Genomic DNA, 554,162 nt, shown 5'->3' on the forward strand with positions numbered 1-554,162 from the left:
GGATTTGGCCACACCTAATAAAAATGTTTTGAATAAAAAAAAAATAATAGTAAAGTAGTTAGATTATTCTAGTGAAAGAACTTCCTTTTAATTTCCTTTTTGAATTTATCATCATCTTTCTCAATCTTCATTTCTTCTGGTAAGGTCCAGATTTGTGAACATGGATTTGTCCACACCCAATAAAAATGTTGTAAATAATAAAAAAAATTGTTGAGTATTGAGTACATTATTCTAGTGATAAAATTTCCTTTTATTTTCTTTTTGATTTTATCATCATCTTTCTCCTTCCTTATTTCTTCTGGTAAGGCATTAAATTGTGTTATTCCTAATATTATAAATAGTGGTTCCTTGTTTTTATAGAATCTCATTATGTGGCATTTTTGTGAGTTTAAATAGGGTTTATTTTTATTGCACCAATCTGGAAGTCTTTCCAGATTTTTTTCTAGTATGTAGTCGTTTATGTGACAAATTGTTTTGAAAATGTATTGTTATTGATAGGTACCTGATGATTTTGATTAGTGTATTCTTTATTGTTATTGTACATATTTTTGTTAATAATGTTACAGGCATTAGCCGTAAATAAAATAAACTTGTCTTATTGTACTGCTGTTGTTATATTGTTGTTGTTATACTTTTGTTGTTGTAATGTTGTTGTCGTACTGTTGTTATTGTACTGTTGTTGTTGTACTGTTTTTGTTGTACTGTTGTTGTTGTACTTTTGTTGTTGTACTGTTGTTGTTGTACTGTTGTTATTGTACTGTTGTTATTGTACTGTTGTTATTGTACTGTTGTTGTTGTACTGTTGTTGTTGTACTGTTGTCGTTATACTATTGTTGATTTTGGCAAGGAAGGATCATGTTTTGGATAGGGGAATTAATAATAAAACGACAATTCTAGCGATATTAATATAATTTGAATATCAAGTAAACAATAATAACTTTACATAGTTAGCGTTAACATTTTATTTTTGAAAAAATCTCGTCAGCTCTAGCGCAATATAGAATTAGTGTTTTCATTTAGCCGATGCTATAATTTGTTATTAACATTACTAATAACAGTTATTTGTACATTTCTTTCGAAAGTTGGTGTCGTAGGAAGAATTCTGAGGTAATGTGGAAATATGGCAGTGATAATTGACTCGCTCCCCGAGCCGGGGACGGCCGGACAGCCTTTAGCGCTTCGCTTCGTCTCTGCGGAGACACGACGGGGCGCCCGCCGCGCACGCCGACACAGCGAAGGTCCTCAAAACTTTAATTAACCTAGATACAACCAATTTGGTAACTCTATACGTAAATTACATACAGTTCGGATAATTTGAACAAGCGAGCGACGCCCTCCGCGGAGGTCTGGCCGAGTGACGGTAGACAGAGCACACCCCGCGGAGACAGCGCGCGACGTGTAGGCACAGCGCATGGATACATCAGGCACGCCCATTCGTCCATCCAAACAGGTTTGTAAAGCGTTATAGCCCAACTGCACATCGTGAAGACGTAGACATTAAGCGTATTGATAATCAATTCCTAAAATTATAATCATTCATCCGTTTAATATAATATTAAAAAACCCAAAGCCTTAATCGATAACATAATAATTAATTTTTACCATTAAACTTTTCCAACACGGTTGATATCGTATAATAATATAATATATGCGTATGTGTATTTTTATGGCATTTAATTTAGGATACATATCAAGTTGAACATCTTGCGGTATATTAGTTGACTATGGGAAATAATTATATGCGAGTGAGGGCATAAGTGTCGCACATCGTACCAGAGCGTACGAGCCAAACCATCGTAAATCCAAAACGTCAAAGGTACAATTATTGAACATAGTTTGCTTGGTAACGTAACAGAGAACTGTCTCTAGTGAACATTTTACGGGTTGGACTTGTGATCGTTTACCTCGCACTTGCCGATATTATACAAAAGCCATAGGCACGGCGAGAGAACTGTCATCCGCATATCTTATTGTTAAATTACATTTTCAATGTATATAAAAATTGTAAAACTCTAAAATTCCGTATAAATTAGTAGGGAGTTTTCCTCTTAGACCCGGCAGAGATATCCCCATTTGTGAACCCTTAAAAGAACTTAACAAAGGATAGTGCGCACGACGTCACCTCCGTAACGTTCTCGACAGACTATACATCCACCAATCGTCACTTAGTTGTAAATTTAAAACCAATTTTAACATCATATCTTAGAGACAATATTTTTAAATTAATGAAAAATACCATACTTAAAGAATATCAGAAGCCTAGCGATAAGTAGACAAATTACTGTAAATTTCGTTGTGCTCAGTTTACAAAACGCCCCAACTTACTCGTACTGTACAAATTGAACATTAAGTCTACGGATCATGTCCTAAACATTACTTAAAGTTAGTTTGATCTTAGATCTAACAATCCTCCGCTGCCGGCTTCTCCTTACGGTGTTACAATCCCATTTTGTAAATTTAGCTATCTAGAAAGGGCTATACTGAGTGTATAATTTGCTATTTGCTTATTATATACCGATTACGCAGAATAACAATCAACACCGTCGTAGGAAATTCACAATAATTACATTAAGTCCTATACATATGTATAACAAGGCTGTGCAACATTTTGACCCATTTAATACAACCGGATATAAGAAATTAAGATATTCACCTTCAGGCAAATAAATAAATAAAAACATTAGCAGCGAGTAATGTAATATTTTAACGAATCGACTATACCATCGTCGGCAAGGCCTGGTCAGCTGGTCTTTATTATAAAAGGCACAATCAAATACGCTTAAAAAGATGTTTGATGCAAATTTAATCATCACTTCCCAGGACGCTACACATGTAACGTCCGGAGTGAGTAATTCTGTCGGACTTACAAATAACACACACTGCGTACAGTGTACATAAAAATTATTGTCTGTCTTTGATCTCACTATATGAGAAAAGATTCTTGAAAGACCAGGCTGCCATAAATCGATTAAATTGTACACTTATGGAATGTCGCCCCGACGTTATTTTTAATTAAATTTTGCCTTCATTTTTTACTTGGTCATGTAGGTTTATTATCAAGGTATAGTTTCAAACGAGCGGAAACACGAATGCCGTATATTAAATATAATTTAACAATGTTCAAAAGTGCATCTTACGAAATCTAATTTCTAAACACTTTCACAACACACACTCTTATTATACCCCGAGTATACTTATAATAAAACTAAAAACAGAGGACGCATTTCAGCGGTTTTTGTCATTTTTGAGACAATCGACGCGCGTCTGAGGTTGAACGTCGAACGATGGCTAGTACAAGAGGTTTCAAAAGTGTCGGGTATTAATTGAAATGGTGAATCCGCGAAGACATATTAAGTCTATCGTTAGTCTTTAAAAAATAAAGTCAGTCTCAGATTATGAATCGTGTTGTTTGATTTGGCTTTGGCATGCGCACATTCCGGACATCAAGGCACATTACTCTCAGGCGACCCGCTAAGACGACTCTCGCGCTATCGGCGAGAACGCGCACCAACAAAGCTTCCGTTTTGGTGTTTGTTATTTCGTACTGCGTATTCCGTAAACACAAAGCGCACGGAAAGAATACATCCGTCACGAGTCCGTTTACACAATAACGCTCGTTCTATCTGTACGGGTGATATTTGTATCTAATATTTTATAAAAATGCTTTTCTTTTCTTATTCTCGATATAATCTATTTAGTTTCTCGAAGCTAAAAGTAGTTTTTTTAATCTTAAAAAAATATATTTCTATAGTGATCTCGTGTGACTATAAGCTGCTATGACGCTGCCGATACGTTCCGGCAGTATCCCGCGCCGCCGACCTGCGCAGCCAACCCGCTATATTACTCGGTAAACATTTACACAGAGATTGAACGTGAGAAACAATCATAGGCCTAGTGTATTTTGAGAGTACGTAAAAATAATAGGAAACATTTTATGACCTAAGATCGGGTAGCACCATTGACATTTTATAATACATGGACGTTATCCGCACCGGCGGTGCATCCTCCGCAGCGAGGTGAGGCTGGCGAGTCCCGCGGAGCCGACTCCTGGGCCTGACCTAACCCACTCCCCGCACGCACCTACTACTATACACTTACTCGACAGAGGAACATCAAAAGACTAAATTGGATATTTACCACATTACGAGGAATAAAGTGCGTTCACTTTCAATATTTAAGATACTAGTCTAACTTTAAATTATTACAAACATTCTTACAATGTGAAAAATAACTAATGAAATTTCTACAAAAATTTGAATCTAAGTACATTTGTAAGTGTAAGGATTTTTGTCTTCTCTTAATCCGTGGCATTCTTAGCTTACTCTGTCTTACAGATTGAGTGACTCTAGCTCACTCTGTCCTACAGATCGAGTGACTTTAGCTCACTCCGTCCTACAGATCGAGTGACTCTAGCTCACTCTGTCCTACAGACCGAGTGACTCTAGCTCACTCTGTCCTACAGATCGAATGACTCTAGCTTACTCTGTTCTGCAGACCGAGTGACTTTAGCTCATTCTGTTCTACAGACCGCGTGACAACAAATAACAAGAACAACATTGTCTCAAAGACACTTATATTTGGATACAGCCACACCTTAAGCTTGTTAAGTTTAGCTAATAAAAATTCCTTATGTTGGCACAGAAACGGTTTGGCATGACACTGGGAACTGTCTGCTCCGACCCCTAGCTACCCTAACTACCCTATTGTACACATAACTGCCTCCTATCGTACCACTAAACTAAACTAACCTACTGTAATATTGGAAAGATCCATACACAACGTTCCTATTAAAACTACGTTCATGACCAGATTATACAATTACACCCACAATGATCCAACCAACTCTATAGTACGCAGCGAGGTATATTACTTTAAATGCAGACTTCATGCTGAATGACGAGCAAAGTGTGCATATATATATTTTTATATGAGTTACAAATACATTAGCCTTTTTAACAGTTGATTTTTAACCTTTCTGGGAGTGAGTTTCTCCGGACAAAACTGTATCTGGGAAGCCATTTTTTTTCCTATTATTTTTTTACCTTTTCATAATTATATTATTGAATGAAAAAAATTACACCAGTAAACACGATTTGTATCAAAATTTTCAATATTTCATTTTATGTGTTTTCTTTGATAACGTCATTGTAATGACGTCGCAGAAACTTTGTTTAAGTAAAATGTCGCTGGTAAAAAAGAAAAATAATTTCAAGTGTGGTTTTAGCATTTAGATACATACAACTACAAACGATGGTACAAGTGCCATTTTAGAAATAAATATCGCCGGGCTTTAGTTAAAAGCCCGGCCATTTATATACGCCCATACTCTTTTAAGAAAAGTTTTGTTTGGACGACCATGTAAGGCTATACTCCCAGACAGGTTAAAAATATAAGCATAAATAATTTTTTTAAACTAATGTTTTATATAGTGACTGAATGTGATTCTAATCAACGGTAGTATAGTTTCTTAAAACAATACACAGAAATTGAATTCTCATCCAACCGTCAACTTACAGATCTAATTTAAAGCGAGCCATTCAATTTACTGTTATAAAAAATTATACACTCACGCGTAAAATTGCAAGTAAAAACAATTCAACAATCACACTTGGTTTGTATACAATGTAAATAATATCTCAAATGAAATAAAGGTGTGGATAAAATATATGCGCATGGTCCGGCGGTGCCTCCGTGGGTGCTTGCAGAATGACACCGACCGTCCCAAAACTGAACACATCTTGGCTTCATACACGGGGGTCATTATAGGATCGATTCGAGATAAATATAAAAATATTTTAAAGATGCCCCTCCGCCCTATAGAGATTTGACGGATGAACTCCAATTTCTATATTAAAATTATATTTTAATTTTACAATAGTCGATAGATCCACAATGCGTCTGGATACATATTCAACCCTTTGCCCTTTTATTTGTTTTTTGTTTTTGCAAAAGGTTTTGACAAAATATACCAGGGTCGATATACAGATTCTCAGTATGTACTTGTAATGGTCAAATACCTTATAAAAATTCACGAATGCCAATTGAAGTTATCAGACTATGAAATACTAATGTGAATGTTGATTGAAGTTAATGGACTACTATCGCGAATGTCAACTAAAGTTATTGGACTGTGAAATACTATCGCGAATATCGATTGAAGTTATTGGACTATGAAATGCTATCGCAAATGTCGATTGAAGTTATTGGACTATGAAATGCTATGTTGATTGAAGTTATTGGACTATGAAATATGATCGCGAATGCCAATTGAAGTTATCAGACTATGAAATACTAATGTGAATGTTGATTGAAGTTAATGGACCACTATCGCGAATGTCAACTAAAGTTATTGGACTGTGAAATACTATCGCGAATGTCGATTGAAGTTATTGGACTATGAAATGCTATCGCAAATGTCGATTGAAGTTATTGGACTATGAAATGCTATCGCGAATGCCAATTGAAGTTATTGTACTATCGCAAATGCCAATTGAAGTTATTGTACTATCGCGAATGTCAATTCGAATGAATTATTCCATTTCGATGTTAAGTCCTATGATCGGCCCTATATAATATGTAAAGAAAACATAAATCCTTAGCATTGTGAAGAGTAAAGAGGAATAATACATCAAGCAGCATCAGAATATTGTTGAATATTTGAAAGAGTATCATAATATATTTTTTTTATTTTAACATTACGGAACCCTATACCATCATACTGTATAAAATTATATTCTGAATGAAAAATAGCCCTAACAAATATATATATTTTTTGTTGAAGTAACTACATATATAGCCTGCAAAAAGTTCTCTGTAACAATGTATTATTTTATATATGTAACTCCGGGGAAATTATAACACTTGTACCGGAACTTTACATCTAACGAAGGGAAAAAATATTTACATTATAAATTAAATTTATACAAAACAATACTTGTATGTTATACATAGTTTATACTTATATCGGGATAATTGTAATTATATATATATATATATATATATATATATATATATATATATATATATATATATATATATATATATATATATATATATATATATATATATATATATATATATATATATATATATATATATATATATATATATATATATATATATATATATATATATATATATATATATAAATTTTGAAAGTCACAATATGATCAGTGTTTGTCGGATATTAAAATAAACCGTTATTTTAATTCGCTAAAATCTTCACAGTAAAAGTGGCATGATACAAAAAGATAATTTAAAAAAAACTTAATCTATATGAAGATTAATAATATATTATTACATAATAATAAAGATAACTTGTTTAAATTTGTATCACTTTAAAAACTTTTGATTCCTTTAGAATATGTGTAATTGATAATAATAATAATAAAAAAATTATATATAAAAATGTAACAAAGAGCATGCATGATGAGCTTCAAAGAAATAAAAAATGTATGGTGAGAATTCATGAAAAAAAACATCAACATAGAACATACATTTCCTTACTTTTTGAAATTAAAAAAAGTTTAGATTCAGTTTCAAAATTTTTCTTTTAAATTTCAAAAGACTGCAATAATTATAGGTGTCACAACTTGAAACAGAGCATCTATCATTTTGGATATGAAAGATGATAGTAGTCTGCACACAAAAAAGTGAAGCATGGAGTTTGCAAGAGAAGGATGAAAGTAGACTGATTGCAGTAAAGATGCGATCTTTCAGTGTGGCAAAACCATGTACGATATATGTTCAAATGGTGATATAAGGAAAGAATGCTAGGCCGAGATGAGTATTATCCATAAAATTAAAGAAGGTGTTTTGATATGGTTTTCACATGTTAATTGAATGCGTGAATAAAGAACAGTAAAAAAATTATGAGGCGAATATGGTTGGTAATAGATGCGGAGGAAGACTAAGGAGAACTAGCATCATCAAGTATTACAAATACTTGAAAGCAATCACATCAGGAGTCGGAATAATAGGCAGGTGTGTATGAGGAGATGTAGACTGAGGAAACACATGACAAAAATTGGACTTCATGACTCCTCAGTATGCAGATTTTGTATGGAAGATAACGAAACGCCAATCCACATTCTCTATAATTGTGACGCACTCGCTCGCAAACCAAGTCACATCCTTGGAGGACCTGGACTCCGAGAAGGTGAAGCTCCTACCACCAAGACAGGTCGTGAGTTACACTCTCGTAAGTCTTTGGAGTGAGCTGTGATACAGAGGGAGGTCACAATGGACCTAATATGGTCGCAGTGACATAAGGGATGCAAGATCCCTTGACACCAAAAAAAAAAATGAGGAGATGCATGAATGTGCAAGAGGCGAAGATTGTTTGCCAAGACAGATCGGTGTGGCGTCCTATTCTTTCTGCCTACCCCTGCGGAAAAGCGGCACGACATGATCTGGCATTTGGCCGCCTTAAGCGATCACTCATAATAATAATGCATAGTAGATATGCACTGCTGTTGGATTCCTTTCATACGCCAGTTGTTATTTGATAGATTTAGAATTTCGGCCTTCCGTTGAGAAATTAGCGAAGTATACATCCCTCACTCCTCTCAACAACGTCATATATCAAAAAACTTGATTTTTCAGGAGATCGTTTAGTTTAAAAATATAATGAAATGTTTTAAAAATAAATATCAAGCCAATTATTGAACTTTTTACTGTGCAACAGATCTTTTTAGATAAAACCTGAATGTTTTTTCTCCATTTGAAAAATAATTAGTATATTTAAAAAATTAATTAAACAATACCTTTTCTTCAAAATGCAAAAACAACATTTTCTGCCCTGTAGCGTAGGGTAAATATTAAGTTTAAAATATGCCGCTTTTGCTGGAATATACTACATTTTATGGGCATTCCGAAAACATGCACAACTGAAAATTGACAATTTTTGATACATGACGTTGTTGAAAGGAGTGAGCAATATCTTACAAAAAACAATGTATGCTTCGTCTCTATTTGAGACACCTATAATATTGATATATCATACGTAGTGTGAATAAACTAGTGTCTGATATAATGAATAATAATAGAATGCAACAAGTTAGAATAATGCAGTAAAAAAAAACCATACTTTAAGGAATGTTTTTACCACAAGATATTTAGTGCATTCTTGAACACATACACTAGATACTATTTGTTTTGATACAAGAGAACATTCCAAAATGCATCACATTACACCAGGAATGAATCGTAGGAAAGCGCCAATCACCGCTGCGGGCACAATTCTCAATGTACAATTCATACATTTTTTAAACATCTTATCTGAAACACATAAATAATAACAAAGTATGCAAAACAAATCGGTACACACATGTTATGTACAATAAATTTACTTTGATCATTAAAACAATTTGAAAACGAGACAAACAAAACGCGATTCGGAAAATTCAGTACCAAGTACTTTCACTAAAAGAAAAAACGATATATCGTAAAAAAAAATCATCTTTTATCCCGTCCTATAAATTGTTTGTTAACACACTTTGTGCAGGAAGGGTATTTCTATAAATACAAAAGAAGGTATTTCTACTCCAACATTTTAGGTCAGCGCTTCAAGGCGCTACAAACTACGCACACATCTACAAAAAGATAAGATAGGCCATCGTTTATTTTACAACGCACACATACTCTTGCGCAGCTCTCTGCATATGAAGGCGATTAGTAATTTCAATCAAGTCAGTGAAATAATTTCCCTTATTCTCAAATTATACCTATCTTCTTTTCACATACTATTATTCTTTGACGGGTGAGCAGAAAGGCAATATTTTTAATGTTTCATAAACAAAATATCTACATCCTTCTCGCACTCGTATTATCCTTACATGAAAGAATGAGAAGACAAAAGTTATAAACTACTATATCGAGATATCGAAAAAATCAGATAAAGGGATTTTTGTAAAATTTAGCCGCACAAAATGTGTTATATTTTGTTTGTAAAAGTGAGAAAAAAAATCATAGTTAACATGTAACAAAGTAGAAATAATGATTTTATTAAAAACATTTTTAAAAAAAAACTAAAATATAACATCTATGGAACACTGAGTGAAAATATAGTAATATAAATATGTATATGAATTTAAGAAAAATGTATAAATAAATCGCTAATCTGACATCCTCAAACAAACATAACCAACAGAGTCTTTCAGACATCTAGTGAAGGAATCCAAATTCGAGTGAGTGGCGAGTGTAAAGTCACGCATCGCACTCGGGGAAGTACAATTTTGAACCGTAGAAATTGTTTTTAAAGCGATACAAACACCGGAAAAAAACCCCCAGAATGTCCGAAAGAAAAAGCGAAGGTCTAGAAGAGAGTTCCTTCCGTACCGGAGGTTGTTAGCATTGCGTCGCTATCTGTATAATACGCGTAATCAGCCTATTCTAGGGAGAGACTACCAGAGAATAATATTTGGTAAATTGGTGACAATCTTGGAGGATTTAGAGGCTCGTATCATCTCCTGACTAACGCTCTGTATAAAAACTATTAAAAATTACACATGCGATATTACTGATAAACTTAAAATAATGAACACTCGGTGTGAAATAATCTTAGTAGGTATATATCGCATCGTACGAAAAAGTTGCGAACGCATAAACGCGGTAGAGTCGGTCGCCATCGTATTCGGAAGACAGACGGGGCGGTCAGTTCTTGCCCTTGGCCAGCAGGTTCTTGGAGTTCTTGAGTTCCTCGCTCTTGGCGAAGTCGATCTCGGCGTAGGTGAAGGCGGGCGGCGGCGGCGGGGGCAGCGGCGGCAGCGGGGAGCGCGGCGCCGCGTCCAACTCCAGGCTGGCGTAGTGCAGGCGCGCCGCCTCGCCGCCCTCCGCGCCCGCCTCGCTGCTCACCGAGGAAGGCCGCGAGCCCGAGGCGCTGCCGGGCCGGCTGGCTTTCTTGCCGGGCCCCTCCGCCTCCCGGCCCTCCCGGCCCTTGCACCGGTTATCCAGCTGCGCGCCCGCCAGCTGCCCCTTGAGCGCCGACTCCACGGGCTTGGGGGACCCCGACTTGACGGAGCGCACTTCGCAACAGTCTCCCGCCGGAATCGGTTTGAAGTTGGCCGTGATCGCTTGCGAGTGACTCAGCACCAGGATGGGCTTCTTGACCGGCGGAACTTGGTTGTTGTTGGATTTAGCCGAGGGGTTGGACATCATGGTCTTGTTGGCCAGAGGGTTCGAAGACAGAATGTCGTGATTCTCTTTGGAGTCCATATCCGTGTTTATCGCGAGGTCGGGACTTATCGGAAAAGCGGTCGTAATTTTCCTCGGCACAATGAGCATCTTGGGTGCGCCCACAGGCTGGCTCCCGTTGGGAGGTTTGGATGCCGAGTACAGTCGGTCCAAGAAAGGCGCGTTATTAGCGAACAGGTCCCCCGACGGATCGTCGGACAACTTGAACACGGATGGGGGTTTAGACCTCTCGATGGTGGCGTTCGGATTCAAGCTCACATACTCAAAGTCGGCGGACATGGTGGAACCCGAAACCTTGGTGGCATTATTGATGAGTTGCTTGGTGTTCTTGTCGACGGAAGACTTGAGATTGGACTCGTTGATCTCTGTGACAGTGGTCAGCCTGGAAGGCACCATGTCCATGTACTCGGATTCCGCAGCCTCTAGGGAGGTGGGGTCCGACTGGACGTCGGCGGTGTCGGCCGAGTGGGACAGCCTGAGGGTCCCGCTGCTGGCGTCCACAGGGCACTTCCTCCCGGGCGTGCCCTCGGGCACGGCCAGCGGGGCCTTGGGGAAGTCCTTCATGGGGGAGCCGGGGCTGTTAATGCTGATAGGGAAGATGGTCTGGGGCGGGGTCCCTTGAAGGGCAGCCAGCAGCTCCTTGGAGTTCCTTCTTGGGTGATGCCTCCGCACGGGGGCGCCGAAGGGGACGGGAGACGGCTTCAGCGGTGCACCTTTCAGTCTGTGGTGCGCTTTACTCTCGGAACCGCCGTCCGCCTTGAGAATGTTCCCGGCGTTATATTGCGGACTGGCGCTGAGGGAAGGCTGACTTTTCGGAGTGGCCGTATTTATGGCTATCGGAAGAGACGATATCCGATTACGGTCGGATTTGTTATTCGAGTCTTTATTCCAGGACATCTCCACGTATCCGTCGGCGGTAGTGGAAGACTGAGAATTCAATCGCAACGAGTCCATTCCTCTGGAGAGGTTGAAGGAACTCAACGGGGGAGATTTGGTCACCGAAGTTTTCCTAACCATTTGCGGAACGGGCTTGGCATTCCTGGCGTTGGAGGGTTCGGCCGGTTTCATCTCCACGTAGCCCGAGGAGGCGTCGGACGCGGGGGACATGTCCATGTAACCCTCCTCCGGGGCCCTGGGGGGGGCGAGGCTGGCCGGCGGCACGGGCAGAGTGAGCGGGGCGCTCCTCGGGGCGGGAGGCTCGGCCGCGGCGGGAGTGGAGCGGCTGCGGTTGGAGAAGTCCATCTCCATGAGGTCGTCCAGCGGCTCGGTGGAGCTGTGCGCGGAGCCGTAGTGGCGAGACGGGGTCCCGCCCGATGCGGGCGCGCCGGAGCCCTCAGGCCCCTGATGAGAAGAGTGCTGCATCTGGGAGTGAGGCGGAGTTCCGTGGCTGAGTATCCTGTTGTCCTTGTGAGTCCTGGACCGACTGCCGACCGAGAAGGCTCGCTTTCGGGCGTGGTCCGAGGCGGAATGCGACTCGGGTCTGTTGATAATTTTTTTGATATGATCGGGCCTGGAGCCAAAGCTGTAGGCTCTCGTCGGCCTCTCCTCCTCTTGAGGTTGCGGAAAGTAGGAAGACACCTTCACCAGGTGAAACTCGGAGAAGCGAATATCGGTAGAGGGAGTTCCGCTGGTGACTGAGGAGACGGAGGCGGCAGGGGACATGGCGCCTGGCTCGTTCTTGGAGGCTTCCATGTCTACGTAGCCGTCGTCGCCCCTGGGCACGCTGCCACCCTCCGGGACCTCTTCCGCCAGCGACGACGACCTCGAATGATTCGAGGAGTTGCACCCGGCGCGGGAATGTATCCTGAATTAGAATAAAACATTAATAGGGCAACAATAGGAATACGGGATACGATAGATGACGAGGATAGACTGTATACTGACATTCTGGTGTGGTCGGAGGAGGCGGGAGACATGGCCATGTAGCCGGTGTCGCGCGGGGAGGAGGCGGCGGGGCTGGGCATTGGCGCGGGGCCCGGGCTGGGCGCCGGCGCGGGGCCCGGAATGGGCACGGGCGCGGCGCCCCGGCGCCCGGCGCTGTCCGGCTGCCACAGGCACAGCGGCTCCTCCGCCGACTCCTCGGGGATGCTGCGCTCGTCGGGCGTGCGCGAGTTGATCAGCCGGCTGAGGATGCTGTGCGGCGCCAGCTCCTCCAGCTGCAGCGAGTGCTGGTGGAAGCTGTCCGGCTCGTCTATCGATATGCTGGATCCGGCGCTGTCCGTAGAATAAGCCGCTGCTGAAAGTAATCGCCAAAACAATAAACTCGGTGCATTTCACCACATCCTTTTCTCCATGGAAAAGAGGATACATATCATAAATATAAATTTCAAATCATGTTTTCAAGCGTTTCTCAAATTTGTGAATATAATCCAGGATTCAGACCTCACATACAAATAAAAGTCTCTGCTTACTAAAAAGCTTTACTCATCCCACCATAGATGACCATAGTGAACTCTCGCATACTGAGTTTCAAGATTGATCAATATATCAAGAATTTGAGTAGTGTGGTTGTCGTAGCTTCCTTCGCATCCTTACATCTAGTCATCCATACCCTTCCATTATGTAGACTTTCAACATGACCAGATTTTTTAAATACATTTCAGTAAGTGTTTTCATTTACAGTTAAATCTATTTCCCCCGCATTTGGCCTTCTCTCAATATCTTTATCCCATAGAAGGCAATACAAACCCGAGTGGGGGCTGAGGGGGCTGTTGGCGATGGCGGCCGGCGGCGAGTGGCTCAGGTCGCGCGTGTACATGCTGTGCGGGCGCGCGCCCGGCCCCTCGGCCTCCGCGAGCCCCGCGAGCCCCGCCACTCCCGACCCACGGTTGGAGGGCAGACTGTCGCAGCGCTCCCGTATCCCGCACACGGCGCTCCCGTGGACGGACCCCACTGAAATGCATAATTTTCTCCGTTTACTCCCGAAACTCTCAACAATTTAACAAAAGCAATTTCCAAAAAGCGATCGTTCCATTATTTAATTACACACAAAATTGTTATAATATCTGTATAATACAGCGGTTTCCGTAATAAGCGCTGAAGGAGTGAGCGACATTGTTAATTATTTTTAACCTTTCCTAACCTTTCCGGGAGTAAGGATGTAAATCAATGTTGCTGCGAATTTTCCTCAAAGGAGTATCGACGTTAACCAGTTGCCAGTTCATCCCTCACGTGACTCGGGCAAGGAGTTTGTGTTGCATTGATGAGTCCGAGTGCTGCTCGGGCAAATCCTATTCCAACTTGGTGGTATTGATTTGCCCGAGCCAAATACATTTATGTATTTTTTTTTATTGACCAATTTGAGGCTCGGGTAGTTCCGTTTTGAGTTGTTTGGTAATGGTTTCCTGCACCGACAAATTTTCTCGCCATAATTTGACTGTTACTGAACTGGTACTGAACATCAAAGTCAGTCTGTCAGTTGGTATGATGTAACTTGTATAGCAATAACATCTGTGGACATTCGTACGTTCTTTTGTCATAAAATGGTACCTAAAGATGGTGAGTTTTTTATTTTTTTAGAATTTTTCATAATTTCTATCATGATGCATAGATTTCGTGAAAGAAAAAGAAAACTTTTCATGTAAAAAGAACCCACTCCCCAGAGAAAGTTGGACATCAATTATTATACTCCCGGAGAGGTTAAGTTTTGATAAATTTGACGTTTTCGCAAAATGGCTAGTTCCTTGTTAGTCTAACTTGAATTGTCGGGTAGACGCTTGACTGCGAAACTGGCGACGCGGGTTTGATTTCCGCCAATTTCAATCGGTCCGGGTGTTTGTGGTGTATTTTTCACATTCACCTTCCTTATCCTTACTATCCCACCTGCACACAAGCAAATGTAGAGACTCGATCGTTTAACACACGAAGGAAAGGTGATCAGCCCTCCGCTTCAAGTGACAATATCACTTATATTTATTTGACCCCCCCTGGGAATCGAACCCGGGACCTCCAGTACGGTAGTCAAGCGTGCTGACCATTGTACTATGGAAGCGGACAAACACACGAGCATTAAGTGGTTAAGTTAAACATTACAAAAAATATCCGATAAAACAGGGTGTTATTTTTGTTATTGTTTTCAAATCAGTTTTACACAAAGCATATGGTCAAACAGTAAAACAATCTGTACATCGTCTCCCTTGGTATAGATTTCTCATGCACATTCATTCCAGAGACACCATGCCCTGTTCCGTCGTAAAGAGATGCGGAATGTTGACAAGCACACCGCTCCCTGTGACAAGCGTCCACAAGCTTCGACCGGCGCAGACGGCGGCAGGCGGAGTGAAGCGATTTGTCGACACACATTGTACATCAGTTTAAGATGGAACACGATACAATTTTGATGCAAGCAACAACGCAGCACAGGAGTTGCACCGCAATACCAAATGTATGATATGTATACCAATTATCAAGATTTTTTATTGATATCTCAACATAGATGAAGAAGAATAAGGAAATCTGTATATTTGCTGGCCTTTCGACCTGTCATTGCCTGATTCAAGTAATCACTCTACAATTTTTTAATGTTTATTTGGAGAATTCTTTAATGCTTTGAGGCACATTTTATAAAATAAAACTAAAACTCAAGTTTTTAACCACTTTTATTTTTGGTACTTTCCTCCAACCGGTTTTGATAAGCATCTTCAGGGATGGATAGCACATATCCATTTTGCTACATGCCCATTTTTTCTCAAATCGCCCAAAGGCTCAAATCGCCCAAAGGCTCAAATCGCCCAATGACAGGTCATATGCCCCGCAAATGTCCAGACTTCCATATTCTAATTCGTCTACATTGAGATGCCAATAAAATGTCTTAATATAAATAACTCCCAAGCGGAGCAAATCCAAAATTTGTTAACAAAAATTTGGACACACTCAAAATATTGTAAACCAATTATTTAGATAAGCATTCTTACATAGGAAAGATACAAGCACATATCATTAACATTCATGAGAATTACTCTAACGATATATCACTTCGACCATTCCATGCCCATGTATAAAACTGTTGTATAAATTTTAAAAATTATATTAAATTAATTATTATGTATAAATTATCAGCCCATAATACAAGTACATTCTTCGTAAAAGAAGTCGAATAAACCTGTATTAATTGATTCGGCAATCACTTAATATCTATCCATTTTTGATTAAAATTTTACTTGACAAATACCATTAGTACTTAAAATCTATTGTGACACGTGTTTCAATGTATTCTGCATTGTTTTCAAATAACCATCAACGAATCCATCAAAACATGTGCCATAAAAGATTTTAAACAGCGGTATTTGCCAAGTAAAATTTAAATAACCAAAAACATATAAAACTTACTGGGAAACTACAATATGGAACAAGAATAGCGATTTGTATACTTATTTACTTGCCATCTTAAAAAAAAAAATATGTGAAAATCGCCAATAGTATTTCTTTTTTAGTTTAAAAAACACAAGTCTCAAAACTAATTATTTTAAGTAGAATATTGTCCATAATAATACTCAACTTAGTATGAGCAATCCACAAGAGATATTAACCCTAGATTACAGGACATTTGTAAAATTTACGACGGGCATCCAATCTTTACGAACTATTGCACCTAATAAAAGGCCAAATCGAGGGTCGACGAGGTGTGGGCAGAAGACAGATCTCCTGGCTCCGGAATATATGAGATTGGACAGGGATCAGGACCGTTGAGGCGCTGTTTAGACCTGCCCGAGACAAGGACAATTACTCTCAAGTGAAAGTCGACATCAGGGGGACCTGACATGACACAAACAGAAGAAATCTAATATGTGGGGAGCAGCGAAGTAACACATCGCTCACTCCTTTCAACAACGTCATAAATCAAAAAACTCGATTTTTTAGGAGATCGTTTTTGAAATTTAAGAATATAATAAAATGTATTAAAAATAAATATCAAACCACTTATTGAACTTTTTACTGTGCAACAGATCTTTTTGGGTTAAAACTGAAGGTTTTATCTCCATTTGAAAAATATTTAGTATATTTAAAAAAATAATTAAACAATACCATTTCTTCAAAATGCAAAAACAACACTTTCTGCCCTGTAGCGGGTAAATATTAAGTTAAACATATGCCGCTTTCGCTGGAATAATGTACATTTTCTGGGCATTCCGAAAATATGCACAACTGAAAATTGACGATTTTTGATATATGACGTTGCTACTAGCAGATATCTTACTCTTTTTTTCATATTTTATGTTTGTATTTTATATAGTTCTCAAAAAAAAATATTTTTAAACGTTTTTGATCAAATGTGAGTTTCTCTTATTGTCCATTATACGATAGTCCCGCATTAAGGTACATTGAAACAAGTCCCGTGGTCTAGGGTCAATAAACGAAAGCAAACAAAAATCGTTATTACTAAAAACACATCGCATCGCATCAAGTAGATATGAAAGAAGAAAGTAGTACAGACAAACTCGGAAAGGGATCAAAATTACATCAAAACAGCTGTGGAAAATGCCTCAGACGACACGACACATCGAAAAACGGGATCATCAAAAAAGGTCTACATAATTTCCTACTGCCATCCTTAATGTCCGCCTCCGTAGTGTAATGGTCAGCATGCTCGGCTACCGTTCTGGAGGTCCCGGGTTCGATTCCCAGGGGGGTTTAATAAATATAAGTGATTTTTTCACTATAATATTTTTTTAAATATTACACTGGACTGGTACCTGAAGTGGAGAGCTGATCACCTTTCCTTCATGTGTAAACGATCGAGATAACACTGCGTTTATATGAAGCAGTGCCCTATGCACCATTGGGGTGCGGTAAGGGATTTATTATTTATTATTATCCTCAATCGAGGGAAAAATGACATATTACTCTCGTAAAATGTTTAAGTTTTATATCAAATCGTTATAGGTGTCTTGTCACAACGAGAAGATGGAAGTCTGAGCGTCCCGGGGCTTAAGACCCGACATTAGCCTGGCTTGAGAACGGCGAGAACTAGTCAGAATGGCAAACGTCTCACAAGTGCATAAAGCGATCACTTAAGCCAGCCAAATGCCAGGTCGTGAGCCCTGGGATGCTCAAACTTCCATCTTCTCTTACATATATAACGATAGATGTTTCATCTCAAATTGAGACACGTGTAATATTGATATATCATCCATAGGGTGAATATATCTGATACATCCAAATAATAATTAATTAATAATAAGTTTATATTAAATCGTAAAAAGTTTCAAATCGTATCTTTCTGCGGAAACCATTATGGTCATCTCAGCGTTGAAACCTTTCTGGTGTGCATTATGACACCAAAGGAACACACGTTCAATCTTTTCAAGGCGAAATATATAAGAACATTCTGCAAAAACAACAATTTATTTATCTGTATTATTTACAAAATATAGCAGTATCTAATCAAGCTAACCTTTCATGATGACCCCGTATAAAGTCACCTACAACTGTTTATACATGGAATATTTTTTTTTTAAAAAAACAGTTTTATCGCATAGAGTATAACAAAGAAATAATTCAAGTACAGAGGAATCCCACATAACGTTAAAAAAATCCGGGATAAATTAATTGTACGCAATCTATTTTATAAAGATAAAATTCATTAGTTAAAATCTCAAACCTCCTAAAGCTGTTCACCGATTGCTTTGTAATTTTGACACAATGTTGCATTCCAATAGGCGCATGTTTTTAACTATCTAGGTAACACCCATACATGCAGTACTAAACATTGCTCACGGCGGACGGCGTGCTTCTTGACAGCCGCTAAAATATAGCATACACACTATAAATATAGCATTGTGAAACAAAATATATTAGAAATGTGTGCTTGATCTTGTCTTTCTTTTCCGTTTAACCAGACTTAGCCTCCCCAGAAAAATCCCCAGATAAATATTTCAATCTTTTAAAAAAAAACTTCTTCTGACCCTTATTATTAAAATTTATTCTGACCCAATAGTGCATAAGGCACTGCTTTATATTGAAGCCATGATATCTCGATCGATAATTACATGAAGATAACTAAATCAGTCCAGCGCTTCAGCTTATATTTATTTTTAGCCTCCCTGGGAATCGAACCCTGGACCTCCAGCACGGTAGCCAAACGCGCTAATCACTGCACTACGCAGTGATTAGCGCGTTTGAAAATAATACCATAAATAAAATTTTATAAAAACTATAAAACAATGAAATTGCATTAAATAAATTTTTCAAAAATTATCTTATCTAAGGTGAAGGAAGCTGGTGTGATAAGTTCAGGATAGAGAAGGAAGTAATTCTAAATTAAAATTTTACTTGGCAAATACCACTATTTCTATTGAGACACAAGTTTCAATGCTTTCCGCATCATTATCAAACACCGTATGTGAAGCTTAGCCCAAATTTTAGAGTTTTGTCCTTGGGACGTTGAAGGTTCATCCTTCGATGGAGGTAGGAGCTGTTCCTTGTGTAAAAGAAATTATCAGTAGAAACATGAGCAATAAGGGGGAGGTTTTAGTCATTATCATATTGTAAATTATGGTTTTACATCCCTGAAGATGACAAGGTTCTTGTCGAAACGGGATGGGGTAAAGCAGCGAAAATAAAAGTGGTTAAAAACAAAGTTCTACTTTTATTTTATAAAGCTTTACACAACGTTAAGACGCCATAAATCCACCAAGCTCTGTGACAAGGCATCAGACAAATGTACGAACACCGGGGGCAGATAGAGAGAAAGAGAGAGAGGGGGAAAGAGGGAGAAAGAGAGAGAAGAAAGAGTTGGAAAGAGGTAGGAACGGAAAGGCAAACGAATGTTGGGATCCCACTGTACATAGAAAAATTTATGCGTGAAACGGAATCTCTAAGTACTTTGAACATCTACTGATGCGAGCGAGTTGAAGGGTTAATTGCGGAAAAACGAAAAGAAAACAACTTTCTCAACCCTTGAACAAAATGACTGAGAAAGAATTTCCGACAAGCTCTCAAATACAAATATATCCCAGTAAGTACAAACTAATGTTAAATACAATCGACCGTACTGTTTTTTTAAAGCTTTAACCACTTATATTCGTCAACCACCGACTGGATTTCAACATAACGACAATGTCATACCACACGTTACGTATACGGTAATATCATTATCGTCATGAAAAAATCCCGTCACTGGTCAGAGTAAAAAATAAATATTTTGTTTGTTACAATAAATTTCGTCTTCTAACCCTTATCCGCACCCAATGGTGCATAGGGCACTGCATCATATATAAGCAGTGTTATCTTGATCGTTAAATACACGAAGGAAAAGTGATCAGCCTTCCGCTTCAGGTACCAGTCCAGGGTCATATTAAATAAATATTAGACTGAAAAATCGATTTATTTTGACCCTCTTGGAAATCGAACCCGGGACCTCCAGCATGGTAGCCTAGCAATAAATTTCAGCTCCACCAAAAATGGCTGTAGACAATCTCGATATATTCCGAAAAGCTGACTAAAAATGGGTAGCAAATTTAAAATAGAAACACAATAATACCAACAAAATAACAGTGCGTAAATCTTACGGACCATGAGGACACTTAACCGTTGGCGGATAATCCGCTTCCCGGTCAACACGAATCCGGAAAATTCAGAATGCACTGTACCAGTAATAAAAGATTCTAGAATCACACAAATCCAACTGGTGGTAGAGAAATAAGTGCACTGTTCATCAAATACTCTAACCCAGGGGTTCCCAATCTTTTTCAGCCCGCGGCACACTTACAAGTTTAGTATTTTGTCAAGGCGCCCTACTTTAGTAAGCTAAAGGGTCCGCCAAATAACTTTTTTTTTTTGAAAATGCTATAAAAAAAAAACTAAAAAACTTCGGCTGTGTGGCACGTAGCGCCGTCCTGTTGAAACCAAATGTTGCCAATATCCTCCTCTTCAATTTTTGTGAACAAAAATCCGTTCAACATGGCCCGATAACGATCGCCATTGACTGTAACGGCCACTCCTTGCTCATTTTCAAAGAAAAATGGCCCAATTATGCCTCTGGACCAAAATCCGCACCAAACAGTGACTCGTTTTGGGTGTACCGGCTTTTCAATGTATGCGTGCGGGTTTTCTGTGCCCCAAATACGACAATTTTGCTTGTTTACATACCCGCCAAGATCAAAATGAGCTTCATCCGAAAAGATGATTTTTTTGGCAAAATCGGCATCTTCTGTAAGTCGATCGCAGGCCCACTCAGCGAAGCGAAAACGCATTGGATGGTCAGTTGGCTTCAACTCCTGAACCAATTGGACTTTGTATGGCGTCATACCAAGGTCTTTATGCAAAATTCGTCTCAATGATGTCTCCGAAATGTTCAATTGTTGAGAACGACGGTGAATTGATGTTGATGGCGCTTCACGCACACTTTCTGCCACAACATCGATATTCTCGGGTGTACGCACTGTTTTTGGCTTTTCACGCTTTGGTTTATCGATGAGGATGCCAGTTTCTTTCACTTTTTTCACAAGATAACGAACATACGGAGCTGACGGTGCTTCTCTTCTTCCAAAAACCGTACGCAATTTTCGCACACATTCTGCAACATTACCATGATTTTCAAAGTAATGTCGCAATATTTCCCAGCGTTGTTCAAGCGTATACACAACCATATTCGCTCAGCGGAAGGATAAAACTAATTATCTGTCAAATCAGACATGAGCTAAGTGTTACCATTCACGAAATAAGCACTAGTTGAAAAAAAAAACTTTAGATGGCGGACCCTATATTTGGAATAGATATAGTGACTATATATAAAAAAATATTATAGTCGAAAGAAATAGGTTCCTACAATAATAGTAGTTGGGTAGAAAGACGCGAGCGCTCAAAATAGAAATTGTTGCTTTATAGGTACCCGAGAATATTTGTGGTTTCGGATAATGATAGAGGATCAACTCAAGTCACCCCTCTTTATTTTCTATGGCGCACCAGGGCGCCGCGGCGCATACTTTGGGAACCCCTGCTCTAACCCTTAAAATGCTGAAAATCGATATATCGACTCTAGTATACTTTGCCAAAAGCGCAGCCGTCGATATATCGACGATGACGCCAATATATTTTGGCAGTCTATCATTTCTTAAATTCTAAATTGTCAATAATATTCACAAATTTTTATCGATATAAAATAATCTCTCTTCTTATTTTCAATGACCTTTTTTTTAATTATATAATTTAAAAGTGCATAAAAGTAGTACCTATGGTCAAACGGAATAGAATATTACCAGTTCGACGTGATTTAATCAAAAGCCGAATTATGAACTTTCAATTGACTGAATTGAAAGTTCATAAATACTCAATTAAGACAAACAAATGACATTCATTATTAACAAATAATAAAAATAATTAAATACACCTTTTAAAAGCTTTGTATGAAGGCATGATCATTTGATACAATATTAAAGCATGCAATGTTAGTGAAGAAAGAAAAATGACATTCCTATGGTATGCGGTAATGAATCCGATGATTGAAAAGCGCAACTCATAGTCTGTCAAATTGTGGGGGAAAGGGGTACAATTAACCGAGATATATTACATCTTATTATTGAATATACTTATGTACAACCCTCTATAAACCATCAAGTAATATTTTTAAAAAATATATATCAATGATTTCTTAGTAAACTTGCAAAAATTTTTTTTTTAGTAAACCTACCGGTGCTCAGGACCCATGTACAAAATAAGACCGAAATGAAAACGACATCATTTTTACTTTTTTAGAAAAATATTAGTTATTTTTAGTATATAACCACTAACTGAAATTTTAGTCTACCTCTTCGTCGGAACAATCACTACAACAGCACGCAAACAACACTACACATTTTTTTTTTTTTATAAATTTAACACTTGAATATACCAATTGATGAGTTTTATTTATATATATGTTTCAAAAACTTACAGATGTTTTCATCTTCTGGTAAAAATTAAAACTGAAAACATGTGTAAGTTTTCGAAACTAGTCGTATATTTTAATAAAACTCATCAAGTGATATATCCAAGTGTTTAATTTTTTTTTTAAATAATCTACATGTCATTGCACAAAGTTAATGCCGAATCAATAAATAACACTACACGTCTCTACTATAGCACTATTCACACACCTACGACTACACAAAATATTGATCACATGCGTTTTTGGTTGACCCGAGGACCAACGTGCACTAAGAATTGCAGAACAACATGCACTAAAGGCCAATGTCCTTTAATCAATTTTCGTTACAGTGAACTAATTGATTCGACATCATTGATAAAGTGAGATTTGTCAGCACCCACTTAGACCCTGCCCACTCCTTTCAACCTTTGTAATCCTGTCCCATTTTGAAAAACATCCTTAATACATGTTAGACGTCGGCCTTTAGTGCATGTCTTTCTGCGAATTCTTAGTGCATGTTGGTCCTTGGGTCGACCAAAAACGCATGTGATTAATATTTTGTCTAGTAGTAAGTGAGTGAATAGTGCTACGGTAGTGACGTGTAGTGCTGTTTGCATGCTGGTGTAGTGATTGTCCTGACGAAGAGACGGGTACGTCTTGAAACCAGTAGGCTAAAATCTCAGAGTGGTTATATACTAACATTAAAAAAAAAATTGTAAAAAAAAAGTAAAAATGACCAACCATAAAATAAATTCAATAAATATTAATAATAGTACTTCTTTCATTATGTTCTAAGACAATTAACAAAACAAAATCAAAGTATCTACTTTTAGATTTTCAAATAAATTATTTAGTATATTTATTAATATATCATCAATATATCTAAAAATACAGTTGTGACAAACATAAATACCTTTTCTATTACAGTTGATAATTGACAATGATTAAAGAAAACACTTGGTTTTTTACCACTTGAGTTTTATTATAGACTACATGTTTCAGAAGTTAAACTTCCATCATTCATCATCATTCATCATCGTGTTATTATACAGACCTGAACGATGGAAGTTTAACTTCTGAAACATGTAGTCTATAATAAAACTCAAGTGGTAAAAAACGAAGTGTTTTCTTTAATCATTGTAACATGTCTTACCACAAAGTTAATGCCGAAACAATAAATAAAAATAATTGATATGCTTTTGATAAGCGTGACCGTTTTATAGATAGACTGCATTTCAGAGGTTCAAATGTGTATGTTTTTTTACTTAATTCTGTAAAATAAACAATCATCAACAATCAATCAACAATCAAATAAACTGTACAATCATTTCGACATTTGAAAAATTAGATTAGTATAATATATATAGGCATGCTGGTTTCACTAACTAATCTAACTACTACTAAAACCAACCAACTTACCAACTACGGCATATTCTGAAGATAATGTTAAAAATATATCTCTAACACTCGACCTCCAACACAAGCATCGCGTATCGCTTCTTTTGTAAGATAATTCAATTGTTTTCGTAACCTCCGAAATTGACATTGACATTGAGAAGAACTTGTTAATTTGATAACCCAAATAAACATTGTTTTTACTGAATACTTTTTTTCATGGAATTTCACAATAATATTAAAATGTACAAGAAATAACAAAGGAAATTTATCATTTAAAAAAAAAATGCTTTTAAGCTGTCCGTGAGTGAGTTTTCGCAGACAAAACTGTATCTGGGGAGTGAGTTTTTTGTTATTTTTTTATTTATATAATTTAATAACATAGTCAATGTTTTAGGCAAAATATTTTCTTGAATAAAAAAAATATTTACAACAGTAAAGATGATTTATATCAAAACTATCCATGTTTTATTTCATGGGTTTTCTTTGATAGTGTCATAACGATGACATCACACAAACTCAGTTTTAAGTAAAATGTCATGAGTAGGTAACACAGAAAAATAATCTGAAACGCGGTTTTAGTGTTTGAATACAACCGCTGATGGCAGTACTAGTGCCATTTTAGAAATAATTGACACCGGGCTTATGTTTTAAGTGCAGGCGCTCACGTATGCCCATATCCCTTTGAGGAAAGTTTTGTTTGGACGACCACATATGGTTACACTCCCATAGAGGTAAATTAAATATTGCCGCAAATAAAACAATATTTTATAATGAATGAAATTCTAACCAATGGTAGTATCGTTTCTTAAACAATACCCAGCAAAAGAAATGCTCATTCAACCGTCAACTTATCGTATCTAATAATGAGGTGTGAAAATTTTGAAATAAAATGCTCAATGCTGTGTTGGCGTAGCGTGTGTTGGAGGCGTGGAGGCGTGCGGGTTCGCGTGCGGAGCGCGGTACGTACGGGGGAGGTGCGGAGAGGGGGGGGACTTGGCGCCCGTGCTGGCGCGCCGGCAGCAGCGGCGCGCGGGCTCCTCCAGCGGCAGGGAGCGCGTGCGCTCGTGCACCACGCTCAGCGCGCCGCCCGCCTGCGCCTGCCAGCCTGCCGGTGGAAACAGAACTGCGCTCATACAACTAGCCCCGCATCACTCCGCCCACTCACCATATTCAAGAGTGAACACCCTGTACGCCTTTCAAGTGATCCTGCGGTCTATCAGCGCTCCGCAACCAATGTGCCGTGAGCCGCGGTCAAATTCATTGTAACACTCTCCTTTTCATTCATCATTCACTATGTCTTCTACATCTGACTCCCTTCTCTGCACCCAATGGTGCATAGTTCCAACCTGTGATCCTACAGTCTAATTCAGCGATTCCCAACCAATGTGACGAGAGCCGCGGTCAAATTCAATGTAACACTCTTCTTTTCATCCATCATTCACTATGTTTTCTACCTCTAACCCTTATCAGCACCCAATGGTCCATAGGGCACCGCACTGTTATATTGATTGTTATTTTACATGAAGGCAAGGTGATCACTGTTGCGCTTCGGGGACCAGTCCAGGGTAATATTAAATAAATATCAGAGCGAAAATTCACCAACATTTATTTTCACTCCCCCCCGGGAATCGAACCCAGGACCTCAAGCACAAAAGCTAAACACGCTAACCATTACACCATGGAGGCGGACCCCATTTAATATTTAAATTTCACTTGGTAAAAACCTTTTTTTATCTGTTGTGATATGTTTTAATGCATTCCGTATCATTATGACCGTATATTACGGTGTTTGAAAATTATGCGGAATGCATTGAAACGGAATGTCAGAAGAGATCTTAAGAAATGGATTTCACCAGGAAAATTTTAATATCATTCAATTACATATTTTAAAACCACACTTAGGTTAAAACTTCAAAATTAATACATGTCCCGAGAAAAGATAAAGAATGGTAACTCTATCAGGTGCTAGTGTCTACATACATTTGTACTATAATACATGATTTACATAAATAAAAGTATTTAAAATTAATGGTAGTCTAAGCTGTCCGAAGAATGGTTCACCTACTTACAGATAATAAATAAACTTAATATAACAAAATAAACTTAAAAGACAAAATATTTAAAATGTACCTACATTTCAACATTTCTTGATGGATTTTTTTTTTTAAATAATTAGGTTATGTATGAGAAATTATTCATATTATAGGTGTTTCAACATGAGATGAAACATCTATAGTTTTGATGAAAGAATGTGGAAGTCTGAGCATCCCAGGATTCACAACCTGGCATTTGGCTGGCTTAAGTGATCACTTTATACACTTGTACACAAACGTTCACCATTCTGACCATTTACTGAACATCCAAATCGGATAAATACTTGTATATGTGCAATGCTGGTGGAGACATTTCACGCGCTAGTTCATATTGTGGCGCCATCAGTTGAGAAATTTGCAAAGTACATGGAAGCCTGGGTATTTACAGGCCATACGAACTGCCATGGGCTGGTTCACATGTCGCTCACTCCTTTCAAGAACGTCATAAATCAAAAGTCGTCAATTTTCAGTTATGCATGTTTTCGGAATGCCCAGAAAATGTACTATATCCCAGCAAAAGCGGCATATTTTTAACTTCATAATTAACCCCTACAGGGCAGAAAGTGTTGTTTTTGCATTTTGAAGAAAAGGTATTGTTTAATTATTTTTTTAAATATACTAAATATTTTTCAAATGGAGAAAAAACCTTCAGGTTTTACCTAAAAAGATCTGTTGCACAGTAAAAAGTTCTATAAGTGGCTTGATATTTATTTTTAATACGTTGTATTATATTATTAAACTTTAAAAACGTTCTCCTGAAAAATCAAGTTTTTTGATTTATGACGTTCTTGAAAGGAGTGAGCGATGTGAAAGATGGTGTCATTTGAAGGATATACGACTTCTGAAATTTGTGTAGTGCAGTTGTCAATTGTGGATAGAATGGTGAATATTATACATGCATAAAATGATCACTCCAACTTCACCCTTCTTTCCTCATCCATTCGCTCCACATGTCCGAACCATCTCAACACACCATTCTTAATTTTATTGATATCTTATCTCAGCTTTGCATTCTTTCCTTATTCCACAGATGTTTAGGTATTTACTATACCTAGTGAGGATAATCTAATATATTTGCTTATTTTAATTTAATTTCGCTGAATTTATTAGTCTTCCCTTTTCACTATTGTAAACGGAGGTTATTGTATTTTACACTATAATAAACGCCGATTTTGATAACTGAACTGAACTGAATTGACCTTCACGTAAAAATCAAATCTTAAATAACAATTTATTTATTTATATATCCGACTATTCACTATCATCATTTATTGATTTGGCACTAAGGAAAAACATGATGATTTTAAAATTAAAATAAAATACTTGTTCAAGACCACTTTTTGAGTTTACCAATGTAAATTCCGATGTTCTCAACAGGCTAAAATAAGAATAAGATTTTGAACAACAGCAGATATAGCATATCGCAGTAACCCAAGCACTATTGGGTGTTTCGACTTATTTGCGTTACAGAAGATAAACAAACCAACTGAATTGATGCCACTTGACAATGACAATTGGAAATTCTTTGAAAAACAAAATTTTTCAAATCATTTTATTTTTTTATTTTTTTTTATTATTATAGTTACGACTTAGTTTTTTTCTTATTGCTTCTATTTTGTTTCTTTGAACTGGACAACTTTTGAATTATGTAATCTCTTTAACTAAAAAATATATTAACCTGGTAAGTGAGTAATAGAGTAAAAAATTGTCATATACAAGTTTTTTATTCTTACGTATTTAAATAATCATTATTTTATTATTTTTACTATACATCCTTCGCCCCACTATTGACATATGAACGGGCCGTGTAGCGATGCAAAGAAAATAATAAATATGAATTTGAGAATCGGATGAATAAAGCAAGCAGCTATGGGCTATACATCCGGGTGAGCCGCACAGTCGAGGCACGATGAGGCTCCGAGCCAATTTCTCCAGGAAACTGAGAAATAGGACCGGTTTAATACCGTGACATGTTCGTGTGCGGCTCAGCCCGGGATAAATTGAAATCAATGAAACGGATGATGACCGCATGGACAGTAACAATAAACAGCCGCGTGCGCTCCACATCAAATGAAAAAGTCACAGGAATGCAATGGGTATTAGTGCGAAGGCCGGAAGCGACACGTCCCCGCGCGGCCGAGAGGGGGTGGGGGGCATACCGGGCTGGCGGGGCTCCTCGGGGGCTCGGGGCTCCGCCTCCTGCGGCCCGCAGTAGGCCGCCGACGCGTTCTCACACGGGCTAATACACAAGCCGACACAACCACGCCCGCTGCATAGAGTGCTCTCTGCAAACAGCAAACCGCCAGTGTGCTAGCCGCGGGACACAATCGTACACCTCCCGCCTCTCTACCTTGGACTTACTTGTTTAAAGTGTAATTTGACCCTTGACACTTGCACTTACTTGTTTAAAGTGTAATTTGACCCTTGACACCTAACACTCTGCCCTTATTTCACTAGACACTATGTTTAGTTACCTGTATTCCCTAACTGTGGGGCTATTCACTAAGTTAGCCGTTAATGTTAAAAAGTGTAATTTGACCCTTAATGAGGGTTTTTTTCCGTGAAATGCGTTCCGGCATTTTTTTCAAAATCAATGAGATGAAACAATTTTTGTGCTTACGTAATTACAATCTATATTATCTTTTTATAAAATTAATTAACTTTGTTTTCACCACTTTTTTTTAATTAATACAATTTATCCTACCGGTTTCGACAATACCTTGTCATTGTCAGGGTTAATTTTAAATCAAAAACATTAAAATACTCTCACCAAAAACTTCCACACAATCGATGAAAATCCTAAAAATCCATAATCCGTGTGTGGAAGATTTTGGTGAGAGTATTTTAATGTTTTTGATTTAAAATAAACCCTGATGATGACAAGGTAATGTCGAATCCGGTAGGTTAAATTGTATTAATTAATAAATTAACAAAGTTAATAAATTTTATAAAGATATTATAAAATGTGCCACAAAGTATCTGCGGAAAACATTCAAGAAACAATCTATATTTATATAATTGGTCAAAATGACAAAATATGGAATTGTAATGAATATTTCAATGCTTTTTTAATTTTAGTGAGTTCCGGGACTTTTCCGGAAGTTTATAAGAGTTCCAGGACCTTTTTGTTTACAAAAAAAAAGCCCTGCTCCTAACTAATGATCATTTCCTTTGCGTCATGGGTGAGATGGTTTATGCCAAAATGTAGAAACTGTTAAACAATGGGAAGGCGACGATCACCACAAACTTTAATGTTGTTGGCTCCTTCCTACAAATATCAATTTTCAAGCGGGAATTGATCCAAATCAAACACCATAAGGTGACTAAATCATTGAGACCCATAAGACCTTTGTAATGGAAATCAACAAATAGCTGTGGTTTGATTGGGGAAAAGGAGACGGTAAAAATGATTTAGCAAACAAATGCATTTTTAATGACAGGCGCTGTAGCGTAGTCGGGTAGACGCTCGACTGTGAAACTGCTAATGCATATTCAATTCCCGCCAATTGTAAAATGAATTTAAGAAATATTAATTTTCAATTGGTCCGGGTGTTTGTAATGTATTTTTCACATATACCTTCCCTTTCCCAACTATCTACCACCAGAAAAGCCTCTAAAATAGAGGCTTTGTGGGTTATTCCATAAAACTAAGAAAAAAAATTAATAAATATTTTATTACACTTTTAACATCAACGGAATGCATAGAGAATAGCACCCACAAACTACTGGATCTAACATAACTATAATATTGGAGAGGGAATAATTAAATTTATTTCAAAATCTGACCAGAATAATCTGGATCCTCTTGAAAGAATAGTACATATTGAAGAAAGATTCCCGAAAATCCATTGAGTAATAAAATGTAATCTCACTATTACACTATGTTGCTGTAAAGGCATTTTTTATAATGTCAACCATCTCATTATAACATTATATAACAAATGAACAAGATATTTACCAACACCCATCAGAGTGTACAAAACATTCGTAACAAAACACAAGACATGCTCAATCCATTAAAACATAAAACTATATTTTATCATATGATACACACACCGGAGATTCTCACCCTCAAATCTGAAATCGACACTAGATTCCGCACAAAGGCCGGATTCTCACTGAGTCGGCTACTGACGCCAGTACTGGCGCCGGAAACTGACTTGCACTCATTTATACCGGGAATATAGAAGTCAGCACTTGTGTTTGAAGTCAGTTACCGACTCGATGCGAATCCGGCCAAAACATTTTGAATACAAGTAAGATTCAAGTTTGATGTAAAAATAGAATAAAATGGAAAAAAGCGGGTGCGTAAATCGACAAGTGCTTACAATCTGATACACTTCACATTTTGACATCGCAACATATATGTATGTCTGGGTATTTACAGAGTTTATGACCTGTCATAACCAAATGGCAGGCGATAAGCCCAGACATGAATATTCTTCTACATCTATGTTGAGATGCAAAAATGTAAAAATAACTCCCAAAAGGAGAAACCCAGATTTGTGAACAAGGATTCAAACACACCCCAAAAATACTGTGAATGATGCACTTCAACCTGTTTGAGAGAAATTGCAGTTACAGAAAAATTTAAATTATCTACAAAATTAAAGAAATATTAGATGATTTCATCTATTCTCTGTTGATATTGGAAGATATTTAACTCACGGTAGACTGATGAGGTCTCTTTAAAATTACTCGCAAACATTGAAGCTACGTAAAAACTGGTTAGGTACGAACTACAAAAGTGATACTAATAAAAGACTGCACTCCGTGTGAAATAAAACTAGGAAACTTTCAGTCACAGTATGATTTCAATCGATTACAAATCTAAAAAAGTAATAATACCAAAAGAAAAAATACTAAAATTTGCATTTGATCATATTGGCGGTGGCAACTGCTTTCACATAGAAAAAAAAAAGAAAATATATTTTAAACCCTCCTCACCCGTAGTATTTAAAAGGAAGATTTGAAAGACCCCAGTTCTATTCATGAAAATATTGCTCATAATAATAATACTACGGAGCATGTTCAAAGATCAACTGCGCAAATTGTGGAGTGAATAATGGGAAGAATACAGTTCATAATGCTGTCTCGCCTCCACACGGTTGTGGCGCACAGTAGTTAGAGTGAAATAAATCAAATATCTCACGTTAACATAGATCGCAAAAATAGGCCATCTAATATTCGGATTTCGAACTAGCAGTTATTTTAAATTGGAATGGTATAACGACATTCACAAATCGACAGAAGAATTATTTTCAAAATGATGCTTTATACTTGAAAAATTAAAAAAGCAATTGAGAAATTTATGAACTCATAACTACATAGAATCAAGATCACATGCGATTTCGGTAGACCCGAGGAATGTGTGATTAGTGCTATGGTAGTGATGTGTAGTATTGTTTGCATGCTGTTGTATTGATTGTCCTGACAAAGAGACGGGTGCGTCTCGAAACCGGTATACAAAAAATCTCAGTGAGTGGTTATATACTAATATTACTAGCATTTTTGTAGAATACTTTAAATTTATGCAATAAATGTTAAATCAAACACTGATTTTTTGAGTCTACTAAGTAATATTTTATTGTAAAAAAAAAAACACAAAAATAAAAAATTGTGACAATTGTTTCACCTAGTTATGGCATATTCAAAGGAATGTCTGCATTCGTTTAAAAATACCACAAACTAGGCGAAACAATTGTCACAAAAATTTATTTTTATGTGTTTTTTAAACAATAAAATACAACTAAGTAGACTCGAAAAATCAGCGTTTGATTTAAAATTTAATGCATGAATTAAAATGGAGTTCTACAAATCAAACGCCAAATCTATAAATAATAATTTAAATACAAATAATATTGAAGTTTTGTTTTAGGGGTGTTGCGAGTGTTTTTGCCTAGAATTTTCACTCATGAATTATACGAAATTATAGTAACTTTAAAGATAAAGAGTAAATCCACTCACGAGTAGGCATAGGCTATGAAACTTAAAAAGTTGAAGCCTGAGTAGGGTCATGATAAGGTCACATGGACGTTAGGTAATTCAAAAACTTTTAAGGGTGTTTCAAATCCCCCTCTCAGGTCCGGGCGGGTTAAAAAATGACTCGTCTCGGGAAAAATAGTGCCACCGGTCAATGCGATCTCTGCGGGTGACGGGATGAGGCACGGACACGCCGAGCGTGGACATACCGCTGGACGGGGAGAGGCCGTGCGGCTTGGTGCCCGCGTGCGTCTGCCTGCGGGTCAGCACCAGGATGGGCCGGGAGGCCTCGTTGGCCGAGGAGGAGCGCAGCCTGCTCTTGGGGCCCATCTCCTCCGCCTTGATGGCCGACTTCCTCATGGCACTATAGGAGAGAGAACAAATTGATTGGAGGTAATCCAGATTTGTGAACATAAAGTATTTGGACACACTTAAAATGTTGTATATAAAAGTTAGCTTTATAACTATGCGGCATTCTTCTTCTAACCCTTATCCGCACCCAATGGTGCATAAGACACTGAATCATATTGATGCAGTGTTATCTTGACTGTTAACACATCAATATTTATCCGCACCCAAATATATTATACAAGAAACGGGCGCACAATTTTTGTATTCCCCCGTAATATAATTATGTTTTTCATGAAAGTATTATAATATAAAGTTATTCATTTGCAGCGACGCAAATAAATAATTTGTAGAAAAATCGGGAATTATATCACCAATACAAAAACGTTTCTGTGTTTGCGCGTGTGGCTTGCTTTGTAAGTATTCGTGCATGACGCATGTCGTAACGTGTTTACTCTGCCAGTCCAGTAGTGTGCAGATCGTCTTGCGCGACGGTCGTGTCACTACGCCATTTATAACGGCCACTTACGATGTCTTTTTATATCGTTTTTAGGTAATTATCAGAGCTAACATTACAAAATTGTTACATTTCAAATTCAACTTTAGAAATATTCACATTTTTCCCATTTTTAAACCACATTCTCATATGGTTTACAAAATACATATTACCGGAGCGCGCGGATGTTTTTAACATCGTAAGGGAAGGGTTAACACACCTCTTATATTGATATATCATCAGTAGGGTGAATAATCCAGTGTCTGAATTTTTTTTTTTAAAAACTAGTACATATTATGAAATTATAATATAAGTACTCAAAACCCTTATCCGCACACCAACGGTGCATAAGGCACTGCATCATATAAACGCAGTGTTATCTTGACCGTTAACACATGAAGGAAAGGTGATCAGCCCTTCGCTTCAGGTACCAGTCCAGGGTAATATGGAATAAATATTAGAGTTAAAAAATCACTTGTATTTATTTAACCCCCCTGGGAATCGAACCCGGGACCTCCAGAACGGTGGCCGAGTGTGCTGACCATTACACTACGGAGGCAGTATATAAGTACTAGACAATGCTAAAATAAAGTGTGATACATACTGCAATATGGTATCATGCATGCTCTTAGCAATGTTTGAGTCCTCAGTGTGCATCCACAGCTCTCCTGCGCCGGTTACACTGGACCTTCCAACTTCCATGTAGAAAAAACATTCAGAGTCTCCACACCTACAAATTTAATAAAACATTGAGCATACGTATGTAATAAAATACCTAGGTACCTACCTATACATTTTATTAAGTACTTACAAATAGTACCTAGATAAAACAGTTCTACCACCAGATGTCGCATGCGTCGCGCTGAATAAAACAAAAGACTTCCGATAGAAAAAATATAATATTCTGAACTGTCAGAATCAGATAGATAGATAGAAAAAATATTATAAAGATAAATTAAGAATAAACTTTAATTATAAACTTTAATTACAAAGCAACACATTGTTTATTTTATTATTATACACCCACTTTACATATTATTTACACCCAATTTACGAAGAAAAATATTACCACGTTATACGTATAGTTGGGAAGTATGTTTTCTCGGGACAGTAAGAGTAAAGATTTTTTTACAAGTGGTCAAGCGATCTTGCATCCCTTGTTTCACTGCGACCATATTAGGTCTATTGTGACCTCCCTCTGTGTCATAGCTCACACTCAAGACCTACGTGAGTCATATAACTCATGAACTGTCTCGGTGTGGATTTTTGTTTTTTCTAAATAAAAAATAGATGTTTTTTGAATCTGTGTTGGGAACAGGAGGGATAATCTAGTGTGGGTCAATCAGGAACTTCTCTGCATTTGTTCATAGCTGGGAGGACACCACGTACAACTGTTCAGGAGAAGCCGGACTGTTGACTGTCAACAGACCTTCCGTTCCACTAGTTTGCGTAATCGGAGGGCATATATGACTAGATGTATGGATGTGAAGGAGGCGAGGAGTGTATGTCAGGACAGAAGAGTGTGGTGTTCCATCCTCTCTTCCTTACCCCTGCGGGGAAACGGCGTGATGGTAGTAGTAGTAGTATGATACCCAAGTAGTTTAGTTTGGAGCATGGGTGGCCAACATTTTCAGTAGCCGGGCCAGATTTTAGAAATCAGATTTCTTTCCGGGCCGTAAAACAATTTTTTTTTTTACTATCCAAAGTAAACATGTAAAATATTGCTTTTTTTAAGAAGATTTAACAAAAATGTGAATCAAACATATTAATAAGATAAGAGTTAGGCAATACAAAAAAAGTTTAATTTAAAAAAATATATATTATGAGAGCCTGTTTTTTTTGTCAGAAAGTGCATCAATGTTGATACGTTAACAATTGATGTTGTTGCTACACGCAAACAGTTTTCCTAATGCTCATCGGTGATTCTTTTTCTCATTTGAGAACAAGAATCCTCGGGTTGGCCACCCTTGGTTAAGAGCCAGTTCGAGAATCTGTGTGTATAAACCACTGACGTAGCTTAATATGCGTCGCTACGCACCTCCGTATGCTGGTGAGCGAGAAGTGGAAGGTCTCCGGCGCCGGGAGGTGCGTGGAGCTGATGTAGCGCAGGTTCGGCTGTATCTTCACCAGGGACAGGGTGCTGTCCGTGAGGTGCAGATGGCACAGCCCCACAATGTTTCGGGAGGCGCCCAGACCCTTCTTCTGTACATTCACCTGCCAGGTATGCCCTGGAATTATCAACAATTCAAATATATTTATTTCAAAACATATTACATACATAAATCATATACAGTGATACTGGAAGGAACATATAAACAGAATGTCAGAAGACAGACTTCCACGTATCGCCCTCCAAGGCAACCCTGAAGGACGCAGACCCCCAGGCAGACCTCCGAAAAGATGGAAAGACAGCTGGGAGTCGACATCCCAAGAGCAACATGCGGAGGCACAAACAGATCCCTAGGATCTACATAAAGAAGAAGAAGATAAATACTATAGCACAAAACTTTGTAATGGCGGTGCAACATGTATCTACCAATGCCTCGATTCATAGTTGTTGTCGGTTTTGTTTTTTATTTACAAGATAAGCAAATTGGCAAGATAAATTTGCAGACATTAAATGTGACAAACAACGTGATCCAAGCAAACATTTGCATTGCTAAATTCAGATACGGGAAAAAATATTCACAGAATAATAATCTCAGGGAAAAACTTAACATGCTGCATCCGCCCAACCGCAAAATATATTGACCCCTTTACGTCATTGACTGTCCTTTTGACACGTTGATCGCCAATAGGATTTTCGTAATATGTGCAAAAAATGTTTTCGTGTATGTCCAACTCAACCACATTATTGTATAAAATGTTTCAATAAAATACACGGATTAAAATTTTTGTCCGCCTCCGTAGTGTAATGGTCAGCACGCTCGGCTACCGTTCTGGAGGTCCCGGGTTCGATTCCCAGGGGGGTCAAATAAATGTAAGTGATTTTTTCACTCTAATATTTATTCCATATCACCCTGGACTGGTACCTGAAGCGGAAGGCTGATCACCTTTCCTTCGATTTTCTTTCAATTCCCAGGGGGGTCAAATAAACATAAGTGATTTTTTTCACTCTAATATTTATTCCTTATCACCCTGGACTGGTACCTGAAGCGGAAGGCTGATCACCTTTCCTTCATGTGTTAACGATCAAGATAAAACTGCGTTTATATGATGCAGTGCCCTATGCACCATTGGGGTGCAGATACTGGTTTGAAAATGATGAATGAATGAATGAAAATTTTTGACCAATTTCATTTTCTACTTTAGCTTTCATTAGATCTGTTTTTTTTTTAACATACTAAGGGCGCTTGTCCACTACCCGGAATTTAAAAAAAAAAAAAAAAGCGACTATGACAGTTTAGCGTGGTTGAATTTACGCGCAACGTGTTCACACACCGATCAAGAACTCCGATCCGAAGAAAGATGGACAAAAGCACAAGCCAATCCAAGCCAATCATCGTTTTAAAACTCTAACTGACGGGCCGGGTGGGAAAATTCTGTGTAGTGGACAAACGCCCTAACAGTGTTAATTTTTACAAGTCAATGAAAGCATTTGAAATATAAACATCATGCATGTCGCTCACTCCTTTCAAGAACGTCATAAATCAAAAAACTCGATTTTTCAGGAGAACGTTTTTAAAGTTTAAAAATGTAATACAATGTATTAAAAATAAATATCAAGCCACTTACTGAACTTTTTACTGTGCAAACAGATCTTTTTAAGTAAAACCTGAAGGTTTTTTCTCCATTTAAAAAATATTTAGTTTATTTAAAAAAATAATTAAACAATACCTTTTCTTCAAAATGCAAAAACAACACTTTCTGCCCTGTGGCGGGTAAATATTACGTTAAAAATATGCCGCTTCTGCTGGGATATAGTTAATTTTCTGGGCATTCCGAAAACATGCCCAACTGAAAATTGACGAATTTTGATTTATGACGTTCTTGAAAGGAGTGAGCGATGTATTTTATTCTAACCTACCTATCATATTGAAAACGAAGTATGACAGATGTTTGTATGGTGAAATAAGGAAAGAATGCAAGGTTGAGAAAAGCATTATCCATCAAATTAAGAAAGGGGTTTTATGGTCGGGTTGTGGTCCCGTGGTTAGTGTCGCGGACTCTTAAGTAAGAGTTTCTCGGTTCGAACCCCTGCAGCGCAATTTGATACCTATTTCTAAAAATGAGCCGCTTAGGCTCACAGAAATAGTATGAAATGGAAATGTTTGCGTAAATAATAAAAACACCAACGTTTCTCTTTTATTCATAAAAAAAATGTGTTTTGGACATGTGGAGTAAAAGAATGCAGTAAAAGTAATGTAGTTGAAATGAGAAGCAGAGGAAGCCCGAGGAAAATTTGGCATGATCAAGTATTTAAAATACTTGGTGGTCAGATCACAGAAAAACAACACAAACAGACACGGAACAGTTATATAGTTACAAACACGAAACACAATATGCGATACTATAAATGCCCAGACTTCCATATTCTTCTTCATCTATGTTGAGATCTTTTTTCATCTCACCAATAGATGTCTCTAGTGAAATTCTAGTTATTCAAGCACTATGTTTCGAAATTGAACCATACATTTGGAAGTTCCAAGAATTTAAATGTTGTAAAAATTCTAATTCTTACAATGCGAGTGTTTTTGCCTAGAATTTTCACTCATGAATTACATGAAATTAAAGTAACTTTAAACATAAAGAGTAAATCCACTCACGAGTAGGCATAGGCTAAAACACTTAAAGTTGAAGTCTGAGTAAGGTCAAAGTAAGCGGTGTTGTATAAGCCGTCGCTAGATTTCAGAGTCACTTGGACGTTAGGTAATTAAAAAAAAAATTGAATGTTGTAAAGTTGGATGGTTGGATGGTTAGTTGTCTGACCTCGGGGGTGCGGGGGGCTCTCCTGCTCGGCCTCGGGCCGCACGGGCTCCAGCAGCGCGTCCAGCCAGCCCGCCAGGTCCTCCTCCTCCTCGGCCACCACGCACAGGCACTCCTCGCGCATGTACAGCGCGATCACGTACTTCTGCCGCGTGTCCAGGCGCCGCGTGATGTTGAAGCAGCTCTTGAGCGGGATCACCTTCTTGGGCTGCGCGTGCGCGCGCCACTTCTTCTCCGAGTCGTAGTACTCCAGCCGCGCCGAGCTCTCCGGCGTGTCGGCGCGCAGCACGAAGTACTTCTTCTTCATGCTCTTCAGCTTCTTCAGGTACCCCCGCCGCACCACCCCCTCCGCGGCCGACATCCCTCCGGCTGCCCGGCTCGCCGCTCACTGCTCCGCGCTCGTACGTCTCTTCATACGTAACGAGCGACCGAAACAAGCGCATTCCAGGTCAATGGAAGCCAGGAAACACTCATCGCACTCGACGCGCGAGCTCTCACTCTCTCCTCTCTCCTCTCACTCTGTCACGCGAGCGGCGCGCGCGAGCGGGAGCGAGACGGCGACACTCGCGGACGGCCAGACGGACGTACTAACGTACGTGCAAAACATTGCTACATGAGAGTCACGCTTTACTATTTTTCCCAATTCCGAAAAATAAATAAACCCGCAACGCGCTAAAAACCTGACAAATCCGCAAAACCAAACCGCGGCACGACCAATTTACGATTAAATCGTAATACGCACTCGCAATAACAATATTGCGTGTCGGATTAACGATCAGCACGAGTCCATAATATTAGACGTATTAGCGAAACAACAATTTATTACGACTGAAAACGCCGCGACACATTCACCGAGTCCGGTTGAATTATCTCGCTAAATGTTATTGAGAAGCGTACAATCATCGAGCATTATCGACAGTCTCGATATACCGAAATAACGCAGACACGCACTGAGATACGTCTTACGAAAACAGTGACAGATAAAAAAATGTGCTCATACTTTGAACCACCGTCGCGTCAAAAACACTTTAGTCACTGTCCCGCACATAAATATACCGTCCACTTTCCATATGTCAACAAATATTTAATTGCTGAAAATGTAAATACATACAACGCCGTCGTACTTTTTTTCTCAATAAAAATGTCTGTTTTTACGCCGCCCGAATAGCCACTCCATAGACGAAATCAAACAACAGATGAGGAATTATCGTTTGGTCTTCTGTACAAAAACAAATATCAATAAAAAGTAAAAGTAGGAACTCATCCATACGATGGACTTATTTTCTAATATTTTTCTTGGATGTTCAACAGTGGCGGATTTAGCATTCGACAGACCCCAGGCGCAATTCAATTTTGAAGCAACCCCTCTAAAAAAAAATGTTTCTTCAAATATGTGAAAGATTACGCGAAAGAGGAGGAAAATGTAAAAGAGCTTTCATTATTATTTTTTATAGGTGCGGTGGTATTTGATTAAATTTTAAGTTAACATAAAAACTAAACTCAAATTTTCCCCAATCTTTGTTTTATTTAGGAATTAAAAAGTACAGTTACATCGAGTTACACACGTACTGTTCCATTAATTATAATATTCCACATTTGCAAACATACCTGGAAGAGTCGGAGGAAGGAAATGGAAAAAGGGAAAGATCAAAGCTCAAGTCCAATACAAATTATATGAAACGCAATATCGATGTCGAAATATCCGATCGAAACAATTTTAAAAAGTATGTATTTAAAAAAAGAAAAGAATCACCTCAATGCAGTAACTATTTTTTAAAACTATTATTACTTAGCGTAATCATTTTTTCATCGTATATATAATAACAAATTACAATAATGTGCCCTCACTGAGTTTTCTATGCCGAGGGCACATTTTACAATCCTAAAGTTATATTTACACGCCGCTTCTCCGCAGGGGTAGGCAGAGAGAATAGAACGCCTCACCACTATCTTTGCAAACATTCTTCGCCTCTTCCACGTTCGTGCATCTCCTCATACATACCCGACGATTATAACGACTCCTAACCTGACCGCTTTCAAGTATTTGGCATACCTGATTGTTGCCAAGTTTTTCTCGATCTTTCTCTGCTGCTTTTTCCAATTACAATAATTTGTTTTACCGTTCTTTCCTCACTGATTTGTTCTACGTGTCCAAACCATCTCAGCAAACCTTTCTTAATTTTATCGAAAATGCTTATCTCAGCTTTGTATTCCTTCCTTATTTCAGTATTCAAACATCTATCATACTTATTTCACTATTCGAACATCTACTTTTCCTGTGGTATATGCATCATAAACTAAAATTTAAGGCATAAATATTGTTACAATTCTAAATATCCAAAGATAGACTCTTGTCAAAGCAGTAAGAGAATCCTTCTTCAGAAAACCTCTTCAAAGGCCGAACAGATCAATATCCAAAGACGGGCGCTGTGGCGTAATTGGTTAGATGCTCGACTGCGAAACTGGCATTGAGAGCTTGATTCCTGCCAATTTTAAAACAAGTTCAAGGAAAATTTGTTTTTTATTACTCTGGGCTTTTGTGATTATTATATTTTTTCAAATTTACCTTCCTTATCCTTACTATCCTATTTGCAGACAAGCCTCGAAAATAGAGGCTTATAAAATAGAGATAAATCGCTCGTTCCTTTCAAGAACGTCATAAATCAAAAATTGTCAATTTTCAGTTGTGCATGTTTTCGGAATGCTCAGAAAATTTACTATATTTTAGCAAAAGCGGCATATTTTTAACTTAATATTTACCCACTACATGGCAGAAAGTGTTGTTTTTGCATTTTGAAGAAAATGTATCGTTTAATTATTTTTTTAAATTTACTAAATATTTTTCAAATAGAGAAAAAACGTTCAGGTTTTACCTAAAAAGATATGTTGCATAGTAAAAAGTTCAGTAAGTGGCTTCATACTTATTTTTAATACATTGTGTTATATTTTTAAACTTTAAAAACGTTGTCCTGAAAAATCTAGTTTTTTTATTTATGACGTTCTTGAAAGGAGTGAGCGATATATTTACAAGAATGCCAATTATAATTTTTTTTTATATTTATTTTTTTAATTAAAGGAATAACCCGCAAAGCTTTTATTTAAGATGCTTGTCTGCAGGTAGGATAGCAAGGATAGGGAAAGTAAATGTGAAAAATACATTACAAACACCCAGACCAATTGAAAATAATTCTTTCTCGAGTTCATTTTGCAATTGGCGGGAATCGAACCTGCGACGCCAGTTTCGCAGTCCAGCGTCTACCCAACTACGCCACGGCGCCTGTCTAATATACAAGAATATACACAACCTTAAGTTCGGAAAGAGATAACTTCTTATTTATTTTTTAAAACAAATTTTAATTGGTATAAATGCTTTACTTTTATAAAATTAACATGTACAATATATGTGTATAGTGTGTTGGCACACTAAATTTCAAAATCTTCAAATAACTCGTCCGTATTGATTCCTTCTAGAAGTGTGAGGGCCAGTTGGTCATCTGAGGTTTCGTGAAGATTATTCGTTTGAAGAACAGGATTAACTTTTCCTAAAAAACGAGAACATCTATAATATAACATATTCCGTGCTGAGAACACACCTAGCGTGTTCATTTATGCCATCCACCTTGTGCTAAGGACAGGCAGCATGTTCATGCATGAATTTTGTATTTCAACAAAAAAAAATTGTTTTCGTTACTTTGTTTTAAAATAACTATAAAATTTATAGTGATTTTAAAACAAAGTTACATTTTAAGTATGAATTTTTGTTTTTTTTTATATCCAAGTTTAAAACGACCTTTTTTTGTCTGCCTCCGTGGTGTAATGGTTAGCATATTTAGCTACCGTGCTGGAGGTCCCGGGTTCGATTCAAAACTTTATTTTTGTATAAATTTCAGACCGTAACAATTTCATTTTAGTCACGAAGTAGTGTTATTTAAAGTGGTATTACACAAATCGAATGACGAATGATGAGCAAAATGTTATATTACCATAGAACAAAGTTAACAATGCTTTTAATACACAAAATATAATTAATTTCTATGAAAATTTTGCTATTCAAAATGCTGGTTATATACTATATGATGTATTATGGAAGTTATTACCTGGATTATGTTGATATTGAATTGAAGTATTTCTCAAGATGGTAACACTGCCCATTCCAATTTGAATTTTCTCTAATGAAAAGTTTTTAAGTGCAGTGTCGCCAGGACGCTGCAAAGTATTCCCAGTTTTATTATAATTATTGTCATCGTCGCTGAACACACTAAGGATATTGTTATTTGTGATGATTAAATTGATCTTCTTCAAGGCACTTCCGATTGTTAATACGGTTGCGTTTTTTAAAAGTATCACTGAGTAATGTGGTGCGAGATATGGACCGAGAAGTTCCCAAGCATCTCGGTGTAAGGTGCATTGAATTTCAGCTGAAAAGACAAAATAAAATGATATTTATTTATTGATTTGCCGTTTAATTTTTAGAACTCCATTTTAATTTATGTATTAATTTTTAAATGAAACACAGATTTTGTTGAGTCTACTAAGTTGTATTTTATTAACAAAAACACATAATCTAAATAGACTATTATTGTACATCATCTCTCTCATTTTGTCAAAAAATAATATGAAAAATAACTCCTATAATTGGAGATAATCCAGATTTGTGAACAAGTATTTGGACACACTCAAAATGTTGTAAATAAATTAACTGGTCAAATTATAAGCTAAAATAATAAAAATGAAAATTATATTTTCTGGCGTTTCTCATGTATGTGATTATAATCCAGGATTCGGATCTCACATACTAATATAAGAGTTTCTGCTTAGTAAAAAGCTTCTTTACATCTCACCAATAGATGTCTCTAGTGAAGTTCTAAGTTACAAGGATTCTAAATTGGTTCATATATATAGAACTTCCAAGAATTTGAGTAGTGTAGTTGTCAATAATGGGTAGAATTTAATGTTAGACGTGTGTAAAGTGATTAATTAAACCAGCCTATGACGGTCGTTAGCCCTGTAAATGCCCAGATTTCCATATTCTTCTTCATCTTTAATGAGATGTCAAAAAATAATACTTTCTCTTTAACGGGCTTTTTCGTTATCCGGTCAAGGCCGGTTAAGAGAGTCTACTGTAAACACATTTTTTTAAATTACAGAATTAATACCTGTTGTGTCTTGCAGCACAATAAGAGGATCCTGGAAGGTGCGATCAATACTCTGCACCACTCCGGCCAACAACGGGACCTTTCTCCCTTCGAGGCGATGCGCCAACGCTTGGACCTTGAGATGAGCTATTGTGTATTGTGCCAAGTACTGTGCGTGCATCTTGTTTGCCTTAATGTCATCCTGCATCGCCAACCAAGGAAGCTCTTCAAATATAGTAGATGGCAATTGATTTTGAGAGGAGATGTAATTCTAAAAAAAATTAAATAATTTCAGCAAGATAATACAGTAAAACCTCGATATGACGGACTGATGGGGGGAGGGGGTGTCCGTTAATTTCAAAAGTCTGTTATATCAAAATAGATCCACAATAAATCACTAAACTTTTTTTTTAAATATGAACACTGTATTTAGATATAAATAAACAATACAAAACACAAACAAAATTATAAAATGGAATATCGCAAAGTTATTGCTTCAAATATAAATTATATTTTATTTATTACTCCCCTAATTTACTATCGCTTTGGCTAGGTGCAGTCTACGAACAGGACGGCATTATGTCTCAAATTCTAGTGCTAGACATATGACGTAATTATCATGGCCGCTCAAAATTGTTTGCATGCGGCGACACTCATATTTAAGTATTATTTTTCAGGGATATTAAAACATACTATAACAGTCATACCTGAGAAGACTGTACAACATTTCCTAGATTCTCGGCCACTCTCTCATCCGGTAACAAACCGGCAGGACCCGGAAACTTTCTTTTTCTTCTTATTCTGTTCGTAGTTTCTATTGTCACCTCAGGACGTTCGTTAAAATTATTTACATGTTTTAAAATATTAGGTATTGGTGAACTTTTATTGTGATTGCCATTTAGTTTATCAATCAAAATATTAGCTTTTCTTTCAATGTCCGCTGTTTTCGATTTGTCAGCTCCCGAACATACTATATCTCTTTCAATGGTTTCAAAATTTTCATCTGTTAAAATCTAGAAACAAACATTTAAATATTTAATCAAACGTAAGGAGATTCAGAAATATTTTTATTGAAATAGAATATTATTTAAAAATCAACTTACATCATCGAAGTCATCTGATTGAAACATTTTAAATTTTAAACTAACAAGTGATTTGATTCATCCGGATCTCATAAAGTTATAAGTGTAAAATAATCAGAGGTGAATATTGTATTCAGAACTTTTGAAATCATGACATTAGATTCGGTGTTTGGACAAATTCGACCGATTGTTGACATCCGTGGAAGCAGACACAATTCCATAGATTTTAATTAACAAATTAGCCTATTCACACACGTCAATTATCATAGCGGAAAAATAAATATGCGCGGGTGTATGGTATTTTTTATATGGTAAAGCTTAAGTACCTACTTTTCTCTTAATGTGAGGAAATCAAATCATCTTATATCTTATCCAAATATTGTATTTAAAACTTAATGGTTAATGGGTTTAAACATTAGTGGGCTCACGAGTTTAAAGCAATATTTTCTAAACAATTAAAAACACTCATTTGTTTTGATTTTTTCATTCATCACTCCCAAGGTTTAAAGTTATTTAAAGTCCTCCAAGAAGTTTCACCAACTATTTTGAATGTTTTAGACTGTATCATTTTATTTTGATTACCACCGGTGAATAAATTAATGGGCTGGCAGAGTAGGTGTAACACTGGGGAGAGGAGCCGCCAAATATGACTAAGTTATTTTTTAAATGTTGAAATTTAGTATGTAATTGGAATCACATCTTTGAGAAAGAATATTATTGCATACCTAGACATATTTACTATTAAAATATTTACCTTAGTGTTTATTCTAAAATAAAATCAGCTACATTAGATTAATCCCTACCCAGCACATTATCTACTCTATTTACTGACTGTTGCATATAGTGTTTGTATTGTGTAACTTCCCTAAATAGAAGTTAATATAATATCAGCTTTATAGTACAACAATTGGATAGTGACTGCTATTATTCTCAATATGTAAACATTGTGAAGTTACATTATTTCTTACCTTTCTAATACTGTGCAAGATTTATAAAACATTTAAAAGTTTAAAAAACATACTAAGGACAGGTGTTTTTTATGCCTGCAGACCGCTGGTGATGGGATTTGATAGTTATGTAGATATAGTTAAGACATTAACAAACAGATTGGTACATAATCTTCATTTAAAAACATTTAATATGCTATCCTTCTTTTCTGACTTAGAAATGAGGCCGGCACAGAAGGTAAAAATACCCTTCCCGTCCTTAATCATCAATCGTTCCTTTCCCGTTCTTAGTGTGCTTATTACAATCCATGGAGGTTGAATCCAGTATTTGTTTGGCATTCAAATATTTAGGCATTCCTAAATTATTCAACTCCCACATTAAGAGAAGAAATGTTAGTATTTACAAAAAAAGTATACGCATTTATCTCCCCTTAATGTTGACGAGTAATGAATAAATGGTTTGAAGAGTAGGGAAGTCATATTTCTCTATTTTTAATGTAAATTTCATTATGTACTTAATCAACAAAATAAAAGGTTTTTTTGTTGTTGGATACACCTGCAAGTTTTTAAAAATTTATTTGAACTGAAATATATAATAAAACCACCGATTAAATAGTAACCAATTATTTTTATTATCACAGGTATTTTAAAAATATATTGTTTAATCAATATTAACAGTTTTTCTTTTCTTGGGAATATCCATTCAATCTGTCTTCTCAATGGTTTATAATGGTTTCTGACAGTGGAGGTCAGCAATGGTCAGTCAATCAGTACTTTGTGGCAGATCAAAGACAAACTGAGTTCTGTTACATAAGGACAGTTATGTACCAAGAGTCCATTTAAATTATTACAGTTGACGATGAGTGCACTGAAAATAAGAAAATATGGTTTAAATACTAATTTTAGAATTTGACTATGTATTGTTTTTCTAATTATCCATCTCATCCTGACGAGAAGCCCAATTATCTACAAACTTTTAGTTATTTTTTTTTAATTGAACGGAATTAATTTTTAGTTTAATAAGAAGTCTATCATATTTTATAATTAAGTAATATTATTTAATTTATATTATAATTGACAATAATAATATTAATAATATTAATAATTGACATTGGCAAAAGCAATATATTTTGTATGCGAGGCCATTATTTACAAAAAAAGTACACGCATTTATATATATATATATATATATATATATATATATTTTTTTTTTGAATATCCTCCACATAGAGGCTTACTGTTTTAAACCTAGCATTATCCAAAAATGACAATAGTTCGATTATTCACCCCTTTGTCAAAATGCTTGAATTTGTTTTTTTTAAGTATCTCAACTTGATATGAAACGTCTGAGAATCCCGTAACTGATGGCGTAACAATCGGCCATAATTCACGAATGTATCAAAAACCTTACCGGTATGCGGAAGGATCTAAAGGTGGAGACTGACCGGAGCATTTCGTCGTAACATAACGTCGTAACATCGCTCGCGGCGAGCATCACCAAGCATCCGAAACTATGGATAGAGCGCTCGGCTCAGTGTAATGACTGCCTGAATGCTCGCATTGTAACGTATAACGTTATGACGAAATGCTACGGTCAGTCTCCACCTTAAGATCATTTCATAAATACAGGTTTCAAGAATTAGTGCAATATGGATGTTCAATGATGGGCAGAATGGTGAACGTAGTGTATAAAGTGATCGCTTAAGCCAGCGTAGCTTAAGCTTAAGGTCGTAAGCCCCGGGATGATGCTCAGACTTCTATATAAATGTTTCATATCAAGTTAAGACACTTTAAAAAAATGGACATCTCATCTTTAGGGTGAATAATCCAGTGTCCGATATAATAAATTATATTAATATTTTAAAATTTGATGTTCAAAATTATAAATAAAAATAAGTTTACATTTGTACAATCCAGATATTGTCAATTATAAAAAGCATGTTTGGAATACATAGCAAAAACCAATTTTTAAAAATAAAAATACAAAATCATGTTTTTTTTCCTCTCACAGATAAAGAAGTTTATTGAAATGGGAATATGAAAGTCTGAGTATTTACAGGGCCTATGACATGTCCTTAGCTGGTTTAAATCATATATATACACTGTTTAACATTTATTATTTTATCCATGATTGGCAACCATAAACGAATTTCATAGGCGCCATACGTGGTTAAAATCAAAAAATAGTTGAGAACTTCATTTATGCATATTTAATTATTTAATTATGAAAACGCCTGATCATATCACATTTCAAATTATAATATGTGTCCTATCTGTGTTTTGGGGGTTCGGATTAACAAGACTTCTCTGTAGTGCCAATATAAAGGTTTTTAAAAAAAAAACATTTAAAAAAAAGTATAAATTTTATATACAGTGGAACCTCAGTTTGAGTAGATGAAAATGAAAATGCTAACAAAGTGTGTATTTTTTTCATCAATTGATTTATCAGTCATGTTGTGGTAATATTTATCAATCTTTAAACTGAACATTTACTTGGTAATTACCACCAATCACTACATTGCCACACATGTTTCAATGCAATCAACATCATTATTAACATTATATATGATATATTAAAATTACCTACATCACCTAATTAAATCATTAACCTCCCTTTTGAATCGACTATAAAATACACTACGGAGGCGGAGGCGGTGGTCATCACGCTCGGCTACCGTTCTGGAGGTCCTGGGTTCGATTCCTAGGGTTGGGTCAAATAAATATAAGTAATTTTTTCACTCTAATATTGATTCAATATTAACCTAGACTGGTAACTGAAGCGGAGGGCTGATCACCTTTCCTTCGTGTGTTATCGATCAAGATTACACTGCGTTTACATAATGCAGTTCCCTATGCACCATTGGGGTGCGGATAAGGGTTTGAAATGAAATGAATAAAATAAATGTTACAGGAATGGATTAAAATTAAGAATCGGAAACATACCTATTCAGGATACCAAATTCAAATACTGCATTAGTTTGGAGAATTTTGAAATAGCGAACATGCACGTATCACCCACTTGAGGAATTCCCGCCAAAGAAACTTTTTTCAAGAGTTTAAACTTTTTGAAGAATAACACTAGAGAAGGCACCGATAAAAGAGTACAGTATGACAAGTCCACTTCCTCCAGCAAATTCTGATGGAGGGTTAATGTCTCTAGAGCTCCAGTCGTCAGCCAAGAGCATCTTTCTAATTTCAAAACTTAAGAATCATCGGTTGCAAAGCCCTCGATGTCAAATTCATGCTGTGGCTCAAATTGACATGGACAATTTTTTCATTAATATCTAGCAGCGGGATTAACAGTTGGTCATTTATGAAACTACACTTAGCCAGATTTAAAACCCTTAAATTACAGCAAGAAAACATTACCTGGAAATACAAATAAACTTATTTTATATGCTTAAGAACTTGGAACAATTGAAAATTAAAATCTTAAATTACGCAATAAATAAGACTTAAAAAAAGACATGTTGATTTTTTTTTTTTAATTAAACACTTGTAATAAACCACTTAATGAGTTTTATTTACATCTATAAGTTTTCAAAACTAGTAGTGTATAATAAAAATAAAACTCAGTAAGTGGTTTATTGCAAGTGTTTATTTTTTTTAAAAAAAGAACACTGCAAATAACAGAGCACCATTGCACCCAATGCAAAAATTCACGTGTATGGAGCACCGTGAATTACGGCTTCATCCGCCATTGGGTGTAAAAAATAAAGTCTTCATATATATATGAAACAAAAAAATATATTTTAAATTACCTAACAATTAACTGCTTTAAAAGAATGCGTTAAATGATTTTTTGTATTTATTAAATATAACATTTTTCTCACCTTAAAAGAGTTAGTGGGGAACGTGTATCTATTAGTAATGGCGAGGGATTTCATGTTTTGAAAATAAAATTCTATTAACTCCAGACAACCTTTGGATACTCGTCTAAGTTTATAACATTCTTCTAGCGTCAACAACGGCAATATAACAGACACTAATATATCATTCCAATTCAGATCTAATAATGCCATATTTATTCACTTATCCATATTTACGCGCACTTTTAAACGATAAAATGATCTTCAGTTAATTTATATTACAAAATAACATGCAATTCCATTCACCGCCACCATGAAAACAATCTTACTTCCATTATTATTTATAATTAATTATTAATGACCGAAAACTAATTTGACAAGTGACATATTATTGACATGTAAACGGGTGATAAACATAGGTATAAAAAATAAACCAACATAAACAATAAAAATAAAACAACCTGTTTGTTTAGTTGCCGCAATTGTAACCAATTGTAACATTGCAAACTTCATGACCGTTCACATGCGCAGCGTTGTTTTAAAATCCCATAATGTGGCCTATTAACTAAATATCGGGAATTTCTTTATTAATTCTTGGCATCACTGTCAATATGGCCATCTCAATGCAGCCTTTTGTTAGTGTTTTGTGAATATGTTTTCATAGATAATTTCTCATTGTGGCCCATTCGGCAGTAATAATCAATTATTTTTATTCATCGCTTTACTACAAACGGTTTTTATTGTGTGACAATTCGTTAAGTGGCGACAGGTTTTCCCTGTTTGAAGTGGCACCTTGTAATCGGTATTACCGGGAAAAGTTGTGATCCGGGATACGTTATTCGAAACTACGATTTATTTTATTCCGCCTATATTTTTCGTGCGTAATTAATGTCGTTTCTTTTTGAGTTTTTTCGACGCTGACTCGGTGCAAAGTTTCGTATCCTTCGGATTTGTTATGGGCGCCAATACATTGTACAACGTAAAATATAGAATCCACAAGATGGCTGCCGACGGATGCTTACATGCCCGTTATGAAATTACAGTAAATTCGTCACACTGGTTCGCAATATAACACTGACCGGATAGTTTATTTAATTTTAATTTCTCGTAAAACTAGACTAAAAGCTCGAACGAGATAGAAAGATCGAGCACTTTTGTCAACAAACAAAATTATGTGCCGAAAGTGCGGTGGGGAAGTTTCATTATGACTTTTGACATTTGCGGTTCGAAGCACTTTCCCGTATGACTCGTTCGAGGTGTTAAAATGGGAGAACCGGCCACAGTCGGTCGCGAAGAGTGGACGAAATGGATTCTCGAGGCTATCAGGAAGATTCGCTCCCAGAAGCAGCGGCCGAGCGTGGAGAGGATATGTCACGCGATTCGGCAGCATCATAACTTCCACGAGGACGTCGTGTCGGAGAACCTGGACTACGCGGTGAAGGCGGGCGCCGTGCTCAAGGTGTACAACAAGGGGCAGAGCTCGTACAAGGACCCGGGCGGGCTGCAGAACAAGACGCTGCGCATCGCCAAGGGAGTGGACCTGTGCCGCATCTTCTCGCGGTCCGTGCGCGAGCTCGGCGAGCGGGACGGCTCCAACATCCGCGCCGTGGAGCGCTACCTGCACCAGTCCTACAACGTGCTGCTGGAGGAGGGCGCGGACCTGAAGCAGCTGCTGCGCGCGGCGTCCAAGCGCGCCATCGCGCGCGGCTTCGTGACGCAGCACGGGAAGGCCTTCAAGGCCACGGACCGCCCGCTCACCGGCATGTCGCCCGGCTCCGCCAGCAGCCGCTCCACCAAGGACAGGCGGCGCGCCACCAGCCACAGTCCGGAGCCCAAGGTACCTTTACCTACCTGCACTGCCTGACGTGTATCATTCATCACTATATCACTCATCACTACATCATCCAATCAGCGGTTTACTAACATTATCTTGTAAACACTGGTGGGTAGAGTGACAGTTCTCAGACCTTATTAGCTCAGCCTAAATTTATAACCTCTACAACTGCACACAGTTGATTAATCCCTATAGACAAAAGTGAATGCTTTTTATTATCTATTTATTCTTTTCTAATATCTAAAATATTTTATTTGGTTCTAGGAATTTATGAAATTTAAATTTAAGACAAATATTGCCTTTCCCTTTACTTCATTCCAAATGGTTAACATGTTGTATTTCAAAAAAATTATGTGTTATCTCAATAATGTATTGTTTAAAGTCGTATTATCGTTATGATAGTCGTATTATGCATAAAGCGTAAATATAGATAGGCAGTTTTTTTCAGACAACTTTAGATATTGTGTCTTTTCTTTCTTTTTTAAAACTAATATTGTAGATCAATATACCCAACAGAGAACGGAATTAAATCAATCTAATATTAATCATATTTAATTTCCTACTTTTGTCCGCCTCCGTAGTGTAATAGTCAGCATGCTCGGCTACCGTTCTGGAGGTCCCGGGTTCGATTCCCAAGGGGGGTTTAATAAATATAAGTGATTTTTTCACTCTAATATTTATTCAATATTACACTGGACTGGTACCTGAAGTGGAGGGCTGATCACCTTTCCTTCATGTGTAAACGATCAAGATAACACTGCGTTTATATGACGCAGTGCCCTATGCACCATTGGGGTACGGATGAGGGTTTTATTATTATTATTATTACTTTTAAATTAAATTAATACTTAGTTGACTTTTGGGTTATTATTCAAAAAGGAGGTAAAAAATCTCAATAGATTAAATTAAATCAATAACAACACTTAATGATAAAAAATTATCCAAAGACATATTTGTTGAGAACCAAAGGATATATAAAAAGGGTCATAAATGGGTATATTGTAAATAAGTATTGTTATTGGGAAATCTAAACTAAGTTAGGTAGTTTAAAATTCTCAATAACAATACTTATTTACAATGTACAAATACAGGTCAAATCTCAGTATTACGAACTTTACATGTATATTTTGGTTCAGTACTTTGTATATGGAAGTTTTCCACATAAATTGCAGATTCGTTATACTAGAAATTCCGTTAATTCGGTATTCGCTACAGAGAGATTTGACCCGTATGCCCATTTATGACCCTTTTTATGTCTTTGGATAATTTTTGTAATAATATTTTTGCTTATTTTTTTTTTTTTTTTCAAAAATGTTAATAAAATTAGTATATAACCACTCACCGAGATTTTTACGTCTACCGGTTTCGAGACGTACCCGTCTCTTCGTCAGGACAATCACTAACACAGCATGCAAACAATACTACCCTTCACCACCATAGCACCATTTACACACTCAAAACTACACAAAATGTCTAACACATGCGATTTTTGGTCGACCCGAAGACCAACATGCACTATAGTTTTCAATACAGACATGCGTTACGAGCCGAGGTTAAACGTACATTAAAATTAGACCTGGAATCGAATCAACTTATATACTTGTAGGATGAAAGGAGTGGGGGGGGTTCGAATTGGATATTGATGAATCTATTTAACCGATGTCAAATCAAATAATAATATTTTATTGAATATATTTACAACTATAATTTGTATTGAATGTAATTTATCAATCAACATGATCTCGACATATTCTGCAAATGAAGTAGCCAGCCATGTTGACCTGGAAATACCATATGACGTATTGGTGTACGCAGGGCAAGAAGGAATAGTTTTCTGTGGTTGCGAGTATACTTTTTTGTACCTGAACGTATGGGATACGGCCTTTTGCGTTTAGGCCATAATATAACGCATGTATCACATACATACGTATTCGTAGCACAGATAAGTAAATGACACAATTGGCCCAATTTTTTGCTGTTAATATTAAATTATAAACTAAAAATTAATTATGCATATTTTTCCGTCATATATTTTTTTGTAGTGCAGAATTTCCGACACTAGTTACCATAAAGTATTATATTTTTATAATTTATATTTGAAGCGCTAACTTTGTGATTTTCCATTTTATAATTAAAATGTAACTTTATTTTAAACTCACTATAAATTTATAGTGATTTTAAAATAAAGTTACGTTTTAATTATACTATATTTTTGTATTCAAAAGAGATCATAATCAAATCGCACTTGAGGTAGGCTTGGCATTGTGTGAATTGTCCAAAATTAATATTATTTTACAATATAAATATAAAATAAGGAAAATATTTACTATATCTCAGACTAATGTGCGGCAAAACGATGTATGATAGATGTTCTAAAAGCATCAAATAATAGATAAAATGAAGAAAGGTGTGTTGAGATGGCTGGCCATGTGGACCAAATGAATGAAGAAAGAACAGTAGACAGGTTTATGAGGCCAATTTAGTTGGAAATAGGAGCAGAGGAAGACCGAGGAAAATTTGGCATGATAAGTTACTTCAAATTTACGACAGGCGCTGTGGCATAGTTGGGTAGACGCTCGACTGCGAAGCTAGCATTGCAGGTTCGATACCCACCAATTGCAAAATAAAGATTTATTTTCAATTGATCTGGGTGTTTGTGGTGAATTTTTCACATTCACCTTTCCTATCCTTACTATCATCCTACCTGCAGACAAGCCTCTAAAAGTAGAGGTTTTGCGAGTTCTTCTTCTTCTTCTTCTTCTCCGTCTTAATCCTCATTGCTGAGGGTTGTGACCCTTGCAGAAGCAATGACTCTTCTCCAGTTATCCCTTGACTGCGCTGCATGTAGCGCTCCAACCACTGAGGTGCCTGCTGCTGCCTTAATTTGATCGGTCCATCGTGTGGGGGATCTTCCTCTCCCTCTCTTTCCCTCCAGGCTACCGATCACAACTAGTCGTTCCAGGCTATCCTCGTTGCCACGCGCAACGTGTCCAAAGAACTGGAGAATCCGTCGGGTACAGATATTGGCCAGAGACAAGCCATCCAAGCGTAGTTCCTGGCGAATGGACTCATTGGTGCGTCTAGCTGTCCATGGAATTCGGAGCATGCGCCTCCAACACCACATTTCGAAGGCATCAATTTTTCTCCTTTCTGCTGCTTTTATAGTCCATGTTTCAGCAGCATAGAGAAAAATGGAGTGGACCAAGCTCCTGACAAGCTTCATCTTGGTGTTGTTACTCACACCCCGGTCTTTCCAAATTTTGTCTAGCTTAGACATGGCACTTTTGGCGATGGCGATACGACGTCTAATCTCTCCTTCACAAGTTCCTTCATTGCTGATTTGAGATCCAAGGAACTGGAACTCGTTTATTATCTCTAAACCTTCCAGTGAGTTCCCGAGTTCACCAAACTTCTTAGATCGATCTATGATCATGATCTTGGTCTTGCTTTGGTTAATCTCTAGTCCCAGTGCCTTGCTCTCAATCTCTACTCGTTTAAGGAGATCTACCATCTCTTTTGGGTCTTTGGCCAGAAGTGTTGTGTCGTCCGCATATCGTATATTGGACAGCTTTACGCCACCAATGGACACTCCTCCATTCCATTCGTAGAGAGCCCTGCGCATGATGTATTCCCCATAGATGTTAAACAGGTCAGGGGAGAGTATGCATCCCTGTCTTACACCTTTCTCAGTGGGGAAGCTTGCAGTGTTTATGCCATTGATTCTTACGATTGCCTTACTTTGGGCATAAAGTCCATGGATGAGTTTTATCAAATGGGATGGGACTCCCATCTCCATGAGTACTTTCCACAGATGTTCCCACTTCACGCAGTCGAAAGCTTTTTTGTAATCGATAAAGCATAAAACTGTTGGCGTCAGGAACTCTCGGCTTTTTTCGATCACTTGGCGGATGTTGAGGATTTGCTCTCTTGTACCTCTTCCTTTCACAAAACCAGCTTGTTCCTTTGGTATTTGCCATCCAATGTAACTGTGTAATCGTGCTTTTAGAACATATAGCATTATCTTGCTGGTGTGAGAGATAAGTGCTATTGTCCTATAGTTTTCACACTTTTTGGATGAGCCTTTTTTGTGAAGAGGAATGAAAACAGATTCAGCCCATTCCTGAGGCCATGTTCCCGTTCTCCATATGAGGTTGCAGAGATCCAGCACTGTTTTTATGCCCTTATCCCCTAGTTCTTTTAGAAGCTCGGCCTGTATGCAGTCATTGCCGGGGGACTTGTTGCATTTTAGTTTTTTCAGTGCATTTCGAATCTCTTCTTCCAAAATGTCGGGTTCCATGGTTTGATTCTCAAAGGAAGGACTTCCTGCTGTTGAGGTCTCGGCATATAGTCCGGAGCAGTAACCTCGCCATCTCTCCAAGACGCTGCCAATGTCCGTCAGAACGCTTCCATTTTGGTCCTCTATTGCCCATGTCTGAGGTTTGAAGGCACGGGTTAAGAGTTTAACCTTTTGGAAAAGATCCTTTGTAGTGACGCTATTCGCTTTATCTTCTATCTCAGCACAGATATCCGAAATTTGTTTATTTTTGTCTCGTCGGCAATGTCTTTGTATATCTTTATTGAGCCTAGAGTATTCTTGTTTTGCTTCTGCAGATGAGGTTCCTTTTACTCTCATCGCTTTTCGCTTTGATATCATATCCCATGTGGGGTCTGATATCCAAGATTTCCTCTTTTCATTTCTCGGCTCCTGATATTTCATTGCAGTTTGCGAGTTCATTTCTCGGCTCCTGATATTTCATTGCAGTTTGCGAGTTATTCCATTAAAAATAAAAATTCTTGCATGTGGTCAGGTCAGGAGAATAATCAACGGATATGGATGAAGAGATGTATGAATGAATCAAATGAACTATAAATTGATGAAAGCAAGGAAGGCAAAAGAAGTAGGATCAAGTAATGATTTGAAAGGGAGAAGTAGAGGAAATGATGTTGATACAAAAGCTTTTTTGAATTTAATAAAAATTATTCCACCAGTAATAAGTCACCAATAGTATTTAATATTTATTACTTTTTAGTTTTAAAGGACAATTATACATACAAAATTTTAATATTTTTATATCGTGGGTAATACTGTAAAAAAACGTTAAGTATAAAATCCCTGATATTTAAAGCTTTTAGCCTGAATAAAATACCTGCTATTAAACTAAAAGTTGAATTTAATTTTAAAACCACATAAATATGACATTTCAAACTATTTAGTGTATTTTGCCAGTTTATAGAACGTTGAAAACTTTATAATATGCACCATTAAGTCAAAATTACATATTTTTGAGTTAACGTTTTTTGCCAGTACACCCACGATATGTTATAAACGTAATATGGTGTATAAAACATAAGGAGCTTGAATAATTTAAATGCATAATTGCTAAAGAAAACAATCGAATACGGTGGTGTCAAAAGTCTGCGTAATCGGAGGGCATGTATGAAGATGTATGGATGTGAAGGGGCGAGGAGTGTATGTCAGGACAGAAGAGTGTGGCGTTCCATCCTTTCTGCCCACCTCTGCGGTGAAACGGCGTGACGGTGGTAGTAGTAGTAGTAGCCAAAGAAATTAATTCACTTTAATAATAGTTAAACTGATTTATTTTTAAAGTTAATTTTTTGCACAATAAAATGCACAGGTCAACATACATAGGTCAACAGTATTTGATTTTGGTCTTTTATTTTTATTCTTTTAAGTTTACATGAAAAGCAACATTCTTGTCTAGCTGACTTGTTTGCCCGTTTCCAAAGCTTTGATTTGTCAATAATATTCATAAATGGTCAAATTTAACTTTAAAAATTAAAAAAGTAATATATTTATTTGGCAGTCACCAAAGAGAGTTTCTGCCAGTGTCAAGTCTTATTTTTATTTACAAGCAAAATTACAATAACAATTTTTAAGATTTTTATAGTTTAAATGCGTTTAGCTTTATCGTTTTAGAAATTATGACCGCAATTCTAAAATAAGGTTCAGAAAGAAGGGTGGATACTTGAGTGGGGAGTTGGATTGCTGCCTGTGTTAGGCTATTTAGAAAGTTCTCCTTGTCTGTTGTTAGTGGACACTGAAAGAAAATGTGGTTTGCATCCCCTATCTAATTTTTAGTAAAGAATAGAAATATGTCTTTTGTAATGCCCTTTTGTTTTTGCCCTTACAATGTCCACCAAATTTAACCACTTACTAGTCGAATTTTGGCGAGAAAATTCGTCAGTGCAGGAAATCATCACCAAACAACTGGAAACAGGACTACCCGAACACTGCTCGGGTTAGTCACTAAAAACAAATACATAAATATATTTGGCTCGGGCAAATCAATACCACCGAGTTGGAATAGGATTTGCCCGAGCAGCACTCGGACTCATCAATACAACACAAACTCTTTGCCCGAGTCACGTGAGGGATAAACTGACAAGTGATTAAAGTAGACTATTTTTGCAAAGAAAAAAACAAAATTTTAGCATACGGATAAGAAGAAATTCCAGTACCACCAAAACATTTAATGTGTTAGAAAAAAAATCTTGGCGCATTTCGCCTACTCCTTTCAAGAATGTCATAAATCAAAAAACTTGATTTTTCAGGAGAACGTTTTTAAAGTTTAAAAATATAATACAATGTACTAAAAATAAATATCGAGCCACTTATTGAACTTTTTACTGTGCAACAGATCTTTTTAGGTAAAACCTGAAGGTTTTTTCTCCATTTGAAAAATATTTAGTATATTTAAAAAAATAATTAAACAATACCTTTTCTTCAAAATGCAAAAACAACACTTTCTGCCCTGTAGCGGGTAAATATTAAGTTGAAAATATGCCGTTTTGCTGGAAGATTTGCCGAAAACATGCACAACTGAAAATTGACAATTTTTGATTTATGACGTTCTTGAAAGGAGTGAGCGATTTGTCATCTGCAAACGGTTTTTAATTCTTAATTTCTATTGGCTTATTGGTGATTTTATGCACCCCTAACTTGGTGTATAATATCCCGTCAACAAATTTAAAATAGGTTTTAAATTGTCTATGCTTCATCCACAGTAAACACAGTGTTGCCGGGATATTTGTGGTATTTGCTCGATCATATTTGCTCACTTGCGATTCGTGTGAACAGACCCCGATGGCACCGAGGGCGATGCCGATCTGCTCCGAGTGTCTGGGCACGGACGCGCGCAACCCGGAGGGCGAGGCCGAGGTGCTGAGCAGCTGCGACCAGTGCAAGGCCAACGTCCACCTCTCCTGCCTGAACCTCAAGGACTTCCAGCACATCGCGCCCATCTACAGGGTACACACAGCCACCTACCCATCTAAAATACAAACTAATGTTACCTTCCCCTCCCGGTGATACGTATTTACTACAACTCTACTTTGAAAATAAGAATATCATTATAAAATATAATAGATACGGGCACACAATTTTTGTATTCCTCCGTAATATAATTACGTATTACATGAAAGTATTATAATATAAAGTTATTCATTTGCAGCGATGCAAATAAATACGTTTTGAATATTGAAAGCATCAACTTTGCGGATCATATAGATATATTATTTTGAGAAATAAAAAGACTTCGTGTTTTGATCCACTCACATTTTTATTAACCATCTAGTTTCGGCAACAACCTGTTGCCCTCTTCAGGGTTTAATTTATGACTAAAAAAATTATTTAATTTTTCAAATAAATAATTTGTGAAAAAATCGGGGATAAAATCACAAATACACAAATGTTTCTCGGTGTGTGCGCGCGTGGCGTGCTTTATGTATACGCTCATGTCTTAGTGTGTTTACTGCACCAGTAGTGCTCAGATCGTCTTACGCGACGGTCGTGTCACTACGCTAGCTATTGCGGCTACTTGCGATGTATTTTCTTTTCATTTTCAGATACTTACCAGAGCTAACATTACAAAATTGTTACATTTCAAATTCAACTATGGTCGATAAAAGCAACATTGAGGAATATTCACATTTTTCCTGTTTTTAAACCACATTTTCATATGGTGTACAAAATACATATCACCGGTGCACGCGGAAGTTTTTAGCACCATAAGGGAAAGGTTAATTTAATAGATTTGCGCAGCAATAGTCACTTTTCATGTAATTGACTATCAAATTAACACCGTGTCTATTGAATATGATGCCCTATGCACCTTTTTTGTCCGCCTCCGTAGTGTAATCGCTCGGCTACCGTTCTGGAGGTCCCGGGTTCGATTCCCAAGGGGGGTAAAATAAATATAAGCGATTTTTTCACTGTAATATTTATTCAATATTACCCTGGACTGGTACCTGAAGCGGAGGGCTGATCACCTTTCCTTCATGTGTAGACGATCAAGATAACACTGCGTTTATATGACGCAGTGCCCTATGCACCATTGGGTGCGGATAAGGGTTTAAATGCACCTTTTAAGTGCGAAAAGGGTCAGGTAAGACAAGAAAATGAATTTTATTGTAAATTCATAAATTTATGCTAAAAAATATTTTACCAAGTTGTTCATCATAAAGTTACATCAATTTGATATTGGGTATAGTCTTTGGTATATCCGAGCGCAAGTTACTCCGATTTTCATAATAAATCTGAAAAATTCACGCTTATTCTATAGTAAATCTTTAAGAACCTGATCATACACAGCTACCACTTTCTCTTGTGAATACCAAATATGGAAAATGAGTTGATTTGTTACCTTTATATGCAATATTATATTTATTTAGAAATCATATCTCTTTATTATCTGTGTGCAAACTACGTACATATTATAAACAGAGTTGATAAGTGAAAAATGTATTTTTTCTTTATTTTATGGTAAAGATTACTTTAACAAAAAAACAAGAATTGGAGATGGGAATTAAATTCTGATGATTTTTTTATATCCTATAAAAATTAAACACTTGAATAATCCACCTAATTAATTAATCCAATTAATTATTTTTGATTTGTACCAGAAGATGAAAACAATTGTCGTTTTCGAAACTAGTCTTAAATAAAAATAAAACTCGATTAAGTGGATTATTCAAGTGTTTAATTTTAATAAAATAATCATGTCATTCCACAAAGTCAATGCCGAATCAATAAATAATATATCCTATAATGCTGACATACTTAGATTATTACCGTATTTTACTAACCTTAACAACGTGGATTTAAAATACCAAAACTTTAACAAATTGTATTTATAATACCATCACTTTAAAAAAAAAAATTTAAAATACCATAACTTCAACAAATTGGATTTAAAATATCATTACTTTAACAAATTGTATTTAAAATACCATAACTTCAACAAATTGGATTTAAAATATCATTACTTTAACAAATTGTATTTAAAATACCATAACTTCAACAAATTGGATTTAAAATATCATTACTTTAACAAATTGTATTTAAAATACCATAACCTCAACAAATTGGATTTAAAATATCATTACTTTAACAAATTGTATTTAAAATATCATATTTTTATCAAATTGGATTTAAAACATCATAACTTTAACAAATTGGATTAAAAGTACCATTCAAGTTTGTAAAAGAATACTGCTCAAGTGAGGATGTTTGCCTCCCCGTGCAGGCGTCGACGTGGTGCTGCGGCGAGTGCGGAGTGTGCGCGGCGTGCCCCGCGGCGCCGGGCGGCTGGACCCTGGGCTGCACATCGTGCCCGCGGCGCTGGCACGCGCAGTGCGCCGCGCCCCCGCCCGAGCGCCGCGCCCCCCGCCGCCCCTGGCGCTGCCGCCACTGCCTGGAGCACCACACCGCCACTCCTAAGGCCAGCGCAATCAAACGGAGGTGACTCTCAAACCTAACCCTTATTAGAGACGGCGCCAAGAAAGACTTATTTATTAATATTTTTCATATTAAGAAATAAGCCAAGAAAACAAGGGCTTATTTTTTAATACTAGGCAATAAGCTGAGAAAACAAAGACTTATTTTTAATATTAGGCAATAAGCCGAGAAAACAAAGACTTATTTTTAATATTAGGCAATAAGCCGAGAAAACAAAGACTTATTTTTAATATTAGGCAATAAGCCGAGAAAACAAAGACTTATTTTTAATATTAGGCAATAAGCCGAGAAAACAAAGACTTATTTTTAATATTAGGCAATAAGCCAAGAAAACAAAGGCTTTTTTTAATATTAGGCAATAAGCCATGAAAACAAAGGCTTATTTCAACTTATGTCAACATGCTCGGTTACCGTTCTGGAGGTTCTAGGTTCGATTCCTAGAAAAGTCGAATAAATTTAAATGATTTTTTCACTCTTATATTTATTCAATATACCCTGGACTGGTACCTGAAGCGGATGGCTGATCAGCTTTCCTTCATGTGTTAACGATCAAGATAACACTGTGTTTATATGATGCAGTGCTCTATGCACCATTGGGGTGCGGATAAGGGTTAGGAAAGAAAAAATACTGGCAAAAAACGTTAACTCGAAAATATGAAATTTTGACTTGATGCATATTATAATGTTTTCAACGTTCTATAAACTGGCAAAATACACCAAGTAGTATGAAATGTCATATTTATGTGGTTTTACAAGTAAATTCAACTTACTTAATAGCGGGTATTTAATGCAGTTTTCAAACAGGTATTTTAGAGTTAACGTTTTTTGACAGTATACCCACGATATAGTTTATTATAAGTCTCGCAAACTTGTCAAAATTTTTATTTATTTTTGCGAAAAAAATATTCTGTGTCAACTTTTTTTAATGGCTAAAATTCATAACCTTTTTTTTGAAAGACAGTATAAAGGTTTTATTAAAACCGTGATTGAAATCTGTGTAGATTGTCGACGACCACCCCGAAGGCCAGAAGAAGCAAGCTGATCCTCGACAGCGGTCCCGACACGGAAGATGAGACATCCGAGGGTAATGATACACATATCCCATCCGCCGCAATCATCGAGTCAGACCAGCGCATGTCGAAAGAGAAACAAAAGTTTTTCCGACTGTCCGCTTTCAATCCGGAGAAAAAGAAGCGTTATAAAGATGCAGTTTCGGCCTCTCTGGATAGCTCCGACAGCGTGTCTCTTAGGATAGGTAGGAACGATAACCGATCGGCAGACTCGGACTCGTCGGGCCGCGAGGAGCGGGTCTCCTCGGCCGTGGCCCCCCGCACTCTGCCGGAGCACGCCAGGCTCGGCTTCCCGCGCCACCTCCGCTGCGGCGCGTGGAGCAGCGACAGCTCGGAGGACGAGAGCTCCGCCTCGCGCGCCTCGCCCGCGCCCTTCAACCCCACCTTCCAGCGCCTCGGCGCCGCCGGCGGGGACCAGTGGGGCTTCGCGGCCGAGGCGCAGAAGAGCCGCTCCCTCGCGCCGCCCGCCGCCGCCGAGCCCTCACCCGCCTTCCAGCAGCTCCCGCGCGGCCGGGACCGCCTGCTCAACACCCTGTTCGACGGCCTCTCGGAGTTCTACGCCGTCCGGCACGGCAGCCGAGTGCGCCCGGGCGCGAAGCCAGAGAGCGCGGAGCGGGCTCCGTGCCGAGAGGTGCTGAAAGAGACACGGAGCACTTTCAAGAGCTTCAGCGACTCGTTAAAGTCGGCGCCTGACTCGCCCGGCGAGAGCGCAGAGTGCCGGGACAACGGGCTGCGCTACAAGCTGGTGCCCACCAAGGACGAGTACCTGAGTCTGGCCGCCGGGCCGGAGCGGCGGGAGCGCCTGTCCCCGTCGGGCCTGGTGAAGGCGGCCGTATACGCCAAGCGCCACGACCTCGCCCGGAGTGGCCTGCTGCTGAACTTCCACCGCCGCACGTCGGCCGACTCTCCCTCCGCGGAGAGCTTAGATCCTCGCAAGTACTCGAGTTGTCGGTTAGGGAGCGAGTGTAGTTTACCGAGCGCGTCGGAAGCGAGAAAAGAGCTACCGCTAGGAGACGCACCACCGCTAGCGCTCGTGCAGCCAGCCACCAATCGGACGGGTAAGGACAGTTCATCCGCCACTCGCCCGCGCCCCCCCCTCCCCTCCGGTCCCGCGGGGTTTGGTTCCTCCCTAACATGTTGCTAATCCCCGCCCCCCGCCCCCCGCCTGGCATGTAAAGGTAAATGTGTGGTGGAATAAGTCCGGTACCGAGCGTGTCCCAGTAGCGCTTTTCTCGGGAGCTGTTCTTACTTTCTGTTCTGATTGATGGCTGGACTGTAACAAAATACATTCTCATAGTTTGCGATGCGCATACTATTTCCATGTCGAGTTATTTTGTTAAATTTTCTCATGCCTGGTCTGACAAAAGCCATATTGCGATATATCGATAGATTGACTTCCCAAACTTGTGTATTTTGCGGTTTAACCCCATAGAGTCTTTGTGATGGTAACTGGACTACAACAGTATCCACACACTCACCTTTCCTCGCTTGCATCGCTAGCACTGCTCGGGTATCCCACTCGGCCGCCGCGGGCATCGTGTCCGCTTGCGCAATGTGCTACTCTAGCAGTGCTACCGTCACATATACCTATAATCAAATAACATTCGATACTAAGGTTTAAGTTTTATCAAATTCCTTAAATGCATGTACATATGTTGTGTCAACCAAAGACGTTCTCTCATGTACAGTTTTGTTGATATTTCGGTGGTGAAGACTTTTTGTTTTTAATGTTTGTAAATTGTATTTCTTCACCAGTTATAGCACATGACTGAGAATTTCTCCATTGTTCAATGTATTTTGTCCAGTTCACAGTTTTATTATGTCATATCACAATGTTTCAATGTATCTGAGCTCTCAATATCCCTATTTTCTTATCCAGACCCGGTGCGGCAAGAAGCACTGCAGTGGATTCACGCAGCTTAATCTTGATTGTCAATATTTCTATTTCTGTGTACCCAGATATTGTGGTAATACAAACCTCAAAAAAAAATCATTTAAACATTACTTGGTAAAAATATGACATTTTGAGTGTGTCTAAATCCTTCTTCACAAATCTGGGTTTCTCCACTTGGGAGTTATTTTTACATTTTGAGATCTCAACAAAGGTGAAAAAGAATATGGAAGTCTGATTATTTACAGGGCTTACACCCGTCATAGGCCGGTTTAAGAGATCAATTCAAAACAAATTAATTTACCCACATTATCATCCGACTGTTCTTTTGAATTGACACTAATATCAAAAAAATTGTTGAATTTAAACCCTGATTTTTCATAATATTCCGTTGCCATAAAAAAAGTATTTAAATTTAGAATGCAAGTTCTCAGTACCTAAATATGTTTTTATGGTTGTTAAAAAAATATGTTTAAATTTAGAATCCAAGATCTCAGTACCTAAATATGTTTTTGTGATGATTAAAAAAATATATACAATTTAAATTTAGAATGCAAATTCACAGTACCTAAATCTGTTTTTATGAAAGGACAGTCGGTATCAAGTATGGAGTAAACGGGGCAGGTTGCTAATTAATCAAATCAAATTGAATCAGAATTGGTTTATTATCAACAAAATTGTTCATATTGAATGTCTCCACACCCGACTTGACCCGTTTGCTGCCGCTAATATGTTAACGCGTCAAAATGACTATTTTTCTAGTATTTAATTTTTAATTTGACCATTTTTGGTGAATTCAGCCGGCAGCAAACGTGTTTTAAGTTACTTCGAATAATGAATGTAAATTGGTAAAACACTTTTTTGTTTGTTTTTTTTTTTTCAAATCTTGGTTTGTCATGAAACAGCAAGGGATATTTATGAATTGGGCTTTAATCTACTAAAATTTCGCTTCAAAGGCCTATATGATGATGTATTTTTATGGAAGTTGAGAAAGCCAGGTCTGTATGCCACTTAACTGTCCAGTTAGGAACAGTTTTTTTTATAGATTTTTTAACACACTATGGACGGGAAAGATGATGATGAAAGTTGACTGATCCTTAAGGACGGGGAGGGTATTTTTACCTTCTGCGCCAGACTCATTTCGAAGTCAGAATAGAAGGAATTACATATTTAATGTTTTTATATGAATATTATGTACCAATCTATTTATTAAGGTCTTAACTATATGTACATAATTATAAAATCCCGTGGCCAGCGGTGCGCAAGCGTAAAAAACACCCGTCCAAAGTGTGTTAAGAGATTTTTTTTGAAAAATTGCACTCAAAGGCATAATTTACATTTCAAATTAAATTAACGACAATGATGCCAACATAAAAAAAATATCTTGTGTAAAATTTGCACAAATTCATGTCATTTACTCTTGACTCGCTGTTAAAATAATTTCCAGTACTTCAAGAGACGAGATGCGTGTGTCTAATGGCGCCTCCATATAGTTTAGAATGTCATGGCAATCTCTAGACAAGTAATCAATCGCACAATATAAAGTCACTTGTATATTTGAGAGAAAAAATAAATGTGACTTAGTTATTTTTCAATTAATTTATTTATTTATACTCAAGAAATAAAATAAATTAATCAATCAATTTTGCTACAACGGTAAAATGTGAACATTTGTAGTACAGTTGAAATGTTTTACCTTTTTCATTCATTGATGTTACTTTTTTATACGCATGTACGGATACCGCTGTGTGATCATACATAAGACCGACGCAAGTCAAAATCAGCTGTTTCAATACAGAAATGATGAAAATGCTTTTTTTTTAGATGGGAGTTGCATTGACTATTTATGTACTTACATTTCTTATTATGTACAAGGTTTATAGATCATTAAGTATATTTGTTTTGTCTGGCTAAAAAAATGTTTTATTTTAATCTGTGTTGGGAACAGGAGGGATAATCTAGTGTGGGTCAGTCAGGAACTTCTCAGCATTTGCTCACTGCTGGGAGAAAACCATGTAAAACTCCACAGCAGAAGCCGGACTGTTGACTGTTATCAACAGACCTTCCGTTCCACTAGAAAAGGGTTGGGCATTTTGTGTCCTTGCTCGGTTTATGGTACCAATGTCCTTCACTATTTTTATCATGCATGAGACCACCTCTAGTGACAGTTCATTATGAACAATCACGGATCCGCTGTCGGATAGGTCCTCACTAAGGCTCCTGCAACGCGCCTCCAGCTGTTGTCTTTAAAAGCTGAAATGAGAAAAACTCTTCTTGCTTTCAAACATACTTTGCATCATGATATCATTATTAATTCCCCTTTGTACAGTCACACAGCGGTATGTTTAGGCTAAATTTGAAACTTGATGGTATTGGAATCAAACAAATGAATTATAAAAAAATTGGCAAATAGTTAAAATCAATGTTAATAATATCTTTTTTTAATGTTTGTAATTCCCAATTTTCGGTTTAGAGATTCTAATGTATATACATATATATATTTTTTTATTTGTATTTTGTATATATGTATATATATATATATATATATATATATATATATATATATATATATATATATATATATATATATATATATATATATATATATATATAAATAAATATATAATTTATTTTTTTTAAAGATATTTGTTTGTTTCCAATGCTCAAAAAAGAGTATGCAACCGATTGTTTCCATTTTCAAGATATGCAAAAAATAAAAAATATAATATTTAGTAAAACTTGCACGCACAAGAACCTTTAAACGTGTACACTAGTCAAGTACAGATTGTTTTCTTTTAGTGTGTGTCTTATAAAAAGAAAGGGTTTCACTTTTTCGTCTGATCCAGGCCAATTTAAAAAAGTTTCACTTCAAAAAAATCATGCACTTCAGAGTGATTCATGGGCTGTCCGTTGATCGCTTCAAACGTGTAAACACATTGACCCAAACAAGATGTTGCATTCCCTTTTATTTTCACAAATCATTCATTTTTCATTAAATGATTCGGCAGTCATTTTTTAGTAAAAATCTATCCATTTTTAATTTAAGTTTTGCTTAGTAAATACCACTGTCTTAAAATCTACTGTGACATGTGTTTTGATGCGGAAAGCATCGAAACACGTGCCACAGAAAATTGAGGAAATAGTGATATTTACATTATTGTGTTTGAGAATTAAAAATTTGCAAATCTTGTTAGCAGTATGCGATGTGTTTAGTTTGCATTTTACATTGTCTGGTTGGGTGCGCAGAGCGCGCGAGCCTCCCTCCGGGCGTGACGGAGCGCGACGTGGAGCAGTTCCGCGAGGCGCGCGAGAGGGCGGCCCCCGCCAGCCCGCCCGCGGCCGCCGCCGCAGCCCCCACCGCCTCCGCGCCTGCCGCGCCCGCCGCGCCGCCGGCCCCCGCGCCGCGCTGTCCCGCTGCCATCCAGTTTGGCAAGTGGCACATCGACACCTGGTACTCGAGCCCCTTCCCGCAGGAGTACGCCAGGTGAGGGCCTTTCCACTATTCGGGCGGGGTGCGGGACTGCTCTATCGAGTTTGGTTAAAAATGAACAAATTTCGGACAGGTGTTTTTTACATCTTCGGACTGCTGGTGACGAGATTTGATTATTATGTACTTCTTCTTCATGAGCCCTCTGACCTTCACCGCTGGATATATATTGAGTTTGGAGACCACTGCTTTAGAGCGTTAGTTATATTACCATACCATAAGGAGAGTGTTAGTTATATTACCATACCATAAAGTTGGATTAAATTTTCCACATTACTGTCTCCATAAAGTCAGCAAGTCATTCTTGGGGAAATGTATATATTTCTACGATAGTCTTGCCATAAAAATTTTTAACTCACTTTTTTCTGTGCATGTCATGTCAGGTCCTCCTGATGTCGACTATCACTTGAGAGCAATTGTCCTTGTCTCGGGCAGCTCCGAACAGTGCCTGGACGGTCCCGATCCCCGTCCAATCTCGGTTATTCCGGAGCCGGGAGATCCGCCTTCTGCCCACACCTCGTCGACCCTCTATTTTGCCTTTTCCGATTAGGTCTCATCTTAAAAAAGATTTAAATCTAAAATAATATTAAAAACCCTTCACAGTAAAAGCGTATTGCTTTTTAAATGTAATATTGACTTAGTCTTACTGTTCTATTATAAATGTTTTTAGATTGATTTAAATGTTTGTGCTCTACACGGAATTTTTACGTCCGGCAGTCCTTTTTTGAAAAATGAAAACGATTACGACAGTTTAGCGTGACCGAATTTATGCACAACGTCGGGGTTTAAACCTTCAATGAACCGATCAAGGGCACCGATCCGAAGAAAGATGGACAAAAGCAAAAGCCAATCCAAGCCAATTTTAAAACGCTAACTGACGTGCGGGACGGTAAAATTCCGTGTAATTCCGTGTAGTGCACAAACGCCCTTACTGTTCTATGTTTCTAATGTTGAATTAGTCTTACTGTTCTATTCTAAATGTTCATAATATTGACCTAGTCTTACTGTTCTATTATAAATGTTCATAATATTGACCTAGTCTTACTGTTCTATTCTAAATGTTCATAATATTGACCTAGTCTTACTGTTCTATTCTAAATGTTGATAATATTGACCTAGTCTTACTGTTCTATTCTAAATGTTCATAATATTGACCTAGTCTTACTGTTCAATTCTCAATGTTTATAATATTGACCTAGTCTATCGTAAATGTTTTTAGATTATCCCAGGTTTACTGTTCCGCTTTAAATGTGTTTTAAATGTTTTTAATATAGACTTAGACTTACTCTCGCTTTAAATGTATTAAATATAGACTTGGTGTTACTTGATATTTTTTTAACCCATCGGCATACTAGCCGCCAAATCTTGGCGACTAAGAAAATTTTACATTTGCACATCAGTCAGGGTTTAAACCACGCCTCTTTTTTACTTGCGGGGATACTTTCAGTTAGTGTATTTGTATACATATTTTGAAAAAACTGATATGCGGATGGGTTAAAAAAAAAGAGAAATATTAGGGTTTTTATTATTTACACAAATATTTCAATTTCATACTATTTCTGTGAGCCTAAGTGGCTCATTATTAGAAATAGGTATCAAATTGTGGTAGAGTGGTTTCAAACCCATCCGCGACACTAACCTCGGGACCACAATCCGACAACTATTTTAAATGTTTATTTTTACACCATTGACTCAATACGCATCTATTATACACTTACATAATATCTTGTTTTTATTTATTATGAAGTCGGTGCTTAAAGTATAATTGTTTGCGTTTTCAGACTACCAAAGCTTTTCCTGTGCGAGTTCTGCTTGAAGTACGCCAAGAGTCGCGCGGTCCTCTCCCGGCACCTGGACAAGTGCTCCTGGCGCCACCCGCCCGCCACGGAGATCTACCGCTGCGGGGACGTGTCGGTGTTCGAGGTGGACGGCAACGCCAACAAGATCTACTGCCAGAACCTCTGTCTGCTGGCCAAGCTCTTCCTGGACCACAAGACCCTCTACTACGACGTGGAGCCCTTCCTCTTCTACGTGCTCACGCACAACGACGCCAAGGGCTGCCACCTTGTGGGCTACTTCTCCAAGGAAAAGCACTGCCAGCAGAAGTACAACGTCTCCTGCATCATGACCATGCCCCAGTACCAGCGCCGGGGCTACGGCCGCTTCCTCATACACTTCAGTGAGTACACGCTCCATCCCCGTGTCGTCTCCCCTCCCCCTTCGCGCAATCTCCCCCGCTAATCGCTCCGACCTCTTTCCAGGCTACTTGCTCTCCAAAGAAGAAGGCCAACCGGGGACTCCGGAGAAGCCGCTCTCGGACCTCGGTCGGGTGTCCTACCACGCCTACTGGAAGTCCGTAGTTTTAGAATATCTACACGCTCATAGACACGAAAGAATCTCCATAGGCGACATCGGCCGGGAGTCGGGAATGTACAGCCACGACATAGCTACCGCTTTCCAAATCCTCGGCTTCATCAGACACATTCCCGTCGAGGACGGGTACAAACTGGGGCTCTGCATCGACTGGTCGCGCGTCGACAACCATATGAAGAAAGTCAAGGGTTCTCTCAGGCTAGACATCGACCCCGAGTGTTTGCGGTGGACTCCCCTCCTCATTCCCACCGTCAACCCCTTCAGATCCGAAATGGACACCTCCCTCCGAGCCACCGAGACAGATGTCAAGGAAGCGGTCAAATCTGAAGAAGAGGCGGAAGAAAAACTAGCGACCCCCGTCAAACAAGCCCAACCCGTCGCTAAGACGAAACATCCCGCTCCAGAAATACCCGACACTCCAAAAATAGACGAACACTCGGCTCTAGACATAACCTCCTCGGGCCGGAGACGCACCAGACCGAGCAAGTATAACGAGACTACTTTCACTCCGACCCCTGTACCGGTTGTCGCGGAACCTTCCGGAAAGCGAAAAAGAAAAGATGCCTCTGATAAATTAGAAAAACAGGAAGAAATTTCTAACGGTGATATTAAATTGAAACCCAAAGAAACGTCTCCGCCCCCAATTTGCACTCCGGACGACGTCAGAAGTAGCAGGAGTAGAAGTCTAGCGCGACGCGTCTCCCAGAGAAGCAGTTTGAGCATAGAGAACGCTAAAGATAAAGAAGTTGCGAAAGAAAAGCCCAAAGCCAAAACTCCCGTAAAAGCAAAGGCGACGAAACCCCCGGACAAGAAGGCGGCGCCCGAAGCTAAGGCCAAGGCTTCCGAGGAGTTCTCCGACAGCCAGGACAGCATCTCCAACTGCCAGCAGAAACCCGCTAAAGCCAGAAACGCCCCTCCCAAACGCAAGCGCGGGTGGATAAGGGGCAAAGCGAGAAAGAAGCAGAAGGTTTGTTACGACAAGAAGAAACAGACAACTTTAACGGAAATGTTCAAAGGTAGATTGAAGAAAGCCAAAGAGATCTTCGAGAACCGACAAGCGAGCAACTTGCATTCGGATCAGAGTGATTCCAATTATCGGGATATAGAGAGCGCCGCCGAAGACAAGTTTGCAGAACTGAATGCGGTCAAACTAGATCACGATAAGCGACCCAAACCGTATCTCTCGGAAGAAGATAACTCTACTAATCCCAACAACGCTCAACCGGAAACGGGGAAGAAGAAAAAGGCTTTCAAGAGAAGAAAGTCCGGAAATGACAGCACCGAAGATTCGTCCGCGGAAGCCGATGATGAAATGGAGATTGACGAGCCAGATTTTGAAGAAAAATCTTCCAAATTTGATAAGGAAATCACCGCAGAAAGCGAAAATACCTCGCCTCTGGATAGTAATAAAGATATTACCGATGACAATCATTCGATAACGGATACTTTAGGAACTAGTTTAGATGAGCCGAATGAGCGCAGTCGGACTCCCGACAAACAGGGACCCGAAGAAGTCGCGACGCAAGTGGAGAACGCCACTTCGGAAAGTACCGATATTCCCGAATCTCGTAGCAATAAATCCCCAGTACCTGATCTCGTAGAGTCCTCCGTAGAGGAGGCAATTCCAGAAATTGGAGACCCAGTGCCTAGCGTGCAGGAGGTCACGCCGCCCGTCTCGGAAGAGAGGGAGACTATCGTCATATCGGAGTCCGAGGACTGCAGCAACAGTCAGCCGGAATTCCAGTCCACCGAGCAGCCGGACTCTAGCGTAATCGTAACTCCGGAGAAGTCCGGCCCGCCCGCAGAGAAGAGCTCATCTCCGCCGGCCCAAACCGACCTCGCCGTAGAATTGAACAAACTGCCGACATTTCAGGTAGACAGTTCACCGGAGAAATATCCCACTCTACCCGACAAAACTGCATCCCCGGACAAAATCTCCAATAAGTCTGATAAAATAATATCTCCGAGCAAACCGGACAGTGTGCCAAGTAGCGCGGCGGACGTAATCGATTCCGTCACTTCTAATCAGATTTATAAATCTCCCGATCACACGGGTCAGTCCCGAGTCGACATTGTAGATAAAGAACCAATTTCAATTTCAAAAAACCTGGAAGAAAAATTAACCGACGATAAATCCGATAGTTTAATTCAGTCCGACGTTTGTTTGTCTAATGAAATTTCTAAAGAATCGGACGTTCGGCAGAATTTTTTTCAGGCAAACATGAACAATCAGAAGATGTATTCTGATAATGCTCTCAGCGATGAAACCAATAAGAAGGATCCGTCCAAGGAGCAGAGACATTCTGACTTTCTCGCCGATTACGATCAAGTGATGGATGTTTGCAAATTGGCCAACAATAATCCGGCAACCGAAAAGACCCTTCCGAGTCCTTTCGTCAGAACCGGAGCGGCCGTCGCTAATCTGATGAAAGACTTTCACGAGGAATCGTCCGACCGGATTACCTACTCTAACAGCACTATCCATAAAGAACACTTCGTATCCGAACCTGCAAAACCGCCGCCCGTCAACGTTCCGGATAACCAAAAGCGGAGCGATAACGCCTCGAGGATATCTCCGGCTCTCGTCTACTCCAAGTTTGGATATCCCGCACAGGACACGTCTCACTCCTGCATAAAAATGCAATCCTCGGACGTCCCTAAGCAGAATTTTGCCGAGTTGAAGAATCCCGATAAAACCGACAATCAAATGGGCGTACTAAAAATTAGCGGGACATTTCATTCTGACCCTGCGCCTCTAGCCGATAAAAGTGTACCCAAGATGGATGTTCCTCAAGCGATGGCCTCCCCGGCGGTGACGCAGCGTGCGGAGCTCCCGCAGGACACTCGGGGGGCCCGCTACTGCGCGGCGCCGCCCGCCGGCAGCTGCTCGCGCCCCGACGCGGCCTCCCTGCCCCCGCACGCCCCCCTCACCAACCTGCCCGTGCAGGTGCACCGCGACGGGCTGCACTTCGTGGTCAACCCGACTCTGCTCAACACTCTCCTCGTGGACGAAAACAAAATGGAAAGCCAGAACGTCGCCGCCAAACCGACCAAGAGCAAGCTGCGCGACGTGCGCGTCAACTCTCTCCACAATAAAATAGACAAGAATGACAAGAAAGGCGGCAAACCGGAATCTCCGGCGGTAAACAACGGCCAACCCAAGATATTTTTTCCGGAGCAAGAGCAGATGAAGAAAGCGCAGGAGGGCGCGCCCGTAGCTAATATAATCAACATCCCGAGCGCGATACCCGCCAGCTGCAAGGGGGACCCCAAGCCCCACGAGCCTCCCAAGAAACAAGACTTTTATAAGAAAGAGAAAGCTCCTCCGAAAATCGCGGAGAAGAATAACGCTTTAAAGCACGATAAAAACTGCCCCAAACAAGATCAGAACGACGTCAATAAACCTTTACCGAAGTTTAAATACGAAAATGAAATTAGCAAAGAATACGCCATCAACCAGATTCCCAACTACCACACGAGCCACTCCCAGTACCAGTGGGCGGCGCACTGGGACCACACGCGGCTGCACGGCTCCTGGGAGCAGAGCAGGTTCCTGGACCACATCCAAAACAAGAATCCCGACAAGAACCCTTACTTCGACAAGTACCAGAGCTTCAACTTGCCCCACCTGGACAACATGCAGAAGTCCCCGCAGAAGCTCCACCACAAGTACGATCACAACATCGCCGCGTACACGTCTCTCTCCGCGCCCCCGCTCTACCAGCCCGCCGGGCTGACCCAGCACTTCAAGGAGAGCAAGCCGGCGCAGGCCAAGCCGGCCGAGTGCGGGCAGAAGGCCGACTCGTGCAAGGTGAACTCCCGCCAGTCCAAGAATTCCTCGTGCCAGACCCAGAACGAGAAGAACAAGCAGGCCAACAGCAAGCCGCCCGAGTGCAACAACATCGCGCAGAGCTACGAGCGGCAGCAGGGCAACCAGATGATCGGGGAGCACTTCGGGCACAACCAGTGCGGCATCCCGGAGAACAAGGCGCGCGGGGACATGTGCGAGAAGAAGACGTGCAAGAAGGAGGAGAAGGAGGAGGGCAAGCGCGAGGAGGGCTGCCAGGCGGCCAGCCCCGCGCTGCCCTCGCTGGGCGTGTACACGCCCGACTCCACCAGCAACTCGGTGCACAGCGTGCAGTACGGCGCCTGCGAGCTGGACGTGAGCCAGCTGGGGCTGGAGTCGCCCACGAGCATCGCCTCCGACCTGGCCTCGCCCTGCTCCATGCTGCACATGCACCCGAGCCCGCAGCACGCGCCGCACCCCATGCACGCCTCCATACACATCCCGCCCATCATGACCGGCACCCAGCCCAAGCAGAAGAACGTGCACAACCGGAACAGGTAACTATCATTGCTAACACATTATGTGGGAGGCGAGTTTTACAGTACAGTGGCAGTACGCAAAGGAGTGCGGGATTTTCTAATATTTATGGGAAAAGTGGATTGACAGTAAAATATAATACGTGTGTAACGGCCGTACTGTATGTGTTTGATTGAATTGCCATTTTTCATGTGATGGGTATATTTAAAATAAAATTCTCTAGTATAACGAGTAACTCTTATAATGGGAAAGTTTAGTCAATCCCGTCTTTCTCATAATAACCGAGTTCGACTGTATTATTATTTAACTTAAGTTTTACAATCAGTAATCAGAATTCACAAATTCTTCTATCTTTTGAATTTTTCTCGCTAAACAAGTTCATCAATCTGTTCACGAATGATGTCGAGCCGGTGTGTATTTAATGCGAGGTGTGACCGGAAAGTTTGCCTGTTTCCAGGGGCAACTCGAACAACAGCCAGAACAGCAACCAGGTGAATGCCAGCGGCGGGAGCGCGGTGCAGGAGAATGCGCAGAAGAACAACAACAACAACAACGGCAACGCCATGCGCGGCACCGCCACGCCGCCCGCCCGGCATCGCACCACGCCGCCCATGTCACACCAACACCACGGTATGTCCCGTTATTCAGTGTCCCATCAATCAATCACCCAAACTGATTCCAGATTTCTGATTCTTGTTTTGAAGTTTCTGGAAGTCATAACAATAAATTGTGGCAAAAAATGATAACTCTAAAATTAAAATATCCGCTATTAAAAAACAAACTGGCAAAAAACGTTAACTCTAAAATTCCCCATTTTGATAATCCGTTATTTAAACCTTGTAGCTTGAATAAAATACCTATGAATATAAATAGCTATGTATTAAACTCAAAGTTGAAGTTACTTTTAAAACCACATAAATATGATATTTCGAACTACTTGGTGTATTTTGCCAGTTTATAGAACGTTGAAACCTTTATAATATGCGTCATTTAGTCAAAATTGCATATTTTCAAGTTAATATTTTTTGCCAGTACACACAATATGAATCTCCACAGTCGCAGTCAATTTATACATAATACTGTTTTATCTTATATGTTTTTATGTTTTTTTTTTTAAATTGAATGAAAATGATAGGGGGGGGGGGCCCTAATTGTCCATGTCACGGATAGAATAAAAAAATAAATGATGGAAAAATAAATAATAATAAGAAACAACTCCTACCCCCCTGTTCATCCTTCTTCACTGTAAGGACACAACTCTAAAATGAAGACTTAATTTCACATACGGTGTTTTAAAATGGTGCAGAATGCATCGGAATACTAGTCACAAAAAAGTTAAATTTAAATTAAAAAGTGTTATATATTACTGCAATTGCAATATGCAATATTGACTGCTGAATTAATTGCCCGCAACTTAAATTTCTTTAGACCCAGGTAACATTTAACGTAATTGTCTTTTTTTTTAAAACATCGTTTTTTATTGAAAAAATTAGTTTTTCTTTGAAATTAATATATGGTTTTGAAAAGAATAGAGTTATTGAAAGATAAGGAATTTAAAAAATATATATTTTCAATACATAATCTGAAAAAAACAGGGTGTGGAGAGACAAGTGACTTCTCTCAAAGCCGGTCACTTACTGAATTATTCAGTTTGCGAGTTCCCCTTAACCAGTTGCCAGTTTATCCCTCACATGACTCGGGCAAAGAGTTTGTGTTGCATTGATGAATCCGAGTGCTGCTCGGGCAAATCCTATTCCGGTAGTATTGATTTGCCCGAACCAAATCTATAATTATGTATTTGTTTTTATTGACTAACCCGAGCAGCCTCTTTACACTACGGAGGCTTTGTCCGCCTTCGTAGTGTAATGGTCAGCATGCTCGCCTACCGTTCTGGAGGTCCCGGGTTCGATTCCCAGGGGGGTTTAATAAATATATGTGATTTTTTCGCTCTAATATTTATTCAATATTACACTGGACTGGTACCTGAAGTGGAGGGCTGATCACCTTTCCTTCATGTGTAATCGATCGAGATAACACTGCGTTTATATGAAGCAGTGCCCTATGCACCATTGGGGTGCAGTAAGGGTTTTATATTTTTATAAACCCGAGCAGTGTTCGGGAAGTCTTGTTTCGAGTTGTTTGGTGATGATATCCTACACCGACAAATTTTCTCAACAAAATTATTGTGCTGTAATATGATGTTGTCGGTTGTGGTAGTGGGCGTGGTGTCGCAGCAGAGCGTGGGGGGCGCCATGGCGTACCAGGCCATGGGCTACCTGCAGGGCCAGCAGAGCTTCCAGCAGGGGCAGCCCTACGGGGGGCAGGCCTGCTCCGGACAGCCCTTCTACCAGCAGGTATGCTTACATCTACACATTTTATTTTTTATCTTAAAAGCATTGATAACTTTGCGGTATTGTAATATCTTTCATTGTTCACTTTATGTTATAATTTTTTTAATTGAAATTTAAAATTAATTTTTATTTTATTTTATTTTTTTAAGTGGTATTACACAAAGTGAGTGATGAATGATAAGGAGGGTGCTTTATTATATTGTATGTGTTTACACAACACACATGTGTTTACATATGTGTCCGCCTCCGTGGTGTAATGGTTAGCATATTTAGCTACCGTTCTGAAGGTCCCAGGTTCGATTCCCAGGAGGGAGCGAAAATAAGTAAGAAATATTAGTGATTTTATACCCTTGACTGGTCCCTGGAGTGCAGAAGTTATCAAGTTGCCTTCATATGAGTAACAATCAAGATAACACTGCTACAATACGATTCAGTGCCCTATGCACTATTGGGTATGGAAAAGGGAAATTAATAATATGCTTGCAAATTTACAAGCATTTTCTTTGTACATAATGTACGTTTATTTTTTTTTTGTAACTAACTTTTTTTTTAAAGTTCATACTGTTCTAAAGTAACGAGTGAGGAAAGAACTGTATGACAAATTTATGACGTGCATTTAGTTGGGAATGGGAGCAATAAATCAAGTATGTTTATCATCATGTATCACTCAATTTTGGATGCTTTGCCAAAAAAATGGATGTAAATCAAATGCTTGAAAACGGTCAGGTCAGGAGACGGAATATGAATAGACGAGTATATATGAGGAGATGCATGGATGTGGAAGAGGTAAAGAGTGTTGTGGCATTCTATTCTCCCTGTGGCGAAGCGGCGTGATGGTTAGTTAGCAAATGAGGTAATAACACGAAGCGCGTATGTCCACAGGGCGGCGGAGGGCCGTCGTGCTCACTGGCGCGCCTGCAGCAGATGGCGGAGACGGGCGGCGCGGCGGGCGGGGGCGCGGGGGAGGGGGGCACGCCCCCGCACCAGGGCCCCACGCCGCCAGCCCCGCCCGTCACGCCGCACTACCACAAGTACTACCCGCAGCCTGCCGACACCGCCCGCAACGCCAGGAACATTCCCGGTAATTGGGCACTCAAAGCTCCTTGGTTGCTAATTCACTCCTTTTACTCAAAGCTCCTTGGTTGCTATTTCACTCCTTTTACTCAAAGCTCTTTGGTTGCTAATTCACTTCTTTTACTCAAAGCTCCTTAATTACTAATTCATAATTTATCGTGATGATATTTCCAATGTAATTCGTATATTTTGTTGGCAAAATAACAAAAGTTGAGTACATATAGAACAAATAATTTTTAAGAATAACAATTTAAATAAGAATAACGTCGTGACACATTACCATCTATCATTAGAATCCTAACTGTCTATCAAACCTCCTCCCTTAGTTTTTCCCTCTACCTCCTTCCCTAAACTCCCTTTTTCCTTTGCCTTCCTTATTTTCATTAATTTGTAATTTATGTTTTTTTTTTAATGTTCAAGTTCTATCTGCCCTCTGATTGCAAACAGCTACACATGGTATCAAACATTTTGACCAATATCACTAGTCTGTTTTTGGTTGGTTGGAAGATATTGCCTTTTAGCAATACTTGTTTCTTTCCTGTAAATGAAGTTTAAATAAATATAATAATTAAAAATTGAATATGCGTGAGACTCTCATGCGTTTGAAGTGAAACTTCATTTTATGCATTGCTCTGTTTGCGCTTATTCTGGATTAGAAAATTGTGACGTGGAATTTCATTGAAGAAAATCTCTCTCAATCAAATTAAATGTTTCTTTTGTCCATCAATTTACATTAATTCATACTCAAGGAACGAAAATAGTTTATGATCGCTGTACTATAATTTAGACGTTATTATTTTTTTTTAATTATTACGCGGTTTATCTATTTTGGTAAGATGTTATAATGTGTATGTGTGGTTGTCAGGCAACGTGACGACGATGCAGCAACACATGCAGATGGCGTCGTCGCGCATGAGCCCCATCAACCCCAACCTGATCAGCGCGTACGGGCCCCCGCTAAACGGGTACCGCATGGGGCCGCAGCAGGGCTCCGCCTTCCCGGGGGCGCCGCCCGCGCAGTTCAACGCGCCGGCGCAGATGATGGGCCAGTACCAGTACCAGGACCCGCGCAACCAGCAGCAGAACAGCGTGTGCACCTCGTACGGCTACATCAACACGGGCCTCATGCAGTCGCTCAACACCACCATGCGCCGCTCCTAACCACTCCACTCAAACCAAAGTGTAACCTTACCTACTCCCGGCAATAATACAGCAATACGACGTATAGTCAAACGTGCTAGGGACTATGACCCGCCAACTAATAAACGCGGATAATTTGTATCTTTGTTATCGTACCAAAATACATCTCTTACGTTGTGATTGGTTCTAGTTTTTTGTAAGTGTCATTATATAATTTTGTAATTAGTTTTCTTAGGTTTTCGTTTTTTACCGAATATACCAATCTCAATATCTGTATAAAGATTCGACTTGTTTTTTTTAATTTTATTTTATATAATATTGATTTAATTTAATTATACGGATGCTAATTTAAGACGTTTTGATATTGGCGTTGATGTAAAGTCTATCGAGAAGTGAAAAGAATATTTTTTACATTTTTTTACTACACATAGTGTTGAGAACTGATCATATTTTGTTTGGTGAAATGTCGTTTGTCATTCACTGGTTAGGTGCCTAATAGAATCAGATCAAATGCCTGTACGATGTCTCCGACGCTTTATTTATTACTGCATTGTTTATTTGATAAGAATCTAATATATAATTTGAACTCAGTATTTCATACTTAGGTTTTGTGATTTGCGCTTTGTGGACTTGTACCTATGCGAGGACTCTGAGGAAAGTGGCTCCTACGTTATTATGTTGTTGGTATTTATTTATGGGGACAGCCTTGTCTCGTTGTTGTGCAAGATCTGCTGACAGAGTATAAAGTTAATTATTGTTACTTATGGAATATTTGTATAATCTATTGTATATATTGCAAATAAGATCTAGCTGTAGCTGGTGTTATTACACAAAATATAATTTTGTGAAAATTATCAACCTCTTTTATTTTCAATATTCTTCTTCTTCTGCTTGGTGTAGGCCTTGTGGCCTGTTTTTAAGAGGGATTAGCCTCCTGCGATGTCGATCCATCACTTTAGTGGTCTGCCTGGGAGTCGTCTACCTTGGGGTTAGCCGTACAGTGCAATGTGGAGGGAGTCTGGATGGTTCCACTCTCCTCACATGCACATACCACCTTCTTCTTCGTTGTCTTCCCCACTTAACGACGTCTTGGATCTCTGGAGGATAATTTATAAGTTTTATATACTTTTTTTTACTTTCACTAATAAAATAGTAATACCTACCCTGCTCCAATGTGAAACAGCCACAAAATCCACAATAGAAATAAAACAAATACATTTTCGACCAACAATTTATTGTGCATATTCTAACAGACCCAAATATGTATACACATTCATTATGAATATGCGTAAATTCTCACACGGAGCAGTCAAATTGTAACTAATGATAAGGCCACATCATAAAACTTCACACTATACCCTATCTATTTACATATGTATTACATGACACATGCGTATGTGACTAGTGATAAAGAATTTCAATGTTCAAATGGCAAAATCGTTTTTATTTCCTATCAACTTTATTTAAATAAATAATTTACTAATGTAAAAGAAAAACTAACCTGTAGACAGCGATGGGAGATAAATAAATGTATAATTAATATTTGAAGCACAAATTTTGTGCTTGTTATTTTAAGGTTATATAAAATAAATTTTAAAATAATTTTCGACAATTCATATAGCGCCATTTTCGTAAAATACCAACTCAAGGGTGCTTCGCTGTGATTTAATTAGGGAAAAGGAGATTATAGAAATGATTTAGCATTAACAAACGAATGTATTTTTAGTTTTTTTTTTCTAAAGATCATCTCACTGTCACTGTTTTTAACTACTGGTGGAAGAGCATTCCATGCCATCGGTCCCGCAACAGCAAAGGAATGCGCGCCAAATTTAGTGAACTGGTAAGACTAATAGTTGTTGTGTCTATCAACCTGATCTGTAATGTACCTATTACATACATACATATTGAGTGTAACATTATTTTTCACTTTAAATTTGAGATGGGAAGAGACCATGAATCTCATTCGAAGAATATTTAAACATCTTTGTTCAATGTTTCAAGTATTTTTCTCTCTTCTCCGTCTTAATCCTCATTGCTGAGGGTTGTGACCCTTGCAGAAGCAATGACTCTTCTCCAGTTATCCCTTGACTGCGCTGCACGTAGCGCTCCAACCACTGAGGTGCCTGCTGCTGCCTTAATTTGATCGGTCCATCGTGTGGGGGATCTTCCTCTCCCTCTCTTTCCCTTCTTTTTCAAGTATATTTGGACATAAAGGTCCGATGGATGTATTCCTTTGTTATAGTCAAACAGAGTTGCAGGCACCTCTCCCCAAAATATCCAAAACGATGTAGATTTACACAACAATCAGTTTTTTGTTATTGCTTCGTTTTTCTTCTGAATCAGCTATATACAGCCCATTGTTTGATTTAAAAATACATATTTAAATATCTTGACAGAAAATTGTTTATAAAGGTAATTACCCTGGCTTTTATTGTTATTATTATGCATCGACAACAGAGATTATATTTATTTATTGCACATTTCGTTACTAAATATAACTTCATTTCCTTATCGTATTTGAGATTCAATATGCATACATTATGACAGTATACAAGAGGTTATTTCTAAGACGGCAGACTTGATTTACCATATCGCTCACTCCTTTCAAGAACGTCATAAATCAAAAAACTTGATTTTTCAGGATATCGTTTTTAAAGTTTAAAAATATAATACAATGCATTAAAAATAAATATCAAGCCACATATTGAACTTTTTACTGTGCAACAGATCTTTTTAGGTAAAACCTGAAGGTTTTTTCTCCATTTGAAAAATATTTAGTATATTAAAATTTCTTTAAAAATGCAAAAACAACCCTTTCTTCCCTGTAGCGGGTAAATACTAAGTTAAAAATATGCCTCTTTTGCTGGGATGTAGTACATTTTCTAGGCATTCCGAAAACATGCACAACTGAAAATCGACAATTTTTGATTCATGACGTTCTTGAAAGGAGTGAGCGATATGCATTTTGGCCATCGTTTAGTCAGTTTTGCGATGACACTTTATAGTCAACCCGAGCATGCAGGCATGACTGACAGTTATTAGTTAACCTTGTTTTAACAATTCCATGCAGCGCATGCATGGAATTTTCAACCAGGGTAGGCAGAATAAAAAACAGTTAATTAATTTATATAACAACTAAAATTTGGCACAGATAACTACCAACAGTCTCGAAAAATTTTCACTCTCATCATTCAAAATACTTGCATGTTGGGTACAAATTATATTTAAATTACTATACTGTATAGGGGCAGTTTTACATATCTCCAAAAAAAATTATGGTCATAATATTTTTGATAAAAATTCTCGGGCCTTATGGGTGTGATTCATAGGAGGAAAGACCCAATGTTTCAGTATTAGAGTAAGGATTCACTGATGCAGATCTTCTAAATGATCGGATCTTATCCACCTCTACATAAATAATACTTTACAATAGTGCAAAATATCCGTTTTCAGGTTAGTTGTCTCTAGTCGTGTTACTCTGTCAACATGTGCATCTAAGCAAACAAGTAGGTATACACAAGCGCATAAAGCGCAGTTTAAAATTTCTCTTTATTTACTTTTTTTATGTTTTCGGATTAACTGGTAAATCAATTATGCAGGATTTTTTTCCATCATCCATCTCGGAAAATCAGAAGTGTATTGTAACTGTAATTTTAAATTTTTTGTCTATTCCCTCAAAAGAGAATTCACTGCGATTGAGAAATAAATAAATTATGCTCGCTACAAATAAACCCTGAGACGCTTCAAGTGTTATCAGGTACACACGATATAATATCAAAATAAGTACAAAAAATGCAAAATCTATACAACGTTTATGATATTGTTGATTGAAAAACTCGGCAATTATCGCTGTCAGCTAAGAGGTAAAATTTGGTTTTCCCGAGAATGTACATCCCGATCTTTGGATGATTTGCGAAGCCGCATATATTCCACACTTGACACACTCTTCCAGGGGCTTCTTCAAGACCAGCTGAGCGAGGAATCCGCCGGTAAACGCGTCGCCGGCGCCATTTGTATCCACAATGGCATCCTTGGACAAGGGTATGATGGGTATCTCCACTACTTTGCCATTGTTTGCTAGGAGAACGGGTTCTTTTCCCTGAGTTACTATAACCACTCTGGGGCTATTCTTGTTTTTCTTCGGTAATTCACATACCTTCAGCGCAATTTCGCTCAAATTAGTTGTGCCTAAATTTGATTCTTGAGCAAACGTAGACATTTCCTGAAATAAAATTAATTGTTTTATCAAGTTGTGAAATGTTAAAATATACATTTTGAAAAGTAATAATTTATATAAGGCCTAGGCGCTTCACTGTGATTTAATTGAGGAAAAGGAGATTGTGGGAAAGATTTTTGAAACGAATACGTTTTAATCTTTTTCTAAAGATCATCTCATTCTCACTGTGTCTACTGATGAAAGAGCATTCCATGTTATTGGTCCCGCAACAGCTAAGGCATGCTCGCCAAATTTAGTGCGCTAGTTGCGAACTGGTAAAAAAAAGGCAACTGCCAACCTTAGCTAGGGGTGGCACAATAAGAAGGAAAACAATAACTGCCAATACACATTTACTACTGAACCACCAACTTGAGAAAAATTTAGTATACTCTGATACTTTTATGCCTTATGCTAACTTTAAATGAAATAAATAATAAAATTATAACATATATAAAGATGTGCATGTGCCAATCCATAGTTGTATAAAGATGTACATGTGTCAGTACATGGGTGTATAAAGATGTACATGAGTCAGTCCATGGTTGTATAAAGATGTACGTGTGTCGGTCCATAGTTGTATAAAGATGTACATGTCGCTCACTCCTTTCAAGAACGTCATAAATCAAAAATCGTCAATTTTCAGTTGTACATGTTTTCGGAATGCCCAGAAAATGTACTATATCTCAGCAAAAGCGGCATATTTTTAACTTAATATTTACCCACTACAGGGCAGAAAGTGTTGTTTTTGCATTTTAAAGAAAAGATATTGTTTAATTATTTTTTTAAATATACTAAATATTTTTCAAATGGAGAAAAAACCTTCAGGTTTTACCTAAAAAGATCTGTTGCACAGTAAAACGTTCAATAAGTGGCTTGTTATTTATTTTTAATACATTGTATTTTATTTTTAAACTTTAAAAATGTTCTCCGGAAAAATCAAGTTTTTTTTATATGTACATGTATGACGTTTTTGAAAGGAGTGAGCGATGTGTGAGTGCATGGTTGTAGACATTTATTCAAGAGTTTTTACTTACAGTTTCATTACCAAAGATAATATCAACATAGGGCATGGTCTCCATGAGCGGATCTTTGTAGAACTGCGACACAAAGGGGGCGCTGATATTCATGACCATGGTGAGATTGTGTTCATCCGCATGCTTTGCCAGCCGGAGGATCGACGGGGGACTCACAGCAAGGAAAAATCCCTGAAAACATTCATTTATATACATACTGTTTTGTTAGATAAAACCTCATTACTGTACACATCAACCACTTAATGCTTTTGAATAAGCAGTTTTAGTGGACGGCGCATGTGTCGTATCGTGTCAATCCGAGCACTGCTCGCGTGTTTCCAATTGTTTTCGTTACATAAGAAAAATAACCCAAATGAGCTCACCAGTTGACACTTGACGCTTTTTATTGGAAATTTTTCAATAAATCAACAAATTTTACCTTTTTATTTTTATCATTGTAGACTTCTTTTATTTTCTTGCATTGGGGAAGTTTTTTTTTTCATTTTTTATTGCTTATTTTTTTTTTAGCTTGTCAACTTTTAAATTATGTCATCTCTTTAAATAAAATTTAAAAAATAACCTGATATGTTTGAAAATTATACGGAATGCTTCGAAACATGTGTCACAATAAATTTTAAGAAATAGTGATATTTATCAAGTAAATCTTCAATTAAATTTAAAATTGATATATATTACCAAAGTGACTGTCGAATCAATTAATGAAATGATATTTTATGTTCTATTGTGAAAAAAAAATGGAACATGTCGCTCACTCCTTTCAAGAACGTCATAAATCAAAAATCGTCAATTTTCAGTTGTGCATGTTGTCGGAATGCCCAGAAAATGTACTATATCCCTTTTAACTAAATATTTACCCGCTACAGGGCAGAAAGTGTTGTTTTTGCATTTTGAAGAAAAGGCATGTTTTAATAATTTTTTTAATATACTAAATATTTTTCAAATGGAGAGAAAAACTTCAGGTTTTACCTAAAAAGGTCTGTTGCACAGTAAAAAGTTCAATAAGTGACTTGATATTTATTTTTGATAAATGTATTATATTTTTAAACTTTAAAAATGTTCTTCTGAAAAATCAAGTTTTTTGCGATGTGTCATTGTGTTCATTTATAAAATGACTAAATGAAATTCAACAAGTTGATAAAATCTCTGAAACACGATTCTCAGATAATTAGATAATGCGTTATTGCGTTACACGGACTTACGGAAGTATAGATTACGTCCGCCTTCTGGATGAGCGCTCGGCTCTGGGGCGAGTCGAGGTGGTCCTCCGTAAAGGACTGGGCGGCGGCGAGATTGGCGCACAAGGAGCGTTGCGTTCCCGTGATGAGCACTCCGCAAGTGCCCGTCGGCTGTTTGTCAGTCACTTGGTATTGCACGTTTACACCATCTGCGCTAAAAATTACACAACTGCTATTAACAAATTTATTCATTTTTAACGATAAATATTTGTTCACAACATTTTGAGTGTGTCCAAATGCTTGTTCACAAATCCGGGTTTCTCCACATAGCAGAAATTTTAATTATTTTATATTTTTGACATCTCAACATAGAAAAAGAACATGCAAGAAGAATATGGAAGTCTCTGTAATTTACAGGGCTTACGACCTGTGATAGGCTGGTTAAGTGAATATTACATGTGTGTAAAATGATCACATGTGTAGCCTGAGTAAGTATGTATTTGGACACACTCAATGGACATGTTGTGAATAAAAATAACTGGTGAAATTATAAGCTGCATAAAAAATTAAAATCATGTTTTCAAGTGTTTTCCGTTATGTGAAAATGATCCGGGGTTAGGATATGGAATATATCCAAATAAAATGGTCTCTGCTAAATAAAAGCTTTCTTAATCCAACATGGATGGCGCTTGTGAACTCATATGTACAGTGTCATGAGAATAATGAAATATCTAAGAGTTCCAAAAATTTGAGCAGTGTGGTTGTCAATCAAAGGCAGAATGGTGAATGTTGCATGTGTACAAAATGATCACTTATCCAGCCTATGACATAAGCCACAGGGCATAAGCAGAAGAATATGGAAGTATTTACAGAAATACTTCCTTATCCTTCTTCATGTATGTTGAGATATAAAAATCTAAATTTTAGATTTGTGTCCTAGGGGCGTTGAAGGATGTCACAATAGATTTTAAGATATAGTCATATTTACATTAAAAATGGATAGATTCATTTTTTTTTTAAATAAATTTGATTTGAAATACCGTTTTTTGAGTTACACTATTCTAAAAGTGAAGGTGCCGTTTGTCCTTAGCAATAAAGTCCTACTTACGATGTTTGTTTGATAACCTTTGACACAGATAAACAGATATACACAGCATGACAACATCTCCAATATTCTAATGTGTTAATTAAGGAAATTGATTATGGCACTGAGGCTAGGTTTGACCTTACAAATTCACATGAATCGGTTCAAATTATTATCATGTTACGTAACTAATAATACTTGTTTTTTCCCGTTAACAAATTGGCTATGGTGAAGTTGATTAAAGAAACGTTATTTGAGGAAGGTGATAATAGATCGCATCGAAAGAATGATGAAAAGAATCTCTTTTTTTCATTAAAAGAATGATGAAATTTTTTTTTTTCATTGAAAGGATGATGAAAAGAATCTCTTTTTTTCATTGAAAGAATGATGAAAATAAACTCTTTTTTTCATTGAAAGAATGATGAAAATATTTTATTTTCATTGAAAGAATGAAAAATTTTTTTTTTTCATTGAGAGAATGATGAAAACAATAAAAAAATTTAGATTCAAGTTTTATACTGACATTTCTTAGAGAACTGCATTTCGTAAAAGTAATAAAAAATATTTAATGTACCTGGCTCTTTCCTTTAAAATGGTTGCGTATTTATCATTTCCAACGCAACCAAAATACGTAGCAACATTAGGCTTTCCCAGGAACCATTCCGCCACCCGTAGAGAGTTCTGTACGCTCCCTCCGGCTATAAACTCGGCGTTATATTTTTCCATCAACTCATTATACAAGGGCTGATGTTTGGGTTCGGCCATTATCGCATCGTCGGGCTTCAAACTGTACTTGGTGAGGAGGTCTTTGTCTACAGTTGCTGATAAATCGAGCAAAGGGTTGCCAATACCGAGTAACTGTCCTTCCCTGAAAACAAAATTATTAAATTTTATAGGGCGAGACTTGAATTTGGCCGTTTTAGTGCTTATTTAGCAAGTAAGTATGTATATAAATTGCTACAGATATTAGTTTGGAAACAAAAAAATATGGTATTCAATAAAAATTCAAAAACTTATGACAAACATCAACCAATTTTAACCTATGGAGGGCACTGGGGACCTCGCCTGTGTTGGACCGCAGCCCCATGGAGGGCACCGGTGACCTCAATCAAGAGCTATATTCAAAATGCTTTAACTATGGAACCCATCGTCAAATCAAAAAAATTAATAAACTAAAATACATTTTACAACATTTTGAGTGTGTCCAAATACTTGTTCACAAAATCTGGATTATCTCCAATTACAGGAGTTATTTTCATATTATTTAAATGCCCAGACTTCCATATTCTTCTTCATCTTTGATGAGATGTCAAAAAATAAATACATTTTACTATTAAAATACGTAAATTACCAAAAAGTTTTTTTTTGTGAATTTCAAAATTTACGAATTTTAGTATTGGAGTTTAACGTGTTAATGATTCTTTTTTGCAATTATACAAGTAATATAGAAAAATGATATTTATACCTTTAAAAAAAAACTATACATTTCCAACAAAACATATGAAAAATAAAGTAAAAATTCATTCAAATACTTACAGATTATTTTTAGGACTGAGTTGACCTACATTTTATCACATGACTTATTGAATATTTGACTCTTTGGGTGCTTGATAATATCGACAAAAACTGTTATTGTAACAAATACTCTTCGTAATTTAAATTTCATACACTTTTTACGTATTTCACAATACGTGCGTTATCTGCGAGTCATCAGACTAAAGATAGTATCTTCATATTTCTCGAGAGCTACGCAAATACATTAACATTATCATTTAACTAAATGTTAGTCTACCTATTATGAAATCACATAAAAATTAAGCGCAAAAGTAAAAACAAAAAATTATAACTTAAAAGCAAAAAAATTATAACTTTTTTTTTCTTAGTTATTTTTTAAACCCCTATTTCCACCCAATTGAGCATAGAGTAAAACATCATATTAATGCAGTGTTTTCTTGATCGTCAATTACATAAAGGTAAGGTGATCAGTCCTGATATTAAATTTAAATCTTATATTTATGCTAAAATTACTGAAGACGTTTTTTTGGCAAAAATGGTCCTTTTTATCAGGTATGTACAAAATCAACATATTTTTTTCTCAAATATTGGCCGATTTTAGAATTTCTTTCTGGTATTGGTAAACTACTCAAATCAAACAGCATTTTGTAATAAACATACTTAAGTTTAGCTCAGAATGTTTTTTTTTTAATTACTTAACGTCCAAATGACTCTGAAATCTAGCTACGGCTTATGCAACACCGTTTATCATGTCCCTACTCAGGCTTCAACTTTATAAGTTTCATAGCCTATGCCTACTTGTGAGTGGATTTACTCATTATGTTTAAAGTTACTATAATTTCATGTAATTCATGAGTGAAAATTCTAGGCAAAAACACTCGCCTTCATCTCAGAATGGAATCTGAGCAATTTTTTTATGCTGACTTATAGGTAAATTATTATTCACTGTTTTTTTTCATTTCTTATATTTCTAAATAATCTAATTTAAGACTTCTGCTGTTTCTTAAGTCAAATATTATAATTTCCAGAAGTTTTTTCTAAGTAACTCTCTCCAGAAAGCGATGTAAATTGTAATGATGTATTTTCTTTTGTCTGAAAATATTTTTTCCTCGAATGTCTTTTTGTAAAATCAAAAACTAAATGATTATTTACACTAATACTTATTTATTGTTTAAAAAATATATAATTTGCATAAAAATAATAGGGCCCGAGGATAAAAATAAAACTTAGTAAAATTAATATTCAAAATCTTTAAAAAACGTCGGAAAAAATTAAACCATAACTTAGGATTATATACTATTATAAATATAAAACAAAATAATAAACATCAATACGAAATTGTTATTTTAGATAGGTTAGAAATATTGCGTGTTGCAAAGCAAATAACGAAAACTTACCGCAGATTTTCCATCGTATTTGAAGGAGAGTTTAATTTACAGAAAGGTTCGCTGGCGTCGATTGCCGAGACGCGTTTCCCGGGCAATATCTAGTTTTTATTTACTTTATTATATTTTATCGAGATTCATGAGAGTCCGGGAGATTGAGATTCTGATTTCCAGTTGCCAGTGGCGAGCACACTACTTAATATATGTTGCCAGTCACCAGTATTGCTCACCCATGCGTGAATTTTCCGAATTCGAAATAGGGTATTTTCACTCGGGAGAAAATTTGAGTAAATTCACTTTTCGAGAAACATCATTTTAGTATGTTAATGGATAAAACCCGCTATTTCTATTAAAATACGCTATTCCAAATGAACCAAATGAATCCAGTATACTTTAAATTATATAAATAACATTTTTTGATAATTTATTTAGTGCCATTTTCGTAAAATCTCTCATCAAGAGCGCAAGGTTGGTTGTTTTGTTATTAACAGTGTCAGTTCATCAGTTGGAACAAAACGTTCAATCTGAGACTATTGAGTAAAAAAATATTTAGAACAATATCGATTTTTTAACCACTTTTTCACACCATTAAAGGTATGTAAATGAAACAGTAGAACCGTAACGGTTAGGAATGTACAATTTACATAAGCTAACAAGTACGGGTATGAATTCATTGGTGCTATTCTTCTTTTCCTACCCGCTAATCTTTATCATTTTCCTTTCGGAAGTGCCATTTATCCTGATTTCCTGTACTTGTATCTTATGTTATCTGTATCCTTTTCAATAATTTTTTAATTTAAAAAAAATCATAAAATAAAACACTAAAAATTAAAAAAAAAAAACATTTTATTATTCCGAACAGCATCAATAACGGAACATTGACCAAATGACCTTAATGGTTTATCTTGGTTTTTATCTCTGACTCTGGTTGTCATTTAATGACAGTTCGTTTTCGTTATTTGTTTGCGACGTTTTGTGATTTGTAGTATGATTGTTTCGCACATAATTCATACATTTTTGTTTGTTGTGGACTGATAATTATACTTTTACAAATATTTAAAATAAACTTTGTTTCCTGCAAACCAGTGTAGTAATTAACCCCATATAAAATGACTTCCCTTATAGAGTCTTACGAACAACAATATTCTAATTTAACGGCGGATATAACTGCTCAAATCGGCACACTGAAGCTTTCAAAATCAGGTTAGTTAGCTCTCTTATTTCGAATCCTGTTTTTTTTACAAACGTCTATATAAGAGTTTTTTCCCTAGTTTTTCACTAAACATATTGCAAGTTTTATCAGCATTATAATAGGGATTCTAAGAATTATTCTTCTCTCCTGACCTCTATCTGCACCTGAGTGGTACATATAGCTCCGTATCGAAAGGACATGGTGTTAATTAAATTGTAATTAAATAAAGGTAAGGTATTTAGTTCTGCATTCCAGATTCACGGATTTAGGAGTGGAATGTATTATATGGGCATGAAAATGAAGAGGGAAAGTAGGTACTATAGGATGGGCAGCGATAGCCAGGCCACTGAGGTTGCATACCAGTGCATTAGCTTGTGTAAGTTGTATACTGTTGATAGTCCTCGATGTATTCTATAAACAGCTGTAGTTATAGTAAGCTAAATAAAAAAGAAGAGAAATTAATATGCGTAATTACTATTTCCATTGTCCACTTTGCACAAAGTTCTTCAACAACTAAATCTCTTAAAATATCTTATTTTGAGCGATTTAGTTGTTTTATTAATTGATTTAGCAGTCAATTTATGGTATCCATTTTAATTTTCATTACTTAACTCATTGACTGATGAGTTTCAATGTAGATTTTATTTGGAAAAAAGGCAGTTTTTTTTTAAATTTTCCGATAATACACCATTCGTTATTATTTTTAGATGATCGAAGAAGACTTATTGCCGGCATCGAAGATCATTTCGAGGAAGCAAATGATTTGGTAAGCGAGAAAAAAATACAAATGCATTATTATTAAATTCATTACAATAATAATTTTGATTAATTTATAGCCATTTTTGTGTAATACTACTATATAAATTAATCTAAATTAAATACTTAGTGTCCGCCTACGTAGTGTAATGGTCAGCACGCTCGGCTGCCATTCTGGAGGTCCCGGGTTCGATTCCCAGAGGGGGGTCAAATAAAGATAGGATAAAAGATAAAGATAGGGTGTCAAATTAGATTTTTTCACTCTAATATTTATTCAGTATTATCCTGGACTGGTGCCTGAAGCGGAGGGCTGATCACCTTTCCTTCGTGTGTTAACGATCAAGATAATATTGCGTTTATATAATGCAGTGCCCTATGCACCATAGAGGTGCGGATAAGGGTTTTTAAAAAAAAAACATATCTCTTTACTCATTACAGTTCTTAGCTGATGAAAGCGTGAGACGTCTATCAGATTTTTTAGATGCTCTGCAACCATATTATGCATTGATTTATTTATAAGCAGACAAAATTAGTCAACCATCTCTGACAAAACTGACCTTTTTTCTATTCCCAATTTTAGTCAAGATTGTAAAAATATATATATATATTTTTTTTTAACTCCTTGTCTTTCAATACCTATTTTCTTTTCAAAACCGTATATTTATTTAAAAGAAAAACTTATTTTTTTAATACAAAAATGGTGTTTTAGGAAGAAAAAAATCAATTATGTCAATTTTTACCTGGGTTTAGAGAAAATTAGGTTGCAATTTAACAAATACTGGGCCTTAATCTCATACACTGTATATGTGAATTCACTAGAGGCATCTCTATGGTTGGATTGGGAAAGCTGTTATTGAGCAGGAACCCTTTTATTTGGGTGTATGCAAGATCCTAACCGGATTATTTCACATACTGGGAAACGCCTGAAAATATGATTTTAAATTTTTTATACAGCTTATAATTTAACCTGATTATTTTATTCACAACATCACGAGTGTCTCCAAATACTTATATTTATTTTGACCCCCTGGGACTCGGGTAACTAAATGCGCTAACCACTATACCATGGAGACAGACAAATCAGCCTATTATTATATATGCACATGTATCTTTGAATAAATTAATAAAAGAAGCAGAGGAAGACCGAGAAAAACATCGCACGATCAGGTATGCCAAATACTTGAAAGTGGTCAGGTTAGGAGTCGTAACAATCGGCGGGTATGTATGAGGAGATGCATGAACGTGGAAGAGGCGAAGAATGTTTGCAAGGACAGAGTGGTGTGGCGCTCTATTCTCTCTGCCTAGCGGCGTGATGGTTAGTTAGTTAGTTTTTCTTTGAATACAATATCGTATAACGGGGCTACTTGAACTTTGATGTGTTACTTGAGCTCAGTACAACAAAAAATTAAATCTGTATTTGGTTTACAATAATGAACGTATTGACATGATTCATGACACGATACTTCGATCGATACCACGATCTAAATAATTTTTTTGTACTGTGCTCAAGTAACACATCAAAATTCAAGTAGCACCGTTCTACGGTACCTATTTGTGAAATATTGAAGGCATGTTGAGGAATGATTTATATATTTTTCTTTTCATTATTTTCCAGTTAGAACAGTTAGAGATTGAAGTGCGAGGTTCGGGTCAGAGCCACCTCATGACACGAGTTCCGTGCTACCGAGCGGAATTAGCACGGATCAAAGCTGAATTCAACTCGGCACAGCAAAACAATGGCGGCAGCTCATGTAAGTTATATGTATATTTTTATATCCGACTCTTACTGCTGCTTTTTTTTATCTAAATGTAATATGAAAAGTAAATTCGAATTTTCTAAACTGAACCTTGTTTTGCGACATTGTTTAAGTAGATTTTAAACCATTTTAGTGCTGAGATTTTTTCTTATGAGTAATATACTAAAATCGCTGAAGACTTTTGAAAAAAATGGTTCTTTTTATTTCTTCTCCGTCTTAATCCTCATTGCTGAGGGTTGTGACCCTTGCAGAAGCAATGACTCTTCTCCAGTTATCCCTTGACTGCGCTGCACGTAGCGCTCCAACCACTGAGGTGCCTGCTGCTGCCTTAATTTGATCGGTCCATCGTGTGGGGATCTTCCTCTCCCTCTCTTTCCCTCCAGGCTACCGATCACAACTAGTCGTTCCAGGCTATCCTCGTTGCCACGCGCAACGTGTCCAAAGAACTGGAGAATCCGTCGGGTACAGATATTGGCCAGAGACAATCCTTTTTATTAGGTACACAAATCAACAATATTTTTCTTAAATATTGACCGGTTTAAGTATTTCTTTCTGGTATTGGTAGAGAATATATCAGAGTACTCAAATAAAACAGCATTTTATAGTAAACATACTTTTACATATTTAAAAATACATGTGATTTGAGAAAGAAAAAAAAATTACATAATTTTATTGTGTCAAATGTGTCAAGGTTTTGTGAAATTGGCTCGTTTTCGAAGTTTTCACTATCGATGAGCATCCTCTGATTAGTAAATATTATAATTTCATCCTCACTATCACTACTTTAAGTGCAACAAACATTTTCGTGTGATGTTTGATTGCTTTCTACATTGGACTAATCTGACATTGTAATGGTGAAAACAATAGGTTTTTACAACAAATGTGTTTCGATTGTTCACTAAAAATTAGTGAATATTATTAACAAATCGGAACTTCAGAAATGCGCACGCTGCTACACGATCTCCCGGCTGGGCCAACAAAATACACCGGCATTATTATCGGTATATGTCGATATATCTCTCAGCACTTCAACAATTAATCTACCCTCATCTTCTTCTTCTTTGTCAGCCGTCTCTCCACTGCTGGATGTGGGTCTCTTCTAATTTTTTCCAGACTTCTCTCATTTGGGCTTTTACAATCCACTTACTACCCGCGACAGGGACACTGTTATCGGCCCATCTTTTGTGGGGCCGGCCTATTCCTCTCTTCACGTCCCATAGTACCACAATCTATACTATCCTCATACTAATTGCTTCTATTTCTCTTGTATTTTAGTGCAGTCTGCAGACACTAGTGAATATTACGACTGTCCCATGGTCTCCACCGCAATCTATACTATCCTCATACTAATTGCTTCTATTTCTCTTGTATTTTAGTGCAGTCTGCAGACACTAATGAATATTACGACTGTCCCATGGTCTCCACCGCAATCTATACTATCCTCATACTAATTGCTTCTATTTCTCTTGTATTTTAGTGCAGTCTGCAGACACTAGTGAATATTACGACGAGTGGAATGTTTCACAAGAACAGAAAACTAAGCTCTTAGATAACTCTGATAGAATTGAGAAAACGGGTAAAAAATTATCCGAAGGTTACAGTGTCTTACTAGAGACAGAACAGATTGGGGCGACTGTTCTCAATGACCTCAACTTGCAAAGAGAAACAATCCAGCGCTCGAGGAATAGGGTAAGTCAAGTCTTTACTTCTTTTTCCCTTACCACTCCTATGTTGAGAGTGGCTCAACGTAGGAGTGCTATCCGAATCGGCGTAATAAATGTGATGTCGAGTTTAGCTCAACTTTTTACAGCGTAACTTTATTAATAATTTCAAACGACAACAAAAAGTACTAAATAAATAAATTGAAACTTTTATATTTAATGTTAAAATCAATCACTGAACTTAACATTTAATATATAAATTAAAATGGAGATCTACAAATTAAACACCAAATCTATAAATAAATAATATGAAACTCTCTTTCTATGTATTTTGTAAATCTTCTTCTTCTTTTTCTTTTTGTAGATCCTAGGGATCTGTTTGTGACTCCGCATGTCGCTCTTGGAATGTTGACTCTCAGGTGTCTTTCAATCTTTTCGGAGGTCTGCGTCCTTCAGGGCTGCCTTGGAGGACGATACGTAGAAGTCTGTCTTCTGACATTCTGTTTATATGTTCCTTCCAGTATCGCCTTCGTTGTCATCCCCACCTCACGATATCCTCCGTCTTACACATGCTCCGAATGTCGGTATTTCTTACTCGGTCTCGCAATGTGTTTCTGGCTATGGATCGGAGAGTCTTCATTCTTAGATTTCGTTTTTATTTTGTAAATCGATTAATAAAAATAAAATAATTAGATAATGAAGGAGTGCTTTAAAATGTTGACTTGGTGAATTTTTTGAAAACGAGAAATTTACATTTACCCACTTGAAGTATATGTGTGTCTGTGTGTGCGCGCGTGTTTCGAACCAGGAATTCAAAGGAGTCCAAATGTGGGAACAATGGTTATGTATTATACTTTATTATATTAAATCAGTAAAGAAGAAAAAAAATAAAAAAAATAACGTAACCAAAATGTATGACTGGATTGTATCAGCAATGAAATATAGTATGTAAATGTAGTAACAAATTCTAAAGCTCGTTCCTAGCAACCGATGCGCCTCAGTTGCGAATTTAAAATTGAAGAAGCAAATCAAAAGTTCCCGCAAATGACATTTATTCGGCTAAAACTCGACATTTTTACACACAAAATAATATATTATACTGATAAAAATTCACTAATATTTCTAGGTTACGTTATAAACTTTTAATATTGTTCTTTTTCTGTTTCTAGTTAAGAGAAGCAGACGAGCAGCTCAGCAGGTCGTCCAGAATAATGAACAGCATGATAATGAGAACGATGCAGCAAAAATTTGCCCTCATCGCTTTTATCCTTCTTATTGTAATCATCATATGTTTCTCAATTTACTTTTCATTAAAATAATCGCAATACCTTTGTTCCTAAATTGCAATAATTCTTATCCTATATTATTTTGAATAATTCTTAGTTTATGTTTCTTGTATAATGTCGCAATATAATATTTAATTAGGTATGTGATGATGTACATAGCAATATAAGTTGTGTATAGATGACCTCCGCCTATATACATACATAGTGTGGTAGTTAATGCGACAGGCTATCATGCCGGAGGTCTCATCTTCAATCGAACTCCGTAAATTGCCGGAGGGTCAACATAAATAATGTAAGATAGTTGTCACTCTAATACTTATTTTATACCCTGAATTGGCACAAGATGCCCAGGACTGATCACTTTGCCTTTATATGATTAATGATCAAGTTGACATTGCGTCAGTCTGGTCCAGTGCCCTATGCACCATTAGATGCAGATAAGGGTTAAAAAAAAAAATACTGTAAATTGACTCCTGTTATATATGCTATAGTGAGACAAAATAAAAAGTAGGGGAAGAATTAAAAAAAAATTGTCCAGTACATTCGTTGTCTAAATTTTAAATATATGAAAAGATTATATTTTAAATCACTTACGTTTCTAATATTGAGTTTCTATCATTTTTAGAACTAAAAATATTAGAAACTCAAGTGCACTGTGGGATTCCGGGATATTGTGGCAAACATCATGGCTTCTGGCTCTCTGTTCCTGCGCTATCCGAGACTATTGTAACAGTATATGCACGGGTCTACCAAACAGTAGAATGACTTGACTGCAATCAGTGTTAAACGCTGCAGCGAGACTGATTTTTGGAATTTCTATATTCAAATCACCCCACTTCTTCACTAACTGCACTGGTTACTATTTCCCGAAAGGGTTGTGTATAAACTCATGTATAAATCCAATACATAATATGGCTCCAGAGTATCTAAAAGAGATGTGTATTCCAGACTAATTGGTTGATAGACGTCTCAGCTTAGATCGGCTACAACAATAGCTATGGGTAAAGTGTTATTACCAGCTCACAATCAGTGCACTAAATTTAGCGAGCGTGCCTTTTTTGTGGGATCGATGGCGTGAAAAGCTTTTCTACCAGTAGTTAGAAATAGTGAGAGTGAGATGATCTTTAGAAAAAAACTAAAACACATTTGTTTGCTAAATAATTTCCACTATCTCCTTTCTTCCCAATTAAATCACAGTGAAGCGCCCTAGAGATAGTATTTTACGAAAATGGCGGTATATAAATTATGCTAATTTATTTTATATTTTTTAAACTGAACTCTTTCAATTATTCCACAATCATGCCTCTGAGAACTTGATGAAGTACTTGGTTCTAGTCACAGTGTAGCCGCCACAGAAATAAATATTGTTTTGTAATATTTTTTGACATCTCATGAAAGATGAAGAAGAATATGGAAGTCTGGGCATTTACGGGGCTTACGACCGTCATAGGCTGGTTTAAGTGATCACTTTACACACGTGTAACATTCACCAATTCTACCCATTATTGACAACCACACTACTCAAATTCTTGGAAGTTCTATATATATGAACCAATTTAGAAACCTTGTTCATGAATCACTAGAACTTCACTAGAGACATCTATTGGTGAGATGTAAAGAAGCTTTTTATTAAGCAGAAACTCTTATATTAGTATGTGAGATCCGAATCCTGGATTATAATCACACACATGAGAAACGCCAGAAAATACCATTTTCATTTTTATTATTAAGCTTATAATTTGACCAGATAATTTATTTACAACATTTTGAGTGTGTCCAAATACTTGTTCACAAAATCTGTGTTACATGAATGTTACACGTGTGTAAAGTGATCACTTAAACCAGCCTATGACGGTCGTAAGCCCCGTAAATACCCAGACTTCCATATTCTTCTTCATCTTTGATGAGATGTCAAAAAATAATATGAAAATAACTCCTGTAATTGGAGATAATCCAGATTTTGTGAACAAGTATTTGGACACACTCAAAATATTGTTTTATAATTTAAAAAAATGGACCGTTTGCGGGTTACGATAGTATAAATATATCTGGAGTCAAAATGTTAATAATTTGTTGTATATTTATTGTAAAATGTATATATTTAAAGTGATCTCTGTTTAAATGGACTTTTGAAATATCTTATTTCTCATAATTTTATGTATTTATTTCATTCTCAGTAAAATAAACCTTTTTAAAAAAATATTCACAAAATTTTATATAATTTACACAAAACTAGTTAAAAAGAATATGGTAGTAGAATAATATGTATATAAATAGGTGAAGAAATAATAAATGTTTTATATTTGTATCAATTTTTATTTAAACTGTGAATGCATTTGTTTTATATAAGCGCATTATACTTTTTAAAATTATATTAATTTTCACGCATTCTAAAATGTTAAGACTACTTGTTTATCCAATGTAATAATAAATAAAGTGAATTATACAAATAATGATTTTTAACTACACGAAACAAGAGCTATTCACAATTCATAAGAAAAAGTTCTCAAATTGAAATACATTTTATAAGGTATTTGAATTTGAGAACAAGAGTATAAAAACTGAATTTAGGTAACAATACGTAATAAATATCAATTCCTTCTTCACGTCTCTTCGGGACTAGGATCATCTTCCGGCTTTTCTCCGAGCGAACACAACTTTAGTTTATAAATATTCAATTTGGAGTCCTGAAAAATAAACATTTTATTACATAAATCTCTAGGGCATAGGTTCCCAAAGTTGACTGGGCTCCAACCTGCCTCTTAGCTGTCTTAGAGAAAAGCAGGCATAAATAGCTGAATGAAATACCAAATTTATCACTATTTTTTTTTAAATGCAGGTATACAGTGGCGAGAGCCCACTCAATATTAACTGGTGGGTCACGACCCATAGTTTGGGAAACCATGCTTAGTGGCAAAGTTTCGAATGATTAAATTTTATAAAGAGAGTTCAAGTGCAAAAAGGTTATTGACTGAACTCCATTTTAACACGATTTTCAAATAATCCGGTGCAAAAAAGAGCATAAAATTTTTAACATTCATTTGGAATTTCAAAGTGCAAGAATTTCGTATCTAGGATGATGATCTTTTTCAAGAGATGGAAAAGTCGATGGTGATATTGAGAGAAGGGTGAATGCAGGATATAGAATAAATAGTGCCAAAGCACCATTATATTAACACGTTGTCGTCGAGACACGGTATTTGCCGTTTTTCGCAGACTGTCGGTCAACTGCGGGACACGGCAAATGCCGTTTTTGTTGACTGTCGGTTATCGGCGGGAAACGGCAATATACGGGTTTGTTATCAGCGTAAAATAAAATGCGTTGGAGGGTAATTTGCTACCTGGGTGCTAGTTGACAGTCTGTCGACAATATTTGAGATGCCTTGTCCGGGTTGGCTAGCGTGCCGCTTGTAAAGGCGTCGCCAGAAATCTAGAGATTTTATGCGATCTCAATCTCCAGTTTAGTTTGAGTCATTCACGTATTGGACTATTTTTCATACCGCTCGCACTGTTTGGTATTTTATTATTTGAATATATTAGCATTGTATACGGGATGATACCTCGGAGGGGAAGATTATTTTTTAGAGTTTACAATGCTTCTAAAATTGTGAAATACGGAATACTTAATTAAAAATTATGATGTAATCAAAGCAATTATAATTTATTTTTTATGATCAAATGTATCGTCATTTATGATTTCTTTGAAAATTTCAATCGAAAATATTATTTGGTTTAGAAATTGTGTTAATTTTAAGAAAGCAATATATTTTTGCGGTAATCGCGAAAAACATCCGCTATAGGCTAGAGTCTATTGTTCAAAGCGCCTGACTACAATGTGTTAAAAAAATAGAGTGATTGCAAATAAAAATATGTTTTATGGAAGCTAAACTTTTTCACTTCCATACATCAGTGTTGGTACTAGCACTCCGTTGTGAACTGCCAGTTTAGCTTCCATGGACATATTTTTAAAGAAAATACTCTCAAGTGATAGCCGACGTCATAGGGACCTGACATGACACGCACAGTAGAAAAAGAAGGACATATTTTTTTTGCAATCACTCTATTCAAATCAACATTTATCCTTTTCCCTGTATTCACCCTTCTCTCAATATCTTTATCCACTTTTCCATCCCTCGAGAACATACGTCCTAGATATAAAAATTTTCGGGCTTGCACCAGCCTTTGCGATTATAGATTTCACAGTTTTTTGCTAGTCGGGAACTACGCAAACATAAATATTTGATATAATGAAGCACTTATAATTACCTGGTCGGCTAATAGCTCTAACAAGTCATCCTGGTCACTCTTCAACCTCTCCAGTTCGGAATTCATTTCTGCCTTAGCCGAATCGGATTCATTCAGCTTCATCTCCAATTCGGCATTCTTTTCTTTGAGGGCGTTGATTTTCTCTTCATATTTCTGTATTATCGAATCGATTTCGATTTCTTTAGCGACTAAAGAATGAGATTCTCCTATATTTTTTATTTCGTAAACATTCTGGGTCGTATGGAGAGGGAACGATGTATTCATCTGTGCCTTTAACAGCGTGTTCTCGTCTTTCAGCTGGGTATTGGACGTTATGCTTTCATTCAGTGTTGCCTGCAAAAATATGATTGAATTATTTACCCAATCTATATACATATATAAAAATGAATGTATGTATGTTTAAACTCTATAGACTCCTATACAATTCAACCGATTACGATGAAACTTACAAGAGTTATTGTGTGCATGCCCGCAGTGCTTTCTGGAAATAAACAGGAGTAAAAACGGGAACAGAAGTATGCGTAAAAATATTTTCACATTATCACTTATGTAGTGTAACGGTTAGCGTGTTTAGCTACCGAGTTGGAGGTCCCGGGTTCGATTCCTAGGGGGGGAGATGAAGAAAAAATAATAGTGAAAATATTTATTTAATATTACCCTGGACTGGTCCGTGAAGCGCATAAGTGATCACCTTGCCTTCATGTAAGTAACGATCAAGATAAAACTGCATCAATAGGATGCAATTTTCTATGCACCATTGGATGCAGATAAGGGTTAGGAGAAGATTTTGACATTTTTAAACACAGAAGAATCTCACTATATTTATTTGTCAGGTTTTTGCATCAAATTAAAATTTTATAAAAATGTGTCCTGTTTGGTAGATTTAAATATAAAAATACACTTTCGAGATTATAAAATGAAAAGAAGGAAAAATGTCAACTTGCACTTACTTCAAGGTGGGAATTTTTCTTGGCGATAATTTGTATTTGAGTGGTCAGTTCTTGGAGCTTGGTGTCCTGCTGCCTGATGAGGGTCTTGTACTGCTGCAGCAGGGGAGTGTCCTCCGCCCCCAGGCGAGACTCGGCGATGGATTCGGGAGAGTCCGACGCTTGATGGACAGTTGACAAGGTGCTAATTATTATGCCTACAAAAAACAAATACCAAAAAAATATATTATATACAAGTTCAAAAGGCTTATAATAATAATAATAAATTTGAATAATTTATACAGCACCATTTTCATAAAATACTACCTCAAGGGCTGCAGTTAAATCACTTTATTGTTAGATGTTCCAATGGTGACATCGCTCACTCCTTTCAAGAACGTCATAAATCAAAAAACTTGATTTTTCCGGAGAACATTTTTAAAGTTTTAAAATATAAAACAATGTATTAAAAATAAATATCAAGCCACTTATTGAACTTTTTACTGTGCAACAGATCTTTTTAGGTAAAACCCGAAGGTTTTTTCTCCATTTGAAAAATATTTAGAATATTTAAAAAAATAATTAAACAATACCTTTTCTTCAAAATGCAAAAACAACACTTTCTGCCCTGTGGCGGGTAAATATTAAGTTTAAAATATGCCTCTTTTGCTGGGATATAGTACATTTTCCAGAAAATTACTTTATTTTATAAATGCCCAGGCATTCCGAAAACATGCACAACTGGAAATTGACGATTTTTGATTTATGACGTTCTTGAAAGGAGTGAGCGATATGAGAAATGAATGCAAAGGCGAGATAAGCATTATCTAAAGAATTGACCACTCAACAGTTGAATTTTGGCGAGAAAATTCGTCATTTCACAAAAACGTCATCTTTAAGTTAACCTTTTAAACGCGTTAACTTTGTTCCTAAGAGACGCTCGTGCGCGGCTGTATTTCGCCCTTTTTTAAATTATTACTTTTATCATGTATTTAGTTATGAAACGATTTATTTTCCTAAACAAAAACGTTCAATGGGATTCATTGTGCCTTTTTGGTACTCTATAATACACGTGTGTCACATTATTCTTGAAATATATCGTAATATAAACAAATTAGATCGTAACATAAATAAATCAAAGCACGCATTGTGTGTCACTCTTACTTATTGGCGATGCGTAGCGTCGAGAGTGAGACAGATATAGGGCATGATTATGGCATGGACTAATTACCGACCGCAAGAAAAATCAGGGATCTGTTGTTTTATTTATCCTTGTGATGTTACAAATTATTAGTCAGATATTTCAACAGATGTCATAAGGCCGAGGATTGACATATTATTTTATCCAAAGTTCCACACCATGAAAAAATCCCTCCAAGTTGAACTGAGGTTCGAAACTTGGAGCAAAGTGAAAACACAAACGCTTATGTCAGCCGCGTATGGGGCATGTCTTGTAAAAACACATACGGTTATGCGAGCCGCGTGGATCCGGTTGATACAAGACTGCCCGAATACCACTCGGATTAGTCAATAAAAACAATTCTCTCTATGGCATGCTGTTAACTTTAAATTGTAAATAATTTATCACAACCACTTTACAATATATTTATTTTTTCAACGACTAGTTTTGGAAGCTACAGATGCTTCCATCGATGGGTTACAAGCAAAGATGAAGAAGAATATGGAAGTCTGGGCATTTACGGGGCTTACGACCGTCATAGGCTGGTTTAAGTGATCACTTTACACACGTGTAACATTCACCAATTCTACCCATTATTGACAACCACACTACTCAAATTCTTGGAAGTTCTATATATATGAACCAATTTAGAAACCTTGTTCTTGAATCACTAGAACTTCACTAGAGACATCTATTGGTGAGATGTAAAGAAGCTTTTTACTAAGCAGAAACTCTTATATTATATTACTCTTATATTCTTCATCTTTGATGAGATGTTAAAAAATAATATGAAAATAACTCCTGTAATTGGAGATAATCCAGATTTTGTGAACAAGTATTTGGACACACTCAAAATGTTGTAAATGGGTTATAAATATGCTAATACTGAAGTGGTAATAAACAAGTGTATTTATTTACAATTTAATCATGTCTTACCACAGAGTGAATGGCGAAACAATAAATAAAATGGTGTGTTTAGTTGTTTAGTTTAAGAAAAATCTGCGATATTATGCAATGTTATGCGATGGGGAAGAGAAAGAAGACGTTTCTGGAGAAATCATGTGGGAAGAGCAAGTTCGGATCGAGTGGTGAGGATAGCAGCGGACAGCAGCACAAGAGGTAGCAGACCCCCAGGGAGACCACCTAAACTATGGAGAGATAGCTGGTCTTCCACCTCCCAGGAGCGGACCGGAGAATGACAGGACATAACTAACTAACTAACTAACCATCACGCCGCTTCACCGCAGGGGTAGGCAGAGATAACAGAACCCCATACCACTCAGCTATTATTATTAACCAAACTTACTAACTAACCATCACGCTGCTTCTCCGCAGGGGTAGGCAGAGATAACAGAACCCCATACCACTCAGCTATTATTATTAACCAAACTAACTAACTAACCATCACGCCGCTTCTCCGCAGAGGTAGGCAGAGAGAATAGAACGCCACACCACTCTGTCTTTGCAAACATTCTTCGCCTCTTTCACGTTCATGCATTTCCTCATACATACCCGCCGATTGTTACGACTCTTAACCTGACCACTTTGAAGTATTTGGCATGCCTGATCGTGCCATGTTTTTCTCAGTCTTCCTCTGCTCCTTTTTTCAATTACATCCGCCTCATATATTAGTTTTACCGTTCTTTCCTCACTCATTCGTTCTACAGGTCCAAATCATCTCAACACACCTTTCTTAATTTTATCGATAATGCTTATCTCAGCTTTGACAGGACATAGTCCTAAATAAAGAGGAAGAAGAAGTTACCTTCCATAACTTTGAACAGTTTGCAAAACTCGTAGTCCAGCAAGAGTTCCCCCATGCTCTTGGCCCTGATCTGGGGCTGCTTGGCCGCCCGCGTGTACATCTCGTGCTTGGACACCTCGCCCAGCTTGGCCACGAAGGTCTCCAGGCCGATGCGCTTGACCAGCAGCTGCTTGAGCGCGTCCTTGGAGTAGCTGGGCGCCGAGTCGTCGTTGAAGTGCACGCAGAGCGCCAGCAGGAAGGCGCACATGCCCTGCAGCAGGTACTCGTTGTCGTCGTGCTCGTTGGAGCAGATCTGCGCCACCAGGTAGGACACGCTGGACGGCACGCCCAGGAAGGTCGCCACCGCCGGCGGGCTGTGGCTCACCCACATGGACAGCAGCATCAGCAGGGCCACCTGCCACCGACAATAATCTTTATGTTATTAACACATTGTTCATCAACCCTCACCCACATGGATAGGAGCATCAAGAGGGCCACCTTGTCAGGTCACCAACAGTAATCATTAATATTCTATTTCTATGCGAGACATATCATGCTACACAAAAAAAAAGATTATTTCAACATCAATGCATAGTGTAGAAAATGTTTCCATTGGAAGTTATCACTTGAATCATTAGTTGTGGTATTTTGCGCCTACATTCAAACCTATGTAATATACGTGACCCACAAACACATTTTCCTAACACATTGTTGTCAGATGGTTTTTTCATCAACCCCGACCCTAATTATACTCTGACAGTCTGCTACCCGCCCCTCAGTACACTAATCACATTTTTATTAAGTAAAACTTGAATTAAAAACACACATAATTATTTAAATCGAAATAGATCTGACTTTCGAGCTTGCCATGGTCAATTTCCGTATCCTTTCTTTTTTTACTTGGTATAAAGTGGTATGCCATCGTTAGGAATGAGGATGTGAGGAGAAGAACCCAACAACTTCTCATACTGGAAGTCCTGAAGAGGAGAAGGTGGATATGGTTGGGACATGTCCTTTGAATGCCGCATGAGAGAATTAACCCCTCATGTTTCTTCTTCCAATCCCGAGGACAGCCCCTTACGACCATTCACATACTATACTTGGCAGAACTTTGGAATGACCCGGAAGAAAGGAATCCAAGGAGATGGCGCGTGATAGAGTGACTTAGAGACGTCTCGTGTTGGACGTGTGCTCCACATAGGAAGGGAACATGGAAAAATAAGAAGAAATATATAGTGCACAGTGTAATAGTGACCTTGGTGGCCTGCTGCAGCAGCACTAGATAGATATCTAAGAGAGTCACGTCCAACAGAGAAGTGTGGAAGTCCAAGAGGGCAACACAGGACACAAGAAGAAGGCTAAAGTAAGTTAATAGATAGTGCATTGTAATAGTGACCTTGGAGTGCAGTTTGGTGGCCTGCTGCAGCAGCACGGTGCACTGGTGCAGCAGGGAGACGGGCGCGGCGCCGGGAGTGGTGGCGAGCAGCACGCGCAGCAGGCGCTCGCGCAGCGCGGGGCCGTCGGGCAGCGCGTGCGCCAGCGCCACGGCCGAGAACCAGCAGCTGAGGCTGTCCGCGCTGAACAGCCCGCCGCACAGCAGCTGCCCCGAGCTCAGTGCCGCCTGCTCCGCCGTGGCCGGCAGCAGCGTCTGCACCAGCGCCCCCTGCCCCGCCTCGTTCTTGTACAGGAAGCACTGGAAGCAGTACACCACCGCGCATCTGCAAATCACAACATACCATATATATAGATACCATAAGTATGGAAAAGGTATTTCTACCCGTTCAGTAGATGGATGCTTAAGGATGGGGGAAGAGTATTTTTACCCTCTGCACCGGACTCATTTCAAAGTCAAAAAACACAAGGAATTTTCTAATGTTTTTATATGATTATTGTATACCAATCTCTTTGTTAAGGTAAGGGTCACGATAAATTTCAACAAAAAGTGTCAAGTGGCAACTGGCAAGCCCAGTCGGGTTGTTTATCTTATGTACGCAAAAAAGTGGAAACACGCGAACAGTGGGAGGGTTGGCGCGATACGACGCATGCGCCGTCCGCAAATACTGCTCGTGCAAAAGCAGTTTATTTTCATTTTTATTTAACATATGTACAATAAAAATAGTCTTCAGTGTAAATAAATATTGATTCAGCCTTTTCCCATAGTATGAGTAAAATTGTTCAGCAGTAAAACGGTTAGGATATTTTGTTTTGAATGTTAAATTGTAATAAAGGTATTTATTTACCTTAGGGAAAATGGTTGTTTCTCGTTGACCATAGACATTAGTAGCACTACGAGGGCCGGTCTCGGAGGATTGGAAGGAGCCATGACGTTGCTTAAATACTCCTGGTTACTGGCGTTCCCTCGGATCACTTCCCCCACTGCGCTTATAGTCTCCGTGAGGATGTCCGCCGGGACTCCGCTGACCATGAGCGTGTTGCAAAGCATCTCCAGTAGGTGGACATTCCGCATTATCTTCTGGGTACTGGACACTATAACGGCGGAGTTCAAGGGAGACACCAGCGTCCTCACGAGCTGCAGCATGCAGTGAACGTTGGAGGCCTTCTGCGGAGACCATCCCAGTTCGTCCGATGTGTCGGGGGAAGTGAACATAGGCAGCATGCGCTGGATATAACTTCCCTCTTTGAAAAAGTTCTGATTACTAGCGTTATTCTTCAGCAGATTGAGCATTAAAAGCAGACAGTCCTCTACGACTATGCCTCCCTCGGAAAATCCTTCCGCCGCAATCACGTCGAACAGGCGATCGAAGGCATTTTCAAACGCGACAATCTTTTGGATGTTGGCGTTCCCTTTGGTGAGTTGGATCAGCAGCAAAAGAGCGTCGTTTCGGATCACCTCTCGGCTGTCGCTCAGCAGGTCCATCAGCTTGGAGACTCCCATCGGGCTGACGAGAATGATTTCTTGAATGTCTTTGGGCTTGTTCTCGAGAAGCGAACAGAGAAGTCGGACGGTGGGAAGTCTGACACGGAAGTCGTATTCCTCCAACAGTTCCAGGATTAGTTTCACATTCTGATGGTTCTTCAGAAACATTTCCGTGAATTGTTCTCCGATGTTGGATGGGATGGAAGGATTTTCCTTCTCTTCATCAAATTGGTCTTGCGATGTTATATTACAAAGCGTATCGAGAGCGTAACTTACTATTTCACAATCCGCTCTATCTATTTCCAATACCTAAAAACAAAAATCAATATTAAAACATATTTTTAACATCTCAACATAGATGAACAAGAATATTTATAAATTTAAATACTTAGACTTCCATATTCTTTTTTATCTATTTTGAGATGTAAAATGGAAAATGTAAAATAACTCCTAAGTGGAGAAACCCATATTTATGAACAAGTATTTGGACACACTCAAAATATTGTGATTAAAATATATTTCCATAAATCGATTTAACAGTCACTTTATGGTACATAATATCTATGCATTATAAATTTAAATTCAACTTGGTAAATACCTATTACTACTACCATCACGCTGTTTCTCTGCAAAGGTAGGCAGAGAGGATGGAACGCCACACTCTTCTGTCCTGACATACACTCCTCGCCTCCTTGACATCCATACATGCCCTCCGATTACGCAGACTTTTGACACCACCAGATTTTAGGTTCTGATTGATCTAAAGTCTGAAGTCTTTTTCGGCCGTCCTCGTTCTGTTTCCCACTCACATTCGCCACATATATTTTCTTAGTCATTCTCTCGCCATCCATCTGCTCCACATGTCCATACCACCTTAAAGAACTCTTCCTAATCTTTTCAATTATTAATTTATTATTAGATTAAAACCAATATTTTTAGCTTTTCCACTTTTTTATTTGACCAGCGACCGGGTTTCGTCGTTACCGACATCATCAGACTGGTGAGAGGCTATACAAATTGTTATGTTAAATATAAAAGAAGGCAGGAGTTGATAACCATGATTTGATATAATTTTATGAGAAATTAATTTAATTTGAGTGAATTTAAGTATTGTATGATATTTAAAATATTTTTTATAAAGGTTTTTTTGTATTGAAAGCACGATTTTATATAAAGTTATAACAAAAAATGCAAATCTATTATAACTTTATATAAAATCGTGCTTTCAATACAAAAAAACCTTTATAAAAAATATTTTAAATATCATACAATACTTAAATTCACTCAAATTAAATTAATTTCTCATAAAATTATATCAAATCATGGTTATCAACTCCTGCCTTCTTTTATATATAACATAACAATTTGTATAGCCTCTCAGCAGTCTGATGATGTCGGTAACGACGAAACCCGGTCGCTGGTCAAATAAAAAAAGTGGAAAAGCTAAAAATATTGGTTTTAATCTAATAATAAATTAAAAATGCAATTCCATCACGAAGTGTCAGTGGATAATATAAATCTATTTTCAATTATTCCTTGCTCAGCCTTACATTCCTTTCTTATACCTTCGTTTTTAATTCTGTCATACAATGATTTTCCACACATTCGTCTGACGGAGCGCATTTCTCTGCTTTCATCCTTCCTTTGCAAGTTCCATGTTTCGCTCCCATACATTAGTGATAAATACCACTATTATTTACCAAGTAAAATTTAGATATATTATTTGTTGATTTGGCATTGATTTATTTGAATACAAGTAAATAATACGCTTAAATTGATTGAACTCAAAAGTGGCCTTCAGCAGGTGTTTTATTTCATTACACGTTACCTATATTTTGAGTCCGATTTTGGTTCACAAATAATGGATTTTAGCACACACGGGGGTTATCGAGACATATATTGATATCTAAACATATAAAAGAAGTAATTGAGTTGGGAATATGGATGTCTGGATAAAAAAAATTATATGATATTATCAGGCATACTTAAATTAATTAAATAATTAAGAAAAAAATAACTCATATGCAAAAGTAAAGGTGTCTTTTATAATTATATTACTTAACCCTGAAGTTTGTTTTGAAAAATGTGAAGTTTTCATCTCACTTGAATTACGTATTACATTTTAAATTCCAATAAAACAGTTATCAATCACGGGTAGAAAAGTGAATGTTATAATTATATTAGTAAAGTAATTACTTAAACCAGACAATCACAGGTGGTATGCCCTGTAAACCCCCAAACTTCCATATTCCCGTGTTAAATAAAGTTACTAAGTCTTTTTAAGTAAATTGAAGTTGTATAACGATTTAAAATGGGCAAATAAAGCGTGAAATCGCTATAAAATATTAAGTTGTAAAAAATAAATATGCCTGTCTAAGCGTATCTAAACCTTGGGCCCCAACTTCCACCCGGTATTTCCTCGAGAGGGCTTTTAGGGCTCGACAAGCGTCTCTTCTGTCATCCAGCAATGTGGAATTATTTACACGGTCGATAAGCCTTTCAACCTGAAAACAAACCATCCCAACGATTTATATATCTCGTCTGTACATTACAACATTTAATAAACTTTAAATAACCGAGAGGTGATCGTTTTATTTAGTATTTTCACACGCTCTGACAACTCACAGTTTCAGCACCAGTCGGCAATGCACCAGGTTCTGTGGCCCCCAAGACGCTTTTCAAGCCGCTTTTAAAATATTCCATTTTGCTGATATTTATTCAAATTTTTGATAAGGTTTTAAACTTTCTTTTAGGTCTATATTTAAAGATCAATGATAAATTAGACAGGTAAACAGACACGTCAGTCATCTTAACCCGAACGACGACATATTGAATGATACCATGTGAAAGAAAATTTATTTCCTTACATCCTCAAAAATATTTGGTAGTAATGTACCTACTTAGATGGACTGACAAAATCGAGGCTGCCACAAGTTCAGCGGTTGGAGCGATGCGGATGGGGTGTGAGAAGTGGAAGACACCTTAACAAAATGTTTCAACCTAAGGGTTAAACCCTCAGGCAACCAGAACTTTTGGAGTTACTGTGCTAGAAATACCGGAATTTAAACATAAATAATTCAAAAGTAAATGTGCTAGATAATTTATGAACACTCGATTTTGGTAGCCAAACTGTTAAGAAAAAAGAAAGAGCAGGGTCGTCCCTTAGCAATGAGGTCAATGATGCAGAAGAACTTATATCTCATAGAAAAACTAAGTACACGGTAATATTTTGGACAAAAAATATTCTATGTTCAATTTATTTTACAGGATTCATGCATTCGGTATTAAATTGAAAATGATGACCAACAGCATTAGCGGAAAGGAAATAAAAAATCATTTCTAGAGTAGATTATAGTAGTAGTGGTGGGTAACCTGCGGCCTATTGGGCACTCTGATTCGGTCTGTTGACTTTTACCAATAAAAAAAACTGAATATCCTTACAAATAAGAATTCAGCTTCTGTACGATTATGTCCACGAATCTCGAAAAGTAGTCCATAGCTTGACTTGGAATTTTTACAAATGCGGTCGTATATTGAATCATATAAATGAATGCGGCCTTTAGAAATGAAAACATTCCCCACCCCTGATTTAGATTATAGTTTATACATTTTGAGGTAAACAATATCAAATTTAAAGTGAGTGAGACCCCAAAGTAAACTATTTTAACCACTCATTCACTCATCACATTCCATTCTCAGTTTTAGAAATGTTCTCATTTCTTATAACTCAATTTTTACTTTTATTCTACTTACTCTTTCTATCTGTTCACAAAATAAACTGATTTGATTTCTAAACTGGCCTTAAAGCATAATACCTGTTAAATATTTTTTCTTGTTGTCCAAAGCCAGTTATGTATTATTCAGCATTCTTCCCTTAATATGTACTCATGTTGCATGTGACAGCACAAATTACTTTCATAATAAACTTCGTAAGCATCAGTCATACTTGAAATGAGTAAGTTAGTGGAAACTGTTATTAATACATGCGAGATTCTTTAATACTCTCAAAAAGAACCAATAATTTGCAAACAAAGATTTACTCACTCGGCAAGAATTTTGTAAAAAAAAAAGTATCAAATTGTTTTTCAGATGACATTTACTGACATTTCCGATCGTATTATACGAGTATAGTCTATCATCAGTGCTAATGTATTTATAAGTTTCATATTGTGTAAAATAAGGTAGCAATAAAAAAAACAAATTTTAAAAAAAAACTTATATTTTCGGGTGTACGTAAATATTATATAGTCAGTCATTTATTTTACAAATGGCACCATTTCTACAACTTCAGCATACAATAAAAATTTGATAACAGGTTTTCATTAAGTCGAATATAATACAAAATCGAATAATATCTTCAATAATCAGTTTACATAATAAGGCGGAATACTTATTTCATCTATCGAAGGAGGGTTTCCGATTATATAAGGCAATTTATCAACAGTAGATTTGAAGCTGTACATATAGTTGTAGAAATATTGAATGTACACAGTTTTTACATATTCCCAATGCTGTATGAACAAAAACTCCCAGTGTTGCCAAGTATACAAATATTAATTTTGGGGTTTTTGAATAGTGGAATCAGAATACGATTAAATGAAATAAAAACAAAACCACAGTAAAAACGATTAGTCTATATAGGCAATAATACGATAAATTTTTCCAAATTTCCTGGGATTTTTTGCTTATGAAGAATAAAAATTATATTTTAATGTTTTTTTTGGGTCAAAGATTAACAATATTAAATGGCAAATATCCTCATTCATGTTTTGGCACCACTGGGTAAAATATAGATACAAGCTCATTTTATACAATAATAATAATAATACATATGTACAAATTCAAACAATTAATAAAAATGTCATTTTTTGACTAAAAATACAATGTTGAAAAAATATTAAATAATAAAGAAAATAATAGTCGGGCGGTTTTAGACGTCTAATAAATCTCATGTTTAATCAAAGAATTAAGTGGTAAATAATTTACATATATATCAGCTAATACTTAGAATGAATCCATAATATTCTTTTGTCTCATCAGTGTGATATAATATGTACATAAATAATATATGTATTTAAATTTTATCAATTTCTAGACATATATAATAATGACTAATAAACTCTTAGGATTTAAATGCAGATAAAATCAATAATATAAAAAGATATCTTGGTGAAAACCAATAATGGTTCGTAATTAAAATTTTGCCAGTTCTTTGCAATTTAGTATATATATTCTGTTTCTAAAAACAGGATTTTTTTATTCATATTTCATAGCTGGATGGATACACCATAGAACATAGAACAGAAAATAAAGTTATTGAATTTCTTAGATTTTCTCAGTCATTTTTATTGTAATTTTGGTTTTTAGAACATTATCCTGTTGTGTGTATCATACCTGACATTAACTAAATCATAAAATACTTTTAAACAATGAAGATAGCCCTTTGGAGTGGTAGCTGGCTGTTAGAACTACGACACACATTGGAATAAAATCATAAAAACTAATTTAAAAAGGAAATAAATTAAAATACATAAATCAATTGAGCTATGCATTTTTTGTCACATGGTATCACTATCCTGTGTCTGATATAGGTCAAACTTGAAAAGAATAGCAATAAATGATATTATCCGCAAGAAAAACAAACAAAAAATGATAAATAAACCTCATATTACATATGCTTGCACACCCTCGTTTAAGGCTCGCTACAAATCTTTAATTTAATCCAGCTTATATTTTGCTGTTTGAATTCAGACAATCAGTATTTTATGAGAGAATAACCTCATGGGAATAACTTGTTATTGAAGAAAATAACCGCAAGGTTTTGTTTGGTTTTTTGGAATAAAAAATATTTATTTATTTATGAATCTACCGCCATTCTTCGCAATATAGTTACATAATTTATTACGATAAAAAATTACGAGAATTATTACTCAGTGCCATAAAAGTGGTTTAATTCGAGGAAGCAAAAAGACAGATTTTACTAAGAATCTAAAAAGAAAATTAATATGTCATTTACGAAAAATTTAGAATGTCGTTAGTTAGTTAGTTAGTTATTATGTAAATACATAAAAACTTTATAATATTTTCCAATGACGGAGTTTCCATGATGACGCCTCTTTTAATGATTCAAGAGACGTTTTTTAAACACATTTTGGGAAGTAGATGTTTATAAACCTTATTTTGACATCAATAAATCATTTTAAATTTAAGCGGATACTTCTAAGTTTGTCTCTATTGATTACCTTTCTTCAAAATAATATTGAAAATGCATCGAGTCATCATTTAACCAATTGGTGTTCAACAAGTGTGAGTGTTGCTATCAATTAGGTACCTACTCTACACAAAGGTGGTATACCTTGTATGTAACCAACATGTCGCTTAATGTTTTTGAAATATTACTATGTATACTGATGCGGAGTTTAAAAGTGAAAACTAGTAACTTAAAGTAAAACATAAAAATGAGAAACACAAGATTAAACACAAAGATTTTTTTCTTTAAATAATTGAAAGATTATATACACGTTTCGCACTTTTAAACTTAAACTATTTTGTCGACTATTTACACATCTCACAGGAGGGCAGTCCTAACTATACATAATGCCGTTACAGATGGCCAAGTTTTATCACTGAAGTTCCTACACCAACTTGACGGGAGAGTCAGAGTTGAGCTTGGAAAGTGTCTTTTTGACTCGGAGAGCCGTCAGCCTCACGGGAGGGTTCTGGCGCCAGCACTCCTGCATGATCTTGGCGAGGGTGCACAGCACGTCGTTGGTCTCCCAGCGCAGCGGGATCTGCGGGCGGACCTGCTTCTTGCACACCACCAGGTGCATGTCCTCGAAGGACGGGTCGTGGGGCACGCAGTCGTGGTACGGCAGCGCGTAGTCCTCCACTGTCTGCTTCTTGTCCCCCGTCACGCACCTCCGGCACATCTCCCAGAGCACCAGCCCCAGGGAGTACATGTCGGCCATCTTGAAGGCGTCGAAGTGAGAAGTGTCCAAGGTCTCATCCAGCACCTCGGGCGCCATGTACCTCCGAGTGCCCACTCTGGTGTTGGGCGCTATGTCCACTTGGTTTCTGTCCGCGACGTATCTCACCGCTAAACCGAAGTCGGCGATCACGCACTCTCCGTTGCGCTTCACGAGAATGTTCTTGCTCTTGATGTCCCGATGCGAAATGGCGGGTTTCCCTCTCGTGCCGAATATCTCCATGTGGAGATGAGACAACCCGCTGGACACGGAGTACGCCATCAGCAGCAGCGAGTCCGCGTCTAGAACCGTCAGCTGCAAATAGTCGTGAAGAGATCCCAGTTCGTGGAAGTCGGTGATGAGAAGCATCTGAGTCCAGGAGCCGGTGCCTTTGATGTCGGCCGCTATGAAACCCAGAATATTTTCGTGTCTCATGAGAACGGTCTGGTAGATTTCCGTCTCTCGGAACCACGAGGCTTCCTCCGTGGTGAAGAACACCTTGACGGCCACCTTCTGCCCTCGGAGGCGCGCCAGCCAGACTTCCCCGTAGCGCCCCTTGCCCACGGAGGCGACCATCTGGATCTGCTTGGCGATGGTGCGCTGCACGAGCAGCGGCAGGCCGGAGCCGGAGCCCGAGGACTGGTCGGGCAGCGAGGGCAGCGGGGGCCCGGCACCCTCCAGCAGGCGCTGTTTGCGGCACTGCAGCCGGACCCGCCGCACCGCGTACAGCGCCAGCAGCAGCAGCATGAAGGCAACGCCAGCGGTGAGCACCGTGGTCATCACCATGGCCGACGTACTTTGGTGAATATTCAGCACTCCGGGAACCGCCGTAGTCTGCTCACTGAGCTGCGGCTCCAGGACTTGGTTGCATAGATCCGTATTACAGCACTGTATCGACTTCCCTCGTACGTGCGGAGACAGGGATCCCTTGCACTGTAACAGAGTATTCTAATAAGTACAGAGTATTCCAATACGTGTCGGGTTGTGTTCAAGTTTCTGGGTTTGAACCCACTCTACCGCAATATGATACATATTTTTAATAATGAGCCGCTTAGGCTTACAGAAGTAGTATGAAATTGAAGTATTTTTGTGGGTAGTAAAAACACAAATGTTTATCTTTTTAATTCAATTAAATAAAAAAGCGATTAAATTAAATTAAATAAAATAATAATTTTATTAAATTAAATAAGAAATTGACAAGTGTTATGCAATGGGTTCATACGCCATTAGGTGGAACAATTTTTCTGTAAAACATTTAAGATGGGTGTTTTTTTTTGGCTGTGGACTGCTGGCAACGGGATTTCATAATTATGTACATACAGTTAAGACCTTAACAAAGAGATTGGTACATAATATACATATAAAAACATTCAATATGTAATTTCTTCTTTTCTGACTTTGAAATGAGGCCGGTGCAGAAGGTAAAAATACCCTTCCCATCCTTAAGCATTAATCGACCGAATGGGTAGAAATACCTTTCCCGTTCTTAGTCCGCTAATAACAATCCATGGAGATTGAATCCAGTATTTGTTTGGCATTCCCAAAGTATTGTTCACCTCCCACATTTAGAGAAGAAATTTTAGTATTTACAAAAAAGTATACACATTCGTATTTACATTTATCTCCCTTTGATATTGATAAGTAATGAATAAATGGTTTGATGAGTAGGAAAATCATATATTTTTTTTTTAATGATTAGAAGGGAATTTGGCATCTAAAATTTTGTTTGTCCCACCTGCATGAAGCCAGCCTCGTCGGGCGGCAGGCAGCCGTAGGAGCGCTCGGCCTCCCAGGAGTCGGTCTCCGCGTCGTGCACCTCCTCCACGGCCGCGAAGCAGACCCCTCCGGCGCGCGCCAAGCACGTGCCATTGCCGGGCCCGTTCGGGCAGTGCCCGTCGCAGTAACACACCAACCCACCAGCTGCAACACAAGACACAGCCACGGTCAGAACAAGCTCTACGTTCACGCTCGCCACCCCTAAGGATGGGCGCCAATCGCTCGTAAAGGAAGATGGTAGCCATGTTTTCATTTGAACAACAAAAAATACAAAATTTTAGAATTTAATTGTCAGATTTTACAGAAGTTTACAAACCAAGAAAATATAAAATATAACATATACCTGACATTTCCGCCTTTCCATAGACAAACAGAAAAACGTAAAGGATTACTTAGAAAATATTTAGTAATGTGCGGTTCAAGTTTTACTCCCCTTGTCTGAATGCTTAGAAAATAAATGTAAATAAAAGGGAGGAAAGGGGGTAAAGGGCTATTTGATTAAAATAAAATAGTAATTTAGACTATTTTCGACAAACGCGTTAATTTGTGTTAAATAACATTAAAAATTTAATAAACCTACAGAAACAAACGATAAACATATTTTAGATGAAAAGTTACTTTTCTTTATGTTTGAAATAAAAATAAAACATGTATATTTTGATTCGTTATATCGTGTTATTGAACTAACATCTCATTTTAGGAAGCAGCTTACATTAATTTTCCTTTTTTTATAAACATATTAAATAATAACATAAAAGAACCTAGGCTATTATCTATTTCAAATGTAAATAAGCGTTATCTATAAGAGCTTATATATGTTTTTTTTTAATAAACGCATACTTTGCACTATTTAAAAAATATATTTGGTTGACAAGGAACTGCGATATTTCCGTACGCGCAAAATATCTGAGCTGCGAGGTCGCCTCGTCCGAGCTCGTGCATTATATTACGTATATTTAAATATCATTCATAAACGAGCGCAGTTGTCAATCGTATTGTGTTGTACGAGATCTGGCTTTATATACACACAAACGTCACAAACAAGTCACACGCCTACGTACATACCGGGCTTCATCGCGATCTACACTCTACACCACGGAGCCGTCTGAGTGGAGCACGGAGAGCAGACACAACCACCGCCACATTAACAAACTACAAAAATCACGGCGCCTTCCTCCTAAGATCTTTAGCCATAATCTTCCATTTTGCACTATTTATATTTGAAATCGGTTTATGTCACTGCACGATTCAATAACTAACAGTTCGAAAAGCACGGGAGTATGCAACGGACAAGAAAATCCAATTTGGTTTGTTTTTTTTTCCTTTCAACAGCGCGCGATAACCCCCAAAAGGAACGACTGCACGGCCGACGGCGAGCGGCTGACTGGCGCGGGAGGCCGCCGGTTCGGCGACACAGTGCGCAACGCTACGTTACCCCGAGCCCCGCTCGCCTCAGCCCACTCTACCTTTTACCCATAGAGATGTGTATCCACTATCCTACCCGTACCCATTTCTTTATCCAGGAACTAATAATTCGAAACTTGAATAATTAAAAAATCTTATTTAAAATTTGAATATAGAAAAAAAAAATCAACAAAAAAAATCCACTTAAAGGTACTTAAGTACACATATTTACAAAAAAAAAAACAAATATAAAAAAAAACTTCTACAGTTGGTACTGCATAGCATCGATGCAGTGTTATCTTATAAGGCAAGGTATCTTGCGCTTCAGGTATCAGTCCTCAGTGATATAAATAAATATTAAAATGGAAAACCATACTTATTTTGCCGGCAGGGTAGCTAAACTATGGATGTTAACAAATTAAAAGTTGGATGTGAATTTTTAATAATTTCAGTATTGAGTAGGGATGTTCAGAGATAATGAATGCCAAACATGAAACTGAGTGCAGTTAAATCCATTTAACCCATACATGTATGGTGATAACTGACAAGTTAGATCGCAAATCACCCGTGATCCGAATACCTACATAAACAAACAACAAACCTATGTTTGCACAGAAACTAAGATAAGAGTTAAATACTACTGATAACGAATCAAAATATTGACATTTTTATACGTTACGCATTCCAACAAATAATTTTGTTAGTACTTTAAAAATAAATCCACTTCTACCATCACGCCCGCGCCGTTTCAATGCAGGCAGAGAAAATGGAAAGGCACACTCCTTGCTTCCTTCACATCCATACATCTAATCGGACATGCCCTCCGATTACGTGGACTTTTGACACCACCAGATTTTAGGTTCTGATTGATTTTAGGTTCTGACACATTTTAAAAGTATATTTCCTTAGCCATTATCTCGTTATACATTTTCATAACACCTTAAAGAACCTGCCTTCAAATATTATAAATACACGATTGTATAATTTACGGTATTCTGCGTTTAAAAAAATATTAATATTTAAATGCTCCTTTTTCTGAAACGCATCGCTCTAAACTAGTTTAGAATTATGGCGGCTGGAATAATAATAAGAACCTAACCCTCCTCCCTTTGTCTTACCTGTTTTTATCAATTTACAGTTTCATAAATAAAGAATATGATTATTCATTTAAATTTATATTTTTTGTGGTTTTCACTGATGTACAAGTACTAATTTTAATCAGCTTTATAGAGTATAGACCTATCAATGTCACTGGTCTCTTTTTGTTTGACTAAAATATTGCTTCTTAATTATAATTATTGTCAATTTAAAATTATTCTTTTCAATACGTTAAATAAATATAAGTGTTTTTTTAATAAAAACTATAATCACTTATAACGTTTTGCGATTTTACATTTTATAGCATTAAAATAAAGATACATATTTACATATATTTATTTGAAGATCGTTACATTATTGGGTTTTTCTCTTTTCTACCGAACATTTTAATGACTTAGATTTTACTATTTTTTATGTAACTGGAATTGTATTGTTCAGTAGAATAAAAACATTTCATAACTTGATATTCAGAAAATGTACTACCTAGCTATTCGTGCACCTAATTATTGTATTTATATTATAATGTCATTATATGAACGGCGAAACAATAAAATCTCATCATATTATAATACGAATAAAATGTATAATGACCAATATACTCATTCAGAAGGGATACATTCATTCAATGTTTATATGCTCCATTTTCATGCGCAGTTTTATTTATTGTTTTTGAAGAGAAAAAACACATACTTCGGAATTCGAGAAAATTCTAAGATGTAATTCGAGAATGGTAATTATTTGCGAAAAAACAGATGATTTATTATTGTGTACGATTATTAAAATACAAAATTAGTTATTTTTATAATTTTCTAAATTTAATTTTACTAGGTTAATATACCACCTTTTCATGTTTCATTTTCAAACACTGGTGTTTAAAAATGACGCGGAATGCATTGAAACACGTGTCACAATAGATTTTAAGAAATAATGGCATTTCCCACAACATATGGATAGGTATTAACACAAAGTGACTGCCGAATCACTTAATAAAATTATATTTATGACGTTTCCTCACCGCTAAAAAACTATAACATACGACAATATTGTTAATAAATATATAGTTTTCCATGGTCAGTACATATTATATATACATAACAAGTTTAAAAGCACTATATAATTTCATAATTCTCCCGCCCCCTAGTTGATACATAACACATTACACGTGTCGAACCAACTAATACGTAAAGTGCACAATACTATAAAAGTATCGTTTACTCGCAGGAATGCCATCAAAATTAAATAAAATGTAAAACGTTTAGCATTTTAACTTAATTTTGATATTTTCATAAATCCTCAAGCCTAATTAATTTTTAACTTAATATTTCTTCCCTTACTCATACCATGTGTTATACTCAAAATAAAATAAATAAATTTTGTGGATTTCAAAAAGAACATTGGCAAAATAAGTACACAAAGGGAAAATAATATCGATCGCGCTTGCACATCTCTATTTTTCGACATTGCTTCCCAAATAGGGAAGGAAACTTAAAAAATATCAATATGTAAGTACCTACGTAAAAAAATCGAGAAGGTAAATCAAGATTTATTATTTTTTAAATTTAGCTGCGGCTTTTAAAGTAATGCCACTTATGAGAGACCTGATTGGGTAAAGGATATAGCTATGGTAAATTGGCGGGATATTATGCATAATTTACAGGTGTGGCACTGAATGAACAAATTCAGACACATTGTGCGGATTATTCCGTTTAGAATTCACGATTAGCCGTTTAATTACAATGGTCCTGTTCGGCACAGATAAGCAGCATAGACACCAAACCAGAACTAGAATGAAAGTTGTCCGTTTAATGTCGCGATCACGACTCGTGAATGGAACAAACATTATTAATCAATAATAACCACTTAATTATGTACGGCAAGTAAAAATATTACTTTTGAAACCATATTTCAAGAAAAATTTGATGTCACAGTATAGAAGAAGCATATTTACATAATCTTCCAATAACTGCATGTCAGACGCATGATTGATGCATGTTGTTCTTCAATTCTTAGTGTATGTTGGTCCTCGGGTCGACGAAAAACGCATGTGATGTATTGTAGTTATACGTATGTGAATACGGCTGTCCAAACTTAAAACACAGTAAGGGACTTTTTTTATAGTCCGTTTTTTTTTGCATTTTTTTGCAAAAATGCAAAAAAAACGTACTACAAAAAATGTCCCTCACTGTGTTTTGAGTTTGGACAGCCGAATAGTAAAAAAGTAAAAATGTATGTACTAAAAGTAAAACTCATCACTTCTTCTTCTCCAAACCCTTCTCCGCACTCCAATAGTGCATAGGGCACTGCATCATATAAACCCAATGTTATCTTGATCGTTAACATATGAAGAAAGGGTGATCAGTCCTCCGCTTCAGGTACCAGTCCAAGGTAATATTGAATAAATATTTGAGTGAAAAAATCACTTATATTTATTTGACCCCCCCTGGGAATCGAACCCGGGACCTCCAGAACTGTAGCCGAGCGTACCGACTATTACACTACGGAGGCGGACAAGTAAATATCAAAAGTATCTAATATAACTCTTTGAACATTTTATTTGTAAGATATTTTAAACTGGAGTTTGAAACGCTCTGAGCTAGAAAATAAGTTATAATTAAGTGTGTCTGGAGAATAGAGGGCAACCTAGGCAAATACTAGATGCACAAGACCGGGATTCGTCGGTATATAAAATGCGGAAAAAAACTATATAGTTTTCGTTTAATTATATTTGCTTTAAGACTTTTAAATCCAGTCATTTTTCAACCAGTACCCCATTGTCTGGAAGTTAAAATTACCGTCAAAGGGTTAAAAGTACCTACCGATTTATGTCACACTGTGTTCACGTGCAATGAACCAGACGAGATAAGTCACGATTGTCCCCGACTCAATTTAAATTAACGCAATACGATTAAGAATTTCTGCCATGCAATTTCAAGTGCCGATCGAAAGATCTTGGAGACAATTTAATCCTTGTTGAAATATCACGAACTGTAGTGCAAATAAGTAGGTACTTAATGAGGTGGGTACCTACTTGTGGGCTTGATAATCCCTTAATAAGATGAAACGCGTCAGAAATTATCATATTTATGTAAATAAAAGTAGAACTTAATCTAATAACCGTGTTTAATTTTTGATATATTACCCAACGATTCAATATGGAATTCTACTACTCTGCAGTTATAATAAATAGGTACCTACTCTGTTAGGTATGGTAAATATGCGAAACGTAGGAATATATACTTTGTTTATATTTGTTAATTAATGTTTTAAATATGCTCAGGGCTTTTTTTCATGTAACGCGGTGAACGGCGTTCAAGCATCTTTTTTCACGGATATACGTATATATTTTTCACTATTCAAAATCAATTAGATGAAACAATGTTTGTGCTTACGTAATTACAATATTTATTTATATAATTCATCAAAATGTTAAAATATGGTATTGATTTGAATATTTAAATGACATTTGAATTTATTTTTTCGTAAAAAACTTGACATCAATTGAGTTCCCGGACCTTTTTCGTTTAAAAAAAAGCCCTGGATATACTAAATAAGAAAAGTATTGCGCACCCTTGAGAAGATGTTTTGTAAAAATGACGCTATATAAACTCCCTAAATATTCGCTCACTCCATTCAAGAACGTCATAAATCAAAAAACTTGATTTTTCAGGAGAACGTTTTTAAAGTTTAAAAATATAATACAATGTATTATAAATAAATATCAAGCTACTTATTGAACTTTTTACTGTGCAACAGATCTTTTTAGGTAAAACCTGAAGGTTTTTTCTCCATTTGAAAAATATTTAGTACATTTAAAAAATAGTTAAACAATACCTTTTCTTCAAAATGCAAAAACAACATTTTCTGCCCTGTAGCGGGTAAATATTAATTTATTATTTCGAAACAAAATATTAATTTCATTAATTGATTCGGCAGTCACTTTGCGGTAAAATCTATCCATTTTAATTCATGTTTTACTTAGTAAATACCACTATTTCTTAAAATCTACTGTGACACGTGTTTCGATGCATTCCGCATAATTTTCAAACACCGTATCGAAACACGTGTCACAGTAGATTTTAAGAAATAGTGGTATTTACTAAGTAAAACATTAATTAAAATGGTAAATATTAAGTTAAAAATATGCCTCTTTTACTAGGATATAGTAAATTTTCTGGGCATTCCGAAAACATGACTAACTGAAAATTGTCGATTTTTGATTTATGACGTTCTTGAAAGGAGTGAGCGTATTATTATTATTGTATAATTGATCCCATGATTTCCCAGAACACACCGGACATAGTTTGGGCGTATTTAATAGCAATAAATCCGTAGTTTGAGGCTATCCCTAATTCCCAACTCTAGTTTGTTATTCCCGGTGTTTCAGCCTGTTCCTATGTCCTGGAACATGTGCGCTACACGTGTCACCTTAGGGAGGGAGGGAATGTGCCACAATGTGCAAATAATGAAATAGGAACTCTACCTACAGAATGTGAGACCTCTACTGTGGGTACTCTACCTACTGACTTGTGTTCGTGTTGTAAAAAAATATAGAAATTAGAAATTATACAAATTATTCCCGTTAGTATTTATAATGTGTTTAGGCGTATAAGAAAAACAACATTTTGAGTGTGTCCAAATACATTTTTCATATTTTTTTGACATCTCAACATAGACGAAGATGACAGTCGTAAGCCCCGTAAATGCCCAGACTTCCATATTCTTTTTCATCTATGTTGAGTGTCAAAAAAATAGTATAAGGAAAAATGCAAATAAAAAATAAGCTAAGCCTATCCCCACTTCCCGTATCCTATTCAGTTAAAACTGTATAATTTATCAAGTAAATTCTTCTTCTTGTAACCTTTATCTGCACCCAACGGTACATAGGGCACTGCATCATATAAACGCAGTGTTATGTTGATCGTTAACAAGTGAAGGGAAGGTGTTCAGCCCTCAGGTACTAGTCCAGGGTAATATTGAATAAATATTACAGTGTAAATATCACTTATATTTATTTGACCCATCTTGGAATCGATCCCGGGACCTCCAGTACGGAAGCCGAGCGTGCTGACCATTACACTACGGAGGCGGACGTCAATTCTTTATTCGATGTACTTTAAATCATATTATTAATTCATTCAGCAGTCACTTTTTGGTAATATCTATGAATTTTTTATTGAAATATTTCGCTTGATAAATACGACCATTTCTTAAAATCTAAATTTAAATTCAAAGCTTTTAATATTAAAAAAAAACTCTTAATTTGTTGCACTTTGTATAACCAAAGTGCAACAAATTAAGGGTTTTTTATAGGAACTATCACAATTTTAATATACGATAATAATTTTAATATACTACACTCACTATTACAGTATGGCATTGTTGTATGGGGAGGCTCATACAACAACATACTGAACTCTGTGAAAATAGTACAAAAAACCATAATTACAGTTATTTTGAAAAATATATATCCAACAAAATTATTATTTAAAAAAAATCAAGTCCCAAATATAGAAACCATACATAAAAAAACACAATTTTCAAGCACTAAAGGGTGACAATTATTTAAATTAAAAAATATATATCTTCGAGATTCTCAAACGATTTTTCTACTCCAAAATGCAACACCAAGCAATTTCAGCAAAATTTCAAATATTTGGCAATCAAACATTTCAATATAAACTCCCCAAAGAAATAAAAAAAATAGATGATATAAAAATACTTGAGAAAAAAATTAAAGCTCTATACATTTAAATCTTGAAAAAATATACAAAAATACTTTTATATCTTCTATTACAAAACATTAAACCACGAGTGTAAGTCCCTCTCCAAGCACAAGAGCACAGTCTCTTTTATGGAGAGGCACAGCGAATCGAAATATAAAAGTTTTCCATATGTATAAATGATGCAAATGTATTATGTTATAAATAAAAATGTAAATATATTAAATAAATAAAAAATATACAATACGTTAACGTATTTCAAATTTACAAATTCACAAATTACGTTCGAGCCGTTAGTAAGAAGGTTAGCTGTCAGAATAGTTGGCGGATATTCCAAAAGATAGTTTTAATATCTTACATTAATCACAACACATTGTGTGTATTCATAACAGCCGTGTCTTCTAAGGATTCGCAACCATTCACAACAAAAAACTTCTTTGAAAAAATATGTGGCATTCTCTTCGCTTTTGTAGTTGGTTCAGGTAAGCAAATCCACAGGTGTTAGTCTCAGAATACAAAACTTCCTTTGTTGAAACTACCGACCCACACTTTTGCTACTATGATATGAAAGAAGCTCGTTATTATTAACAACGATTAAAAGCATTTTTTTACTTGGTTTTCTTAGTAATGCAGAAAAACATAACCTTATTGGCAATACATACGAGTAACTTAATTTTCTCTAAGCCCAGGTAACATTTGACGTCATTGAAATTTTTGTTTAAAACTCCGTTTTTGTATGTTTTTGAATAGAGTAATTAAAGGTATCGAGTTTAAAAAATTATTTATTTTTTTCTATATACTTATATTCTAAAAAACAAAACAAACATATTTAATATAAGTTGATACATTATTTAAAATAAATCGGCCGTGAAATGACGTGTGACCTCTCCGGTTATCGGCCGGTGATTGAATTCTTTGTTTGCGAATATCCCTTTAGTAGGATTAAAACCGAAAAAAACTTGATTTTCTAAGTAATGCTGAATAACTTAACCTTATTAATTCGTTGTTTGAAACGACGAATTAATAATAATATTAATAATTCCTCTTTTTCTTCTTACCCTTATCCGCATGCAATGGTGCATAGGACACTGCATCGTATTGACACAGTGTTATCTTCATCTTTACTTACACGAAGGCAAGGTCATTCCTGCGCTCCAGGGTAATATTAAATATGAGAGTGTAAAATCACTAATATTTTTTTTCACCCCCTCCTGGGAATCGAGCCCGGGACCTCCAGCACGGTAGACTAAACACTCTAACCATTACACCACGGAGGCGGCCAGATAATATAGTGTCATTTTCGTCAGGTATGTAAAAATACTTGAAAGCTGTCGGGTCAGGAGTCGGAATAATGTGTGAAACTGTGATGGATACATCTGGTAGAGGCGAAGAATGTTTGCAAAGACAGAGAGGTGCGACGTTATATTCTCTCTGCCTACCCTGCGGGGAAGCAGCGTGATAGTTAGTTGGTTAGTTGGTTTATACCTATCCACAGGTATCCTGCTAAATGCAGTCCCGTACAAGTGTACATACACAAAAGAGAATTCAATAGAGCGCAGGGTATACTGTACAAAGCATTGCGTGCTCATTCAACGGACTTATTATACGTACGCCTTTATGAGCTAGGGCGGTTTCTTTGCTGTGAGGGTTTCTTTAGAGCCCGAAGTAGCATTGACAGGTTTGCATTGAAGATGGGCTTTTCAATTAAATTCACGGACTCTGCGTGTGCATTTCGCCGAATGCATCATTCAATGGGAAATCTTTCAAACTGATTCAATGGCGCGATTTTCAGGGAACTTCAAATTTTGGAAGATTTCCGGCATATTGTATTTTGAAGAATGGCGCCCGAAACAGTATTCATTACCTCTTATATTTTCTTAATTATCTTCTTCTTTTTCTTATTCTGTTTGGTGTAGGCCTTGTGGCCTGTTTTTAAGGGGGATTAGCCTCCTGCCATGTTGATTCCCAGCTATCAATCCATCTCTTTGGTGGTCTACTCAGGAGTCGTCTGTCTTGGGGTTGGTCGTGAAGTGCAATGTGGGGGAGTCTGATGGTTCCATTCTCCTCACATGCGCATACCATTGTATTCTTCGTTGACTTCCCCACCTAACGACATCTTGGATCTCGCATATGTTTCTTATCCTGGTATTCCTTATTCTATCTCGTAGACTCTTGCCAGATATACTCCTTAAAGTCTTCATTTCTGACACTCTTAGCGTGTTTTTTCTTTATAATAATAATAATTCGTTTACATATATATTTATGGTCAATTTATATGGCGCCGTTTTCGTGAGAAATCACCTCAAGGGTGCTTTACAATTTACAGTCATTTTAAGTTTCGCAGTTTTCCATTCTTCTTCTTCTTCAGCCTTCTGTCCCCTTCTGTTGGATACAGATCTCTTCTGTATCCTTCAATTTCTTTCAGTCGGTTGCTACTTGCAGACAATTTTTACCCCCCACAGTGGTTGGATAATGGATAGATTAAATGTTACCGCCGAATCTATTAACGATTTATATTTTATTTTTATTAGATTTATTCGCACCAAACGAAAAAAAACCGTATGGACCATTTGTCAAAATAATCACATTTCCTAGTTAAGTATCTATGTTGCATGCTATCAAATTGTTCGACAGTAATACTAAATGCTAGACACACCTAAAATGTCGATAAGTTATCAGGAAAGATAATATACTGATCCCACTAATATAATATTAATGTTTTCAGACAAATTATGACGCGATTGTATTATTTTTTAACTACGCAGTACGGAAATTCAACTTGACATATAGACTCTCCATCCACTTGACCGCTCCCGGCGTAGCTTCGTGAAGGTTTGTAAGGCCAGGAGGGTGTCTTCTGATGAGGCATACCTGCACTATGTACCGGACAGTCTCGTACTTACGAGAGGTGGTATCACACATGATAAAAATAGTGAAGGACATTGGTACTATAAACCAAGCTAGGACACGAAATGCCGAACCCTCTTCTAGTGGAACAGAAGGTCTGCTGACGACAGTCAATAGTCTGGCTTCTCCTGAGGAGTTTTACGTGGTTTTCTCCCAGCAATGAGCAAATACTGAGAAGTTCCTGATTGGCCCACACTAGATTATCCCTCCTGTTCCCAACACAGATTAAAATGAAACATTTTTTAAGTGAGTTAGAAGAAACAAAAATCTACTTAATGATCTATAAACCTTGTACATAATAATAATAATAATAATAAAACCCTTATCCGCACCCCAATCGTGCATAGGGCACTGTGTCATATAAACGCATTGTTATCTTGATCGTTTTACACATGAAGGAAAGGTGATCAGCCCTCCGCTTCAGGTACCAGTCCATGGTAATATTGAATAAATATTACAGTGAAAAAATCACTTACATTTGTTTTACCCCCCTTGGGAATCGAACCCGGGACCTCCAGAACGGTACCCGAGCGTGCTGACCATTACACTACGGAGGCAGACAAAATAAGCAAGGTAAATAATGAATGCAACTCCCATAAAAAAAAACACGTATAAAAAAATAATGTATGTAAAGGTGAAGACTGACCGGAGCATTTCGTCGTGACGTAACACGATGCGAGCATTCAGGCAGTCAGTACACCGAGCGCTCCATCCATAGTTTCGGATGCTCGGTGATGCTCGCCGCGAGCGATGTTACGACAAAATGCTCCGATCAGTCTCCACCTTAAGGTATCCATACGAACGCCACTTATTGCAAATAAATAATATCCTTGCATCTCCTTTGAAAGTTTGATCGAGTCAGGTTCGTATATCGTTATGTTTAGCACGTTCCAGGTTCTCATCAATGAGATGATTTCTCAGTTTGCTTTCAACCAACAAAGTCAGCCTCAATTAAGTTCTTACTTATGAAGACAGAAGAGTGTCAGGGAATTTTGCCTTCACGATCTCGGCGGGTCGTGTCTGGTAGAGAGAGTCTCTACTCTTGACGTGGGCGGTTCAAGTAGGAACTCGACGGTGAGTACTTCAGTACCTGAGACTGCTCGGAGACTGTACGCGCTATATGCCGCCGCCCACTGAGAAGCCAGCGGTGGGCGGCTCGTGCAGCCTACGAGCCACGGGCTACAGAAAAACGGAGAGAGGAAGTGCACTATACAATATACAAAACGATACATAAAAATACATAATATGACTCGACTGCAATCAGTGTTAAATGATGCAAGGAGACTGATTTTTGGAATTTCTAAATTCAGTCACATGTAAGAAACAACGAGGTATTAAGAGGGTACAACGCAAACACATAATTCAATCACCGGCTGACCACCGCACCGGAGGGGTCACAAGTCTCTTCACACCCGATTTTTTTAAAATAATGTGTATTCGATATTTTTTGTTTTTTTTTTTAGAAAAAATATTTTTATAAATTTTAAACTCCTTTCCTTTCATATCACGATGTGTGATTATTGGCTCATAAATTAATATGAAAAATCACAAGACTTATTGAAATATGTAGAGTAATAAATTATATATCAAGGTTTAAACTTTAGATATTTGAATAAAACAAAAAAAACGTGCGTTCGCATACGTCATCAAATTTCCGTCATCGAACGTTTTATGACGTCATATGGTTTATTGTCTATGGTTTATAGAGCTGTTATAGTAGTACTGTGGATTGTTTGTTTAGCACTACACTACCATTTGTGTTATACAAATATGAGGGGAGGAGGGGGGGTGGGAGGGTGGCCCATAGACATCAACAAATAGAGCCGCCAATAATTTAGCAATGTTACCAATATTAAAATAACTCCATCGTTTCTGTGACGTCATTCATTGCCAACTTACGAAAATAGCGTTTTTTCGAAGTCTAATTTTCCAAAAGAAATTGATGAATGAAAATATTAATTATGTCGACTGTTATAGACACAAAACGAGTCTAAAACAATCCTTTATAGGTTGAGTATGTTAAATCAGATATTTCCCCGTCTGACAAAGATCCATTCAGTCACTGGCCGCCTCTGCTGACTACCATCTGTTTGCTACCAAAAAATATGCACAAAATTCATCAGGTTGTCAAATATAATTTATTGAGTTATTTTATCGTAAATGGCAGAACTGTGGTGGGACGCTGCATCGGATTGTTTACCGAAATGGCTCGTTTACCAAACATTACACCGTAGATCGGCAAAGTGTGGCTCCGGAGCCGCTGGCGGATCATTTAAGTGCAGCTCCGGTACAAATATCCGCGAGAAAGTTCTTCGACTCATTTATTCGACTATTCGTGCGATCTTTTTGAAGCATGAACCTTATTAAAAGCAAACTGAGATATTGTCTTATTATTTTTTGACATCTCATCAAAGATGAAGAAGAATGTAGAAGTCTTGCCATTTACGGTGCTGACGACCGTCATAGGCTGGTTTAAGTTATCACTTTACACACGTGTAATATTCACCAATTCTACCCATTATTGACAACCACACTACTCAAATTCTTGGAAGTTCTATATATATGAACCAATTTAGAAACCTTGTTCTTGAATCACTAGAACTTCACTAGAGACATCTATTGGTTGGATGTAAAGAAGCTTTTTACTAAGCAGAAAAAAGAATGTAATATTCACCAATTCTACCCATTATTGACAACCACACTATTCAAATTCTTTGAATTTCTATAAATCTTCTATATCTTCTTTACATCTCACCAATAGATGTCTCTAGCGAAGTTCTAGTGATTCAAGAACAAGGTTTCTAAATTGGTTCATATATATAGAATATGCCTCTTTTGCTGGGATATAGTACATTTTCTGAGTATTCCGAAAGCATGCACAACTGAAAATTGACGATTTTTGATTTATGACGTTCTTGAAAGGAGTGAGCGATTTGTGCATATTTGGCTCTTAACTGGCCGAAGCATTTCGTCGTAACATAACGTCGTAACATCGCTCGCGGCGAGCATCAGCGAGCATCCGAAACTATGGATGGAGCGCTCGGCTCGCTGTACTGACCATACGAATGCTCGCATCGTAACTTGCTATTAGCTTAACTCGTTATTAGCTTGCCGACCACTGGGTCACCGGACAATGCTCTCGCACGGTAACAATAGTCGCAGGCGATAAAAGAAAACAACATCTGGCGGTGAAATTATTACAGTTTATCGCCGATCTTCCATAACTCGTTTGCGGGCTGTCCGCCATGCATCTCCACCCACGGACGCGCCTCTTCAGTGTGGCTCTGCGACGGTTAGCGACGTTTATAATCGCATTCAAATTAACAGATTGTCACGTGAATGCAGAGCCATCCTAACTAAGAAAATTTCACAGCAGAGAAAGGATTCACAACATTTTGAGTGTGTCCAAACACTTGTTCACAAATCTGGATTATCTCCATCACTTTTACATCTCAAAAATAATATAAAATAAGTCCTACTTGGAGATAATCCAGATTTGTGAACAAGTATTTGGACACACTCAAAATGTTATAAAAGAATTAACTAGTCAAATTAAATTAAATTAAATTAGCTAGAATAATAAAATGAAAAGGATATTTTTGACGTTTCTCTAGGATTCGGACCTCACATACAAATGGAATAGTTTCTGCTTAATAAAAAGCTTCTTTCGTCTCACTATAGATGTCTCTAGTGAAAATCTAGTGATGCAAGCAGTATGTTTCGAATTTGAACAAGAATTTTACAAGAACGTCTCGTATGTATATATATATATATATATATATATATATATATATATATATATATATATATATATATATATATATATACATATACATATATATATATAAATATATATATATATATATATATATATATATATATATATATATATATATATATATATATATATATATATATATATATATATATATATATATATATATATATATATATATATATATATATATATATATATATATATATATATATATATATATATATATATATATATATATATATATATATATATATATATATATATATATATATATATATATATATATATATATATATATATATATATATATATATATATATATATATATATATATATATATATATATATATATATATATATATATATATATATATATATATATATATATATATATATATATATATATATATATATATATATATATATATATATATATATATATATATATATATATATATATATATATATATATATATATATATATATATATATATATATATATATATATATATATATATATATATATATATATACACATGTTATACGTGTAAAGTGATCACTTAAACCACCAGCCTATGACGGTCGTAGCGTGCTGACCATTACACTACGGAGAAGTTACAAACGGGTATTTTTTTACAATCCACAGTAATCAATAAGCAAGTTTTCATTTTATTCTAATATTCCCTAATTGCAAAATAGGCAGTCGTATTTACAGAGAGATACGTTATTAAGAAACTGTGCATACCGAAATACTGTGAAGACAGAAATTGGTCTCCGTGGGCGGACCGGAAATCAACCGGACAAACAAATCATCTCAGAACTGGTCGGCCAGCGATACATCACCCATCTGCTGCGGAGGAAACAGATATGAACACATATCGTAATGAGAACATCTATTGATTGATAATTCTGCCAAAACGGACGCAGTAATCCATGCCCGGAATTAAGTTCTTAGAAAACCTACTGAGATAAATCAACGATCAACGCATCATACATCAATCTCGATAAAGTAGAGTATCATATTCAAGGTTGAAAGGGTGAAAGTAGGCTGAATGTAGTCTAAATTCGATCTTTCAGACTAATGTGCGATAAAACGGTGAATGGTAGATGTTCGAGTGGTGGTATAAGGAAATAATGCAAGGCTGAGATAAGAATTATCTATTATTAAGAATCAACGTACAATAAATCGCAACTCAATTTTCTTGAAGCCCAGGTAATATTTGACATACTTCTTTTGCTTAATATATGTATATATATATATATAGAAATATAATATATATATATATATATATTATATATATATATATATATATATATATATATATATATATATATATATATATATATATATATATATATATATATATATATATATATTATATATATGAATATATATTGTAATGCCTCCGTAGTGTAATGGTCAGCATGCTCGGCTACCGTACTGCGTGTATATGGTGCAGTGCCCTATGCAACATTGGTTGCCGATGAGGGTTTGAAGAATGTTTGAAGTATGTCGGAAACGATGGTGCCTGGCCTCTAGTCAAATGAAATCAACAGCAAAAGTTGTCAGATTATTTGTTATTTTAGTTTAATGTTTTATTAGAGTTCGTATTATTTGTTTCGATTCAGATTAAAGTTCCAGCCGAAAATGCTTTCCGAAAACCAACCAGGTTTGTTCTTTCAAAGCGGACGACTAATTTATACGAAGCTGTCAGATTCACAAATTGGAATAGTGATTTATACGGAATCAGGATCGAGGAGGAATCCACTTAATTACCTCCGTTTGGTGTGAAACGAGACGTGGAAAATGAAATATAGGCAAAGTGAACAAAACACATTATTAATTAATCGTTGCCCGATATATTTATATGACAGGGCTCTGAATGAAATTACTGTGCGAGTGGGCTTCTGCCCAGAATACCAGACTTGTCGCTAACATAAATGCTATTTTATTTATTGTTTCGGCATTAACTTTGTGGTAAGACATGTTACAATGATTAAAGAAAACACTTGTTTTTTACCACTTGAGTTTTATTATAGACTACATGTTTCAGAAGTTAAACTTCCATCACATATATAATAACTAAAATATAAAATATAAAATCGTTCTATAAATAAGGAGAGGGGAAAGTAAAGGGAAAGGGTTAGTCAAGGGGCGGAGTTTGAAAACAAAGGAAAAATGGAAAGCAACGGTGAAGAATTTTGAAACAATATATTATTTAATAAATTATTATTAGAATTTAGGTTTTTTGGATTTCTAAATTTTCAAGATAATTCATAATTTGGCCTTTATATGGAACAAGGTGTAATAATTTTAATTTATGAGAGTGAAATGAGTGATTAGTATCTATTATGTGATTTGTAAATTCCGAAAAATAATTACTAACAAGACCGCTATGATGTTCTTTAATTCTAATCTTTAAATTTCTCGCAGTTTGGCCAATATATATATATATATATATATATATATATATATATATATATATATATATATATATATATATATATATATATATATATATATATATATATATATATATATATATATATATATATATATATATATATATATGCTGTCTAACGTGGGATATGGCAGAAAGTTGAAAAAAAAACAAAAGCGAATCAGTTGCTGACTTCTTCTATTAACCTAGAAATACCTTTATCATTATTTTAGAAATAAGGATAATAATGGATAATGTAATATATAATGTAAATTAAGTGTAAAAAATAGCTTATATTAGTGTAATATAATCTAATTAAAAAAAAAAAAAATTTAAAACCGTTAGTGGTGAGAATCGATATATCGACTCTGGTATACTTTGGCCGTCGATATACCGACCATGACGGCCGCGGCGGTGTACTATAGCTGTCGAGCTAAGAGGTCGTATAACAGCGTGCGTGTTTCCTAAGTTCCGTTTCGTAAATATGTAAATAATTTTCTGAAATGAACAAATTTAAATAATTTTTAGTGAAAAATAGAAGTCTATTTATTTGTATAACCTAGAAGTAGGATCAATCTAGCCAGTTTAAAAAAAAAAAACAAAATTATAAAAAGAACATCTTTCAATACAAAATTTGTAACAGCTAAAAAGTTTTTTCAATATTCACACTGTCATTGATAGGTGCTTTAATCGGTTTACTCATATTTATGGTTTGTGATAACTAAAATATGCGTTATACACATTTATGTCCGTGATTCGATATTTTCGAGATAACGAGTAAAAATTGCGTCTATTGCTCTGGATTTTATTGTCGATACGGATTTTTAAAACACAATATATTTTAATTTAGTTTAACGCGACCATTCTAGGGTCTTATTTGCAACTTATGCCAACAATCAAATTTTTTACAACATTTTGAGTTTGTTTAAATGCTTGTTCTCAAATCTGGATTATTTCCAATTATAGAAGTTAATGTATATAATATCAATATATGTATGTTTCAAATTTGAACAATATATATATATATTTATATATATATATATATATATATATATATATATATATATATATATATATATATATATATATATATATATATATATATATATATATATATATATATATAGAAGTTCCAAGAATTTGAGTAGTGTGGTTGTTAATCATGCGTAGAATAATGATACACATGTGTTAAGTGATCACTTTAACCCAGCCTAAGACGGTCGTCAGCCCCGTAAATGCCCAGACTTCCATATTCTTCTTCGTCTTAGTTAAGATGTCAAAAAATAATATAAAATATACGTTATCCTTCCGCGATTCGATGTTTTCGGGATAACGAGAAAAAATTGCATCTATTGAAATTCAGGATTTTAATGTCGCTTTGGTTTCATAAAACACAATTTATTTTCATTTAATTTAAGGCGACGATTCTACGGTATTATTTGCAACTAATGCCACAGTCAAAACTTTTAATATTATATGCTTAATTTGCCATAATATATCAAACCTGTTTATGTTTACTCCGTAAAGAACGGAGATGATGAAATAAGAGTATCATGTATTTTTCTGGGAATAATTTCCTCCGGGCCGGTCACCATATTAGTCTGCGGTAATTTAAACTTCTGAAAAGGGCTCAGGGTTACGGCTCGTCCGAGCTAATAGAGGGTTGCCTAACACCTCATGTCCATCCCGTCATTACGCTAAACGCACACTTACCTTCAAACAAGGCTACCGGAATGGATCTGTATTTTATTTTAGTCAAAATACGAATGTATTTTGACTAAAATACGTTACAATTAACGAAACTCCAAATGCTTGTTCACAAATCTGGATTATCTCCAATTGTAGGAGTATTTTTTATATTCTTTTTTGACATCTCATCAAAGATAAAAGAATAAGCAAGTTTAGGCATTTACGGGGCTGACTACCGTCATAGGCTGGTTTAAGTGATCACTTTGCACACGTGTAACATTCACCAATTCTACCCATTATTGACTACCCATTATTGACAACCACACTACTCAAATTCTTGGAAGTTCTATATTTTATAATATATGGACCCATTTTGAAACAGTGTTCTTGAATCACTTGAACTTCACTAGAGACATCTATTGGTGGGATACGTGTGTAAAGTGATCACTTAAACCAACCTATGACGGTCGTCAGCCCCGTAAATGCCCAGACTTGTTTATTCTTCTTCAACTTTGATGAGATGTCAAATAATAATGTAATAGAATTTACAAAAGTAAACAACATTAAACAAAATATTTAAGTGTACAAATAGACAAAAAAAAGGTTTTACTTAGTAAGTACCACTATTTCTTAAAAACTTCTGAGACACGTGTTTCGATGCATTCCGCATCATTTTCAAACACCGTAATTTAATTTCAAACATTTTCAAACATAACTGAGTAAAACAACTCCACGCTAAAACAATCCTTACATGTATGCAAAGAACAGAAATTACAATTAATGACTTACTTGTCATAATATAATTCAATAAGCGTCCGGCTGCGCTGAGAGCCGGAAGTCACTTCACGCCCGATTTTTTTTTAAAGAATATGTATTGATTTTTTTTTGTTTTTTAGATACATGCTAAAAAAAAATATTGAAAAAATATTTTTATAATTTTTTAACTCCTTCCTTTCAATAACGAATTTATTTTGAGAAAAACTTATTTTGTTCAACACAAAATTGGCGTTTTAAGAAAAGAAAAACAATTACGTCAAATGTAACGTGGGTTTAAAGACATTTTGATTTATCGAACACTCGACCTTAATAACAACGAATCTTTAAATCATAAACACATCTAATTTAGTACATACATACATAATTGCCAAGTTGTTTTTCACAAGTCAACTATACTTAAGAATAATTAAATAATTAGATTTAACTAGGGTGTATTTAAAAACAGTTCTGGTAAAAAAACGCCCATTTTGTCTAATTCCTTGCATTATTTCATTAACTCCCAAAACGTGTTCGTAAAAAATCTAATGACGATTTGCATATTCATACGTCCTTTTTCATAGAATATTTAGTACAAAAAAAACACATGAATGAAATAAAAAATATCCATTTTTACAGCCATTTCAAATTCTAAATGTTAGAAGGCCCACCAAATGATAAATGGGTGTACTGCCAATGTACAAAGACAGTAGGCGAACGGCTGCGCGAGAAGCCAGACATATTGTCATCATATTGCTTAATTTATTTTTTTATTAGAAGTACATATCGCTCACTCCTTTCAATAACGTCATATATATTTAAAAAAAAAAACGATAATTTTCAGTTGTGCATGTTTTCGGAATGCCCAGAAATGTACGAAATCCCAGCAAAAGCGGCATATTTTTAACTGAATATTTACCCGCTACAGGACAGAAAATGTTGTTTTTGGATTTTGAAGAAAATGTATTTTTTAATTATTGTTTTAAATAGACTAAGTATTTTTCAAATAAAAACTAAAAAGATCTGTTGCACAGTAAAAATTTCAATGGCTTGATATTTATTTTTAAAACATTGTATTATATTTTTAAACTTTAAAAACGATCTCCAGAAAATCTAGTTTTTTGATATATGACGTTGTTGAAAGGAGTGAGAGATATATAATAATTCGGCGAATAACTTTTTTTAATCGTTACCTTTCAATAACTCTTTTCTTTTATAAACCGTAAGTATATATGGTATATTTATTTTTAAGAAAAACTTAATTTTTCAATACAAAAACAGTGTTTTAATAATAATAAAAATAATGAAATTATGTAAAATGTTCCCTGGGTTTTAAAGAAAATTAAGTTGCGGGCTATTGATCCCGCCTTAAAAAATAGAAACTATGGTTTTGTATTACAATTTTATAGTATTTCTACAAACAAAATTACTCTTTCAAGATTAAAAAATACGTAATAAAGACTATGTAAGATTTTACTGGTTTTGAATCTGAAATAACAATTGAATATTTTATGATACGCTTTCTCAATAACATCACATAGTTGTTATTCTGCGAGTTGTTCTGTGTACATAATACCAGACTAGGACTGACCAATAACTTAATCCCATAAAAGGTATTACATGTTTGTAATCTATGCCCTTATTTCTTTGTTTTTATAATGTAACAAAGACTAGATAGTTCAAGAAATACCTATATTGTTTGATGCATTATTTGTATGCAACGAGTACGCGTTATTTACAATAAAAATAAAATTGGGTACTGCACTTGTTTTCCATTATCTACAAGTATTGTATTATATACTCCATTCAATATTAAGGATAACCCGCAATCACATTTTCTTTAAACCCAGATAACATTTGACTTAGATCGAGGAAAACTTAGCATGATCATATATGCCAAATACTTGAAAGCGCCCGGGTCGGGAGTCGAAATAATCGGAGGGTATGTATGAGGATATGCATGAATGTGGAAGACGCGATTAATGTTTGCAAAGACAGGGTGGTATGGCATTCTATTCTCTCTGCCTACCCCTGCGGTGAAGCGACGTGATGGTTAGTTAGTTAGTTAGTTAGTTCCACCAAGAAATGTCAGTACAAAACATAAATTGTACAAAAAAAAACAAAAAATAGGTGCAAAATTATTTTAAACTATTTGATATTAATTTTCAAAACATTGACATTAATCTGATCATTTTTCACAAGCCATGCTATGGGCGCTTGTGCGCTACACGGAATTTTACTGTCAGGCAGTTCGGTTAACATGATAAAACGGATGATTGGCTTGGATTGGCTTGTGCTTTTGGCCGCCTTTCTTTGGATCGGTGCGCTTGATCGGTGCGTGATCACGGTGCGCATAAATTCGCTCACGCTAAACTGTCGCAGTCGCTTTTATTTAAAAAAAAACCCGGACTGCCGGACGGTAAAATTCCGTGTAGTGCACAAGCGCTCTATGTGAGAGAACGTCCTGCTTTCTGTTCAGATGCCCACATGGCTTAGCCTATATTAAATGTGCCGAGGAAGATCATGTCTCACGTCTTCGCCATTCTCTGTCACATGCAGAGAGTTATGTGCAACGGGCACTTCTGGGTTCAGTGAGTAGGTGGGTATAATAATATAGATGGCACAGCGGTGACTGTGCTTTCTATATCATTATATCCCTTTAACTCTGATGGGCGGACTCGCCTATAAACAAGTAGGTACCTTATAGCAGTGGTCCTTAACCCTTAAACAAATCGTACCGGGTCGCCCAAGGACTTATTTAAAAATCAAAATTACTTTTAAAAAAAGACTACTTCTGAACCACAAAAGAACCCACGAACTGCTAAGAGTGGATCCACGACACATTTAAAAAAAAAAAAAACAGGTAAATCTAGCATTTCAGAGGTGGGCAAGAAATGGATTCCTTTACCATAAAATTATGATCTGCGATATGTAATATAATCGTATTTAGTTTTGACTGCAGTACATACTATAATACATACTATTATTATAAAAGAGCTATGATCAAGTATGCAAAATACTTGAAAGTGGTCAGGTTAGGACTCGAAACGATCGGCGGGTATGTATGAGGAGATGCATGAACGTGGAAGAGGCGAAGAATGTTTGCAAGGACAAGGTGGTGTAGCGTTCTATTATCTTTGCCTACCCCTGCGGGGAAGCGGTGTGATAGTTAGTTATTATAAATGTTTATTTTCTCATATATATATATATATATATATATATATATATATATATATATATATATATATATATATATATATATATATATATATATATATATATATATATATATATATATATATATATATATATATATATATATATATATATATATATATATATATATATATATATATATATATATATATATATATATATATATATATATATATATATATATATATATATATATATATATATATATATATATATATATATATATATATATATATATATATATATATATATATATATATATATATATATATATATATATATATATATATATATATATATATATATATATATATATATATATATATATATATATATATATATATATATATATATATATATATATATATATATATATATATATATATATATATATATATATATATATATATATATATATATATATATATATATATATATATATATATATATATATATATATATATATATATATATATATATATATATATATATATATATATATATATATATATATATATATATATATATATATATATATATATATATATAGGGTCAGCCATCTAAAGTTTTTTTTTTCAACTAGTGCTTATTTCGTGAATGGTAACACTTAGCTCATGTCTGATTTGACAGATAATTAGTTTTATCCTTCCGCTGAGCGAATATGGTTGTGTATACGCTTGAACAACGCTGGGAAATATTGCGACATTACTTTGAAAATCATGGTAATGTTGCAGAATGTGTGCGAAAATTGCGTACGGTTTTTGGAAGAAGAGAAGCACCGTCAGCTCCGTATGTTCGTTATCTTGTGAAAAAAGTGAAAGAAACTGGCATCCTCATCGATAAACCAAAGCGTGAAAAGCCAAAAACAGTGCGTACACCCGAGAATATCGATGTTGTGGCAGAAAGTGTGCGTGAAGCGCCATCAACATCAATTCACCGTCGTTCTCAACAATTGAACATTTCGGAGACATCATTGAGACGAATTTTGCATAAAGACCTTGGTATGACGCCATACAAAGTCCAATTGGTTCAGGAGTTGAAGCCAACTGACCATCCAATGCGTTTTCGCTTCGCTGAGTGGGCCTGCGATCGACTTACAGAAGATGCCGATTTTGCCAAAAAAATCATCTTTTCGGATGAAGCTCATTTTGATCTTGGCGGGTATGTAAACAAGCAAAATTGTCGTATTTGGGGCACAGAAAACCCGCACGCATACATTGAAAAGCCGGTACACCCAAAACGAGTCACTGTTTGGTGCGGATTTTGGTCCAGAGGCATAATTGGGCCATTTTTCTTTGAAAATGAGCAAGGAGTGGCCGTTACAGTCAATGGCGATCGTTATCGGGCCATGTTGAACGGATTTTTGTTCACAAAAATTGAAGAGGAGGATATTGGCAACATTTGGTTTCAACAGGACGGCGCTACGTGCCACACAGCCGAAGCTACACTCGATGTTTTGCGCCCTGTTTTAAAAAAAAAAAAGTTATTTGGCGGACCCTTTATATATATATATATATATTCTGATGATTGAAAAGTTATTACACACTACTCAAATTTGAGATTTAAAAAATTAAAATTTAAGAAATGGGATACTCGAAATAATGAAAATTAGAACAAAAGTGAGATTCTACAATATTTTTAAAAGGTCAACGATAATGATTTATTGGTACCGACTCGAAGCTCCAACGCTGAAAGGAAACCAGTTGGCTCAGTAATACGATTAGTAAGGAGAATTGACAGTTACGAGCACGCTATAGTATGGGTGGTAGGTAGGTGGTAAATACAATGTGGGACGAAGAGGAGAGACGACCAGGAGGGCAGAAGGTGGAGGAACTGGAATTAATACACAAGTAATCCGAAGTGTATATGTAATATACATATTCCAATTTCACAATTTCGCATTTTCTTGATAAAATCTTTTTTTTAATTACCAAAAGGCCAAGTGACTCTGAAATTTAGCTACGGCTTTTGCAACACCGTTTATCATGTCCCTACTCAGGCTTCAACTTTATAGGTTTCATAGCCTATGCCTACTCGTGAGTGGATTTACTCTTTATGTTTAAAGTTACTATAATTTCATGTAATTCATGAGGGAAAATTCTAGGCAAAAACAATCGCCCTTGATAAATTCCACCGATTTTCAAGCTATTTTGTGACACGTGTTTTTATGCGCTCAATGTGAAACGTGGAATAAATTTGTGAGAATGAAACTGAATGCAGTCGAAATGCGATCGCTCAGACGAATGTGCGTCAACACGATGTATGATAGATGTTCGAATGGTGAAGTAAGGAACGAATGCATTATCGATAAAGTAAAGAATGGTTTGTTGAGATGGTTTGGACATGTGGAACGGATGGGTGAGGAAAGAACGGTGAAACAAATTTATGAGGCGAATGTAGTTGTAAAAAGAAGCAAAAGAAGGAAAACCCGTGGAAAATTGGACACGATAAGGTATACCAAATACTTGAAAGCGGCCGGGTCAAGAGTCGAAAAAATCGGCGGGTATGTATGAGGATATGCATGAATGTCAAAGAAGCGAAGAAAGTTTGCAAAGACAGAGTGGTATGGCGTCCTATTATATCTGCCTACTCCTGCGGAGAAGCGGCGTGATGGTTAGTTATAAATTTGACTGTCCTTGGAACGTTGAGGGACGAGAAAGGGGTAAGACCCGTTTCTTATTTTTATCAGTGGGAACATGGACAATAGAGAAGAGTTTTTAGACATTGTCATATTGTTAATTCAATCCATTATAAACTCCTTCTCACAATTCTAGGAGGAAGTCCTCATCTTTGGATTTTTCCAATTTGAAGTCTTGCCTATTATATTGAACTATTATGTGTGAAATATATTCCTTTATTTTTTTTATTTGAAAAGTGTTCCGTCGATAAAACAGTGTGTGACACTGAAAAACCAAGATGGCGACGTTACGTCAGAATCAGCGAAAAAAATGCTCAAATGCCATTTGCCTCGCGTGCATAGGGACATGGTGACGAAATACAAGTGATAATCGGAGAAAAAGCGCTTGGGACGACGTGCGACGCCGTTCTGTCGGACAAGCATCATGAATATATAGAAGGGCAGCGATGCCAGATCCATCTTTCGACAGGACAATAGTGATGGCGAATTTATGCTCAGCCTCCCGCGGTAGGTACCTAGTACCTACACCGTATTATGTAGAAGTATAGTAGGTGCCCAACGCGCACCGCGGACCGCCTCGGACCGCTTTCAAAAAACCCGCCGCTCGGCCTGCACGTAATAAAAATGACATGTCCGCAAAGCCAAGACCGTATTAGGAAAAGGCGCGTTCGCTTTGTGAATAAGGAAATTACACGCAGATGGAAATGTCGAATAAATAACGTGTTCCCCGAGTACCTACAACCTACAAGAATGGCTTTGTGGTTCACCCTGGTTCGGTGCTCAACGCGCCTTGTGCAATCCGCGGAAACAAAGCATGCGAAACATCCAATTTGTTTATCCTTCTTGTACACATTTTTTTTCAAAAATAACTAAATATAATTTATTTATTTTATTTGTTTTCATAATACATAGATATATTCAAATATACATATTCATTTCATATATACATTTACTATACGTATTACGGCTCTTTAGGCATGGCCTGTGTTGAGCCGAATACTTACATGTTAATACAATTTTTATATTATTTTTTTTATTTTTTAATATATATTTTTTAATTATTAGATTATAAACATAACATACAGGAGATACAAAAATAATTTCCAGTTTAAAGGTTTTTCAATAAGACAATTACACCTGGGCTTTAATTAATTCACTTTCTACCTTGTCCCTTCAAATGCTAAGCAACCATCGACGGACACTGTTCTTAAAGACTAAATAATGAATCTCTAGTGCAGAATTTATGTAGGTTATCAAACAAATTCATATTTTTAAAGTTTGAATATATAAATTTTAAGATGGGTATTTAACTTAAGGTTAAGGGCTGGTTAAGTGATTACTTTACACACGTGTAACATTTACCATTCTGCCCATAATTGACAACCACACTACACTATTTTCTAGAAGTTTCACATATATCAGTAATCTCATTACGCTTTATTTTTGAGTTAACGGGAGCAATTTATGGTTATAATAATAATAATTTGGATAATTTGTATAGCGCCATTTTCGTAAAATACTACCTCAAGGGGGCTTATAAAGACATGGATAATAATAACAATAAAAGGATAGTGATGATAATGATATATAAAAAATAAATGTATTAAAACGTCGTCAATCGGTCTCGGGCCGTCGAGTCTGGAGCGGGGAAAGATGACCCGACAAATTAAAACGCCTTCCTCTTGATCCCCATGGGCTGATGAAAAATACATTTTCATCCAGCTCGTTTTCCATACATATATCATATCATAAATATCATATATAAATATATAAATATAAATTATATAAACATATAAATATCATAAAAAGTATATCGTCATAAATCAAAATACTTGATTTTTCAGGAGAACGTTTTTAAAGTTTAAAAATATAATACAATGTTTTAAAAATAAATATCAAGCCACAAATTTTTACTGTGCAACAGATATTTTTAGGTTAAACCTGAAGGTTTTTTTTCTCAATTTGAAAAATATTTAGTATATTCAAAAAAATAATTAAACAATACATTTTCTTCAAAATGCAAAAACAACACCCTCTGACCTGTAGCGGGTAAATATTAAGTTAAAAATATGCCGCTTTTGCTGGGATATAGTACATTTTCTGGCCATTCCGAAAAAATGCACAACTGAAAATATACGATTTTTGATTTATGACGTTCTTGAAAGGAGTGAGCGATATATCCTTGATATTATGTGCTGCAAATCCTCTACTTGCTAATGGCACAGAATCATCCGCGTATCAAAAATACGACAATATCATCTCATCCTCACAGTTACATAAAATCGGTTTTGTTGAAAATTATCTAACATATCATACGATGGTACGATAATTATAAATAACATCAACAATCATTAATTTGATTACAATTAATTATAAAAGCAGCGCTATTTGAGATGTAATATAAAGATATGAACCAATTTATTCTGATGTATAATTTATTCTACTTAAGCAAAAAAGGTGGCAACTTTTTTAATGAATTTTACTTTAATCAACTGATTCCGCAGTCACTTTGAGGTAATATCTTTAAGGTAATATCTTTGAGGTAATATCTTTTAGAGGTAGTATTTTTAATTACCAAACACCGTAATAGTAAGTATGCTGAATGCATCGAAACACGTGTCACAATGATTTTAAGAAATAGTGGTATTTACGAGGTAAAATTAGTATTAAAATTTGAAGTACCTCTTAAAATCGTGTATCGTAAAAAAGCAAATGTTTTCGTTTGCAAACAAAATATTATAAAATAATGTTTATAAAAATAAGAATAAACTTTAATCTCTTTTATAAAACTTCTCTTAGAAGTCAAATGTTACCTTATTCATTAACATTTGATGTAGGTAATTATTTTTTTTGCTTGAAACACCGTATTTATTTTTATTTATTTTTTTAAGTTCCTCATAATAAATTTTTAAAAATTACGTTTTTCGACTCCTTACTTTTTAATAACTATTTTCTTTTCAAAACCATATATTCATTTCGAAGAAAATATATATTTTTTTCAATACAAATTAGGGGTTTTAAGCAAAAAATGCAATTACGTTTAGACCCAATATCCGTTAAATCGCAAAAAATCAATGAATTCTGTTCTGTTGTGTGTTGTAGCATTGAAAACATTATATAATACATTTAAATTAAGGCCCTACATACGTTAAGTACTAACTTAATTTTCTTTAAACCCAGGTAACATTCGACCTAATTGAATTTTTCTTTTGAACACCGTGTTTGTATTGATAACTTTTTTCAGCTAAAAAGCTTTCTCAGTCCAACATAGATGGCTGTTGTGAACTAATATGTACTGTCATAAGATTTATCGTTTATCAAGGAGTTCCAATTTTTTTAGTTGTACGGTTGTCAATCAAATACACATTCGTTATCAGGGAATCATCACTGTCGCGGGTGATAAACGCATTCCCTTCCCTTGCTGTAGTACCTACATAGTCAGTGCACTGCAAGGGATAGTATTGTGTGTATACATACACTACATTGTGCGGTACAGAGTCCCTCTATGGGCCGGGAGGGCCCGGGGCTCTCGGGGCGGGGAGGAGATTTATAGCGCGAGATGTGTCCGAATGGATAAGGGGCAGCGCCTCGGTTAATTCGGCAAGACGGCGCCCGAGGAGGAGAGAGGACCAAGCGGGGAATGTAGCCATTCAAAAATAAACCAAATTTCAATATAATATTCATTTTAGATATCTCAACCTAGATTGAGAAGAATATGGAATTTTTAATTTAACACATTTTTAATTTGTTGCCGACGGATGTTAGAGGTCAAAATAAAATATGGAACAAAGGCAAAATAAATGAATGGGTAAATGATCAAGAGTTAATTTTATGAAAATTGTAAAATGTTTATATTCTTATTTTTTTCTCTTTTTTGTGTCTATATTAGGTTAAAATCGTTAAAATAATAATAAAAATACAAAAAAAAATGTATTAAAAAAGAATTCCACCGACAAGACACACAAGGTGGCTTGGTGGGTCTCTGCAAAAAAAAATCTAAATATGTATAAATTGTGATTTAAATAAAAGTATATAAATAAAAAAAAGTTCTCGGTAAATACAACTATTTCTTAAAATCTATTGTGACACGTGTTTCGGCGTATTCCACATTATTTTCAAACATCATACGATGTGTAAAATGATGCGGAATGCATCAAAACACGCATCACAATAGATTTTAAGAAATAGTAGTATTTACCAAGTAAAGGTTTAGTTAAAACTGGATATATACTATCGCAAAGTGACTGGTGAATCAATTATTGAAAGAATATGGTCTGGGTATTTACGGGGCTCGCGATCTGTCACAAGCTGGTGTGAGTGATTACTTTATACGTGTAACTATCACCATTCTACCCACACTCCTCAAATGTATGTATATGATATGAATCATACGTACATCGCTCCGTGTGGGAGTTCGCGGCAGTATCTACGGTTGATTTAGCAGAAACCCCTTTAAATGTGAGCAAGATCCTTAGCGAATTATTTCACATATCGGGAGACATATTAATTCTTACAAAACCACATACCAAGTTTATAAGTCCTGCTCAAAACTGACGTAACGTGACTTGATTTTTCTTTGTCACGCACTGTTTTATCGACGGAACACTTTACAAATAAAAAAAAATTAATACATTTCGCTCACTCCTTTCAACAACGTCATATTTCGAAAATCGTCAATTTTCAGCTGTGCATGTTTTCGGAATGCCCAGAAAATGTACTATATCCCAGCGAAAGCGGCATATTTTTAACTTACCCGCTACAGGGCAGAAAGTGTTGTTTTTGCATTTTGAAGAAAATGTATTGTTTTATTCTGTTTTTAAATATCCTAAATATTTTTCAAATGGAGAAAAAACATTCAGATTTTACCTAAAAAGATCTGTTGCACAGTAAAATGTTCAAAATTGGCTTGATATTTATTTTTAATACATTTTATTCTATTTTTAAACTTTGAAAACGATCTCCTGAAAAATCAAGTTTTTTTATATAATATGACGTTGATAAAAAAATGAGCAATCGCTCACTCTTCTCAACATGTTTACGTATGTAATGACAATTTGCCTCGGATTCGTTAGCCTCCCTCTACCCGAGCGTCCCGTGGAGTCCTGCCTGCGCCTAACAAAAGACCTAACACCTCCATGCCGCGGGTCATCCCATCTCTATAGCCGCACAATACTTGTACGGATGGAAGCTGTGCGCTCGGGACTTGAGCGAACAATGGGAGCTCGAGGAATGTCGAGAGCTTGGAGATTCAACTGTGTGAATCTCAGAACTATAAAGTATGGTATAACTCAAATTTTATGTAGGTCCTTTATTTGAAAACTCTTTTGAATATGTTTGATATGCTATTATTAGAAAATTTATATAGCGTTGTTTTCGAAAGAAATCACTTCATGAACCCTTTAAATATAAAGCAATTTTAACATTTAAAACGATAAGACTAAATACTTACTATTCACATAGTCGCGGACTCTCAAATCAGAGTTTCTGGGTTCGAACCCACTCAACCACAATTCGATACCTATTTCTAATAACGAGCCGCTTAGGCTCGTAGAAATAATAAGAAATTGAGGTATGTATGTAAATAATAATTATCTTTTTAAAAATTAAATAAAAAATACTACTACTACTACCATCACGCCGTTTCACCGCAGGGGTAGACAGAGACGATAAAATGCCACATTCGTCTGTCCTTACATACACTCCTCGCTTCTTTCACATCCATACATATCTTCATACAAGTCCTCCGATTACGCAAACTTTTGAAATTACCAAATTTTAAGTACTGAATGATCTGATCGCACCAAGTTTTTTTCAGCCGAGGACGAGGACGTTCTGTTGTTCCCTTCACATTTGCTCAACATAATTTAATAGTCATTCTCTAGTTATCCATTCGCTCCGCATATCCACACCGCCTTAAATAACTTTTCTAAATATTTTCAGTTCAGCCTTACATTCCTTGAGCATTTTCAATTTCTTCAATCTTCATTTTCAATTCTGTCTGGGATGCATTTCAATAGTGTTACCTCTGCTTCATCCTTCTTTTGCCAATTCCATGTTTCGTTTCGTAACATCAGTGTCGATACTAGCGCTCCGTTGTGAACTGCCAGTTTAGCTTCCATAGACATATTTTTATTTGCAACTATTCAAAGCGCCATTTATTATATTTTACAACCCAGAATTTGTGAACAAAGATTTTGACACACTCAAACATGCTATAACTAAACGATTTTATTTTTAAATAATTTAATTTAATTTCGCATTAATTTCAAACACCGTGAAAATGATGCGAAATGCATCGAAACACGTGTCACAGTAGGTTTTAAGAAATAGTGGTATTTACTAAGTAAAACATTAATTGAAAATGGATAGATTTTACCACAAAGTGACTGCCGAATCAATTAATGAAATAAACGATTTTAATGTATATTAATAATATAATATTACATTTACAAGCGCGGTTTTTTTCTTCCGAGAATCAGACTACCTTTTCGTATTATGTAATATACTATATATATATACATACATATATTAAGTTTTATGTAATCAAATGAAATATTACTTTAATGCACCATTCCCAGGATAGAGTGTTATTATATTTCTACCATAAAACGAATGAAATACGACGATTCGGTCCCAAGAATTGGATTTAAAACGTATAATAAAATCATAAAAGGTAAAGCTACAACCCATAGGTCCGGCATAAATAATCCTAACGCTATTCACCTGTCGGCTTTTGTACGTACATCCAAAAAATATTTCTAGAAGAAGTCTATACAGAAATACTGTGATAAATATTCTATAAAAGATATAAATACAGAGAAGATATTAGTCTAAAATTATTCGAGGAATGAATGAGTTATGAGAATTATTATGAGAAAATCCAGATTTGTGAACAATTATTAATGGGACTATCTCAAAATGTTGGGAATAGAATTTTGTCCGCCTCCGTAGTGTAATGGTCAGCACGCTCAGCTACCGTTCTGGAGGTCCTGGGTTCGATTCCCAAGGGGGGTAAAATAAATATAAGTGATTTTTTCACTGTCATATTTATTCAATATTACCCTGGACTGGTACCTGAAGCGGAGGGCTGATCACCTTTCCTTCATGTGTAAACGATCAAGATAACACTGCGTTTATATGACGCAGTGCCCTATGCACCATTGGGGTGCGGATAAGGGTTTTATATTTATATTTTATATTATATTTATGAACTTGTAGTATGATCATAAACAGTAAACCTACTTATACCATATTTACAAACAAAATAAACTGGTAAATTTAAAATTAAAGGGAATATTAATCAAACTGATCGTTCCCAAATATAAGATTATGTTAAAAGTTAAATCACTTTACTAGTCTGTTTGGAGAGAAAGAGCGTAAATAGAATTTTATAATTAAACATGTCCAATTAATATATTTTGTCCGCCTCCGTAGTGTAATGGTCAGCACGCTCGGCTACCGTTCTGGAGGTCCCGGGTTCGATTCCCAAGGGGGGTAAAATAAATATTAGTGATTTTTTCACTATAATATTTATTCAAAATTACCATGGACTGGTACCTGAAGCGGAGGGCTGATCACCTTTCCTTCATGTATAAACGATCAAGATAACACTGCGTTTATATGACAGTGCCCTATGCACCATTTGGGTGCGGATAAGGGTTTTAAATAAAAAATAAAATTAATACTTATATAAAATGTAATATTTTTGTAACGATATAAAACAAATGAAAAAATACGTTGGTGTATCTCATTGCAGATTTACACTGATAAGAATAAAAAATATTTAAAAAAAAAAACATTGTAATCGTATGGTAAGTTCGTGGAATTTCAACAGAATGGATAAAAAATAAACATGAATCACTTGATAAGAAAATATGATTAAATTTTATAGCAGTAAAAATATTGTACATATTTAAAAAGTATGTTAAAAAAAAAACACGGAATCTTCACGTATAATTTATTCATAGTCCTATGACTACCATTTCAACCGCAAACCGCAAACTTCATTAAAAGTCTTAAATACAAGTGCTTAGAGAGCCGATATAATATACGATTAACAATAATTTACTCGGCCGTTTATATAAATAGTGTCGTTTCGAGGAAACATAACCCAAAAAATGTACAAAAAATACTCTTTCATACCTAAGTTTACCCTTTGACTAACAAAATCCGATATTTCGGTTTTCGGTACTCTAGCGAAAAATACCGGATCCGTCGGATGTGACTTCATGATTCATAAAAGTATCAGATACGTTTTGGACAGTATGTTAAGGATATTTTTTTCAATTAGTTATACGAAGATATTTAGAATTGAATAATCATTTGTATCTCACAATTAGTTGTGATGTTACAAAAACTGAAGTTACAAAAATACTTTAAAAGAAACGAGAAAAACAAAGTATGTAGGTACATTAGGTTTCATATCGTAGTCTAGAGAAAGTGACTAACTAACAAAACGTATAATGTTCAGTAGGGTCATTAAAATCACTTTTGCTTGGCAAGAGAATAAACTTCAATGCGGTTAGTAATTTTTAACAATTCAATATATTATACTTCCAAGTTTTAAGCTAGTAAGATATCAAATAGTCAATAGTCACGTTTTGGTAAAAAATGCACTTGGTCACTTTCTCCTGTATGACTACGAAATGTTTGCTTACGGTGTTTGATAATGATATTGAATGCATCGAAATAGATGTGACAATAATTTCAAAAATTAGTGGTACATATTTACCAAATAAAAGTTGATTTTAAAATGGATGGATTTTAACAAAAAAGTAGCTGCAGAATCAATAAGTAAAAATATGTAAGTTGATTTAAAAAAAAATCATTAGTAAATCACCGTGATTTAATTGTGGAAATGATTTAGCAAAAAGTGCTTCTTTAGTTTTTCTTTTTCTGAAAATCATTTCACTCTCACTGTTTCGAACTACTAGTTGGGGGACTTCCACCCCAACAGTCCGCAACATCAAAGACACGCTCGGCAAATTTAGTGTGCTGGTTAGCTGGTAAGATCACTTTACCCATAGCAGTTGTAGCTGATGAAAGCGTGAGACGTATTTTAACCGATACTTCTGGAATACACAACTCTTTAAGATACTCCGGAGCCATATGATGTATTGATTTATACATAAGTAGACAGTTTATATTCTACCCTTTCGAAATTAATATATTTATACCGGTATACAAAGCCATAACTCAGGTTTTTAGTCATCCGAGATGTCTCCATAAATTTCTAGTTAATTGGACTGATGTTGTCTTTATGGGACCAAATATGAAGACTTTTTATTTAACATAGGTCTTAGCTTAATACTGCTAATGAGGTGGTGTATAAGGCCGACATCTCGAAGGATTCAAATCAGAACGTGTTCGGCCGCCCTGTAGGCTAGGTGTGTCTCCGCAATCATTATTTTTTCGAATTTGACTTTTTTAAAGATTATATATCGATTTTTTTTTAATTACTAAATTTCAATAACTGTTTTTTTTTCCAAAACATATAAATTTATTCTGAAGAAAAACTATTTTTCAATACAATAACGATATTTTAAGCAAAAAATTCAATTACGTAAAAAGCGGTAAAAAAAACAAGTGTTTTATTTCATGTCATACCACAACGTGTCATACCATACCGAAACAATATAAATATATATATATATATATATATATATATATATATATATATATATATATATATATATATATATATATATATATATATATATATATATATATATATATATATATATATATATATATATATATATATATATATATATATATATATATATATATATATATATATATATATATATATATATATATATATATATATATATATATATATATATATATATATATATATATATATATATATATATATATATATATATATATATATATATATATATATATATATATATATATATATATATATATATATATATATATATATATATATATATATATATATATATATATATATATATATATATATATATATATATATATATATATATATATATATATATATATATATATATATATATATATATATATATATATATATATATATATATATATATATATATATATATATATATATATATATATATATATATATATATATATATATATATATATATATATATATATATATATATATATATATATATATATATATATATATATATATATATTTATATTATCCACTGACACTTCGTGATGGAATTGCATTTTTAATTTATTATTAGATTAAAACCAATATTTTTAGCTTTTCCACTTTTTTATTTGACCAGCGACCGGGTTTCGTCGTTACCGACATCATCAGACTGGTCTGATGATGTCGGTAACGACGAAACCCGGTCGCTGGTCAAATAAAAAAGTGGAAAAGCTAAAAATATTGGTTTTAATCTAATAATAAATTATATATATATATATATATATATATATATATATATATATATATATATATATATATATATATATATATATATATATATATATATATATATATATATTTATATATATATATATATATATATATATATATATATATATATATATATATATATATATATATATATATATATATATATTTATGTTTATATATATATATATATATATATATATATATATATATATATATATGTGTGTGTGTGTGTGTGTGTGTGTGTATACATATACGAGTATATATAATCTTGATCGGATAATTTTTATCAATAACAAGTTAATTTAAAATTCAAGCAACGGCCATTTATCGGAAGCCAGGATCGCAGGACCGGCTACGGGGATTGTTCATATTTGGGTGGACCTCAATCAAAACCAGCTCGTTAAAGGAGAGGACTGACAGAAACACGAATATGTTTAATTAAAAGGCCAACCGTTCCGATTATAATCCGAGGTGGGACACCTAATGTGCTCTTGAGGCGTGAAGAGGCGAGGTGGCGAGACAAGAGCGTGCGAAAGACTGCCATTTGTCACATTCGGTGGTAATTCACGAGACAGCTTCACGAGAAACCACCCAATAAAAAAGATAGCCGAGGCTTATTAAATTTAATATGAAGACAAAAATTGTAATCGTACAACTTTATGTATTAATAATCGATTCTAAGACAGAGACCCGACAAGTCAATATTTAAAAACATACCCAATTATTTGTTAAAAAATTATTAACAGTGTTTATGGTAATGAATATTTTTGTATATAATAAAAAATAATTGGGAAAACAGTCACCTAGGTGAATTTTTTGGTCTTCCTCTAGATGACTTTCGAGGAAGATCCATGGCGATCGCTTGGTTTAGAATATGTACAGGTTCTCTACGTCCTAGGTATCCATGCCATCTCAATTGCCTTTCCTCTACCTTACTATTGATGCCTGTTACACCCAGACTTACACGAATGCGTGAACTCTTTATTTTGTCTCTAAGGGACACTCCAGCTGACCATCTAACTATTTGTAACTTGTAATGTGTATGATGAAAAAATAAATAAATAAATTATAGTTACAAGCGAAAGATGTAATTTGTAATGAAACGAAAAGATACGAGATGGAATAAATAAAAATTAATCGAAAAAAAAATTGAATCTATTTCTGACACCTCGAGACATAAAAAAAGTAAAAAGAACCCTTCCGGCGTCCATTCAATTCGACGAGCTGTCAGGCATGGTGCCACAAAGCCTGGCACCGAAAAAAAACCACCGAAAATAAAGGAACACCAGGTACAAAGGGTAAAAATTACCATACCCAGAATAGGGACATGAGCTTTTATGGACTCGGGGCCTATTTCGAATATAATACCCAGCCATATACAACTCTTGGCTAACAGACCTCAGGCTAGTGATGCGAATAACCGGTTACGATAATCGAAAATCCATTTGTTACAGCTAATTATGTTATTCTCCCAAACAAAGACATTTTTATGATTTCAAAATAAATTTTAAATGCCAAAATGTATCACCAAACAATATTAGCAAAACTATCCATTTAAAAACAACATTATATTATATTAAATTTTATGTATCAGCCAATCACAGACATAAAAAAAAATATGTGTTTGGTTTATATAGCGCCATCTTTACAACATATCGTATCAAGAGCGCTTTACATTATTTTTCTATTTTACTTTATCTTGTTCTATGAACCATATACAAACTTAATTACAATCTAAATTTGAATCTAACCGTAATTAATAAATTACACATTACATAAAAAATAAAGAAAATAAAAATTAATTGAAGGAAGAAGGGTTTGAATTAATGATTTAATTCCATTTCTACAAATGTTTCGCAAATGTTGTCATTAGCAAACAACATATAATAATACATATTTTTTTAAAGTAAAAGTAAACTTTAACCTTTATATATCTCACATAGATGAAAAGAAAAGTTTGAATATTTAAATGGCTTACATCTGTCATAGGCTGGTTTAATTGATCTCAAATATCACTTATACCAGATTCATACTTCATACAGGTTGTAAACCCTGTAAATACCCATATTTCCATATACTGTGAATTTCAAATCAATTTAAAGGATATAAGCCATTTAAAATAGTATTTAAAAAAAAAGAAAGTAAATTAATTAAAGCTAAAACACTTTCGTTTTATATTTCACGATACATAAATACACATATTTCTTATAACTCGAATATCAGTGTATCAGTCGCTATTTACACTATTAGATATATTAACCGATTATTATATTATTGTTGACAGTCGGTTACGTACGTCACTACGCCGGACCTATGTCAGCTCGGGGCGCGAGAGCACTGACAGATTTATTTTTTTTAGTTAGGTACCAGTAAATTTTAAATTAAACACAATATTAATCAAACTGATCGTTTCCAAATACAAGATCATGGATACCAACTGTTAAAAGTTAAATCACTTTACCTTAAGCCAACGAAATGAAAATCACTCGTGATGATTGTTATCTAAAACTAAACAACTAACTACCTAACCCTCGCGCCTCTTCTCCGCAGGAATAGGCTGAGAGGAAAGGCTTTTTCTTCAAACCCTTCGCACCTCCGCACCTGATGGTGCATAGAGCACTGCATCCTATAAACACGGTGTTATCTTGATCGTTAAAAATGTGCGCGGACAATAAATGCGGCTTCTCACGCAGCCGTTCGCGTACTTATATTGTAGATTTCAGAGTAATAAAATGATTTTAATTTGTAAGTTAAATGGACAACCAAGTTTTGATGCAAGCACTGTATTAATCGCATAGCGCTTTTCGCTGAAAGCCTCAAGTATAAACGCCTCCCCCTCAACTCCTTACCTGATCCTACTCCCTAGCGGGTACAATATTGTAGGTAACATATCGCTCACTCCTTTCAACAACGTCATATATAAAAAAACTTGATTTTTCAGGAGATCGTTTTTAAAGTTCAAGAATATAATGGAATGTATTAAAAATAAATACTAAGCCACTTCTTAAAATTTTTACTGTGCAACAGATATTTTTAGGTGAAACCTGAAGATTTTTTCTCCATTTAAAAAATATTTAGTATATTTAAAAAAATAATTAAACAATACCTTTTCTTCAAAATGCAAAAACAACACTTTCTGCCCTGTATCGGGTAAATATTAAGTTAAAAATATGCCACTTTTGTCGGGATATAGTGCATTTTCTGGGCATCCCGAAAACATGCACAACTGAGAATTGACGATTTTTGATATATGACGTTGTTGAAAGGAGTGAGCTATATCTCATATCGTTCGCTGGCTCCGTCTTCACCGCGGGATATTATTTTATGTTTGGAAATGTAAATACGTATTTCAAAAACACACCTTTATTCGTTTTAAATGTTTTGGTAAAACCAACTAAAAACTTTTGGTTCTAAAACCTCTCGTAAAATCGTATTTTGAATCGAGTTTACACAATTCCACCGGACCGTTGATAATCTTCAATCATTTTGGTGAAAATTTGAAGCGCAACGATTTTTAATTAACTTCGAGTCTGAACGACTAAATTATGCACAAAAAATCCAGCTCGGATACGTTTTATTTTTATTGTACACATTAAAACGCTTTACGCGATATTATTGACAAAAATATCATTTTGAAAAATCGTATAAGATTGCTAAACGTGCCATTAAGCGTGTAGAATTTTCCATAATTATAATACATTATTACATTTTATCATCATAACATACATAAAGAAGAATATGGAAATCTGGGTATTAAAAGGACTTTCGACCAGTCTTAGGCTGGTTTATCACTTAACACACGTGCAACATTCACCATTTTACCCATGATTAACAACCACACTACTCATTTTTTTGGAATTCCTAGATATATTGATCAATTTCTCGACATATGAGTTCACAACAGTCATCTACATATGTTGAATTAAGAAAACGCCTTTATTTAGCAGAGATCCTTTTATTTTTATGCAAGATCCAAACCTTGGTTTATATGCACATACTGGGAAACGCCTGAAAACATGATTGTTAATAATCAAATTATTGTTGTATATTGTAACTATAATCGTGTTGCTAAGCTTTACGAAATCCTCGGCATAAAAGGCAACAGATAGTAAAATAGATTATTTGTATATATTGATTATTGAAAATGCAAGTCTGAGCATCCCTGGGCTTCCGACCTGGCACTGGGCTGGCTCAGCTTTTCATAGCATTCACTCTCCTATCTATATCTTTTTCGAACTTTCCATCCCTAGAAAACATACTTCCCAAATGTACGAAATCATATGTATGTTCCAAAAGTTCCCCATTAATTACTATTTTACAACCAGAGATCTACATTCATAGAGAATAAGTTAAAAAATAATGACTTTGTATATGTCGACATTCATCACCAAATCTCTTTTCTTGCGAACATTACCATATACATCTTTGATACCAGCACCTGCAGATCTTCTCTACTATAGGCAAGAAGCACAGCATCGTTAGCATGCAAAAGGCAACAGACAGTCAAATGAATTGTATAAATATATAAGTTGATTCATCTATAGGTCTAATTCTATTGCATGTTTAACCTCGGCTCGTAACGCATGTCTGTGTCGAAAACGTAAGTGCATGTTGGTCTTCGGGTCGACCAAAAATCGCATGGGTTAGACATTTTGTGTAGTTTTGAGTGTGTAAATGGTGCTACGGTGGTGAAGGGTGGTATTGTTTGCATGCTGTGTTAGTGATTGTCCTGACGAAGAGACGGGTACGTCTCGAAACCGGTAGACATAAAAATCTCGGTGAGTGATTATATACTATTATTATTAAAAAATTGTAAAAAAATATATATAAGTAAAAATGACTAACCACAAAGTAAATGCTTTAAATATTAATAATATTGAGAATATAATTGTATCCATTCACTGCATTGGCTGCAAGCAGCAACCGACCGGAGGAAATAGAAAGAAGGGGAAGAGGCCTATATCCAGCAGTGGACAGAGGGCTCATGAAGAAGAAGAAAATACATTGACTTTTAACCATACGCCATACAAAAAGTAAAGTACAGTAGTCAAGAAATTGCCGCGCGCACTCCTAGGGATAGGCGTACCACTTATTGGGAAACACTGATGTAGATGGTCAGTACACAACCAAAGAAGCGATTAAACATTTCAAGAACGAAAAATAACCCAGTATATTTAGGATACGTGTAACATACACTCCTATTATCCAGAAGGCATTTCCTTTTATCTTCGGCAAACATTGTCATCCGTGCATCACAGATTATAGGCATTCATCTAACACAAGACACACGACATGTTTTTCTGGCGGATGGAACGTCATATTGGACCCAAATTTACACAGTAACAACTCAAAAATCTGGTGTTTAAAAAAATACGTATACATATCGCTCACTCCTTTCAAGAACGTCATAAATCAAAAAACGTGATATTTCAGGAGAACGTTTTTAGAGTTTAAAAATATAACACAATGCATCAAAAATAAATATCAAGCCACTTATGTAACTTTTTACTGTGCAACAAATCTTTTTAGGTACAATCTGAAGGTTTTTTCTCCATTTCAAAAATATTTAGTATATTTAAAAAAAATAACTAAACAATACCTTTTCTTCAAAATGCAAAAAACAACACTTTCTGCCCTGTAGTGGGTAAATATTAAGTTAAAAATATGCCTCTTTTGCTGGGATATAGAACATTTTCTGGGCATTCTGAAAACATGCACAACTGAAAAATTACGATTTTTGATTTATGACGTTCTTGAAAGGAGTGAGCGATATGTAATAGGAAGTCACCCAGTGAAAGGATGTTTCTGTCAGGGTCAATTCTTATTTTTATTTACAAACAACAACAAAAAATATTTACAAATTAAAATCATAGTTTAAATGCATTAAGCTTTATTATTTTGATTATGACCGCAATTATAGAATTAGGATCGGAAAGAAGGGTGGATACTTGGGTGGGGAGTTGAATTCCTTCCTTCCTTCTCTGAAATGAGAGGCCATTGGAATAAAGTATGGTTCGCATCCCCTATATCTTTTCCATATTCTTCCACGAGCTTGTTCGAAAGACATCAAGAGGAAGACCAAAGGATTCATGGATGCTGCAGAAAGAAAACATGATTCAAAGGCATGGCCCAGCTGACGTTGTCCATGCAGAAGGACCTACAACCTGAAGACGAGGAGAGCTGACTTTAACAGAACAAATACCATAAGTTGGGATGGAGCCAGGAAGAAGACAAAGTAAATGCCATAAATAAGAAAAATATTAGTGATATTTTAAGTCAGTCCTTAAATCTGATTCAATAATACAATCACGAGTGTGTTTTTCAAGTATTACGCTGTTTTAAAAATAAATCGTTTAACTGAATCCAATAATTCGCACAATAATCGTGCGAGTTTGGCAATAAAGCAGGGTAATAATGCCAACTTGAACGTGATGATCAGTATTCAATCTCGAGTCGTTCGTGCATTCAGTAAAATATGCTCACACAGTATTTTGTTCTTCGGTAGCCCTGTGCAATTATCTCGTACAGACACGGGCTTGGAATAATAAAGAGGCAAGTCGAGATATTAAACATTTTAAATAAAAAAGACAACTAAAGAATACAGAAATTTATTGCGACAGAACGAGAAGAGACTGGTATAATGTTAAACAAAAATTTAATTCACAACATTTTGAGTTTGTCCAAATACTTGTTCACAAATCTGTCATGAGATTCATAAATATATCTAGGAATTACGAAAATTTGAGAAACGTGTAAAGTGATCACTTACCAGCCTATGACAGATAATAAGCCCTATAAATACCCAGACATCTATATTCTTCTCCATGTACCTATATTGGGATGTCAAAAATGTAAATGATGTGACTTAAGAGATCGCTCATTAGAAGTGAATTTGATGTAAATTAAAATAATGGCAATCACAGATAAATAAAATCAACGATGTATAGCAATGATTAATTACTCGAACGTTAGTTAGTATGTAGCCTTGATTATTTTCACTCTTCTTCCTAGCTCCATTTTAATTTATTGTCTTTGTGGGCTGTTGGGGTCAGCACTCCTTATTCTTAGATTGTCGGTCCTTCTATCATGGACAACGTCACCTAGGCCATGCCTTCGAATAATATTATCTTTCTGTAGAACATGAATTTTTTGGTCTTCCTCTAGATGTCTTTCGAGGAAGACCGTAGAAGAATGTAGACAAGATATAGGGCATACAAACCATGCTTTATTCCAGTGTCTTCACACAACAGAGAAGGGAACATCCTAAACAGCTTAATACAGGCAGGAATTCAATATTTCTGTCGCATCCATGAATTTTTTGGTCTTCCTCTGGATGTATTTCGAGGAAGATCCATGGCGATTGCCTGGACCACACTATGATCAGGTTCTCTGCGGTCTATGTGCCCATACCACCTCAATTGGCTTTCTGTTATCCTACTATTTGTAACCTAGATGATTTACACTGGTAAAAAATATTTGATTGACTTGTTCCCGTACAAGGGTGAGTCAGGAGAGTATTAGAGTGAGCGGGGAGACGCGAGGCGCCATGAGATATATTCCGTATTAATGAATGTGAAATGCGTCCGTCAACATTACAGCAGCGGAGCAGTGCCGGACTGGGGATGGATGATTGGTCCGCCAGACCGACAGCCTGATCGGGGTAACCCAGGTAGCCGAGTTGCGGATAGGGCCTATGTATGGTACACGTGATTAGTTCTCTGTAACGTGACCCAATGGGAACGCTTTGCTAGACCATTAAATGATATCATTATCTGGAACTAAAAAAAACTCTCATATTTGATGGGAATCAATTGTTGAGTGGTTTGGGGATTAGAGAAAAAAGTAGTCTGAAAAAATTGAAAGGCAGGGAACAGAAAAACTAAGTAGGTACCTATGTAATATAATATATACATATGCCCATTACATGTAAATCATAAAAAAATATATATATAAAAGAAAAGAAAAAGACTATTAGGTATATCATAAATCAAATAAAACAAATTAAACAATGAGTGTAAGTCCCTCTCCAAGCACAAGAGCTCGATCTATTTTTTGGAGGGGCTCTGCGAAACAAAAATTATAAGATTGCCACATGTATGTATAGGAATTGTATTTAAATAATGTAACTTAATGTAACTTTATTAAATAAATAAAAAATAATATATATATATATATATATATATATATATATATATATATATATATATATATATATATATATATATATATATATATATATATATATATATATATATATAAATACTACTACAACTACTACTACTACTACTACTACTACCATCACGGCGTTTCCCCGCAGGGGTAGGCAGAGAGGGTGGAACGCCACACTCTTCTGTCCTGACGTACACTCCTCGCCTCCTTCACATCCATATATATAGTAAAAAAGTAAAAGGGTAAGGATGCGATATAAAATGGAATATGCAGGAAGGAAAAGGAGAGGAGGGGAATAATGAACGCAAATACACCTCTGTGATTTATCCATTCAACGAAACCCGATTGAAATAAAACATTATACGAAGATGACGTCAGAGTATTGTTAAGCCTGCCCTGGTTTAAACGAGCTTAAGTAGGATATGACGCCAAATCCATACTTGAAATTGATTGATAGGACCAAAGGCAAACGGGAACGCAAAGAAAACGATTACAGATACTTATTTCATAAAAGGACGAGCAACAATTGTGATACCTACCTTCGTAAGTACGATACTAAACCATCACGCCAGTGTTGCCATATCGCTCACTCCTTTCAAGAACGTCATAAATCAAAATTTTACAATTTTCAGTTGTGGATATGTTTTCAGAATGCCCAGAAAATGTACTATATCCCAGCAAAAGAAGCATATTTTTAACTTAATATTTACCCGCTACAGGGCAGAAAGTGTTGTTTTTGCATTTTGAAGAAAAGGTATTGTTTCATTATTTTTTTAAATATATTAAATATTTTTCAAATGGAGAAAAAACCTTCAGGTTTTACCTAAGAAGATGTGTTGCACAGTAAAAAATTCAATAAGTGGCTTGACATTTATTTTTAATACATTGTGTTATATTTTTAAACATTAAAAACGCTCTCCTGAAAAATCAAGTTTTTTGATTTATGACGTTCTTGAAAGGAGTGAGCGATATGCCAAGCCAAAAATCTGAATCAAACAGTCTAGAAATCTGTATAAAATCTGAATAGAATCAATTTATTTTAATACACATTTTTACTAATTTTAGAAATAAAATCCTTTTCTTTTTTTAGTTTGTAGCTTGGATCATTTTATTTGTTTTGGTAGTAATAATCCTTCCAACGCTTCAGTACCTACTTATTATCAAATGTTAATCATGCTTGAATCTATACATATTTTCACTCTTCTGTTTTATCATATACTATGTCCAATTCCGAAAATCTGCATAACACTAAAAGTACTACCTAAGAGTAAAATCTGTCATCTATAACGGTAGCCTAAAATCTGTATCAATACAGATAAATTTGTAAATATGGCAACACTGCATCACGCCGCTTCCCGCAGGATATTTAACAAAGATAAAACTTCAATAGCAGAGAAGAGAAATTCAGCAGTGCTTTAAAAAACTCTATTTTTTAACTAATAGTAACTAGCAAATCAACCACCACGACGCTTCTCCGCAAGAGTAGGCAGAGAGAATAGAACTCGACACCACTCTGTCTTTGCAAACATTATTCGCCTCTTCCGCATTCGTGCATCTCCTCATACATACCCGCCGATTACGCTGACTCCTGGCCTGACCGCTTTCAATTATTTGACATATGTGTTCACAATGTGGTTGGAAATGGGAGCAGAGGGAGACCGAGGAAAATTTGGAATGATCAAGTATTTCAAATACTTGAAAGCGATCAGGATCAGGATCGGTCGATATAATCGGCGGGTATGTATGTATAGATGCATGAGTGTGGATGACGCGAATATTGTTGAAAGTCTGTTTGCATATTGTGTCGGGTAGTGGTCCCGTAGTTAGTGTCGCGGACTCTTGAATCAGAATTTTTGGGTTCGAACCCACTTTATGACAATTTGATACCGATTTTTAATAATGACCCGTTAATTCAAAACACAGTACTTGAATCATTAGAACTTCACTAGAAACAGCTATGGAGAGATGAAAGAAGCTTTTTATTGAGCAGAAACTCTTTCATTCGTATGTGAGGTCCGAATCCTGGATTATAATCACACACATCGCTCACTCCTTTCAAGAACGTCAAAAATAAAAAAATCGTCAATTTTCAGGTTTGCATGTTTTCGGAATGCCCAGAAAATGTGCTTTATCCCAGCAAAAGCGGCATACTTTTAACTTAATATTTACCCGCTATAGGACAGAAAATGTTGTTTTAGCATTTTGAAGAAAAGGTACTGTTTAATTTTTTTTTTTAAATAAACTAAATATTTTTCTAATGGAGAAAAAACCTTCAGGTTTTACCTAAAAAGATCTGTTGCACAGTAAAAAGTTCAATAAGTGGCTTGATATTTATTTTTAATACATTGTGTCATATTTTTAAACTTTAAAAACGTTCTCCTGAAAAATCAGGTTTTTTTGATTTTTGACGTTCTTGAAAGGAGTGAGCGACATGAGAAACGCTAAAAAATATACTAAAAAATAACTCATTGGAGACAATCCATATTTGTGAACAAGTATTTGGACACACTCAAAATGTTGTACAATAATGTAATACTACTATAATGTAGTACTTTTTTTAAAGGTGTATAGTAAAATATGGTTTAGCCGAAGGGAGGATCAAATACGTATAATAGGTTTAGAAACGTACAATTATGTTTTCATGTCGCCACTACATGGAAGTAACATTACGAGCCTCCACATATGGGCTCTTATTATATAATCTCGCAGGTTCTTCCGCCCGAGATTCAACTCGTCTGCCCACATAATGCATGTGTGTACCAATTAAACACAACTAATTCGTGGTAGATCTGAAGCCGCCCCACTGACGCCGTACAAGCGAGCTGTAACTAATGCATAGACCAAATTTTTCATTACAAGTCCGAAGCGAAGGTGACGGGCGCCCGGCCTGAGCGACCCTCATCAAGTATCTTAGGCGCCACAGCTAAGGATCATCCCGAAAAGGTTGAGTCGACAGTTAATCATACCAACAACGATGAAAAAAGGGTAAAACCACCCGTACAGAACGCAAGAGACGAAAGGTTTTATTTAAAAAGAAGCTGAACTTTTAGAGCTACGAGAAATCTAATGCCAACAGTGTCTAAAATACGTTTTCATGCGCCAATATTTCTTTCCTAAAAATGTTGATAGATCTGGCCAAAGATTGAACAGTGTACTAAAAGTCCCTTTTTGCAAATCCAGACTCGCGCAAAGACGCAACACAAAGCGATATGGATTACTCCTAAGAGGATCAAATACGGCATTTCTGAAGAAAAAATTGGGTGGAATCCTAAATTTATTTCCTAAAAATATTTATAGATCTAGCCAAAGACTGAATAGTGTATACAAAATCCCTTTTTGCAAATCCATACTCTCATTTATCGCGAAGACCTTGAAAGACATCCTTCCATATAGACATTCATAGACACTAAATATTTGAATTTGTTTCGATTTAAGGTTTTGCTGAAAATATTTATTTAAAAAAAAACAGATCTAAGTAGCTTCTTCTGTTAATTTAAAACTCATATAGTATATCAAATAAATGTTGGTGAATTTTTTCACTCTAATATTTATTCAAAATTACTTTAATTTCAAAATTACCTGAAGCGGAAGGCTGATCATCTTTCCTTCATATGTTAATGATGAAGATAACACTGCGTTTACATGATGCAGTGCAATATGCTCCATTGGGGTGCGGATAAGGGTTCGAAGAAGATAAAGACAGTATTTATATACTTTTTTTTATTAATTTAAAATAAAATATTTGCATTTTATATTAGCACTTTTAATCTATTTAAATTTTTGGAATCTATTGTATTCTTTGTAATACCCTTAATTATAACCTAAAATAAAAAAATATGCCCACACATAGGCCATACCTTTGTGGGATATTTTTTTTGTTATTATTAATATAATATAATATTTTTGTACTTGTAATTATATTATATTGTGAAATGTAACAAAAAATTTAAATAAATAAAATAATAATACATTTTTTACTTAGTCTCTCATCCAGTAGTAACCGTTTTGGGGATCTCTATTAGGTTCTATAGGTGATTCTACCTGAAACCCTTGCGGGGTTTGCGGCAAACGGAATGCAGAAATCGATTTGATGCACAAAATGCAGAAACATTTCGTTTGCTCTGTATTTATTACCGTGCATTAGGGTCAAGTGCCGTTAAATGCTTAATTTAGGTTTGGAAAAGGCTTAATGAAGGGAGTATGTTTATTTGGCTATAAATTTTCACCCATTACGCCGACAGAAAAGAGTCAACCGTATAAATATCTAATAAAACATCACTCAAATGCGGAACGATCTATACCAGTGGTCGGCAAACTTGTTACCCAAAGAGCCAAGTATATCATAGTCGTACAGGAGAAGGTGACCAACTAACAAAACTTAAATGTTCAGGAGGGCCATTTAAGTCACTTTTGCTTGGCAAGAAAATAAACATCAAAGCAGTTAATCATTTTTAACAAGTAAATATATAATATTTCCTGGTTTAAAATCCTTTGGGATTTTTTTCAGGGCAATATTAAGCTAGTAAGATATCAAATAGTTAATGATCACGTTTTTGTAAAAATATGCACTTGGTCACTTTCTCCTGTATGACTACGATATAATGCGCATTAAGCGATTGAAAATTTGCTTGAGAGTCAAATCTGTATGCGATTCACTAGAATATCTACTATATATCACTAGATTATCTACTAAAATACACCATTTTTTATAAGTTTTGACCTTTATTAAATTACGGGAACACTCGATATATTCAATATTACCCTGCACTGGTACCTGAAGCGGAGGGTGATCACCTTTCCTTCATGTATTAACAATAAATATAACACTGCATTTATATGATGCAGTGCCCTATGCACCATTGGAGTGCAGATAAAGTTTTGAAGTGGACCATAGACCAACAAATAGAGCCGCCAATAATTTAGCAATGACACCAACATTCAAATAACTCCATCACTTCTGTGACGTCATTCATTGCCAACTTACGGAAATAACGTTTTTTAGAAGGCGAATTTTCCAAAAGAAAATGATGAATGAAATAATTAATTATATCGGCCGTCATAAACACAAAACGAGTCTACAATCCTTTATAGGATGAGTATGTTAAATTGGATATTCCTCCCGTCGCGACGGGAGGAATAGATCTTTGTCCGACGCGTCGGACAAAGATCCATTAAAAAGAATTGGGAAAGCGTAAAAAAATATTAAAATTTACATATTTTTTTCATATTTGAACCAATGAATATGTAACAATAATATCATATTTAGGAAAACTAAGAAGTTATGGAATATACTCATCGAGTCACGAATTGGCGAAGCGTGATGGTTTATTACGTTTCATACATTACATTCTGTAAAATATAATACAACGGAATCAGTGCTGGCGCCAGTGCGAGTGAAAATGATTGACCGAAGATCGATCAGAAAAACTGATTTAAAAGTGTTCACACAGGGTGTAAAAACATATATTTAAAAAAATATTTTTAAATTAAATAATTCGCAAATCTTCTATTTTGGGCACTTGTCTGTAGATAGGAATGAAACGAAAGCGAAGGAAAGATAAAAATATATCACAACTCGACCATTCAAAAATCTTGAATAAAAAAGGCATATTAAATCGCATGGACCGGGGCCTTTTTTACATGTATATGTGAAGTCCACGTTCATTTATCAGATTCAACACAAGGTCGCAACAAAAAATACCGTGACACCCCCCTCCATAAACCAAATATGTTTATTTTTAATTAAAATTTTACTCAGTAAATACCACTATTTCACTAAATCTATTGTGACACGTATGTCGATATATTTATATGTATTTACTTCGAAGAAAACTTTTTTTTCCATATAAAAATTATGTTTTAAGCAACAACAAAAAAAATACGTTGAATGTTGTTGGGTAATATATCCAAAATTAAACACGGTTATTGGATTGAATTGTACTTTTATTTACATATTTCGCTCACTCCTTTCAAGAACGTCATAAATCAAAAAACTTGATTTTTCAGGAGAACGTTTTTAAAGTTTAAAAATAAGATACAATATATTAAAAATAAATATCAAGCCACTTATTGAACTTTTTACTGTGCAACAGATCTTTTTAGGTAAAACCTGAAGGTTCTTTCTCCACTTGAAAAATATTTAGTATATTTCAAAAAATAATTAAACAATACCTTTTCTTCAAAATGCAAAAACAACACTTTCTGCCCTGTAGCGGGTAAATATTAAGTTAAAAATATGCCTCTTTTGCTGGGATATAGTACATTTTCCGGGCATTTCGAAAACATGCACAATTTAAAATTGACGATTTTTGATTTATGACGTTCTTGAAAGGAGTGAGCGAAATATGATAATATGTGACGCGTTTCCTCTTATTAAGACATTATCAAACACTCCAGTGTTTGATTATATCTTAATAAGACGAAACGCGTCATATAACATATGTAAATAAAAGTAGAATTCAATCCAATAACCGTGTTTAATTTTGGAAATATTAACTAAAAATTCAATATGGAATTCTACGAACTGCAGTTACAATAATTACGTTAAATGTTATCTGAGTTTAAATAAAATTAAGTTACGATTTGTCGTATATTTCATCTTAATGTCATATATTTCGTCATTAAAACTCTTCAGTCAAAGGGTAACACCTTAATATGTATTTTATATCACAAAATATGCTTTCTCGCTTAAATATTTTAAATTCGCAAATAATATGTTTAAATAAAAGACCCGATAGTATTAAAAAAAGCCAAATCATCCTGTATAATATCACAATATATTGTTCTGTATCCATCAGTCTCGGAGGGTGGACGCGGAACACAATGGCGCTGTCGATCAGACGCGAGGCATTAGCGGCCAACGCCGGCTGAGTGATATCCCTTCTCAGATACTGGCTGATTACCTTCACCTTACTCCTGCGCTCCTGGGACCTGGGATCGCCATTATTCATCTTCACCTCCCATACAAACCCAATCACGCGGCGTCAATCAATTCCTATACAAGATATTATACAGAGACCAACACAATACGACCCTGCGAACGCTTTAGTGAGATTATGACGGTGATTTTGTATTGAATATTATTTGAGATTTTATCTTTAGGCGAGGCCGTGGATGAAAACAAAATCTCGGACAGTCGAGTATATCATATCGTGGGTGTACTGGCAAAAAACTTTAACTCGAAAATATACAATGTTGACTAATGATGCAGAATTATAAAGTTTTCAACGTTATAAAAACTAGTTAAATACATTAAGTAGTTTGAAACCTCATATTTATGTGGTATATTATTAAATTAAAACCAATATTTTTAGCTTTTCCACTTTATTTTTATTTGACCAGCGACCGGGTTTCGTCGTTACCGACATCAGACTGGTCTGACCAGTCTGATGTCGGTAACGACGGGAGGACCTGGGATCGCCATTATTCATCTTCACCTCCCATACAAACCCAATCACGCGGCGTCAATCAATTCCTATACAAGATATTATACAGAGACCAACACAATACGACCCTGCGAACGCTTTAGTGAGATTATGACGGTGATTTTGTATTGAATATTATTTGAGATTTTATCTTTAGGCGAGGCCGTGGATGAAAACAAAATCTCGGACAGTCGAGTATATCATATCGTGGGTGTACTGGCAAAAAACTTTAACTCGAAAATATACAATGTTGACTAATGATGCAGAATTATAAAGTTTTCAACGTTATAAAAACTAGTTAAATACATTAAGTAGTTTGAAACCTCATATTTATGTGGTATATTATTAAATTAAAACCAATATTTTTAGCTTTTCCACTTTATTTTTATTTGACCAGCGACCGGGTTTCGTCGTTACCGACATCAGACTGGTCTGACCAGTCTGATGATGTCGGTAACGACGAAACCCGGTCGCTGGTCAAATAAAAATAAAGTGGAAAAGCTAAAAATATTGGTTTTAATCTAATATTAAATTAAAATGCAATTCCATCACGAAGTGTCAGTGGATAATATAAATCTATTAAAAAATATTTATGTGGTTTTAAAATTAAATTCAACTTTAAGTTTGATATTTTCTTCAGGCCAAAAGCTTTAAATAACAGGGATTATTCAAATAGGGATTTTAGAGCTAACGTTTTTTGCCAGTATACCCACGATATCATATTTATGATAAGCCCAGCTTGAAACGTGCCATGCCATGTCTACGAATTTCATTTTGAGTGTGTCCAAATACTGGGGTTTCTCAACTTTAAGAATAATTTTACTTATATCCAAAAAGAGTATTTGCTAAATAAAAGCTGTTCTGTAAAAATTCCCAAAAAAAATAACACTGAAACCATTAAAAAAAACAGCAATCGTTCAAATATTGAAGGATGGTAAATACTTGAATCTAATAAAAAGTTAATCTTTGAGATTCCAAAACAATTTTAAAATAGCAAAATGCAATACCAAATAATTCCAACAGAACTTTTAAGAGATAAATATTTCGATAACCTTCCTACAAATATTTTTAAAAAATGAAGCATATTAAAATATAAAAATAATAATAATTGATTCAATGATTCAAACCCTTATCCGCACCCCAATGGTGCATAGGGCACTGCATCATATAAACGCAGTGTTATCTTGATCGTTAACACATGAAGGAAAGGTGATCAGCCATCCACTTCAGGTACCAGTCCAGGGTAATATGAAATAAATATTGGAGTGAAAAAATCACTTATATTTATTTGACCCCCCTGGGAATCGAACCCAGGACCTCCAGAACGGTAGCTGAGGGTGCTGACCATTTCACTACGGAGGCGGACCGTAAAATTTAAAAAAAAAATTAAATGCCTTTTATACAGGTTAATCGGAAAAAAACATACACACAAAATAGATAATACAAAGAAAAAACTATTACATCATTTATAAGTATAAACAATAAACAATGAGTGTCAGTCCCTCTCTAAGCACAAGGGGAAGAGCGTAATTAGTATTGAGATATATTGAAAGTAGAAATGTCTAGCAAATGAATTAAATTGGAATATTTTTTGAAGCTAATAAACTTCAAAATTATTTTTTACATCTCACCAATAGATGTCTCTAGCGAAGTTCTATTGATTCAAGCACAAGGTTTCTAAATTGGTTCATATATACAGAACTTCCAAGAATTTGAGTAGTGTGGTTGTCAATAATGGGTAGAATTGGTGAATTTTACACGTGTGTAAAGTGATCACTTAAACCAGCTTATGACGGTCGTCAGCTCCGTAAATGCCCAGACTTCCATATTCTTCTTCATCTTTGATGAGATGTCAAAAATAATATGAAAATAACTCCTGTAATTGGAGATAATCCAGATTTTGTGAACAAGTATTTGGACACACTCAAAATGTTGTAAACTTCAAAATTGTTTATATAAATAGCTAGTGTTCGAAGAGGAGGGTTATACGCCATTCCACCGTAATCTGGCATCACCACAGCAATGGTCTCGGCCGAGGAGGGAGCCTTATGAAAAACTTCTCGGAATGAAAATAAAAGGCTATTATTCCAGACTCCCAGTGGAATCTCCATACAAAATCATCGCTACGCTGAGTTATGCGCATATAAATGTCCCGAGAAGGGCCGCGGGCCGCGCATATACACGGTATTCCATGCCCGACGACTATAGCAAGAGGACACAACACAAAGCGATATGAATTACAACATTTTGAGTGTGTCCAAATACTTGTTCACAAAATCTGGATTATCTCCAAGTACAGGATGTTAAATTAAATGTTGTAAATAAATTATCTGGCCAAATTATTAGCTTAAATAATAAAAATGAAAATGATATTTTCTGGCGTTTCTCATGTGTGTGATTATAATCCAGGATTCGGACCTCACATGCTAATATAAGAGTTTCTGCTTAGTAAAAAGCTTCTTTACATCTCACCAATAGATGTCTCTAGTGAAGTTCTAGTGATTCAAGAACAAGGTTTCTAAATTGGTTCATATATATAGAACTTCCAAGAATTTGAGTAGTGTGGTTGTCAATAATGGGTAGAATCGGTGAATGTTACACGTGTGTAAAGTGATCACTTAAACCAGCCTATGACGGTCGTCAGCCCCGTTAATGCCCAGACATCCATATTCTTCTTCATCTTTGATGAGATGTCAAAAAATAATACGATATGAATTACTTGATATGAATAACTCTCATGATTTTTTAAAAATCTTCTTCCTAACTCCATTTTTTCGACTTTGTAGACTGTTAGTATCAGCTCTCTTCGTCCTGAGGTTTGTAGGGCCTCCTATATATAACGTTACCTAGGTCATGCCTTCGAATCATCTTTCAGTAGCATCCATAGTAGATTTTTTTTTGTCTTGGTCTTCCTCTAGATGTCTTTCGAGGAAGATCCATGGCAATCGTCTGGTTTACAATATGTTCAGGTTCTCTACGTACTATGTGCCCATGCCATCTCAATTGCCTTTCCTCTACCTTACTATTGATGCCAGTTACACCCAAACTTCCACGAATGCGTGAACTCTTTATTTTATCTCTAAGGGACACTCCAGCTGACCATCTAAGCATTCGCATTTCAGCAGTTTCTAGTTGCATATAGTAGGCGTTATACATCGTCTAGGATATATTTTTTTAGAATATACATATGTAAAATGATTTATTTTTTAGAATACATGCTTAACAAAGATTTTTTAACTCCTTACCTTTCAATAACTCTTATCTTTTTAAAACCATAAAATTATTTCGTAGAAAAATTTATTTTCTCAATACAAAAACGGTATTTTAAGCAAAAAAAAATTAGTTAGGTCAAATGTACTTCAAACCCTTATCCGCACCCCGTTGGTGCATAGGGCACTGCAACATATAAACGCAGTGTTATCTTGATCGTTAACACATGAAGGAAGGGTGATCAACCCTCCGCTTCAGGTACCAGTCCAGGGTAATATTAAATAAATATTAGAGAGAGAAAAATCACTTATATTTATTTTCACCCCCCTGGGTATCGAACCCGGGACCTCCAGCACGGTGGCGGAGCGGACCGTCAAATGTTTCCTGGGTTTAAAGAAAATAAGGTTGCGATTTATCGATTATTGGGCCTTAAAACAGCGTTTATGTATTGAAAAAAATCAATCTTTATAATGGGTTGAAAAGTAAAGAGTTAAAAAATATATATAAATAAACATACGTTTTTTTTCAATACATATTCTTAAAAATCTACAACATTTTGAGTGTGTCCAAATACTTGTTCACAAAATCTGGATTGTCTCCAATTACAGGAGTTATTTTCATATTATTTTTTGACATCTCATCAAAGATGAAGAAGAATATGGAAGTCTGGGCATTTACGGGGCTTACGACCGTCACAGGCTGGTTTAAGTGATCACTTAACACACGTGTAACATTCACCAATTCTACCCATTATTGACAACCACACTACTCAAATTCTTGGAAGTTATATATATATGAACCAATTTAGAAACCTTGTTCATGAATCACTAGAACTTCACTAGAGACATCTATTGGTGAGATGTAAAGAAGCTTTTTACTAAGCAGAAACTCTTATATTAGTATGTGAGATCCGAATCCTGGATTATAATCACACACATGAGAAACGCCAGAAAATACCATTTTCATTTTTATTATTAAGCTTATAATTTGACCAGATAATTTATTTACAACATTTTGAGTGTGTCCAAATACTTGTTCACAAAATCTGGATTGTCTCCAATTACAGGAGTTATTTTCATATTATTTTTTGACATCATCTTTGATGAGATGTCAAAAAATAATACTTAAAAATCTAATTCCAATATTAATTTTGTTAAACGTGGACAGATACACGTTTGGCTCCTCGCGCATACAGTTGCGTACTGAATAGTATATTTGGAAGTACGCCTTTAAGAATCGGAAGGATTTTAGTATGTGCTTGATCAGAGTCCGATTGTTAGTTCCTCTGCTTCACGACTCTGCGAGCGATCTCCGCTAAAAAAAAGTGCGAATTCGAAGAGAATTTGTTAGAACGTGACCGCCTTTGTCAGTATCCTTGGTGTGAACATTGTTCTCTTCTTTTTTCTCTTCTTGTTTCTCGTCTTGTATTAATGTACCTGCAGCGGTGGCCAATTAAGGACACCTCACCATTCTAGATACATTCCGACAAATTTCCTATTGTGAAATTAAACTTGTGTATTTTTTTAAAGGTGATTTTTCACTTTATTTATTGACTTGGCGTTTAATTTGTAGAACTCCATTTTAATTTATGTATTAATTTTAAATCAAACACAGATTTTTCGAGTCTACTAAGTTGTATTTTAGTAACAAAAAACACATAAAAAATTATATTGTGACAATTGTTTCGCCTTGTTAGGGCATTATCAAACGAATGTCCTTCGTTTGACATTCGTTTGATAATGCCCTAACAAGGCGAAACAATTGTCACAATATAATTTTTTATGTGTTTTTTGTTACTAAAATACAACTTAGTAGACTCGAAAAATCTGCGTTTGATTTAAAATTAATACGTGATTTTTCACTCTAATATTTAGTCAATATTACCCTGGACTGATCTAAGCGATGACTGGACTAAGACTAAGACTGGACTAAGCGGTGGGCTGATCACTTTTCCTTCATGTGTTAACGATCAAGATAACACATGAAGGATAACACGTGTTTATATGATGCAGTGCCCTATGCACCATTGGGGTGCGGATAAGGGCTTGAAGGAGAAATAGATATTTTTAATTTCATTAATTGATTCGGCAGTCACTTTGTGGTAAAATCTATCCATTTTTAATTCCTGTTTTACTTAACCTTCAACGTCCCAAGGATCCAACTCTAAAATTTAGAATTAGCTTCAAATACGGTGTTTGAAAATGATGCGGAATGCATCGAAACACGTGTCACAGTAGATTTTAAGAAATAGTGGTATTAACCAAGATATTTTTAATTTTAGTTTTACCACATTTTCTTAAAATCTATTGTGAGAAGTGTTTCGATGCATTCCGCATCATTTTCAAACACCGTATGAGAAGCTAATTCTTTAGAATAAGAATTGTGTTCTTGGGACGTAGAAGGATGAAGAGGGGGTAGGAGCTGTTTTTTATTTTTATTTAAATAAAATATTCTTAGATTATTATTTTCGTATACAGTAAGTCCTCTACTTACGCGAATAATTAGTTCCAACGGTTCCAGTCGATAAATCGCGTAAGTCGAAAAAATATATTTTTGATTTTATTTTATACTCGTAAGATATGGTATTTAAAAATATGCGCTTGTTTAAAGGAAATACATATCGTAGTCGTACAGGAGAAAGTGACCAACTAACTAACGTAAATTGTTCATTGTAAACATTTATGTCACCATTGCTTGGCGAGAAAATAAACATCAATGCAGTTAGTCATTTTAAACAAGTCAATATATGTAATATACTTCCATGTTTAAAATCCTTTGGGATTTTTTTTCAGGGCAATATTAAGCCAGTAAATATCAAATAGTCAATGATCACGTTTTTGTAAAAAATGCACTTGGTCACTGTCTCCTTTATGACTACGATATGTAGTACATTTGTGAAAACAGAATAGATCTACATGGATATACTTAATAAAACATAATAATTTTCATAGGTTATTGTTTAATCAGATAAGTACATAATTATTTCTGTGTACATATACATGGTTATATTTAAGTACAGACTACTTATTAATTATTAATTTTCCTTTATTTTTGGTAATTATCGTAGATTGCGTTGGTACTGATTTTTACTCGGTATCCATAATTCGAATAAATAGTTGTTCTAATCGTAAAATGAGACATTTTATGAGCTCGTGCAATATCAGCCACTTTTTTCACATTGTTTCATAATTTTAAATTTAGTGTCCATTGTTATGGCATGTCTTCTTTTATTATCAATTTGAGAATCAAATTTACGTTCGTTCGAGATCTAAAGGGTTATAGTTGGGTAGAAACAACGACTTGAGAAAAAAATATTTTTAAAAAATCGTGTAAGTACAAATTCACGTAAGTCGAAATCACGCAAGTGAGGACTTACTGTACTCAATTTTGGATCGGATTTCAAAAAATGAAAGGAAATCTCTATTTCTTCTGAAGAGCGATGCTGTACTCCGATGAGTTGAAAAATGGATTAAAATACCCTTTTAATAAGTATCAAATTGCAGACGATGTTGCCCAAAGAATGTGTCAGTCTCTACACGAGAAAAAACCAATTCGGCTTTCTTTGATTCCGACGATTTATTGGATGGCTGCGTTCTCGAAGGAAGGGGTCAGCCGTGGCATCGTTAGCGACAGGACAACGCGGGGTGATCTGGGTGTCGAGTTACGATGACAATTTACGTTTATATCGCCGATCGCGGAGGCAGATCTAACTTAGATATCGCCCACAACCGGTCAACACTCGACTCGTTACGATCGCAGTTGACATTCTACAGCTTTGAGCTTTGGGTCCGATTTCCTAAACACGAAACTGTGGGAAATTCCCCAAAAACCGGGTAAATTTAAATATTCCTATAACACAATAATTTATGAGAGTTAATTATTTACATATTAGAATATAAAGGCTTATATATTTGACAAATTGGATAAAAATATTACGACACAATATTTCAATATTTATTGGTTTAGCAACAACTTTTTTAAAGAATTTCTTTTATTTGTTAAAAATGTAAACTTTTTTTTCAGTGAAATATATACATTTTTTAAAATGTTAGTATTTTTACAGTAAAATATATACATTTTATAAATGTTAGTATTTTTACAGTAAAATACATACATTTTTAAAATGTTAGCATTTTTACAGTAAAATATATACATTTTTAAAATGTTAGTATTTTTAAAGTAAAATATATCCATTTTTTCAGTTGATGAATGAAATATAAAACCAATGCTGATACCTGATATTAATGTAATTTATTAATGATATTTATTAATGTAAACACGACTTGTTTCAATAACTATAGGTGTTCTCATCATCAGGTGAAAATACACTTTTTGTATTTTCTTCTGTAGATGAAAACATCTCTAGTTCTCGAAACTAGTCGTGTTAAACTTCATATGTTTAATTTACAATTTTTATATTGAAGGGTATTATAACCACGCATGTTTGCAAAGCCAGAGTGATGTGGCATTCTATTCACTCTGCCTACCCCTCTGGAAAGCGATGGCTAGTTATAGTTAGTTACTATCATCTTATTAAATTGTCTGACCACAAAGTTGATGCTTTAAATATTAATAATATGAGTTCAATAGTAGATTTGCCACATTACGGTTGTATAATTTACCTTTTTTATAATATTTATATTGAAGGGTATTATTACTCGCACCTTGCGGTTAAATCACGCTCCACGTATTGTAGATGGTGAATACCGATTACTGCTACGAGATACAACCTCTAATTTATAAATTCACAATTATTGTACGCGCCTACAGACGGAAAATCACAGCCCCAGATCTTTCCAACAAAATAAAACAGGTTGAATAATAAATTATGGTATTTTTTAACGCTTCGAGAAGGATCGGTGTTTGGATTTACGAAACGTTCCACCCGGTACGACGATCTATGGTTATTATATTATAAAAAGGAGGTGAGGGCAAGGAATACCGAGAAAAGCGTGAAATTACGAGGTGCATGATGTACGGTATACAGGATTAGAGTATGGCTTACAGTACGTGAGTGCGGTAAACCAAATCCATGGGTGGGGTGTTTCATGATCTAAGGTTTTTTTTATGGGGGTTGCATTTATTATTTACCTTGCTTATTAGGTACAAGGTTTGTAGATCATTAACCTTTCCGGGAGTACAAAAATTGATGTCCGACTTTCTCTGGGGAGTGGGTTATTTTTACATGAAAAAAAAATTGTTTTCATTAAATTGATGTATTATGAAAATAGAAATTATGTATGTTAACATATATTAAAAAAAAAACCTATTCGAAATATTTTTCAATTATGACAAAATTACACACAAATATCCACAGATGTCATTGCTATACAAGTAACATCATACTAACTGACAGACGGACTTCGACGTTCATTAACGTCTATGCTCCTTTAAGGAAAATTCGCAATGACGTTCATTATCGTTCATACTCCCGGACTGGATAAGGCCATATTCGTAATAATACAACTCAGTTACTTCCGGTAACGCATAGAGCCGGTCGCCAGGTCAAGCCCATTTTATTTTTAGAATACGTTTGATGATGGATGAAATTTTTATTAAAATATGTTTTGATTTGTTTTTTACTCCTTACCTTTGAATGACTCTTTTTTTCAAAATCACATATTTATTTCGAAGAAAAACTTTATTTTCCAATACAAAAACGGTGTTTAAAAAAATCATATGTAACTTGAGTTTAAAGACAATTAAGTTGCTATTTAACAAATATTAGTAAGCCTTCAATGAATGTTTTATTTTCTATATATTTGAACCAATTTAGAAACCTTGTTCTTGAATCACTAGAACTTCACTAGAGACATCTATTGGTGAGATGTAAAGAAGCTTTTTATTAAGCAGAAACTCTTATATTAGTATGTTTTATTTTAATCTGTGTTGGGAACAGGAAGGATAATTTATGGTGTGGGCCAATCAGGAACTTCTAAATTCGATCAGACCTTCTGTTTCAATAGAAGAGGGTTTGGCATTTTGGATCCTAGCTTGGTTTATGGTACCAATGTCCTTCACTATTTTTATCATGTCGCTCACTCCTTTCAAGAACGTCATAAATCAAAAAACTTGATTTTTCAAGAGATTTCGTTTTTAAAGCTTAAAAATATAACACTATGTTTTAAAAATAAATATCAAGCCACTTATTGAACTTTTTACTGTGCAACAGATCTTTTAAGGTAAAACCTGAAAGTTTTTTCTCCATTTGAAAGAAATGTAGAATATTGAAAAAAAGAATTAAACAATACCTTTTCTTCAAAATGCAAAAACAACACTTTCTGCCCTGTAGCGGGTAAATATTAAGTTAAAAATATGCCCCCTTTGCTGGGATATAGTACATTTTCTGGGCATTCCGAAAACATGCACAACTGATAATTGACGATTTTTGATTTATGACGTTCTTGAAAGGAGTGAGCGATGTATGATACCAAAAATCTAAGGGGTTTTAAAACACCCAATAATTAAATCACAGTGAAGCGCCCTTGAGGTAGTATTCTACAAAAATGGCGCTGTACAAACTATGCAAAATTATTATTATAATAGTATTATTCAATTTCTTGCGTGTGCCGTCTGTCTCGTGATGTGTATCGTAAGAATTGGGTTCATGACGTCTGTCCAGAACGACTCGAATCTATTCTGGGCTTATATTATTCACATTGCTTTCAGTCTGCGAAGATTGGTGAAGTAGCGCGTCACAGTGTAGCGTATATTACCGTCTCGTATGGATATCGAATGGAATGCGTCTGAATGCTTGTACGCGTACGTGCGCTACGTTTAATTTCCCATGTTCAGTCATAGATTGATGACATTGCAGTACGATCACCCATTTACAATGGGTATATGGCATTACATTTAGGATTGTTATAATAGCACATCAATGTTGGGATGGAAAAGTTTTCATCATATATGTTGAACAATATAACTTTTCAGCGCTGAGATAAATCATATCATATTGTAATTCGATATTGATATCGTGGAATGCCCCTCAATTTGTACTATATGTCTTTGATTGAGCTTGATCTTTCGTCACCCCGAGCCTCTTCCATGTATTTTTTTATGAATTCACAAATATGGATATTTATATTAGAACAGTACAAGTATTTGTAGATAAAAACGTAAGTTGACATCTCAAAATAGATGAAGAATTGAATGGGAGTCCGAGTATTTACAGGGCTTAAGACCTGTGACAGGCTGGTTCAAGTGATCACGTTATACACGTGTAACATTCACCATTCTACCCATGATTGACAACTGCACTGCATAAATTTTTGGAACTCATACATATGTCATAAATCTCATGACGCGCATATATGTATGTATGATACAATTTATACATCGCATCATGTGCGAGTTTACGGCAATATTTATGGTCGATAATAGTAAGCAATATTTAGTTTATTTTTATGACGCTTATAATTTGACCAATAACTTTATTCAAGACATTTTGGGTCCAAATCCTTGTTCACACTTTCTACACTTGATTATTTTTACATTTTGGCATCGCAATGTTATAAAAATACATATATTGATGTTGGAATGGATATATATATATATATATATATATATATATATATATATATATATATATATATATATATATATATATATATAAATATATATATAAATATATATATATATATATATATATATATATATATATATATATATATATATATATATATATATATATATATAATTAATGGCTTATAGGCGTGTACATAGCAGTAGCAGGATCAGGTGATAGGTTAGGTAAATAATATATTAAATAATGTTTTGAGGTAGCGATTGAACCACCCCACAGCTGATAAGAACGGGGCGAGAGAACCCAGCCAAGGTGTGTCGGGATAAACGATCAGATAAAAGGAGAGACGAAAAAACTGGAGAGGCCATTATTCTCCGCAGGTGCTTGGGTCAGGGCAGAGGGGAGGGGGTGGGGGAAGGAGGGAGAGAGGAGAGTCGGGATAGAGGGATGACGGCTTACCTAATTACACTTAAAAAATAAGGGTAAAATATTACAAATAATATCGACGGCCCCTAAGTAAAGTACTCTATCTGCAAATTTGTTACTTTACAGGAGAGAGCTTAGAAGATTTTTTTAACGTATTTTTTTTTTATTAATTAACGATTTTATCTGAAATTCTAAACTGGTATTCAAAAACACAATAAAATATTGCATTAAACCGTTTTAATATGCTTTGTCAAAATTAAGTAGTTTTTAGGAGTTCAGTTCATTTCGAAAATTCGATGTAGATAGCGTCTTATTTGCCTGAAAACTAGGCGTAATTTTTTTTTTGTTTGTTTATATTTGTAGATAACGGTCAGTTGATAACATACACCAAATATCTCAAAATTTACAAAAATGTAGTTAGAGCACTTTAAGTAGGGCACGTCGATATATTGACAACAGCTTCATTTAGGGTGACACTAGATCTGTAGAAACATTCATCAATGGATTCTGTTTATTGTTTCGGCATTTACTTTGTGGTAAGGCACGATGAAATTGTAAAAATAATAACGCTTGTTTTTTACCACTTGCGTTTATTTTATTGTTTTATTTACTATTTATTTTATTTTATTTGTTCAGGAATTGTACAGCTTTACATATAAAAAAAGTATATAATAAACAAAAGTTATAGTAACAATAATAAAAATTACATTACATTAACAAAAAATAGTTACATTAATAAAAATAAAGCCATTTAAACAATTCCACATTTATGCTATAACTATTAAAAAACATTCAAAGATTAAAAAAAAGGGTATAGTATAAAAAAAATACATTTTGCAAGAAGGAGAAGGAGAAAGAAAGGAGAGGAATTAATGAGGGTAATAACGACTAGTTTCGGAAGCTATGCTTCCATCTTCAGCTCTAAATATAAACTATATTTAGACCTGAAGATGTAGCATATCTCCCGAAACTAGTCATAAAAATAAAATAAACTCAGGTGGTAAAAAACAAGTGCTTTTCTTTTACAATTGATAATGTAATTACTAAATTTATAAATTTTACTTTACGCCCATGTAGAATAACATTTATAGTTATTTAATTTTTTGCTTAAGGGGATAGTCGCAGGCACAGAATTCATTCCACCGGAGACCACCGAAGAGGTCACACGTCTCTTCACGCCCGAAATATTTTATTTTTTTTAAATGTAAATTTGATATTTTTTAGAATATTTATTAAAGAAATATTTTTGAAATTTTTTTTAAACTCCTTACTTTTCAACAATTCTTTTCTTTTCAAAAACGTATAATTATTTGGAAGAAAAACTATTTTTTTTTAATGCAAAAACGGTATTTTAAGAAAAAAAAAACAAATACAAAAAATGGATTTAGAAAAAATTAAGTTGTGACGTAACGAATACTGGGCCTTAAAATACCGTTTTTGCATTAAAAAAAAAAGTTTTTCTTCGAATTAAATATATGGTTTTGAAAATAAAAAAGTTATTGAAAGATAATGAGTCAAAAATAAGATTTTTTTCTATATATGTATTCTAAAAAACAAAAAATCAAATATGTATTCTAAAACATAAATCGGGCGTAAACTGACGTCCGGCCCTCAGCGCAGCCGGACGCCTAATGAATTCAATCATTGCGAGTAAGGCCTTAACTAGCGGCAAGTCTAGCCCACTTTACCACTTTTAATTCGTAATAAGCGAGAATCGATGTTCGATGAGAATATTGAAACTGGTACACAGTATGTAATGTGGCGCCATGCTTCACGGAAGTCTACCACATTTCTGGGCCTAATTATTATTTACTTAGCTGATTCCCCACTTGTTTTGTCGAATTGAAATGAGCTTAGAAAATATAAAATAATATTTACCTATGTGTAAATTCTAAATGAAACTATTCCCGTGCATTTGATTTATATGTTTTTTGCTGATACTTAATGACAACTTCTACAAACTTTATACTTTTTAACAATTTTTTTGGTAGTTTTTTCCAACCGGATTCGACTCCTTTCAACAACGTCATATATCAACAAACTTGATTTTTCAGGAGATCGTTTTTAAAGTTTAAAAATATAATACAATGCAGTAAAAATAAATATCAAGCCACTTATTGAACTTTTTACTGCGCAAAAGATCTTTTTAGGTAAAACCTGAAGGTTTTTTCTCCACCAACAATACCTTTTCTTCAAAATGCAAAAACAACACTATCTGCCCTGTAGCGGGTAAATATAATGTTAAAAATATGCCGCTTTTGCTGGGATATAGTACATTTTCTGGACATTCCGAAAACAGAACTGAATTTTTTTTAAATATGACGTTGTTAAAAGGAGTGAGCGATAAGTACTATTATATATTTTGAAATATTCATATTATTATTTTTTAAGAATTTTAATCTTAAATTTATCAAAAATATAAACATACGAATACATATTTTGAATATATCGTAGTCGTACAGGAGAAAGTGACCAACTAACAAAATGTAAAATGTAAAATGAGGGTTATTTAAGTCACTTTTGCTTGGGAAGAAAATAAACATCAATGCGGTTAGTAATTTTTAACAATTCAATATATTATACTTCCAAGTTTTAAATCGCTTTGGGATTTTTTCAGGGTAACATTAAGCTAGTAAGATATCAAATAGTCACGTTTTGGTAAAAAAATGCACTTGGTCACTTTCTCCTGTATGACTACGATATGTTCGCTTACGGTGTTTGATAATGATATTGAATGCATATATTATACTTCCAAGTTTAAAATACTTTGGGATATTTTTCAGGGCAATATTGAGCTAGTAAGATATCAAATAGTCAATGATCACGTTTTTGTAAAAAAAGGCAATTGGTGACTTTCTTCTGTATGACTACGATATATTTATTGATTTTTTTTTTCAATAAATCTTTTCTTTACGAAACCATTTATTTATTTCGAAGTAAAACTTATTTTTTCAATACAAAAAAATGTGTTTTAAGAAAAAATTCAATTACGTTAAATGTTACCTGGGTTTAATGAAAGGTAATTTGCTATTTATCGTATATAGGGTAATAATTGATTGGGCAGTCTCTTTGCGGTAATATCTATCAAATTTATATAAAATTTGACTTGGTAAATACAATATTTTTTTATCGAAACGAGTGTCACAATAGTGGTATTTACCAAGTAAACTTATAATTAAAATTGTAAAGCATAGATTATCGCCATAAGGGATAAGTCAAGACCTGAGAGGCTGGATGACCCCTCGAAAGCAGTTGACCACGGTGCCCCGTATATGGCTACATCGTAACAAGACCGAGTTGAACAATAACAAAGCGGGCACAAGCGACAGGCACCTACTCAAAATGAAGACGACAAGAGACGGTCTTATTTGAACGAATAGTGGCTTTTTTATAAAGTGCATTGGATTTGATTCGTATATTTTTGTCGGTCAACCTGTCCACATGGTGAACGCTGCAAAGGATGGATCGGTATGGTAGACGACAGCTGCGCGCGTGGCGCAATCTCTAAATAGGGTATTTTCACATTTAAAAAAATATATACCTTCAAAACATATATAAAAATATTAACCAGCCTATGAAAGGTCATAAGCCTTGTAAACACCCAGACTTTCATATTCTTCTTCATCTATGTTGAGATGTCATAAATGTAAAAATAACTTTTTTATTTGTGTTTCAGTCTTGTTAACCTTAATCCCATGTCCCAAAATAAAAATGCAAATTACTCTTCGGGAATATTATATAAATATGACTTACGTGTGTAATATGTTTTAAAATTTAAATTTTTACGATGTTAAATGAGTCTAAAAGCGTTTGAAATATGGATATATGAAATTATTAACAAGATGAAATTTTCGCGCACTACGCGGAGTCGTATCAATAAGCAACCTTTAGGGTGCTGACAATCGATATATCGACTCTGGTATACATTCTGGTCGATATACCGACGATGACGCCAGTGTGTTTTGGCGGTCGAAATGAGAGGTTTTGTCGCAGCGTGCGCGTGTTTTAAGTTCTGATTCGTTAACAAATTTAAAGGTGGAGACTGACCGGAACATTTCGTCGTAACATCGCTCGCGGCGAGCATCCGAAACTATGGATGGAGCGCTCGGCTCGCTGTACTGACTATACGAATGCATCGTAACGTGTTACGTTACACCGAAATGCTCCAGTCAGTCTCCACCTTAACGTATTTAGTGAAAAACAGAAATACGTTTTTTTAAACCTATTGTTTTCGGCCTTAAAATATCGGATTCGTCAATGCGACTGTCAAACATCGCACGAAAATATTTGATGTATTCAAAATAGTGATAGTGACGATGAAATTAGAATGTTTATTGATCGGAGGATTGCCTATCGATAGTGAAAATCCCGAGAACGAGACAATTCACACGACCTTGACACATCCTTGCGAATAAATTTTTTCGTATTTTTCTCAAATAGTATTTATTTTTAAATATACAGTTATTACAAAATGCTGTTTTGTTTGAGTAATTTGTTCTTCGCCAATACCAGAAAGAAATACTAAAATCAATCAATTTGTATTTAAGAAAACTATTCTTGATTTTGTACGCGTCAAATGAAAAGAACCATTTTGCTGACAAAAACCCATTTCTCATAAATTTATGGTAATATCATTAGAATAGTAAAAGCAAGCTTAAAATATTCGGTACAGAAAAATATTTGTGAAACTACCCTATCAAACAGTATCTGTATCTTATCGGCCTCTCCTTTCTTTTGGACTGAATGGCGCCAAAACTGTGCGACAAGATAACATACTGACGCTTTCTTTTATTCTCAAAATGTTTACGTATTAAAGCTTATGTTTTGAATACAAATGGGTAATATGTATGTACAAATATATCTAATCTAGATAAACCTAAGCCTAATATAAAAAAAGTAATGGTAAGAAAAGAATTAGAAGTTATATATTTTGGATTAATTTTTTGTTTAGAATAGGTATATTGGTATATAGAATCAATATTTTCATAATTTTTTTAACTCCTTATATTTCGATAACCGTTTTCTTTTCAAACCATGTATTTATTTTGAAACAAAACTTTTTTTTTCACTATAAAAATGGTGTTTAAAGCAAAAAAAATAATTACGTCAAATGTTACCTGGGTTTAAAGAAAGTTAAGTTGCGGGCTACTGATTACTGGGCCTTAATAACTGGTACCTGAAGTACAATTAATAATAATAACCGACATCATCAGACTGGTCATTCACAAGCAAAATTTTAAAGAAAATGTATATGACAATACTTCATTATAAAGACTGCCATTTTGATATGCGTTTTCTTAATGCTTTTATTGTTGCAAGTAAAGGTTTGGGAGAAAAAATTAAAAAATATCCCATTAAACGCAAGTCATTTTTTCTTATCTTTTAAGAACAAGACATCCCTCAGAGAGCGGATTTTGAGGTCATCAACGCTTACTAAAGTTTATAGTGACAATATCAGTAATAGAAAGTGTTTCCTGTTAATGTATGGAAGATAACAATGTGATGTAATGCAACATGCTATTATTATCAACAGTGATAGAGTAATAGCTATTTATAAGATAGATGTCATCATAGCTGCTGAAACAAATCGTTGGACCCAAACTGACTTATGTTACAGGTTTCCGTAAGTAACCACCACACCACTTCTCCGCAAAGGCATACAGAGAGAACAGAACGCCACACCAATCTGTCTCGCAAACAATCTTTGCCTCTTCTACATTCATGCATCTCTCCAGCCGATTATTCCGACTTCTGATCTGACCACTTTCAACTATTTGAAATACTTAATCATGTCAAGTTTTCCTCTGCTTCTATTACCAACCATATTTGCCTCATAAATTCATTTTACTATTCTTTCTTCACACATTCGTTCCACACTCCCAAACCATTCTGTGCTTATATCAGCATTCAAAACATCTATACATCGTTTTGCATCACATTTGTCTGAGAGATTCCATTTAGTACACTTAATAGAGTCGGGGTTGATGAAAAAACCGCCGACAACAAAATGTTAATAGCAAAAATGCTAAACCATTTTACGAGAAGTACCGAATCATTAACTTATGTTACATTGAGATAAAATATTATAGAAAAAAAAGGCAATGAAAATTATCCAATAAGTAAATATTCAAAATTAAAACAGATTTGCCAAGGGCACACATTTATTCAAGTTCAAATGTTATTTATAATCTTTTTGGAAAATTAAAAATTACATTTTTTTTATTGTTCGGTAAATTATTTTTATAAAAAATAATTCCAAAGATCACATTTGTCAGATTAAAACTTATTTATAGTACACGTGTTCAAGTATAAGGCTGTTCACTTTCTGGGCCGTCCAGCACTTTTCTTCCCTCCGGCTTGCTGTTTGTCTTTGCCCGATAGCATGGGATGAGGTTCGGTGGAATTGATTTTAATGGGTATCTCGTAGAATTTGACTTTTTTCTTTTTAGCGGGCGGAGACTTTTCCGGCGATTCAACGACGGGTGTTTGAGTGTCTACAGTGGCGGCCCAGCCATCCTCGGGGTCCTCGATCTCCGGAGCTATCGGAAGGAACAGCAGCATGCTGTCTCCGTCGCCTTCTTCGTCGGAGCTGCAGAATGCTGCTATCGGTTCACATGTCGTAACGTCTACTTCAGTCTCTTCATCGTGTTCATTTTCACCTTCTAAATTGATGGATTTATCTTCGTCAGTTACGTCAAATTCCGATTCTCTTTCTTCGTATTCTACATTTTCGTCTAGTTCTTTGAAATCGGGAGCAAAGGCGGACCAATTCTCCACTTGGTTCTGTGCCCAGATGGAAACCACTCCGGAGCTGATGCTGGCTATGATGGGTCTGACAGGATGCCACACGACATCCAAAAGTAATTCTCCTTTGGTTCCGTGTAGAATTTTAACTAGATTACCTATAGATTTCTCCCAAATGTACAAAGCGTGCTGTCGGGCAGAACCGGCGCAGATGTATTCTCCGTCGCCGGAAAAGCAACACTTCTTCCATGTCGTTTTGTTAACTAAGTCTTGGAGTTTTTGTATCGGTTCCGGCTCGCCGTTCTTCCCGCATTTGAGCACATTCAAGGCATTGTAAACTCGGATGACCCTATCCGAGGTGTTGACTAAGAAACACTCTCCCCTTCTGGCAAATTCTATGCTTTTGATTCCCGTAGTGCTGGATGTTCCGATAGTGATTCTGAAACTGGCCTTGATTTCTAAGGATTGGGAATCTAGAATGAGGATTCGTCCTTTGGCGTTGCCGGTGTAGACGTGATCCCCTCTCCGGTCGAACGAGGCTATGATGTTGACGTCGCCGTCTTCGTCTAAAGGTAGGATCTTGTAATCGCCTTCGAGGTCCAGCAGCAGGGCGGCGTGCTTCATGGGGCATACCAGGAAACGCTTATCGTTGCGCGGGTCAAACTGGACCCTCAATATAGAAGTGGGGAACCTGAAGTGCTGCTCGCATTCTCCGGTGAGGACGTCCCAGATGCGGACGTTGTGGTCCGTGGAAGCGGAGAGGAGCTTCTGGCAGTCGCGAGACCAGCTCAGGCTGCAGACGGGGTGCACGTGGGCGGAGATGGACTTGGCTATCCCTCTGGTCAGGAAGTCCCAGATGAAGATGCGTCCGTCGTTGCAGCCCACGGCCAGCAGGGTGCCCCGCTTGTTGAAGGAGCAGGTGGCGGCGAGGGAAATAGAGTCCAAGGTCCCGTCGAACTCTTCGGGATAGTTCTGCCCGAACGATTCCAATAGTTCGATATTCATCTTGTCTTATTGCACATTTGTTTGCGACAACACATCTATAAAAATTAACACAAGTCACTTTATATTGGTTCCAAACATTTATAGACACAATATTTGTAATTTCATTGATTGATTCGGCAGTCACTTTGCGGTAAAATTTATGTTTTACTTAGTGGTATATACTAATTAAAACGTAAATTAAAAAATATTATTGATACATATGATATATTTACTTATATCAATACATATCAAATATATCAATACATAAAATTTTATTTAAAAAATGGAGAATTAACGAACCTAGCCCTCAATTACATCGTAAATAACTGACTTTCGATGAAAATTTATGATTTCTAAACATTAAAATTATTCAAGTATGGTTGTAAAACATCAACTGTCAAAATTATACGTTAAGAAATGCGTGAATACAATCCGGTAAATATAATAGACTTTGTAAAGTTTACAAGCCTCAATATATATTTTGTTAAAACATTAACCTGTACAATATTTATTAAATTTTTAAAAATCCAAGCGGATGACGTTTGTAAATATTCATAACAATGCCGAAAATTAATAATACCACAAATAATTTGAAAAAATCCATGCAAAACTTACCCATTAAAGGTTGGGATAAATATCTTGCTAATGTATAAAAACCACTTCACGTATACATGTGGATAATTCAAACATTTCAAGACAAGAAAGCCGACAAAAATCAGGACATCCTTAAAGGTTAGGTTAGCAAAGAGACGCCATGTTGATTTTTGAGCAATTTTGTACACAAACTAAAATGTTGCAATAATATCAATAAAAAAATATATATTCCCAAGAACCTCATGCACGCTCTTCTTCTTCTTTTTAATGGCTTTCATCCATCTTAGGTGTTGTAGCCAGTGTCGAGTTATTTTTTATTTCCACTTTTTACATTTGACTTTCAAATGTTAGTATTCCTGTTAGTGGGGTTAGTTTTATTAGTAATGTTTGTTTTCCAAGTGAGTTATCATACACCTTTACAAATTTATGCAATTAATTTTAAGATATGTTTTTACAAATTGTTTTATAAACAAGTTTGTTAGGGGAGGTTAATAAGGTTAAGATGTTAGTGGGAAATGGAACGTTTATACTGGAGAGGTCTGAAAGGAAGCTCAGGGTAACCGTCACTCAACGGGCACCCAAAGAACATGTCACCTAGATCCTCCTCTTCAAGACGACATTCACACATAGCAGTATCCCGGACATGTATTCTAAACAAGTGAGCACTGCAACAGCAGTGGCTTAGTCGCATTCTGCATATAGATGTTGTCTCGAACTTGTTATCCGGGAGAACCAGGGTTTCTCCGTTACTAAAGGAGATATATAATAAAGATTTTTACCCTTTATTTGGGCAGAGGTATCCCAATATTCCTGCCATGAGTGAAAAAGTCTATTCTTTACAATAACGAGGAGGTCATCGATGCTGAGTTCATTCACACATTCTGGGCCCCCGCTAAGGACGGCCTCCTTGGCCAGGGAATTCACCTTCTCATTTCCTTCTATTCCACAGTGGCTTGGAATTCAGGCAATAGTAGCTTTTTTATTCAACGAGGCCGCCCGTAGTAATAGGGATCGAGTCTCAATGCAGAATTCCTCATGCATGCTCATGAAACCTTTCCAACTACATATGTATTTTAAAAATAATTTACATCAAACCAAGACTCAGAGAATCAAACCAAGACTTAGAAGAATTATTTTTTACAATTCATTGACATTTTATCTCAGTAAAAAAGTTCATTCTTTCATGCACTTGATATTACTTAAAATCAATATAAACGCAACGGATTTCGTTTATGTTTATTCAAATTCCTTTTTTTATTAACCTTTTTGTTACAAGGTAAAATTTTTACCCAGTTTCTAAATATGGGAATGGGTAATATTATTTGGGATATTATCATTAATTTTTTTATGAATTTTAATTAAAATCATGTGAGTATATCTATGAGTGTTTTTAAATATTGCTTAAAATAATTAAATGTGTCCGTATGCGACAAAAACATCCAAATAATTATTAATAAATACATTAATTAATACACGGTACTTACCTTAAAGCATGAAATTTGGGGAATAATTGTTCGTCACCTGGTAACACTCTTATTCGTCCTTGTTTACTTCCTTTTCCGTGCGCCATCTGACAGGCGAGTGATTTCTTTTAAATTTTACGGTGGAATCTGTCGCCATCGTTATAAATATGCGACAGATGAACTAATAATTAATCGTAAAACTTACTTTTTTACCTAGTGTATAATTATTATATAATATTTTAGGTTCAAGATGGTCCAACGCCTGACGTTCCGGCGACGTTTGTCGTACAACTCCAAATCCAACAGGAGACGTGTGTAAGTATAAATAATTTTATATTTAAGTGGTTTCAGTTAAAATTACACCATACTATTTTGATTTTGCCTTAACCTTTTGAATTGAATACTTATTTAATAGTATCACTTTCATAACCTAAATGTCAAATGCCGACTTATCTGCGAAGTTTTGTGTTGTGTTCTCTTCAGTTGAAAGGTTTTAATTTGGTTGTTTTATTTTGTGCGCAGTGTCCGTACTCCTGGTGGTAAACTGGTATACCAATACCTGAAGAAACCCAAGAGGGTGCCCAGATGCGGTCAGTGCAAAGAAAGGCTTAGGGGTATCACTCCCGCACGACCCATGGAGCGCTCCCGCATGTCCAGAAGGAAGAAGACCGTGACCAGGGTTTACGGAGGAGTCCTCTGCCACAAGTGCGTGAAGGAAAGGATCGTGCGAGCTTTCCTCATTGAAGAACAGAAGATCGTTGTCAAAGTAATGAAAGCTGGCAGTGCTAAGCCTAAAAAAGAGAAAAAGTGATTCTGTACGTGACTAAATATAAAATCTTAAAACCTTACTTCTTGTTTTCTTTGCAAAGGTAAACAATTGAATATTTTTTTAATGATATTTTTGAGGTTAATTTATTGGTTTTGATCAAGTACCTATTCCATCTGACAGAATTGGGTTTATAAGTATTTCATCGTTGCAAAATATTGCCAATTTAACAAAATATCTCTTCAGTGAGTTTTGAAGTAATTTATAAATTTAAAGATAATATTTAAAATCGTTTTGTATGTAGTGTGTTAAATCTGAGGTTTTGATATTACCTCATTGAAACATTCAGTGCTTCTCAAAAAAAAATCTGCCATTTACTATTTCCGATCAAAATTTAAAGAAATTGGAATTTATAAATGACAACAAATTGTAGTTGTGTGTGAATTGAAAGAGGTGTAATTTTCCAACAATTGTGTTAGTTTCTCACAGTAAAATAGCATATTTTTTTATGTAACAACTTTATATAATGGTAACAAGATATTATTACTTCATCACGTAATAAATAAATGCTATTTATTGGACTATTTATCACATTGACTGTCAATATAAATTTAAAAAAAGCTATCAAATTTTTAATGAAAATACGCCACAAATTTTTGAAGAAATTTCAATAATTTTTTCTTTTTTAAGTCCGTGAGTAACATGCAACTCACGGAATGTAAAGACCAACATATTATTTCATAGATTCCCGAGAAATCTCTGTACCAACTTCGGTAATTTGTCCAGGGGGCCATACTGAAAGTGCATAGATAACATGGCAAATGTGAAGCGTATCCAATTTGCAGAACGTTAAATCCAATCCATGGTTGGTGTTATATTTAACTCGCTCCACCTCTTGACCAAACGCAGCGTTAGTTAAACATAACTGACATGGTGTTCATCGTGTTATATTGTGCCATTTTTGAGAGAAATCACCTGACAGGGCTTTACAATTTAGTGATTTAACAATTTAAATATAACTCCGGCCATACGAGATTGGATGGGGCCATCTAAGGGCTGTTTAGAGCTGCCCAAGACAAGAACAATTACTCTCATGTGATAGTCGACATCATGACTTGACATGAAACGAACAGAAAAAGAAGAACAATTATAACAATATAATTGTTACGACAAACGGTACTGGAACACTTATGAATAGGGAAGACGGAAACGCACAAATGGAAACAATTATTTAATTTATTCATCGAAAATTACAAAAGTTATAAGGGCGAGAAGAACAAAGCGACGCCAATAGACAAAGACGCGACGTATTAAGTTTAACAGTATATCTAATCTGAGCACACAAAAATTTGTCCTCCACTCTTTATATACGATTTTAAAGGAGTTACATGTGGTGGGGACGATAATGTAAACAAATTAAAGTCGATGAACTGCGTCTCTTTGTTCTTTGCGCATACTTTTATGAATACAATTTTAATACACAAATTTGGAAGGAACAGTAATTATAATAGTAAAAATTGATTCAGTATCATAATTTTGTAAATATTGGGAATTTGAAGTATGGTCGTTAGTTTCTTTTTGAAAACATTAGAAAATGAAGATGAAAAAAAAACATTTTATTAATATTTCCAAGCTGGGGAATATCCTTAAATGATTTTTCACTGCAATGTTTTTGATTTGCTATCTGGGCCAGCAAAGAAAATACAAAAAAGTTAAAAGCACTCGTTTTGCTTCTGATTTCTTCAATTGTTGTTGTAAGGGTGGAACTGAATAAAGAGTAAACTGTGTTATACAGTTAGTTAACTGGTTCCTAGAGGATGATTTGGCCCGAACTAGCACCCAAAGTGTAAGACGCCTTGTCTGTATAATTACCTTGTCTTGATCACATTTCATTGCGCTGATATACTTTTGATGTCAGTACAAAACATTGTCTTCAGACCCTTATCCGCGCCCGCACCTTGCATAGGTTGCTGCATCGAATCGACGGTGACAATTTAATCATGATTATACAAAGGTCAGGCGATCTATCCCGCACTTAAGATTTGTAGATCTAGAAGTGGGACATATTTGATGTGATGCAGTTGAAGGAAGCCAAGGAGCTCAATGTGAAGAATATAATCGCCACAAGGAAAAGGAAGTGAAGGGTGGATGGTAGGTACTATAACAAGAAGACCAGGGGGAGATATCAGGGATGATCAATAAGTGGAGACTTTAAAAAAAAAAAAAAACAACTACTAAAATGGCTTTACTTCAACCAGCGCATAAATCTTCAATCTCTTATGCTACTTTATAATATTCTTCACAACCCCAATGCACCTAAATATCTGGCTGAAATTTTATATACCTCTCAGATTATGGTCTATCACTTCGTTCTTCCCAAGAAAGAACACTTTCTATTCCTCGCCATAACACATCATTCTTCAGTAATTCCTTCTCTGTCCAAGCATCCAGACTATGGAATGAATTACCTCTCCCTGTAAAAAATGCACCTTCTCTAATAACTTTTAAGAAATGTCTGAGACATTACTATTTATCGTTAGAATCCTAACTGTCCATTAAACCTCCTTCCTTAGTATTTCCCTCTACCTCCTTCCCTAAACTCCCTTCTACCTTTGCCTTTGTTATTATCATCAATTTGTAATTTATGTATTTTTTTAATGTTCAAGTACTATCCACCCTCTGATTATTCCTCCTGTTCACAACACAAATTCAAATAAAAACATTTAATTAGCTAGAAAAAACAAAAATCCACTAAATGATCTATAAACCTTGTACATAATCAGCAAGGTAAAGAATAAATTCATCTCCCATCCATAAAAAAAACCCCTCTGATTGCAAACAGCTATATATGGTATCAAACGTTTTGACTAATATCACTAGTCTGTTTTTGGTCGGTCGGAAGATATTGTTTTTTAGCAATAAGGCCGCCAATATACTTATTTATTTTCTGTACATGAAGTTCAAATAAAATAACTACTGTACAATACTGACTCTTTTTTCAGAAAAAATCCAATTATCCGAATGGGGTCTGGTCCCAGTAGATTTGGATTATTTGAGTTCTACTGCAGTTTTTTCACTTTTATTTTATTAGAAGTTTTGCCATTAACGATATCATCAGACTGGAAACATTTTTTTTAACAAATTATTTTGTTATGAATATGAAATGGAAAATCACAGTGTTAGGACGTTTGTCCACTACACGGAATTTTACCGTCCGGAATGTCAGTTAGCGTTTTAAAACGATGATTGGCTTGTGCTTTTGTTCATCTTTCTTCGGAATCGGTGCGTGAACACGTTGCGCGTAAATTCGATCACGCTTAACTGTCGTAGTCGCTTTCATTTTTCAAAACCAGACTGCCGGACGGTAAAATTCCGGGTAGTGCCTTTTAATGCTTCAAATATTGACTATAGACATAAAAGTTTTTGCATCTTACTGTAAGCTTATAAAGGTAAGGATCGATTATAAGAAGCAGCATGTCCAAGTCACATATAACAAAACTATGATTTTTTCACAATTGCAAATATGTATTTCGCAAATATATTTAAACAAAATCGATGAAAATAATTAAATGTAATACTTTTTAATCTCTTCCATGATAAAAAGAGACATTTTTACTAGAGTTAAGTTACTTAACATCGGTAAGAATAAAAACGCAGTAATTGGAAATTGTGTGCTCATCCAACTACTATGACAGTTGCCGTAATGTAGTTGTTGGTTAGATGCTTGACTGTGAAACTGGTTTCGCAGACTCGGTTCCCGCCAATTGCAAAATAAATTCAAGAAAGATTTATTTGCAATTGGTCGGGGTGTTGTTGTATTAATCACTTTGACCTTCCCTCTCCTTACTACCTGCAGATGAGCCTCAAAAAGTAAGGATTGCAAGTTATTATTTTTTTTAAATATATTTATGCAGGGTTTTTTTTTAAACAAAAAATTCCCAGAACTCAAAAAAAATGTTCATTACAATACCTTATTTTATCATTTTGATCAATTATATAAATATTCTTCTAACCCATATCCGCACCCAATGGTGCATAAGGCACTCCATCGAATTGACACGGCGTTATCTTGATCATTACTTAAACGAAGGCAAGGTGATCACTCCTGCGCTTTAGGGACCAGTCAAGGTTAATAATACATATTAGAGTGAAATCACAAATATTATTTTTCACCTCCCCCTGGGAATCGAACCCGGAACCTCTAGCACGGTAGCTAAACACGCTAATCATTGCATCACGTAGGCGGACTATATATGAGTACATAAATATAGATTGTAATTACGTAAGCACAAACATTGATTTTGATAAAGAAAAAGAAAAATATCTGTAAATAAAGGTGTCGGAACGCTGTTCCACCGCGTTACATGAAAAAAAAACCTGTATATGTGTAACAAGATACATACCCAAAGTGTTCATGGTAATTCATATTACCAGCAATTATCGGGGCCTACCTCCAATGCCATGTTAGATGCGGCACCTCCCTTACACAACTTAGTCACCATTCTTGGGTATCTCATTCATTCTAATAGTGAATACAGTAAATTCAAATTTATACTATTTTTATAAAAAAAGGATTGTAAAAAAACCAGACAAATTGAATGCAATTAGTATTGTTACTTCATTGTAGTAGGTAAAATGGCTATTTATAGACTGAAAGTCTATCTGAAAGATCAAGAGTCGGAATTATCAGCGGGCATGAACGAGAAAGAGGCGAAGAATATTTAAAAAGACAGCGTGTTGTGATGTTCTATTCTAGATGCGAGCTACTACGCGAAAACGGTGTGATGATTATTTCATTTTCATGAACTAATGAAATAAAGCTTATTGAACAGATTGGTAATTTTTTACCACCCCATAATTGTATTATGTACTATGTATTTATAAAATAAATAAAGTTATTCCATTGCTTTTACCCCTATTTTTACGTAAGACCTTTATGTATGCAAAAAAAAAATAAGATTGTGGGAGTCATATGCTCTATAAGAGTAAAATAAGTAATATAGGTAGCGTAGATTTATGAATGGTACGAAATGAAAAACTTTAAACTTGCCCCTGATATTACATTTGTGGCTAAATATTATTTTCGACTGGCAATATTTACATGACTTCCGTATCCTGTCGCTAGTTTGGCATGTGCGCCATTTTGCGGTTTTCTCGTTCGGCTTCTTTGAGACGGTGGCGTCGTATTTTTTCGTCCACCGTTTTCGGTATTCTAAGCAACTGTCAAGTATAGTTTTAGTTCGAATAGTGTAAGTTTTGTTGTAGGCGGACAATATCGGGTAAGTAATTAGCGTAGCGTTGCGTCCTTCATTTTGTTTATTATCTTTTTTGTTATGTCGGATCGTTATGTCGCTATGGCGTCATAGCTTCGTTCATTTGTTTCAATGACGATCCTCATTTTGCGACAAACTCACAGATCGTGTTCGATTGTACATTTCAGAGTAACATGCCGGGTGCGGGTACATTCAAAATCTTCATCGGAAATCTCTCCGAAAAAACGACCGCAAACGACCTACGGCCGCTCTTCGAGAAACACGGTACCGTCGTGGAGTGCGATGTGGTCAGAAATTACGGGTTCGTTCACATGGAAAATGAGCAGGTCGGGCGCGAGGCTATCCAGGGCCTGAACGGGCAGTCGGTGCACGGGCAGGTGATCAAGTGCGAGGCGGCCAAGAGCCGGCGCGCGCCCTCCACGCCCACCACCAAGATCTTCGTGGGCAACCTCACGGACAAGACCCGCGCGCCCGAGGTCCGCGAGCTGTTCCAGAAGTTCGGCACCGTCGTCGAGTGCGACATCGTGCGCAACTACGGCTTCGTGCACCTGGATGCGGCGGGCGACGTAAACGAGGCCATCAAAGAGCTCAACGGGATGATGGTGGACGGGCAGCCCATGAAGGTGCAAGTGTCCACGAGCCGCGTGCGCCAGAAGCCGGGCATGGGCGACCCCGAGCAGTGCTACCGCTGCGGCCGCGGCGGCCACTGGTCCAAGGAGTGCCCCAAGGTGCTGGGGCCCGACCGCAACGGCTTCCGCGACCGCGCCTTCGGCCGGGACCCCTACCCGCCGCCGCCGCCGCCCCCGCCGCCCTTCCTCCGCGATCGCATCATGGGCGGCTTCGGGGTACGCTCTCCTCTTCCCTCTCGCCGCGACCATCTCACTCTGCTACCCCCGCCGGGCGCGCAAATAAAAACTTATTTCCCAACACATTCGCCGTCTCCCGCGCGCGCACTCCTGTGTAGAAATAAATTTTTATTTAGTTCTCTCCATCTACCGACGGCGATCATCTCAGTCTGTAACACAATCACCGTTAGATTGTCTCATTTCCATGTGACTTCAATTCTCGCTTTACTTGTGCTCATTTATTACAGCGGACGTTTCTCTGCCTCGACACGCACACTCCGTCTGGAACTCTAGTCGTGTGCCGCCTATTCTATGTATCCGTTGCAGTTTCTGATATCAATTTATTGTCCTTAGCTCCGATGCATTCCAACAATGGGTTTGATTCCCGTCGTTCATTTGAAATAACCATTCCTGCATTATGGCTGTCGATTCAATAACTTAAAATTAGCAAATAGCCTTATTATTGCATCTCCTTTTGTCGCTCACGTAGTAAAGTGTGTTTTGTTGGTGTGTAGGATGCGTACGACAGCTACTACGACCGGTATGACTCGTCGAGGGACATGTTCGAGCGGCGTTACTCGGGCGGGCTGGGCCGCGGGCTGGCGGAGCGCGGGGGCGTGAGGGGCGGCGAGTTCATGTCGCCGCCGCTGCGCCGGGACCCCATCCACATGCCGCCCATGCCCATGTCGCGCTCCATGGGAGGGATGCGCTCCTCCTACGACACCATGTTCAGCCGCCGGAGCCCCCCGCGCGGACCGCAGATATCCAGAGGGTGAGAATACCGCCTCGTTTCTATTTATTATCAATGGAACCAAGACCACCATATGACATTTTGGTGTTTTCGAAATTCTTTTATGCTAGCTTTAACACTCGGACTGCCAGTGTTGCCACCGGTAGTTGACACATTTTCGTCTCGTCGGCCACCAGAGGCTGATACTTTGTACCTTATGTTGTCATATAAATTCGAGACGCAATTGAAATGCCTCGTGTCGGCCAAACGTGTTGTCGGTGAAACGTGTTAATCGATTGAATGCAAAGTCCTTAACTCTAGATTATTAAACTATTCATTAGTTTAAGACATTGTTACTAAACATTCATAAAAAATATGACAGAAATAAAATGGTAATACATTCAGTAATTAAAAACATTTTTTATTTTAGAAGTAATTGATACATTCTTTGGATTTAAAAGATCACGTAATAATGAAAAAAAATTCATGGTACATTAAGGAGATACTGTAAAGCAGTGGTGCAAGAACGATGCGAACATTGTTTTTTCCAGGCATCAAAATTTCTTTGTCGTAATTTTTACGATACTTTAGTATTCTAGGGTTAACGTCTTCGCTTGAAAATCTGTGCTTCTAATGGATAATGATGGACAAACATTGCATACTTCACATAATATTTTTCATTTGTCATTCGTACCTCTACGGTCTCTCAATTCATCAATTGTCTTTGGTTCTCTGTGAACTTTTAAGCATTAGTAAAATCTACATTTCAGTGAGTATATTAAATATATTAAATCACCCACTTTGAAAATCACCAAATAGTTTGGGATCGATTTATACAAAAGCAAACAAATTCTTTATTCTTCTCATTTGGGAAAATATAAGCGATTCAATTTCAAAAGTAGTTGAGAGATGTAGCTTAAATTGGATTTAAAAATAAATAAAACAAATATCTCGGTGTTTAACACTGATGACCCTCAAATCATTTTATTGTTTAACCTGATTACCGCTGACTAATAAAACAATTATTCTGCATCATTATTTACTCAAATGTTGATACAGAGTATAAATCATGTTTGAGCAAAAATTAATTGCAATCAGAGAATTCAATATTTTGAAATGTCTTGAAATTATATTCTGCCAAACCATATATCTATCTGTGATAGTCATATAACGGACATTTTGTGTATTAAGTAGGGGTTTTACTACGTATTATGAATCCTTAACCTACTTCGGTCAGGAGTCGTAATAATCGTCGGGTATGTATGAGGACATGCATGAATGTAGAATACGCGAAGAATGTTTGCAAAGACAGAGTGGTGTGGGGTTCGATTCTCTCTGGCTACCCCTGCGGGGAAGCGGGGTGATGGTTAGTTAGTTAGTTTAACCTAGTTTTAAATCTCTGCAACATTTTTTTAAAAAATAATGCACTTAAATCAAAATTCATTTTTCTATTCAAAATCTATTCAAGATTGCAAAACCTTATCAATGTATTTCATATTTATTGATATCTTATCTTTAAATAAATAATCGAGATACTACAATGAACTAGACTTTGCATATTTGAACTGGTGTTCCAACAAAAAGGCATTTGATGTTGTGTATATGATATGAATATCTGCTTTTCCGTTAAGTGTCTATCTCAATTAGTCTAGAGAGTAAAAACACAATTTAACCATCAAATGGAATTTATTGATGAATATATCGCTGGTTCAATGCCAAAGGCCCACAACGCGGAAAAGACACCCATGATTCTAGCGTTAGAAATGTCCATTTGTAATGCTAGAATCATGGGTGTCTTTCGAATTTGAAAATGTGGATGATTTAGATACCATTTTTAGAATAAAGAGTTGTTTTTGCATTGTGGACCTTTGGCATTTAACCAGCGATATGTTTATGTAATCCTGCATATGTGAACTTAGTGCAATAAGTAACTTAGTGACCATGTAATTTAGATAAAAACAATTCAGAAGTAATGAAGTATTTAGTCATATTTTGACTTGGGTGAGTCTTCGCATTTTGCTCGCGATATGGAAAAGAATATGGAACACAATAGTATATTTTCTGAATCAATAAATTCTATTTGATGGTTGAATTGCATTTTTTATTTATTTTTTTATTCATGCAAGTGCAGATAGAGTTTTCTTTGGAGAACACTTTGTGTGTCAACCCAACTAGTTTTCCTAATAAAAGAAAATGGTGTATTATCCCCATTTGTATTTTTTTTTCTATGTTTTCTTTTAATGCTTGAAAAACGTTTTATTTTATCAGATGATAATTTTTCAAATGATTTGTTTTAGGATGTTCGAAGACTTCAGTCGAGATTCGTTTGATGATAGGAGGTACGTATTGTAATTAAATATATTTATATTATTGACATAAACAAAGTCAAACGTAAACTATACATACTCAAAATTGATACAGCTTCTGTTTTTTTATCCCTGTAAAGACCAAACGATTTCTTAAATTGAATACAGTGCATGTCTGAAAATTATTATTAGTTTTATAGTAAAATCAGAAGCAAGTTTTTATGGAATAATATTTTTTTTTACTTTTTATAAATAATGATTGTCTTTTTTAAATATTTATTGTATTTTTATTTTCGCTGATAGTAAAAAAATGTTCTGAGAGCAATTTCTCAGGATTTTTAAAAATAAAGACACTTATTTTAGATATGGCTAGAATTTGTTGATATCAATCCATTATTTCCTAAGCTTCTTTTTTGTTTTTGAAATTTTATTGAATCTGTCAATTTGCAACGGACACTCATTTTATGACATAATGGAAAAGTAAATAATCACTGATTAATTTCCAAATTTGGAAACAAGATAAATTACAATAAAAATAACTACGTACTAGGATATTTTAATGTAGTGTCCTATAATTTAGTACATACAAGGGACAGAAAAGAGTTTAAATCAGTTCTAGCCGTATTTTTTGTCATTATTATTTTTCCCATGTATTTTATGTTTCAAGGCAGGTTTTGCCTTCGGCAAAATAATTTGATGATAATTAGTCCCTTTTATTTCAGACCCGGACTGCGGGGACCTTCTCCTCCGCGAAGATACGCGCCCTACTAACGAATCGCCAGCAGTTTTAAAAATGTATAATTTATTTAAGTCCTGTGAACGTTATAATATATAAAGTATAGGACAACACTAAAGTGGCATTACGGTATACGGGATTCTGTGAGACTCGGCCCGACAAGGACAGCGAGGGGTCGCCCCGATAGTGTCGCAACTTAACCTAGTTCCTACGCATTACGGATCCGGCATTACTATCGGCGCACCCCATATACTGACGCATATATTACTGTATATTATTATGTATTGTGTCGAGAAAATCTATCTAAGAAGGGAAATGTCTCAAATGTGTACAACAAAAGTCTGATTGGGAATTAAGCAGAACTGCAGCTGTTTAATTGTGAATGAATTGCGTGTTAGGTAATTGGTGAAAGTGAAAATGTAGTAAATATTTTTTTCAAATAAAAGAAGTACAACTTGATGCATTGTTATTATTTTGGTTTATAAGTTTTTACTGAATACTTGTAAACCATGAGGATGCCATTTACTACCCATTTCCATAATACTGACATCTTATTATCTGCTATCAATGTGATGTAATGAAAGCTGAATACATAATATGAAATTGTACAAATTGAACTAGCATACATATTCTAAGTCTTTCAGTGTCTTACAATTTTCACATTAATCAATTTACTTTTTACATGTGACGTTATTTGACAGTTATGGACATTAGTAATATGTATTGGATATTGAAGAGACCCGTACATTGTTTTATTTTGTTGTAGTAACTGGAAAGGCAAATTGATTTAACTTCCATGACCACAGTTCTATCTAAAATGAAGAAAATTGAGACCAAATAATAAAATGTTTGAATTTGACATAGAGAAAATACTGATAATGACATTGAGTCGAAACTATGTCAACTATGAGGCTTAAAAGTTGGCAAAATGGAAAGTTTTTCAATGTAAGTCTGACATCTTGAAGTATGCTGATTGCCATGAGCTTTCTAACAGAATGCGCGACAGTCGCTTACATGTGCATGGAAGGCTTAATGTGAAGAGGAGAGGATGGCCAAAGACAATATTGGCTGATGGAAAAAAAGAATGCTGGACTTAGTTCATATACTGTTTTGAATATTAGCCTTTTTTCATATTTATGTGATTTCTCTGCTGGCATTTTCCTTTTTCGGACTCAAAATCCATAAAAAAATCTGTGTAAGATACATGCACTCGCAATTTTGAAATAGATGGAAAACATAGTTTTGTGGGCGGGCTGAAATGATTCATTAGTTTGAGGGACCCTATATATCCATTATGTATTTTTGACTATAAACTGGGACATTTCTGGGCATGGGGGAAGGATGAGGTTACAATTTTTAATATCTATTGTAATAAAGAAGAGCACACATGCTGTTTTCTCAAATGGGAATGAGTCCAGTGAATCTTTTAAAAGGTGGTAATACTGAACGTTAGTTGTGTGCAATAAGTTTGATAGTCATTTGAGTACTCTATTTAGAATGCTCTTATTCAATAAAAAAGTAAATTGAGATCACAAATATGTGGATATTGACGTGGCTTCATTGAGAAGTACTCAACTGAGTAATGAAACACTTGAAGCATCCGGTAATAGGCGACTGACCGGAGTCATTTCGTCGTAACGTTACGATGCAAGCATTCGTGTAGTCACTACAGCGTTTCGAAGTCGGATGCTCGCCGCGAACGACGTTACGACGAAATGCAACGGTCAGTACTCACCTTTACAAGTATTAAATATATAAATACATATCACTCATTCCTTTCAACGTCACATCAAAAAACATGATTTTTCAGAACGTTTTTAAAGTTAAAAAATATAATACCATGTATCAAAAATAAATATCAAGCCACTTATTGAACTTTTTACTGTGGAACAGATCTTTTTAGGTAAAACTTGAAGGTTTTTTCATTACTTTTTTAAATATTTAGTAAATTTAAAAAAATAATTAAACTATACCTTTTCTTCAAAATGCAAAAACAACACTTTCTGCCCTATAGCTGGTAAATATTATGCTAAAAATATGTCTCTTGCTGGGATATAGTACATTTTCTGGGCATTCCGAAAACATGCACAACTTAAAATTGACGATTTTTGATTTTTGACGTTCTTGAAAGTAGTGAGCGATATGTAATAAACCTAATTATTTCCTCTTCCAACCTGCTCTGAATAAACAATATATTTGACAAAAAGCGTTCAATAAGATTTGTCTGCTGGTAGGTACCTTTTTACCATTTTTTCCGTCATTGGTAGGTAGAACTTTTCCGGGAAAATATATTTTTTCAATGTCATCACTGACGTTTGTGATTAATTTTATTCTGTTGGTCAACCCGCTACGAGCTGAAAGTATTTTTCCTTTTTCGTCGTCGGTGTGTCTAATATTTCGTGTTTTTTCGGCGATATTTAGTTTTATATCTTCGGAAAATGTGGTGTTGATGTTTTAGGTGAGTAAAATGATAAATTTTCCTTATTACCTCAGCTTTACATTCAATTCTTGTCTATAACCTCAGAACGTGCGCTCATCGATATTTATTATGTATGTTCTAAAATTTGACAGCATTGCTTTTAGTTTTTATGTTTTTTAATCGATAATCGGCTAATTCACACTTTTACCCTTTTAAATCCAAGCAGTTGCAATCGATCCTTCAATTAATAAGAAAATTTTGTCGCTAAATATATTGTAGACGCCGCACATCGGCCAAATACTGAATTGTGCAAACATTATAATTCGATGTGTCAGATGAGGATTTAATAAGGAATATTTTTTGCAATATTACAAATATTTTATTTGTGACGTGAATATGATACTTTACGATCGTTTGTTAGCGTAGCTTATCAATTCATTTCGTGCTAATGTAATAAACTATTCATTTTCAAATACTTAAGTGTTCAAAGTTATTTTGTTAGTTAAATAAATAAATAAATCATATTTCTTGTTTATCCGCATTCCATAGTTTATGAAGAATCAATGGATTTTTCAGATAAATTTCAATGATTTTTTTGTTGAACTTCTTATTATAATGAGCTGAACTTATATGATATTTAACACTGAAAATGTATTGTATAATGGTACTTTGACGTCCTAATTCATATAATAAATCAAAATACTGATAAAATAGATATAAATCTACACTTATTTTACATAAAGTAAATTGTTAATTCGAGAAAATAACAGTATTATGAATTATATTAGTTTTGTCATCTGTCAAATTTGACAACCTGGGTGTTGAGTGTAGAGATGGAAGAAAAAACTAATTAAGTTATTATTATATAAAAAATGTAATATTGTCGATGTTTTTAAAAGTCACGGTCAATACAAGTATATGAAAATATAATATTAAATTTTTTATGAAAATCATATTTAAAAAGAAATTTCCTTAACAAAAAAAAAACTGTTATTTTTTAAGAGTTTACATCCAATTACTTATGAACTACTATGCTTGTGACATTATTATGACTTAACTCCATTCTTAGAGTACTTGACATTACAATAATAGACTCTAGATAGTAAAAACACTGTATTAATTTAAAATCAAACACAGATTTTTTGAGTCTACTGAGTTGACATACTACACATGACATTAATTTGGTAATGCCCTAACAAGGCGAAACAATATAATTTTTTTATGTGTTTTTTGTTAATAAAATACAACATAGTAGACTCAAAAAATCCATGTTTGACTTTAAATTAATACATAAATTAAAATGGAGTTCTACAAATTAAACGCCAAATCAATAAATACTAAAAACACATTTATTCCTTTCACTTTACGTATGGACCTATATTTATAATGAATTTAGCATTTGAATCAATTGTCGATCATAATTGTCAGGCAGTTAATAATATCTACAATTTTTTTATGAAATAAAAGTGAAATTGATAATATCTATGCTACAAAGTTAAATCTTTTCACTGTGATTCCATCTTGGGAGTTTTGGGAAAAGCTACTCGGAACTGAATGTGTGCTGATTTTCCGGTGTTTTATTGTATGTAAGTTTTGTTCTCTTATATAAATTTCAAGTGGATAATACGTGGCCTGTTTAATTAATATGTAGACTGACGTCACAAATAAAATGTACTTTACTTAGAAGTTACATGTCTAGATCCCCTTCAAAGTATTCACCTCTCTGACCAACACACTTATCCCAACGGTGTTTCCACTTTTGGAAACAGTCCTGGAACGCTTCTTTTGGGATGTCCTTCAGCTCCTTCATCGCATTTGCCTTAATCTCAGGAATCGTCTCAAATTTTCTTCCTTTCAAAGGTCTTTTGAGTTTGGGGAACAAGAAGTCAGAAAGAGAGGGGAGCTTATGAAACTTTCTCTCTGTCTTTCAGTCTTTCTCGTCTCCTGTTTTCAAAACTTTTGCATCATAAATTAGTTTTACCATTCTTTCCTCACAAATTCGTTGAACATGTCCAAACCATCTCAACAAAACATTCTTGATTTTATTGATAATGCTTATCTCAGCCTTGCATTCATTCCTTATTTTACCATCATCTTGGAACATCTATCATACTTGGTTTTGACGCACAGAGAGACAGAAATCGTCTTCTTCGTCTATGTTCTACGTTGAGATGTCAATATGTGAAAAACTCCTATAACAAGGGTTTAGACACACCCAAAATGTTGTGAATAAAGTAACTGGTCAAATTATAAGAATAAACGAATGTTCAATCATTCGTTTGAAAATGCCATAACTAGGCGAAACAAAGGATCATTTGCAGACGGGAGGAATATCTAATTTAATAATCTCAACCTATAAAGGATTGTATTGTATTGTATTCGTTTTGTGTTTATAACAGCCGATATAATCAATATTTTCATTCATCATTTTCTTTTGGAAAATTTGCCTTGGTAAAAACGTTGTTTTCATAAGTTGGTAATGAATGACGTCACAGAAACGATGGACTTATTTGAATATTGGTGACATTGCTAAATTATTGGCGGCTCTATTTGTTGATGTCTATAGTCCACCCTCCCAACCCCCCGTTGATATTATAACACAAATGGTAATGTAGTGGTAAACAAACAATCCACACTACTACTATTATAGCTCTATAAAGCAGTGACATTTTGGGATACGCCGCATAACACACCCAATGACGTAAAATTTGATGACGTTTAGCGGTGCCCGTTTTTCGTTTTGTTCAAATATCTAAATTTAAAGTTTTAAGCTTAATATTTCAATTTAATATCTTAATATCTTAATTTCAGTAGTGTGGTTGTCAATCATGGGTAGAATTGATGAATGTTAAACGAGTGTAAAGTGATCACTAAAACCAGCCTATGACAGTCGTAAGCCCCGTAAATGCCCAGACTTCCATATTCTTCTTCATCTTTAATGAGATGTCAAAAAATAATATGAAAAATAACTCCTGTAATTGGTAAGATAATCCAGATTTGAGAACAAGTATTTGGACACACTCAAAATGTTGTAAATAATATAGTAATAATTAAAATGTAAATTAGTTTTAAAATCACTACAAATACATATTTTATTATAACATAATTATAATGTCTACCGGTTTCGAAGCTAACCGCTTCTTTATCAAGACTGATTAATACTAAAAAAAGTATTATTCAGTCTTGATAAAGAAGCGGTTAGCTTCGAAACCGGTAGACATTATAATTATGTTATAATAAAATATTTATAGTGATTTTAAAACAAAGTTACATTTTAATTATAAAATGGAAAATCACATAGTTAGTGCTTCAAATATAAATCATAAATAATATAGCACTGAGAGATCGCAATTCGACTGCATCTGGTCTACTTTCATCCTTCATTCGCCAACTCCTTGCTTCACTTCCATACATTAGTGTTTTTTTTAGTTCAAAATCTTAGTGAAGAGCTCTATATCTTTTTCCATCGTTTTGTATTAGGGTAGTGGACTGCGAAGTGGAAATATTTGACTATCCAACCGGTCCAATAGCGCATTAACAACCTCAGTAAATACATAATTGAATAATAATATCCTTCGAAATTCATCCTTTCATCATATAAAACTCCGAACAGTCGAGTTCTTAAGGCCTAATATACGATAAATCGCAATTTAATTTTCTTTAAACCCAGGTAACATTTCGCTCATTCCTTTCAAGAACGTCATAAATCAAAAAACATGATTATTCAGAAAAACGTTTTTAAAGTTTAAAAATATAACACAATGTATTAAAAATAAATATCAAGCCACTTATTGAACTTTTTACTGTGCAACACATATTTTAAGGTAAAACCTGAAGGTTTTTTCTCCATTTGAAAAATATTTAATATCTTTAAAAAATAATTAAACAACACCTTTTCATCAAAATGCAAAAACAACACTTTCTGCCCTGCAGCGGGTAAATATTAAGTTAAAAATATGCCGCTTTCGCCGGGATATAATTCATTTTCTAGGCATTCCGAAAACATGCACAACTGAAAATTGTCGATTTTTGATTTATGACGTTCTTGAAAGGAGTGAGCGATTTGACGTTTATGTATTAAATGTTAAATCAAACATTGATTTTTTAGTCTACTAACTTTTACATATTTTATTGTTAAAAAACACATAAAAATTAATTTACAACATTTTGAGTGTGTCCAAATACTTGTTCACAAAATCTGGACTATCTCCAATTACAGGATATTTGCATCTCACCAATAGATGATGTCTCTAGTGATGTTCTGGTGATTCAAGAGCAATGTTTCAGAATTGGTTCATGTATATAGAACTTCCAAGAATTTGAGCAGTGTGGTTGTCAATAATGGGTAGAATTGGTGAATGTTACACATGTGTAAAGTGATCACTTAAACCAGGCTATGACGGTCGTCAGCCCCGTAAATGCCCAGAATTCCATATTCTTCTTCATCTTTGATGAGATGTCAAAAAATAATGTGGAATAGGACTCAATTAGAGGTCTGATACAAGCGTTTAGTGGTCTGATACAAGGCCTGTAAATGGCCAGGCTTCCGTATTCTTCATATTTGTTGAGATGTCAAAAAGTAATATAAGTTTTATAGCCTATATTGTTCATACATGTGCGTTCGAAGTTTGGCGGGAAGCGAGAAGCCGGCATGTCAATGCGGCGCCTAGTTCGGCCTTCCGCCGCAGCGGCGCTGCCGGCGAGGCGCGTTCCGATCGATACCGTTTTGTGCCGTGTGCGCATTATCGGTACGCGAACGTACACGAACGTTCCTCGGAGAAGTTCCTACCCGCCGAGAGAAAGGGCCAGACCTGTGCGCACCTGCCAATACCCCGTCCTACAGGAAATGTAACCCCTTTTACAATGAACTTCTAGACTTTCCGTCGTATCCGTGAGGTAAAACCTTAAAATTGAATTGAAAGCGTTTGCCCAATGTTTTGGTGCCGGCGAAAAAAAAGTTTGGATTTTTTACGATTCAATATATCGTGGGTGTATTGGCAAAAAACGTCAACTCGAAAATATGCATTTTTAACTTGATGATGCATCTTATAAAGTTTTCAACGTTCTATAAATCGGCGAAATACGTTAAGTAGTTCGAAATGGCATATTTATGTGGTTTTAAAACTTAATTCAACTTTAAGCTTAAAAGCGGGTATTTTATTCAGGCTAAAAGCTTTAAATAACAGGGATTTTAGGGAGTTTAGGTTTTTTGCCAGTATACCCACGATATAAAAGTAGGTACTAGAAGACGTTTTTTCCTAGATTACGTCTAAAAATACGATTTGAATAAATTGAACACCTTGGTACAACTCTTTTTTGTGGAGTCCGTGGAAAAACAAAATAAAAATTTAGTCCGCATCCGAAGCGTTGTCGTTGTCACGTTTGGAAGTCAGACTGGAAGGCGCGGGTTCGATTCCCAGCACGATCAAAATAAATATAAGTTTTTTTTTTATTTACATTAATTATTTATTATTACCTTGGACTAACACCTGAAATGCGACATATGACACAGTACCCAATGGAGCATTAGGTGCGGATAGGAGTTAACTAACTAACCGTCACGCCGCTTCCCTAGGCAGAGAGAATTAAGTCTGAAATAATTTAAAAATACATATTTTATTTATTGTTTCGGCATTTACTTTGTGGTAAGACATGTTGAAATGATTAAGGAAACACTTGTTTTTATAGCACTTGAGTGGTATAAAGTTTTCAAAACATTTGTTTTTATACTCAAGTGGTATAAAAACAAGTGTTTCTTTAATCATTTTAAAAAGACTTGTTTTGTATGCTGTAAAAAGATGCAAATATTATACATATAAATGGTATAAGGTAGATTAAGTAAAAATTTGTATTTAATGTAATATATAAACTTACTAAAGAAATATAAAAAAAAAATTAAAAAAATTCATCAATTTGATGCAGTGCCCCATGCACCATTAGTATCGGATAGGAGTCAGTAGCAGTAGTAGGGTTTTCGTAAACTAGAAATCTAAACTGCAAAAAAAATTGGGGAAATAAAATGGGTTTTTGTTATTTTTGTGGCAAGGTCTCGAATTGTTTTCTTTGTGTCTCGAATTTATTGAATTTCACCGATCCCTTTTCAGGTTATGAAAATCCAATGTAATGCTACATCAATTTGTATTTTATGCCTCGCACGTTCGCTCATTTTTTTATGAATGTTTAGAACTTAAAATTGGCATTTTAAGATATGTATATAATATATAGAAAATTTATATCATATTTTGTCGATAATTTTTTTTGTCACACCTTCTAATATTTCTATCAAGATTTTTTTTGGTTCTGTGAGTATATATTTTATTAAATAGTATATAAATATTATAAAATTATAATAGCATATTATTATAATTCTTCTAACCCTTATCCGCACCCCAGTGGTGCATAGTGTACTGCATCATATAAACGCAGTGTTATCTTGATCGTTAACACACGAAGGAAAGGTGATCAGCCCTCCGCTTCAGGTACTAGTCCAGGGTATTGTATAGTCCAGTATTGAATAAATATTAGAGTGAAAAAATCACTTTTATTTATTTGACACCCCCTTGGGAATCGAACCTTCAGAACGGTAGCCGAGCGGGCTGACCATTACGCCACGGAGGTGGACATGTGCTTAAAGAATTAAAATTATTCTATCGATAAAATTAAGAAAGGTGTGTTTGAGACGGTTTGGACATTTGGAATTAATAAGAGAAGATGGAACAGTGAAACAAGTATATGAGACGAACGTAGTTGTAAATAGGATCAAAGGAAGACCGAGGAAAACTTGGCATGATAAAGTATTTTAATACTTGAAAGTGGTCAGGTCAGGAGTCGGAATGACTGGTTTAAACGATCACTTTATGCCCTGTGTAACAACATTCACCGTTCATGAAATCACGACTGACAACCACACTACGCAAATTTCTCAAGTGACATTTATGTTTCAATTGTAAAGATCTTTTGTATGCTACTTCTTCGGCAACATCTATGATTGAAATCAGTAAACACCATGCTAAATATGGACTCTTTTTTCTTGGAAAATATATTATTACCTTTTTTAAAGAGAAATATTTGTGTTTTTACTATTCACAAAAATACTTCAATTTCATACTATTTCAATTTCAATTTTCAATTTCAATTTTTTCAATAAAAAAATAATATATACATAACAAACAATATTCAAGACGTATATACTAAAAGTAAGCAAAAAGGTGTAGAAGAATCTCGCTTCGGAAAACTCCTTCGGACACATGGAGCAGATCAATATCCAATGTGATATTGTTCAACATAGCGGTAGCTCTTCCTACAGGCATAACCAATATATTTCATATTTCTGTGAGCCTAAGCGGCTCATTATTAGAAATAGTTTTCGAAATGTGGTAGAGTGGGTTCCAACTCTGACTCAAGAGTCCGCGACACTAACCACGGGACCACAACTATTATTTTCTTACTTGGAAGAAATTTGTTAGCTTTTAGTGGTAGTGACATTACAATGCAATAAATATAAAAGTTTTTAATACTCAAGTTGGTTCAATAAAATACAATTCTCTGTAGGCACTGAAGCTTGATTGCATTCTGCGATCGCAATGCACAAGGGTGAACGACCATGAAAATACAAATATTTTTATATACAAGCACCGGCATTTTGATCCTAGCTTTAAATAGCGGTATTTACTAAGTAAAACTTAAATTAAAAATGGATAAATTTGACCACAAAGCAACTGCCGAATCGATTCATGAAATAATAAATAATTTCAATATCATTAATATTTAAAGCATTTACTTTGTGGTTAGTCAGTCATTTTTACTTTTATATATTTTTTTACAAAAATGTTAGTAATGTTATATTTAACCACTCATCGAGATTTTTATGTCTACCGGTTTCGAGACGTACCCGTCTCTTCGTCAGGACAATCACTACCACAGCATGCAAACAATACTACCCGTCACTACCATAGCACTATTTACACACTTAAAACTACACAAAATATTAAACACATACGATTTTGGTCGACCCGAAGACTAACATGCACTAGGGGTTGCAGCACAAACATGCATTAAGAGCCGAGGTCTAAAATGGACTAGGGGATGTAAGACCTCGTGCGTGTTAGTGCATGCATGTTTTTGTTGCAACCCCTAGTGCATATTGGTTTTCTAATCGACCAAAATCGTATGTGTTAAACATTTTGTGTAGTTTTAAGTGTGTAAATAGTGCTATGGTAGTGACGGGTAGTACTGTTTGCATGCTGTGATAGTGATTGTCCTGACGAAGAGACGGGTACGTCCTGAAACCGGTAGACATAAAAATCTCGGTGAGTGGTTAAATACTAACATTACTAACATTTTTGTAAAAAAAATATAGAAGTAAAAATGACTAACCACAAAGTAAATGCTTTAAATATTAATAATATTGAAACTATTTATTATTCCATGAATTCATTCGCAAGTTACTTTGTGGTAAAAATCTATCCATTTTTAATTCAAGTTTTACTTAGTAAATACCGTTAGTTACGTAGATCAAAAATCTTCGTGTGTTAACGATCAAGATAACACTGCGTTTATATGATGGAGTGCCCTATGCGCCATTGGGGTGCGGATAACGGTTAGAAGAATAATATTAATATGCTATTATAATTTTATAATACTTCTATACAAAATAAAAAAAATATATAAAAACTTATATGAAAAAAAAAATTGTTTGGAAGTATCATTATTGTTGTCGCCTGTAGCGGGAGCCGTGGCCATTGTCTCGATCCGCCCTGACGGCCGAGGCTGGCGGAGATGACGAGAGGGAAGAAGGAGGTGAACGGAGAAGCCACAAAAGGCGGAACACTAAGCCCGCGCCTCAAGTGTAATCGATAGCATAATACGGGGAACCCTCGTCAGACCGCCTTCCCGACCCGTGTGCTGCCTTTACACGTACGCGTTTTACACGCTGTAAAAATGTGTTACATACCTTCCTACCCCGGAAATTTTCTTACCCCCTTAGGGCGCTTGTCCACTACCCGGAATTACACGGAATTTTACCGTTAGCGTTTTAAAACGATGATTGGCTTGGATTGGCTTGTGCTTTTGTCCATATTTCTTCGGATCGGTGCACGAACGCGTTGCGCGCAAATTCGATCATGCTAAACTGTCGTAGTCGTTTTCATTTTAGCTGCCTTTTGAGTGCCGGACGGTGAAATCCCGTGTAGTGGACAAACGCCCTTTTGTTGAAATGTTACACACGTGTAACATTCACCAATTCTACCCATTATTGACAACCACACTACTCAAATTCTTGGAAATTCTATATATATGAAGCAATTTACAATAGAAACTTTGTTCTTGAATCACTAGAACTTCACTAGAGACATCTATTGGTGAGATGAAAAGAAGCTTTTTATTGAGCAGAAACTCTTATATATTGATAAAATCGGTTGTTATAGACACAGAACGAGTCTTACACAATCCTTTATAGGTTGAGTATGTTAAATTAGATATTCCTCCCGAGTGATAATACCCTATTGTGGGTACTTTCAGGTTTATTATTTGTTCCGTTTTACATATGGTATTTACAGACTTTACGAAATGTGTCGCTCGCGATAAAACAATACCTTGCTTCCCATGCCACATAAATTTTGCACGAGGTTCTGGAACAGTATAAAGTGTAAATTAATGTTCGTACTAAAATCCTAATGTTATTGTGTAATATTTCGGCCACAATAATGGCCACTGTTTCAATAACGAATTTGCGTCAACAGCGCATATGGTATGTTTATTAATTATACGGTCCACAAGAATAATGTACTACATATTAGATTTACGTTTCGTGCTGAAATTTCTTGGTGTGATTACATTTTATGTAATAAATTACCATATATAGTTTTTTCCACATTTATTTTAAAGTACCTAACTGCATTTTATATGATAAAATAACAACTACCATATCGCTCACTCCTTTGAAGAACGTCATAAATCAAAAATCGTCAATTTTCAGTTGTGCATGTTTTCGGAATGCCCAGAAAATGTACTATATCCCAGCAAACGTGGCATATTTTTAACATAATATTTACCCGCTACAGGTCGGAAAGTTTTGTTTTTGCATTCGAAGAAAAGGTATTGTTTAATTATTTTTTAAAAAATATACTTACTATATATTTTTCGAATGGAGAAAAAACTACAGGTTTCTTGAAAGGAGTGAGCGATATGTAGTTTTTTTCACATTTATTTTATTTGACCACTGACCGGGTTTTGTCGTTGCCGACATCATCAAACTGGTGGGAGGCTTAACAAAATTCTTTGTTTTATATATAAACAATAAGACAGGGGTTGAAAAACATGGTTTTATGTAATTTTTCTGAACAAAATTTTAATTGTATGAATTTAAGTAGTGTATTATATTATAATAATAATTCCTCAATACACTAACTTACTTCATAAGTTATGGTTTTAAGTACACTTAGAATTGATATAAGAAATGGAATTTTGTATGTAAATTTAAGGAATATATGGGTGGTTCCGGACCTAGTATGTAAAGTATTCCAGTTTGGATCTAAATAAAAGCTTTCTCAATCCAACCATAGATGACCCCTATGAACTCAAACATAGAGCGCGATGAAACTTATTTTTGTATTCACATTGTAGAATGGTGAAAGTTACAAGTGTGTTAAGTGATCGCCTAGGTCGTAAGCCTTGTTAATGCCCAGACTTTAAAAATCTTCTTCATCTTGAGATGTCAAGATTACCCTTGCATTGCGACGTTCGTTCCCATGATGTTGTACTCGAGTTACGGCATCCCTGTAGATACGTACTATACTTCAATATATCGTTCCAAACATTATTAAATTTGTTGCCGACGGAGGTTAGAGGTCAAAATAAAATATTGAACAAAGGCAAAATAAAGGATTAAAACAAGGTTAATTCTATGAACATTGTAAAATACTTTATATTTTTAATTTTTTTCTATCTTTTTGTGTGTATTATTAGGTTAAAATGGATAAAAACAATAAAAAATGTATGTAAAAAGAACTCCACCGACAAGACGCACAAGGTGACTTGGTGGGTCTCTGTAAAAAATATTTTAAAGATATTCTTTTTTGACATCTCATCAAAGATGGCGAAGAATATGGAAATCTGGGCATTCACGGGGCTGACGACCTTCATATTCTTCTTCATCTTTGATGAGATGTCAAAAAATAATATGAAAATAACTCTTGTAATTGGAAATAATCCAGATTTTGTGAACAAGTATTTGGACACACTCAAAATGTTGTGTTTGAAAGATGTTTATAATTGTTCTTTTACAAATTATGTAAATAAAAAAATAAACAAAAAAACTTACTTACGACAGAGCTACACGCTGCGAGAATATCCAGGTCGCTCCGTGCCATATCTCCGAGAAGCGCTTTAATTGAAGAGTCTTGCTGTAATAGTACCACGAGTGCTGTACCGTGGTGGCTACCCAATAAAAGTAAAAAAACTTTTACCTCTTCCACCATCTCAGGAATTATCTCACCCATTCGGTAGACCGAATGCAGTCGAAATACGTTCTCTCAGACGAGTGTGCAGCGAAACGATGTATGATGGATATTCGAATGGCGAAATAAGGAAATAATTCAATTTTTAATTAATGTTTTACTTAGTAAATACCACTATTTCTTAAAATCTACTGTGACACGTGTTTCGATGCATTCCGCATCATTTTCAAACACCGTATATAATTCAAGGCTGAGATGAGCATTATCGATAAAATTAAGAAAGTGTTGTTGAGATGGTTTGGGTATGAATGAGTGAAGAAGAACGTAAGCAAAACAGATTTATGTGGCGAATGTGGTTGGTAATAGAGGCAGAGGAAGACCGAAGAAAACTTAGCATGATCAAATATTTTTTATTCTTAAAAGTGGTCAGGTCAGGTTAGCAGTTGGAATTATCGGCGGATATGTATGAGGAGATGCATGAATGTAGATGAGACGAATAATTTCATTAGTTAATTCGGCAGCCACTTTGTGGTAAAACCTATCCATTTTTAATTTTTAAAAAATTACTTAGCAAATACCACTGTTTCTTAAAATCTATTGTGACACGTGTTTCGATGCATTCCGCATCCGAAATGCATCGAAAATATCCGAAAATAATGCGGAATGCATCGAAACACGTGTCACAGTAGACTTTCAGAAATAGTGGTATTTACTAAGTAATTTAAAAAAAATTAAAAATGGAAACGAATAATGCAAAGCCAGTGGTATGGTGTGGCGTTCTATTCTCTCTGCGATCGCAAGACACTATTGATAAAATTAAGAAAGGTGTGTTGAGGTGATTTGGACATGTGGAACGAATGATTGAGGAAAAAACGGCAAAACAAATATAATTGGAAATAACAGCTGAGGAAGACTGAAGAAAACTTGGCATGATCAAGTATTCCAAGTACTTGAAGTCAGGAGTCAATATACGATAGAAGAGGCGAAGAATGCTTGTAAAAACAGAGTGATATGGCGTTCTATTTTCTCGTGATGCTAAGTCAGTCAGTTAGTGGTTGGTTCGATGAATCCCAACTAGAAAATGTCAGTGGCGATCGCAGTTTTCGTGTTTGCAGGGGCGCCGCGCGGTAGGAGGCATCTGGCGTGAACACATTTCACAGGAAAATAATGACATCACGAACGGATCTTGTCGGCTTATCAAATATGAATTCGATCCGCCGATAAGGGTTGTGTGGAGTGTGTAACAGGTGGCCGCTTTCGTACATTAGCTGTCGTGAAATAATAATAATCTCGGGAATTGTGAATTGGGAAGGTTTTCACCCTCCCAAAAGATATCTGTGTCATTTTTTGCTACATACATATTAAAAATACAACCATACACACCATTTTGGGTGTGTTCAAATGCCCATTCACAATTCTGGATGTCTACATTTTTTTCTTCTAACCCTTATCCGCACCCAATGGTGCATAGGGCACTGCATCGTTTTGACGCACTGTTGTCTTGATCGTTACTTATATGAAGGCAAGGTGATTACTCCTGCGCTCCAGGAACCAGTCCAGGGTAGTATTGAATAAATATTAGAATGTGAAATCAATAAAAAAAAATCACCCCAATTTTTTTAACATCTCATCAAAGGTGAAGTATATGAATATGGAAGTCTGGGCATTTACAGATAATCCAGATTTGTGAACAAGTACACACTCAAAAATGTTGTAAGTAAAATATAAGTAAAAATAATAATTTCATAGCGTGTGTCAAGAGCACTCACATTTTACAATTTCCGTATTTTACGTTTTTGAGTATGTCTAAATTTATCTTTCAATGTGGATCTTCAATCTCTGTGTCAGAATCAGCCGAAGAAATTGCGGGAAGAAGTATTCCCTTTTTCCGGAAAACCAATCAAAAATCTCTATCGTGTCGTCTTCCCGTCCATATCCCGTTTTGTCGGAGGTTTGAGACGTTGTTATAAAGATACGGGTCGGATACATTTGATAGGATCCTAATATTCTAAAGTGGACATTTGGGTCACCATTTTGTTTCAGTTGACGAATTTTCCATCTCTCCTGAAACTTATATTGTATTGAATATTATTTTTATTTAAAAATTTGATTACAAAAACATATCGCTCACTCCTTTCAGCAACGTCATATATCAAAAACTTGATTTTTCAGGATATCGTTTTTAAAGTTTAAAAATATAATAAAATGTATTTAAATAAATATCATGCCACTTATTGAACTTTTTGCTGTGCAACTGATCTTTTTATGTAAAATTCTAATGTTTTTTCTCCATTTGAAAAATATTTAGTATATTTAAAAAATATATTTAAACAATACCTTTTCCTAAAAATGCATAAACAACACTTTCTTAGGGTAAATATTAAGTTAAAAATATGCCGCTTTTGCTGGGATATAGTACATTTTCTGGGCATTCCGAAAACATGCACAACTGAAAATTGACGATTTTTGATATATGACATTGTTGAAAGGAGTGAGCGATAACACATACATAAAGATACAGTGGCGAGCAGTGAAATGTTTCCAGACTGAAAGTATCAGTTTTTTTTAATAATATTTTTTGTTGTTGTTAATTCTTGATTGCTTTTCAGTCCAAATTATTAAGCAACACTGTTTAAAGATGATATTCCAAAAAATGCCTATTTAGTGACCAAATTTCTTTCTTCATATTTTTATAGTTTATTTGTAGATTTTCGATTTTGTCGGACAAAAATTAAAAATGTTCAAATAATTATAAAAACCACCTATTTATTTAAAGTTATAGATACATAGATATACAACACTAATAATTATAAAAAAATCAACAAAATCAGTACTTTGTTGTTTCTCCTTTTTTATTATTACTGCTTCAATACGCTTTGGCATGGATTTCACCAGATTTTGTTTGTAGCCTTGGGAAAAAATTTCAAACCACACTTTTTCAATGATGTTTTTAAGGTTTTCCTTTGACGAAGGCTTCAGTTAATTTATTTCGATTTCCATTTTATGCCACAAGTCCTCGATAGGGTTCAGGTCAGGACTATTTCCGGGCCAATCCAGTGACGGAATTCCATGAATTTTCATATATTCTTTGACCAAAAAAATATTTTAACAGTTTAATATTTTAATTTTTTTTACATTATAAATCACAGTATCAGAAAAAATAATACTTACAGTTCTCGCTCGGTGATACGGTGCTGAAGTCATCTTGAAAATGCACTAAGAAATATAGGAATAGTGCATTTCAAGTGACAGGAATAAATACTCTTCGATTTTTTTGTTGTAAACTTCTGCATTCGCAGTTCCTTTTATAAATGCTAATTGCCAAACTCCATAAAAGGAGTATCATTGAAAAAAAAATGGAAGGGTATTTATTACCAAAATTTCTCAACTTATCAGCCAAATCTATTAATTATGTTCTCAATCATGGGTGAATGTTTTTATTGGCAGAAAGTGATCCATAATACTAACCAATGATAGATCGTAAGCCCTGTTAATACACAGGCTTCCATATTCTTCTTCATCTATGTAGAGATATCAATAAAAATAAAAACTCTAAAATTGGACCAAAATACAGAATTTGTGAGCGAAAATTTCATCACATTCAAAATATTGTGAACTTTAATAAGGTTAAATTGTCATTTATTATCGATGAAATTGATTTGTTTTCGTGGCTTAATTCAAAGGAATATATACGTTTTTAATTCGATTTCGTTAAAAGGTCGCGTGATTAAGCGTTGCCATACGTTTTTTTGATATGCGGTGGCCATTACTTTAATTTACGTCGAATTTACTGCTAACGAATATTACTCTAAAGTGCCTATTGAAATAGAGCTGTTTCGCTAATGAGAACGAATTTGAGAAATGTACTCGCTTGATGGAGTTATTCATTCATTTCACAATAGACGAAATAAATGTTTGAACGTAATAATAAATGTTTTCATATAATTTATATTTGAAGCACTAACTTTGTGATTTTTCATTTTATAATTAAAATGTAACTTTGTTTTAAAATCACTATAAATATTCTATCACAACTTAATTATAATGTCTAACGGTTTCGAAGCAAACCGCTTCTTTATTTTATTGTTTGAAAAAAACATATAAAAATCAATTTTGTAACAATTGTTTCTCCTAGTAATGACATTTTCTAACGATATTCGTTTTTAAATGCCATCACTAGGCGAAACAATGTCACGCTATTGTTTTTTTTTAAACAACAAAATATAACTTAGTGAACTCAAAAAATCAGTGTTTTATTAAAAATTTAATGTATAAATTAAAATGGAGTTCTGCAAATTAAACGCCAAATCTGTAAATAAGGGGAGTGTTATTCATTTATTTATTGTCAACTAAATCTTTCTTCCTCTTTCCAGTTTCAAAACCCCACTGTCACACGAAAAGACTAAACCTGCCAGCTACTCGTAAGTATTGAAAACTTTTTATACATTTATCCGTCCAAGGTTCTTCGGTAATAAATAAAATAAAACATTCTTCAAGTTCTTGAAAATAAAGTATAAATTAAAATAAATAAATAAATGATAAATTTAAATTTACTGCTGTATTAATAATAATAATAATAAAACCCTTATCCGCACCCCAATGTTGCATAGGGCACTGTGTCTTATAAACGCAGTGTTATCATGATCGTTTTACTTATGAAGGAAAGGTGATCAGCCCTCCGCTTCGGGTACCAGTCCATGGTAATATTGAATAAATATTACAGTGAAAAAATCACTTATATTTATTTTTACCCCCCTTGGGAATCGAACCCGGGACCTCCAGAACGGTAGCCGAGCGTGCTGACCATTACACTACGGAGGCGGACAAAAATCAAGGCGGGCTGTATTAATGAAGGAACTAATTTATTTGAAATATTTATCAAAATTACAATTTGAGAATAATAATAAGGAAGGCAAAGGAAGAAGGGAGATTAGGGAAGGAGGTAGAGGAAAATCTAAGCAATGAGGTTTGATGGACAGTTAGGATTCTACAACATTTTGAGTATGTCCAAATTTTGTTTGTTCACAAATCTGGATTATCTCCAATTAGGAGTTATTTTAGTTATGTTTTGAGTAAATTAACTGGTCAAATGATAAGCTTACATAAAAATTGAAAATGATGTTTTCTATCGTTTCTCAAGTATGTGAATATAATCCAGGATTCGGATCTCACATACAAATGAAAGAATCTCTGCTTAGTAAAAACTTTCCTTATCCCGCCATAGATGTCTCTAGTGAACTCTCGCATACTGTGTTTCGAGTTGAAAGAAAGGTGTGATGAGATGGTTTGGACATGTGGAACGTACGAGTGAGGAAAGAACGGCTAAACAAATTTATGAGGCGAATGTAGTTGGAAAAAGAAGCAGAGGAAGGCCGAAGAAAATTGGCACAATCAGGTATGTCAAATACTTGAAAGCGGCTGGGTCAGGAGTCGGAATAATCGTCGGGTATGTATGAGGACATGCATGAATATGGAAGAGGCGAAGAATGTTTGCAAAGACAGAGTGGTGTGGCCCTCTATTCTCTATGCCTACCCCTGCGGGGAAGCGGGGTGAAGGTTAGTTAGTTAGTTAGATATCTAGAAGTTTCAAGAATTTGAGTAGTGTGGTTGTCAATCTTGGGTAGAATTCGTGAATGTTAAACCAGCCTATGACGGTAGTAAGCCCTGTGAATGCCCAGACTTCCTTATCTTCTTCATCTACATATGTTGATATGTCAAAAATAAGTTTGGATTCTAATGATGGATAGTAATGGTAGTAGCAGTCGTTGTTCTTCGGGCAACTTTTCGTCGGTTATGATTTATTTTTCAATTGATTGCCTACCAAAGCTCGTTAGTTGCCGAAAGTTTGGATAGTATATTTCATAATTCTACTCGTGAGTAAGTACCCTTCAGTTTGACGACATCGCCGGAACCTTTTTCTCTTTTTTTGTTTCTCTTCGCCAGTCACGCTAGCGGTTTTATTTATCGCCGTTCCCGAATTATTTTCCCATTTTGGCCGCGTGGAGCGCGCGACACGTGTCGAGAAAATGTCCATAATGTTCGAGAATATTTGTATCGGTGCGTGCTTTGGATTTGAAGGGCTTTAAAGATTTGTGCCTCGTTTGTTTATAGACATAATTTTTCAGTTCAATACCGAAAATTGGCATTTATTACAGTGAAAAAAAAACAATAATTTTTATTTGTAACATTGAAAAACGAAGTCAATAAAATAATTTAAATCAAGGCTCTACATACGTTAAATAGCAAAGTTTATTTTCATATTATTTTTTGACATCTCAACAAAGATGAAGAAGAATATGGAAGTCTGGGCATTTACGGGGCTAACGACCGTCATAGGCTGGTTTAAGTGATCACTTTACACACGTGTAACATTCACCAATTCTACCCATTATTGACAACCACACTACTCAAATTCTTGGAAGTTCTATATATATGAACCAATTTAGAAACCTTGTTCTTGAATCACTAGAACTTCGCTAGAGACATCTATTGGTGAGATGTAAAGAAGCTTTTTACTAAGCAGAAACTCTTATATTAGTATGTGAGATCTGATTTTTTTCCTAAAGTAACTACTGCGATTGGAGATAATTCAGATTTTGTGAACAAGTATTTGGATACATTCAAAATGTTGTAAAGTTTATTTTTGTAAAACCCAGGTTACATTTGATTTTTTTAAACACCGTTTTTGTATTGAAATAATAAAAAAAAGTTTTTCTTCGAAATAAATAAATGGTTTTGAAAAGACAAGAGTAACTGAAAGCTAAGGAGTCTATGTTCTATTCTTACGACTAGTTTTGAAAGCTACAGATACTTTCATCTACGGGTTTAAATATAAACTGTTTTTTACCACCACATTGAATTATTTAAAAAAATGTTTTTATTACCAACAAAAATACTTATACTATTTTATACTATTTCTGTCAGCCTAAGGGGCTCATTATTAGAAATAGGTATCAAATTGTGGTAGAGTGGGTTCGAACCGAGAAACTCTGGCTCAAGAGTCCGCGACACTAACCACGGGACCACAACCCGACACTTAATTTTATTTTATTTTTTTACACTAAATTGTACATTACTATTTGATTTAAAATTTAATTTTTGATATCCTTTTGATACTATTTTTTGTGATTTTAAATTAATATATCTTATAAGGTAATTTTCAACATCTACAACATGGATTTTTTAAATATTATTTTTTGACATCTCAACATAGATGAAGAAGAATATAGAAGTACGATGCTTACGATGGCCAAGGCTGGTTTAAATCACTTTACACACGTGTAAAATTCACCAATTCTACCCATGATTGACAACCACACTATTCAAAGTTCAAAGTGCTTGAATCACTATAATTTCACTAGAGACATCTATTGGTGAGATGAAAGAAGCTTTTTATTGAGAATAAACTCTTTCATCTGCATGTGAGGTGCGAATCCTGGATTATAATCCCTTACGTACATGAGAAACGCTAGAAAATATCCTTTTCATTTTATTATGTTAGCTTATAATCTGAACAGTTAATTTATTTACAACATTTTGAGTGTGTCCAAAAAAGTTTTTGAAAAAAGAAAAATAACTCCTAATTGGAGATAATTCAGATTTGTGAACAAGTATTTGGACACACTCAAAACGTTGTATTTTTTTTATCTTTCGAGGAGTGCTCCAATTCGAAATAGATTATCATCAGACGGAGCAAGGCTGAGATAAGCATTATTGATAAAATTAAGTAAGGTGTGTTGAGATGGTTTGGACATGTGGAACGTACGAGTGAGGAAAGAACGGTTAAGCAAATTTATGAAGTGAATGTAGTTGGAAAAGGAGCAGAGGAAGACCGAGAATAACTTGGCACAATCAGGTATGTCAAATACTTGAAAGCGGCCGGGTCAGGAGTCGAAATAATCGGCGGGTATGTATGACGAGATGCATGAATGTGGAAGAGGCGAAGAATGTTTTCAAAAAAAAAAAAAAAACAGTGGTTTGGCGTTCTATTCTCTCTGCCTACCACTGCGGGGAAGCGGCGTGATGGTTAGTTAGTTAGTTAGGAGCAAGGTCTGGTGAATATCGTTTTAAATTATGGATGTCGTAATTTTAAATGCGTAATATTTTTCTCGACGCGAAGCTAATACGATAATACTTTCTACTCACTTTCCCTCTTCACATACATATATGTATACGTCCATGTGTCTGGTCGCGGAGTTTAGTACGCGTTTCGTAGTGGGGTATGTTCATTGATCGTTGCCTGCTTACGTCACATTTCTCTCCATCCCTCTGTGCGGACTGCTTGACGTCACAGCGGTGTCGCCATCCCTTTCGCTCGCAGCCGGGGAGTGGGGTGAGACAGAGATAGGGGTGATATCTGTGAGTGAAATATCTAATAATAGTTGTATGGGAAATATTGTCTCTACTGACAGAACAAATTGGTTCGCTATTAACAATATACACAATAGTTTTATTTACTACAATTTTTTTTACGAAAATGTTAGTAATATAAATGTATTACCACTTTTCATGGAGTGAGATTTTCATGTCTACCGGTTTCGAGACGTACCCGTCTCTTCGTCAGGACAATCACTACAACATCATGCAAACAATACTGCCCGTCACTACCATAGCACTATTCTCACACTTACAACTACGCGAAATGCGAATCTGGTCGATTTATGATACATATTGATTATATGGAGAATATATCCACATTCTTTATTGAATTTTCATTAATTGATCCGGCAGTCCTTTTGTGGTGATAACTATCCATTTATGTATTTAATTGCAATAGCTTGGTGATTACCACTGTTTCTTAGATTGTATTGTGACACATCGTTTTGTCGTTAATTAGTTATTATTAATAAAATATTATAGGATTTCAAATACCTGTAATATTTTATTAATTCAAGCTTATTCGACGGGTTTTCTGTAAATGACTTTTGTTTTTATACAATAATTATCCAACAAAAGTTTTTAATTTTACTATGTTCAATTTTTTTTAATGTTATAAAAAGGAACTATTTTAAACTTGTTGATTGAACTCCTGCCTTTAATCAAAATGATTAAATATGTATGTTAGTTTTTTTATCGTGAATATATATGTTGTTGTCGGACTTTGAAAGTAGGCGACACATTTGTATAACGATACGTTATATAAATTTTATCACTGCCTTTCTGTGTAATCAATTTAATTAAAAGGTTTTTAATGGTCCCCAGTGGTCTATTTTTAAGGTGAACATTATGAATTAATTTACTCGAGCGAGTCGCCTCTCGGTTAAGTAGGCTAATTTTGCACAAAGTAACTAGATAGAAAATGTTAATTACTTAGTCGAGTGAATACATTTTGCATAAAGTCCACTCGAGAGCATAAAGTCCACTCGAGAATGTTGCGGTTTATAGGTGTGTTTACATAACTTGCGAAACGTACTTATGGCAGCCCTTAAAAAATCCATGAGATCTTTTGAAATGCAAGGTACAGTATCGAACAGATTAATTGAAACAAAACTTTTTTTCGTTTATTCACCACTCTCTAAAAACATGTTTTGGGGGTGTTCCTCATATTATGGACCAAGGCCGCTTGTTTCAGAGACTGACACTGACTGACAGAGATACAAAATCGCATCATTTTCAAACACGTATACGGTGTTTGAAAATCATGCGGAATGCATCGAAACACGTGTCACAGTAGATTTTAAGAAAGAGTTGTATTTATTGAGTAAAACTTAAATTAAAAATTCGAACAGATCATTAAGATTCGGTCGTTTATGAACGACCCACGTCAATTTTTTCATCACCGAAAGTTTGACAAGAGAATTTATTAGGTAGGTTTAACATAAACATTGTTAAAAAAACACGTTCTGTTATTTTTTTCCCATTATGAATTCTTTATATTTCTTTATATTTTATGTGTGGAAAATCATTGTATGACAGAATTAAAAACGAAGATGTAAGAAAGGAATGTAAGGCTGAACGAGGAATAATTGAAAAGATTAGGAAGAGTTCTTTGAGGTGTTATGGACATGCGAAGCGAATGGATAACGAGAGAATGACTAAGAAAATATATGTGGCGAATGTGAGAGGGAAAACAGAACGAGGACGACCGAAAAAGACTTGGCGCGATCAGATCAATCAGAACCTAAAATCTGGCGGTGTCAAAAGTCTGCGTAATCGGAGGGCATGTATGACTAGATGTATGGATGTGAAGGAGGCGAGGAGTGTATGTCAGGACAGAAGAGTGTGGCGTTCCATCCTCTCTGCCTACCTCTGCGGGGTGACGGCGTGATGGTAGTAGTAGAAGTAGTATATTTCTAACAACGCTTTCAACTTTTATCAGATCATCAAAAAAAAATCTTTTTATCAACTTTATCCCATTACAAGACTAAGCCGTTTCTCCCTAAGACTAAGCTGTGTAAACTTTCTCTCTGGGAAGGTTTGTATAATTTATTTGGCAGAAGGCCTGTAAACATTAAGAGTTGGGCTGAATAAAGAGAGTCTTGCTCTTGGCGCCGTGTCGCAACCAATATGGATTTCATAATCACGAGATACAATAATTATTGTATACTGTGCTCAGTACTGTAATATCAGATTCCGAACCAAGCTCCCTAAACGCCATTTTTTAAAATGGGTAGTAATTACAACATTTTGAGTGTGTCCAAAATACTTGTTCACAAAATCTGGATTGTCGCAAATTACAGGAGTTATTTTCATATTATTTTTTGACATCTTATCAAAGATGAAGAAGAATATGGAATATGACGGTCGTCAGCCCCGTGAATGCCCAGACTTCCATATTCTTCCTCATCTTTGATGAGATGTCAAAAAATAGTATGGATAGTAATTATTTATTGAAATATAAATCAATTAATAAATCAATAGTCCGCCTCGGTAGTGTCATGGTCAGCACGCTCTGCTACCGTACTGGAGGTCCCGGGTTCGATTCTCAGGGGGGGGACAAATAAATATGTGATTTTTCAGTCACATATTTATTTAATAGTATCCTGGACCGGTACCTGAAGTGCAGGGCTGATCACCTTTCCTTCATGTGTTAACGATAAAAATGACACTGCTTTTACATATGATGCAGTGCCGTATGCATCATTGGTTGCGGATAAGGGTAAGAAGAATGAATGCATAATTTAAAAAAAACTTATAATCGGATATTTTCTTTTAAACCAACGAGCTTAAATGATTTTCAAGGGCTAATAACGCATTCGTCTCAAAACCATCAGTTCCTCAGTATTCAAGACGACTTCTTCAGCCCAGTTGATAGCTATGTTTATAGTTTTCGCGGTTTCAGAAGTTGGATTTATTGAAATTGGCTCGCCGTCATGAGAAACCTTCCCCAGATTTTCATATGTAACTGCTGACAGCATTTTAACGAATATTTATAATATTATTTTTTGACATCTCATCAAAGATGAAGAAGAATATGGAAGTCTGGGCATTTACGGGGCTGACGACCGTCATAGGCTGGTTGAAGTGATCACTTTACACATGTGTAACATTCACCAATTCTACCCATTGTTGACAACCACACTACTCAAATTCTTGGAAGTTCTATATATGAACCAATTTCGAAACGTTGTTCTCGAATCACTAGAACTTCACTAGAGACATCTATTGGTGAGATGAAAAGAAGGTATTTATTGAGCAGAAACTCTTTTATTAGTCACATACTACGTCACGGGTGGCCAACCCGCGGCCCGCGGCCATGTATGAAGAATATATTTTTAAACCAGTGATATATTTGTGATAAACGGTTTGATGCATCAACAAAACTTATGCCCTCAAGTATTCTATGAGCCAAGTCATGCATGTTGTTATAAAAACAGTGAAAAAAATCCGTTCGCACGCTCTTCAGCGTTGCCAATTTAACGCAATCTCAAAAAATCTCAAAGTTAAGTCACAAAGTCAACGCTTCAAATGTTAATTATTTTCTTATTGGATAATTAATAAAATCTCTTTGGCGGAGTTTTCCTGTTGACTTATTTGCCAAAATATTTAAAATGTTTGCAAATTCTTAGACCGGTAAAGAAGGAATTTCCCCTCTCGCCAGACTTGATGAATATTCATGAGAGTTTTATCAATGGCGAACTCCTCCTGATTCCAGTGAACACTTCCCGCTGCGGCAAATCTCCGAGCGGCTTCATTTACAAACTAAATATTATGCAAAACCAGAAACGTTTATAACTTTTCTCCGCGATTTTTATCTCTTGTGCATATAACAACCTCGTACATTGATTCGCCGGAATTGCTGGCACTTATAAGAGCGCTTGTGCACTACGCGGAATTTTACTGTCCGGCAGTCCGATTAGCCTGAAGAAATCGGATGATTGGCTTGTGCACTTTTCCGTCTTTCTCCAGATCGGTGCGCTCGGTCGGTGCGCGATCACGGTGCGCGTGAACTCCATCGCGCTAAACTGTTGTAGTCGCTTCATTTGAAAAAAAACCGGACTGCCAGACAGTAAAATTCCGTGTAGTGTACAAGCGCCCTAAGGGCGATTGTCCACTACCCGGAATTTGACCGTCCGGCAGTTCGGTTTTGAAAAATGAAAGCGACTACGACAGTTTAGCGTGATCGAATTTACGCGCAACGTGTTCACGCACCGACCGTGAGCTCCGATCCGAAGAAAGATGGACAAACGCACAAGCCAATCCAAACCAATCATCGTTTCAAAACACTAACTGACGTGCCGGACGGTAAAATTCCGTGTCGTGGACAAAAGCCCTGAGTTTTAGAGTTCCCGGTCGGATCACCTAGATAACTGAGGCCTTAGCGCTTCCCTCGAGTAGAACAAACTCTAAACAAGGTTCCTGTATTTATCGTTCATCAATATTGGTCAATGATGAATATGGGAATTTTAATGTTCTATTCGACATTGTCAGCTCTGAGATCGCTTACAAAGTACTTATTATTACTTATAACCCTTATCAGCACACAATGGTGCATAGGGCACTGCATCGAATTGACGCATTGTTATCTTGATCATTACTTTCATGAAGGCAAGGTGATCACTCTTGCGCTTCAGGAACCAGTCCAGGGTAATATTAAATGAATACTGCAGTGTAAAATCACCAATATTTATTTTCACCCCCCTGGGAATCGAACCCGGGACCTCCAACACGGTAGCTAAACACGCTGACCACTACACCACGGAGGCGGACAAAGTAAGTCGATATTCATATTGTGGTGTGTCCTTATTTTCACATTTGTTTTTGACTTAAGCTTTGATCTTTCCCTTTTCCCCTTTTCATCCCTCCCGTCCCTCTTCCAGGTATTAAATTTAACTGCAAATGTGAAAATTTGTAACTGGAATGGTAGGTACAAATACCTGTTTTGTGTTAATCGTTAATGTAAATGTATTTATGTAACTGTTCTGCAAATTTTCCAAATTAAATTAAAAACATCACAACTCAGTCCTATCTCGGCGACACAGTAACGAATCCTCGATTTTTCGCATTAATCTTTGTATCTTTACAAAAGAAAACTAAAAAAATAAACATATATCTGTTGACGATGGGACGTATTATCTTTGCGCGTGTCATTCTTATGAATTTATGGAACGAAAGCTAAACTGAAAGCGTAAATCAAGATGGCTTACTGGTCCAAGTAATATTGTGTGGAAGATCAAAGCGTTTTTATATTTATTCTAACAAGTATAGTCTTCAAGATATATGTATTATACGTTAGCTGTATGCGACCACGCGTTGCTATGACTCAGTCTGGCTAAGTGGGAAAGTAAGAACATAGAAAGCACGCACTTCTTACATGTTAAAAATCTGAAAATACTAAATAATCATAAGCATGAGTATTTTAGTATACTACTACTACTAACATCACGCATATAATACTAATACCATACTCTGCCAGGGGTAGGCAGAGAGGATGGAACGCCACACTCTTCTGTCCTGACATACACTCCTTGCTTCCTTCACATCCATATATCTAGTCATACATGCCGATAACGCAGACTTTTGACACAACCAGATTTTAGGTTCTAATTGATCTGATCGTGCCAAGTCTTTTTCACCCACCCTTTTCTGTGCTCCCGCTCACATATACTTTCTTAGTCATTCTCACGTTATCCATTCGCTCCACGTGTATTTTAATTACTAGAAAGTGGTCAAGTTAGGAGTCGGAATGATCGGCGGATTGGAGATGCATGAATGTGGTAGAGGTAAAGATCGTTTTACAGACGCTGACAAAGAAGAAGGAGAAGATATACTTCGGTGTGTTGACGCGAAAGAGCTGATTGGAGGGATAGAGACGAACTACTTGATGCGTAGTACTCTACACACGCAAGTGGTATCATTAACCCTCCGGGCGCCGTAGTGTAATGAGAAAATTCCAACCCCCGATTATTTCAAACCCCCAAAGGGTTGAAGAAGCCTACCCTGGTATCCGCAGTCCCAGTATACATAGTGCTGGAAAGTCGTTCTACATGCCAGATTTTTATTCTCACTGTTGGTGCGATTCTCAAAGCTTGAAAGCACGATGAATTTATTTTATATATTATTTTATATATCATGTGTGTATATGACCCACATTTCATAGTTACATTTACAGTAACAATAAAAAATATTGTTACTTTAAAAATGTAACTATGAAATGTGTAGTAGAGTCCTCTGTAACCCAAAAATGCCAGCCAAGCTTAAGGGAAAAGTCTACCAAATAATTTTCAGACCCGCACTCTTCTATGGCCCCGAATGCTGGACGATATATAAGGGTGAAGACTGACCGGAGCATTTCGTCGTAACGTAACGTCGTAACATCGCTCGCGGCGAGCATCAGCGAGCATCCGAAACTATGGATGGAGCGCTCGGCTCGCTGTACTGACTATACGAATGCTCGCATAGATGGTCAGCTGGAGTGTCCTTAGAGATAAATTAAAGAGTTCACGCATTCGTGGGTGTAACTGATATCGATAGTAAGGTAGAGGAAAGGCAATTGGATGGTATGGGCACATAGGACGTAGAGAACCTGAACATATTGTAAACTAGGCGATCGCCATGGATCTTCCTCGAAAGACATCTAGAGGAAGACCAAAAAATTCATGCATGCTACAGAGAAATAACTTGATTCGCATGAAGGCATGACCTAGGTGACGTTGTATAGGATAGAAGGACCTACAACCCGAAGACGAGGAGAGCTGACCTTAACAATCTACAAAGGCGATAAGTTGGATTGGAGCAAGGTAGAAGAAGTCGAAATGTTTTTTTTTCAATTGGTGAAAAAGATCCGAAATAACACCCCGTCATGGCGACCCCCGTTCGGGTGACGCGGGGGGCGGTTTTCGTTCCCTTCGACTGTGAATATGCAACTGAATATTTCTATTTGCAGTTTTGTGCACGCGACTTGAAGTGGGAAGGAGAGACCCTTCTTGCTTTGGGGTCAAATTTGAAGTTTTACAAGGGCTCTCATGCTGGGAAAAAATATTAAACTTTTTACCTTGTTTCATGTTTTCAAAAATATGAAATAATTTTAAGAATATGGATATTCGTACGTTGAAACCAATCCCTTTTTAAAACTAACTAACTATCGTGCCGTTTCTCCGCAGGGGTAGGCAGAGGAATAGAACGCTACACCAAACTCTTTGTCTCTTTGACTCCCGACCTGAACACCTTCAAGTATTTGAAATATTTTATTATGCTTTTCTCGGTCTTCCTTTGTTTCTATTTCTATATTCGCCCTATAAATCCCTCTGAGGGATCGCATTTCGAATACATTCGGTCTACTTTCATCCTTCTTTTGCCAACATCATGCTTCACTTCCAGACGAATGTGTGGCAAAACGTTGTACGATAGAATGTTGTTATAAGGAAATAATGCAAGGCATTATCAAAAAAATTAAGAAAAGTGTGTTGATTTCGTTTAATTTTTTTCTTTTTTTTTCTTTATTCCAGCTTGACTAAGTGGTGGGTGCAATACTTAGTCAGCCATATATGTTTTACAACTTTTTTTTATAAAATGAAATTAAAATAAAAAACAAATAAAAATAAAGAAAAAAACGGGATATTAAAAGTAAAGTATTTTTTGTTGTTTAGACGTGTGAATCGAATGAGCGAAAAATAATAAAAAAAAATAAGGTGGTTGGTAATAGAAGCATAGGAAGACCGAGGAATACTTGAAATGATCAAGTATTTCAAATACGTGGGCGTGGTTAGATCAGGAGCCGGAATAATCGTCGGGTATGCATGAGTAGATGCATGAATATGGAAGAGGCGAAGAATGTTTGCAAATACAGATGTGGCGTTCTATTCTCTCGCATACTCTTGTGGGGAAGCGGCGTGATGGTTAGTTAGTTAGTAAGTTAGTTTTCAGTCACCCTTTTAAATGGTTCGGTAATAGTTTTTCTCGAGTGCTGATTTCGCTAAACGCATTTGTTGATCCCCGAAATTTCTCTCAGTAGCACTATTACGTTCGAATTAAGGTAAGTTTCATAAGCTTGTACCCTTGGAGCGTTTGTGCACTACACGGAATTTTACCGTCCGGCAGTCCGATTTTTTTAAAAATAAAAGCCACTGCGACACTTTAGCGTGATCGAATTTACGCGCACCGTGATCACGCACCCATAGAGCGCATCGATTCGAAGAAAGAAAGACAAAAGCCCAAGCCAATCATCCGTTTTATCATGGTAACTGAAGTGCTGGACGGTAAAAGCGCCCAAAGGGCGTTAGTGCACTACACGGGATTTTAATGTCCGGCAGTCCGGTTAGCATGATAAAACGGATGATTGGCTTGTGCTTTTGACCGTCTTTTTTGGGATCGGTGCGTGATCACTTTGCGCGTAAATTCGATCACGCTTAACTGTCGTAGTCGCCTTTATTTTTCAAAACCGGACTGCCGGATGGTAAAATTCCGTGTAGTGCACAAGCTGCCTTTGGGTGTTTTTTCTTCATCCCCGGGCGGAGTGAAGGGTTGGCGTGTATTCCCCGAGCATTAGGTTTAATGTTACAATCTTTTACTGCGTTGAGCCGAAGCGGTAAAAGTAAACGAAAGCGAAATAAAGGAGTGTCGGAGAGATTAGTTCTATCCATTCCGGTAAATTCAAGAACTACGGCGTACATGCGGTCTATTCTATAAAATTGCTTTTTATTATTTTTTTAACGCGAGGAAAGGCAAAACGTTTTTTGAGTGTGTGCAAATCTTTGTTCACAAATCTATACATTGTATATGGCTATTTTAAAATACCTACCCGGCACACACGACAACACAATATTTTTCATATTATTTTTTGACATCTCATCAAAGATGAAGAAGAATATGGAAGTCTGGGCATTTACGGGGCTGACGACCGTCATAGGCTGGTTTGAGTAATCACTTTAAACACGTGTAACGTTCACCAATTCTACCCATTATTGACAACCACACTACTCAAATTCTTGGAAGTTTTATGTTTTTGATTAATTTTAAACCTATTTTATTTAACGGGCTTTCGGCTTTAACGAACACCCCCTCCCCCCAGTTAGTTTGTATATCGAGGTTTTATTGTACACTTTTTTTTTTCAATACCCTGTTCATTTCGTTTAGAGGTGTAAATTTATTGGTCGTCCGCCTCCGTAGTGTAATGGTCAGCACGCTCAGCTACCGCTCTGGACGTCCCGGGTTCGATTCCTAGGGAAGGTCAAATAAAATATTAGTGATTTTTTCGCTCTAATATTTATTCAATATTACCCTGGACTGGTACCTGAAGCGGAGGGCTGATCACCTTTCCTTCATGTGTTAACGATCAAGACAACACTGAGTTTATATGATGCAGTGCACTATGCACCATGGGGGTGTGGATAAGGGTTAAAAAATATTGGTGAAATGGTTAAATAACAAAATAAAATTCGTTGGTTATAAGGTATGTTTATTTTCCACAAAATCAATGATACCGCGTATAATATGGCCAGAAATTTATTGGAGAAAACACGTGCCCGGGAGATTTATTCGCAAAGTTAGTGACAAAACCTTCCATTAACTTATAATGGTCGTAAATAACGACGACAGTTATCAGATAGCGTAAAACCTATTTCCTTTAACGCCTCCTTTAAGGAAATAACGATCCGCGAAGAGCGGGACCGGAACGGAAAACTTAATCCCGTATTTAGCGACTGGCGCAGAACTTCCAATTAAACGTATTGCTTCAGTATCTTCCCGCATTTCTGAGGTATGTTTTCTAGGGATGGAACGTTATAACAGGCGCGCTGAAATCAATTGTCGCAAACGCAAGCCTAACTAACGGCTGAATATAAATTAGCAGTGCACAACAGAGTCCTTGTAGACGTTTTACAAATCAAATATGACGTTATATAGTATTTTTTATTTAAAGTTATGCATCTTCTCATACGTACCCCTTGAATATTCTCCTCGATGATCAGACTCCTGACCTGAAATATAATATAATATAATAATAATAATAAAACCCTTATCCGTACCCGGATGGTGCATCGGGCACTGCGTCATATAAACGCGTGTTATCTTGATAGTTTCCACATGAAGGAAAGGTGATCAGCCCTCCTCCTCAGTTAACAGTCCAGAGTAATATTGAATAAATATTACAACGAAAAATCACTTTTATTTATTTTATCCCCCTTGGGAATCGAACCCGGGACCTCCAGAGTAGCCGAGCGTGCTGACCATTATACTACGGAGGCGGACTGGTCATAATATAATAAGTAAATTTAAAATTTTAATTAAATTCTTCTTTAATTATATCTGTGTATCTCTGCTTTTATACTACAACAACGCAAAAAAATGCTAAAAAATGGAAAACGCATATTGAGTATTTGCGGACTAGTAAGAATCTTTATGTAAATAATTTGTGCTCAGTGTGTAAAAGTGCTCAGTCATCATTTTGGCGTTAATAGGGGTTAATATAAATTATGCACGGGTGGCTACCATTCTTTCAGCGGGGGAATTTTTAGAGGATAACGATACGCCCGGCATTTACTTTATTATCAGCTCAGCGGGTGGAAGGGTTGGGATACACGCTACACGCGAATACGCGCACACTGGCTTCATCATACCTGTAACTGCGCCCACTCTGCGCCCCTGAAAGGGTTCGTTCCCGGGCACGGTCTCATGCTTACACCACCCCGAGCCGCCCTTGTTTGGTGAGCGAGCGAGACGGGCTATCCTGAAGCGAGTAGATACCTATATAGATGAAAGGGTGATCCTGATGAAAAGAGAAGTATTATAATATACCTACGTTGTCGTAAAGAAAGGTAACTAACTAACTAACTAACCATCACCCCGCTTCCCCGCAGGGGTAGGCAGAGAGAACAGAACGCCACACCACTCTGTCTTTGCAAACATTCTTCGCCTCTTCCACGTTCATGCATCTCCTTATACATACCCGCCGATTGTTACGACTCCTAACCTGACCATTTTCGAGTATTTGGCATACCTGATCGTGCCATGTTTTTCTCGGTCTTCCTCTGCTCTTTTTTCCACTTACATTCGCCTCATAAATTTGAAAATTTATGAGGCGAAATAAATTTTTAAAGAATGGTAAACGTTGAAATTTTCACTGGGCAATAATTGTGTAAATATTTCCCCTAAAGTTATCACGGGATTGTTTCCCTTTCGACTATGAGTAAAAGTAAAATAGCAAGAAGTATATGGAAGTCTCGGTATTTACTTATCCATACTCTTCTTCTTCTATGTTGAGATGTCATTGAAATGTATAAAATAACTCCTAATTGGAGATATATTATTTATTGATTCGGCATTAATTATTGTAATTTAAATTTCATTTTATAAAAACATGTTGTAAAACATATATGGCTGACTTATTGTAGTATTGCACCCATCACTTAGTCAAGCTGGAATATTTTTTTGCTTATTATTATTATTAACTTTGTGGACTGACATGTTGATTATTAAAAAAAAAATAAACACTTATATAATATCACTTAATGAATTCAATTTCATTACAACGACTAGTTTCGAAAACTGCTGATGTTTTCATCTACAGATGAAAATTAAAACTTGAATTGAACTTGATGAAAACATCATTCTCAAACACCTTATGAAAATGATGCGGAATGCATCGAAACACGTGTCACAGTAGATTTTAAGAAATAGTGGTATATGCTTAGTACAACTTTGATTAAAAATGGTAAATATTAACTTAAAAATATGCCGCTTTTGCTGGGATATGGTACATTTTCTAGGCATTCTGAAAAAATGCACAGCTGAAAATTGACGATTTTTTATATTTGACGTTGTTGAAAAGAGTGAGCGATGTGTGTAAAGTGATATACAAACCAAGTAAATGCTTAGACTTCCATATTCTTATACATCTTTGTTGAGATATCTTTTTTTTTTGCCTATTTTATTTTCTTTCACTGTACGCTGAATATATCGATAACGATTTGTTTCGCTTCATTGCGCTTCATTTGGTAAGAAATTTGCTCTGAATAGGTTTCGACGTGGAAAATAGAATTACGCGCGTGTTCTAATGTACACACTGATGCGTCACATTACCTTTTTATTACAAATGTAATATTCTTTTTTTTACACAAAGTGGATGCGCCACAATACCTTTTTATTACACGTGTAATTTAGTTTACTTTTTATCGCGAAATAAATATTACTTTTTATTCACCTATTTGTTCTTTGAACATTTTAGAGAAAAATCTTTGTAACATTTTTTTTTATCGCCGTAATAAAATCATTTGCAGTTATAAAAATATTTTACAAGTAATTAATTAGTATTTCCAATACTTGAATGTGGTCAGGAGTTGGAATAATCGGCGGGTATGTATGAGGAGATGCATGAATGTGGAAGAGGCGAAAATTGTTTGCGGAGACAGATTGGTGTGGGGCTCTGCGGGGAAGCGGCGTAATGGCTAGTTAGTTGTTTTTTTTTCTTATAAATAAATTGATTTGAAGTTCGTTTTTAATGTTGTATTTTTCCGCTATCAAAACAACTGTCATACTATCATCTTTTCTTTCCTTGAGTGTTGAATAATGTTATGAATGTGACGTATTGTTTGCATGCTGGTGTGGTGATTGTCCTGACGAAGAGATGGGTATGTCTCGAAACCGGTAGACAAAAAATTCGATGAGTCTTTTTAAACACTTTTGTTAAAAAAAAAATAACTTGAGTAGTGTGGTTGTCAATCATGGGTAGAATGGTGAACGGTGCACGTGTTTAATAGGATCACTTAACTAGCCTATGATAGATCATAAGCCCTGTAAATACCCAGACTTCCATATTCTTCTTCATCTATGTTGAGATGTCAAAATGTAAACAAATAAAAAAAATACTTACCACAAAGTAAATGCCAGAAATATGAAAAATATTCATTTTCATTTTATTAAGATAACCATGGTACCAAAATAAAATATTGAATTTAAATCAAAATAAAATAAACAGCTCAGATGAAGAAGAATATGAAATTTACGGGGCTTACGAAAAAAACTTCGTTCAATTCACCATAGATGTCTCTAGTGAAATTCTAGTGATTTAAGCATTACGTTTCGAATTTGAACAATATGTATAAAAGTTTCAAGAATTTGAGTAGTGTGGTTATCAATCATGGGTAGAATTGGTGAGTGTTACATGTGTGTAAAGTGATCACTTAAACCAGCCTGCCTGTGACGGTCGTAAGCCCTGTAAATACCCAGACTTCCATATTCTTCTTCATCTATGTTGAGATGTCAAAATGTAAAAAAACAAATTAAAAAAATACTTACCACAAAGTAAATGCCATAAATATGAAAAATATTCACTTTCTTCATTTATTAAGATACCAAAATAAAATATCGTGGAATTTTCACTTATATATTTGCCAGAAGCTCAAGCAAAAAACAGTAATAATACCCAATATAACGCGAGCTCCTCTGGGATGCTATTCAGTCCTTCAGCTTCTAATAGTTTGGAGTACGTTCTTAACAATTTGCGCTAAGTATCACAAAAAAAAATTCAGACCTCACTTTTTGTAGTACATACACCCACAAGCCCTTTAAAAGGGTAATTTGTGAATTAAAATGTTAGACGGTGGTTGTTCACTTCGGCACATGGCGCGAATTAAGAAGTAAACGGACGGAATAATTACGGGTAATTTATTCTAATCTTCAGCGCACTAACGAATTCGACGTTAATTTTCTCGTTATAAAAAACTAAACCAACGGCCATCACGCCGCTCTCCGCCGGGGTAGGCAGAGAGAATAGAGCGCCGCACCAATCTGTCTTTGCAAACAATCGTCGCCTTTTTTACATTTCTGCATATTTTCATAGAGTCGTAATAATTGGCGGGTATGTATGAGGAGATGCATGAACGTGGAAGAGGCGAAGAATGTTTGCAAAGACAGAGTGGTGTGGCGTGCTATTCTCTCTGCCTACCCCTGCGGAGAAGCGGCGTGATGGTTAGTTAGTTACCCGCCGATTATCCCAACTCCTGAATACTTCCAGTATTTGAAATACTTATTAATTTAACTGGTAAAATATTCAAAACAACTGTCAATAATTTTCTTGCAGCAATAAAATTAATAAATTTTGTAAAAAAAAAATCTTACCTAAAATGTTTAAAGAACAAATAGGTAGGTAAATAAAATGTAACCTATATTTCGAGATAAAAAGAAAATAAATCACACGTTTAATAAATATGTAATGTTATTCTGACTACTGACCTGACCGCGTTCAAGTATTTGAAATACTTAATTATGCTTAAAATCTTTCCCAATCCAACCATAGATGAGTCTTGTGAACTCACATGTACAGTGTCATGAGATTAATGATATATCTATGAGTTTTAAAAAAAATGAGTAGTGTGGTTGTAAATCACGGGTAGAATGGTGAATGTTGCACGTGTATTAAGTGATCACTTAACCAAGCCTGTGACGATCGTAAGCACTGTTAATGCCCAGACATTCATACTCTTCCTTATCTATGTTGAGATGATTTGATAAAATTTGATAGCGTTAATAGATTTATATTATCCACTGACACTTCGTGATGGAATTGCATTTTTAATATATTATTAGATTAAAACCAATATTTTTAGCTTTTCCACTTTATTTTTATTTGACCAGCGACCGGGTTTCGTCGTTACCGACATCATCTGATGACATCACCAGTCTGATGATGTCGGTAACGACGAAACCCGGTCGCTGGTCAAATAAAAATAAAGTGGAAAAGCTAAAAATATTGGTTTTAATCTAATAATATATTAATTTGATAGCTTTGTTAGAAATATAAAGAATTCATAATGAAAGTCATGGGTAGAATGGTAAATGTTGCACGTGTGTAAAGTGATCACTTAACCAGCCTATGACAACAGGTCATAAGCCCTGTAAATACCTTCCTAAAAGACTTCCATATTCTTCTTTATCCATATTATGATGTCAAAAATGTTAATATTAGTTAAGTTTACGTTGTCTATACAGCGTAGTTAAAGGGTTATCTATTTACTGTATTTCCATTCTCAAGTTTTATCGTCATCGAGTAACATTAATTAAGCAATTATTCTATATGAATAATAATAATAAAACGAAGGAAAGGTGATCAGCCCTCCGCTTCTGGTACCAGTCCAGGGTAATATTGAATAAATATTACAGTGTAAAAATTACTTATATTTATTTTACCCCATTTGGGAATCGAACCCGGGACCTCCAGAACGGTAGCCGGGCGTGCTGTCCATTACACTACGGAGGCGGACAAAATTGTATATGATGTCGCAGAAAATTAACACTGCCTTCCCGATATTCAGAAATTCTTCTCGTATTTCAATCCATCAATATCAATTACTCTCACGGATCACTTTCAACCCCTGCTAATGTGTTGTGCTAAACAGGGGGGTGACTTGTAATCATCTGATCATCCCTGAACAAAGGAATCGTATTAGACACAATCATTCAGTGCGGTGACCGCTCCCATTCCGCTATGGGAATCGGTATTCCGTGTTCTCCACGGTTTATGGTCAGGGATAAAGAACGAAGCCTTCGTCCCCATAAATCAACAAGGGTAACAATAAAATGCAGACAGGTCCAAGCTAGGGAGAATTAATCCTTTGGAATGTAAATTCCATCGCCACCCAAGTACATAAGTATTGTAGTGTACTTACAGAACGGGTTTTTTTTTCTAGGAATTCCGACTTGGAATGGAAACAAAGGCGTAATTCATTCATTTCTTAAATATTAGCATAATATAATCACTCACAGAGAATATTACTTACATTGTTGTAAAAATTATTAGAGTATTTATTTTTAATTTGAGTTTTACTTGGTAAATACCAATAGTTCCTAAAATTTATTGTTACGCTTGTTTCGATGCGTTCTGTATCATTTGCAAAGACCGAAAATAATGCGGATTTTATCGAAACAAGTGTCACAATGAATTTTTAGAAATACTGGTATCTACCACGTAAATTGTTGTTTTTTTCAATCGTGGTTTTGTGGACGGATTTTTCATTTCGTAGAATGCATAGGGTGAAAATCGGACTAATATGTTTTTTCTCGCATAGATTTTTTGTTACATTATTAAAATTAAAAGGTAATCGTGAACAGGCATTAATTCGCTTAAATAATTTACTTTACTTTACATTAAATCACGTCAGTTGAATTACCGTTGGCACAGCTGTCAGATGTCTCACGAGCATAATGGAAATCCAGATCAATCATACATAACTTTATATGATGTGGGTGTCCGAAATAACAATTTTGTGATCGTATTTGCCGATTTCACGTACCTTAATCATCCTCGTATGGACGACCCATCCAACCCACGTCTAATTTGTACAACATTCTGATAGGTGAGGTTCCCCTTATCAAACATATGTTAGTTTATTATTTATTTATTAATCTTCTCGAACAACATTATGTACATTGGTGGGCATATCGCTCACTGCTTTCAACAACGTCATATAAAAAAATCGTCCATTTTCAGTTGTGCATGTTTTCGAAATGCCCAGAAAATGTGCTTTATCCCAGCAAAAGCGGCATATTTTTAACATAATATTTACCCGCTACAGGGCAGAATGTGTTGTTTTTGCATTTTGAAGCATAGGTATAGTTTAATTATTACTTTAAATATATTTAATATTTTTAAAATGGAGAAAAAACATTAAAGTTTTACCTAAAAAGATCTGTTGCACAGTAAAAAGTTCAATAAGTGGCTTAATATTTATTTTTAATACATTGTATTGTATTTTTAAACTTTAAAAACGATCTCCTGATAAATCAAGTTTTTTTATATGTGACGTTGTTGAAAGGAGTGCGCGATCAAAATGCAAAAACAACACTTTCTGCCCTGTATATTGAGTTAAAAATATGCCGCTTTTGCTGGGATATAGGACATTTTCTGGGCACTCCTAAAACATGCACAACTGAAAATTGACTATTTTTGATATATGACGTTGACGATATGCGTTATTTCCTTTAGGGGCAGGGGACAATATATTATTTGCGTCTCTTGTATTGTGTATGTGAATATTATTATTAGTATTTCATTAATATGGTTATTACCAGGGTGCGGTAATTACGGTCCTGTGGTGTAAGCACTCTAATTACTTTACCAAGGGAGATATGAGAATATGCAATATGCTCACTATTGACCTTCGTCTGTACTTTGCAAATTGTTCACAGTAAGTTTGACCCCAAACCGCCGATGAAGCCACAAACTTCAGAGGTATACGTCGGCATTGTTTATTAAACGTTGGAAACTGGTCATATTATATGAGAATGTAATAAGGTTCGCTCGACGCCATTGCCACCCCGTGTGTCCTTCTTAAGTCCTGGTGACATTTAAGGCTCGCTGATGTATCCGCTAGACCGTGTAAATGGACTCGTCCCTTACAAATGTTATGAGTCCTGCGGTATTATCGTGACCTTTAAAATCAACTCTCTTATTATTTTTTTTATTTTTAGGGATTTTAACAGAACAGTTACATCTAGTTGTAAAGGTTTCAAAATTATACAGTCACTATAATGAACTAACCATCACGCCGCGTAGGCAGTGATAGAACGCCACTCTACTAAGTCTTTTCAGACATTATTCGCCTCTTCCACATTCATGAACCTCCTTATACATACCCGCCGATTATTTTGACCGCTCTCAAGTATTTGAAATACCTGATATGCCAAGTTTTTCTCGGTCTTTCTCTGCTGCAATTTCCAACCACATTCGTTTTAACATTCTTTCCGCACTCATTAGTTCCGGATGTTAGAGGTTCTTCGTTGCTGTCCAACTTTTTTCTGGCATTTTTCCAAATAAGCCCCACCCTTTGTATCGGCATAGCCGATCTACTCTCCCCCCAGTTCAGTGGATAGAATGCTAAAAGGGTCGGTTGAGTTTGGGCCCTGTGTAATCAATACTGAAGAGTGGCCCTTGATTCCGTCGCACTGGTTTATTGGAGGTTCCTACCGTGAAGCTATAAAGTCAGATTCGATTCAGATCCTGAAACTTGAACTAAAAATAATTGAAGGTCGCGAATATTTTTTGCATTTTCTCAATACTTTTTACCTTGTATAATTTATATTTGAAGCACTGGCTTAGTGATTTTCCATTTTATAATTAAAAAATAACTTTGGTTTAAAATCACTTTAAATATTTTATCATTAACTTTATAAAATGAAATAACTTTGCTATAACCACTTTTTTATTAATACAATTTAACCTATCGGTTTCAACAAGAACCTTGTCATCATCAGGGTTTATATTAATTCAAAAACATTAAAATACATTCACCAAAAAACTTCCACTCACTCCTTTAAAATCCTAAATGTAGTACGGGGTTCTTGTTGAAACTGGTAGGTTAAATTGTATTAATAAAAAAGTGGTTATAACAAAGTTATTTCAAAAGTTTATAAAATGTGCCACGCAGTATCTGAGGAAAACATTCAAGAAATTTTAGTATAACTTAATTATTGAATTAAATCGGATGGTATGCGTAAGGAGATGCATGGATGTAGAGAGGTGAAGATTGTTTGCAAAGACAGATTGGTGCGGCATTCTATCTCTCTGCCTACTCCTTGCGGGTGGTGGTTAGTTAGTTAGTTCGTTAAATTACAAAGTGCGTCTTGTTAAAATACTTAAACGTGCCGTTGAGTAGTATAAAGTCATATCGGTAGTGTAATGAATGACAGGACCTAGTCCTAAAAGTAGAAGAAGAAGAAGAAGGTAGTGTAATGGCAAAGGGGTATATTTGTAAAAAAAGTCATTTTCTAATTTGTTCCACAAAATGTCTAAAATAGTGTATTTCATAACTTGGCAAAAGGATATAGCTGTAGTTGCAATGCTTATTTAGTTTTATTAAGATATGTACGTATAAAAATACATAAAACAAATGAGTTATTTAATTTCACAAGTTTGTTTTTGCTCTCCTGTACAATTTGGTCTGAGACTGATATACCCCTTTGCCTTTACACTACCGGTATAATATGTGAACACTGGCTTTGCGTATCATAAAATCCTCCGTATTAAATTCATTTCACGGCATATTTTACAACAGTAAAATATTTTCCTGAAAGCTTTGCACTGAATTCAGTCGGCTCCCGTGCAAGGAAAAATCTTTAGGTATACATATACGGTACTAGTTTGACACGTGTCGCATTCATTCCTTGCTGTGTATAAAAATATATGCAGCTTATTATCGTGGGATAGGGCTTATTCACGCCATAACTGTGAATAATTCAAACTATCAATTCAGAGATAGAGCTTAAAAGCGTTCACAGCTCCTGTCACGTTTTATTTCATCCCCAAATAATTCACGAATTGAATTTTTTTCTTTGAGATTACCATTTTATTGAATTTCAATTCAATTTTAATTAAAATTTTCACGAATCAACGGGCATAGAAATTTTACATCTTCTTTATTAAGTGTCATGTCGGGTCCCCCCGACGTGGACTATCACGTGTGAGAATGTGTCCCTATTTAAATCACAATTTTTAACATATTTAAAAAAATATTTTGCAGAGACCCACCAAGCCACCTTGTGTGTCTTAGTTCTTTTTGAATACATTTTAACCTAATATAAACACAAAAAAGAGATAAAAATTTTGGAGCCAGGAGATCAGCTTTATAAATTTTACATATCGTAGTCGTACAGGAGAAAGTGACCAACTGACAAAACGTAAAATGTTCAGGAGGGCCATTTAAGTCACTTTTGCTTGGCAAGAAAATAAACATCAATGCAGTTAGTAATTTTTAACAAGTCAATATACTATACTTCCAAGTTTAAAATCCTTTGGGATTCTTTCAGGGCAATATTAAGCTAGTAAGATATCAAATAGTCAATGATTACGTTTTTGTAAAAAAAATCACTTGGTCTCTTTCTCCTGTATGACTACGATATATGTGTTCAAATATTTATGTTAAATTACAAAATTGGTCTTCGTTTGGATAATATCTAAAAATTGTAAATAAGTAAAGCGATTAATAAAGACCTACCCATAATGAATGACCTTATCATTTTCAAACTCCCTATAGCACCGGAATGCATCGAAACACGTGTCACAATAGATTATAATAAATAGTGGTATTTACTAAGTAAAACTTAAATTGAAAATTAAAAAAAATATATTAATTCACAACATTTTTTGTTTGTCCAAACCAATGTTCACAAATCTGGGTTTCTGCATTTTAGATTTACAATTTTGTAAAAGATTTAAAAAAAATTATAAATGGTTAGAATCTAACCATTTATAATTTTTATCTCATTGTTAGATGTTACTACAAAGCGACTGCGAATCAATTTATGAAATTAATAAATTTATATTTGTCTCAGAAAAGTGCCGTATAAATAAGTTAAAATGCACTTTTTTAAATTCTCAATGAATGCAAATTAATTTAATTAAGTTTTTTTATTGTTCTGTGAAATATATTGGGTTTTTCTTGCACCTTGAAAGCGTTAGGATCAATGGTAATCTTTAGTTCCAGAATGCCTTCAATAGCCTTGTATACAGAGCCCGTTCGTCGATACTCTCGCCTTGTACATACATATTGTTTCAAGCTCCACTGGGTTTCTCCTTTGGCCAATGTACAAAGGGTGATCTGTTATTGGGCTGTTTGCTTTGGTTTGCAAAATGATAGCGACTGGATTTGCTTTGGGCTTCGTGCAAATATCGCCAAACACCTGTTTTGGGAAGACTTTGATTTTAATTTGTAAACAATTCCTGATTTTAGAAACCCACAACATTTGAAATTGAAATAAGCATTTTATAAATATTTATTATCGAAATATTATATCAAGATTTTTATCGATATGTCAACATAGATGGCTCTTGTAAATTCATATGTCCATTTTCATGAGATTAATATACATGTCTTATTCTTCAAACCCCCGTCCGAACCAGATGGTGCATAGGGCACTGCACAACATGAACTCAGTGTTATATTGATCGTTAGCACATGAAGGAACGGTGACCAGCCCTCCGCTTCAGGCACCACTCCAGGGTAATAGTGAATAAATATTTTAGTGAAAAAATTACATATTTATTTGAGCCCCCGCTCCTGGTAATCGAACCCATCATCTCCAGTACAGTAGTCGAGCAAGCTGACCATTACACTACGGAGGCGGACAAATATATATGTAGGAGTTAAAAGTTTGAGTAGTGTGGTTGTCGATCATGGGTAGAAGGTGAATGTTGCACTTGTGTAAAGTATTCACTACACCAGCCTGTGACAGGTCATTAGCCTTAGAAATACTCAGACTTCATATTCTTCTTCATTTGTATTTTAGTATTTGTATTTTATTTCATATAGAACTCGTATATTTCAGACCGGATAGATGGCTCTGTTATCGAGTTATTAAAACAAATATATGGATTTTTTACGAGCAAAATTTTTGTACCATTTTCAATATTTTTCACATATTCTTTCAATAAAAATGTATGAAAACAAGTAAAAAAAACAATAACCCTCGTTTTGCTATATCTCTGGATTATGAATAATTTACGGCGTTTTTGGGAAACATTTATATCAATTTGAATAACAATTTAGCCAACCAACTTACGGTTGTAAACTTTTGACGGTTTGGGCTTTCGTTCAGAACCAAATTGGTCTCATAAATTGTCGAAATATTCTCGCGTAAACGCGGTTTATTACCCATTCTGAAAACATTATATGATTGTTCGTGTGTTCAGTAAAACGTCGATAAAACGGACTTCTATTTAACGAACTTCGAATATGATGGACAAAAATCTGGTCAAGTTATTGACTATTCGTCAGATAACGAACTTTTTCGATGCAGGATTACCGAAAGCTAGGGCGACAAATATCGATATCAAACAGCAACGTCATTTCGCTCACTCCTTTCAAGAACGTCATAAATAAAAAATCGTCAATTTTCAGTTGTGCATGTTTTCGGAATGCCCATAAAATGTACTATATCCCAGCAAAAGAGGCATATTTTTAGCTTAATATTTACCCACTACAGGGCAAAAAGTGTTGTTTTTGCATTTTGAAGAAAAGGTATTGTTTAATTATTTTTTTAAATATACTAAATAATTTTTAAATTGAGTAAATACCTTCAGGTTCTACCTTAAAAGATCTGCTGCACAGTAAAAAGTTTAATAAGTGGCTTGATATTTATTTTGAATACATTGTATTATATTTTTAAACATTAAAAACGTTCTCCTGAAAAACGAATTTTTTATTTATTTATGACGTTCTTGAAAGGAGTGAGCGATTTCACAACGAGTGTTTCACAAGACAATAAATAGATTTTTGTTTGTTTTTTTGCGTTGTTTATTTATATCTAATTACTTTGTTGATACTTAAAAAAGATATATTTTTAATTTATGTATTAATTTTAAATCAAACACAGATTTTTTGAGTCTACTAAGTTGTATTTTATTAACAAAAAACACATTTATTTAAAATTAATACATAAATTAAAATGGAGTTCTACAAATTAAACGCCAAGTCAATAAATATATTTTTAACCTAGTGACCAGTCCAGGATAATATTAAATAAAAGGGTGTAAAATCACCAATATTTATTTTCACGGGACCTCCATTACTGTAGTATAATTGTATAAACATGTGTTTTTTTTTAATTACCTCACGTCCAAGTGACTCTGAAATCTAGCTACGGCTTATGCAACACTGCTTATCATGACCCTACTCAGGCTTCAACTTTTTAAGTTTCATAGCCTATGCCTACTCGTGAGTGGATTTACTCTTTATGTTTAAAGTTACTATAATTTCATGTAATTCATGAATGAAAATTCTAGGCAAAAACACTCGCTATCTCGCTAGAGGCATGAGTTTATACATTTATTTGATTCTTAGTTAGCAGTGAAGTTACTTAGGTGTATGATTTTAATTCTTGATTTTACTCAGGAAGTGAAGTAAACATGTGTTAAAACTTTCATTAATTTGATTCGGTAGTCAGTGTGGTAAAATCTATCCATTTTTATTTATGTTTTACTTAGTAAATACCACTATTTCTTAAAATCTACTGTGACACGTGTTTCGATGGATGGATGGTATTTACTAAGTAAAACATAAATTAAAAATGTGTTAAAACATTTGCAATAGCGAAATTTAGATTATCTGTTGAGTTTTCCGTAAGCAAATAGGCATTGACGTTATCATACATGTATGGCCTAGACGTAATTATACCCACTCTTCAGCCCGCACTTTCGTGCGCGCATAATGCCTCTTCAAATGGATCCCGGCGTTATCTCGTCCGCATAAGTTTAGAGCCAGGAGATAATTTAAATCCTACCTTTGCTGGGAGTACTCGTATGTGGTGCAGGGCCCCCCTTACATTCCGCACTCACTCGCGCGATAAGAGCGCCAAACGCCGAGCAATAAAACACGCTTATTATGTATTTAATCCGTACACGAATTTAATCTCGTGAAACTACCGAACTCTTAAACCGCCTACACACTTGTACTTTTTCTTATCTGCACCTACTTATATATCGGTAGTGTAAAGGCAAAGGGGTATATCTGTCTCACACCAAATTTTACCGGGGAACAAAACAAACATGTGAAATTAAATATTTTGTTCGGATGGCATATGTACATATCTTAATAAAACTTAACAAGGATTGCAACAATAGCTATAACCTTTTGCCAGATTATGGAATACACTATTTTATACATTTTGTGGAACAAAGTTAGAAAATGAAAAATTTGACAGATATACCCCTTTACCATTACACTACCGATATTTTTTTATAGGCCTTCATTCGTAGCGAGCGATTTTGACTCTTACAAATAAAATGCATTGTTTGAATAATTGAAAATTATATAAGAGGAGATAAAGAGAGTACAAAAAACAACTATAATAATTTATATAATAAAATAACAACTATGCAGTTTTTTCCATACATATTTTATTTGATTAAAGACCGGGTTTCGTCGTTACTGTTATCATCAGACTGGCGGGAGACAACATTTCGTTATATGGACTAAAAGCAAATAAAATGCATTTTAAATAAAATATTTGTATAAAAAACTATACACTTGTTATTTTATTATATAAAATGCAGTTCCACCAAGAAATGACAGTATAAAACTTAAATCATACAACGGTGATTGATTAAAATTAAGGAAAATATGAAATAAATTATTCGATCTACATTAATTAAAACATATTAAAATGTTCATTAAATGTACCTATGAAATTTGGATCATACACACACACAACCTATGAAGACCAGAACCTATGAAACCAGCCTATGACGGGTCGCAAGCCCTGTAAATACCCAGACTTCCTTATTCTTCCATATTGAGATGTCAAAATTTAAAAATAACTCCCAACTGGAGGAATCTAGATTTGTAAACAGATTTATTTATTTATCGTTTGGTTATTAGTTGTAACATAATAGGTAAAAATATTACAGGTAAAATTGTAAAAGTGTATTCTTCAAATACTTAGTTGTGAACAAAAATTCAAACACCCAAAATGTGTAAAAAATCAGGGGTTTTCCACTGTAAATGCTCAAACTTCCATATTATTTTTCATCTTTGTTGAGATCTCAAAATGTAATTATTTTGTATTGAAATATTGAAAGAATTTTACCGAATGCAGTAAGTAATATTTCCGACTCGGTGTCCAGCGTCCGAGGGCCAGGTATGCAGTATGCAGCCGGAGAGCTCTCACCTCCCCTCTCTCCCGTCGGAGATAGCGTCGCGACGGATTCCGGCGTCCCGACGTCCCGGCCGCAGATAGAGTTTCATTCACAAGCCGCCAGCGACGGCGTGCGGCGGGACGCCCATTGCGCATTCTTGTCGCCTCGGCGCATACAGTGTTGCTGACATCAAAAACATTTTATATTAAATAAATAAATAAAAATAAAAACTATGTAACCAACACGCCGCTTCCCCGTAGTAGTAGAAGCAGACAAAGAGAATATAATGCTACAACACTTTAATTTTAATTTTAGTTGAAACATATTATTTTTTGATTGATTCGGCAGTCTCTTTGTGGTAAAATTTATCCATTTTTTATTTACGCATTGTTTAGTAAATACCAATATTTCTTTAAATATATTGCGACACGTGTTTCGATGCATTCCGCAAGGACCCGAATCTAAATTTTAAAATTAGCTTCACATACGGTGTTTGAAAATGATGATGAATGCATCGTAACACGTGTCATAATAGATTTTGAGAAAAAGTGGTATTTATTAAGTAAAACTTAAACTTTAAATTGAATATATTGTGTATATATTTGTATGTAATGTGTGAACTCCAAATATCATGCATACGTAGTACTTTTCAAATAATATTGGATATGAAAAGTCCCACCAAGCATCTCGAATTCAACAAACCAACTAACCATCACGCACTTCCTTGTAGGAGTAGGCAGAAATAAAATAGAACGCCACAGCACTCTATGTACGCGAAAGATTTTCGATTCTTGCATGTTCAAGCATCTCTTCTTACATACTCTCCGATCAAAATATTGTATATAATAAGGCGTATTTCTTCTTCTCACCCTTATCCGCAACCAATGATGCACAGGGCACTGCATCGTATGGCCGCAGTGTTTTCTTGTTCGTTACTTATATGAAAGCAAGGTGATTACTCTTGCGCTTCAGGGACCAGTTTAGGGTAATACCAAATAAATATTAGTTGTTTTAATGATCAAAATAACATTGCGTTTATATGATGCAGTGCCCTATGCATCATCGGGTGCGAATAAGGTTTTAAAAAATACGCTTTAGTGAGTGGAAAATCACTAAAGCGTATTTTTTAAACCCTTATTCGCACCCGATGGTGCATAGGGCACTGCATCATATAAACGCAATGTTATTTTGATCATTAAAACATGAAGGAAAGGTGATCAGCCCTCCACTTCAGGTACCAGTCCATTGGGTAATATTGAATAAATTATAGTGAAAAAAATCACTTATTCTTATTTGGCAGGGAGGGCCCTGGGAATCGAACCCGTAGCCTAGCGTGCTGTAGGGTAGCCCAGCGTGCTGGCCATTACACTGCGGAGGCGGACGCGTAAAGCGTATTTAGTCTGTATGGATAATAAAATGACTGAACTTTCGCTGAGGAAGTAATACGAGAGTGCAAGGTCAGTGCATCGCGTAAAAGCTGCAGTCTGCCGCGAATTCCCGGGGCCGAGACATAACAAACGCCCACGGCTGGTCGCCATATTTACGTACGCGATAGTGCCGAGAGTAAATAATATAATGCCGCGCGCCGGGAGCCCGAGTACGCTTAATTCGGTCGGCCACGATCCATCAGAGTGATTTATCCCAGTCTGCGGGCAGAGATGCCGCGACGCGCAAACAGAGGATGAAAGCGAAGAATAATGTATCAAATCTCAAATTTCAAAGGATACAACATTTTGGGTATGTCCAAATACTTGTTCACAAAATCTGGATTATCTCCAATTATAGGAGTTATTTTCATATTATTTTTGACATCTCATCAAAGATGGAGAAGAATATGGAAGTCTGGGCGTTTTTCATCTCAACAATAGATGTCTCTAGTGAAGTTCTAATGATTCAAGAACGTTTCGAAAGTTTCGAAATTGGTTCATATATATAGAACTTCCAAGAATTTGAATAGTGTGGTTGTCAATAATATAAGGTAGAATTGGTGAACGTTACACGTGTGTAATATGATCACTTTAACCAGCCTTTGATGGTCGTCAGCCCCGTAAATGCCCAGACTTCCATATTCTTCTTCATCTTTGATGAGATTTCAAAGGATATTACACAAATGTTAAAATCAACGGCTTGACTCTGGCCAATGTCTGTACACGACGGATTCTCCAGTTCTTTGGATATGTTGCGCTTGGCAATGAAAATAGCTTGGAATGACTGGTTGTGATCGGTAGCCTGGAGGGGAAGAGAGGGAGAGGAAAATCACCCATTCGATGGACCGATCAAGTTAAGGCAGCAGCAGGCACCTCGGTGGTTGGAGCGCTACGTGCAGCGCAGGCAAGGGATAACTGGAGAAGAGTCATTGCTTCCACAAGGGTCACAACCGTCAATAATGAGGAATAAGACGGAGTAGTAGTTAAAATGAAACACTGATTTTTTTGTCATTTGTAGAATTTTCAAACATTCTTTTGAAAATGCCATAACAAGGTTAAACAATTGTACAACAAATTTTATTTTTATGTGTTTTTAACAATAAAATACAATTTAGTAGACTTAAAAAACAGTGTTTGATTTTAACAATTAGTATATAAATTATAATGGAGTTCTACAAATCAAACCCCAAATCAATATATTTAAGATAGGAATTGCATTTATTACTTACCTTGATTATTATATCCAAGGTTATCATGATCATTAAGTGGATTTTTGTTTGTTCTAACTCAAAAAAGATTTTAAAAGATATTTTAATCTGTGTTGGGAACAGGAGGGATAAAGCTGAGGACTTATCACCTTTCCTTCGTGTGTTTAACGATCAAGCTAACACCACGGTTATATGATGCAATGCCTCATGCACCATCGGGTGCGAATGAAGGTTTGAAGAAGAAGATTCTTACATTTTGAACCTTTAAAAATCCTACACCGCTTCGCCGCACATTCGCATCTGGATACACTCAAAATGTTGTGAATAAAAAAACAGTTCTGCTTCTATTTGGCGTCGGTCTTGCATTCGAGCACACGTCTCAGCTACGCGCGAATAATTCGCATAAAAATAATTCCTCGGCATCCAGACTCATAAAACGTTTTATTAAATAATAGCCTCGTTTGATATGTTCGTGTAATTAGCGGACCTCGGCTCGCAAATTTCGAAGCTCGACAAATTCTGTCGCATTTCATTGAAGGGCAATTTATTCTGGCATTCCTCAAATTGTACCCGCTGAATTTCAGACTTTTGATACAGTTTTTTTCACATACTATTTATCAATTTAGCGTTTACTTTGTGGAATAACACGAAGATTTAAATATAATTTGAAAATTAAACACTCGTGTAAGACCACTTTTGAGTTTATTAATGTAGACACGACTAGTTGCGATAACTACAGATATTTCCAGAAAACGGTTAACGTTGCCCTCTCTTTTATCCAGTAAATAATTAAAACAATAATACCTGTATTAATTTTTATTTTTTATTTTTAAATTACTTTTTAAATCACACACAGATTTTTTAGTGTACTAAGTTGTATTTTATATAAAAAAGAACACATAAAAAATAATATTGTGACAATTGTTTCCCCTAGTTATGGCATTTTCAAACGAATGTCATTCGTTTGAAAATGCCATAACAAATCTTAGTAGACTCAAAAAATCTGTGTTTGATTTAAAAATTAATACATAAATCAAAATGGAGTTCTACAAATTAAACGCCAAAGCAATAAATAAAAATATAGCACAGTTTGTGTTGTATGCTTCACATTTACCTTCTCTATGCTTACCATCCTACCTATATACAGACAAGCCTCTGAGAGTAGAGGCTTTGCAATTTATTCCTTAAAAAAACTGTAAAAATAACTAACCCAGATTTTAACACACACAAAATTTTATGGATAATGATAATAATAAATACTGTATACTTCCTCGAACGGTACACGGACCACGCGTGTGATTCCGTCGTGACGTCGGCGTCGCTATCGCGCCGGCGCAGCGGCCACCTGAATTCGGCGCCGGACGAAATTTCGGCGTGAAACGGCGCAAAAAACTTGGCACTCGCACTGTCTCCGTCTGTCACTGTTGGCCGCCCTACCGTCTGATGCTATTTATCCCAACCCCGCGCACACTCCGGCGTCGGCGTCGCGGCGTTCATTCATCAGGCCGACACGCGCGCTCCCATTCTTATGCGATTGTCTGCGAGTGTGACCGATTGAATTAATTATTGCATTTAATATTATTTTTTGACATCTCATCAAAGATGAAGAAGAATATAGAAGTCTGGGCATTTACAGGGCTGACGACCGTCATAGGCTGGTTTAAGTGATCACTTTATTACACACGTGCAACATTCTCCAATTCTACCTATTATTGACAACCACACTACTTAAATTCTTGGAAGTTCTATATAACATATATATGAACCAATTTAGAAACCTTGTTCTTGAATCACTAGAACTTCACTAGAGACATCTATTGGTGAGATGTGAAGAAGCTTTTTACTAAGCAGAAACTCTTATATGTATATGAGGTCCGAATCCTGGATTATAATCACACACATGAGAAACGCCAGAAAATACCACTGTCATTTTTTATTATTTAAGCTTATAATTTGACCTCTCATCAAAGATGAAGAAGAATATGGAAGTCCGGGCATTTACAAAAAATAGGCCTGTTGAAATATCAGTGATAGACTTTGACTGAAAGATCACGCTTGAATTGTGTTGAACTGCCTTGATAATTTCGTTCAGCATTGTTTGACATTCCATCATTAAAAGATTAGCACTGCAACAACGTTTAAAATTCACATTATAAAACAAACTGAAAAATATTATCTAAAAAATGTTAATGCCAAAAACTAGTAAAGATACCACGAATCATTTAATTTTTTTGCATTTTATTAGGACTTAAAAAGGTCACAATGAATCACTCGATAGTGAATGACTGGAGCCATAATTATCCAAATTTATGAATTAAGAACGAGCATGTGAAAGGAATCCACTAGCATTGCATATATACACGTTTGAAAAATTGATGCAATATGGATTTTCAATTATAAAAAATAACGCATTTATAGGTATAATGGTACATATTACACAGAATTAGGTGTATAAATTTTAGGAAAAAGAGAATAAAAAACATCTCAATTTTACATAATTCTAATTTGACCAGAGCATATATACAACTTTAAAAAAATATGCAAAATGAAAGCACAATGATGCGCAGACCGTTGAACGTTACGCAAGTTTATAAAGCGATCACTTAAGCCAGCCGAATGCCGGGTCGTAGCCCTGGGGTGTTCAGGCTTCCATCTTCCTTCGTGTAGAATGAAGAGATGTTTCATCTCAAGTTGGAATATCAATAATATAACTAACTATCTAATAACAGGAAAAATACGAGCTGTCGATAGTGTGATGGGATGATCGGAATTGCTTTATTACCGACAACCACACGCCGGAGTCCCATAAAATAACATCGTAAAATCTGTCGATATCCCGGGATACTCGCAATACAGCGGGATTATAGTTGGTGTATAGTTCAATCCTGACTTCGTCCAGATAAATATCATTTGTATAGTCTTCATACTGAAATAAAAACCTTTCAAAGCCAAACTGGCTGTACACAATGGAGTCCTGTTTCCAATACTATTTTGTATGGAAGCGAAGCATGGAGTTCACAAAAGAGAGATGAACGTAGACTGAATGCAGTCGAAATGCGATCTTCAGTGCGGCAAAACGATGTATGACAGATGTTCAATGGTAATATAAGGAAGGAATGCAAGGCTGAGGTATGCATTATCGATAAAATTAAAAAAGGTGTGTTAAGATCGATGAATGATAAGGAGAGTTTACATTTAGACATCTCAACATAGATGGAGAAGAATGTTGAAGTCTTAGTATTTACAGTGCTTATGAATGTCATAGGCTGGTCAAGTGATCACTTTACACAGGTGCAACATTCACCCATGATTGACAACCATGATATAAAAATTATCGGAAGTCCTAGATAAATTGATCAATCAACGACACGGTACATGTGAGTTCACAACACCCATCTATGTTGAATTGAGAAACCCTTTATATAGCAGAGACTTTTTTATTTGTATACTAAATCCCTGTAAATTCCCGGACATATTCTTTTTCATCTATGTTGAGATATCATAAATATAAAAATAACTCCCAAGTGATGAAAACCCATTTTTTAAATAATTATGAACCAGCATTCGGACACACTCAAAATGTTGTGGAAAAGGAGTGTGTTATATTGCCATACCACAAAGTCAACAATGCTTTTAATATCCAAAATAACGGATTGTTCGTTGATTGTTTGAACCGATATTCAGCAAATGTTCATACACAAATTTCCCAGCAAATTACTTACTACAGAAGTTGTACATGTTTAACCCTGATGATGACAAGGTTCTTGTCGAAACCGGTTGGAGAAAAAGTGTACTAATAAAAAAAGTGTATTAATTTTAAATCACTAATTTTTTTATTTGAAAAAAAATTTAATTGTGACAGTTGTTTCGCCTTCGTTTGAAAATGTTATGACATTTTCAAACGAAGGTGAAAATCAAATGGACTGTCGGTCCTTATGTAGCTATACAATTCTAAGTGAATGTGCAGCAATAATTTATGGGAGACAACAGTAGCTAATGGGGGATGTAGGTACGTACCCTCATATTTATTTTCTGGGAAAGGAAGAATTTATTGACATGACATTTTTTTAGAGAATTAATGTTTAAAAGCTAAATGCAATCGTTGGTTTTATTATTTTTAAGAATTTATATTTATAATTGTCATGTATAACCATCAGTCCATTTGATCTTCACATTCGTTTGAAAATGCCATAACTAGGCGAAACAACTGTCACAATAATAATTTTTTACGTGCTTTTGTTAGTAAAATACAACTTAGTAGACTCAAAAAAACTGTGTTTGATTTACGGTGAATACATAAATTAAAATGGAGTTGTACAAATTAAACGCCAAATCAATAAAAAATACAAAAGTGGCTAAAAATAAAGTTGTTTTGTTTTACAAAGTTTACTTAAGAAGAGTAAGGTCTTATGATAGAATATAATTAATCTCAGACTTAATAGTTTGCAGCGTCTTCGCAGACATGTTCAGTTGGCAGCTCTCGCCTCGCCGGGTGGGGGGCGAGCGGCGGGGCGAGGGGAAGAAAACGCGAACTTTTCGCGGGTTATCTGTCAGTTAGGCACGCCCGGCCGTGTGGACGTCGCGGCGGGGTGGGGGGAGGGGACGCCGCGCGCGGGGCGCGCAGGCGCGTCGCGACGCCGGTAGGCTCGTCGCATTATAACGGATGCGCTTTCTAGGTTTCCGGATTTATGAACTGATTCATAATACACGTAAATCAATTATTCTTGTTTATTTTTTAGTCTACAGGTTTCTAGACGTACTCGTCTCTTCGTCAGGACAATCGAAAGATTCAAAAATGCTAATAATGTTAGTATTTTTTTATATAATGAATGTTTTATATCGTGGGCGTACTGGCCATATACGTTAACTCGTAAATATGAAATTTTGACTTATTGATGCATATTATAAAATTTTCAACGTTCTAAACTGGAAAATCACACTTAGTAGTTTGAAATATCGCATTTATGTGGTTTTAAAAGTAAATTCAACTTTAACTTTAATACCGGGTATTTTATACAGGCTAAAAGCTTTAAATAACAGGGGTTTTAGAGTTAACGTTATTTGTCAGTATACCCACGATATAATGTTCTGCTTAGTGAGGCGTTCATCAAAACATAAAATAATGTATTGTAAAAAGTAATAAATAAATTTACCCACTCACCGATATTTTCGTCTGCCGCTTTCAATTGTCCTGACGAAGAGACGGGGTACGTCTAGAAATCGGTAGACTTTATAAAAATCTATTGTGACTCGTGTTTCGATGTATTCCGCACCATTTTCAAACACCGTAAAAAATGGTTGTATTTATCAAGTAATATTTATATTCTTTTTGACATCTCAACATAGATGATGAAGAATATGGAAGTCTGGGCATTAACGGGGCTTACGACCGTTTAAATGATCACTTTACACACGTGTAACATTCACCAATTCTACCCATGATTGACAACCACACTACTTAAATTCATCTATGTTGAGCCAAAAACTCTTCATTGGAGATAATCTATATTTGTGAACAAGTATTTGGACACACTCAAAATGTTGTCATATAATATTTGAATAAAAAATGGATAGATATTTTTCACAAACTGGCAACTGAATCAATTATGTAATGAAGTTATTTTTACACTTTGACATCTCAACATAGATGAAGAAAAATTTCCACGATTTCCCGTAATGTAGTCAATCGTACAATTCCGCCTATCATCCCGTAAAATGATTTTCCTCTTTCCATCCCTCTTCTCTCCTACCGCCCCACGTGCTCCCCTCCCCCGCCCGCCCCCGCCCTCGCCCTCTCCACCCCCCTGCCCTGCCCGGCGGGCGCTAGCTCGTCAGTACCGCGCGGCCCCCCGACCGCTCCGCACGTGCCCCGCGCTCCCGACGCCACGCCGCCACTACTGCCCCCACCGCAGCAGGAGCGATACTCACCCCAGCTATATGTTTGTGACCCTTCTCTATACCACTTGTCTTCATCTCATTGTCTAAACTCGTTTATTACTTTGATTTCACCTTCCACGGCATCGATCCGCGAACGTCGCGTTGCACGTTCTGTATCAATCAAATCTTTTGTATACCTCACACCGGTCAACTATTTCTATAGTATGATAAGTCCGATTACATCGATGGTTCATATAGTGCAGTCGTAGTTACCATATATCTTTCCATGGCGATTTCATTTTGTTTCCAAAAGTTGTTCGTGTTACATATATCGCCCACTCCTTTCAACAACACCGGTCAACTATGCACTTCTATAGTATGATAAGTCCGATTACATCGATGGTTCATATAGTGCAGTCGTAGTTACCATATATCTTTGCATGGTGATTTAATTTTGTCTCCAAAAGTTGTTCGTGTTATTTTTTTGTTTTACCTAACGTCCAAGTGACTCTGAAATCTAGCTACGGCTTATGCAACACCGCTTATCATGACCCTACTCAGGCTTCAACTTTTTAATTTTCATAGCCTATGCCTACTCGTGAGTGGATTTACTCTTTATGTTTAAAGTTACTATAATTTCATGTAATTCATGAGTGAAAATTCTATGCAAAAACTCTCGTGTTAAGTCTTTCGTGTTACATATATACTCGTACTTTGCTTTGTGAAGTTTTCCAAGTTGCATCTTCCGTGTAATGCAGTCAGTCACATGGGGTTTATACCGGTTTCGTATTTTAACAGTCGAGGTTTCCAAACAAGTTACATATTTTAATTAGTGAATAGTCTAATTTCACCTGTGTAGTCGTACCGACTATCGATTTATCGATTTCAAGGTTTTTTTTTAACCTGTTTTGTTACCATTTTTGTTCATTCATACATACATATATCACATATATTGAAAGTCTATAAAAAAATCATAGAATTTTAGTTGTAATTCCATAGTTTTCCTACTGTTATAACTTTTACATTTGTTTTATTTTTAAATCTATTTATAATTTCTTCTAGATGTTTTCATTAGGAATATAGAAAATACAAAACTCACATATTAAAGAACGTGTCAATTTAAGGGTAAATACAAGTTCTGAAATTTGAGTAATGCGTTTGTTAATCATGGGTAGAATGGTGAATGTTACACGCGTATAAAGCGATCACTTACGCCAGCCTACGACAGGTCGTCAGCCTGTATTTATTTTGACATCTCAACATTGACGAAGAAAAATCAAATATATTCTATAATTTATATATTCTATAATTGACACTTTTTTTTCACGTGTGCGTTCTCGGCAGCATCTATGGTTGAGTTGAGTAAGGTTTTTATTTAGCGGAGACAATACAAGTAACCAACCCTCGCCCCGCTTCTCCGCAGGGGTAGGCAGAGAGAATATAACCACACCAATCTGTCGTAGCAAACAATCTTCGCCTCTTCCACATCCACGCATCTCCTCATACACTAATATCCGCCGATTATTCCGTCTCCGGACATGACCACTTTTAATTATTTGAATGCTTGATCATGCCAAGTTTTCCTCGGTATTCTTCTGCTTCTATTACCAACCATACTCGTCGTATAAATTTGTTTCACCTTCCTTTATTCACTCGTTCGATTCACATACCCAAGCTGTCTCAATAAATCGGCTGTCCAAACTTATTATACACAGTAAGGGACATTTTTTTTGAAAAACGTTTATTTGCATTTTTGGACTAAGTAGAATCTACTTATTCCAAGAATGACAAAAAACGTTTTTCAAAAAAAAAATGTCCCTTAGGGCGATTGTCCGCTACCCGGAATTTGACCGTCCGGCGGCCCGGTTTTGAAAAAATGAAAGCGACTGCGACAGTTTAGCGTGATCGAATTTACGCGCAACGTGTTCACGCACCGATCAAGAGTTTCCGATTCGAAGAAAGATGGACAAAAGCGCAAGCCAATCCAAGCTAATCATCGTTTTAAAACGCTAACTAACGTGCCGGACGGTAAAATTCCGTGTAATTTCGTGTAGTGGACAAACGCCCTTACTGTGTTTTAAGTTTGGACAGCCGAAATGTGTTTTATTTTATTATCAGTTAACCCTTATATTTTTGAACTGAAGTGTTGAGTGTTGTTTGGTTTCTTTTAAGGATATAAACGTCTTGCTGGATGCGATAGTAATGTACGGGTGATTGAAACAATTTATCAATCTGTGCAATAATAATACCCCTCGGTGTTAACTCGTTAAGTGTTAATCTCGTCGTGTAGTGCGGCTTCCCAGTGACGTGTTCAGTGTCGAAGGTAAGAAATAATGTATCATTTTGTGTATATTCACTGACATATGCAAAAAAAATCTACGATGGAGACCTTGGGAGAACAAAAGAGGTGTCGGAAGACCCCAAAAGAGATGGTTTGACGATATTGTTGCCGTGGGGGGTAGAAAATGGCTGCAAGCAGCAACCAACCGGAGGAAATGCAACAGAGAGGAAAAGGCCTATATCCAGCAGTGGAGGTCAGAGGGCTCATAAAGAGAAAGAAGATATATACAGTAAAACCTCGATATAACGGACCTCTGTTTAAGGGGATATTCGCTAACTCAGAATTCGCTAACTCAGAACGGAGATCGGCTGTCCAAATTTCAAATACAGTAAGGGACATTTTTTTTGTAGTAGGTTTTTTTTGCATTTTTGGACTAAGTAGAGTCTACTTAGTCCATAAATGCAAAAAAACCTACTACAAAAAAAATCCCTTACTGTGTTTTAAATTTGGACAGCCGAGATGACACATGTTTATTCACGCCCGATTTTTTTTTAAATAATGTATATTGGATATTTTTAGAATGTATATTGGAGTTCTGGTTCCAACCCTAATGTTTTCAAGTGAAGCAAGGAGTTGGCAAAATAAGGATTGATTGAAAAGATTAACAGAAAAATTTACTGAATGCAGTCGAAATGCGATCTCTCAGTGCAGTTAAATCATGTATGATAGATGCTCGAATGGTGAAGTAAGGAAAGAATGCAAAGCAGAGAATAGCATTATCGGAGAAATTAAGAAAGGTGTGTTGATATGGTCTTGACAGGTGAAACGGATGAGTAAGGAAAGAAGGTTAAAATAAATTTATAAGGCGAAAGTAGTTCCGAGGAAAACTTGGCATGATCATGTATGTGAAATACTTGGAAGCGGTCGGGTTAGGAGACGGAGTAGTGTGGCGCTCAATTCTCTCTGCCTACTCCGAAGGAAAGCCACGTGATGGTTAGTTAGTTACTTAGAATTCTCGTCGATCTCATTGAGAGTTGTCCTAACCGCATTTCCGGATCTGATACAGAAGCATCTAGACTTCCTGACAGACCCTCGCTTGCAAAGCATATTTTGTTTGTTTTATGAACTAAGTGACGAAAATAATAGTAACTGTTATTCAAAATTGTATCCCGATTTTACTGTGAATTTACACTTAACAGATTTTAATGTCCTCACTGCCAATCTATATAAATACAAGTTTTCAAAAACCACCACCAATTTTTTTAGAAGTGCCCCAGTGTACGCAGCGAAAGGGATTAGTAATTAGTTACTTCAGTTGGTCAACTATATCCGATTCCGACCCGACGTTGGCCGGTGCACAGACGCCTCCACAACCCCGACCAGCGCAGACAGACAGACACGGAACAGTGCCAAGGCATTTGCAGAAAATGTTCAGTCATCGCATTCATCTATGTGTGCAAATACAGTCTCGCCGATTACAGGTGTACTTTTGTTTGTAACCACCTTTGTTGGAAAGTTTGCAATCTAGACCGCGTGTATTGTAATTAAGTAGCCGAGTTTTGTTTAGGCGTAAATAAATTCCGCGAACACAATGAATACGTCCGCCATAAATCCTCCGATATGGGTATCCCGGGTGCGTTGAATTGATTGGCTTTTGTTTTCCTTTGTTCTCCGATCCCGTTCTATCCTGTGGGATTCACAAACCCTTAACAAGGTGTGGCCAACTTTGGATTTTGAAGCTTTCAAAATATTTTTCTCCCCTCTTTGGTCCCTTAGTATGTACCATATATTTCAGTCGTCCCCTATCTTTTTATCGCCGCGGACCGGTCACCGTTTGGTCATTTTACCGCTGACGGGAGGACATCGATTGTACATATATTTTGAATTGTTTTGATTTCGCCACACTACCCTTCAGTGGCGTGCACAGAGTTTTTAATCAGGATAGGCAAAAGGGTTGGGTAAAGATAGATAAGCGAGTAATCCAGGGTAGGCACTGTTTTTCTGCCTGTATCGAATGCACGCCTCTGCTACCCTTAAGTTATTATTTTAATAGTAGGTTTTAAATCGTAGGGTTTTTTTCTTAAGATATCTCAATATCAATTCTTATTTACAGTGTACTGGACAAAAAAATTCAACTAAAGATCCATTAATGACTCTTTTTATATCCTTTGATTCTCAACATAAAATGACGCCGGTTCTATTTTTTTGTAATAATATATTTTTTAATATTTTTACAAATATATTTAGTATTTATATATTGATAATAATATATCAACTATTATATCTCGATATATTCTGCATATGAATTAGCCAGCTAAAGTAACATCGAAATACTAAACGCGTCGAATGACATATTCGTATGTGTAGGGCAAGTAGGAACAGTTTGACGTATCACGGACGTTTCTGTTGTTGCGGGTATACTTTTTTGTACCTGAACGTACGGGATACGGCTTGTTACGTTCGGTCGAAAATATAGCGGACGTATCACGTACGTTCGTATGAGTTGGGCGAAGATGCTCTCAACGTACCTAACAGGTTTCTGTGGTTCCATTTTCATGCTTGTTATGCGGTACGGTATAGAATCCTATCAGACTTTAAAAGGTCTGATTGACTTATTGTGAAGCGATCGTTTCTATAAAAAGAACCTTTTCAGGTCCTCTTTTTAAAATGTACGCTATTACCGAATAGAATTCGTACGAGTGTCTACTAATTTAGGAGGAACAAGAGGGTTGGGGACCATTAGCTCGTATGCATATTCACCTTCCGGTACTCGCCGGCTACTCTTCAGGATGTGGCTATTTGTACTAGGACTCACCGTTCAGTGTGCGCAAGCTTATTTGGGATATCACCAAGTTATCGTACCTACAGCTCCAGAGACGATGTTGCATTGACAGGTCGTTGGACCTATCTCACGTTTCGCCAATTGGAAAATATTATTGTGTTATTATTAGCTGAATGTTGTTGACTCACTTCGGCCAATGAGACGACTAACTGCGTATTGGACTATAGCGTTATCTTATCTCGCAGAAGTTGCAATATATTCGATTATTGATTTAGTAATGTGCAAAATAATCGACTTCGTACATTTTTTGTGAATAGAAATTCGTACCAAAATCATTGTTTCACGCAATAATTTTTACCCAGTTAAGTTTTCTTCTCGAGATTTTATTGATGACTCATCATACAGAACCCATTAATATGGGAGTTTGGAAGTCTCGGTATTTGCAGGGATGACGACTTGTCATTCGTTGATTAAGTGATCACTTAATACACTAAAATAGTGAAGGACATTGGTACCATAAACCAAGCTAGGACACAAAATGCCGAACCCTCTTCTAGTGGAACGGAAGGGCTGTTGACGACAGTCAACAGTCCAGCTTCTCCTAAGGAGTTTTAGTCCTTTTTAGTTTTAGAGTTTGTGTCCTCCCAGCAATGATCAAATGCTGAAAAGTTCCTGATTGGTCCATACTAGATTATCCCTCCTGTTCTAAACACAGATTAAAATAAAACATTTTTTGCTAGAAGTAACAAAAATCTTTTTATGTTTCCTGATTTTACCTCTTCTTTTAATTGTTTTATTTTTGCACTCATTATAGCTTCATATGCCGCGATACTGTTACTTTTTTATTTGAATGAATTTTTGAAAACTTTTTGTTTTAAACACGATTGATTTAAAATCTTCTTTATCATCTATAAACCTTGTACATCATAAGAAAGGTAAATAATAAATGCAACTTCTATCTAACCAAAAAAGTCTGATACTCCGCCAACTTTTTCAGGTCTTGCTTGAAGTGTTGCGCAGGAAAAAGTAAATGAGAACCACTGGATTTATACAAAGTGTTTTTGTTCTTCTATAGGTATTTTCATTCGTGCTTTAATTTTACGTTTACCTTTGAGATCATTATGATATTGTATAGATTAGCATGCAGGTGTAGTGTAGCATTCTGCTTCAAACTTCTAGCCAAATGCTCGTACCAAACTTCGACTGGCTGTTTCCAAACTCGCGATCGTTATGGCTCGAAGAAATGTGAAAAGTTGGAATAGGTACACAAGCGAGTTCAGAGTGCACTAATGAAAGGCACTCAAAATACTACTACTTTTACTGCTACTATCGTGCCGTTTCTCTGCAGGGGTAGGCAGAGAGAATAGAACGCCACATCGCTGTTATTGCAAACATTGACATACACTTCTATATTATTTTTTGACATCTTATATAAGACGAAGAAGAATATGGAAGTCTGGGCATTTACGGGGCTGACGACCGTCATAGGCTGGTTTAAGTGATCACTTTACACACGTGTAACATTCACCAATTCTACCCATAATTGACAACCACACTACTCAAATTCTTGGAAGTTATATATATATATGGATCAATTTTGAAACATTATTCTTGAGTCACTAAGAGAACTTCACTAGAGACATCTGTTGGTGTGATGAAAGAAGCTTTTTATTGAGCAGAAACTCTTTTTTTACACATGATATCATTGGTATCATATTACATGATAAAAAAATAATGAAGCAATAGGGCGAACGGTAAAGATCTATCAGGTTTAGAGGTGTTTTATTAAGAAAATATGGCAGGGAGTATAAGATAAATAAATGAACTATGTGACAAATCTTGATTGACACAAAACACTGAATCCCTTGTATCTGTTGTAGTGTATTGCATTGTATGTATTGTATTGTTTCTAGGGATCAACCCCTTTCGTTTATTATTTATTAATTCTGATAAATTCTTTCTTTCACACATTCTGTTTCCGATTTAATTCTTTCTTTTTAAAAAATTGGACACATTATATCCATTTCTCGAATGTTTTTCGCAGATACTTTTTGGCACATTTTATAAACTTTATAAAATAAAACAACTTTGTTTTAACCACTTTTTATTGGTACACTTTTTCCAACCGGTTTCGACAAGAACCTTGTCATCCTCAGGGTTTATGTACTAATTCTAAAACATTGAAATACTGATAGTAAGGTTATAGGTAATTACTCTTTCCTTACGATACCAAAAACTTCCACGCACTCCGTACACCATATGAAAATATTTTTTAAATCATATTTTATAATGTTTACATAATATCCACACTGAGTGAGGGACATATTGTGATGACATCTCATCACATTCACAAATAGAGTTATATCATTTTTAAATCCGAGTGTAACATCTTCCTGTTATTGTTTACTTCCGAGTTCTGCGATGTCTGCTTTATCAGCTACCAGGTAGTCAGAAACAATAAGGAGGGTAGTGACACGTGTGCGGCAGTACCTACCGGGGGGCGAGCTGGTCGCTGATACTAACTGCCTGGCACAAGCCAAATGTACTATAGTGCACCCGTTCTCTAACTATGTACAATCAACGTGATAAAAGCGTCTTGTGATAGAGAAACATCGACTTTTATGTGAGCCTCGACTAGCTACGAAGCTTGCTTGTTCTTATTGCCTAACAAAGAGAAACTTCGAATTGAGAAAAGAAGAAAGTGAAGAAAATAAATGACATTTTATAAAAAAAATAAATTACAACCATTATATAGTTTTTTCCACTCTTGTTTTATTTAACCAGTGAACAGGTTTCATCGTTACCGACATCATCAGACTGGTGTGAGTCTAGACAAAATTCTATATTAAATACGTAACAAAGCAGGGTGAACACCTTGATTGTATATAATTTTTCTGACACGAATTTCAATTTGAATGAATTCTTTCAATTGAATTTTTTTTGTCAGAAAATTTATTTTAAATCATGTTTCAGAATTTACATGAAAAAAGGTAAAAAATATTTTTATAAAATAATATTTTTACAAATTCAAAGCGTTGTGAAAACCCTCATTTTATATAATTTTTCTGACTAAATGAATTTAAATTTGAATTAATTCAAAAATTATACAAAGTCATGGTTTTTAACCCCCGCCTTGTTGTGTATATAACGTAGGTCTAGCCTTCTACCAGTGTGATAATGTCGGTAACATCGAAACCCGGTCACTGGTCAAATAAAATAAAAGTGGTAAAACTTAATAGTTGTTGTTTTATCATATAAAACGCAGTTCCACTAAGAAATGTTCATACAAAAAATCAGTGGATTCATGTATTAACTTTTAAATCAAACACAGATTTTTCGAGTCTACCAAGTTGTATTTTATTGTTTGAAAAAAAAACACATAAAAATTAATATTGTGACCATTGTTTCTCCTGGTTAAGGCATTTTCAAACGAAGATATTCGTTTGAAAATGCCATAACTAGGCGAAACAATTGACACACAGACTCGAAAAATATGTCGCTCACTCCTTTCAAGAACGTCATAAATCAAAAATCGTCAATTTTGAGTTGTGCATGTTTTAGGAATGCCCAGAAAATGTACTTTATCCCAGCAAAAGAGGCATATTTTTAACTTAATATTTATTCGCTACAGGGCAGAAAGTGTTGTTTTTGCATTTTGAAGAAAAGGCATTGTTTAATTATTTTTTTGAATATACTTAATATTTTTCAAATGGAGAAAATACCTTCAGGTTCTACCTAAAAAGATATGTTGCACAGTCAAAAGTTCAATGAGTGGCTTGATATTTATTTTTAATACATTGTATTATATTATTAAACTTAAAAAAACGTTCTCCTGAAAAATCAAGTTTTTTGATTTATGACGTTCTTGAAAGGAGTGAGCGATGTGTTTGATTTAACAATTAATACATAAATGAATATGGATTTCTACAAAATAAATGCCAAATCAATAAATCAGTGGATTCATTAATCGTGGATTGAGTTAAGGATATTAATATTAATTTATTTTTAATTGTTGGAAAATTCATCTCTCGAGACTCGGGGGAGAGGGGAAATGGTGAACAATCCTTATCAATGGAAACTCGCTTCAAGTACATCGTTATCTCTGAATATATTATTCAGACTCGGGTCGGCGGTTAAAGGATTAAGTCCTGATAGTTGAACGCCCGGTTGATCGCAAACCACTCGTTACACGAAGGAATCCCCATAACGTTATCCGGTAGTCAGAGTTTACTGCTTGTTCAACTTAATTTGGAATATTCGGGTCGTCGTAAGTGGTTGTCTTAGAGTTGGGGAAAGTTCTCGTCCGATGACTCCGCTGCGAAATCTCCCTAATATCTCAATGAAACGTATTTTCTGCCTAAGTTAAGGGATGAAAATTTTGTTCGACTTAAAAGCTGTATTTTTGTTTTTCGTTGTAGATTTTGTTTTAAATAACCATTTTAAGAAAAATTAAAAAAAAAATGTTTTTTAAGCAATGTTTTGTTGTTGTTTATATATTCATTTACAGCCTTATTCAATTTGTACAAATTCAATAAACATGTCAAAAATCGATTTGGCAGTCACTTTGTGGTAATATATTTCCATTTTTAATGTAAAATTTTATTTTTCTTAAAATACTACAAATTCACAATTTCTTAAAATCTACTGTGACACCCCTTCGATGCATTCCGCATCATTTTTAAACATCAGTGGATTTTAAGAAATAGTGGTATTTACTAAGTAAAACTTTTAAAAAAGACCTGACCACTTGATCATGCCAAGTTTTCCTCGGTCTTCCTTTACTTCTATTGCCCACCACATTCGCCCTATAAATTTGTTTTACTGTTCTTTCTTCAGTTGTTCGATTCACGTGACCAAACCATACTAACACATCTTCCTTGGCTTTGTGGATAGTGCTTATCTCAACCTTGCATTCTTTCCTTACATCACCATCCGAAAATCTATCATACATCGTTCTCCCAACATTCTCAATTAATGACTACGCTCGACGCGTGATATGAAGTCGCGTTTGATTTACAGAATGAAAACATTCGAAATCGTAAGGGCGATGTGCCAAACTAAAATTCTTACATATTTTCTGAATAATTATCGGCTCTGATTTATGGTATGGCGGGAAAGCGGCTTTCTTGTGCCGCACTGCGGGCTTTTCGCTACGGAATTACGCCTCCCACACACGTGCTGCCGGATTCCGTTTCGGTGGCGCCACCCGGTGGCGCTACGCCCTACGGGACACAAGTCCACGCTAGCAGAGATACCGACTACTCGAATCATAGGTAGATATATATAACAAACTAAGCAACCAACCAAGCAATACGCCGCTTCTCCGCAAAGGTAGGTAGAGAGAATAGAACGCCACAGCAATCTGTCTTTGCATACAATCTTCGGATCTTACACGTTCATGCATCTCCTCTGACATACCCGCCGATTACTCCTACTCCTGACCTGACCATGCCCAAGTAATTGAAATACTTAACCGTGACAAGTTTTCGACGTTCTTCCTCTGCTTATATTACCAATTACGTTTACCTCATAAATTTTTACTATTTTTTCATGACCCATTCTTCAACAATCGAAAATTATTTCAATCGGGTATACAACTGCGATCACTTTAAACACTTGTGTAAAGCTCCAATCAAATGCCAGGTCGTAAGCCCTGGGATGCTCAGACTTCCATCTTCTTTAGTTTCGTCTTAAGTTTAAATATATATATTTTTATTTAATATAGTTTAAAAATGATTAAAGAAAACACTTCGTTTTTTACCACTTGAGTTTTATTATAGACTACATGTTTCAGAAGTTAAACTTCCATCATTCAGGTCTGTATAATAACTATAGTTATTATACAGACCTGAATGATGGAAGTTTAACTTCTGAAACATGTAGTCTATAATAAAACTCAAGTGGTAAAAAACGAAGTGTTTTCTTTAATCATTGTAACATGTCTTACCACAAAGTTAATGCCGAAACAATAAATAAAATATAGTTTAAAAATATTGCAATTTGATTCATTTGCGTGACATTTCTTCTTTCAACATATCTTAATAGTAGTTACGCTGTTCCTGATCAAAAAAGAAAGCTCTTGTGCTTGGAGAGGGACTTACGCTCATCGTTCATTGTTTATACTTATGAATGATGAAAAAATCTATATATTATTATTTTTTTTTTCAATTAACGTGTATAAAAGGCGTTTAATTTATAGGAAGGTAGGAAGTCAATTTGTAGGATGGTTATTGGAATATTAGGATCCTTAATATTTGAAGTTCTGTTGGAATTGTTTGGTATTGCATTTTGTTATTGTAAAATATATAATTTGGTATATTATCCGTAGGGTGACTAACTGGTGTCTGATAAAATAAATAATAATAAAATGTTTGTGATTAATTTGGACAAATACAAGTATCTATAATTATAAAGTGGTACATGCCTTACCTTAAGTCGAGAGACACTCCTATTTACAACGTTTCCAAATAATTGTTCACAAAATCTGGATTATCTCCAATTACAGGAGTTATTTTCATATTATTTTGTAACATCTCATCAAAGATGAAGAAGAATATGGAACAAGGTTTCTAAATTGGTTCATATGTATAGAACTTCCAAGAATTTGAGTAGTGTGGTTGTCAATAATGGGTAGAATTGGTGAATGTTACACGTGTGTAAAGTGATCACTTAAACCAGCCGGTCGTCAGCCCCGTAAATGCCCAGACTTCCATATTCTTCTTCATCTTTGATGAGATGTTACAAAATAATATAGACACTCCTATAATGAAGTTCGTATTGTTAAAATAGTTTTTTTATTTATTTGTAATTCGTACTAGTCCGATTGTATTGCTATCAACTGTATAAGTTTTTTTGCTAAGTTTAATCCATCAGGTGTTTTCCCACGAGCTCTCGGGATTCATACGTTGCATAAAATATGTTGATTAAAACTTCAGACAGGTTCTGCGATTGAGTTTTATTAAGTTACTTGAGAGTTTAGACAATCTTTCCGAGTTCTGTGTGTGTGTGTATCAAGTATCAGGCATAAGGAAATTATATGTATTATGTAGTTTAGTTTGAATGCAAAACTTTCAGGCGTAACCGTACTGGGGGGAGATCAAATCTCTCATGAATAAATATTTTCTTGGGTAGATTAATTTGCCGGCGTATGATATATGGGTCCAACTGTAGTTTAGACCGAGGGTGGCAGACCAAGAAACAGTTCAGTGCTAATAACTTTATTTTTCTTCTCCGAATTCTGTTTAAATACAATTTATTGAAACAAAACGAAGGGTGCGTTAGTATAATATACGGACAAGGCCTTGCCCCGAAAAGCGTGACAATCGGCCATTAGCCACGTTCTGAATTGGCTGAATGAATAAATTATCGCGACTGTATATTTGTTTATTATCAAATTGTTAACCGTTACGGTATAAATTTTACACAATGTTTTCACGATCATACATTTTTTTTTTAAATATAATTTTTTGACATCTCAACATAGACGAAGAAGAATATGGAAGTCTGGGCATTTACGGAGACCACCACCGATTTTACCCATGATTTGACAACCACACTACTCAAATTCTTGGAAGTTCTATATGTATGATCCAATTTCTAAATATTGTACTTGAATCACTAGAATTTCACAAGAGACATCTATTGGTGACATAAAATAAGCTTTTTTATTGAGTAAAATCTCTTTCAATTGTATGTGAGGTCCGAATCCTGTATTAGAATCATATACACGAGAAATGCCAGAAAATGTCCTTTTCATTTTATTATTATAGCTTATAATTTGATTAGTTAATTTATTTACAACATTTTGAATGTTTCCAAATACTTGTTCACAAATCTGGATTATCTCCAATTATAGGAATTATTTTTCATATTGTTTTTTGACATCTCATGAGATTTCAAAAATACTATGAAAAATAACTCCTATATCTAATTGGAGATAATCCAGATTTGTGAACAAGTATTTGGACACACTCAAAATATTGTAGATTTTTTTCATTAATTGATTCGGGAGTCACATTTTTATAATCACTTATTGGGGTCGGCTCTCCTCATCCTCAGGTTGTAGGTCCTGAAGACAAACTTGATTTTTCCTCTGCTTCACTTTGCTTGTCCCTGGAATCCCGCAAGCTGGTCCTTTGTCACATTGTCACATTGTCAGTCTGGTTCACCGAGAGAAGAATCACCCCACGCAGCCAGACAGCGTGGTGCATCTTAGCGTAATAATTGTATACTTTTTTAAAATAACTCATTCATCATTCAAATCCTTATCCGCACCCCAATGGTGCATAGGGCACTGCATCATACAAACGCGGTGTTATCTTGGTCGTTAACACATGAAGGAAAGGTGATCAGCCCTCCGCTTCAGGTACTAGTAATATTGAATAAATATTAGTGTGAAAAAATCACTTCTGTTTATTTGAGCCTCTCCAGGGAATCGAACCCGGGACCTCCAGAACGGTAGCCGAGCATGCTGACCATTACACTACGGAGGCGGACGAAAACTTTGTTAAAATAACTATCCACTTTTAATTCGAGTTTTACTTGGTAAACACCACTATTTTTCAAAATCTAATGTAACACGCGTTTCGATGCATTCTGCATCATTTTAAGGTAGCAGCGTTTGTTTGAAAATGATTTAAATGCATGGAAATACATGTCACGACTAGTATTTCGGTCAGTTGCTGCCTCATCGTAAGAACAGATTGAAAATTCATCAGATTTATACAAAAAATTGCAACATTAGTATTTAAATTATTTTATGCGTAATATAAAACAATGTTGCCCGATTTCATAAATAAATGATGATTAGCATGTTAAGATATAAAAATATAGTCAAACACAGATTTTTTGAGTCTACTAAGACTCAAACAATCTGTGTTTGATTTAAAAATTAATACTTTAATTAAAATGAAGTTCTACAAATTAAATGCCAAATCAATAAATAAAAATTGAGCACTTATTTAAGCACTTAATTAATTGAGCACTTATCAATAGTGGTCTAATACAAGCATTTTATTTTGTATGTTAGTCATTATGTTATTCCACAAAGTTGGTGCCGAATTAATAAATAACACAAATCAAAGCCATTGTTAGATTTTTTGTGTAAAATTTCTGATTCAGTATGTATTGGATTCGCGATTCATTTAGTAAAAACGGAAAATAAGGTATTTTACTACACCGGAGCTGATGTTCTGCTGTGTTTATACCAGTCCGCTTTCCGAAATTGCTCTCCGAGGGATAATTTTTCGACGGTTCTGAAAAATAGGAAATTCTCTCTCCGTTTTGAAGGCTGTCCTTGGGAATAGTACCTGAGGGAAACTACGTTAATTTCCCCCTCAAATTATATAGCCGAACGTATTTTTATCACACGAATGTGCGGCAAAACGTTGTATGATAGATGTTCGAATGGTGATATAAGGAAATGATGCAAGGCTGAGATAAGCACTATCGATAAAAATAGGAAAGGCGTGTTGAGATGGTTTGGGTTTGTGAATTGAAAAATAAGTGAAAAACAGTAGAAGGCAGTAGAAACAGAGGAAGACCAAGGAAATGTTGGCATGATGAAGTATTTCAAATGGTTGAAAATGGTCAGGTCAGGAGTCGGAATAATCGGTGGTTATGTATGAGATGAGACCTTTCCTTCATATGTTTACGATCAAGATTACACTGTGTTTATATGATGCAGTGCCCTATGCAGCATTGGGGTGCGGATAAGGGTTTGAATGAATGTATGGGATGCATTTATGTGGAAGAGGTGAAGATTGTTTGCAAAGACATTATTGTGATGTCCTTTTCTCTCTGCCTACCCCTTCGGAGAAGCGCCGTGATGGTTAGTTAATGAATTAAAATAAGACTGTTTTTTATTTAGCAGAGACCTTCATGAAATGTATGCAAGTATCCTGCCGAATTATTTTACATACTAGGATACGACTGAAAACGTGAATTTCAATTTTTATTACACTTTGAATTTTGTCAGTTATCTTATTGACATTATTTTGAGTGTGTTCAAATGTCTGTTCATAATTGAATTAACCATACGCGCCTAGCGCATATTACGAGTATATACGTATATACCAAGAGAAATGTTAGATGTACGCGCCTGGCACGTACGCCGCATCCAACATTACCAGCCTACGACGGGCCGTAAGCCCTGTAAATACCCTGACTTTCATATTCTTCCTCAGCTATTTTGAGATGCCAGTGTAAAGAACTCGTAATTGGACAAATAGAGATTCGTGAAAACATTTTCAATTTTCATTCATCATTTTCAAACACCGTAAACGCGGTGTTAGAAAATGATGCGGAATGCGAAAAAAACGTGTTTAAAAAAAAGTTTTATTAACCAAGTAAAATTAAATAAAAAATTTAAATATTTTCATGTTAAGGAATGAAAGGATAAAGGTAAATAAAATCATCTCGAGTACTATGATATCGATTGTATATTGAAAGCTTCGTATCCGGGAACTAATCAAATTATAACTAACTGAAAACAAATATTTCTCGTAGGCTCCTACATGAAACTTGAGAAGGAATATGTCTAGAATTTAATAACGCTGAAAGTATTGCCAGACCTTTTGTAGGCAGTGGAAATGTAATTTCGTATACGGAATATTTAGTGTTCATTTAAGGGAAAAATGAATATTTCCTTTCGGGTCTATCTTTCGTTTAGTTATAACATTCCGAGCCACAGCTACATTTTTCCATTCCACGATTTTTTTATCGGAATAATTTCGCGTCTTTAGCGTTAAATATTTTTAATAATACATAATGTATTTTGGTTTGTTTATTGTATTAAAAATGGCAATGACGCTACCGCTTCTAATGAATATTTATCACGCCTCTAAACATTTTTGGGTATGTCGAAACCCTCGTTCACAAACCTGGGTTTCTACACTTATGGGAGTTATTTTTACATTTTGACATTTCGACAACGATGAAGAAGAATATATGGACCTTTACTAAAATTACTTTATGGCAACTTTATGGTGTCGGGTTTTGGTCCCGTGGTTAGTGTCGAGGACTCTAGAGTCAGAGTTTCTCGGTTTGAAACCACTCTACCACAATTTGATACCTATTAATAATAATGAGCCGCTCAGGCTCACAGAAATAGTATGAAATTGAAGTATTTTTGTAAATAATAAAAACACAAATACTAACTAACTAACTAACTAACTAACCATCACGCCGCTTCCCCGCAGGGGTAGGCAGAGAGAATAGAGCGCCATACCACTCTGTCCTTGCAAACATTCTTCGCCTCTTCCACGTTCATGCATCTCCTCAAATAATTATCAAATACTTATCTTTTATGTTTTATTTATTGTTTCGGTATTAACTTTGTGGTAAGACATGTTACAATGATTAAAGAAAACACTTGTTTTTTACCACTTGAGTTTTATTATAGACTACATGTTTCAGAAGTTAAACTTCCATCATTCAGGTCTGTATAATAACTGTATACTTATCTTTTATATTTTTAAATGCATTCCACAAATTAACAATTTTGGAATTTTGTAACTGGAATAGGACAAGTACTTCGTGTAACTCATTTACGTGAATGACCCGATTCCCAATTAAATAATTATAAAAATGCCTGTTTTATAGTTAAAATGTAACTTTGTTTTAAAATCACTGTAAATATTTTATTATAACTTAATTATAATGTCTGCCGGTTTCGAAGCTAACCGCTTCTTTATCAAGACTGATAATATTAATCAGTCTTGATAAAAAAAGCGGTTATCTTCGAAACCGGTAGACATTATAATTAAGTTATAATAAATTATTTATAGTGATTTAAAACAAAGTTACATTTTAACTATAAAATGGAAAATCACAAAGTTAGTGCTTCAAAAATAAATTATAAAAATGCCTGTTTTCCTTGGGTGTAATCAGTTTGGTTAAAATCTTCGCAGAAAGTCTTCGCATTCTCATTGATCAAAATTTCTCGAGGGTTTGGCAGTTATGTGGATTTTATCAGACCCGCCAGGCGATCGTTCCATATTTGGAAACTTTTGCCGAATCGCCGGAATTTTGCAGAGATTTCTTCTCTCTCTCTCAGTTTCCGCTCACCCCCGCGACGGGAGCAGGTGCTGCCGGGTCTGATTTATGACCCCGGAATGGAAAATTTCTAGGGATTTGTTTGGCATTTGATAAACCGAGCTTTTGTGTTCTCCGTAATGCCCGCCCTTAGCCCGCGACGCCGGGCGGTATCGACCCCCGTAAATAGGCAAACTTCAAAACGAATAAACGAACTCGTCTTTGAACCCAATGCCCGCTAAAATTAATGGAGTTCACCGAAATTATATCTTCGTCATATATTCGACATAATTTTCGCTCTGAACAAATCGCTATAATAACAACATTTTGAGTGGGTTCAAATACTTGTTCACAAATCTGGATTATCTGCAATTCCAATTATATCAGTTATTTATCATATTATTTTTTGTCATCTCAACATAGCAGAAGAACAATATGTAAGTCTGGGCATTTACGTGGCTTACGACCGTCATAGACTGGTTTAAGTGATCACTTTACACACGTGTAACATTCATCAATTCTACCCATGATTGACAACCACACTACTCAAATTCTTGGAAGTTCTATTTATATATATGATCCGATTTCGAATCATTGTACTTGAATCACTAGAATTTACACTAGAGACGTCTATTGTTGAGATGAAGAAGCCTTTTTATTTCAACAAGTATTTAGACACACTCAACATGTAAATCGCTATATTTTCATTTTCGACAAACTTCAAAATGAATAAGGGCCTTTGTCTCTAAACTAACTCCCAATGCCCGCTCAAAGTGATGGAGTTCGTCGAAATTATATTTTGGTCATCTACATTAGACTTAATTTTCGTTCTGAACAAATTTTCGTAAATTCAAGCAATCCTTCAAAATACGAGCATATAGTGCATGCTGGACAATCTTTACGTGTCTATGATCAGACACTCTGCTTATCTTTTTGACATCTCAACATAGATGGAGAAGAAATGGAATTTCATTAATTCATTAATTCATATATCATAAAATCATATTTGATTTAAGTTTTACTCGGTAAATACTAAATATAGGTATAAAATAAGTTTTACACTATTCATTTAATTGGAACATTTTACTTGGTGAATACTGCTGTTTCTAGAAATAGTGGTATTTACCAAGTAAAACTGATTTTAAAAAAAATATATATAAAACTCATTGTTAGGTGATTACTTTACACACATGTAACATTTAGTAGCATTATATCCATGATTGACAACCACAGTACTCAATTTTTTGGAACTCCTACATATGTCATGAGTGAACTCGCATGTAAAGCGTTATATGATTTGATTATTGAGAAGTCGGAAGACCGACTGAATAGATGCATTCCGCAACACTGATGAAAATTCATTTACTATTGATTTATATAAAACATTTTTGCTTTAAATAGTGGAATTATCCATCCCTATCTCTCACTTGCATTTCTGTAACCCTTGAATACAGACGTGCATACTTAACGGGTCAAACTTAAAATGGGAAGCACCAAATCATACGTGTTTATGGGTCCCACGTACGAACACGGTGCGAAAGCGTACATGTTGCGTTTATAGTCAAAGTTTCCCATCGCAATCACCCATAAGTTAAATAGTTACCATCCCTTCCGGTGCCCGGGGGTGTGCTTAAAACATATTATCACGTTTATAGCTTTACAATTCTCCCGCATAATGGACCTGCCTCTGCCAAAAATGTATCACAATTTACGATTCAGTTGCCTGTACTATCTGCGTGAAGGGTAATTTTACCGTTTCACTCGACTGGTGGTGTTCGGCGGGAAGGGTAATTTTACCTTTTCACTCGACTCTTCGTAAATTGCGTGTAAGTTATTTTTACGCATGACTTTTGCGGCATCTTTTGATCTCATATCGATGTATACAGTATGGTTAAATGTTATAACTTCTTTTCAGAGATGTTTATCTCTATTATGAGCGCGAATCCGCCCGCAGATAGTGTGGAATAGTGTAGAATATAATTTTACTTTTTTTTTTCTCTAGTCTATTCATCGCCAATTCTTCAACAACTCTCCTCCACTGTTTCTTTGATTCTGCGTTTCGGAAAATATCCGTGGGAGTTCATCTTAGCTTAGCTCATGGGTCGGCAAAGTGTGGCTCGGGAGCCACATATGGCTCGTTGACCTTTTAAGTGCGGATCCGCGGGATGGCGCTTCAACCCTATGTATTCATGCTAACAATCTTTTTCAACCATGAACCTTATAGAACCTTATAGATGAAGGTATAATCATAATCTGCATAATGATAAAAAATAATAATAATTAAAATGTAAATGGATGAAAGTAGACTGAATGCAGTCGAAATGTGATCTCTCAGAAGAATGTGCGACAAAACGATGTATGATAGATGTTCGAATAGTGAAATAAGGAAGGAATGCAAAGCTGAGACAAGCATTATCGATAAAATTAAGAAAGGTGTGTTGAGATGGTTTGGACATGTAGAACGAATGAGTGAGGAAAGCACGGTTAAACAATTTTATGAGGCGAATGTAATTGGAAAAAGAAGCAGAGGAAGACCGAGAAAAACTTGGCACGATCAGGTATGCCAAATACTTGAAAGTGGTCAGGTTAGGAGTCGTAATAATCGTCGGGTATGTGTGAGGAAATGCATGAACGTGGAAGAGGCGAAAAATGTTTGCAAAGACAGAGTGGTGTGGCGTTATATTCTCTCTGCCTATCCCTGCGGGGAAGCGGCGTGATGGTTAGTTAGTTAGTTATAATTAAAATTTAAAATGTTTTAGGTGTCTCCTATATAAAATAATCCTAGGTTCGCATCTTGCATGTAAAAAATAGGGTATCTTGTAAAAAAGCCTTCTTAATCCAACAAAGATGGCTTTTGCGAACTCATGTGTACTGTGTGTCACGCGATCGTGTACAAGTTTCAAAAATTTGATTAGTGTGGTGGTCAATCATCATAGCCAACCGTCAACCAGCCTCTGTCAGGTCACAAGCCCTGTAAAAACCCAGACTTTATTTTATTTATATTTATTGAGATGTAAAGGCCAACAATGGTTATTAGTCGTCACAACCTCGTACCAAGTCAATCGCGAATTAGATGCGCGTTAAAATTACATTAAAATGAAACGGACACGTCTTTTTGTCGGATCTTGAGCATCATTAAATCATATGTGCAAATGTTATTGGGCGAGACACAATTACTGTTAATGTCGAGCGGTCATAAACTGTGACATTATTTGTGAACACATGCAGTAATTTTAAACTCCGATATATTTAATACGATATTGTGTAACATATCGCTCACTCCTCTCAAGAACGTCGTAAATCAAAAATCGTCAATTTTCAGTTGTGCATGTTTTTGGAATGCCCAGAAAATGTACTATATCCCAGCAAAAGCGGCATATTTTAACTTAATATTTACCCGCTACAGGGCAGAAAGTGTTATTTTTGCATTTTGAAGAAAGGGTATTTTTTAATTATATTTTTAAATATACTAAATATTTTCAAATGGAGATAAAACCTTCAGGTTTTACCTAAAAAGATCTGTTGCACAGTAAAAAGTTCAGTAAGTGGCTTGATATTTATTTTTAATACATAGTATTATATTTTTAAACTTTAAAAACGTTCTCCTTAAAAATCAAGTATTTTGATTTATGACGTTCTTGAAAGGAGTGAGTGATATGTACAGTACCGATTTTCTGGGATGGATGGTAAAAAACCCAAATAATCGGTTTCCCGTGTAAAAAAATCCTTAAAAAGTGAAATTTACAACTGCTTTATACTCGTATATACGTACATACGTTTAAGGTAGAGTCGCCAAATGACGTCCCCTTTTGGTAAAATAAAAAAAATGATAAAAATATCACTATCAATAAGTAAAGTAACAAATAAAACTTGATTCTTCATATACTTTGTGGCACATTTTATAAACTTTTTAAAATAAAAGAACTTCGGTTTTAACCACTTTTTTATTGGTACATTTTTTCTCCAACCGTTTTCGACAAGAATCTTGTCATCATCCGGGTTAGTACCTATACTTTTCGAAATCTGTTGGAGAAAATAAATTACCAATAAAAAAAGTGGTTAAAAACAAAGTTGTTTTTTTTTTAAAATAAAGTTAATAAATATAATATCAAAGTTTAGGTAGAACATTCCTTTATTTATTTAAATAATAAAAAAACCCGTTAACTTTGTTACTACATATTGTTACACAAGTAGCATTAACAAAGAAGTAGATTTTCTGAATATATATAATATTTTTGGGCTCATAATTACGTCCCGGGGACGATATTGAAATCACAATAATTAGTATGTAAACTTAAATTGTATTTTTAACAATAATTGTTTAGTATGTACGCCTACTTGCTTTGTAAGACGCACTTGTTGACAGCGTGAAACGAGAGACAACCCTTAGATATATATTTTTCAAAGTATTGTCTGGTTTAGAGATGGGTACGATCATTAAAATGTTGCGCACCGGTGAATTCCTCTCTAATACCAAAACAATTGATATTTCGTCGGATAAATCGCACCGATAAGGCCGGAGAATTTTTATCACATTTTATGACGACTCAGAAATAAAAAAAGTTTATAAAGGTATTTTACAAATATTTTGAACACATGACATAAATGTGACATACCTACTGTTATTCTATGACTGCGGACAACAAACGGTTTCGGAATTATAAGTATTATTGTGAAATCTTTTTGTTTTTTATTAACCTTAAACAACTGGACTAGTTTCAGTGTGCCTTAAAACGGGACAACCGTAAAATGTACAACGATAAGAAAAACTCACATTTTACCTAAAACATTTACTGAAAACGTTTAAACATTCAAATTCTTTTTTGGGAACTTTTTTATATAATATGCTTCAATAAAATAACCGCTTTATAGGTTTTTCCACATAATATATTTTATTTTACCACTGACCAGGTTTCGTCTTTACCGACATCATCAGACTGGCGTAAGGCTAGACAAAATTCTTTATACAAACATTTTATACAAAATGAGGCAGAGGTTGAAAACCATGATTAATATATTTTTTCTGACAAAATGAATTTAAATTTAGCATATGAAATACGACCATAAATATCGGTAAAAAAAATTAAGATACTTGCTAGTTGTCTCTACGTTCCCCACAGATTGGATATCCGTCGTAAATTTTACGAATATCCCGTAATCTAGGTTTAAATATTTTTTCATGACACCAAATTGTCCCGAATAATCTGCTTCCCTGTTAACCTGACCTGGGAAAATAGGGATTGTACTAAAATTGGAATTGAAAAATTGTAAATGATTTTTCCAGAGTAAACATGATAGAATCATTAATAATTCAGCGGCCAAACAAAGCGAGTGATGGAAATATTTGAGTAATTTGAAATGCAGACCTGTAGCGGTATTCGGCGGCTGTACGGCGCGCTATATTATATATAAATCATCGTCTGTCGCGCAGCAGATGGAATGGCCCTTTAATTATAATTCGCACCGCACAAATTAATTAAACCTCTTTCCGACCTTTCAGGCGGCGTCGCTCGACTAAACTCGGAATATAATTCCATGGGACATATATACAGGATGATTTATTTTGACCTTTTTTTTAAATTCTTAATGACGTGTCAGTGTCGAGTTGTGGTCCCGTGATTAGTGTCGCGGACTCTTAAGTCGGAGTTTCTCGGTTCGAACCCACTCTACCACATTTTGAAACCTATTTCTAATAATGAGCCGCTTAGGCTCACATAAATAGTGTGAAATTGAAATATTTGTGTGAATAATAAAAATACAAATACTTATAAATAAATATATATTTTTTAAAGTCCAAAAATTCAAATTCATTATTGTATTTTTTTAAAAGTGTCTCAACTTGATTGATGAGACGTGTATTGGTGTATGCATATAAAACTGACATTTTTGGTGCTAAATTTTACCTTTTTTTTCGATATCAAAGGGAAACAATACATCAATTGAAATTATCGTCATCGCTAACTACTCCTTTCGCTCATCTTCCTGGCAAAACAAAAAATCCTGGTCTTTTGAGGAAATCCATTGGACTACCCAATTTCGAACTTCTTTGTAGGAACCGAAGTGCTGTCTTGACAGTACAGTCCATGTTGCATTGAAGGAAATAAGTGGTCATCTGAAGAGCCTATTTCTGGTGAATACTCCGTGTGGGGTAAGACTTCCCAGCCTAGTGCTTTCAATGTTTACAACAACAACACAAAATCTCATCCGTAGGGTGAATAATCCAGTGTCCGACATTAATCAATATTAAAATTGTTAAATAATTGTGGTGTCTTTACTATCGTCACATAGAGCAGTTTTTAGCATTTGCTTTTTAATTTATTTTATTTTGAATTACCTAACGTCCAAGTGACTCTGAAATCTATCTACGGCTAATTATACAACACTTCACTACCATAGCACTTTTCACACACTTACAACCACACAAAATCTGTATTTTATTGTTAGCTTTTTATATAATGATTTCCATTTTAAACCGCACTCGCCAATATAATATTGTTAATATTTATTTCATTACATTTGTGGTCAGTTATTTTCACAAAATTTTAGTAATATCAGTAATGTAACTACTTATCGAGATTTTAATCTCCTGATTTCGAAATATATACTTCTCTTCGTCAGGACAATCACAACACCAGCGTGCAAACAATACAACACGTCGCTACCATAGCACCATTCACGAACGTTATCTACAGTCACATGCCAATTCGGACTAGCAATAGTTAAATATATAGTATAGTTATATATATTATGTAAGGTATAGAGTCGAGGAGGAGGCCGCCAGTGCTCCCTTTCCACGTACTGTTTTCTCCTTTTGTAATGAATGTGTTTTCCGTTTGCCGCAGGACTCTTCTGTCAGCCGACACGTTGCGACACAGCACATCCTCCGCTCTACAGTTCTGTGGTAAGTCAATCTATTGATGTTAATGCGTCCAGATGTGTTTTGATGGTACGGGAATATTACGCGAACATGACATTAATTCGACTGTACTACATTGTCACGTTTTCATTAGCATTCTCCATATTATATGTCCGCTTCGTGGTGTAGTGGTTAGCGTGTTTAGCTACCGCGCTGGAGGTCCCAGGCTCGATTCCCAGGGGCGGGGGTTTGAAATGAAACAAGTGATTTTACACTCTAATATTTATTTAATATTACGCTGGACTGGTCCCTGAAGCGCAGGAGTGATCACCTTGCCTTCATGTAAGTAACGATCTAGATAGAACTGGATCAATACGATGCAGTGCCCTATGCACCATTGGGTGTGGATAAGGGTTAGAAGAATATTGAATGTGAACGTATTTTGGATATTCTCGTTTGATTTTCTCGATACCCGGATATAAAAGATGAAGAAAAGACTTTTTGTATGGAGCGAGTGTTTTTGCCTAGAATTTTCACTCATGAATTACATGAAATTATAGTAACTTTAAACACAAAGAGTAAATCCACTCACGAGTAGACATAGGCTATGAAACTTTAAAAGTTGAAGCCTGAGTAGGGTCATGATAAGCGGTGTTGCACAAGCCGTAGCTAGATTTCAGAGTCACTAGGACGTTAGATAATAAAAAAAAATTGTTTGGCAAAAAGTAAGTACAGTAAAATATCGATACAACGGACTAGTTTAGGGGAGATGGTGTCCGTTTAAGCTGAAAGTCCGTTTTATAAAAATGAGTTAAAAATAAATCAGAAAACTTTTTTGGAAAATATGAACTATGTATTTAAATCCATGAAAAATTTTATCATGCTTATATCTAATTGTTAGAAACAAAATAAATAAATTTTGAGCGACAGAAGATTTTATTGAGGATCAGTGTTATTTACAAAAGAAAGCGGGGATTTTTTACGAAAATAAATTAATTCTGGGAAAAATGTATTACATGGTATTTATCGAAACGAAGTACAAATATATTTTAAATTCAAATTTCACTCGGCCGGGAGATTTCACGCGAAGAATACATTTGCAAGCTTAGTTTTTTTTCAAAGAATTTTTCATTAAACGTTTATTTTTTTCACAACGCTTAGAGTGTGTACAAATATTTGTTCTCGTTATTTGAACACACTTGAAATGTGGCATTTTCAAACTAATGTTAGTTTGAAAATGCCATAACAATTCGAAACACTTGTCACAAATTTTATTTTTATCTGTTTTTACAATAAAATACATTTTAGTAGACTCCAAAAAACTTCAAACCCTCATCCGCACCCCAATGGTGCATAGGGCACTGCATCATATAAACGCAGTGTTATCTTGATCGTTAACACATGGAGGAAGGGTGATCAGCCCTCCGCTCCAGGTACCTAGTCCAGGATGATATTGAATAAATATTAGAGTAAAAAAATCACTTTTATTTTTAGTTGGAGCCCCCCCCCCTGGGAATCGAACCGGGGACCTCCAGAACGGTAGCCGACCGTGCTGATAACTACACTACGGCGGCGGACAAACGAAAACAGTGTTTGATTTTAACATTTAATATATATTATTTATTGATTCGGCATTAACTTTGTGGAATGACATGATTATTTTATTAACATTAAACACTCGAATATACCACTTTAATGAGTTTTATTTTTATTTACGACTAGTTTCGAAAACGACAGATGTTTTCATCTTCTGGTACAAATTAAAACTAACGAACAGAAATATATTTAGGTGTATATATAGGTTAATAAATTATAGGGAGGGGGGTTAATTTATATAATTAAATATATTTTTGTTCGTTAGTTTTAATTTGTACCAGAAGATGAAAACATCTGTCGTTTTCGAAACTAGTCGTAAATAAAAATAAAACTCATTAAAGCGGTATATTCAAGTGTTTAATTTTAATATTTAATATATACATTCTAACAGTTAATATCTTACACACTGAACAAGAACAATCAATACAAGCGCCCTCAATTCGCTCACTCCTTTTAAGAACGTCATAAATCAAAAAACTTGATTTTTCAGGAGAACGTTTTTAAAGTATAAAAATATAATACAACGTATTAAAAATAAATAACAAGCCACTTATTGAACTTTTTACTGTGCAACAGATCTTTTTTGGTAAAACCTGAAGGTTTTTTTTCCATTTGAAAAATATTTAGTATATTTAAAAAAATAATTAAACAAAACCTTTTCTTTAAAATGCAAAAAAAAACACTTTCTGCCCTGTAGCGGGTAAATATTGAGTTAAAAATATGACTCGTTTGCTGGGATATAGTACGTTTACTGGGCATTCTAAAAGCATGCACAACTGAAAATTGTCGATTTTTGATTTATGACGTTCTTGAAAGGAGTGAACGAATTATTCTCTACTCTTGTTTACCATGTACCAGCCGTATCTGCTAACAGAGCGGTATTGATCTTGATCAAGGTGCCGAATCGTCAATGTCTTAATTGCACGGGAGCTGTTTGTCTCCTTGTGTACCTATCCTGAGTACATTACGTGATTAGTGATTGCGAACTAAACGCTGTATTGGGCCACTTGTCACCTCAGCCACGATGTTCATCACATCGGACGTGTTCGATACACAACATGTACATGTCCGCTTTGTTTGACGATTGTGGAGGTCCTCACCAAAGAGTTACATTTCTATTATAAATGATTTTAAGCAATCAGGAATTCTAGCTTCTGAAATTGTAACGTATTGGTGCGATTTAATGATTTCATATTGGTTTAACACAGGATTGGTCACGTTTTGCTACAACTTTAATTAAGATTTCGATAGAATACAGTAAACAGAACAGATTTGCATTTAAAGGATTTTTTGTGCAATATTGGAAATGTTTTGTAACTTTTTGGTGAGGATTTCTGAACTGTTCGACATCGAAACAGTTAATTAAAGAAATGAAATCATAATTTTAAACAAGTAATAATCCAATAAAGTCATGGTTTTTGAAAGATATGAATGGTGCACGAAATTATTTGTAGCAAATAAAAACCTTTCAGCAAAAGCTAAACACTAAACGCTAAAACGCAATCGAATCATGGTTCCAAACCTAATATATGAAAGTGAAACATGAAGTTGGCAAAAGAAGTATTAAAGGAGACTAAATGCGGTCAAATCTTCGAAGGTAAGAGCGAAAGTAGACTGAAAGCGATCTCTTAGACGAATGTGGGGTAAAGTGATGTATGATGGATGTTCGAATGATGATTGATATAAGGAAAGAATGTAAGGCTGAGATAAGCATTATCGATAAAATTAAGAAAGGTGTGCTGAGATGGTTTGGATATCGGGAGCGAATGAGTGAAGAAAGAACGTTAAAACAGATTTATGAGGCAAATGTAGGATATTTCAGATACTTGAAAATGGTCAGGACAAGGAATAATCGGCGTATATGTATGAGGAGATGCGTGAATGTGCAAGAGGCGAAGATCGTATATAATGACATATTGGTGTGGCATTGTATTCTCTCTGCCTACCCTTGCGTTGAAGCTACGTGATGACTAATTAAAATAATAATTAATCAATAATTTTATTTTTCCGGCAAGTACTACTATTTATTAAAATGTATTGTGACACGTTTTTCGATGCATTCCACATTATTACCAAACACAGTATTTACTAATAATATGGAACGCATCGAAACACGTCTCACGATAGATTTTAAGAAAAATTGTGATTACCAAGTACAATGTTATTTGATGTTAATATATTATTAGATTAAAACCAATATTTTTAGCTTTTCCACTTTATTTTTATTTGACCAGCGACCGGGTTTCGTCGTTACCGACATCATTAGACTGGTGATGTCGGTAACGACGAAACTCGGTCGCTGGTCAAATAAAAATAAAGTGTAAAGCTAAAAATATTGGTTTTAATCTAATAATATATTAAATATGCAATTCCATCACGAAGTGCCAGTGGATAATATAAATCTGTTATTTGATGTTTTAAATGTTCTTTTAAAGCATTTCATTAAAATCATAAGTCTAATAAAATAAAACGTGGGTAATTTTTATATTGAAAAATTTCCACAAAATATCATCCTTTCCCTTTTTAAATACTTTTTTTTTCACTCATTAAGTAAGGCACGTTGCTTTCTTTCGCAAATTTTATTACGCCATTACAAATTTAAATAAAGCGTAGTGGAATCATTTTAATGAATTCCTTTAATTTTACGACTGCGAAAATGGAATCGTAAAAATATTTTTATTCGTTGTATTAGATTCCCTCGATCGAATGTTGTTTTTTTTGTTGTTGCTTGAATTCGCTTTTTATTTTATTGCTTTCGCTAAATTTTGCGGAAACGCTCTTTTGAAACGAAGATATAACTTCCTACGGTCGCCCACCAACCAATTGTTGGATTTTTTTGACATCTTAACATAGATGAAGAAGAATATGGAATTTATTAGCTTGGCGTTTAATTTGTAGAACTCAATTTTAATTTATGTATTAATTGTTAAATCAAACACAGTTTTTATGAGTCTACTAAGTCTTCTAACATTTTTTCATACAATGAAATTAAAAATAATAAATTTGGAGAGATGTAGATGAACATTAGCTCGCTGGCAATCGCAGCACTGTGCTCCAGTGCCAGTGCAATACATATGTATATACATGTCTTGCTGAAATATTTGCAGTTTGCAGGCAAATTGGTGTGGCGTTATATTCTCTCTGCCTACCCCTGCGGAGAAGCGGCGTCAATTTATATATATATATATATATATATATATATATATATATATATATATATATATATATATATAAATATATAATATATATATATATATATATATATATATATATATATATATATATATATATATATATATATATATATATATATATATATATATATATATATATATATATATATATTATTTTTATTTTTATTTTTTTATTTTATTTAATTTTTTTATTTTAGTTTTACTTGATAAATACCACTATTTCTTAAAGTTTATTGTAACACGTGTTTCGATGCGTTCCGCATCATTTTCAAACACCGTGTTGGTATATACTAAGTAAAATTTAAATTAAATACGGATACATATTGACTGCCACAAAATGACTGCCGAATCAATAAATGATTTTTTTTCTTTTTAAAGAATAAAACAGTTAGTTTTTCTCGCTTGAATTTGATTTTTACACGATTTATTAGAAAAGAAATCTACAAAATTTCTTAAAATAACTGACAGTTGATCATGCAACTCGGGTTACGAAATTTATTGTGTTTCTTATATATTTATTATTCAGGTAGTTTCTTAGCTAAAACTTTTGAGAATGTAATAAATAAGGTTGAAGTTTTAAGCCGTAAGTAAATGCTGTAGGAATGTTGTATCATTTTCAGAAAGTTTGCAAACAAAAAGTCATAGAAAAAACTTTATATGAAGTTTTCCGTGTCGCCTGAACAAGTTGTTCGTTGGATGTGATTTACATATTTAACTTGCGATGTAGAGAGTACTCCTTTATATGTACTCGTACATATTTGTTTGTGACACAAGTTTGTTGTTTACCTTAATTCGGGGGTTAAAAAAACCGTATAACATAATCTCTTCATTCTTAGCTCACAATTATGTGGACTTGTTCGCAAGTTACGCATACTCTAGCGCAGTGTTTCGCAATCAGTGGTACGCATTCCCCTGGGGGTTGCCATGAACCATGAACCAGCCAGGTCATAAGCCCTGTAAATACCTAGACTATCCATATTATTTTTCACCTGTGTTAATATGTACAACATTTTGCATGTGTTCAAATCCTTGTTCATATATCTCAGTTTCTTCGCTTAAGAGATTCATAATATAAGCACTCCTAAAAAAAATATAATCGTGGTTGTCAATGGGTAGAATGGTGAATATTACATGTGTGAATGTTACATATGATCACTTAACCAGCCTATGACAAGTCGTTTAAATATCCAGACTTCCAATATTCTTCTTCATCGATGTTAATATGTAAAACATATTCTGTGTGTCTAAATCCTTGTTCACGTATCTGGATATCTCCACTTTCGACATTCTTAATATATGAACGATTTCCAAAAAAAATTGTAGTGCGTATGTCAATCATGCATAGAGTGATTTTGAAAGTATCACTTAATCAGCCTATGACAGTTCATAAGTCCAGTCTTCCAGACCCAGACTTACATATTCTTCTTCATCCATGTTTAGATGCCAAAATGTAGTTATAAATATTTTGATGGTAATAATTATATTAATTTTTTATTATTATTATTTGTAATTCCTGCAATAAGAGGCACGCGAATTTGAGGTTTTTATTGAAGTGGTGCGAAGGAAAAACTAATTGGGAACCACTGGTCTTGCGGCTTTCAAAATTTCAGGCTCTCAATCATAAAATGTTTCACCCTAAACTAAAGTTTCCGCAAGTGTTTAAACTTTGTAACCGCACTTGCTGTTTTGCTAAAAACTTAGAGTGCTTTCGATGAAAATTATATTATATACCTTATGATCTGTATTTACAAGGTATTGTTTTCGGAAATAATTATTCCTCGCTTCATCAAATACAAATTGTAATCAAAGTTACACACGCGTATAAGTAATTTACACTAATCTTAAATTCACAACCCACCTCGCTAGGTAATATTTGAACATACAATGATTCAGCTTATTATCACGTTCACAGGGTTAAATATAGGGTCCGCCATCTAAAGTTTTTTTTTTCAACTAGTGCTTATTTCGTGAATGGTAACACTTAGCTCATGTCTGATTTGACAGATAATTAGTTTTATCCTTCCGCTGAGCGAATATGGTTGTGTATACGCTTGAACAACGCTGGGAAATATTGCGACATTACTTTGAAAATCATGGTAATGTTGCAGAATGTGTGCGAAAATTGCGTACGGTTTTTGGAAGAAGAGAAGCACCGTCAGCTCCGTATGTTCGTTATCTTGTGAAAAAAGTGAAAGAAACTGGCATCCTCATCGATAAACCAAAGCGTGAAAAGCCAAAAACAGTGCGTACACCCGAGAATATCGATGTTGTGGCAGAAAGTGTGCGTGAAGCGCCATCAACATCAATTCACCGTCGTTCTCAACAATTGAACATTTCGGAGACATCATTGAGACGAATTTTGCATAAAGACCTTGGTATGACGCCATACAAAGTCCAATTGGTTCAGGAGTTGAAGCCAACTGACCATCCAATGCGTTTTCGCTTCGCTGAGTGGGCCTGCGATCGACTTACAGAAGATGCCGATTTTGCCAAAAAAATCATCTTTTCGGATGAAGCTCATTTTGATCTTGGCGGGTATGTAAACAAGCAAAATTGTCGTATTTGGGGCACAGAAAACCCGCACGCATACATTGAAAAGCCGGTACACCCAAAACGAGTCACTGTTTGGTGCGGATTTTGGTCCAGAGGCATAATTGGGCCATTTTTCTTTGAAAATGAGCAAGGAGTGGCCGTTACAGTCAATGGCGATCGTTATCGGGCCATGTTGAACGGATTTTTGTTCACAAAAATTGAAGAGGAGGATATTGGCAACATTTGGTTTCAACAGGACGGCGCTACGTGCCACACAGCCGAAGCTAGTTAGTTTTTTTTTTATAGCATTTTCAAAAAAAAAAGTTATTTGGCGGACCCTTTATATCGCGAACAATCACGATGTGCTGAAAAAAAGTTAGTTTCAAAACGCTTAAAGTATATTAAAAATATGAAATGATATCAAATTAATTTATTTAACATCTCATCAAAGATGAAGAAGAATATGGAAGTCTGGGCATTTACGGGGTTGACGACCGTCATAGGCTGATTTAAGTGATCACTTTACACACGTGTAACATTCACCAATTCGACCCATTATTGACAACCACACTACTCAAGTTCTTCGTCTTTGATGAGATGTTAAAAAATAATATGAAAATAACTCCTGTCATTGGAGATGATCCAGATTTTGTGAACAAGTATTTGGACACACTCATGTACTCATGACACTTCATGTACAGAAAATAAATAAGTACATTGGCGTTCCAAAAATTTGAGTAGTGTAATTATCAATCATGGGTAGAATGGTAAACGTTACACGTGTGTAAAGTGATCACTTCACAGCTAATAAACCCTGTAAATACCCAGACATTCATATTCTTCTTCACCTGTGTTGAGATGTCAAAATATAAAAATGACTAGTATTATTCACCAAGCAAAACTAATATTAAAAAATGGATCGATATTACCACAAAGCGACAGCCGAATCAGTTAATGAAATTGTCAAAATAAATCCTAAGTAGAGAAATCCATATTTGTGAACAAGGATTTGGACACATCCAAAATGTTGCGTACTAAATTTGGTTTTTACATGTTAACATACAAGTTTTTAGTCTTGGCTGATGTCATCTTTTCATAATAATAAAATAATAATTATAAATTTGGATAATTTATGTAGCGCCATTTTCGTAAAATACTACCTCAAGGGCCTTTACATTAATAAATTCGCTCTTCTTAAAATTATGCAAAATAATTAAAAATCTATCATGAGTGGGCACATAAAGCTTAACAGCGAAATCTAAACTGGCTGTACACAACGGAGTCCAACACAAAGGTCGCTGAAAATACCCGTAGTTTGTTACCATTGGCTCCGATGAAATATTTTCAAAATGCTCTATTTGCCTGGCCACCGTATTGTTGTAGTGCTTTTACAGTCCCTTTTGGAAATCCTACCCGAACCTTTGCTCGGCATTATTGTGTGTTTATTCAGAGGGAAGATTCCGTTGCTGGAACGAGATCCACGCAACATGTCGTCAGTTGTTATTCTTTCACACGCCTCGTTTAAACGAATAAAAGCAAGAGGGATGTTTCCTCCTCCTGCTCATTGTATTGTATTTGCTTCTCTCCGAGTATCGATTTGCCTTTTCCCCTTCAAATAGCAATTGAGGTAGCTAGGATAAATCTGATAAATTCATTCAGAAATGGGAAGAAAAAACATGTCTGGGTGGTACGTAAATCATTGCGTGTTTATTTATTTATTTGATCAAAGAAAACATATTTTTATCGAGTAATAAAACTAACTTTTGTGGATTTTAATTTATAACGCCGTTGGTGCTTCAAATATTCTTGGCCTGTTTGATTAATACGTAGACTGACGTCATAAAACGCTCCTTCGTCGCATGTGCCTTAATCTCGGGAATCGTCTCAAATCTTATTCCTTTTAAAGGTCTTTTGAGTTTTGGGAACAAGAAGTCAGAAGGAATGGGATCGGGTGAGTAGGGTGGGTGGGTCGAACAGTGATCGAGTATTTTGGCCAAAAACCCACGAGTTCTGAAGCCTGAATGGGCTGAAGCTGATGAAACGATAAAGCTCCAGCCCTTTCAGGTTTTAGAATAAAATTATTATACTTTTATAATTATTGTATTTTTTAAATATATATTATAAATATTGTCATAATATCGATTCCAATAAAATTTCCCGAAGCCGTTATTTTCTTTATTTGTATATTTTATATTTATACCAATTCTATGAACGCTTTGATCTACCGAAATATAATATCGAACTGGTTAGTGCTATACTGCGAGTAGCGAATAGCGAATATCGAGTAGCGAATAGCGAGTAGCGGGTAGCGAATGGCGAATAGCGGGTGGGATGAGAAGCCATACCATTATGATCCAGGCCTGCGCTCCGGGAAGTGAGCGAACTGCGAATGGAATGGGATATGGGACACTTTAATTCCCGTATCTAAAATTGACTTTCCCCATATATTTATTCCGATTTAAATATAATACGAATGTTGCTACGCGAGTTTCCATTTTGAAATGTTTGATTCGAGTGAATTTGTGTAAATGTTTGCGATCGTCGATTCAATTTTCAATTTTTAATACCATTTATGATTAGATTATCCCTCGTGTTCCCAACACAGATTGAAATAAAACATTTTCTTTTAGCTAAAAGAAACAAAAATCCACTAGATTTATACTATCCACTGACACTTCGTGATGGAATTGCATTTTTGATATATTATTAGATTAAAACCAATATTTTTAGCTTTTCCACTTTTTTTTATTTGACCAGCGACCGGGTTTCGTCGTTACCGACATCATCAGACTGGTGATGATGTCGGTAACGACGAAACCCGGTCGCTGGTCAAATAGCACTGCGTCAAATAACCAGTCTGATGATGCCAGTAACGACGAAACCCGGTCGCTGGTCAAATAAATAAAAAAGTGGAAAAGCTAAAAATATTGGTTTTAATCTAATAATATATTTAAAATCCACTAAATGATCTATAAACCTTGTACATAATTATATCCAATTCAATTCAAACCCTTATCCTCACCCCAATGGTGCATAGGGCACTGCATCATATAAACGCAGTGCTATCTTGATCGTTAACACACGAAGGAAAGGTGATCAGCCCTCCGCTTCAGGTACCAGTCCAGGATAATATTGAATAAATATTAGAGTGAAAAAATCACTTATATTTATTTGACCCCCCCTGGGAATCGAACCCGGGACCTCCAGAACGGTAGCTGAACGTGCTGACCATTACACTACGGAGGCGGACATTTTTTTTGTACATAATAAGTAAGGTAAATAATAAACGCAACTCCCGTCCAAAAGAAAGTACCTTTTTATGATTGATTATACACAAAACTGTCGGGCCGGCAGAACGGGGGCGGCTGGAGGCGTTTGAGATGTGGTGCTACAGACGCATGTTGGGGATTCATCGGTCGGAACATGTAGGGAACAACGAGGTATTATTTCGTTATATATAATTTTTCATAAGTGTTAGTTTAGAATCACCGAGGAAAGAACAGTAAAACAATTTTTTAAGAAAAATATTTGTGTTTTGATTATTTACACAAATATTTCAATTTCATATAATTTCTGTGAGCCTAAGCTTCTCATTATAAGAAATCGGTATCAAATTGTGGTAGAGTGGGTTCGAACCGAAAAACTCTGACTCGAGAGTCCGCGGCACTAAGGGACCACAACCCGACAAATTCTTGAGACGAATGTTGTTGGAAATACTAGCAGAGGAATTCCGAGGAAAACTTGACATGATGAAGTATGTCAGATACTTGAAGGTGGTCAGGTTAGGAGTCGGAATAATCGACGTATATGTATGAGGAGATACATGAATGTGGACGAGGCGAATAATGTTTGCAAAGACAGAGCGGTGTGGCGCTCTATTCTATCTGCCTACCCATGCGGGCAAAACGGGGTTATAGACAGGCAGTTAGTTTAATAATTATAATATAATATATTACTAACGATAAAAGGTGTATTTAGATGGTTTGGGCATGTGATTCGAACGAGTTAAGAAAGCATAGTAGAACAAATTTATCAGGCAAATGTGATTGGTAATAGAAGCAGAGGAAGACTGAGCAAAACTTGGCATGATCAAGTTTTTTAAAATAAGTAGTCAGATGCATTAATGTGGAAGAGGCGAATATTGTGTGTAAAGACATATTGGTGTAGCGTGCTATTCTCTATGCCTACCCCTGCGGGGAAGCGACGTGATGGCTAATTAGTTAGTTTGTTAGTTATATTACAAACGCATGTTTTGTTACAAAAATTGATACATTTAAATGACCCTTTCGGTAGTCGGCTGTCCAAATTTAAAACACAGTAAGGGACATTTTTTTTGCATTTTTGGACTAAGTAGAGTCTACTTAGTCCATAAATGCAAAAAAAAACGTACTACAAAAAAATGTCCCTTACTGTGTTTTAAATTTGGACAACCGTAGTGTTTTTATATCCAAAACGAAACAGCCTAATTATTTTTAGAGTTTAATCTCGCGAGATGAGTTCCTTTGGCAAAGGTTAGCGCACTGTATTTATCAAAGGAAAGCTCTCCTTTTGAGGGTGGGATACAAACCTTTCAACTTTCCATGTGATTCTCTCTACTTATGTTTTCGGCTTATTCTACCACATCTCTCTCTCTCTCTCTCTCTCTCTTTCTCTGTGTGCTCACCTCACGCGAATGCCACACTAAGAGGCACATCTCCCTTATCTCATTATATTGTTTCTACCTTAAATTTCGCAATTGTCGCAATTTTAGTTTTTGTGTACTCGATCCCGTATCTGAACTCGATTTATCTATTTATTGTAACTGCAGACAGTTGGTAGAATTCCATATTGAATTGTTGGGTAATATATCCAAAATTAAACAAGGTTTATTGGATTTGAATTCTACATTTATTTATGTATATGTTAATTCATGAAGCGTTTCGTATTATTAAGACATTATCAAACACAAATCCAATAAACCTTGTTTAATTTTGGATATATTACCCAAAAATTCGATTTAACTATCTTCTTCTTCTCCTTCTTTATGAGCCCTCTGACCTCCACTGCTGGGATATAGGCCTCTTCCCCTTCATTCTATTTCCTCCGGTTGGGTGCTGCTTGCAGCCAGTTTTCACCCCCCACAGCGACAATATCGTCAGACCATCTCTTTTGGGGTCTTCCGACACCTCTTTTGCTCTCCCAAAGTCTCCATCGTAGAATTCTTGGGGTCCTGTCTTGCTATATGTCCTGCCCACTGCCATTTGAGTTTTATCACGCGATCCATGATGTCCTCTGAAATTTATCTATATTCCACTTAAAATATATAATATTATATGTATGTTATTTATTGTTTTGGCATTCACTTTGTGGTAAGATATGATAAAATTGTAAAAGAAAAACACTTGTTTTTTACCACTTGAGTTTATTTTATTATAACGACTAGTTTCAGTTTATATTTAGACCTAAAGATGGAAGCATAACTTCCGAAACTAGTCGTTATAATAAAATAAAGTCAAGGGATAAAAAACAAATGTTTTTCTTTCAATTTTATCATGTCTTACCACAAAGTGAATGCCGAAACAGTAAATAAAATATGCGTTTTATATATATATTTTTTAGATGTTAGTTGCATTTGGTGTTTACCTTGCTTATTTTACTAGGTTTATAGATCATTAAGTGGATTTTTGTTTATTCTAGCTAAAAACCTGTTTTATTTTAATCAGTGTTGGGAATAGGAAGGATAAACTGGTGGAGCCAATCAGGAACCTATTGATCTTTGAATAGAAACTTGGGGTGGAAAAAAAAAGAAAATAGTAAAAATAATATGTGAAAAAAGAAACAATAGTAAAATAAAACATAACTGTAGAACCAAATTATGATTATTTAAGTTATATTAGAAAAATAACCCATTAATACTTTTAGGATTACATCGAAGAAAACGTTTTGTAATTTTATGTAGATGTCGTACTATATAAATTTTGACTTTGCTCAAAATAGAACATAGAAATGGAATATTCGAAGTTTGTTCGATATTATAATACGTAAAAGACCAAAAATGGATGTAGGTTATGCTCGTTCACCTTGAATTAACGAAATGTTAGCTGAAAATGCCAAAAGCAACAGTAACTCGCCATAAATAGATATCCAAATAAAGTTGTGAAGGCCTAGAGCCTAGAGCCTAGAGTCTAGAGCGTGGTAATAAATACAATACCGAATTGTTATGCCAGCAATAAACTTGTCTTTACATTTTGACATCTATACATGACTTTTGTCCGCCTCCGTAGTGTTATGGTCAGCATGCTCGGCTACCGTTCTGGAGGTCCCGGGTTCGATTCCCAGGGGGGGGTTAATAAATATAAGTGATTTTTTCACTCTAATATTTATTCAATATTACACTGGACTGGTACCTAAAGTGGAGGGCTGATCACCTTTCCTTCATGTGTAATCGATCGAGATAACACTGCGTTTATATAAAGCAGTGCCCTATGCACCATTGGGGTGCGGTAAGGGTTTTTATTATACATGAAAAAGAATATGGAAGTCTGTTATTAACTATTTGTTATTTTATTTTATTTTATGTTTAAGACTTTTTGTTTCTCTATTGGCGTATTCATTAGTGTATTTTTATATTAGACACTGTATATATGTATTAATCGTTTTAAAGGCATAAGCCGTTTAATAAATAAATAAATAAATATTGGGATTAGATCGCACAACGCAATTTACGTTCTACGTTTCCTTATTCTTGCTCTTACTTCGAAGCGAACAATAGTTAATATCATCCCCACACACCCTTGCAGACACAGAGACTGTACTCATAGAGGTACATATGTAAGAACGAAGACTAAATCCTTCTGATCCTACTGCAAACTCTTTGAAAGGTTTTGCGAAATCCCATACATGCAGTACATGTAATATCTAAAAAATTTCACTACATTTTTGGGTGTGTTGAAATCCTTGTTCACAAATCCTCTTAGGAGATATTTTTACATTTCCACATCTCAACATAGATGAAGAAGAATATGGAAGTCTGGGTATTTACAGGACTTATTACCTGTCGCAGGCTGGTTAAGTGATAATTTTACACATGTGTAACGTTCACCATTCTAGCCATGATTGACAATCACACTACTCAATTTTTTGAACTCTTACATAGTATATCATAAATCACATGAGAGTTGACGTGCGAGTTCACTGTGTGGTTGGTTTAGAAATATTTTATTTAGTCGAGACCGTTTAATTTAGATGTATACCAGATTCTTACCGGATTATTTCACATACTGGGAAACATCCAAAAACATGGATTTCAATTTTAGGCAGCTTATAATTTGACCAGTTATTTTATTCACAAATAGATCATAAGCCCTGTAAATACTTAGACTCCCATATTCTTCTTCACCTTTATTGAGATGTCAGAATGCATAATCTGTACGTTTAATGAATGTATTAATAAAATAAGCTTAACCAAAATATAAACCACACCTACCACAATTGAAATTTAAGCAGTGTGGTTGTCAATCATGGGTATAATTTTAAATGCCACACGTGTGTGAAGTGATCACTTCGGCTGTCCAATCTTAAAACATTTTTTTTTGTAGTACGTTTTTTTTTAGAGACTTTTGGACTAAGTAGAATCTACTTAGTCCAAAAATGCAAAAAAAACTTACTGCAAAAAAAATGTCCCTTACTGTGTTTTGAGTTTGGACAGCCGACTTATCCAATGCATTCTTCTTTATCTATGTTGAGATGTCAATATAAATAGCTCCAAAGTGGACAAACCCGGATTTGTGAACAAAGATTTGAACTCACTCAAAATATTGTAAATATTTGTATGATAAATTTTTCGCTTGTGTGTTATTGACAAAATATGTGTAGCTAAAGTTCTTAACCCTTAATTTCCGTTCGTCTCAGTATGGTAACCTCAGTAGATGATAGCCATAAAGGCTCACCCTCAAGACGGCTTAAATATGGCGATTCCTCCATAATAAAAGTCAGGGCAACGGCCTGAGAGCAAATTGATTTATCCCCACCGTAAAACATAGTATCCGAGCCTCCGCCATCATCCGGCATTTAGCGTAACTACGTCATATATTTCCTCGCTAAGCGTAACTACGTCATAGTTCCCCGCCATTACGGTCTACGCGTCATAGTTCTCCGCCATTACGGTCTGCGCGAAAGCGGAGAAGTGCATTTACGTTATGGGCGGAACCATAATATTATTATAGCTGCACTCGATGCACTTTGACTTCTTGAATATCCTCGTGAATCTATCTCGAACGTTGGAATGATTAAATTACGTGGACCCAGGATAAACTGAACGATTTTGTGGCTGCAAAGATGATTTTCCCTCGGATAATTTTTTTATCAAACGTTTAACAACGTCAACGTCATTCGTTCCACATGAACAAATCATCTAAAATTATTTTTTTGACATCTCAACATTGATGCAGAAGAATATGGAAGTCTGGGCATTTACGGGGCTTACGACAGTCATAGGCTGGTTTATGTGATCACTTTACACACGTGCAACATTTACCAATTCTACCCATGATTCACAACCGCACTACTCAAATTCTTAGAAGTACTATATATATATATATATATATATATATATATATATATATATATATATATATATATATATATATATATATATATATATATATATGATCCAATGATTAAATAACGTGAACTTGATAAACTTGAGGTGAAAACATAAGTCCGCTTCCGTAGTGTAATGGTCAGCTCGCTTGGCTAACGTACTGGAAGTCTCGGGTTCGATTCCCAGTGGGGGGGGGTCCAAATAAATATCAGTGATTTTTCACTTAAATATTTATTCAATCTTTCCTTCGTGTGTTAACCATCAAGATAACATTGCGTTTATATGATGCAGTGCCCTATGCACCATTTGGTGCGGATAACGAAAGAATTGTAGAAGAGTAATACCGAGGAAAATTTGGCATTGTCAAGTATTTTAAATGCTTGACAGCGGTCAAGTCAGGAGCCGAATAATCGGGGGTATATATGAGGAGATTGTTTAAGCGTATGGTTACTGTACCTTAGCCTGTTGATACCATATTTTTTAAAAATGAAAAATGTGTGAATAAATCGTGAAATCTAATATAAGTGTGTTTTTGTTACAGAATCATAGAACTTCTCTTCCCGTCGAACAAAAGGTAAAATTTCTCTAAAATTATATCTGTATAAAAACTTTATTGAAAGACGCATAAATTTACAATACTAGTACACTTTAGGCGTGCCTAATTTACATATGAGTATAGGTATGCAACCCGAGCGCCTTTGACATTACTGTTTTTCTCTTTTTCATTCTTACTATTTCTCTTCCATTTTCTTTCCCACATAGCAGTAATATAGTTCCCATCAAATATAATTCTCTCCTCGATTCTAAACCGCAAGACTGTTATCTTTTACATCACATAATTAATGATTACGTTAACTCTGCATTGATTCGATGCATTCCCCGAGGACGAGGAGAGCTGACCCCGACAGTCTACAATGACGATAAGTTGGTATGGAGCCAGGAAGAAAAAGATGATGTAAAGAAACGTAGCTACTCGTATTTTCTTCCCCTAGACATTAGCAGATGTAATGAAAACGGTGTTATTTTTTTCCTCTTAGCAAGTTGACTTCTAGTGACTACCCGCAATATTCTCGGGACACGACACATGTGAGGGGATGAATTACAAGGGTCGCTTGGGGGGGGCACTAAATTATATCGTTCTCACTTTTACATCCGTTATACCGTTATAACTGCGACATATTTTCTTTATTATTATTAACTCGGAAATATCATTCTTATTATGTAATGCTGTAAAGTATGCCTACCTTTTTCTCTTCAAAAGATTTTCTTCTTGACATTTTAGCTTGTAACAAATTGGATAAAAATATATGAGTTCGATCATCATCCATTGTATGCTATTCTCGTCTAGTCGAAATCATTATATTCTCATATGTTACCGATGTTCCGAACCCATGTGTCAAAAAACCCTAAGAGAACGTAACCGCTTTCGTTACATGACGAGTTTCCAATTATGTACGTGACATAATTAATCTTTGCAAAAATGTTTTAACCATAATTATTTTTTTACCATCATCATTTTATCATTTATTTACCCGTTTTTAATTCCTGATTCGTACTATATATAAAAAAAATCTTTCAATACGTGGAACATTGAGAGACATCACATAAAATAACATATCGCTCACTCGTTTCAACAACGTCATATATATCAAAAAACTTGATTTTTCAGGAGATCGTTTTTAAAGTTTAAGAATACAATAAAATGTAATAAAAATAAATATCAAGCCACTTATTGAACTTTTTATTTCTTCTGCAACAGGTCTTTTTAGGCAAAACCTGAATGTTTTTTCTCCATTTGAAAAATATTTCGTAAATATTAAAAAATAATTAAACAAAATCTTTTCTTCAAAATGCAAAAACAACACTTTCTGCCCTGTATCGGGTAAATGTTAAGTTAAAAATATGCCGCTTTTACTGGGATATAGTACATTTTTTGGGCATTTTGAAAACATGCACAACTGAAAATTTACGCTTTTTGATATATGATGTTTTTGAAAGGAGTGAGCGATATATCAGCTGACTATGGAATGACAGGACACGAAAATATTTTTATACTTTTTGTTTTATTTTACATCGTTTGTAACAATTTCTCTTCACAAACCACATGTTCAGAAATTTTGTCATTTATGTGGAAGTTTTAATTTTATGCTCAAGTTGCAAGTTAAAAATAATTTTATATTACAAGACTCAAAATATTCGTGTTGTCCAGTAAAACAAAGAAACGACACTTAAGTTTATCAAGCCTTTCTCAAAATTGACGACGCCATCTTGTTTTTTTTTGTCGCACACTGTTTTATCGACGGAACACTTTAAATTTTTAAAAAAAGTACAGGAAAACATTTCAAAACAAAACAAAAATCGGATGTGTTCAACACTTTGTGTTGTTTTGTGTGTAAATAGTGCTATGGTAGTGAAGGGAAGTATTGTTTGCATGCTGTGGTAGTGATTGTCCTGACGAAGAGACGGGCACGTCTCGAAACCGGTAGACATAAAAATCTCGGTGAGTGGTTATATACTAATATTATTAACATTTTTGCAAACTAATAAATAAGGAAAACATTTCTTCATTTAAACTGGTCGATTTTCATCCAGTGGGCAGTTTCTTTCAATCAATCTTTATTTTTTCTAATCATTCTTTTATTTACGATGCTTGTTTACACGGAAATGTAACGAAATATGTCACGTAACGGAAATATGTCCAACACCTTGTCAAAAACATTCCCCTTTCTTTTGCCAGTTCACCCCAAACGAGTGATGACGAAACTTTATCGATTCCAAAAGTTTTTGACGCTATTATGATCTTATTGGACCCGGAAGTGTCGAACAAACGCGTCCAATAACTAATTGTCAGTGTGAAACTAGTACCTCGGGTTTTTTTGGAAAATATAAGAAAAATACTCTATGGCAGTATTTTTCTTCTATTTCGCATAGAGTCTATGCTATAAAACAACAACCATATGGTTTTTCCATTCTTTTAACTGACCAGCGACCGGGTTTCATCGTTACTGATGTTATCAGACTAGTGAGAGGCTAGACAAAATTATATGAAACTCTTTTTCGAATTATTTCACATACTACGAATTTTTGAGTGTGTCTTCTTCCATTTTCCCAACTCAGTCACTTTCTTCATCCATGTAGAGGTAGATATCAATAAATTCTGGATAATTGTATTTCTCAGATTATGATAAATTCGTATGTGAATAAAGGTTTTCGGTATTTTTCGTGACGAAATTATGACAGCGAATATATGTAAATCCAACTAAATTTTAGATAATAAAATGACAAGTACAAACTTTTTTCCACTTTAATTTTATAGACCAGAGACCGAGTTTTATCGTTACTGACATCTTCAGATTGGTAGGGGGCTAGAAGAAATTCTATGTTATATTCACAGAAATGCAGGGGTTAAAAACCATTATTAATAAAAAAAATCCAACAAAATTAATTTAAGTAGCGTATTTATTATAATCATACTTCAATATAACATATGGTTAGGGTTTTAAGCAGGATTTTATATAAATTTTAGTACCGTAGAACTGGGCTACTTGAACTTAAATGTGTTACTTGAGCCCATTACAAAAAAGAGATTTAAATCTGTATTTGTTCTACAATAATGAACGTATCGTGACAATAAGTGTCACCTGTCAGGGAATCGATGAATCATGTCGATACGTTCATTATTGTAGACCAAATACTGATCTAAATATTTTTTTGTACTGGGCTCAAGTAACACATTAAAGTTCATGTAGCCCCGTTCTACGGTATATAAAAGGATTTTTGAAATTATATTCAAATTCTTCTTAAAACCCTTATATTATTATATACACTACTTAAATTCGTTCAATTTGAATTCAACTCAGAAAAATTATATAGGTAAAATCATGGTTTTCAACCTCTACCTTGTTGTGTATATGTATAAGATAAAATTTTGTCCAGCCTCCCACCAGTGAAAACTGGTGGGATGTCGGTAACTACGAAACCCGCTCACTGTTCAAATAAATTAAAAGTGGAAAAAACTACATACTTATTTGCTTTTATATTATATAAAATGCAGTTCCACTAAGAAATGTCAGTGCAAAACTCAAATCTAATAAATAGTTTATGCTCTGTGTGCATCCTTCGCTTCTGGCACCGTAAATACTGGAATGTAAATTTTTGCTGGATACGTGGTTTGTATGTGGAAACACGCATACGCGGCAGTCTGCAGTCGTGCCAAACTCGCGCAGTGCACTCGTATATTTTGCATTTTATTGCAGCGACGCGCAGTTTTACTGTGATGTCATAAAGTAACCTCTAAGCGTTTTAAATACATGTATCCAATTTTGACTCTCTGCTAGTTTCAACTTTCACTGAAGGGTGAACTCTCAAATATACAAAGTCAGTACGCGACAGGCTGCGCGTATTGTCCGCGCACATTTTTTTTCAACATATATTGGAATTTCGCAAATAAATATATATATATATATATATATACAGTATCTACTCAATGAATTAGGGCCACGCAGAATTTCGCGCATTTTCTCAATTCAAACAGGAAAAACTCAGAGAAAACCTTGAATAAAACAACATTGAATTTTATTTACACATGAACACTTTATTACGCTTAAATTATGCATATATTTTCATATAAATATAGATAGTATTTAGTATTTCCACCTTTGGCAGAAATAACTGCCTCAATTCTTTTTGGCATACTTAAAATGCACTGTTTTATCATTTTTTTATTTCTTCGTCTTCTGACCAAATTTTTTGAATATTTTTTTTAGACAGTCTACTGTCGGATTTGGAAATGAGTATACCTTATTTTTTAACATGCTCCATACGTTTTCTATAGGATTAAGGTCCGGAGAATTTCCAGGCCAGGGGAGCAAAGGCAGATTTTTGTTAGACAAAAATTTTATTATTGATTTAGCCCGGTGGCAAGGTGCCCCATCCTGCATGAAGGTGTATGGACCTTCTGTTGGGTCGAGTGTATGGTAGAAGGGCAATAAAATTCGTTCGAGGACCTGATTATAGGAATTTTGGTTCATTGTTCCTTCCACGAAAAACAACGGCCCAGGTAAATTGTTAATAATACATGACCATATCATTGTTGCAGGGGGGTGTTTGATAACTTTTACCACACAGGCCTCATTGGTGTTCTCCTGACGAATCGACGGCTCTCTGTCACGGCTTCTAACCGGCACTCATCACTAAAGATGACCTGAAAAATAATGAAAATTTAAGTTTAATTCAAATATATAAGTTTATTTACTAAAATGATATGTTGAAAATTCAATTTAAATAAATACCTTTTTCCAATCATCTACCGAGTAATTTCGATGTAGCCTGGCCCATTTTAATCGATCCGCTTTCATTCGTGGTGTCAATTTTGGTACTTTTACAGGGCGCCTGCATTTCAGATTTATTTCGTAAAGACGTCGCCTCAGTGTTGATACCGATATATTTATACCCTCTTCTTCCAATTTTATTTTTAACGTTTTTGCTGATGCACTACGGTTTTCTAAGGCACTTTGAACGATTTTTCGATCAGTCCTCGGTGTTGTTTTTCTAATCCTACGACAGTTCTTTCGCCGATTGCTGGTGGCGGGTGACTGATTTTTTATTGATTTTGAAATTCTGTCCACTGTTTGACGAGAAACGTTTTCTTTTTTTGAAATTTCTCTATTAGATAGTATTCCTAATTTCAGTAGCACTATAACACTAGACTTTTTTTCCTCAGAAATGTCTTTACTTTTTCCCATTTTGCCCTTTTCAAAAAAAACACTTGTGCTTACAAAAAATTTTTATACTTTATGAACTAAAATTAAAAATTAAGTTTTTTTCACAAGACACGATAACTATATAACCTCTCTGAACAAAACAACAACCAGAACTCAAGAAACTTCACTAATAAATGAGATAGGACTATTTTTTGAACTTTCAACTATCTGTCTACCTGTGCTAATTAGGGACCTTTCTCAGAAAAAGGGTTTGAAATTTTGTAAAGGCTTAAATAATCCAGGTATATTTTACATATTATTGAAGGTAATATACATGATATTAGATGTCAATAGAAAACTTAAAGTATTTATGTAAAATAAATATAATAATCCAAAAGATTTCAGAGTATTCAAAAAAATAATGGGTGGCCCTAATTCATTGAGTAGATACTGTATATATATATATATTTTATTTTTTTTTATTTTTTTCAATCGTTACCTTTCAAATAACTATGTTCTTTTCAAAATGATATATTTATTTTGAAAAAAAATAATAAACTGGCGGTTCGCAACGGAGTGCTGGTACCGACGCTGATGTATGGAAGCGAAACAAATGTGTGAGTAATCGTTGTATGACAGAATTAAAAATGAAGAAATTAGAAAAAATGTATGTCTGAACTATCGATAATTAAAAACATTCAAAAATGTTCTTTGAGGTAGTATGGACGTGTGGAGCGAATGTATAACGAGAGAATGACTAAGAAATTGCCTTTGGCGAATGTGAACGGGAGAACAGGACGAGGACGGCCGAAAAAGACTTTGCACGATCAATCAGAACCTAAAATCTGGTGGTGTCAAAATCCTACGTAATCGGAGGGCATGTATGAGTAGATGTATAGATGTGAAGGAAGCTACGAGTGTATGTCGGGACAGAAGAGTGTAGCGTTCCATCCTCTCTGCCTACCCCTGCAGTGAAACGGTGTGATGGTAATAATAGTAGTTTTATAAATTGAGAATGTATTTTTTTTTTGTAAGTTTTCCTTCCTACATATTTCATTTTATACCATAAGCTTTTACTCCCAGCCTCACACACACAAACACACACATACACACTCACACACACTCACACACACCCACCCTCTCTTCTCTTTTCTCTCGTAATATATAATAATATTCATATAATATAGGTGGAATTATTTAATTGCCCTTTATCATTGTCGATCTAACGATTTTTTGTATTTTTTATGTGCAAGCTGTTTAATTCGAGAGAGTTAATTTTGTCCACCTACTTAGTGTAATGGTCAGCACGCTCGGCTACCGTTCTGGAGATCCCGGGTTCGATTCCCAGGGGGGGTCAAATAAATATTAGTGATTTTTTCACACTAATATTTATTCAATATTACCCTGGATTCGTGCCTGAAGCGGAGGGCTGATCACCTTTCCTTCATGTGTTAAAGATCAAGATAACACTGCGTTTATATGATGCAGTGCCCTATGCACCATTGGGATGCGGATAAGGGTTAGAGAAAGGAAGAAAGTATAATTCTGAAACAAATAAAATAAAATAAATAAAACGCCGGGTCAGTGACACACTGATTCTAAATGTCACTTTAGACACGCCTTCCTATCCGACTACTACTACTACTACTACTACCATCACGCCGTTTCCCCGCAGGGGTAGGCAGAGAGGATGGAACGCCACACTCTTCTGTCCTGACATACACTCCTAGCCTCCTTCACATCCATACATCTAGTCATACATGCCCTCCGATTACGCAGACTTTTGACACCGCCAGATTTTAGGTTCTGATTGATCTGATCGTGCCAAGTCTTTTTCGGTCGTCCACGTTCTGTTTTCCCTCTCACATTCGCCACATATATTTTCTTATCCGACTATCATTATTAAATTATCGGCTGTAGTTTATCCGTTGTCCCACTATACAGCAGTGTAGTCCGTGCAAGGGCGGACTGCTTTGTTTTGAGATTCAGTAGATCCTTCCTGCTTCGGCGTTGTACCTGTTCCTGTGACGTCACGTAGCCGGCGCGTGAGGGGTTAGGCAGACAGGCCAAGGAACTTGCTTCCCTCAGTGCCAGACAGTCGAACTGTTGTTCCCTTCGCTTCCCAGAAATCTCCTCCCCTACATGTTCCCCCGTTGTTTCGCGATTCCACAATGCAATACATCCCTCGCACGTTGTTCTTCTGCCGTCTTTTTGTAAATTGAGTTGTATGAAACGAATTTATATTGATTTTCCGGCACGCGAAGATTTTTAAATCCTTCTTTTGATGCAGTTGGAACGGATTTCAACGCTATTTGTACAGTGTATTATCTCCCCTATAACACCAGTGGATATTGAATATGTATTTTTTTTCTTCATGCAAATACAACGTTTTTTATGCTTTATTATTAAAAAAAAACTTTACATCATTTTGAGTGTGTCCAAATACATTTTCACAAAATCTGGATTATCTCCGATTACGGGAGTTATTTTCATATTATTTTTTGACATCTAAAATTATCTGGTCAAATTATCATATATTTTCTGGCGTTTCTCTTGTGTGTGATTATAATCCAGGATTCGGACTTCACATACTAATAAAAGAGTTTCTGCTCAATAAAAAGCCTTTTTCATATCACCAATAGATGTCTCTAGTGAAGTTCTAGTGATTCGAGAACAATGATTCGAAATTTATTCATATATATAGAACTTCCAAGAATTTGAGTAGTGTGGTTGTCAATAATGGGTAGAATTGGTGAATGTTACACGTGTGTAAAGTGATCACTTAAACCAACCTATGACTGTCGTCAGCCCCGTAAATTCCCAGACTTCCATATTCTTCTTCATCTTTGATGAGATGTCAAAAAATATTAAAAAAACTTTATCACGCCGCTTCTCTGCAAAGTTAGGCAGAGAGAATAGAACGTAATATTGAAGAGAATAGTTCACCTCTTCCGCATTCATGCATGTCCTCATACATATCCGCCGATTATTCCAACTCCTGATCTGACCAATTTCAAGTTTTTGAAATCTGTCCAAACCATCTCAACACACTTTTGTTTTTTGATAATGGTTATCTCAGCCTTGCATTTTTCCCTTATATCACAAATCGAACATCTATCGTACATTACTTTGCCGCGAATTCGTATGAGAGATCGCATTTTGACTGCATTCTATTCAAAAAGTGATCTCTCGGATTAATGTACGGCAAAGTGTATATCCTGTTACGGACTTTTAATGTTGTTTTGATTTGTACGATTATAAATACTTGATTAAGTGGTTTGAACGTCTCGTTCCTTTATTGATTTTGAATCCTTCAAAATGCTTCAAAATCCTTCCCTTTCATTTGAGAATATGAAAATTTACCTGAACATTAATAAATCATATACCATTTGTGATATGAGTAGTCCACGTGCAAACCACTTTATGTTCAAAAATTTAGTTTTTTAGCATATGGCGAAAGCCGGTAGAATATTAAATCTTCTACTAATTTGGGCTTTTGTGAGTGTTTTTTAAACGTGAACTATCGATCGGCATAGCGAGTTTTGCAAGAGTATTAATTTTTCTATTCTATTTTTTTAATTTCATTAATTGATTCGGCATTCACTTTGTGGTAAAACCTATCCATTTCAAATTTGAATTTTACTTAGCAAATACCACTATTTCTTAAAATCTACTGTGACACGTGTTTCGATGCATTCCGCGTCATTTTCAAACTAAGTAAAACATTTTTACGATGTTTAAAATGATGCGGAATGCATGGAAACACATGTCACAGTAGATTTTAAGAAATATTAGTATTTACTAAGTAAAATTTGCATTTTTAACGTGGTTTGCAAGTGGACTACTCATATGACCTGATATGACTCCTAACTATTTTCCGGCATATTGACGTATCATATTTCATTTCACCTCCCTTAACCCCCTTTTCTCCCACTGTTCTTTATCTCGGGACGTGATACTATTACTTTCGTGGGATCTTCCATTTTCTGAATTATTACGTATGTCATGTCGGAGTGTCAATTTATAAAACGAGTTTGAAGATTTATAACGTTTTTATTTATAAAAAAATATATATCGCTCACTCCTTTCAACAACGTCAAATATCAAAAATCGTCAGTTCTCAGTTGTGCATGTTTTCGGAATCCCCAGAAAATGTACTATATCCCAGCAAAAGCTTCACATTTTTAACTTAATATTTACCCGCTACAGGGCAGAAAGTGTTGTTTTTGCATTTTGAAGAAAATGTTTATGTTACTCTCCTTGGGAATCGAACCCAGGACCTGCAGCACGGTAGCTAAACACGCTAACCATTACACCACGGAGGCGGACAGATACATATATAGATCAAACTCGAAACTTAACATGTAAAAAATAACTCCTAATTGGAGATAATCCAGATTTGTGTACAAGTATTTGGACACGCTCAAAATGTTGTAAATAAAGCTTTAACGAAAATTCAACAGATGTCACTATAAACGTTAAATTTAGTCCACTGGTTGCTAGTTGGTAAGATAACTTAACCCATTTCAGTTGTTGTAGCCAATAGAATCGTGAGACGCCTATCAACCAATTCGTCTAGAATGCACAGGTCATTAAATTCACTCTTATGAAATAATGATTGTCCTGACGAAGAGACAGTACGTGCTAGAAATCTGATTTTAAAAAAATCATGCTTGAATCATATTTTGAATTTGAAACAGGTTTTCACACGGAAAAACTTCTTTTTCTTACCTTTATGTTATTCTAATTTCCGCCTCGGCCTCTCGGGGCGGCCGGAAACTTCACCCGTAACTCTCGAACTTTGGATTTCTTTAACTTTATCATCGCCATTTTCGCCAACTTTTCCGCTGGATTATTTTCATTGAATCAATATCTTTACTCGATTATGCCGTACTTTACGGTAAGCGTTTTCGAAGAAATATTTTATATAAGCCACGTGACGCTATATAATTCCACTGTTGCGAGTGTGTTATCGTTTCATTCATAAATTCCTACATTTTATTATGATTTAAACTAAGTAATTTACGAATCAAACACGCCGCTTACTCGCAGGGGTAGGCAGAGAGAATAGAACACCACACCATTTTTCATTGCAAACAATCTTTTCCTTTACCCACATTTATGTATCTCCTCATCCATACCCGCCGATTATTTCGACTCCTGACCTTACCACTTTTAAGTATTCCACATACCTTCATGCCAAGTTTTTCTCGGTCTTCCTCCTTCAAACTACATTCGCCTCATTAATTTGTTTTACCGTTCTTTCCTCGCTCATTCGTTCTACGTGTCCAAACCATCTCAACACATCTCTTTTAATTTTATCGATAATGCTCATATTATTTTTTGACATCTCATCAAAGATGAAGAAGAATATGGAAGTCTGGGCATTTACGGGGCTGACGACCGTCATCGGCTGGTTTAAGTGATCACTTTACACACGTGTAACATTCACCAATTCTACCCATTATTGACAACCTTGTAATGCTCATCTTAATATTGCATTCTTTCCTTATTTCAACATTAATCAAATCTATCATACATCCTTTGCCGCACATTCGTCTTTTTTCACAATTCTTAAATTGTCTTTCGGGATCTTGAAGGATCGCATTTCGATGCAGTCTACTTTTATCCTTCTTTTCCCAACTCCATGCTTCACTTCCATGCATTAGAGTTGGAACCAGGACTCCGTTGGGTACTGTCATATTTATTTATTGACGGCATTACTGTCTTTTACAAAAATAACATAGAAATTACAAATGAAGATAGATTACATAGAAAATAATAATAAATGACATAAAGTAAAAATAAAAATAATGAAAAAAGATAAGTAAGTATAAGTAATAAAAAAATGCAAAACTTGGTGAAAAAAGTGAAAAAAATTGGTACAAATTAGGGAAGCTAATAATCGAAATAAAATTCAAACCAAGAGATCCAAAAAGTGCTTTTAAATTTTGACTTAAAGATGTTTATTGATGTACTAAAAATGTCAACCAATGTCATTGCCATATCTCAGAATTCTCGGAATAGGAGAGAACATATCGCTCACTCCTTTCAACAACGTCATATATAAAAAAAAAACTTGATTTTTCAGGAGAAAGTTTAAAAATATAATCAAATGTATTAAAAAAATCATTTATTGAACTTTTTACTGTGCAACCGATCTTTTTACGTAAAACCTGAAGGTTTTTTCTCCATTTGAAAAATATTTAGTTTATAAAAAAAATTAAACAATACCTTTTCTTCAAAATGTAAAAACAAAACTTTCAGCCTTGTAGCGGGTATATATTAAGTTAAAAATATGCCGCTTTTGCTGGGATGTAGTACATTTTCTTTGCACAACTGAAAATAGTCGATTTTTGGTATATGACTTTGTTGAAAGGAGTGAGCGATATGGTAGTTAGTTTTCGAATGGCTACACTGAAAAATATTATACAGTCGTGTGTGCCGGGTCGGTATTTTAAAATGAATGAGTGATATAATATAAAATAAAATGTTTTCTCGTTAAGTTTTTCATAACCATCCCCTTTCGACTAACCGCTGCCTTATGAAGCTTAGTCTAAACGGATCGAGACAATTCGCTCGTTAGAACGTATTTTCATTAGACCCGTCCCGGCGAGAGCCGTGAAATTCCCGGACCGTTTATCTTCCCGCGCCGGGAACTTTGCCGAATTATAATTCTTCCCGGAATGTTGCCATATTTTTACGTGATGAAATTTCCATCGTAACCGCCCCTACGTGCTGCGTGTCGCTAATATTCTCGAACGATAATGTCGAATGGACGATTGTCGTCACTACGTGGGCCTGAAAATGATTTTAATGTTTTTTTTGTATTTATATATTTTTTATTTCATCAATTTATTCGGCAGGCACGGTATTTAAAAATGCGGAATTCATCGAAACACGTGTCACAATATATTTTTAGAAATAGTGGTATATACCAAGTAACAGTTATTAGTAAACTATTTTTTTTAATTAATGTTTTACTTAGTAAATACCATTATTTCTTCAAATCAGTAGATTGTAGTAGATTTCATAGTAGTGACACGTGTTTCGATGCATTCCGCATCATTTTCAAACACCGTATGCGGAATGCATTTCAAACAGATGCAGAATGCATCGAAACACGTGTCACAGTAGATTTTAAGAAATAGTGGTATTTACTAAGTAAATCATTAATTAAAAATGGATAGAATTTACCACAAAGAGCTGAATCAATTATTGTATTTTTTTGTTCACATTTTCATTCTCATTGTTTTATGGTACGTGCATTCATTTTTATTTGGATAGCGACGTTTTCGTGAGAATTCACTTCAAAGGGTGGTTTACAATATACAGCAATTTTGATATTTATAATGACATTACCAAATATTTATTTTAAATCAATATATAAAGTATAATTTGTAATACTGATAATATTTATTTATATATATTCACGAACACACACATTCATATAAACATACACATACATTTCTATTATATTTAGTAATAAAAATCTAATTACATCGCCATGGAAGAAAATCAGTGAAATGTTCAGTAGAAAACTGAAAAATTAATTAATGCAGCTTGCTGCATTAATTAATTTTTGTTAATGCAGCAAGCTGCATTAATTAATTGCTCGTTCTTGTTGATGAATAACTGCAAATAATGGAGTTTTGTACATATACCTATATTATTAAATTTCAATGTTTTACTTATATTTTCATGTGGGTCTAAGCGACGAGCGCCTTGAAAATGGGCACTAATGCATATTACATTGGAAACCAAAATACGGGTCATTGATTTGAAGTCCGCGACACTACCACGGGCCATTGGGCGGAAGGAATTCCATCAAAAAATTTCAATACAAATTTGAATATAACCTCAAATTATTTGTTATTATTAGTATTGTCTCAGTTGGGCAACCTCGAAAATGTTTTCTTTTCCAATGCGACATTTCGCACAGAACTTACCGCAATACGGCGGACCAGCGGTCGCAAACTTGTTAGCAAAAAAGCCAAATTTGCACGTTACAACGATAATTTTTTTTCTTGAGACCGTAATCTGTTTGCAATTCTAGTACACCTTAATTTTAATTTTAAACCTTAATTAAATTACGGGGACATTCAATAAAACTTGATTTCACACGTAACAAGAATTTTATTCATTGATAAAAATCATCTAAAAGTAAGGTATCCATGAGAACACTACTCATTGCGAATAATGTCCTCGCATCTACTTTGAAGTTTTGACCAAATCAGGTTTGTATGTCGTTATTTTTAACATGTTTCCAGGTTCTCATCAATAAGACAATTTCTCAGTTTGATTTTAATAAGGTTCATGTTGAATTTTTTATTACAACATGCGTTGAGTAGGTCCAAATACTCGTTCAAAAAGGGTTTCTGCCAAATAAAAGTTTTTCTCAATCTAACATATCGCTCACTCCTTTCAAGAACTTCATAAATCAAAAAACTTGATTTTTCAGGAGAACGTTATGAAAGTTTAATAATATAACATAATAATAATAACCATATCCGCTCCCTAGGTGGAGCATATGGAGTCCACAAACTGTCTCCAGGCTTTTCTGTCTGTATATAACATAATGTATTAAAAATAAATATCAAGCCACTTATTGAACTTTTTACTATGCCACAGATCTTTTTAGGTAAAACCTGAAGGTTTTTTCTCCATTTGAAAAATATTTAGTTTATTTAAAAAAATAATAAAACAATACCTTTTCTTCAAAATGCAAAAACAACATTTTCTGCCCTGTAGCGGGTAAATATTAACTTTAAAATATGCCTCTTATGCTTAGATATAGTACATTTTCTGGGCATTCCGAAAACATGCACAACTGAAAATTGTCGATTTTTGATTTATGACGTTCTTGAAAGGAGTGAGCGATATGTAGATGGCTTTTGTGTTCTCATATGTACTGTGTCATGATTAATTTGAAGGCATTGATTAATCTATCTAGAAGGAGGAGAAGGAAAATTTGAATATTGTGGTTGTCAATTATGGGTAGAATGGTGAATATTGCACACGTGTAAAATGATCACTTAACTAGCATATGACAGCCCTGTTAATACCCAGAATTCCATATTTTTCTTTATCTTTATGATATATTTATGATGTCTAAATGAAAAAAGACTCTTCGCATAAATACGTAAAGTCGAAGAGATTTTCTGCGGATATTTGTGCCGGAGCCACACTTTGCCGACCCATGCGCAGACTATACAATAACACGCTCGGTATACTTGCTCGTCATTCCAAGTTAGTTTCCTCTGTGAAATCACTTCTCTGGTCACAGGTGCGCAGTTTTCTATTACGGAGTACAATTTCGTACCAACATGACACCACCAAGCCTTCTCCGTACTGAGCGCTATTTCTTAATAGTACACTTGGAATTTTCAGTTTTGTGGGGAAAAAAAATCAATTGCATCAAGAGAGAACTTGCACTTTACGTCGCAAAAACTCATTCAGGTATTTCCCTTAATTACATGCTAAAAATATACAAAATATAATCTTCTTCCTGACTCCATCCCATCTTATCGTCTCTGTAGACTGTTGGGATCAGCTCTCCTCGTCCTCAGGTTGTAGGTCCTTCTATCATATACAAAGTCACCTAGGCCATACCTTCGAATCGTGTTATCTTTCTGTTACATTCATGATTTTTTCCTCTCGATGTCTTTCGAGAAAGATCCATAAATATGTAAATAATAAATGCAACTTCTATCTATAATAAAACAAAACACAAAATAAGCCGGGTTTTAAAATGCTACTTCATTGAATTCTAATGCCGTAAGGAAATTCGCCACCCACGCTTAAGGATTACTCAAATATTTAGTTAGTAATTTGGTTACATACGTTATATGTTCACATTTACCATTTTGTTAGTTTTTCGACCCTGTTTAGTATGGATGTTACATGTACCTGCTAGCCTGTTGTTTGTTTCATTTCAAACACAAACCCAACCAACGCACAGTGCGTTATTTTGGCAATCTAGGGGTACTTTATTATTACGCTTAAAATATACCGGTTTTAGTAGGTTTTTGGATACTATCACTTATAAAATACATGATTGAGTGAACATTTTGTATTTATCTTATAGTATTTCTAGAAAGATATGATAAAATGGGTATTAAAACAACTTTCATGCTTTATGAAAAGAGGTCACAGTTAAATGTGTTTGTATTACACTTAAATGTTTTGGCAGATATTAATATTATTTAAATATTTGTTGTAGATGCATATATGCATAAAACGTCATCACCAATGTTTGTAAAAGAAAGGTATATTTTCGTATATGAGGCCAGGAATTATTTGAAAATGGAGAATATTCAAGTTATGTTTTATTCAGAATCACTATTATTTAAATATTCTTCTGATTCATTAAACTCATATTTTAAGTTTTGTTTGAATAGATAAACATGATCACATGGCATCGGATACTTTACCGTCTATCATACAAAATTCATCGTAAGCTTCACGTGCATTTTTATTTCATTCACAAGTATTTTTGTTGGAGAAAGTGTCGTAATTTCATTAATTTTTTTTCTTTCATCAACTTCTGTAGTCATTGTGTTCACCGTTTCTTTAATAAAAACCAATTAAACCAGAGTGCCAATATCTAGTCGACAATGGTGCACGATTTTGCCAAATATATTTTTTGTTGTGTTTAACAGTTCCACTATAAGTATACATATTTGTATTGACATCATAGTAATACTAAACAATTTTTGTCTGTATGATGGTCTTCTGAAAATTTTGTCGGTACCTATTTTATCGGCACCATGACAGACACACTTTAGAATTTTATTTTAACTAATGTTTTTCGAGTAAGAAAGAGTTTCAAGCACTTCTTCTTGAACCTTGGATAATCGCGCCCTAGTATGATCGTTAAGTGACTAAAGCGGAATTTCAGCTGAAATTTCGTTGATGGTGATTGCTGGAGAATTTCACAGATTCTTTCGCTTAGTAAGGTGGATATTGTTTCCTATTTATATCTATCATTTGTTGCCTTATGATGTCATACTGATGGGTTTTTAGATTATTTTATAGGTAGTGCTTAATCCGCAGATAATTCGGCTTATTTTTTATTGAAATATTTTTTCATTGTTAGGAAGGCAGAAGATAACTCTCTGATGAAGGCGGCAGAATCTCTTTTTCCAGTTTTTCTCAGTTTGATTACTGTGGCCAAGGACAACTCTTGTTGGGTTGTTAATTTAACATGATTTTGTATTTTTCGTTTTTTGACCTTCGATGCACACGATTCAAAAACCTTTCAAGGCCTACAAGGCTTACAAATTGAGCTACTTTTCAAAGTACTTGATAGAACTTGAGTAAAAACATTAGAAAACATAAGATTTCCTTGAATAATCTATAAAGAATTTGAACTCAAGAATTGTTTTCGAGATCTACCCGATTTATTCCACTTTTGCCCAATTTTTTGACAAACACTTCTGATTTTTGTTTTAAAACTAGTCAAAATCTTAAATAACACTGAAAGCATATTAAATTGCTCCAAAATATATGCAATTATGGCTTCAACTCTCACGCGTTTCGAATCTACGACCCATATGTCAAAAATAGCCTGACGAGAAATTTACGTAGTCATTCTGAAATTGAGAAAAAAATGTATGGGTATGGCAAATTAAGCAAAAAGTTATTATATATGCTAATAAGAATATAAGTTAAGCTTTTATAAAAATACTGTTATAGTACGGTATTTTAGGGTATGGCATACTAAAAGCCTAGTTATAATTGGAATAAACCAATTATAATTTATATTTACGAGCTATAAGTTCAACAAGACTTTGCAGGCTAATGAAATAATATTTACTCAAATAAAAACACGTACAGTATACCTTGATAAATTAATACTATAAAAATATAAACAAATATTACACATACATAACACAAATTTATAATATGATGACTCAAGCGACTGATGCGCATTCGTTTAAAACCGCTCACCCCCAACGGCGCGCTGAAGCTCGGGTTTCCGATACGATTATGTATTTTTCGGAATGACTTAATTTAAAAATAATTAAACAGTTTTGTAAAATGGTTTGTTTTCTATTGGAATAAAATATTTTTTTCAAAATATAAGCCATCGAAAAAATAATAAAGTTCCGCTAGATTGCCAATATAACGCACCGTGCAACGCCTGGGAGGTTTATTTATGTATGCAAAATCAACCGAATCGGGTTGAGCTTTTAACCAATTTCCCGACGCAAATGTGAAAAAATGGCCAAAATAAGTGGTGTTTTGAGCGCGGATTTGCATGTTGCCGCCGCTCCCCGCTCGTGTATTTTTAATTTTCTCTCACTCCTTCTCATCCCTCGGGTGACGACATGGTTTCGCATTTTTGTATCCGCTGTTTATAAATTTATTAATTGATACTGCTCTGGTTTGCTTGTTTATTGTCGCCAGATGTAATTTTTTTATATTTTTCGACACGCAAATGTTTTCGGGTGTATGTTAATTATTACGGAGGCGGCTGTCTGCCTCCGTGGTGTAATGGTTGGCGTGTTTAGCTACCGTGCTGGGGGTCTCGGGTTCGATTCCCAGGGGGGGGGGTGAAATTAAATATTAGTTATTTTATACTTTAATATTTACTTCAATATTTATTGTCCGCCTCCGTAGTGTAATGGTCAGCACGCTCGGCTACCGTTCTGGGGTTCCCGGGTTCGATTCCCAAGGGGGGTAAAATAAATATAAGTGATTTTTTCACTGTAATATTTATTCAATATTACCATGGACTGGTACCTGAAGCGGAGGGCTGATCACCTTTCCTTCATGTGTAAACGATTAAGATAACACTGCGTTAATATGACACAGTGCCCTATGCACCATTGGGGTGCGGATAAGGGTTTTATTATTATTATTATATTTATTTAATACTACCCTGGACTGGCCACTAAAGCGCACGAGTTGTCACTGCGTCAATACGATGCAGTGCCCTATGCACCATTGGATGCGGATAAAGGTTAGGGAGAGAGAGAGAGAGAGAGTTAATTATTATTTTTATTATTTTATTATTTAAACTTCATGGACAGAAAAGAAATATGTACTATGAAATATTGGCTGGCTTATTGCCAAGAACCAATATCTTCCAACCAACTAAAAACAGACTAGTGATATTGGTTAATACTTTTGATACCATATATAGCTGTTTAAAATTAGAGGATAGATAGTGCTTGAACATAAAGTAAAAATGAGTAAGAAAAAGAAACATAAATTACCGCTTGCTGCATTAATAATTACATTGCTGCTGTATTAATTAAGCATCTACTTTATATTATATTAATTATGTATAAAAATTTGTCCGCCTCCGTAGTGTAATGGTCAGCACGCTCGGCTACCGTTCTGAAGGTCCCGGGTTCGATTCCCAAGGAGAGTAAAATAAATATAAGTGATTTTTTCACTGTAATATTTATTCAATATTACCCTGAAGCGGAAGTCTGATCACCTTTCCTTCATGTGTAAACGATCAAGATAACACTGCGTTTATATGACGCAGTGCCCTATGCACCATTGGGTGTGGATAAGGGTTTTTTAAATTTTAATTAATGAAAATTACAAAATAATGATTATAAGGAAGGCAAAGGAATAAGGGAGTTAAGGGAAGGAGGTAGAGGAAAAAACTAAGGGATTGATGGATAAGAGGTTTGATGGACAGTTAGGATTTTAATGGTAGATATGTCTCTTAAAAGTTATCAGAGAAGGTGGATTTTAATCAGTTGTTTCGATAATTAAATTTGAATGTATTAATAATTAAATTTACCCAGGACAGTCGGGAAAGTCACGTGTAGATAATACTTATTCATATATATAGGTGCAAAAGTAGACGTGGATCAATTATTCTGAGAAAAGCGACCGGCATCGGCAGGTTGAAAGAAGCCATTAGTCGTATCGATTTTCATACGCTCGAAGGGGAAGGGTTGTCGGCCAAGGTTACAACACAATAGGAAATCCGCCGAGTATACCTTGCCTCGGCTGTGTAAGAAAACTCGAATGTTTTAAACTCCGTCATTACTCGGGTCGTAAAAGGTCCATTCGGAATTATGTCCCACATCACATCCTTCCATCTCTTGTCGGCCTTTTGTTAAAACCAGAGGCTATCATTTACTGAAATTCCCAACAGATAATAAATACACTTCAAAATGGTTGCAAAAAAAATATTTATGTTCTAACTAACAGCCGCTTCCCCGCAGGGGTAGGCAGAGATAATCGAACGCCACACCACCCTGTCTTTGCAAACATTATTCGCCTCTTCTACATTCATGCATCTCCTCATACATACTCGACGATTATTATGACTCCTGACCCGGCCGCTTTCAAGTATTTGACACACCTGATTATGCCAAGTTTTCCTTGGTCTTCCTCTGCTTCTTTTTCCAAGTACATTCGCTTCATAAATTTGTTTAACGGTTCTTTCCTCACTCATACGTTCCACATGTCCAAACCATCTCAACACACCTATCACACCAACTCGTTATCACTCGGGTCGTAAAAGGTCCATTCGGAATTATGTCCCACATCACATCCTCCCATCTCTTGTCGGCCTTTTGTTAAAACCAGAGGCTATCATTGGCTGAGATTCCCAACAGAGAATAAATACGTTTGGTAGTAAATAAAATATGTATGGATTAATTGTTGAATCAAACACAGATTTTTTGAGTCTACCGAGTTGATAATAAATAATAATAATAAATTTGGATGACTTATACAGCGCCATTTTCGTAAAATACTACCTCAAGGGCGCTTCACTGTGAATGAATTGGGGAAAATATTGTGCTGAAAACGATTTTGCAAACAAATGTGTTTTTAGTTTTTTTTCTAAAAATCATCCCACTCTCACTATTTCTAACCATTGGTGGAAGAGCATTCCACGCCATCGATCCCGCAACAGCATAGGCACGCTCGCCAAATTTAGTGCGCTGGTTGCGAGCTGGAAAGATCACTTTGCCCATTGCAGTTGTTGTAGCCGATCGAAGCGTGATACGTCTATCAACCAATAAATTCTTCATCATTAGAAAAATCTAATTCGAAATAATCGGCGGGTATACGTATGAGGAGATGCAAAATATGTACAAAGGCAGAGTGGCGTTCTATTCTCTCTGCCTACCCCTGCGGAGAAGCAGCGTGATGGTTAGTTTGTTAGTTCTATTTTACAGGCGCTGGGCGGTAGTTTGTTTAGCGTATTCGATTTCCTCCAATTCCGAAACGAATTTAACAATAACTTATTTTCTACTACTCCGAATGGTTCTGATGGATTTTCGTATTTTCTTCCTGCCTGCAGACAAGCCCCTTAAATGCAGGCCTCGCGGTTTATTATTTTCAACTAAAAATAAACTCGAGCGACTCTGCAAGAATGCCTAGCACTCGTGTCTTGGTCCTCGAGTTGACAGAGACTTGCATGTAAAACTACATACGAGAATTTTCTTTCCCTACTTAAGGCAAACTCCAAAGCACTTCTTTATGAATTTTTGTTTTGGCATACGTTTCATCTTAGTGTACGTTTAACATCAACACCATCCCAAAGATTTGAAAGCATAGCATGGTGTTGGCAAAAGAAGGATGAAAGTAGCCTAAATTCAGTCGAAATGCGATCTCTCAGACGAATATGTGGAAAAGTCGATGTATGACAGAATTAAAAATCAATATTGCAAAAAGGAATGTAAGGCTGAACTATGAGCAATTGAAAGATAAAGAAAAGATATTTTAGGTGGTATGTACATGTGGAGCAAATGGATAAGGTGAGAATGACTAAAAAAGTGTATTTATTTAGCAAACATGAACCGGGGAACAGAACGAAGACGGCCAAAAATCAGAACCTCAAATCTGGTTATGTCAAAAGTCTACGATACCAAAGGGCATGTATGACTGAATGTACTGATGGGAAGGAAGCTAAGTGTGTATGTAGGGACAGACGAGTGTGGCGTTACAACCTCTCTGTCTACCCCTGCAGAGAAACGGCGTGATGGTTGTAGTAAATATATACATACATATCGCTCACTCCTTTCAAGAACGCCATAAATCAAAAAACTTGATTTTTCAGGAGAACGTTTTCAAAGTTTAAAAATATAAAACATGTATTAAAAATAAATATCAAGCCAATTATTGAACTTTCTACTGTGCAACAGATCTGTTTAGGTAAAACCTGAAGGTTTGTTCTCCATTTGAAAAATATTTAGTATATTTAAAAAAATAATTAAACAATACCTTTTCTTCAAAATGCAAAAACGAGACTTTCTGCCCTGTAGCGGGCAAATGTTAATTTAAAAATATGCCGCTTTTGCTGGGATATAGTACATTTTCTGGGCATTCCGAAAACATGCACTACTGAAAATTGTCGAATTTTGATTTATGACGTTCTTGAAAGGAGTGAGAGACTCTTGCTCACTCCTTTCAAGAACGTCATAAGGCAGGTCTCGTATAATAGTGTTACTTCAATTCCAAATTGGATCAAATTTGAGCGTTGACCTCAGGTAATGTTGATCATTAACGCAGAAATTGTACGGTCGTGTTACGCGGCCTATAATTTTCTGAATTTTCGTACATTTCGCGTGTCCCGCGGTCATTATCAACCATGGTCAACCTCTCCCTCCGATTGACGTCAATGGTTTCTAAGTTACCTAAATAATAAATTTAAAATTAAGAAAGGTGTGTTGAGATGGTTTGGACATGTGAATCGAATGAGTGAAGAATGAATTCTTATAACCCTTATCCGCACCCAATGGTGCATAGGGCACTGAATCATATTGACGCAGTGTTATCTTGATCATTATTTACATGAAGGCAGGGTGATCACTTCTGCGCTTCAGGGATCATATTAAATACATATAATAGCGTAAAATCACTAGTATTTATTTTCACCCCTCCTCTGGGAATCGAACCCATGACCTCCAGTGCGGTAGCTAAACACGCTAACCACGAAGGCGGAAAAATGAATGGTGAAACAAATTTATGAGGCGAACGTGGTTGGTAATAGAACCTGAGGAATACCGAGGAAAACTTGGCATGATCAAGTATGTCAAATACTTGAAAGCGGTCAGGTCACGAGTCGGAATAATCGGCAGGCATGTACATGTATATGGAGATGCGAAGATTTTTTGCAAAGACAGATGCTCCGACCCTAGTTGATGGTCTGTGCTTTTAAAATCTAATGATAGGTATATCATTGTGGATGCTTGCTTTATGAGAACGAGCATATTTGTTGAACTGGGTCAGCCTCAAGAGCTCGAAAATGCTCTTTCACAACAATAAAATTGCATGCCAAATGGGAATTCCTTATCAAACGCCATTATTTTTCCCATAGCACGTCGAGGGAAAACATTTTTCCATGTTTATGAACCATTGAAACGTCACCATGCATCAGTTTTACACAGTTTTTGTAGGTGTTTGTGTATAGAAATGATCGATAATACTTGTCGGCAGTAAACATTATAATTTATAATTAAGGCGGGATATTCGATAGACTGCAATTTAATTTTCTTTGAACCCAGGTAACATTGATTTTTTAAATGAAAAACACTTGTTTTTTTTCCACTTGAGTTTATTTTACGACGACTAGTTTCGGAAGCTATGCTTGCATCCATTCATTATTTATAGAACAGATAATTGTTTATTATGTTTTATTTGACATTTAGACATGAAGATGGAACCATAGCTTCCGAAACTAGTCGTCATAAAATAAACTCAAGTATTTTTCATTCAAAATTTCATCATCTCTGACCACAATGTGAATGCCGAAACAATAAATAAATCTTTATTTATTGTTTCGGAATTTTCTTTGTGGTAAGAAATGTTAGAATGATTACGGAAACACTTGTTTTATACCACTTGAGTTTATTAATGACTACTAGTTTCGGAAGCTAAACTTCCATCGTCAGGTCTGAAAAATAACTGATAATAAATAAATCAATGAACTTAAGCCTAAATAGGTTAAAATTGGTTTACAAATACCTTTGGAGCTTTTTTTTTCAAATTCATTTATTAATTTATTTTAAAACATATTACATACATAAGTCACATAAGTATATATTTCCGATGAGTAATTTCCATTACTCATATTTGGTAAGAATTTGTGAAAATGTTACGCTTTATTGCTTATATTTATGTTTTTTGTGATTTGTGATATTCGAGTTCAATTTTAATAATATTGTGATATTCCCATGATTTCAAATAATACAAGTAAAACCCATTAAGACGGGACGTGTTATTACATAAACCAATTGTATGAAATATAATATCTCTAGGGGTCGCTTACAGCCACTGGATTTACTTACTACTCTTCTAAGGGTCTCATAGCCGTAATGGATGACGATGGAGCCGAGCGATCGTTTTACTATTATGTTTTATTTTTGTTTTTACAGATTTTGTTATGATCTGATTTTTTTATAAACTTACATATATACCAGAAAGAAAAGAGTTTATTTTTATTTTTATACGATGTGAAATTTATAATTTATACCACATATATTGTGATTTTTCATGTTGTAACTTACTACAAAATAACTTTATTGTAAGCATCTATAATCTTTAACAACGCAGGGGTTGAAAACCATGATTATATATATTATTTTCTGACAAAATTAATTTAATAGTGTATTATAAAAATAATTACATGTTATTTTTTGACATCTCATCAAAGATGAAGAAGAATACGGAAGTCTGGGCATTTACGGGGCTGACGACCGTCATAGGCTGGTTTAAGTGATCACTTTACACACGTGTAACATTCACCAATTCTACCCATTATTGACAACCACACTGCTCAAATTCTTGGAAGTTCTGTATATATGAACCAATTTAGAAATCTTGTTCTTGAATCACTAGAACTTCACTAGAGACATCTATTGGTGAGATGTAAAGAAGCTTTTTACTAAGCAGAAACTCTTATTTGTCAAAAAATAATATAAAAATAACTCCTGTAATTGGAGATAATTCAAATTTTGTAAACAAGTATTTTGGACACACTCAAAATGTTGTAAATAATTACATGTACCTAAGTTATGGTAAAGGTTTAAATTGTGAATTATTATAATTATAATATTTTGTATTTATAATAATTTTCCTAACTAATTCATAGCTAGTTTCGCGTTTTCCGATTGCCAATCTTTTAGCCTCGATTCGGAAACGTAGTGAAATATTTAAGTTCTTCGAGTTTAGTGCGCTTTGGTTTGCTCGCCTTACCCCCGACCCGCGAGGCAATTAGCTACACCTCACCCCCGAGCGGTGCGCCTTCTCGCGTCGGGGGCAGCTCTGCAGCGCCGGGGGCTCTCTGTGCAGGCGCCCTTAACTTCTACCGACAGATATCGTGAGGGAAGGTCGTATGAGAAAGAGGGAGAGAGAAAGAGAAAGATGTTACGAACAAGTCTCTTGAAAATGTGCATAGGTTTATACAGCAGATTCAAGGCAAAGTTTTAATGTTTCTCTTAAAAAACTATCTAATTTTTCCTCGTGAATTTTATTTGACCAGCAACCGGGTTTCGTCGTAGCCGACATCATCATCAGACTGGTGTGAGGATAGACAAAATTCTATGTTATATTCACAACAAGGCAGGAGTTGAAATCCATGATTTTATATAATTTTTCTTGCAAAATGAATTTAAATTGCATGAGTTTAAGTATTTTAGTGTAATAATAGTTACAAGTAAGTTATAGTAAAGGATTTAGGCACGATTTGATATAATTATATGTTAGAGATGGATTTAGTATGTGAATTTTAATAATATATGTATAGTTAATTCTGGAAATGTTGGTCGAGAACCTCTTCTACTGCTCATTATTTTATAAGAAAGTTGAATTTGATGAAATCGAAGATGAAAATGAAATATTTTCAGGCGTCCCTTCTTCTTCTTCTTCTTCTTCATGAGCCCTCTGACCTCCACTGCTGGATATAGGCTTCTTCCCCTTCTTTCCATTTCCTTCGGTTGGTTGCTGCTTGCAGCCAGTTTTTACCCCCCACAGCGACATTGTCGTCGGACCATCTCTTTTGGGGTCTTCCGACGCCTCTTTTGTTCTCCCTAGGTCTCCACCTAATTTTTTTTAATTAGCTCGTAAATAACGTTTAATAAAAAATCAAAATTATATTTTTAGGCGTCTCATAGTGTGTTAAAGATTCGGGAAGAAGCTAACGGTCGCCAATCGTGCTAACCACAACACTACGGAGACGGATATCGCACATTTTTTTGTGAAAACGTATCGATTTCAAATATGGTAAATAAAAAAAAAATAGTCTAAAAATATGTTTAATAGAAATTCGGGGAAAATCTTATGCTCATTTCGAGAACGTTTCAATTATTTTTTTAAACTAAAATAATAATAATAAAACCCTTATCCGCACCCCAATGGTGCATAGGGCACTGCGTCATATAAACGCAGTGTTATCTTGATCGTTTACACATGAAGGAAAGGTGATCAGCCCTCCGCTTCAGGTACCAGTCCAGGGTAATATTGAATAAATATGACAGTGAAAAAATCACTTATATTTATTTTACCCCCCTTGAGAATCGAACCCGAGACCTCCAGAACGGTAGCCGAACGTGCTGACCATTATTACACTACGGAGGCGGACAAAAAAAACTAAACTAAAAAACTTTTACTAAAAAGTGTTTGAAAATGATGCACAATGCATCGAAACACGTGGCAAAATAGTGTTATTTAATTAGTTAAAATTATATTAAACATGGATAGATATTACCGCAATGTGACTGCCGAATCAATGAATGAAATTATAACCTTTTCATTAATGTCTTAATACTTTCCATATTTTTTTTTTTGACATCTAATCCAAGATGAAGAAGAATATGGAGGTAAATTTACCGTAAATGCCCAGACTTCCATATTCTTCTTCATCTTTGATGAGATATTAAAAAATAATATGAAAATAACTCCTGTAATTGGAGATAATCCAGATTTTGTGACACATTAAAAATGTTGTCTAAATACTTTATTTCGTACATTTTATGAATGACAAAAAAATTAAATTTGCCACGTTTTCCTCGTGATTTTTCCGTTCCCATTTCCAACTGCGTTCGCCTCGTGTGGTTTTTAGTTTTGCTCTATATGTACGTATTTATCGAGAGGTCTTGTACCGGATTAACATAATAGACCGTCTCAATACACGGGAGAAATCATCGGTAACTCGAAATAGCGCTAGACGAACGCCTCGTCGCGTATCCACAGGGGAGAATTTGTATTTATGATTCTCTTTAGTCTTCACGCTCTTTCCTAAGGCTCTTCATTTATTCACGTTATTGCCGAATATTTATGTATTACGTGTCGGGTTGTTGTCCCGTGGTTAGTGTCGCGGATTCTTATGTCAGAGTTACTCGGATCGAATCCACTCTACCACAATTTGATGCCTATTTGTAATAATGAGCCGCTTAGGCTCACAGAAATAGTATGAAATGAACTTTATAAAATTAAACAACTTTGTTTTAACCGTTTTGTTATTGGTGCACTTAATCCAACCGGTTTCGACAAGAACCTTGTCATCGTCAGGGTTTATGATGATGTATCTGCGAAAAACATTCAAGAAATGAAATTGAAATATTTGTGTAAATAATAAAAACACAAATATTTCTCTTTTTATTAAAAAAATATTAACAATATTTTGAGTGTGTCACAAATCTGTCACATTTTACAATATTTATTTATATAATTATATGAATGAAAATTGTTTATAGCATGCAATAAAATACGAAATTGCCGAATAATGCGGTCTATTTCAGATCTACCCACTCCTATAATCCATACATTGATAGCTCGTTTATATGTATTTAGTTTCTATTTTTAAAGAATAGATAATGGAAGCAGGTTGTTTGAGTTTATTGCATAATAATCAAAGTTCTTTTCACCGAAAGAGGTTTGTGTTAGATTTTCTTTGATGTGTATCTGTGTTTTGGATCGTGTAGTTTTATTTACGTTACCATAAAGTGTGTTAATTGTGATTTTTGTGATTTGCTGGAAGGTGCTTTCTTGTGTTATGTGAGAGTAGTTCTTAAATGCATATGTTAGGATTGTTTTAGGATGACTGTTAAAAGTTGTAATTTGTTGAATGTGTCTATTTCGAAACTTTAATGGGATACAACGCATTTTTTTCAGAATATATATACATTTTTTTAAGCTCATTTTCTTTCAATAACCCTTTTATTTTCAAAACGATATAATTATTTCGAAGGAAAAGTTATTTTGTGAATCCAAAAATGTTGTTTGAAGAAAAAATCATTTACGTAAAATGTTACCTGGATTTAGGTAAAATTAAGTTGCGACTAAACGAATACTGGGCATTAAGTATTATTTACGATATCGATTTTTAGACAACAATAACACTGTTTAATAATGCATCACTTGGACCACCCCAACCAATAATCCCATACTGTGGAATAGACAGACATAAAGCGTGGTATTTTTTAAAAAATTCTTTTGTATTAACGATGTTACGTTTATATACATTTTATATATCTCATCAAAGATGAAGAAGAATAAGTCTGGGCATTTACGGGGCTGACGACCGTCATAGGCTGGTTTAAGCTATCACTTTACACACGTGTAACTTTCCCAATTCTACCCATTATTGACAACCACACTACTCAAATTCTTGTAAGTTCTATATATATAAACCAATTTTGAAACATTATTCTTGAATCACTAGGATTTCACTTGAGACATCTATTGGTGAGAGGAAAAGAAGCTTTTTATTGATCAGTAACTCTTTTATTATGTTTTGAATATTGAAAGCATTAACTTTGTGGATCATATTGATATATTATTTCGAGAAATAAAAATACTTTGTGTTCTGATCCACTCACATTTTTATTAACCAACTAGTTTCGGCAACAACCCTGAAGAGTAATAAATAAACCCTGATGAGGGCAACAGGTTGTTGCCGAAACTAGTTGGTTTATAAAAATGTGAGTGGATCAGAACAAAAAGTATTTTTATTTCTCGAAATAATATACTCTTTTATTAGTTTGTGAGGTCCGAATCCTGGATTATAATCACACACATGAGAAACGCCAGAAAATATCATTTTCATTTTTATTATTTAAGCCTATAATTTGACCAGACTTACAACATGCATGCCCAGACTTCCGTGTTCTTCTTCATCTTTGATGAGATGTCAAAAAAATAGTATGAAAATAACTCCTGTAATTGGAGATAATCTAGATTTTGTGAACAAGTATTTGGACACACTCAAAATGTTGTATACTCGTATATATAATTCAGTATACTTGAATCGGTATTTTATTGCCGGCAAAGAGAAGCCGTTGAGAGCTTCATGGACGCCTTGTGCACATAAGTGTACGTAATGTCGTTTCTCCAACCCCTTCCGCGTTCTTGCTCATTTTGCTTTGAACCCGGTCCAAATATAAACCGGGAAGAAAACATATTGTATCTATAGTAAAGGTACTTCGCTTTGTGCCTCCTAATAAAAATATTCACTGTGAATTCTTTTTTTCATCGTTCATAAAGATGAAAGTGAAAAATATATCCTAACTTACTAACAGGGAGTATATAATAGACATGGGTGATCGATTTAAAAAACCGAATTAAGTAAATACTTTCGTTAAGGAAGCCATTACTAAAATCGGTTATTGGATTCGATCATTTAATGCTAATCACGCCAATCAATGCGCAAATTTGGTAGCGTATTGCGTATGTCTAGCTCCTAATGTATTTGGAATCAAAAAATTAAGCTGGAAAGAAATACAAACCGAAAAAAGTTACCAATATTATCCCAATCGAATATCCGAAAAAGAAACAGTTACTCATCAGCCACACCTCTAGTACAGAATGCCACATCGCTCTGTCTTTGCAAACATTCTTCGCCTGTTCCACATTCATGCATCTCCTCATACTTACTCGCCTATTATGCCAACTTCTGACGTGACTGTTTTCGTAAGTATCTGACACACTCGATTATGCCAAGTTTTCCTCGGTCCTCCTCTGGTACTATTACCAACGACGTTTTACCGTTCATCCATCGTCCTACCGTTCTTTCTACCCTCATTCGATTGTCATGCCCAAACCATCTCAACACATCTTTCTTTTAATTTTATCGATAATGCTTATCGTAGCCTTGCATTCTTTCCTCATATCGTCATTCGAACGTCTGTCTTACGTCGTTTCACGCCAATTTATTTATTTATTTAAATTTCAATCTTTTAAATGGAGCGTATATTATAAAAATTGGAAATGGCTCTACCGACAGCAACATTCGTACATCTATCATCTATCAGCATACAGCATTTTTCGGCAAAATTATGCCAACAATAAATATCTATTTGAAATTTATTATTACAAATCATTTTGGAGTATTTGTCAAAGTATTTTAGTGTCAACATGATTTTAAAAACTACCTTTGGAGCTCTTAAATGTTATCAAATTTCTGAAAATCTAATGCTTTTTTGCTTATATTCATATTAATTGTAACTTGTGATATTCGATAATCATACATCGTTTTGGCGCACATTCGTCTGTGAGATCGCATTTGGCTGCATTCATCCTTCGCCTGCCAACTCCATACTTCACTTCCTTATATTACGATTGGCCCCAGGACTCTATCGTGTACTGCCAGTTTAGCTTTCGCTGTTGGCTTTCATATATCCGTTTTTATTCGTTCAAAATCACACCCCTAGATACGTTTTCCGTTGTTTTCAACAGTACATTGCGTTTAGACATTGTATCACAGGATGACTGTAAAATGTTACTGCTGGTGTATCTCCGTACCCTCGCGCATCTAGCCCTCTGATTAAACCCTTCGTGTGTATATAGCCTTCCCATAAACTGTTACGCGACCCATTTACCCTGGGATGATCCCATCTCCTCCCTATCTCCCCTCGCCTGTCACATCCACCGTACTGTCCTTACAAAAGTCATTATTGTATCATTTACGACTTCTCGACTGTCATTTGGTGCCTTGTGCCTTTTCTGCGTCCGATAAAACACTCCTCATTATTATATTTTTTAATGTATTTTTCATTTTAAGTTGAATTCCGCTTTTTGAATATCGCTTTTTCTTCAAATCTACAGTGACACGTGTTTCGACGCATTCCGCATCATTTTCAAACATCGTATGTCAATTATTGTAACTGCATACAGTCGGTAGAATTCCATATTGAATTCTTGGGTAATATATCCAAAATAAAACAAGGTTTGTTGGATTGAATTCTACATTTATTTATGTATATGTTAATACGTGACGCGTTTCGTCTTCTTAGGACATTATCAAACACTGACTAAAAATATTTACAAAATGTCCTTATAGACTAACAATAATTGCTATTATTAGGTCTAGGAGTACATAAAACCCACCGAAATACCCATTTATATGCACTCCTAGACCTAATAATAGCAATTATTGTTAGTATATAAGGACATTTTGTAAATATTTTTAGTCAGTGTTTGATACTGTCTTAAGAAAACGAAACGCGTCATGTATTAACATAAACATTAATAAATGTAGAATTTAATCCAACAAACCTTGTTTTATTTTGGATGTATTACCCAACAGTCGTATATCAAGCTAAGTTAAAATTTTAGAGTTGTGTCCTTGGGACGTTGAAGGTTGAAGAGGGGGTAGGAGCTCTTTCTTTTTTTTTCTTTTTTTTTATCAGGCGATACAATAGAGGGGAGGCCTTAGTCATCTTCATAATATGAATTATAGATTATATTTATTTTAGATAATTTTTTGTTTACTTTCCGCATCATTTGCAATATATGTTTAAATCATAAACCAATAAATCCCACCGATGGTGCACCTAGCTTTGCGTTGGTATATAATATAATACAATACATAATGTATATGAAGATGATTGTTATATGTAATTTTAAACAAGAAAGATATGCAGAAAAACACGATATATTGTAGTTAGAAATTAAAAAGCGTTAAATAAAAAAAAATTGCTGTTAGATTACTATATATAACGATAAAGTAGTTACCTAATCAGTAATGAAATCATTGTTTTTTTGTGCTGCGGTTGTTTTTAGAGTCCTTTTTTTAATTTCTTGAATGTTTTTCGCAGATACTTTGTGGCACATTTTATAAACTTTTTTAAATTAAACAACTTTGTTTTAACCACTTTTTTTATTATTTGTATACTTTAACCTACCGGTTTCCAGAAGAACCTTGTCATCATCAGGGTTTATTAAATTCTAAGGCATTGAAAACTTTAAACTACTCATAATTAATTATATTCCCTTACCGAAAACTTAATTTTTTTACACTGAAATAACCCTCATTGAGCTTGGTTTCGTGTTCTGAAAACACCTAATCGATTTCACATTAATACTCGCTACCCTTTGAACCGCCTTGTTTCCATTGTAGAGCGGTTTCGATTGAAGAATCGCTCATTTACCGACCAGCGCCATAATTTGGTGTAGATCCATTAGCTTGTCGCAGGCGGCGCCGGCCCTCCCATTAACAATAACGATATCTCGTGCAATTTTCGGGTGGCCCTTTCTGAATCCCACCCCCAAGCTGATTGCATTCGCTCCCCTTCTGTCCGGTGTGGACGGCCCGACACTCTTGGTCATTAAAACGCGCTCCTCGCAAGTGTCGTCTGATAGGAGAAATATTTCAATGCAAATCTGAATGAACGTGTTTCGGCTGTGATGGGTTAAAAATACTATTCCGTTGAAGAACAAAAAAAAATTTTATTCATTTAATATAGTAACAAAAAATAAAACAATTTACTTATTTATTTTTTTACAAAAATGTTAATAATATTAGTATATAACCACTCACCGAGATTTTTATGTCTACCGGTTTCGAGACGTACCCGTCTCTTCGTCAGGACAATCACTACCACAGCGTGCAAACAATACCACCCTTCACCACTATAGCACCATTTACACACTTAAAACTACACAAAATGTTTAACACATGCGACTTTTGGCCGACCCGAAGACCAACATGCACTAAAGGTTTCAGCACAACCATGCGTTACGAGCCGAGGTTAAACATGCACTAGGTAGACCGAGGTTGAACATGCACTGGTAGTTGTGCTAACTGGAAGTTTTTGGTAAGTATGTCAATGTTTTAGAATTAGTACATAAACCCTGAGGATGACAAGGTTCTTGTCGAAACCTGTTGGAAAAAGTGCACCAATAAAAAGTGTTTAAAACAAAGTTGTTTTGTTTTATCAAGTAAAGTTATTTGAGTGTCACGCGTTGTACCCTCTTCAGAACTTTTGTCTCGGAATCTGGAATATTATCTTCAATACGGATTTTCGTGCAACATTGACGCTATTTAATAGTGCGTTACTCGTACCACCCCAACCGATAATGTGTTTTACCAAGGATTATTATTATTAATGTTGCCTCACCTGTTTGCAACGCGACTAATTTAACTCATTTGTCATAAATATTGAAAATGTCGCGTATTGTAATATTCCGGATTGCGGGATGCATCAGCGCACTTCTGTTCTTGCCAATTGCGATAATTAACGGAGCTCATAAATCGTCTTCCTCCTTGATCGCATCCTACAATGTAGCAAACCTTGGTACACTGTGTAACTTGAATTATTTCATAAATTAATTAAATTGTTACAATATAATAGGTGTCTCGAATCGAGATGAAGCATCTATCATTTTTTATACGAAAGAATTATGGAAGTCTGAGCATCCCAAGGCTTGACATTTGGCTGGGTTTCGTGGTCATTTTATACACTTCGCTCACTCATTTCAATTGCGTCATATATCAAAATCGTCAAGTTCCAGTTGTGCATGTTTTCTGAATGCCCAGAACTGTACTATAGCCCAGCAAAAGCGGCATATTTTAAACTAAATATTTACCCGCTACAGAGCAGAAAGTGTTGTTTTTGCATTTTGAAGAAAAGATATTGTTTAATTTTTTTTTTTTTAAATACTTATACTTAACATTTTTCAAACGGAGAAAAAACTTTCAGGTTTTACCCAAAAAGATTTGTTGCACAGTAAAAAGTTCAATAAGTGGCTTGATATTTATTTTTAATACATTTCTTTATATTCTTAAACTTTAAAAACGATCTTCTGAAAAATCAAGTTTTTTGATGTTTGACGTTGTTGAAAGGAGTGTGCGACATGTCATAAATTGGACTGCATGATTCTCCAGTAGGCAGATTTTGTATAGAAGATAGCGAAACATCCATCCATATTCTCTTTAATTGTGACGCACTCGCTCGCAATCGAAGTCACACTCTTGGAGGACCATTACTAGACTCCGAGAAGGTAAAGCTCCCATCACCAAGACAGGTTGTGAGTTACATGACTCACGTAAGTCTTGAGAGTGAGCTATGACACAGATGTAGGTCACAATATACCTAATATGGTCGCAGTGACATAAGGGATGCAAGATCCCTTGACCTCATATAAAAATTAATGTAAAAAAGATTAATGATACAGTATCTGATTTCAAAATGATTTTTTAAGATGGGAATTGCATTTCCCTTTCTTATTCTGTACAAGGTTTATAGATCATTTAGTGGATTTTTGTTTCTTCTAATTAAATAAAGATATTTTATTTAAATCTATGTTGGTACAGCACGGCTGTCCAAGCTCAAAACACAGTAAGGTACATTTTTTGTAGTACGTTTTCTTGCATTTTTTGGACTAAGTAGTTTCTACTTAGTCCAAAAATGCAAAAGAAAACGTATCACCAAAAAATGTCCCTTACTGTGTTTTAAGTTTGGACAGCTGACCAGGGATAATCTGTGGGCCAATCGGGATTTCAAAATGTTAAACTATTACATATTATTTCTTTTCTTTTCTCTCTCTTCGTCATTCATATTGCATGAGTGGTATGTGTCAGACGTGGGTGTGTTTTTTCACAAAAAAATCCCCTCGCATCGCTCACGCAATAAATTCACCGGATCGATACTACACACATCATTCGAGCATTCATATATTATATAAAGAAGAGGTGCTGCATTCGGTATTCGTTTTGAACACCCAAAATGAGCTTTATGGTTTCCGGAATAAAATCCAACATCAGCCAGTTGTTATCAGTGTAATTGTCAAGCTCGTTATTTCGCTCGACTGCTTTTCAAAGCTTCAATTATAGTCGCGTATAATAATGCTTTTTTTTTTAACCCTCTGTCTGCCGAGCGGGTCCAACAGACCCGTTCCGGAGTTAATGTTAATTTTTTTCTCAAAACGAGTGTCAAAGTCAAATAAGTCAAAATAAGCATACTTTACATAGGGGTTCATTGGACCCGGAATGGTAGTTATCGAAGGTTTTCTTTGTGACCCGTTGCTGTGAAATCGCTGTAGAACTTTTTTAATGAGTATATAATATCTCCGCAGGGGCAAGCAGAGAACATTCTATCTTTTCAAACATTTTGCGCCTCTTCCGCATTTGTCCATTCAATTTATTTTCACGCACGGTGAGTGAAAATGGCGCAGAATGCATCATAACACATGTCACAATAGATTTCAAGAAATGATGATATTGAACAAGTGATTAATTTGTTAGTTGGATCGAACCACAGACCTTGTATTTTAAGATAATAATGCTGCCAAGGGACCACAACCCGTATTTATTATGTATTTTTTTTAAATATTATCTTGTGTTTCATTAGTATATTCCCAAATGAAGCCAACTCTAAAATCCTTGTTTATAATCCCTGTTATTTAGAGCTTTTTTAGCCTAAATAAAATACCCGCTATTAAATTTAATGTTGAATTAAAACCACATAAATATGACATTTCAAACTACTAAGTTTATTTTGCCGGTTTATAGAACGTTGAAAACTTTATAATTTGCATCATCAAGTCAAAATTAAATATTTTCGACTTAACATTTTTTGCCAGTACACCCAAGATTTCTTCGGCGGAATTGTGATTTTGTTCGTACTCTCTTCAACTATATGTGACACAATTTTAATCAGCTTAGTTTCGTAACTTTGTTTCGAAGCTAAACAATTTCATGGTAATTTAAGATTTGCGACTCGGTACGGAATAATTGTGAGTCCTGTGATGTCTTCGAGAAACAGGAGAGTGATATTTCTCCATCCCCTCCCCTCCGACAATCCCCTCTTCCCCTCGCCCTCGCGGGGGTAGTGTTTTATGGGTCCGCCATGTTGGGGGTCCACCGGGCCCCCGCCGACAGAGGAGAACTTGCACTTTATTCGTGATTAATTAATATTTGATGATAGAGCGATTAATTCATACCCGTAAGAGGGGAGACGCTGAATTATCATAACGGTGCACCAATCGTTAGGGGATGAATGGTACATATCCGAGAAACTTGTCTGGATAATATTTTCCCCCCATTTGTATGAAAATACAATCGTAATCAAATTTGTTTTTGAATCGACAACTCAACATAGATTAAGTATGTTTTTAACATATCGCTCACTCCTTTCAAGAACGTCATCAATCAAAAATCGTCAATTTTCAGTTGAGCATGTTTTCGGAATGCTCATTTCGAAAAATGTACTATATCCCAGCAAAAGAGGCATACTTTTAAGTTAATATTTACCTGCTACAGGGCAGAAAGTGTTGTTTTTGCATTTTGAAGAAAAGGTTTTGTTTAATTATTTTTCTGAATATACTAAATATTTTTCAAATGGAGAAAAAACCTTCAGGTTTTACCTTAAAAGATCTGTTGCACAGTCAAAAGTTTTTAATACATTGTATTATATTTTTAAACTTTAAAAACGTTCTCCTGAAAAATCAAGTTTTTTATTTATTTATGACGTTCTTGAAAGGAGTGAGCGATTTATGAAAGTCTTAGTATTTAAAGGGATTACGACCTGTCATAGGCTGGTTTATGTGATCAATTGATACACGTACAATATTCACCATTCTACCTATGATTGACAATCACACCACTCAAAAATTTGGAACTCCTACAAATATTATAAATTTTATGACACTGTACATGTGCGTTCACTAGTGTCATCTACGGTTTGTTTGGACCCTATAATTGGATGTATGCGAGATCCTAACAGGATAATTTGACATACTGGGAGATACCTGGAAACATTATTTTTCAAACAATTTTTAACCTTGGACCACGCGACTGGTTTTAATGTACCTAATACTCGACTATCATAAAATGTACGGCAGTAAGAAAAACTCACATTTTACCTAAAACTTTTACTAAAAATATTTGAAAAAAAATGCACCACGTTTTTTGAGAATTTTATATTAAAATCGATCATAAAGTATAAAGGTAAAAAAAAGAGATGCATGCTAGTTGTCATAACATTCTTCACATGTGTTGCCTCGGTGCTCTCCATAGATTAGATGTCATCGTAAATTTTACGAATGTCCCGTAATCTAAGGTTAAAAACTCTTAAAGTTTTTAACCCTAGATTATATTACCCTTTTTATTTCACAATCAGATAAAACAGTACAGACGCCCACTGGTTTTCGAATCGCCTACCTTTATTTTTTCTCGTATTCAAAGGAATACTTTATTCCGTAACACAGAAGTGTTTTCACAATCTTTGTGATCATCCTCGGTTGACATTTTGCCTAGAGACTCGGGTAATAAATACCCAAGTACGTACATACGCCCTCTTGTCTCACTGTAACGAGGGTGCCGTAAGCAGGGTTGAAATTTGTAAATAAGATAATAATAATAATAAGAAGAATAATTTCATTAATTGACTCGGCAGTCACATTGTAGTGATATGTATCAATTTTCCATCGAAATCCATCGAATCACGTGTCACAATATATTTTAAGAAATCGTGGTATTTACCAAGTAAAAGATAAATTGAAATCAATTTAAATAATGGTAAATCGCAACATTTTATGTGTGTCCAAACACTTGTTCACAAATCGGGTTTCTCTACTCAGTAGTTGCTTTTACGTTTTTGACATCTCAACGTGGACGAAGAAGAATATCGAAGTCTGGGTATTTACAGGGCTTAAGTCCTATCATATACTAGTTTTCCATGTACCCTTTCAATACAGTAGGGACATATTGTCCCAGAGAATTTCTAATAATTACTAGAATAATTTAAATGCTTACAAATGCATTGGGATCTGGGATTTTAGTACTGTACGGTCATAGGCTGAATAAAAAAGAAATTTTGAATTACAGTGATGTTTTTCTTTTCTTTTTTTTCTTTTTAGTTCAACATATATTTTATATGCTCCACTATTTTACTATCATAAAATACTGTTGGGACACGCACGACCCACTCACCAATACTATAGGGACAATATGTCACAATTATTATTTTGCAATAATCAATAAATAATATGATCATTTATTTAAATATTTGTTTTTCCGTCAAACTAAATTAGCAATAAATATTTTGTGCTTTAAATATTACATGAATTATTAAAATAAAAAAAATCGTATTAAAAGGGTAAAGGGGTCACTTTACACACGTGCAATATTCATCATTCTAACTGTGATTGAAAACCACACTACTGAATTTTTTTGGAACTTCTACATATGTCATTAATCTCATGAAGCTGTACGTGTGAGTTCACTAGAGCCTATATGCTAAGAATGATATATTAAGATGTCAAAAATGTAAAAATAACTCTCAAGCGTAGGGACCCAGGTTTCTGAACAAGTATTTGGACACACTCAAAATGTTATGATTAATTCCGTTAATTATGTTTTCAGTCATGCTTCAAACATTTTTAATTATTACTATCAATTTATTTATCCTATATTCTTAGTTTTGAATATCATTGACAGAATATTTCAGAGATGCAAAAAGTGGCAACCCTGTTTATTTGTTAGGCTGTCATAATATTTGGGGTGGAAATTTTTTAAATACCTTCTTCCGCCTCTGTTTAAATTGCCTTTTTGACAAAAGATATTTCTTTTAATGTCGTAATCCTCCCCATATTAAATTTCTTGGCTCTTTGTGCCACCTCATCACGAATATATCACGATCTTTCCTGCGTGGGAATTTTCGTGATACGTTTATAAATTTTTATTATGTGAAGATTTGACATATTTAAATCGTTTCCTTTAGTTTTAGACATGTATTACGTGCAATATTTAAATTAGACATTTATGTTTGTAAAAATAGAATGTGCGGCAAAATGATGCACGATAGATATTCGAGTGGTGATATAAGGAAAGAATGCAAAGCTGAGATAAGCATTATCGATTAAAAAATTAAAAGGTGTGTTGAGATGGTTTGGACATGAAGAACGAATGAGTTAGGAAAGAACGGTAAAACAAATTTATGAAGCGAATGTTGTCGGAAAAATGAGCAGAGGAAGACCGAGGAAAACTTGGTATGATCACGTATCAAATACTTGAAAGCGGTCGGGTCAGGAGTCGAAATTATCGGCGGGTATGTATGAGAGGAGATGCATGAGTGTGGAAGAGGCGAAGAATGTTTGCAAAGACAGAGTGGTGTTGCGTTATATTCTCTCTGCCTACTACTGAGAGAAAGCGGCGTGATATTCATTTAGTTTTTTGAAAATGTAAACGATTCTAAAAAATGATGCGGAATGTATCGAAACACGAAACGAATAGATTTTTTTAAATAGGGGTATTTACCAAATAAAACTTAATATAAAGTAACACTCTCCTTATCATTCATCGTCCACTTTGTGTAATACCATTTTACACAAAGCGAATGATGAATGATAAGGAGAGTGTTATATTACCATACCGCAAAGTAAATAATGCTTTTCATGTACATAATATAAAAATAAGGCGAAATTTCAACTCTCCAATACAGTTCTTTTGAAGAATTTTATGACGATACCCGCAATTATGAATAGATAAGTAGATTGTACCCGTAGTACCTAGTAGTATTACGCACCGATCTACAGTACCGGCTCTGATTCTCTCAGTACGGTCGATGGCACCGAAACTTTGGTGTGTATCATTTATTTCCCTACTGTTTTTCTTCCCCCCCATCGCTCCCCTCCTTCCATCCCCTAAGCCGGGTACTAATAAACCCCGCCCGAGCCCCGCTGCCGGCATTAGCTTTCGGCAATTCCGCCTAGAGCCTCTCCGCGACCCCCTCGACTCTCGCCAAACGGTCGGACGTGCGAGAGGCGGTTCTGCGAACTCGACACAAAGCGTACTATATTTTACGCTACTTACCTTTTTACTAACTTCAGCCTTCTTCTTGTGTCCAGTACTGAACAAAGATATCCCTTCCTCTTGGACTTCCACAGTTGTCTGTTGGACGCAAGTCGCTTCCAGCGCAGGCCCGCTACTTTCTTAAAGGTGGAGACTGACCGGAGCATTTCGTCGTAACATAACGTCGAAACATCGCTCGCGGCGAGCATCACCGAGCATCCGGAACTCCATGGATGGAGCGCTCGGCTCGGTGTACTGACTGCCTGAATGCTCGTAACATCGTCACGTGTTACGTTACGATGAAATGCTCCGGTCAGTCTCCACCTTAATGTCACCATACCATCTTGTCTGGGGCCTACCCACGCGTCCAGGCCTCCAGTCAAGCACCTTTTTCGTCCATCTATCCTCAGACATAATAATAATAATAATAAATTTGGATAACTTATGTAGCGCCATTTTCGTAAAAAAAATACCCCAAGGGCGCTTCACTGTGAATGAATGAAGTTTCACATGACCTGCCCAATTACACTTTTGTTCCGCGATTTTTTGAGCCACATACTTATTTTACGCAGTGAGAATTAATCAAAAGATTTAGACCTGATTGGTCTCGTCAATTATGATTTATCTGGGTCCCGGAACTTGGGAGGTATGCAAAGTACATAAAGAGTTATACTTCTTATTTATCCACAGACTCAGAGAGCCACAAACTCCCCCAAGCTCCTCTGCCAACGAATGTTCACGAGAAAAAAAATCCCATGGATTAACGATTTTTTTACCCAACATTTAATTATTAGTAAAAGAAAGTGTTTTGACTTTCGTTTATGCCATATATAAATTACTAGCTAACTCTAACTAGTTCCTAGGAAGAGACAAATCTCGAATGCCGCTTGCCAGACTATGCGGGTATATGCACGATTGCGGGATGTATTTGTCACCACTATCTTAGTAAGATACCCACATTCCCTATAGAATCCAAAAAACGTGTTACGAATTCACTTTGGGATTTTTTGGTAACAATTTTTTCACAGAATCCAGATGAAAGTTCGTTATTTTCCAAACAACTCATGGAACTTTGTACAGATCTAAAATACATTGTATTTTTTTTTGCAATTTGAATCGAGGTTATTTGAATGTGGTTGCCTCCTAAAAAATGTTTTAGAATTCCAGAGTTGCACCCTTCAGCCGATGCGCCACATTTTGAGCGAGTAAATATTACTGCGTAGTATGTAGTCGAGTAACGCGGCCGCTAGTTGTTGACACAGTGCATCAAAAGGTATTATTTTTCAATTAGAATAATTTCATAACCGCCCCTTTTTATTCAAGCAAATTTTCAAGGATACTTTATAGCAAAACATATATATTTTTAATGATATTTTATGCCTAGGGTGAAAATGTCACCAATTTACGTCACTAAAATATACATATTATTTCAAGTAACTGAAACTGATTGTCTTTGTTTTTGTTCATTAAATTTTGATAAAAACACAAAATGTTGCCTTAATATTTCTTATTTCATGTAATAAAAACAAATACTTTTTTGTATACCAACCAAACTACTCATATATATTTCATATAATTCACACGTCGTTTCGTGCGTGAGTTCTCGGCAGCATCTATGTTTGGTTCGAGCTGTATCTTAACATGTTTTGCTATTTAAAAAAATCAGTCGGATATAATTCAATTAAAATGTCGACCTAAGACAAAATGGAGAAAATAAATAAAAAAGTTAGCGCTCAAATATAAATTATATTGTTTTCATTTATTTGCCATATTTTCTTATTTATTTTAGTTTTCTTTTATAATAATAAAACGTCGAACGCAATATTATGTGTCTGTAATTTCTTCCAGTTTAAAGATGTCCGTTAGTAAGTGAAAACGCTTATAATTCGTCGAATAATCAAAGAGAAACCCACCATGTATTTAAATATTTATTACGTATGATAGTGGAAGACAATATCATTTCAATATTTTCACCAATCAATACTATCATCCCATACTTTTACAGCGAAAGAATGATATACTCATTAGTTTGTTCAAATTTGATAAGTCTCTACCTTATATTACCGCAATGCAAACTTGATGTTTCCGTGATGGGCGAATATAGCGATGTTTAAAAAGCTCACCGTAATGATTCATGAATATTTAAATTAAATTTACGGAAACTGATGAGCTTTCCACTTCTTACATTCGGCGTAATACCACCATTTAAGCTGAATAATGTCTAACTTCGTACATAACTCACAAATATGACAAATCGTGGTTGCGGTTTTAAATTTAAGATGGAGCTTAAATTTTTTATGGTATTTTTTTTTTGACATCTCAGCTTAGATTAAGAAAAATATGAATATCTGAATATTTTTAGGTTTACCTACAGGACTAACGACCCGTCATAAACTGGTTAAACAATCACTTTACACACGTGCAACATTTACGAAAATTTGAGTAGTGTAGTTGTCAATCGTGGGTAGAATGGTGAATGTTGCACCTGTGAACATTCACCATTGATAAAGTGATCTCTTAACCAGCCTATGGCAGATCAGAAGCCCTGTTAATACCCAGACTTTCATAAATATTTTTGAATTCATGTTTTGCTTGGTAAATATCACTATTTATTAAAATATATCGTTACATGTGTTTCGATGCATTCCGCATCATTTTCAAACATCGTATGTGAGGCTTAGTCAAAATTTTAGGGTTGTGTCCTTAGGACGTGGAAGGATTAATATGAGTTTTTTTTAAATTATTTTTTGAATGGGAACAAACACAATAGGGGGGGGGGATTTAGTCATTGTCAATTATGGGTTTATAATTACGTATTTCAAAATGTTGCGGTTTATGACTTTACCAAGTGACTGCTGAATCAATTAATGAAATTCCATATTCTCCTTCATTGAGATGTCAAAATGTAATATTAAAACAACTACTAAGTGGAGAAACCCTTATTTGTGAACAAGGATTTGGACACATCCAAAACGTGTTTTTTTTTACTATAGCACGCTTTGCTCCTCGTCCTTGTACCGCGTACATCACCGTTAAATAAAATAAAGGCTCGTGTAGAGGCAATATATTTGCAAGATAAATACTCGGGCTGTAAAAATGTTTCAAGTCGCGTACTTAAAAAGTGATTTATCTCCGTTAGAGCCTGATTAATAGCGGAGAATAACGAAAGGTCTAGAAGGCTGACCCGAGGGCCTGGAGATCTTCACCCCACGGGAAAACTCTTATGAAGATTTCCTCTATTCTTCTACCTCCAACCTACTATATTACGCGTGAAAGATACTTTTATTTACTTAACCTTGTTACGTATTTTTTTTATTTCTCTACTTAATTCCTTACATATTTTTGTTTACCGTATTTTACATACTATAAGACTCACCTTATTTTTTTAGTATTTTCTTAAAAATGTCTTTAATTGATTCCGCAGTCAATTTGTGGTAATATGTATCCATTTTTAATTTGAATTTTACTTGGTAAATACCACTATTACTAAAAATCTATTGTGACATGTGTTTCGATGCATTCTATATCATTTTCAAACACCGTATAAGATGTTTAATAATGATGCGAAATGCATCAAAATTTGTGTCAAATTGGATTTTAAGAAATAGCTGTATTTACTTATTAAAACTTAAATTAAAAATATTTAATCACTGTAAATGTGAGTACATATTTAACCCTGATGATGACAAGTTCTTGTCAAAACCGGTTGGAGCAAAAATGTACCAATAAAAAAGTGGTTAACAGAGTTGTTTTTAACCACTTTAAAAAAAAGCGCTCTGCCCGCCTTCTCCTGAAGAGTTTTGCGTGGTTTTCTCCCAGTAATGAGCAAATGCTGAGAAGTTCCTGTTTGGCCCACACTAGATTATCCCTCCTGTTCCCAACACAGATTAAAATAAAAACATATTTAATTAGCTAGAAGAATCAAAAATCCACTAAATAATCTATAAACCTTGTACATAATAAGCAAGTTAAATAATAAATGCAATTCCCATTAAAAAAAACACTTTTTTAAAAATATATCAACTAACTTACTAGTTACTACTAACTAACTTAAAATGGATACATCTACCATAAAATGACTGCTGAATCAGTTAATGAAGTATACATATTTTTTCTTTAATAATCTTTTTACGAAATTGAATTTTCACATGACCAAAATTTACTTACGCCATACCGTAACACATGTTGTAGATACGAATTTCATTCAGATTGGGGTGAGGTTAATTAGATTTTATGATAGCGTCCCCAAATTCCCGAATATGACTGCATTTCTAAAATTAAAAGCGTCGTTTATAAATAATAAATGGCACCCTCCCCCCCTGCAGGTAGTGGCTTTCACGAGAGCTTTCACTTGTATTATTCAGGCTTGCGACAATATTATTACCCCTGGGGCGGCTCGGAGTTATGTACCCCCGTTCTGTGCCGTCGCCCGTATAGATATTTTGCTAGAACGGCCTCAGAGGTTCACGGGACAATAATACAGCCTTCTAATAATCGCATCTGGTCTAAAGGTATACGAGGACCTTTATATGCTGTTGTGAATTGTGATGTACGCAGTGAGAGACTCCCAGGAAAACAGCTTTACCTTATTACACCTGTATTACTACATCTTACTGCGTCTGTATTCAAATTAATAAATCTTAGTGATAGAAGGGTAATTACTGATTTGGTCCTGTTATATAATTTTTTTAACAATTTTTTGGACAGCCCTGATCTCCTAAATCAAATCAAGCTTAGCGTGCGTCGAAGAGGTACTAGGCAAAAATCTGTATTCGCAGTATTTGTACATAATGCAAACTATGCCATGTTCTCTCTGATTCCGCCGCTTCACATGTTAGCCAATACTTTTGATGGTATAGATTTATTTAATATATTGTTATCCACCTTGAAGTCTGTACTTTCTCAGCATTTCTTCTCCATGTTTTAATGGATAAATGTAAACGTTGTGTTTCACTCTCTCTTGCTGCTCGCTGATAGTGTGTGAAGGAGACGTATATTTACCAGTGCTTACTATTTGTTATTTTATTATTATTTTATGTTTCAGACATTTTATTTCTCTATTAGTGTATTTTTATATTAGATGCTGTATATATGTAGTATGTTATAGGCTTAAGCCGTTCAATAAAAAAATTAAATTAATAAAAAAAAAATGTATACTTGATTCCTTTCATTGTGCTGGGTAAGATTGTGAGTCAACAGACCAAATGAGCAAAACGCTATCTTGATCAATGCAAAGAATTTTGAAAAAACGTCAGCGACACAATAAAACTGTTTGATAAGCACCGCTTTCGGATAGTATTCAGAGATTTTATTTCATTAAATTTTTTGTCATCTCAACATGGATGAAGAAGAATATGGAGATCTGGGTGTTTACAGGGTTTATGGCCTGTCATAGGCTGGTTAAGTATCACTAAAGTGATGAATGTTGTATAAGTGTAAACACTTATACAACTTTCATCATTCTACCCATGATTGATAACTACTCGATTTTTTGGAACTCATGCATGTATGTATCATAAATTTCTGGTTGAAAGGTTCTCAAACCACTCATAAATGGCTGCCGTGAACTCAAACATGAAGCGTCATGAGATTTATGATACATGTATGAGATCTAAAAAAATGAGTAGTGTGATTTCCAATCATGGGTAGAACGGTGAATGTTACACGTGTGTTAAATGATGTGTGACTATGACAGCTCGGCTGTCCAAACTTAAAACACAGTAAGGGACATTTTTTTGTAGTACATTTTTTTTGCATTTTGGACAAAGTAGAATCTACTTAGTCCAAAAATCCAAAAAAAACGTACTACAAAAAATGTCCCTTACTCTGTTTTGAGTTTGGACAGCCGAGTTCATAAGGCCTACAAATACCTGAACTTCTATATTCTTCTACATCAATGTTGAGATGTCGGATCGTAAAAATAACTCTTAAAGTGGAGAAAACCCAGATTTGTGAATAGGTATTTAGACACACCCAAAATGTGAATTATGATAATGTTTTTTTTTTCTACAGTACATGTCATGTCAGGTCCCTTCGACGTCGATTATCACTTAAGAGTAATTGTCCTTATCGAAATCTTGGTCCAATCTCGTATATTCCGGAGCCAGGAGATCTGCCTTCTGCCCACACCTCGTCAACCCTGTATTAGGTGCTATAGCTCGTATTTTTCTCCTCTAAGCACATGCCCGAGATAGGACACCTTCCGGACTTTGATATCAGTCCGCAATGTCTTCCAACTCTTGCTCTTTGGAGCCCATTCACGCTGCTGACCATATCGGTACGTGGAATGCGTAGCATTCTACGATGTAACCACAAAGTATGAATGCGTCTATCCAGTTCATGGAATATGATTATTATCATAATTATTATTATGAAATTCACTACATTTCTAAAGGGCTTGTTAACTTTCTAACCTCTGTCTTAAAATTGATTGATCCATTATGAGAAATTCATCTCGAAGTACCGGAGACAATATCAAATCACGCCAGCCATTGTCGTAAATTCCAATTAACCACTGAAGAGATCAAACGATCTATAATGAGATATTATTGTCGTTCATTAGCGAAACTTTCATCCGTTACGATACTTATTTCCTGTTCTAGCGCCGAAAGTATCGAATGACATAATCGGAATTTCGTCAATCGTGTTGTCTCTTCAAATATACAAATCGTGTTCACTAAATGAGATGCAAAATATATCAAATCAAAATACTAAATACAATCTTATACACCAAAAAATGGATAATTTCATGCAAACGCATGTGTATACACGAATCTTATAAGATTCGGTTATTAAAAAGATCTTAATCACAGAAGTGATGCCGTTATCAAGACCGAATAAATAAAAAAAACGGGTCTTTTTGGTTATTTTATTATTAGTTCATTGATTCATTCAACCGAAAAAATCGTCAATTAATAATTATAACGCGTTAAGGTGAGGGGATAATTTTTATCACAAATTCTGTCGATGACAATCAACGATCAAAGACCAACAAAATAAAACATTTTATTTTCCCTTAAAATTTTTAATCATTAAACTAGTGACTGAATCAACAAAAGATGTGTTCATCAATTCTGATGAACGCTTGAATATATCTGATGTGAATCCAAAATCGAGATCCGGTCACTCAATCAGTCCATCTGAACGGATCATTATTATGATCAGTTAGTTCGCGAACGACCCGCGTGAATTTCGCCTGAAAATTTTGAAGCAACACGCAATTTTATTTAATAAAAAATTGGTTTTAATCAAATTAGGCCTGTGATGCATTTAATCTCCCTGGTCACGCAACTTGTTGGCGGTGCAATGCACGCGTCCGATTCGAATAATGCATTTCAGCATAAATATGACAGCAGTCGCCCCATACCCCGCGGCGCCTGCGCCTGCACCAACTAACAGTGAGGGGATTATTCGGGATAAGTGATTGATTTAACTATTACTGCGGTGATAGGTCACGCTTTGACCCTTGAACTCCGGCCAGCACTACGGATTTCATGTTACTGGTTTCAATTTATCATTATTATTATTAGACGAATGTGTGGAAAATAATTGTATGACAGAATTAAAAACGAAGATGTAAGAAAGGAATGTAAGGCTGAACGAGGAATAATTGAAAAGATTAGGAAGAGTTCTTTGCGGTGGTATGGACACGTGAAGCGAATGGATAACGAGAGAATGACTAAGAAAATATATGTGGCGAATGTGAGAGGGAAAACAGAACGAGGACGACCGAAAAAGACTTGGCGGGCATGTATGACTAGATGTATGTGGATGTGAAGGAGGAGAGGAGTGTATGTCAGGACAGAAAAGTGTGGCGTTCCATCCTCTCTGCCTACCCCTGCGGGGAAACGACGTGATGGTAGTAGTAGTAGTAATTATTATTTTATTGATTGACTCGGCATTCACTTTGTGATAATATCTATACATTTTTAATTTAAGTTTTAAATGGTAGATACCGCTATTTCTTTAAATCGATTGTGATATGTGTTTCGATGCATTCTGCATCAATACGGTATTTGAAATGATTCGGAATGCATCGAAACACGTATTAAGAAATAGTGGTATTTACCAAGTAAAACTTAAATTTAAAATCGTAATTATTATTCATGGCATATTGTTTATTGCTGCTACAATGATCAACTCTAGATACTAAAAATGCATTTACTAATTATCGGGCAGCATCAATTGGTAGATTCTTGCAAATACTCTTAATGTGATAAAAAAAACATGAATTTAGAAATTCAAAATATCATACTTGCTGCAGCGTTTGACGCTGATTGCAGTCGAGTCATTTGTATTTACTTTACACCTTTCTTGACCGTAGTCCTCGGATTACATTATATACCTTCGTTTATATTATATATCCTGGAAGGGAAGAGAGGAAGAGGAAGATCCCACTCGATGGAGTGATCAAGTTAAGCCAGCAGCAGGCACCTCGGTGAACGGAGCGCTACGTGCAGCGCAGTCAAGGGATAACTGGAGAAGAGTCATTGTTTCCACAAGGGTCACAACCCTCAGTAATGAGAATTAAGACGTAGAAGAAGAAGAATGTTATATTTATATTGACGTGGCCACGGGCCTGACGTCACCCGGAGATTACGTGAAAACATCACAGAAAACATCAAAACACATCTTTTGTCAAACATAATATATTCTGCCATCCTATTCATAATATTATTTGTCCGACGGACCTTTTATCGAAGGCGATTATTTTAGTTTTGGCGAGAGCCGCCGCGGCCATCAGTCACGCGTCAGCGGAACGCCGAACCAGTTGACAAGTGCCGCGTAATAAATCGCAATTTTTCAACTGCCCCCTTGTGATACTTTGTACGAATCAGCGACTCGTATGATAAATTGGCTGCTCGTTTTATTTTGCTGGGAGTTTTTATTTACATTTTTACATCTTATCATACAGGAAGGCCATCAACATGAAGAAGAATATGGGAGTCTGGGTATTTACAGGGCTTATGACCTGTCATGGACTGGTTAAGTAATCACTTTACACACGTGCAAAATTCACCATTCCACCCATGATTGACATCCACACTACTCAAATTTGGGAACTCCTACACATATCATCAATCTCATGACGTGTGAGTTCACTGGAGCCATCTATGGTGGGACGAGGAAAGCTTTGATTTAGCAATGACCCTTATATTTGGATATATGCAAGATCCGAACCCGTGTCGGGTTGTGGTCCCGTGGTTAGTGTCGCGGACTCTTAAGTCAGAGTTTCTCGGTTCGAATCCACTCTACCACAATTTGATACTTATTTCTAATAATGAGCCGCTTAGGCTCACAGAAATATAATGAAATTGAAATATTTGTGTAAATAGTAAAACCACAAATATTTCTCCCAAATTATTATTTTTTCAAATCGGATTTTTTTCACATACTGAGAGACGCCTGACAGAGATTTCATTGTACATTGGAATCTCTCATAACGAGTAATTCGCATAACGAGCAAAGAAAATGTGATAAGGTTGCTCCCTTAACGAGTGACATTTCGCATAGCGAGCTAAACAGAGAAACGGCAACTCCCCTTTTTACGACATTCACTTGTGAGCCGGGACTTTCGCGCCAATCAAAACAAAGAGTGCTTTGCTTAACGAGTAAGCTCGTTATGAGAGACTCCACTGTATATGGAATGCACGCTCCTGCTTACTGACTATGGGGACAGTCTTCATTTTTTTCTTATCCGATAATTCAATCTCCCCTCAGGTAGGTATCCGGGTGGAAGCCACTACTACCCTTCGGCCCACGCGCTCATGCGATTGGAAACTTCTCGGGTATTATGTCGGGATGTGGCCAGGCAGAAAATGAATAATCCTCCCTCCCTTCCCCTCTTCATCCCCGTCCCGCCCTCCGTGTCCCACGAATACCGTAACTTTATGGCGCGTGTAGAATTGGTAAGAAAATTGTCTCCGCTTCCGAGAACCCCATTTGCCTAATGTCTAGTAAACCGTTACTCGCAGATTCTTCTATTGAAATGCTGCCTTAGTTACTATATAATAAAATTACAACATTTTTTTTCCACATGTATTTTATTTGACCAGTTACCGAGTTTCGTCGTTATTTGTGTAAGTTTTCTGTTAAAATGAATTTAAAATGAGTGAATTTATATTATTTTTGACATCTCATCAAAGATGAAGAAAAATATGGAAGTCTGGGCATTTACGGGGCTGACGACCGCCATAGGCTGGTTTGAGTGATCACTTTACACACTTGTAACGTTCACCAATTCTACCCATGATTGACAACCACACTACCTACTCAAATTCTTAAAACTTCTATATATATTGATCAAACTCGAAACACAGTGTGCGAGAGTTCCTAGAGACATCTATGTTGGGATGAAGGAAGCGTTTTAACTTTTAAATAAATTAACAGTTACTCAAATGTTACATCTCTATTATAAATAAATTAACAGTTACTCAATGCTTTCATCTATTTTATTAATAAATTAGGAGTTTTACGTATCAGTTACATCTCTATTATAAATAAATTAATAGTTACTCAATAGTTACATCTCTATTGTAAATAAATTAACAGTTACTCAATACTTTCATCTATTTTATTAATAAATTAGGAGTTTTACGTATCAGTTTAGTTCTCTATTATTAATAAATTAACACTAACTCAAAAGATTATAAATAAATTTACAGGTACTCATTAGTTACATCTCTATTTTAAATAAATTATCTTAGCGTAGAGTTAAATTCATCCGTCATCCGGTGAAAAACGGTAAGTGCGCGGTGTTGACTAATTGACTTTCATTCTCCTCCCCGAAAAAGTATAATTTTCTTTGTAACACATAATTTATTCCAACTCCGTTTTAAATAAATTAACCTGCGTGTCGTACGTATTTTATTATTTTTTCCGTCTCAAAACATAAAATAATTTAGCATAATTTAAATTTGAAACATTCCCGCCGCTGAAGTTGTCAGACATTTCACTTATAATAATTAAGCGCACCAGTCGCTTCCAGTTTTCATAATCGCTTCGAGAGATTATGAAACTCGGGCATAATTTTTCTTCAAATTCGTTTATGTATCTTAGTGGTAGTAAATTTACAGAATAAATTGCCATCTTTTTGGTTAAAGAGTCGGCTATTTCCGTATTCCTATCTCGATAATTTAATTATCTATGACATATCTTTTTTTTCAAGGAATAACCCACAAAGTCTCTATTTTAGAGTCTAAACTAATGCCTCTGGCGATATAGCGAGTGTTTTCGCCTAGAATTTTCACTCATGAATTACATAAAAGCACAGTAACTTTAAGTATAAATCCACTCACGAATAGGCATAGGCTATAAAGCTTAAAGAGTTGAAACCTTCTAAGGGTCATGATAAGCGGTGTTGCATAAACCGTAGCTAGATTTCAGAGTCACTTTGACGTTAGGTAATTTAAAAAAAAACTAAATTTTAGAGGCATGTCTGCAGATAGGATAGTAAGGATTCATCCATTCAAACCCTTATCCGCCCTGATGGTGCAAAGGGCACTGCACCATATAAACCCAGTATTACCTTAATCGTTAACACATGAGCTCAGCTTCAGGTACCAGTAATATTGAATAAATATTAGAGTGAAAAATCACTTATATTTATTTGAACCCCCTCTCTGGGAATCGAACCCGGGACCTCCAGTACGGTAGCCGAGCGTGCTGACCATTTACAACTACGGAGTCGGACATTTACTCATCATTTACTCATTAGAAATAATAGAAAGATTTTCTTTCGCTAAACCATAAATATTAATAAAGTGAGCAATTTCCTTTATCAAAAGTGTAAGTTCAGATGGCGTCTGGCGGGGAAGGCTTTGCGGCGAGCTGAGTGGTAGCTTATTATTAATACAGTCTTAGAAAATGAGAGGTAAAAGCTCTTTGCGTTCACAGGCCAAGGGGATGAGATATGAGTATTCATTCAAAGTCGACCCCTGATGTTTGTAAGGGCGACTTTTTGCCTTTATATGCGGTATGACTTGGAAAAACATTCCGGTTGCTTGAATATCTGACGTTTGTTTAATGGCCGCCTATAGACGCTAACTTACGAGTGAATCACAGCTTCCTGAGATTTTTTTAATGTCAAGATTTACTCAGTAAATACCACTATTTCTTAAAAATCTATTATGACGCGCGTTTCGATGCATTCCGCTTCATATTCATAAACCGTATGCGAATTGTCTACGTTCCCACTGATAAAAAATAAAAAAATAAAAATTATTAAATACTATTATTAAACCATATCCGCCCCCTAGGTGGAGCATATGGACTCCACAAACTGTCTCCAGGCTTTTCTTGACGACAGTTGTGACCAAGATTTGCTGCGTCCTACGCCCTATCTCTTCATTCCTCACTAAGTCAAACCACCGCACGCCTAAAATTCTCCGCAGACGCCTATTCTCAAAGCTTAGTACACGGCTGTTCAGGGCCCTTGTAAGGTGCCATGTTTAAAAAATAAATAAATGAATAATCAAATTAATATAAGAAACAGATCTTACCCCCTCTTCATCCTTCAACGTCCCAAGGACAGAACTGTAGAATTTAGACACAGCTTCGGTGTTTAAAAAAGATGCGGAATCCATTTAAACCGATTAGCGATTTATCGAATAATGGACTTTAATTTTCCTACGTTCTTGTCCCACTTTAAACAACATGTGCTCATCCAGTATAACTTCACACAAAATTGAATACATCGTAGACCCAGGCTTACCGAACACGCGTCAACGCATCGAAATTTACACAACAACGCCCTTCGCATTCGGGTGATTTATCATACATCCTGTACATTAGCAGTGTGGTCGTATTGTATGAATATGCATCATCATCGTTACACATTTGTAGCGGCAGGGATAAATCTTGTATCGTATTATGCAATAGTTTAAGCGCAACTGTAATAGGGGTGGGTTGTCTGAGGGGAGGGTGGGGCAAGGCTGTGTATCGCGTCGGAAAGTGGCTTCGATCGTATAACAATTTACATACATATTACCGCGACTCGTTCATACATCGCTTCCCATTTTATTTATAAACTTAAATCGTGTGTAAAAAACCTCGCTTTACGCCTTTAGGTGCGGCAGTTGATTTTTCAATTTTCTACGAAAAGTGTCAATAATACACGACAAATGAAAGTATGGATATTGTAAGTTTTTATGAAAATTTATTCCTTCATATATTTTTGTTATTTTTTTTCTGGAAGAATAAAATATATAAGAGAAAATATAAACGTAACTATTTTTCAGTACAATATCACATTATGTCATTGTAGATATATTATTATTGTATGTGATTAGTGCATGCAAGATATCGTTTTAGACATAGGAATAAAGGAAAAGTTGAAATCCAATTTTCGGTGGATTCTAACTTTTTTATTGGATTCTAAAATTTCACATAAAAAAATATTAACGAAATTTTGTTTGAAAATGCCATAACTAGGCTAAACAATTGTAACAATAATAATTTTTTACGTGTTTTTGTTAATAAAATACAACTTAGTAGACTCAAAAAATCTGTGTTTGATTCAAAAGTTTATACATAAATTAAAATGGAGTTCTACAAATTCAATGCCAAATCAATAAATAGACAAGTGTTCCTTACGTAATGACGAATTGAATTAATATTTGTGATATTTGTCCGCCTCCGTAGTGTAATGGTCAGCACGCTCGGCTACCGTTCTGGAGGTCCCGGGTTCGATTCCCAGGGGGGGGGTCAAATAAATATAAGTGATTTTTTCACTCTAATATTTATTTAATAATACCCTGGACTGGTACCTGAAGCGGAGGGCTGATCACCTTTCCTTCATATGTAAACGATCAAGATAACACTGCGTTTATATGAAGCAGTGCCCTATGCACCATTGGGGTGCAGATAAGGGTTTTATATTATATATAGCATACGAGCAGTTTTTTGTAGCCATGCCAATAATCGGCACAAAGCACTCAAGAGACACAAAGTGGCACTCAGCATCTAAGGGGTTAAGGTAAAAAGTCTGATGTAGATAGGTATATTTTACCGTGTTAAATTTTGTAAACATTTTTCGCTCGTGAATTTTGAATAACTTAAGCTCTCCTTGCTTTATGAAATCCTTGAAAAGATTCTGGTATCATTGAAAAAGGATCTCGTTGATAGTTATCGTACCGAAATGTCGGATTCGGGCTTTACAATTTATCCAATGCTGTTTGACTTGCGAGATTGGATGTATAAGGCAAAGGATTTGCCTTTTTACGGATTGGATCCGTGATGTTGATACCGTTCGTGCCTTAATTTTACGCTACGCATACATAAACCGTAAACCTGGCTTTCTATACACTTTTTATACTAAAACTTCATGGACAAAATATCATATGGAAAATTTTAGTAGAACTACAAACGATTTTTTTTCAACTATTCAGTGCTTTGGAACATGTGAACTCAACTAGTTTTTTTTAATCACATCATATTTGTTTTCACATCGAATTGATGTTGTAAAAAATCATCGCATGCTGTTGATTTTTCTGAATAATACAATAATAACATAATTATGCCAAATTATTATTATTTTTCAGTGTGTCCAAATACAAATCTGGATTATCTCCGATTATAGGAGTAATTTTTTCATATTATTTTTTTGACATCTCATCAAAGATGAGGAAGAATATGGAAGCGATTATTATCCAGGATTCGGATCTCACATACTAATTAAAGAGTTTCTGCTCAATAAAAAGCTTCTTTTCATCTCACCAATAGATGTCTCTAGTGAAGTTCTAGTGATTCAAGAACAAGGTTTCTAAATTGGTTCGTATTTATAGAAATTCCAAGAGTTTGAGTATTATGGTTGTCAATAATGGGTAGAATTGGTGAATGTTACACGTGTGTAAAATGATCACTTAAACCAGCCTATGACGGTCGTCAGCCCCGTAAATGCCCAGACTTCCATATTCATCTGCATCTTTGATGAGATGTTAAAAAAAGATTATTATTCGTTTTAAAATATATAATACAATTTTAAGTGTATTATGATATTTTAGTACCATAATACACTTAAAAAAATGTAAAAATAAGCTTTTTGGCCCTATTTTAAGCTAAGCCTTTTGTAATAAGCTAAGCTAAGCCAAAAATTTTGTAATATTTATATTTATTAAACGTTACTGTAATTTTACTTACCGTTAAACTACAGTTTGATGCTTTTTAAACGCTTTGTTTGAAGATAAAAACTTCGCTTTAAAATATTTTTCTTTGCCTCGTTTTTCGTGAAAACTTTTGTTAGCGAGCACTTTTCCACCTCAGTAATTTAAGGAACTAATTTATATATATTTTTTTCTTTGTTTCTTGTTGGCGAAAAGTTTTGTACGGAGGAGACGCAGCGTTTTATCAGGGAGATTTAGTATATTCGTTTTTAATTAATAGAATTAAGCCTCACTCTGGGTAGAATCAACCTTCGCACGGTAAAGATAAACTCACGCCCTCAAAGCGACTGTTTCCTTTTGGATCTTTTACAAATTAAATATTTTTCCGCAAAATATTACATATTTAACGAACTACTATTTTTTTTTTATCTGCCACATATAATGACGTATATTTCGTGTGAGTTTTCTTCGGTCTTTCTTTGCTGTATTATTACAAATTCATATGCTGTTTTCAACTAAATTTGCCTCAAATAAAAGTAGAAAAAAAACGGCCCCGTCTGTCGCCAGTCTTATGATGTCGGTAACGACGAAACTCGGTCACTGGTCAAATAAAATAAAAACGGAAAAAAATTAATAGTTGTTGTTTTGTTGTATAAAATGCAGTTCCACCAGAATGCAGTAACGTAATTACAAAACATATATTTCATTAATTGATTCGGCAGTTTATTTGTCGTATTATCTATCAATTTTATCTATTTTTACTTGGTAAATACCGCTATATCTTAAAATATATTGTATCATGTGTTTTGATGCATTCTGCATCATTTGAAACAAACATAACAAACGTGTTTGAAAATGATGCGGAATGCATCGAAACAGTCACAATTGATTTTAAGAAATAGTGATATTTATCAAGTAAAACTAAAATTAAAAACAAAACTTTAACCTTGGATTAAAGTCGCAAATGTATACATAAAGCTATATATTCTAGGGTAGTTCCCATTGAATATTAAATGAAATTATTTATACCATTTTTTAACTTTATTTGAATGGAAAGGGTTGCGTTTTATCATCGTATCGCGGTGTATATCATCGTTTGAACATGCTTCGTTTTGAACATAAAATGAAATGATGTTATATCATCGTTTGAACATGCTTCGTTTTGAACATAAAATGAAATGATGTACAAGTTTTGAATAACAATTCCCTCATTGTGGAACCTTTTCTCGAATTATAGAATCTATTTTAGCTGTCGGCATTCCATAATGTTATTCCAATTCATGGTTTTGATACATAAAGGAATATTTGCACGGAAAATGTGCTAAACCATTCCTTCCTAACATATTTCTGCGTAAATTTCACACTGTTTTATAATAATTCATAGATTCGATACATACAAATATAATATATATATATATATATATATATATATATATATATATATATATATATATATATATATATATATATATTTTTTTTTTAACCCTCTGAATCTCGTGACCTTGTGTTCTATGTTACGAGATTGATCAATATGTCTAGAAATTCAAATAAATTAGTAGTGTGGTTGTCAATAATGGGTAGAATTGGTGAATGTTGCATGCGTGTAAAATGATCACTTAACCAGCCTGTGATAGATCATACGCCCTGTTACTACCCAGGCTTTCATATTTTTCACTATCTATATTGAGATGTCAGAAAACGTAGAAAATGTATCTTACTACTTTTTCGATTTCTCGATATTTCTCGTAACTCTTTGAATGTATTTCTTTTCTCGCTATGAAAAGTAAATGAAAGTCGGTTCTTAATGATGGGAATGGTCTCATTGCACTTTCTTTATTTAATTTCCACTTCTGTTATTCCCCTATATTTCACCGGCTTCATTTCCGTTACGTTAGTTTAATTTCATTTTAACGACTCGAATGATATAAAATTCCTACCCTGGTTTCAGTGCCTTTCTGGGAAAATGTTTCTCATTACCTCTGCCTTCTGTAGCGCCGTTTTTAATAAATTCTCTCTAGCTTCTCTCGAATGCGGAACACTAACAGCGGAACACTAACAGCGGAACACTAACAGCGGAACACTAACAGCGGAACACTAACAGCGGAACTCGTACTATCTAAGATTTCTTATTATTTGTATTCACATTTATAAGTGTAAGTATAAATTGTAAATAAAACACCTTAGTATAAAACACCGAGAAAAACATGGCACGATCAGGTGTGCCAAATTACTTGAAAGTGGTCAGGTTAGGAGTCGTAACAATCGGCGGGTATGTATGAGGAGATGCATGAACGTGGAAGAGGCGAAGAATGTTTGCAAGGACAGAGTGGTGTGGCGCTCTATTCTCTCTGCCTACCCCTGCGGGGAAGCGGCGTGATGGTTAGTTAGTTAGTTAGTTTTAGTATTATATTGTTATGGCTAGTTTCAGAAGCTACAGATGCTTCCATCTACGGATTTATATATAAACTTGTATATAATAAATATATAAGTGTCGGGTTATGGTCCGTGGTTAGTGTTGCGGACTCCCGAATCACAGTACACACGTCTAACATTCACCAATTCTACCCATGATTGACAACCACACTACTCAAATTTTACCACAAAACTCCTAGATATATTGATAAAACTCGTGACACAGCACGTGTGAGTTCACAATAGTCATCTATGTTGGATTAGGGAAAGTTTTTATTCAGCAAAGACCCTTTCTATTTGTATGTACGGTCTGAATCCTGGATTCAGATCTTTCATAAATTCACATGCTTGAGACCCGCCTGAAAACATGATTTTTAATCAAATGAGGAAAGCTTAATTATTTTCAATCGCTGTAGAGCGATTTTAAGAAATACAGTGGAAACCCTCACAACGAGCACAATTCGTTCCAGAATCTTACTCGTTAAGCGAAACATTTTTCATTTTGGAAGTCCCGGCTGACAAGTGTCGTGAAAAGGGGACTTGCCCTTTTTCTGTTACTCTCTATCCGAAATTTTCTCGTTAAGAGAGCATTTTTTTTCGCATGTTTTGTCTCGCTATGCGAATTACTCGTTATGAGAGGTTCCACTAGTGGTAATTACCAAGAAAAAATAAAATAAAGATTTTAATAAAGTATTTATGTCGAAGAAGTGGTGGATTCAAATTTGACATACAATTAAAACAGCGTGTATCTGTAAAATACACTGCAAATTGTTGCATAATCCCTGTAGTTACAAAGGCTGTTCCGCGCCGCGCGCTTAATTTCCTTTGTCTAAAAGCTCAAACATTTGTTAAGTCCACAACTACGTATTACCATTGTTGCCAGAGTGCATCCACTTCATGGCGCTTGGTGCCAACTCGACTGTCGCATGTCGGTGGGGCCGTTCTGTGTGAGCGACATCTCAGAGCGAATGTCACCGCGAACTGGGCAACAAAATCCAGCCTTCAGTTTTTAAAATAATGTACATTTTACACGATTCAATTATCATATCGTAGTCATACAGTCGAAATTATTGACTAAGGAAGTGATTATTGACTCTTTGATATCTTACTATCTTAATATTGCCCTGAAAAAATCCAAAAAGGATTTTTAACTTGGAAGTATAATATATTGACTTGTTAAAAATGACTTAACTGCATTGATGTTTATTTTCTTGCCAAGCAAAAGTGACTTAAATGGCCCTCCTGAACATTTTACGTTTTGTTACTTGGCCACTTTCTCCTGTACGACTACGATATTGATAATAATTTGACGAAGAATTTTTCGTACATAAATTACCTTAAAATATTTAAAAATAAAATTAAGTATTATTTACATTATTTCCAAAAATGAAGCTAGCTCTTGTATTTGGAAAGGACAACTCGAGGCAGATTTGAAGGTAACGTTTTTATTAAAAATTCACATTGTTTCGTTCATTTTACGCAATTCAAATGGGATATTTATTGTAAAAGCGAGAAATTTATATTAAAAAATCATAAATATTCCAACATCTAGGAATATTTTTATGAATTGATTCGGCAGTCACTGTGTGATATCTATACATTTTACAACTTTTACTCGGTAAATACCACTATTTCTCAAATTCTTTGTGATGCTGTGGTCATTCTTCAACACCGTATAGATGTGGAATGTATCGAAACACGTTGCATAATAGATTTTGAAAAAAATTAAATTAAAGAAATACAAAAGTTAATTTCTGTTTTTATTTCATGCTGTAAAAAAATGATGTGCGATTTAAGTATATAAAATAAAATTAAAAGTAATTTTGTTCAGAAAAAAGACATTTTTTTAAAATACATTTTTGAGCTAACATCGCTGAACGGATTAGGAATTCATCCTCGGATTTATAAACTAAACGATGCGATCTTCGATCCACAATTCGTCTTTATCAATACAATTTTGACAATAAACTGAAAATAATTTATATTTAATGAAAGTGAACGATAAAACTTTGCATGTGTAATAAAAAGCCTACTGCATTTTTTTTCATTTTAATTTCATTTGACCAGTCAACTGGTCGTTGTTTTATTACATAAAATGCAATTCCACTATGAAATGTCGTTCAAAACATTGTTGATATAAAAAATTGTCCCGAGTGTATTTCGATCTAGTTTAAACAGCGCAGTTTGAAAATATGAAATAATTCAGCGTTCGGAAATGAAAACTTTTCTCTACTAGCCTTTACATCAGCGTATGTATGGTACCTACATAAATAACATTCCTCGTAATCTCCAATGGCGGGCAATATTCCCAGTCTGCGGTCCCATCTGGTCGCAAAAATGTTTTCTAATTATCCTACAAGCTCCACTGCAAACACCAAACCTCTCTTCTCTTACCGTCTCTTCGTATTGTGTGTTTCCATTCAATTTTTCCATATACGGTATACAACCTAGTGTGGAATCAGGAATTACTTTTAAGTACAATACATATATAATTTTTTTAAATACGAAATATCGTCAATTGTTCATTTCGCTGGCGAGAAAGCCTACTCCTTACTTATAGTATATTATTATTTTTAAAAAAATAGGTACAATGATAATATTTCTTGAATGTTTTTCGCATATACTTTGTAGGAAATTTTATAAACTTTATAAAATAAAACAACTTTGTTTTAACCACTGTTTCAAACTGTTTTTGGGCGATTACATTCGTAGCTCACAAGTTGCCATTTGGAGTTGACGTATTCGCTACGCAATGCACAATAAAAACAACATTTAAGAGTTTTTAATCATATTTTCATATGGTGGTACGGAGTGCATGGAAGTTTTTGGTAAGGGAAGGGCAATTAACTATGAGTATTTCAATGTTTTAGAATTTAGTACATAAACCCCGATGATGACAAGATTCTTGTCGAAACCGGTTGGATAAAGTGTACCAGTAAAAAGTGGTTAAAACAAAGTTGTTTTATTTTTAAAAACAATGATAAAAGTTTATATTTTTAATTGATATTAGTAATGTTAGTAAATAACCACTCACCGAACTAACATTACTAATATCAATTAAAATGTTTGACCACAAAGTAAATGCTTTGAATATAAATAATAGTTTATATTTTTAATTGAAATTTTACTTGGGAATACAACTTGTTCTTTACAATCTATTGTGATACATATTTGGATGAATTGCGCATGTAAAGCAAAGTATAAAATTTAGAGCTGTGTCCTAGGGACGTTGAAAGATGATGACGTTGGCTTCACATACGGTGTACAAATTGATGCGGAATGCATCGAAACACGTGTCACAATAGATTAGAAGAAATATAAATATTTATCGAGTGAAATATAAATTATAAAAGATGGATAGATATTACCGCCGAATGAATTGATGAAAAGATAATACAATAGTTTAACTTCCCGGATTTAAATCTGGATCATTCTTATTTTGGATCTTTTTTCGTAGATAAACTCGACATATTTCTAGAATCTAGTTATTGAATAGAGGGATATTGGTTTTGAAAAACTTTTTTCTGTGTAAAAGACATATATCCCGACGGATATTATATCACTCTACGATTTGATTCGGCTTCCTTTTTGCAAACGGAGCAAACATAAAAGTGTTCGACATCTGTTGGTCGAATTTTTCTCGGAAATTTTAAAAATTGATATTTATTTTTCAATAAGGGTATCGAAAAAAACCCGAAAAAGGAAAAGGTTTTATGGTTTATTTTTTTTTTATGAAGAGATGATTTTATTCGATCACCAGTCTTCATAGTTTATCCAATGCTGTATACGTATATCCTCCGTGAAAAAATCACGACTTTCTTTTAAAAATTCATTTTACGAAGTGACGCCATCTTTATTAACCGTTAGAGTGCTGAGAATCAATATATCAATGTATTTTTTATTATTATACATATACATTTATTTAAATCACAATTTATACATATTTAGAGCATTTTTTGACCCACCAAGTCACCTTGTGTGTCTTGTCGGTGGAGTTCTTTTTTAGTACATTTTTTTATTGTTTTTAAATATGGTGTACTTTGCCAAAAGCTTGGCCAGTCTATATAGCGGCGGTTACGCCAGTATATTTTGGCGGTGTAGCTGGGAGGTTAATTACAAATAAACAAAATTAACAAATTTTTAGTGAAAAATATAAAAATATTTTTCGTCTTATTGATTCATTCTTATGAATGAAACTTTTCAACAACAAAAAAATCTCTAATTACATATGTCATTAAAACATAAATAAGTATGTTTGTTACAAAATTTTATTTTAATTGAGTAGTTTATATGTTCTCCACCAATACCAGAAAGAAATACTAAAATCGGCTAGTATTTTCGAAAAATGTTGTTGATTTTCTACACACCTAATAAAAATGACCCTTTTCGAAAAAAAATAAGTATTCAGCAATTTTACCATCATATTCCTAGCGAGGGGTAAAAATTAATATTAATGATTTAACATTTATATTTATTTAATATTACCCTGGACTGGTCCCTGAGGTGCAATAGTGATCACCTCGCCTTCATGAAAGTAACGATCTAGATCTAGATCATTGTTCCGTAAAGTGAGTGCCGCGGCACACTGGTGTACCGTGGTGATTAGTTGGTATGCCGCGGAAAAGTCTAGTATTGTGAAGATATTATACAAACTTTGTTAGGATATTGTATTTTGATAATTAATCAATATTAAATAAACTTTGTTTTTTCATCTTTGGTGTAACTCTGAAATCAATCTTAATTTGGCAGGTGTACCTTGAACAGAAACGTTTGCGGAATACTGATCTAGATGCGTCCATACAATGTATTGTCCTATGCACAATTAGGTGCGGATAAGGGTTACAAGAAGAAATACCATTTTCGCAAAAAAGTTTTCAGCAATATTAGCATACATTACATATTAAAATAATAATAATAGGACGTATTATATATCGCTCACTCCTTTCAAGAACGTCATAAATAAAAAATCGCCAATTTTCAGTTGTGCATGTTTTCGGAATGCTCAGAAAATGTACTATATCCCAACAAAAGCGGCATATTTTTAACTTAATATTTACCCGCTATAGGGCAGAAAATGTTGTTTTTGCATTTTGAAGAAAGGTATTGTTTAATTATTTTTTTAAATATACTAAATATTTTTCAAATGGAGAAAAAACCTTCAGCTTTTACCTAAAAAGATTTGTTGCACAGTAAAATGTTCAATAAGTGGCATGACGTTCTTGAAAGGAGTGAGCGATATGACGTCCTTGAAAGGAGTGAGCGATATATGAAGAAGAATATGGAAGTCTGGGTATTTACTTTCTCATAGGCTTTCACCATTCTACCCATGATTGACAATCACACTACTCAAATTTCTGGAACTCCTACATATGTTATTAATCTCATGACAATGTAGGTTCATAATATGAGTTCTCTAGAGCTATCTAAGATCGAATTTAGAAAGCTTTTTTGCAGCAGAGACCCTGTCAATACCAAATCTTCCATTTTCTTTTACATGTATGTTAAGAAGTCAAAACATGTAAAAATAGCTTCTATGAAGAGAAAAGCCGAATTTTTTAAAAAGTATTTGGAACACACTCAAAATGAAGTATTTTTTCTTACCATAAATTGAATGACTAAGAAAACAGTAGCATACATTATATATTAAAATAAAATAAAATAAATAAAATAAGAAAAAATCTCAGCTTTGAAACGGTTAAATTATCCAATCATTCATCTTTGTATTATCTTCTTTGTTTACCTTTGCTTCTTGTTCTCCTTGCCAAAATTCTGAGAACGTAATCTATCTATCTCGCAACTACTTAGTATTACAATATTATTTATTGCAATGTCAAATTAAACTCTCCCGAGCGATAAATTATCTGTATTGGACTAGTCTCCGCCTACATGGTGTAGTGGTTAACGCTTTAGTCTGCCGTCCTGGAGGTCCCGGGCTCGATTCCTCGGAGAATCAATATAAATATATATTAGCGATTTTTCATTCTTATGTTTGTTTAATATTTGCGATTAAGAATTTGGGCGCATTAATAAAATATCTGGTCGAATCATGTTTTCGGTCGTCTCCCAGTTTGTAAAATAATTCTATAAGGATCTCGTATACATTTAAATAAAGATATCTGCTGAATAAAAGGTTTACACAAATCGACCATACGTGATTTTACATTTTTATGCTGCTTATGACGTCACCAGTTATTTTATTGACAACATTTTGGGTGTGTGCAAATCTGTGTTAACAAATTTGGATCTCTCCACTTAGGAGTTATTTTTATATCTTGACTTTTCAACATAGAATAAGTTAGTTTGGGTATTTACAAGGCTTACGACCTCTCACACACTTGTATAAAATGATTACTTAAAATGTGTTTAAAGTGATTTAACATCACCTTTACCATTAAAATCAAGGCCAGAATGGTGAATGTGACATATGTATAAAGCGATTACTTAAATCAACCTGTGACTGGACGGAAGCCTTGTAAATACCCAGACATCCATATTCTTCTTCATCTATGTTGAGATGTCAAAATGTTAAAATAACTCCGAAGAGAAAAACCCAGGTTTGTGCACAAGGGTTTGGACACACCAAAAATGATATGAAAAAAAAAATATTGTTGTGATGGAATTTTATCGTAAAAGCTGCATTAATCCTTGACGTACGTTTACTTCGCCTATAATGTTCGTTCATTCATACATCGGACCATTAGTCTCTAGAAATGTGTTTAAGAATGCACTCTCTTGCACATTACCCATATATAGAAGTTTATACTCTATACATTAGTGAAAACAGTAGTAAACGAAGGCTCGGATTACTCGTTGCACGTTTAATCATCTACCTGCGGAAAACAGTGATTATTTCTACAGCATAACTCTGCGGTTAAAGTTAAACGGGCGATAAAAAAGCTGCAGTGTACTCGCTAATGCGGTCTAATGGTTGTCTTATTCTGATGCCGGGGCTTTAACGTTTGCAACTATCGTAGAGCCGATATCGCCCCGTAATGTAGGTAGAACGGAGGGGTTCGCCTCAATCGCTCGTTAGAGCGATATCGGAATAAACCATTTGGTATTCAGTGTCTCTAATATGCGCAAAAGTGCCTGCAGACTGCTTTATCGTATGCCATTAAAGACAGGTGACTTCAGGTGACTTGACTTCTCAACATATATGAAGAAGAATATGGAAGTCTGGGTATTTACAGGGCTTATGACCTCTCATAGGCTGGTTAAGTGCGTAATCACTACACACGTGCAACATTTACCATTCTACCCATGATTGACAATCACACTACTTAAATTTTTGGAACTCCTACACATATTTATTTAATCTGATGACACTGTAGGTACATGTGAGTTCTCTAGAGCCATCGAAATTAGAAAGCTTTTATGTATTGGAGACCCTGTAAATACCAATAATTAAATTTTCTTTTACATCTATGTTGAGAAGTTAAAACATGTAAAAATAACTTCTATATCTATGAGGAAAAAACCCGGTTGTATAAACAAGTATTTGGACACATTCAAAATGTAGTATTTTTTTTTACTATAAATTGAATAATTAAGAAAACAGTTTCCTAGAAAAGATACTTATGTTGACATCTAAATATATGTGAAGAAGGATATATCGAAGTCCACAATTATTGGCAATAATGTAATTACACAAGTGTATAAAGTGATCACTTAAGCCAGCCAAATGCCAGGTAGTAAATCCGGTGATGCTCAGACTTCCATCTTTTATACAAAATAAAGAGGAACGATAAATATTTCATATCAAGTTGAGATACCTAAAAAGAATACCTAAAAAATACTAATAAAAGAGTTTCTGCTCAATTGAAAAGCTTATTTTCATCTCACCAATAGATGTCTCTAGTGAAGTTGTAGTGATTCAAGACAAATGTTTCAAAATTGGTATATATATATCGTAGTCGTACAGGAGAAAGTGACCAAATAACGAAACGTAAAATGTTCAGGAGGGCCATTTAAGTCACTTTTGCTTGGCAAGAAAACAAACATCAATGCAGTTAGTCATTTTTAACAAGTCAATATATTATACTTCTAAGTTTAAAATCCTTTGGGATTTTTTTCAGGGCAATATTAAGCTAGTAAGATATCAAATAGTCAATGATCACGTTTTTGTAAAAAATGCACTTAGTCACTTTCTCCTGTATGACTACGATGTATAGAACTTCCAAGAATTTGAGTAGTGTGGTTGTCAATAATTGAGATAACTACATATAATATTGACATCTCATCCGTAGGGTGAATAATCCAGTGTCTAATATAATAAATAATATTAATATTGATAGTAGAAAAATCACTGGTAGTCCACCTTATGAAAGGTTTTTTTTTCTTCAAAGTTTTCGTTTAATTTGCCATTTCAAAGAGTTAGTATTCACTTACGGTAATCAAATTTACAGCCTGCACGTGTTGAAAGCTCGTCCGCGAACTTGCGGCAGGAACATGTTGTATTGAAAAGTAATCTAATACGGCAACCGTACGTTACAGTTACGACTCGTTTAATGAGCACTCGACCTTAAGTTGATTCGTGACGCTCGACCTTCGTTATGTTTATTTGAAAATGATAACACATGTCGCTCACTCCTTTCTACAACGTCATATATCAAAAATCGTCAATTCACAGTTGTTCATATTTTCGGAATGCCCAGAAAATGTAATATATTCCAGCAAAAGCGGCATGTTTACCCGCTATAGAGCAGAAAGTGCTGTTTTTGCATTTTGAAGAAAAGGTATTTTTTTCACTATACTAAATATTTTTCAAATGGAGAAAAAATCTTCAGGTTTTACCTAAAAAGATCTGTTGCACAGTAAAACGTTCAATAAGTGGCTTGATAAAGATTTCGATAAAAACTGATTGAACGCCGTCGAAATGCAATCTCTCAGACAAATATGAGTAAAATCGATTAATGAGGATATTAGAAAGGAATGTGACGCTGAACCAGGAATAATCAAACATATTGACAACATTTATTTAACGTGGTATGGACATATGGAGTGAATGGATAACGAGAGCGAATATCCAGATCAATCAGAACGTAAAATCTGATCCTGTCAAAAGTCTATATTAAAAACTAACCGAAGGTATGGATGTGAAAGAAGCTAGGAGTGGCGTCCCATCCTCTCTGCCTACTCCTTCAGGGAAACGCCGTGATAGTGGTTGTAATAATAGTAGTATTACTGTTAAATAAATACTTTTATTTCCAACATTTTGAGTGTATCTAAATACTTGTTCACAAATCTGGATTATCCCCAATTAGGAGTTATTTTAACTTTTATTTGAACCACTCTTCAATTTGTATTCCAGCCAATGATATTTTATTTAGTTTTAATCGCTTTCTAAATGTTTACTTTAATTTAGTTTGGGCAGAAGATTAATGCAGATAAACCAATTCAACCCCCATCACTCAGAAACCCTTCTACCTTCTGAGCCCGAGGCCCTTAATCATCCCTTTATTGACAAAATTCTCTTCATTGGACGTATTCATCGCCCGATATAGGCAACTATGCTGTTACGAGTGTAATATATGAATAACAAGGATTTATACTACTCAAATATTGATACGTTTGTCGTATAAGCTCCGCTCCGTGTCTCTGTAGCCAGTATTGAATTAACGGATTATTTATCTTGTAACTAACAGTTATATTAGGAATCCTAAGCTGGGGGGTTTACTGTAATTTAGTACGTGAATTTGTAAAGGATTTGAAGAATATGTTCTGAAAACCGACCGATTTTTGTTTACGAGAAATCGTCTCGTATGGATTTATATGTCCCTAATTTATTGGTTTAATATTTGTTACTTTTTCGGTAATACTACTCTACTACTATCCGGCCGTTTCATTGCAGGGGTAGGCAGACAGGATGGAACGCCACAATCTTTTGTCCTAACATACAAGCCTAGCTTCCTTCACGTCCATGCATCTAGTCACACATGCCCTCCGATTGCGTGTTTTGACACCATCTGTCATTGATTTTTGACAACGAAAATTGAAAATCATGTTTTCGGGCGGGGCTCAAGTATGTGAATTCAATCCAAGACCAATTCAATTCAATTCGGACCTTACATACAAATAGAAAGAGTCTTTGCTCAATAAAAGCTTTCCCTATTCCAACTTAGATTTCGGCAGTGAACTCACATAAACTGTGTCCCGAGTTTGATCAATATACCTAGGGGTTCCGAAAATTGAGTAGTGTGGTTGTCAATCATGAGTAGTATTGGTGAATGTTACACGTGACTAGAAGCACTAATGTTCGTCTTTAGCATGCTCGTAGTGCTGACTAGAAGTACTGATGTTCGTCTTTAGTATGGTTAATTAGTGGCTTGTTTATCTATACCTTTATGCAAACTAAACTGAAGTATCGGGGCTGACGTGTAACTGATGCTGGTTGCTAGACATTACATTAGTCCTGTATAATGTGTGACGTTGTACATAGGTACTCGGAGAGACTGGTCGGCGAGCATTAATTGAATTTTACGCAAACCACCCCCCGCCTTGTGTGTTCGGTGAATGGTAAACATCCTGGAAACTGGCGCAAATGGAAAGCGGACCCCTCGCCCGCCACCGCAGACTAATTTGAACTGAAACACAATAATAATAAAAGGTTCGACTGATAAACTTTGTACCTACTAATATGTAACTACATATTTCAATTTCAGTTTACAAAATTAAAGAAAAAAAGCGGCTTTATTTCTAACTGACTATATTATAAACCAACTAACCAATACACTTGATCATTTATATACTAATTGTTCAAATCAAACACTGATTTTTTTAGTCTGCCAAGTTGTATTATATTGTTTAAAAAAATCATAAAAAATAATTTTGTGACAATGGTTTCGCCTAGTTATGGCATTTTCAAACGAATGTCATTCGTGATTTTTTTTGTTTCTTATAAAAATAAAATGCAATTTAGTAATCTCAAAAAATCAGTGTTTTATTTTAACATTAAATATATTAATTAAATTGTAGTTCTACAAATTAAACCTCAAATGTATAAATACTCTATGTCAAGTTTTCTTCGTACTTCCTCTCCTCCTAAGTCCAACTACATATATTCGCCTCATTAATTTGTTTTGATGTCCTTCTTCACTCAGGATTAGGGTAGAGTGAGTATGTATGAGGAGTGATACATGAATGTTGAAGAGGCGAAGATTGTTTGCAAAGTATATTAACTTAGCATCACACTGATTCCCCGCAGGGGTAGGCAGAGAGAATAGAACGCCACACCACTCTGTCTAGCAAACATTCTTCGCCTCTATCATATTCATGCATTTCCTCATACTCACCGACTCCTGACCCGGCAGCTGTCAAGTATTTGACATACCTGATCATCATTCCAAGTTTTCCTCGGTCTCCCTCGGCTTCTTTTTTTTATTTTTATAACTAAACGTTTTCTTCTTCTTTGTTTCAGGCGCGTTGATCACTGCCCGGTCAGGACACCAGCAGTGAGAAAACTCGTCAAGAAGATAGATACAAAATGATGAGTACACCTTTATGGTTCGTAAGTCAAAATTTTATATTATAAAATCCTCTTAATTTTTCTCAACTTGATTTCTCTCAACACTCCTTTCAAGAACGTCATAAATTAAAAATTGCCAAATTTCAGTTGTGCATGTTTTCGGAATGCCAAGAAAATGTACTATATCCCAGCAAAAGAGGTATATTTTTAACTTAATATTTGCCCGCTACAGGGCAGAAAGAGTTGTTTTTGCATTTTGAAGAAAAGGTATTGTTTCATTTTTTTTTAAATAAACAAGTTATTTTTTAAATGGAGAAAAAACCTTCAGGTTTTACCTAAAAAGATCTGTTGCACAGTAAAAACTTCAATAAGTGTCTTGATATTTATTTTTAATAAATTGTATTATATTTTCCAACTTTAAAAACGTTCTCCTGAAAAATCAAGTTTTTTGATTTATGACGTTCTTGAAAGGAGTGAGCGATGTGTCGTTCTTCCCTTTTTATGTAAGAAGATAGACATTTTTAACGAATGTATGTATTATATACCGTAATCGTAAAGGAGAAAGTGACCAACTAACAAACGTAAAAAGTTCAGGAGGGCCATTTAACCGTTTTTACACTTTTGTCATCAATGCAGCTAGTCGTTTTTAACAAGCCAATATATTATACTTCTAAGTTTAAAATCGCTTTGGGGTTTTTCCAGGTAAACATTAAGCTAGTAAGATGTCAAATAGTCAATAATCACGTTTTTGTAATAAAAAAGTGCACTTGGTCATTTTCTCCTGTATGTGGACGATATGGGAATTAGATTTTTTTAGAATACATATTGTTAAACCTTTCAATAACTCTTCTTTTGAAATCCATATATATTTATTTCAAAGAAAAACTTATTTTTTAATACAAAAACGGCATTTTAAGCAACAACAAAAATAAATACATAAAATGTTACCTGGGTTAAAAATAAAAATAAGTCGCGTTGCTATCGATTATCCCTCCTTAGTTTATTCTACAGGAAAATCTGAATTGGAAAAACAGGTCGTTAAAAAAACATTTACTCACTCAATTTGAATTGCAAAAATGTGTTTCACTTTTAAGTAAATAACAGACCTAAATGTTTTTTTTTTTATTTGTATGTTTCAATGACAACCCAATTTACAAATACGTCGGCGTTGAATATTTTTCAAATCGTATTTCAATACTGCCCCGTAAGTGACGTAATCTGTTTCCAAATTTTGACTATAATTTCATGTAATTCATGAGTGAAAATTCTATTTAAAAACACTCGCTGCAAAAAATACACCCCCAGTTTTTATAACTAATACTACCCAATAAAAACTCCCGGCTCTCTGTCGATACCAAAGCAAAAAAAATCATTATGGAGTTCGTCAAAAGAGTAATTTCTTTGTTGATAGTTTTTTTTTTAGATTGGATTTGCATATATTATTTACCTTGCCTTTTATGTACAGTAGCGAGCAGTGAAATGTTTCCAGACTGAAAATATAAGTTTTTTTTTAAATAACTTTTTTTTTGTTGTGATTTCTCGATAGTTTTTCAGTCCAAATTATTAAACAACACTAATTTAAGATAAGTTATGATTAAGTGACCATTTTTTTTCTTAATTTTAAAGTTAATTTGTAGATTTTTCATTTTTTCGCAAAAAAATTTAAAATGCTCATATAATTTTAAAAACCACATTTTTATTAAAAATAAAATTACATAGGTAACAATTATAAAAAAAAAAACAACAAAATTAGTACTTTATTGTTGGCCTTTTTCATTATTACTGTTTCAGTACGTTTTGGCATGTATTCACCAAATTTTGTATATCATATATATTAACCATATCCGCTCCCTAGGTGGAGCATATGGAGTCCACAAACTGTCTCCAGGCTTTTCTGTCGGCTGCCAGCTCCCTCGCATTCTCCCATTTTGTATATAGTCTTGACTCTTTTTCAATAACGTTTTAAAAGTTTTCATTTGAAAAAAATTGGCTTCAGTTTATTTATTTCGATTTTTAATTAATGTTTTACTTAGATTCTCATTGTATGCCATAAGTTCTCAATAGGGTCAGGTCAGGACTATTTCCGGGCAATTTAGTGTTGGAACTCCATAATTTTTCATATATTCTTTGACGAAAGGTGTTTTTTTTAAATATTTTTTTTCAAAAACATTATAAATCATAGTATATGTGATATCTTTGAAAAATATAATAAACGAATATATCTGGGGGAAATTATTTTGGGATCGAAAAAGCCAAGGGTGGTTTTATATCCTGTAAATTTAAAATGCGATACTTACTCGTATAAATAATAAAACTCATTTGGTTGGTTAAATTACTGATATTGGTTTTCGCCGATTTCCGGTTGAACGAACGTGTTCAAGTGACGTGTAATGAATCGGGCCTGATGGGGGTTGAGTGAAAACACACATGAACGTATGTATGGGTTATCCATGGGTATGTGACCCAGATTTATCGACGTTCATGTTCTCGTTCAGTTCACCCGTGATCGCGAGGACAGGGCTGTAAATACATATTATTAAAGGTGACACTGACATTACTGACGGGAGCTCCCAATTTTTCGGAGGTTCTCAATCTGTGTTCCGTGAAATTCAGAGCCACGTGTTGTTACAATATATTCTGGTTAATAATAATAATCTGTGGGCTAAATCTTAATATCTCGAGTAGTGAGATAGATATTAATTAAAAGCTTGTATCCTGCAGAGTGAGTTTTTTTTTATACGAATAAAAAAAACTAACCTTAAAAAATTAAACTAAAAATTTGTTTTTAACCACTTTTTTATTGGTACTTTTCTCCAACCGGTTTCGACAAGAACGCTGTCATCTTCAGGGTTAAACATGTACGTTATCAATTGTACAATTTTACATCATTTAATAAAAATGAATTTTTTTAAAAATCATTATAAATATTTTAATATATCTTAATTATAATGTCTACCGGTTTCGAAGCTATTTATCAAGACTGATTAATACGGCGGGAATAAGCGGTTCGCTTCGACACCGGTACACATTATAATTACGTTATAATAAAATATTTACAGTGATTTTAAAACAAAGTTACATTTCAATTATAAAATGGAAAATCATAAAGTCAGTGCTTCAAATATAAATTAGATTATACATCAGTTGAAACATCCTTTAGCTGTCTAGAATTGTTATAATTCTCACTGTAGCATATTCATCACACACTTAGGTGTTAGAATTAAGTCAATCTTTTGTAACTAGATAGCGCTGTGAGTCCTTTCTTGACATTTAGTTATTGTTGTCAGGGATTTTTTTAATAAAAAAAATAAAAATCATGCATTTAAGGTTTAACTCTTGATCATTTACCCATTCCTTTAGAATTCCTTGGCTTCTAACAAAAATGGCGTCGACCGCTTTTCGGACCCCTATTTCGTTTATCGTTTTAATTTATTTTAGGAAATAAACTCTTTCCGAAGCGGTGCGGAATTCCTTTCCTTCCTTTCCTGCCTTGTATTCATTTCGTTATTTTTCCACTTGGAGTCTTTCGGTATCCGTTTGGCGAATTCGCTTCGCAACCTTTTTCCTGTACCTTCTTATTTTTAGCTAAAACAATATTATAGTATCATCCTCCGTATCTTATTTCGTCATATTTATCTAGTCAGTGCCGGAAGATGTTTGTTTTTTGTAAGAACATCGTGCGAAGGAGATGTAGTAATAATAATGCACGATTATTGGATGAAAAAATATATACTTCTGTTATCCTTTGGCTTTCTCGGGTTATTTTTTCACTTTTACCTCGAAAGTATTTCTATCCTTCGTATAAAAAAACGATAGATGTTTCATCTGAAGTTGAGAAACCTATAATACTGAATATCTTCCTTTGTTTTTTTTATTTTATTTTTAATATTGTCTTCTTCGAACCTTCATCCCCACCCGATGGTGCATAGGGTACTGCATCATATAAACGCACTGTTATCTTGATCGATAACATATAAAGAAAAGGTCATCAGCCATCCGCTTCTGGTACCAGTCCAGAGTAGTATTGAACAAATATTAGAGTGTAAAAATCACTGATTATTTTATTTCACCCCCCTGGGATTCGAACCCGGGACCTCCAGCACGGTAGCCGAGCGTGCTGACCATTACAGTACATTACCAGAAAAACACATATATTTTGACTTTTCTGGAAATCGAACCCGGGACATCCAGTATCGTAGTCAAATGTGCTAACTACTACACTAAAAAGGCGGATAAATAAAATTAGCTATGCTGGTTTCTAAACCATGATTATTTTCTAATGTATAATATTAAAAACCCTTATTTTTTCCTCTGCCTCCTTCCCTAAACTCCCTTTATCCTTTGCTCTCCTTATTATCATCTTTTGTAATTTACGTTTTTTTAAATGTCAATTTGTAATTTATATTTTTTTTATTGTCCAAGTACTATCTACCCTCTGATTGCAAACAGCTATATATGGTATCAAACGTTTTGATTAATATCACTAGTCTGTTTTTGCTTGGTTGGAAGATATTGCTTTTTATCAATTAGCCCGCTTATTTATTTTCTGTACATGAAGTTTAAATAAATAAATAAATAAAAATTCCGTCTCGTCTAACGGACGCTCTTCGTTTTTCTTTTCTCTCGCAGACAAGCATCTCGGCTGAAATGTTTACCCTTGTAATTACGAATAAGTTTTATGTAATTTAAGGGTAGGTTTCGAGAGAATGTCGGCAGAGGGGGAAACGTTTTTACTGGGTAATGTATTCGGTCATTATTTGGCCATTTTATGCCTACGATTTGAAAGTGGCTGTAACTTGTAACATTAGGATTGAGTATCTCCCTTGCTTTCTTCGTCTGATATGGTAAAAACCCCTTAATGCTACTAAAGAAAATTTTGCGTTCCTTTGTCCATTAGAATTAAACCCATTGAAATAAATTCAAACTTTGATTTATTCTATCAGTCTTTTTTACCTTTTTTTAAAATAAAAATGTAAGTAATGTTAGCATATCGCTCACTCCTTTCAAGAACGTCATAAATCAAAAAACTTGATTATTCAGGAGAACGTTTTTAATTTATTATTAGATTAAAACCAATATTTTTAGCTTTTCCACTTTTTTATTTGACCAGCGACCGGGTTTCGTCGTTACCGACATCATCAGACTGGTGAGAGGCTTTACAAATTTGTATGTTATATATAAAAGAAGGCAGGAGTTGATAACCATGATTTGATATAATTTTATGAGAAATTAATTTAATTTTAGTGAATTTAAGTATTGTATGATATTTTAAATATTTTTTTATAAAGGTTTTTTGTATTGAAAGCACGATTTTATATAAAGTTAAAATAGATTTGTATTTTTTGTAAATGAATTTAAATTATGTAACGAGGTATCAGGAAATGCTGGTTGACGGCTCCTTCCACTAAGCTGTGGTTGTCCGGGGGGAGTCCGAAGTTCTCTGAAATGTAAATTTCCCGGCAGTCATTTCTTATCGACAAGACATTAAGGCATCTATTGTTTCTTTTCTAATGGGTAAAGTAAGGGAGAATGAATGTGTGTTACTTGATCATTTAATATGTCTTTATTATGACAATTTTTTAATCTATTTATTTCCAAAATTTCGAGCCTATCTAATTTTTTACCTTTACTACATTTGTGTAAGATTTTTACATTAAAATTTTTATCGAAATCATGATTTGACTCTATCAAGTGGTTTGCAAAATCATGATTTCGATAAAAATTTTAATGTAAAAATCTTACACAAATGTAGTAAAGGTAAAAAATTAGATAGGCTCGAAATTTTGGAAATAAATAGATTAAAAAATTGTCATAATAAAGACATATTAAATGATCAAGTAACACACATTCATTCTCCCTTACTTTACCCATTAGAAAAGAAACAATAGATGCCTTAATGTCTTGTCGATAAGAAATGACTGCCGGGAAATTTACATTTCAGAGAACTTCGGACTCCCCCCGGACAACCACAGCTTAGTGGAAGGAGCCGTCAACCAGCATTTCCTGATACCTCGTTACATAATTTAAATTCATTTACAAAAAATACAAATCTATTTTAACTTTATATAAAATCGTGCTTTCAATACAAAAAACCTTTATAAAAAAATATTTAAAATATCATACAATACTTAAATTCACTAAAATTAAATTAATTTCTCATAAAATTATATCAAATCATGGTTATCAACTCCTGCCTTCTTTTATATATAACATACAAATTTGTAAAGCCTCTCACCAGTCTGATGATGTCGGTAACGACGAAACCCGGTCGCTGGTCAAATAAAAAAGTGGAAAAGCTAAAAATATTGGTTTTAATCTAATAATAAATTAAAAATGCAATTCCATCACGAAGTGTCAGTGGATAATATAAATCTATTAAAAAGAACGTTTTTAAAGTTTAAAAATAAAATACAATGTATTAAAAATAGATATCAAGCCACTTATTGAACTTTTTACTGTGCAACAGATCTTTTTAAGTAAAATCTGAAGGTTTTTTATCCATTTGAAAACTATTTAGTGTATTTAAAAAAATAATAAAAACAATACCTTTTCTTCAAAATGCAAAAACAACACTTTCTGCCCTGTAGCGGGTAAATATTAAGTTAAAAATATGCCTCTTTTGCTGGGATATAGTACATTTTCTGGGCATTCCGAAAACACGCACACCTGAAAATTGACGATTTTTGATATATGACGTTCTTGAAACGAGTGAGCGATACGTTAAAAACATACTTAATCTATGTTGAGTTGTCGATTGAAAAACAAATTTGATTACGATTGTATTTTCGGAATTGTATTTAGGAGTGAGCGATATAACCACTCACCGAGATTTTTTTCTATCGGTTTCGAGACGTTTCCGTCACTTTGTCAGGACAATCACTGGGCCAACATGCAAACATTTCTGCATAGAAGTTGTGAGTGTGTAAATACTGCTGTGGTAGTGACGTGAGTTTGTTAAAACATAACGATTTATTGTATTTTTACTTTTACAACGCATGGTACTTCACTGTTTATATATAGCGTCTGACGTGACATCTACAACGCTCGCATGTGTGACACTCTTATTCTTACATTTTGACATCTCAAGATAGATGAAGAAGATGAAGAATATGAAAGCCCGGGTATTTACAGGAATTATGACGTGTCATAGGCTGGTTAAGTGATCACTTTACACGCGTGCAACATTCACTATTCTACCCATGATGGAGAACCACGTTACTCAAATCTCTGGAATTCCTAGACATATTGATCAATCTTATGACACAGTACATATGTGTTCACATCAGCCATCTACGTTGGATCGAGGGAATCTTTTATTAAACAGAGTCCCTTTTATTTGTATGCAAGATGCGAATCCCGGATTATTTTTACATTCTGGGAAAAGCTTGAAAACATGATTTAATTTTTTTTATGCAGCTCATACCAATTATATGACCAATTATTTTTATTTACAACATCTATCTATATTATTCTATCGCTTTGTATTGTTGTGTATACGTCTCTATCTTTTGGTCCACTCCCGTGGCGTCGGAATGTATAGCTCTCTTTCTCTATATATTTTTTGATATCTTTCTTCTCTCTCGTGTAACGAAATGTGCCTTATAAATGTGACCCTTCCTTGCAATATCACTCTCTTAATTTTCTTCCGATTATTGATTATCGAATCACCGCCGAAGCAAAAATAATTGATTATTAAAAATTGCATAGGTAGAAGCAAATTGACTTTTCTGATTTGCTTTCACCTCGTAAAACTACACCCAGCAAAGTTTGGATCACATTTTCAAAGTACTCTGCCAAGTCGGGAGTGTTCATCTTCCGGCTACGGATCAAATATTACCGATTACATGTAAAGTAGGGTATTATTCGGGTCAAGTGTACGTTATTTTTCAGTGTCGGTTTTGCGGGCGCGATAATCAGACCCCGCCCGTATAATAATCAGATTATCTCCTTAGCCTACATAATACCCGAGTACACGGTGACCGCAAAGAACAGGGCGCTTTTGAGAAAAATAAAACGCGATTAATTTTGAAGTATAATTTTTTTGTTGGCGTTAAAATTTAGTAAAATGTATGCATTTCAAGTTATCTTTGGATAAGTAAAATGTACAATAGATAAGTAAAATGTTCAATGTACAATTCAAGTTATGATTCGAAGCCGTAGCCAAGGTGACGTTGTTCATGGCAGAAGGATCTATATTATCTATAACCTAAGAACTAGGAGAGTTGAGCTTATAGTTTTTTTTTGTAAATCCGAATCCCGAATCTGAAGCCGTTCTTTTTTTTATTCATCCAGAAGGAAAATAAATAAGTATTTTTTTTTTGGATTTTATTTTTCTGTCAAAAATTACGAGGTGGACCTTTTCCGCCGATTGAAGTCTGATTGCAAACGGCTATAAGTATATGGTATCAAACGTTTTGATCACTAGTCTATTTTTGCTTGGTTGGAAGATATTGCTTTTAAGCAATAATTTAGCTAATGTACTTATTTATTTTATTTACATGAAGTTTAAATAAACAAATAAAGACTGTAGCAATAAGACGCCCGTGAAATAGGCTTAGAAATCTGTTAGTAAGTACAAATATATTTTTTCATTCTTTAAAACATGTATTAATCAAATATATATAAAACCATTCTTCGAAATTCAGTTACTTATTTCCCCTTCTAAAAAAATCACAAAAGTGCTGTTTTACAACGCATTCAGGACGCATTCCTTAACGTAGTTTTTGCAATAGGGTCCTGTTTTTCATGTTCACCATGTACAATAACACTCGATGTCTTGTAACTGTAGCCGAGTCTGTGTTAGTCGATGCTTGTCTTTTTTAACTTCACTTTTTTTGTACAAAAAATCCACAGTATAATTCGCTTCTGATGTTGCCTGAATGTCTGCCTCCTCGGCTATAAATATCGCCATAATCTGGTTTTTCTCCCCACGGCTTCTTTTCATATGCCACTCTGATGTGCGAGACGTTCGGTCTGTAGTAATACACTTTTCTTTAACATCCTAGGGAAAACTGCCAAGATAATACCCCGTTTAATCATTCTAAGTGCTGTCTAATTTTTTTTTATCTCATTTTGTGTCATATTTTTTGACTGGCAACTATAATTTGCGCGAATATTCCTCATTCAATTTTATTTGGGAATTTAACAGAACAGTCACATAAAAGCATTCACATTGCGAATTTTACAAAACAAGACTTGTACTTTCAATTACTAACCATCTGCGTGGAAACCCATGCAGGGGTAGGCAGAGAGAATAGAACGCCATGCCAATCTGTCTTTGCAAACAATCTTCGGCAGTCAGTGGTGGTATTGTACAACAATTGTGTAATGTTAGATCTGGTAAGTATCTAAAAAAGCGGTAAAAATACATCGCAAGTACCGTAATAGCTGGCGTAGCGACACGACTGCCGCGTAAGACAATCTGCGCACTACTAACGCAGTCAACACGTTGCGACATGTGCATATATGTACACAAAGCACGCTACGCGCGCACACACAGAAACGTTTGTGTATTGGTGATTTTATCGTTGATTTTTTCACAAATTATTTATTTCCGTCGCTCCGAATGAATAACTTTATATTATAATACTTTTATGTAATACGTAGCTATATTACGTAGGAATACAAAAATTCTGAGCCCGTATTTATTGTATTTTATATTGATAGTCTCATTTTTAAAGTCGAGTTGTAGTAAATACATATCACCGGGAGGGGAAGGTTAGTAACTTATTTTTTTTACAAAAATGTTGATAATACTAGTATATAACCACTCACCGAGATTTTTATGTCTACCGGTTTCGAGACGTACCCATCTCTTCGTCAGGACAATCACTACCACAGCATGCAAATAATACCACCCTTCACCACTATAGCACTATTTACACACTCAAAACTACACAAAATGTTTAACACATGCGATTTTTGGTCGACCCGAAGACCAACACGCGCTTAAGGTTTCAGCACAGACATGCGTTACGAGCCGAGGTTAAACATGCATTAGAATACACATATAAATGAATCAGCTTATATACTCGTAGGATGAAAGGAGTGGGCGGGGTTTGAATCGGATATTGACGAATCTTGCTTAACCGATGTTGAATCAAATAATGGACTATAAGCGTTAGTAAGTTTGCCGACTACTGGGCCGTGCTTCTGACTGAACTGCCAAGTATTGAACTATTCCATGCGCGTCTTTGAGCCGCTCGAAGGCATGCTCGGAGAAATTCCTCCCGTCTGCTTGCGTGCTGACGTAGCGTCATTCCTCACATATTTCCTCTTTTTTCTGATCAATAAGAACCACAAAACAAGTGCTGATATGAAATTTTCGTAATTTTTTCAACCCTTTCACTAAAGGGTTGAAAAAAGGTTTTCCTTGACTATTCGGCTGTCCAAACTCAAAAAACAGTAAGGGACATTTTTTTTGTAGTACGTTTTTTTTGCATTTTTGAACTAAGTAGATTCTACTTAGTCCAAAAATGCAAAAAAAAAGTACTACAAAAAATGTTCCTTACTGTGTTTTAAGTTTGGACAGCCGTATTATGTCAGCTATATTGACATTTCGACATAGATGAAGAATAATATGGAATTCGGGGTATTTACAGGGCTTACGACCTGTCATAGGCTAGGTAAAGTGATTATTTTATACACGTGTAACATACAACATTCTGCCCATGATTGACAACTACAATACTATTTTTTTGGAACTCATACATATATCATCCTCATCTATGTTGAGATGTCAAAATGTAAATATTAACTCCCAAGTGGAGAAACCCAGATTTGTGGGCAAGTATTTGGACATACCCAAATTGTTGTGGTGAAATATGCACGTCTGGGTATTTACGGGGCTTATGACCTGTCATAGACTGATGAAGTAATAATTTTACACACCATACTGCCCCTGATTGACAATCATGCTTAATTTTTTTTTAAAACTCAATTCAGAATGGGTAGGTACGCAACCCTGAGTGCCCCATCCTTTGCTGCCATTCTCCTACTCCCACCTACGATTCTTCCTCCTTTTCCTTTCCAACATTGCAGTAACGTCCTTCACCTTAAGCTCTTTCACTTACGTCTTCTCTATTGCATCAAATGTATTCTACTCACACAAGCAACGATCGCCGTTATGGTGTAGTGGTCTATGCATCACTTTGGTGCAGTTAGGGGTCGGAAGAAGAAATAATATTGTGCTATACCATTTTCGCACTTGTTGATTGTTGACCAAATTGGAATAATCTTTTTTTTCATCTTTTTCTAGACAGAAAACTCAAATCAACACCAGCTCTGAAGTCATACATCTCCAGCGGAGACGTTAGCACCGTACTTTGGCGCCCGGCCGTCCTGAGGAAGAGACAGCACCCGTCGCTGGAGGAAATGCTGTTACAGACAAACTAACTCCACTGACTCGCAAAGTCTCTCCGGATACTTCTCATTTTCGCGAGTGAGAAGTTATCAGGTATGTCTTTATAATTGATCGTTTGATTTTGAAATTAAATAAGACAGCTTTGCTGAAAAGAAGGGTACACCTCAATACAACTCATAACAATAACTTCAGAGTCAGAGTGAGATGATCTTTAAAAAAAAACTGTAAATGCAATTTTACCATTATTTTTTTATTATTTATTTAATATAGTTACAGGAGTTTTTTTAATAATTTAATTCAATTTCCAGACATTTCTATTTTACAATCTTAAAATTATTTACGCTGTTCTCTCCAATTTGTCTCCAAGAGACTAAGCTCTTCTGCTTGGAGAGGGACTTACCCATATTATTATTTTTTTATTTGTGGGTGATACAATTTATTAAAAAAAAAAAATTTAGATTTTTTTTTCTTCGATTAACATGTATATCGCTCACTTCTTTCAACAACGTCAAATATCAAAAATCGAAAATTTTCAGTTGTGCATGTTTTCGGAATGCCCAGATTATGTACGAAGTACTAAATGTACTAAAATGTACTAAAAAATGTACTAAATGGATAAGGGTTACAAGAAAAAGAAATTGTAAGGAAATGGTGCAATGCTGAGGTATGTCGCTCACTCCTTTCAACAATGTCATATATCAAAAACAAAATTTTTCAGGAGATCATCAAGTTTAAAAATATTATAAAATGTATTAAAAATAAATATCAAGCCACTGATTAAACTTTTTACTGTGCAACAGATCTTTTAAGATAAACCTGTTTTTTTTTTCCTCCATTTGAAAAATATTTAGTACATTTAAAAAAATAATTAAACAATGCCTTTTCTTCAAAATGCAAAAACAACACTTTCTGCCTACAGGGCATAGTCTGACTCCATCATTTGAAATTTGACATTTTAAAGAATTGAATTATTTAGCGGTCGAAATAATCGGGGGGGTATGCGGGAGGAGTTGAATGAATGTGGAAGGCGCGAAGAATGTTTGCAAAGACAGAGTGGTGTGGCGTTCAATTCTCTCTGCCTACCCCTGAGAGGAAACGGCGTGACGGTTAGTTAGTTACTTGATTATTTAGTTTATTTCAATGCAAGACGTCATAAATTGTATCGTCGACCAAAAAAAAACTCGCTGGATTTCAATCCAAAAATTAGTAGATTTAGACTCGAAAAATGGCCAGAGCTAAAAATAATTCATACATTTTTTATCAAATGGTTCATACATCGCTCACTCCTTTCAAGAACGTCATAAATCAAAAAACTTGATTTTTCAGGAGAACGTTTTTAAAGTTTAATAATATAATACAATGTATTAAAAATAAATATCAAGCCACTTATTGAACTTTTTATTGTGCAACAAATCTTTTTAGGTAAAACCTGAAGGTTTTTTCTCTATTTGAAAAATATTAAGTATATTTAAAAAAATAATTAAATAATATATTTTCTTCAAAATGCAAAAACAACACTTTCTGCCCTGTAGCGGGTAAATATTAAGTTAAAAATATGCCGCTTTTGCTGGGATATAGTATGGGCATTCTGAAAATATGCACAACTGAATATTTACAATTTTTGATATATGTCGTTAAAAAGGAGTGAGCGATGTATTATCAGTAAAATTAAGAAAGATGTGTTGAGATGGTTTGGGCATGTGGAACGAGTGACTGAAGAAAGTGGTCAGGTCAGAAGTCAGAATCCAGTGCACCATTCACTGTGTTCATTAAATTTTTTTCTTTGGTTAGTTGATTAATTCCACAAAAATGAATGCCAAATGAATAAATAAGGATGCAAAAGAAGGATGAAAGTAGACTGAATGCAGTCGAAATGCGATCTCTCAGAAGAATGTGCGACAAAACGGTGTATGATAGATGTTCGAAAACTGAAATAAGGAAGGAATGCAAAGCTGAGATAAGCATTATTGATAAAATTAAGATAGGTGTGTTGAGATGGTTTGGACATGTAGAACGAATGAGCGAGGAAAGAACGGTAAAACAAATTTATGAGACTAATGTAATTGGAAAAAGGAGCAGAGGAAGACCGAGAAAAACATGGCACAATCAGGTATGCCAAATACTTGAAAGTGGTCAGGTTAGGAGTCGTAATAATCGGCGGGTATGTATGAGGAGATGCATGAACGTGGAAGAGGCAAAGAATGTTTGCAAAGACAGAGTGGTGTGGCGTTCTATTCTCTCTGCCTACCCCTGCGGAGAAGCGGCGTGATGGTTAGTTAGTTAGTTATGAATAAATAAACATGTTTTTCCTATAATAAGAGTTGTGGTTCTGTTTGCAGTTGTATTGAGCGGGCCGCATGCCGCACGCGGCGCCGCTGACTGGCGCAATGTCCGCCCGCCACTCCTACTTCTACACCGTGGAGGTCGGCGACACCAAGTTCACCATCCTCAAGCGCTACCAGAACCTCAAGCCCATCGGCTCCGGCGCCCAGGGCATCGTGTGGTCAGTCTCGTCTCTATCCTTCATTCAAACAACGCGTCTTTCATAAACACTCATTTGACAAATCAATCAAGTCTTTGCCGAATCCTGGCTGATACAAAAAATGTGTATATAACTATTTTATTTTATTTATTTAGAAATTTAACAGAATATTAACATAAATATGTTTACAATAATGAATAACAAATAAAACAGGTAATTGTAATATTCCAAATATAAAATTTCACAAATGTTAAATTAGTTAAAAGTAAACAGCATATTGTTTTTTTTTTAGATATAAATAGAAATTTGCGCATAGTTGAAGCAACGGGAATAATTACCAGTTTTTTTTTTTATATATTTTTATTTTAAATGTAAACTATTTTTTTTTAAACCCTTATCCGCACCCAATGGTGCATAGGGCACTGCGTCATATAAACGCAGTGTTATCTTGATCATTTACACATGAAGGAAAGGTGATCAGCCCTCCGCTTCAGGTACCAGTCCAGGGTAATATTGAATAAATTTTACAGTGAAAAAATCACTTATATTTATTTGAACCCCCCTGGGAATCGAACCCGGGACCTCCGGAACGGTAGCCGAGCGTGCTGACCATTACACTACGGAGGCGGACAATGTAAATACTCAATGTTAAATTATTTATTATTTTTTCATTAACCCTAGATTACGGGATTTGTTTGAATGTTTTTTTTTATTTTTAATATTTGTGTTTTTATTATTTACACAAATATTTCAATTTCATACTGTTTTTGTGAGCCTAAGCGGCTCATTATTAGAAATATGTATCAAATTGTGGTAGAGCGGGTTCGAACCGAGAAACTGACTCAAGAGTCCGCGACAATAACCACGGGACCACAACCCGACGCTTAATATGAAACTGTCGTAAAATGTACGACAATAAGAAAAAAGTAGGATGTCTGAGCATCCTAGGTCGTAAGCCTTGGGATGCTCAGACTTTCAGTTATTTCATCTTCCCTCGTATAAAAATGATACGTAAGCCTTGGGATGCTCAGACTTTCAGTTATTTCATCTTCCCTCGTATAAAAATGATACATGGTTCATCTCAATTTCAGACACTTTTAATATGCATTGGTATATGTATATGTATGGGCAAAATTGCCAATAGATGGCTTAGTTTTATATGATTTTATTACAGAACTGCCATTTTTTTACTTGGATTCATAATTGAGTTACCCATTATATTTTTCTTTCTCTCTTATATTTATTTGTTATATAAAAAATGTCTAACTTGCATTCTGTAGGTATCTGGTAATTGTGTAAATGAAGATTCTTTAGAGTTCTGAAAATTAGTTGCATGATATTTTTATTTTAGATAATATGGTAAGGAAAAATATCATCCGACGTAACATGTGCAGTGGAACTTGTTTCTCTGATATGTCGTTTAACTTTTATAACATGAGTCTTCTCTTATTTGAAATTCTTTTAATAAATATTGCATACTATAATATATCGCTCACTCCTTTCAACAACGTCATATATAAAAAAAACTTGATTTTTCAGGAGATCGTTTTTAAAGTTTAAAAATATAATAAAATGTATTAAAAATAAATATCAAGTCACCTATTGAACTTTTTACTGTGCAACAGATCTTTTGAGGTAAAACCTGAATGTTTTTTCTCCATTTGAAAAATATTTAGGATATTAAAAAAATTAATAAACAATACCTTTTCTTCAAAATGCAAAAACAACACTTTCTACCCTGTAGCGGGTAAATATTAAGTTTAAAATATGTCGCTTTTGCTAGGATATAGTACATTTTCTGGGCATTCCGAAAACACGCACAACTGAAAATTGTCAATTTTTGATATATGACGTTGTTAAAAGGAGTGAGCGAAATGTTATAAAACATGTTTAGTTTCAAAACCCCCTAAACTCACTCATTTAAATAATTTGAGTTTCACAGCATACTTGTTTCCAAATCTTGTTTCTCCACTTATACATTTTATAAAATGCAAAAATAACTCCCTAAGTGGAGAAACCCGGATTTGTAAACAAGGGTTTGAACAAACCCAAAAATGTTGTGAATAAAATAATCTAGTCAAATTATAAACTGCGTAAAAATTTTAAATCATGTTTTCAAGCGTCTCTCAGTATGTAAAATAATTCGGTTAGGACATTGCATACATCTTAATAAATGCTAAATAAAAGCTTTCTCAAACCTGCCATAGGTGGCTCTAGTGAACTCGAACTTCATCATGAGATTTATGATGGTTGTAAGAGTTCCAAAAAATTTAGTGGTGTGGTTGTCAATCATGGGTAAAGTGGCAAAATGGGCAATAGAAAAATACAACATCTAAGGACGATGGGTCCGGAAATGTTGGAAACCTCTTCAATCCCTTATCCGCACCACAATTTTTCATAGGGCACTGCATCGTATAAACGCAGTGTTATCGTGATCGTTACCAGTCCAGGGTAATATTGAATAAAAATTAGAGTGAAAAAATCACTTACAGCATATTGATTAGCGGGGTTTGAAACTAAACATGATAGTGATTGCTGTTACAAATACATTTAAAAAAAGTGTCACACTTTGAAAGATCAATATAAACTGTTTGAATAAACAATAAAATAAATAATTAAAATGTAACTTTGTTTTAAAATCCCTATAAATATTTTATAATAACTTGATTATAATGTCTACCGGTTTCGAAATTAACCGCTTCTTTATCAAGACTGATTAATACTATTATTATTAGTATTAATTCTATTATTATTAGTATTAATCAGTCTCGATAAAGAAGCGGTTAGCTTCGAAACCGGTAGACATTATAATTAAGTTATAATAAAATATTTATGATGATTTTAAAACAAAGTTACATTTTAATTACAAAATGGAAAATCACAAAGTTAGTGCTTCAAATATAAATTATAATAAAATAAATCTCTGAACATTATATTAATGCGGTGCTTATCAAACAGTTTTATTGTGTCGCTGACGTTTTTCCAAATTCCTCACATTGATCAAGATTACGTTTTGCCCACTCAGTCTGATGACTCACAAATATTTTACTACTCGCTATCTGTGTGAATCATCGGGCCGGAGGGACTCTAAGCTGATGCTTGCATATTTATTAATGAAATTGTTTCTCCATCTCTGTAGTACAGTCTTGTTTGCTTTTTCTTTCACTTCCCAGCCCGCCTCGCAATCTCTGTAGCGTGTAGAGTTGTCTTTTTTATCACGCTTATTTTTAGTAGCACCGTATTTGGCCAGTTGTATTTCATATATTGCCTAGTTAGTTACTTAGTTACTTACCGCCTTTTGAACTCCAAGCCTGTGGGACTCTTGGTACCTAGAATCCAGTTTAATTGAGTGTTCAAGTTTGTATTTATATATTAAATGTTAAAATCAAACACTGATTTTTTTCACTCTACCAAATTGTATTTTATTGATAAAAAAACCACACAAAAATGATTGTGGACAATTGTTTTGCCTTGTTATGGCGTTTCGTTTGAAAATTCCATACAAAACAAGGCAAAACAATTATCACAAAATTTATTTTTATTTTAACAATATATATTTTGCTTCCGTAGTGTTATGGCAGCACGCTCGGTTACCATTCTGGAGGTCCCGGGTTCGATTCCCAGAGGGGGGTCTAAAAAATATAAGTGATTTTTTACTCTGATATTATTCAATATTACCCTGGACCGGTACTTGAAGTGGAGGGCTGATCACCTTTCCTTCGTGTGTTAACGATCAAGATAACACTGCGTTTATGATGCAGTGCCCTATGCACCATTGGGGTGCGGATAAGGGTTCGAAAAATGATGAATTAACAATATAATACAATTTAGTAGACTCAAAAAATAAGTGTTTGATTGTAACATTTAGTATATAAATTAAAATGGAGTTCTACAAATTAAACGCCAAATCTATAAATAAATATATTAAAGTTTGTATTTTCACCTGTTGATTAGGACACTTTTGTTCTCGAAACTAGTAGTGTTTACATCAGCAAACTCAAAAGTGGTCTTATGCAAGTGTTATACTGATTATTTAAATCACTAAACTTATATAAAAACACGCAAGTAAAATGGTTAAAATTGATAAAACTAAATTTTATCTTAAATACTTGATTGAAGAATTAGATTTTTCTACTCTGAATTTCAATTTGTTAGGTTTATTTTTAAATATGTCACTCGAAATATAATGCAGTAAATCTTATTTTGGGGTAGAAAGTGTAAATATTCCTTTTTTTATAGAATTACATTGTTTTATCGAAAGAAGTGTACTAAGTGACCAAATTCGGGATACTAAATCCTACAACAGTGCATATATCTTTACAATATCACACATCTTTCATATATTATAGTCTTGTAGTAAAATACAGTTAACATAAATATTTCAAATTCATACTATTTTGGTAGGTTATTAAAAATAGAAATCGAGTGTATTGTGGTGTGGGTTTGAACTCAGAAACTCTGACTCAGAGTCCGCGACACTAACCGCGGAACAGTACTTAAAAGGTGTATATTTATATATATTTGTTTATACATATATATTTTGTTTCACACTTTTTGCAGATTAATTTCATGAGATTATTTTGAAAAAAAAGGTGAATCACAATTGTTTCATCGAAGTGGACGGAAGTAAAAAATATTTCTGTTGTTTTTTTTGTCTTAACACTTTATTTACCTACGAATTATTTAAAGACTTACCTTAAAAACCAAGCAAATTTGTACTTATAACAAAAAATGCACCTTTTAACAAAATCATTAATCATTCCTGTACCAATCGTTGGTCGGCTATTCGCTGCCAACCATAAGCAACCAAACACCTATTAAATGGTTTTTCTATCCCAAATACTGGGAATAACGGCTAAATATTAATTGCCGTGGGAAACTTAGTATAAACGGGAATCGTACCACCACACAATACCACACATGCATTTGTAGGACACCACACACGCTTTTTTAGTCCACCATATGAAACCACACATGCATTTGTAGGATGCGAAAACACACTACAATTGCGTAATGCAATGTTTTCCGAGAACTCCCTCCCACTCTACCAAGGATTCCATGACAAAAACTTACTAATTGGTATTTGGTCATTCATATTATGGTTGGAAGCAAAAAGCCTAGTAGTCGGCTTTTGGTAGTTAATGTGTTAAGGTGAGTTATGTAGAAAAGTGTATACAGTGGAACTTCTAGTAACGAGTAACCCTCATAACAAGTAATTCGCATAACGTGAAACAAAATTGAGGAAAAAGTTGCTCCTTTAAAGAGCAACATTTCACATAAAGAGATACGAAAAAAGGGCAAGTCCCCTTGTCATGACATTAACTTGTGAGCCGGGACTTCCACGCTAGTCAAAACAAAAAATGTTTCGCTTAATGAGTGGTTGAAACGAATTATGCTCGTTATAAGAGGTTCCACTGTATATAATTAGTAGTTGGAACTGGCTAGGCGTTTGGCATATGATGTATCATTTCTTATTGTTTTGTTCACTTCCCTAGTTGATCAGCGATCGCGCCCGTCGCGGCCCATGTTGGGGAGTTGTATTTGCCCGCCGGTCGGCCGTCGAGGGTTAGTTAGTGCTCTGTGAGTGTGGAATATGTTTGTGAGCGTGCAATTTGGCGACACGGAGTTCCGTGTGCCGGAGCGCTACCGCGAGCTCTCCCCGCGCGGGCTGGGCGCGCAAGGGATGGTCTGGTAAGCAATGCACTCTAGCGACTATCTCCCAACTAACAGCGCGCTAACCCAACCGGAATCTCAATCTAACAATTCTCCTAATCCATGTTTTCATAGTGAATAGTTTTGTAGATGCATGATTTTAGCACTGTCGCACTTTTTGGCTCTTTGATATTTTGCATGTATTTTTCTCGGCTTGTATCAAAAATCTTTTTTTTATGCATTTGGAGGTATCGATGCAAAACCGGCACAATCCGTATTGGTATTCGGAAACTGTCGAGTGATTAAAAACAACGTCCGCCCAATCTGCTGCGTTTACAGTAAAATACGAATCAGAATTTGTTATCGCAATCCTATTCAGTAAACTTAACTGTTTACACATAATTTGCAGTTTAAAAAAATTGACAAAAGGAACATAGTACCATTTAAAAAACATCACAAGAGTAACAACAACAAAAAAAACGAATAATGAGTTTTGTTGAAAACAACAGAATATATGTGTGTGCAAACAAATACTAATAGTTTTTGTTCACACATACATATATTATTTTATTTTGAATTTTTTTTTACTTAAGTATAGCAGATTTCTATATCATTTGTAACAAATAATAGATACATGGTATTAGAAATATGCCGAGATTATTTTTTAATACTATATAAAATATATATTTATCCAATAGTTAAAAGTTGCGGACAGTAAACCTTGGCGGTTATGCATCAATGCCTCACATACTGCTTTATATCTTCTTCAGAAGTTCCTATCCTTTTCGTGCCGCGTAGTGTATACTCCGCCTGCTTTATACGTGCCTATAGTCCGCCCCCGACATGTACGCACGACACTATCTCTGCCGGAGAGACGTCGCCTGTTGGCTGTCCCTGATTGCATTCTCGTTATGTTACAGCGCTGCGTACGACACGGTGACGCAACAGAATGTGGCGATTAAGAAGCTATCCCGACCATTTCAGAATGTCACACACGCCAAGAGGGCGTATAGGGAATTCAAACTTATGAAGCTCGTCAATCACAAAAATGTAAGTCGTTATTTTTATAATATAATCTGTATTTGAAGCACTAACTTTGTGATTTTTTATTTTATTATTAAAATGTAACTTTATTTCAAAATCACCATAAATATTTTATTAAAACTTAATTATAATGTCTACCGGTTTCGAAGCTAACCGCTTCTTTATCAAGACTGATTAATACTAAAACACTATCTACTTAAGAATATTCAAAATATTTCGACGGTTAGGCAAATGAGCTTGGGTAGATCTCAATTGGCTTTATTTTTTATGTTGATTGGCAGTCACAGTCAAAAAGGATCAGGGATGATGAGTAATTGGAAACATATTTAATAATTCATTATTTTTAAAATATTTTTTTCTTTTTAAGTGACTTGAGTTTCATGACACCCTTTCGGGTAACTAGAGTAAGCTAACAGCTAACATGGGTTCACAACACTTTGAGTGTCCAAATACATGTTTACAGGCATCTCCCAGTATGTAAAATAATCCGGGTAAATAAAAGTATTCTCAATCCATGCGTGTAAATAAAAGTATTCTCAATCCAACATAGATGGCTGTTGTGAACTCAATAATGTGATCATCAAACCAAAATGCCATGAGATTGAGGTTATACAGTGTAACCTGGAAATCTGAACCCCGGATCAAGTTAACTATAGACTGATGATGGAATGGTTATTCCGAACGCGGCAGTCATGAAGTATTGATTTTAAGTGGTGTAGTTGGGTAGACACTCAACTACGAAACTGGCATCGCGGGTTCGATTCCTGCCAATTGCAAAATGAATAAAAAAAAATTTATTTTTTATAAGTCTGGGTGTTTGTGATGTATTTTTCACATTTACCTACCTTCCATATTCTTACTATCCTACCTGCAGACAAGCCTCTTAAAATAAGGGTATTGCAGGATTATTTAAAAAAAAGAAAGTATAAAAAGTAATATTAGACAAAGTGAAGGATGAATGATAAGGAGAGTATTATAATACCATACTGCAAAGTTAACAATACTTAAATAATAAATACATATCGAAATTCCACAAACTAAATTACAATTCAATATATAATTAGTATACTCTTGTCAGTAAATAATGAAAGATTTGTCGGTTAGATCATCGGGCTCCTGAACGCGTTCACGCCCCAGAGGTCCCTGGAGGAGTTCCAGGACGTGTACCTCGTGATGGAGCTGATGGACGCCAACCTCTGCCAGGTCATACAGATGGACCTGGACCACGAGAGGATGAGCTACCTGCTCTACCAGATGCTGTGCGGCATCAAGCATCTGCACTCCGCCGGGATCATCCACAGGGTGAGCCTCTCTTGTTCTCCACGCACTGCACACATCTGTGACAGTTTTAATTGTACCCACTGCTTGTTGGGCACGCAGTTTGTGACAGCATGGTACCCAAGAATATCTGAACCGAGTATTGACACCTTCTATTATTTTTCTTCAATTATTGTAATGATAAAGTTCATTCTGCCAATATCATGCTAACACATTGTTATCGGCCGGTTTTTTCATCAACCCCGACCTTTATAAGTATACTAATTAGAGTCGTATGCTAATTACAAGTAACTACAAACCCAATGCGGATCTTTACAATGTTTTTTGGCGTCTCGCGCTCTACCAAAAGCAAGCAGTAAGTAATCCTGATTTTTTTCGGTTAATCTGAAAACATAAAAAATATGTTATCAGAGAGAAATTAAAAACTGCACTACATATATGCTCTTAGTTAGACACATGACTTGAGATTACTAACGTAAATATAGATATTTTGTATTCATTTTTTTTTCTAATGTATGATACCACAAAGTATTGTTTGGATTAGAGTGGGTAAGATCCGATCATTTAGGAGATCCCCATCAGTGAATCCATACTTTAGTACTGACATAATTGATCTTTCTTTAGATAAATCGCACCGATAAGGCCCGAGAATTTTTATCACAAATATCATGACGGCTAAAAAATAAAAAATGGTTATCCAGGTATTTTACAAAACATTTAAGCTGTAAACATGACATATTATTGAGATTCTGTTATTCTTTCACTGCGGACAACAAATGTGTTCGGCCGTCGACATGTGTTTCAATATTTCAATACTATTGTGAACATTTTTGTTTTTATAAAATATTTTTTCAATGACTTGTCCTGGATGATTGCTTCCTTAACTCAACCTTGGAAAATCGAGAGTGTACTACAGTACATAATATACATATCTGTTCAGCCGCAGTTAATGATGAATCCATTTCACGAGTGTGAGTTTATGTTCGGTTTTGATTTGCAGGATCTGAAGCCGTCCAATATAGTAGTGAAGAGTGACTGCACCCTCAAGATATTGGACTTTGGTCTCGCGAGGACAGCCGGGACCACCTTCATGATGACTCCGTACGTGGTCACCCGCTATTACCGGGCGCCTGAGGTGAGGAAACATTCATTCGCCATTGCAATATAAAAAAAAAATGTATCTAACTGAATGAATTTTAATGCAATTAGACTTTCCCTCCCGGTGATATGTATTTACTACAACTCGGCTTTAAAAATGACAATATCCATATAAAATATAATAGATACGGGCCCTAAATTTTCGTATTCCTCCGGGGTCATTCATTTCATAGTTTCAAGTTGAAAGCGCTGGCATTTGACGCCTGTCAAACTGAGCTGTCATCTGAAGTATCATAATATGAGAAAAATGTTTGCCATTTACGATAATGCATCGTTCAACAAACAAACGAGATAAAAATTATTAAAACTTATTACAAAAGTGGTGATTCAAACGTAGCCACTTTTCGCGCATTATACGTGCTGATTATGGTTGTCATAATCGACCAACTACGCAAACAATCAGTATAATTGTGAAGATTTTTGAAGAGAGTGGAAGCGTCACTGATGTCGTAAGGCTGTCGTAATGTCGTTACTGATGTTTGGTGTGCTCTATGGTGGAAAGGTGTCATTGGCCCGTATTTTTTCGAAGATGCCAATGGGCGTCTGCCCATTGGCATCCGAATTGACTGTAACTGTCTGGTTACAGTCATTCTGGTGGAATGATAACCGACTTTTTTGGCCGATGATTGAAGATCGTGACTTGGACAATATGTGGTTCCAACAAATCAGGGCAACAAGAGTGAAAACTTTCCTGGTCGCGCAATTTCATGTTTTGCCGACGTCAATTGGACACCAAGATCATGCGATTTGACACCGTTTGAATTTTTTCTGTAGGGCTATGCAAAAGATCGTGTTTATGCGAATAATCCCCGAGCTCTAGATGCATTCAAATCCAACATTACTCAAGTTATGGCCGAGACACCGCCCGAAATGTGCGAAAAAGTGGTTAAAAATGACCTCAAAAGAATCGCGTGCATCGAATCTTCCCGAGGTCCATTTGAATGATATTGTTTTTTATACTTAATGGCAAAGTCCAAACTTTATTATGAAATAAAATTTTCATAAAAAATTTATCGCTGTGTGTGTTTTATTTAGCTTTTCTTTCGAAACCGGAAAATGAATGACCCTGTATAATTACGTATTGCATAAAAGTATTATATCGCTCACTCCTTTCAAGAACGTCATAAATCAAAAATCGTCAATTTTGAGTTGTGCATGTTTTCGTAATGCCCAGAAAATGTACTATATCCCAGCAAAAGCGGCATATTTTTAACTTAATATTTACCCGCTACAGGGCAGAAAGTGTTATTTTTGCATTTTGAAGAAAAGGTATTGTTTAATTATTTTTTTAAATATACTAAATATTTTTCAAATGGAGAAAAAATATTCAGGTTTTACCTAAAAAGATCTATTACACAGTAAAAAGTTAAATAAGTGGCTTGATATTTATTTTTAATACTTTGTATTTTATATTTGAACTTTAAAAACGTTCTCCTGAAATTTTTTTATTTTTTATTTATGACGTTCTTGAAAGGAGTGAGCGATATGTAATATGTATAAGGTTGTTCATTTGCAGCAATGGAAAAAAAGAATTTGTGAAAAAAATAGTGGATAAAATCACCAATACACAAACGTTTCCCAGTGTGCGTGTAAAAAGTAAGAGACGCTTACTTTGCGTACATGCACACGTCGTAGCGTGTTTAATAGTGTGCAAGTCGTCCTCTGCGGGGGTCGTGTCCCTACGTCAGCTATTGCGATGTATTTTTTTTTCTCATTTTCATATACTTCTCAGAGCTAGCATGACAAAATTATTACATTTCAACTTCAACTATGGTCAATAAAAGCAATATTTAGGAATAACAATGTTCATATTCACAATATTTTGAGTGTGTCTAAATACTTGTTCACAAATCTAGGTTTCCTCTCATGGGAGTTATTTTACATTTTTGACATCTCAACATAGATGAGGAAGATTATGGAACTGAGTAGCTGTATCCAATATATTTATGACGGTAAGATTCATTACAATGTTCAATTTGTTTGCAGGTTATTCTCGGTATGGGGTACACGGAGAACGTGGACATCTGGTCAGTTGGCTGCATTATGGGAGAGATGATACGAGGTGGCGTTCTGTTCCCGGGAACTGATCACATTGATCAGTGGAATAAAATTATTGGTAAGCTTCCATTATCTTTACAAAACACAAATAATTCTCGTAAATATGTACTACACTTGTTAAAAACTTGACTAAAGAGATTACACCACCTTGGCTCAATGGGTACAACCTTGCGCTCGAAAAGCTTGACTCAAAGGGTCATACCGCATTGTGCTCAAAAAAAATTATTAAATTAAAGAGATTACACCTCTTTTGCTCAAGCGATTACACTACACTCATACCTTGCACTCTCAAAACTTGACTCAAGGGAGTATACCACCTTGCGCTCGAAAAACTTGACTCAACAGATTACACCACATTGGCTCAAGGGGTTCACTGCCTTGCACTCTAAAAACTTCATAGGGTTACACCACCTTGGCACTTTAAAAACTTGACTGTCTTAATTATGCATTTATCTATTGATATATAATATAATGAATTTGATAAGTGAATGGATTATAGTGTATATTTGTATCTTTGCATTTAAATAATAATTATTTCATATATTTTATACAGTGCCATTTTTATAAAAACCACCCCAAGGGCGCTTCAACAAACATTCATCAAATTCAGTACTGATTAATTGAAGATATGAAATAAAACATAATATTATCAGTTTTCCCCGTTATTGATCCGAACTTTTATAATGACAGAACAACTGGGAACGCCGTCCACCCAGTTCATGACCCGGCTGCAGCCGACCGTACGTAACTACGTGGAGAACCGGCCACGTTACTCCGGGTACAGCTTCGACCGCCTCTTCCCGGACGTTCTCTTCCCGTCGGACAGCAACGAGCACAACAGGTTAAAGGTACGTTCACCCGCCATACTGAAAACATAGGCTATAATCTGTCTTCAATTCAGCAGCCAGACTCATCATAGGGGTGTCGAAATTCTCCTACATCACGCAACACCTCCGAGATCTTCCCAAGTATTTGGCAGTTGATGCTACCCATCAATTGATAAATGCGTCGATTGTAGTTTCTAGAGTCTATTATTGTAGCGATATATACACGGGTCTACCAAATAATAAAATGACTCGACTGCAATCAGTGTTAAACGTAGCGGCGAGACTAATTTTTGTAATCTCTAAATTCAGACACATCACCCTACTACTTCACCAACTACGCTGGTTACGCTTTCCCAAAAAGGTTGAGTATAAACTCTGTCTGCCCGTGTATAATATGGCTCCAGAGTAAAAAAAAAGGTCTGTGTATTCAAGACGAATTGGTTGATAGACGTCTTACGCTTCGGTCGGCTGCTACGACTGCTATGGGTAAAGTGATCTTATCAGCTCGCAACCAGCGCACTAAATTTGGCAAACGTGCCTTTGATAGCGTGAAATGTTCTTACACCAGTAGTTAGAAATAGTGAGAGTTAGATGATCTTTAAAAAATAAAAACTAAAAACGCACTTCCTTCATTACATCGCCCCACTACGTCACCAACTGCACTGGTTACGCTTTCCCGAAAGAGTTGTTAATCTGAGAATAATCCTCAATATTTGACATGCAAGAAATATTAACTACAGGAATTGATTTTTTTGTATGTGGCATGTCAGTTCTCCCCGATATTTTTAGTTGTATTGTTCCCATTCCTGGAATTGCGCATTGACCTGATTGGACGGTGTGTGGGTTCGCAGGCGTCGCAGGCGCGGGACCTGCTGTCGCGCATGCTGGTGATCGACCCCGAGCGCCGGATATCGGTGGACGACGCGCTGCTGCACCCGTACATCAACGTGTGGTATGACGAGGGCGAAGTCAATGCTGTGAGTATTAATTATAGGTCTACTGCCACTCCAGCCACACTCGTAAGTTTAGTAGTGAACCTATCTTGTACCTATTCTATCTCCGTTCTTTTACTTTGCTCCACGCACTCATGCCCGGGACCCATCGCGAGCCGTACGGGATAATTTCACACAAAATGCTCTTTATCTCTTCTCATAATATTGTTTGCATTAACGATTTTCTTTCATTATAATTTTATAAATGAATATTGTGAAATATGCCCTCTGCTTGGGAAAACTCAGTGAAGGCACATAATTGTGATTCGTATGCTTTTTAATAGTAAATACTAAATTTTAAACTGTATTTTCCAGAGAATATTAACATTATTATTAACGGGACCCATTGCTATCCGTACGGGACAATTTCACTTCAAATACGCGAATAATTATCTTCTCACAATATTGATTGCAGTAAAAATTTTCTGATATTGTAATTTTATAAATAAGTGTTGTAAAATATGCCCTCGACACGGGAAAACTCAGTGGAGGCACATTATTAAAATTTGTACATTTTTAATACTATAGACCGATTTTTAAACTGGATTTTCTGAAGAATATTAAAAATTGTTAATTCATACCTGTTTTGGTCAAACGAAATGTGATTATTATGCAATGTCAAAAATAAAAATAAAAAAATCATTAAAAAAGAAACTAAATAGAAATATATAAGAACTATTTATAAATAGATAATGGAAGCAGGTAGATCTGAAATAGATCCCATCATTCAGCCATGTCATATTTGATTGCATGTCAAAAACAATTTTCATTAATACACTTTTATAAATAGTATTAATATACTCTCGGCACGGGAAACCTCAGTGAGGGCACGTTATTTTAATTATGTATATGATGAAGTAAATAAATAAATAAGATAATCATTGTATGCATTTTTTTTTAATAGTTTTGAGTAAAACACTATTTAAAATATATTAAAACAATAATCATTAAATAATAATTAAATCATTGAAATAACTACCCCTTATTGAAATTACATTCTTCAAACCCTTATCCGTACCCAATGGTGCATAGGGCACTGCATCATATAAACGCAGTGTTATTTTAATCGTTAATACATGAAGGAAAGGTGATCAGCCCTCCGCTTCAGGTACCAGTCCAGGGTAATATTGAATAAATATTAGAGTGAAAAAATCACTTATATTTATTTGACCCCCCTGGGAATCGAACCCGGGACCTCCAGAACGGTAGCGTTACACTACGGAGGCGAACAAATTTAAATTGAATTAAAATTATGTACTAGGCTTTTTTTTAATAATAATGTATTTACAAATTATTTTTTAAACGAAAATTAAAATATGCATTCTAGGTCTGATGCAGATATTTGATCCCCGACATGAGTGTGTTAAAAGTATTTATTTTACTTAGTAATATCACTTTTTTTTATTTATTATATTTTAACATTACGATTTTGCTTTTTTACTCTTCAAAATTTGGTTTTTGATCCGGACACTTTGTATTAGTATTTATTATCTAGTCCATAGGTTCCCAAACCTATATGACCCATGGCCCCCCTTACGACACAAAATTACTCAAGGCCCCCTAGAAATTAAGTTTTTTTTTTAAATTTAAATAAACAGATAAATGTAGTGGAGCCATTTTATAATTTTTGCAGTTGTCTAGTTCACAAATATGATTGACGTAAGACGCCGTTTGCAAAAAATTATAACATCTTCCGATAGGGTCATAAATTTTGTGCTATCCTGTATTTACTTATAGTGTCATAAATAAGATAAGCGGACGCTTACATTGTTGAGTAACGAATATTTTTTAAACAATCCTAATGAGAAAGGCGAACCTGATGTACAATTACGAACCTGATGAAAAATCATTGAAAAAAATATACAACTACTCGAAGACTATTACAAAAATTTATTCGGCGACACCTTATATTGAGAACCTCTGAAAATTGGAAATAAAAAAAAATCATAAATGGTCCTTTTATTTGAAAAAATTGTCTGGTACATTGCAAATGAGTGCCGTTTTTGAGAAATCTTACTTTAAAGAAAACCTGAGGATTCTTTTACCTACTTTTTCAATAATATATCAAAGGTAGGGCATTTAAACAAATGTAAATTTGTGTGTAGAATAAATTTGAATGACATTTTTAAGAAATGTGAAGCTGGAGATTGTAAAGTATGTTATCGGTAAAAGTATAGATTTTTACTTTCATTCATTTGTCGTTAAAATATGATTTTAGGTTGAAATAAAATACCAAATATGTAGGAATTAATTCATTTAAGGTTATGTTTATTTAAAAATATATATTTATGTACATATTAGGAATATGGTTGAAAGATGTTTACTTTTTATGGTGTTCCGGTTATAGCGTTATTTTAGACTCAATTTGATCTGGAATAGTTTGTAAAATTAACTATTTATTTAGTCAATACCTGCATTCATTATTATTATTATGTTATTATGTTATTCATAAATGGTCAATACATATTAATATTTATAAATTATCAGTAAAAACGGTCAGTAAAAAATACAACCTATTTGTCACTAGTATGTATCTAGTTGGTTGTGGGTTATGTTAGTTTTGGTTTTGTTTAGTTTACTTAGATTACATCGTTTCATTACAATGTTGACTGTTATATATATTGATATATCGGTAAATATCTGACCGTTTTCTAAATATTTATCATTCACAGTGGGAATCAATTAACAGATATGTTTAATATGAAAATTGTTTGATGCTTCAGGGTTTTAAGAAATTCCATGTGTTCAAAAAGTATTTGAGTTTTTTTTTTACTTGGAAACATATATAAAATTGCATTTTTCACTGGAAATATGGAGGGTACATTCAAAGACTTATAAAAAAAATAAGATCTTGTACTTTTTGAACAGACTGTAATACTTGATTTTGAGAAAAGAAATTCTACTATTTTTCTTCTTAACACATTGTTTGCGGGAAACGCTTAAAATCTCTTAGCGGGAGACGCTTATAAGCGTTCTATTTGCTTACTTTTGATACAGCATGAAACATCAAAAAACATTGTATAGATCAGAGTTGGGTTTGCGGTTACTTGTGATTAGTATACGACCCTGATTAGTGTACTAATTAAAGTCGGGGTTGAAGAAAAAACTGCCCGCCAACAATGTGTTAAATGATTCCCACTTTGCATATAATACTTACTGATCTATCTTGTTTGTGTATGAACCGAAACTTAAGTCCTTTCCGGGTTGGCCAATACCCAGTAGGTTAGTTGAAGTTTGGTGTCGGTTTGTGTGTTGTGTCTTTATTCCCAGTGAGCGGCTTTAGTTGAACTGTCAGATTGGCTAATTCCCAGTGTGTTATGCAGCCGGCGCCCGGGCCGTACGACCACAGCGTGGATGAGCGCGAGCACACCGTGGACCAGTGGAAGCAGCTCATCTACCAGGAGGTCATGGAGTACGAGGCGCAGCACAATGCCCAGCCGCAGCCCACCACCTCCGCCACCCCGCCCGACCCGCCCACCTAAGCGGATCGCGCCCCCGCTTACTTTGCATAATATGACAGTACAAATAGCCGTGTGAAACAATTCCGAGACCTTTCCGTCATCTTTCAATATAAATTTGATTAAATTTGAATAATCCACTTACTAGCAAGTAGGTTGAAACACCGATCAAACAGCCGAGCGAAACAATTTCAATACCTTTACAACTCGATTATCTTTCAATTTTGATCTTACTACACTTTTTGCCAAGTAACGTTCAAACATCGGACATTATGCAATTTTTTTCCCTAATAAATTTACACATTTTATTATCTCATGATTATTCAAGAGATGTCTTTACTAGCGATGTCTTTAGTATGCCATAATTATCTCAAAAGATGTCTCTGCTTGTTCAAATAAGGACACTGTCAAAAACACTTGACTTTAGTTAGTAAAATGACTTGGTAAATTGAAATTTTGCACGGGCAGCGAGAAGTAGTGACGCAACTGTGTCAGTTAAAAGATTAATAAAATATTAACTTCTCCTTAGTTCGAAGCAAAATGATGGATAAACATTCAACACGTTCTGTGCGTCGAACACGGCTCCCGTGTCCATACAAATATTGCAGCCATGTGTTGGCGGGAGTCGTGTTGAATAAAGATAAGGATTTGTAGCCAATTTTGTGAATTTTGAAAACACGAAAGAATATACTTATTTATGATGTTTAAATAGAAAGTAGAATTTGTTCGAAAATTTGTGAAATTATATTTTTTTTTACTCACTGAATGTCTTAAAAAAATTGCATTACTCATTATAAACTGTGATAACATCAATAAAATAACTCAATAAATAAAAAAAATTAAGTCAGTCAAGTTTGAGTCACCTTCTGAGAGCGTGTGGACAAATGATATTTGTCATTAGTTTGAAAATACTATGGATGGCGTAATGATTGCCAGTCAAAAGACGAATTCCATTGCATATGTTTCTAATTTTAACCGACAGCCATACGCACTATATGTATGGTTTATACAGCTGCCGTCCTTGCCGTAACTCGTAGTATTTAAATTGAAAGATGATTGAAATATAAATTGGAATTATTTCACGATTTGTATTCAGAAAGCTCCCATCTTTTTGTCATATTTTTTCCTTATATATAACTTTGTCTCCACATAAGTTATCATTAAGTCGGACAATCTTCACTGGATCTTGTGATGTCACCTGTCATATTATGCTTAGTTGAGTATCCGATAAGTCATAGAGATCTTCACTTGTGAAATGTTAGTTATTGTTGTCTGTTATCGACACTTTAGTGAGTTGGTTAGTTGAATGTTGTGCATTTTTGCGAGAGACTAATCATTTCTTACAGAGTTTTGACAAAATGAATTGATAGTTTTCGACAGGGCTTCAAAGGTGTAATGTATTTTGAATAAGAAACTGAGGCATTGATAATTTATTTTTTAAACCTATTCTTTAAAATTGTGAACAATAGGGTCTTTTCGTGCCATTTTTAAATTAAATTATACTTAGTAAATACCACTATTTCTTAAAAACTATTGTGACACGCGTTTCAATGCATTCCGTATTGTTTTCGAACACCATATTCGAAGCTTCACATAGCTAAACTTAGCGAAGTCTAAATTTTAGAGTTGGGACCTTGAATAATGAAGAGGAGGTGGAGCTGTTTCCTATTTTATTATTTTTTTAATCAGTGGGAACGGACAATATCCTTCAACGTCTCAAAGACACAACTCTAAAATTTAGACTTAGCTTCACTTTCACATCGAACACGTTTCACAATAGATTTTAAGAATGTGCTATTTACCAAGTGAAATTGAAATTAAAAATTTATGTAATAAAACAACATCAACATGATAATGGTAACAACGAAACCCGGTTACTGGTCAAATAAAATAAAAGTGGAATAATTATATATGTAGATGTTGTGTTATTAAATAAAATGCAGTTCCACCAAGAAATGTCAATACAAGTATCTCATCATTAATTAATTATTATCTAATCGAATAATTTTTAATAAAAGTAATATGAGAAAAGACCCTATTGATAATTTTAGCTCTTTGCTTTTGAGATTTACGAGTATAATATCATTTATAATTTTCACAGTAATGAATTGGTATTTTGGCTGAATTAGAAGTTCGCTATGATAATATTGAAATTAAGGTGTTATGTCCGTAAAGATTTATCTGTGCGTGGGGATTAGCGCGGTCGGGCGTGGCGGGCGGTGGTGTCCGGAGTTGATATTCTAGATTTTAGTTTGTAAAACTTTGCCTTCCGAGGAACTCGTTGATAACCGCAAAGTTGCGAGTCGGCAATGTGGCTCGCAATTTTGTTCGCTTTGTCGCTGGGACTGTTTGAAATGTGTATTTATTTACCCGTAAGCATTTTAGTGAATAACTATTTATAAACTGTACACGGATAGATTGTAATATTGCGCTACTTTTAATAAGTGTTTTGTTTTTATGACATTTTACGAAAAATTTCCTTTCATTCATTTACGAATCGATCGATGAAACAAATTCGGTTTACGATATTTCATTTCCATTTATTCTTAATGCTTTTTACATTATTTATTAATTTTAATTATATAATCTTGGCAATATTTTTTTGTATAGAATTATATTTTATATTGTTATTTTTATTCACTATTTTTACATACTATTTCTCAAACATATTTGATAACCATAGATTATTTACATTTTCACTCGTCGTTAATTGTTTATGAAATTGTCAAAAGAGAAACGAGAACCATATTATTTTGTGTAAATTTAATTTTTACTATTTAATATTACCTAAATATTTTATTCTCATTACACAGCTGATAATAATATCAATTTATCCGAGAATAATAAAGTCAAGTATAATATGCATAGTGTGTTTTAGTGATGTGTATATAGGCTTATAAAGTAAAAAACTAGGTTATTTTTAATTTTAATTCGTTGGATTTCTTAAAATACACAATAATAAAAGCAGCAATAATAGTATACCGCATCGCCAAACCTTAATGGCTGGTATGCACGCGCGAATAGCTTCACAAAGGCATACCGCAGACCAGTTTGAAGTGCAACCTGGCAACCATGGTTGTAGTGGGAATTGCCATCTTGGGGACCTACATTTTCAGTCGCAGTGATCAACTGTAAACAAAAATAACAAAAGTATGTAACGGGGCTATAAATTACGAATACTGATATCCGATACTTGGATGTGTGACCAAAAACTGGTAGTGAATGGCCATCTGGAAACATTATGGACAATGCAGAAAGATGGATACAAAACAGATCCCTCGCCATATGCATTTGTGAAAACATTCGCTGTGTGAAAGAGTAATAATATTAAAATAAATGGGAAAGAAAGCACGACCATTATAACTATTTTATTATATACGTTTAAAGTCGAATTAGTCCAAAATGGAGAAAAAAAAAACTTGTATTTACGTGCAATAATCTTCGATAATGATGGTAATTAGGCAGCCTTGCGGGATGCATAGAGTAGAGAGTGGAGGATGGCCTCTAGTTGCGATCCGAGTGCTCGGTTAGGAGTGGAATCGGGGCCCAGGGCACGGAATAGTGTGGAACTAAAGTTGGACTGTGACGGGAACGGATGGGCCCGTCCACATGATGTTTGTGTACTGCACTAGTTGCCTTCCTCCAGCTACTGCGCATAAGTCATAACCTAATATTAAGCGAGTAATTGCTAATTTAACAATCAAAATCATATTTGTAAATAAAATGTACATTTTAAAACCTAGTACATAAGGTAGGTATTTGTTTATTTTTCATGTTTGTATATAAAGTTACAAAGTACGTTAAGCATTAAGTAGTTATTGGCAATTTTTATAGTAACAGCGCAATATGTATAGTCGGCAGGTTATATTATCACGTACAACAGTCCGTTCCAATAACTATATTACCGATAATGATTTAGGGAAATTAAGATTTATAATATTGGTACCATCTCTATTGACTATTGTTACATTTTCTTTATTTCATATTTTATAAATTGTAACGGTTTCGTATATTGCAACTTAATAGACGAATTTTGTTTATTTTATTCAATAAAAATATATTACCACCTGAATACAGAAACATCCTAAGTTGCATATAAGGTGAGGATCATGTCGGGGTCGCCAGATGAAATGTGGATATTATACGATGATGCGTGAATACCTCGCTCTATGTACCATGTACCCATCTAAAGATTGCTTAGCAATGAGAGTCGTACTTACTTGCTTAAAGAACACTATTTATTAATTTAAATTATAAATATAATTAAAAGTTAAGGAATCTAAAACTAATGCAAAAATTAAAATATCTGAATTAAGTTGTTCGAGCGACAGGTGAAAAGAGGGCGATTGCAAGTGTGTAAGCCCTTTCATAGCCTCTGCTACGTCACTGTTCTTGCTAACTCACTGCTGCCAACTTGACAGCTTGGTAGGTCCACTGTTTTTTAGGGACCTACCTGAGTTACCACAAAGTCGATTTTGTTTGGATACGCGTATTGTGTTCTTTATGCTACTGATTTTGTTGTATAATAGCTATTCAAACTTTATGAGTAAAAAATTTCAAAGGAAAATACTGCTAAATGATCGAGAGAACTCACATTTGAATGTTTGATTGGCTCCCTTGCAAAATTTTCTTATGTGCAATTAGGATAGTTCTACATATAAGGTGAAGATATTATGTCTTAATTTTATATAAATACACTTTTTATCATAAATATAATGTAATGAATGGATTTCAACATTGTGTTGGCATCATTATTTAAAAAACGTAAAAGCATGTCCTCACACCATTATAAAATAGCCTTCCGAGGCCGATATTTCCAATTTACATAATCATTTAACATTTTGGATGTGTCTGTGTTTGCTGGAAGCGAGTATGGTGATAGCCATTAGATGGATAAGACAAATTTTACGGTTTTGTATTATTTATATTGAATTTCACTTCTGTGTTTTGTTAGCTGTCAAATATAATAGAATTTAAAATCTCATTTGAATCGCCGTGACCTCCGGGGAAATTGTAAATAACGTGTCGCATTAGCGAAACCCAAAACCGGTCACTGCCCCGACTGTACTAGCGTAATATTCCAACTTACCCGGAGGTTTAATCCAGAATATTCCCGGAATGACGGGAAAACTTTAATTCGTACGTAGTGTTTATTAGCGGATAGGAATATTGTAAATAAATATGGATAATAATAATTGTACATTTATACTGTGGACAAAATAGGATTGCCGCAATGCTTGTGTAAATGAGCCCATCATTTTACCTCCTCACTTACAGAACGACCCTCGTACGATAGGGATTACGTTGCCGAAGTCCGGCGGCCGCAGTAGCGCAGTGTCGAGCTGCGATCGCTTCCTAGAACGGTGTCCCGAGACCCCCTAGAAGTAGAAGGACCCGCCCGAGCCTCCTATTTTGTTGATCTATTAGGAATACAAATGTACACAACGTTTTCACATTCCAATCACTCGTGTGACTAATTACATTTTCAAATAAAATGTTAATCATCTTTCCTCATTTTGTCTGTCATGTTTTCCGACTATCCTTAATAATATCGCTTACCAGTTTCCCGGCGATTAATTACTATCGCTTTTTCTAAATGTTTAAATTTTACTTTTAAAATTCTATGTGAACGGAAATGGTGTTGCTCAATTTCTACACATACCGATGAATTCTTCTTAACAATGTATTAGTTTGGTTTTCACCATATGAATAGAGCGTAATTACGAGTAATCTAAAGAATAATTTCAATTACATTATAACAAATCTATAAGTTACATTTAATACCGAAGAAAATCATACCTGTGAGAAACATTTTGATACATCTAGCAATTGTACGTCCAAGTTGTCCAATTTGATAAATATATCTCATAATTATAAGGTCTAATCTAGCTTTTCCTTTGTTACACGTCAAATGAACATGTTTTGTTTGAACGAGTCCAGTCGGCGTATCATTCTATAGTCGTGGAACTCGAGAAGTGTCACTTCCCCATCTTGCATCTGAAGGGAATACTCCGTGTGTATGTTAAATAATAATCTTGATTATATTTAAGTGTATGTACTGAAGAGTGCGGTATCATCCTTCTACTCGAGCCGTAACTCTGTCGGACCATTCACTCCTTGCACTCATAACGAGCATGTTCATAGAGATTACATTATGTGGTGCGCCACATTATATCAACATGTATTTATACCCGAACCACAGTGGAAAGTTTGTTTCAATGTGTTGAAATAACAATTGTACAACATTGTAAATGGACAGATCCCAAACATTGATGTTTAAAATAAATTAGTTAATTAAAACAATACTATGTTCTTTTATTTTTCATCCTTCTACCGCAGAAAACCATGGAAAATCATATCAACTGAACCTAAATACAGTACGCTTCTGATTTTCCGGGATAGATGGTGAAAAAAATTCCCGTATATTCGATATCCCGGTTAATCCGAAGACATAAAAAAATGTTAACAAAGAAATTTACAACTGCTCTTATGTATACCTACCAGTGGCGGTACTTCCCTAGAAGCCCAAAAGCCCGGCTTGCCTAACAACTCCAAATAAAAATGACTAAATCTAGACCAAATGATTAAAAATACATAATTAATGTATGACTATTTTTAAATTATCGCACGCTTACATGATTATTAAACACTATGCATGCCATTATATGGTGATGGTACTTATTGGTTAATATCTGAAGATATTTTATTATAGTGAACATTTTCTTTATTTCAAGGTGATGGCTATACCTTAAAAAAGTTACATGTTAGCATATTTTTACAATGATTACAATACATTGTTTATATTTATAATACTTTCTAAGTGCTTACTATACTGGGAATGATATGAGGTGAAGAAATTATAGGTACATCATGTAATCACGAATATGAAAAATAATGGGCTTGCCTTACTGGTAAACCCTAGGCACGCCACTGATACCTACATACTTGTTTCTTAAATAATAATAAAAAAAACTTGCTAGTAAGCATAAATCTGCTTTCATGAAACGGATTTATTTAAATTTTTTAAGCAAAGTTCGTATGTTAATATTATTTTTTGACATCTCATCAAAGATGAAGAAGAATATGGAAGTCTGGGCATTTACGGGGCTGACGACCGTCATAGGCTGGTTTAAGTGATCACTTTACACACGTGTAACATTCACCAATTCTACCCATTATTGACAACCACACTACTCAAATTCTTGGAAGTTCTGTATATATGAACCAATTTAGAAACCTTGTTCTTGAATCGCTAGAACTTCACTAGAGACATCTATTGGTGAGATGTAAAGAAGCTTTTTATTAAGCAGAAACTCTTATATTAGTATGTGAGATCCGAATCCTGGATTATAATCACACACATGAGAAACGCCAGAAAATACCATTTTCATTTTTATTATTAAGCTTATAATTTGACCAGATAATTTATTTACAACATTTTGAGTGTGTCCAAATACTTGTTCACAAAATCTGGATTATCTCCAAATACAGGAGTTATTTTCATATTATTTTTTAACATCTCATCAAAGATGAAGAAGAATATGGAAGTCAGGGCATTTACGGGGCTGACAACCATACGTAAATGCCCAGACTTCCATATTCTTCTTCATCTTTAATGAGATGTCAAAAAATAATATGAAAATAACTCCTGTAATTGGAGATAATCCAGATTTTGTGAACAAGTATTTGGACACACTCAAAATGTCGTATGTTAATATTTGTTTAATATAATTATGGTCTTGAATGTAAGGAATGTAAGAATGTAAGGCTGAGATAAGCATTATCGATAAAATTAAGAAAGGTGTGTTGAGATGGTTTGGACATGTGGAGCGTATGAGCGAAGAAAGAACGGTTAAACAAATTTATGGAGCGAATGTAGTAGGAAAAAGAAGCAGAGGACGACCGAGGAAAACTTGGCACAATCAGGTATGTCAAATACTTGAAAGCGGCCGGGTCAGGAGTCGTAATAATCGTCGGGTATGTATGAGGAGATGCATGAATGTAGAAGAGGCAAAGAATGTTTGCAAAGACAGAGTGATGTGGCGTTCGATTCTCTCTGCCTACCCCTGCGGGGAAGCGGCGTGATGGTTAGTTAGTTAGTTAGTTAGTTTCATAATAAAAACTAGTTTTGCAGTTGACCTTACAATCCCATACTTACTTCAAATATACAAAGTAAATATTGCATCTTCCTTGTTTATAGATAAAAGCGAGTGTATTTTTATTTAATTAATTTACTTAAGGTGGGATTTATATGCCTAAACAATCCGATCAGAATATTGTATTACTTGAATTCAAACAGAAAAAAGTTTATCCGTCAAACTTCATTTGAGAATATGGAATTGAGAAGACAAACCGTAACTAATTTTTCAAATGTTGAAAAACATGCGTTTTGAAAAGTATCTATAGGCAAGTATTTTTGTACAACTTATCCTATTTTAAAGTTTTCATAATTTGCATTAATTTTATGATTGCCATGTTTATTTCCAATATCCTCATATTCAACAAATAAAGTTGAATATAACAACTGTCAATAGGAAGTCTACTCTCATGAAACTCGAAGTTTAAATTAAAAATCATAATTTGATAATACTTTCATCTAAGTTAGTTAATTCCTGTTACTTTGAAGTGGTCCAAGAATTGTCCATCTCCGTAGTGTAATGGTCAGCACGCTCGGCTACCGTTATGGAGGTCCCGGGTTCAATTCCCAGGGGGGGGTAAAATAAATATTAGTTATTTTTTCACTGTACTATTTATTCAATATTACCCTGGACTGGTACCTGAAGCGGAGGGCTGATCACCTTTCCTTCATGTGTAAAACGATCAAGATTACACTGCGTTTGTATTACGCAGTGCCCTATGCACCATTGGGGTGCGGATAAGAGTTTTATTATACTTTGAAGTGGTATAAAGTTGATGGTGACACCATTAGTGAAAATAAAACAAAATTACACACTATAAAGTGCTCTTGCAGACCTAGAGGCACGGAATGCTCTTCCAATAGCAGTTATAAAAAGTGAGGTGAGATAATCCATACAAATAAAATAAAAACTCAATTATTAGTATACAAAAATGGCGCTGTATAAATTATCCTGAATTATTATTTATATTTCTAAATTTAGGCAACTTTCCATAGGTTTTGTATTTGTATTTTAAATGCAGGGAATATAATAAATGGTGCTTTGAACAGAGTGATTGCAAATAAAAATATGTCCATGGAAGTCAAACTATCAGTTCATAACGGAGTGCTGGACCGACACTAATGTATGGAATTGAAACATCGAAATGGCAAAGGAAAGAAGAAAGCAGAGTGAACGCTACTGAAATGCGCTCCCTCAGATGAATATGTGGAAAATCATTGTATGACAGAATTAAAAATGAAGATATAAGAAAGGTATGTAAGGCTGAACAAGGCATAATTGAAAAGATTAGGAAGAGTTCTTTAAGGTGGTATGGACATGTGGAGCGAATGGATAACAAGTGAATGAATATATGCGGCGAATTTTAGCGGGAAAACAGAACGAGGACGGCCGAAAAAGACTTGGCACGATCAGATCAATCAGAACCTAAAATCTGGTGGTGTCAAAAGACTGCTTAATCGGAGGGCATGTATAACTAGATGTATGGATGTGAAGGAGGCGAGGAGTGTATAGAAGAAGAGTGCGGCATTCCATCCTCTCTGCCTACCCTTGCGGCGAAATGGTGTGATGGTAGTAGTAGTAGTAATTGCATTTATTTTTCTTATAAAATTTGAAATCAAAATATTTACTTATGTAAGTAAATATTTTGAATATTTTACTAATATAAGAGTTTCTGCTTAATAAAAAGCTTCTTTACATCTCACCAATAGATGTCTCTAGTGAAGTTCTATTGATTCAAGAACAAGGTTTCTAAATTGGTTCATATATACAGAACTTCCAAGAATTTGAGTAGTGTGGTTGTCAATAATGGGTAGAATTGGTGAATGTTACACGTGTGTAAAGTGATCACTTAAACCAGCCTATGACGGTCGTCAGCCCCGTAAATGCCCAGACTTCCATATTCTTCTTCATCTTTGATGAGATGTCAAAAATAATACTTATGTAAGGTTTAATTGTGAATTTTATAAATTCTAGATGAAATACTTTTTTCAAAATGTATTTTACATGGAAAAAATACAAGATATAATAAAATTATAAATGTCACATATATGTGGTGAAACCGAGAGGGGCACAAGTCTAACATATACTATAGGATTTGTGCTCCTCTTCTGTCTCACCACAAATATTAACATTTTTTTTCTAAATTTTAACTGACTTTAAAAAAAACAGTTTTTATATAGAAGCAGGTAAGTACTGTAAATATAATAATAAAACCTTTTAAGGAATACAGATTTATTGAATACAATATGCATAAATCATTTGCTTTCATCAGCATTTTGAATAATTACAATGGATCGACTATAAAGTCAGAAACTAAATGACATCGTAATCATCGTCTTCTCTTTTCCTTTTCATGGCCTGCGAGTCATCGGTTTCCATCTTCACAACAAACTGTTGGGGATTAGTCATTTTAGGGGCCGGTTTGGACACGACTTTGCTTCCGGAACTAAATTTAAACACCGGTTTGGGAACATTGACAGCTTGAGTCTTGGAAACTGTGACCAATGTCGGTCGCTTCACCATCATCTGATTCCCGCCTTTATTGATCTTGGGAGTTCCTCCGCCAATTATATTTTTCAAAGGATGTTTCTTAGATACGTGAGTTTTGATGAGTTTATAGTTACAAGACGACAAGCAATAACGATCTGGGGGTAACCTTAAGCCGCAATGAGGCTTGATCAAAGGAAGTGGAGTAATATTTTTACTCCTCGCGACGTCTAACAATACTTCTCTAGGAGGAGGTGTGGTAAAAGATTTGTCAAGTTGCATTTGTACGGCTAATCTGACGTCTTCTAAGTCGATAACTTTCTTCTTGGCATGATTTGCGAACACTCTGGCATCGTCCAAAATGCACGTAACGTATCTGTACGTAAACTCCAATAGCTGATTTATTACTCTCGGTTCGTAATCCACAATACCCATATCTTTCATTATGGACATGATAACTTGGGCATCCTTAGGTATATGTTTTGTTTGCAAAGAAGCCTTGGATTTATCAGATTTTTCCGTCATTTTGGAGCACTATTTATATCTAAGAGAAGTCTAAATTTGATACTTTTGCTAATACAAAAAAATGTTATTTACATATTATCGAAACCGAAAATACCAAATCTAAATACGCCAAATTTTGACACAACAGCTAGAAACCTGCCAAGCGCCAAACAAAAAAATCATAGACAATAAATAGCAGAACCAACAGGTATTAGATAAGTAGGTACTTACTTGTGTTAAAAAAGTACCTACGTAACCTTTTTACTTTGTTTTAAATTTAACCCTTATGTGACCATAATTTTTATTTGGAGACAATAAAGCGAACATATCATTCTTTATTTGAATGTCGAAATACGTTCTCTCAGATGAATGTGCGACAAAACGTTGTATGATGTTCAAATGGTGACATAAGGAAAGAATGCAATGCTGAGATAAGCATTATCGATAATATTGAAAGGTAGATGGTTTTGAACTAGTGAAAAAAAACAGTAAAACTGGGGCGAATGTGGTTGGTTGGTATAGAAACAAAAGAAGACCAAAGTAAAATCAGCATAATCAAGTATTACAAATACTTGAAAGTGGTCAAGAGAAGAGTTGGAAGATTCGGTAAATACTACGTATACATACATACGTATGAAGAGTACGTGAATGTGGAAGAGGCAAAGATTTTTTCCAAAGATAGACTAGTGTGACATTCTATTCTCTCTGCCTACCCCTGCGGGGTTGTCAAACAATATTCGAATCTTCCACATTCATGCATCTCCTCATACAAACCCAACGATTATTCCGACTCCTGACATGACTACATTCAAGTACATGAAATACTTTACCATGCTGAGTTTTCCTCGGTCTTTTTCTGCTTCTATTCTTTATTTCTATTCTTTCTTAAATAAAATTAATTTTCAAAAACCAAAAACTCAGAGCTTCCACTCTCACGCCCATCACGCCCCTTTATGGCATACGTAAAATTTGCTCGCCTCCCTTTGCCCTTAGTCAAGTACGTGCCTAGAGGGTTAAAAAAATTATATTGGAAACATGTTGGTAAATAAAACTGACCGAGTATAATCATAATTACTGCGATTGCGCAATTCAGTGTATTATTTATAAATATAACTAAAAAATATACAAAAACGTATCAATGTTTACTTATTGAAGGGAATTTATTTCGCCCGTGTTTCGTCCAGTGACAGATAAACTATAAGGTTAGAATTTTACGTCATTTATTTATTATTATTTAGACCTAAGCCTGTCGTCTGCTATTATCATCAAGTTTTATGATGAATTAAGCTTTTATTACGTGATGTGAACAATTCATTTTATCAATATTTAATTATACTTTGGAACTACCTACACGGGATACTTGGGTCCAAAGTTCGAGCACTGGTTATTATCGTTTCATTTTTTTAGCAATCGCACCGAGTAAGGAAGCTAGTCGTGCGTTTTTATTATACGTGGTCTGTAATCAAAGGCGGAATTTTTCGTAATTACTTTTTCCAAACATGTCCCAATCACTTGCTTTGATCAAGCGAGGATTTTCTACATCTGGACTTGTTCAAAATGCGATTAAAAACGTGACAGTGATCGGGGGAGGGCTGATGGGGTCTGGAATAGCACAAGTAAGTAATAAAAATTTCAGCAATATTTTTACTCAATTATTGTACAGTAATACCTCACTATGAAGTAACTCAGTGCGCTTAAAAGATCAATCAAGACAGATCAACTGATGAAAGCAACCATTATTTTATCTGATAAACGGGGTTTGACTAAATAGAACGAGAAAAAGCTAAAAATTCTTATGTTGAGGAAGAAAAACCATTCGAGATTTTAATTATAAAAATCTAATTACATAATTTGTTTTATTTCCTTTGTATACTTCTGTTAATATAAACAATCGATTGGCACCCTAAAGACTGATAAATATAATAAAGCCTTCATATAAGAAATTTATATAGTGCCATTTTCTTAAAATACTACCTCAAGAATGCCATACATAATTTGCTATCAATAATAGCACTGCATTATTCTGATGCATTGGGTATAGATAAAGGAAATAAATTGATATATCCCTATAATTTGTGTGTTATTTGTTCTTGTTGTGACCTCAGAATAAGAAGGTTTCAGTTTTAGCTTGATTGCTTTCTACTTGAACCCTTATTGTATCGTGCTATTTTGATAGTTAACACATTATTTCCGGAAAATTCTTAAAAGCGTCTTTTAAATACATTATTTTGGTAGAGAGAAATAGAATAAATGAATGTTTATAAGTGGGAGACACTTAAAATAATTCTAATTGCTTACTTTTGGTAGAGCGCGAGAATCGCCAAAAACATTGTACAGATGGGAATTGGGTTTGCGGTTACTTGTGATTAGTATACTGAGGGTCGGGCGGCAGACTGTCTGAGTATAATTAGAGTCGGGGTTGATGAAAAAACCGTCCGACAACAATGTGTTAATAGGATTATTAAATGAGGTATTACTGTACCGTGTTAAAATATTTTTAATAGTGAAAAGTCTTAATCATTCTGGTTAATTTCAGATTGCAGCTCAAGCAGGTAACAATGTGACTCTTGTGGATGTAAACAATGATATTTTAAAAAAGGCGCAGGCGTCTATCCAAAACAACCTCACAAGGGTTGCCAAAAAGACATTCAAGGATGATTCCGCTGCTGGAGAGAAGTTTGTGGCAGATTCCTTGTCGCGTCTGAAAGGTTCTGCTGATGTAAACGAATCTGTGAAGTCGGCTGATCTAGTGGTGGAGGCCATCGTTGAAAACATAGAAGTGAAACACAAACTGTTTGGAGCTATTGACAAAGTAAGGATCTGTATATATCTTATAACTTACAAATAACAGTTGTTTTATGATTAGCTTTTAGTAAATTACTGAAATTAATGTTTGTATTCTTTTTAGATTGCTCCTCCACACACAATTTTTGCATCTAACACGTCATCTCTCTCTATTCAAGAAATCGCATCGGTTGTGAAACGGAAGGAGAGGTAAGAATTATATTCACTGTGATTTTTGTAAAAAAAATTCTAATCTTCTCTTCAATGATTAACCCTTTGACTGATGAGTTTTAATGAAGATTTTATTTGGAAAAGGGGTAGGTTTTATTTTATTTTACATATATGGAAATAAAGCGACACTGGGCGACAGAGTCTACTATAGTCATTTGACTACCTCATAAAATAATATGGTAAAATCAGTTTGAGCTGTTTTTCAGCCGGGATGCCCGTACCAGCGACAGGCAAATCCGCAAAGGCCCATTTTTTTTGCCTGTATGTGGTACGGGCAAATCAGGCAAAGGGTTAAAGTTAAATATTTTTTGGATAATATTTTTTTCTAATATATTCAGTATTCTATATTTCCCTCCATGGTATAGTGGTGAGCGTGTTTGGCTACCGTACTGGTTGTCCCAGATTCGATTCCCGGGAGATCAGAATAAATATGAGTGATTTTTCATACTAATATTTATTTCACCTGAAGTGCAAGACTGATCATCTTGCCTCCGCATAATTAACGATCTAGATAACACTGTGTCAATTATTAGATACAGTGCCCTATGCAATATTGGGTGCGGAAAAAGGTCAGAAGAGGAAGAAGAATCTCTATTACGTGTCTCAACAGAGTGCGAATATAATATGGTAGTCTGGCTTACGATCTGGCACAGGCTGTCTTAAGTCATCACTTTATACGCTAAGCAATATTCACCATTCTGCCCATAATCAAACATCCACATTGCATCAGTTTTCGAAAGTTGTATAAATGCAGTATTGCAACAATCGCATTTGTACCTTAGTTGGAACTGACAGATGTAATTGCCATCTGTTGAGATCTTTGTGAAGTAAAATAGCTTTCCCCACTTGACCATAGGTTAGAATTCTTTCGAACGTGTGTTCACATATTAGGAGACGTCTGAAATGGCATTTTAATTTATGCATTTACCTCTATTTTGACCATTTTCTCTTAGATTTGGGGGTCTTCACTTCTTCAACCCCGTGCCGGTGATGAAGTTGCTGGAAGTGATCCGCACTCCGGAGACCTCGGAGGAGGTGTACCAGGCCATCATGGCCTGGGGGAAGGCAGTGGGCAAGACCTGCATAACCTGCAAGGACACTCCCGGCTTTGTGGTCAACCGCCTGCTGGTCCCCTACATGGGAGAGGCAGTGCGCCTGTATGAGAGAGGTGTGTTGAGTTTATTATTTTATCCGTAGTTTAACCGCTCAATGCTTTTGAACAAGCAGTGTTCGCGGACCGCGCATGTTTCATATTGTGCCACCCCGAGCACTGCTCACGTGTTTGCATTACACAAGATAAACAACCCACCTGAGCTCACTAGTTGCCGCTTGTTGCTTTTATTGGATATTTTTCGATTAATGACTAAATTTTATTAATTGATTCGGCAGTCACTTTGTGGTAAAATCTATCCATTTTTAATTAATGTTCTACTTAGTAAATACCACCATTTCTTAAAATCTATTGTGACATGTGTTTCGATGCATTCCGCATCTTTTTAAAACACTGTGAAAATTATGCGGAATGCACCAAAACACGTATCACAGTAGATTTTAAGAAAAAGTGGTATTTACTAAGTAAAACATTAATTAAAAACGAAATTTTATCTTTTGATTTTTTTATTGTTATTATAGTTAAGTATCAGGTTAAGTTTTATATTATATTTTAGCATCAGGTTTTTTTTTTACATTGCTCCTGTTTTGTTTTTGTTCAACTGTACATTTTTTAAATTATGTAAACTCTTTAAATAAAAAAATTAAATAACCTGATATTTTTAGTTCTGTTTTTGTGAAAAAAACCTGATCAAGTGGTTAAGAATATGCTTTGCAAATTATTAAAAAAAAATATCATTAAATTCCATATTTAAAAAAAATATTAATGTAGGTAAACACTTACATTTTTATTTCTATAGACAAAATATCAAATATCTGTATCAAAATATTTCAATAAATAGTAGATTATTACATTTATTTTTTCTAAATCAATTTGAATAAATTAATGTAAAGTATGATCTTTGAATAATGTTGAATATGATCTCTTAGTTGTTTTATTTTTCCTTATTTTTAATCTTTTTAAATTACTATTATTTATCATAAGTAAAATGATTAAATCCCACAACAATCCCACAATTTTAGAATATCGGGATTGTATACCCCATTTGTAATATGTACTTTGTTTTCTTGTTCAGGAGATGCTTCAGCGCGGGACATCGATATCGCCATGAAGTTGGGTGCCGGCTACCCCATGGGCCCCCTGGAACTGGCAGACTACGTAGGGCTCGACACAACCAAATTCATAATCGACGGTTGGCACAAGAAGTACCCGGAAAATCCTCTTTTCAAACCAATTGAAACGCTAAACAAGCTCGTGGCCGAAGGAAAGTTTGGAATCAAATCCGGTGAAGGGTTTTATACTTACAAAAAGTAGAGTGGTCAATTTATTGTTGATTTTATAATTATACTAATAAACAAATTGATAATTATAAAAATATACTTATCTTTTAATTTTCTTGTTGTATCTTTTTACCTTACATTATTATATAGTCTTTGAAACAAGCTTTAGTTGAAAGTTTATTTGCTCATTGTATTTCTATATATTTTATATTTTCATTAATTGATTCCGCAGTCACTTTGTGGTAATACCTATCCTTTTTTAATTTAGGTTTTACTTGGTGAATACGACTATATCTTAAAATCTATTATGACACGTGTTTCGATGCATTCCGCATCATTTTCAAACACCATATCGCTCACTCCTTTCAAGAACGTCATAAATCAAAAATCAAAAATCTTAAATTTTAAGTTATGCGTGTTTTTGGAATGCCCATAAAATGCACTATATCCCAGCAAAAGAGGCATATTTTTAACTTAATATTTACCCGCTACAGGGCAGAAAGTGTTGTTTTTGCATTTTAAAGAAAAGGTATTGTTTAATTATTTTTTTAAATACACTAAATATTTTTCAAATGGAGAAAAACCTTCAGGTTTTACCTAAAAAGATCTGTTGCACAATAAAAAGTTCAATAAGTGGCTTGATATTCATTTTTAATACATTGTATTATATTAATAAACTTTAAAACCGTTCTCCTGAAAAATCAAGTTTTTTGATTTATGACGTTCTTGAAAGGAGTGAGCGATATATGAAAAGTCAAAAACTGCAACATTTTGAAACAATAGAAATTCATCAAAATATAAATAATAATAAACCCATGGTTAAAAATATGACTGATAAAAAACAAAAAATAAATAAACAAATAAAATAAGAAACAGCTCCTATTCTCTTCATACTACAACGTCCCAAGGACACAACTCTAAAGTTTAGACTAAGCTTCACATATGGTGTTTGAAAATGATGCTGGTTGCATCGAAACACGTGTCACAATAGATTTGAAGAAATAGCGGTACTATTTACCAAGTAAAACTAATTTCTTATTTGTTAGTTAATTCATTTCAATCATGAATTAATAATAGATCTTTAAATATCGGTTATTGAATCGTATAATCAGCATTTACTAGGTTATCCTCTTTTATGTTGTTGATACATATATGAATATTATTATGACTATACCTTATTGAAAAATTGTACAAAAATATTTTCTAATAAAACTGATTTTTGCTACATATTCTCTTGTTTTATTGCACCGCACTATAAATTAAATGTTCACCCCGCACATAACCTTCACTTTAGTAGGTCTTACTTTCCTTCTTCTACCACCTGTCCGTACCTAATGGTGCATATGGCACTGCATCACATTGATGCAGTATTGACTCTTATTTTATTTATTATCTTGAAAATTTAGAAATACAAAAAAACCTGAATTCTAATAATAATTTATTAAATAATATATTGTTTCAAAATTCTTCGCCATTGCTTTCAATTTTTCCTTTGTTTTCAAACTCCGTTCCTTGACTAACCCCTTCCCCTTACTTTCCCCTCTCCTTATTTATAGAACAATTTTATATTTTATATTTTAGTTATTATACAGACCTGAATGATGGAAGTTTAACTTCTGAAACATGTAGTCTATAATAAAACTCAAGTGGTAAAAAACGAAGTGTTTTCTTTAATTATTGTAACAGTATTGACTCGATCGTTGATTACATGAAAAGAGGTTGCTCAGTCTTGTGCTCCAAATTCTTGGATCTAGGGTTGCTTGGGAATCCCGTTGTGGTTCCGTGAATAGTGTCGCAGAGTCTAAGAGTCGAGAGTTTTGTAGGTTCAAGCTCAGTCTAACGCAATTTGATTCCTATTTTTAACACCTCGTGTGATTTGCCCGAATACAATTCAGGTAGGTATTTTGCTGACACAGTGATTTGTCCGAATCCAGTTTGGGCACATCGTACAGGAAACTTTTTATAGTGATTTGCCCGAATCCAGCTCGGGTCATTTCCCCACCAGTCTAGATATATCCATTCTTCCTTTGTTTTTTTTCTTTCCTAATATTGTTTATTTATGTTTTTTTGTCCGCCTCCGTAGTGTAATGGTCAGCACGCTCGGCTACCGTTCTGGAGGTCCCGGGTTCGATTCCCAAGGGGGGTAAAATAAATATAATAATAAGTGATTTTTTCACTGCAATATTTATTCAATATTATTACCCTGGACTGGTACCTGAAGCGGAGGGCTGATCACCTTTCCTTCATGTGTAAACGATTAAAACAACACTGCGTTTATATGACCCAATGCCCTATGCATCATTGGGGTGCGGATAAGGGTTTTTTTTATTATTATGTTTTATACTGATTTATTATATTTCAAAATATAATAAAAAAACATATTAGTGAAAAAAAGGGTGGCTTATTAGACCCACTTTTTTCCAAGAGGTTGACCACAGAAGTGGTTAATAATGGATAAATGGAAAAAACCTTCAGGTTTTACCTAAAAAGATCTGTTGCACAGTGAAAAGTTCTATAAGTGGCTTGATATTTATTTTTAATACATTGTATTATATTTTTAAACTTTAAAAACGTTCTCCTGAAAAATCAAGTTTTTTGATTTATGACGTTCTTGAAAGGAGTGAGCGAAATGCCAAATAAATACATAAATGTAGTTGATCTTTTCAATTGGACCATATATATTACTTACCATGACACTAATGTGGTTGTCAATCATGGGTGAAATTGTGAATGTTAAGGTAGAGATCAGTCTCTTCGGTCAGCCGAAGCATTTTGTCGTAACATAACGTCGTAACATCGCCCGCAGCGAGCATCACCGAGCATCCGAAACTATGGATGGAGCGCTCGGCTCGGTGTACTGACTGCCTGAATGCTCGCATCGTAACGTGTTACGTTACGACGAAATGCTCCGGTCAGTCTCCACCTTTACACAGTATATACTTCCATCTCAATTGATTTCTCATTTGTTGAGATCTCAATAAAAATCTTGTTTACTCATCAATCATTGATTTAAAATTAACCAAAATTACAACCGTGTAAAATTCATATTTAATAATATAATCTGACTGAAAACACTATCAGTTATTTATCTATTCATAAATCTTTCAATAATCTATAGATAATTCCTGACTACTTAAGATATGTTTTATAAAAATATTATCATAAGATTTTATATTCCATTTTATTTTATTTGTAGTGTGTACAGTCTTACTGTAACTGTTTGTTTTTAGTAACACGACTTAGTAAAGAAAATCTTTTAAATAAAACAAAAATGTGAGTAATCAACATATTTATATTTCGTATTATTATTTAACACGTTGTTTGCGGGAAACGATTAAAAGCGTATTTTACATACTGTTGGTATCTCTACCATGCTCTCGCATGAGATGCCAAAAAACATTGTGCAGATTGGAATTGGGTTTGCGGTTACTTGTGATTAGTATACTGGGGGTCGGGCGGCAGACTGAGTATAATTAGGGTCGGGGTTCATGAAAAAACTGCTTGACAACAATGTGTGCGACTGTACGAGACGTCTTCCGTCCGCACAAGACTGTATTATTTGTGGTCTCCTCTGCGGCGCAAGAAGGGGCAAGTCCCGGCGGTTTGGCGGTGGCGTAAACACCGCTTGATGAGGCGTCACTTTCCCATGGATGCGACGAGTTCTAGACGCCACCGCTGTACCCAGTTGTAAGCTGGATACAAAGCGCTGCACCGACAAGTCAACCTCAATAGCCCTGAAAAGGGCTTTCCGAAACAGGTCCATGAATCGGTGCAAAGAGGCGAAGTGGTTCGGGCTGGCGGCGCGGCGAGGTCTCGAAGATCGGGAGCGGAGAAATGAAACACAAGTTTCGGTGGTTGAACTGAACTGGTTTATTATTAAAAGGTGCGCCCTCCATATACCCGGCCGTGATCGCGTGCCGCCCACCAGTGGGAATGCACGGCCAATCAGCGGCCGGGGGAAAGAGACATAGAGCCATATTGCTGTCTCCCTATAAGGGGCACCGGACGGGCTCTATTTCCATACCGTACCGGTGCGTTTACAACAATGGATTATATTTCTACATATTCCTTAAAGTAACTTAACCTAGCCTAGAGTTATTTTCTCCTCGGTATGGGCAAAGACCACCCCCGAAAGCGACACATTTCAGTCTTTATTGAGGGGGCAGCACATTGCGTACAACACATACCGAGGTCCCTAAGCTAATTAAATATATTTTTAACACAAAATCCCTTCTTTGGGCCGCAGTGTGGCGGGCAGCCGTCTCGCCCGCCGAGCGCTCAGAGTTCCTTTTCTGGGCCGCCACACGGGGTATGCGATGACGTCGCTTACAGCGACAATATATAGACTGATACCTGGAGCTTAGGATTGCTCACGTTGTTTTTATATTATTATAAATCAAGTTAACACTGCATTAATCCAAAGGTGTACCCTATGCACCATTAGATACAAGTAAGGGTTACAAAAAACTTTCAAAAAATCTTTTATTTTGTAACAAATTAAAAATGGGAAAATACTTTTAAAAAATGGGGAAAAATCTATTTGCAGATTATAATGATTGTACCGTGCCAATCTCCAAATTGATTTTATTATTTTATCCTTTTCATTAATTTTTTACAATTGATTAAATAGGATTATTGAAAATGAAACTTAACTTGTAAATTTTTTCAGAATTCCTTTTATTTATCAAAAATATATACACATACATATGTATGGTTTCAAAAGGTTCTCAAAGTATACATATATGTATACATGAGTATGTGAATGTATATTCACACATACGTGTACTTTGAGAACCTTTTGGCTGTCGACAACTGGTCTACGCGTGCGTGTACTGTGATCCAAAGATTGAAAAAGTACAAAGAGAGTAATGCATAAAATCAACCGTTTCTTTATCAACAGTTATGTATGAGGAAATACACGAATGTTGTCTCGAAGCCAAGAATGTTTGCAAAGACAGAGTGGTGTGGCATTCTTTCTCTGCCTTTCGGCAGTTATAACGTTATAACGGTCCACAGGGGAGGAGAAGCGGCGTGGTGGTTGTTCAGTTTTATAAATGATATATCACAAAGTCTATAATGTTGTTGTTTTGTTTTCCTTTTAGGATGAAAAAAGACAATAGCAGATTGCGCAAACAGAGGTCTGTATCTTACACACCTTTCACAAGTTACACCGAAGATGACACCATCCGACAATACCTTTCTTCATTCAGCAGCGACGACATCAGCGGTGACGAGTTCCAGAAACTTGATCACCAGGTTGCCGGACATCAGTTTGTTAAGGGGAAAGATACATTAGGTTTGTTAAAAAGTCAACTAACTGTTAAGTGCTGAAATTTATTCTTAAATGTATGCTAAAATTGCTGAAGATTTTTTTAGCAAAAATGGTAATAAAAATATTAGGTGCGTACAAAACCAACAATATTTTTCTCAAATATTGACCGATTTTAGAATTTCTTTCTGGTATTGATAGATAACATATCAAACTATTTAAATAAATCAGCATTTTGTAATATACATACTTACATATGTATTTATATATTAAAAAATAAATGCGATTTGAGAAAAACAAAAAACTATATATATTCACAAAAATGTGTCATGGTTGTATGAAATTGGCTCGTCCTCGGAGTTATCACTATCGATGCACATCCTCCGATTAGTAAACATTTTAATTTCATCGTCAATTCTCTACTTATAATTGAGTATAACAATAGCTTTTAACATCACTTTTGGATGAATCCGACATTGTAAGGGTGTTTTCAAAAAATATATTTACATTTTTCACAAAAATTTGTTAAATCTGTTTATTCGTGAATATTATTGATGAAACGTACACGCTGCAACACAACCTCCTAGCTCGACAGCCAACATGCACTGGCGTCATCATTAGTAATATTCGCTTTTGGCAAAGTATACCAGAGTCGATATATCGATTCTCAGCACTCTAACAGTCAAAAAAGTAAAAGTTCATTTATGATTATAAAGATGGAGTTAGTGGTCTTGTCCAGATAACACATTGGAAAAAAAAATTAATCCCACGCATTAGCAAAAATCACACCTCAAAAAACTGTAAACATATTTATGTGTTTTTTCAATCAATCATTAGTTTGTGCAAATTTGAAATTATTATCTATAGCTTATCCCAAAAAGTGCGCGTTACTTATTTTTTTTATCTGTGTCAAATCTGCCTTCACTTGTTGCATTTTTATTTAGTACATAGTTTCATACACATAATTACAATTTCAAATTTATAGTACAATAATGTATCTCTTTACAGGGTTTTTCCCGTGCCGAGAACACATTTTACTACCATTGTTAAATAACTAACTTACCATCACACTGTTTCCGCAGGGATTGAGCAGAGAGAATAGAATGCCTTATCATTTGTCTTTGTAAACAATCTTCGCCTCTTCCCCATTCATGCATCTCCTCATACATACCCGACGATTGTTTGAGTAGTGTGGTTGTAATCATGGGTAGAATGTTGAATATTACACGTGTGTAAAGCGATCACTTAACCAACCTATGACAGATTGTTAGTCTGTAAATACCCAGACCCCCATACTCTTCTTATGTAAAAATGTATGAATAGCGTATTTAATATCAAGTGTAACTTACACGCTTTTCTCTTTCCTCCGACGGTATTATCAAGATTAATGTAAGATTCTAATCTTCATATATCGCTCACTCACTCCTTTCAACAACGTCATATATCACAAATCGTCAATTTTCATTTGGGAATGTTTTCGGAATGCCAAGAAAATGTACTACATCCCAGCAAAAGTGGCATATTTTTAACTTAATATTTACCCGCTACAGGGTAGAAAGTGTTATTTTTGCATTTTGAAGAAAAGGTATTGTTTAATTATTTTTTTAAACATACTAAATATTTTTCAAATAGAGAAAAAACATTCAGGTTTTACCTAAAAAGATCTGTTGCACAGTAAAAAGTTCAATACGTGGCTTGATATTTATTTTTATTACATTTTATTTTATCTGTAAACTTTAAAAACAATCTCTTGAAAAATCGCATTTTTTGATGTATGATTTTGTTGAAAGGAGTGAGCGATATGATTTTGTAATCGGTCCCCATGTTCATAAATTTAATTATAGTAATTTTCTTCTTCTTTGCCATACTTAAGAAAGTATGAACAAGAGAACATGAACACTTCCATAATTTATATCCTCTCTTGTAATTCGTCTCCAACTTTTTCCCTTCCAGCCATGCCTGTACTATAGTAATAGTATACTATATGCTCAGATGTAATATTGTCAAAATGTAATATTTATTCTGACCCCTCCTGAGATTGGACCCGAGGCCTTCAGCGCGGTAGGTAAACGCGATTACCATTGTGCCACAGGGGCAGGCAACAACAGGTTGACTGCCAACTATGAGATAACTCGTAGATTGCGTTCTTTGCAAAGACGCCGACTATCTCGTACTGTGTTTACTTGCACAGCTACAATCAAATTCCTAGTATATCAGTGCTAATATGGATAGATGGCGCATGGAAAGAGAACAAAACATCTATGCTGGCTTACATGAACAGAAAATTTATTAATAAATGAACAGACAATATAATTATGTACTTTAATAAGAACTAACTAACTAGCCATCACGCCGCTTACCGCAGGGGTAAGCAGAGAGAATAGAACGCCACACCACTCTGTCTTTGCAAACATTCTTCGCCTCTTCCACGTTCATGCATCTCTTCATACATACCTGCCGATTATTTCGACTCCTAACCTGACCGCTTTCAAGTATTTGGCATACCAATATAACAATAATACAATAACAATAATACAATATAACAAATAAATTAATGTGTTAAAGTCAACTTGTTAATATAACAAATAAATTATTTCCAGGTCTGCTCAAATGCAAGAATGGCACAATTTTAAAACCAATTGCAAAACCAGATGTGGGACTCAGAGAAGTGGAATTTTACGAACAAATGGAGAATTCGGAAGATCCCGCTTTCAAAGAATTGAAACTTTACTCTCCCAATTTCTTTGGCACGAGGCAGATAGACATGAACGGAAAGGTCGTGGAATGCATCATTTTGGAAAACTTGCTGGACGGAATTTCGGAGCCTTGCGTTATGGACATCAAGGTCGGCAAACAGACGTGGGATCCGCTGGCATCGGAAGATAAAATTGAGAAAGAGAAATTGAAGTATGCGCAGTGCAAAAATGATGTTGGATTTTGTATAACTGGATTCCACGTTCAAAAAATTTCCACCGGAAGGCTTCACAGATATAATAAGGAATATGGGAAAAAATTGAATGGATCAACAGCAGTAGAAGGTTAATTTTTTTAAGTTATTTGATTTGGCAGTCACAACTATAAAATTTAGACTTCACACACGATGTTCAAAAATGATGTGGAATGTATCGAAACATGTGCCATTATAATTAATAAAAAAGTGGTATTTACCAAGTGAAGTTTAAATTAAAATTTATTTTAATTTGATCGTTTTTCATATTATTTTTTAACATCTCAAAATTCACCAACTCTACCCATGATAGGTAGAATTGGTGAATGTTACACGTATGTAAAGTGATGGGTTGTTCTATGAGGGTTGTAAGCCCTGTAAATGCCCAGACTTCCATATTCTTTGTCAAAAAATAATATGAAAAAAAATAACTCCCATAATTGGAGAGATATTTGGACACACTCAAAAGGTTGTTTGTTTTTATTTATATTGTCTGTTGTCAGCCAAAAGGGCGTTAGTGACAAATGGCTACTTTTCAGGAGATGTATCAACATATTTACTGATAAATTTCTCTCCAATTTATGAAAGAACCTATTGAAATATTGGTAAAAATGGTTTTTCTACAGCTCTGAAGATTTTTCTGAACAGTGATGTTAGTGGCAGCATCAACAGAAAATTGCTGATGGAGGTGTTGACAGTACTTTGGAAAATACAAAAATGGGCAAAGAGCCAGAGAGTTGTTCAATTATACTCTTCATCCCTACTGATCATATATGATTTCAAAGTGCTAAAGAAATACTTGAACCTGGAAACCGGGTAAGATATGTACAATATTTATTTGTTTATCACTTCAATCTCCTATGATATGAAAAACTCATATTGTCATATTACTACTAAAAGTAACGTTTTCTGTTTTCATTTGTTAAAATTTATTCCTTTCATTTTTGAATTTAAAAAGTGTTCTGCTGATAAAACAGTGTAGGACAGAGAAAAACCAAGATGGTTTTAAGGAGTTGATCAAACTTAAGACTTGTTTTTTTACATTAGCAACATGAGTATTTTATGTATAATATTATAAAACTTTTTTTACTACTTTCAACTTGTATATGTAACTTGAAAAAAAAGAACTTTGATATAAATTCTTAACATTGGTTATGTCCGCCTCCGTAGTGTAATGGTCAGCATGCTCGCCTAGCGTTCTGGAGGTCCCGGGTTCGATTCCCAGGGGGGTTTAATAAATATAAGTGATTTTTTCACTCTAATATTTATTCAATATTACACTGGACTGGTACCTAGAGTGAAGGGCTGATCACTTTTCCTTCATGTGTAATCGATCGAGATAACACTGCGTTTATATGAAGCAGTGCCCTATGCACCATTGGGGTGCGGTAAGGGATTCGTAACATTGGTTTATAAAGATGATTTGAAATTGAGAGTTTACGATGTAAAACTGCTTCATAAACGATTTCAGGAATCCCCATACTGCCGCGTAATACTGAAACAGCACTAAATGGATTCTAACTGTACTCCATTTTTTGTCAGTGATAGATTTCATTGAGAGTTGGATCATTTTTATAGTATTTTTCACTTAAATTCAACATTGTCCATAGTGCTTTTTTAGTAACCATTAATGATGTTATTACATTTCTATATTCCAGCACAAATCCAATGCCAGTTAAATCTGCGCCTGCAAGAAAAATATCTTTTAACTCTCCGGAAGGCAACGGAGCTTGCAGCTTCAGCGGACAAATTTCACCATCGGGACCGATACTCAATTCTCCCCCCACCTTTCCGAAACCTCTTCCATCCTTTGAATGTCCCAAGAATGTCATTGTGCAGAATACGCAATCCGCATGGCACAGGGCCTTCCACCAAATGCGCAGAAGCTACTCATTCCACACAAGCTACGGGGATTACTTGACAAATATTAAAAAGGACTATGCGGCTACACTGGAAGAATTGACAGGGGACAAAAAAGTGACCCAGTGGTGTAATGTGAAGATTATTGACTTTGCCCACGCGTTTCCTTCGAGCGATCATTCACCAGACACCAACTACATCGAAGGCATTGACAATATTGTCAACATATTTGAGAATTTTCTTCATGAATCGAGATAACATATTGTCAATAAGCTGTATTTTACAATATCACTTCGTGGATACAATTCAGTATAAGTTGGCGATGAAGCATCGTTTATCATGCGCCTTTGAATGTACCGTGGGATATTTGATCAATCTTCTTACGAAATAATGTCAATTGATATTTCCGTATTTAAATATTTTTAAAGGAGAGCAGTCAAAAAAACAGGATCCTGTTGACATAACAAGAGTGAGTTTTTTAATAGTTTTTACGCTACTTTACAAGATTTGTAAAAGCGTTCATGTATAATAAAATGGAATAATAAATATTTCATTATCATATTACATATAAATTATTTTGGTATTAAAATATTTTATAAAGATGTTTGACTTTTCTTCCATGAACTCAAATTACACTGAAAATTACTTTAGGAGTATCTAACTAGACTCCCCAGCCCTGCTGAACGCGTTAAACGCCAATACTAAAATTTGTCAATTTTGTAATTCACAAAAAAAACCTCCGTAATATATCTATTCTAATAATATAATGTATTTAGTTTATTTAATTTTTCGATTTGACGATGGGTTCCATAGTTGAATTATTTTGAGTATAGCTCTTGATTGAGGTCACTGGTGCTCCCAATGGCGCTGCGGTCCAACACAGGCGAGGTCACCAGTGTCCCCCATGGCATTTAACATTTTAATACCTCCTTGTTCCTACATGTTCCGACTGATGAATCCCCAACAAACACCTCCAACTGCCTCCCTTCTGCCTGCTGATAGTCCACGTTTCGCTTCCATACAACAGTATGCCCCAGACTTCTGGTTTAGAAATCCCCAATCCATAAACTTGCGTGAAATAGAGCTATGGCGTACGACGCCGCCATTATATCTCCATCTCACTTTGTCTCATTGTATTTTTTATTCATGTGTTTGAGAGTCTGAAAAGTTAAATTTGGTCTTGGTTCCAAATCAAGGAATATAATTAATATTCTACTGTCCGCCTGCAGTGCAATGGTCAGTACGCTCGTCTACCGTACTGGAGGTCCCGGGATCGATTCCCAGAGGAAAGGTTCAAATAAATATAAGTGAATTTTTCACTCTAACGTTTATTCAATATTACCCTGGACTCGTACCTGAAGCGGAGGGCTGATCACCTTTCCTTCATGTGTTAATGATCAAGATAACACTGCGTTTATATGATGCAGTGCCCTATGCACCATCGGGTGCGGATGAGAGTTTGAAGATGAAAAAGGAAGAGTCTACTGTAAATAAATAACAGATTTCCGGGCTTACTTTAAAAATTCCCTGGGTTTATGGGTTTGTAATATCTTCGAAAACCCAAGGTTTTTGGGTTTGGGGAAACCCAGAGCGAAAACCCTAGTTCCAATAGTTATATAGGAAAGTAACATTAGGTTAAAAATAAAAAAGCCAATGATTGTTAGAAGAAAGATATATTTTTTAAATTATTTTTAACTATAATGTTGAAACTATAATAATGCTCGTTACAAATTTTAAAATTAAAACCAATACAATATCTGATACAATAATAAATCAAACTAAATTATACTCTTCACCAATATCTGTTATTTATACATTCATATATTTAGTTACAACGTAGTATTGCTTCTTGAGTTTGCTGTAAGATTTTTACGAAGACAAATATGTATCGTGAACACATGTCTCAAAATACACCGACACAAATTTGTCAATATTAGCAGAGAACGGATTCAAATCAAATTAGTAAATGTTTCGAAACTGAAAATGGTTATTAGAAAAGATCTTTAGTTCTGCTCACAAATAAGTTTAATAAAAAAATAGAATAGGTGTCAAAAGTTTGTGGGGAAAAACTGCAGTTTTTGATAGTAATAAAATGTTATTTTACAAAGAAAATGTGTAATTTTGATTACAAGTGACACGTTTATAGACGCCAAATTGTTCAAAAATTTTTACTAACAATGGTGCTAAAAAGAATTTTTATGTTGAGTTTTGTTTTGGACTAATTAGTTTTAAACTACAAAAAGTTTCAAATTTTAAATATAAAAAAAAAAATACCAAATTTATATCAGCAAAAATTGGCAGCTGCGTAATGTTTAAACTTTTAAAGAACAATATTGACAACTCAAAATAGATGAAAAATATAGTCTGGGTATTTACAGGGCTTATGGCCTGTCATAGACTGGTTTAAACTATCAATTAATACACATGTAACATTCGCCATTCTACCCATGATTGACAACCACACTACTAAAAATTCAGAAGTTGTATTTATCTTCCAATTGACACTTTCTTTTACATGCGAGTACTCAGCACCATCTATGGTTGAGTTGAGTAAAAGTAAGTAAGATTGATTAAGACTCGGAAAGCCGAGTAGTGTGGCTGTCAATCATGGGTAGAATGGTGAATGTTACACGTGTAATATAGTAATCCCTTAAATTAACATGACAGATCGTTATCCCCATAAATATCCAGACTTCTTCTTCATCCATGTTGAGAAGTCAATATAAATAACCCCTCAGTGGACAAACCCAGATTTGTGAACACAGATTTGGACACACTCAAAACATTTTAAAACTAAATACAATGTTATAAATTTCTAGCACCTTATTTACGCAATCACTGTGATTCAAAATTTACACACATAAGTGTAGTGAGAACGTAAACATATTATTGACAGAACGAGCATATCGCTCACTCCTTTCAACAACGTCATGTATCAAAAATCGTCAATTTTCAGTTGTACATGTTTTCGGAATGCCCAGAAAATGTACTATATCCCAGCAATAACGGTATATTTTTAACTTAATATTTACCCGCTACAGGGCAGAAAGTGTTGTTTTTGCATTTAAAAAAAAAGGTATTGTTTAATTATTTTTTTAAATTTACTAAATATTTTTCAAATGGAGAAAAAACATTAAGGTTTTACCTAAAAAGATCTGTTGCACAGTAAAAAGTTCAATAAGTGGCTTGATATTTATTTTTCTTCGAACCCTTATCCACACCCAATGGTGCATAGGGCACTGCATCGTAGCGACGCAGTGTTATCTTGATCGTTAATTGCATGAAGGCAAGGTGATCAGCCCTGCGCTTCTTGTACCGGTCCAGGGTGATATTAAATAAATATGAGAGTGAAAATTGGCCATATTTATTTTGACCCTCCTGGGACACATTTTATTATATTTTTCAACTTTGAAAACGATATCCTGAAATATGTAGTTTTTTTATATATGACGTTGGTGAAGGGAGTGAGCGATATGTCAGGTGTCTCATCAGCAGTGAATGTGTTGATAAGGCACCGACTGAGTAGTTGAAGCTTAGTGATCCAGTTAACCCTTTAAATGAACCCAGTGGTCGCTCACTCATCCAGGTCAGTAGACCGAAAAAACAGCAAAATGTATTGTGATTTTCAGACTATTTCTATTCTGCAAGCTAAGGTGGCATTTAATTTATGAAATTCCATGTATTTTCCACCTTTTTATCACATTTAAGTTCTGTACTGACATTTCTCGGTGGAACTGCATTGTAATATAATATTTGATATTATTATTTTAATATAATATAATATTAATAAAATATTTGACCAGTGACCGGGTTTCGTCGTTACCGACATCATCAGACTGGTATGAGGCTAGACAAAATTCAATCAACCAACGGTTTCAGACTAACACGTATATTTTTCAAATTTACATACAAAAATCTAACTAAATAACCATCACGCCGCTTCCCCACAGGGGTGGGCACAGAGAATAGAACGCCACACCACTCTGTCTTTGCAAACATTCTTAGCATCTTCCACGTTCATGCATCTCTTCATACATGCCCGCCGATTGTTTTGACTTTACAAAAACCAATTTCTATAGTAAAATTATATAAAATCATGCTTTAAACCCTTACCATATGTAATTATTATTATAATACACTACTTAATTTCATTCAATTAAAATTGTTTTTCTCAGAAAAATGATATTAAATCATGGTTTTTCAACCCCTGCTTATTGTGTATATGACATAGAATTTAGTCTTCCTTCTCACCAGTCTGACGATGTTATTAAAGATGAAACCCGATCACTGGTGAAATAAAATATATGTGGAAAAACTATATAGTTGTTATTTTATTATATATATATATTTTTTATGTTACAGAACCATATTTTGAGCTAAAGAATGAATGAATTTTTTTAAACATGATTTTTTTGTATTATTTTTTTTTGTGTTTTTATTATTTACACAAATATTTCGATTTCATACTATTTCTGTGAGTCTAAGCGGCTCATTACAAGAAATAGGTATCAAATTGTGGTTGAGTGGGTTCGAACTGAGGATCTCTGACTTAAGAGTCTGCGACACTAACCACAGGACCACAACCTGACATTGCTGCTATGGGAAAACGCGTTTCACATAACGAATTTGCTTCTAGAATGATCTCAAGTATGTTATAAGAGGCATCACTGTAGATATATATTAGACCTTGCTTTCCTGGAGAGTTAGAAGCCTGCCACACGTCCCTACTGACAGTTAATAATAATAATAATAAACCCTTACCCCACCCCAATGGTGCATAGGGCACTGCTTCATATAAACGCAGTGTTATCTCGATCATTTACGCATGAAGGAAAGGTGATCAGCCCTCCGCTTCAGGTTCCAGTCCAGGGTAATATTGAATAAATATTACAGTGAAAAAATCACTTATATTTATTTGACCCCCCCTGGGAATCGAACCCGGGACCTCCAGAACGGTAGCCAAGCGTGCTGACCATTACACTACGGAGGTGGACAACTGACAGTTAAAGGGTTAACATATTCTAACAGCACGAGAGACAAATCAAGCAAAAGGGAAAACAATATACAATTTCCAACGTTAAAATAACATATCACTCATATAATGCTAAACTAATAAGAACATGTTTACGTATAATATTATAACCAAATGGCCAGATACACTAGTAAGGTCCGTGCTCCCGTTCAAAGGATTAAAACACTACATGCAGTAAAACCAATAACTAAGTAATTAATAATTATATGTACCAATTCATTTGCCTAACTTCGTACTTTTGAATATTAGTAACTCTCAAGCGTTCTATCCACTATTTCAACAGTGCCTTACACGAGATCTCGACAGATATAGATTTTTATTAATGCACAATGAATTTTAAGTTAAATATTGCGTAGCTACAAAGAGTTATATTATTTAATTATAAAAAATGGCAATGGTGTGTGTGCCACATATCGCTCACTCCTTTCAAGAACGTCATAAATCAAAAATCGTCAATTTTGAGTTGTGCATGTTTTTGTAATGCCCAGAAAACGTACTATATCCCAGCAAAAGAGACATATTTTTAACTTAATATTTACCCGCTACAGGGCAGAAAATGTTACTTTTGCATTTTGAAGAAAATGCGTTGTTTAATTATTTTTATAAATAAATTAAATATTTTTCAAATGTAGAAAAAACCTTCAAGTTTTACCTAAAAATATCTGTTGCACAGTTAATAGTTCAATAAGTGGCTTGTTATTTATTTTTAATGCATTGTGTTATATTTTTAAACTTTCAAATCGTTCTCCTGAAAAATCAAGTATTTTGATTTATGACGTTCTTGAAAGGAGTGAGCGATATGCGTGAGTGTAAATTTTACAAAATAATCTTAGAGAATTTAAGAAAATAGAAATCAATAAGTAATTGACGTGAATTTTAAGGTGGAGACTGACCGGAGCATTTCGTCGTAACGTAACAGGTTACGATGCGAGCATTCAGGCAGTCAGTACACCGAGCCGAGCGCTCCATCCATAGTTTCGGATGGCCGCTGATGCTCGCCGCGAGCGATGTTACGACAAAATGCTCTGGTCAGTCTCCACTTTTAGATATCCTTGTTGAAAAATGACATTTTTTGTTCAGTACACTCCCGATTTTACGAGGTCGGGTTGGCCAGGAAGCGGATTATCCAGGACACTTGATTCATTGACAAAATATTTTAAAGAAACAAAAATATTTCACAATAGTACTCATAATGTCGAAACGCGTGTTGAGGGTCAAACACATTTGTTGTCCGCAGTGATAGAATAACAGTATCTCATGTATATAAATCACGTATGGCTTAAAATATTTGTAAAATATGTCATCATAATATTTGTAATGAAAATTCTCCAGCTCTACCCGTGTGATTTGTCGGAAGAAAGATCCATTATTTCGGTATTAGAGTAAGGATTCACTACTACGTGTTTAGCTACCGTGCTGGAGGTCCCGGGTTCGATTCCCAGGGGGGAGGTGAAAATAAATATTACTGATTTAACACTGTAATATTTATTTAATATTACCCTGGACTGGTTCCTGAAGCGCAAGAGTGATCACCTTGCCTTCATGTAAGTAATGATTAAGATAACACTGCGTCAATTTGATGCAGTGCCCTATGCACCATTAGGTGCGGATAAGGGTTATAAAAAAAAAAGATGCGGATCTTCTAAATGATCGGATCTTATCCACCTCTAATCCAAACAATACTTTGTGGAATTATACTTTTTTTTTAAAACATTTTCAAGTGTAAAATATCCATTTTTATGTTAGTTATCGTATGACCCTGTCAACAAGTGCGTCTTACTAGGCAAGTAGGTATACATAAGCACATATAGCAAAGTTTTAAATTTCTAATTGTTTGAATTTTTTGGATTAACCGGAAAATCAATCATGCGGGATTTTTTTCACTATCCATCCCAGAAAATCGGGGGGTGTACTGTATATTTTCGATGCAGTCAGAGCGACTGCAACTTCGAAAATCAAATAATTACACGTAAACTGATTTAGTAAAGATGACATGATAGATTTCATGGACGCGCAAAAAATTATCAAAATATTACGTACAATAACTTCAATATTATTGCTTGTTTCAATAGGAACTTTATTTTTATTATCATTCCTCAAAAATGAGGAGATTTAAATGGTAAAGTTCAGCTACTGTTTCAATGTTTCACGGCACACTTACATCTTCAAATGGCGCAGATTTTTTAACAATATTAAATTTCCATTCAATCAGTTCCTGTGAGGATATAAATCTAAAATATTGTAACGTAAAAATATCATGTATTTCATATATATAGTTTAATGAAAAGTTAATTCTAGCAAGAGAGAGAAAAGTTAATTTATTGCATCGACAGATTGGCGGGGTTGTTGTATATTTCATTGTGAGCGGATGCCAAATTTTTGAAAGGTCCAGAAGAGCATTCGGGTAAATGTAAGAATAGGTGAAGTTTAAATTAAATTCACTTAAAACAAAAACATACCCAAGATTAATATAATAAAAATTTCACCAAACCGCCATTACAACTGTTACTTCTAAACATTTATTTAGCGTCAAAATTAGAGTAAACAAAATATTTAGTAAAATAATTCACACATGCCTTTATAACGGACGCCCAGTGTCTGTTTATGTAAAGGTGTATAAAGTTATAAGACTCACACGTAACAAGAAACAAACGACAGGTGATAGGCATCAAACATAAACGTGTGGTAATGGAACCAAAACACAAGTAATAACCAAACCAAACCACTATTACAATTCGCTTTACAATATCTGCGTACGACATTCCTCTAATCGTGTTTCTTTATGTACAGTCTGTCCAAACTAGAGAAGCGTAGCTACAAGGTTGCGGTTAGACGTAGCCCGCCCGTCCCTAAGTACGGGCAGCGCTTCAGGCACTTACAAAGTGAGCTTAAATTTACGAGGCTGGATTCAAATAGAAGCGGAAAATTTTATACAAAATGTAGCGACGCCGGGAGGCCCGATCGCGACACTCACGCGTTGCAATCTCCCGGGAACGCTTATATATTCAATTCTATTTACAGATAAAAAAGCTTGGTATTCAATCGGGGTCCAATTCAAATTGCGGAGTTCCAGCATGTTCGCACGGCAATGCGCGGCGCAAATACGGGATAAATCAAATAAAACTTGTACCGGAAAAAAATATAGGTACCACCGTCACCGGAGGAAATCCTCTCAAAAGGAGCATTCCCGGCGATTCATATTACTAAACGCACGCTTCGTTTTGAAGGGTGCATAATTCATTTATAAACCAACAATTGAACGGTGGACCGCCAAAACTAATGTACTAAGTAGCGCGTGACCGGCCACCGTTCGTGTGGTTCGAACCGTATATTGCGAAAAAAAATTTAACATGCGGAACATCGGCCGTGCGAATGAGCTAGCTGTTACCGAGCGGAGTTTATATTTTAGGAAGTTTGGGGGCGCTGACTAGCGGGTTGGCCCTGCGCAGGTACTCCTGCCCCTCCGCCTTGTAGTCGTACCGGCAGCCGTGCACCTCGGCGTAGCGGTGCGGGGCGCAGAATATGACGCCGCAGCGGCACGTGTGGATGGACGCGATGGACAGGCGCTTCTTGCAGAAGGCGCAGCGCATGCGCTTGGGCTTCTTGGTCTCCGCGCTCTTGCCGTCGCCCTCGCTCTGCGAGATGGCCGGGAGGGCGACGGGCGCCGCCTCCTCGGTGTCGCAGAGCTGCCAGCTGTTGCCCATCACGTCCAGAGGGGATTTGACGACCTTAACGCCGGTCGTAAACTTGGGCCGGTCTTCTTTCGAATCGGGGACGTAACCTCGGTATTTAGATTTGGGGTCCTGGAGTCTCCTGTCGCAGCGCTCGTACAGGGGAGTGAACTTCTCCTCTCCGGGGTAGCCATCGGCCTTGTCTCCCAACCGGAGGCAGCAGTTGTTGGGCATCTTCTGAATGGCCGCCTCGTATCCCTGGTTGCCGTAGCCGAGCAGGAAGTGCCTGCGGGAGACGCCGTCCAGCCGATTCTTGTGTTCTTGCAGGTTATTGTGATCCAGTTTGGGTATCTTCTTGACTCTCCGACACCGCCGCTCGCTGCCCACTTCCAGGTTGCGGCGGGAGGAGCCGGAGGCGCCAAAGTGGAAAGCGGACGAAGAGCTGGCGTTATTGCATTCCTCCAAAACGTCTTCGTTCTGCATCAAACGGATATTATGAATCGAGTGGCTTTTATTTAATTTATCTAAACCGAAGTGTCCGATTTCTCCCGAAGCCCGGAGAAGGTTTTCGGAATTAGCGCTACTTCCGGAGCCGGCTCCGTAGACTTTTTCGGCGAAACCGGCATCAGTCCAGCCGATGGACGGAGAGGAACTCGGTCCGTCTATATTTGTTAATTTAGCGCTATTTATTCCGTAAGAGACGTCTTCCAAACTGGCGTCGTTGTCCGGTTGGAAGTGCAAGTTCTCGTGCTTTAGAATATCAATTTTATCTAAACATTCGTCGCTGACGTCCAGGCGCTCGCAGTTGCGATGCCGACTGAGCGACGGCAGTATCTTGTTCCTCTTGAGGCCGAGCAGGTCGGAGGTGCTGCTGGAGAACACCATGTTCCCGGGCTTGACGGCCGGCCGCTTGTACTTGGCCATCTCGGCCTTGTCCGACTCGGCGCTCCAGGCGCCCTCGGCGGAAGGGGCGTTGAGTTTGGAGTTGTTCAGGAACAGGTTGGAGATGGAGTGGCTGAGGGTGGAGCTCTTCTTGGGCGCCCGCTCCTCCTTGAGGTTGAGCAGGCTGTGGAGCTGCGGCTCGCTGCCCGGCGAGGCGGGGGGCCCCGCGGGGCGCGGGGGGCGCACCTCGGGCAGGTGGGAGTTGGACCCGAACACCACCTTGCGGACCACCCTCTTGAGATGGCTGGACGGCCCCGCCTGGTAGTAGTACTGGTCCGCTCCGCCGCTACTCATCCTGTAGTCCCCGTGATAGTTGCCACCTGGAGGACACATCCACATGTTACTACCTGACGAGTTTTATATGTTTGGGCACTTGTATAGAAATGGTAGAATAATATGTACCCGAGTTAGGAGAGTGAGATAGAAGAGGAAGGGGTAGAGTGGGAGCAGGCGTAGTCTCCAGAACCACTCCACCGGGACCTGAAGACCCTGAAAAAAGTATTAATTTGACATTTAGTATTTCTTTAACTTTTCAATTAAAAAAATTGTCGATAAAACAGTGTGCGACGGTGAAAAATTAACATGCCAAATTAACGTCAGTTCAGAGATACTTAGTAACTTTCAAAACAACACAAGTATATTAAGTCAATATTATAAGTGTTTTTATAATTTTTAACTGGTAACAGTATCTTGAGAATGAAAGTATTATAAATGTGTGACCAAGTTTCTGAATACGAGGTTTATGAAGAGAATTGTTACTTCCTACGTAAAACTATTTCTGTGAAATATATCGTAAGCATACTGGCAACAAAACATAACTCGAAAATATGTAATTTTGACTAATAATTCAGTATTAAAAAGTTTTCAATGTATTTATTGATTTGGCGTTTAATTTGTAGAACTCTATTTTAATTTATGTATTAATTTTAAATCAAACACAGATTTTTTGAGTCTACTAAGTTGTATTTTATTAACAAAACACATAAAAAAATTATCTTGTGACAATTGTTTCGCCTTGTTAGGGCATTATCAAACGAATGTTTGGTACATTCGTTTGATAATGCCCTAACAAGGCGAAACAATTGTCACAATATTAATTTTGTATGTGTTTTTGTTAATACAACTTAGTAGACTCAAAAAATCTGTTTGATTTGAAATTAATACATAATGTTTTCAATGCTCTTTAAACTGGCAAAATACACAAAGTAGTTTGAAAGGTCATATCGCTCACTCCTTTCAAGAACGTCATAAATCAAAAAACTTGATTTTTCAGGAGAACGTTTTAAAAGTTTGAAAATATAATATAATGTATTAAAAATAGATATCAAGCCACCTATTGAACTTCTTACTATGCAAAACATCTTTTTAGGTAAAACTTGAAGGTTTTTTCTCCATTTGAAAAATATTTATATTATCAAAAAAATAAATTAAACAATACCTTTTCTTAAAAATGCAAAAACAACACTTTCTGCCCTATAGCGGGTAAATATTAAGTTAAAAATATGCCGCTTTTGCTGGGATACAGTACATTTTCTGGGCATTCCGAAAACATGCACAACTGAAAATTGACAATTTTTGATTTATGACGTTCTTGAAAGGAGTGAGCGATATGTATGTGGTTTTACAAGTAAATTCAACTTTAATATTAGCGGGTATTTTATTGAGGCTAAAAGCTTTAAATAACAAGGATTATTCAAACAGCGATATACCCACGATATTGCTTTAAAAATGAGATTAAAAAATAATTTAAAAAAAATTATTTAAAAAAATTATTTAAAAAAATTGTGCTTGAGCCAACGTACCAACATTGGCGCCGACAACTTTGGGGTTATGTTTGGAAGAGCTGTTCCTCTTCATCACTTCGGAATCCAGCAGATCCACGCCGCTGTCACATTCTCCCAAGAAGCTCTTCTTGCTGCTGCTGGGCTCGCAGAACGCGTCCACGTCCTCCCGCTTGCTGCTGCCGCCGTACGAAGAGACGCTGTTGATGGTGCCGGCCAATATGGAGTCCTTGAAGCTCTCCGAGGAGCCGTCGCTCTTGCCCTTGCTCAGGAAAGAAGAGGAAGGCTCCCTCCCGAAACAGTTGCTGGAGGATCTCCATGTTCGGCCGGCGCAGCTCTCGTTACTCCCGATTTCTGAGAAGCTCCCGATGGGGGGCCACAGCCCGAACTTGTCGTTGAACAAGCTTTTGGTGTTTAATCTACTGCAGTTCCCGTCTACGTTGAAGATAGAGCCGTAGCACGAGAGGTTGTCATCGCTGGACCGCTGCGAGAACAGTTTGTTGTATCTGTATTTGGTAAAGTTGGGAGTCTCGTCAAATAGTCCGTTGATGGTCCTGGACAGATTCTCCTCGCTTGAAGTCTTCTTCATCGGGGCCGGAGCATCCTTTCGATCTGCCGGAGCTGGAAGCATAGAGAAAGGTTAAGACGATCCGTGAGTTGAACATGACTCCCATATCCATACAAATATTGCAGCCGCGGGTTGACAGGAGTCGAGTTGAATAAGGATCCAGTTTAATATATTTTGAAATAACACTCTTTACTTTGTGTAATACCACTTCAAAACACTACTTCATGACTACCAGTTTCGGAATACCCACACGGAATAGACATGTAAAGAAGAAAACTAAATAGAACCCGTTACACCAGATTCACAGTCGAGTCTCTACCCAACTACGCTAAACGTATATTATATACCAATTTTACTATAATTTTTGCAAAAAAAGTAATTACCTTTCCCTTTAGGACTTTGTTTTTTCTTATTACGTTTCATGGAGAGTTTCTCCATTTTACAACGTAAATCAATCATCTTGCACATGGTGACAGCTGTTTCGTCTGAAATCAAAATTGGCAAAAGTTAGTCCACTATTTCATTATTTTACAAAGGTCAAAATAACTGTTATGATTGGTAAAAATACATATTAGAATGCAACGTTGTGTCCAAATTTTAAAGCAATCGGTGAATAACTTTCTCATATGAGGTCTTAAAAATAGGCAAGTCAAAAGTGTCGCCAAATTGTTGAAAAAGTACTCATCCTACAAATTTGATGAAACGCCACTCTCTTCTGTCCTGACGTACACTCCTAGCTTCCTTCATATCCATATATCTAGTCATACATGCCTTCCGATTACGCAGACTTTTGAAACCACCGGATTTTAGTTTCTGATTGATCTGGTTGTGGTAAGTCTTTTGCCGGCATTATCCAAATAAAATCTTCATTAAAACCCATCAGTCAAAGTGTTAATTTTGCTATGAAATATTGTTTCTATGGTAATAAACTTTGGGCGAAATTTATTGCAATTTACAGAAATATTAAATTATTATTAATCATTAATTTTTTTAAAATATGGAAATAATGTCACCTGAATACTGACCAGAGAAGGTGTAGTCGCTGAGGGTGGAGCAGTGGTCATCGTCATCATCCTCGATGACCTTCACCAGGTTCACGTTGTCTCCGTCCCGGAAGACAAGCACCTTGCAACCCGGAGGCAACCATTCCAGAGCTTCGTCTCTGTGGAGATAAATAATGCATTTTAACAATGGTAATGATTTTGGATTATTTATAAAGAGCCATTTGCGTAAAATATTACAATAATACATTGTTTGCGGGAAACGCTTATAAGCGCCTTTTACATACTTAGCATATTTTTTATATACTTTTAAGACGGAGACTGACCGGAGCATTTTGTCGTCACGCATCGTAACACGTTACGATGCGAGCATTCAGGCAGTCAGTACAGCGAGATAAGCGCTCCATCCATAGTTTCGGATGCTCGCCGCAAGCGATGTTACGACGTTATGTTACGACGAAATGCTCCGGTCAGTCTCCACCTTTACTTTTTGTTGTTGGTAGAGAGCGGGAGATGCCAAAAAATATTGTGCAGATGGGAATTGTTTTTTTTTGTTTTTAATAAAAAGAGAAATATTTGTGTTTTATTTAAATATCAACACAAATATTTCAATTTCATACTATTTCTGTGAGCCTATGTGGCTCATTATAAGAAATAGGTTATAAATTGTGGTAGAGTGGATTCGAACCGAGAAACTCTGACTTAAGAGTCCGTGACACTAACCACGAGACCACAACCCGACACAAATTTGGTTACTTGTGATTAGTATACAGAGGGTCGGGCGGCAGACTTTCTAAGTATAATTAGAGTCAGGGTTGATGTAAAAAAACCTCCCGACAACAATATGTTATAGGAGTGCTTCACTGTGATTTAATTGAGGAAAAGGAGATAGTGGAAATGATTTAGCAAAGAAATGTGTTTTTAGTTTCTTTCCAAAGATCATCTTACTCTCACTGTTTCTAACTACGGGTGGAAGAGCATTCCATGCCATTGGTTGGTTGTAACTCGCAGGTGAATGTTACTTGTGCACTGCATACATGCAAGTTTTAAAAATAACTCAAGACCATGTCGGTCTTCGGTCTGACTAATAACGTATGTGATAAATATTTTGTGTAGGTGTAAGTATGTGAATACTGCAATACTGCAATAATCTTTAAGAAATTCATTCATACACTCGACTACTCATCAGACAAATGTCAATGACTTCCTTATGCGAATTGTTAATACAAGGTATTCAATAGCACGCAGCTTAATTTTCTTTGAACCTAAGTAAAATGTAACATAATTGAATTCTTTGCTTAAAACACCATTTTCGTATTGAAGAAATAGGTTTTTCTTTGAAATAAATATTGAGTTATTATATTGAGTTCAAATCATACGAGTCTTCCTCTATCACAAGGTGTGTATAATAAAACAATAAAGTGAATTATATTAGCACATGTCATAGTTCAGACAATCAGTGTAGCGTATTGGAGATACCAAACAAAAGATATCATATCCTAAATATTTTTTTTTATATATATATATGGTCAATTAAGATAATTCTTTTTCTTTGTTAGAAATAAAATACATATCATACAGATTACACTATTTAAAGGAAATATTATATAAGAACTTATCAAATCCAAGCATATATATTTATTAAACGATTGTTTTTACGGTGCTTCCAAGCAGGGGTAGGCATGGAGAATAGAACGCCAAACCAATGTGTCTTTGCAAACAATCTTCGCTTTTTCCACATTAATATATATTTTTTTTTTTTTTTATTTACATTTTTTTTTAAATATATTTTATTTTATTCTTAAACTTTAAAAACGATCTCCTGAAAAATCAAGTTTTTTGATATATGACGTTGTTGAAAAGATTGAGCGATAATATAAAAAATATGTCAAACATTCGTTTGATAATGCCCTAACAAGGCGAAACAATTGTCACAATATAATTTTTTTATGTGTTTTTGTTAATAAAATACAACTTAGTAGACTCAAAAAATCTGTGTTTGATTTAAAATTAATACATAAAATAAATTATAATCATACTATCCATTATTATTATTATTTAGTTGGCATTTTGACTACCCGCTCCAAAGTTTGTTAGTTTTAATTTAATAAAATTGAGTAATATTTTTATTAACTTAATTTTTTGTCTCATGTCAACACTGATAAGCAATTTTGACATAAATGACAGACTTGTGAGAAAAAAACCGGTTCAAATAATCTCTTTTTCATATTTGTCATTCATTTGTAAGATGAACATGTAAAGGACACATGTTTCGATGCATTCCGCACCATTTTCTAGAAGCTAAGTGTCTAATTGGAGAGAAATTTATCAATAAATATGTTAATATATCTCATATTATTTTTTGACATCTCATCAAAGATGAAGAAGAATATGGAAGTCTGGGCATTTACGGGGCTTACGACCGTCATAGGCTGGTTTAAGTGATCACTTTACACACGTGTAACATTCACCAATTCTACCCATTATTGACAACCACACTACTCAAATTCTTGGAAGTTCTATATATATGAACCAATTTAGAAACCTTGTTCATGAATCACTAAAACTTCACTAGAGACATCTATTGGTGAGATGTAAAGAAGCTTTTTATTAAGCCGAAACTCTTATATTAGTATGTGAGATCCGAATCCCGGATTATAATCACACACATGAGAAACGCCAGAAAATACCATTTTCATTTTTATTATTAAGCTTATAATTTGACCAGATAATTTATTTACAACATTTTGTGTGTGTCCAAATACTTGTTCACAAAATCTGGATTATCTCCAATTACAGGAGTTATTTTCATTATGTCAAAAAATAATATGAAAATAACTCCTGTAATTGGAGATAATCCAGATTTTGTGAATTAATATATCTCATGAAAAGTAGCCATTTGTCACTAATGACCTTTTGGCTGACAACGGACTATATAAATAAAAACAATAAATATTAACTTAGATTTTACTTGGTAAATACCTAACTAACCAACAAAACCATCACGCCGCTTACCGCAGGGGTAGGCAGAGAGAATAGAACGCCATACCACTCTGTCTTTGCAAACATTATTCGCCTCTTTCAAGTTCAGGCATCTCCTCATACATACCCGCCGATTATTACGACTTCTAACCTGACCACATTCAAGTATTTGGCATACTCTGCTAGTTTTTCCAATTACAATCGCCTCATAAATTTGTTTTATCGTTTTCCTCACTCATTCGTTCTACATGCCCAAACCATCTCAACACACCTTTCTTAATTTTATCAATAATGCTTATCTCAGCTTTGCATTCCTTCCTTATTTCACTTGGTAAATACCACTACTTAAAATATATATAATGACACCTATTTCAATGCATTCCGTATCATTTTTGAACACCGTATGTGAAGTTAAGTCTAAATTTTAGATTTTTAATTTAAGTTTTACTTGGTAAATATAACTATTCCTTAATATCTATTGTGACACGTGTGTCGATGCATTCCGCATCATTTTCAAACACCGTATGCGGGATTATAGATTGAAGAAATAGTGGTATTTACTAAGTAAAACTTAAATTAAAAATGGATAGATTTTTACCACAAAGTGATTGCCGAATCAATTTATGAAACTAAATTTAGACTCTAAGAAGCATATTAGGCAAGAGTCTTTGAGATAGAATAAGAAACGCCAGGATCAGGGATATATGCGAGATCGAAGATGTCATTAGGTGGGGAAGGCAACGAAGGAGACAATGGTATAATGGTACAATGGCGCATGTGAGGAGAACGGAACCATCCACATCGCAATGTATGGCCAACCCCATGGTAGACGACTCCCGGGAAGACCACCAAAGAGATGGGTCGATAGCTGGGAATCGACATCACAGGAGGCTAATCCCTCTTAAAAACAGGCCACAAGGCCTACAACAAGATGAAGAAGAAGAAGAGAGAAATTTTAGAGTTGTGCCCTAGGGATGTTGAGGGATGAAGAGAGGGTAGGAGTTGTTTATTATTTTTTATCAGTAGGAACATGAATAATAGAGGGTAGGCTTCGGTCATTGTCATATTGTGAATTTTATGTTTATTATAATTTATATTTATTATAATTCATATTTTATTTTATTATTTATTGTAATAAAAAATTAAATTACCTGATATTTTTGTGGAAAAACCCAAGCATCAAGTGGTCAATAAGAATGTGGTATACAAATTATTTTTTTCAATTTTATTATTCGATTCCGTATTTAAAATAATATTAATGTAGGTAGATACTCGGTTGCGCTGGTGTTTAGATTATTTTCTCATTGAAAATAAAGCTATGCACCGAATTCCCGGGCACAGCACTATTCTGAAGTAAAAATAGAATTCGAGTGGAATTATATTTTATTGTTTGAGCCATGCTACACTTGAAAATGTATATTCATTTTAAAAAACACTTACGTAATAATGACTTTTCGCTTACTTTCAAATCAGCACTATTAAAAAAATATTTTTGAGTTTTGGAACGGGTAGTAAAAATGCCAACTAAATAATTGATAATATAATTGTTTAACCCTCTGAATCCAGGTCTTTTGAGCGACTTAACAGCTACTTCAGAGGGTTTCGAGCAAAATTAATAGTGTAGTGCTGTATTTTTTTTAACAGTGATATACACGATAAATGTCTCCCGCTCTCTACCAACAGTATGTAAAAGATGCTTTTGAGCGTTTCCCGCAAACAATGTGTAAATACATGTAACCTGGCAGAATTATCTTTTTTAAATTCATCTATCATTTAGTCCGCCACCATAACGAAGTAGTTAGCGTGATTGGATACATGCTAACGGCATCGGGTGATTTTTCACCCTAATATTAGTTCAATAATACTATAAACTGGTGGCTAAAGGGCAGGACTGATGACATTGCCTTTATGTCTTCTATAAATCTTCTGTGCATGTCATGTCAGGTCTCCCTGATGTCGACTGTTACTTGAGAGCAATTGTCCTTAACTTGGGCAGCTCTAAACAGCGCCTCGACGGTCCTGATCCCCATCCAATCTCGTATATTCCGGAGCCAGGAGATCTGTCTTCTGCTCATACTTCATCGGCCTTCTCTTTTGCCTTTTATGATTAGGTGCAATAGCTCGTACTACTTCTCTAAGCACACGCCCCAAATAGGACACCTTCCGGACTTTGATGTCAGTCAGCAACTTTTGTTCTACTCTTGCTCTTTGGAGGATATTGACGTTGCTGATCATATCGGTCCATGTAATGTGTAGCATTCTACGATGTAACCACATTTCGAATGCCTTTAACAGGTTCGTAGTGCTGATCTTGATGGTCCACGATTCAACTTCTTATAAAAGTACCGACCAAACGAGATCAAGAAGTAATGTAGTGCAATTTTCGAAATACTATCTCAAGAGTTTTTTGTTGTGATTGTATTATAATGATAACATTATATTATAAGGATATATCGCTCACTCCTTTCAACAACGTCATAAATCAAAAAACTTGATTTTTCAGATCATTTTTAAAGTTTAAGAATATAATAAAAAGTATTAAAAATAAATAACAAGCCACTTATTGAACTTTTACTGTGCAACAGATCTTTTTAGGTAAAACCTAAAGGTTTTTTCTGCATTTGAAAAAGATTTAATTTATTTAAAAAAATAATTAAACAATACCTTTTCTTCAAAATGCAAAAACAACACTTTCTGCCCTGTGGCGGGTGAATATTAAGTTAAAAATATGCCGCTTTTGCTGGGATAAAGTACATTTTCTGGGCATTCCGAAAACATGCAAAACTGTTAATTGACTGTTAAGAAAAGAGGCCTAATTACCATTTGGTGTGAATTATTGTTAGAAGACTTAAAAATTCAGTCAGAATTGAGAATTTTTTTTATTTATATTAATAATTATTGCGAGTTGGTGGCATTACTTCCTTATACCCACATGCCCAGTCTTATTGAGTAGTTCTCTTAGCAATGATGTCACAAACATATTCCTAGATATCAAACACAGAACTACATCAAACAAAACCTAACACATACCTATATTGCTCAAAAGGACTTTGATTTTTATGCAATAAAGTTCTTCCACTATCTAAATCTTCCGCAGTTAAATCTGCTTCCACTATCCATAAAGTATAAAAGAGCTGTTCTTAATATGATAATGGAGGTGGGTAGATCTAAAATATTGGGTTGATGCAAAAGTTTTGACCGTTTTTTACATATATTTTTAATTTTTTTTTAAAATATGTATTATTTAATTTATTATTAGATTAAAACCAATATTTTTAGCTTTTCCATTTTTTTATTTGACCAGCGACCGGGTTTCGTCGTTACCGACATCATCAGACTCGGGTCGGATAAAATTATTTTTTTTATATATAAGGATATATAAAAAAAAAAATTTTTACCTGGGATCATAAAAAACCGTCATAACTTTTGCATCAACCCAATAGATTGCATCATTCGGCCATGTCGTATTTGATTGCTTGTCATAAACAATTTTATTTAATAAAGTTTTATAACTAAATATTGTAGAATGTGCCCTCGGCATAAGAAAATTCAGTGAGATCATATTATTGTAAATTGTAATTATGTGTTTGTTGAAAAATAAATAAATAATATATTAGTGATAGTGTAAAACAAGTTTTCTGTAAGGTTATAAAAAAGTACTGTAGAGTAAAAATGTCAGAGTGAAGTAAAAAAAAGTATTGAAAGGCAGTCGTACCTCTATACAGTAATGGTAAATTTTGAGCGAACCTATTATTCTCCACAAAGTCCCGAATGTCTCTCCACTGAATGTCATCCACAGAAGGCAGTGGCAATCTTCTAGTGGAAATGGGGCCGCCTCTGATTGACAGTACCAGCTTCAAAGTGCAGCCATCTTTTATGGAGTAGTCGCTCAAACTGGCCGAGTCTTCCAGCTCTTTGAAATTGTACAACAAGTGCTGCTGCGACATCGGTATACCTGGAAACACAACCCGACTGTCACATCCTGAAGCGAGTTTTCGACAGTTGGCAACTGATAGTGACATTATTACATCATACCTTCCACTCTGAAGATCTTGGTTTTAATGACGTAGATGGTGTCGTGGGGCGACACTGTCATTTGAAAGGCCGATCCCGTGAGGGACTCCACCAGCAGCTCGATAGTCGGCTGACACAAACCATCTTCCTGCAGCGCTTTTGACCTCCCAGACAATCTTTCCGGGTAGCCATGTTGTGACATTTCACTTTATTTATCGAGAAACCGATACCATCACTAGTTACAACCCACTACGAATACTTATCCGCACAAATAGATGCCATCGCAAAATGGGTGGGTATAGATCACTTTATAATATGATTTGTTAACTACACCAGGCGACTTCGGGACGTTTCCAAAACACATACACGACGGAAAACTTACAAATGCGTGGAAGTTCACTGAAATTTTACCCACTGATAAAAGAACGAAGGACACAACAATATTTTTCAACAAAAATAACTATATTTACTGGGAACTGGAAGACAATTTCAAATAGACCACAGACTAACTAATTTATATAAAGACCGCCAACTGCCTCGATTTTTTATGGCTAGAAGTGATATTCGCCAGCGGCCGGAAGTGACGTAAACGGCTAGAAGTACTAAGCTCCCGGCTGGGCGTGACTTCGCCGCGGCTGAATATCAAATCCACCCGCCGAAATATTTATCATTCATTTTTCAGGTTAAATGGTATTTTTATTGAAATTTGTTGTATTATATATTTTCAAAATTATAATATTAATATTACAAAGAAGATATTTCACTATCTAAATTTATTTATTTCAGTGTAAACAAAAATAGAAAGGTCACGGCTAAAACGCGACATTTATAAAAAGAGTTCAGGCGATTAATAATGGTTACTCAACTCAACCTTATAATGGTAAATGGTAATGGTAACTTTTTTGAAATTATTATCTCAAACTATGTATAAATATAAGGCTTTTCAACAAAAACAAAAACGATAGAATTTTCAAATTACTATATTAAATTTAAAATTCTAGAAAATACAATATTTTAAAAGGGCGGAAGGAGTGCTCACCACTTTCTGAAGTTATGTTTCTTAACGGGGGTGCCAGCGCCCCTTTGTAGGCGTTTTGGAAGTCTGGCTAGGCGTTTTTAAATTTTTTGCATTTGGGGGGTGCTGCAGAAGTTCAAGGGAGCGTTGTGTCAAGTAAGAAAAACTACACTTTCATACGCAAAATTTAACTTTAACTTTGGCATAATACTCAATATTATCAAGTTCTTCATATACGGATTTCTATTTTTCTATCGATAATTGTCTATAACCATAGTTTGTCTATATTTATTTGAAATATTTGAACAACTTGTTCAAATATCTTGGTATCTCGTATTTTTCGTTCCCGTTTTGGTGTTTTTGTTGGTGTATTAATGTGTCTCGTCATTTCTGGTCGTTTTTTGAACAATCTGACGTTTACGAGTCGACCCCCCCTGAAATAGACTGAGGAACCCATATATATAAATCTCGATTTTGCATATGCAACCAAACATCACACAAAATGTTGCCGTCCTTGTCAAACGGGTCTTATCGCAAATAGTAGAAAGAGATGCACGACAATGTGTGCACCAAATTTATTAATTGAGCGTAGAAAACTGTTTTATCATAAATACGTGACGTACCATAGACAAATCATACAGCGGAAAGTAGCTAGCGCCACCTGGTGGTAAAAATTTACGCAGCTAGAGAACTGACAAGTTTATTTCCGTTCTCTAGAATTTTTGGTCACGCAAAATGGTGTGTGTTTTATCAAGTTATTATATATTTAATCGTTTTTCTTTAACTAAGTGAACATTTATCAATATATTTTAGCCTTAAAATAATTTTGTATCAATTTGATAGCTAGTTTACGCGTTTTGATCAGAGTTAATAGCAATTATCATTTATACAAAGACGCTGTCAAAGCTGCCATGTGGCTATAACCCTACATTTTCATGAAGATCAACGCAGTGATTTTAGAAAAAAAGCGTAAATTCTAAAATTTAGTTCGCCTCGTGTCCTAAAACATTGATAAATATGACTTTTAATTATTTTTAGACTTGCAAGCGACGAAACGCCGGACGGTCCAAGAACGGTCGTGGTCATGTCGAACCCGTCCGGTGCACAAACTGCGCCCGGTGCGTACCTAAGGATAAGGCTATCAAGAAGTTCGTCATCAGGAACATCGTAGAAGCTGCCGCTGTCAGAGATATCATGGAGGCTTCCATTGATAGTAAGTACATTCATTTTTGATCCCCATAACAATACTCGACCGCCAAGTATGGCTATAATTTTTCGAATCACGATTATTGTGATAAAATGTTTTTGTAGTGATTAGTTGATGTAGTTATTAAAGACAAGACTGCCATTCATTTTGAATGTGAGTTGTTCTACACATAAGATATTTCCGCCATAATGCAGCAACAAACTACATTCAATAAATTAATAAATTTTTAGTTAAAACTAACTTGCTAACCATCACGCCGCTTCTCCGCAGGGGTAGGCAGAGAGAATAGAACGCCATACCATCCTGTCTTTGCAAACATTCTACGCCTCTTCCATATTCATGCATCTCTTTATACATATTCACCGATTGATACCTGACCGCTTTCAAGTATCAATTTTTAGTTTTGTCATTTTTTTAACGTCGTAAACAGTTTATTTTACAAATTAGGAATAGTTTTGTTTATAATATCAAGAATTTTGGACAATTTATACAGCGCTATTTATTGAAAATGCTATCACAATTGCACTTTGTTGTGATATTACATGATGCACTGTTTATTGTTGGACAAAACAATACTGAAAGTCATGTCGAAGATTAACTTTCCTTTGGGTACAGCGTCAGATTGCCTGGTCAAATTGGTCTGGCTCAGGTCTGTTAGGGTCACATAACTAACGAACGCACTTTTAACACTAACCGGATCCACGCGGCTCGCATAACCGTATGTGTTTTAACAGGACATGCCCCATATGCGGCTGACATAAGCGTTTGTGTTTACACTTTGCTCCAAGTTTCGAACCTCAGTTCAACTTGGAGGGATTTTTTCATGGTGTGGAATTTTGGATAAAATAATACGTCAATCCTCGGCCTTATGACATCTGTTGAAATATCTGACTAATAATTTGTAACATCACAAGGATAAATAAAACAACAGATCCCTGATTTTTCTTAATCATGCCCTATATCTGTCTCACTCTCGACACTATGTAAGAGTGACACACGATGCGTGCTTTGATTTATTTATGTTATGATCTAATTTGTTTATATTACGATATATTTCAAGAATAATGTGACACACGTGTATTATAGAGTACCAAAAAGGCACAATGAATCCCATTGAACGTTTTTGTTTAGGAAAATAAATCGTTTCATAACTAAATACATGATAAAAGTAATCATTTAAAAAACGGCAAAATACAGCTGCGCACGAGCGTCTCTTAGGAACAAAGTTAACGCATTTAAAAGGTTAACAAAATAATAGAAGAGTTTGTTTTACTTAAACCTAGAGTAAAGTTATTTTAAAAAATATTTGTGTTTATGACAATAGAACGCTTATTTTTAGATTCTACCCTCAGTCAATTACTAACTTTTTGAAACATGTAATTAACAAATTGTTTGTGGGTGGTTTTGTCATCAACTCGGACAGTCTGCTCCCCGCCCCTTAGTATACTCATCTCTCACATAACCGCAAACCCAATTCCGATCTGTACAATGTTTTTTGGCGTCTCTCGCGCTCTACCAAAAGTAAGCAAAGAAAACGCTCATAAGCATCTCTCCCGATTTCTACTAACTGTTTGTAAAAGACGCTTTTAAGCATTTTTTGCAAACAATATGTTGATTCACAGAATGCATAAATGTATGTAACTGTTTATATTGTAAAAATGTATTGTCGGCCTTCATAGTGTAATGGTCAGCATGCTTGGCTACCGTACTGGAGGTCCCAGGTTCAAATTCCCAGGGGGGGGTCAAATAAATATAAGTGATTTTTCACCCTAATATTTATTCAATATTACCCTGGACTGATCACCCTTCCTTCATGTGTCAATGATCAAGATATCACTGCATTTATATAATGCAGTGTCCTATGCACCATTGGATGGTGATCATGTAAACTTGCAAAAATTCGACTACATTGAGACAGTAATGAAACACACATCATCTGAGAATATGCAAAACTGCAAATACTGTGTATGAAAGAATTTAAGATGAAGATTAAATAGGGATTGCAAGGCTGAACTAGGGGTTATTAAAAAGGTTAAGAAAAGCTCTTTAACATGTTCTGTGCGTCGAACACAGCACCTGTGTCCATACAAATATTCCAGCCACGCGCTGAACACAGGAGTTGTGTTGAAGAGAAAAAGATAAGACATTTAGCCTGTTTTATGTGCTTCGAAAACACAAAAGAATACACATGTTTAAATGGAAAGTAGAGTGGGATTTTGAACAAAGACATGTCCATTATTTCATACACAGTGAACGTGTTAAGGTGGTATGGACATGTGAAGCGAATAAATAACGAGATAATTACTACTAAGAAAGTACATTTAGCAAATGTGAATGAGAGAACTAGATGTATGGATGTGAAGGAGGGTAGGAGTGTGTGTCAAGATAGATGAGTGTGGCATTCTACCCCTGCAGGGAATCGGCGTGATTGTAGTAATAGAACCGATTACTTTTACTGTCTTTTGACCATTTAGTTCAAGAGTAAACATTACTAATAAATATATTTTCTTCAGGCAACTACCAGCTACCGAAGCTCTACGCGAAGCTCCACTACTGCGTGTCTTGCGCTATCCACAGCAAGGTGGTGAGGAACAGGTCCAAGAAGGATCGTCGCATCAGGACTCCTCCTCAGCGCTCCTTCCCCAGGGACAACCGCAACAACCAGAACAGGCCCAGGAAGTGAACAACCTCTCTTTATTCCGCTTACATTACACTTTAATAAAATAATGTAAACCAACCACTTCTGTCTTTTATTCATGTGTGCTTTGTCTCCAAACCCCGATGTATTATTTAGCCAGACAATGTGTCGCAAGGGTAATGAATTTGACTGTCATTTTTTTATTACTGTTTTAGTAATTATCACTAGTCAATTTATGACTCAAATATTGCTTGCGGGTCTCCAAAAACTTGAGTTTTTATTGATTATTAACTTAATGAATCTTTTCATTAAATTGATTCGGCAGTCACTTCGTGGTAAAATGTGCCCATTTTTTATTAAAGTTTTACTTAGTAAATACCACTACTTCTTAAAGTCCTTTGTGACACGTGTTTCGATGCATTCCGCATCATTTTTAAACACCGAATAGTGTTTGAAAATGAATCTTGTCCGAGATTCACCTCATGTCCATTTGAAATAATGCATTATCATTTACACTACAATGTGTCGTTCTTCATAAAAAAAATAATTCTTGTAATATATCACCTACTACGGTTTTCTTCAACTGCACGGCAGTTCAGAAGCGGGAAAAATTCATAAGTACCTAATTTGAAAATAATTTTACGTAAATAAGTAGGTACTACAATAATAACAATAAAAAAATTATCACCTGGCAACTCCTTTCTGAGGCATTTTCAAAAAATAGAAAATATTTAAAAATGTCATACAAATACAAATGTATGCTCGAAGGAATGGTTCTAATCGTGTTGTTTTGATATTATGAGATAATGAGAGCCTGTGGCTTTAATTTAGAAAAGAGGCCGCATTTACGAAAACAAAAAACAGGTTTTCTTTTTTTTTTTTAATATATTTATTTTATATTATATAATATTTAAATATATTTTTTTGGAAAAGAATGGCAACTGTTATTTAATTTTTCAGCTAACATTGCAAATCATTTAATATATAAAAGGACAAACACAGAATATATCTTGCATAATAAACTAACAGAGTCAATACTTACAAGAAATGGTTCTCCGAGTCAAATGGATGAAGATTTAAGTGATTTTAAGAGTCAAAACATTCACCCTGGTTGGCTTGATCTTGATGTAGTCAAGGACGACAGTGATGATGATTTAACAACATATTCGAAGGATATGGCAGCAAACCGAAACAGGCATAGCGAATTTTGTTGTTGTTCACATCAGTATCAATATCCACGGTGGGTCGGTTACATCAAGCCAGCATTTCAAGTGACTTTGTTAGTTCTGTGTGGATTTGGACTAACCAGTGTTTTGAACCAGTATAGTCAAATTTTGAAGTCATTTAATGTACTTTCAATGAACATATATGAAATCAAAATGGATTTGGAATCTTTTGCAGTAAGTTTATTTTTAGGAAATAAATAACCCACACACTCTACTTTTCAGAAGCTTCTTTGTATGCACGATAGAAAGAAAAGTATGAAAAATACACCACTACTGATGGTGGAATTGTCTGCCTCCATAGTGTAATGCTCTGCTACCGTACTGGAGGTCCCGGATTCGATTCCCAGGGGGGGTCATTTAGTAAATTTAAAGAAATAATTAAACAATACCTTTTCTTCAAAATGCGAAAACAACACTTTCTGCCCTGTAGCGGGTAAATATTAAGCTAAAAATTTGCCGCTTTTGCTGGTATATAGTGCATTTTCTGGGCATTCTGAAAACATGCACAACTAAAAATTTACGATTTTTGATACATGACATTGTTAAAAGGAGCGAGCGACATGTCATTTGGGCAGATCAAGCGTAAGTTAATGGGTGATGCGGGCGTATTCTGCTCACAAAATTGATTAATAGAAAGTTCGGCATACGAGGCATCACTGTAAATACTACAAATACTAATACTACCACCATGCTATTTCCCCGTAGGGGTAGGCAGAGAGGATGGAATGCCACACTTTTCTGTCCTGACATACACTCCTCGCCTCCATCACATCCATACATCTAGTCATACATGTCCTCCAATTACGCAGACTTTTGACACCACCAAATTTTAGGTTCTGATTGATTTGATCGTGCCAATTCTGTTTCGGTCGTCCTCGTTCTGTTCTACGGCTCACATTTGCCACATATATTTTTTTAGTCATTCTCTCGTTATCCAGTCGCTCCACATGTCCATACCACCTTAAAGAACTGTTCCTAATCTTTTCAATACGCTTTTGTCACGATGTTGGATTATCGGATGTTCGATTAATATTACCGTAGAACGGGGCTACTTGAACTTTGATGTGTTACTTGAGCCCGGTACAAAAAAAAAATTTAGATCATGGTATCGATCAAAGTATCGTGACAATAAGTGTCACCTGTCAGAGAAACAATGAATCATGTCGATACGTTCATTATTGTAGACCAAATACAGATTAAATTTTTTTTTTGTACTAGGCTCAAGTAACACATCAAAGTTCAAGTAGCCCCGTTCTACGGTACCTTAAAGAACTGTTCCTAATCTTTTCAATAGGCATTTGTCACGATGTTGGATTACAGAATATTTTTTTCTTAAACGATTTCCCAGAAAACATTGAAACACACCAGTGATGCTCAGAAGAATTCTGATAGTCAAGTTCATGATATCCTGATGATCTTGTCCAAGCTGACATTCCTCACCAATCAGTCGGTGGAGCACACGAGTTCGGTGGAACAGGAAAACATAAACTTGATGCAGATGCTGAGTTCTGCTGAGAATATCAAGGAGGTTGTAAGAAGAGAAATCCACGAATATGACGCGGATAAAACTTCCAAGAGTGATTATGCATTGGAGTCGGCGGGTATTAATTTCCTAACAATTTTTCATTATTTACTTTTAATTTTACGCAATTTGGCACATCTGCATTTTTTTTACCAGCCGTAGCTAGCTCCCATGAACTCAAACATAAAGCGTCATGATATAATACATACATGAACAATCACCATTTTACTAATATTTGACAACCACACTACTAAAATTTGTATGAATTCCAAAATTTGAGTAGTGTGGTTGTCAATCGTGGATAGAATGGGGAATGTTACACATGTGTAAAGTAATCACTTAATCAGCCTATGATGAGCATAAGCCCTATAAATTTTTCATCTATGTTGAAATGTAAAAATAACTCCCTAAGTGGAGAAACCCAGATTTGTCAACACGGATTTGGACACACCTAAAAATTTTGTGAACTCGTGAGATGTTTATGTGAAAAAAAAGCGATTCACGCTATTCTTATTTCATAATTCATCCACTCATTGAATATCTTTCATTTGTTCAGGTGGGGAAATATTGAGTGTTCTTTCCACCAAACCATATATCATAGAGACTGGAGGAATTTTCACAAGGACGTGGAACCGTTTAGTCAGATTAATGTGTAACCCCACCGAATCAGCCAGACCTATACTTCAAGTAAGAATTATGTAAAATAATCCTTATCATTCATCATTCACTTTGTGTAAAACCACTTTCAAGTGGTATTACACAAAATGAATGATGAATGATAAGGAGAGTGTTATATTATTTACCATAATACAAAGTTTACAATGCTTTTAATATATAAAACATAAGTATAATGCTATATAATATAAATTACTTAATGATAATTATACTCGGTGGAGACCAAATGTTGCCTGTGCAACGCCTGCATTGCTCCTATTCTCTTATACGGCTGTGGCACCTTACAAGGGCCAAGAGCAGCTGTGTACATACTTAGCTTTGAGAATAGGTGTCTGAGAAGAATTTTAGGGGTGCAGTGGTTTGATTATGGGAGGAATGAAGAGATAAGGCGTAGGACGCAGCAAATCTTCATCAAAACTGTCGCCAAGAAAAGGCGATTCAGTTGGCTAGGCATTAGGTTTGCGCCGCCCAGGACGACTGGTGACAATTCGTCAGCAGCTCTCGTCTAAACTTCGGGACGCGTACCTGCTTTGGGAGGATGCAAGGGAGCTGGCAGCCGACAGAGAACCCTGGAGACAGTTTGTGGACTCCATATGTTCCACATAGGGAGGGGATATGGTTCAACTAACTAACTAAATAATGATTCAAACCCAGACTTCTATAATCTTCTTTATCTATGTTGAGGTAGCAATTTTTTTTCCTTTCTATATTTTGTTTTTAGGAATAACCTGCAAAGCCTATATTTTAACACTTGCCTTATGCTTCAGACTACCGCGCATACCAACATTTTCTTACAAATATCAACATGTGACATTTATGTGTTAAACTTTCAGCCTTCGGTGAATCCGGGACAGTGTTGGGCATTTGAAGGGTTCAGCGGGAATGTAATCATCAAGCTGTTAGCCAACATATACATTACCGGGCTCACCCTGGAGCACATTCCCGCCAGCATATCTCCATTAGGCGAAATATTCTCAGCTCCCAAGACATTCAGCTTATGGGTAAATATTACACTTAATTAATTGGCTTATTTATATCATGACATCTCAATCATCAACAAGGAAGGGATAATATTATGTATGATATATGAATTTCAATATTATCATCATATGCACATACATCTGAAGAGCAAGAGTAGGAAGATTTGCTGAGTGATATAAAAATCCTTTTTCTGTCCTGTCTGGGCCATGTGCTTAGTAGAGGAGAGTAGTACGAGTAATTGGACCTGATGGTCACTTATTTATTTTTTTTACAAAAATGTTAATGATATTAGTATACAACCACTCACCGAGATTTTTATGTCTTCCGGTTTCGAGACGTACCTGTGTCTTCGTCAGAACAATCACTACCACAGCATGCAAATAATACTACCCTTCACTACCATAGCAATATTTACACACTTAAAACTATACAAAATGTTTAAGACTTGCGATTTTTGGTCGACCCGAAGACCAACATGCATTGATTCACCTCATGTCCATTTGAAATAATGCAATTTCATTTACACTATAATGTGTCGTTATTCATAAAAAAAAATTATATAAATACATATATATAAATTTCTTGTAATATATTTGATTTTCCATTACCTACTATGATTTTTTTCAACTGCACGCAGTTCAGAAGCGGGAAAAATTCAAAAGTACCTAATTTGAAAAAAATTTAACGTGAGGAAGTGGGTTCTACAATAATAACAATAAGAAAATATTCACCTGGCAACTCCTTTCTGAGGCATTTTCAAAAAATAGAAAATATTTAAAAATGTCATACGTTAAAAGGTTTCAGCACAAACATGCGTTACGAGCCGAGGTTGAACATGCACTAGGGTTAAACATATTATTGAACCAGCTTATATACTCGTAGGATGAAAGGAGTGACATAATGGTGATTTGTTTGGTCAATACTTCTGTACGGAGTTGAATCATGGACCCTCAATGAACCGATTAAAGGCTAAACGTGGCTACGTCGTAGAATTCTATGTATTTCATGGACCGATATGGTCAGCAATGTAAGTGTGTTCCATAGAACAAGAGCAGGAAGACAGATGCTGACTGATATCAAAGTCCGGATTGTATCCTATCTGGGGCATGTACTTAGAGGAGACAAGTACGAGCTAATGGAATTTAGCGCCCTCCAGGCTATAATAAAAAAGCCAACAAAATTATTCAAAGTATATGTTAAATATTAAGTTAAAATAAAAGTTTTCTAATTTCATTTATTGATTCAGCTTTCACTTTGTGGTAAAACCTATCCATTTTTAATTAAAACTTTTACATAGTAAATACCACTGTTTCTTAAAATCTACTGTGACACGTGTTTCGATACATTCCGCATCATTTTCAAACACCGTATGTACCATACGGTGTTTGGTTCAAATTAGGTACTTATGAATTTTTTCCCGCTTCTGAACTGCATGCAGTTGAAAAAAACATAGTAGGTAATGGAAACACAAATATATTACAAGAAATTTATTTATGTATATGTTTATAAATATATATTTTTTATGAAGAATGAACACGTGTCACAGTAGATTTTAAGAAATAGTGGTATTTACTAAGTAAAAAATTTAATTAAAAATTTAAATAAAACAATCATGTCCAAATTCATAAAGACAACAGTAATTAAAATAATTTTTTTCCACAGGGTGTTGAAAACATGGAAGACTATGAAGGACACTTCTTTGGTGAATTTGTATACGATAAAGATGGTCCACCTGTCCAATATTTTGACGTACAATTTGATTCCAACACCCTGTTCAATATTGTACAGCTAAAGGTTTACTCCAACTGGGGCAATCCAGACTACACGTGCGTCTACAGATTGCGTGTCCACGGAAAATTAAAGCAATCCTCATTGACTAATTATGATGACGCAAGACTTTGAGTGTTTTATGGAGTAAAAAATCATTTTAATTGTGTTGATATAAGTTATATATTTATCCTGTAATTTTTTAATGTAATACATATGTATAATGTGATGAAATGTTAAATTTAATAGTATTTTTACAGATAAATATTCTTAACTGTATTATAATGCATTATTTTCACCTTATAATAGGTCAAATCAATTTTTAAATATATACATGCCCGTTGGGTGAAAATTCCAAAAAATGACACAACAAATCAGTCAATTAATACTATTATTGTTACCAGTTTTTCCTACAGGAATAGTTCATTTAAATTTATATTTTGAAGTCAGTATTGTAGTTACTGTAGTACTATAACTCCAAGAAACTATGCATAAAAATCCTCAGATGTCACTAAACAAATATATGACAGTGTTTGGAACATTCCATACACCTAAGCGGGATTCCTCTTTGCACCTTTTAGTTCGAGCTTTACTAGTGACTCCGGAAATAATCTTAGATACGGAGTGATTGGCCTTCTATTCATTATCACTCAGCGCATAGTCTTCAAAAACTGTGTGTATGTGTTCCCTGTCCCTAGCCACATCCCATCTCTTGGTTGCAGGGAACAGATTCAATGGCACTAGTGGTCCATAAACCTCATATTCCGGTACCATATGTGTTGTCAACAGTTCTGGTAATGCAATGAAGGGTGACATAGGCATCGGACTTATCAATCCTACGTCCAACCGTATATCCTGCGATATCTTTTCACATTTCTCTTGCTCATGGTAAAGCCGCTTTTGTATCCGTTGCTTTTCTTCACCTGCCATCCGTAATGTGTATATATGGGTACTATTGGTGAACTTCCAGGTCCGTGTGAGGATAGAGAACTCGATTCCAGCATCCTCTACCATGAAATTCACCCTGTTATTCTTGCTTTCAGACAGGATTACGAATTGTGTCTGCACCTTAGTGCTCTCCAGGTTAACCATTACCTGGGCTACTAGTACCTTCTGTACTCACGCAGCGCCATCTGCCAGAATCAAACAGCAAAATGTTACTTGGGTTTAAAGAAAATTAGGTTGCTCGCTATTGACCTTAATATAGTTTTAATACCTATCATATACATACTTAGTTAAAGTTCTTGTATGAGATGTATCCATTCCCATAAGGCTATAGTATATTGTACAGGGGTCGGTCTCTTCTATGGCGTGAGAAAGGCAAGTTCCGACGATAACGGTGTTGTGAGTACAGCTTGATTCGGCGAAGGTTGAGATCGAAGCATAGAACAAGTGTGGTGATGCAGATAAAACTCTTGAATCTGAATGTCTTGAATATATCAAAGATTACATCATAGATTCGTATGTTGATATTAAAACTTGCATCAGGTCCATCTGTTCAATAGTGAGGTAATTCTTCATTTCTGTGTTCAAATGTATAAGTGTCTTAATGTCATTCATCTTGCAAGCATATAGGACTGATTGTAGGTGAAGAAATAGCTCCGGGTGAATGGAACATTCTGGAACAAATACAAAATCATAAGATTATCAGTGGTATTCTTATTACAATAAGTAAAAAAAATTCTGAGATATACAGAATTAATTGAAGTCATCTGTGAAAAAATGGATTGTTTTCGAAAAATGGCCATAAATTTTTGATTACTAAGAATTTGAAAGCAAAAATTTTAGGAGATATTTCTTTATAACCAGAAGTATTCCAATTTTACATTTTTTAGAGGTTCTCAATCTGTGTTCCATATATCTGGGCAACATGTTATTTTTTTCTGGTTAATAACATCCTTCCGGTGACATCTGTGGGCAAAATCTAAAAGTTATATTGTTCTGACAGATCTTTTTACATTTAATATATGACACATGCTCCAATACGAGTCATCTTTGGAAATGTGCTGACCAAGATTTTTTAAACCATCCATCTCGGAAAATCGAAAGACCACTATGAAAGGCAAACCTTTAAAAATCCCTTTATATATTGAGAATATCAAATCTGATATTTCTGGTTATGGGACATAATACCCTATAATTTTGATCATTTTATAATAAAATGTAACTTCTTGCCCCGGTTTTGATCTGAATTTTCTTGCGTCCGGATTCACTGTAGACCACTTAGTTGATGGACAGCTCTAATCGCTCTAAAGCAGGATATTATAATTATTATAATTATTATTATATTGAGAATATCAAATCTGATATTTCTGGTTATGGGACATAATACCCTATAATTTTGATCATTTTATAATAAAATGTAACTTCTTGCCCCGGTTTTGATCTGAATTTTCTTGCGTCCGGATTCACTGTAGACCACTTAGTTGATGGACAGCTCTAATCGCTCTAAAGCAGGATATTATAATTATTATAATTATTATTATGTTGAGAATATCAAATCTGATATTTCTGGTTATGGGACATAATACCCTATAATTTTGATCATTTTATAATAAAATGTAACTTCTTGCCCCGGTTTTGATCTGAATTTTCTTGCGTCCGGATTCACTGTAGACCACTTAGTTGATGGACAGCTCTAATCGCTCTAAAGCAGGATATTATAATTATTATAATTATTATTATATTGAGAATATCAAATCTGATATTTCTGGTTATGGGACATAATACCCTATAATTTTGATCATTTTATAATAAAATGTAACTTCTTGCCCCGGTTTTGATCTGAATTTTCTTGCGTCCGGATTCACTGTAGACCACTTAGTTGATGGACAGCTCTAATCGCTCTAAAGCAGGATATTATAATTATTATAATTATTATTATGTTGAGAATATCAAATCTGATATTTCTGGTTATGGGACATAATACCCTATAATTTTGATCATTTTATAATAAAATGTAACTTCTTGCCCCGGTTTTGATCTGAATTTTCTTGCGTCCGGATTCACTGTAGACCACTTAGTTGATGGACAGCTCTAATCGCTCTAAAGCAGGATATTATAACAAATATGCCAGAGTAAGGTAGATTATCATCTATTTAAAATTTGTAACATTAAAAATTAAAAAAAAAAACCTTCATTGCCCAGAGATTCTTCATCATTAAGTAGAGAATATTTCTTAATAAGGTTCGCTTCAATCGTCACATTATCTGGAGTTGGTTGAACAATAAGGTACAGTAGCAAAATGTTCACTTCACATCTGAAATGTTATCATTTTGTTATTATCATAATAAAAATAAAGTATATTCATAAAATCCATTATTAGTAAGAGTAAAAATTTATACCTCTGAATGAAAGATTTATAATCTAGTATTTTTGCGGCTGTATCCATTATTTTGAATGTTTTTAATGCCTCTGCGTAATTTTCTGAAAAAATTATAGCAAAAATAAAACAAAGCATAAAGTTATGAAGCTTGCAATTGAATCTAGATTTACTTCGTCAATCAACAATTTAAAAAAAGAGATTTTTAGAGAGAAGTATAATGAGGGTAAAGAATTTAAGTATTTTAACTGTTTTGCAGTCAAATAAGACCTAAGATTCAGTAAACCAAAAGTAAATAATGACTTTAGTGCAATACAAGAGTAAATAAAAACTGTATTGTAATGCTACGGCATTCTACGATTTAGTCTTCATTTTCATCCGTTTTTCTGCAATACAGTTTTTATTTACTCTTGTATTGCACTAAAGTCATTATTTACTTTTGGTTTACTGAATCTTTGCGATTTAATGCGATTGGTCCATGGAATGTACATATTCCATGGACCGATATGGTCAGCAACATGAGTGTGCTCCGAAGAGCAAGAGCGGGGAGACAGTTGCTGACTGATATCAATGTCCGGAAGGTAGCCTATCTGGGGCATGTGCTTAGAGGAGAGTAGTATGAGCTATTGCACCTAATAGAGAGTCGACGAGGTGCGGGCAGAAGGCAGATCTCCTGGCTCCGGAATATACAAGATTGGACGGGGATCGTAACAAATGAGGCGCTATTTAGAGCTGTCCAAGATAGAGACAATTAAGGTCTAGATACACATGCTCATTATTAGCACAAAAGCATGTTATTATTGATCGATTGGTACTTAGTAACATGTGTGTACGTACTTTGCTAGAAAAAAGGATGCTCAAAAATGGAGTCATTAAATTTTCAAGCATGGTACCTGCAGCTCGAGTGCAAAGAGCGCGCTCCGAGGTTTGCTTATGAGCATGCTATTATCGATATATGTAAACGAACATGCTTATTTCAAGCAAATGTATACAGCTAGAGAGCATGTTCGTCATAAGCATGCTCATAAGAATGATTAATGTGTATCTGTACCTTTACTTTCAAGTGCTAGTCGACGTCAGGGGACCTAAGCATGACACGCACAGAAGAAGAATAAAAAAGTCTTGGGTGTAGTAAAATAAAAGTAAAGCGGGATCTTACTCCGATAAAGTTTTTTTTACTTAAAAACAATTATTATAAAATACATACGTACCTTTCTTCAGGTATAAGGTCGCCATTTTTGACAGGATGTTTAATTCCGGACCGGATGCGATGGAAGCTGAATTAAAATCAGTAAGGCAGTAGCGGTAATACTGGAGAGCTTCACTGTAGTGGCCAAGTCTCTCCAGACCTTCTGCAAGCTCTAGAATAACTGACCATCTCATTGGAGATTTCTCGGGATACTTACTGTGGGCATGGAGGTAGCAGGTGATGGCTGCCTACATAAAACACATGCATAATTATTGTTGAGATACTAAGTAATTATTTTAGGAATAGACTTTATAGAATGATTTAATTACATATTATGCTGTGATATATATATATTTTGTGTCCAGTACACAATTATGGGCTGTGAAACTGCGGTTGGGATCCATAGAAAAAGAGACAAAGCTGTCAAGACTTAACCATAGAAAATGCTATCAGCACATTGCTGTTGGGCGGTTTTTTCATCAACCCTGACTTTAGTCGGTATACTTCAAAAGTAACCACAACCCGAATTCCGATCTGTACAATATTTTTTGGCGTCTCTCGCGCCCTACCTAAAATAAGCATGTCCCACTCTCTACTAACAATATGTAAAAGATACTTTTAAGCGTTTCCCGCAAACAATGTGTTAAATGAAAAGATATTTAGTTTGTTATATTAGTTTAGAATGTCAGATGGAGTATGTAATGTCGGGGTTACCACTTAAGTTATGAAGAGGGTTGATGGATAATTAAATGAAATCACTCTGTTTATTCAAATATAATAGGCAATGATTTGAGTATTTATGAGCAGATAATTAATACTAGCGGAATACTGGGAATTAGATACAAATTGTAACTTTGGAGTGAGATTGGAATATATGTCATGCCTTTGGGTTGGTACACTAGAGAAATGAGATGGGTTAATGTGGCCTATTTTATAATGCATATTCCTACACATTCTTCACTCATGATTGAGAAGTCATAAAAAAAAAATTATGTTTCAAATATATTTTCGATGATCGATCCATAAGATTTCTGTATTCTTGTTTAATTTTGATACATTTTTTTATTACAATAACATTAAAACTAAATTACACACAAAATAAAAATGGTAAAACATAAAAGCATATTTTTGGTTGTTGTTCGTAAGCTAGATCATTATGGCTCATCCCCGGGTAGTTTTGGAAGAGTGTGTTCAGTTCAGAGTTGTGAAAGTTATTGTCATTTAGTTTTAATGTAAAAAAATCACTTCAAAGATCACTTCAACCGGCGAATCGCCGGCTTTGTGAGTCGTTGACAAATTGACTTTGGCCGGCGATTCGCTGGCTTTGTGTGTTGTAATGGGTTAATGGCTTTAAAAAATCGAGATTATTACCTCTAAACTCTCCCTGCCTGGATTAACACATTTTAATGAACTTAATTTCAGTTCCGCTTTCATGAATTGCCTCGCAGACATCAAGAGGTGTTCCGCTGCACCAACAGAATTCTCTCGTTCGCACTTGGCAGCTTCTATGTGACAAATTCCAGCGAATTGTGGCTGTTCTGCTAATTCACATTGAACCGCTAAATTACTGAATTCCTCTGCAGCTTCGGATATATTTGGTTTTCTCATAAACCTCCTGCAATTTACAGATTGTATATTATATTACTGATAAAAAAAATCAATCAACTGTTTAAAAAAATAAACAGTAATTATGAACACAAAATATCTATACTTCAAATCGTATTACTTACTTCTTGAGATTATTCTCAATTGCAGTGTATTTATCAATAAACTCTGGACCTAAATCAGTAGACATTTTTACTATGTGATATAAGAACTTTACTATAATTATATAAATTCTATAAAAACAAGTAACTTTTTAGGTCAAAAATGGACACAAATGAATGTCAAAATTTGTTAAACGTCAACTGTCAAAAAAAAACCATAGATTTTTTTTTAGTCTGACCATAGACTTCATTTGTAGCTATGACAAAAAGTACCTACTTAATAATAAGCAACATTAATTGGGTAGTTACTAAAACTCAACTGTAAATATTTTATCTTAATTACCTTTCTTTTTTGGTCTTCACTCGTTTACGACTGATTTTATTAATTACCTTTATTATCGTAATGTCATTTCTATATTTTCATTCGAGGTTCAAGATTTTTTTATGTCGTGCCTCAGAATTTTTTTATCAGTATATTTCGTACCCTAAACTAAGTGTTTTTTTAATCTCAGGGATACAGCACATTTCCAAAAAAATATAATAATTGTTTAGTTTTGATTTCCAACTATTTATTTTTTTAATTAAGTATCAAGTGCATGAATTCAAATTCCTTCATATATTTTTTTTTAAATAAAGAATTACAATTAAAGGACTTTTAAAATATTTATTTTACTTGCACATATTGCAGTTGATACATCATCTAAATAGAGATATTAATATAAATCTTGATAAAAATAGTTTTGGATAATTCACATAGCTCCATTTTCATTTTCATGAGCGCTCCTGTAATTTAATTTGGGGAAAATGAGATAATAGAAATGATTTAGCAAAAAAATGCGTTAATCGTTTTTTTTTAACAGATCTCATTCTCACCTTCATTCAAACCTTGTTCATGAATCACTAGAACTTCACTAGAGACATCTATTGGTGAGATGTAAAGAAGCTTTTTACTAAGCAGAAACTCTTATATTAGTATGTGAGATCCGAATCCTGGATTATAATCACACACATGAGAAACGCCAGAAAATACCATTTTCATTTTTATTATTAAGCTTATAATTTGACCAGATAATTTATTTACAACATTTTGAGTGTGTCCAAATACTTGTTCACAAAATCTGGATTATCTCCAACTACAGGAGTTACCTTCATATTATTTTTTAGTGATTCATGAACAAGGTTTCTAAATTGGTTCATATATATAGAACTTCCAAGAATTTGAGTAGTGTGGTTGTCAATAATGGGTAGAATTGGTGAATGTTACACGTGTGTAAAGTGATCACTTAAACCAGCCTATGACGGTCGTAAGCCCCGTAAATGCCCAGACTTCCATATTCTTCTTCATCTTTGATGAGATGTTAAAAAATAATACTTTTTTATACATTTTTTTATTTGTATACATTTATTTAAATCACAATTTATACATATTTAGAACTTTTTTTTGCAAAGACCCACCAAGCCACCTTGTGTTTTGTCGGTGCAAGACATATGAACAGCTGAGAAGAGCCTTAATGATTAAAATTTAATATATAGGAATTTATTATTTGAAAGAACGATCGGAGTTTAGTACTTTTAGTGGTAGTTAAATCTAATTTTCCCTGTTGTGGTTCCTGATTCACACATAAAACTGTACATTCTAGTACAAATATGCTGCTGTTGTAAAACATGGTGTTTTGAGCAGCTGAGGGGTGCTACCATCGAAATTAGTGCCGTCTGAAAACGGACAGCATACCTGTGTATGAGATAGACGTAGGTCTTTCGTAAATAATCGAAACTTAATGATCCGTTTGTACACATTGATTAACTGACCGGATCCCACTTTTGAATGCATCTCGTTCACGATCTCTGATCCGTTCACTGGTTTATTGATTCACATATTCAACAATTCATGGAATCACGGATTTTAGACTAAGGATAAGTAAGGTTTCGTGACAGCAAATATCCTTTTTAGACCCTTTTTTTAAATGGAAGAAAGTAAGGTTCCATGATAGAAATTTTTTCTAGTGATTTTTTTTGTGTTAAGTGATAAAAATTCTTGCCTTTCCTGCTCCCGTATACCAGCATGATTTTAGTGTCAAAAGATCCACCATTCAATTGACACGGTCTTAGTGAACGGATCACTTAAATGATTCGGATCTACTGATCACAGATCTTCTGAATTAGCAGATCTAACCCACCTCTGTGTTGTGCGAACGCACTCATCATTTATTGTATCCATAAACTAAAAATAAATTAACAAAAAGGTTTTTTTATAAAAATATTGTTTTATTTCATATTTCTTTACAGAAAAATAGATGTCTTCACAGAAGATAAAAGTTTTAGTTTACGACGTAAACTGGAGTATTTTAAATACAAAGGTAATCTTAAGGCACTAATTCAAAGCCAGACCCAAGGAATAACGAATTGTATCCCATGAGTTGAAATCACAAACTTTTCCTAGCAATAAATACATACAACAATAAAATAACATTATTTACACTGTACAGATTGTCTATGATATAACAAGTCAGTTCGATTGCGATCTCTTTTAGAGCACTTCACATCCGAGACATATGCATGGGTCTACTATTAAATGTTCGTTTGGGCATTGTCAGTATGACCGGAACAACTTCGGCTCTATAGCCGGCTAGCGGCTTTTTGGGTGCTTTTGTAAATAATGATCCCCAAATGCGGCAAGTTTTCCCCGACCAAACCCACATTCCAGTCGTGACGCCACCCGCTAAAGACAGGAACAACCGCAGTAGAGTAATTTCGACCCCCGAGCCAGTCGAAGGCATCTGGGGACACCCTGACTGGAACTGGCACTCTAGCGCGGCTAGCAGGGATATAGAATGCCAATTGGGCTTGTTGAACGACTCGTACAAGCTGCAAGCCAAGCTGCCTAGAGCAGGAATCAAGTACAATAATCCGAAGACTATCAATCTCGACATGAGCCGCTCGAGCTTCGAGGTGGATCTCCCCACCATCTTCACCGCCTTCCTCACTTCGATTAGAGCGGCACCGCCCAAGCAGGCTACCAAACTAGCGGCGAACAGTAAACTCGTATGCGGAATCACAAGAAACGGAACTGTCGCCGAATCGGCTACATGGCAGAGACCTGTCAGCTCGTCAGCTGTCACCTTGCGGAGCACCAGAGCGGCTACGGCAAACACCGCAGGTAGAGTCCAAGCCGCAACGTGGAAGTAGGATGAAATGTTTTCCAAGGCCTCCGTTGACCACTTCTTCGCCGCGCTTAGATACCACGACAGCGCCAAGTTCAGGAACCAAACACTGGATGACATGTTGAAGTAGTACAACGTTAGGAATAGGAAGGTGCAAGGGGCGCTCTCCAGGCCATCTACGGCCACATAGCTCTCTCTGTCATCTGTAAGATCGGTGCAGCTCAATCGCTTAGACCCGAACGATCCCCTCACGATATATGCGATGGCGATCAAATTATTGCACATGGCCAAAAATATTATAGGTCTTTCTGGATACCGGAATCGAGTGGAGTCGACGCAGAATGTCAGTAATGTGAACAGAGTCGACAAGAAACAGAGCCAAGCCCATCCGGTGAACCAAGCTTCGGCGAAGTTCTTATCCTCCGTTCTGTAATACGCGTCCTTTCCACATTTAGGAGCGCAAGTGAAGGATAGAGAATCTCTGGATCTCGCGAAATTGGGAGGACATTGGGTGTTGAAAGCGGCGAGTTTATCGGCAGAATTCCGAATATTGAACTTGGGAAAGTTGTCGAACCACTTCTTGGTGTTTCCGGAGGTCCAATTTTCTTCTTCTTCGACGTGCTTGTGGTGCGTTTCGGTGTTGTTTGGAATCTGCATGCATAGTTCGTTCTTCTCCGAGTCGGGGAAGCGGGAACAGTTGAAGAGGTGCGGCCAGTCGATGTTGAGGGTGTGCATGACCGGCGCGCAGTCGGAGCGGACCTGCTCGCAGAGGGAGCGGCAGCAGGCGATGGCGCCGCTCACGTGCTCCGAGCAGAGAGGAGCGAACACGGAGCACAGGAAGAACCGGAGGTGAGCCGAGCACCTGGCTTGCACGAGGGGCAGGTACATCTGGAGCTGAAACAATCAAAGAAAAACAATTAATGATTTCATCCGAATAAACAAGCTGGGTTTTTTCATTTGACCCGATCACCGCATTTCAAATCAGTTGTGACATTTACACTAGACCACGCGACGCAATGACATCTTTTCTTCTTTTCTCATCTTCTTCATTTGTAATTACAACGATTTTATGTACCTACGTCAGTTACATTATGACATATGAGATCGGATGCAGAGTGGGCACCGCAATAACAAAACACGCGCTAAGAGTGTCAGAAATAAAGGACTCTAAGGAACATATCTGTCAAGAGTCTACGAGATAGAATAAGGAATACCAGGATAAGAGAAATATACGAGATCAAAGATGTCGTTGGGTGGGCAACACAACGAAGAGGACAATGGTATGCGCGTGTGAGGAGAATGGAACCATCCAGACTCCCTCACATTGCACTGCACGACCAACCCCAATATAGACGACTACCAAGAGATTGACAGCTGGGAATCGACATCGCAGGAGGCTAATCCCTCTTAAAAACGGGCCACAAGGCGTACACCAAGAAGAGGAAAAAGTTACATAAACATTTACATTCAGATAATAAATTGATGATATTCAATTTATCAGATTGGTTACATTGAATTTTGTAGAGAAATATAATTAGATCGCATCGAAAGAATGATAACAGAAAAGTATTGATAATATTTTTGTATTATAGTGACCAAGAGAAGAAATAAGACATTTGAGATTTGTTTTTTTTTATATATAGAAATATTTCGCAAAGCAACGCGTACGTTTATAAATGCGATAGTGAAACATTGGCTTTTTATTAAAGGATTCCGCGGTGAAACAAAAGGTTTCACAAAAAGCGCTAGCTGCCTTTCCATCAAAGGCAAAACCAGTTTCGAGAAATTTGAACATTATTTAAGTGTGGTGTCAGGGGGAAGGTATGATAAGAGTCTCGGCGGTCACTTCTACTTCAGTAAGTATACAATAATTGCCCCTTAATGTCCGACGGCTTTAATTAAGGTCGGGCAATCAACCCTTTTAGTATGGGCCGCGTAATAAATTTTGTCAACTTTATCAAAGAGCACTTTGGTTAACAGAAAAAGCCGCAGGTAGAACAAAAAGCAACATGAACTCAACAATATATGCTACAGGAAAAGTAGAATTTTCAGTAAGAAGGTTTCAAAAATGAATGCAGCATGGATGTTGGAACATTATTGAATAATGGGCAGAATGGTGAACGTTACACGAGTGTATTATATACATAAAGTGATCGCTTAAGCCAGCCAAATGCCATGTCGTCCTAGGATGTTCAGATGTTCCGCCTTCTTTCATTATAAAGAAATATAGATGTTTCATATCAAGTTGAAACACCTATAATATCTCCAGTAAGAGTTGACTCTGCCCTGGTAAAGTCGAATCTTACAGGTCTTTTCAATAAAAGTTTATTAAAAGCGAAAACTGATGAATTATCATCAACTTTTACTAGCCGGAGTTGACTGCATCTAGGTAAAGTATACTGTATATACTTACTTGTTGAATTATTTTTTGCTAAAACGTTGTGGCACATTTATAAACATTAGAAAATAAAACTCAAAATTGCTTTATCGGAACTTTTTTGTATACATTTTTTTGTATTAAATAAAGAAAAAAAAGGCTGGAATCGAGCCCGCAATACTAGTTCCGTAGTCCAGCGTCTACCAAACTACTCCGTGGCGCCTGTACAATAACATTTTATTTAAAAATCAAACGAATTTTCGTTTCTTTTGAGATTAAGCGACGCTTAGATGGAAAGGCAGATAAATTGATAATTTCAAAGCATGAATCTTGTAAACACGGGGTTCTGTGTATTTTCCAACCTAGAAGTGGGAAGACCGTCATTTTCCGTTCGAAGATACAATTTGTTTATTTAGCTAGTCGAGGCGCCTTCCAGACATCAATCGACGGATAAAGGATTCGTGAAAAAAGGCGGATGTAACCTATATATAATCACTGACGAGTAGCGATTTGATTTTGATACGCGAACTCTAGTACACTTGCTGTTTTTTTTTGTATAATCAACTCTCTAAAATTAGGAAAATGCGTATAATATAGTTGAACTTGATTATCTGATGAATAGTCCATGAATGTTATAAGATCGCTGAGATGTAATCTTACCACTGATAACTTCATTTTTAGCAGTGTTGTTGTGTGTTGTAGGTGCAGTCCACGAGCAGGGCGGTGTTATCTCTCAAATTCTAGTGCTAGACGTATGACGTGATTATCATGGCCGCTAAAAATTGTGTACAGGCGACACTTGAATTTAAGCATGTATAAAGTACACGCTCGGCTACCGTTCTGGAGGTCCCAGGTTCGATTCGCAGAGGGGGGGGTCAAATAAATATAAGTGATTTTTTCACTCAAATATTTACCCTGGACTGGTACCTGAAGCGGAGGGCTGTTCACCTTTTCTTCTATTGTTAGCGATCAAGATGACACTGCGTTTATATGATGCAGTGCCCTATGCACCACTGGGCTGTGGATAAGGGTTTGAAGAAGAATAATACTATCAGGACGTTTGGACTTTTTATATTTGACCGGATTTTTGTCCGTTATATCCGAAGTCTGTTATATCGAGGTTTTACTGTATGTACTTCAGTATTTTACGAAAATGGCGCTATATAAATTATCCAAAATTATTATTATTATTGCTTTCATCCTTATTTTGCCAACTCCATGCTTCACTTCTATACATTTGGGTCGATACCTAAGGGAATAATAATAGCAACAGTTCGACTCGGAACGTTGTTTTTTGTTATTTTCCCGTGACAGCGCGAGTCGGACGAGTGCTCGTCAAGAAGTCAGACGAAGGACATTCGAGGGGAAATAAAAACGGACGAATCCTGCGGGTTCTTTGTTTTCATTCCAGTCGGGTTTATTTATGAGAGAATTTGCGGTGAACATCTCCCGCGACTCGCAGATGGAGCGAAGCCTTCCCCGAGACCGCGTAGCGAGCAACGCGTAATTATTTTTATTTATTTTTTAGACGGGTGTTGCGTTTATTATTTACCTTGCTTTTATGTACGAGGTTTATATCTGGATCATTGAGTACATTTTTGTTTATTCTAGCTAAAAAATATGTGTCTTATTTTAATCTGTGTCGGGAATAGGAGGGATAATCTAGTGTGGGCCAATCAGGAACTTTTAAGCATTTGCTAACTGCTGGGAGCAAACCACGTAAAACTCCTCAGCAGAAGCGGGACTGTTGACTGTCGTCTACAGGCCTTCCGTTCCACTAGAAGAAGGTTCGGTATTTGTGTCCTAGCTTGATTTATGATACCAATGTCCTTCACACTTTTTATCAACCTCTCAGATCTCAGAAAAAGGATAAAAAACATTTTTCCAATATGTACATGTATATTCTCTAATATTTATTCAATATTACCTCGGACTGGTACCTAAAGCGGAGGGCTGATCACCTTTCCTTCGTGTGTTAACGATCAAGATAACACTGTGTTTATATAATACAGTGCCCTATGCACCATTGGGGTGCGGATAAGGGTTTGAATTGAATTGAATATGTATATTTGAGGAAAAGAAAGTGTGCGAACAACACGTGTTCATTCTCGCGCAGTCCGTAGCACTGAACTGTATATTTGAGAGTCCACCCTTAATGAACGCCGATTTTCGGCACTGAAGGTTTGCTGATATGCGACGATAGAATAGAAAAAGACGTGGAATGGATGGAATCGCAGTGGCAGACCGAATTTCCAACAGGCCAGCAAAAAGCGGTCGAGCGGAATCGGTCATTTTTTGCCATGTCGGGTCTAATTTCAAATTTAGCGGTCGCTGCTGAAGCCGAGGACGTGATGGGACTCAAAGGACATCTCTAAATGACCGGTCCGTATAATTACGGGGATATGACGGGGACATAATGACTGGGTAGGGACATTTCTCGCATTCGCCGGCTCTCTTGCGGTCGGAATTATTTGCGGTAATTGGCGGAGAGGAACAGCGCTAGGACCCGAACCGCAAGTTGAAATTTTTCCCTGATTCCCAGAACATATTTTACTGTAATATAAATATTTCTCAATATTTTACTGTAATATAACCATTTCTCAATATTTTACTGTAATGTAACTATTTCACAATATTTCACTGTAATATAATACGATTTGGTATCATACATCGCTCACTCTTTTCAACAACGTCATATATAAAAAAAAAACTTGATTTTTCTGGACATAATTTTTAAAGTTTAAAAATATAATAAAATGTATAAAAGCCACTTATTGAACCTTTTACTGTGCAACAGATCTTTTAAGGTAAAACCTGAAGGTTTTTTCACCATTTCAAAATATTTAGTATATTAAAAAAATAAAAACAATACCTTTTCAATGCAAAAACAACACTTTCTGCCCTGTAGCGGGTAAATATTAAGTTTAAAAATGCCGCTTTTGCTGGGATATAGTACATTTTCTGGGCATTCCGAAAACACGCACAACTGAAAATTGTCGATTTTTGATACATGACATGGAGGTCCTTATTTCCAATACTGCACAAAAGAATTATTTAAATGCAAATCTGTTCTGTTTACTGTATTCTATCGAAACCTCAATTAAAATTGCGACAAAACGTGAACGATCCTGTGTTAAACCAATATTAAATCATTAAATCGCACCAAAACGTAACAATTTTACAAGCTAGAATTCTGATTACATAAAATCATTTATAATGGAAATGTAACGTTTTGGTGAGGACCTCCACACATGATAAAAATAGTGAAGGACATTGGTACCATAAACCAAGCTAGGACACAAAATTCCGAACCCTCTTCTAGTGGAACGGAAGGTCTGCTGATGACATTCAACAGTCCGGCTTCTCCTGAGGAGTGCAACGTGGTTTCCTCCCAGCAATGAGCAAATGCTGACAGGTGATCATCCCTCCTGTTCCCAACACAGATTGAAATGAAAACATATTTATTTAGTTAGAAGAAACAAAAATCCACTGAAAGATCTATAAACCTTGTACATAATAAGCAAGGTAAATAATAATAATAATAATAAAACCCTTATCCGCATCCCAATGGTGCACAGGGCACTGCTTCATATAAACGCAGTGTTATCTTGATCGTTTACGCATGAAGGAAAGGTGATCAGCCCCCCGCTTCATATTGAATAAATATTACAGTGAAAAAATCACTTATATTTATTTGACCCCCCCTGGGAAACGAACCCGGGACCTCCAGAACGGTAGCCGAGCGTGCTTAGCATTACGCTACGGAGGCGGACAATAATAAATGCAATTCCCATTTTAAAAAATCGTGTTGCGAGTCGATCTTTCATCTTTCAGGATAAGACTAATAGCTGAGAACACAAAAGATATAAAACCGCAGTGTATGTATATTTGTACAGCATTGCCTGAATGGTTACCAGATGGCAACTCACCCGAAAATAGTTCAAAAGGAGCGAGTTGCATTAAAAAATACATCAAAGGTACCGTTGGATTTTATCGAGCAGACGATTCTTTGAAGTGAACACATTACGCGCTTTATACAGACGTCCCATATCTCTCTTGACTGATGGGAGCTGCTTGTATATCAATTTGTGTATCTTTAGGTTAGGTTCACGCGACCTAACCTAACCTTCATTTTGACATCTCATCAAAGATGAAGAGAATGTGGAAGTCTGGGCATTTACAGGGCTTACGACCATTCTAAAGAACACTGATGTAAACATCAGTGTTCCGCAAACTTTTTTATTCAAGGTACACTTACCAAATTAAGAAATTTCAGAGGTGCGTGCATATTTAACATATTATCTTTAACGCGAAATGTGGGCCTACTTTACTGAGCACAGGCAGTCAAAATTTGGAGCAATTGTACTATTTTAACAAAACTAGACTTTTTTCCGCGGCACACCAACTAATCACCATGGTACACCAGTGTGCCGGCACAAACTTTGCGGAACAATGCTTTACGCAACAGTACCATGATTGAGAGCCACACTACTGAAATTGTTCTCAAATTATATCCCGGAATTTACACGTTCTTTCATGTGCGAACTCTCAGCACCATCTATGATTGGGTTGGGTATGTTTTTATTTATTTAGCACAGACCTTTTTGTCGTAGGCTGGTTACGTGATCACTTTACACACGTGTAACATTCACCACTGTGCCCATGATTGACAACCACACTATTATTTTTTTTGGAACTTGTATTAATCTCATATAATTCACACGTCATTTCATACATATATCATAAATTTCGTGTATGGTTGGTTGATTATTATGGACACAGCGAGAACCAAATCTCTTCTAAGAACTTCAGAAATGAGGACATTGAGGTCATAGCAGGAAAGACGTTAAGAGACTGAATAAGGAACACGGAAATTGGGAAAATGTGTAGTACGGAGGGTATAGTCAGTGGACAGACAGAAGACAGTGAAGACGATTCTGGAATGCCCAAGTCAACAATAGAATGCAAGAAAATAGACTGGACCGAATTGCTCTACAAGAAAACCCAGACAGAAGAAGACTACCTGGAAGACCTCCAAAGCGATGGTGTGATAGCTGACAGTCCACGGAACAGACAGATCCGCGGATCTTCATAGATCCTTCTTATGAAGGAAGGAAAAAATGTCGATTTAGGTTTTTTTTTATCAAATAAACTATAATATAACTACAAAATTATATGGTCTAAAATGCAGTAAAAACGAAGGTTCTCGGCTATAATTTATCAAGTCATCGAGTTGGGTAAATAAATAATAAAATCGATTCTGTCGGCGATACGGAGACGCACTTGAGACGGGAAATGCCCCTCTAAGCTCGAGTGTTTGTTTATCTGCCTGAAAGCATACTGCCATGTCGGGCCCAAATACCCAGCGTACTGGTATATCGTATCTAGACACACTAGGGTGGTGGCACACAACGATAAATTAATAATTTTTAATTTAAGTTTTACTTTTATGAAAAATGGTTAAAAAAATGGACAGAAACCGAATCAAGTAATTTCAAAGAAGTAGTAATTTAATTCGGTTTTTAATTCGATCGTCCAACTCTGCTTCACATACGGTGTTTGGAAAGCATGCGGAAAGAATGCATCGAAACACGCGTCAAAATAGATTTTAAGAAATAGTGGTATTAACCAATATAATCACCTAACAAAAACCAACATTTTTAAACTTTTATTTAAAGACAACTAACGATAAACTATCATGCTACTTTCCCGCAGTGTAGGCAGAGAGATTAGAACGCCAAATGATAATTATGCTCTTCCACAAGCAGTTTCAAACAGTGAGAATGAGATAATTTTTAGAATACTATAAAAACGCATTTGTTTGCTAAATCATTCCCATTATTTTCTTATGTTCAATTTAATCACAGCATGTAGTCCATATTTTACGAAATACTGTCTTTGCAAACAATCTTCGCCTCTTCCTCATTCATTTATATCCTCATACATACGCACCGATTATTTGAACTCCTGACCTGGCCATTTTCGAGGATTTGAAATACTCAATCATACTAATTTTTCCTGGTTCTTTTTCTGCTCCTATTTCCAACTACATTCCCCTCATAAATTTGTTTTACTGTTATTTCTTTCACCTACCTCGACACACATTACCTTATTTTATCAATAATCCTTATCTCAGCCTTGCAATATTTTCTTATATACCATTCGAACATCTATCATACATCGTTTTGCCGCACTTAAAGATCGCATTTACCATTCAGTCTACTTTCATCCTTCTTTTGCCAACTCCATGTTTCACTTCATACATTAAGAATGGGACCAGAACCCCGATGAGTACTGCCGCATGATAAATATGTGAGATTTGAAAAATTTAAAATATGGGAATACCCCACCCTAACCGGCGATACCAAGTACATTGCGAGTACTGGGGCACAGAGGAGCGGTGCTTTCTGAAGTCCAATGCTGCAGAAAAAAAGTGTGTCGTAAATATTACCGGCGACTGTACATGTAGTTATAATATGTATGTACCTACTATGTACTGTACGTGTATTGTTTACTGTGTGAGAGTGACGCGACCAGTGTTTGCATTGAATATTTTCCCAAGGAAATGCGTTACATTTTAATATTGACATCTCAACGTAGTTGAAGAAGAAGTTGAGTATTTACAGGGCTCACAACCTGTCATAGGCTTGTGAATCATTTTATACACTTTTAGAACTTGTATTTACCACATGGAAGTAGACTGAATGCGGTCGAAATGCGATCCCTTAAAATAATGTGCGGCAAAAACGATGTATGACAAGATGTTCGAATGGTGAAATAAGGAAAGAATGCCAAGCTGACCTAAGGATTATCGATGAACTTGAGAGAGGTGCGTTGAGATGGTTTGGGCATGTGGAACGAATTAGTAAGGAAAAACCGGTAAAACAAATTTATGAAGCAAGTGTAGTTGGGGAAAAAGGAGCAGAGGAATACCGAAAAAACTTGTTTTTCTCTCCTTCTCTTTCGTGTAACGAAGTGCGCCTTATAGATGTGACGCGTCCTTGAAACTTCACTCCCAATTATCGATTATCGAATCGCCGCCTAAGAAGTTTTCGTTTGTTATTTTATCTTTGATCCCCCTTTTCTGTATCCTAGCCTCGTAAAATTATATCACCCTATGAGCGCTTGTGCACTACAAGGATTTTTGCTGTCCGGCAGTCCGGTTAGCATGATAGAACAGATGATTGATTGGCTTGGATTGGCTTATGCTTTTGGCCGCCTTTCTTCGGATCGGTGCGCTTGATCATTGCGTGATCACGGTGCGCGTAAACTCGATCACGCTAAACTGTCGTAGTCGCTTTTATTAAAAAATAAATAAACCGGACTGCCGGACGGTAAAATTCCGTGTAGTGCACAAACGCGCTATTTGTTAAACTCGTAAAAGCACCATTTATTCTCGAAGTCGATTCATCTATTTGAAATCAAGTGACAGATCGCTCACTCCTTTCAAGAACGTCATAAATCAAAAATCGTCAATTTTCAGTTGTGCATGTTTTCGGAATGCCTAGAAAATGTACTATATCCTAGCAAAAGCGGCATATTTTTAACTTAATATTTACCCGCTACAGGGCAGAAAGTGTTGTTTTTGCATTTTGAAGAAAAGGTATTGTTTAATTATTTTTTTAAATAAACTAAATATTTTACAAATGGAGAAAAAACATTCAGGTTTTACCTAAAAAGATCTGTTGCACAGTAAAAAGTTCAGTAAGTGGCTTGATATTTATTTTTAATACATTGTATTCTATTTTTCAACTTTAAAAACGTTCTCCTGAAAAATCAAGTTTTTTGATTTATGACGTTCTTGAAAGGAGTGAGCGAGATGTGCACAATCAAACACTTGGTTTTAGCAACAACGATTGTAGATTGATCTCGTAAATTATTTTTTTAAAGTGGTATTTATATTATAAATAAGACTAGTTTCTTCCTCGCAAACAGACATGACGCGCTTTTATATATGACTCAGACTCGAGTCGGTGTCATTTCATTAAAATATTTGTTTATGTTTCGCTGAAGTGCATAATTACGGACGGCGATAAAAAAAAACCGCGAAGTAGGTACTTGAGCGGCAAAACGTTTTTGATCAAACGTTTGCGGGAAGACTAAACGGAATTGTCGTATAGCTGTATGTATGTATGTCCTTTGCTAATAAAAAATGATCTCATCCGGAATTAAGGACATAAAGTTTCGCAACATTTTAAGTGTGTCCAAATACTCGTACAAATATTTGGACGCACTCAAAATGTCGTGAATAAAATAATTGCATAAAATTGAAAATCACGTTTTCAGGTGTTTCCCAGTATGTAAAATGATCCGGTTAGGAACTTGATCTGCATACATCCAAATAAAAGGGTCTCTGCTAAATAAAAGCTTTTCCAATCAAATCATAGATGGCTCCAGTGACCTCACGTGTACAATGAAATTAATGATATATAGTATGTAGGAGTTCCGAAAATTTGAGTAGTGTGGGTAGAATGGGGAGTGTTACACGTGTATAAAGCGATCACTTAACCAGCCTATGATAGATCATAAGAACTTTGAATACTCAAAACTTCCATATTCTTCTTCATCTATGTTCAGATTTCAAAATGTAAAACTATCAATAATATTAATAATTTTGGATATTTTATAAAGTAAGTAAAAAAACTTGAAAGGGGGTTAAGGGTCGGAACACTCGGTGGGTATGTATGAGGAGATTCGTGAATGTGGATGAGGCGAATAATGTTTACAAAGACAGGGTGGTGTGGCGTCCTATTCTCTCTGCCTACACCTGAGGGAAAGTGGTGTTATAGTTGGTTAGTTAGTTATTTAAATTTATAGCGCCATTTTCGTAAAATACTACTTCAAGATAGATGCTTATGGATAGCCTTGCATATTTACTTTGAGATAAAGACATAAATAATATTCTTTGTTTTCTCATTTAACGATATACTGGAGAGAACAAAGATGTGTGGGTGTTATGTGAAGACGTGCAGAGAGAAGACCAATCCCCTTCACTGTTTATTAATAAGTTATACTTCCAAAGTCCTATTTTAGGTCCATGTACAAAAATAGTGAACTTCTACACAATCTTACTAGGCGGTACACCCAAGGATGTGTTGAAGGCTGATGAAAGCTCTTCATACCGCATTCCCGGACCTGATACAGAAGCATCTAGGCTTCCTGACAGACCTCTCATGCAAAGCAAATTTATTTTATGAAAAATGTCAAACAAAATTGTATCCAGATACATTGTATTATGAACATGCATTTCATGGCTTCAATAGAAGTCTGTGTACCGGCCAACGTCGGGTTGGAATCGGATCTAGCTGACTAACTACTAATCTCTTTCACTGCCTACACCAAGGCACTTCAAGAATCTTAATGGTTGTTTTACAAATTTGTATTTATTTAGATTGACAGTGACAAGAGCATTGAAAGCTATTAAATGTAAATTCACAGTAAAATCGGGATACAATTTTGTTTCACGTTTTCTAATAATTTTAGCAAATTAGTTCATAAAATAAAATCACTTTGCAAGAGAAAAAAAAACACTTCAATTTATTTGACCCCCTCTGGGAACCCGGGACCTTCAGAACGGTAGCCGAGCGTGCTGACCATAACACTACGGAGGCGGACACTCCACTGTAATATTTATTCAATATTACCCTGGACTGGTACCTGAAGTGGAGGGCTGATCACCTTTCTTTCATGTGCAAACGATCATGGCAGTGCCCTATGCACCATTGGGGTGCGGATAAGGGTTTTATTATTATTATTTGCAAGAGAGGTATGTCAGGAAGCCTAGATGCTTCTCGTAATAAATATTTTAAAAAAAACGTTTTTTATTAAAAATTTTCATTCCCGCAATAAGGGGCAAGTTTGAGGTCCTTATTGAAGTGGTGCGCATGAAAATACTAATTGAGAACCACTGTTGTTGTCAAATATCGCGATTGCTGCAAAATACCCTGTCTTCTTGACCATTTTTCGCCTCACACCAATTAAAATGAATATTCGTTTAATAAAATTTCAGACATGTTACATTTATACGAGCAATTAGTCACTTCTGAGAATTGGCTTTAATTGACATTAGTCCAAGACAACAGTGCAAAAGAAAATAAAATGCGAAACAATGCGAAACAATTACAGAGTTGACCATGACATTGATAATATGAAAATAATTTTGAAGATATGTCATATCGACGGCCCCTACGTTAAGTACTCTATCTGCAAATCTGTTACTTTACAGGAGAGAACTTAGAAGATTTTTTCAACATATTTTTATTTATTAACTAACGGTTTTATCTGAAATTCTAAACTAGTATTATACATTCAAAAACACGGTAAAATAATGTAACACGATAAATTCGTTTTAAAACTTTGAGCCTTGTCAAAATTAAGTAGTTAGCGTTGTAGGAGTCCAGTTCATTTCGAAAATTCCATGTAGATAGCGTCTTATACGCCTGAAAACTAGGCGTAATTTATTATATATATTTTTTATTGTTTATATTTGTCGATAACGGTCAGTTGATAACATACACCAAATATCTCAAAATTGACAAAAATGTAGTTCGAGCACTTTACGTAGGGCACGTCGATATTATTATTATTCATGTTTTTTTTACTTCTGTCACAGATATGTCAAAAAATAATATGAAAAATAACTCCTATAAATTGAAGATAATCCATATTTGTGAACAAGTATTTGGACATACTCAAAAAGTTGCTGCAGATATGTATTTATTTTCAATTTCTTATGATTTATTCCACGAGACGGTGATTTGAAACCTCATCGTTTTTTAATAAAAGAAGATGGATGTCTGAAAGATGAGTATTCCAGAGCTTACGACCTGCCATTTGGCTGGCTTAAGTAATCATTTTATACACTGGTGTAACGTACACCAGTGTGGCCATCAATAAACCTCCATGTTGCATTAATATTTTGAACTTGCATACTCGTATATATGCAATGGTATTGGATTTTTTCGAACGTGGGCAGTAATTCAATAGATTTGGAAGTATGGCTTATTGTGGCGTCATCAGTAAAGAAATTTGTGAGTTGAGTATATATAGCTTACTCCATAACATAGGTGAGATTCTTTCTGAATTAGTTCATATACGAGTATGCTTTTAGGAGACCATGAAATAACATAACATTTTACCCTGTCTTCCACATTCTTTCATATATGGTATGTGAAAAAAATATATAAAAAACGACAAATGTTTCATCTCAAGTTAGAATGTTGACATTTATTTTGAAAAAAAAGAGTATATTTGGGATTTTGAAAACATTTCATTCGAGATAATGATCGTATTGAGCAATTTGCAAGACAGTTGATCGTGAGCAGATAGCGAACACAAAAGAAAATGATATGAAACAACCCACACGTCGGCAATCTGAACGCAAGCAACCCGACGAGGCAGTCGCAAAAAGGATGAAACCGTCAACACCCGGAATGAAGAACCTATATGTTAACGATACGGACCTTTCCACGAATTCAACCCAGCCCGACCACATTAGGATGTAAGGCCTGAATTCCTTTGAGGTTGGATATTGCCGGCATAGGAAGATAAGAAAGACCCTCGATATTTTAAGACCTGGATGTTTCGTTGGCTGGTAAAATGAAGCCACCGAAAAAAAAGTGCCTGAACACTTCTGATTCTCAAGCCCTAATTGATCATTTGCAAACGGGGGGAATATCTAATTTAACATACTCAACCTATAAAGGATTGTGTAAGACTCGTTTTGTGTTTATAACAGCCGATATAATCAATATTTTCATTCATAATTTTCTTTAGGAAAATTCGCCTTCGTGAAAACGTTGCTTTCGTAAGTTGGTATTGAATGACGTCACAGAAACGATGGACTTTTTTAATATTGGTGACATTGCTAAATTATTGGCAGCTCTATTTGTTGATGTCTATCGTCCAAAGTTCATATTATAATAAAAATGGTAGTGTAGTGATAAAGAAACAATGAACACTACTGCTATTATAGATGATCTGTCAGTAAGCCGAAATGGTTCTGTATCAGATCAGGGAATGCGGTTGGGAGGGCTTTCAATATACATTTCCGGTATTCGATATTTAACCGGTAGTATTGAATGTTTCCCCTTTTACCAATTCGCTTGGCTGTTCAACGGATCACAAAGCCACCGGGCCCATATATAAATTGTAATTAGGAGTCTGAAAAGGTGGGCTTAGCTCGGATAACCGGATCGGCGGTTAATTAGTAATTTTATCGACGGCTGGACGAGGATTGGTGGAAGCGATAGCGCAGTTTGATCAATCAAGTTTTTTTTCTTCGGCTTGATTATAGCTATGAGGGGGCCATTTCGGTTTTACTGCATTTTAAAAGGAAATAAAACCGCGAGTAAATTACCATTATGAAAACAAAGATATTTGACCCGTTTAACTCCATAACTGTGATTAGTTTCAGTTGTTTTCATCCAATGCATTGTACGACCCATCCTTCGGTTGAAATTTGCATATTTAAACATGAATATAGATGAAGAATATGGAAAACTAGGTATTTACAAAGCTTACGACCCGTCATAGGTTGGTTTAAGGGATCACTTTATACACATGTAAAATTTGCCATTCTACCCATGATTGACAACCACACTATTTTATATCTCATATACTCGTATATCAAATATCTTATATCTCATATTCACACGTCATTTCATGTGTGAGTTCTCGTTCACCCTCACACTTCTTTCTAATATTTCCTTTATTTTTTCTTCAGTCATACATCCATTTTTCCACACATTCATCAGAAGGAATGCATTTCAACGGCGTTCACTCAGCTTCATCCTTCTTTTGCCAATTCCATGTTTCACTTCCATACATCGGTGTCGGTACTAGCACTTCGTTGTGAACTGCCAGTTTAGCATCCTTGGACATATTTGAATTTGCTATCAGTCAATTCAAAGCACCATTTTTTTCTATTCCCTGCATTCACCCTTCCCTCAATATCTTTATCCACTTTTCCATCTCTTGAGAATATGTTTCCTAGATTAAAAATATTGACACTTATTCCAGTCATTCATTATGTACGTTAGTTCTTGCATTTGATTTATTTAATATGGCTACAATATTTTTAAAAATTATTTGATTCATTTGCTAGGCATTTCTTCTTTTTAAAAATTAAAAATTAGTTACGCTGTTCTCTCCAATAAAGAGACTAAGCTCTTGTGCTTGGAGAGGGACTTACACTCATTGTTTATTGTTTAGGTTCAAGTTTATAGTGATTATGTTAACAGTTACTTAGTTAATCTTGCATTTGACTTATTTAATATGGCTACAATATCTTTTTAAATACTTTAATTCCTTTGATGGACATTTCTTCTTATTAAAAATCAAAAATTAGTTACGCTGTTCTCTCCAATAAAGAGACTAAGCTCTTGTGCTTGGAGAGGGACTTACACTCGTTGTTTATTGTTTATGTTCAAGTTCATAGTGTTTATGTTTAATAGTTATTTTTATTGTATTTTTATAACATGGCGGAGTTTAAGTGAGATTGGGTTAATTGGGTTAAATGTGGGCACATTTTGTCTGTGCAAACAAAAACCCATATTATATTTGTTTGAACTTCAAATCAGATGTTTCTGACGACTCTGATTAAATGTTGCAATCTGCCCCAGAGCTGTTGCATTTTGCCCTCACAACGGGGCAAATTGTAACAATTCTCCATCTGTACATAAATATTGAAATTTATATGTTTTCCCGTTATAATATTAACCTTAATGATTGTACTTTATTCCTTAATGTTTAATTGTTACTTGTGTATTTAAAAATGTCTTTTATCTTTAGAAATAAAATTTACATAAATTTAAATGTTGAAAGTGTTGCATATAACCCCGTCTCCCCCTATATTAAGAAGGCATTTAATTTAATTCGCATTCGATTACACCTTTCTCTCTCTTAATTTTCGATCTGACGACAGTATGGAAAAAATGTCGATAGTATATGTTGTGTAAAAAACCGAGCGGCATTTATCAATTACGGTCTCAATTGGTTTGTTTGATATGTAAATAAATAACAACTTGAATAGCGGTGTGTTTTGAAAACGTCTCATTTCCGCTAATTGACTTTTCAACTCGCGAAGGAATGCAGCTCGTCTGAGACTCTATGCGGCCCTGGTAATATGATGTTATTTGGTGTATGAATGTCCCCATATAGGCACAAACAACTACATAATAGAATACATATTCATATGTAAGTCGTTAAAAATAAATCGTGGATTAATGCATTTATTTCAGGAGAAATTAAAAACATTTTGAGTGTTTCCAAATACTTGTTCAAAAATCTGGATAATCTCCAATCATGAAAATGATATTTTCTGGTATTTCACATGTCGCTCACTCCTTTCAAGAACGTCATAAATCAAAAATCGTCAATTTTTAGTTGTGCATGTTTTCGGAATGCCCAGAAAATGTACTATATCCCAGCAAAAGAGGCATTTTTTAAACTTAATATGTACCCGCTACAGGGCAGAAAGTGTTGTTTTTGCATTTTGAAGAAAAGGTATTGTTTAATTATTTTTTTTTAAATACTAAATATTTTTCAAACGGAGAAAAAACCTTCAGGTTTTACCTAAAACGATCTGTTGCACAGTAAAAAGTTTAATAAGTGGCTTGATATTTATTTTTAATACATTGTATTATATTTTTAAACTTTAAAAACGTTCTCCAGAAAAATCAAGTTTTTTGATTTATGACGTTCTTGAAAGGAGTGAGCGATGTATGTGATTATAATCCAAGATTCGGAGCTCACATACTAATAAAAGAGTTTCTACTTAATAAATATTATTCTTTTCATCTCACCAATAGATGTCTCTAGTGAAGTTCTAGTGATTCAAGAACAATGTTTCAAAATTGGTTCGTGTATATAGAACTTCCAAGAATTTGAGTAGTGTGGTTGTCAATAATAGGTAGAATTCGTGAATGTTACACGTGTGTATAGTGATCACTTAAACCAGCCTATGACGGTCGTTAGCCCCGTAAATGCCCAGACTTCCACATTCTTCATCTTTGATGATATGTCCAAAAATAATAAGAATGAAAAACGTTGCATTCGGTATTTCTCATATCATGTAAGTAAATTAGCAATTATTACGAATACTAATGGGTCGTTTTCTCGAAGATGTCAGCGTTGCAACTGACCGCCCAAATTGAGAATAATAAAATGGGTATCAAAAGCTTTTAGGAATGATAAAATCATTATTTATCGACAATATAGCTAGCTACTGCCGATAATCTGGCAAACGATTTGCATAAAATTCGAATTCCAGACCATTTGTGATACTTACGGCTGGTTACGCTTTCCCGAAAGGGTTGAGTATAAACTAAAAACGCATTTGATTGCTAAATCATTCCCACAATCTTTCCTTTTCTCAAATTCAATTACAGCGAGGCGCCCTTGTGATAGTATTTAAAGAAAATACAGTAGAACATCTCATAGCGAGCATAATTTGCTAACTTCTTTCAAGAACGTCGTAACTTTTTTCAGGAGGACGTTTTTAAAGTTTAAAAATATTATACAATGTATTAAAATAAATATCAACCCACTTATTGAACTTTTTACCGTGCAAGAGATATTTTTAGGTAAAATCTGAAGGTTTTTTCTCCATTTGAAAAGTATTTAGTATAATAAAAAAAATTTCAAAATGCAAAAACAACACTTTCTGCCCTGTAGCGGGTAAATATTAAGCTAAAAATATGCCTCTTTTGCTGGGATATTTTTTGGGCATTCCGATTGACGATTTTTGATTTTTGACATTCTTGAAAGGAGTGAGCGAATTCGTTCCAGAATCTTACTCGTTAAGCGAAACATTTTTAGTTTTGATTGGCGCGAAGTCCCAGCTCACAAGTAAATGTCGTGACAAAGGGACTTGCCTTTTCTCTGTAACTCGCTTAGCGAATTGTCGCTCGTTATGAGGGGTTCCGCCATATAAATTATCCAAATTTATTATTATAAAGTGATCAGGAATGTAGAAGTTCGCAGATACGCAAATACACGTAAGCCAACTTGATATAAAATTAATGCAATGCTTCCTATATGCCTACTTAGTGATTGCACTGACTGGTTTTGACGATTTTAAGCCCATGCGCTCGTACAGAAATATTATATGAATAACTCTCAGGATTGCCGATGAGATAAAAGGCGATCGTCTTCAAAGACTTGCATCCGACCGGACACAATTTCAAGGATGTCGAGTCTGGATTTGTAAACAAATATTTCTTATTAAATAAACTTGTTTTGTTTAATAAGAAACATCTCAACATAGATGAAGAAGAATATGGCAGAATGGGTTTTTACAGGGTTTTTAAGACCTGTCATGAGCTAGTTAATTTATCACTTTACACACGTGTGGTATTCACCATTCTACCCATAATTGACATGTGCAATTCTTCTTCGTGTGTTACAATATTTGTGATGATTGGTTTGCTTCTTTCATGGTCAGTCTCCACCTGTCTCCATCCTTCGCTAATCTCTTCAACTCGGCGTACCCGCTACAACGCAAGTCGAAGATAATTTTGTTTAGCGGGGTCGTCCTCTGTAGTTTGTGCCTTCGCACATGCCCTCCGCAATCGTAAGAAGCAGGACTGGATGTCTTGTATGATGGCCTTTTATTTAGTAAGCATCTAAGGAGTCTCTAGCCCTGCTTAAAACCTCGTTGTTTCCTACATGTTTCGACTAATGAATCTCCAACTTGCGGCTGTAGCACCACATCTCAAACGCCTCCAAATTTTCTGCCTGCCTGATGTATATGAAGAAAAGCAACAACAAAAAATTGATTCGTGTAAATTTCATAAAAAAAATTAATATCGGTCATCTGGCAGCCCTGATGCTGTCGGCATACGGGACAGAGAACTAAGAGCGGTCACAGACACAAGTGCAAGGCTGGCAACGCCACACACACTGCACAGTACACACCACACAGCACACACACCACTCTCTGCTCGTTTCTGTCATCCTGGTCGGGTTTGTGCAGTCGGGTTGATAACATACAACCGGGTACCATATAATAAATACATTTATTCCAATCCCTCGTGGGGTCATAGCTAGTATACATTGGCAGTGCAAGACACTACACTGCAATGGAATTGAAAACCGTCAGGTGGGGAAGGCAACGAAGGAGGCAATGGAACCATCCAGACTCCCCCACATTGCACTGTACAACTTACCCCAAAGTAGACAGAACACCAAAGAGATAGATTGACATCTGGGAATGTACATCGCAGGAAGCTAATCCCTCTTGAAAACAGGCCACAAGGCCTACACCAAGCAGAAGAAGAGAAGCTTATACTAACCCTTACTGGTCCAATGTCGAATCTCATTCGACATGGATTTTTTGATCTTATGTCCCATGTCGGATGTTATTCGACACTTTGTTCGTCATTAGTATTATTAATTTAAATTACAATCTTTCATTTTTGTCACTCGTATCAATTACAACGGTATGTAGAGCAGAGGACAAAAGATTTTTTTCCCAATTGGAAAATAACTGTCTCCCTAGATTTTTTTAGTTTTATTTAGGGGGACCGGAAAGGGCTAACCTATGGTTTATACTTATACTAACAAATCTGTCTTCATTTGATAACGCCGACAGTTGATTAATAGAAATATATCGGCATGATAAATGCTGATTGAATGATAAATTCTTTGTAACCGCAAAAAATACTTTCAGATAAAATTAAAAGGTATTTCACGGATAGATTAGCGGTATCAACATGAGTAACGTTTAAAAGCGTTCGAATTGAAGTAAAACATGACCCAAAATAAACGCGTATAGTACTCGTATTCACAACATTTTGAGTGTGTCCAAATACTTGTTCGAAAAACTTAGTTGCCTCCATTAAGGAGTTATTTTTACATACTTTTTTAACATCAACATAGATGGAGGAGAATATAAAAGTCTGGGATTCACAGGGCTTATGACCTGTCACAGGCTGGTGTCATAAGCCCTGTAAATACCCATATTTTTCTCCATCTACGTTGAGATGTCAAATATAAAAATAAACTTATGTAATAAGCGGAGAAACCCAGATTTGCGAACAAGGATTTCGAACACCCAAAAATATTGTGAATAAAAAACTGGCCAAGCTGCGTAAAAATTTAAAATCATGTTTTCAGGCGTCTCCCAGTATGTAAAATAATCCGGTGAGGATCTTGCATACGTCTAAATAAAAGGTTCTCTGCTAAATATAAGCTTTCTCAAACCTACAAAACATAGGTGTAATATTACTCACAACATTTTGAGTGTGTCCAAATACGTGTTCACAAATATGAAAATTGGTTCATATATAAAAGAAACTTCCAAGAATTTGAGTAGTGTGGTTGTCAATAATGGGTGGAATTGGTGAATGTCTTGAGCGTGTAAAGTGATCGCTTAAACCTATGACTTTCATATTCTTCTTCATCTCTGATGAGATGTCAAAAAATAATATGAAAAATAACTATAAAACTATAATTGGAGATAATCCAGATATGTGAACAAGTATTTGGACACACTCAAAATGTTGTTTACCTTCTTTTATATTACAGTACGATCAGGTATGCCAAATACTTGAAAGTGGTCAGGTTAGGAGTCGTAACAATCGGCGGGTATGTATGAGGAGATGCATGAACGTGGAAGAGGCGAAGAATGTTTACAAGGACAGAGTGGTGTGGCGCTCTATTCTCTCTGCCTACCCCTGCGGGGAAGCGGCGTGATGGTTAGTTAGTTAGTTATATTACAGTACCATATTTTATTCTGCAAAGGTGAAGAAATATTCTTCTCCATCTTTGTCGAGATGTCAAAAAAATTGTGTGTAATTTGTTTGGCGCGGGAAGCGGACAGATAATGAAAGGGGGAACGGACTCGTTATCGACAGATAAGAACCGTTTCTGCATTGCCGCGGCCCACATATTGACACTCACGAGAGCTCAGGTGCCAGGCCGTCCCCACCCATACTACACAACAGCTTTAGCGGCGAAATCAATGAACCATTATCGCGATTATCTTATTATCTGTAACACATTATTGCTATCATCCGTAATACACCTTTTCGTATTCGTGATATGTACCCTATGTACGGTGATGCCTCGCATAACGAACTCTCTGTTCCGGGGATATATGTTGCCGGAGGTGTATGTTGCCGGGGGTGTATATAGAACTTCCAAGAATCTTGGTACTCTACACTTAGTTATTTTACAAATAAAAGGGTCTCTGTTAAATAAAAGCCTTCTAAATATGGATTAATTGGTCATAGATGGTTGTTGTGAACTCAATTACTGATCGTCATGAGATGGATCATATATCTAGGAGTTAAAAAAAATTGTATTGTGGTTGTATTGATCTGTTCCATGTGTCTGAAGGAGTTTTCCGAAGTTGGATTCTTCTACACCTTTAGCAGTATTCTTGCTCATTTTCTATTTTTGTTAATGTATACGATTTAAATTTAAGTTTGTAATGTGTATATTATCTATAAATAAAATAAATTGAATTGAATTGTCAATCATGGGTAGAATTGGTGAATGTTACACGTGTGAAAAGTGATCAATTAAACCAGCCCACGACGGTCGTAAGCCCCGTAAATGCCCAGACTTATTATACCCATATTCTTCTTCATCTTTGCATGTTGAGATGTCAAAAAATAATAAGTGACGGGTTGTGGTCCCGTGGTTAGTGTCGCGGACTCTTTAGCCAGAGTTTCTCGGTTCGAACCCAGTCCACCACAATTTGATACCTATTTCTAATAATGAGGCGCTTAGGCTCACAGAAATAATACGAAATTAAGGTATTTTTGTAAATAATAAAAACTAAAATATTTCTCTTTTTTAAAATAAATTAATATGATAAATTACTCATATAATTGGAGATGATCCAGATTTGTGAACGAGTATTTGGACACACTCTTTTGTTTCCTTCTTAAAAGAAATAACATATGTTATTTAAATGTTATATGAATGTTATATAAATCTCACAGTAACATATTTTATTTTGCAAGGCGATTTTTTAAAACATGTATCGTCATGGTAAAACACGTTTCACGCAACGAACTTGCTCTTGGAACGAATTAAGTACGCTATGCGAGGCATCACTGTATTTGTATGTATCTAATCATTTTTATTGTGTGACAATCTTTTCATATTTGTGTTACATCGCGGTGACTATATTTTTACTACTTATAGATACAATGTGCTAATACGAGAACAAAAATAAAATTTACTTGACAAGAATCCATTGAATGTTTGGAGAATGGAGATTATGAACAAATACTAAAGAAAACAGTATCAAAATTTAAATAATATCAGACGTAATCGAAAATAAAGGATACGATAAAAAACTAAATAAGACTTAGTTTGAGAAATATTGAGAATAAAAAACGAAGTAAATACTGTAGTTTGAGAATGCCCTAACAAGGCGAAATAATTGTCACAGATTATTATTTTTTTTTAATAAAATGACCAATTTAGTATTCTTATTAGTGTTTGATTTAAATATTTTAAGTATAAATGTGGAATTTACAAAATAAACAAAAAATAGGTCAAATTATAAGCTTAAATAATAAAAATGAAAATGGTATTTTTTGGCGTTTCTCATGTGTGTGATTATAATCCAGGTTTTGGACCTCACATACTAATATAAGAGTTTCTGCTTAGTAAAAAGCTTCTTTACATCTCACCAATAGATGTCTCTAGTGAAGTTATAGTGATTCAAGAACAAGGTTTCTAAATTGGTTCATATATATAGAACTTCCAAGCATTTGAGTAGTGTAGTTGTCAATAATGGGTAGAATTGGTGAATGTTACACGTGTGTAAAGTGATCACTTAAACCAGCCGATGACGGTCGTCAGCCCCATAAATGCCCAGACTTCCATATTCTTCTTCATCTTTGATGAGATGTTAAAAAATAATATGAAAATAACTCCTGTAATTGGAGATAATCCAGATTTTGTGAACAAGTATTTGGACACACTCAAAATGTTGTTAAAAATAGGTCGACAAAGTCAAAAAATAAATATAAAACTTAATTGTAATTGATGTTAAAAAAATCATGCGGAGGACCGATGTGTTGGTTACGTTAGGTTAGAATATTTTGCTATTGTAGTTTAATATTTCCATTTATAAATAATAAAAAAATTCAATTAAAATTTTACTTCAATAAATATTCTGCTAAGAGTGTCAAAAATCAAGATTCTAAGCAGCATCTCTGGCAAGCACCTACGAGATACAATAAGAACACCAGGATAAGAGAAATATTCGAGATCGAAGATGTTGTTAGGTGGGGAAGGCAACGAAGAAGACAATGATATGCCCATGTGAGGAGAATGAAACCACCCAGACTCCCCCTCATTGCACTGCATGGCGAACCCCAAGGTAGACAGACGACTCCCGGGCAGACCACCAAAGAGATGGATTGACAGCTGGGAATCGACATCGCAGGATCATAGACCCTCTTAAAAACATGGCACAAGGCCTACACCAAGAAGAAGAAACTATTTTAGATTGCTGACTGCTATTGGAGGCCATTTTATCCCTTATTTGAAGAGTGAAAGCAATAACAATAACAAGCCATAACCTACTTTACGATGCCCTGTAATCCATAGGAACGAAAAATGAGTAATATAACTGTACCGTATAATATTCTACCTATATCTGTATATACCATAGGCAATAAAGTAGTATAGTTGGAGTTTTGCCGACAAATAGGAACCATAAATAATAAACCCATTCGAGATATTGTATAATATTATGACGGGACAATCATGAACCAGAGTCCAGAGCGAGAGAAGACGATCGCCCAAGAACGCGAGAAAGAGAGACGAACCTATTCGGCAAAAGGTCCAATTGCAATAGAAATTTCCCGGCTTAAGTAATGAAAAGTTTGCACAATAAAACACATTTTGTGGTGCCTTTTAAAAAATAAACAGAGATTCAGCGTAGGAAAAAAATACGACAGAGTAAAATGTGCAAATTGAGCAGTCGAAGAAGACCCAGGTAAAATTCGTGAAACCAAAATCACCAAACGAATAGAACTTTCTCTTAATTCAGGCAACATTTTAAGTTTTTTATTTTGATATTTTAATGCCCAGACTTCCATATTCTTCTTCATCTTTGATGAGATGTCAAAAAATAATATGAAAATAACTTCTGCAATTGGAGATAATCCAGATTTTGTGAACAAGTATTTGGACACACTCAAAATGTTAACATTTTAAGTAATCAATTGTTTTCTTAAAACATCGTTTTTTACATTGAAAAAATACGTTTTTCTACGAAATACATACGCAATAGATACGGATCTTCCTCGAAGTTATCTAGAAGAAGACCAAACAATTCATGGGTGCTGCAGAAAGATAACATGATTCGAAGGCATGGCCTAGGTGACGTTGTCCAGGACAGAGGGACCTACAACCTGAGGAAGGGGAGAGCTGACCCCAGCAGTCTACAAAGACGATAAGTTGGGATGGAGCCAGGAAGAGGAACTCCAGCGATCGTTGACTAGGCGAGTGTGACGATGTGGCTGTGGCTGTCCGCGCAAGAGCAAACTTGGCCACAAATCGGCCCCTTTGTGCTCGCGCCGCCCGTTTGAAGGCGCAGATAAGGGGCTTAATCGCGCTGATAACCCGATAATAATAAATTTACAACTTCCATTTTATTGGCAACGGGCACCTACCTAGTATGTACCGCTAGCCCGTACTGCGCGCGGAGGCGAGCGGACGGTGCCTTTGATGGCCGATTATTTTATATGGTTGGATATGAGGAATGGGAGGAACGCACTTTGATAATTAGTCTCTGCTGTCCACGATCTGATGTCGTGCTAATTGTGGCTCATTACCTCTTGTTGCGGCGACACTGTTTCACAATAACGAAATAAAATAACATGATGTTTTGCGTGTGTACGAATCCTTATTCACATATCTGGGTTTCTCCACCTTTTAAATACTGATATTTCAACATTTTGAGTGTGTCCAAATACTTGTTCACAAATCTGGATTATCTCCAATTCGAGGAGTCATTTTTCATAGTATTTTCTGAAATCTCAACATTGATGTCTGGGCATTTTCATCTCACTAATAGATGTCTCTAGTGAAATTCTATTGATTCGAGTACAATGTTTCGAAATGGGATCATATATGTATATAGAACACCATTCTACCCATGATTGACAACCACTGTAATATTTTTTTTGGAGCTCCTAAATATATGATCCATCTCATGACGATCCGTAATTGAGTTCACAACAGCCATCTATGAGAAATCAATCCAAATTTAGAAAGCCTTTATATAACAGAGACCCTTTTATTTGTAAAATAACTCCTAAGTATTAAGAACAATTATTTGAACACACTTAAATAAATTTTGATGAATAAATAATAATTGATTAGTAGTTTTTTCATTTTTGGGTACTTTTTGTACAAAATATTTTTAAATACAATTATATACATATATATTTATATAAACATATATATTTATTATATGTATAGAGAAAACCCGAAACCAAAATTTCAACGAATGTTTCCTCGTTATATCCGAGATCTCGCTATAACCGTGCTCGTAATAACCGAGTTCGACTGTATTCACTTATAAGTTCCAAAAATTGGAGAATTCATATCGCTCACTCCTTTCAAGAACGTCATAAATCAAAAAACGTGGTTTTTCAGGAGAACGTTTTTAAAGTATAAAAATATAATACAATTTATTAAAAATAAATATCAAGCCACTTATTGAACTTTTTACTGTGCTACAGATCTTTTTAGGTTAAACCTGAAGGTTTTTTCTCCATTTAAAAAATAATTAGTTTATTTTAAAAAAATAATTAAACAATACCTTTTCTTCAAAATGCAAAAACAACACTTTCTGCCCTGTAGCGGGTAAATATTAAGTTTAAAATATGCCGCTTTTGCTGGGATATAGTACATTTTTTGGGCATTCCGAAAACATGCATAACTGAAAATTGACGATTTTTGATTTATGACGTTCTTGAAAGGAGTGAGCGATATCAGAAATATACGACAACACGTACCTACCTAGAAAGCACGCTGTAGTGATGTCGACTTGCCGCAAAAAATGGCGTCATAAAGGCCGATATTGGTCGAAGAGTGAAAAAAAAAATTGATTGGATCCATTCATACCTCAGACATGTCGATGAATGTGAGACGTGGGTATAAAATATACGTCTGGCTAGACCAAACGTTTGTGCAATATAAAGCCTAGGAAGAAACCTATCACGATTCGCTTTACACTTTGTCAATTTATAATATAGGAGTAGATTGAATTTATTATTCCTCAGACTGGCAACATTATCCAGTATTTCAGAAACGTTGGGGTCTGCTTTAAAATATCGGTAAATATTATTCACTAGATGTACCCGGTCACCCGTTTCTTTGGCTCAGTCCAATGAAACAGAAAATAAAGGAAATAGAAAGCATACATTTATTATAAGTATGCATAACTTCACAATGTCTACAAAACAATGAAAATATGTAATAAAAGTCTTTGCAACAATACAATCGACAATATTGAAAATTCTAAATGACAGCAGGAGTAAAGAAACATGATGTCCGCCATGATCAATGTTTGGTACTGATGTAAGGTTCAACAGGTGGCGCTGCCATTGCGGTCAAAAGGTTTTTTAACGTATATTTTTACCTGTCACAGGTGTATATAAAAACGCGTACTTATTCGTATGAAACGTTGCGTCAAAATTTCAAATCAGTCGGTGAATTACTTAAAGAGATTTCATATTTTGAAAAAACGAAGACTCACCATTTTCACAACATTTTGAGTGTGTCCAAACACTTGTCAACAAATCTGGGGTTTTCCACCATTTTAATATTTTTTACATCTCAACATGGACGAAGAATATGGGAGTGATTGATAAATAAAAGCTTTCCAACCATAGATAGCTCCAGTGAACTCACCCGCAAAGCGTAATGAGATTTAGAATATATTTAAAAATTTGAGTGGTGTGGTTGTCAATCATGGGTAGAATGGTGAATGTTGCACACTGTGCAAAGTGATCACTTGACCAGCCTATGGTAAAGGTACCAACCGCATATGTTTTATCATCAGTTACATTTTTAATGACGATTTATGTAAATGGAAAGATATTGGAATCAATTTTTCTGTAAGATTGGGCTAAAATTCAAGATTTAAATGCTATTAAATAAGGGTAAATTAAAGACCAGTCATCAAAATCGTAAGTAAAATTACATCTCAAAATATAGTATACCGCGCTACACGATGACAAGCGATAAAACATGCGCAGAGTAGATAAAGACGTTCGAACTCAATTCGTCGAGTTGGAATATGGTCATTACGGCTCATGTACGGAAGGGATATTTTACCTGGCGGTTTGAGAGGACGGCGGACGCTCCATTAGGCGGCTAATGGACGCGTGGTGGGGATATAGCCCAGCTTGAATCTCCCGATATGGAGGTCTTTACATGTGTACTAGCCACGGGAGGTGGCCCCTCGCGGTGCCCGGCCGAATTATACCTGGTTCTGATTTATTATATCGGGAAACTGCTCCAACATCTGATCCGGTGTGAAATTTGAGCCGCTGCTTTGAGGAAGCTAATTTGGCCGTATAAGACTTGGATGCGAGATTATATTGTAGCAAGAGACAATCGCCCGCAATCGCTTCCACGTTTGGTCAGTGCTTTTATACGGAGTTCAATCGTGGATCTTCAATATCGGCACTATGAACCGGTTAGAGGCATTCGAAACGTGGTTAAATCGTAGAATGCTACGCATTCCATCGACTGGTATGGTCAGCAACAAAGCGAATGTACTCCAAAGAGCAAGAGCAGAAAGAGAGTTGCTTAGAGGAGACAAGTTCGAAGATTTGCACCTAATGGTGTTATGTTTCGTCAATACTTCCATGCCGAGTTGAACCGTGGATCCTACTATCAGCATCAGAACTATACGCTGGTAAGAGACATTCGAAATGTAGTTGCATATTAGAATGCTCTAGTCGTAGTCAGCCACGCAAATGTGCTCAAAAGAGCAAGAGTAGGAAGACAGTTGCTGACTGATAAGTTGCTGTCAGGAAGATGTCCTATCTGGGGCATTTGCCTAGAGGAGAGAAGTGGGAGCTATTGCACCTAATAGAAGGTCGTCGAAGTGTGGGCAGAAGGTAGATGATCTCCTGTCACTGGAATATACGAGAATGGACAAGGACCAGTACAGTTGAGGCGCTGTTTAGAGCTGTCTAAGACAGGGACACACATCACAAGGGATAGTCGACGTAGGGGGGACCTGACATGACAAATTAAGAAGAAAATATCATTCAAACCCTTATCCGCACCCCAATGGTGCATAGGGCACTGCATCATACAAACGCAGTGTTATCTTATTCGTTAAAACACGAAGGAAAGGTGATCAGCCCTGCACTTCAGGTACCAGTCCACGGTAATATGGAATAAATATTAGAGTTAAAAAATCACTTATATTTATTTGACCCCCCTGGGAATCGAACCCGGGACCTCCAGAACGGTAGCCGAGCGTGCTGACCATTACACTACGGAGGCGGACGAACGAACAAGAAAATACGACGTACTAATCATCGTGCTATCTTCTTTATAAACAGGTCTGTTTATGAGTATGCTAGTATCTATATAAGTAGAGCATGCTTATTTCAAGCAAAACAGCTAGAGAGCATACTCGTCTTAAGCATGCTTATAAGAATACTTAATTAGCAGCATGTGCATCCTGTGTACCTTTAGTATCAACCGATTTCAATCAACTTTGGTGCGCAGTAAGGGTGCGCATTTGTCTTTTTTCTCAATTCTTCCGCTAGAGGGATGAACAACATAAAACATTGTACGAAAAAAAGAGTTATTTTTCTAAATTACCTAACGTCCAAGTGACTCTGAAATCTAGCTAATGCTTATGCAACACCGCTTATCATGATCCTACTCAGGCTTCAACTTTTTAAGTTTCATAGCCTATGCCTACTCGTGAATGGATTTACTCTTAATGTTTAAAGTTACTATAATTTCATGTAATTCATGAGTGAAAATTCTAGGCAAAAACACTCGCCAAAACAAAAACAAAAAAATAGATGTCTGTCAGGTACTAATATGAAATGAGATAGCACGATGATTAGTTAGTACGACGTATACCCGAAAAAATAACCCGGTGTGAAATCGAACGCGGTCGCTTGTTCTTGCGGCAGTACAATCGCCTCCCTAAATCTCCGCACGTGAGTACCGTCGAAGCTCTTCGTGGTGTCTTTTTCATGGTAATTTGCCCGTTCCGGTCGCTTTCATGGAAATCTTGGCCCATTCACCATCTCACTGCAGGCGCATGTACGATGCGCGTACAACGCACAACGCCTGCTGGCTTCATCAGCATAATAAAGCACGTCCACCTACCTATTAGGGCTTGTAGCATGAAATCTTCATACACTATTTGCTATGTAAGTTGATATACGTTATGAACTAGAGACAGGAAGTAACGCTATTTTGTTAGCACCTGAGTATCGATTGCCTAGTGAAGATAACTTTAATTTTACTATGTACCTTTATTTTCTTAATTTCATTGGGAATTTAACAAAAGACCAGTTACATCAAGCACATACGAGTGTTACAAAACAAGAACTTGAACTGTTCCAGTCGCGACATTTCTCATTTCGCTCACTCCTTTCAAGAACGTCATAAATAAAAAAACTTGATTTTCAGGAGAACGTTTTTGAAGTTTAAAAATATAATACAATGTATTAAAAATAAATATCAAGCCTCTTACTGAACTTTTTACTGTGCAACAGATCTTTTTAGGTAGAAGGTTTTATCTCCATTTGAAAAATATTTAGTATATTTAAAAATATAATTAAAAAATACCTTTTCTTCAAAATGCAAAAACAACACTTTCTGCCCTGTAGCGGGTAAATATTAAGTTAAAAATATGCCGCTTTTGCTGGGATATAGTACATTTTCTGGGCATTCCAAAAACATGCACAACTGAAAATTGACGATTTTTGATTTATGACGTTCTTGAAAGGAGTGAGCGATTTGTGAAAATACCTGGAGGAGGGAGGAAAAGGGGAAAAATATCAAAAGTCAAAGACAAATTGTACGAAACGAGGGACACCACGATACCCATGTAGACCTTATGACGACTGGTAGTCCAGTATCGTCAAGAAGCCAATAGTATTGTAAAAATAATTAATTGATAAACATATTAGTTTTCTTCGGATTTTTTTACAGAACCCTTAAGACTAAACTGGCAGTGCACAATGGAGTCCTGGTTCCAACTCCAATGTATGTAAGTGAAGCGTGGGATTAACAAAAGAAGGATGAAAGTAAGTAGTGCAAGGCTGAGATAAGCATTATTAACAAAATTAATAAAGGTGTGTTGAGATGGTTTGGGCATGTGAATCGAATGAGCGAAGGAAGAACAGTAAAACAAAATTATTGGGCGAACGTAGTTGGAAATAGGAGCAGAGGAAAACCGAGAAAAACTTAACTTACTAACCATCATGCCGCTTTTCCGCAGAGGTAAGCAGAGAGAATAGAACAATCTTCGCATGTTCACATTCCTGTATCTGGCCTGGTCACTTTCAAGTGCCAAGTTTTTAAGAGATTTTATATAGGTACTTTTTTATATGTACGAGAGGGTTTTAACAGTCTGCGAGATATACTGATGTGTTTCGTGTATAAGACAGCTCGAGTGTTAAATGGAATGGAAAAATTATATTTTAGAATATATTATCAGAAATTGTGTAGAAATGAACGGTCCCAATGTTTTTTTTCCATTTTCCAATATGTTTCGGTAACGCAAGAGTGATTTTTACGAGTATAATTAAACCCAAAGAGAAAATCCTCTTCGGTAATGGTAACATGTTATTATTTTCACCAGCAAACGGTGCGTGATGCTTGCAAGCGATAAAACCATCGTTCATATGGAAATACGACAAAAAGTTAATGTAGCTTCTATGCGGTCTGAAGGCTTACTTGATAACTAAAACTGTATTAAAACTGTTTTCTATAAATCAGCGAAGTATGGTTGGCACGAAGCAAGCGTCCATGGCTTGTACGAGACCATGGCTGGTCTTAGTGCTGAACAAATTTACTCATACTATGGAAAAAATGCCGAAGCGATATTTAAAACTAAATACTAATTTATGGTACATTCACAAAATAATGAATTTATCATGAATATTGACTGAATATTGTATTTTTTCTGTTGTTTACACAGGACTTTCTTTGCTACACATACAAAATAACATTATCAGAATATGAGTAACATTTTTTTTACATCTCGACATAGATTAATAAGCGTATGGAAGTCTGGGTATTTACAGGGCATATGATCCCTCATAGGCTGGTTAAATGATCTCTTTACACACGTGGAACATTCACCATTTTACCCATGATTGACAACCACACCACTCAATCATTAATCTCATGACAACACTACTGAAAATTTTGAGTAGTGTGGTTGTCACTTTTTTCGTGAAAAAAATGGGCCGATACAAAAATACAAGCCCAAAGAATCAATAACAAAATCCTGAAGTACATAAGTTGCATTTTTTCTGGTTATCTCGAAAATATCGAATCACGGACATACCATATACTTATATCTCATATTTTATTTATCACAAACCGTTCACATCAATATCACCAATTAAGGCAGCAATCAATGACAGTGTAAATATTGAATAATAAAAAAATATGCAAATTTTGTAAATTCTCTCTCTTTTTAAAACGTTTTTTGGCATTTTTGGACTAAGTAGAATCAACTTAGTTCAAAAATGTCCCTTACTGTGTTTTAAGTTTGGACAGCCGTGTGCATACGCGTTTTTAAAATGTTTTTATTTGTTAATTTCTCAATAAAATTAAAGACATAATTTGCAATAATCACGTACGCTACGACACAACACCTAAGGTAAACTGCTAAAAACATAGACGCCAGAGTCGCAAATTCGATCCTCCGCAATTATAAGTAGGATTACAAGTCGAAAATTCGACTCTCGGCACTATAACGGTTATATCTATCAGAATACATTGTAAGTATTCAATCATACGAAGCTCATCGACGAGGAGAATTGAACGAGAAAGTTGGGCAGAGAATTAATATACGAGTTTTGTAGCGAGAACCGCAATTGCAGCTATAAAGCGAGGCGCATTATAGACAGGAAAGGCTAATTTGCAATTTGTGTCGTGAGCGTTTCTAAAAAGAGCCGGACGCCAAGTGCACTAAAAGAAATATAACTTCGTTTTCATAGTACGTGCAAGAAAGATCACGTACTTTCACAATGCCATACCATTAATCTATGTCAATGTGTGTTTATTGAACAAAAAATATAATTAAATAACAACTGAGTAAATAGTTTTTTCCACATTGATGATAGAAATGATGAAAAGAACAATTTTATATAGAAAAACATTGGCATGAAGATCGGGAGCAAAATTAAAATACATAAAATTTGTGTGCGAACCATCACGACATATTTAACCGAATGTAACAAAAAACGCGCTGAGAGTCAGAAATGAAGACTCTAAGGAGCTTCTCTGGAGAGATATAATAAGGAACACCAGGATAAGAGAAATATGCGACATCGTAGATGTCGTTAGGTGCGGAAGGCAACAAAGAAGACAATGGTATATGCATGTGAGGAGAATGGAACCGTCCAGACTCCCCCCGCATTGCATTGCATTACTCCACCAAAGAGATGGATTGGTTGCTGGGAATCGACATCGCAGGAGGCTAATCTCTCTCGAAAACAGGCCACAAGGCCTACACCAAAAAGAAAACGAAAAAGATATACTTACTTATATTTAAAAAAAATGCAATTTGAGAAAGAAAAATAATAGAAAATCTTTATTCACGAGAATGTGTCACGGTCGTGTAAAATTAGCTCGTCCTCAGAGTAAAAGCCTTCAATAATATCAATAGAGGATTATAGCTCCACGTGGAACAAATCTAACTTTTGTAAACAAAAAAAATGACACACTTATAAAATTATATTACTTTTAACTGATACAAAAAAGTCTGATGAACAAATTACTGAAGTAAATAGTACCAATGTCTTACTCCAAATCGATATCGGATGGCCTGTAGTTACGTCATTTGCCGGCAGGAACAAGAAACAAAATACCCAGACATAAAAATGGTCCTAATACAAAACTGGTTGGAAAAAACGATTCGTCGAAACAGCCGCGCTGACTAGTTCCGTGGTTCGGGCAATGAGATCTCTCAGATATAAATCATCATCAAAGAGTATTAGACACGCTCCGAGCACCAAAAATATAGTAATCGCTAATGGCGGTAAATAATTTTACCAGACGCTAGAAAGTTACAGATCGGAAACTCCAAAATACGCGAGAGGGAGATTAGGGTAAGATTTAATTTATTGTATAGCTGGGTACTCCATTAGAATTGATCATTCGCGTCCTTGCGTTATTGTGAGGAACAAAAGGATAATTTGAAATCGTTAAAAGTAAAGTACTTTTCATACATATCGTAGTTCGACAGGGGAAAATGACTTACTAACAAAACGTAAAATGTGCAGAAGGGCCATTTAAGTCACTCTTGCTTGGCAAGAAAATGAACACCAATGCAGTTGGTCATTTTTAACAAATCAATCAATTATACTTCCAAGTTTAAAATCCTTTGGGATTTTTTTCAGGGCAATATTAAGTTAGTAAGTAATGCGGAATGCATCGAAACACGTGTCACAATTGATTTTAAGAAATAGTGGTATTTACTTAGTAAGTAAAACTTAGATTAAAAATGGATGTATTTTAACGCTAAAACGTACACATCTCTCTTTGTGTGTAGCATTCACGCGCGGATCATGTTTATACTCGCTTTGAGACAAACGAGTATAAACACGAGTCGTCGAGGGGACTAAAGTTGAATTTATTACACTCGCAAATTATACATTCATACTAGACATTTAATCAAATAAAAAAAACACTGTTTTTTTACCACTTCAGTTAATTTTATTAGAACAGTTTCGGAAGCTACAGATGCTTCCATCTACAGATATAAACAGAAACTAGTCGTAATAAAATATAAAAGAATTATTTCGAGGAAACGCTTATTTTTTCAATGCAAAACCGATGGTTTAAGAAAAAAATATTTACGTAACATGTTTAGAAAAAATGAAGTTGCGACTTAACGAATACATGGCCTTAAGGGTGCGGCATATTGGTTAATAAACATCCTGATTAAAGCTCCTCTCATAACAGGTAAAAGGACCAAGCTTTCAGATCCCGATGGATGCTGCGCATCGCGTAGTGTTCTGGCACAGGTCGCCGACACGTTGTAAGAAAATGGTCGGTCGGCTAGCTCTCCAGATAATGCGGCCCCAGAGTAATTTGGCTCTCGCTGTCGGGCCCGGTCCGAGGTAAAAGGTGTTATTAGGCGCGCATTAAACGCGAGGAGGTGTGCGGCACGGCCGACCACGATGGCCGCGGGGCGAGCCTTTTCGACTGCGGTTTCGGGAGAGCTGCGAGAGATTCGAGTTCGAGAATAACAAACGCATTACGGTGAAACCCGGATTTTATTTTTTTCCGCTGTGGTAAGATGCTAGAACATTATCAGTAAAAAAATATAATTTAATTAAAGTTTTACTTCGTAGTGTAATGGTCAGCACGCTCGACTACCGTTCTGGAGGTCCCGGGTTCTATTCCCAAGGGGGGTAAAATAAATATAAGTGATTTTTTCACTGTCATATTTATTCAATATTACCCTGGACTGGTACCTGAAGCGGAGGGCTGATCACCTTTCCTTCATGTGTAAACGATCAAGATAACACTGCGTTTATATGACGCAGTGCCCTATGCACCATTGGGGTGCGGATAAGGGTTTTATTATTATTATTATTAAAGTTTTACTTAGCAAATACCACTTTTTCTTAAAATCTACTGTGACACGTATTTCGATGCATCTAGCATCATTTTCAAGTACCGTATGTGAAACCAAGTCTAAAATTTAGAGTTATGTCCTTCACCTGGGTCCTAGGTCATGCCTTAGAATCAGTTTTTCTTTCTGCAGCATCCAAGAATTCTTTGGTCTTCCTCTAGATGTTATTCGAGGAAGAACCACGGCGATTGTCTGGTTCACAATACGATCAGGTGCGTCTTTGTAAGAAAAGTGTGCGCATCTTATTTATTAAGATCACTAATTTGTGACGTTGAAGAACAAGAACTTGTGTCCATACTAACACGTGGTTTACACCAAACTTGTGTGGACACATCATGACATATGGGATCGAAAGCAGAGCGGTCTGGCAAGAGTCCAACGAGATAGAATAAGGAACACCAGGAAAAGAGAAATATGCGAGATCCAATACGTCGATAAATGGGGAAGACAACGAACTTCCACACATTGCACTACACGGCCAACCCACGAAGGGCAGACCACCAAAGAGATGCATTGACAGCTGGGAATCAACATCGAAAGAGGCTAAATCCCTCTTAAAACAGACCACAAGGCCTACTACACAAGGCAGAAGAAGAAAAAGAAGACTGATTTGAACGCCACAAATGATTTACTGGACGCACCGCTAAAGCGAGATGGTAAACTGGGCCAGAGGCGTCCGACAAGGCCCTATGTATGACATGGTGTCTGAAATGAACCAAATTGAGAGGGCCTTTCTTTAGGGCTTTTTTTTCATATGTTTTTCTTTAGGGTTCCGTTCTTGGAACAGCCCGAACGAATTGATTCGAACCGGCGGGCCGGAATCTCGTGTGGAGGATAATATCATGTCGTGTGATGAGAACAAAAAGGTCTCGGATTCGGAAACCATTGATCCTTCCTCCTTCCATCACGCAACCGTTGAGACGGTTCGGGTTCCGCCATTTTGGGCCTGCCTATGTAATTACCCGCATGCAATGACACATTCTATTATTTCCGAGATAATACAGACCGAATTATCGTCTTTTTGATTGACCGACCAACATTTTAAATTGCTACGATTTAAAAAGAAAGACATGTGAAATAAGACGTTGTTTAATACTTAAGGTGATCGAATGGTGAAATAAGGAAAGAACACACCATTCTTAATTTTTTCCATAATGCTTACTTACCTCAACCTTATTTCACCATTTGAACATCTATCATACATCGTTATGCCGCACATTCGTTTGAGATATCACATTTCGACTGCATTTAGTCTTCTTTCTTTCTTCTTTTGCAAACTCCATGCTTCAATTCCTTACATTTGGCTAGTACCAGGGCTCTTTTGTGCACTGCCAGTTTAAACTTACACTGAAAGATTTTTATTTGCAACCGATTTCAGTACAGCATTCAAACATCTATTATAAATTGTTTAGCCATACATTCGTCTAAGAGATCGCATTCTGACTGCATTCAGTCTACTTTCATCCTTCCTTTGCTAAATTCATGTTTCACTTCCATACATGAGGGTTGGAATCAGGATTCCATTGTGTACTGCCAGTTTAGCTTCGTTGAAAGGTTTTTATTTTCTTTAACTAATTTCAGTGCAACGTTCACTCTGTTCCCAACACACACTATTATTTCCATATCATTATCAATCATTCCATCGCTAGAAAACATACTTCCCAAATCTAGAATGTATACTATTTAGTATAACACGTTACTAAGCAAATTATTAAAAATGCTATTGTCGGACGAGCGGTCATTATTTGGCAAGCGAACGAATATTACATATCTAGTCCGTGGGCGCCTTTGAAGTTTTGAAGACAAAATATATTTACTGGATTTTATGAGTGAGAGATTCCCATTTCACAAATTATCTAATGAAGTATGAGTAACAGCTCAGCATAATTTATATTTGAAAAGCTATCTTTAAAAATTACATAGCAACCAAGTTATTAATTTCAGTCTGGATAGTGTAAAATAAAATAAAAATATGTTATTTCATGACCACTTTCGAATATTTCAAATACATACTTGAAAGCGGCCGAGTCTAGAGTCGGAGTAGTAATGTACGAGGAGATGTATGAATGCGGAAGGGGCGAATAATGTTTGCGAAAACAGAGTGGTGTGGCATTCTATTCTCTTTATCTACCCATGCGGGGAAGCGACGTGATGGTTAGGTTGTTAGTTGGGATCCATTCTATATAAAATAACGTTTACTTTTAACATAAGCGATGAGAATAGTTCTTAAGAAAAATAAATATAGCAATGTAAAAAAAATGAGAGATGAACTAAAATGGTTATCTGTAAGAAGAAGACTTAAATTTAATATGTTGATATTTATACATAAATTTTTTCACGATAAATTACCAAAATATTTTAAGGATAAAGTTGTCTTAAACAATAATTGTCATGAATATGCTACTAGACAAAAGGATAAAATAAGACTACCATTATTGAAAAGAGCTGAGTCGCAAAATTGCTTGATGTATAAGGGTTTAAAAATGTATGATGAGATGCCTGATTGTATGAAGAATGAAAAGTGTCTGAAAGAATTTAAAAATAAATGTCTAAGTTACTGTAAGGAAATGTAAATATATAAAGATGATGTAAATGTATATAATAGTTTATATTAGTTTTAATATAAGCTAACTTAAGAAATAAATAAAAATAAATAAAAAATAAAAAATAACACAATCCTGTGATAATCTAAAAAAATAGCATTAAAATTAAAAATTCCTATAAAAAAACTCACTCTGCAGGGTACAATATTTTCATTAATATCGTACTACTCAAGAGTTTAATATATTTATTTTTATTTAAAATTTTACTCGGTAAATACCACTATTTCTTAAAATCAATTTCGACACGTGTTTCGATGCATTCCTTATCATTTTCTAACACCGCTTTTTGGAAAATTATGCGGAATGCATGCAACACGCATCACAATAGATTGTAATAAATAGTAGTACATATTTACCAAGTAAAATTCAAATTAAAAATGGATAAATATCACCACAGACAAAACTGACTTACGAATCAATTCATGAAAAAAAGTTAACACACTCTACGATTTACCAGCAAAAATACTAGCTTGAAAGAAATACATATAAGCCGGGAAAAGGTAACGAATACCATCCCAATGCAGTAACAGAAAAAAGTAACAGTTACACATTAGTTACATCTGTACAACCCCGGCTCCCTGTCCAGAATTCCGTTTACGTATCGTATCGAGAACATTGGATTAGAGTACCACGATCGTTTTGTAATTGCCCCCGATCCGTTGTAAATTCGGTTCGTGGTATTGTTACCCATACACCCTTTGTTGACAGGCGGTTCCTTGTTGCCCTCACAAAAGGGACCGGCAATGTAGGACCCTCAATGGATCAAAGGGACCCAAATTAGTTGTTTCGCACGGGGCGCAGACCTCCACAACAAACAGCTCGTATCGTGTTTCGAATTAGCAATCTTTCTAATCTCGAACTAAATCATCGTTAAACACAAATCCGGTTCCTGAATTTCTGCTAATAAACTGTTCCACTAGTGTTTTAAATGATTATTGTATATATTTTTTAAATAAAGAGAAATATTTCTGTTTTTATTACACATTTACACAAATATTTCAATTTCATACTATTTCTGTGAGCCTAAGCGGCTCATTATTAGAAATAGGTATCAAATTGTGGTAGAGTGGATTCGAACCGAGAAACTCTGACTTAAAGTCCGAGACACTAACCACGGGACCACAACTCGACACAATTTTGTTCATTTTGATTTTAAATCTTCTTTTCAGATTTTAGATCTTCTTTTGGGGATACATTCTAGAGATGGAAAGATTAATAAAGATATTAAAATAAGAGTGAATGCTGGGAACAGAATGAATGGTGTACTGAAATAAGTTATAGAAAATAAAGGCCTAGCAGGGAAAGCTAAACTGGCAGTACAGAATGGAGCCCTGATACCAGCATTTATGTATGGAATTGAAACATTGATTTGGCAAAAGAAATACGAAAATATACAGAATACAGTCGAGATGCGATCTCTCTATGTATTCATTACAGATGTTCGAATGCTGTCATAGACAAGGCTAAGATTTATCGCAATTTAGTACCAACGATTCATCACAAATTTTGTGAGTGTAAAGAAATTGGATGTATTTTTCAAGATTTCCATCCGTTCGGCTTGAGCTAATCGCCCACCTACATACAACTGTCTTGAACGAGCCACAGTAAACAATCCAATGTCTTAATGAGTGTATATTCCGTGATATGCTCGGGATGAAATGTTTACCAGAGTTATATTTGGAATAGGTAGATACCAGAAATCTCCGAGCTGCAAAGTAACATTGTACAAATCATAGTTTTTATATATGTATCTGTAACCGGCGTGGGTTACGTGCGATGACTCTCAAAAATGTACACGCCTGGCCTTCTTCGGAATCTCCCAACTATGCCACCGTTGTAAGGGGTGACGTTCCAGACGGCCCCGCCGTACCGAGTTACCGAGTAAGCTGGATACGGACGGAGGTGAATGGATGTATGAGCCGGGAAGAGCGGGCACTGAACCGACAAGTCAACCTCAATAGCCCTGATAAGGGCTTTCCGAAACTGGTCCGTGAATCGGTATAATGAGGCGAAGCGGTCCAGGCTGGCGGCGCGGCGAGTAGTCCAAGGAGCGGGAGCGGAGAAATGAAACACAGGTTTCAACAGTCACACCAGAACTGGTTTATTACCAAAAAATGCGCCCTCTATATACCCGGCCGTGATCGCGTACCGCCCGACAGTGGGAAAGTATCAGCGGCCGGGGGAGAGAGACAGCCATATCTCTGTCTCTCTCTAATGGGCACCGGACGGGCTACACTTTCATACCGTACCGGTGCCGTTCCAACAGTTCGTTATTACATTACAATTTACAATTTACAAGTTTATTTTATCAGTAATCTATATCAGTAATCTATTTATACTACTTAACATCTAGGCGCATTTATGTATTAACATTGTCTTATTCTTTCTTATATCTAATACATTCTGTAAATACATGAGAAATCGGTAGAATCCATAGAGGCCCTTCTTCGGGCCGCATTCCGACGGGCGACCGTTTCGCTCGCCGCCAGGCGCCTGGAATTCTTTTTCAGGGCCGCCGCACGGGGTGTGCGATCTGTCCGTAACACTCCCCCCGTGCAGCTAGTCTGCACCAAATTTCCTGGGACGGATTGCACGTTCTTCTCCCTTATCACGCCGATGGTGATAATTGTGGCCCGTTCAGCGTGGTCTCTCGGCAGCATCCTCGCGTCACCAGAGACACCAGGCCGCGACTCGCCCTGATGGAGTCGCCTTCCGGGTCACAACGCCAGACTGGAGAAGTCTGGGCTTGAGGTGATGCTTCGCGTCACGTCCAGTGATCAGCATCCTTGTCATCCTTCCAGAGTCATCCGGCCGCATCCATACTCGGGCGGAGACATCTGGCTGCGACTTGTCATCTAAGTCGCCTTGGTTTCCATATTACATTTGCCAGGCTGGCATCGCCTGGGCTTGAGTTGATGCTCCGCGTCACATCATGTGATCACCCGGCAGCATCCTTGTACGGCCAAAGTCATCCGGCCACATCCATAATCGGGCGGAGACGTTTGGCTGCGACTCGTCCTTCGTGAAGTCGCCTTGATTCCCCAGCATCCTTACCAGAGTCATCCGGCCGCAACCTTGTTCGGGCGGAGACGTCCGGCTACGACTTGTCCTAAGTCGCCTAAGTTCCGGAATTCTCACCGGAACCGCATGTGCCAGGCTGGCGTCGCCTGGGCTTCAATTGATGCTCCGCGTCACATCCTTGTGATCACCCGGCAGCATCCTTGTACTGCCAGAGTCATCCAGCCGCAATCATTCGGGTGGAGACGTCTGGCTGCGACTTATCCTGAGTTTCCTAAGTCGCCTAAGTTCCGGAATCCTCACCGGAACCGCAAGTGCCAGGCAAGCGTCGCCTGGGCTTGAATTGATGCTCCGCGTCACATCCTTGTGATCACCCGGCAGCATCCTTGCCAGAGTCATCCGGCCGCAACCATTCGGGCGGAGACATCTGGCTGCGACTTGTCTTAAGTTTCCTAAGTCGCCTAAATTCCGCATCGGAACCGCGTCACATATGCCAGGCTAGAATCGCCTGGGCTTGAAGTGATGCTCCGCGTCACGTGCTTGTGATCACCCGGCAGCATCCATGTGTGGCCATGAGTCATCCAGCCACAATCATTCAGGTGGAGACGTCTGGCCGCGACTTTCCCTTAATGTCGCCTTGGTTCCGAATTTCCCATCGGAACCGCATTAAGCGGGCTACAAGGCCGCGACTCTTCCGAGAGTCGCATTGGTTCCAAACTACCTGTTGGAACCGCATAAGTTTCCTGGCCGTCAGGCCACGACCCCTCTGTGAGTCGCCTTAGTTCCGAACTTTCCGTCGGAACCGTATGAATTTCCGGGCCCTCAGGCCGCGACCCCTCCGTGAGTCGCCTTAGTTCCGGATTTTCCGTCGGAACCGTATGAAGTGTGCTACCGGGCCGCGACTTGTCCGAGAGTCGCTCCGGATTTCCCATTGGAACCGCATCAGGCGGCAAATCGTCTCGAGCCCGCAGCGACCCCGCCTTCCCATGATTAGGCGGTTGCTGCGTGGTAGCCTTCGCTGTTCTTGCACGCGTATTCGCCGCGCGGCTTCTTTCCTTTGATACTCCCAAGGAGTCGATTGCGCACATTTGCGCCTGTAGTACTCCGTCCGCGGAGTCATTCCCCTTCACATTGGTGCGTCCGTACGTGACCGGTCCCAGTGCGGTCACTATAGTCAGCTGACCGTTCCTTTGAAGCACTGGGGTGTCGATCGGGAACATTAGAGACGCGTTGTCGAGGCCGATAAGCAACTGCGGCTTGATAACGCCTCCGGTCTGCGCGAGCGCGCCACCTTCACGAACAAGATCCAAGTCCTTAATGGTCCTCGCCCTGATCTCGAATTCCCCGTTTTGTTCATTTTCCAAAGTCACCGTTACACGCTGTGACCTGTATGTGTTGCCTCGTCCACACGCGCCTTTGATCGTCAGATTCCTTGCTATCCCCGTAGCACCTATCGCGCGGGCGACACCCTCCTCGAGGAGGGTCACAGACGCAGCCTCGTCCAACAAGGCGAACACTTTTGCGGTCCCCCGCGGTCCCTTCAAAGTAACCGGCAGCACTTTGAATGTGACCGGGACCTCACCGTCATTTATCCACAACACCTGCGCACTGTCCACAGCGTCCTCACTTTCATCTTCCACAACACTGTCCGTGCGGAAGGAGTGCAGGATCCTATTGTGGTGTTTTCCGCATACATCACAACTTCTCGCTTCACAATTTGGCACCTTGTGCCCTGATTCCAAACACTGGTAACACAGTTTGGACGACCGCACAAAGTCCCAGCGGTCATCCACGGTTTTCTTCTCGAACCGTTTGCATCGGCGTATGTTATGCCCGTTGGCCTTACAAAATACGCATTCCTTTTCACTTGTTGTGTCGCGCGTCGCAAACACGTGATACCTCGGCTCGACGCGTCGAGCGTTCTCGCGGCGGGCGGGCTCGGCGCACTTGTCGCGCTGACCCGCGCGCTCCTTGTCTCTGTTCCTCGCCACCATTCTGAACAGACCTCCGTGGCGCGTGATGCCGGCGGTGATCTCGTCAAGCCAAGCGGCGAGATCGTAGATACTGCTCCTCGTCTCGCGGCGGCGATCGCGGAACCAATCCCACCGGAGTTGCGTCGGCATCTTGGCAACCATCTCCGCTAGCAGCTGCGGGTTGTCGAGATAGCAAGCGTCCATCCCGTCCACGGTGGTGATGACGTTGCGTATCGAAACCGCAAAATCCACGACTGCTTCGTCCGCGGGGTGGTCGGCGAGACTCGGCATCCTCCGGGCGTCTTCCAGTATCTGCGCGATGATGAGTGTCGGGCTGCCGAAGGCGTCCTCCAGCGTCCGCAATATTTCCGACACGTTGCGCGGATATAGTAGCAGGCCTGCTACCATGTGACGCGCACGCCCTTCCAGTGCGCGCGCCAATCTTCCGATGTTGTCAGCGTCCCCTATCCCCCATCTCTCAGTAGATTGGAGATATGCCGCGTTGAAGCGGCGCCATTCCCTCGGGTCTCCGCTGAACTTGGGCAACTCCGGCGGCTGCCCCGACCATCGAAAGTAGTCCCCGCCTCGGGGTGAGGGCTCCGCGTAGATTGCTCTTCCGTCATCTCTGCGGTGCCGTTCGTCCGGTCGAGCTCTGTCGACCCATTCGCGTACCGGGTAGCGATCGCGTTCGTCCGGTGCGCGCCAACGCAAGCCAGAGGTTTCCATACGCCTCGGCTCCGCGTTGCCAGTAGGCGCCGGGCCATGTCCCCCGGGCGCTTCTCCTCTGTGGCCGGTCAGTTCGTCCCGCGATTCCCCAGCGAATCGCGTAGGTTCCGGATCCAACACCGGAACCGGTAGAGCTGCGGCCGATGTCCTGAATCCCGTTCTGGGCTGATTGGCGGCGTCGTCCTGCCGCGTTCGTAGGTGGGTGGATTGTTCGACACCCGCGATAACCTCCCCCCCTGGGGAGCTTACGTTAGCTGCTGTCCACTGTGACAGGAGCTCACGGAGTTGCTGGAACTGCCTCTCGCTGCTAGCGGCTAGCTCCGCCATCTGGCGGCGCAAGTCGCTACTCGCATCAGTTCGGACTGAACTGACCGAGTCCCGACCCTCCTCACGGCGCTGCTCTTCGGGCTCCATGGCGACGTTGCGTCCCGACCTCAGGGATGCAGGCATCGTAGCTGGAGACTGCGTTGAAGGATCCGGCTCGAAGGACCAAAATGTAACCGGCGTGGGTTACGTGCGATGACTCTCAAAAATGTACACGCCTGGCCTTCTTCGGAATCTCCCAACTATGCCACCGTTGTAAGGGGTGACGTTCCAGACGGCCCCGCCGTACCGAGTTACCGAGTAAGCTGGATACGGACGGAGGTGAATGGATGTATGAGCCGGGAAGAGCGGGCACTGAACCGACAAGTCAACCTCAATAGCCCTGATAAGGGCTTTCCGAAACTGGTCCGTGAATCGGTATAATGAGGCGAAGCGGTCCAGGCTGGCGGCGCGGCGAGTAGTCCAAGGAGCGGGAGCGGAGAAATGAAACACAGGTTTCAACAGTCACACCAGAACTGGTTTATTACCAAAAAATGCGCCCTCTATATACCCGGCCGTGATCGCGTACCGCCCGACAGTGGGAAAGTATCAGCGGCCGGGGGAGAGAGACAGCCATATCTCTGTCTCTCTCTAATGGGCACCGGACGGGCTACACTTTCATACCGTACCGGTGCCGTTCCAACAGTTCGTTATTACATTACAATTTACAATTTACAAGTTTATTTTATCAGTAATCTATATCAGTAATCTATTTATACTACTTAACATCTAGGCGCATTTATGTATTAACATTGTCTTATTCTTTCTTATATCTAATACATTCTGTAAATACATGAGAAATCGGTAGAATCCATAGAGGCCCTTCTTCGGGCCGCATTCCGACGGGCGACCGTTTCGCTCGCCGCCAGGCGCCTGGAATTCTTTTTCAGGGCCGCCGCACGGGGTGTGCGATCTGTCCGTAACAGTATCTGTGTAGAGTTTTTTTCCGCTCGCGGATGCTTTATTACGGTGGTTCCCAATTAGTTTTTTCCTGCGCACCGCTTCAAGCAAGACCTCAAACTCGCGTGCCCCTTAATGACGGAATGATAAATAATTTTAAAAAATGAAATTTTGAAGTGAAACTGAGGTGGCGATTCTAAAATCGATTATTGGACGAGAATCGAGAGTGAAAGATCTTCCTCGAAAGATATCTAGATGAAGACCAAAAATTCATGGACAGAAGGACGTACAACCTGAGGACCAGAAGAGCTGACCCCAGCAGTCTGCAAAGACGATAAGTTAAGACACAAACACTGGAACACAACCCGCAAATTATTTTAGTGTAGAGATTGCCGCGCCCCTGATGCCTTGGTACGCGTACCACTAGTTGGGAAATACTGTTTCATCGGATAGCCTGGAGTTAAGCTGCGTTAAAACGTGACATAGTGGATCTACGCTAGACTAATTTAAGAAGGTTTGGAGTTGAGAGCGAGACTAATGACAATATTGACTAATGAATTACAAACGTCCAACGAAAGACATGGACCGACTACCCAACAGCTCTGTGAATTATGGCATGAGACAAATTCTTGAAATAGCGTTCTGATCTCTCAACCTAGTGGCCTTGCATGAAATTAAAGCGAACAAACAGCTAAGAAAAAAAGGCAAAAATATTATTGCGTAAAATGTGACAATTGCTTGAAAACTTGAATCACGTTAACGACTGATTTTTGACACAACCAAATTCTTTCAAACGTAACCTCATGTTAATTTGCAGGCAGATTATGACAAAAGGTACACTTTTTTTGTATTTTGTAATTTTCAATGTCTTGCCTGATGGGTTTGCATAAAATTAAAGCCAACAGCTAAGATATGTTTTGTAATACTCGTATAAGTAAAGCTTGTATGTATAGCTAGATGTAACTGTTCTGTTGAATTCCCAAATAAAATAAAATTAAAAAAATATGTGCAATAATATAGGTACCTACAGTGGCGTGCACAGAGTTTTTAATCAAGGTAGGCAGGGTAGGGTTGGGTAAGGATGAGGCATATAGATCTAGTAATAGCATATAGATCTGGTCGTGTTTCTATATGAAACGCGTGTAATCCAGGGTAGGTACAGCTTTTCTGCCTATATAGAATGCACGCCTCTGGGTACCCATTCGAACAGCTCAATTTTCTTCTTTCTTCTTTATATGAGCCCTCTGACCTCCACTGCTGGATATAGGCCTCTTCCCCTTCTTTCCACTCCGGTTGGTTGCTGCTTGCAGCCAGTTTTTACCCCCCACAGCGACAATATCGTCAGACCATCTCTTTTGGGGTCTTCCGACACCTCTTTTGCTCTCCCAAGTTCTCCATCGTAGAATTCTTGGGGTCTATCTTGTGGGGTTCACAGCTCAATAATGCCTTCGAAATGTTGTCCACGAATGCAGGAGGTTTATCTATTATTTGCCAAGAATATGGCATTTTCCAGCGCTCTTGTAAGATCTACAATCTATAATCTACACAATTGAATAATGCTATTATCAAATTGTGTCACGTGGGGCGAGTGTAAACAACGTTCAGCGTAAGATTGTAATTTCTAATACACTCATACCTCACGGGCATCGCAAGGCACAAGGCTGTACTGTATTTGTATCCGTAATATCACGAAACTAATCCTTGCATGCTGATATTTCCTTATCGTTTAATCCGATTGTGACAATAAACTTATATTGTAAAACTCTTGTTTATAACTGACAATATATTACTCAAAGATGTTCGGCACCATCTTATCTCTACGCGAAAATTTGAGAATTTTTATTTTTATTATAATTTTATCGACCCGCAATTCAAATTAATAATATATGTTGGAAATTCAAGATAATCGCGTGTTTACTTTTTACTATAGGCGTAATAATAATATTTTACTCGATAAAGGAAAAAAAATATTGATTAAGAATCAATACTCATTTAGCATTTTTTATACATCTCGGGAATTATAAAGAAAAAAAAACTTTAAAAAATGTTCAATGAAGATTACTGCTTTTTTAATCACCTTTTTTTACATGACTTATATTTTAAAAAATGCAAAAGGGACACGTTCAAATCTTGTTTCGTTTAATAATAATTATGTCCTGGTATTTGTACATTCAACGCCATAAAAGCAGTTTCTTTTATTAGAAATAAAATAATACAAAATATTTTGATAGTGACTGTTCTATCAGGAATTCAGTATATAAAATCTAATTAAGGTTATGTGGCAACAAAGTCATTAAACCTATTAATCCTGCCATACCCCCTACCGTAATTACAAAGTAGGTACCCCAAACTTTCTTTTGTGTCATTTGGGTGTCTAATCGCCTAATAATAACCAAAATAATTGCTCGTGTGGCAGCATTCATTAAATTCTTTTGAATTTGTTTTGAAATTTTAAACATACAGATGGACACAAAAGGTTTATTGTAATTATATTAGAAATACGATAAATTTAGTTTATTTTACTTGGTCCAATGTAGCAATTAACAATTTCATCGCATTTTAACGTTGATTGATATCGATTTATATAGGATTATTGACTGTATATGAATGTCATACTAATGAGTAATATTGACGTTGAATAATGACAAATGACAGCACAAAAGATGGGAAAATCTGTCAACTGTCACTGAGATTTTGAATTTTCTTTTATAATTATTGAATGAAATAATTACCCCTCTTTCTGCCTGCTTCTGGTCCGAATTCTCCATTAAATTTGGCATCACAGTCAAGTTGTAGCCTAAATCCTGACACATAGGTATGGTAATTTTTTCACACTGATTCTTAGGGGAGACCCATGGTTCTTCGCTCAAAACTTGACAGAAAAAACTAACAGATAGTAGGAAAACTGTCAAAATTATCATTTTGCACGACATTTTAAGGGTAATCTTACACAAAAGTCTTCAAAATCTCATGTTAAATCGAAGCAAATCCAGCGAGATAACATAATAAGTTTGCACTTCAAAGTTTCGCCGTCACAATCGAATGTCAAAACATAAAACTATAACAGAAAAATAACACGAATCGGCACTTTATCCTTTTACACTGATGTCAATATAGTATTTATCCAAACACTTTCATAGGCGTTAAAAATGGACGCAAATTGTTTTTGTAAATATTTGTAGAAGCGTAAACTAAAAGTTTTAAAGAGTCGCGCTCGCGAGCGGCTGGCGACCGAGCTGTCTCGCACACACGACGTGAATAAGGTATAATATAAACCGAACCGCGGAGAAGTATGACCGAGAGCCGAACAAAACATGTGCGCCGCTTTCGAGCTCCTCTATCTTCAAAACAACTGAACCATAAAACCGGCTCGGAAAGATCTCCAAATTGGAAATGAATGCACTCGCCCGTCTCTGTCATCGGCACCTAACGATATACAACCGGGAAAGAGATATAAGTATATGACCGATAAAAATTGCAGAAGGCTTTACCTCTCAAAGGCGGCTCGCGATTCTTACATTTCATTTTTATTTTTCATTATACGGACTCGTAATTCATCTTGAAACATTTGATATAATTATATAAATTAGTTAGTCTGTGGATATAATTAATAACGCGTTAGCATCATAACAGTTAGTCGTTTTATAAGCCTGTCCGCATACGCGAACTTCCGTCAGCGTTTTCCTTTTTTTGGAATTCCGAATGAATTAACCATAGGAAAATTTCCAATTTATTATATTTTCCGATCGGAAAAACTACCGTTTTTTTGCAATTTAGGTATCTACGCCTTATCTTCATACTTAAGCTCTAATTATAATTTTTTTATAGAAATGACCTTTTGCTCTGTACTCTGTAGTTTTTATGATCTTGAAACGTCTGTTATATTGTCTATGGTGGTCTAGGGCTTTGAGATTTCATAGTTAACCAATTACTGACAGTTATCAGTAAGGGAAACATTATCATCGACCAAGAATAATAAAGTTATGGTAAAGTGGGATGTCGAACTTTAGACCAGGCTTAGAGACCGTTTATCCAACTAGACCACAAGCAAAAGCTAGCATTTTTGCCTAGAAATTTCATTCGTCAATTACATTGAATTATAGTAAGTTTAAACACAAAGAGTAAATCCACTCATAAGTAGGTAAAGGGTATAAAGTTGAAGCCTGAATAATAATAATTTGGACAATTTATACAGCGTCATTTTCCTAAAATACTACCTAAAGGGCGCTTATAAAGACTTGAATAATATTAGGATAGTGGTGATTATGATAGATAAAAAATTAAATAAATAAAACGTCGTCAATCGATCTTGAGACGTCGAGTGGGCTGAGTCTGGAGCGGGGAAAAGATTAGCTGACAAATTATAACGCCTTCCTCCCGATCCATGGGCTGGAGCATGGACAAGATGTTGGGCAGGACGCCTCTCTGAGCGATGATCATTCTGGAGAACAGCTTGTTGAGCTCCTCGTCATTTCGGATGTTCAACTACCAACTTCCAAACTAGCTTTGTCTTTGAGGATTTCTGCTTTCTAAGTAGGGCCATTTTTAAGCGGTGTTCCATAAACTTAGCTCGATTTCAGAGACACTTGGACGTTAGGTAAATCAATATAACAAACAAAATCTGATGTATTTTTCTACTCCACTGCTCCAAAGCTAAATCGTAAACGGAAGATACAAAATTATACCCATCCTTATCGCACATACAGGTTTTCGGGAAACCAAATTACAGAACACATACACAATTCGTTCTGCCATCTCCTTTTGAGAAAATCATGAAATATTATAATGCTCTCCTCTAACACACTGCTCAGCCGGGGTAAGAGAGAGAGAAGGAGCAATGAAAATTGCTATCGGGATGAGCATCTGAAAGATAGGTGAATAAAGGTTTAATTTTATAAAGCTCCGTAGAGTAATGCCTTAATTATTTTTAAAAAAACACGTTTTACTACCATGCATTAAGCACACGGATTCGATTTTTGGGGGCGACATCAATAAAATCAATTTAAAGAAAAATAAATAAATAAATAAATTCCTCTCTGCCTACCCCTGCGGGGATACGGCGTGATGGTAGTAGTAGTAGTAGTAGTAAATTAATGAATAAATAAATATTTACAACCCTGTACATAATAATAAAAATAAAACCCTTATCCGCACCCCAATGGTGCATAGGGCACTGTGTCTTATAAACGCAGTGTTATCATGATCGTTTTACACATGAAGGAAAGGTGATCAGCCCTCCGCTTCAGGTACCAGTCCATGGTAATATTGAATAAATATTACAGTGAAAAAATCACTTATATTTATTTTTACCCCCCTTGGGAATCGAACCCGGGACCTCCAGAACGGTAGCCGAACGTGCTGACCATTATACTACGGAGGCGGTCATAATAAGCATGTATATAAGCTGTACATAATAAGCAAGGATAATAATTTACAACATTTTGGGTGGGTCCAAATCCTTGTTCACAAATCTGGGTTTCTTGGGATTTCTGGATTTTACATGGGAGATATTTTTTTTCTTTTTAACATTTCAACAATTGTTGTGAATAAAAAAACTAATCTAATAAAATAAGCTGCTTAAAATTTAAAATCATGTTTTCAGGCGTCTCACATTATGTGAAATAATTTCTCAAGGGTCTTGCAAACATCGCTCACTCCTTTCAAGAACGTCATAAATCAAAATACTTGATTTTTCAGGAGAACGATTTTAAAGTTTAAAAATATAATACAATGTATTAAAAATAAATATAAGCCACTTCCTGAAATTTTTACTGTGCAACATATCTTTTTAGGTAAAACCTGAAGGTTTTTTCTCCATTTGAAAAATATTTAGTTTATTTAAAAAAAATTATTAAACAATACCTTTTCTTCAAAATGCAAAAACAACACTTTCTGCCCTGTAGCAGGTAAATATTTAGTTTAAAATATGCCTCTTTTGCTGGGATATAGTACATTTTCTGGGCATTCCGAAAATATGCACAACTGGAAATTAAAGATTTTTGATTTATGACGTTCTTGAAAGGAGTGAGCGACATTTGAATAAAAACTTCTCCGCTAAATAAAAGCATACTCAAATCAACCATATTAGCTGCCGCGAACTCACACACGAAGTGACGTGAGAACTAAATTATATATGTATGAGTTTAAAAAAAATTATCTTTCGTAAGTAATCAGTTTATGATAGTGGAAATATGTTTGAAAATGAAAATGAATACATATCTACATATGTATTCATTTTGATAACACTATCTTTTGTTAAAAAAAATATGTGTGATATCTGTTGATATTTATTTATTTGTTTATTTATTCACACAAACGCCCAGAGGCCTTTTACAAGTAAAAATTCAAGTTACAAAAAAATATAGAGTTGTTATAAGTATTAATTACAACAACAAAAAATTGCAGTGTGTTTTAAGTTACAAGAGTTGCATCCAGAATACTACAATCATTTAAGTGTTTGAGGCTAATTTGCCCTACCACGCCTAAAAAAGTTTCATACACAAAAGAGTTTTGTTACAGTTTTTAAATATAAAAATATCAAAACAGAAAACAGGCGTAGTGCTCCATCAGTCAAATGTGCCGCGGGATTCTCTTGTCGTTCACGCCGCGTTCAAACGGCTGCGAATTTATACAACAAAATAAAAAAAAGATACATCAATCGTTATCTCTATTCAAATAAGCATATCACAATACAGTACCTTTTTATAAAGTGTGCATTTTTCCGTCAATTCAAGTGGGCTGCGCGCGGCCGGGTGTTGTCGGCCGAAGCAAAAAGCATGACGGAATGTTGCCAGCGTATAGAAGGAAAACAAAGGAACGCCGACAGCGGCGAGTACCTACCAGCGTATAGTGCGTTGGCAAGATGCACGTGAAATAAATAAATATAAAATGAACAAATAATTAATAATTAAAAATGACATTATTGAAATATAACGAAATGTGCGTTTTGCATTGAAATTAATGATAAATATTTGAAAATATGGTTGCTAATAGAAGCAGAGGAAGACCGAAGAACATTTGGAGTTATCAAGTATTTTAAATATTTTAAAGCGGTCAGGTCAGGGGTCGGAATGATTGGCGGGTGTGTATCATGGAGATACATGAATGTGGAAGAGGCGAAGATGTTTGCAAAGATAGATTGGTAAATAGGAGTGTAGTTGTAAATAGGAGCAGAGGAAGACCGAGGAAAGCTTGGCATGATCATACATGAAGTATTTCAAATACTTTAGAGTGGTTAGGTCAAGATGTGACGAGGCGAAAAATATTTCCAAAGAGAGAGTGGTGTGGCGTTCTATTGTCTCTGTCTACCCCTGCGGAGAAGCTGCTTGATTGTTAGTTAGTTTAAAAGCAATTTTGTTCATCGAGAAATCATAATTTTAACATTAATAAAAAAAAATTATAGGTGTCTTTAAACTTGAATTGAAACATATTTTTTTAATGGAATTTGATTCGGCTGGCCTAAATAATCACTTTATATTCTTTACTTATGTAACGTTTCCCATTTTGTACACTGGGGCACTTCTTGAAAGTTGTATTTATTTAGATTGACAGCGACAGGGACATTGAATGCTATTAAATGTAAATTCACTGTAAAATCGGCATACAAATTTATTTTTCAGTTTTAGTATTTTTTTTATTACTTTCGTAAATTAGTTCATAAAATAAAATCGTATTGCAAGAGAGGTCTGTCAGGCTTCTGTTGCTTCTGTATTGACTAAATCTTAATTTAATCACATTTGTCACATTAAACTGCTTTTCACCGCCATTAGAACTATATTTTTGCAATTATTATTACGATTTTGTTTCTCATTTTTTAAACAATTTTCGCAAATCAGTTCATAAAATCAATTTGCTGTCCAATAGAGGTCTGTCAGGAAGCCTAGATGCTTCTGTATGAGATCAGTTAATGCAGTTGGGAGAGCTTTCAATGAACAGACTATACCCATTTTGATGGTAAGTACTTACTTGCAATATAATGGTATGTGGTACGGTCGGCGTGCATCTGAAATGACATTTTATTATTTTTACACATCTTTGTATAATCTGTATTATTATTATTGCCCTCGTCTCTCTGCGAGGGTATTGGTAATTGAAACCTGCTTTAATTCTGCTATCTCCACTGTTAACTGTTGATATCACTAAGATCTTATCGCAAGCATTTATGATATTGTGTTTCATAATTCATTTTTTTTCTTACGCCGTTTTTAATATATTATTATGTATTTATATAACAAAAAAATAAAGAATAAAGTAGACTGTATGCAGTCGAAAAGGGATCGCTCAGACAAACATGCTGCAAAACGACGTGTGATAAATGTTTGAATGATGAAATAAGAAAATATGTATTGAGGTAGTATTTTACGAAAATGGCACTACATATTTTGTGTGTTGAGATGGTTTGTGTGTTGAGATGGTTTGGACATGTGGAGCGTATGAGTGAAGAAAGAACGGTTAAACAAATTTATGGGGCGAATGTAGTTGGAAAAAGAAGCAGAGGACGACCGAGGAAAACTTGGCACGATCAGGTGTGTCGAATACTTGAAAGTGGTCAGGTTAGGAGTCGTAACAATCGGCGGGTATGTATGAGGAGATGCATGAACGTGGAAGAGGCGAAGAATGTTTGCAAGGACAGAGTGGTGTGGCGCTCTATTCTCTCTGCCTACCCCTGCGGGGAAGCGGCGTGATGGTTAGTTAGTTATATTACAGTACCATATTTTATTCTGCAAAGGTGAAGAACTATTCTTCTCCATCTTTGTCGAGATGTCAAAAAAATGTGAGTAATTTGTTTGGCGCGGGAAGCGGACAGATAATGAAAGGGGGAACGGACTCGTTATCGACAGATAAGAACCGTTTCTGCATTGCCGCGGCCCACATATTGACACTCACGAGAGCTCAGGTGCCAGGCCGTCCCCACCCATATCATTATCGATAAAATGAAAAAAGTTGTGTTGAGATGGTCTGGACATGTGGAACGTATGAGTGAGGAAAGAACGGTTAAACAAATTTATGAGGCGAATGTAGTAGGGAAAAGAAGCAGAGGAAGACCGAGGAAAACTTGTCACAATCAGGTATGTCAAATACTAGAAAGCGGGCGGGTCAGGAGTCGTTATAATCGTCGGGTATGTATGAGGCGAAGAATATTTGCAAAAACAGAGTGGTGTGGCGTTCGATTATCTTTGCCTACCCCTACGGGGAAGCGGCGTGATGGTAAGTTAGTTAGTTGACATAAATGGCATCCATCAGGGTCATAAAATTATTCAAAATGTGAATAAAATACTGGTTAAATTATAAGCTGCATTAAAATTGAAAATCATGTTTTCAGGCCTTAAATAATCCGCTTTGGATCATGCGTACTTCTAAATAAAAGGGTATCTGCTGAATAAAAGCTTATTGCTTAGGTACCCACAGAGGTAGGTACCTACTTTGTACCTAGACTCGGTTCCAATAAGCAGTGTTTACTGCAATAAAAGAAAGTGAATGCCAGGCGCTTTATGGCAAGCCCTGGAGGCCTTTATTGGCAACCGACACCAACCATTTCAAACGAATTTTCTCGGAAAAATTGACTTAAACCGTGGTCGTTTTATAGCCTCCGTATAATATTTAGGGCCCATCATTTTATTGCGTTTTTAGCATTATATCAATAAAGTAAAACCTTTTCACTTTCCCGGTAAAAAGGTTTATTTTTTTAAAATATTAATGGCGGTGCTGTAAAATACGCGAAACGCGGCTCAAAATGGTTTCTCATTTTACTAAGGATTATAGAAAAATTATTACAGTTAGGTACCTACCTATGTAGTAATGTCCCACAAAAATGCTTCAATGAATTACCCCATTAATGTCCTATATTTACCCTTACAGAATGATATCATCGATGGGGCAAGATAAAAACCTAGTTTTAGCGAGCTTTAGAAAGCTTGTTTGCTGGTTTGATGCACTGGTAATCAGGTTTGGATCCCATTCATAAGATCCCCGGTTTTATTCCCAACAGAGTCAATATTTTTTTTATCTTTATAGCTACAAATGACTGTAAAGTTACTGTAAAAAAGAGGCCAATTACTGTATAGTTTAACATACAAACTAACGATTTAATAGAATAGAACGCCATTTCGTTCTGCCTTTGGAAATATTTTTCGCCTCGTCACATCCTGACCTGACCGCTCTCAAGTATTTGAAATACTTGATCATGCCAAGCTCTCCTCGGTCTTCTTCTGCTCCAATTTCCAACTTCATTCGCCTGATAAATTTATTTTACCGTTCTTTCCTCACTCATTCGTTTCACATGCCAAACCATCCCAACACACCTTTCTTAATTTCATCGATAATACTTATCCTTAGCCCTGCATTCTTTCCTCGTATCACTATTCGAACATCTATCGTACATCGTTTTGCCGCACATTCTTCTGAGGGATCGCATTTCGACTGCTCTACGTTCAGTCAACTTTGATCCTAAATGCGTTTGAGTCTTCATTTGATATACGAGAATATATAAAGCTAATTTCAAATTTCAGCCTTGCAATCTTTCCCCATTTCACCATTCGAACATCTATACCTGCATTCAGTCTATCTCCCTTCTTTTGCCAACTCCATGCTTTACTTCTATACATTCGAGTTGGTAGTGTTGCTCAGGTTGGTTATTTTCTTGTTCTAACTAGCGATTAAGTGCTGCTGAGAAGAACTCTCTCAAGTTGTCAAGCCAGGATATACGCCTTCTTCCTATGCTGCGTTATATCTTCTTCTTCTTTTTCTAGATCCTAATGATCTGTTTGTGCCTCCGCTTGTAGCTCTTGGGATGTTGACTCCCAGCTGTCTTTCCACCCTTTTGGAGGTCTGCGTCCTTCAGGGATTCCTTGAAGGGCGATACGTGGAAGTCTATCTGACATTCTGTTTACATGATCATTCCAGTATCGCCTTCGCTGTCTTCCCCACCTCACGATATCCTCCGTCTTACACATGCTCCGGATGTCGGTATTTCTTACTCGGTCTCGCAATGTGTTTCCGGTTATGGATCGGAGAGTCTTCATCTCGGAGGTTCGAAGTCGAGATTTTGTTCTAGAAGTATCAGCTCTTGCGTCAATGCGTTTACATGATTATTTTAATACATGTATGTATATCTACTGTTAGGACGATAAAGTTTAATACGGACATTAGTGCACGCCGTGGGAACACGACAAGCAGCTGGAACATAATGCTTTAAGGCTTAATTGAATCATGATGCGGCATTATTGGAAGTCGATAATCGATTCGTAACGCGATCCGACTCTATGGACTGTATACTGTACGAGGTATCGGCCCATAGTTTATGGGTAGCTACTCATATATTATGTAGCATCGAGTGCCAGTAACTTGTATGTGCTCACTTCAAATTATTTCAATAACTCAGGGTAGGCAGATAGAATAGAACGCTATACAAACGCTGTCTTTGCAAACATAACTAACTAACTAACCATTACGCCGCTTCCCCCCAGGGGTAGGCACAGAGAATCGAACGCCACACCACTTTGTCTTTGCAAACATTCTTCGCCTCTTCCACATTAACGTATCTCCTGATACATTACCGACGAATATTACGACTCCTGACCGGGCCGCTTTCAAGTATTTGACATACTTGATTGTGCCAAATTTTCTTCTTTTTCCAACTACTTTCGCCTTATAAATTTGTTTAGCCGTTCTTTCCTCACTCATACGTTTAACATGTCCAAACCATCTCAACACACCTTAATTAATTTTATCGATAAAGCTTGTCTCAGCCTTGCATTCTATCTTTATTTCATCATTCGAACATCTATCAAACATCGTTTTGCCACACATTCGTTCGAATGCATTCAGTCTGCTTTCATCCTTCTTTTGCCAACTCCATGCTTCGATTCCATACAAGGGTTGGAACCAGGACTCCGTTACAAACACTGTCTTTGCAAACATTCTTCGCCTTTTCAGAATTTCATGCAACTCTTCATACATACCTGCCGATTATTTCGACCTCTGACCTGACCGCGCCCAAGTATGTATTTGAAATACTCATGTCAAGTTTTCCTCGATCTTCCTCTGCTTGTATTTCCACCTACATTCGTCGCATCAATATGTTTTACCGTTCTTTTCTGACTTTAGCGATTCCACTTTAGCGGCTCCAGCGAAACTTCTTAGGCGGCGATTCGATAATCGATATTTAGACGAGAATCGAGAGGATATTTTTGAGAACGCATCACGTTTACATTAGTAAACGTGACACATTTCGTTACATGAGAGAGAAGAAATATGTAACGAAGAGAGAAGGTGAAAGAGAGCTGTAAAATTACGACGCCATGGGAATTCAGCATAGAGAGTGACGTATACACAACGATACAAAGCGATAGAATAAGATAGTACTCTGTGGATGTACACGTCAGACGCTATATATAAACAGCCGAGTTTTCTTCTTCTTTCTTCGCGAAAAATTGGTCTGTATATCAATATCAAACCCAATAAATCAACAATAAAATCCGGAAATAAAAGAGATGCATTTTTATCTCGTTATCATAAAAATATCGAATCCTATATTTAAGTTATCAAAAACCATTAATATTAGTATTATCAATTGAAGCACCAATCGATGACAGTATAAATATTAAATAACATTAGGCATCTGTGCGGAAAATCTGTGCTGAATAGTCGAATGATGAGCATATTGTCATCTCAGGATCTTTAAAAACTATGCTTCTCTGTATTGTACGTATGTCCCAACTAGAATCAACATCACACACACACACACACACACACACACACACACACACACACACACACACACACACACACACACACACACACACACACACACACTCACTCACACACACACACCCTCTTACACATGCACATTTTCTCTCATAAATACGTTTTCATTTGCTAGATCTTCACTAAATATGTTGTACTGATCTTTATGTTTCTGTGGTTAGATATAATTAATTGGATTGTTTAATGTATTGTTTTACATATATCGCTCACTCCTTTCAAGAACGTCATAAATCAAAAATCGACAATTTTCAGTTGTGCATGTTTTCGAAATGCCCAGAAAATGTACTATATCCCAGCAAAAGAGGGATATTTTTAACTTAATATTTACCCGCTACTGGGCAGAAAGTGTTGTTTTTGCATTTTGAAGAAAAGGTATTGTTTAATAATTTTTTTTAATCAACTAAATATTTTTCAAATGGAGAAAAAACCTTCAGGCTTTACCTAAAAAGATCTGTTGCACAATAAAAAGTTCAGTAAGTTGCTTGATATTTATTTTTAATACATTGTATTATATCTATTTACTTTAGAAACGATATCCTGAAAAATAAAGTTTTTTTTATTTATGACGTTCTTGAAAGGAGTGAGTGATATATTACAGCAATATTGCCGTTATCAAACCAAATAAATAAAAAATAATATAATATTTTTGTCAAAATTTGCATAGCTGTATTTCCCTGAAGAGATGCCCTCTCTCTCTGTCTCTCATGTTAAATCTATCTTATTCCATATTTTTTAAGTAGTTTCACTCTTTTCGCGTATACGGTGCTGCGCGTAAATTTTTAATCGGACTTTTTGTAACAAGCCCAAATACAATTAGGACTCCTGAAAACGGATTATACAGTTGTATCGATTAAAGCAGGGGTTCCCAAAGTGTGCGCCGCGGCGCCCTGGTGCGCCGTAGAAGGTCAAGAGGGGTGCCGTGAGTCGATCCTCTATCATCACCCGAAACCACAAATATTCTCGGGTACCTATAAAGCAAAAATTTCTATTTTGAGAGCTAGTATCTTTCTACCCAACTACTATTATTTCGTCCGCCTCCGTAGTGTAATGGTCAGCACGCTCGGCTACCGTTCTTGTGGTCCCGGGTTCGATTCCCAAGGGGGGTAAAATAAATATAAGTGATTTTTTCACAGTAATATTTATTAAATATTAGCATGGACTGGTACCTGAAGCGGCGGGCTGATCACCTTTCCTTCATGTGTAAACGATCAAGATAACACTGCGTTTATATGACACAGTGCCCTATGCACCATTGGGGTGCGGATAAGGGTTTTATATATACTATTATTGTAGGTACCTATTTCTTTCGACTATAATATATATACATACGTATAAAGTCACATTATCAATTCTAAAGTAGGGCGAAAGTCACATTATCAATTCTAAAGTAGGGCGCCGTGACAAAATACTAATCTTGTAAGTGCGCCGCGGGCTGAAAAAGATTGGGAGCCCCTGGATTAAAGTATTAGTTGTCTATGGAACCCATTGTTATCAATAACCGCGTTTATTGAAAATGGTAGGTAAGTGGCACTTCCTTCTCTACACACACTTCCGGTCTATTCAGTTCACGTCCCAGATTCTTTATTTCCGTGATAACATCCTGCACCTTAAGGCCCAGTAATCAATCGCCCGCAACTTAATTTTCTTTAAACCCAGGCAGCAATAAGCGTATGTAATTGAATTTCTTTGCTTAAAACGCCGTTTTTGTATTGAAAAAAATAGTTTTTCTTCGATATAAATACAAGATTGAAGAAAATTTTATAATGCAACTAACAAATCTTAAAAAAAAAACACAGATGAATAGGATTGTGTAAATTTGGGTTTTTGTCCGCCTCCGTAATGTAATGGTCAGCATGCTCGCCTACCGTTCTGGAGGTCCCGGGTTCGATTCCTAGGGGGGTTTAATAAATATAAATGATTTTTTCACTCTAATATTTATTCAATATTACACTGGACTGGTACCTGAAGTGGAGGGCTGATCACCTTTCCTTCATGTGTAATCGATCGAGATAACACTGCGTTTATATGAAGCAGTGCCCTATGCACCATTGGGGTGCGGTAAGGGATTTATTATTATTTAAGTCTGATAAAAATGTCAAACAGCGAGTGTTTTTGCCTAGAATTTTCACTCATGAAATTATAGTAACTTTAAACATAAAGAGTAAATCCACTCTCGAGTAGGCATTGGCTATGAAACTTATAATGTTGAAGCCTGAGTAGGGACATGATAAACGGTGTTGCATAAGCCGTAGCTAGATTTCAGAGTCACTTGGACGTTAGGTAATTCAAAAAAATACAAAATGAAATAAAAATATCAAAAGGCAAAAATAACTCCCAAATGGAAAAACCCATATCTGTGAAGTATTTTGACACACTCAAAATGTTGTGAATTCATAAACCTTTATTAGTATTTATCGATTCCTAGAGGGGGGTCTAATAAATATAAGTGATTTGTTCACTTTAATATTTATTCAATAATACCCTGGTACCTGAAGTGGAAGGCTGATCACCTTTCCTTCGTGTGTTAACGATCAAGATAACACTGCGTTTATATGATGCAGTGCCCTGTGCACCATTGGGGTGCGGATAACGGTTCGAAATAAATCGAAGTATTTAATTAATACGTACCTACTGTATTGGAACGATTGGTTGAAAACGAAGGAAAAAAAATCTTTTGACTGAAGACGTGCGCCGTCAATACCTCGTATCATTACCTAACTTAGAGACTACCATTCGTGACAATCCTTTGTTCGTTACAGGTAATGTTGGTATTGCCGACCGCTTAACAGAAACAAAGAAGTCAAAGAAAACAAGCACAATGACACGAAGTCGCAAAAAATGTCTGACCATAGCTCACGAACAAGTTGCCTAAGAGAAATGGTGTATGTTACAGATTATCACCATAATTTATTATTTTAAATGGACTTTTTTGCATGAGAGGTATATCGATTTAACATACCTACTGCACACACACACACACACACACACACACACACACACACACGCACACACACACACACACACACACACACACACACACACACACACACACAAACATATATGGTTAATTTGCATAAAATAGATGCAATAATAAAAATAACAAAAATGGAGATAGTCCAGATTTGTAATCAAGTATTTGGACACACTCAGAATGTTATAAATAAAATAACTGTTCAATTTACAAGTTACATTTCGAGCCCTTATCAGCACCCCGATGGTGCGTAGGGCACTGCGTCATGTAAACGCAGTGTTATTTTGATCGTTTACACACGAAGGAAAGGCGATCAGCCCTCCACTTCAGGTACCAGTCCAGGGTAATATTGAATAAATATTTAAGTGAAAAAATCACTTAAATTTATTAGACCTCCCTCTGGGAATCGAACCCGGGACCTCCATAACAGAACAGAGGCAGACAAGTTACATTAATAATTGAAAATCATATATGGTATAGTCTCAAGTATGTGAATATAATCTAGGACTCGGACCTTGCATACAGAGAAAAAGAATTTCTGCTTAATTAAAGCTTTTCCCATTCCAACATAGATGACTGTTGTAGACTCGCGTGTACTGTATCACGAGATTGATCAATATATCTAGGAGTTCCAAAAAAATCTAGAAGAGTAAAAATTTTAGTATTGTAATCGTCAATCATGGGTAGAATTGGGGAAACATTAAGTGATCACTTAACCAGCCTTTAACATGTCGTAAGCCGTGTCGTAACCCAGACTTTCATATTCTTCTTCATCTATGTTGAGATGTCAAAAATAATCTTGATAAAGTCATAATTTGTTCGATTTTTTTCCTCAATTAAAATATAAATATTTAAATATATATTCCTTTATTCATTTACAACTTTCAACTATAATAATGCCAATTGTATTATGACTTTTACTGTTAATTTATTTATCAAAAAATGTGTAAATTGTCCATTAACACCTATATTTGTGTTTATTTCACAGATATTCCTTGATGTATCATATTGTATGTATGGTATTGTTCATATCTGTACCTGATCACCCCAGAACCTGTGTTTTATAAGTCTATACAGTATTCAAAATGGGCACCTACCATTTTATCTTACTCTATCGTTAGATTCTGTGTGCTAGATACAGATAAAAAATGCCTCCTCAGAAATTCCGACAATTGAATGCCCAAACTATACCCGCAATAAACTTCTAGCCTCTTAATTGAGTCGACAGAGTTTTGCTTGAGTGTTTTTTCAAATGCAATTAGCCGCTCGTATCGAAATATCACACCTCTAGCTCTATATCGGTAGTGTAATGGCAACGAGGTATATCTGTCAAATTTTTAGTTTTCTAAGTTTGTTCCACAAAATGTCTAAAATAGTGTATTACATAATCTGGCAAAAGAATATAGCTGTAGTTGCAACACTTATTTAGTTTTATTAAGATATGTACATATAAAAAAATAATAATAATAAAACCCTTATCCGCATCCTAATGGTGCATAGGGTACTGCTTCATATGAACGCAGTGTTATGTTGATCGTTTACACATGAAGGGAAGGTAATCAGCCCTCCGCTTCAGGTACCAACCAGTCCAGGGTAATATTGAATAAATATTACAGTGAAAAAATCACTTATATTTATTTGACCCCCCCCCCTGGGAATCGAATCCGGGGCCTCCAGAACGGTAGCCGAGCGTGCTGACCATTACACTACGGAGGCGGACAAAAAAAATAAATGCATAAAACAAATGAGTTATTTCATTTCACAAGTCTGTTTTTGCTCTCCTGTAAAATTTGGTCTGAGACTGATATACCCCTTTGCCTTAACACTACCGATATATGCCATCACATGCATCAACAGGATGGTATGGTATATCTATGTACGGATACTACTATATTACTGTAATGCAATTTATGCAAATCTCCTGAAACATCACTGATAAGGAAAAATGGCTGCTATCTTGGGGCAGGCCGCCCGTCGTTATATTTCCAATTCTGCCTCTTTGAGGTCTAGTGGACATGCTGCTACAGCTGGTGGCCACGGAGGTGGCGCAGCGTTGTGGAAGAAGATGTTCTTTTTTGTTGGAATTCCAGCTATTGGATTGGGAATGATTAATGCGTATTTAGGTCACCAAACTGATCATGGCAAACCTAGAGACGAATTTATTCCTTACGATTTTTTGCGCATTCGCACGAAGCGTTTCCCGTGGGAGATGGAAACCATACCTTGTTCCACAACCCCAAGGTCAACCCACTCCCTGACGGTTATGAAGATGTAGAAGACAGTCATCACTAAATTCAGAAGTAATTTTTGTTTTTTCCGCGCTGAATAGTCAAATGTATTTTTTGTTTAATTTTGAACTACATAAGTTTGTATTATAGAGCTATTAAAATAAGCTCCAATCACTCTTCAATATCTCAACACGATTGATAAACGGAAAACCAAAATTTTCAACACATCTCAGAACACCTAAGAGAGCTTCACAGTTAATAACAATAACAAATTTGGATAACTTAAATAGCGCCATTTTCGTAAAATACTACCTCACATTTAAACAAGTTCAAAAAATTAATGCAATATATGTATGTATATTAAAAAAAGAAATATTATATTTAATTTTTTTCCACATGAATTTTATTTGACCAACAAAAGGGTTTCGACGTAACCGACATCAGCAGACCAGTCTGAATGTCGGTTACGTTCCAGCAAGACATGTCAGTACAAAACTTAAATCTAATAATGCAATATAGATAATCAATAATGGGCAGAATGGTGAACGTTACACAAGTGTATAAAGTGATCACTTAAGCTAACCAAATGGTATGACGTGATGGTTAGTGAGTTCTTCAAACCCTTATCCGCACCTCAATGGTGCATAGGGCGCCGCATCATATAAACGCAGTGTTATCTTGATCGTTAACAGATGAAGGAGAGGTGATCAGCCCTCGACTTCAGGTACTAGTCCAGGGTAATATTGAATAAATATTATAGTGAAAAAATCACTTATAGTTAGTAGGAATAAATAAAAATGAATTAGAATAAAATAACAAATCTGATTATGTCGGTTACGACGAAACCCGGTTGCTGGTCAAATAAAATTCATGGGGAAAAATTAGTACTAGTAGCTATTTTATTCTAACAAAGTTTTAAAATACTCCCAGTTTTTTTTAATGGTGCAATTTTCTGTTATGTTGAATATGTTGTCCACAATGTTTGGAAGTCCCTGTTACAGGCGATTATAAAAATGTCGGAAAAGAGATTAGACCTTGCTGTAATGGCGCAAAAAAACTTTGAAGCAATGCTAATTCACCATGGCGCAAAAAAACAAACCACTTTTCGGATAAGGTTAATCTAGGCGAGTGTCTTAAAATTGCGTCTGCAGTAATTAGCGATATTTATCAATTTAGAAACGGTTTGTATGAACAATATATCGTGGATTACGCACACATATGTGTAATTTAAGTTTCGATATGGTTCCTAGATGGAATTTTAAAGGCCTATAGGTCTCACAACATTTTGGATGTGTGGTGTGTTCGAATCCTTACGAATCTGAGTTTCTCGAATTGAAAGGTATTTTTATATTTTGACATCTCAAACAAGGATGAAAGTAGACTGAATGCAGTCCAAATGCAATCCTTCAGACGAATGTGCGAGACCATTTTATTAATTGAATGAATCAGCAAATGGAGAAATAAGGAAATAATGCACGGCTGAGATAAGAATTATCAATAAAATTTAAAAAAGGTTGTTGAGATGTCATGGACACGTCGCTTACTCCTTTCAACAACTTATATTAAACAATTCATATATTAAAAAAACTTGATTTTTCAGGAGATCGTTTTTAAAGTTTAATAATGTAATAAAATGTTTTAAAAATAAATATTGAGCCACTTTTTGAACTTTTTACTGTGCAACAGAACTTTTAGATAAAACCTGAATGTTTTTTCTCCATTTGAAAAATATTTAGTATATTTAAAAAAATAATTGAACAATACCTTTTCTTCAAAATGTAAAAACATTACTTTCTGCCCTGTAGCGGGTAAATATTAAGTTAAAAATATGCTGCTTTTGCTGGGATATAGTACATTTTCTGGACATTCCGAAAACATGCACGACTGAAAATTGACGATTTTTGATAAATGACGTTGTTGAAAGGTGTGAGTGATATGCCCAAATAATTATCTATTTAATATTTAAAAAAATACTTGTTCACAAATCTTGGTTTCTATACTTAAAAGAGTTATTTTAAAATTATTTTCTCAGTAGAGACAAAGAAGATTTTCTTAATATAAAAAAATATGTAACTCGATTTTCATGCAAACATTTCAACACATCTTTCTTAATTTTACCGATAAAGGACTGATCCTTTAAGACTTTACCCAGACTTCCATATTCTTCCTCATCTATGTTGAGATGTAAAAATGCAAAAATAACTCCCAAGCGAAGAAACCCAGATTCGTGCACAAAGATTTGTTCACACCCAAAATGTTGTGGGCCAACAGGATACTTTTAATGGCCGACTTCCTCAAAAGAATACCTGAGTATGGATCATAGATCGACTATTGACGTTAGATAAATCATATTTCGGTTTGATATCTGAATTATGTTTCCAGACGGTATGCTGGCAGCGGGCGAACACGTAAAATGGCCGATATTACATGGTATATAGTCAATTAAAGAAGTCTACCCATTAGTTATTAGGTAAAGATGCAGCGAGTAACGCGAACGTGTCAAATTTCGTGGCAAGATGTTATTTTTTCGTATCATTCCTATTAAATTATATCGAGATTTTGATGGCCGGCCAGAGACGATCAAGATTTTAATAATAATAAATAAATTTGTATTCTTTTTGACATCTCAACATAGTTTAAGAAGAATATGGAAGTCTGGGCATTTACGGGGCTTACGACCGTCACAGGCTGAACAAGTTAACGAGTATTAGGGAAAACTCAAAATGTTGTAAATAAATTAACTGGTCAAATTATGGTATATTTCCAGACTTCCATATTTTTCTTCATCTATGTTAAAATAACTCCTGAGTAGAGAAATCCAGATTTGTGAACAAGGATTCGGACACACTCAAAATGTTATGAATAATTATCGTCGCTTATTATTTATTTCCGCCTCCGTAGTGCAATGGTCAGCATGCTCGGCTACCGTGCTGGAGGTAACGGGTTCGATTCCCAGGGTGGGGTCAAATAAATATAAGTGATTTTTTCACTGTAATATTTATTCGCTGAAGCGGAGGGCTGATCACCTTTCCTTCATGTGTTAACGATCAAGATAACACTGCGTCTGTATGATGCAGTGCCCTATGCACCATCGGGTGCGGATGAAGGTTTGAAGAATGAAGAAGAGGAATTTATGATTAGTTTTATTATTCATCTTCTCTGGTCTCAATCCTGTGGATTGGTCTGCAGCAACAAATGACATATTTTTCGCCATTTTGGTATATTTTCCGAAACCCTCTTCAGCTCCTTATATTATATGTACGTTGAGCAGTCAATGTCTTCGTATATTAGTATTTTTAAATAACAAACATTTTTCAGTTTTATCTAAATATCCCATTTAAGGCACCCGAGTTGAAGACACCTGAGGTGAGGTGTAATAAAATGTACGCGCACAGTGGAGTAGGTATCACTAATAACCTCCGCCGCCGACAACAAATTATAAATTAGATAAAAAAAGACGCGCTCACAAAAGGCAGAGGTTGGAAAAAATAAGGAATATGGCGACGGAAAAAAACTCAACCGAAAGACGAACGGCTAATAGTGCTACACTCGACCCTCCTTTTACACGCTTGATATATCGCTCACTCCTTTCAAGAACGTCATCAATCAAATTAGTCGATTTTCAGTTGTGCAGTTGTGCATGCCCAGAAAATGTACTATATCCCAGCAAAAGTGGCATATTTTTAACTTATTATTTACCCGCTACAGGGCAGAAAGTGTTGTTTTTGCATTTTGAAGAAAAGGTATTGTTTAATTATTTGTTTTAAATATTCTCATTATTTTTCAAATGGAGAAAAAACCTTCAGGTTTTACCTAAAAACGATCTGTTGCACAGTAAAAAGTTAAATAAGTGGCTTGATATTTATTTTTAAAACATTGTGTTAAATTTTTAAACATTAAACGTTCTCCTGAAAAATCAAGTTTTTTAATGTATGACGTTCTTGAAAGGAGTGAGCGATATTCCAAAGCAAAGATGTCACCAAGAGCGTTTGTGCACTACACGGAATTTCACCGTCCGGCAGTCCGGTTTTTACAAATAAAAGTGACAACGACAGTTTAGCGTGATCGAATTTACGCGCACCATGATCAAGCACCGATCAAGCGCACCGATCCGAAGAAAGACGGCCAAGAGCACAAGCCGATCAACCCGATCATCCGTTTTATCATGCTAATCGGACTGCCGGACGGCAAAATTCCTGTAGCGCCCTAATTATTGTTAGTTATATACGAATTGTCGTACTAACCATCATTCTGGTTCGCTACAGGAGATGGCAGAGAGAATAAAACTCCACACCACTCTGTCTTTGCAAACAATCTTCGCCTCTTCCATATTCATGCATCTCCTCATACATACCCGCCGATTATTACGACTCCTGACATGATCACTTACAAAGATTTGAAATACTTGATCATGCCAAGATTTTCCCCGGTTTTCTCTGCATTCGTCTCTTTAATTTTCTTAACTGTTATTTCCTCACACACCCGTTCCACATGTCCAAACCATTTAAACTTTTCTTTCGTAATTTTAACGATAATGCTCATCTTATCCTTGCAATCTTTCTTTGTTTTCATATAATTTTTTGACATCTGATCAAAGATGAAGAAGAATATGGAAGTCTGGGCATTTACGGGGCTGACGACCGTCATAGGCTGGTTTAAGTGATCACTTTACGCACGTGTAACATTCACCAATTCTAGCCATTATTGACAACCACACTAATTAAATTCTTGGAAGTTCTATATATATATTAACCAATTTTGAAACATTATTCTTGCTACACTAGAACTTCACTAGAGACATCTATTTATCTATCTTTCTTTATTTCATCATTCGAACATCTATAATACATATTTTTAGATACCACATTTCGACTGCATTTAGTCTACTTTCATCATTTCCTTTTCCAACTCCGTGATTCACTTCCATGCCATCATGGAGACATATTTATTTTTATTTCATCATTAGGTACTCATAATTATAAATTACAATAATGTGCCCTCACTGAATTTTTCCCTGCCGAGGAAACATTTTACTATATTTGTTTACGAACTGTATGGAAGAAAATTGTGACCAATGACATGCGGAATCATTTGAAATACAACATGGCGGAATGATGCGATGTATTTCAGATCTACCCATTTCCATTATCCATTTATGAACAGCTCTTTAATATGTACATAATTTAATTTTTAATTATTTTATAGATAATGTAAGCAGGTTGTACAACATAATTGCATAATAATCAACAGTTTATTTAGAACAAAAGAGGTATGTGATTTTGTTTGATGTGTTTACCAGAAGCGTAAGACTGGCCACCATACCTTCGAATAATTAACGATCAACTCAACATTGCATCCATTCAATGCAGTGCCCTATGCACCATTTGGATAAAGAAGAAGCTGTATTGGCAGAACCGGAGTGATGTTTTACCCCCTGTCTACCAAGTATGATAATCAAACTCCTTTTGACCTTTATATTGCATTTTTATTGGTTTTATGTTATTTTACCTTGTATCTATGTCTCCACTTCGGATGACTCAATAAATAAATCAATTATTGGCATATTTTTATGGCGGTAAGGCTACTGAGTAGTGAGTAGATGCTAGGAATGAAGCGTGTTATCACGAAACCGTGTTAAAGGAACGTCAGGCGTACAAGCGAACACGACGAAGGGTGGGTGCGGAGTGCGGGGATCGGAGATGTACAGCAGGGAGTTTGTGTTGTCCCGAAGAAGGTAGGTACCGGTGTCTGAGCACACTGGGCAGGGGGTGGGTGGGGGGGCGCGGGGATCGGAGATGTACAGCCGGGAGTGTGTGGTGTCCCGTAGAGGTAGGTACTGTGCCGGGTAGCGTGTAGTGGGTAGGTACCGGCACTGGCCCGCTTTAATGACGTACGGACTCGCATGCCCGCTCGCCCGTACGCAGGTCCGGATATCAAAATATATTTTTATTTTATTTTTATTTTTAAATATACATGACTTGGTACAATTCAAATGTGTTCAAATCCATCTTGAGTAAACCTACAGAATTTTATCGTGGTCCGATGAATTGTCCTCCCCCGTAGTGTAATGGTCAGCACGCTCGGCTACCGCACTGGAGGTCCCGGGTTCGATTCCCAGGGGGGGGGGTCAAATAAATATAAGTGATTTCTTCACTCTTCTATTTATTCAATATTACCTTGGATTGGTACCGGAAGCCACCTTTCCTTCATGTGTTAACGATCAAGATAACACCGCGTTTATATGATGCAGTGCCCTATGCACCATTGCTGATGATAAGGGTTTGAATGAATTTTATGGAGGATTATCAAAGAGATAATATGTATATATTTAATGCGCATACCATTGTCTTCTTCGTTGCCTTTCTCACCTAACGACATTTTCGATCTCCTATTCTGGTGTTCCTTATTCTCTCGTATTCTTGCCAGATATGTTCCTTAGAGTATTCATTTCTGACACTCTTAGCGCGTTTTTTGTTACTGCTGTGCCCGCTCTGCATTCGATTCCATATGTCATGATGAGTCCCACACAAGTTTTATACATTTTAATTTTGTTACCGATATTTTCATTCATATAAATAAAGAAAAGAACCCTAGATTTTCTAATTATTTGATATTGCACAGATGTAAAACAACAGTCGCGTTAAACCATTATACGTACGTAGGTTTTTTTTAAATGAACTAACTAACTAACTAACTAACCATCACGCCGCTTCCCCGCAGGGGTAGGCAGAGAGAATAGAGCGCTCTGTCCTTGCAAACATTCTTCGCCTCTTCCACGTTCATGCATCTACTCATACATACCCGCCGATTGTTACGACTCCTAACCTGACCACTTTCAAGTATTTGGCATACCTGATCGTGCCATGTTTTTCTCGGTCTTCCTCTGCTTCTTTTCCCGCTAACATTCCCCTCATAAATTTGTTTTACCGTTCTTTCCTCACTCCTCGCTCCACATGTCCAAACCATCTCAACACACCTTTCTTAATTTTATCGATAATGCTTATCTCAGCTTTGCATTCCTTCCTTATTTCACCATTCGTACATCTATCATACATCGTTTTGTCGCACATTCTTTTGAGAGATCGCATTTCGACTGCATTCAGTCTACTTTCATCCTTCTTTTGCCAACTCCATGTTTCACTTCCATACATTAGAGTTGGAACCAGGACTCCGTTGTGCACTGCCAGTTTAGCTTTTTTTTAATGAACTTCCGGAAAACTTAAAATCTATAAAAATTATTAAACCTTTAAAACTAAAATAAAAAACATATAAGACTCACCCCTGCCTAGACTCAACACCAAGGAATATTTTTTATTATTTTTTATTTACTTTGTTTATTTTAATTTTAATTATAATTTACTTTGTTTTTAAAAAAATGTCAAACTGTAAAAATTGTAAAACGAACTCCCTCTCTAAACACAATGTATATTTACCAACTATTTTGTATTATTTAAATATGTATTTTGTAAAAAAAATATAAATATATTTTTACATTTCGACATGTCAACATATATGAAGAAGAATGTGGAGGTCTGGGTATTTTATCGTAAGGCTTATATTGATATTCTTCTTCATCTATGTTGAGATGTCAAAAATCCCAGTTTTGTGGGCGAGGATTTGGATACACTCAAAATTTTGTGCATGTATACTTCGTCTCAAGCTGAGACACCTATAATCTTGAAATTAATATTCAATTTAATTTTTAAAATAATTTAATCCAGCTATGAATACATCCCTGAAAACTTTGGTGTCTGAACATAATAGAGCCTGTTGGTAATTACCTATCATTAGGGCACCTCCGCGCGGCGGAGGGGCGTGTCCGCGGGGAAGGGTGCGGCGCGGGGGAAGACACCGGCACGGTATAGAAAGATACAAAGTAATGGGTGGCCTGCCATATAAGTAAAAAGTGAAATATCAAACAGATGGTGACAGAAGAATTTAAAAAATTAATATCCTAACAAATGTTGGAGTTTGTAGGAATTTTAAATTTACAAAAGGATATTATCACTCGGGAGGAATATCTAATTTAACATGCTCAACCTATAAAAGATTGTGCAAGACTCGTTTTGTGTTTATAAAAGCCGATATAATCAATATTTTCATTCATTATTTTCTTTTGTAAAATTCGCCTTCGTAAAAACGTTGTTTTCGTAAGTTGGTAAGGAATGACGTCACTTAAACGAATCCACACTACTACTATTTCAGCTCTATAAAGTAGATACATAAAGGCATACGCCCTATAACACACCCGATGACGTAAAATTTGATGACGAATAGATGTGTCCGTTTTTCGTTTTATTTAAATATCTAAAGTTTAAACCTTCATATCTCCCTCACTTCTTTAGATTTCAATAAGAATGTTACCCATAGTCTTGTGATTTTTCATATTAATTTATTAAATAAAAACACAGCATGAAATTGATCCATTAATACACTATTTGTAACGTGCATAGAACTACTAGATTTATAACAACACCTAACATATAACCCTTTTTGTCACACACAAACAAAACCTATCAAATCTTGGATTATTATGCGATAAAGTCGTACAACTTACTTCCATTATCCAAAAAGTCAATAGTAATAGATCTTAATATTAAAGATGGAGGTGGAAATATTCAACAAATTTTAGCTTTTGACAGTCAAACAACTATGTGTATGCTAAAACAATCCTTTCATATGCATTTGAGAATTACTCTCACATAACACAAGAAAGCACCTCCCAGCAAAGCACACAAATGACAATTAATACACTTTATGGTAATGTTTGTAGAACTGCAAGATCCAAACACACAATAACACATCAAACAAAATATAACCCATATTTCTCTTGGCCAAAAGAACTTATGATTATTATGCAACCTTTCTTCTATTAGCCATACAGTCATTAAAAAGAAATGAAATAAAAATAGCCATTTATAAATATATTATTAAGAGGGTAGATCTGAAATAGATTCCATCATTCAGCTATGTCGTGTTTGATTGCATATCATAAACAATTTTCTCTCATATAATTTTATAAATAAATATGTATAATAAAATGTGCCCTCGGCACGGGAAAACTCAGTTCGGGCACATTATTGTACTAGCTCTATTATATTCAATTTCAATTTTGTTGCATTTATTATAAACCTCAATTATTATGTACAAGGTTTGTAGATCATTTAGTGGATTCTCGTTTTTTACAGCTAATACATATCATGTATTATTATTATCTGTGTTGGAAACAGGAGGGATAATCAGGAACATCTTAGCATTTGCTCATTGCTGGGAGGAAACCACGTAAAACTCCCCAGGAGAAACCGGACTGTTGACTGTCGTCAACAGGCCTTCCGTTCGAGTAGAAGAGGGTTCGGCACTTTGTGTCCTAGCTTAGTTCATGGTACCAATGTCCTTCAATATTCTAATCATACATGATACCACCTCCCGTGAGAATAATGATAATGTCATAATCTGACTGTACAATGGGCGGAAGAGGTTAAATTTGAAAGAATTAGTTATGTCAAAAATGAGTCGTTAAATGAGATTCAAGAATACAGGCATAGTCAATGTTCTGCGCAATCCATTTTATTGATTGATGATATTGATTCCATGATGTTGACTTTTCTATTCTCAACTTCTTCTACTGCACATTTATGTTGAAAAATTTCTATTCCAGTAGACTGCAAGTCTCCAAAGAGCAAGATATGAATATGGCAATTCTGGTCACTGCGAAAAGGTGAAAGAAGATTACTGGCAACACCATCATTCTGTATAAGGTAGGTACTGTAGACGGTAGAAAGCAATTTGTTTCCAATTAGTAAGCTCACATATACAAACTACTTGAGATTTTTCTAATGAAAGTATACATGTTCACCAGATTCTAACTTAATGCCTATCATAGAAGAGAGAACGGATCATTATCAGACGGGAGGAATATCTAATTTAACATACTCAACCTATAAAGGATTGTATAAGACTCATTTTGTGTTTATAACAGCCGATATAATTAATATTTTCATTCATAATTGTGGAAAATTCGCGTTCGAAAAAACGTTATTTTCGTAAGTTGGCAATGAATGACGTCACAAAACGATGGAGTCATTTTAATGTTGGTGTCATTGCTAAATTACTGCCGGCTCCATTTGTTGATGTCTATCGTCCACCCTCCCTCCCCTCATATTTGTATAATACAAATGGTAGTGTTGTGGTAAAAAAAAACAATCTACACAAATACAACTACAGCTCTATAAACCATAGACAATAAGCCACGTTATGACACGTTGCATGACGGAAATTTGATAACGTATGCGAACGCACGTGTTTCGTTTTATTCAAATATTTAATTTTTAAACCTTCATATCTCCCTTAGTTCTCCACAGATTTCAATAAGAATGTTATCGATAGTCTTGTGATTTTTCATTTTAATTTATTAGCCAATAATCCAACATCGTGACAAAAGCCTATTGAATCTGCCGCAAAAAGTTATAAGATTTGTTTGTGGATGGATGTATCTTTATTAAACTGAACAAAAAGTCGATTTAGTCCCCACACTAAAATAATTCTGGACCCGATCACTTTATAAAAACCATGACTCATTAATTTAATAGATTTTTATTAAACTCATCTTCTGACACTTTGATTAATGTTGCCATTAAAATCATCCTTTGTGTAATATATGTTTTTTTTAATCGATTAGACGCAATGAACATACATTTACATATCTCCATACAGCTTGGCTTTTAGCTAGAATCTAGAACCATCCAAATATGTAATGTTATTTGTTGTGACAACATTTTGAGTGTGCCCAAAAATTTGTTCACAAATCAGAGCATATTTTTTTATTGACATCTCAACATAAATGAAAAAATTCTTTTCAAACAAGTATTTGGACAAACTCAAAATGTTGCGAATAAAAATAACTAATCAAATTACATAAAAATTGAGTAGTCCACTTGCAAACCAAGTTATGTTAAAAAATTGAGTTAGCCTATGACGCCAATTGGTAGAAAATTAAAAATATTAGCGTCTATATTTAATATAATCTGCAAAAACTCGGTAAGTTAGGAATAAAATGGAATAGAAAAATCAATACTTGCTATGTCGATCGACAGTTCACTTAAAAAAATCTCTCAAATCGGTAGAAAATTATTTTAAAAGCTTAATTTTTTAACATAACGTGGTTTGCGAGTGGACTACTCAATTGTTTTCAGGGTCCTTCATCTTCTTCTTGTAACCCTTATCCGCACCCCAATGGTGCATAGGGCACTGCATCACATAAACGCACTGTTATTTTGATCCTTAACACATGAAGGAAAGGCGATCATTCCTGCGCTTCAGGTACCAGTGCCCCAGATATTTCACCCCCCTAGGAATCGAACCCGGGACCCCCGGTCACCATTACACTACGGAGGCGGACTTGTAAGACCGAAATAGTACGGCTGTTCAAACTTAAATGACAGTAAGGGAAAAAAAATTGTAGTACGTTTTTTTTCGCATTTTTGGACTAAGTGCAAAAAAACGTGCTACAAAAAATGTCTCTTACTGTGTTTTGAGTTTGGACAGCCGAGTAGGAGGCAAGTCAATATTACAATAAACAAGCAAAAATCAATTACAAATTAAAGCATTCCACAGTCCCAGACCGATCGCGCTACATACTCCATATTTCATATTTACAAATTAAATTAAATATAAGTTATTGATGCGGAGGTGGGGCGTAGCCCTGGCATATGAATGGTTATTACGAATTTCAAGGTCTCCGATAAAACATTGTGCAGTTGAAGCGGGTCTAATGTGATGAATACAGGTCTCGTGGTTCCCGGCAGGTCAGAGCCAAGCAATCAAATTTTCCGTAAGACCGGATTTTGCGCCGGCCATGATCACGAAATCCAGCTTCAATATAAAACGATATTTTGATTCGGTTTGGTTTCTGATTCGATTACATTTGCTATTCAAATTCCTCTCACAAATTATCTCAGTTCTAATTTATGCGTAGTAGCTATGAATAAAAAGAATAACACGCAAATAAATCCATAACCTATGATTTTTCACTGTAATATTTATTCAATATTACCCTGGACCGGTGCCCGAAGCGGAGGGCTGATCACCTTTCATTCATATGTTAACGATCAAGATAACGCTGCGTTTATATGATGCAGTGCCCTATGCACCATTGGGGTGCGGATAAGGGTTTAAAAGGATGAAGGAAATACACAATGATGTCAAAACTCAATCGTTGCGCAAAAACAACGCAATCATCAAAAACCACAATGATGCACTATCAAAAGTGTTCTTGAGCATAATCAATTGAATAAATGATGGTGTTTTATTAAAAAAAAAGATTCAGCGAAATTTAAACACCAGTGTTGCACTATTAAAACCATACCGTGGAGCTTAATTTATTAAATAAATAAAATGGTCTTCTTCTTCCTGGCTCCATACCAACTTATCGTCTTTGTGGACTGTTGGAGTCAGCTCTCCTCGTCCTCAGGTTGTATGTCCTTCTATCCTATACAACGTCACCTAGGTCATGCCTTCGAATCATGCTATCTTTCTGTAGCAACCGTGAATTTTTGTTCTTCCTCTAGATGTCTTTCGAGGAAGATCCATGGCGATCGCTTGATTTACAATATGTTCAGGTTCTCTACGTTCTATGTGCCCATACCATCTCAATTGCCTTTCCTCTACCTTACTATTGATGCCAGTTACACCCAAACTTCCACGAATGCGTAAACTCTTTATATAGTTTCATTTATTGATTCGGCAGTCACTTTGTGGTAAAATCTAACTAACTAACTAACTAACTAACCATCACGCCGCTTCCCCGCAGGGGTAGGCAGAGAGAATCGAACGCCACACCACTCTGTCTTTGCAAACATTCTTTGCCTCTTCTACATTCACGCATCTCCTCATACATACCCGACGATTATTACGACTCCTGACCCGGCCGCTTTCAAGTATTTGACATACCTGATTGTGCCAAGTTTTCCTCGGTCGTCCTCTGCTTCTTTTTCCAACTACATTCGCTCCATAAATTTGTTTAACCGTTCTTTCTTCACTCATACGCTCCACATGTCCAAACCATCTCAACACACCTTTCTTAATTTTATCGATAATGCTTATCTCAGCCTTACATTCTTTCCTTATTTCATCATTCGAACATCTATCAAACATCGTTTTGCCACACATTCGTCTGAGGGATCGCATTTGGTAAAATCTATCCATTTTTAATTAATGTTTTACTTAGTAAATACCACTATTTCTTAAAATCTACTGTGACACGTGTTTCGATGAATTCCGCATCATTTTCAAACACCGCATGTGAATGAATTTTGGAAACATTTTTTGTTTTTGGTCATTAACTTCCACTCCAGCTGACCACTTAAGCATTCGCATTTCAGTAGTTTCTTGTTGCCTAGAGTACCTAGGTGTTATACATCGTCCAGCATTCAGAGCCATGTGGTTCAGAGCCGGAGTGATGTAAAACAAAGGTGTTCCATTTCTCTGCTAAATAAAAACTTTCTCAATCCAACACAGATGGCTGTTGTGAACCCATATGTAACTGTGTCATGAGATTAATAATATATCGAGGAGATCCAATAAAATTGAGTTGTGTGGTTGTCAATTATGGGGTAGAATGGTGAATGTGATCACTTAACCAGCTTTGACAGTTCGTAAGCCCTGTAAATATCCAGAGTTCAATTTACTTCTCATCTATGTTGAGATGTTAAAATAAATTTAGATGTTTAATTTCAATTTGGGACACTATAATATGTATTTACAACATTTTGAGTGTGTCCAAATACTTGTTCACAAAATCTGGATTATCTCCAATTAAAGGAGTTATTTTCATATTATTTTCAAATTATCTGGTCAAATTATAAGCTTAATAATAATAAAAATGAAAATGGTATTTTCTGGCGTTTCTCATGTGTGTGATTATAATCCAGGATTCGGATCTCACATACTAATATAAGAGTTTCTGCTTAGTAAAAAGCTTCTTTACATCTCACCAATAGATGTCTCTAGTGAAGTTCTAGTGATTCATGAACAAGGTTTCTAAATTGGTTCATATATATAGAACTTCCAAGAATTTGAGTAGTGTGGTTGTCAATAATGGGTAGAATTGGTGAATGTTACACGTGTGTAAAGTGATCACTTAAACCAGCCTATGACGGTCGTAAGCCCCGTAAATGCCCAGACTTCCATATTCTTCTTCATCTTTGATGAGATGTCAAAAAATAATATAAATTTAGATGTTTAATTTCAATTTGGGACACTATAATATGTTTTATTTGTAATAAAAACTATAAGTATATGTTTCATATCAAGTTCTGACATCCATAACTTGGTTCATTTCATTGACAAGCTGGCCGGAAGACAATTTCTCGCTGGAAAGTATCGGAAATTGTGTATGTGTAAAGAATAAAAAGTAGCAACTCTTTTCCGCGTTGTCTTTTTAAGCACGTACATTTTGTTCAGATAACACCACTCGAATTACCATGACAGTACGCGTCCGGAGGTGTTGAACACACGAAATATTAAATACCGCTTTGTCGTACGCCAGTAAAATATGAATGGTTAGAACAATAGTAATGGCGGAGACCTGTCGGAAACACAAAGGGAGGCGGCTTCATGAAACGCGAAAAAAGGTTATTGTATTTATTATATTCAAAGTTTAAGGAACGAAGACTCCCGCCATATACGTGCCCGGCGAATGGCAACACTGTCGATGTAGCATGGATGTATAATACGTCATATGTATCCTAAATTCTTTTTCCTTTTATTATTGTGGCACTCCAAGCTAAAAGATAGTAATTAAGGGGTAACTTGCGATCAGGATGATCCAGAATTTTGCTCGGCATTTGGTATCGGAATTTGACTTTTTTAGATCGTGTACGCCATTTTTTTTAGATCATGTACACTCACTGTTGTACAGCATGGCATGGTTGGGATGCGGAGGAACTTAGAACAACATATCTACTGATCTCTGTGAACATAATCCAGCGAGCAATAATTAAAGTCATTTTGAAGAAAAAAGAGATATCCAACTAAATTATTATTTACAAAATTTCAAGACCCAAACATAGAAGCCATTTTTAACCCGTAAGCTGAGGATCGCATCTATTGTCGTTTTTTATAGAAGTACCGTTGACTGCGGATCGCATGCATAGTCGTTTTTCAACTTTACGTACTTATATCAACACCTATGGATAATTTTTTGCACTTAAATTTGGTTCGAGGCATGGATAAATTAGTTCTCTTTGATTTATTGTCATAAAACATCAAAATTATTTTAATTTAGTGTCAACTTTATCGTGAATACTTCCGGTCGGCTCGTGCTCCGCAGATACGACAGCCGCGTCTTTTACACAGCCGCCATACTTTAGGTCGCGAGTCCGTAAATGTTAATATTTTTGTGTAAATACACCATAAAAACATAATAAGTAAAGTGCATTGTGTACTGTGAACATCTATGATGGATATCCGAAAGTTTCACTACAAAAAATAGGCAAAAATATGCTTTTTTTGTCAAAAATATTGTAATGTAAAATAATCCAGCACGGGACGGAAAGTTTGGCACTCGAAATCGAGCAGCTTAGAGGTTAAGAAAACTGTAATTTTTTAATTATTAGAGGGTGACAAATATTTGAACTTAAAAAGTTTTTCTTCGAGATTAGTAAATGATTTTGCAATTCCAAAATGTAATACTAAACAATTTCAACAAATATTCAAATATTTGGGAATTAAATACATACCTACTTCAATAAACTCCCTAAAGAAATAAAAACATCAGAAGATATCAAAATTCTTCAGAAAAAATTATTCCCACTACATGTAAATCTTTAAAAAAATATAAAAAATAAAACAAAAAGACTGTTATATCATTAATCAAATAAAACAATAAACCTTGAGTGTAAGTCCCTCTCCAAGCACAAGAGCGCAGTCTCTTGTTTTGGAGAGGCACAGCGAAACTAAAATTATAAGTTTGCCATATAGCCCACTCCTTTCAAGAACGTCATAAATAAAAAAACTTGAGTTTTCAGGAGAACGTTTTTAAAGTTTAAAAATATAATACAATGTATTAAAAATAAATATCAAGCCACTTATTGAACTTATTACTGTGCAACAGATCTTTTTAGGTAAAACCTGAATGTTTTTTTCTCCATTTGAAAAATATTTAGTATATTTAAAAAAATACTTAAACAATGCCTTTTCTTCAAAATGCAAAAACAACACTTTCTGCTCTGTAGCGGGTAAATATTAAGTTAAAAATATGCCGCTTTTGCTGGGATATAGTACATTTCCTGGGCATTCCGAAAACATGCACAACTGAAAATTGTCGATTTTTGATTTATGACGTTCTTGAAAGGAGTGAGCGATATGTATAAATGTATTGAAATTGTATAAAAAATGTAACTATAAAAAAAAATAATATTATGAGTTTTTTCAACTCCTTAACTTTTAATTTTTTTATCCGCCTCCGTAGTGTAATGGTCAGCACGCTCGGCTACCGTTCTGGAGGTCCCGGGTTCAATTCCCAAGGGGGGTAAAATAGATATAAGTGAATATTTTCACTGTAATATTTATTCAATATTATTACCCTGGACTGGTACCTGAAGCAGAGGGCTGATCACCTTTCCTTCATGTGTAAACGATCAGGATAACACTGCGTTTATATGACGCAGTGCCCTATGCATCATTGGGTAGGGGATAAGGATAAGGGTTTTGTTATTATTATTAACTTTTAATATCTCATTTCATTTCAAGACCCCATATTTATTTCAAAGAAAAACTATTTTTTTTAAATACAAAAACGGTATTTTAAGCAAAAAATTAAATTATGTACGTCAAATGTTACTTGGGTATAAAGAAAATTAAGTTGCGATTTATCGTATGTCGGGCCTTAATATAGCATGGCTGTATAATACGCTATCTGTGTCGTAACATCTTCTTCTTCTTATTATGGCACTCCACGCTAAAGGTTGGTCATTAATTGGCCATTTTTGATGCATGCGAAAGAAGGTGCCAAATGAAGGATAAATATTGGGTTGATGCAAAAGTTATGACTGTTTTTTATGATCCCAGGTAAAAAAAATTTTTTTCTTAAATTATGAAAAATATCTTCTTTTTTATGATTCCATTGTATAAAAGATGCTTTTCCTCTACTTTCTATTCAGTTTTGGCCTAGCCAGAGTACAGTGATGACCCCTTGTATTTTTTCAAAATGTCGCTCGATAAAGTGCATTTACGTCATTGTTTACATTATGAATTCCGTAAAGACAATACCGCGAGTGTGGCAACCAAAAACATTTGTGAAGTGTATGGAGCAGATGTCATCAAAGTTCGACAGGTACGAAGATGTTTTACAAAATTCCGATCTGGAGATTTTTCACTCATTGATAAACCACGTACCGGGCGGCCATTGAAGTCTTATGACGACAAGTTAAAAGTCATAATTGACAACAAACCACGTCTAATCATCAGGGAGATTGTGTCAATGATGGGAGTCAACCAAACAACCGTATTAAGACATTTGAAGCGTATGGAAATGGTTTCGCGGTACGACGTTTGGATACCTCATCAATTGTCGGCTGCCAGTTTATTGGATCGTGTTTCAACGTGCGTTGCTTTGAGTGCGAGACAAAAACATGAACCTTTTTTGCATCTTTTGGTGACGGGAGATGAGAAGTGGGTCGTGTACAACAACGTGACAAGAAAAAGACATTGGGCTATACCTGGAAAAGCCCCATTAACAACTTCGAAGGCCGAAATCCATAAAAAAGTTAAACTTTGTGTTTGGTGGGATGATAAGGGTATTGTGTATTTTGAACTCTTAGAACACGATCAGACAAGTACAGCAGAACGATATTGTCAGCAATTATCCAAATTGAACATGGACCTTCAAAAGGATAGACCAGAATTGGTAAAAAGAAAAGGGGTAGTGTTTCATCACGACAACGCGCGACCACATGTGGCTATGATGATCCAACACAAGCTAAATGAGTTAAATTGGGATGTTATCAAGCATCCACCGTATTCTCCAGATCTTGTTCTTTCTGATTTTCATTTATTCCTATCACTGCAAAAAAAAATTAATGATGAAAAAAATTATACAATAGAGCAGGTAAAAACATCCCTTACTTCATTTTTCGCATTAAAATCCACGGAATTTTTTACTACTGGTATTAATAAGCTAATAGAAAGATGGGAGAAGGTTATAAGAACTGATGGAAATTATATAATTTATTAAATAAATAATACATATTTTTAAAAAAAAATTAAAAATTATATGTAAAAAACGGTCAAAACTTTTGCATCAACCCAATACAAGTTCCGAAATTTGGCTAGTGTGGACGTCAGTCATGTTATATGTATATAAAGTGATCATTTAACCATCCTATGACAGGTCATAACCCCTGTTTAAATCCAGTCTTAGTCATAGTAGTAACTTCATCTTTACTTCTGGACATTTATAACGACTTTGGCATTTTGAAACCTGTTGTCGAATAAGTATGTATTGTTGGGAAGTTAACCATTTCCACTCTGAACATTTTTTCTCATACCTGATCATCTACTTTGATAAAAAAAATGCGACGTTTTTCTACCATTAAAATAAATATTTTGGCTATAATTTTGGGACACTATGTCTGGCAATTCGTATGACCATGTTAATTAAGATTAACTGTATTTATCTGAAATATTTTTTGGAAGAATATACTTGGGTGACCAGACATTTTGGCGCACGGAGCTGCCTACTAGAATCATACGGGCCAGAATGTCTGGCCTACAGAGTGGTAAGAGTTAATGTTACTGAAAAGAAAATGAGTAAACATTTGTTTTTAACCGAATAAAGTAATCAAAATTATATGCAAGTGATACATACGTCTGCATGCCCCACTTAAGGTTGGAATAAATAAATAAACACTTAATTATGGTCCTCAAAACATTCGCGCAGGGGTGACGAATTATCCCATTGTGTCTAAAAGCATTCGATAATGCGTGGGATTGTGTGGCGGAATTTGGCATCAAAATAAAGATGAAATATACTCATGGAAATAATTCAATTTTTGCCAAAGTACAACACTATTATATTCCGGGATACTGTACTACTATAACGACAAAGGCTGTCAGTGCTTGAAGCGTGGAGAGAATAAGATGGTATTCTTTTTCAACAGGAACCGAAAAAGGTCAATAAATGAAAGAAAAAAGTTATGAAAACAATAATTTGGGTAAAATTGTAAATACTTGCAATATTTCATGAAGTGTCTGTCTATGGTATATGTGATTTGCCATTGGCCAATTCAAGATTACGTCAGATAACGAAACACATGTTTTTTTTTGTTTGTGATAACTGTCAAAATATTGAAAATTCGTAATTAAGGAATCCAATCCCGCTTCAATATCTCAATTCCGCACTTAAAAGTCACCAAACGCCCGGATCCGCGGGATTGAAGAATAACATACTTTTCATTCTAAGCAGTTATTAGAATAAGTTTCATACTGACATTTCTTGGTGGAACTGCATTTTATGGAGTAAAATAACAACTATGTATGTAGTTTTTTCCACATGAATTTCATTTGACCAGCAACCGACATCACAAAAAAATGTATATATATATATATATATATATATATATATATATATATATATATATATATATATATATATATATATATATATATATATATATATATATATATATATATATATATATATATATATCCGCACCCAATGGTGCATAGGGCACTGCATCATATAAACACAGTGTAAACTTGATCATTAACACATGAAGGAATGGTGATCAGCCCTCCGCTTCAGGTACCAGTCCAGGGTTATATTGAATAAATATTACAGTGAAAAAATCACTAATATTTATTTGACCCCCCCCCCTGGGAATCGAACCCGGGATCTCCAGTATGGTAGCCGAGCGTGCTGACCATTACACTACGGAGGTGGACAAGAGAAATCATAAGGCGTGTAAATACCCAGACTTCCATATTCTTCTTCATATATGTTTTGATGATAAAACAAAAGCAAAAACAGCTTATTAGCTTGAACGTAATTGTAATTCCAGCACTGGCCGCGTGTGACGCGGCATGCCCGGAGGCCTTCCAGGCTTCCAGGAAGACCTGCGAGCACTGTGAAGTATGAAGAGCTGCACGTTAGCAACGCGGCTGGCCGATTCGTCTCGGAATACCGCCGTAATGGCTGCGTTCTGAATCTATACGTGCTCAAGAATAAAACGTTTTAAAAACATGTTTTAATTTTGATTTTGTTTGCTAGATTTATGTTTTGTACAACGAACAAGATAATAGTATTAGCATACGAGGAGAATGGAATCATCCAGACTCCCCACACAGTGTTGCCATATACCAAACCAAAAAATCTGAATCAAACAGTCCAGAAATCTGTATAGAATCAATAACCCAAAATCTGTGTAGGTGCCTTTTTGCCATTGCTTTGAAATTTTGATACAAATAGCACGATCTGTTAAACAGAACTCACAGTATGCATATTCTTCACCCTTTTCACTTGTTTCTAAGCAAGCCTTAAAATAATTATCTTCCAGCCAGCACTGATTAAAACGTTGCGTATTACCCGACGAGTATAAAAAATTAACACTAGGTCGCATGAACAAAATATATATGTTTTGGGAATCCTGCTGTACGCTAATATAAATTCTCACCTACTTATTATCAAATGTTAATCATGCACGAATCGATACATATTTTCATTCTTCTGTTTTATCATACATATACTATGCCCAATTCCAAAAATGTGTATAAAACTAAAAGTACTACTGAAGAGTAAAATCTGTCATTTGTAACTAACTAACTAACTAACTAACTAACTAACTAACCATCACGCCGCTTCCCCGCAGGGGTAGGCAGAGAGAATAGAGCGCCACACCACTCTGTCCTTGCAAACATTCTTCGCCTCTTCCACGTTCATGCATCTCCTCATACATACCTGCCGATTGTTACGACTCCTAACCTGACCACTTTCAAGTATTTGGCATACCTGATCGTGCCATGTTTTTCTCGGTCTTCCTCTGCTTCTTTTCCCGCTAACATTCGCCTCATAAATTTGTTTTGCCGTTCTTTCCTCACCCATTCGTTCTACATGTCCAAACCATCTCAACACACCTTTCTTAATTTTATCGATAATGCTTATCTCAGCTTTGCATTCCTTCCTTATTTCACTATTCGCACATCTATCATACATCGTTTTGTCGCACATTCTTCTGAGAGATCGCATTTCGACTGCATTCAGTCTACTTTCATCCTTCTTTTGCCAACTCCATGTTTCACTTCCATACATTAGAGTTGGAACCAGGACTCCGTTGTGCACTGCCAGTTTAGCTTCCGCTGATAGGTTTTTATTTGCTATAACTGATTTCAGTGAACCATTCAATTTGTTCCCAGCATTCACTCTCCTTTCTATGTCTTTATCAAGCTTTCCATCCCTAGAAAACATACTACCCAAATACACGAAATCATCAAAAAATCTGTAATACAGATAAATCTGTATTTAGGGCAACACTGCCTCCACATTGCATTGCACGGACAACCCCAAGGTAGACGGGTCACATGCGGACCACCAAAGAGATGGATTGACAGCTGGGAATCGAGGCAATCACTCTTAAAAATCTAAACACAGGCCACAAGGAAAGTTTTGTACTAACTTTTCTCGATGTAAGTGCATTTTGCATAATAAAATTACAACTTTATAGTTTTCCACATAATTTTATTTGACCTGTCACCGGATTTCGCCGTTACCGACATCATCGACCTGTGGGAGGCTAGACAAAATTCTGTGCTATGTATATAGCACAGAATTTATATATGTATATACACAACAAAGCAGGGGTTGAAAACCATGACTTCATATATATTTTTAAATGCCTTGTGTATATAAATTGTCTATAATTTTGAAACTAGGTGACTGTTCAAATAAAACACCACGAAAAGTGCCTCATAAACGTGAAGCGTTCTCGAAATTTCATTCTCGTTCTCGATATATTAAACATTATTATTCAAGTTTCTCTTGAACAGTAATAATAATAAATAAGCTCTTATTCTTCTTTCTCAAACCCTTATCCGCACCCCAATGGTGCATAGGGCACTGCATCATATAAACGCAGTGTTATCTTGATCGTTAACACATGAAGGAAAGGCGATCAGCCCTCCGCTTCAGGTACCAGTCCAGGGTAATATTGAATAAATATAAGAGTGAAGAAATCATTTATATTATTGATCGAATCCGGGACCTCCAGAACGGTAGCTTAGCGTTAACGGTAGCTGATACAGAAGCATCTAGGCTTCCTGACAGATCTGCTCTTGCAAAGCATTTTTTTAAAACTAAGTTGCGAATTTTTTTGAAAATGTGAAACAATTTAAAATTGTATCCCGATGTCCGCCTCCGTCGTGCAATGGTCAGCACGCTCGGCTACCGTTCTGGAGGTCCCGGGTTCGATTCCCAGGGGGGTAAAATAAAAATATAAGTGATTTTTTCACTGTAATATTTATTCAATATTACCATGGACTGGTACCTGAAGCGGAGGGCTGATCACCTTTCCTTCATGTGTAAACGATCAAGATAACACTGCGTTTATATGACACAGTGCCCTATGCACCATTGGGGTGCGGATAAGGGTTTTATTATCCTGATTTTACTATGAATTTACATTTAAAAGCTATATTGAAAGCTTTTAAATGTAAATAAGTAGGTACTGCCGTTTCTCTTGATAATATTTACATCGTGTAATAGGTACCCATCCACAGGATACAGCCTCTTCGCTCTGTAGTGAATAAAAGGCGCGGTCGAGCGTAGCTAATTCTCCTTTCACGGACAAATTCAAAATGATTGTCTGCTTCGAGTCGCATCTGTGGAATTCCGACGTATAATATGTATACTGAGAAACCAAGATCAACCGATCAGGATATCTCAATTTATATTTACTACATAACCTAAAAAAAATTCATATAATTTATATTTTAAGCACTAACTTTGTGATTTGCCATTTTACAGTTAAAATGTAACTTACAGCATTTTGAGTGTGTCCAAATACTTGTTCACAAAATCTGGATTATCTCCAATTACAGGAGTTATTTTCATATTATTTTTTGACATCTCATCAAAGATGAAGAAGAATATGGAAGTCTGGGCATTTACGGGGCTTACGACCGTCATAGGCTGGTTTAAGTGATCACTTTACACACGTGTAACATTCACCAATTCTACCCATTATTGACAACCACACTACTCAAATTCTTGGAAATTCATTATATATGAGATGATAGAGATGATAGGTACCGCGTTATCGGAGGGTACGTTGTAAGAAGTTTTTTTTTAAATAGTTGTTTTTAATATATTTAATCAGCGAAAATAACTGAAGTGTGTCATTATTAAATTGAAATACAATTTTAAAACATTTACCTCCTATAACGTTCGCTCCGATAACGCGGTACTTACATCAACGTTATAGGGGAGTTTACTGTATTTTCAAAATTATATTTGCGCGCTGTTGACATCAGCCAGGCGCTAAACATAAAGGAGCCAGTCCACAAATGATATATTTTTTTAAATCAATGAACCTTATTATATAATTTCATATATTAAGATAGGTATATGAAAGAGAAAGATTAGTTTTTGATAATGGCTGGTAAGTAAATGAAAATTCATTCACTTACCAGCCATTCACTATTTTTTTTTTAAATATGATAAATAGGATTACGATAGTTAAATAATTAACCAGGATAATTAGAATTATGTAGAATAACTCCAAAGAAATATTGGATTTATCAAGATCTTTTTGAGAATGTCTCCTGTTTATTTTAAAATGCATTTTTAAAATGATTATCGGTAAGATTTTTGTTGCAGGTTCTATTTGGAAGATGGCTCTAATGGAGGCTCTGTTGCAGGTTCTATTTGCAAGAAGGCTCTAATGGAGGCTCTGTTGCAGGTTCTATTTGGAAGAAGGCTCTAATGGAGGATCTGTTGCAGGATCTATGGAGGATCTGTTGCAGGTTCTATTTGGAAGAAGGCTCTATCGGAGGATCTGTTGCAGGTTCTATTTGGAAGAAGGCTGTATCGGAGGATCTGTTGCAGGTTCTATTTGGAAGAAGGCTCTAATGGAGGCTCTGTTGCAGGTTCTATTTGGAAGAAGGCTCTAATGGAGGATCTGTTGCAGGTTCTATTTGGAAGAAGGCTCTAATGGAGGCTCTGTTGCAGGTTCTATTTGGAAGATGGCTCTATCGGAGGATCTGTTGCAGGTTCTATTTGGAAGATGGCTCTATTGCAGGATCTGTTGCAGGTTCTATTTGGAAGATGGCTCTATCGGAGGATCTGTTGCAGGTTCTATTTGGAAGATGGCTCTATCGGAGGATCTGTTGCAGGTTCTATTTGGAAGATGGCTCTAATGGAGGATCTGTTGCAGGTTCTATTTGGAAGATGGCTCTATTGCAGGTTCTATTTGGAAGATGGCTCTATCGGAGGATCTGTTGCAGGTTCTATTTGGAAGATGGCTCTATCGGAGGATCTGTTGCAGGTTCTATTTGGAAGATGGCTCTATGGAGGATCTGTTGCAGGTTCTATTTGGAAGATGGCTCTATCGGAGGATCTGTTGCAGGTTCTATTTGGAAGATGGCTCTAATGGAAGATCTGTTGCAGGTTCTATTTGGAAGATGGCTCTATTGCAGGATCTGTTGCAGGTTCTATTTGGAAGATGGCTCTATCGGAGGATCTGTTGCAGGTTCTATTTGGAAGAAGGCTCTAATGGAGGCTCTGTTGCAGGTTCTATTTGGAAGATGGCTCTATCGGAGGATCTGTTGCAGGTTCTATTTGGAAGAAGGCTCTATCAGAGGATCTGTTGCAGGTTCTATTTGGAAGAAGGCTCTATGGGAGGATCTGTTGCAGGTTCTATTTGGAAGAAGGCTCTAATGGAGGCTCTGTTGCAGGTTCTATTTGGAAGAAGGCTCTATGGGAGGATCTGTTGCAGGTTCTATTTGGAAGAAGGCTCTATTAGAAGGTTCGTAGCAGGTTCTATTTGGAAGAAGGCTCTATCAGAGGATCTGTTGCAGGTTCTATTTGGAAGAAGGCTCTATGGGAGGATCTGTTGCAGGTTCTATTTGGAAGAAGGCTCTATTAGAAGGTTCGTAGCAGGTTCTATTTGGAAGAAGGCTCTATCAGAGGATCTGTTGCAGGTTCTATTTGGAAGAAGGCTCTAATGGAGGATCTGTTGCAGGATCTATGGAGGCTCTGTTGCAGGTTCTATTTGGAAGAAGGCTCTATGGGAGGATCTGTTGCAGGTTCTATTTGGAAGAAGGCTCTATTAGAAGGTTCGTAGCAGGTTCTATTTGGAAGAAGGCTCTAATGGAGGCTCTGTTGCAGGTTCTATTTGGAAGAAGGCTCTATGGGATGATCTGTTGCAGGTTCTATTTGGAAGAAGGCTCTATTAGAAGGTTCGTAGCAGGTTCTATTTGGAAGAAGGCTCTAATGGAGGCTCTGTTGCAGGTTCTATTTGGAAGAAGGCTCTATGGGAGGATCTGTTGCAGGTTCTATTTGGAAGAAGGCTCTATTAGAAGGTTCGTAGCAGGTTCTATTTGGAAGAAGGCTCTAATGGAGGCTCTGTTGCAGGTTCTATTTGGAAGATGGCTCTATCGGAGGATCTGTTGCAGGTTCTATTTAGAAGAAGGCTCTATTGGAGGATCTGTTGCAGGTTCTATTTGGAAGAAGGCTCTATCGGAGGATCTGTTGCAGGTTCTATTTGGAAGATGGCTCTAATGGAGGCTCTGTCGCAGGTTCTATTTAGAAGAAGGCTCTATTAGAAGGTTCGTAGCAGGTTCTGGAAGTTTTTATTGGGAAATGGGTTCAGTTCTCCGGAGGTTTTAAATTGAGTGAAATAGTTTTATAAAATTGAGTGAAATAATAAAAACAAGAAAAACAGTTGCAGAGTCTATATTTTTCTAGAAATTTTGTGTATAAAACTACATAAATTTAGATTATATTAGGAAGCGCGTGAATTGAGGTTGTTTTATATTGCAAAATTACTTGACATCAACTAGTGATTGAACTGAATTGCTTGCATTTACATAAAAAAATGTTTATAAAATATATATACAACATTTTGAGTATATCCAAATACTTGTTCACATATCTGGATTATCTCCAATTATTTATAAAATACACATAAGGAAATTGTATCATAGATTGGAGACATATCTTTTTTGATATCTCAACATAGAAGAAGAAGAATATGGAGCTCTGGGTATTTACAGGGCTTACGACCTGTCAGAGGCTGGTTTAATTGATCACTTCACATACATGTAACATTCATCATTCTACCCACGATTGACAATTACACTACTCAGATTTCAAAAGTTGTAATTATCCTTCGAATGACACCGTCTTTCACCTGCGAGTTCTCAGCACCATCTATGGTGGAGTTGAGTATTTTAAGTGGGTAAGAATGTTAGACATGTATAAAGTTATCTCTTAAACCAGGTGTTAGGCCCTGTAAATATCCAGACATCCATATTCTTCTTCATCTATGTTGAGATATCAATATTAAAAAATCAAGATTTTCAAAAAACCAGTAGAAGTAGAAGCAAAAGAAGACTTAGCATGATTGAGTACTTAAAATGTTTAAATGTGGATCCATCAGGATTAAACAAAAAGTTATATAAAGAAAAAGTCTTTTTTAATTTGGAAGACGCAAAGAATGTTTGCAAAGGCAGAGTGGTGTGGCGTTCTATCCTCTACCTGCTAATCCGTAGAACGCTAAACCCAAAAAATATTTCAATATTATGATATTTATCTATAAAAAGAAAATATATTTTACATCTAAAAGTATAACCTCAAAATTTAATTAAATTTCAAAAAATAAATTATTATATACATGTTAGAAACAAATATACATACAAAAAGTAAATTAAAAAATTATAATACATCTTGCTTTAACCATGTTGTATTTTTACATCCTTTGAAGCAGTGCAGTCCGCCTCCGTAGTGTAATGGTCAGCACGCTCGGCTACCGTTCTGGAGGTCCCGGGTTCGATTCCCAAGGGGGGTTAAATAAATATAAGTGATTTTTTCACTGTAATATTTATTCAATATTACCCTGGACTGGTACCTGAAGCGGAAGGCTGATCACCTTTCCTTCATGTGTAAACGATCAAGATAACACTGCGTTTATATGACGCACTGCCCTATGCACCATTGGGTGCGGATAAGGGTTTTTTTTTTTTAAAGCAGTGCTCCACAAACGTTGTGGTGTGTCACACTGTCAAATTGATGTATTTGACATTTTATAATTATTCATTATGTATTAACAACACAATGACAAATTAATTTTAATAATTTTGTCTATTTTCCGAAACGTTGCCTGCATTGCTCCTGTTCTCTTATACGGCTGTGAAACATGGCACCTTACAAGGGCCCAGAGCAGCCGTGTAACTAAGCTATGAGAATAGGTGTCTGCTGAGAATTTTAGGCGTGCGGTGGTTTGACTTTGTGAGGAATGAAGAGATAAGGCGTAGGACGCAGCAAATCTTGGTCACAACTGTCGTCAAGAAAATGCGATTTAATTGGCTTTGGCCATGTACACCGCATGCCCCCTGAGAGCCTTTATCAAGCTTGCCTCTTTTACAAGGCATCAGGTAGGCGCCCAGGACGGCCACTGCTGACAATTCGTCGGCAGTTTTCGTCAGAACTTCGGGACACGGATCTGACTTGACAGAAAAGCCTGGAGACAGTTTTTGGACTCATGGTTTAATTTCTTTAATAATTTCGAAACGTAGGAAAGAATAATTATTATGACAAAGGAGTTTTTTCAGTGGTTTATATTTTTTACCTATATATTTAAGCTTTTGGTATGCCGCGGAATTCTAGGAAGAATTTTGGTGTGTCGTAGGTGAGAAAAAGTTGCGGAGCACTGCTTTAAACGAATCACACAAATTAAAAATACATTTCTATTAAAATATCTATAAACACATGCTATGCGAGAGGCGAGTTTTACAGTACTGTAAGTCCAATTGCTGTTTTCACTGTATTCACAATTATCAAAACTTTTATCACTGTACTAATGTGCAAAGGCAAAAAGCCGTAAGTTAAAAACAGCAGTTTTGAGATAAACGAGTTTAAAGTTAACTTAAAATGATGGTTTTTGCTAACAAATCTATCAAATTAATACAATTTTGTGGCTATTTACATAATGAATATCTCGGTAAAGCAAAGAGATGGAGCAAAATCTGTGTTTGTATATGATAGAGGCCAGTTATAAGAATGCTTTGAGCCGTGTTACGCCAAATAGCCGCAACTTGAGTTACAGCTAGTTGCCTTTACAAATTAGTGTAATGAGAGACTGTTTGCTTATTATATTGCAATATTTAAGGTTTATAGTGACTTCTGTTGAATTTTCCTTAAAACTTTATTATAAGAGTTCACTCATGACTGTCCCACTCCTTAGTAAAATATTGATTTTTATTACGTATTTTTAGTGTATAATTACTTTTAATTTTGATTTTAAAATTATCAAGTGCTTGTGAGAAACTAATTCATAAAAAACATCATAATATTGTAGATTAGTGATCATATTTGGACTTTTTTCATTGGAAAGATTTAAAATGTTTTCATGATTTATATGCTGTCGCAATTGATATGTTACGCGAGCGGAATACGCACGCATCACTCATTAACTTACGCTCGATCGGCCCCGCATGAGATGTGATAACACATTTGTCACAGATGACTCGTACAAGAGTCTTGCGTACATCATATTTTGAATGTAAAAAAAAAAATCAGTCAAAGGAATATTACTTTTAGATTCTGCCCACAGATGCCACTAGAAGGATGTTGTTAACCAGAATAAAATAACATGTGGCCCTGAATATGTATACAGAACACAGATTGAAAACCTCCAAAAAAATATTACATTTAAATACTTCTGGTTATAAAGGAGACATTGCTCTTAAATTTTCTTTTTTAAATTTCTATTTGTTAAAAATATATGGCCATTTTTTGTATGGATGTGTAAAATTGCCCCGTCATAGTAGTAATTTTAATATAATTTGTACCTAACACAACAGTGTCAAAACACGGAACACAGATTGCCAAGACGAAAATGTGTAAACATTTAAAATTCACAAGAAAGCAGAATCAAAAAAACCTTTACATAAATTGCATAAGTTCCAGCATTCATTAAGCCGCAACTTAATTTTTTCTGAATCCAGTTAATATTTTACATAATAGATTTTTTTCTAAAACCATCGTTTTTGCATTAAAAAAATTAGTTTTCCTTGGAAATAATTATATGGTTTTGATAAGAAAAGAGTTATTGAAAGGTAAGGAGTTGAATAAGAAAAATATTTGTTCTATATTTTGTCCGCCTCCGTAGTGTAATGGTCAGCACGCTCGGCTACCGTTCTGGAGGTCCCGGGTTCAATTCCCAAGGGGGGTAAAATAAATATAAGTGATTTTTTCACTGTCATATTTATTCAATATTACCCTGGACTGGTGCCTGAAGCGGAGGGCTGATCACCTTTCCTTCATGTGTAAACGATCAAGATAACACTGTGTTTATATGACGCAGTGCCCTATGCACCATTGGGGTGCGGATAAGGGTTTTATTATTTATTATTATATATATCGTAGTCGTACAGGAGAAAGTGACCAAATAACAAAACGTAAAATGTTCAGGACGGCCATTTAAGTCACTTTTGCTTGGCAAGAAAATAAACATCAATGCAGTTAGTCATTTTTACCAAGTCAATATATTATACATACTTCCATGTTTAAAATTCCTTAGGAAATTTTTTCAGGGCATTAAGCTAGTAAGATATTGAATAGACAATGATCACGTTTTTGTAAAAAATGCACTCGGTCATTTTCTCCTGTATGACTACGATATATTCTAAAATATATCCAAAATATATTCTTTAAAAAAAACGGGCGTGAGTAGATATCGCTCACTCCTTTCAAGAACGTCATAAATAAAAAAACTTGATTTTTCAGGAGAACGTTTTTAAAGTTTAAAAATAGAACACAATGTATTAAAAGTAAATATCAAGCCACTTATTGAACTTTTTATTGTGCAACAGATCTTCTAAGGTAAAACCTGAAGGTTTTTTCTCCATTTGACAAATATTTAGCATATTTAAAAAAATAATTAAACAACACCTTTTCTTCAAAATGAAAAAAACAACACTTTCTGCCCTGTAGCGGGTAAATATTAAGTTAAAAATATGCCTCTTTTGCTTTGATATAGTATATTTTTTCGGCATTCCGAAAACATGCACAACTGAAAATTGAAGATTTTTGATTTATGACGTTCTTGAAAGCAGTGAGCGATATGTGAGCTCTCCGGTGGTCCCTGGAGGAATGAATGCGACTTAACGAATGCTGGGCCTTAAAGAAGTATATATTATATAATAAAACAATAACTACATAGTTTCTTTTAATTTTATTTGAGAAGTGACCATTTAGGTTTTTTCATTCAGTCCTTTTAAAAACGTAAAACAGGGTTTCACTGTATGTAGTTGTTTTATTATATAAAATGGAGTTCCACCAATAAATGTCAGTACAAAACTTAAAAGTAGATAGCATATAATTTACAAATTCCTCGAAAAGATCAATATATAAAAATATATATGTATAATAATATGCACTAGTTAATGATTATTTCTTAGGATTTCGAAAGTAAAATGTCTTTCAGCATTTCGAACTGTAATATGATTACATATTACATATTTTGTTTTACATTTATATACATACAGCTATAAAAGCGTTTAATTATTGCTTTGGGTGACATTATTAACATTATAAATATTTTAAATATTCAATGTTTTTACATTATGGTTAGTCATTTTTACTTTTTTTTTTACAAAAATGTTGGTTATGTTAGTATATAACCCCTCACAAAGATATAAGTCTACCGGTTTTGAGATGTCCCCGTCTCTTTGTCAAGACAATCACTACAACAGCATGTTTGCACATATATACAATACTTACACATTATTAACAAAGCACTAAATTAAATAAAACACTTTTTTTACCACTATTGGTTTGAATATAAAGTGAACAGTTTATTTACAACATTTTGAGTGTGTGCAAATACTTGTTCACAACATTTGGATTATTTCCAATTACAGGAGTTATTTTCTGCTCAATAAAAAGCTTCTTTTCATCTCACCAATACATGTCTCTAGTGATTCAACAATAATGTTCAAAATTGGTTCATATATATAGAACTTCCAAGAATTTGAGAGGTGTGGTTGTCAATAATGGGTAGAATTGGTGAATGTTACACATGAATTTTGTAAAGTGATCACTTAAACCAGCCTATGACAGTCGTCAGCCCCGTAAATTCCCAGACTTCCATATTCTTCTTAATCTTTGATGAGATGTAAAAAAATAATATGAATAGTTTATATTCAAACCCATAGATGGAAGCATCTGTAGCTTCTGAAACTAGTTGTTACAATAAAATACTCAAGTGGTAAAAAAAGAAGTGTTAAAAATTTATAATTTAATCATGTCTTACGACAAGGTGAATG

At 35.6% G+C, this 554,162-nt stretch overlaps 19 protein-coding genes and 1 pseudogene across 40 annotated transcripts; 9 read left to right on the forward strand and 11 right to left on the reverse strand.

Moving 5' to 3' along the window:
* Nucleotides 1-10,520: 10,520 nt before the first annotated feature.
* Nucleotides 10,521-39,468, reverse strand: chico (insulin receptor substrate 1 chico). Of its 6 annotated transcripts, none has more exons than XM_088260380.1 (8): nt 38,285-39,468; nt 35,394-35,583; nt 33,960-34,085; nt 32,721-32,875; nt 25,404-25,541; nt 13,882-14,085; nt 13,078-13,426; nt 10,521-12,997 (listed from the first exon to the last, which is right to left on the reverse strand). In XM_088260380.1, the coding sequence occupies exons 1-8, from the start codon at nt 38,640-38,642 to the stop codon at nt 10,654-10,656; spliced, it is 3,864 nt and encodes a 1,287-aa protein (XP_088116506.1). In that variant the 5' UTR covers nt 38,643-39,468; the 3' UTR covers nt 10,521-10,653. The 6 variants fall into 6 exon arrangements, with proteins under 6 accessions (XP_088116506.1, XP_088116505.1, XP_088116509.1 ...); XM_088260379.1 differs by having other exon boundaries at nt 13,078-13,429; XM_088260383.1 differs by lacking the exon at nt 25,404-25,541 and adding an exon at nt 28,689-28,814.
* A 1,858-nt stretch (nt 39,469-41,326) lies between these two features.
* On the reverse strand, nt 41,327-44,697 carry LOC148309266 (uncharacterized). The gene is made up of 5 exons (XM_088260389.1): nt 44,520-44,697; nt 44,124-44,429; nt 43,438-43,687; nt 42,379-42,699; nt 41,327-41,823 (listed from the first exon to the last, which is right to left on the reverse strand). The coding sequence occupies exons 1-5, from the start codon at nt 44,544-44,546 to the stop codon at nt 41,705-41,707; spliced, it is 1,023 nt and encodes a 340-aa protein (XP_088116515.1). The 5' UTR covers nt 44,547-44,697; the 3' UTR covers nt 41,327-41,704.
* Nucleotides 44,698-46,059: 1,362 nt separating this feature from the next.
* jet (F-box and leucine rich repeat protein jetlag) lies at nt 46,060-49,699 on the reverse strand. The gene is given in 4 exon segments (XM_088260388.1): nt 46,060-46,313; nt 48,389-48,649; nt 48,652-48,814; nt 49,279-49,699. Coding segments are annotated over 3 exon segments (609 nt in total). The 5' UTR covers nt 49,468-49,699; the 3' UTR covers nt 46,060-46,313; nt 48,389-48,392.
* A 20-nt stretch (nt 49,700-49,719) lies between these two features.
* Nucleotides 49,720-79,409, forward strand: LOC148309268 (uncharacterized). Of its 2 annotated transcripts, none has more exons than XM_088260386.1 (11): nt 49,720-51,091; nt 58,188-58,358; nt 60,634-60,848; nt 61,847-62,973; nt 67,053-67,290; nt 69,075-69,472; nt 69,555-74,010; nt 74,448-74,620; nt 76,208-76,344; nt 77,224-77,422; nt 78,281-79,409. In XM_088260386.1, the coding sequence occupies exons 1-11, from the start codon at nt 50,519-50,521 to the stop codon at nt 78,574-78,576; spliced, it is 7,983 nt and encodes a 2,660-aa protein (XP_088116512.1). In that variant the 5' UTR covers nt 49,720-50,518; the 3' UTR covers nt 78,577-79,409. The 2 variants fall into 2 exon arrangements, with proteins under 2 accessions (XP_088116512.1, XP_088116513.1); XM_088260387.1 differs by having other exon boundaries at nt 61,847-61,929.
* A 359-nt stretch (nt 79,410-79,768) lies between these two features.
* On the reverse strand, nt 79,769-89,146 carry Adk2 (Adenosine kinase 2). 2 transcript variants are annotated; one of them, XR_015837567.1, is made up of 6 exons: nt 88,977-89,146; nt 86,639-86,932; nt 85,005-85,194; nt 83,806-83,976; nt 81,738-82,777; nt 79,769-81,153 (listed from the first exon to the last, which is right to left on the reverse strand). XR_015837567.1 is itself a non-coding variant. In XM_088260361.1 (5 exons), the coding sequence occupies exons 1-5, from the start codon at nt 88,988-88,990 to the stop codon at nt 82,412-82,414; spliced, it is 1,035 nt and encodes a 344-aa protein (XP_088116487.1). In that variant the 5' UTR covers nt 88,991-89,146; the 3' UTR covers nt 80,275-82,411. The 2 variants fall into 2 exon arrangements, 1 of the variants encoding a protein (XP_088116487.1); XM_088260361.1 differs by having other exon boundaries at nt 80,275-82,777.
* A 732-nt stretch (nt 89,147-89,878) lies between these two features.
* Nucleotides 89,879-96,123, forward strand: Vti1a (Vesicle transport through interaction with t-SNAREs 1a). The gene is made up of 5 exons (XM_088260362.1): nt 89,879-90,167; nt 90,864-90,922; nt 92,528-92,663; nt 94,147-94,358; nt 95,500-96,123. The coding sequence occupies exons 1-5, from the start codon at nt 90,074-90,076 to the stop codon at nt 95,647-95,649; spliced, it is 651 nt and encodes a 216-aa protein (XP_088116488.1). The 5' UTR covers nt 89,879-90,073; the 3' UTR covers nt 95,650-96,123.
* Nucleotides 96,124-97,907: 1,784 nt separating this feature from the next.
* On the reverse strand, nt 97,908-109,445 carry p115 (General vesicular transport factor p115). Of its 2 annotated transcripts, none has more exons than XM_088260360.1 (8): nt 109,236-109,445; nt 109,000-109,114; nt 105,973-106,919; nt 105,129-105,450; nt 103,754-104,147; nt 100,833-101,026; nt 99,883-100,215; nt 97,908-98,303 (listed from the first exon to the last, which is right to left on the reverse strand). In XM_088260360.1, exons 3-8 carry the CDS (start codon nt 106,776-106,778, stop codon nt 98,220-98,222), a joined length of 2,133 nt encoding a protein of 710 aa, XP_088116486.1. In that variant the 5' UTR covers nt 106,779-106,919; nt 109,000-109,114; nt 109,236-109,445; the 3' UTR covers nt 97,908-98,219. The 2 variants fall into 2 exon arrangements, with proteins under 2 accessions (XP_088116486.1, XP_088116485.1); XM_088260359.1 differs by having other exon boundaries at nt 108,980-109,114.
* Nucleotides 109,446-112,451: 3,006 nt separating this feature from the next.
* Nucleotides 112,452-186,657, reverse strand: tkv (serine/threonine receptor kinase thickveins). Of its 2 annotated transcripts, none has more exons than XM_088260410.1 (3): nt 186,519-186,657; nt 115,311-115,495; nt 112,452-114,508 (listed from the first exon to the last, which is right to left on the reverse strand). In XM_088260410.1, exons 1-3 carry the CDS (start codon nt 186,520-186,522, stop codon nt 113,246-113,248), a joined length of 1,452 nt encoding a protein of 483 aa, XP_088116536.1. In that variant the 5' UTR covers nt 186,523-186,657; the 3' UTR covers nt 112,452-113,245. The 2 variants fall into 2 exon arrangements, with proteins under 2 accessions (XP_088116536.1, XP_088116535.1); XM_088260409.1 differs by lacking the exon at nt 186,519-186,657 and adding an exon at nt 116,417-116,737.
* Nucleotides 184,245-186,657, reverse strand: Rbbp5 (retinoblastoma binding protein 5). The gene is made up of 2 exons (XM_088260411.1): nt 186,519-186,657; nt 184,245-185,959 (listed from the first exon to the last, which is right to left on the reverse strand). The coding sequence occupies exon 2, from the start codon at nt 185,922-185,924 to the stop codon at nt 184,494-184,496; it is 1,431 nt and encodes a 476-aa protein (XP_088116537.1). The 5' UTR covers nt 185,925-185,959; nt 186,519-186,657; the 3' UTR covers nt 184,245-184,493.
* Nucleotides 186,658-188,039: 1,382 nt separating this feature from the next.
* LOC148309274 (large ribosomal subunit protein eL34-like) lies at nt 188,040-188,808 on the forward strand. Its single transcript, XM_088260412.1, has 3 exons — nt 188,040-188,074; nt 188,204-188,275; nt 188,483-188,808. Exons 2-3 carry the CDS (start codon nt 188,211-188,213, stop codon nt 188,769-188,771), a joined length of 354 nt encoding a protein of 117 aa, XP_088116538.1. The 5' UTR covers nt 188,040-188,074; nt 188,204-188,210; the 3' UTR covers nt 188,772-188,808.
* Nucleotides 188,809-193,859: 5,051 nt separating this feature from the next.
* lark (RNA-binding protein lark) lies at nt 193,860-199,075 on the forward strand. The gene is made up of 5 exons (XM_088260364.1): nt 193,860-194,005; nt 194,167-194,844; nt 195,360-195,616; nt 197,872-197,913; nt 198,603-199,075. The coding sequence occupies exons 2-5, from the start codon at nt 194,173-194,175 to the stop codon at nt 198,649-198,651; spliced, it is 1,020 nt and encodes a 339-aa protein (XP_088116490.1). The 5' UTR covers nt 193,860-194,005; nt 194,167-194,172; the 3' UTR covers nt 198,652-199,075.
* A 1,901-nt stretch (nt 199,076-200,976) lies between these two features.
* On the forward strand, nt 200,977-393,682 carry bsk (mitogen-activated protein kinase dJNK). Of its 9 annotated transcripts, none has more exons than XM_088260369.1 (13): nt 200,977-201,074; nt 277,943-278,001; nt 294,401-294,433; nt 362,485-362,574; nt 373,790-373,987; nt 376,234-376,397; nt 382,949-383,078; nt 384,177-384,374; nt 385,351-385,485; nt 387,495-387,624; nt 388,257-388,414; nt 389,245-389,412; nt 392,709-393,682. In XM_088260369.1, the coding sequence occupies exons 6-13, from the start codon at nt 376,252-376,254 to the stop codon at nt 392,865-392,867; spliced, it is 1,224 nt and encodes a 407-aa protein (XP_088116495.1). In that variant the 5' UTR covers nt 200,977-201,074; nt 277,943-278,001; nt 294,401-294,433; nt 362,485-362,574; nt 373,790-373,987; nt 376,234-376,251; the 3' UTR covers nt 392,868-393,682. The 9 variants fall into 9 exon arrangements, with proteins under 9 accessions (XP_088116495.1, XP_088116493.1, XP_088116494.1 ...); XM_088260367.1 differs by lacking the exon at nt 200,977-201,074 and adding an exon at nt 253,977-254,066; XM_088260368.1 differs by lacking the exon at nt 200,977-201,074 and adding an exon at nt 256,217-256,327.
* A 9,514-nt stretch (nt 393,683-403,196) lies between these two features.
* Taf9 (TBP-associated factor 9) lies at nt 403,197-404,156 on the reverse strand. The gene has a single exon (XM_088260392.1). The coding sequence runs from the start codon at nt 403,991-403,993 to the stop codon at nt 403,295-403,297; it is 699 nt and encodes a 232-aa protein (XP_088116518.1). The 5' UTR covers nt 403,994-404,156; the 3' UTR covers nt 403,197-403,294.
* An 815-nt stretch (nt 404,157-404,971) lies between these two features.
* LOC148309278 (hydroxyacyl-coenzyme A dehydrogenase, mitochondrial-like) lies at nt 404,972-419,845 on the forward strand. Of its 2 annotated transcripts, XM_088260395.1 has the most exons (6): nt 404,972-405,174; nt 405,380-405,588; nt 406,509-406,784; nt 406,881-406,966; nt 407,941-408,155; nt 409,174-409,473. In XM_088260395.1, exons 2-6 carry the CDS (start codon nt 405,472-405,474, stop codon nt 409,410-409,412), a joined length of 933 nt encoding a protein of 310 aa, XP_088116521.1. In that variant the 5' UTR covers nt 404,972-405,174; nt 405,380-405,471; the 3' UTR covers nt 409,413-409,473. The 2 variants fall into 2 exon arrangements, with proteins under 2 accessions (XP_088116521.1, XP_088116520.1); XM_088260394.1 differs by lacking the exons at nt 405,380-405,588; nt 406,509-406,784; nt 406,881-406,966; nt 407,941-408,155; nt 409,174-409,473 and adding exons at nt 414,481-414,674; nt 417,248-417,685; nt 418,221-418,410; nt 419,253-419,845 and having other exon boundaries at nt 405,040-405,174.
* A 3,948-nt stretch (nt 419,846-423,793) lies between these two features.
* Nucleotides 423,794-441,141, reverse strand: LOC148309279 (AN1-type zinc finger protein 4-like). Of its 2 annotated transcripts, none has more exons than XM_088260419.1 (8): nt 440,906-441,141; nt 439,467-439,950; nt 439,179-439,386; nt 432,474-432,610; nt 431,832-431,933; nt 430,902-431,501; nt 429,502-429,588; nt 423,794-429,419 (listed from the first exon to the last, which is right to left on the reverse strand). In XM_088260419.1, the coding sequence occupies exons 2-8, from the start codon at nt 439,645-439,647 to the stop codon at nt 427,885-427,887; spliced, it is 2,850 nt and encodes a 949-aa protein (XP_088116545.1). In that variant the 5' UTR covers nt 439,648-439,950; nt 440,906-441,141; the 3' UTR covers nt 423,794-427,884. The 2 variants fall into 2 exon arrangements, with proteins under 2 accessions (XP_088116545.1, XP_088116544.1); XM_088260418.1 differs by having other exon boundaries at nt 432,462-432,610.
* Nucleotides 441,142-441,171: 30 nt separating this feature from the next.
* On the forward strand, nt 441,172-444,407 carry RpS26 (ribosomal protein S26). Its single transcript, XM_088260423.1, has 3 exons — nt 441,172-441,198; nt 441,499-441,673; nt 444,181-444,407. The coding sequence occupies exons 1-3, from the start codon at nt 441,196-441,198 to the stop codon at nt 444,348-444,350; spliced, it is 348 nt and encodes a 115-aa protein (XP_088116549.1). The 5' UTR covers nt 441,172-441,195; the 3' UTR covers nt 444,351-444,407.
* A 111-nt stretch (nt 444,408-444,518) lies between these two features.
* LOC148309281 (SUN domain-containing protein 3-like) lies at nt 444,519-450,611 on the forward strand. 2 transcript variants are annotated; one of them, XM_088260420.1, is made up of 6 exons: nt 444,519-445,169; nt 445,266-445,705; nt 446,880-447,132; nt 447,610-447,740; nt 448,562-448,729; nt 450,372-450,611. In XM_088260420.1, the coding sequence occupies exons 1-6, from the start codon at nt 445,112-445,114 to the stop codon at nt 450,609-450,611; spliced, it is 1,290 nt and encodes a 429-aa protein (XP_088116546.1). In that variant the 5' UTR covers nt 444,519-445,111. The 2 variants fall into 2 exon arrangements, with proteins under 2 accessions (XP_088116546.1, XP_088116547.1); XM_088260421.1 differs by having other exon boundaries at nt 445,297-445,705.
* On the reverse strand, nt 450,283-456,912 carry Hap40 (Huntingtin-associated protein 40 kDa). 2 transcript variants are annotated; one of them, XM_088260422.1, is made up of 6 exons: nt 456,718-456,912; nt 456,359-456,602; nt 455,010-455,235; nt 453,821-453,902; nt 453,611-453,735; nt 450,283-452,095 (listed from the first exon to the last, which is right to left on the reverse strand). In XM_088260422.1, the coding sequence occupies exons 1-6, from the start codon at nt 456,780-456,782 to the stop codon at nt 451,923-451,925; spliced, it is 915 nt and encodes a 304-aa protein (XP_088116548.1). In that variant the 5' UTR covers nt 456,783-456,912; the 3' UTR covers nt 450,283-451,922. The 2 variants fall into 2 exon arrangements, 1 of the variants encoding a protein (XP_088116548.1); XR_015837572.1 differs by having other exon boundaries at nt 450,641-452,610; nt 453,406-453,735; nt 456,718-456,896.
* Nucleotides 456,913-458,700: 1,788 nt separating this feature from the next.
* Nucleotides 458,701-508,090, reverse strand: LOC148309283 (frizzled-10-like). The gene is made up of 2 exons (XM_088260401.1): nt 507,395-508,090; nt 458,701-460,748 (listed from the first exon to the last, which is right to left on the reverse strand). Exons 1-2 carry the CDS (start codon nt 507,593-507,595, stop codon nt 459,231-459,233), a joined length of 1,719 nt encoding a protein of 572 aa, XP_088116527.1. The 5' UTR covers nt 507,596-508,090; the 3' UTR covers nt 458,701-459,230.
* Nucleotides 508,091-522,343: 14,253 nt separating this feature from the next.
* LOC148309284 (cytochrome c oxidase subunit 6A1, mitochondrial pseudogene) lies at nt 522,344-522,782 on the forward strand (annotated as a pseudogene).
* The last annotated feature ends 31,380 nt before the right edge of the window (nt 522,783-554,162 follow it).

Source organism: Brachycentrus maculatus, unplaced genomic scaffold (genome assembly GCF_059751285.1).
Source record: "Brachycentrus maculatus isolate JH-2025_06_01 unplaced genomic scaffold, ASM5975128v1 h1tg000134l, whole genome shotgun sequence".
Classification (NCBI taxonomy): domain Eukaryota; kingdom Metazoa; phylum Arthropoda; class Insecta; order Trichoptera; family Brachycentridae; genus Brachycentrus; species Brachycentrus maculatus.

What these genes read in the sequence shown, in the direction of transcription:
- Vti1a (XM_088260362.1), top strand. Translation starts at nt 90,074, where the DNA reads ATGACTTCCCTTATAGAGTCTTACGAACAACAATATTCTAATTTAACG. An exon ending in ACTGAAGCTTTCAAAATCAG is followed by an intron (nt 90,168 to 90,863) that starts GTTAGTTAGCTC and finishes TATTATTTTTAG; the next exon opens with ATGATCGAAGAAGACTTATT. An exon ending in TCGAGGAAGCAAATGATTTG is followed by an intron (nt 90,923 to 92,527) that starts GTAAGCGAGAAA and finishes ATTATTTTCCAG; the next exon opens with TTAGAACAGTTAGAGATTGA.
- Rbbp5 (XM_088260411.1), bottom strand. Translation starts at nt 185,924, where the DNA reads ATGAATATCGAACTATTGGAATCGTTCGGGCAGAACTATCCCGAAGAG.
- chico (XM_088260379.1), bottom strand. Translation starts at nt 38,642, where the DNA reads ATGTCGGCCGCGGAGGGGGTGGTGCGGCGGGGGTACCTGAAGAAGCTG. An exon ending in TCGCTCACCAGCATACGGAG is followed by an intron (nt 34,086 to 35,393) that starts GTGCGTAGCGAC and finishes TTAAATTTGTAG; the next exon opens with GTGTGGAGACTCTGAATGTT. An exon ending in CCCCTCTCCGCACCTCCCCC is followed by an intron (nt 14,086 to 25,403) that starts GTACGTACCGCG and finishes TATGCATTTCAG; the next exon opens with TGGGGTCCGTCCACGGGAGC.
- RpS26 (XM_088260423.1), top strand. An exon ending in CATGGAGGCTTCCATTGATA is followed by an intron (nt 441,674 to 444,180) that starts GTAAGTACATTC and finishes TATTTTCTTCAG; the next exon opens with GCAACTACCAGCTACCGAAG.
- Adk2 (XM_088260361.1), bottom strand. An exon ending in CGGACGTAATCTATACTTCC is followed by an intron (nt 83,977 to 85,004) that starts GTAAGTCCGTGT and finishes GAATGTTTTCAG; the next exon opens with GGATTTTTCCTTGCTGTGAG. An exon ending in TTATCTTTGGTAATGAAACT is followed by an intron (nt 82,778 to 83,805) that starts GTAAGTAAAAAC and finishes ATTTTATTTCAG; the next exon opens with GAAATGTCTACGTTTGCTCA.
- Taf9 (XM_088260392.1), bottom strand. Translation starts at nt 403,993, where the DNA reads ATGACGGAAAAATCTGATAAATCCAAGGCTTCTTTGCAAACAAAACAT.
- LOC148309279 (XM_088260418.1), bottom strand. Translation starts at nt 439,647, where the DNA reads ATGTCACAACATGGCTACCCGGAAAGATTGTCTGGGAGGTCAAAAGCG. An exon ending in ACAAAGTCCTAAAGGGAAAG is followed by an intron (nt 431,502 to 431,831) that starts GTAATTACTTTT and finishes CTATGCTTCCAG; the next exon opens with CTCCGGCAGATCGAAAGGAT. An exon ending in AGTTGTCGGCGCCAATGTTG is followed by an intron (nt 429,589 to 430,901) that starts GTACGTTGGCTC and finishes TACTTTTTTCAG; the next exon opens with GGTCTTCAGGTCCCGGTGGA.
- tkv (XM_088260409.1), bottom strand. An exon ending in ACGAGGCTGGCTTCATGCAG is followed by an intron (nt 114,509 to 115,310) that starts GTGGGACAAACA and finishes ACTCTGTTACAG; the next exon opens with TGCAAGGGATCCCTGTCTCC.
- bsk (XM_088260366.1), top strand. Translation starts at nt 376,252, where the DNA reads ATGCCGCACGCGGCGCCGCTGACTGGCGCAATGTCCGCCCGCCACTCC. An exon ending in CCGCCGGGATCATCCACAGG is followed by an intron (nt 384,375 to 385,350) that starts GTGAGCCTCTCT and finishes TTTGATTTGCAG; the next exon opens with GATCTGAAGCCGTCCAATAT. An exon ending in ACGAGCACAACAGGTTAAAG is followed by an intron (nt 388,415 to 389,244) that starts GTACGTTCACCC and finishes GTGGGTTCGCAG; the next exon opens with GCGTCGCAGGCGCGGGACCT.
- lark (XM_088260364.1), top strand. Translation starts at nt 194,173, where the DNA reads ATGCCGGGTGCGGGTACATTCAAAATCTTCATCGGAAATCTCTCCGAA. An exon ending in GGACCGCAGATATCCAGAGG is followed by an intron (nt 195,617 to 197,871) that starts GTGAGAATACCG and finishes GATTTGTTTTAG; the next exon opens with GATGTTCGAAGACTTCAGTC. An exon ending in GATTCGTTTGATGATAGGAG is followed by an intron (nt 197,914 to 198,602) that starts GTACGTATTGTA and finishes CTTTTATTTCAG; the next exon opens with ACCCGGACTGCGGGGACCTT.
- LOC148309268 (XM_088260386.1), top strand. Translation starts at nt 50,519, where the DNA reads ATGGGAGAACCGGCCACAGTCGGTCGCGAAGAGTGGACGAAATGGATT. An exon ending in TTCCCGCAGGAGTACGCCAG is followed by an intron (nt 67,291 to 69,074) that starts GTGAGGGCCTTT and finishes TTGCGTTTTCAG; the next exon opens with ACTACCAAAGCTTTTCCTGT. An exon ending in AACGTGCACAACCGGAACAG is followed by an intron (nt 74,011 to 74,447) that starts GTAACTATCATT and finishes GCCTGTTTCCAG; the next exon opens with GGGCAACTCGAACAACAGCC.
- LOC148309266 (XM_088260389.1), bottom strand. Translation starts at nt 44,546, where the DNA reads ATGTTTCAATCAGATGACTTCGATGAT. An exon ending in AATCAGATGACTTCGATGAT is followed by an intron (nt 44,430 to 44,519) that starts GTAAGTTGATTT and finishes GTTTGTTTCTAG; the next exon opens with ATTTTAACAGATGAAAATTT. An exon ending in TCAATATCAACATAATCCAG is followed by an intron (nt 41,824 to 42,378) that starts GTAATAACTTCC and finishes CTCGTTTTTTAG; the next exon opens with GAAAAGTTAATCCTGTTCTT.
- LOC148309283 (XM_088260401.1), bottom strand. Translation starts at nt 507,595, where the DNA reads ATGTCGTGCAAAATGATAATTTTGACAGTTTTCCTACTATCTGTTAGT. An exon ending in AGAAGCAGGCAGAAAGAGGG is followed by an intron (nt 460,749 to 507,394) that starts GTAATTATTTCA and finishes TGATTGTTTCAG; the next exon opens with CTCCAGATGTACCTGCCCCT.
- p115 (XM_088260359.1), bottom strand. Translation starts at nt 109,313, where the DNA reads ATGGAATATTTTAAAAGCGGCTTGAAAAGCGTCTTGGGGGCCACAGAA. An exon ending in CCACCAAACTGCACTCCAAG is followed by an intron (nt 104,148 to 105,128) that starts GTCACTATTACA and finishes TGTCGGTGGCAG; the next exon opens with GTGGCCCTGCTGATGCTGCT. An exon ending in TAGAGCTATTAGCCGACCAG is followed by an intron (nt 98,304 to 99,882) that starts GTAATTATAAGT and finishes TTTATTTTTCAG; the next exon opens with GACTCCAAATTGAATATTTA.
- Hap40 (XM_088260422.1), bottom strand. Translation starts at nt 456,782, where the DNA reads ATGTCTACTGATTTAGGTCCAGAGTTTATTGATAAATACACTGCAATT. An exon ending in CAGGCAGGGAGAGTTTAGAG is followed by an intron (nt 455,236 to 456,358) that starts GTAATAATCTCG and finishes TGTTTTATGTAG; the next exon opens with GCAGCCATCACCTGCTACCT. An exon ending in TATAAATCTTTCATTCAGAG is followed by an intron (nt 453,736 to 453,820) that starts GTATAAATTTTT and finishes ATAACATTTCAG; the next exon opens with ATGTGAAGTGAACATTTTGC.
- LOC148309281 (XM_088260420.1), top strand. Translation starts at nt 445,112, where the DNA reads ATGAGAGCCTGTGGCTTTAATTTAGAAAAGAGGCCGCATTTACGAAAA. An exon ending in TTTACGAAAACAAAAAACAG is followed by an intron (nt 445,170 to 445,265) that starts GTTTTCTTTTTT and finishes TTAATTTTTCAG; the next exon opens with CTAACATTGCAAATCATTTA. An exon ending in TTATGCATTGGAGTCGGCGG is followed by an intron (nt 447,133 to 447,609) that starts GTATTAATTTCC and finishes TCATTTGTTCAG; the next exon opens with GTGGGGAAATATTGAGTGTT.
- LOC148309274 (XM_088260412.1), top strand. Translation starts at nt 188,211, where the DNA reads ATGGTCCAACGCCTGACGTTCCGGCGACGTTTGTCGTACAACTCCAAA. An exon ending in AAATCCAACAGGAGACGTGT is followed by an intron (nt 188,276 to 188,482) that starts GTAAGTATAAAT and finishes TTTTGTGCGCAG; the next exon opens with TGTCCGTACTCCTGGTGGTA.
- LOC148309278 (XM_088260394.1), top strand. Translation starts at nt 414,482, where the DNA reads ATGAAAAAAGACAATAGCAGATTGCGCAAACAGAGGTCTGTATCTTAC. An exon ending in TAAGGGGAAAGATACATTAG is followed by an intron (nt 414,675 to 417,247) that starts GTTTGTTAAAAA and finishes AATTATTTCCAG; the next exon opens with GTCTGCTCAAATGCAAGAAT. An exon ending in TGGATCAACAGCAGTAGAAG is followed by an intron (nt 417,686 to 418,220) that starts GTTAATTTTTTT and finishes GTTTTTCTACAG; the next exon opens with CTCTGAAGATTTTTCTGAAC.